Consider the following 543,771-nt stretch of genomic DNA (forward strand, 5'->3'; position numbering starts at 1 on the left):
TGCTTTAAGGGTGGCTGCGGTTTAAGGGAAAGTGGATTACCGGAAGTCCTGTACGACCGTGCACGGTCAGCTTCAATCTCGGCTAAATTCGATCACGTGGCCATTCGCGAAACGATAAGGGTCGACCTCGCCTGGATACCCGCACCGTCGAGATGCCACCTCTCATTTTTCCTTCTTCTTTCTTCTTTCTTCTCCTCGTTTCTTCTGGCTGAGAAACGTTTCGCGAACGGATCTTTTATCTTAAAGTTAGCATCAGTGTGTGATTTATCCATGTATCCAGTCTATCTATATATGAGAGAAAAAGCTGTGTGTTAGTTAGCACTATTTGTGTGTTCATGTATAATTTATATATGCATAAGAAGATAAATTGAATTTGAATTGTGTAATAATAATACCTTATGCTATCTATGTATTCGTGTTTATCCATGTATAAGGGTATTATACTAAGTTTAGCATTATGTATCTGTACGTAGTAAAAAAAACAATTAAATTTAAAATGTAAACTTGGCATTATTTATGCATAATTTATCCAGATTTAAGAGAATATCGTCAATTTCGCATCTGAAAAAGAAAAAAAAAAATAAAAAACGAATGAACAATGGAAGAATTGCGAATGAAAATATCAAAAACGTTGCTGTGCACGAGTTTCACGTGTTATATGTCGTGAATACATAAATTTGCATATCTTTAACCCCTTTTTGTGAATAGGTATGCATTGCGTATCTTTAGTAACAACTTTGTGTTAAGGGGTTTTCATTTTTTGTAGTATGCACATGTGAGATGTTATATAAACGTGGAATGATGTATATATGCGTATATGTTTATCTGTGTGTGTGTATATATATGTGTATATATGAACGTGACAACAATGAATAAAAGGTGAGCGATTTATATAGGTCGATGTGCTTGAATTATTCGCAAAGCGTCCAGAAAGATCATCACTTTTCTTAGTTAAATTTACTGAGTTGTTAAAAAATCGTTCGTCGAGTAAATTCAATAATAAAAAAAAATCTTCTATCTAATAAATTGAAATGTAAAAATTAATGTAATGTAACGTTTATATATTATTAAATTAATCCAATTCGCTACTTATGTGTATCAAATATTTCGATTCATCATATTTTATTCGATAAATCAATTGCAAATGCAAATATCATTCATCTTTTATCGCGTGAAAATTAAATCGATATTGTCCTATTTAAATTTCTCACACTGTTACATCTTTTATGACTTTATAATGAAACATCGATGACAGATCATAGATTCATTTAATATTTTCGTCTTATTTTTATGAACAGAACAAATTGATAAATTTTGAAAAATTTATGGAATATCCTTTATAAAGATATAACAAAATGGTAGCTTAACGGAAACGTCAACGATGCAAAGTGCCAGAGGAAATCTCAATTATCGTATAACTTTGTTATCGCTCTGTTGGAAAAACCGCGCTTCCGCGATTGTTGCCCTCAAAGGCACTCCATTTTTACGAGAATAATGAAAATTTATGGAAATCTTTTTATAGCACGCTGTCAGTTAATTTAGTTGACATTTCATGTCAAATCAAAGTGTCTATTTTGATAACATGTTGAAATTGATGATCAGAGATAACTGATTCAAATTCTAACAATATCGGATTTAATTATATTTCACACGAAATTCGTCCGAAATATTTTTATTAAAAATATATTGATATAATATCTTTTATTAAATATAATAAATATGAATTTATTATAGCATTAAAACTTATTTACCTATACGAAAAAATCTCATTGGGAGATAGCTCCTACACCATGTGCATAATATATGAGACATCCATCATGTCGACGAACTTCCACAGCTCAAGAATTGCAATGTTGCATCGATTCAAATGAACACCACTTCGTATATCTCCATATATGACACAAAGGTTGTCTTTTTGCTGCATCATTTAATGTTGAATGATCTCATATGACAGACAAATATTGAATAAAATCCTTTATTCAAACACACGAGAACGTTTACCTTTAAAATATTTGAAATTCTCTAACCTCAAAAATATGTCATCGATTACAAACTCAACGATGGCGCAACATTAATAAATAAAATTTTATCACGTACCTAAAAATAATTGAGAATATTCCAACTGAACAAACTTACTGCGATGTATAATATAGCGCAATTTTAATGAAAGAATTATTCAAGTTTCCGGCATCTTAAGAAAAGTAATAACCTCTTTAGTCCCGACCCAGAGTCTCTCGAGTCATTTATCCATGATATCCACCACGCTATTCATTCGGGTAGACAAAACTTCTTAAACTTCGCACCAAACCTCTCAGCATCTGATTTGTATTCTAGCCTAGTTTGCATACATTCCAATGCGCGTATATTATACACCCAACGGTATTGTCGGTAAAGTTGTTACTACTTTAACGAGGTATCTGCGAAAAGGGGTACACTTCGGAAACACTGTCGTTTAAGCTCTTGAGAGTTCGTTTGGATCGTATATAAATTATGGAACAAGTTGTGGAAAAAGCAAGAAGGATTTCTGTTAATAAACAAATCCGAAATATACAAACTTGAATACGCAAAATAAAACGTAGATATTTTATGTAAGTAAATAGATCTTAGGTTAAGTATGAAACGTATAAGACATGATATGATATTATATTTTTATAAAAAAAAATATTGCAATGTTGTGATAATAGAATAAATAACAACATCATTCACATGAGATTATCGTTTATACGTGAATACGATTGTTTTATTAATATGCCATTGACTGCTATTGTTTTTTCTTGTTTTTATACCTATTCGAAAAAAATATTTGTATAACATTAAAAATAAGTTATTCGATCACTTTCTTTATTAGTTTTGAATTAATTCTATTATCGTTTAAATGAATGATTAATAAATTAATTTATTTATTATAATTTTTTAATTAACTTAACCTCTCTTTTCAAATCTAGGATATTTCTAACATTATATCTTACAATGTTTTTTTTATTTATAGGATATAATATGTGTGTAAATAGAATATTTCTATTGAAATTAATAGTTAATATTCTCAATAATATTCAAAATAGAAATTAGAATATCTATTTTGTTTGTGTTTCTATTTTAAAAAACAAGCTAATGAACAATGGATAATTGATTGAATGCATTACAAATGGCCCACGAATACTGATGTTTCTTTTATTTGTTCAAATTATTGAAAAAAAAAACAAAAAATTAAATGATTTTTTAGTTTTAAATAATAAGTTTAACTTTAATCTTAATTTTAAGCAAGATTTCATATTAAAAGCATCTTTTTAAAACCATTGATTTACCTCTCATATTTTTCATATTTTCATACTGAATAAAATATTCATAAAAATAATCTTTTTTTTAATTACGCATAAATAAACAATAAACGAAAAAATATAAAAATTTGTATCTTTTTCATTTTCTATATCCGACATTTAATCAAACCATCACTCTATATCTCGTATTCATATAATTCGCGTTTCGTTCAAATGCAAATTTTTTTAACATATTCCATATGGAGGAGGAATGTCATTTATCAAGCGTAATACACTACTATTTGTAAAAGTAAATAAAGAAAAATGGGAAGAAAATGTAGGTAAAAAGCACACAACAGCTGAATGTGATTTTCGTTGAAAGTACCCGACAACACAGATACGTAAAATGGACGCTAAAAGGTTCTTTTTAGATTCATTTTAACAGCAAGGGGTTAAAAGTAGCATGGAGAGGGGAGTGGGCGGGGTTGAAGTGCTTTCCGCTATTAGTACGAGAGCGATTAGCGATCGGGACGTGAGAACGGAACATCTGATTGCTGGACGTCGGGCTTAACGTCGAAATGGTTTAATCCTACGTATATCTTACCAACTACTGCACCCTGTTTCACGTACCAACGTTATTCTAGCAGCGGATACGATGCACGCGGCAAAAAGGCGCGTTTTAAACGGGACCGGGCATGTCTCTAAATATTGAACGAAGCGGAAATAAACGAAATGTTGAAAAAATGTCATGTAAAACGACAACGATACTTAAATCCTTTGAATAGTTACGTAATCTGTTGATAGCATGTTGAAACATGTATAGCGTAATAAGAAATTTTTAATTCTCTGTATTTTGAAAGATTATCTATTTTAATTATTCATTTGTCAATTCTGTGATGCTTGCTTTGTGTTTATTAACACAAGATTTGATATATGATAAACAGAATATGGCGACATAATCGTTCTAGGATATATAAATATGATATTGAACAAATAAGCAAAAAAAAAAAAAAGAAATATATGTATTTATATGTTATTCACATTGTATTATTTATTGTGTTAGTAGTTTCGTATTTTATTTCAGGAATGTTTGATTTAGGAAGGATATTAAATTCAAACTTCAATTTATTTTATATCGAAAATTTAATTTTAAATCAAACTTGCATTGAGTAAAAAGTTAAATTTATTATGGTTAGTTCTAACGTACAAGGAAGTAATTTCAGAATTGCATTCCAAAAAGACGAACGGCTTGAAATGTAAAGCTTTTGAGTGGTATGCTTCTTTGATCGATTGAGTGTACAAAGTAGGATCTTATCAAAGCATACTGATTAAGGAGAAACCAGCTAGCTAATCCAAGAATCTGTTACGGTTGTTATACATCCGTCCTTAATCCTGAGAATGAAATTATATGTCCTCAAATCACTGTCAAAAAATTAAACTTTAAATTTTAATTTTAATTCTTTTCTAATTTATATAATCAATAATTAATGACAAATACAAATTTATTAAATAATTGAGACTGTAAAGAAGTATGTCACAATAATCTGTATTAAAAGGTATTAAAATTTTTATAAAAAGTAGTGTTTTAACAAAAATTGTACCGTGTAATTAAAACTGCAATTTTTAAACGTAAATTTATTAATATGATAGTGCATTTTTGAAAATGTATTTTTTTTTATTTTTTGTATGCTTAAATTTAATTCAACATTTTGTTGCATAACTATCTTTTGCATTACACCTTACAAACAAAAATTTTGTGATTCGAAGATCAACAATTGATAATAAAAGAAAACGAGCAAAAGAAACATGCCGAAGATTTTATTAATCCAGTAAAATTAATTGCAGCACAAATTGAATATAGAATTCTATGACAAACAGAAATGAAATCTCACTAAATCACTAGAACGAAACACATTCAAGTACCGTTTAATTTCGAGGTTAAGTTATATAACAAAACTATAACCGCCATATTGTATCATACATCGTTGATTATAATCATGGTTGCCACCCGTATCATAACAAACAGTTTAACAATATTAACTTCTGCATGAAAGTAGCGATACCAAATGTAATAATTCTCTCGTTGAAAGTTACAAGTCCAAGCTTACGACTAACGCATTTCCTATGAAATTACAACATTGTGCGAGTAGAACAAGCGGATTGTAATGATAGATTGATATGCATCTCAACTAAATCCAATCTGTTTCAAGCATCAGTCTCCTCCGGCGCTTCAATTTCGATTCGCTCTAAACATTAGCCGTGCTTGCATTGGCACGTGTAAAGCGGCCTCTGGTGGTCGTATGCACGAAACCTCGGCACATACGAACCACTGTGTGCCGACTTGTTTGCCTTCGAGCATAAACAACCGGGACACGTGTATGCATGTAGATATATACTATTTGCATTCGTGAACTTGGACGCCGGATTAAGGAGTCACGCTTTCAGTTTTCTCCTGGTAATTCTCGCGTTGTGCCGTTAAATTTGCATTGTGTCTAGAATATTCTACGAGAATATTTTCTTGTCTACAAGAAAATTCTTATCTGTGTTCGATGTACTTCTGATTGTGTTATTTTCAAGATTTCGTACAGATTCTGGTGAAAACTTACATAGAACATGGAGTATGAGTGAGTATATAATCTTTATCATTAAAAAGAAAATATTTTATTATAATAATTTTAAGTTTTTTCTAAATAATAATTAATCATTTTTGATATCAAAATTAAAAATTTGAATAAATTTGTTATTTTATCTGATTATTAATTTAATAAATAGAATATCGATATAGAATGTGAACGACCTAATCTATATATTGCAAACTTTTGTTATTAATCTAACCTTTTTTGGCGAATATTTTGGCGAAAAAAGAATTCACATATAATTAATGATAAAGAATTCTGTGATCAAATATGATTATTTGATTTTTCATGTGATTTTATAACATCATAGTAGATAATAAATATAAAATATTTATTAAAAATTATATCATATACAAAGATAATAAAATAGGTTATAATAAAAAAGGTTATATATATTATCGATAGAATAGAAAGAAAAGAATAATATTTGGCATCAATTCTATATGCAAGTTCAATATTTTGATTTGTGTAAATTTTCAGATTTCAAGGCACAATTTTCGCTGTGCATTGAACTAGGATTTTATATTTTCGATCGTTTTGACGGTACTGTTTCCAAATCTCCACGATTTTCGTTGACCGTATTTTTGTTACATTTTCCTCTCTATTGATCTCGAATGTTGTGATTGAAATGTTTTATGCTCGTTGCAGTTTTCAAATGTTTCATTTCAATGAAACAAGATCAATCATCTGTGTCAATTTGAAAAATCTTATATTTTTCGTAATTATATTTTTACGAATTTTTACGAATTATTCGATTTAAATTTTTCGATTTTTTTAGTTTTTTAACAAATCTCTTCAAAAATCATTAATTAAACTAATTCTGATAAACTTTTTTTTTATTATCTTTTATTTTAATTTAAAAATGAAATTTCTATTAATATTTAACTCTATATTCCTATATTTTTTCGACTTCCATTAACATTGAATATTGAGAATCGCATGTCTCGATTTTCGTATACTCTGTTTTCAGTGTCTCTCGATTCATATCGATACAGAATCCTACGTACACTGTTCCGATGGTTGACTTATCTACGTCTCGATAGCTAGGTAACCGAAACTCAAACCACGATGATTTGTCATATAGATATGACATTGGCGATTAATTACAATTAATCACTGGGATAGGTTATGTTTCGAGAGATACTCGAAGCCCGAATTAGCCGGGATGTAGTTGGTTCAACGCGCAAAAGCATGTATACCTAACCCTTGTTAACGCGTGTAATCAAACGTATCTCTGTGATTCACAACTCTTCACCCAATCATGTGTTAAATTCATATTTATATATATATATATAAATCTTAATTATAATTTTATTTTTTATTTTTTTCAATTGCAATCACCATTATATCATGTATATATATATATATATATTAGCTTCCAATACAATATCTGTAAATACGCGAAAATCATATATTTGTATCATATATCTTTTTATTAAAATTTATCTCGTACAAAATTTTCGTACATTTACATACAAAATATTCTATGTTAATTCATGTGTATTGCATTTAACAATGCAAACTTTCGCAAAAACAAAATTCAATTACGTGAATAGTTCATTACCCGGTAAAATTATATCTTACAACGTTGCGATTCTATGAGTGTCTGTGAGCCCTGAACTTCTATATCATTTCGCTCATGTTAACATGGTTTTTGGTGTTCGTTCGTTCTTTGTAATGGAAATTCGCAGAGAATATTATTTTACGCGTGTATATGTGTGCGTGCGTATACCTGTGTAAAATCAGTTGCGATAAAATTATTCGCCGTGACATAGTTGCATAAGTAACTTTATCAAACTCGTATATCGTTCTGCCCGTATTATCGTTTACAATATTCATTGTTTGTTAAATAGAAAGTTTCGAGGATCATTTTTCTCTCTTCCTCTCTCTTTCCTTCTTATCATTCTTTCACTTGAAAAATAATTTTCTTCTTCTTCTCTTTATTTTTGTCTAGTATGGAAAAGGGTACTTTTTTTTTTGCGGATAAAAACAAAAAGAAAAGGAGGAGGGGAAAAAAGTATAAATACGGAAAATTTGATATGAAATTCACGGTAGATTGAATTTCGAAATATCGATAAATGGCGGAGTGGCAATCACGGGAGATGGCGTGCCAGTCAACGTGTTAATCAGATTTGATAAAATTGTTATACAGTTTTTATTCGAATTCCGTGTGAAATTCCAAAGAAAAAACATCGTGTGTCCAATGAGATCGGTCGGAAATTTCGATTTAAACTTTAATAAAGCTTTGTTTTGTTTAACGGTGAAAAGAAAACATCAATCCAGTTAGAGTGTTTAATTATTCGATTCTCGATTAAAATGAAATATAACGTTTGAATCCTTATTGATACAAAGAGGAGAAAATTGTAAATTGTAAGAAACGAAAAAGGAAAAAGTTAAAAAGAGAAAATATTTTATTTATTCAATGAAATTTGTAATGGAACAAAATAATCTATAAATCTTTCGTACTCGTATTTAATAATATCCTTGCTCGCGTTATTGCACTCTGATGATATCATATTTTAACAGAATATGATTTCTTTGTAGCAGATGATTGGACATGTTTCTATAGGAGGAATGACGTACGAAGAAAATTACGTTGGGAAGGAATGCATGAATATCGTATCTGAAGAATCATGCGTACGCTTTTCTAGTTCAGTGCACAATTGAAACGAATAAAACTCAAGGAAAAATCTGGAAAAACTGGAGAATGCAGCTTCATAACAAAGGTCTTTTGTGCAACGAACGTTATTCCTCCATTGAATGCTATTACAGACTGCATACGGCTTTACAATTCTACTTCTTGCGCGCATTCGCAAATTTTCACCACTTTTGAATGCAATTACTTCCTCTTTTTTCACTTCCTTTTTTTTCTTTTTTCTCTTTTTTTTTTTTTTTTCACTCTTTTGATACTCATCACAATCATTAAAGGAATAATTCGATTATATTCGTCGATGATTCTCAAAAAATAATCACAGTTAACGTCTGTATATTTGATCCAAAAATTTTAAATCTTTTATAACATCACTTTAAAGTACATAATATCGATATATCTTTTTATATCTTTTTTTTTTTATAAATTTAAATCTTAATTTTATACTATATTTCTTTATAGCCAAAAATTCTGTTTACAATGTTTCGTAGTTTTTATTTTTTTTATATCATTTGTTGAGCGCTCAAAATTAGTACTCAAAAAAAATATACAAAATAAAACAAAACAATCAAGAATCCATTTCATTCTTTCATTTATTTCATTAACAATAAAAAAAAAATTCATATGTACTATTCTCGATACTATCTATCGATGAATAATAATTTTCGCAAATTATTATTATTTTTACAACAATATTCTTACTTTCGGTGAGCGAATTTTTTTGCAATGCTCATTTTTCAAAAATATTCCAGAGAAGAAGGAAAAAAAACTCTGTATTTTCCTTGCATTCCTTATTACGACTATTTTCTGTAAATCGTAAAAACTTTTCGTAAAAAAGAAGGCACGGCTCCGGTTATCCATGGACGCGAAACGGAAGTTCGAGCGGTCGAAACGCGAGAAGATCACGCGATACGAAAATAACGCCGTTCCGTGTAATACGTGTAATTAATAAAGATATTAATTAAATCATCTGCCCCGCTCCCCCCTCGTACGGATAGATCCGACATTTACAACGGCATTTATCCTGGTGGAATAAATGTTACTCGCGCTACATGCGATGTTAGTTACGGAATTCGGGTCGTTCTCCAATGGGGGAAGACCTCGGCTAACGTTTAACGAATGTTCCCGCGTGTAATCCGATTTACTTTTACTTATCACGCCGTTCAAACACTTGGAAATATTTGCATCGCAGCCTAGGTGAAGTTCACGCCTAGGAGGGGAATTTTGGCGTTTCGACGTTGCAGAAATGTTTTCTGGTAATTTATCGTTTCACGGTGCCAAGAACAACGCGAATTATTCGACGCGTTAACTGTACATAGTCGATTTTCCGCCGAAGAATTTCCAACGACCAAATGGTCCGTGGCGGTGTTCCCCAATTTTCTCTTTTTTTTTTTTTTTTTTTTTTTCTGAACCACTATCTTTTCGCGATAATCGAACCGTAGATTTTTCGTGATTCTTAGTTTTTATTAGACGAGGCACGCTTGCGCATTTTTATTTCATTTCAAATTTAAATGTACGTGAAGGTATGCAGAGATATGTAAAGCATAGCAAAATGAATATGTGAAACGAATTTAAGCATCATTTATACATAAAATTATATTTTTGTATAAACATTCGTGTAATTACGTAAGAATATATTTTTATCAGCGAAGTATACAGGATATTTTATTTTTAGAGATGAAATATAAATTGAGAAGAGATAGTGAAAAATTGTCGCGATTTTCATTCGTATGTTGTCAAGAATATTTTTTTCTTGAGGGGATAAACTCTAAAGGGATTTTAATTTTTTCTTATTGTATTTATAAAAAAATAACGAAGAAGAATTCATTGTATAATAGAGTTGGCGTACGTTGGAATATTTGATCGTTTGATGAATGAAAAATATGTTTGAAACTTCAACATGCGGACGAAAGAAGGATTAAAATCTCTCGAGGGATTATTTCTGAGGAGGATATATTCTCGACGGCATATATCAAGATCAAGATCATCGGAGCTTCAACCTTCCCCAAAATCAACGTTTACCTAAAAACTTGCTTCCGCAAATATAAAATATTTAATATGAATGATCATGCAACGAATATTTTTTTTTTTCTTTTTTTCTTTTTAGGATCCGTCGCGATAAATCATAAATCACTTCTATCTTTTGCGTAATATTTACCTGAGAACAAATACAAAATATTTAATATAAATGATCGTATCTGTAATATTTCTTTCATCGCGATATTTTTTTACCTAATATTGAATAATATTTACCTAAGTCGTAGCAAATATGAAATATTTAATCTTCGAATACTTTATCATTCCAATACATCGTTTCTACCTATTATTATGTTTCCACGAGAGTAATCATACTGAAAATAAAAAAAAAAAAGAGGAAAAAATTTTTATTTCTCGTAAAAGGGTAATTAAATGAAACGGTAAAATAAATTGTGGTATACAAAAGAAAAATCGATTTGCGATCGGTGTAAAAATTTGTTGTCTACGGGCAAACTAAAATCGTGTTACGGGGGCGGAAATTGACGGGGGAAAATTTCGAATGCTGAAGTACACAAGATTTGAAACGAACGAGGAGGGGGTGAAACGTTTAAATCCGTGGCCGGTTTGTTCTACACCGGGCTTAATGATTCCTGGCAAACGTTGAACTATTTTCAAACCAGAGGAATTAAAATGAAACGTTAATAGCTGCGATCATGAAGAGAACGCCGGGAATTCGAGGGATGTAATACGGTTTTCAGCTATTTCGTAATAAGCGGTTTGCTACGATAAATTATTTTTATTCCCGAAATTTATGATAAATGATTGATAATATTATGTAAAGATGGTGGAATAAAATAAATAATACTGCGAAACGCTCGTATGAAACTCGCTAACTTTTTATAAAATAAATTTATGAGATTTTGGATAGATTGTAATAAATAAACTATTCTTCCTTATGAAATTTGATTTTTTGGATATAATAAGTTTAATTAAATATAAAACGTATCGATATTATATAAATTTATTCCGATTTATCAAGATCAATTTATTAAATCTTGTTCCTTATCAAAATATAAGATCAATAAATCAACGAGATGATAATAATAAATAAGAAGAATATCGATAAATTTTGTTTATCATAAGTTAGATGTAATTCTAGAATTCTGAAATACAATATTTTTTACTTTCTTGCGAAACGACAAAAAGTGAAAAAAAAAAAGTCGTTTTTATCATGAACACTTCGTTTATATTCCACGACTATGAAAGCCATTGAAATCCTGAAAGCAGACTTCATCATTCGGGCTAGTAAAATCGCCTAAGCTTCTAAATTACCAAAATCCAGGGATTTGCAATCCCTTCGGGCTAAAAATTATTCAGACACGATGACAACCACCGAGATCCCAGAATCGTGCATGTCCACAGGATTACCAAAAACTCCAACGATACACTGAAATTGTCCGTGTCGGGCAAAACTTTCCACAGGTGCTATAAAGTTTATTCAAAATCACGCACAATTGTGGAATTTTTTATACCAAATTATGGTTAAATTTATAATCATTTGAATGATTAAATTTGGACAACAATTACTTAATTGAATCTAAATAATCAAAGACTTGTATGTATATAATATTCTCTCGAGGAATTTTAACATCTAATGTCAAAGATTACACGTTATATTTTCAACGAATTATTCCTATATATAATTTATTGTAATTATCACACGCATCACATATAATCACATATAATCCACTATTATATAGCACATAAATTGATTTGATTAATTTGATACTTTTCCACATTTATGAATGATTCTACTCCTTCTCGATCTTATCAATTAATCGAATCTATCGTATCTTAATTCCCACTAACGTTCCTTATTTCTGTAATCATAATTTCGTATTATTTTATAATCTCGACTGTGTTCAATTCTAAACTTTCCGTATATTGGCCTCGTCCAACAATAAAGTCCTCCACCCACGCGTTCACGTTCCCTTTATCGGCATTAATAGGAGAATAAAAGTACGAGAGAAATATATTTTTAGCTCATTATCCGAGTTTAGGATATTGCTTAAGTTTTCCTTTTTCTTTTTTTTTCTTTTTTTTTTTTTTTTTTTTTTTAGTAGAATTATTTGTGTCACGTTCCCTTTCTACGTATTTTACGAGCGTCGAATCATTCGACGATCGAACCGGTGGCAATACACTGTGCGCTATACGTTTCTGAAGTCCAGAAACCAGGGTATATTGAGTCTCGCGTACGCGATATGATCTATAACAACCATCATCAATCCAGCGCTACACGCATCTGGTATCAGAGATCCAAAAGTCATCTGTATCATGTTCTACAAGTGGGAGATTGTAATATACATATTATATATACAGACACATATATATATATATATATAGGTCAGGAAGGTAAATCGCGTTTGCGTCAGAATTTGCCATACCAAAATGTCCTTTATTACACGTGAGAAATCATCAGTTAAATCGGACGTGATTGGTGAAGTTCTCGCATTCTAATTTCTAGGGATCCCTAGCAGTTCCATCTTCAATTAAATATTTCGAAATCGCAATATATTACGAATGGATTCTTTCTAGAAATGGAACAAATTATTCTAATTCTTAAATTTTAACTAATCTTTCTCTACTTTTCTAAAGTAATAAAATCTAGTGTATTTTTTTTTTTTTTTTTTTTTTTTTTAAGAAATTTAATATAAAACTACAGGTATAATGTATAATTTCTTTACACGAATTAGAAATTATCATTAAATTTTAATAAATCCATCGAGATCATAAATTTTCAAATTACATTAAAATACAAGATAAACAGATATATCACAAAATTTGTGACGAGAGGATGTAAATATTAAATGAATATATTCCTCTCTAAGAAGATTAATATTACCTTCAACAACAATGTATTTTCATTTCCGTGGAATATAATCTTGTTTGGATAATCTGGTTTGCCTGTATGTTTACATACATATATAAATGTGCGTGTATTTGCCTATACAAACATACAATTATACGCATATATACATATATAAATATACTATATACTATATACTATATATAATATATAATATACTATATATATATATATAAATACACGATACAGAATTGAATGGTGAACACATGGAATGGTAGCGAAATGATTTTAACCCCTTAATGTCGGCCTCGATACATAGTGTAAACCGCATACTGCTTCGTGTGTCGTCTATTATCGAAGCTATGTAATATAGATCCCTGGAGATGTAACTGCACCACTCCATTATGTACCTCCAGTTCATAGACCGTTCGAAACTCTTGTTAATACAATATAAACCACCTGCGCCTAAATTTTGAAATATCGTCGGACGAAGGAGAGAAAAATTTCGTTCTAGAAAAAAAGAAAAAGAAAATGTGCAGGAAACGAAGATTAATCTTCTCTCGATACGAGGTTAAACGGGAATTAAATGTAGGAAATTTTAATGTTCGAGCATTATCTATTAAAGTTATCTATTAAAATATCAATTATTCGATCAAATCAAGTTTTCAAGTGAGATTAGGGTATAAAAATATTCAGATTGTCTGATTAATTCTTAATACAAGTATTTTTATTAAATATCCAGTTTTCTACTATTATGATGGATAGGTTATGGTAAATTAAACTGCTCGGGCAGATTTTTCTTGACAAGATTCGAATCGTGAATTGATTATGATTTATTCGATACACAGGTTCGCATAACAGATGCATACGTGAATTTTTGGAATTAAAATTTATCGCTCGTAAGAATGTCGAAAGTTTTTTTAAAGCTTTTTTGAAGGAAGAAGAAAGAGTGGATCGTATTAAAATGATATTAAATTGCACCATTGGAATAGAATTGTTCATTTAAAAAATACTTAATCCGTCGCGTCAAGTTTCTTTCCTCTCTTCTCTTTTTATTTTTGAGATTCCTTGGATATACCATGCCCGAGAGCTTTACGAGTCTCTTACCACTACAAGAACAAGTTTTGATGGAGTTACTTTCTTGAAACGAAATTAAAAGAGACTCGAACTTGTTAAATCATCTCCCAGTCATATAATGTAACTGTAAACTGTAAAAAAAAGTCACGGTAGTTTAAAAGTATCGATTATTATGTATAACAAAACTCGACAAATCTTTCCAACTATAAATCCCACTTTACACAACGCAAAAGGATATTTCTCTCGCGAATGATGAAACACTCGAAACAAGAAGAATTTTCATGCTCTCTTCAAGCCTGACAATGATTGACAATGAGTAGCAATAGAGAATAGCTACATGTAAGACCAGAGAATGCGTCTCTAGGAGGAGAACACGCTCGACGATTATCGAGATTCGAAGTTTAAAGAGAATAGCGGATACGAGACTTAAAGAGAATTGCAAATATGTAGATCACGGGACTAAAATACTCGCACAAAGCTTTATACGATCGCTGCATACGAAATTGGTTTCTATGAACTTCGAGGAGTATCGCTCATCAAATTTTCACTTTTATCGTCAATTGTACAATTAATTAATATCGTATCAAAGAAGGATCAATTTGCTGTAATAATAACATTCGAAATGATTTTCTAAAGGAGATATATATATATATAGAAATATAAATCGTCGAGCAAATAGTCGACATTGTACGCCGTTGAAACCGATGAAACGAAACGAAATTTTAGAGATATATTCCCATAATATTCGAATAATTAGCAAACAATTTCATCAAATCACATTGTTCTAGAATATTTCATCCAAATAGCATAGGGTATTGTGCGAATTTCGACATGTTATTGTTTCAACCGCAATACGAATTAAATCAAAACAATGTGCCCTCTCTTAATTGCCATTTCTTCCACGCATTACGCATGATGTGTTTAAACTAATGACCTCGTTTAAAAATAGGCGATATCCGCGTTCGTCTATTTTCAATTCTCCCTTCGAATCTTTGCGGTCGACGTAAAATGTCAGCATCGATATAACGATTCTTACGAAATATCAAAGTTCAAAATAACATTAATAAACGTTAGTAAAAAAAAAAGAAAGAAAGAAAGATGGAAAGAGAGGGTGGGAATAAATTCATGAGGGTAAATTCATCTGCAAAGAGAGCGTATAATATTCACACACATCATTGTTACGATGCAGACAGACAGGTCTGCTCGTTATTTTCAATCCAGCATCGTATGGCTGACTGTTCTGCGCATCGATCAATAATTTAGCAAAATCGACGTAATTGCGACGTGCCGACGTGCTAAAATTAGAACAAAAATTATCGGTCGGCGCGATGACGTAGACCGAATGACCAGCGAGCATCTTTCCACGTCCACCCTTCTTCTCGTAAACGGTTAACTAAAAACTTTCATCGTAACTCGATTTACAAAACGGCTGAAAGTATCATCTTTCACTTCGTCGAACGTCCATCGATCGAACTTTCCAAACTCACCCTCGCCTACTATTATCCAACCTCCTCGGTCTCGTCTATGTATATCAATTCTCGTTCGCTGAAATCGAGCGGCTGCTTTCACCGTTAGAGACCATCCGAGAAATATAATGACAATAAATATTGCGGCAAGGAACGCTGTCGTGTAAAATAAAGTGACTCGAGATGGAATCTATCGAATCGTTTTATGAAAAACGATTATATAGGGTTTCAAGTTTCAATCTTGTAACGTTTTTTTTATAAAATATCCTCTACATTTTTCTATTTATAAAATTATTCATTTCATTTTTTTTCCATTTTCAAAAAATCAAGATAATTATTTTTTTCGTTCGTTCAAATATCCTTCAACAAATATCCTCTCGAAAGGATGAATTTCCATTTCTTCTAAAAAAAAAATATATATTTCAAAAATGATGCAAATAACATAATCTAGAATTCAATACGGTGCCTTTAATTTGCAAATACTTCTAACACGTTACGATTTGTTCTCGAACTATCAATCGATAACTTCGCTTCGCATCGAACTTAACCGTGTTTCTGACTGAACTTATTTATCATTAGACCTGGCCAAATCAGACCGGGAGAACTTTTCCTTCGAACCGATATACAACTCCTCCACATCTCGATCACCTCCCCCTTCCATATCTCGCGAAGAACCATGTCTTCGGTTCCTCTTATCGTCTTCGTTGCTCGCACAAAGGGATGGAGAAATTCGAGGCACGCAGCTCGATGCCAGAAACACATCGGTAACGACCGTTCCGATCGGTGGCCAATAGAAACGCGGTCGTCGGGCAAACGGTTTTAATCTTTCACCGTGTTTGGCCGCGGTCTTTCGGCCAACCGACCAGTTCCGTCCAGCCTTTTAACTCGACAGCCTGTCTCCGGTACACGCCGCCAATGTTCCGTTCCTCGTGGAAAGCCGCGTGTAACGAGAGGCTCGCGTGCCACGGTGTGATTTAAGGGGCGTGCAACGACAAACGAAATCCGAAAAAGTCGGGAAGCCTCGATCATCGGCCGAATCTCGCGATTAATCAAGCTGAAATTTATCACGAGAAACTTCCACCCTCTCCAAATTCACCCCCTTTTGTCCCTCGAACAGGCTCTCCTGGTGTAGATTTCGAGATAGGTGTGTAATAAGTATCTTCTGGTAACGCGCCAAGGGGATTGGTTGGAGAGATTGTTATATCGTTGGGAATTTCGGGTGATTTTATTGGAATATCGTGGCGAAAAAAAGGATTCGGGCCGAGGGAAGGTTTTTGGATACCGGTGGCGGATAAAAGAATCCATCTTGCCGTTGTATCATTTACAACGCTGCTGCGAGCTATTGTTCTTGCAAAGTTTTTTTCCTTTTCCTGTGTTTTCCTTCTTCTCTTCTTTCTTCCTTTTTTTCTTTTTGATTCTCGCGTTTTTTTACCCCCTCGAGGCACACGCAAATTACGTCGAAACGTTGAAAAATTTTCGGTGAAGATTGTTTTCGGTGATATCGTGATAATTTTTAAAATACAATCTTCTTCTTTTTTTTTTCATTCTCACGAATTATCGGTTGGTACATATTTATTTGTTGGAGAGAGGGAGAACGATTGTCTCCCGCGATGTACGTCACAAATAGGGTTGGGCAACGATGACAACACGTCGATCGTTCGTGGTGGATCCCGCTCGTCGAACGAGGAAGACACTCATTAACGCCAACACGTGGAACAGGGGGGAACTGGTTCAAGGATAAATTGTATAAACCCGCCCGGGGCGGTAATCGATACCAAGTGCATTGCGATCGCTTTCAATTACCGCCACTTGCCACTCGTGAAAAATAAAATCGCGACCGTTACCCGAGGGGGACCGTGGCCAAAGGGTTGCGGGAAGAGAAAAAGAGCAAACGGAAGAAGAAGAGAGGGGAAAAAAAAGGAACGCGGAGAAAAACACGCAAACACGTACGCACGCACAGATATAACGAAACAGAAGAAGAAAGTAGAAAGAACGGAAACGAGGCGCGCGAGAAAACCGAGAAAAGGGGACGAAACTGGGATCGCGGGGCAAGCTCTCGTTAATTACACCTGCGTATAATGTCCTCTCTCCCACCTTTCGACTGTCTCGTAAACGTGTTGTTACACGCATACGCGCGTTAATGACGACGACGTTGAAGCGCCCCTCCCCGTGAAAAAACCCCCTCGTTAAATCGCCGAGGCGTGCAGCATCCGAGCTGGAAATTGTATTTTCCAGCGTTGGAGAGGTCGAGAAGTTTCATCCATCAAAGAAGTCACGCGGTGAAGGTTGATGATGGCGTGGCGTGGCGTGGCTTGGTTGTAGGAAAAGAGGAGAAACGAGAGCAGGCTCGTGGTTAGCGCCGCGAAAGAATGGCGGTGCTAACTTTCATTAATCATCGAGCGACGTCGTTGACGATATTTCTAATCGAATCGTATATCGTCGTCCCGTTGGATGGATGACAGATGGCCGCGTTACGTTGCTGCGCTCCTCTCCTCCTCCTCCTCTCCCTTTCCGTCCGAGCGCTCGAGATCGGACGACACTTGTTGAAGCGCGCGTTTCCACGTCATCCAATTACGATCCAAGCGCGACTTTATCGGACGTCTATCGCACGCGGGCTCGAGGCAAGTTGTAAATTAATTTACGGTTTAATGCGGGACAAGTGGCGCGAGATTCGCTTCCATCCCGGCGAATTGCAGGTGCGATAGGAAGAGGAGAGTTTGGTAATTTCGTTCCCGAAGATGATACATGACGATTGTTGATATAGGAGAGAGGGTTGATGAATAGGGGTCGCAAAAGATAGCAAAGATAGAGGAAGGCCTTTCTTCTTCTTCTTCTTAATTTCTACGGGGGAGGAGGAGGGTGGGAAAAATTAGGATGGCGCGTGTCCCGTTGGATGAACGTCCGTATCCTATTCTCGAACGATTCATTCGCGGATTCATTCGAGGAGGGAATGGGAGGAAGAAAAGAAGGGGCGAAGAGGGAGTCGCGTCGAAGGGAACAATAAAGACGATAACGCGGACGATGAAGAGGACAATGGTTAAGGGAGGAAGGAAGGATGGCAGTGGCGGATAATGGGAAGATCATTATTTTCGACGAACAAAGTCCCGTCCACGTCGTCGCCGTCTCGTCGCCTTCGCCTAAGCGCGCCTTAATTAACATCTGCCCCAATTAGAACGGTTCCAACCGAAAGGCCGTGCTGCTTTGAATCTTTGCTCCTCTTTGCGCTCTCCTGCCCTTTCCTTTCTCCCACCATGATCCTTCCTCTTTCTCTTTCTCTCCTCTCTCTTTGCTCTTTGTCGTCTCTCCACGACGTTCCTCTCTTCGTTCCCTTCCTTTCTTTTCTTTCTTCCTTCTTCGTTTTTTTCTCTTCCGTCCCTTTCTTCCTTTCTCCATCAACAAACGCGTCGTAACAGTGACCCGATTGTTTGCCTTACCAGCGACATATTCAGCGGGTTGGGAAAAATAAGTACAATAGAGGGATAGGGTTGTCTGTGCCGGGTGGAACAGCGGATAGAAAGTCGGATATCGAGGCCACGGACCGCTTTTCTAACGACTGTGTTAATTGTCGTGGCCACCAGGAGTCGGAGGCAAAGGGAATTCTGATCGAGTGCTTTTTGATTGAGCGCCGGATGGGAGAATAGAAGGGGGTTGGTTGGATGTCCAATCGAATTTGGAATATTTATAGAGGGCGGTGTCCACTTGTGTCGAAACGAAAGTACGGAATGGAGCAATCGAGCAAAAAGTTCACTTGCGCGGTTTTTAACGCCTTCGAAAGCTATTCACGGCACTTGTCAAAAGACGCATCGTTCGAAAAATTGTTCGATTTCGCGTTTCGAAGTTTGTCTTTTTTCTTTTTTTTTTGTTTTTTGATGAGAATATCGCGTCGTTTTTACGAGAGAGAGAGAGAGGTATTATGTCGTTTTGTTATTTTTCAATCTCCTTAACCCTTTAATCGGGGAAACACGAGTTATCTCCCTCTCCTGCCAATCTTTCAAACTCGTTAAATTGCTGCATTTTTATCGTTCACAACTTTTTTAAAAATAAATCGATCCTTTTTTCACACTTTACTTGAAATTACTCGAAAGTAATTAATGTAACTGAGATTGTTTCTTTCTAAATTGTTTTTTCTTTTTTTAACAAATTTATTAATCCTATTTAATTAAATTCGACGGATTTTACCATTCGACTAATCGTCAGTTCTGCCATTGGTAAATAAACAACTATTCGTTCCACATCGATTACCACCAAACACGCTATGAGCAAAAATAAATTTCCATAAAAAGCTCTTCTCGCCGAGAAACAAACGGCGAAACGATCGGTGGATCCATCGATTTGCCATGCCCGAGATAGGAGAGACAAGGAAAATCCTCCAACAATAATTACAAAATCAATAGGCAAAGTACCTAGTTTCGAATTCGTCGACGATTATTCTTTTTCTAAAAAAAATTCTAAAATCAATCATCAAAACGAACGTAAAAATTGGCGTTTTAAAAAAAATTCACTCACGAAAAGGGAGTAAAAATCCCACTTTTATCTCTGTTGCATTCTATTCATTCGTTTCCATATTGCTTCATTCAACTCGTAATCACCGACATAACTTAAATCGCTTGATAATTGATTCAAGTTTTTACGAAAAATAATACTTTGCACATTCGAGTATCGATTAAATTTTGCATATAAAGTATCCACAGCTTACGTTTATAATCTGATAATATATTAAGCTTTAACCGATATTTCTATACGTCGATCTTCGCGTTTGTTCACGACTTCTTTCCGCTAAAATCAATCCTCGAAAAGTACAGTTGTGCGTACAGCTCATCGATAACACATCACCCTCGTATAATCGAACGACAGAGACAGAAAGAAAGAGAACGACAATCCGCGTACTCGAGTCCTCCTTTTTCCACTTTCCCTCCCCCCCCTCCCCCCCTCCCCCCTTCCCTCTCCCTCGCCTCAATTTGTCGAGGGATATTAATCGCGAGCGCGATAACGTCGTTGCTGTTGCTTCGTGCATGACAAACGAGACTGATATAGCACGGCTGCACGAGGCGGCAAGTTAAACAGAGAGGCGTATTTATTCTACGTGTTCCAACTGCTTTCTACAAATTAACTTTCCACGGAAATGGATAGGCAACGGGACACAGTCCCGTGGCGTGAAGACAAAGACGGAGATGGAGGGTAAGGAGAAACGGGCAGAGATGGAAATATATACAGGGTGGTGCCGTAATTTATGGCGGAGAGGAGAGCAAGCAGGTTCGAGATAAAACGAAAACGTAGGATAGAATTTTTCAAATGAGATTCTCGAACTGAATCGATATAATAATTAATTAAAATGAAATCTCTAATTCTAAATCTTCGTCCTCGAGAAAATCGAGATTAAACGCACAAAGATATATATAATATACTTTCTTACTCTCCGAACCCTCCTCCCCCAATTTTCTTATTCCTCCGTATTTTCGAGCCTATATTCACGAATTTCAGGCCACCCTGTACAGTAGAAGAAAGAGAAATAGGAAGAAGAAGAAGATAGTAGCGTTTAAACGGGAGTAGTGGAAACGGGTGCATCAAAACAGTGGGGCTGTCACACGGCATCCAATTACCTTCGAATCACGTACGTTACCGTTAACGTTCTTAATTATCCATCCCGTGGGCGGGAAAGTTCCACTCGACGACGATCCCGTGGAAAAGTTTAAAGCCGGCCGTGCTCGGCTAACGAAAATTGCTCGTCGCGTCGAATTATCGAGTTTAACCTGGCTGTAACGGCCATCGCCTCCCAACGGTTCACTTTTACCCTAATGGTTTCACGTTTTTGCCACATCACTGTGCCCCTGGTGTGTGCCCCGACCCGACGACAGTTTTCGACGACAGTTTTCGATTTCGATCGAACGAAGGAGGGAGGGGAGGGTTTCGGTGGCTTCGATGTTTTGACGTTGTTACAATGCGGGGAAAATTGAATATTCCTTTTTTTTTTCTCTCCTTTTTTCTTTTCTGAAAGCCTCGATCCGGGGCTAATAGTTTCTTTGTCTGTGGAAACGTTTTAGAGTTTTCTTTTTTTTTTTTTTTTTTTTAATACACAACGAGTGTTTTTTGTTGCCTCAACGTGATATTTGGATTATTGCGTTCGAGGAACGGATGTTTTTCCGATCGACGAAAATGGTTTGTTTTTAAGTTGTTGTTGTTTTTTTTTTTTCCTTGAAAATTATGAGAAAGTTTTGTTGGAAAACAAATAATTTGGAAAAGTTTTATCCTTTTATGAAATTGCAGGGAAATATAGAAAGGTGTATTGAAATTATTTTTTTTTTAAATTTTCTATAAATGTATAGAAATATCCACGATCTGATAATAACTATTATATATATATCCGTGTATAGACAGTAAATATACGATAGATATAAATGCATATCACAGATCGATATCCTAGTTTCACTATTAAGATTAATGCTTTAATGGACTGAATCGGACTAAGTTAGCGGGATATTGATTTAATGCGGAAACGTCTTAAGCACAATTTGGTTTGACCCGAAAAGAATGAAATTTTAATAAATTGAGATAACTAAAAATGATATAAATGATCATGAATAAAATAAAATAGGCGATGCGAATAAAATAATACTTGCCACCGTGTGTGCGAAATTAAGATATTATAAATTTAAATTGTGTTTAAGAAAGCTTAGTAGTACAACACAATAATAGATGAAACAATGGTCGCGTAAATTTTACGTTATATCAGTGCTCGATTCGAAAGAAGATAAAAGATAAGTTCGTAAAACTTTCGTATCGGAATTCGTAATAAATAAATTGTATTTTTTATATGAAATACGCAAATTTTTCTATCGAAAATCCATCTCATTTATGATTTTCTTAGATCTTTCTTTGATGCCATTATCGATACCTTTCTTTCATCGTTAATTTAAGAGGAAACAATTTTATCTTATTGATAAATCAAACTTGAGATTCAACACGTTTCTCGAATAATTTAATTTTTTCATTTACTTATGAAAAAAATTAGAATTTTTCCAACAAGAGGTGAGAAAAAATTGTTATTACAAGATGTAAAAATAAAAAGACGGTATAATAGAATTTTATTTCTCTCTTAAAAAGAAAAAAAAATAATAATTTCCTTTTAATCCAGGTATACGGAGTATTACATAAACTCGAGTGTACCAAGTTAAACGTATTGCGTAAAGCTTATTTATAAAAGTCTGATGAATTTATACCGGGTGTTTTCTCCGATAAAATGATTATATCCGGGATCCTGTAATCTTTGAATTTCTCGTACTTCTCAAAGAAGTCGTAACGCTTTGGCAAAATATTTCGGTGAAAAAGCCCTTTCACGATCACCTTATCGACTTCTCGTTGAACCAGCAGATTTTCTACGAAAATTTTGATAAACGCTTAGTCATGGCCGCTGATGGCGGCAATCTATCATCTTGTCTTTCATTTGATATCTTCTTCAATATTTGAATAATCACCCTGTTTATGAAATTGAATTATATTTCTCGCCACTTTTATAGCTGAGCCAGGGAATATAATCAAGGAAAATCCTTTTAAATGGATGTATCACCAGGAGGAACAGATCTTCGAGTTCTTTACAGGAGAACTTTGTTTGAAAATATATAGAAATAGGAAAGATGAAGGTATTAAATAAATTTACTCTTCGTTTATTTATATTAAATTTGTTAACTCAATCAATGAAAGATAATAAATTAAATTTATTATGTATCATAAATTATTCAATGATTATCATAAAATCGTATAACTTGTCAAATCCTTAGTTGATAATTTCATAATTTAATTTAATGATAATAAATTGATAATAAAGACTTTCAGAGAACGTCGTTCGTTAAAAATATCCGTCTCTTTATTAACCAATGTTATAATTACTTGAACAATTATTCACACCCCTATTAGACACACGCTAGACGTGTCTCGATTCAAATTCAATTTGTCCTCGCGATATTAATTTCTTGATGCTCGAATCTTGTGTCAGCTCGGGCTTGTGCCCATAGAATCCATTCATTTCGAGGCGATGACTATAACGAAACGGTGTTACGTTATCTCGAAACGTTCGTCTTGTCCCGTTCGTAACGAGAAACATTGCGTGACAACGGCAAACTCTATTTCTATCCGCTGTTCTCATCGCCATGATGGATCGCAAACCCATAGCTTTATAATACGCATCGGAACAATTTATCCATCTCCATATCTTTCCGACTTAACTTTGTCAAACCGTCGAATTGGTCGAACCATCGTCGATATTAAATATTAAATGCGAGATTTAATCACTGATCTCTACAAAAAAAATCGAAAAAGATAATTCGCAATTTATCGCGTATATATAAATGAATGATCAACCTCAATGTACACCTCTATTTTACAAATCTCGAATGTTCAGATCGATTAATCGCTATTTCGACGCTCTACTACTACCATCACCGATAAAATATAAAAGAGAACATTCGTTATTCTCGCTCCCTCGAGGGACAAATATATCCGTGGTTTTTCTTTGCAAGAAACATTACATTACGTTTCGAGAAAAATTGGTATTAAAATTCAGGAACGTAGAACAAAGAATATCGATTAAACCGTAATTGCATCCAATCCAATTTTATTTCTGATTCGTTCGAACAACAACGGTATTTCACACATCGACAGAACGATCAAAAAAAAATCGTGTTCGATTATCATCAGAATTACGTCGAAACGAGGAAAAAACCAAGGTAATTTTAGGAAAATAATCTAAAATAAAAATCCCACTTCGAATGCCTTGTTTATGGTAAAAATTCCACGTACACGGGGCCTCCAGCTCTCCCGACGAGAATATAAAAAACAAACGGACGGTTTTTACGACTCGTGCACCCACACATCTATATATACACACATTCCGACTGGGATTAAGGAATGAGCGTTGCAAGAAGGGTGCGGATGCAGTGCAACGAAAGATGAAGGACGAAGGAAGGAAGGTAGGAGGAGCGTCGACATTGAAATTTTACATATGCATGAGCCATAAACGTGCAAGAATATTTCCGTCGCGGTGTTATCAATCGGCGAGAGACGTCGTAGCAGCGGGTGCGGAAGAAATTCAGCGAGAAGGCAGGCGCGTGGAAAGCCTTCCCTCCTCTATTTTTCTTTCCCTCTTTCCACACGCCTCGAGGAGTGCGCGATGAGAAAGAAGTCTGATGCAGCCGCAGCTGCGTGCGACGTTTATACCGTCGTATCCATTTTTCCCTCCTCCTCGTAAAGGGGGGAGGGGTAGTTTTCCATCCGCGCCTAGAAAGAAACGATGCGTTATCCTTTTCCATGCGAATCCTTTCGAAAGTGTGGTGCAAGTTTCGTATTCGTCGATCGTGTTTCCTCTCTCTCTCTCGCTCGCGAGAAGGAATTTAAATAAAAAAAAGAACCGAAAGATTGAACGGCGTGTAACGCGCGAAACCGGCCGGATATTGGCCTCGAACGGGTTTGGCTCTGGGGTTGGCTGTTTTTCGAATTGAATGGCGGCGCTCTCGGAAGCGTTCGGATAGAATTTCAAGGTGGCCGTTTCGCGCCACCGGCAGAAAACGTACAAAGTGGCAGAAATTTGTTTCACGGGCGCGGTGAAAGGAGGAAACGCGGGGGGGAACATGTCACGCTGTGATCTTTCTTTTGATCCGCCACCGCTTTGTTTCCACTTTGAAGGTCTACCGAATCTGTTTCCCTCTGTCTCCACCTCTGTTTCCATTCTCTTTTCTTTTTTTTTTTTCTTGTTTTGTTTCTTTTCTTCTTTTTTCTTTTTGTTTTTTTATTTTTCGTTTTAAAGGAGAGAGAGAGAAAGAGAAAGAGGCAAAGGTAAGCGAGGCAAAGTTTCGCGTAGACCGGCGATAAATCTCGTGGGACAAGCGTGTAACAAACCGCGAGTTCGTTAGTTCGGTTGCACCCTGTTATATCGTGTTTCGCGGCGCACTTATTATAATTCGTGAGAATCAGGTTGATACATTGTTTGGAAATTTCTGTAAGCAGGTTTGGTTTCCTTAATCCGCGATATACGGTGTCCATTTTGGTTAATCAACCGATCGAAGATTGTATTCGGTATTAATTAAAATCGAATTAAGGTTAAAATGAAAAAGTTGCAAATTTGATTATCGAAACGAAGTAAACATCGATCCTGATAAAATTACAAACATTCAAAATACAAATTTCAAAATTGTTGCCACGCGTGCGACATTTTCATTGTGATCACCGACGAATTCCAATATAACTCGATAATTTCATTCCACGTGTCCATTTAATCTCACGTATCCATTATGCTAAATTTTTTCCAATTATCTATTTATCCAAAGTGTTCGCACCCCTCCCTAAATTGATAACCACGAGATATATTTGTCAAAACATTTTTTTTTTTCATATATCGGAATACAACGAATTAAAATTATCTTCAATATACATTCCTTTTCTCGGATTTTAACTTACGAATATCTCCTCGAAATTCTATTTTCATCCGTGTGCACCCATCGAAAATAATTTCCAATCCACAAATTATGTTTCCACAACACAAAATCGCAACACAACTCTACTTTCCACAATTTATCAATCAAATCTTCATCTTCGTAATTACTTGGAGAAAACCATTCCACCAAATCCTCACTTTCCCCGCCAAAGGTTGACACATCTACAAGAATGAAGGCGAGAATCGCGCTTAATCTTTTCACAGAAATAATCACGCAAAAAACCTCCCTCCCTCTCTATTCTAATTCAAAGTTATCCTCGGCACTATACTTATATATACACCCCGCTTTAACTTACCATTTCCATGAATCACGCGCGCTCACCGAGACACTCACCCACTAATTTCCACGACGAGGCGAATTCCCCTCCTCCTCTTCATTCCCTGCCATTGAAACGAGGCGAGAACAAGAAGAAGCGGAACCGCGTCGATAACCCTCCCCCTCCGTGTATTCCACGTCTCGGAGTGCGACGATATTAATATTTTCAACGGCGCACCGAGGGTGGTGGAGGAAGGAGGAGCGCGCAACCCCACCGCATTAAAAAGTGCGCGGCAACCCTCGAGGAAAATGAATAGCCCCTCTCAGGAGGGGTTAGAATCGGGTTTCTTGCTACGCGACCGAACTTTATCGTCTGGCAAACTTTATCCCCATCGATGCCCTCGTGAATCTGGCCGAATCTACCTCGTGTTGCGGCCTCGATCGTTGCTCGACGAGACGACAGATTTTCCGGCGAGACGCATTCGTGAGAGAAGAAGTTGGATTCTTCTTTTTTTATATATACACTTCTTGCGATTTGCATTCCATTCCATTATTGATGTTCCACAATTAGGAGAATCTTGGATGGGGGAACGAGGAAGATTCTGTGATGAGTTTTCTTTTCAAGTGAGAGTGAAGTTAGAAAATATAATTTTTGTTCGAGCGATTTATACATTTCGTTTGTTATTTATTCATGCTTAACAGTAGCTCGTTACGTGCAGTCGTCGAGCATTCGTGGCACAAATTTTTCAAATACGAGTGAATGGGAATTTTTGAGCGATTTATATTCCGTTTCTTATCAGTGCTTGACAATAAATTCGAAGGCTTAAAATAAAAAATGAAATTGGCTAATTCTTGATATACATATGCACTTATTCCATAGAAAGCAATGCAGAGAAAAATCCGCAGATTTAACGATGATTCATCCAACTTTGACGAATAGGGAAACGGACGTATTAAACGGAAATATCTTAACAAAACACCTTAACAAAGAGAAGAATCGTTCCACGATGCTCGATCTTGGCCCGATAAATCTTAAGCGGTAAAAAGCAAAAGCTGTTCCGAGCTTAAAGGTTGCGAGGAGGGCGGTTGCGTAAGCGAGAGCGCGCAACCAAGGAGCGTGGAATAAAAAATGAGAGATGGATGTGACAGGTTTGACGGGCGTGGAGAGATGGAGAGAAAGGGGAAAAAGGGAAGGGAAGAGTTAGGGAGACTCTATCGAGGGATTCTAATTTAGAAGGAGGAGTATTTTCAAAAATTGGATCGAAACACTTTTGGAAATGTGCTCTATCTTGTATCCGAAATATTGGTATCGTGGTAGAACGGGGTATAAAAAAATGAATTTATATAAAAGCTCGGTGAACAGCTTTGACTTGAATCGGCGAACAAGAAGTCGTATAACTCCGTGGAAAAATACTCGAGCGAGTTTCTTGCGCGGTACAACGTATATAAATATATGTATATTTACCGGTGCGACGTTCGAGATACCAGAAATGGGAGAAAAACGGCTTACATTACGTGGAGAGGGTTGGAAGAAAAATCTTCGAAACGCACGTTGATCAAACAACATTTTTCTCTCTCTTTCTCTCTCTCTCTCTTCTCCCTGTTAACGGGTATTACTGTCTACTTTCTTATTGTCTCCGCGTTTCCTTTTTTTTTTTAACACAATACGTGGAAAAGAATGGAACGAAAGAGCACAAAAGAAATGGATCGAAAAAAAAGAGAGAGAGAGAGAGAGAGAAGTGGAAGAAAGTGAAAGAAACGGGTAGAAAATTAAAAGAACGACGAGTCGGATAAGTCTCTGGCGCGGAGAGGTGTAAGAAAAGACAGAAAGGGAAAAGATCGATAAGGAAGGAGGGAGGAAGGGGTTGCTGCCAGACGAAGATAACGGCGGATCTCTCGTCCAACGGAGAAAAGTTCCGTAATTTACCAAATGCCAGTCTACCGCACCATGCAAATTCCTCGACGTCGGAAACTTAACCGAGATTCGAAAACTTACTTCCGACGATGAAGGTTAATCTCGACGTTGGGTCTTGCGTCGATGGAAACGGGGTGCGGGAGACAGAGAGAGAGAGAGAGAAAGAGGGAGAGAGAGCTTACATATTCGGGACACCGGCTCTAAATTTCCAGGCGAGCTCCACTCCTTCTGTCCGTCGATTATTCGAAATTACGAATTCTGATCGAATGGTCAGAAGGTGTATCTGCTGAAAGTTAATGCATTGCGGGGACACACAATTTTGCAATGGCCGGAGAAGTTTGATCTTACATCAAGAAGAAGAATATATAAAAAAAAAAAAAACATCGACTTTGATAGATTTTTAGGGGGAGGGAGATGTCGAACAACAAGTTCGATGTTGGTTTATAATTCTCGCGTGATCCACTGTGATCCAAGAATCCAAGTGTATTATCGTAATCATGGACGGGGTGAAAAATTACGCGGGGCTCGAGGAAGGAGCTAGTCGAGGGGAGCGTGCGGTTTCGCTAATAACCGATAATTTAAAGCAAACTGAGCTCTCATCGTGTTGTTCGCGCGTAATTTTATTTTTCTTGTTTTCTTTTTCGTTAGATTAATCAACGAGGCCACTCTTTTCTCAAAGTAAATAATGGAAAGATTGCACATTGTATATATTTTATCATCGAATAATTAAAAGTCGAAGAATTTAGGTGGATCGATATCGACAATTATCTTATTTTTCGATAGATAATTTTAATTCGTTTCCAGTCTACTCTATCATACCGATGATATTAAATTAATCACCATTAAATAGTCTCCACTGTTCGAGATCAATCGCGGGATATAATATTCGCAATTTAAATATCATTTAGAATGTTGAAACTGTCAATTTAAAATAATACGTCCAATCGCGTTAATATCTATCGCGTTAATAAATATCGTTTAAAACGCAATTAAATTGTCAAAACTAAATCAATTTTAATCTTAAAATATCTAATAAAAATCTATATAATATATATATATATATATTAACACGGAGTTAATCAACTATGCGAAACGATAAGAATGAACCTCTTGGTGAAGGCCGAGTGTCTTTTCTCGCGAATAATTATGACACACAGCCGAGGTGGATGAAAGAAGTGTAAAAATTTCAGCTGGGAATACAAAAGATTGTGGATTGTTCAAAAGGGCAAGACGAGAGAGAAAAAGAGAAAGAAGAGGGGGAGTGGAGAAGATAAAAGAGACGAAGATGGGGGGGGTGGGGGATGTCCAGTGGGCGGCGACAATGAAAGTGTGAGAGAAGAAAGTTTAAAGGAACGGGGTTGGCCGCCGCCGCCGCCGCCGTTCTTCCTTTCTTTTTTTCAACGACAGGCCCTGGGATGGGGGGGGCCCAGGTTCTTGTCAGCCGGATTAACATCAACCCCGTCACCTGTAACGGCTTTCAACCCCCGTTGGAAAGATGTTTATCTGCCTGCAAACGAGATTTTTTTTCCCCCCTCTCCTCTCCCCCTCCTCCTTCGAAGGGTTGAGATTCGGACGAGTTAAACAACCCGGTGTTATATAGACTTAACTCGACGAGCGAAGATAATTCCTTGGAGAGTGAGTGAGAGAGAAAGGGAGAGGGAGGGAGAATTTCAGGAAGTGACGAAGCGAAGGGGAAGAGGAGGAACGCGTAAAAAGTTGCGCGATTAAATTTTCATTGTGTTCGTTTAAACGGGGATGAAGACGTTTAAAATGAAGTTGATGACGAACAATTAAACCGCCCGCTCACCGTTTCGCTAATGTAACTCGGTGGAATGTAATACGCCGTTACATATTTCATTCCCGTGGGAATAACGCGGCGGCGACGGAAGACATTTTAAAATATGTTTCGTTGAGCAAAGGGCTCGAGGGGTGAGGAGTGGTACAAACACAAACGAAAAGAGAGAGGGAGGGAGGAAAATGAAGAAGGAACGAAAGTACTTCTTTTACGAGGAAATATGTACCGTTTCGGTCTCGGGAGAATAAGGTTAACGTCGTAAAGGACACACAATTTGTCCGCGACAAAAAAAGAAGAAGAAGAAGAAGAAGAAGAAAGTCGAGGTGGCTCAAGGAGGAAGGGGGGGAGCATAAAATGCTGAACATTCGAGGCAACGTTTGTCATAATTAAAACTATGGGGACTAGAATGAAGGTGAGGAGTGATCGGTAACCGACGAGTTTGTTTTTCGAGGAAAACCAAACCTCTCGCCGCGATCCGAACGGATAATGCGCAATGAGGAAAAAGAGAAAGAGGGAGAGAGGTGGGGGAAAAAATCGAGTGAGAGACCGTAATTGAAGGTAGGAAAAAAAAAAAAAAAGAAGAAAAAGAGAAAAAAGAAAAAGAGGATAGAGGAACGGCTTTTATTACAACGAAATTAATCCGAGATCCTTTGGCCGGATTGAAAGAACTGTTGCCATTAATCACGATCGACTACTACTTAAACGTATGTAACCTCGAGCTCTAACTCGATGAAAATCGATTAATTTCGTCGGCGTTGGAAGCTAATACCCGATCGGATCCATCCGTTTGAATAAGATTAACACGGAAGGGAAGGAAGGGGAGTGGAGGGAGTGGAGGAGCTGCGTGAACGGGGCGAGAAGAAGCGGTGGTGGCCAGCGGGAAAAATGCAATAATCGTAAGCGACCCGAAAACGAGCGAGAAAGGAAGACAGCAGTGGCGAAACTAATGGTAATCACGGGAGACGAGGAGGAGGAGGAGCAGAAGGAAGGAAGAAGCGACAGCGTGCAGCGGCTGCGGGCGAAAAATAGGTCGAAAGAATCCTAAGGAGGATTCATTACACAGTCTCCATGGAGGCTGTCTGCCGCGTAATCTTCGCCGGATCACGGGAAAAACACGGGATATTTTTTCGAAGGAATAAAATTCTGGGAGATCGACGTTGCGTCCGTAACGTTTCCTCTTCGTATATATATATATATATATATATATATATATATATATATATATATATATATAATAATAATAAACCTTCGTATAAATAAAACGGTACAAATTTCCTTGCAACTTCGTTTGGAAGGAAAGAAAAGAAAGAAAATGATGGGATGCTAAAAGCCGATTGGGAACGGTAATCAGCCGGTTGTATTAAGAATCGTAAACACGGGCGGGGGAAGACCGAGGCAAAGCGAAAGCTGATTAAAAAGACACCGAAAGAGGATGGAGAACAGCTTCCCCCCTCCTCCAATCGGGCAGGATTCGTTTAAAACTTTCGACGAGCAAACCGAAATCGTGCCGGTCAATCGACGAGCCGCAAATTTACGAGTCCCTTTGTCGAGAAAAATCGGACGAAAGAAGGGAAAGGTATTTTAACATGGTGAGAGAAGCAAAATTCGTTCTGGGAAAAGACGAACGTCTCGCGAAAGAGAAATAAGCGGTAGCAACCACCATCGGTAGTGGTAAGCAGCAGCAGTAGCAGTGTCGGTGGCAGCGGTGACGACGACGACGACGACGACACAACGAGAACGACGAGGAGTCGACTACGACGACTACGACGATGACGACGACGACGACGACGACGAGGATGCTGGTGGTAGTGGTGGCGGCGGCGGTAGTGGTAATCAGGGAAGAAGATGGAGAAGGAGGAAGGAGCGAGTAAGGGAGAAGGATGGAAGGAGGGGTGGAGGAAGGAGGAGGCTGAGTGATCGGCAGAGTAGAGGAGAAAGAGCACGCCTGCGCGGAATCCCCGGGCGGGCGCGGGCAGTGCCACTGGAGGCCCGGCGGTTTCAGAGCTTCGCCCGGGACGACGAACCGCAGACGACCCGTACGCAAAACTCGGTCGTAGTTAGCCGTGTTCGAAGGATCGAAAGGGGGCCGTAATCGCGCGAGGACGTAAGCCGCGACCCCCTTGGTGACCACGGGCCCCGCGTCGTCGTAACCGTGATAACCGTTTCGATCGTGGAAACATCTCTCTCTCTCTCTCTCTCTCTCTCTGGGGGAGACGCGACAGATCGGAGAGCAGAGACACGTTGGTAAAACCACACCAACGTGTGCGGTGGACCGCACGACGACGATATATATATATATATATACATAGGATAACATGGTACACGGGTAGAGAGGATCGACGAGGTGCGACGATTGATTTTGGAGATAATATGTGATCAGTGAACAACGATTCGGAGAGGAGAGGAGAACGATCGGTGGTGTAAATCCGTAAAAAGGGTAAATTGTGCGCGAGAAAGAAGGGGGAAAGGGGCGCCGACGAAGGGTGACAAAGCATATATACATATATATATATATATATACTATATATATATATATATATGATACTATGCACGAGGTGGTCTGGTAGCGTCGAGCAGCAAGGAGGATGAACAGAGTGACGACGGAGGGTTAGGAGTGCGAGAGAGGGTGGACCGGCGGGGGCTTGGTGTGCTGGTTGTTTTGAGATGTCAGTGGACCCGTCGAAGGCAACTGCGTCGTCGTTCCCGTCGTCGTCGTCGTCGCCGCCGTCGTCGTCGTCGCCGTCGTTATTACTGCGCCCGTCGTCATCATGAGGAGATCCCCTTACGTGAATTACTACGTCCTGTGCCTCGTGTGCTGGATTCTCCTAGGCATCACCGGTAAGATCAATTCCACCGCCCCTCACATATGTTTCCGAGTTCCCTCGCCCTCGCCGCGGATCGTCAATCGATCTTTCGAGATTCCCGCGGGAAAGTGTCCGCGAACCACGCTGTCTGACAACGCGGCTCGAGCGTGGCCCGTTTTCCTTCTCGGGCCAATTATCTCGGCGGTGTGTCCTCGCTGTCCATCCTGTGTTGTGTGAACCTCCCCTCCCCCCTCCCTTGTTACCCTCGTTTCCAAATTTTCGCGAGAAGAAAGAAAGAAAGAGAGAAAAAATGAAAAGAAAGGAGGAGGGGAAGGATAAGGAACGAGGTGAAAATCGAGGCAGAGGGGCGAGGAAAGGGGGCAGGCGGGGCAAGCTTGCTTGCTACCCCCGAAGACTTGTACCGCGGATGGATCGATCAGATTTTGGGGTGTAACTGTGCGTGTATACGTGTTAAAATTAGCACGCGTGCATAATAATCGCGACGCCGTCCCCTGCCGTTTTTCCACGTCACACGGGGTATCGGGCAGCAGCAGCTGATCGTGCGTATCGGGCGATCGATCGACGGGAGCGGACCGAGGATCGAGAGGAGAGAGAGATACGCGAGTGGAGGGAAAAAGGAGGACTCGCAGGAAGAGGGAGGAGGGGAGGAAGGGGGAGGGGAGAGGGGATGTGGAGGGAGGGGGCTGGTTTCGGACCCGGTCCAGGGCTGTATCCAGCGCCACCCTTGTTTGTCGCGGCGACGGTATTGTATTTTCCCCATTCTTCCTCTTCCTCTCCCTCTCCTTCTTCCTTCTTTCTCCCTTCGCTTGTCGCCGCAGTTTTCTTTTTCTTCTTCTTCTTCTTCTTTTCTTTTTTTTTTTTTTTATTCCTCGCCATCCACCATCGACGACGGGTCACCGTGTCGTGACGACGACGTGATGATACCGTCATCGGGGAATAGAGAGAAGAGGAGGAGGAGGAGGAGGGAGGCGCGAGGTGAAGGCAAAAGGGTAGAGAGTGTTCCCTCATCTTCGCTCTGACGTCGTTCAGGGACGTGTCTATATCGATTTCATCTCTCGCGCGGCTGCATCGCGGTGATACGGTTAGCCCCTCTCTCTCTCTCTCTTTTTTTTACACCCTTTTCAACCAAGATTCTTCTCGTTGCGGCTTCCTCGTGACGACGCGCCACCACCGATCTCCGTCGAAGACGAGGAAAGATAGCGATCGATCGTGAGATCCCCCCGGCTCGTCGTATCTCTCTGCCCTCTTCGCAGTTTTGATAGCCTCCATTCACGACGGAGTAATGAATTTAAACTTAATTATATCGGTTGAAACGGCGCACCAACCAGCTATTCAACGTTTATCGCTCACTTCCTCCTTTCCTTTCTTACGCGACGTATCGTCGCGGTATAAAAAAAGGAAAGAAAAAGAATATATATAGTCGATGATGTAGCGTCGCTTGAAACGGGTCACGATACGTGCAGCGTCTTCGTACATCAATCTCGAGGCTTATGTAACTCCTCCTCTATGGAGATCCCTGTTAGCTGCGCCATAAACGCGTTAATTACACCGTCTCGCGTCGACGCGAAATTTTTTGCTGATTCAACGCTCCATCAATTCTCCATCCCCTTCCAGACATGTTTTATCTTAACGATCTTCCAGGATATCGTTGCCCCCTTTCATGCTCGGGGACTCGCGACACCCTCTGTCTGTGTATATCCGCCGATAATTTTTCCTTTATGCTGGAGGACATCTCTTCTCTAGCAGGACTCGTGTTCAGGGGCGGGAGAGTTGAAAGAAAGAGAAAGAGAAAAGAGAAGGAAAGGGAAGCCGGTGAAAAAGGATTTCGATCAAATATATCGTCATATAAAATCCGTCTTCTCCCTCCCTTCCCCCCCCCCCTCGATCGACCGCAAGCAAGACATCTCATTTTCGTTGGAAAGCGGTGGACGAGAGCATCGATTCGTTGTTATCCGTGTCGCGATTCGTTTTGTAATAACACGGTTTCCATTCCCCGGTTTCGATCGTTATCGAGCGAACCGCATTTAAGGTGGAAGAGGGCGAAATACAGGGCGAAAGGCTGCCAAACCGCGAGCTAAACGACACTCGTACAACTTTGCCGAAGCATAGGGGCGCGAATCGACGCCATTAACGCAGCTAACAACGTGCACTCGGTTAATTTTGTTAAACAATTTATCGTATTCCGCCCACCCCTCCCCCTTTCTCCCGCGCATCCACACTCCCGCTCTCTAATTGATTTCAACTACGCGTACACTCTCGAAATCCGCAACGCGAAAACAATTTCTATCATCATCGGTAGAAATGCATTGTGCGCTTTCCGCAACCGTGAGGTAATCATACACCTCGCGATGATTAACCGTTGGCCGCGAACGAGTATTTTAATTTCGAACGAACGACGTATTTCAGGCAAATCGCTTCCTCGAAGAGAGGATTTTCGTCGAACGATCGATATCAATGGAATTTATGGAATTTATATCTAGTTATTTCACGATATTAAAAGTCTTTAACATAACTCTCGAGATCTTTTCTCTTACGTATCTTATTAAATTATTAAGTTATTACGATCGGAAAGTTCAACTTTGCGTTTCAACTTCGCGAAAAGAATTTTATTATACGCATAATCTTAACGCCGGTGGATCGTGCGACGTCCAATCGAACGTCCGACCATTAATTCGAGGCGCATCGTGGAACGGAGTGCACGATCGAAGTAGTTGGAACGTAAATGTTTGATGAACTGGTAAGACAGAAAATCGAATTAGCTCCGCCGAAGGGGAGGAGCGATCTTCGGGGGAGCGAGAATCCAGATTTATACACGAGTTTAGTGTTCGATGACGTCGTAAAATTACACCGAACGCTGCGTGTCTCTAACGAAGGGAGGAGAAAGAAAGAAAAAAAAAAAAAAAAAAAAACAACACCCATTTCGATTTTCCACCGCGTTCTCTGTGTGCATCCCCTCCTCCTCCAGGGAAATATCATCCTCTTTCCGTTTCCAAGAAATTTATTTCCACTCACGCATCGAGATAAAATCCTGTACTCTCTCTTCTTTTTTCCCTCCCTCTCCCCTTCCTTTATCTCTTAATCGTACTCGAACAGAACGATCTCGATCGAACGTCATCGAAACCCATCTGCGCATATTTACGCGTAATTGCTCGTAACGAATAATAATCTATCATCGTGCCATTTCCTTTCCGCTCGAGCGTGTACGCGATAAGCGCATTAAAGCGGTAATCAGAGGAGGATTGACAAGCGAGGGACACGTTTTAATTATCGTATCGGTTTGAATCGTAATTCCATTGGATCGCAATTACGGACAAGATACAAGGCGGCTACTAACAATTTCCACCGTCTCGTTTTAACGGCCGATCACATTTTACATACCGAATCAACGATCCAGATTTTTGATATAATTTTGATAAATTATTTATTGGATTGGACAAACACGAGATGTGAAACGATATTACGATTTACGAGGATCTCTAAAACGCTCTACAACTCTCTCTCTCTCTTTCTCTCTCCCTCTTTTTTTTTTTTCCTAAGTTGAGCGAACGACACAAATTCCAAATTTCCAATTAACCCAGTTTCCATCCAGTCGTTGTAACAAAGATAGGAATATAATTACACACAGGCCGATGTACAACTCCTGTTCAACGATTCAACCGGTGCAGCACAGCTCTATCGCTAACAACTTCAACCCCCTTCTGTTTGCCTCCGTGAATGATTCATACCCTCTGAAATTTACGAACGGTCATAAGCGATGCGTTACACCGCATCGTGCCGCTTTGTTCCTCTTTCTCCCCTCCGTGCTCCACCTTTGTTCTTTGCGCCGCGTGATCTCGCCGCGAAACGTGATTTCCAGGAATGTCGGCGGCGTTGTTGTAATCGCGGAATAACTCGAGCAACGAGTTTTCAGGGAACGAGAAACGAGAGAGGAAGAAAAAAGAACGTATGAATTTTCATTTTCTCGACGAGTTCTTGCTTCTCCTTTGATCGTGAAACGTGATTTTTCGGGAAGGGGAAGGGGATGACGTTTATTTACGTCTGTCTCTCGATGATGTCGACTCTGCGATACGAAGGGTGGCGCATCTTTGATCGTAATTTTTTGAGGAGGGGAGGAAAGAAAGGACAGGACGATACGTGCACGATCTCTATTTATATCCATTTCTTGACTGGTGGAAACTAGCTAAGATTCGAAGGCGTTTCTTTGATCGCAATCTCGACCGCGAGACATAATTTCCAGGAATATTGGCAGCGATAAATCGGTCGAAACAACTCGAACGAAGTTTGAGACGAGACATTTATTTACTTCTCCGGTGATTCCATAAAATTCTTGAGAAAGTCGTCCCCTTCCAATCTCTGGAAATATAATTTTTACGATAAGCGCGAAACGAGTCAAGACGTTTCAGAGAACGAAACGCGTCCGACATCTTCCAAGAGAATCCTTTTGTCTTTGGAGGATCAAGCGTTCTGGGAGGATGAACTTGGTGGCTGTCCTTGGTGTCGCACGCGATATACCGATTGGATGGGCACTGATTGCCAATCCAATTCGCCGTCGTCTGAACGGAAACGCGTTGGCAAATCGATTCATCGAGCGTGGAACGATTGGCCGAGATGCAGTTAAAAGGATATCTCGGCTATCTCGGAATAAGCGGGATACAAATCGGATAGAGGCGATCATTGATCGATCATCGAATTCACGCTTCGTTCAAACTGGAATTTTCCCATGAAACGCGCATTTTTGGAAAAAACAAAAGAAAATATCTAGATCGTCCAACTTTCTCGAATAATAATAATCGAAAACAATCCTGTTCTGTTTCCTCATCTTACGAATTCTTCTATTTTATATTCTCTTTCCCTCGACTCGAAGAGATACACTATACGCAGTCGACAACGAAGGTATTTTCGTCCTCAAGGTCCCCCTTGCTATCCTCTTTTCCTCCTCTCGAGCGTTCGATGAAACTTTATCCCCTCTTCCGTCGAGCAACTTGGCCGTTTTCGAATACATTGTTTCGAAGAGACGTAGACGGTCTAATCGGTTGCATCCTCTCGCGTGTACGTTTGCCCGTACCATTTGTGGAGGAAACGTTAACTTCCGCGCGCGTTTAAAATCGTGTTGGAAAAATAGGGGCTATTTCGTGGACGACAACGAGCCTAATGCGAGTCTCGTCGTCGTCGTCGTCGTTGCATTTCGCTGTTAAAAACCGGATGCGCCGGTGGAACGCTTCCGTGACGAGGCACGGGTGACTAAGTATTCGTGACGTTGAAACCTGGACGACAATGGGACGAAGGGAAAATTGCGCACGCCGGACAATTGCGGATATCGTGCGACTTTCGATATAAATGGCGAGAGCTCGCGTGTATATATATATATATACGCGTGGAATCGCTTTGACACACTCGAGCGACTCTCTCGAACGTTTATCCCGATCGAGCGATGCCAATAATCCGTGCACTCTAAATGTTATGAATACCGGCATTATTGAAAGGGTGTGGATTTATCTGGCCGGATGTTATTTGCCAATGCGGACGTTCGATTTTTGCGGCTCCCTAACTTATCGAATGTCGCACAAGTTTCCGCGATTTCCTAACGTTTTCCAATCTCGTTTCCTTTTCGAATTGTAACGTTATTATTATCTTGGTAAAAAGAAAAAAAAATGATCAATCTTAATGATACGTGTTCCTAATGATTGTACGTTTATTATGTACAATCATGTTTAAGACACGACGATTTTTCGTAAAAATTAAGAGATAAAAGTAGAAATTTGGACGATGATGAGGTTTTAGAAAATTGTTTGGAATAATTCGTATTCACCAAGCGTTAGTGTTCGTGAAATATATATAGAAATGAATAGATCTGTTCTTATCATCGGTAAGAATTATTATTACGTTAATAAGTATTCTCGAATAAAGGAGGAAATGTTATTCATACGGTGGAAGGTATAATTTGTAAGAATTAAATCTCAAGATAAGGAGATATCGCGAGCTTCTCTACTTCGGCGGCTGTCATAATACATTTTCATTCTACTTAATTTGCTGCGCCCACGTAGAAAAGGAAGGAACCTTGCACGATATAGATTTTTTTTTTTTTCTTCTTTCTTTACCATTCTTTCATTCGACCGGTTAAAGCGTGTTGAATAATACAGCAATATCGTTAATACTGTTCCCCTTATACTCCCTTAACACGTTCCCCTGCAATGACGTCATTCGCGATCAACACGGAACTTTTTTTCCTTTTTTTTTTTGTTTGTGCTGCGATAACGATTGGCATTATTTTCTGAAACACGCGTCTCGAGAAATAGTCGTTACTCGACAATCGTTGCATTTCAAATTATAAAATAAAAAAAAAAAAAAAAACTATTATCACTTAGATCGTCAAAATAATAATATCCTTAATCCTTTCACGTTTCAGAAAAGTAGAAAATTGAAAAGAGAGAGGAAAAGAGAGAAATTACAATTAAAGTGAAGATAGATTTCGTTATTTGTCATCGAGCCACGAAAAAAAAAAAAAAAAAAACGAAAAACTAAACGGGAGAAAACGTGAAAAGTAATACGTCGATGGCAGCTATTTTCGTGCAGCGGAACGAGAAGAAAAAGTTGTTGATGACCTGAATAACTCAATCAATAGAGCGGTCGTCCAATAAATGAAAGAACCGTATCCCGGAGTCCTCGATCCGGCCAATTGTTTTTCTCGTTACGGATGCCATATAAATAGCTATGAAACCGCCAGTTACAGCAAGGATGAATGCCTCTGGTTTCGCACAATTGACTGTTGCCATAACCCTTTACGCTCGTATTCCCTCGTCGTGGTTTCCTCTCGTAATATCGAAGATACTCGTCGAGGTGTTAGAGATCGAAGAAAGAAACGCTTACGCGTGCGACGAGTTGCCAACGATATCCACTAGATCAAGTACAAGAAACTTTCTTCGAGTATCTATTCTATCAAGTTCTTCTTCTTTCGCTTCTTCTTCTTCTTCTTGTTCTTCTTCTACTTCTTTTTCTTCTTCTTCTTTCTAACACGTTGCCGTACAGACTTTTAGAGACTTTCCAATCTCGAATCTTTCGACGATAAATCGAAAGATCCCTCTTCAATTTCCACAGTGATCGGATTTCTGCGCGCCGCCAGATATCGTTTCAAAGCTTCTCCACTGACGCTTTCTCAAAGCGTTTTCCGTATCTCGAGCCTCTGGTAATTTCTTCCGGGATCATATCCGGGGGGGAGATGAGATCCATTTGGAAAAAAATAAACGCGTCCAAACGTGTACCCATCGCGCGACGCATGAACGATTCGTTCCCCTTTTATTCTAACCCGAGCTCCTCAAGGTCGTTGGAACGAAGCCCGCGGAGTTGATCCGACTTTGGATACGCCAGGATCGAAATCCTGCGGATTAGTTTCCATTTCCTCGACGCTCTGGCAGAACTTCTCCGATAGGATTTATCAGAGAAAGGTAGGGGAAAAAAAGAGAGAAAGAGAAGGGAGGAGAGGTGAAAAGAGCGAGAAGTGGGATCGTACGTATGGAGGTCACGAATGCGAAATACGAATATATATTATTCTCGCGATCCTTTTTACCATTCCATCATGGAAATACTATGGATGGGATCGTGTGATGTAAATTCGTTCGAGGTAACAAGATCGCGTGGTCGAAACATCGCCGTGTTAATAATGTATTCTAATGTCAGGCGGGGGTTCTTGGGTGGTCAAAGCTTGGAGATTCGAGCAAATTTTTCGTTCCTGCCACGAGAGGATTACGGGGGAGGGAAATGACAGTTTGCGGATTTTTCAATTTTGTCGAAATGTAAATGTACGGATTGAACGAAAAATTTAGAAAAGTGTAAGAATCACGAAGATATCAACGTATTTTTTTAAGCATTCTAAAGACTTGGAATTAAAATACTTGAAAATATTAACAGAGACAGATTTTGATATTCGTCGAAATTGCTTGAAACGAATTTATTAAAATTTCTTTCTACTAATATCTCAATCCAAAGTGTAAATATCGATGGAACATTTGCAGGGGTGAGCACAAGATCCCATTCGTTAGTGAAGAGGTTCGACGGGATTTACACGGGCCCGTACTTCGACTCAAACACCCCCACGAACATCACGGCTCAGCTGGGGAGCCATGCTTACCTGCCGTGCAAAGTGCGACAGCTCGGTAATAAATCGGTAAGTGTTTCCACTCTTAACCATGACCCGCGTCTACACACACACACATACACAACCGAAACATCCAATTACAACTTGCCCAACTTCCATCTCGCTTCGAAGATCGGACAACACAATTCGTCACGAAAGTTTCAAGAAGAAATCAGAATCTGCCGAATCGAAGAAGAGATCAAAGAGATCACGCTACTTGGCTCCGAGCATTCCGTGTTTCAACGTCGAGTTTAACGCGCGAAATTACGGATTCCTTAATTCCAATTCGAACTTCGGAAACCCCTCCCTCCACCAGCTTGCAATCGTTTCCTTGCAAAAAGCAAGCGAGATAAAGGGCGGCCAGATAAAGGGAATTTATTTCGCACGCGAGTTTTCCGTGAGCGAGTCGACGGTTACGATACCATCGTATCGGTATTCCACGAAATCGTTGATCGAGGAAAAATAAAAAAAAAAAAAAAAAAAAAAAAACACCATATATCGGCCTCCGTTTCCGCCGATATTTCGCGTGAGCCTCCTCTCCTCCCCCCTCCTCGCTATTACAATAATCGAAACGGCGGCGATAAACCGATACATCAACCCCCTCCTTTCTTCCCCTCCCGATCCGCATGCATGCAGGGGGGATTTATAGCAACTATAAAAGTCTAATATGTCCGCGTTCTGTGTGGCCGTTAGCGAGGATTATAGGAGTTGCGTGAATTTCACGGTTTGGGAAAATAGAGGCGAGATAGGGAGATTGAAAGAGAGGAGGAAAGAAGGGGGGGGAGAGAAAGAGAGATAGATCGTCTTTGGATATATTAGTTAATGGATAATTGTGGAACGATAATTGGTTGGCTATATAATAAAATTTGCATCTGTTGTATTATATTTATTCCGATATTTGAATATTAATTAATGTCGCGTTCTAATTTAGAACTTTCCGTGCAACTGTGCGACAATCTGATAATATTGAAATGAATTTCGTTTGGAACGAATTAAAAATATTAATGCAAATACTTTTTCTAGCCGTATTTATATCGTATACGATAAAAATAAATAAATAATTGTTTGTTAACGAAAATTTCCTCCCCTTATAAAACTTTCTCCAATTCGAATCTCTAAAATTATACGCACAATTATATTTCATTCATTGCAATAGCGAACATTTTTTTAAAAAGCAAAAGATTCTCCAATTCTCGATGAAAGATCCGTCCTTCCTTTCGAGTGAACCGTGAAAATTGGCTACTGTGTCGCTCGTTAACAAAATTTTTCTCTACCTTCCATTCGGCGTGTGTGTGTGTGTGTGTGTGCAACAACGTTGCACGTCGAAAGAGGCAGGACTAAGTGTCTGGTGACACGCGACCCTCGCGTATAATCGTCCGATTGCGTACTTAAGGGTCCGCGAACCCGTAAGAGCCGCGACCCCTTTGCACCCCCTCTCCCCCTCCCTCTCTTGTTCTTTCGATACTTATCACACGTGGAATTAAACGTGCCTTTACTGCTGACTTTCTCCGTCAACGACCATTGAGCGCCTCGCCACGCCGGATACACGAGATTGGAAACGATTAGTCCTGGTGGACGGGGTTGCGGAACACGATCGCGCCCCGGTGACTTTGCAATTTGTTTTCCACGTATTCCGAATACGTGTGGCCGGGATATTTGGGATATTTTTTTTTTTTTTTTTTTTTGAAACGCTGTACATCAATGGAGAGGTTTCGAGAGATTAATGGAAGAGATTTTTTTTTTTTGTAACTTCATTTTCGTTGCATCGCAATTTGTCCCTTTTTTGAAAAATCGATGTGACGCGTTAAAAAAGTGATGACGTAATGTCTTAACGATAAACTCTCGATGCACTACGAAGAATAATTATTTGCAATGTATTTTTCGTAAGATGTGTTCTATGATAATTTTGAATGTATCCTTTCTGCTGAAACGTGGAATGAAATCAATCGTTCGTATACACGAAATGTCTCTTTATGCACGCATTGATAATTATTATAATCGAACACTTTATAGGCCATATCGAATTAGACGGTGAAATTGAATGGTTCGTGTAATCGAGCGCGAATCCCGGTTGAACGAACGGGGGGATAAAAAGGGGAAGGATTTTAAGGATCCGTGAGGTGGCGCAATTAAATCCTTTCGTTGCTCGGGATCGGGCAAGTTAAAAGTGCCGTCGTTCGAAAGTTTCGAAAAAGGAAGAAGTGCAGAAAGGGCGGAAATCGATCGATGAAACGTAAGCCAACGCGAGAAACGGGGATTTACTAATTTATTGCCTTCCCCGCTGAAATTAATGGCACGACAATCGTAATCGAGCGAGAGTCGGAGAAAAAGGATAGAGGGAAGAAGGAGGAGAGAAAGAGAGGGAAGGAAAAGCTCCTCGGTTTCAACGAACACTGTTCGCCGAGATAAACGAATTCCATCCGGTTTGGAATTTCCAAGATAACGATTCCACTTCGAGAATTAACCGAGGGATTACGGTTCTCCTTGCGCGGATCGCTATCGATACACCAGACATCTACCATTTGCAAATTTTTTTCCCCCGCGAGTTGAATTATAACCGATCGTCGTATCGCGGGACCAAGAGGCAATTACTCCGCTTCGTTGATTGCAAACGTTCCCTCGATTTCTAAGTCGGCTTGAAAAACCGAGTAGAGTGCTGCCGCTTGCTTTCGAGTCAAGCGTCAATAGAATCGTAATGCGGAAACCCATTCGTACGTTCCATTTTTCTATCTAAGAATTTGAAACGAAAAGAAAATGAAAAATTGTATTTTTATTCGAAAACACTTTTACTTCTCTATTGATTATCGATATTATGTTGAGTATAATTTTTAATAGAATTAATATTATTGTTAATATGTATTTACAAAATTTACAAATGCAATAATAATAATAATATATAGCAATAATAAATACGCTATATTCATTAATCGACCGAGTATAAATTAGGAAATCCGCGTTAATTATTACAACCATCGTGCAAACTATCATTCACGTTTTTGAAGGAATAAGAAGAAAGAGTTAGCCGTGAAAACTTCTTAATTCCATCGTGAAAATTCGTTCGAACGCCGTTAATAAAGGGCGTGAACACGTTTGAAAATCCTCCCTCCTCCAATCTCGTTCCATTTCCCGCTACAAATATATTCCTCTGTAAAATCACGGATACATCACTCGCTAACACTGATTTAATTAAAGCATTCCAATTTACCACCTTCAGCAGGATCCCTTCGCATTACCACCTTCCCTCCCTCCGCTTATCGCGAGAATAGATCGAATATATACTCCGTGATACAATTTCTTCTCTAGATCCACGTGAGGGGAGGAGGCGGGCCGAGCAAGTCGATCGCCCCACGATAAATTAACCGTAGACAAGGGAAAGAAGATTGATCGAGCAGGATCGAGGAAAGTCGAGTCAGGCTCTTTCTCTCTCTCTTTTTCCATCTCGTGGTGTATTTTCCACAGCTTTTTCCACAGAGTTTCTCGATCCGTATTCAGGATCCGAGAGGAGCTCGCGAATTTCCAGCCAGACACGGTTGAATTTCACTTCGTCACTGGTTCCCTTTCTCTCTCTCTCTCTCTCTCTCTCTCTGTTGCTTTATTTCGCTTTTTGCACGACCTCCATCGACGACGCGGAAGAAACGGACCAAAAATCTAACAATGGAGTGCACGAGGATACGTATCGAGGAAGGGATTAATAATTCTCGCGATACGTCCGTCTGGCGGATAAAAAAGATCGGATTGGACCCGGTTTTTATCTATCCCTTCGCTCGAATCGACGACGAGTATTCGAATACTGATACTGGTGTGCCAATTTCAATTTGATCGCTGATAAATAATTAATCGACTCGATGGGGGAAGAAAGAAACTGTAAACTTTGATTTGAAGAAAATGTTTGCATTTGAAGATTTATCCAAGTTCTTAATTCACGAACTTGGTTTGAATTGTGTATTCGAGAGATGCAAAACTAGGAGTTCGAGGATTCCTTCTCGTTTTTAAGTTATACGTAGCGTTTTACCGATTTAATTTCAACGAAAGGATTTATAAAAAGTGGTTATGGAAAGTTTTCGACATGTTGCATAAGAAGAAAGCTTGAAGAATTTTGTTCTAATTAAATAACAGATAAATCGATACATAGATAGGTCGAATCAAACAATTATTTGTTGAGCCTCTTAAATATTTATATATCAATTATACAGTATTATTGTTATAAAGTTGAATGAGGCGAAATTTTACACGATTAAAGTTCCTTGTTTATTCTTTTAACAAGACATGATTCATCTTCAAAGAGCAGATCCAATTTTGGATGTAAGAATATAAAAGGCGATTGTGAAGTAGGTGAGGAAAACTTTCAAGCCATGCTCTAGTCACTTTAACGAGGGAAAAGGGAGTATAGAGACACGATTCTGAAAACTGTTCCTGTTCGAGTTCTAAACAAGTTTTAAACACTCTTTCTCTGTGTCAAACTTTTGTAAGAAACGGCTCCCAAGTTTATAGTCACGTGTGTGTTGATGCACGTTATATCGTTGACACTAACGATCAAAGTGTTGGCAACCGAGATAATTCAAATAATATTCTTTTCCCCTCCGGACCATGAACGTTCTCGAGTAAAAATTGATTTATTCCGAGATTTGTTCTAGATTTGTCCAATTCTATTGATCGCTTGTCCTCAAAATAAATAAGTGGAACATTTACATTTATATTTCGATCGCGTATTTCAAATGAGAAATTAAAAATTTGCAGCAAACAATTAGATTAAATTGCCGCTCCATTATTCGAAAATCTATTATTCAAATGTTCGAATTTTTCAATTATTCTATTGCTAAAATATGAATGAAAAGGAAATATATGGCATCGTTAAGAAATGAGGGATACTTTAGAAGAGAATAAAAATCAAAGGACAATGTTAAAAGCATCTTCATGTCAAAGTACATTTATACTATTGGAAAAAGAATATCGAAATACTTTGAAGTACAAGTAGAATAGATTTTATCGTTTACTTACGTATTATAACGTAATATGAAAATTATAAAAGTTAAACAATAAAAGATAAAATAAGATGTAGGGTATGAAATCTCTTCCATACTTACATTACAGTAGGAATAAAATTTCTTATTCAAATATCATATTGGAAATAACAACACACTCATATTGATCACGTACGTAAAAGAAAAATTCGTTACCTAATAAAAATTTCCTTTCTATCTTCACACATTTCTTGCAAATTTTATGCTTACGACACGATATCGAATATAAAATTTCCTTCAAATCTTCTAAAATGACAAGTACTCGTCGACGATATTATTAAAATTAATCTGTTCTTTCCTGTAACGCAAAAGGTGTCGTGGATCCGAAGAAGGGACTCGCATATCCTCTCAGTAGATAGAACCATGTTTATCCCGGACGAAAGGTTTCAAGCGCTTTTCGTAGATGCGTCGGACACTTGGACCCTGCAGGTTAAGTACGTGCAGGCACGCGACGAAGGCGAGTACGAGTGCCAAATCTCGACCGACCCGAAGAAGAGTCACATCATCAAGCTCAACATCGTCGGTGAGATTGCGAAAAAAATTTCCTCGATGATACTTGTGAACGAGGAGGTCAAAAATTGTCAAAGTGAATGGATAATTTAATTTTCTTGCAATATTTATATCGATACCCGTGTAATTACGATTTATTAGAGATTGATCATTGACCATCCTCGTTCAATTCCACGCAAGTGTTATTTTTACGTCGGGTGAGAAGAGCTCTGTCATCGATCGTCCGAGCACTTCGTGAACCATGTTCCAACGACGTGATAAAAAATTATACGAGCGTAAAATACAGACATTTTCTCTTTCACGTAACACTCGTACCTGTGAGCGTTAAAGTGTAATAAAACTTCGCTCGGATAATCGCTTCGTATATTTAGTAATTAATTTTCTTTGTCGTACGATCACCTTCTTGCGATACATTTAACATACCGAATGGGCCATGGATGACCCACGACAATCGGCATCGTTTAATCCTCGCAGGAAATAGTATATGTTTTCAAATGTATACACTGTGAAAAAAAAAAAAATAGATTATTATATAATTAACATGTCGTACGTGTCTCACGATAGTCGGCTATCGATAGATGATAATCAGTAAAAGTTTTTTTTATCACGAAATATATAAATATTTCTTTATCATAATATCTAAGTATTATCAACGAATAGATCAAAATATCAAGAATTCCATATAATATTTACAATATCTAGTAATTAACCATTTCAACGTAGAATTTTATTCTTTGTTCAACGTTTTTATTTTTTTTTTTTTTTTTTTCTAGTCACGCAATTTTTAAACTAAGATCACGATATTTAAAAAAAACTTGATATTTTTACGTAACGTGGATTAAAACATTTTTCAAGAATATATTACGTGCAATGCATTTCCTTTAAATTCACTGAATTATAAGGGGAAAAAATAGATACTAGCTGTGATTTTCCAGTGCCAAAGATCGAGATCATAGGCGACCGCGACATGTACGTGAAGACCGGAAGTACAGTTGCGATACGATGTGTGATCAAGCAATCCCTCGAGGGCCCTTTCTACGTTTTCTGGTACCACGAGGGTGACCGCGTCCTGGACTACCAACTGAACAAGATCGACATCCAGACGAAGAGGATCGATCACGACACGGTCAGCAGTCTCCTGATCCATAAAGCGAGGCGGGAAGATTCGGGCAATTACACTTGCAGTCCGAGCAGTTTGGACAGCGCAAGCGTGCAACTTCACGTGTTGAATGGTGAGCCCTATTTTCGCATTCCTGGAAATTAAATAACTTTCGTGAGCTTCGTATTGCATGACGTAAAACGAAAAAAAAAAAAAAAAAGCATTTCGATCCATTGTTCACGAAAGTTCATGCTTGGAAACCTTTTCAAAGACCTTTTACAAATCTAATAAAGATTTACTTTGGATCGAGCCTCTCGAAGGAGTAATTAAACTAATGTAATAGTAAATACGGACAGAGATTGTACCATAAAAAGATGGTAACTTTCTGAAATTAGTTTACCGATAATTCAACACAGTTTCGGGTCAATCCTTCGTCAACTTCTTGATTCAAATCCAATTAGAAGTCTAAACGCAACTCTATAAACGAATCTCTATAACAATATGAAATTCAAGTAAGGTTCGTTAATATTCATTCAGTCTCGATCACGAATCTTGTATTAATATTTAAATTTTATAATAATACGTAAGAAAGTAAAAATATTTTACATTATCACGAACATCCAACTTCATTAAAAGTTTCCTACTTTTTAAATTAAAAAAAAAAAAAAAAAGAAGAAAATATTGAGTTCCTTAACTCTTTTAAACATAATAAACTTACCTTAAAACAGCCGTATCGACTTTTCTATCCGAAAAAAAAAAAACTTCCACAGAGTTTTCATGATAAGTAGATTAAGTATACAGATATGGTATCTGGAAAAAATAAAATAAAATTAGAGAGAAGTATTAAATATTGCCGGCGGCTAAAGCCGCGATATAAAAGTAGCAACGGGTATAAAAATCAATTCTCTGATACAGGGGAGCATCCTGCAGCGATTCAAAGAGGGATCAGCTCGGCACCGGGTGGCTGCCCGACGTTGTGGTGGCTGGCAGGCGTCGTCACGCTTTATTCGAGTCACGGTAGCCGCCTCTTCGTCCTCGCCCTTCTCATCCTCATGGTCCTCTATTCGAAGAATCCATCTTACTTCGCGCCGGAACGATAATCAGAAACGGGAGCTGGACTGTGTCGAAAGATGATCGATTATCTCCTGCTACGAGACCCGGAAGGCGCCTCGAGGGAACGTTACATCAGGAGGAGGCAAGGGAAAGTGCACGCGGAGGGCTTCTTCGGAAAAAAAGACTTCGTGGACGATGAAAGAGGAGGGAGAAGTTGATCGAGGGAACGATGGAAAATCGCGAGAGAACAGCGCGACGAGAAACTGCTGCATGCGTGTTCACGTTCGAAGATAACCGAGAGAAATATCGAGAAATATCCTTCATCCAACCGAATTTCATTGTCGAGTTCGTTCGTCGCAAAAAAAAAAAAAAAAAAAAAAATGATTTCGAATAAGTGTCGGCTTTCTTCGTTTAACGCGGCTCAGTGATCGAGTTTCGTCGAGAAATTATAAATGTACATTGAGAAAGGAAAAATCTTCACAACGAAGGATCGAAGGTCCTGCTTTTCGAACGACTCGATCCATTATCAATTAAGGATCCGTGAACGACGATTTTATTCTGTGAACGTGGTTATAAGGGAAATTCAGGATAAAGCACGTTTCGCGTGTCGAGATAGTATGATCCGGCCGTTAGCAATTAGGGGTTAATTAATCTCGGGGGGAGATTACCCGTGATATCGGCGCGAGTTCTTCACGCGGTCGAAAAGTGGTTATTTATGATCGAGCGATGGACAAAACGAAACGACACGAAGTTTGCGAACACCCTCCCTCTAATCCTCATCTTCAAATGCGGGACAACAACAAGACGAATTTTTTATAGGAATTATACATATAAAAATATACGATCTTCCAATGTGTATTTCAAACACGCGCGATATAGAACCTTTTATACCCTCGTTACGCATCCTCCATCGTTCTATAACGAATCATTCTAACTGATCGCTGAATCGTCATCACGAAATCATTGTACATATTTGCCTATATAAAAAATGACACCGTCGTGTTAAATGATCGTGTAAAAAAAAATCTTCCGAACGAAGGGACGACTAATAAGACGTGAAGTTCGAGAGGCGAGTTCCTCCCCTCCTTGTTCATCATCCAAAGATTGTCAAAGGTGTTTCGCGATCTTCGTGTCTTTCTCGAGGGAAGCCAAACAGTAACGAAGTCTTCGTGATCGATCGGTGAGATTCTGTCGGGGACATCGGGAGGGTTTCGTAGTTTATTTCGCATCGAGATTAAGACGGTGACGAGCGCGTGTAACTCTGCCAGAAGGAAAATGGAAATGGGGTTGGGAGTAGGTCGAGGAGTGTCGAGGAGGAATGGAGAGGAGGTCGAGAGAGCGGCTGAAAGAGTATGCAAGGTGTAAGATAATCGCGGGACGCCGACAGAACTTCGTCCGCGCCGCTTTCGATAGAATTGAAACTTGTTCGATGAAGTTTTTAAAAGCGATGTGATTAATTATATTCGAATAGAGTGACGATTAGCGAAATGTGTCTATACTCGACCGTGTACCGTGTACATTCGAGGATCGCCTCGAGAAAGGGATGTATCTCGACGATTGTCTTTGATAGACGATACGTCGAAATCATCCGATGGCATGAAGTACATGTGAATGAATAATTTCCTTCGTTTTTTCGAATCCTTTCATTCAGGTCACGAGAACGATATCGAACGAATGCAATTACCATGATTATATTATATAAGCTTTATTGCAATTAATCCGATACAAGGCAATAAAACAAAATATCATAACTGTCGACTAATGATTAAGTAAGATTTATAGGAGTCGTAAATGAAAAGGAATTAGAATATTAGAGTTTCAAAGCATAATAATTAGATTGCGAATTTTTATGTAAACGAAATCATATTTTTTACAAGTGATATAAAGATATTTGGCTAGAATAAACGAGCAATTGTCATGTAATTTATCTTAAAACTCGATTAAAAGCGTATTACAATTAAGAAAATTTTGAATCATTATAACACTGAAAATATTAGTTAAATATTTAAATACATTTTAGTATAAAAATCTGTAATATTTTCTTGTTTTTTAAGCCTACGAGTTAAGCTCAATAAAAATTTCTTCTGATAATTATATAAATAATCAATAAGAATTTAATTTTAAAAACTAATTATAATATTATCTATATCTTTACTATCTTATACTATTATCTTGATTATAGAAGATATAAGATTAATATCACTTTTATTAAAGAATACACTTATATAATAACAAGATTCATTCTTCTTCATATTATATTTTCTATATAGTTCCTGAATATTTTCGGATGAAAATTAAAAAATCTATAAGATGACTGAAATAATTTTATCTTTTATGATGTAAAATGTCACTGCCTAATAATAATTCATAAGTGTTCTATCTCGAAAATATGTTCGACGAGATTGGTTCTATTATTAATATTTCGATTATTTATAATAGAGAAAATCGAATAAAAAAAGCATAAGAAACGTACCGATTGCCTTGAGACGATCTACGATGATAAATTTTGGTACTTGAAGTGCATTGAGTGTAGACACGAGCCAATAAAATGTTATATATCCGTGCATGCGTCAAGTTTCGTAACGGAATGGGTCATACACAAAAAAAGAAAAACAGAAAAAAATCACCAATTATTATCGAACAAACGATGATGTAAAAATTATTGACATGCGATATTCAAGAATTACAATCGATATAGATATTTCTTTTATTTTACGAATTCATAAAATTTTCTATGAATATTAAACAATTAATTTTTCATCAATGTTGATCGATAAAGCTATATTATTATTATAAAAATATGGGAAAAGTTATAATTTATAAATTTTCACTTACTTGTGTCATTTTTCATATTTTATCAGCAATCACACGATGATACGACGAGAGATAAAATGACAAATAGACGATAGAACAATAATCGATCTGGAACAAGTTCAAAAAAAAGATCATTATGATCAATTTTGAAAGGCCCAGACTGTTTTCTTATTCTGCATGTTCGGCTGTATAGACATACGGACGAACAGCTTTTTGGATCGCCTAAGGCATCCTGTTTTGCTTTCTTCTCGCAAGCGATAGAAGATACTGTTTTTTATATTATATATAAAAATATATATATATATATAAATATATATATACAAAGCAGATAAATATATATATGTATATGTGTGTACGCGCGCGAATACGTTGCACAATGGTGTTAAAATATTGAACAAGTTTCAGCTCGAATGAAAAAAAAAGCGGCGCAATAAATAACAGTGAGAAAATAACGAGAAGGTATAACACGGGATTAAAAACTAAGAGAGAAAAGTATTTAATGAAACATAGATGTGAGAATATAATGGCAAATAATTGTGAATACAACTATGGAAAAATTGGAAAAAAAATAGAGGTTAGGTGAAGAGATATGGGAGGGGAAAATGGAACTGGGAAAGAAAATTAGTCGAACGAGGCGAACGATACACTAGAATATCTACGATTCATGTGATTGTAAATATATAGTATATAAATAACGTAACGTTAATTAACGATATGCCGTACGTGTTACACTAAAAAAACAAACAAGGAAAAAAAATAAATAACGTTACTGTGTAATTTTTCGGATCGTAAACGCATTCGAATGGGTCTGGCCGCCCGTGCTAACCGGCTCGAAATTGTGTTCGAGACAACAGCTGGTTTCGAAACTTCGAGATCGAGAATATTCGCGTCGTTTGATTCGTTCAAATTTTAATCGATCATTAGTCACGCTATGGCAAACTTCTGTACATTCCTTTGATCGATAAATAACGTATATATTTAACTAAATTTTTCTTGAATTCAATCGAATCTATTGCGAAGAACGTTCTCGAGAGATCCTCGATATATGAAGACGTTTTCAAGGACGAACACGACAAGAGAGAACGAAAATAAAGTGAGAAAAAATGAAAAAATTAAAAGTGCGGGAAAAGACAAAGAAAAGACTAGAAAAGGAGCAAAAGGCAGCACCGTCGCGTATTTCTGGCACATCGGTGCATCGAGCAACAAAAAGAAACGCAGCTATGTTCAGTGCGTTTCTGGATAGCACGGGCCGGCCACACGCGATTAGATGTAACACTAAATAACGCCTAGTGTAAGAACGGATATAAATGAAGGATTATATTGTCTGATATAATGTAACCAGGTATGGACGTACACGCGTATACGTGAATTTTTCGCGGCAATCAGTGACTGTGTGTGCATGAAACTACACGCGTGTGAAACTCAGTGTGCGACAGACGAATGATATTGAAGGGAAGCGAGAAAGAAAGAATGTATGCTTGTATATGCGACACTCGAAGAAGGAACGAAAGAAAATGAAAGAAAGGGAGAGAAAGAGAGAGAATGCGAGAGAGAGAAATAGAGAAAAAGTGTGAAAGGGTAAGTAAAAAAAAAAGAAACACATACGCGAAAAGTAAAAAAAAAAAGTTGTTCGTTGGACTGACGTCATAAGGCGTTGGTCGAATGACGCATCTTATAATAAAAAAGGGACGACCGGGAACAATCTTCTTGTACCGTTTCTTCCCTTTCTTCTTCCCGTGCCTCGCGAGTGCCCACTTGTAACGAAAGATAAAAAGAAAGGGCTAAAGATAGGGCTCACCTCGAGGCCACAATTAAAGCTTGCCCGTTTACTATACCCTTTCTTGTTACAACAACTGGAGCCTCACCTCGCCAGGTGGAAGAAGAAAGTTGTAATTTTCGCGCTCGTCCTCGTCGCCTCTTTATTATGACAGATAACAAAGAGGAGACGAGAGAAAAGGTTAAGATGGTGATGATGATAGTGATGATGGTTATAATAATGATGATTTAAATAAAAAAACGTTGTCTAAGGTATACTAACGTCGTAGGCAGCATTGAATTTTTGTACCATTGTCTATAGTAGCTCTTAAGTGTCGCGGATTTTTCTGTTCTTAAGATGCCAGCCTTTGCAGGCTTGAGTACGTATATAACTTATGTATTCTCGGTTTTGTCGATTGCTCGCGGGGCAGATATTGATTTTAGATGATATTATGAAATTGATTCGATTATTCTTCGATCATTCAAATTGCACAAGTGTACTATATTTGTAATTTTTTTCTTTTATTTCAAATTTATGACATTCCATGTAAATATATAATAATGTTTAATATAATAATATAACGTTTAAAATTTTACTTAAAGTAAATAATATTTTTTGATATATTTCTGTCAAATCTATCTTTGAAATCAGAAACCATCTATATCAAATCCGCCCCAGCGAAAAATACGTACCCGTTCCCGAGAGTCGCGGTACGCGAATATCGAAAGATCCTTTTTCGTGTGATGATTGACCGTCCTGACAGTTCGTCGATGTGCTCTTATGCGTAGATATTCGAAGTTAGTTTTTTCGATAGTAGATAATACGAGTAAGAGATGGTGATGAGATTCTGATCGAAGATAAATTAGAATTAACGATCTAGCAATCAGTTTTACGACTGAAGTTGCGAATTCGATTATTTAAAAAAAAAAAAAAAAAAAACATTGAAAATGAAGTTATTAGTGCGTTATACGATGAAAGTCGTGATTGATAGTGGAAACTGGATTGCAGGTAAGACGATTTCATAAAGAAATAAATTTTGTCAAAAGACCATATTGTATATTGGTGCGATATGAAATTTATCTCCGCGAAATAATGAATATTGATTCCGTGATATTGATTGCGTATAATTACATAATAATTATTGTGATTTTAACCCTCTACCGCTTATTACTACTAAATAAGTATAAAATATTATACTTATTTACGACGATATTGTTGTATCTAATATAAATAATTTTTAAAAAAAAAAAGCAAAATACGTAGTGTAAATGAATTCGATATTTATGCTTTGCTAATACAATTTTATTTTTTTATTTATCTTAACACACACAAATACATTTTTTAGATAAAACTATCATTATATCTAAAAATATATACTGTCATTGTTTCGCTTTACATTCCATTGTGTTTGTTTTTTTTTTTATTATTATTATTATTGGTAATTGATTTCGTATGTAAAGAGATTGTAATTGATACTTAGAAATTAATTTTTTGCTGTAGAGGGTTAGAAATAAATAAAAGATACATAGTCGTCGATCGAAACCCTCGGGACGGAGAAGATTTCATCAATCCCTCATTATCGACGATATTAAAACATGTCTCGTCGCGCTTATCTTCTTGCAAAAAAAAAAAAAAAAAAATAGAAAGCCATATTGAGGCTCCTGACACTTTAACAATATCCACAGTTCTTCGTTCGTCGAAAATACGAACGAAGATATAGTATTGATGTTTAAAAATATTTGGAAAATAATAGAATGATTTCCGTTCGATGAGAAAATTCAGGAGTCTCGATCGAGACAGAAGAAAATCAATCCATCGTGAACATGTTCAGTTTTCAGAGACAACTTCTCATAACGATAGTTACGTTTCCAATGCGCGACAGATCACACGTAGCAATGGGTCTAATTAATCGTTAACGCGTGCCGTTTGCTGGTTCGAACGTTCGACGAAGCTAATGACAAGTATTTTAAATAACACGCAACGTACAATCGATTCAAAAGTATAAAACGATCGAAGAGAAGAAGAGGTTAGGGATCAACGGAGAGGAAAATGGATGGGGAAAGCATTTGTCGAGCGCCCGAATAAGCGAACATCGATTTAAAAATTAACGTAAATAAATTAAACGAAAATTTTGAAAAAACGATGACCCTCGAAGCAAGCCTCGTCTCGCAGATTCTATAATGTACACCTTTGAGCGCTTTAGAGTAAATCGGAATAGACTTTAACGAATCCGTGAGATGATGCCGAGGAAATACAATTGCGTGGATGGATGGAGGATGAGAAACGAGCGGGAGTACGGACGCGTAGATGAAATGTATGTGTGAGAAGGATAAAGAAAGAAAGGTAAAAAGAGAAAATGATCGGTCTGAGAGTGAGAGGGAGAAAGAGAAAGAGAGAGAAAGATAATAAATCAATGTTAAACCGATCATTACCGATTTACAATTTTGAAAGACACATCTTCGTTATTCGCCATTTCTCTGCATAAGTTCAATCTCGGTTTCAAATGCTGGACGCTGCCCTCCCAAGGGCATAAATCGCAACTGAATCGACCGATGCTTTGTGTGGGTTTCTCTGTTTTGTAAAAGATTGAAAGAGAATTAATGAATTATTAAAAATAATCGATACGAATGCACAGGACATTTTTAATGCATTGGAAAGTGCCAGATGCGAGCGTTTATCATCACAATGGGGCATCGTCCGCATCGAAATGTACATTACACACGAAGTCTCAGCGTTTACGTTTTTTTTTTTTTTTCAAGGTATCGTGACAACAGGGACGAGAAGAACTGTCCCGTTCTATGTGTGTAAGAACCATAAAGCTTAATGAAGAACATTATACTATGAATTACGGGATACTAAATAAAAGTAAGCCAAACCGTTAATTGATTCTAATATTCTTTTTACCTTTATGAACGAAATCTATTTCTTTTTATTTAAATTTTTATTTTAAATTTAATAAATTTAATAATTATATAAAATATAAATTTTAAATAACTTAATAAAAATGAGCTTGTTACATTGTTAAAAAAAGTATAAAAACTTTCGTAAGTACTGGACGTTTATTATGCATATATCGAAAAAGTTACAAATGCTATATATTATAATATTTCTTTTATATATATATAAATTCTTGTACGTAATGCGATCGTAAAAAATAAAAAAAGAATTTTATTCAGATTTTTTGTTTCTATCGCGAGTTTTCATACAATTTAAAATGATTTTCTGAAAATGTACAAGATAGCAGGCACTTATAAGACGAAAAATACCCATCAGCATTGATTGGATAAATAATTCTCGAATCGAATTAAATGGCGACATTCCAGAACATAGAACAGTTAATATAAAACCTTCCAAACCAACAGTAGAGAAAAATTTTCCAGCCTAAAAAATATAATTTATTTCATTAAATACATGGTTAATTAAATTATAATAAAATTTTGATTTTACTTACCAATGCATCTTTAAAAAGTTTTTCTGCTACTAATTCTGGACTGACAAGGGAACTAGTACTCGATATGAGTTTTGTTTCAAGAGGTTTAGATAATTCTTCTATCGCAAAACCTGGAGTGTTAGTATCTGGAGGTAAACTCAGAGTCACAGAAATATTATAAGGAGCGAGTTCCATAGATATACTTTCTGCCAAGCCACGAAGCGCAAATTTTGTACTACAATAAGCTGAATAACCAAATATACCTAGAAGAGAAAAAGAATGAATTATACAATACAAATATATTTAAGTACAATGATAATAAGTACCTAATAATGCAGCTTGGGAAGAAGTAAATACAATAATTCCTTCTTGTGCAGCTTTCATTCTTTGAACAACAGCTTTTGTACAATAATATGATCCTAAGAAATTAATATTAATCATTTTTTGTAAATCTGCTGGTGAAGTGTCTTCAATTTTGCCACAAATTGCAGTTCCAGCACAATTCACTAACATATATATAGGTCCCATAGTTCTTTCTATATCATTTAGAGCTTTATCAACTGCATTATAATCTTCACCAACATCTAAAGATAAATATTCAACTTTTTGAATATCTTTATTTTTGCATGCATGAATGATTTCATTTCTTGCAATCTCTAATTTCTGAATATCTCTTGCAATTATTGTTACATGTGCTCCATATTTGGCAGCAAGAATTGCAATACATTTTCCTATTCCACTAGATCCACCAGTTACCTGATACAAAAATATTAAAAAAAAAAAAAAATTGATTTTCTAAAAAGAATGTTCAAAACTTTTAAAAATATACAATTATGATTAGTAAAAATCGCATAATTTATTGTTAAAATGAATAAATGATTAGAGATAATTCAATAAATATTTTCATACAATATTTATAAAATTTAAATATTATTAAATATTATTTTTTAATGTCATTAAAAAAAAATAATTCTTAATAAAAAGGAAAAAAAATAGAAATTTATAAAATTTTTTTATTATATTCATATCGTAAAAGTGTTTTAGTAACAAGTAATCTTAATAGAGGTTAGGTTAGCACCAATACCTAATTACTTACAACAACATGCTTTTTATTAACGTTTTTTAGTCGTTTTCGCCAAAAAAAATATCTCACAAACAAAACAATGATTAGTAAAGCAATAACTATTAGTATTACATTAAAAATTAGTATCATTATTTTTATTCAATAAAACTTTTAATAATACTACACGAAATCAGTTCGTACATTTATACGTAATACTACTATTAAAACACAATTTATATAAGTATCTATGATATTATTATTACATTTATATTTTACAATAAACTATTCGTAAATATTGAACAATTAATACATATATATATATATATATACTTTGCATACAAAGATCCGACAAGTAATAATCAAGTACGTGATCTGTATGTAATTGTTCATAACGTTAAAACTGAAATTTTATCTATATATTTTTATCTTTAAATAATTAAATAATATATCAAGAATGATATTAATATATATTATTATGACATTTTATAAATGTTCCATATAATATAATAATATATACATTAAAATATTCGTTAGAAATCAAATTGCGCCGTGTCTTGAGCGCATAGCAAGTGTAGACAAGGAGAGCTAGTAGATAAAGAAAAAGATAGAAATAGGAAAAGAATAGGAAATAGGATAGAAACAGTATTACTAGTGCCATCTCTCGGCAAAAAATCATTCTAAGCAGTCTAACATTTTGCGCGATCGGTATTTCAGAACAAATAATCCTTTCGATTTTGTTTTATGCTCTATCGATAACTAATCTTAGAAATAACACTAACATGGTAAAAAGAATTCTATTTCATCTATAATTCTTTCCCAATATCTACGATTCTGAGACAAAAACATTATTTTATTAACAATATAATCAATGATATAATTTATATTAACATTATTGATAAATTGAATAAATCCATTTGTATTTATTTATATTGAAAAGACTTAGGTTGTGCGATAGAAGAATAAAACTTTTATTCATATTTCTATTTTATTAATTATTGGCAAACAATGTTTCGCATATATTATTAAACACTATAAATCTTTTAATTTTAAATAATTCTTGATACGTGGCTCCCTGTGTATTCATTTTAAAAACTTCTTTGATCACGATATATTTGCTCTCATGATAACATTACTCACCATTAATAATATTTTTTTCAAAAAAAAAAGAAGAAAAGAAAGAAAATAATTCTCCTTTCTCTCATTCATATTAAAAATTCCTCTATTACCTACAAATAAAACATAATATATCAAGTTTTACTATACGATTAATAATATTATCGTATAAAACTTATTATACAACTTTCTTTCCGCGAGAAAAGTTAGTTATACGAGACGTAACGCGTGAAATGATATATATATATATCATAATCAAACGTATATCGGAATATATCATCATTCAAATCGGTAGCTTAAATGCATTGCGCGTGGTACGAGTCGAGATGAAAAAGCTCCCGAAACGCGGATCGATCCTGCGCTCGGTGCACCGCTTCAGGGCGGGTTGCATACAAATAGGTCCCGACAAAACACGAGAAAATTTTTAAGGAAGCAAGTTGAAATTGGCCCGCGCACGACTCGACTTTTTACCCGTTTGATCCGTGTGTATCGTCGCCGGCCGAAACGGACGGCGAGTTGACCGGAAAGATTATTAATTAGCCGGCCCCGGGAACTTGAATAGTTCGGTGCTCGTGAAAAGGGGTGGGGGCAGATAGGTCGTACGTGCATTCACCCCCGTTACCGAGGGGCAAAGTCTCCGCTTCACCCCTACCGTTATCCTTCGAGCAAAAGGTCACGTACTACCACCCTGTCGATCGTTCACCTCGTCCTGGGAGTCGCTCCTGGTTAGTCAGGTTAAAGCGGAAGGTATGAAAAACTGTTCTCCTGCATTTCGGATATGAGCGACGCGGACGTGGAAAAGGGATGAGCCGTATTATCTCCCTACAACAATTTCCATCTGATTAATAACGTAAACTATGCGTGTCCTTTTTTTTTTTTTTTTTTTTTTTTTAGATAATAAATAAATAAAATTCGAACAACCAATTTTCGAGAACATCTATCTATTCTTCTGTTACAATTAAATTACAATTTCATAGGAATGAATTATGCTTGAGACGATGATAATAGAAGAATTACAATTTTTGTCCGTTTTGATTTCTGGTATAAATAAAAGTATATATATATATATATATATATATATATATATATATATCTTGCTAATGATTACGTATCGTACAAATGTAGAATGTAGAAATTTATTGTATCCAATGTCTACGTTCGCAGAAGGTGGACGTACACTTCACGATATAAATTATCCATTATATTTGAACGTATTGCGCGAAAGTGTAATATATATTTGTTCACGTTATATAAATTATAGTTTTGCACCGATAATGAAAAGGAACGTTTCTCAGTTAAGACTCTATGACACGATATTAAATAAAACAGGGAAAAAATCGTCGATACCGGACGCACAAATTACCCAATATTTACAAATATTTTATTTTTCTCCCATTTCGAGGAATCGCATTACGTTATCGCTTCGTTATTAAAAATCGATCGGTTATTTATTCCAACACCGTCCACTCTTGTTATCCCTCTCGATCGATTTTTAATAAACACGTCCCAATTAACATCTCGTTACTCCCAATTTTATGCGTCTCGTAAACGCGACCCCTTTCCTACCTTCGATAATTCGATGGACTTGGAATACACTCTCAAGGGGGGGGCAAACAATGAACCTTAACGAAAGAAATATCCAATGTATCCTCGACCAAGCTACAGAATTTTATATTTATCCTATTCGTTAACGCACGGATAAACAACGTCTTTTTCTCTCTCCTCATCCTTGGATGGATCCTTGAACGAGATCCTCCATCGATCCTCCGCGTTTCGATCGCTTCGGGTGGCGAAGAAATCGGCAAGGGCCACTGCCATCGCCGTTTCGGACAAGCGTACGTTGCACTCGTCGGCGGAAGGGAGTGTCCCGTGCGCGACCCACCCTCCTCCCCCTGGGCCGAGCGTCAGTACCCCTCCTGTGATACCCTAGCTACGACCCTGGGTTCCGTGTCTCCCGGGCTGCACCGGGGGGTGAACGCCCTCGCCTGACCCAGACTCAGAATCGATCTCCATTCGTTGCACTGTTGGCAACCCCCTCCCCGGCCCACCCTCCCAAGGAGGCTCGTCACACTCGTGGATATTCCAGCTCTGCTGTGTCTTGGAAGGGGGAGGAAAAAATGGAAAAGAGAAGGAGGGGTGAGACGTTTTTGAGTTTTTTTCGGGATGGAGAAACTACCCCTTCATCTCGTGGGTAACGCATCAAGTAAAATTAATTTTCGCGTCTTTGTGTGGAGGTTGGACACTCTCTAAAAAGGAGAAATCAACCACTTTAACTTTTGCTTAGATTCTTGGTTAATAAGGTGTGAACGAAGGATCGTTTTGTTTCGTGATGCCTGGCTGGAAGGGGAAATTAAATCTTTGTTTCTTGAGATAGAGTAACATAGCTTCTCGTTCTCTTTCTTTTTTATTTCATATACACAGGCGGGTTGTAAATAAACGGTTGTAATTAATTCCCGTGGAGTTTTGTTGAGAAACATTGTTGGTAGGATTTTGGTTTAGTTTCTTTTATAAAATTCGGTATGTACGTGCGAGGGATATTTTGAAATTGGAGTCTTTAAAGCAGAAAAAGAGAAAAGGGAAGAGGAAGGAAAATAAAAATAAACAAAGGGATACGAAATGGTTGAAATTGCGTCTTCCAAGTATCGAAGAGAAACTTTTAGTATACTTTACTTTTTTTTCACGAGATCCGATCTAAATTAGGAATGCTATTTTATTGTTATTTGGTTAAGGGCTTAGGAAAAATACTGGCCAAGATCTCTATTTTCGAGATACCGAAAGGAGAGCTAACCTCATCGTTGGCCTCTTCGGTTAATCCGTTTTATTAAGAATGAATAGAAGGATTGTTATGGGATTAATTTCATAGAATCTTTCTTCTTTTTAGAAAAAAATAAAACACTACTATAATTGCCGAGATACGACTTCATCTCCGCGACAGCGAAGGAAAAACAATCTCTTTGCAATCTTCTTTATTTTTCCTTTTTTTATCGCGCCAGCGAAGTCAGTCTGGTTTTTCGCTTCTTCTAAAATGAAAATTCTGCTCTTTTATCCTCTTCTCTTTCCCTTCTCCCACATAGGGACAACATTGGATCGACATAATAACGCAATAATGTCAGAGTGGATTCAGCGGAATCGAGCAGAAATTTTTTATAAATAAATACAAATCCCTTAGCAATATAAATTATTATCGTTACATTATACGTCTCAATCTCTATTCGAATTTATCCTCCGGGTTCGTTCACCTCCTCGAGAGTTCACCCTCTGGTTCCAGTGAATTCGAAGGATGACGTTCCTTTCTAAAAGACACGTTGGAACACTGGAATCGTATAGATATACACAAGAAGGGGGAGAAATTTCTTTTTTTTTTTTTTTTTTTACGGCTATTTGTGCTATTTGCACCCCTCGTGAATACTTGATATTTCTCTCTTATAGACTCTCTTATAGAACCCTTCTTTCCTTTAAAATCGTGGCGAAATCATCCATAGAATCGCGGCTCGATCCATTCTCCTGCGGAATCCACGTGTTCGCGTCGCGTTCGTAATTTCAAACACGCCAAGCACTCCCCTCCCCCTCGCGGATAAGGCGATGAGTGAGAGACTGGTCGCGAAGCGTGGCAAAGGGTTGCTCGGTTTTCGAAACACAGGGATCGCGTCTCATCGCCACATTTTTTTATCGAGCGAATTATTTAAGAGACAATTTTTCCTTTTCGTTTTACGAGCACACGCTCGTCGAGAACATTATCACCCGCAATATCGCCATACTCGAGGTATAACGTAAAACTTGGTATAAAATTATTACCACGACGAGAGCCGGCTAATGAAAATGAATCAATGATGCACGAGGCTTCTTAAAGAATTGTATTCTATTCTAAGAGTGTAAAATGGTGTTGAAGTTTCGCGTTAAGAGAGGGAAGCTCGAACAAAAGAGTAAGATCGATGTATTACCCTTTTTGTCGGTATTTTAAAGGAGAAAAAAAGACAAAGGCTTCGTGCAATATATTTCACTCTCCCATCATTTCTTCTTCCCCCCTCAAAGAAAAAAGGACACATTCCTAAAAACGCTTCGTTCGACGTTATCGAGAGCGGCAAAAAGCAGATGATGCCTCCTTCCCTCTCCTCTCCTTCCATTAATAGCCAGGAAATAATATCGCGGGTAAAACGATGGAGAGAAAAGACGTTTTACAGGCGCGACTGAATTACAGGAGTGGGGAGCACGAGTCAAAGGGACTCGTGCGTGTATTATCCCCTGCTAACGATTTCATCCCCCCTCGCGGGAGAGACGAGAGAACCGATTGCCGAGAGAGGAAAGGAAAGAAAGACTCCGTCGAAAGAGAGGCGAAGGAGGGTGCAACGCCGCGTAAGTAAGTAAGTGCGGCTCGGCTCGGTGCATTCTTCTCCTCTCTCTCTTTTCGTTTCCCTTCACGGTGTGGTCCAACGGAGTTTTTAACGAGGCCGAGGCAGTTTCCTTCTGGTGTCCGCCACCTCGAGCCGGGATAGCTATCGGCGGAACGTTATGACATTGTGAGCCTCCTCGTGGAATATGGCAGCCGTGGAAAGAAGGAAGATATGGAGAAACGGCGAGGGGGAAGCCAGAAAAAAAGGGGTGGGTGTTCGATCAGGCCTCCTAAGCCTCGCCGCTTATCGTTGATGTTTCTCGTTCGTGTGAATGGTTTGCTTGTTTATTTGTCAGGATAGGGGATCGAGAGAGAAGGTTGTTGGTTATCTTGTTGGAATGGATGAGGTTTCGTGATGAAAAGAGAAAGTTGTGTGACAATTTGAAAAGTTACATGTGATCTTCACGGAAGATTATTGCAACGTAGTTACAACGTAGTGTTGAAAATATTTTACTAAGGGAAGAGAGGATATGATAAATCCCACGGGATTGTTTCGTGGAACGTCATCGTGAAAGTTAACAGCGTAATTGCAACTAGGATTCCTACCGAATTATCTTTGGGGACAAGTGGAATTTGTCGGGTCGAATTCGATTCGCGCGTGCATTATTATTTATATCTAAATTTTATTATATATTTTCTGAAAATCTCTCTTTCTCTCTATCTATCGATAAACGTGTCTCTCGAATAATTAACGTTTTACTATTTATATACAAACACGCGATCGTCTGCTTTTCATCATTTATTATTCGTCTACGTTTGATGTTTTTAAAAATAAAGCTTTCGTTGCCAACACGATTTTCAAAATTTTCACAAGTAGATTTCTCGCTTTTGTAAACACTTTTCATTCGTTTAAAACTCGCTCAAATATATACTAGATTGCGAGAAAAAGTGCCTACTACCAGATCCATTTAACTCTCTCGACGACTATAAAAATTATCAATTTATTTTTTTATTCCAATCACTCGCGATAAAACTTTCTGCTTTGATGCCGAGAAAGGAGGGGGAAAACAAAAAAAAAAAAAAAGCCCATCGTTTCGTCTTCGAAACGTACCAATCCTCGTATCCCGTGCATTCCTTTTTACGATTATATATTATTTATAACCGAATTATTAATAAACCACGCGTCTCCGACACACCATTAGCATGTATTGATTTTCGTTGCGCCACGTTGTTGGTTATTTTTAAGCGGTACGTTCTGGCCGTAATTAATTCGATTGAATCGATGCAACACGATCGTGGCGAAAACGCGTTAAAATTCGCGGCTCTTGGCATTCGAAGGAGTGGATCTTTCTCTTCTCTTTTTCACTCGAAAGGAATTTTTATATGAAAAAACGTATTAAATGTAATAAAAATACTCTTTCCTTTTTTTTTTTTTTTTTTTTTTAATACAAGAACCGTAATAAATTTATTCCGTTCATTCGTTTCGAATTATTATCGTATTCGTTATACCGATTTACGTACGTACAAAGATGACAGAAGATAAAATCCGACGTGAAGAGCATCTTAATTAAAAGAAGTTCCAAGAAAATCGTATCGAGCAATTCCAGATAATTAATACTTCTACTTAAGATCCTTAATGTTCCTCATTCCACTCCCCCTCTCCCCCGTTCGGTAATTTACTTATCCACCCGAAGGATCGGAATCGGTGAAGAAAAAAAAAATCGTTATTAATAAACCTAAACGAGCGCTCATCAATTATCCTTCTAAATCCTTGAACACGCAGTTTATATATATATATCTCCTCTGTATATAAAAAGCATCGAATATAAGAGTATAAGAATTCATTTAAATTTCGTTATCAGACTAAATCATCGTCACCTCGCCTCAATTTTTCAAGTAAATAATTTCAACTCGCGAAAACGCTCACCTTTCGAGATCTCCAAATTCCAAGAATTCAAATCCAAAAACGATTCGATAATTCCTGAAAACACCATTCGAGAACGTAACATGTTGCAATAGTTCCCTCCTAGACATTTTCCTAGATGATGCAAACTCTCCCTTTAGAGCCCAAGGAAAATAGCGAGGAAGACGTCCAACTTTCCCCGTGGATCCATCCCCCTCCCCCTCCCCCAAACATACCGTTTATCCACCAAATTGGTCACGATTTTCCCCGACATCAACGTCTCGAAAGTGGCCATCGTAACGAGCCATCCTCGGAGACGTCCTCCTCCGCAGCTAGGCGAAAGTTGCGCGGCAGGAATGCGCGGCGGTCTTACGTGGCGCGAGAATGGGACGACGCGTCCTCTCTCTCGTCGTTCTAGCTACGCGAAACGAGGCCATTTCTCTCTCCCCCTCCTCTCTTCGCAGCGCCACCGACGCGCCCCCTTTTTTCCCACATCGAGATACGTCAACGGTTTGCCGAGTGGAGAACAATCGGAGGGAGAGGAGAGTTCAGTGCACCGGAGTTCCACGAACTCCTCTTTTCCCCCGGCGGATGCGCATTCGTCGCGGGAATATCAATTCATTGTAAACCAAGTTTCACGCTTTTCGACCCAACTTCCCCCTGGCTGGAAATTTCATAGATAGAAAGATACCGTGCACGGGACATCGCGACACCGTCGCATCGACGACGACCTGTTGGCGGGAAACAGGGTGAGGGAAACTGGACAAAATATTTGGGATCGATCGTTGGAGGGCGTTGGGAAGTCTGTGTTATTCGAGATGCTGGATACTTCTCGATACTTGGATCGATTAATCGTATTCGGTGAAAATTTATTATATAATTTACAATTTAAATTAAGTCGCAAACCTTTTAATCGTCGGATAGTATTTCGATTTTGTTCGTTGTATTTTTATCAGATGGAAGCTTGGAATTTCAAATTTCACTCTGCAATCCTCGAATTTAATGAGTCCAATTGTTATCAACTACTATACTCGTTCTAAAGTGGAGATACATCGAGTGTAATGTAAATAATAAATGCAGTTGGTTGGTGATCTGCAGCTTCTAGGTTAAACGAGTAGCAAGTACGAGGCTCTTTAATTGCTCGGGGTTAATTTTACTGAGATACGGTTAATGGAATAACGTTTCCCCTGTTACATTAGATCAATTTTATTTTTCTGTATTACTCGTTGTACTTGCCTTCGTTGCAATTACTTTTATTTCGACGCGATAACGCGTTGTATTATTTTTAGATCGCAGCATCTAAAGGGAGAACATTTCTAAGGATTTATTTTAAGGAAAATAAAAACAACTCAATACACGCTATACACGAAAAAACTCCGTGCTCGGAGATTCGATATCGAAATAATGCATCATGGGTTCTCTCCCATCTCAGAGTATCAAAAGAAACTCTAGAAACGTTGTATATACATATTTGAAATCGCTTCTTATGCATGTGTCATCGTCCGATTTCTATAGAAATAATCTTCTGGAAATAGCGCAGGGTTATATAGAAACGTTGCGACCGAACTGGGTTGAACATCCTTTTCGAAAATTCTCTTTTTTTAAAAATAATTCAATCGAAACGAATAAATAATTAAACTCTCTTCCATCCCCCATAGATTATTACATACGATAGAACCGAATTAAACACCGATTTTTATTATTATCGCACCAAAATTCTTACCGATTCGATCGAGCCTAAAAACAGCCTATCCCTATTGAGATCGGACGGGAGATTATTCACAAAATTCTTGCTCGCTCGAAATCTCAATGCTGCGCCCATAAACGTCACGGAAGCGAAATCGCCCTATTCAGGAATCTCTGGCGACTTCCGGCTGCGTGGTCGTAAGCGGTCGCGAAACCGATAGTTGGTTCGATAAGTGGCCGTGCAAGTAGGAAAAAGGGAATAATGAGAATAAGGAAACCGCTCTCTCTCTCTCTCTTTCTGGTTGGTGTGTACACGTCCTAATCCACGCTCGGCCGTTCCAGACGGTTCCAGACCATCCATCCCCCAACGTTTTACCCTTTCGAATCGGAGCTCGTGTATCATTAGCTATTCAAATTCATTTCTTGCACGATATTACAGGTGAAATATACAGTGGCTGGCTTATAACGGTGTGGCGTGATTGCCTCCACTTTGCAGCCACATCGTTGAAAAACGAACTCGGTGGTTCTGCGCCTCTCGTTCGCTCTTTGGGGGCTCGGGTTCATCGCACTGGAAAAGTTTTCACCGGTTTTGGTCGACGAGACGGATCGTTGGACGGATTCAAACGGAAGACAAAACGTGAAGGGGGGCGTGAAGGTTGCGGGGCAAGTTATTAGGTTAGGTTTAATGTGACGAAGTAAGGTCACGAGGTAAGGGCGAGGTACGTCTCTTGGAGGTAAATTGTTAGAGTGATGGAGGATGTTAAAGAGGACGATTGGAAGAAGAGAGGATGTAAATGAAGTAAGAACAACGAGGGTGGATAGTTAATGGTTTAAAAATTCGGATGGAAAAGTTGATATCTAATTGTTTTCACGATGATGATCTGTGTGCAATACTTGTAAGTTGTTATTACATTTTTCTCTTCTTTATAAAACATCTTCCCGATAAGTTATCGATCGCTGAGTAAATATTAATTAACAATTTATAGAGATCGTGATAATCGAATTTGATTATGACATCGATATATATATATATATATATACATATTTCTACTCTGTCTTTCTATCGAAAATTCATTGTACGTTATTTTAATTTTCATCGCCGGTAAACCAAAAATGAAAAAAAAAAAAAAAACGAATAACTTTTTAACAAAACGCGAAACATTTCTCCCGAAATACGCCGTACTATTTTCTCTCACCAATCCCCGTCACTTGTCGCTCAAATTCCTCCATTCCATCTCTCTGAAATATGAAACGCATTAATCACGCGGAAATGCGCTCTCTCGCCAAACCTTCAAACACCGAAACCGTGATGCGTTTCGATCGAAATTGTCGCCGCGATATTTTCCAATCTTCCCTCCCTTTCGTTCGACGAAAAAAGAAAAGGGGAAAGAGAAGAGACGAGAAGAGGCGGCGATTTAATTTAATTTACTTAATCGAATTCGAAAAATGCAGGAGGACATCCCCCCTCACAGTTAAAGGGCCGATCTACTCGGTCGGTAATCGGTGTAACATTACACACGAAACTTATGCCCCCGTTTGGCGTGCGAGAAAAATTAGGAGAAACGTTAATGGAATTATTCGCATGTTGACTGGGGCGAACGACGAAACCGGCTGCGCCGATGATTTACTCGAATCGTAAATTCAACAACCCCGCTGCTTTCAGTCAGCGAGCGTAAACTCGTGGCCGGCCCCGCCTATAATTCGCATGCGCTCATCTGCCAGACATCGCGGGCTCGGGAACCGCGTTCAATCAATAATTAAGATAGCGGCCGATCGCGGCGAAGATCGGCCGAAAGCGCGATACGATCGAGTGGGCGTTGGCGGGAAACTCGAGTTTTGGCGATACCATGCCATCCCTTTCGGCCGGAGGAGAGCGTTAAAAGCGTTCTGAATGTTGGCGGGAAATTCGATTCTTGGAATTTTAATCTTGGAGAAGCATACGTTTGAGAGAATTTTCTTTCGATTGAATTGTTCGCTTCTTAAATTGTAATAACGGTTCGAGATTCACTCGATTACACGGGATTTATTAGATCTCTCTGCAAGTTGCAAACAATTCAAGATGATGATCCATGTGGATTAATTCTTGCGTTCAAGAAATAATTAATATCAATAATATTGATATAATATTCCTCCTTCCTTCCTTCCTTCACAGAGAAAGAGAGAGAGAGAGAACGTTCTCCTTCATCCTTCCCTCTCCAACAAAAATATTTTCCACGAATCCGTTGGCCAGGAAAAATATTGTTGTTTACAAAATTTGTCGCGATCTCCGCTCCCCGATAATATCGATCGAGCCCGGAATTTTTAATACTTTCATCGTGCCGCAACTCGGCTTCCCTCTCCCTCGCGCGCGGGGGAGGGCGTTGTTTATCAGCCCCAGGGATTTCTGCCGGCCGCCTCGAAGCGAACCCTCCGCCGGCCGGTCCACCTGTCCGTGCGCAACGGCGGGCACAGGTGTCCGCCGCGCGCGGCAACAGTCACGCGGCAAGGTGCAACGGCCGAGCGTGACTTCTCCTCGAATCAGCCGCGCTCTGCAACAACGCGAACTTCGATGGATCCGCGAAACGGTGAGCCTGAAAACAGAAGGAGAGAAACAGAGATGCAAGCACATATAGGATGAAGAAGCAAGAAGGTAAAGAAGATAAACAGAAATATAGGAGGCGAGGTAGGGTAAATAGGAGGGTGGAAGAGAGAGGAGAGGGTGGAAGAAATTAAAACACCGAGACGTGGCGGCCCGTACGCCGGCATGGTGAATATATGTATATATATATATATACATGTATAGGCGATGGATGGGGGGTTGGAAGTTGGCTGGGTGTCGGAGAGGAGGAGGGCGCATGCGTGGGCGCCTCGGCCCTGACTGCACCGCAGGGTGGTTCAATGTTACGAGAGGGCACTGACCCGAGCTGGAGAGAGAATCCACCCATCGGTGCACCGCGAGGTGGCTACACCCCTGGTATACGTAGGATCCCTGCAACCAGCCCTCCGACGATTCACTCTCCTCTTCCTCGCCCTCCCCCGCCCGTGTTGCCCCACAGCCACCACCACGACCGCGCTACCACTACCATCGCCATTATCGCCACCACCACCACCACCTATCGGCACCGATATCTACCGTAGCTACCGTCCACGAAGGCAGCGTCGTGGCCCGGGATAACCATTATCCACCTCTCACAAATCACCTGGACCGAACGCGTGGCTCGCCTCGTCTTTGCCCTGCTGCGATTTGATGCATGGCGGAGACAGGGTGCACAGGGCACCGGTTGATAAAGGCCTGACCTGGCCGAATGGAGAGAGAGAGAGAGAGAGAGAGGGAGGCCGGTTGCGCCCTTGGCGCGCCACTCGCGTGGAAACTCGCCGCTCGTTTATTATTCATCGGTGATTAAACGGTAATGGCCGCGCTGGTGGCCGGTTTTAATAACGGCCGCACGGGCCCCGATATATCGTTAATCGCGCGTGCCACGTTTGTTTACGGAGGGAAACGCCACCTCGAATACAGTGCCGATCCGGTGGTGGGATTGATTACAACGTCTCGTTGTAATTCTCGTTGATTTCTTTTTCTTTTTTGGGGGGGAAGGGGGGAGGATCATCTGTTGTGTGGACTCTTTCGAATTTCGATATTTTTTCTCGATTGATTGGCGGGGGTATAGGATGGACTCGACGTTTTAAAAATCAAATGATGAAAAAGAAAAAGAATAATTGTGCCCATTTTTGTTGATTGTATTCTTAAAAAATTAGGATTGAAACAATTTGGGAATATTATTTTTTAATTAATAGGGATTCTAAGATAGTTTTATTTATTTATTTAACCTGTATTTCGTACGCGTTTACGTTCATTCGTTCGTTAACCGTAAATTCAGTTCGTTACGTATTGGCAATCAAGCCCAGGATCGTGTGGATTAAAGTGGTACGCGATATCGTTCTCTTGAATTGATTTTTAAAAATACGCGTATTAAAAAGTGAAATGTTTGGAATATGATCGTTTAAAAAGCACGGGATCTTTTATGGAAAAAGGAAAAGGAAGAAATTATTCATCAAGTGTTGAAGTTTTATCAAAGATAAGAGGATATTGTACTGGAAACGTTCAATTCGATTCGAAGTTAATTTCGATTCTAAAATATATCCGCTTAATCGAGAAGTTAAGAGCAGTCCACGTAAGTTCTTCAACCCCTCGGGTCGCTACCCTTTCGAGGAACCGTTCGAGGCCGACCCTGAAAACTGATTGTCGCTTTTTGTCGGTCCAAGCGGAAAGAAAGACGTGCGTGAATATATAAAACTGCATGATGTAGAATCGTAGAACTAGGTCTCGCTTTGTGGTGCCGCCTTTTTTTTTTTTTTATTCTTCCTCCATCAAAGGAAAATAGCAGATCTGGGAAGAATCGGCCGTTTCTCGATTAAACGATGTCACCCTTTTTCGCGCCACAATCTCGATATGAAATGACAAAGGTATAAAGTCTATGAAACGAATCGAGAGATTTTTCGTTCGAGATTCGATTCGTTCCCTATCTTCTCTATTTTCGCTCGATGAAACGTAGAATTTTATTTTTAATTCTGAACGAGTTGTCTCGATTTCACGCGTTCAATTAAACATTTCGAATGATAATTTAAAATAGTCACGATTCGGATAATTCTAATTATCTTTTCAAAATTTCAATAAGATCGTTGAGATTAACGCACGTTCAAACATATTTGCAACAAGGATGAAGAAGGAAACGAATGTTCGAACTTTTCGTCTCTAATAATTATAATGCGACCAATGAACAATAAACGATATCAAAATAAACTTCAAAATTATCCTGTGATATCCACAACCTCAGAAATTCTCCTCTCTCTCTCTCTCTCTCTCCCTCGATCAAATATCTGGGAATCAGAAATCACAGAGATTCCAACGCTCCAAGCAGAGATCCGCCAATTCGACAGAGAGCAAAGGTATCGACAGTGGAACGCGTCAAAGATCAAAATCCCCGTTTAAAATAATTCAATTCGCCTGTCTGAAGGGGAAAGCAGAGAGAGAGAGAGAGAGAGAGAGAGAGAGAGTTGGTTGGCGCAAACGGAACCTTTGCCGCGGCCTCGAACGTTAAATGTCGGATGTTGGCTTCCACCGATGCCTATATAACTAGCACTTGAGACGACCTGGCAGGGGGTTTCCAGTCGGGGGTTGACTTGGCTGGTTGGGTCGATTCCCTGTTATGCTAATTTGTCAACGGTCGGGGTAGCCGACCGAGGCTTAAAAGTTATTCCACGCCAGCTCGATTCTCTTCTCTTTCTCGTCGATTCGTTACGTTTCCTCGTCTCTTCCATTTTCTTTTTCCCAGGAATACGCACCGACCGCATCGTGGTTGCTCTTCGAAATCGAAATTGCGAGAATTCGTTCCTTTCCCATCCCCCTTTATTTCGATTCCAGAGAATTCGGTCAATATTCTGGAATATCTCCGGACGAGAAAATATATGTGTGCTTCTTTGAGAAAATAATTGTAGCCATTATTGGAATCGAACAATAAAATTATATTCATTTTTGTATAAAATGCACGTAAAATGTCGTGTATATTTAAATTTATTTTCTATGCAACTTTATCGCGAATTCTTTTCCAAATTAACTTTATATTAAGGATATATTTCGATGATGTAAAAGTGTTATTCGATTTAATTGCAATATTCCGCTCCACTTGAACAAGCGAAGTCACACTTATTAAAAAAACAAACTATCATCAATATATCATTCTACTCTTCAAAATTGCTCCAATATACTCACAATTTCCACCTTTCGTAATCTCGTAAAGCAATCTAAAAAATGTTGTATCCTTCAACGATACACGATATACTCCTTCTATTATCATTACATTTCAAATATCTGCCAAATATCTTGTCTCAAAATTGTTAAAAGATACTTAAAATTACACCGCATATGTTCCCGCACAACCCGAATTCCGTTCCAAAAACGCCCGTGTCCCGCCCCTAACCTAACCCAACCGGCCCGTGAACCCGTGAAACCACCATATCGATTCCCCATAAACCATCATGAAACATCGATCCCTCCCCCTCCTCATTTCAACAGATTTCGCCTGCGAGGCAAACCGTCTGATCTAGGAAATTGCGGACCGGAATCACTGGCGGACAGTTTCCGGCGAGGCACGGTTACGGAGCGCCGGATCCCCCGGGAACCCCCGTCGGTCGACGACCGGGAATACCCGGGCCACCCGTACCTACCACCCTCGTATTCCAACTTTCCTCGTTTTCCTCGCAGACGACTCCGAAAACCGTGTCGAGTTCAAAACCCGTTGTTCCAAACCCTCTCTTCTCTCTCTCTCTCTCTCTCTCTCTCCTCCCATAAAGGTGAGCGCGAAAATTCGCGGAGGAGAGGGAGAGAGAGAGAGGTAGGACGCGAAGACAGCGTGGCGTCGGCCACGCGACGATGCGATGCTCGTTTCTAGATCCTCGTCCCCGATGAGATTGGCCGGTGAACGGGCTGGCGACAAGGACGGAGAGAGGGAAGAGAGAGGCGAACAGGGGCGTACGTCGTTATTTCGCGGTGGATGCTGCGGGATCAATAGCGCGAAGAGGAGCCGGTGGAGAGGGAGGCGGGCCGAGCGAGGGACAGAGAGGAGCGGAGATTGGCAAGAATCGGTGTGCGTGTGTGTGTGACAGAGAGAGTGAGGGATGCACAGGGATGGGGTTGGTTGAAGGGAGACAAAGACTCCCCTCCCGTCTCTCTCCATCCACCCTCGCCGCCCGACAACCCCAGGAGTCGATGCATCCAGGGTCGTTGCTACCGGCAGCGAACGATCCAACCTTCCATGCGCTCTCTCCCTCTCGCTCCCTTTCATCCCGTCCCTCTGTGTAAATCCTTCCCTCCTTCTTCCTCCTCCTAGTCTCGCTCTCGATTCACACGCACACGCATGCACGAGCATCGATACATCGGGATAATGAACGCGTGTGTACAGCGGTGCAGGTGGAGTACCTTTAACGTGTACGTGCGTATGAGGGGTGTGTGCGTGTACGAGGTTGGCTCTCTGAGAATGAGTGAGAATGCACGACTTGGACGACGACGACGAATGTCAGCTCGTGGCCACCTCGCGAATATACTCGCGGCGAGTTTTCAAGGACATGCGATCAAGATGCGAACAGGAGGCCACGCGTCGTCCAGACGTTCGCGTGTCCTTATCGTTGCCCAGTTTGATCGAACACCGATTCCTTATCTTCTACGCGTGCCTGTTTATTTTAACCGTGTATTCGTTTCGTTATTTTTATCTCTTTTTCTTCTTCCTTCTCTTCGTCTCTTTCTTCGCCCGTAAATGATGCTTTTAGGATTAACTCGTTTCGATAGGAAAGGATGATTTATATACGCGTTTGGAAGGCTCGGCTTGTTTTGTGTATATGTATCGTGTGATATATCGACGTGCGCGCTTTTAATTTACAGGCTGTGCATATAAATGTTTGTAGTATTTTTTTCGTTTTATTTTGTTGGCGCTAATTTTTTCGTGCTATGCGCGAAACGATTATTTAGTTATTGATTTATCAAGAATCTGTCTTTCACATTTTAGAAACGTGAGTTGTTCACCTACTAAATTGCATTCGAGGATTTTATTCGATATTCCTGTGTAGAATTGTTGGATATTTGTAAACGAAGGAGCTTTAGATCTTTAAGAGGCTTTTGATCAAACGTTTATTTTAATAAGTTATCGCATGAGAGATTATTTAATTAAAAGCATTTCAGTGTCGAATGTGCAAACGCTCCGATTATGCAACAACATTCTTGTAGTTCTACGATAACTAACCTCCATTGGTTAATATTCGAAATCGCAATGTAGCAGAAAAATATCTCTCGTGTCATCGTTCGGTCGAAAAATTTCCCTGTCTATCCGATTATACGCAGATCAGATTGGACGAAAAATTACTGGTTACGTTTCATCACGAATTCATCAAACAGTGATAAACTAATTTTACAGAGCCTACGCTCGATCGTAATTTCCATAATAATAATACGTAGTTTCATGGAAGTGATAAAAGAGAAACTTGACGAGTTCATTTTTCTACAAATTTTTTTTTTTTTTTTTATGTAATTCTGGTAATTAAGAAAGAGTGGGTTTAAAATTTTCTTCCTATTGAATTATAAATCTTATAATTTTTAAGAAATAAACTTTACGACGATTCGTAAATTTTATAAACAATTTTTGAAAAGTTAGACATTGAAAATCTTCATTTAAAATTTTGTACTTCGTTCGATTCTGAATACAATTTCTGAATGATACATTGCCATCATTATTACATTCTTTTATAAACAGAGTAAATCTATCAGACAAGCCAATTATTAACGATTATTCTGAAAATAGAAGAATTTCTCGTATTTACTCGAGTTAATAATTCAAAACGAACTTTTTAAATCCTTGCACTTAATTTAAAATCTCCTTTCTCCAATCCTTAAATGCACCACGTTCGCCACTACATATATATATATACATGTTTTTTTCGTGACAAACACTGGTAACGACGAACCAGTTATTAATTTTCGTAAAATTTTCTTCAACGAGACGATCGTATTACATTAAAAAAAGTATTAAAATTAATCTAATTGTAAAATGTTTCTCTTTAATCGATTATTAAACGAAAATCACCACGATATAAAGTATCTCGATGCAGGAGAACCACCTTCGATCGTGCGATAACGAAATTAGTCGCGGTTGATACACCGTTTAATTCCAATCGATGTCAATCTTCCGCGCGTTTCTCGTGTTTGCGAAGAAAATTCGAGGGGGAATATCTGGTAAAAAGTAGCGAGGAAGACCGAGAATTTCGGGTCTGTCTTCGGCCACAGGACTTGGTCGCCCGAGGCTCGTTCTTTCCTCCCATCGAGCAACAAGAAGGAACCCACAATTTCTCCGTCGTTTTCGTTCGTAAACCTCTTTGTTCCCGGCCTTGTTGCTGGCCTCGAAAACGGCAAAAGACGGTTCCAACTTGGAGAAGTTTGCCAACTTCGATGGATTATTCCAAGTGTTGTTCCCACGCCGCGCCGTCTCGACTTCTATTCGCTCGATAAAATTTAGCAACACTTTCGAGAACTCTTTCGTGCGGCAATTCCCGCCTCGATTGTCTTCCGTCAAATTTCTCGTCAACGTTTATATCAACGTGATAATATTTTTAATATTTTTTTTTTGTTGAGGTGATGAGTCAAATTTTCTATTTTCCTATCTATTTTTTTATTTTTTATTCTATCTCTTTTATTATTTTTTTATTCGTTGTAGTTGGGAAATGATTCTTTTCTTTTTTTTTTTTTTTTTTTTTTTCATTTTGTCGATCGAGTTTTTCATCGATCGACCGATGGAATAATAGGTGTGATGATTGGTTTTCGGGTTATTGTTTTAAATCGATGTTTATTTGAGAAAAATTGTCATCACAGTTTGCGATATATATATATTTGGATGCAAAAGTGATTTTAATGTGGATGTATAAAAAAACAAATTGAATATTTATCATATTTATTAACGAATAACGTGACTTCTTTCTTCCGGGAAACAAATGTCGAGCAAAATAAAAATGGATGTTTTTTTTTTTTTTTTTTTAATAAAAATTTGTTTTCTACGAAGAAACATTCTTCGTCATCCGACATTTATTATTAATGTATCATCGTGATCATTTTCACGATGATATGCTAATTATTAAAAATATCTACCTTGAACGAAAGCAGTTAATCTCAAAGAAAAAGAAAAAAAGAAAGAAAGAAAGGTCCATTAAAACTATTAGCCGAATAAGAAAAAAAAAGGGGGGGGAAGAAATCGATGGCTGTCTTCCCGAGACCAGTTTCGAATTTCGCGGAGCATGAAACCCATTTCCTTAACGGTCTCTCCTCTTTCTCTTCCCTCTTCCTGTTCCTTTTTCGTCCCGACAAACGAAGTTCGACCACTCGCTGCTCCACTGTCGGAACGATCACTCAGCGAAATATTCAGGAGCATACCACATCGTTTCTGGATACCACAAATCTGCCAAAAATATATATATATATATTATTAGTTTGCAAAGAAAAAAAGAAATTTGTAAATCTTCCAAACCGAGGCAAACTTGATAGAAAAGGCAACCAACTCTTGTTTCTGAATCGAATTTTCATCAAAAAATTCAAAATTTAATAGTTTATCGCGAAACGAAAAAAAAAAAAAAAATTAAGATTGTATTTATTTAAATGATAACATCTAATTCTACGTACGAGAAAGTGAAAAGAAAAGAAAAAAAAAAAAAGCTTTGAAATTATTATATTTCAAATGGCATTGGAAGATAAGCAGATTGTACAGTTACCGAACACCATTCATCAACAGATTCGTCATTTATTTAGCTATAACGGACGAGCTGCATTATTCGAGTCAGTTGAATTTTATACGTGACACTGCACACACTATATATATACATATATATGTATATTCAAGTAAAAATCTCTCTCTCTTCTCTTTAATCATAAAACACACGATTGTTTATTCAAGGTAGGAGGATTTGCCTCGTCCTCCGCAACTCTCAGATTATCATCTTTCCCGAAACTTGTGTATAAAAATATAAAAATCTTTTCAAGCCTCTTAGATAATTTTTAACAGATTAACCCGTAACGTAAATGATTTCATCTCGACAGTTTCACTCGACTTTCGCCGAAATTTAATATTTTTCAAAAATATACCAAACTTTTCACCGATAGTTTTAGTTTAGGATCGAGCGAAGGCGTCGTAAACCCCGAAACGAGTGACGCAAACACACACACACACACACACATAAATGTATATAATATATATCCCGATCGAGCAAATATCTCACGTGGCGTGATATAGCCCATTAATTAGATTCTAAACATAGGAACACTCTTACTCCGTTTCACTATAAATCGAAGGCCTGTTTGTAACCGGGGGGAGGGAGGGGAGGACGGAACCGTTTCCCGCAAAATAATTAATACAAGCCTTCCGGTTCACGCGCCAAAGATTTACGCGCTGCCGCGCGTATACCTTTCTGGATAGATGCATCTCGTCTTTCCGGCCTTCGAGTGATGATAATTATTACATTATCATTAACCGTTTGTTATCAGAGATGCAAAGTTTCGTGGAAGGGAACACGAGAATGCGAGCCAAGGTGTAATCTATTATTTCTTCTTTTTTTAAACCGATCCTTCACTTGGATATAAAGAAAGACGTTTTTATATCGAAGTTATTATTTATTGCGTGTACAAAAATATATTTTTTAAGGAAAAAAAAATTTTTTGGAAAAGAGATTTATCCATATGTATATATAGAGTGAGATTTTGATTTTTTGATTTTATGAAACAATTTTATAACGTTAATAAAATAAGATAATTTATTTATATTAAATTAATAGATTTGTCTCAAATATTTTTTGAGAAGGAATCGCGACGATTGATGTACAATTTTTCTGTTGTCGCGCGAAGAACATTTGTATTGGAAATTAATATGAAGATATTTGAATTCAATTGGATTTTTGAAAAGGCACAGAGCAAAAGAGTATTCAATGATTTATTAATATCGATGAAAATGTTGCGCTACGATATATTGTAATACGTATTGTTTTTACTACAAAGGTAACGGCTTTAATAAATTTACCGAAACTTTATACTTTTATACTTAATGGTTTACACGTTAAATGGACGATTTACAGTTAAACGAGTTATTAAAATTTTTCCATAATCCATGGAATATATCATAAATAGGTTCGTGTATGATAGATGATTTATTCAGAAATAAAATTTCTGGGGGGGGGGGAGGGGAAACGCCAATTAAATGATATAAATTATACATTTCTTGTATAAAATATATTAATTATAAATATGTTATCATATCAATCTGCAAATATTTCAATTTTTATTTTACAATTTCTGTTCTGTAAAAGGTGGTTAATTAATTTTCCATAATCGAAATTTAATTTTCTTATGAAATTTCAAAGAATTCAAAGAATTCGTCCAATCCAATAATACTTTAATATATCCTGCAATATAACGCAATGATGAAATAAAATTTATTATCTAATTGAATAATAAAAAATATCCAATCCTTTGAACGAATAAAAAAAAAAACAGAAGAAAGAAATAATTTATTCGTATATGAAATCTAATCTTCCAACAACTTTTAACTTTTATGTTGGACATAACGTATCCTTTCTCTTTTTTTTTTCTTTCTTTCTTTTTTTTTTTTTTTTTTTAAGAAGAAACAAAAAAAAAGGATACGCTGATCCAGAAAGAAATTTGAAACCAATATCTTATCCGCCAGCTTCAACCAATTAAGCCATTCACCTCAATCCTTTCTTCACGTCCATCCACTTGAAACGATCGTTATTTATATCCTCTCTAAAATATAAAATCCACGAAATACCAATAAATGCAAATCCATCGCGCGCGCGCATATATAAGGCGATTCATAAATACGTGTCCACGTATTTCAGAGAATGAATCCGTAACGAAATGAACATGTATCCTAACAACTCATTCTTCACAGAAAAACAATATATAAAAAAAAAAAAAATCAAAAACCGTATCTCTCGCTTAGATTATAATTAAAATTTCAAACTTCACAAAAGCATGTATACAATATACTTACCTTTTCTTCTTCTCACTATCTATCTCAATGCACGATTCCATCTTCAACAGCACATCTCAAAATCCCTCTCTCGATTCCTCGTCAATCAATACCTGAAATACAAACATACCCGTGTAACACGTGTATACATCTAATAAATAATCGTAGAAAATGGAAAAATTATTCGTACACACACACACACACACACACACATACACACACGAAACGCATACACAGGTCAGCCGTGTGTACCCGCGCAAACGTATCGATACGCAAATGAACATTGAGCAAGCAGAGATCCGGGCGCAACGCGGTTAAACAACGCACGTATGTGCACGTGCAAAGGGAACACCGGTTGTTACAAGTTAGGGCGTATAGGAAACAACGAGCCGCTGTATATGTATATGTATACCGTGCGAATAATACGCACGTACTCGATGCGATCATCTCTGCCTTCGTTGTCATAATTGCGCGCGCGCGCGCAACGCAACGCATCGTGAAACGCAGCGCAAACCCGTATAAATAGATGCACACGCGCGTAAACATGAATATTTATTTTATCGCGCGTTACTAAATATTATTCATTGCCTAGTCCCATTTACATGAGAATCGCGCACAAGGCCTTGGGAATGGAAGGGAGAAATTAAATACGAAGAAGAAGAAGAAGAAGAAGAGCGTCTGGTTGGTTGCAGCTGGATCACGGTCTTGATCTTTAGGAAGCCGTTCGGGGTAAACCGCGTCTTTCCCCGGTTACGAGCATTGAAAGTACATTAAGGACCTCTACATCCGCGTCCACGTGTGCGCATATTTAGCTTCGTTCAACGCGCATATTTCCTTCTTTCTTTCTTTCTTTCTTTCTTTCCTTCTTCCTCCATTACGTAAGAGCGTAAAGAGCGTCCTTCGTCGGATATCGTGAATATTGGATAAAAAGTGAGAGGAGAAAATTTTTCGATCGGCGAATAGTGGTTATAAGTTACAAGTTGATTAGAAACGGACGAGTTTTAAAGTATTGTACACATTGGATCGTGCGTGGAGAGGGATTCTATCTAAATGGCTACCTGTTAAGGCGAGTGTATTTGAGGTTAGGATCGTGTCGAGTATCGCGCGTTGAGAAAGTTCCGGGTATGCGTTGACCTCTCCTGGAAATAGGAAATATCGAAATCATGTTGTAACTGGCTTTCATTGGGATTCATTGACATTGCTAATATTGCATTGGCTATACATAGATAAAAAACTCGTCTTGGAAAGGTTTCAAATTCTGCTGCAGAGCGTTCTCTTCTCCTTCTCGAGCGAAATTTAATTTCACTCGATATTTTCACATCGATATTTTCCTTCTTTCATATCCAATTTAGATTAAACCATTCTCCCGTTTAATTTTATTAACATCATATAGAAATATACCAACAAACCGAAGTCAAAATAAAATTCCACGAAATTAATTATTATTTTAATCGATTTTTCGTGTTTGAATCTGAAGAAAGCTACGAATTTATGAATTTTCTCCAACCTCATAGAACGCAATAGAAACGAGGCTTAAGAGACGTGTTCGTGGTGGCGTGAAATGTGTGTGGCCCGATCTCATTGACCAGACAAGGGAATCAATACTCACTCGCCACGTGGAATACGTTCGCTTCGAGCGCAGGGATTAATCGTCATCTTTCGATGCACACGCACATTTGTTTCCACCAATGGAGGTGGAGGGGGGGTCCTGTCGCGGGATTCCATCAGTTTTATGGACGGCGGTGCGAATGGGAGGACGGTGAACCCGTGGCGCATCGGTTGAATTTCTCGCGAGGGGCGTTTTTCCGCCTAAGCGGGGGCCACGACGCGTCAACAATGGGGCGCGCAGGATTTTCGAGGCGATAACGCCGATGAAAAATGTATCGCGCCAAGATGGGAATGCGTCGTAACGATCGGGACGAGTTGAAAACGTTTTTCCTCATTGTTCCATCGTGTCGCGCGAGAGGGTTTTTTGCAGGACGACGATCTCGTTTACCATCGAAAAAGCTCGTCTCTCGCGGTGAACGTGGGACGAGGGGGGAGAGGAGGGGTGAAATAGTAGTGGCAAATATTTAAATGCGCCGGCAGATATATATATGGGATGTCTCGAAGCGAGATAGTTGCATTTTATCCATCTTGGACCTTTGCGCGAGAAATTTTATTGTTTTGAAATGCAACGCATGCACTTTTCTTTTCATCTTTTGTTCTCTTTTCTTTTCTTTTCTTCCCTTTCTTCCCTTTGTTATTTAAACGAAGTATCTGCTTCTCCTGTTTTTATGGCATTGCAAGGGGAGAGAAGTGGGTTGACGGTACGTATGGATAGTTTTTAAAGAATATTTCACTGGAAGGGAATTCACTAGGGAGAAGAAGTAATTTAGACGATGGTGTTTTTTGTACTTCATTTGCAAATCGCGTGCAGAAATATATAACTTCGAGACAATAGAGTCGTTGTTTTGGACCTTGAATAGTTCGAAGGTCTACGTAGGGATTTATCTTTTTCTTCTTCTTTTTCACAGTAAAAGTCTGCAATTTTTACGGTAAGAAAATAATAATGACTCTAATCAAGTATTCTAATTGATATTCTAATTGAAATACTAGAAGTTGTAACGTATAATTTATTTTTTGTTTCGTTTTGCATAATAATTAGTTTTTTAAATACTATGTCAGAACGTAAAAGGATATACGTTCCTATATCGCATTTCGAATAATTTGACACGACTCGTCAATTCGACGTTACCTGGCAGAAATTAGTTTGATTCACGAGTGGACTAACACTCGTTTCGGCACTTCCTGTGAAAAGAATCGGCGAATTGAAATGGCGCGGTGACGAATACCGGCCCATTAGAATGCATTCTGAAAATCGATTAAAATTTCAGCCACGTTGCAACTTCTTCGAAAATTAGTAATTTTCGACGGAAAAAAAAAAAAAGAAAAGAAAAAAAAAAGAAGAAGAAAAGAGAAAAAAGAAGGGAACGAGTAAATTCATGAAATTGATTCGTCCATCGTGAAATAACGAGACCTGAGATAAAACAAATTTATTACTATTACGAATTTAATCTCGACGATGGGACGAGATTCGTTCGAGTTCCCGAAGCCACGGGACGTGAATCTCGAAGCGAGTGCCGATTTACGACTCGTGCAGCGAATCAAATTCGAATTTCACGCGTTTCATCGCGTAACATTTCTTAAGAACGTTGCACCGCTCGTGCGGATCTCGCGCGTGAAAATGGCGTCGATTTATTTCGATTCGTCGCTATCAATTGAAATTTCGTGTCTTTAAAACTTTTAAAAAAATCCTATCCAAAATAGCGACGACGTTTCAAACCTGATCGTAAATCATCGATCTACATCTCAACTTCTCTCACTAATAATCACGCCTACCTGTCTCACACACCCGAGACAAACTTCTCCCTTCCCCTAAACACGTGTCCCCACCTGTCCATCGAATTCGGGCGCGCGCACGTGGAGGCGAAGAAATTTCGCGTGCGTGAGCCGAGTTAAGGACGTGGCGGGGCCACCAGACATCAGCCAGGTGGCGGCCGAATTACAAGGTTTGCGCGAACGTGGCTTAAACGCCACGTCTCTTCAGGTGTATATACCCGCGTATATGAAACGTATGAACGTAAGGCAGGCAACAGAACAACAACCGGCAACAACAATAACAACAACAAGAGACGGAACAAGGGGAAACAAGGAGCGGGAGAGAACGGGGCGAGGAGTCAAAATCGTGGCGTGGAGTCCCAGGTGGGAGGCAGCTGCCAGGCGGCCGCAACACCTGCTCCTCCTCGTTCCTTTTTCGACGGTCGAGGACCCGTTTCGAGGATCGAAAAGGGATTCGCCTATCCGCTCCTCTCCTCTTTTTTCCTTTCTTTCGTCTGGATCATCCTCTCCTCTTCCTCTCTCTCTCTCTCTCTCTCTCTCTCGTTCGAAGGAGGGCGCACCTTCTGCATGCGGGTGCTGCAACGGCAGGTGCTGCATTTTTCTTCTTGCGCCACTTCTCTCTTTCTTTCTTTCGTTCTCTCATTACTGTTATTATTATTATTATATATATATAGTGGCTTTTCTTCGAAAGCACGAGGCACCATTGACGCCCTGGTCATCTTCGTTTCTTAAATACCAGAAACGGTGAATTCCCCTCGGCCAGGCCCGAAGGGAAATTTTTTTCGGACGAAAAAACTTCTTCCGTCCAATCCTTTTGTCCACTGTTTTAATATCGATGAGCTGGATTGGGATTCTCGTTGTTGGAGCCATTACCGACGATGCTTCGAAGCGATATCGAATCGTATCGTGATAATTAAGATAAAGGTGGCGTGAAAGGTTTCGTTCGTGAAGGACGTATATGTAGATAGGTGTGGTTAGAGATAGAGGTGTTCTTTGTTTGATTTTCTTCTTTTACGCGGCGATATTCTTAAGATGTGTCACGACTTTTTTTTCTCGACGACGCGGGGACAAGACACTCGTGCGGGTAGAGAGCAGGTGTTGCGTTAAATTCCCTCGCATCATTCTACACACCGTCATTTTTACGCTTCTGTTTTTCATTATTCAACGGCATTCTTGTGCATACATTTATCGACGCCGTGCGCACAACACCTCGTTCTACCCATATATGTTCAACAGCTATTAGACACCTGTACACTCTGTGTACGTTAACAGTGAAAAATTCGTTCTTTACGACTCGAGCAATTTTACGTCGACGATATTCTTCTCCATCGACAAGCGAGCGTAAAAGTTTCAAAATCGTGCCCATCGATTTTAACAAAAATATTTTAACAAAAAATCCAAACGATCATCCACCAAAGAACAAGAAACAAAACTCTAAATTCGGATTGAATGGGATCAGGAAATCAGAAATGGGGGATCGATGCAGGAAAATGTGCAACGTTGGATTGGCTCGACTCTCGTCCAAAAAGAAAGAAAGAAAAAAAAAAAAAAATACACATCATGGGACAATTCAGCCGTCTTTTTTTCTTCTTCCCTGCCACCACCATCCCTCCCTCTCCCTTTCCATTCCACTCTGTCTCCGTTGGCACCCTTCTTCTTGTGCCCCACCATAGCTCCCACGTACCGTCTGTATAAACGAGCACGCGCCACCACCTGCTTCTTATTATCCCCACCCCTCGATCGGGTGCAACGGGTAGCCCTGCTCTTTCCGCACAACCCTTCGTGCAGCCGACCGGCGTTATTTCACACGCCGTTTTCCCTCCGCTGTTTTCTTACGTGTCCCTTTCTCCACCCAACATACACACATCTGCGCCTCGCCTTTTTCCTTTCCTTTCCTTTTCTTTTCTTTTCTCTTGCCCGCTGCTCACGGTTGCTGCTCTCCTCGACGACGAGGATTGGACGGATAGTTAGATGCGTGTACTTAGGCGCGAGATAAAAGAAGATGTATTCGTAATTAGGATGGAAAGAATATATTTGAAGAATATCTAATTCGAAGAATGAAGGGTTGAATGATTAATAATGTTTACAAATCTTAATGCAAAAATTAAAAAAAATATCATCGGTTCAAAAGTTTATTTTACGTGTGTGATATGTATTTTTAAAGTAAATATATATTAGATACTGTACATTGTGTCTGGAAAACTCACAAAAGTCGATGATGAGAAAGTTTCACAAGGTTTATTTAAAAGTTAGGACGTAATGTGCTAAAAAAAAATAATAATAATAATAATAATAAATGAATAAATAAGAGTTATAATTTTTTTTTCGTTTTTGGTATGGAAACAAGTGTGTTATTTTAAAAATTGTTTTGAAAAATGGAGTCGTGGATACATGGACGCAATATTTGTTCCTTTTGAATTATAGTTACCGATATTAATATTAATACGCGGATCGTTGGTCTGTTTAATTGCAAAACTTTTAACACAAGGTAATATTTTTGAAATTTAAAAGAGAATTCTTCTTCCCGTGACGGAAAGCGACGAGTTTTATAAACTGAATCTAGGATTTCTTTAAAATTCATCCCGTAAACTTTATAAACTAAAGCTTTTTATTAAACTAAAAGTAAAATTCTTTAAAAGCCATTTCACAAGCAAGCTAAAAGTACTTCTCAACTCCGTTATAATATTAAGATTAACCTAATAATATGTTCAAATTTAGAAGAGGTAGACTAATGAAGTAGATATCATGATTTGTCATAAATCAAAAATCCATCATTATTTGTAATCCATCGGTGTAATAAACATACTGGTAAATTAAAAAAACTCGTAATTCCTCTTTTACGATTTTTACGAATATTTGTTTAAGCGTATCTTTGAAAATTATCATTGCATTTTTTCTTCTCTCTCTCTCTCTCTAAATTCAAGTTTTCAATGTAATATAAAAATCTTCTCTAATAGAATATCACACTTTCAATTCAACACGTTATAATCCCACGTATTTAAGTTGTAATAAATTCTGCCTTTACTTTAATCTATTCAGTAGTAATTCTTTCTCATACGATTAACAAGGTGTTTAATAGTTTAACGAGTCGTCTCTCGTGATTATCTTTATGGCGCGGAAAGCATTGCTGCAGGGCAGGAAATAAAATGTTGAAATAAAATCGTAGAGCCGTGATACCGCACATGTACAAATATACTAATTGATATTCACGTTTTAAATTTAAATTCACTGCTCCATTTCCATTTTTCCAGCCATCTGTAAAGTGCACGCGATCATAAACTAAAATCATACTTTACTGAAAAAAAATATACACGAAATTACTACGAAAAAAAAGTATATATATATATATATGAATAATTCTAGAAAAAGTATATATTACAAAACAAGTACAATTGCAGAGATGAAATTTGAATTGATACGTGGGCATAGTTTCTGAAGTTTATTTTCCATCCTTGCTGTTGGTGGTGACGGGGACGAGAGCGAAGTAGCTGACAGCAGTAATGACAACAGTAACCGATTTTCCATTACAAAAGCCGTCATTTTGACAGACTGGTCACCTGACGTGCTCTCATCCCCCATCAATTGCAATAGCGCGGAACAAACTTCAGAAACTACATCTACAGTTCATTTCTCGTCCCCTCGTACTAACATAAGTATCCTCGTTTTATATCGTTGAAAGTATATGGACGTATCCATATCCAGCGACATCCTGTAGTATCTTTTCCGATAAACTCTGTATCGAAATGACTCGTATCGATCTTTACTTTAACACGTTCGATGCAATCACGATCTTTCTTCCAAGAAGTGTGAAAGATCCAATTTTCTTCATTAAATTCATATTCAAATTTTCAATTGTGTTTTACAATCGTTTCTTATACAAATCAAAAAATAACATTCGCGAGAAGAACCTCTTCTATTTTTGTTTCCATCGAACTGTTGGGTTAAACTTTACTCGACTTCGTTACAGAATTAATTATCCTCTTTTCACTCTTATTTACATACCCTGGTAATTAACCAATCCTCTCACAGAGCGTAACAGAGGGTCCAACATTCCAACATCCCTTCTTCGCCCATTCTTTCGCCAAAATCTTCTACGTATTTCCGCGTGTCGACTCCCTTCGCTTTTCAAACTCTCTTCCCTTCTCTCTCGGAGGCGAGGAATGAATCCAAGGGCAGGATGGGAAAATTTCAAGCGACAAAGACGAAACGAAATTAATAAGGCGTTTCTTTTTTCTCGAAAAAAAGGGGTTCGTTCGATCGCGCGTTCGTTCTTCCATCCAAAACCTTTCAGCGTTGCGTTGGAAAAGGCTTTTGGTTCTTCTCTTCCCTCCGCCACGTGGAAGCCTTGATTCGATAGATCCATGATTTCCAGCCGACTTTTTATCTCGTGTCGCACAAAGGCTGAGGTGTGCTTTCAACGGGCCGTGCACTCCTGTTCGTAAGCAGAGGAAGAGTGTGGAATACCCGTGGGGAATAGGTTGTAATGTCTTACGCAGAGTGGGGAAATATATATGTGTGTGTGTATATAGAAGACCTTACTAGGTCGATTCTGAAAATCGAAATGAATACAAAGTTTTCGGTTTGTTTGTTTTGCTTACAAGCTGGATTGAAGTTTGTGGATAAAGCGACAGGTATAGAGATACAGTTCTAATACCTCGTGTTTCGTTTAATGTAAATTTAAATTGCTTGTGATTCGATTATAAATAAATCGAATTATTGCTATTATTCACGGTTTCTAAAGAATCCTCTAATGATGTTATAATGCATACTTATCGCAATAACAATGATATTTTATATTAATTTAATGAGATGTATATAAGTTATAATTTTATTTATAATAATAACAGTTAATTTTTTCCAATTGCAATTAATTGTAATAATTACACATGTAATATAATATCTCACCAATACTTACTTTCATTACTTTTCTGATATTTTTAGAGAAAAATTTAAACAATCGAATCTAATATTATTAAATAGGCATCCCATATATTGTTAAATATAGAATTTATCGAAATCAGCACATATTTTTTTTTCACGAATTTACGATAGGAAAGTGTATCCTGGTGTTTCTCCATCAAAAGACGAAGAAATCGTGTACTTTTTGTGGCTGATAGGGGGTTGAATGGCGAGGAACTATCATTGAATAAGCAGATGCAAAGTGGCAATTAATGTACAAGCAAATAGAGGATATACACGTGGTCCTCAGATTCCTTCTCTCGAAATTAATTGTACGTTTCCTTTCCTGGAAATTTAATCAAACCACGCTCTTCCTTGACTCCTTGAAATAGGCCTGGCAGCCTATTAATATAAAAAATTGCTCGTCCTTTCTTTTCATTAGCGCGCCTCCTTTGTAAAAATAGAGTATTTTTGGTATTTCGATTAACCGAGAGAGCGAGAGAGGGGGGGGGGGAATAGGGTTCTGGAAAGTTTGCTTCATCGAAATAATTGTCATTTGTCTCTGGAAATAACCCTGGAACTAATTACGACTTTCCAAACAATGTTTACTTCCCCTTCTAATTAACTAACCCATCCTCCATGGAACGAGATTGAAATTCCTGGCAAATAGGGTAAAAAATAAATTAAGAGAGGTTCTTGCAGGGCCGAATCATTGTTGTAATGAATAAAGAAGTTGGAATAGGTTGGAAATTATTATTGCACGATCCAACTTTGATAACTTTCCTGATTTGAAGGGGATTGCGCGGGAAATTTGAAAATTTTTTAACTCGATATGGAAGTATTTATTTCTTGCTTAAAAAAAAAAAAAAAAAAAAAAGAAAGAAAGAAAAGAGATAGACTTTTCCCAACGTTGCTTAGGTGAAATAATAACCAAATAATTCGAAATTATTTGATCAGAGAAACAAAGATTCACAATGGTGAATGTAAAAGAATATAATGGATTAAAAATTCATCTAGTAGCTCGAGTTTATTGTTTCACTTTGGCACATCGATTTACAATACTCTTTCGCAATATTCCACTCTCCTAAAATTCAAACAACTTGGACTTGTTCACAATTCACATTGTGTACATTTTTATTAACGAGATTGAATTAGCTCGTTTAATAAGTTGTGCACGTTGCATAAGGAGCCGCTTTCAAATTTAACCAAGTTTCATAACGCCCTCACGGAGGAAATATTCGGCATTCCATTCGAAATACAATAATCATAAGGAACGTGGCCGAGCCTGTTTCGTTATCGGTGAAACAATAAAATCCGTATCGATCGGTTTTCGAACCAATCGTTTTGCGAATACGAAACACGAAGGAAACGGATGAAACAGACCCTCGTGACGATATTAATTTTTATCGTTAATCCAAATCCATCTGTAGCCCTTTCTTCAATCCATTTACCTGCTGTTACCACAACTTCCCCTTCCTTCATGCTGAAAACCGTGAAAAAAAACGCTTGTGTATCCAATCATGTATATTCCGCCTCTCACTTTCTCATAATAGATAATGCAAATACATTCGATTCTTCTCTGAACATAATCCTCCCTATCGAGTTAAATTGAAACAAACCTATTCGGAAATAAGAACAATTCAAATTCGAGGCACCCATAACATACCCATAAAAATCGTTGTTGCAGGATTAATAAAGAAAAACGACGAGTTTAAATTAATTTCGAAAACTTTTGCTCGAGATCCCTCCTGAAACCAATCAGGATCGAGAAAATGGTAGATTACGCCCGATCCGGGCGTATGTCCATCGAACTATGGGCCAAGTGCATTAGCGTAAATCATCGCGAAATATCTGGCCGAGAGCTGGTCGTCGCCTGGGATAGGCGAAGGGGAAGGCGAAAACAAAGCGAGGAGGGAAGGGGCGGAGGAGAGGAGGCTCGAGCGTGGATCGGATGGCGTACGATCCACGGGTTTTGACGGTGATCGCGAGGGAAACGACGATCGCACCTGAACCAAAGGGGGGGGGGGCGAGGGGGAAGGAAGAGGGGGAACGTGTTTATAGCACCTGTCGGCCGCTTGTACGCAATGGCACGAGTATATTTCACGCTGACAGATGCGACGTTCGATTCATCGTAAATACGTTCCCCGCGCAACAACATCGAGCAGGCATTCTCTCCTGCTCGAGCACGGTTTCACGGTTGCCGATGTTACGCGTCGATTTCACGGGCAAGGGGGAGGGAGGGGAGCTGCTGATTTCGTATACAACAATTCTTGGCATTACATCGGTTGTAAATCGGTTCGTCGTAAATGTTGCATTAGGTTATATCGATGTTAATGCATCGATGCCGGATTGAAAAATGTTTTTCAAGGTATACAGCGAGCTCTCGTTGTGTAATGTTTATTGGAGATCGTTGGGTGTATCGTTGCTCTCGTTGCGCAACGATTTTGCTTGCGCTTCTTCGAGGATCGGGGTGAGATTTGTTTGTGTTGGAAATTAGTGATTGTTACGTTTGTTTTGATTTCAATTGTGCGTGTTCAGAATTATTTGGATTATTTGAATTATTGACTTGTTTTATAAAAATTCGGCCAATTTCAAATTCGGATTGGTTGTCGAGAGAATTTGGTGTGTTTCAAGCGGTGTTTCAAGATAAATTAACATTTATCGTAGAAATTTCGTAAGTTTGTTTTATGTTTTTCGACCGTGTTTAGTATATATCGCGTCAATTGTTCGATAAATAAGGGATGATCGTCTATGTTAGGGATTATTGAATGGAGAGGAGAAACTTTTCACGAGTGCGAGCTTTCGAAATGCAGAAACGTTTCATTTTCCACTCAAAGTTCGAAAGTCAATTTGAAGTTAGGAACAGCGAACCTATGGCTTTGTTATTGGCGTGGCGGCGGAAGTAGCTTAAGAGTTGAACAAAGTAGCAGGGATCTTGTAGATCCCAATAAGTTATAAATTTACTGGTGCGTATGTGTGTGTGTATTTCCTTTCGAACAAACCCGAGTTAATTTTCCTTTTCTTTCGTTCTATTTGATCAAAAGATAAACGATATATACGAAGAGTAGGAAAATTCCAATCCTGATCTTTTCAACGTAAATCAAATTGATTGCACTTTACGAAATAAATAAAATTAATAAATAAAATTTGAACGAGAATCTACTCCTTTTGAAAACGTTTCGCGTTTCATCAAATTATATTCTCCTAATATACGAAATCGAAAATTTCGATAAAAATTTCTGCGAATCTTTGGAATTCTTAAAAAAAAAAAAAAAAAAAAAAAAAGAATTTCACTTCTTCTCGATGTATATTCGATATCCTCCTATATCGAAAGATTGGCCAAAAATTTTAAAATGATCGCTTGAATTTTTCCGCATTGCCACCTCTTCCCGGATCATATTTTCCCGAATAACCATTATTCAAAGCAAAGAATCCAACGCATCCCGACACCGAGCAATCACGCTTCGACACAAACTTCCCCATTTATAAGCCGAGCGACCAGCGATTCCAACGTTTCCACACCGATCAGGACAAAGATTTACTCGATCCCGATGGCTGATTTACTCGATCGCCTCTCCTCAAGCGGCCGTCGTTCAAGTTACTGCGCGGCATGGATCAGCGAGGCGCGAATCTTCGGTGTGCGCCGAACGGTGTCGCGATCGAACGTTGGAACGAGCGTTGGTCGATATTGCACCTGGAACAGCGCAGTCGACGCCACGGTATCGTTGTGACTCGATGCGATGCAGCCAGCTCTTAAATGTAAAGATTCGAACAGGAAAGGAGTGACACAGGAAGTCTTTTGGTTTCGTGAATTTTCTAAGATTACATTAAAATTAATTTTGACTGTTAAAGATAAAGAGATTGTTAGAGTGAGATTGTTAAGTATTATTAAATTGTGGAAAAGTAAGAGTTAAACAGATATTCTTTATTGTATAATTAGTTGGACAATTAATCCCTGATAAAAAATATTTGCTCACCCGCTGCGACGAATCAAACGCAGCTAAAAATCCTTCCAATAATTTTTCAATTATTGCTTACAAATGTATTTTTTCAAATTGTGAATAGCAACATTTTCGATGAATGAGAGCGAGCAGCTTTTCTCGGAACGTTTAAAGTTGCAATTCCCTAATTAGAAGGCGAGCGATTTTACTTATTTTACATTCATAAAAATACCTTTTTTTCTTTTTTCCTTTTTTTTTTTTTTTTTTTGCGTTTGTGCGCACTAACGTTGCCGATGACTGCACAAGGAGAAAGAGGAGCATACCAGAAGCTGGAACAGCAAAGGAGGATGCAAAAGGGGATGCTGAGTGAATGCCTGGATACTGACACTGGGTGGCCACTCTGTTCCATCCACTAGCTTTTCTCTCTCCATTCCCAGCCATCTCTCTTCCTCGCCCACCTCGTCTCTCTCCTCGATCTCTCTCGCTCTGTCAGCTTATGTATACCTGTCTCCTTTGTTCCCGCTCGCAGACGTAATATCGACAACTGGTCCCGCGAGCGTTCATCTCGTTATTGTATCGCGCGCGATATTTGCGAGATCGAGCCGCCTACGAGAACACTCGCTGTATCAGGGAGAATCGAAGCGGCCACGAACCGAACAACTCGTTAATATTAGAGCACGTTCGATTACATTAAGGGGATCGTGCGATGCCGAGCACAGTACGCGTGAAATCGTTTCGTGGGTGGTTCCATTGCCATTTTCATTGCTCGTTTCCCACGATCAATCTTTTATTATTAACCTTTCGTCCAATTTCTGATATTAAACTTTTCAAAAACAGGGAGAGATAGAGAGGAACTCGATATAAAATATATATTTATAACATTCGAACGCGAAAACAAAAATTAAAACTTGCGTAATAAAGCGAGTAAACAGGGATTGGGCGTCGTCCTCCTCAACGAAACCACTAACCACGATAATTGAAAATCGATTTCACCGTGAACGCGTGCAACAAACACCTCCCTCGATGTTCATTAACGATCGAAATGAAGGGAAGGAGAGAGGGGGAGGCTTTCCATCGATAAAGAGCGCGATTAAATCGATCGATCGAATCGAATTTGATAGTGACGATTATTAATTACATCGCGTCCACGTGCACGAATATAATGTCGCGCCACTTGATAATAACGATCGGCGACGATAATTCGATTGGCCCGTGGCTATTCGCCCTCGTCGTTCGTATTTCGAGACTTCTTCGCCGATTAATATCGAAAATTAAAGTTAAAGCGGATGGGAAGCGAAGGAACGGCCAGAAGTTGAAAAGATCAAACGGTCGTTTCACGAGTTTTCTCCGGTTAATTAGCCGGCGTGGATGTCGATCGCGGCGTGCAAGGGTGGTTTCGGTGGTGTTGAATCAGAGCCGCGTTTATCGGCTATTTTTAATCTCCCTTCGCGCGCGCTAATTAATCCCAAAACGCATCCTCGCGGGGGTTGAATTAATACATTCTATTTTTAAACACGTTTGCACATTTGTATTTATGGTTTTTTTTCTTCTTCTTCTTTATTTGTTGAGGCGTCCATCATGGGATTCGATGCGAGATTTTAAAGCAAAGTTTGTTTAAAGTGGTCCGTCCGATCAATTGGACGTGAAACGAAAGAATTATTTAATTTCACGTAAAGGGATATTTAATTTTTGTGTTTCATAAATGAATCACTGGAAACTCGTTATAGTGTAATTTAGAGTAAGGATAATGGATATTGGAATTATATTTTAATGAATAATTAAAATCAATTTAATATGTATCAAATAATTATGTAAAATATGTGTAATGGAATAATAGGTTCGCGTTGATATCGATATAAAGTACCAATTATTTTTTTGTATACAATCGTACGTTGGATTATATTACAAATTTACTTTAATAAATCTTGCGCTTAAAATTACCAACTATTACCAATGATTTATAGACGAAAGTTTACCTACCTATGTCTCGCTTTATTTCGCGGTAATAAAGATTTAATGGTAAAATGTTCAAACCTTCCCTCCATACACCGTAATCGTGTATAATTATTCACAATCACGTCACGAGCAAGGTGCAAAACAAACCTTACCATCTTACTAATAGATTTTCTTTTCTCCCATGTTGCGAATAATAATCATCATCATCCAGAAAGAGACCGTAATTTCCTTCGAGCAAACCTTCGTGCAATTTCATATTTTAAACCGTAACCACAATTGGGCGTTATAAATAAACAGCCTCGTGAACAAATTTCAACAAATTGACATCGAGCCGTGCAAGAAAGAAACGCGCGGTTTCTTACTTAAAACCGTATCAAAAGAAAAAAACTAGCCGAAAATAATCCAGGGTGCAGGGCGGATAGCTCGTTGGCAGGCGTCCAAGATCCGCTCTCTCTCTCTCTCCCTCTCTTTGTTACCGCATAAAGCTCCGTCCTACTGCACGCCGCTCACTTCACAGAAAACCTTCCTTCCTTCCTTCCTTCCTTCCTTCCTTTCTTCCTTCCCTCCCTCCCTCCTCCCAATTACGAAACCCGTTCCACCCGTACATAAACAATAACAATAATCGAATTATAACATCCCGGCCGCTACGATTGCGTTAATTCCCTGATCGATACTCGCCGGCATATGCAAACGAGCAATGAGAACCGAGAGAGAGAGAGAGAGAGAGAGACTAGGTGATTGGCCCCGCGCGTGCACGCGTTATACACATCGGAAGAAACACCGTGGAGAGTGGGGCGAAGAAGAATGGATACTGAGAGAAGAAGGTTGCGTCTCTCGCCCTTTCGCCCTCCTCTCCTCGAACGACTGCGGTTTTCGGATGCGGATCCGCAAAATAGGACGGAGCCACCCTCTTTTCGAGAGGGCACTCGGGGAGAGGCCGGATGCGCGACGCGGATAAACCGGGAGAGGCAGGCGAAGGTGGATGAACCGCGCCGAGGTGGTGGTCGGTGAATGGAGGAGGAAGCGGTCGTCGGCCGGAAAGAGACGCACGGTGGGGGTGGGATCGTCCTGGGACGGAGGAGTCGCGGGCGGACAATGCGAAAGTTTTCTGCGATTATTTCAATGGGCAGCGCGACGAAACTGCGGAACGTAAATAAAAAGGCCGGAATCTCGAACAATGGTCGATCTACCCCTCCGGTCTCGCCGCCGACCGAGACTGGCGACTGTGTGTAAACAGGTTGAGGGGCGGGGGTGGCGGGTAGATTCCGGCAGACTGCTAAGCGGACCCTCCCCTACCCTTCCTTGTTGAATGTCGCGGAGCCTGATCAGGGGCTGGCTGATCAGAAAATTATATAATTCACGGAGACGTGATTTGCATCCCCTTTTGTGCTCCCGTTCCCTGTAGTTCAATTGCTAGCGGGAAGGATTACCGGTTCGCAGATGATTTCGAGAAGGAGTTGGAAAATTGTTGCTTGTCGATCACCGTGGCGACGACAATATTTGTTAATAATTATATGAAAAAGTAGGGACGTTATACCAGTTATATTATATGTTTCTAGAAAAACGTATATAAACGAAATTGTTGAAAAGAGAAACAATAAGAAAAAAAATCGATTACCCTATCTTGATTATCTCAAGCATCGTCACCCCCATCCATGAAAGGCACAACAACGAATCGACGATGGCAGCACGAAAAAAAAAAAAAAAAAAAGAAAGAATGAAAGGAGCACGACGAAGTGTCAACAACCGGCCACGATCCACGACCTTCGACGTAACGGCATCCTCATTCCTCGACCGCGCCACCACCCCTTCGAAACCACCAACTTCGATCGCGGTCGCGTTCGATCCTCGCGTTTCGAAGCGAACTCTTCCCCTCCTTCTTCTTCTTCCTCCTCCTCCTCCTCCTTCTTTTTTCCTTTCCTCTTTTTTTCCCACCCCGATCAGCCGGGGCGCTCGATATTTCCATCGGGGGCGAGGAGCGTAGACACCGTGGTGGGTCTCGTTCCTCGAGCACGCACATTCGACCCGGCGTGGCGCAGGGTTGCGTGCACCGGCCACCCTCCGCCAGACTTGGTTGGGCGGGGGTGCAGCAGCCTGGGAGCAGGACGTGGAGGAGGTGGATGAACCGGGCGGCAGCAGTCTGCAGAGTCGAGGTCTGCGCGCACACACACACCGTGTGTTCGTTCTTGCATTCGGAGGTTGTAGGCGTGCGTACAACCACGTAAGGGATGGACACGCGCAAAAACACGGACACAGGCGCGCGTAGCACGTGGATACACGGCGGCCGTTGATCGTGGTGGTGGCACACGGAGGGGGAGGGGAGAATCGGTGTAATCGCGGAGAGGTGGGAGGAAAGAGGGAGGGAGAGAGTGGCTGGGTTTCCTGGGTTCGTTGTCATGACGACGAAACCTCCGCTCTGCCAGACCAGACAGAGATTCGACGGCAATGGGCACACGAATGCAGAATCGAGAGGTGGGTGTGAGAGAGAGAGAGAGAGGGAGGGAGGGAGGAAGAGGAAGCGGGACGACGAGGTGCACGCAGAATGGAAAAGAAAGAGTAGCGGAGGGGAGAGTGGAAGGAAGAGGAAGAAGGGAGAGAGGGTGGAGGAAACGAGGGTGTGAAAGAGATGGATGGTTGTGCCATGGAAGATTCGGAGGGAATCGAGGCGAGAGAGGGACGGAGACGGCCACTCTTCATCCCTCCGAAGCCACCTCCACTGTGCTTCCCTCCCTAGGTCGTCCTGCAACCCTCGCTGTCTGGCAGGTCGTTTGTTGCACCGAATCCGCCGAGCCAGTGGTTCTCCGCGGTTGAAATGCGGCAGCCACCGTGGCGGGTGCTTCAACCCTGCCGACCGGCAAGTTTGTTGCACCCCAAACAGTGGTTCTCGGCTCTCCTCTATCCTGCTAGATTTAGCCCCGATATCACGAATAATGTACAGGGATAAACAAATGGTGATATATCGGTGGATCTCGACCAATGTATTGCAAGTTTCTGATGACGAAATGACGGAGATAAAAATTGCAAATTGTGAAAAAAAAAAAAAAAGAAATAACGCGAAATGAAATGAAAAAATTGAAGAGTAGAAAAATGAAATTTTCTTACGGATCAAAGTTTCCTTCCCCCTTCGTTACCCCTAAAGGACTATAATTTCGTTCCGCAACCCTACAAATAACGCGGTAAAATCGCCCAACCCGAGTGATATTACTTTTACTACAGCGGCAATATCGAGCTTCCATATAGCCTTTTCACCATAGGGATAATGAAGAAAAAGGAGGAAGGCAGTGTATCGAGCACACGTTTATCAGATATGATATTATTTATTAATATAATATATCTTGTAATATATATACATATATAAGTGGGTGCGTATGTATGTATGTATGTATGTATGTATATATGTATATATATATATATATATATATATGTATATATATATATATATATATACATATATATTTTTCTTTAAATTTATTCATTCGATCATATATATCTATATATATATTTTTTTTTCTTTTTTTATTCATTTATTATATCTTATCCTCTCTCGTATCGTTTAGACATACGCGAAACCCTGATAGATTGGGATTAACTGTATTACATCTCTTTCCTTTCTCTCTCACTCGCGCGCTCATTCATCATATATATATATCCCCATTCCTTCTTTCTCGCGCACATCCATACTCGCACACAATTTATTTCCCCACGTTTTCATCCACGGTACTTTTGCTGCGATGCTTAATTGCAAGGAATGCGCGCACCGCGTTTTGCATAAGCCGCGTTCCTCTCGTCTTGGCTATCGTTTCGTCACGCTCCGCCTAAGAGAAAGAAAACAAAAAAAAAAAAAAGAAAAAGAAACAGAACCTACACTCGCTTCATTCGAGTAACGACTTTTTCTTTTTTTTCTATTAACGAGACGGCGACAAACCGTCTCGTGGAACCGAACCGTCTCGCTCATCGATCAACTCGAAAACTCCCCGTTGGACGATCAGAAGCACGTTGGGCAGCAAAAGTTGGACGACGAGCAGCGTCCAGACGTCGAGACGCCTCGATCCCCTTCGAGAACGAAAGCGTCGAATTAGCGTCGCTCGCGTGACGGCCGGATGGAAACATTTCGAGCAATTATGGCTCCGTTCCGTCAATTTCCACGTTTCAAAGGTCGAGGGTGGTATTTTATCCAGGTTGGAAATAATTTATGGAAAAGGGTGGGGCAAAAGTTTTCGAGATTTCTGGGTTCTCGATCGAAGGGACGCGATTTCTCCCCCTCTTTTTCTTTTGTAGATATTAGGTATCACGAAAGGATCGATCGGTAGAATGAAGGGCGTAACGAGATTCGAGTGCTGTTCCTGTTGGCCGGAAATGATCGATAGAGGGGCGCTGCTCGCCGGAACTGACCTGCCTCTACCGGTCGTGCTTCCCCCGAAACAGGGTCCCGACAACTGGAAAAACAGATTCGATATTTTTTTGCGAAACGAAATGGTTATTTTCCATTTTTCGTGTGGAATTTTCAATTCTTTTCGATTGCGCGTGTTGGAATAAAGATATTAAATTAATTATTCGAACGAAAGAGTGGAAATATACGTGAAATTTTTCGAATTCTCTATTACATTTGTAAGAGTGAAACGTTGTGCGTTGCAAGTAATGTGTTGAATCATGTAAAAAAAAAAAAAAAAAAAAAAAATACACATAGAGAAAAGCTTGATGGAAGATGCTTGTTTAAAATACATTTCACAGAAGAAGATTCGAATACGATCGTTATTATTTCTAAAAGGATTTTAAAATCGCGATCGTTTAGATATCATAATTTACGTTCGCTTTTAGATTTTTAACGATAATAAATTCTTCGACGCGAAGAAAGGGACGATAGATTCGAAGGAAAAATGAAAAAAAAAAAAAAAAAAAAAAAAAGAAAACTGAAAAGAACTTGTTATATTTGCAAAATGATATAATGATATTCAATCACGTTGATTAGAATGGGACTAAAAATACCGTATTCAAGTCTGTCTTTCAGGCTTGAACCACCGCTCGAGGATCTCTACGAGGGTGAATACCCTATCCAGTTCTCTCAGAAAGACACTCCGTAGGGATCGTCGCCCCCTGGTGTATGTACTTCTTTTCGTCGAGATGCCGAGTACAATGGTGATAATATTGCAAAAATAGATTTCTCGTGCGTACACTCGCGATACACTCGCGTCCTTAAAACTACGTCCCTGTCCGCGCTTTCACCGATCTCGAGCAGTCCATTCAATTTCTAACCTCTTCTCACTCCTTGTCTTTTGCTTATCAATAAATTAAAAAAAGAAATCGCATTTTTGCGATTCGCAAATTTTTCCCAAATAAAATAATGGCACACAAATGAAGAAAGAATATTATATACAAAGACAAGGGGGCATCTCGAGCCAAGGACGATAAATAAAAATTGATCGTACAATTGGAAGCGTAGGATCGTCAAAAGCAATTTTTCTACCATCCGCCTTCTACTATCGAACCCTCGAAATGGAAGGACGTTTATTCGAGCACTTCCATTCTAGAGCATATTATGAAATGCGTTCCGTGTATATGTGGCTCGCAACGAGGCCGTATCGCGAGGGTGTATTCAATCGGCGATCGCGTTACCGCATACAGCCCAATACGCCATTCAAGAATGGGAGAACGCGCGTGTTCGTTTTCGGGATATTAAATGTAATATGGAGAAGAAAAAGAAATAAAAATTACTTCTTTCTTTTTCCGTATATTCTTTCTTCTTTTTTTTTTTCGTGACGTTCGTTTTGCGATTATCAAACGAAAATCGCATCCGTGTGTTTTCTTATGACGCGAACTTGTATACAGTTGCAAAAAAAAAAAAAAAAGGGAGAAGAAGAGATCAATATGTGGGAAATACGAAAATAGGAATAAGTACGAAAGGAAATTTCATTCGTCGAAGGAAAATAATACAGCGTCGACAAAGCGATTTCAATATTCCATTTCGCAAGCACGCACCACTTCAGCTTCGTCCACTTCGAATAAAATATCAACCACCGAATAAAATGCCAAAGACTTTCCAATTTTACCGACGCTACATCGAATATCGCTCGAATCACGTCCACGTCAAATTGACATTTTCTTCTTCTTTTTTTTTTTTCCTTTCAAACGAACTTCAAATGAGAACAACGTTTAATCTTTCTCCGGCAAAAATGAGCCGACCGAATAATTTTCTGCCTCCGCGACGAGCATGGTCTTAACACATTCTGCGTCGTATCGAATCATCGATCGTTATTACTTTCAATAGAAATTCGATAGAAATAGGATTTTCGAAAGGAGAAAGGAAGAATTAAACTTTAAGAATTTAATTACGAGTGTTATTTTTGCGTAATTAAGGGCAATGTTTATTCAGAAATTAAAATCCCTCACGTGATCATAATTCATAAATTGACTTATTCGTGTCACGTTTCATTCATATTCGAAAAAAGAAGTTAAATTGGATTAATTAAATTAAATTAGAATTAACCTCTTGAGAAATGAATATATATATATATGTATATCGAGGTCAAAAAGGAATAATTACTCTTTTTTTTTTAAATTTATATTCCTTAAAAAATTAAAAAAGGAAGGTAATAATATAAATATGCGTCCCCAGAGATTAGATTTCAAAATCACATGACGTACGTATGTATAATTAAAAAAAAAAAAAAAAAAAGTACACCGCCGTTCTTAAAACTCGTTTCCAATAAAATAAACTAAAATAATTCCTCGAGGGCCATTCGAGCATTTCTCTTGTTCGCTCGAAAATAGGGTTAAATCTGGAAATGCGCGGAACGTGTTAATAGGCCAACGATGACGTTTCGAACGTTCCTGACCTGCTCAACGTGTGCGCACTCTATGCATATATATTCGATGCACCGGTCGACAGGTGCATCGGCGTGTAATGTCGCGAACAAGTGCGGCCGCACCTGGAGGTCGGTGCCACGTGCCATTGGTTCAAAGGTCACGGTACGCGCCACTTGCTCGTGTATCGATATTATTATTACATCGAGTCTGATTGCTGCAGCTACATTTATACTTCGTATGCGCTGCTGCACGAGTACTCGTCGCCGTGGGACACTCCATAGAATCGCGTGTAAATCTTCGTCGATGATGCGATTCCGCCGTCATACGAATGGCTCGAATGGCTTAGGTGGAAATAAAAGAAAATTCTGCTCCTCGCAAACATTCACGACACGCGAACGTACGTATTTTATTTTTCTTCTTTTCTTCCCCTTTATTATTGTTGTTGTTCGCTTTTATCCTCTTTTACGTTTCGTTTTTCCTTTTCTTTTATTTTTCTATATTTATTGTTATTATTATTACCATTATTATTATTATTATTATTATTATTATTTTGCTTGCCTTTACGCATATACACCCACATGTATATATAAGAATATATATAATATGATCTATATATAATAATTACGTATTAGATAATAACAATTATCATCGTGTATAATTATGCCGGTGTGTTTTTTGGAAACACAGATTGGCATTCTTACGAAAAAAAAAAACGGATACGATAAGAAACGTGGACACACAGGTATCGAAAGTATGTGTAATATATTTATATTCATTTTTTATTTTTTCTTTTTTATATATGTATATATATTTTATATTTATGTATGCATGTAATCGTATAGATCGTATTTTTTTTTTTTTTTTTCTATTTTTGTTTTCGATTCCGTTCCAAGGAGTATACGTATTGCATAGAGTAATAACACGACAATCTCGTTTTATCGTTTTATCGCTTATTAGAAAATGATCGATTAGCTTAGGCTACGGATGCGTCGGAGATGAATGCGAAACGTGTGATACTTTTTTTTTTATTATTTGTTATTAAAAATATTGAAAATATAATTTTTTTCTTTTCTTTTTTTTTTTCTCTTCTTTTCGCCAAAATGCCTTTCGTCGTAAAGGATGCAATCGAATAAGCGGCAAAATTAACGAAAAATTTATGGACTTATGATGGACCATTCGAATTATTATTAATTTTAATTTCTAAGGAATAATCTTTTTCACGGTTGCAATATAATAAGCGACAATTCTGGAAACACATGTAGATACGTGTATTGAATTTTTCAGATTTTTTTCCTCGAGACAAAAAAAAAAAATTTCTCCTTCACTTCTCGGATGTAAAAGGCAAACTTGAAAAAAAGTACAGATCCGTATGCATAGATAAATTCGTTTCAAGGCGCACTTTCTCACCCCCTAATATCCTAACTATTCTCGAATCTAAACGTCGGCCCGGCTAAGTGAAAAGATAATCGTGTTAAAATCGGGTTTCAACGTCGAACCTTCTTCCCCGACGGATTTTCTGTGACATTTCGCCACCGACCATTTCCCCTCCCTTTGCACTTCTTCCTCCTTTTTTTTTTTTTTTTTTTTTTTGATTCTCATGCGGCTCGTCGAACGCTCGAGCAGAGAACCAGGGGGTTCCGGGTGCTCGATATTTACGATATTTCGTCTCACGGAGGCTGATTTGTCCTCTTTCCATACATTCTTTTCTCGTCTTTAAAACGTGTAAAAATTGTACGTGTGTTTGGCACCGATTTTTCGACTACGATCTCTCTGCATCTTGTCCCTCCTCCCTTCTCTTTTTCCTCCTACGCCTCCTCGATTTTTTCATCCGTCACAATCCGTTGTTTGATTAACTTTGTTACGCGTGCGTTCATCGATTTCATTTTGGTTTTTACACGCACATACGCACTCCTACTCAAAGGTCGTAGGACGGCTCACGTTTTATTTGGAAAAATTAAAAGGGCAAATATGAGTGCACTATACGTAATATTAAAAATGATGAGTTTAAGGTTTGCCTTATATGTAAGCGCGAAATTGTTAAAAAATTTTTAAACGTGGTAAAAATTTAATTCGATTAATCTAACAAGTTGAAGTGAATTAACGTAGTTTGTTAATAAGAAAGAAAAAAAATATCGAAACAAAGGTTTTATAAAAGGTTTTCTATGACTTTTGAGCAAAAAATGGCTTCTCTGAACAGGGGAGGAGGAACAAGGAGAGAGGGTAAGTTCGACGTATATCGCGAGAAAATACTCCAGGCGGTGTTCGCTAATTAGCAATAAGCGAAATACATTACTCTCGTCTATTATTCTCTCTGTCTCTCTATTTTTCTCTTGTCTTTTTTTTTTATATAATTTTTATTCCCCCTTTTTTTTTGTTATTTTACGATGCTGAGCAAAAATCGATTTAATTTAATACGGATTAAAGCCTCCTCGCTAAAGGCCTCCTCCACGCTTACGAGCACCGACGAGGAATACAAGAAACTCTCTCCTGTTCCTTTCGTCGATTTTCACGGTGTGGGCATTCGAAATTGGGGGAGAACGAGCTTAATTTCTAGTTGAACGCTCGACAGGATCGATTGGAAGTTTGTTTGTTATTGCTACGTGGTCTTTAATCCAACTTTATTAGGAAATAATTGTCAACGAGATAATTATAAATTCTTTCGTGCTTTCGATGTGGTATACTTTAATTATTTTAATTATTATAAAATAAAAAAATAACGAATATATATTTTTGTCTCGATAAAACATATCTTGAAATTTTTGAAGATGATCATCTTCGATTCTTTTCTACAAAATCATCGCGAGAAAATACTTTTGTTTCTATTGGTAATTGATTGATAAAAGAGATTTCTTTTTTTCTTTCTTTTTTTTTTTTTTTTAGTCTCGAAAAAATTGCTTTTTTTAATTACGCCTCTCTACAGCCATTCTACTATTCCGCCGCCTGCTATCTCCCTGCTACACTGAGGAGACGAGATTCTATTTATACGAATATATATATATATATATATATATATACTTTACAAGGTTGAGCATTCGAATATCCCATAAAAAGTTTTATTAAATATTCTCGAAATTTGATATCCTCTCGCGGCTTCCGCTGCCACGCAGTTTGCCGAACAATTGACCCCGAGGAAATTAATTTGAGCCTGAGAAGGGTGCGTCTACCGGTTACTTTTCCCCTCGTTTGCAGGGAGGGAAGAGAAAAAGGATTTTCATCTAGAAAATCCTAGATCCACGATTCTCTCGAGCGAGAATATACATGTATCGCTCGGACAGAATGGAATGAAAACGAAGCGTGAGGAGTGAACGATTAAAATTTCGACGAAAGGAAATCAAATAATATCATGGAAAACATCGAATCATATTAAACAACATGAGCGTACAATAAATAATAATAATAATTCAAAGGAGAAATAAATTTTAAACAAGATCTCGAAGGTAAAATCAAATTCGATCTGGATTAATAGGAATAAAACATAAAAAAAAAAAAAAAATATTCCCTCGCGAATCGACGAACGTGAAAAAAAATTCACGTAGTAAAATGAGAAAATACCAGCTACACGTATGTGTACAATATCGACACGGACTTTTGATTTTTTTTTTTTTTTTTTTTTCATACCGGCCGTTTCGATGCGTGCAAAGATCCTCGCAATGCACTTGAGTTGAGCCAACGGGGGGAGGGGGGATACGCCACGCTTTGAAAAGCGATAACCTCTCGTTAACGGTAATGAACGACGAGTTAACAAACGCGAATGAACGGGTCGATGAAGGGTTGAAAAGGAACCGACCAGGTAAAGAAACCTTTCAGAAAACCTTTCCCACCTTTGGTCGCCCATTTTTTTCCATTTTTCTTTCCCCTTTTTCCCCTCCCCCTCTCCTTTTTTTCCTTTCTCAGGAACTGACGATTCGAAAAAATATACATATATATTTTTTATATATATATATATATATAGAGGTGCGTAAACATATACAATACATTTATCACGCGTGTACACGCACGCATTGTGCGCAGAAATGAACAGATCGGGATGGAGAGGCGAATGCAAAGGCGTGGTTCTCAAACGCCACGTGTTTCGTTCGATTCCTCGTTTCCATTCAGCGAACGATTCCGTCGTGTTTTAAAAAAAAAAAAAAAAAAAAAAAAAAAATGGAGGGATCCCTTACTCGAGAAGTAACGTTTTCCACCGATTTTCTTCTTTCTCTAATTAAAAACGACGGCGCATCGGTCGTTTATTTTCACTTTCGAAACCAATTTCGCCTTCCTTTATTATTATATACGAACAGTCCTTTTTTTTTTCTCATCCATTGTTCACTTATCTTCCCAATATACGCCAGTGGTTTCCGTATAATAAAAATAAAATTCTTTCTCGTAGGAAAAGAGAAGGAAATTGGTGTTATAATGAGAGAGAGGGTTAAAAAAAAAGGGTTAAAAGGAGGGGAAAAAGTGAATCCAAATTTTTTATCTAACCACGAAAGAGGTGTATTTCACTCGATTTTTTCCCTTCCATTCCATTTCTCGTGAAACAATACGCAATTGCAACGCGAGGTCAAGCCTGTGTGTCACACAGAAACACATCTTACCGCTCGCTTCCCCGAGATAAACGAATAGAGGGAAGATTCATGCGTCTGGCTGGTCGCGACGGGGGTTGCTCGAGGGGTTGGTCGAGGGAACGCGCTAGGATTCTCGCTCGATTATGCTGATATACAGGCCGAGACAAGATGGAGGACGGATGAAAAAAAAATCAAAATCGATTCGTCGTAAGAGAAAAAGATCTTTTTCGCGAATTTGGACTTGCGGAGATACGTTCGATGAATGGATATAAAATGTGAAATGTAACGAATTTTTAGAATTTTAAAGGCACGATATAACATCGAAAAAAAAAAAAAATACGCTTCTGGCAATGTGAAAAATTTAAATTATACTCGTATCATTTATTCGCTTCTTTTCTATTTTTATAAATCAGTTTATCTATACTATATTTATATTTTGTTTATTAATCATACCATTGAATTTATTCCGATAAAAAAATTAAATATTTGATTGGCATCGCGATGTGCAAATTAATACATATCTCTCCACAAGATTGTAAACCAAGATGAAAATAAAAAAGTTTCACTTATATATAAAAATATTGAAATTGTCAAATGCTGATAAAGTAATGATTCGAAGATTTATACGAATGCAAAAAAGGGGAGGGGGAGGGGGTTGAAACTCAGCGCGTCATAAATCTTCTAATTCGTAAAATTACAGAAGATTCTTCGTTTTTAATGAACGAGAACTCTTAATTGGAGCCTTCGATCAACATTTCACGAGGTTAAATTATGCGCTCTCGATTTTCCTTTTCTTTTTTTCTTTTTTACTTTTTCTTTTTTTATTTATTTTTTTTTTTTTTTTCTATTAGCATTGTCGTTTTGCCTTTTCGACCGCGACGACATTGTTCCTCTGGAAATTGACGAACCAACGATTTTTTCGACGAACGATCCCAGCCCTCGAGTGGAAACCGTTCGATTGTGAAGGTCTGTAATGCCTCCGTGAAAAAATGAATGAAATCGTGTCACGTGAAACGAACCGGATCCATGTTAATCCACACGCTATCCACAGTTTCGATAAATACAACGAGCGAGTTCTTCCATAGTCTACGAATTAGGGATACGCTATTATCTATACGGAATGTTATCGACGTTTTACAATTATTTCTTTTTTTCTTTCTTTCTTTCTTTCTTTCTTTCCGTGCGAATTATTACGTATTTATTACGTCATGAATATTATATATATATATATATTTATTATATAACCATATAGAGATTTATACATAAGTTATATGTATATCCTCTTATAATATATGTATAAATCACATAAACGAATTATTCTCATCTTACGATATAATACCATCTCTTCATAAATATATATATATAATATATGTATATTTATTTTTTTTTCATATACATATATATACCTTTTTTTTTTTCATATATATATATATATTTTGTAAACTCGTATAAGTTTCGTTTAATACGTCACAATCATTTAAATCTTGGCTCTTTCTCGTTAGATTTTTAATCAATTACGTATATAATATCCTTTTTTAGCGCGAAAGTATACAGAATACTTGCTTCTTACAAACTCTCACGTGCATCCAAGTTCCAAGTGTGCGGCGAATTTTCGTCCTTTCTTTTTTTTTAAATCTCCTTTTCTTTCTTCCTCTCATCCCCTATCCCTGTCTGCCTCTCCCATTCCCTCGTTAAGAGAGAAGCAAGAGGCATTCGCGTTCGAGGGAAAATAGAATTAAAAAGATGCGTAACAAGAGGGAACGAAGAAGATCGATAAAAGAGAGAAAACCGCGTGTTGCTTTTTTTGTTTTTTTTCTTCTTTTCTTCTTCTTCTTCTTATTATTATTATTATTATTCGAACGATATTACCTATTACTTCTCGACTTTCTAATCTTACGCCATTTCTATAAACGCTAAACGTGTTGATGATCGAGTCTCGACGTCTCGTTTATCGAAAAAAATTGTGCGTCGCCACGGCATCTCGAAAATCCTTTCGTCCTCGTCTTTCGTCGTTAATTCTTCTTCTCTTTTTTGTCTCTTTTTTTCTTTTTCTTTTTTTTTTTCCTTTTTTTTTTTTTTTTTTTTTTCTTTAGCGGAAACGGACGATCAGTCTTCGTTGATCACAGAGAGTTTTGATATGGTCGTCCAACTCGAAGTTCTCTTTGGAGGAGGAGGAAAGGAGGAGGAAAGGAGGAGGGAGCGGGAATTGTCCGAAACATGTTATTAAACACCGTCCGTGTGAGTATTGTCGTATCGATGCGTTATCGTCGTCTGTTTGCAGTCCTTATCGCCCATGCATTAGCCTACGAGGCGTAATCTCGATGCGTTTGCAGTCTGATGAACTGATTGCACCCCGATGAACTCGTTTGACACGGCCACAACTCGTTGACACTTTCGCTTTCGATTATTATTTTTTTCGAATCGAACAACTCGCAACTCGATTGTCTCTGCTTCCATGCTCGAAGAGATTCGTTTCATTTTCGTCGCGAACATTTTAACTTGAACGATATCGTTGAAGCACGCTGTGCGTATAATAAAATATATCGCAAAAAACTTTTTTCGAAATTTTCCTTTTAAACTTGGAAAAAGGAAAAGAGAAAAAAGAATAAAAAAAAGTACAATCGTCTCTGCTTGAGCTAACGATATTAAAGTATGCTTATTATAAATAAGAATGAACACGATTGTATAATATACAAATATTTCGAAGTATCTATTGTATATCTAAGTGTGTATATATATATATGTGTGTGTAATAATTTAAATATTATTCGCTTCTTATTCGTTCGTATTTTTCTTTTCGAGTAGAATGTAGAAGATCCACGCGTGGTGATCGAAGATGCATGATCCAACGAGGATCAATGGAGGCTGCAATATTTAATATATTCAGAATTTAGAGGAAATCGCAAATGAGTCGTGTCGCAAACCGTCTCGACGGATAAGAATAAAAATACTTCGAGGAGATACTTCGTGTTATACATCGGAAGCGTATTATTGAGAGAAACAGATTGCATCGGTCAGACGTGGCGTACGAAATGAAAGATTACACCGTATTGTAGAAGATAATATATATTTTCTTTCAATATATTATTTTATATATATATATATATATATATATATATGTATATCCTACATACATAAAGCAATATATAAATATATAATCGATATACGACACAATCATTCAAATTAACACATATACGTTATTACAGGCAGGATATGCAATTTTATGCAACTTTTACGAATTTATTCTATTATGCTCTCGTTTCGAATGTTCGAATATTTATTTTCTTCTTCTTCTTTTTTTTTTTTTTTTTTTATTTCTTTACGTGTATGAATGTACGTGTGCATTTTTTATTTCTCTCTTTTCTTCTTTATTTGTTTATTTCTTTCTTTCTTTCTTTTTTTTTTTTTTTTATATCGTTTAAACTCTTTTCACGAGAAAATCGATCACTAAGAAATTTTACAAAATATCCCGACGCCAACGCTCTCGGCTTATATTCGTTAAATATACATCGTATAATTTACGTAAAGTGCATTCATACATCTAATATACAATTCTCCCTCTTTCTTTCTCTCTTTTTTTCTCTTGCTCACACACATGCACACAAGTTTTCCCTTTCTCCCTATCAGACTCTTTTTCTCTTTTTTTTCTCTTTTCTGATTTCTTCTCGACTCCCCACGTCTATCTTTCCTATCTTTTTGCGTTTTGTTTCATTTTTTTTTTTTTTTATCACTTTATTTTTCATTCTCTCTCTCTCTCTCTCTCTCTCTCTCTCTCTCTCTCTCTCTCTCTCTTTTCTCCGCCATTATTTCCCGATAAATTATAAAAATATTACGGCAATCGTATAATAATAATCTCTATCCAGTTCCAGTCTACAATCATTGTTACTTACGCGCGTGTAAACAGATCCTTTCCAACAGAAAGTTTTTCGAGCGAATTACATTATATTTCGAGTGGATTATAAATATATGTATATAATTTCCCACGTACACGTGTACGTATACAAACGCCCGAAGAGAGGAGCAATTTGGTTTCGCTGTTGATGCTATCGTTTACTCCTCCATTTTTCCCTAACCTCTTCAACCGGATGTTAACAATCGCCTCCGCAATCCACTTCTCTCGAGGGTTCACGCAGCGACATCTAGAACGTCCTCCGGAACGAGGATGCTGTTCTCCAGCCTAACGAACAATGGATGGTTTTTTTTTTTTTTTTTTTTTTCTTTCTTTCTTTTAAATATCGATACTCTTTTAAATATTTGATGTATACGAATGTAAAGCACAACTGCAAAATTGAAAATCGATCTTATTGTCGATGAAAAAAATCAGATATTTAATTTCATCTCTTGAATACGTAACGGCAAGAAAAGAAAATATGTATATCTTTTATATTTTCGAGTTCTCTATATCTGTACGCAAAATTTGAATATCAAAATCGATGAATGCTATGTTTCTTCGTTCGCTGAAAAATCAATCAATATTCGCAGTTATGTCAGTTACTTCACCAGCAATATATATACATATGTATATACTTCGAGTATGGATATTTTTTTCATTAACATTTGTTGAAACGAATGTTGTTTAAAAACGTATATATAAATGTCGAGCATACAGTTGTAGAATATATCTTTGGAACATGATTCTTCGATTGTACTACGTTCAACGAAATATAAATATTCACAAATATTTTTTGATCTATCGTGTCGCTCGTACACGAATACATGCCCCAAAAACGAAGATATTTCCACGTGTGATGATACATTTTTCAGAAAATACATCAAGCGTGAATATCTCTCTGAACGTTCTAGAACAGTCGCTAATGGAACTACGACATCCGACGAGTCGTCCGAAATTCTCCCTTCTTCTACTTTTCCTATTCCCTCTGAAATCGTGACGGTATTACAAGTTGGAAGTTGATTCTTCGAACGAAAGAAGGTTCAAGGTGGAGCAGGGATTACGCATCGAGAGATTACGGCTATTTGGAACCGATTATGAAATTAATGATAACATATACTTTATTCTTAAAGTCGTTCCTGCCTCTCTAAGATCTCTAAATGAATCGATAAATAGAATTTAAAACCCCCTTTTAAACAACTTTAAAAAATATAACAATGCGAAAATATTCAAAGCATTGTTATAATCTAATGAATAAATTATATATATCCTTATCACTTGCAGAAAGTCAACAACGATTCCAACGATCCACTCCAAAAGAAAAAAAAAAAAAAAATATACCAAACGCTCGCCAATAAATAACACTTTATACGAGATAATCGAGACGACTCGTTCCAACTAAAAAAAAAAAAAAAAAAAAAAAAAATTAATCCTAAAAAGTTATGACTCAATTTTTCGCAATAAAACCTCAACCAATATTATCTCGCAATAAAACTCATAAAAATCTCCAACATCCAATACATCTTCCTTCTTCCTTCGCTTCCTTATACGATGGTGAATCCCACCCTATGGGCCATCGCTCCATCGCCAATATTCCTTCCAAGTACCGAAGAATGCAGAGAGACGACGACTCTTCCCTCCCCTCCCCTCCCCCCTCTCTCTCTTTCTCTCTTTCTACGCCGCGCGAGGGGTGAATCTGATCTTGGAAAGTGAAGCGTTCACGGAAGGAACGGATCGTTAGCGGAACGACTCGAATGCGGGTGACGGACGTTCGTCAATCCGCGATTCGAGATCGACGACGAGCGGCCGGTTCCGCGTAGCCGTAATCCCGTGGAGAGTTAAAGCAAGCTCGGGAAATTAGGGTCGGTGTGGAGGAAGATCGTCGGGCGATGTCGATCCGGGCTCTCGAGAGGACAAAAAAAGAGGGGAAGGGAGAAACGAGGAGGAGTTGTTGTTTCCTTTAAAACGACGATCTTACTCGTCGAATAATACTGTTGAATGATCGTATCTCTCTCTCTCTCTCTCTCTCTCTCATTCCGTTTTCCATTTTCTTCTCTAATTTTTCACTTTTGTAATTTTATATATACCCTTGTCGATCATTCTCCCTTATCTCTCGTCCAATACCCTTTCTCCTTTACCTTATTACTCCTGCACCTCTCGTCCCAAAAGCCAAATACGTAAAACATTCGCGCGCGCACACACACACACACACACACACACACACTCGAGCGCTCGCGTACTCTCCTAAGTAGTCTCATTTTTACTTTTTATTGCTTTGAAATTCCGTATTGAAGACGCAAACGGCTCGCCTCGGCCGACATATAATAATAAAAAACTTGTTACTCGGAGTGGGCGACATGGAGGGGAGGGGACTGTTCTAGGCAGATTGGGGGACGATTTTTTTTTGGAAAGTTTGGGGAGGAGGAACATTCACGAACGGGGGTTTGTTATATAAATAGTAAACGGTGACACATCATGTAACGTACGTGTAAAAATGATTGATTAGTAGCTATTATTAAATGTTATTAATGTTTATATTCATTTATATCGTATATACTTCTTATACTTCTGTGACTTCGTGTGTGTGTGTGTGTGTGTGTGTGTGTGTGTGTGTATGTGTGTGTATATATATATATTATGTGCGTGCCTATTCGAATGTACTGTTATACTCTGTACTGTTATAATTGATTACGTTGCAATCATCGTCCTTTCTTCTATCGCTTATCTCCGTAACTCCGTGTGTCGGTCTGTGTATAAACGCGCCTTCGTCGACGTTTATCCCCTTCTCTTTAGGCCTTTAAGATCGGTTTCGCATCGTGAGAAAACGTGTCGTCGCTATGTTTCGTCGATCCTTGAATGACTTTTCTTTTTTCTTCTTTTTTTTTTTTTTTTTTTCAAAACTTTGAAATAAACTTCCTCGATTTTGATTCTTACTTGTGATTTATGATCCTCGAGATGGAAATGGAAACTCGTGCAAGAGAAATATTAAAATGGCGAGAATTGGAAGGGAAAAAAGAAAATGAAGTTTCAGGTAGAAATTAATCGCATCTCGTTAAAAGATGGGCGAGTGCTCGAGACGAAAGGGATATTTCGACGATCGGAAGAATCTAGAAATTCGAAATTAATGGCGACACTCGGCGGAAGTGGTGACTCGTTGAGTCATCCTCATCTCCAACGTACGATACGCGGGGTACGTTGAACTTCACGTGCAAAAAAAAGGTTTCACCGTCTTAATGGCGTGACTGGTGGAAATGATAACCGGTAGCAGAAATAATAGCATTAAATTCTTTGCGTGGCGATATTACGAGGGTGAAACTAGAATCCTCTTATAGTTCTTTGCCGGCAGAGAGATTTTCAAGCTCGGACAATTAATTCGAAAATCCTGGAGAAATCCTTTGGGTCGGGGCTCTCTCTCGTCCTTTCGACTTTGACGAAATTTTCAGCGCGGAGGAAATTAATTTTTCGACGAATCGACGAAAATGAATCAAGCGATACTTTTTTTTTTTTTTTTACGTTTCAATTTTTCACGTTCGACGTATTAATCCTGATCGACTTAACAAATTTGTAATTCATTCCGCGCTGTTTTAATAAACTTTTTTTCTTTTTTAACACACTCGAGCTATTTGAAATTTTATAATATAAATTGTTGAAAATTAAAAAGTTTCGCAGTATTATTAAACATTACGAGACATAAATAATGTAATGTAAATGAAACTCTATTGATCGAAAATCGAATCATATAAACTAAGATGTTATCGATCGTTAGTGGAAAAAAAGACAATGGTTTAAAACCACCGACGAGTGAAATTTCTTCTTAATATTAGCACGCGAGGAAAATATAATGCAAACAGTTCCCCCTGGTTTCTATAATGATACAATCAGAAATCGTGACGGCCGTTAAGCCGGCAATTAATAACTGGGCTCTCGATGTCGATCATTAAACGAGCGAAACTAATTGGAGCCGCTCGAACGGCAGTCAATCCATGCGTATGGAAATTCAGTCTCCGGATGAAAATCGTGCAAAACACACGTGTGTCGCAATAATTGATAGATAAACGGGGGATCCTTTCGGGATATTATTTTGGAAAATTGGAAAACACCACGGTTTCTCTATAAACCGTTGCGTAATATCTTTTCTTTCCAACCTGTTTGCCGTTTAATTGCTCGTTAACGCGTTATATTCTGTAAACTGTACAGAATATAAATTAGAAATTGCGCGTTGTAACGGATATCCGTCGTTTAATTTCACCAGGCAATAGATTAAATCGATTTTCCATTCAATTTTCGGTAGTTGTTTAATTGATAATATGTGCGTGTATTGTTCATTGTTATATATTTTTCTTTCTTTTTTTTTCTTTTTCTTTTTTTTTTTTTTTTTGTTAGAAAAATATACTATATATCTCTCTCTCTATATATATATATATATATATTAGTCACTTGAACGACATTAGAGGCGTGAAATTAATCACCATCGTTGAGCCGAAATATTCGACGGAAAAATCGGCTTTACGCGCGGCTTCGATTGATTTTTTGAATACGTCGAGATCGTTTTACGTTTAGATTGCATATATATATATAATATCATTTGACGAATAATTGTATAGAACGATCCGAATTCTACTGGATAAAACTACTGGATAGTAGAATTTTTATTTTTACGAGTCTTCGATATATATTATTAAACACGAATTTATAAAATAGTTTCGTAATACTTTGTAGAAACGAAAAAGATTTATAGATAAAAATTCTAGTTTATTTATATTATCTCTAAAATCTACATCTTTCGATGAACTTTCAAAAAAGCTTCAATTTCTACCGGATTTCTAAATGAAATCATACGCCAAGATCCCCTCCAAACAGGGGCGAGAGAGTTACAGAGATTACTCTCTCCTACATTATCTATTTTAAAACTTCGCTACTCGGTTTAAAATACTCGACCACTCGAAAAATCAATAATCAACATAGCCCTTACCGAAGCCTCGCGTAAACTTTGTTCATGCTTTGCAAACATGCTTTCCAGGAATTCGTTTTACGGGCCGATTAATCCGCGAGTAAACAAGCAAGGATCCACGATCCACGCGGGCCTCGCGACGACGAAGCGGAAAGACGAAGCGCGGAAACCGGCCGACACACGGAGAACCCAAACCTCCTAAGGGGATGAAAACGTGTACTTGTTTGCGCTCCACTCGAAACGCGTATGTACGAGTGCTGTGCACTCTCCCTATTCTCCTTTCTATCTCTGTTTCTTTTGTTTATCTCTCTCTTTCTCTCTCTCTTTTTCTTGTGTTTCCAACTCTTACGTGTGTATACGTGTGTATACGTAGGGTGGAACGAAAAAATCAAAATTGTGAGGTTTTACTTTAATAATACAACGAAATAATATAACGAAAAGAAGTTGTATCGAATCTCGTAGATTTTTGAGGCGAGCTGATTCCTTTTTTTTTAATATTCGTTTTCTTAACGTTACATGGTAGTTTTAATATTTTTGTTTTTTTTGTTTTTTAAATATATATTCGTAAATATTCGTAATTAATATATATATATATAGAAGCGTTAGAATTAGAGTAGAATTTCTTCGTCGAAAATTATTTTTACATATTTTTTTTTTTTTTTTTCTTAATTGATTCACTACTACGTTTAAGCTATTTCTTTTTTTTTTTACCTATCATATAGAAATGATGGAAGGTAACAAATTTTTTTTCCCTAACGTTTCGTTCCGCCCTGGTGTACTCGTGTCGTATTCGTCATATCGTCCCTTCAAAGTGTACGTTTTATCGTTTACGATAATCAGTCGAAAAGCTATGCGCGTAATATTATAATCGTGTACCATATACCATATGTAAATAAATATATATATACAAGATAACGTTAAATATATATATATATATATACTATGTATTTTTACGTGTATATCACCTTATACATCTGCGCGAAATCGATCGTTACGTTTAGCCATTACGTTCATTAGGTAATCGAGTGCGAAAATGAGTGAGCGAGCGAACGATCCTCGGGAATACGTGGGATACCTCTGCAGTTCTACGTTCAGTGAATCACGACGATATTAATTCGGCGTGTCGTCGATCGAAAGATCCGATTCATCACGTTTGAACGTGCACGTCACACAATCGCCAATCCTCCACTTATTGTTCCTTATTCCTTATACATACCCACCCTGTACACGGTATTCCTCGCATTCGTTCGTTACCTTCGACTCTACAATTGGCCGTTCACTTATTCTTCCCTTCCACTTATTTTTCCCTTCGCTTCTTTTTCCTTACTTCTTTTTTTTTTTTTCCATTTCATAGCCTACTACCTCCTCTATCTTCGTCCCCTTTTTCTTTCTTTTTTTTTTTCCTTTTTCCCGCCCCCTCCCCCCACAAGCACCGAGGGTAAGCGCGTTCACGACGAGACCATCGCGCTGCCCTACTTTTTTTCCTCTCACCGCGTTCTCACCCTTCTTGTCCCTTTACATACTCGATTTAGCAAATACGAAATACGAACAGATACGTCAGCGTTCGTCCTCCCGTTCTTCGTGCACGCGTTCTTCTTACTTAAATAACTAGGCTATAGGAGCAGTTGGGCAGTTGGCGTGCCGCGGTATTTCTCCCTCTGACACACCTCGTCTCTCTCTCTCTCTCCTCGTCGTATCTTCTTCCTCTTCTCCTCCTTTCTTTTTTTTCTTTTTTTCGATTTTTCATTCCTTTTCATTTATTCACTCATTTCTCTTTTTTTCTCTCTTTCCGTTTAATTGGATTATCGAGTGGCAGGGGGGAGGGGGAGGGATCCGTTCCTAACACGTCCAGCAGCATCTTGCGTTCCTTTTTTTTTTTTTCTTTTTCTTTCTCTCCGCTGATTATATATATATATATATACTATGCCCACTCTTCCACTTCTACTTCTCCTCGTTGTTGCGGGACAATTCGTTCGATCCGGCGGTGAAATCGAGTCGAGTGGCGGAAAAATGTACGCCGGATGCCGAGGATGCTCCGGTTTGTTGGCCACTCGGCCGTCATCCAGTGTTCTGGCAACGACGAACGGATTTATCGGTAAACGAATTCCTCCCGTTCCGGCCTCGTTCCGCGATCCACCCCCTCCTCGTCGAGGGGAGGGGTTGCCCGCTCGTTTCACGGCTGACTTCGCCCCGTTGTGCACCGAAACCGTTGTACACGATCCGGTAATCGACGGATCCGGACCGTCCGACGACGACGACTCGATTCCCCCTGGGAGGGAATTGGGGGAAAGGGGGGGAGGGGAAGGTGAGGAGGAATTTTTGACTGACCGTCGAAATTTGGAGCGGACGATTTTTTTTTTTTTTTTTTTTTGAAACATTGAAAGCTCAGCTCGCGATTCTTAGAAGAGAATTTAGATCTCGAATCTGGATCTTTGATCGCGTTGAACGTTTAGAAATTAACGTCGAAGAAAGAAACGTGATTTGGAACGAGAAATTTTTTTATATAGGATGCTGGTAAATTTTTGGTTGAACGTGATGAATAAGTTTGGACATGTTTCTTCGTGGAAATTTGGAGCTAGCGATTTTGGGGAGGGGAAGGGGAATGTCGAAAACGTTAATTTGGAATCAGATGAGAGATGATGATGGACATTTCGCAGGGTGCTCTGTCTTGAACACCAGAACTACCAAGAAAAGATTTGTCTTCTTGTTTGCATTAAAAATGTGCAAGCAGTTTATTTTTATTTTTTTTTTCTGGCAAAGTTAATGTTGACTTTTATTGAAACAGAAACATGAATACATATATACTACTTTAATCTTAACTCTTTCAACTTTATAAATTATGTATGTATGATTGCTATGGTATTTAAGGAAAATAATCTAGGATGATTTGAAAATTCATTTGAATTACCTTAAGAGCTATGATTTACATATCCACGCATGACAAAGTTAAAACTTGGACACAGTTCTGGATTTAATTATAAATCCAAAATTGTACGTTTAAATATTTAATAAACCCTACATATATATTTATATATTTATATATAAATATATATATATATATATATAGATTTATATATAGATTTCGAAAAATAGTCCACCAAACGCTGTGGACATATCTTTCTATCTATGTGTCCGCCTACAATCGTTCCATACCTCCTACAATAAATCTATATCTACGTTATCTTTAAGTTAAAAATACCGACAAATCACATTTTCCATTTAAATAAATAAGCCACGTATACTTAGGGCTGAAAGAGCTAAACATTATACATTTAGTTACGAGTCGGTAGTTCTAATGTCGAAACGTTCAAATTTGATGAAATTACGAATTGGATAAATAAACAAGGAGAGTGAAGAAGCGTGTAGGTGTTCGTATTGGAAGTGAAGATGTCGCGAAATCGTAGGTTTCTAAAAGATTTTTAAAAAATAATCTATCTAAAAGCTTATATAAAAAGAAAATAGACACAGACAGATTATTAAAAAACAATATATGGATTAAAATAAAATCGTCGAGCTGAGAGCCGATCGGATTAAAACAATTTGGATAAATCTAAAAAAGGAATAAAAAAAGAAAATATATCTTCCCTGACACGGATCGAACAGATCACTTCCGATTTTCTTTTCTTCCTCGAGAAACGATCAACGTCAGTCACCCTTTTTTATTGCTACGATGCTACTGATGACCGACAACTGAGAGAACGTGCCTCCCCCTCCCTCCCTCCCTCCCTCCCTCCCCTAATAATAGTCTTTTATCGTTAATTTTAAAAACCTATGATGTCTCACTATACGCGTCTTTCTCTTAAAAGATTAACCACGCTACATTGATATAAATATATATGTATATGTTTATATGTATATATATATGTATGTGTGTGTGTGTATATATATATATATACATAATATAGATGTATATATATATATATATTATGTATATGGTATTTTTTTTTTTTTTTTTTGCTTTTTTTTCGTTTTACAGCAACTAGGATCCTTTAATTCTACGATACAGTTTTCCTTTTCGTTCTCCTTTTACTTCTTCTTTTTTTTTTCTTTTCTTTTTTTTTTTTTTTTTTTTCATCATTTCTTATTACGTCGGGAATGTTACACGAGCGGGTCGATGTCTCTTACGAACTTATTCATTTACAGGGGTTTATTACGAATCGATAAGGGGATGGTAGACTTGTCTTACGGGGCATAGGGCGGGGAGGGGTGTTTAGCGGGGCACGTGTTTCCTTTTACGGGAACAACGTTACGTGTTCTTCTTTTCTTTTTTTTTTTATTCTTCTTTTTTTTTTGTTTTTCAGTTTTTTTTCTTTTTCTTTTTCTTTTTCTTTTCTTCTTAATATCAATCTGTTCACGGCATCGTACCGTATTAATAATAATAATAATTTACGGTGCAGTCCTGGATAATACTTTTTAATCATCCGTTGTTGTTCTTCATTCTTCATTGTTTCTTATTATTATCATTACAATAATTAATAATTAATAATCATAATAATAATAATAATAATAATAGTAATAATAATCATATATATATTTATATATCATACACAGAGCGTAAGTATATAATATTTATCGTCATATATATTTAGATTTAAATATTACTTTTAAACTTTTATAACGTTTCATAGATCGAAAAATAAATATAAAAATAAACCGGGCATTTAGGTATTAATATTTTTGTATTAATAATTTTTCTCTCTCTCTCTCTCTCTCTTTCTCTTTCTTTTTCTCATCTCTTTTCCTCCGTTCCTCCTCCCTTCTTTTTCTTTTTTTTTTTTTCTCATCTATTCACCATACCATATCATTCTCCATTTCTTCCTTCTATTTCTCCTCTCTCCTTTCGACTTTCTTTCTTCTCCTCACTCGCCTTTATTCATCTCGAATCACCGGTGCACGATAGGAATGATTCGACGAATCAGTCTTTTATCATCTCTTTTCTTTTTTTGTCATCGCTTTTTTAAACTCGAATATCATTATCGACTGCTCCCGTACGTTGTTGCTTGTTCAACCTCGTTTACACCTCGAGATTTTCTTTTGTGCGTGTATGTTGAGTCGACAGATTTATGTCGCTGAACGATCGATAATCGCGATCTTCTCTCTCACCATCTTTTTTGATTTATCGTAATGCTCTCGTGAGCAGTTTCAGAGTCAATTACGTTAAATTTTTTAAGCTTCTCCTCATTGCTTTATTTATACGTTCCTCCTACGTTAATTTCTACTTCTATTATACGCGTAATTCGTCGAATACGCTCCTCGAGCACACCGACGATCCGTGACCGATCGATTTGAGCCCAACGCGAATCACGTGTCTAACCTCAAATGAGCAACACGCGCTAGTTCATTAATTTCATTACGATAGATAAGATCTCGCTTTTCTCTTTTCATTCTTTCTTTTTTTTTTTTTTTATTTTCATTTTTGTCATTTTGTTCGTTTTGTATGCTTTTGTTTTGTTTTGTTTTTGTTTTATTTTGTTTGAGCATTTCGCAACGTCCACAAGACACATACACATACACACACATACACGCACACGCACACGCACTCATTCATTCACGCGCACACGAAAAAGTATAAAATTAATTAATTACTCTTTTAATCACGTGCTCGGTGTCTCTCATTCTCTCTTCCACTCTCTTCTTTCTCTCCCTCCCTTTCTCGCGTTAATATTTTATCCGCTCTTTTTTTAAATGATTCTCCCTTTCTCGTACTTTCTCATTCCTCTTGATTTATTTTCTCTCTCTCTCTCTCTCCTTTAACGCTTTCTTCCTTCTTCGCGCTTTCCATCCTTCTTTTCTCGAGCCAAGCCATTCGAATTTGTTCGATTAATTTGTCGATTAAATATATCCGAGCTTGTCTCTCTCTTCTCTTCTCTTCTCTTCTCTTATTATATCTTTATTCTCTTCTAGTTTCTTTCTTTCTTTCTCTTTTTCTTTAAAGTCGTTTTCTTTTCTCTTCTTTTCTTTTTCTTTTCAACGCCTCTTTCTCTCTCCTCCAAACGACTTTGAACATTTACGCCGTATTGTGTTACATATAATATATATATATATGTAATATGTATACATAGATACACCTTTTTTCTTTCGAATCGATACATTTTACATATAAACGTGAATACGCTGTGTGTATCCCTGTCCCTGTGTGTATGCGTGTTCCTGCGTGTATGTGTATATGTATCCTTTCCTCGTGCACGATAATAAGCGTCTCATCGCCTACACGCTCGTGTTCGTGTGTCCCATCTCCGTTTAATTACTCCGACAAATACAATTATTTAATGTATGTTTATATAATAATGCGTACGTTCCTCACTCTCTTCCATCTTATTCTTTCCCTCTCTCTCTTACACACGCACGCACACACACACACATACACACATACATTCTTTCTCTCTAGCTTTCTCGAAAAAACGCGTCGCATAGACAAAAGTGTTTCTCTATATTATCGTCTAGGATCGTTATCAATAATAAAATAGAAAAAACCTCGTTTTCACCCGAGGTCACGGCTCTATACTATAATAATAATAATAATAATAATCATGATGTAATAATAATATATATATATATATATAATATATAATATATATAAATATCTATGTAATACGCGCCTTATAATTTACATACATAATATGTAATTTTTTTTTTTTTAATATATATATATATATATTTGCTTTATATATATTTATATTTATATATCCATTTTTTTATGTTTTGTTTAATATATTCATGTATTTTCTTAATATTAGATTTATTCTTCTTTCTCTCTTTTCTTTTTTTTTTTTTTTTTTTTTTCTTTTTTCTTCGCACCTTTTTCTCAGATATCTCTGGCGAAACGCCTCCCTACGCCAGCTACGTTCTCTCTTCTTTTTTTTTTTTTCTTCCTTTTCGTTTTTACGAATTTTTTTTTTTTTCGCTTCCTCTCCCCTTTATTTCGCTTTTCTCTCTTTTCCCTCCCCCCTCCCCCCCCTTTTTTTTTCTTTTCCTTTTTCTCCCTTGACTTCGAACCCACGTGCGACTCTTTTTAAAGACTACGCAATTAAAAACGGGTATTCGGGGGTATGCTAACTAATATATACCTAGTAATGCTCGTGAATATGTTATAAATTGAACGTTGAGATCGATCGAGATTGGATCGTCGTCGAGAGATGGGATCGCGATCCCTATCGATCCATCGTTCGATCAAGTCGTTATTTATATCTCTTCTCTCTCTTTTTTTTTTTTTTTTTTCTATACGTCATACCTCTCTTTCCCTTTCATATATACTCTTCTTCTTTTCTTTTTCTTTTTCTCTTAAATCTTTCCCCCCCTCCCTTCCCTCCCCCCCCCCTTTCCTTTTCTCTTATTTTCGTGTCACGGAATTTTTGGACAATCACGCGGTCAACAAGAGCGCAGACAGACGGATCCCCGGGCGAACGAAACGATTGGTAGGAAATTTAAAACAGTGGTCGAAGAGGCGGAAAAAATACGCGAAACAATCGTGTTCGAAGAAAGAAAGAAAGAAAGAAAAGAAAAAAAAAAAATGCGAAGGAACTGTGGTATTTATTTTCGTTTCATCGTTTCATCGACGCTCAACCGTTGCAACCGTGCAACACGAAGATTAATTATGGCGAACCAGAAAAAAAAAAAAAAAGCATCGATTTATCTTCGGTAGGGCGGACGCGGACGGGGGTGGGCAACCCTCTTTCCGTTCGTTCAACGTTCGTTCACTAGCACCTGTGCTAAAAAAAAAAAAAAAAAATCGCTCGGTCGTTTGCTTCGTAAACATTGCACATCGTTAAACAGTTAGAGAACCGTAAATACGCGGTGGCAAGTTGCGAAACTAGCGTTTCACGATCGTTTGGGAGGAAAGCGGGGAGAGCAAAAATTAACGAGAAATATCGATCTCGATGGTGTATAAAAATATTTGCAACGATTCCCTTTTTTATCTCTCGTTTCGCGTATTTTCCAAACGCAAAGTAAACGCATACGTCTTATTTTTATTTCTTCCTCTTTTTTTTTTTTTTTTGTTTGTTTCACGGGTTAATTAGAAAAGAAGCAATTAGTTAAAAATAATCGCTGAGTCTATCTGTTTATAAATAGACAGTCGCACGATGACGGCAAAAGCAGTTATCAATTTTCGCATTATCACGATTATCCACGATGGTGGATGAGAACCACCGCGGGCGACGAGTCTCACTCTAATAAATGCACCCCAGACATCGATACGTTTTACAAACGTTCCCCATTAAAACGCTCGCTTCCGAGACATCCATGCCAGTCTCCAAACAACCTACGACAATTTAAAGCTTGTGCAAAGTTCGCTCATGAAGAAAAGAATTCATCGATCAGAACGGGCTTCTAATAATTATTCTAATTATTATTAATTATAAGGGGAAAATGCTGCAACATAATAATACGTAGATTTGTTGATAATTGAAAAAATATTCTTCAAGAAAAGATAAGAAAGAACCATTATTCCCTATCACGAGAATCAATTAAAATTAGATCGATCTTCAAAGAGTTAGATCGTCACGAAAGGGGAGAAATGATTGTGAGAGGAAAGAGAAGAATACGAAGTATTATTTGTATAATAAAAATTACACGATATGTTGAATTTTACGTTGAAATGTCAATTTGATCGAGATTGAGAACCGCTGGGAAGTTGTAAGAGGGTGGTTGGGCAGGGCGTCGCCGCGTCTCCACGACCCCCACGAGCTATCGACCGAAAGAGAAGCGAGAAAGAGAATCGACGGGCGGAGTGAGAGGGAGAGAGAGAGGGAGGGAGGGACAACGAGAGAAGAAAAGAGGGATGAAGGGTGAAAGGAAAGGGAGAAATAACTCGTGGCTCGTGCAGAAACGAGTAGGGAATAAGCAGCGTTTACTGTAGTCCCGCAAAACAGTTATACACACAAGCCTGTATATACGTACATATGTCGCCGCGCCCTCCCCCCCCCCTCTCCCAATCGTCGAAGAGTATTTCCACACCCCTGAGCTGCTCGAAGATGCAGGGAGAGGGGGGGGGGGAATAAAACGAAGGACGTGTCAAAATTTTCGAACGAATCGATTCGAAAATTCTGATCTGAAAGATCGCGAAAAGAGGTTTTCGTGGTTTGAATGCGGAACGAAATTTATAGGGATGAGCACAGTAGGAGGAGGAGGAGTTATTACGTAAGAGAACGATATACGTATCTGTGACAATGACAAGCAAAGGAAGAAGTGAGAAATCGTTTGGAAGCGTGAAGGAAAATAATGAAAAATTGAGAAAGAGAGAGAGAGAGAGAGAGAAGAAGAAGAATGAAAATGTGAGAAGGAAGAAAAAAGATCGATAAAAATTTACGTAGAGTGCTTTAAAATGAAAAAAAACAACTCGAACAAAAAAGCAGTTATCCACAACATTTGACAATGTTCGTTCACGCAATGTGTGAGAGCAATGAGAGAAACAGAAAAACCTGCCATTCACTTCCTCTAATTGCCCCGTCACGGGTCAAGCGAATTTCCAAACCATCACTTTTTACCACCCCGTATTATCCCAACTGTTCGACCACGAAATTCTCCGACCATTCCCGGAGAGGATAAAAACAGCAAAACCGAGGTAAACCGAACGACGAGAAGAAAAAAAAAATGGACGGGAAGGTGTGTGTATAGGCGATTGAAAAAAAATAAACGAGACACGAGAGGGGAAAAACCGGGCGGGCGATTCCAATGGGGAGGATCGAGAGCCAATCATCGCGATGCCCCGCGTAATAAAAATAGATTCTGCCGATAAAGCAACGGATGGTTACAAGTGTATCCGGCTGTAAGGTATCCCAGAGATCGCGACACGATTACTGCTTTTACGGGGAGTGGGAAAGCTTCGTTTTAAGGCTTCATCGTCGCGCGATTCAGATCAACGGTCATGGAAGGACCGAGGCGGTGACCCGACCTTGAAAACCAAAGCTTAAACTCCCCGTAACATTGCGTCTGCATTCTAACGAGGTCCCCGTGTCTCGATGATGGAAAAGATTCGTTCAGGTGAGGAGGAGAGAACGAACGGTTGACACGGATACGGAGAGGTCGAAGGATCTTTAGCCTGCCCCATGACCCTCGTGGGCCGACGACCGACGCGTAAAAATCGAGGCCCCAAATCTTCTTCGTGGGACAAGATTTATTGGGTTGTTTGGAATGTTCGCTCGTGTCGTTTCTTCGACGATCGTCCGACGGTTCGATGAAAAATTTCGAACGAGAATCAAACAATTTTCGAACGAGTCGAAATAAATTCTGGATTGAAATTTTGATAATTGATAGAAAGAAAACTCGACCGTTCGTTTCGTTTTGTTAATATATCTCGATTTTTATACATCCCTCTTATTGGGAAAGGAAAGCAAATTCATTGGAAGCATGAAAAAACTAGTTTGGAAAGCTAATTTATAGTGGATGGTAAAAAGCCATCGAAATTCAATAAAATGCTAATTCCATGAAGATACATTGTCTTTCAATTTTTTCCCTCACTTTATGAACTCTATCAACTTTCCAATAACTCAATTTCTTCTACAATCATGATCTTTTGTAACATGTAAATTTTTGCTTCCATTTCTTCTTGCTTAATATTAACCGTTTAATATACCTTTTAAGGGAATGTTTCAGAAGAAAATATCGTTGCATATCAACTTATCAACGAAGCTAAAAAAAAAAAAAACAATCGTAAAAATATCGCGAACGTGTCGTCCATTTCGTGTTTTAGTTTCTATCGAAACTAAAATTCTAACGTAATTTCCTCCTCTCTCTTACGTAACGAGATCATTACGCATACACTCCACTCCTTTTTGTATGCGGCCTCGAAAAAGATTTATTTACCGGTGACTCGAATTCGACGATAGCCAGAACTTCGAGGAAGAGAAGAGAATGAAAAAAGAGAGAGAGAAAGAAAAAAGAAATACGAAATATCTTGGGCACGAGGAATAGCCATCTACAGTCCTGAGAGCACGGCCTCGAGATGCTAGAACCGTGTATCTTCCTTTCCCTTCCCGGCCCTCTCTATCTGCATCTCTTTTCCTTTCAACCCCTGCCACCGTTCTCTGCGATTTTCCGCCAACGTGTGCCGGCTTCTACATATATCAGAGCGCGAGTCGTGCTAGAGCGAGAGCACGGTTCCCGTTATCGATCTACTGCGGAGCAACGGAGGCTGGCAGAGAGAGAGAAAGAGAAACAGAGCGAGAGAAAAAGAGGGTACAAAGTCGAAGCTCGGGGGTGGTAAAGCGAGAAAGAGGGAAAAAGCTAACCCGAAGGGGGTGAGTCGCCGCGTCGAGTTCGCCGGAAGAGTGCAGCCACCGTCGAGTTCGACTCACCCTGTGAATCGGGTCTATTTTTGCGGCCAGCTCTTTCTCTGCGGTCTCGTCGGTTATTCGTCGAGCCACGCTCACGGCCCTGAGCTAGGACAATGGCGCGGCCATCAGAGGGAACCTCCAACGTGTTGTTGTCTCTTTTCTCTTTTTTTCTTTCTTTTTCTTTCTTCTTCCTTTTTTTTTTTTTTTTTTTTTTTCTTTACGTAGAACAAACTCGACCTAGGAGAATGAACCGTGAACTGGCGTGTATGCATGTGTGGCGTGTTTCGAAAAGCGTTACTGCTAAAGGACAAAGGGAGGAGAGAGAAATCGTCGAGGAGATTTCGAGAAAAGCTAGTAGCAACAGATTGAAGCCGACATTGGATCGATCCCCCTCGAGTTTCTCTCGAGTTCGATGAAAAGAAAACGGCAAAATTGGGGGGATCGGCCGATTCCTCTCGTGAACCGGTCACGAAAGAAAAAAAATGTATGAATTATTACGGGTGACAAATAGAGTGGCGGCCTAAGTCTCCTTGGCATCGTTTCAGAGTGTAAGCTACCTACTTTCGAACTCGACGAGGTCAAACACACCGCTTCGAGACATGGTTATTAATAACTCTCGATTTCGACGGTTTATCCTGATTGTTCCGTTTCTTTAAAGCTACCTGTCCCTCTGGCCTGTCCCGTTACGATACAGGATGAAAGATGAAAACAAAAAAAAAAAAGGAACGAGGAAACGATCGAGACGAATAGCTTTTGTGAGAAAGATACTGTGAAAGAGAGAGAGGAAGGGAGGAAGGGAGAAAAGAGAAAGAAAAAGGCAGTAAACGTGCCGAGGAACGGCAACCTCGCACCCTGACATACCGCCGCCACCATCGCGACGACGGCATCGACCGCAGCCCCAACGCTGCAATGCGACGTTGCCATCCCAACGGGCAACAGCCCTTGCGGCCGAATCAGTTCGGGGGCCGTGGTGGCATGGGCAGATTTTCATGGCACGCTCCTGCACCGCGCGCCCGGTCATTGGTCGGTGACGACACGCGACCCCCAGGACCGTCGCGACCGACGCGAATACCACGTGCTTTTCAACTACTTTTCAATTTTTTTTATTTAAATCAATATATAACAAAATAAACTAATGTGGATGTGGAATGGAGATAAATCGATGAAAACTTGAAAATATTATCGAAATTGAGAAATGTGAACGAAGAATGTGAATGTTAAGGATTGCACGTTCAATCTGAACTATTGAGTTGAAATGATATTTTTTATATTTTAACGTTGCATGTAGGATTATGCTTTAACAGGTTTAAATGAGAAGAATGAAAGGTTATCGCGTGATTTTTAATTAGACGCGGACACGCAACCCTCAGGACCGTGACAACTAATACGAAAGCCACGTGACGTTAATTTTTCCGCTTTTTTTCCCTCTACGATGTTTATGCTTCTCATTTAATGATGGAATTTAATGAATTAATTGTGTGATCGACGAAGCATCGAATGGAACGGTTTGAGAAACAAATTTTTGATTCGGTATGGCGTGTCATTTCTCAGTGGCGATAAGGAAATCTTTGAAAATTGGGTTTCGTTTGCAGGATACACAAGATGAATGATTAAGCGTGAAGAATATAAACGGAAGTGTGAAAGGTTAATGTGATTTTCTAATTAAATGCGGACACGCGATCCCACCGCGTCATCGAATGCGGAACCCACGTGACCACAATTCCGTTATCCAAATGGTATATGATTAACGATGTTTGAGATTTAATACAGTTGGATGGATTAATCGGATTCGAAACGATGCGTTTATATCGTAGAAAATCGAAAGAAGAACGAAGTCGAGTCGAAGATAAAAGAGTAACATGCGTAAGAAGGATTAAAAGTAAATGTAGATGCGGTATTTGATTTTCGCGATCAATTCGATAACATTTTTTTTTAAAAACGATTTAAAATGGGAAAAGAAAGCAAAATAAGGCGTGGACAAGAAATAAGAATGAGAGAGGAGAAATGAGAGTTAAACGTGAACGTGGTTCGGGGAACGCAAAATGCACGAAAAGAAAAAATGAGAAATTAAGAGTCGATGTATATAAAAATCACGTAACATTTTATTAAACTCGTTTCCAGTAGGTGTAATGCATGTGTACGTGTTGTTTCTTGGCTTCATATTTTTTTTTCTCTCTTTCCTTCCTTTTCTTTCATTTTCTTCTTTTTTTTTTTTTTTTCTCCTTTAATAAAATATTTGGTACTGCTTCATAGGAATAATTCTTACATTTAGATCATAGAAATATCGATTTTGTTCTATTATTCTCTTCTTTTCTTTTTTGTTTTCTTTCTTTTTATTTTTTATTTTTTTTTTTATTTTACTTTTCTTCCTCCACTTATCGAAGTGATCGCGGATAATCGTTATAATTCGCAGATCGGATCTGATACAAAGGAAAAGCACACGATGTCATTGCCGCACTTTTCTAATCAAAAGAACAAGGATTGTTTTAACACAAGCTCTATTCGCATCGTATAAAAATAAACGATTTTGGAAGTAGGATTAACGGTCGACGGGGATGTCCGCGATGAAAATCATGAAAAAATACGACATCCGACATCTCCGGACACACGCGACATCGTTTTACAAGATTATTATTTTCGAAAATGCTTCTTTTCATTTCATTTCTTTTCTTTTCTTTTCTTTTCTTTTTTTTTTTCTTTTCTTCTTTCACAATATAATAATATATATATTATATATATGTATATATATTATATAAATATAAAAAATCATCCGACAAAAATATATTACGGGATAAAATATGCATTTCGATAAGTAGCTTGGATGTCTTATCGTGAACAATTGTAATCGTTATCCATAGTTTTTAATAATCGCAGGCATTAATTGATAATTGTATGCATATTAATAACTATATATATATAATATCGGTAATAATAATATTTATATATATATATGTATATTGATAGTGATAAACTTAATAATAATAATGATAATTATAATAATATATTAATAATATAAAATATCGTTTTATAATAATTAAAACAGGATGGTCAGGTTGTTGCGTCTAACATGTGTTTGATTTATTTATTTATTTTTTTTTCTTTTTTATATATATATATATATACTATTTGCCGTTTTCGCGATTTGATTGGAATATATAAAAGATATAAGTAATAAAAAATAATTATATATAACGAATCAACGTGAGAAATCGAGCGACAATCATTTACTACGTGACTACTTGTATATATACGTAATATATATAATCATATATATATATATATAATATATCTATATATAAATCTCTAATATCTTTTTTTCCTTCTTTCCATAATTATTTTAATCTCATCGTTACGACAAATTTTATTTTATTTTTATTCCTCGATACAACGATAACCAATCAAACACAAAGCGTTTATATACAACCAGACAAGAACACAGGAAAGAAAACATAAGTACACAATATATGAAAATCATATTATATATTAAAATATTCATAATATTAATAATAATAATAATAAAATTAATAATAATATTAATAATAATAATAATAATAATAATAATAATAGTAATATATTATCGCATGTCCGTAAAATTACATAAAAAAATATAGAAAATAATAAACTCATAGCATCTCTATTATATATATATATAATATTTCTTTTTTTCTTTTTTTTTCTTTCGTTTCATTCATACTTTCTCTTTTTCTCATTCGCACACATTCCTCCCGTGAGATTAATTTCCTTGTTCCCTTTCATCCAAAAAAAAAAGCCTTACTCTCCCCCTCTACCTCGCCATGCAACCCTTGCACACTCTCAAAAATAGCTTTCGTTTATGAATCTCTTTCTCTCCCTCTGTCCACACTCTCGGCCCTGTTCGTTCGTTATTATTAAAAGAAAAGAGAAAGGAAGAAGAAAAAAAAAAAAAAAAAGACCAGGTTTGCATCTTGCATTACTCGACAGATAATAGCGATGTGATCATTATCGACACGTATATAATAGACATAATAGAATCTGTCTCCCTGTGCTGCGGTGAGATCCGTAATATGCGCGTTACGCGTGTGCATATGTAATACATCGTGACGAGTGTCGCGTATATTCTGCGGTTTCTATTATTCGTTCTCGGTACACGAAGAAGCGGCACGAATATACGAATGAGCCGCGTTATTAATATCAATCGTCGACTGGCCAGTACAGGCCAGTTACAGTAACGAGAAGGGCAACGGACGGGGACGATCACGATCACGGCCGGGAAAAAAAAAAAAAGAAAAAAAAGCAGATGCCGTGTTAAAATTCGTGAAACGAGCGATCGTACGGAGGGAGACGCGTCGATCGAGTTCATCGTTTCGTTCATCACTGTTACGCAGTGACGGAAGCGGATCCCTCGTGTGTCGGCCACGGAGCACCAAGTCGCAAATTGATTATTGCTGGTTCGGTTAACGTCGTTACGGAATTAATTATAGCTATCGTTGGAGCAGGGCGACCGATCGCCGTGGCCCATTAACACGCGACACGCTTTCGTCGTCGTTCTTCTCGTAACCCTTCTCCTCCCTTTTCGTCCCTCACCTCTTTAGGGCCCGGGCAATTATGCATGCCCAAAAAATCGTCACGAAACCATAATGCCCAGAGTGACTCTCGTCATCACCGAAGGGTATGAGCAATTCGATCATATTTCTCTTTCTCTCTCTCTCTCTCTTTCTTCCTTCTCCCTTTTCCCCACATTGGCGTGGCTGCACGCCAAATCTGCACCGCCCTCTGGATCGCGAACAAGTCGAGAAGAGAATAAAGAGGTAGGAGGTGTACGCGTAATCGCGTGGCGAACCAGAAGAATTGCGACTTCCTCGGTCTCGAGGAGAAATTAGAATTAGTTCTCGATGAAGAAACGAAACGAAACGAAACGAAACACAAGAATCGAGGAGGAACGGAAAAGGGCGGACGATGCAATTAACGAGCAGACAGGGGAAGAAAAAGGGGGAAGGAGGGTGGAAGAGCCGGAAGTCGAGTTTGAAAAACGGAGACGCGAGCCTTTCTTCCGTTCGTTTCCCGAGAACTTTCGGTTTTCCTTTTCTTTTTTTTTTTTTCTCTTTTTCTTTTTCTTTTAGGAGAGGAATCTAACCAAAGGAAAATATGAAACCAGTTATTTTTGCGTAGCATACCAACGGTACGAGAGAACAGATGTATTCATGTATTCAGGGATTGTTCGATGCTCGATCATTGACGGTACCACCTGGCCACAACGGAGCTGAACAGAGACACCGGTGAAGAAGAGATTTCGAAAATATATATATATGTAAAAAACATCGTCACATCTGAGCCCGGTTAGCACTTTAACTCGCTTTCCAGTGCCTGAAAATACGTATTCTCTTCTCATTTCCTCGTTTCTAGATAATAATAGATACTATATCGATAGTGAATAATACCATATTAATAATGATGATAATAATAATAATAATAATAATAATGATTGATAATAATAATAATAATAATAATAATAATAATGTTGATAAATATGATGACGTTAATAAAATATCGAATATAAAATACTCTTCGCTACATATATTAAGATTCTCGTTTCTAGCAATCGCTTACTTTTTCTCTTTTTTTACTTCTTTATCTCTCTCCCTTTTCCCCGTGCTCGTCGCCTCGCAGGGGGAATCTCGAAAGAATACTAAGCACAACATTCAATATATATATATATATATAATCTATAATATATATAATATGTATATATATATCGTAATCGTAATAATGCGACAACTATGATAATGCGTTTATACGTGTTTCACATGCATCTCAGCAATACGATCGTTGGAAAATATCTTCTTTTTTTTCTTTTTCTCTCTTTTTTTTTTTTAAACGAATCTCGATGTCGACTCGATAGTGCTTACTCTCTCTCTTTCGTTTCTCTCGCTGTCCTAAACCCACCCCCATCTTCCACCCCAATCTCCCCTGTCCCCCACCTACATACCTATAATTTTTTTCACGCCATAATTACACGACAATTCACCCTTTCTTTGTTAGACTTCACTTTCGTCTTTTGTTTTTTCGCTTTGTCAGTTAAAAAAAAAAAAAAAAAAAAAAAAAAAAACAAATGTCAGGATCAAACGCATCACAACACAGGTTATTCCCTTCCCGCTTAGTCACAGTCTCGACCCTTCAATATCCATCTCTCGCAACACGTTTTCGCAACCCCTTGAATTTTTACCCCTCCCATTTCTTCCCGGGAGAAAATCCCCGAGGAAGCATACTGATTTGACGTTACACACGACACACTGGTGTTAATAATATAATATCAATATATAATAATATACATTTACATTTATATATATATATATATATTATAGAGAGAGAGTTTCTTTTTTTTTCCTTTTTTTTTTGAAATACTGATTCTCTAGTGTACGCGACAAGTTGCCAAACTCGGATCGCATCGCGTCCATTCGAGGGAAAAATATCTCCTCGAATAATCACACGCACGTATTGACGCACACGCACACCCCTATTGCCTAAAAAAAAAAAACGCGTCTCCACTCTTGTTGCGAAGAAAGGAAAGCATCGTTGCATCTAACGAAGTGGGAACAGCGCATCCTTGTCTTTTCGCGAACACTGAACCCGCGTTCATTGTCCTTAAAAGTAAATTTAAATAATTTAAAAAGAGGAAAGAATGGTTATACTTAATTGATTGGCGATGAAAAGAACGGGAAGGTAGATAAGGAGAACTAAAATTAAAACTCGAAACTCGTATAGGAACACAAATAGTGAACAAAAATAAAAGTCGAAAGGAACGAGGATCGATGTGCGCGAGAGCTCGACGATCCATCGATAAATACATTTCGAGAATTCACAAGAGAATTTTTCACCTCTCCTTTTTTTTTTTTCCTTTTTTTCTTTCTTGTGTGTGTGTTTTCTCAGTGGAAACATCATATATACTGGCTCAATCCCTCTCGATAATTTACTCGCGATTATCCTCGTTTGAATTTCCCGCGTAAACTCGAATCTGTTCAAGTACTGCTCGCGATCGATTACGATCGTTTGATCTTTCGTCTTCTCTTAATTGCAAAAAGCAAATTAATTTGCCGGGTAATTTCAATGTTCAATAATTACTATTCTATTCGTTTTTTTTTTTTCCTTCGATTTATTCGAATGTCTTCGTTCACATTCCAATTATACTTATTATTATTCAAATTTTTTTTATTTCTACAAAAATGCATATAATCCTCTATATAATTCTTTCACGATATAACATCTACTTCTTTAAACTTCGTTTTAAATCGGCGGCGATAAAATCCACGGAGATTATAAAATATCTTATTTTATTTATTTTTTTTTTTCTTTTCTTTTTTCTTTTTTCCTTTTCAACTTTTTCCCCCCCTCTCTATCTGTAATAAATACAAAAATATAACAAAAATAAATTATAATTCGTATATAAACGCACGCAAACAGATTCGATCGAAACAACGTAAGGCGAACGAACGATCGTTATTGTGAAGAAAATGGCGGCTTCTAATGACGATCATTGCGATCAATAATATATGTCCGCTGCGTGATATATGTCTCGACGGATCGACGATGATGCGCGCGTGCAACGATTGCGAACGCAGAAAACTGAGCGTGACCACAGCTACGCTTTCGTTCGTCCTTTACGACAATTAAGTAGACGGGTAAGTAGTTCGAGTAAGTAATTGTGCGGTGGCACGTTCGGGAGCCCGTGTGGATTCGATCCGATCGACACAACTGTCGCGCGACTAATAAACCGTAGAATAGAATAATACATTACAATGAGCTGCGCGCCGCCGTGCCCTCGAACGTGCGCCTTTATTATTTCGTCTTTCTCCTCGCGACAATACAAAAACGCGCGCATATATATATATATAATAATATTTATAATATATAATAATATATATATAATATATATATAATATATTAGATATATTCGAAAAATCTCACTCATATCCAATCACTATCCATCGTCGATCGACAGCTTGCACAGCTTGCAAAATGGTGCTCGAAAAATGTGAAGGATAAATTAAGACGAGATTATAAAATTTTATAATATTGGGGGAAGGAAATATCGTAAAGAATAAAATTTGAATATCGTATTGTAAAAACTTAAGTGTTCGTTACTCTCGGGTATTATTATTATTAGGAGTAGATTGATTAGAGTTAATCTACGAGGATAAAACAATTTAAATAGAAGAAAGAAAAAAAAAAAAAAAAAAAAAACATCGCACGAAGCTTCATATTGATCCAGCGAACTGCTATGCGCAAGCACAAAAATAGACGCGAAATATATGCATATATATTATATATAGACCAATAATAATAATAATAATAATAATAATAATTTCAATAATGATAATATAATTAATAATCGAATATAGCTATTTAATAGAATATAGAATTATATAGTAAATAGTGACAAATTAAGCAACAACGATCATCTATTATTCTCTCTCTTTCTCTCTCTCTCTCTCTCTCTCTCTCTCTTTCTTTCTCTCTCTTTCTCTCTGATTCTATAATATATATTTATATATATATATATGTATATATACGTTTCGATATACCTGTAAATATTAATTTAATCATCTGCATTAACCTATTTTTCACTGATTTTTTTTCTTTTCTCTTAATCTTCGCTCACTAGATTCCGTTATTACTCTGTCATCTACTAACTTCTACTTAATCTCTCTTACGTTTAGTTATTATTCTTTGAGATATGTATCGTCGTGTGGGTGTACGTGTCCTCTCTCGCAATTGCTCGATACTCGCGCATACCCCCCCCTCGTCTCACTCTCTCGCGTCAATCTAAAAACCTTCTCTCCCCTTCAACCCCTTCTCAAGTGCGTTGCCTTCGCGTCAAACCTATTTCCCCGCACCCCCTCCTACTTCTCCCTCGATTATCGTTACCCTCCTCCCTCCTCGACAAAAAAACTCGATCGCTCCTCAAAAATCCTCCCTAGTTTTCGTTTCTCATTTTCACCATCGTCAGATCGTCCATGCTGCTACTACTACTACTACTACTACTACTACTACTATTACTACTACTACTATTACTACTACTTGGGTATTATCGCGTCACCGATTCCGTTCCGTTTTTCCTCGTCGTCTCGTTCCTCGAAAATCGAAATTCCCGCGTTTGCCCCGTCGATGGCGACCCACCAACCATATATACTTATCTGTGTGTGTGTGTTCGTGTTCGATGTATATCTGTGTTTGTGTACACGTACGATGCAAGCACTCGTCCGTATACCGATTATTTTTACGACGTGACGTGTGTGTGCGTGTGTGTGTGTGTGTGTGTGTGTATGTGTATGTGTGTGCGCGCGCGCGATCGCGGACCCGCCTTAAGAACAAACTTTGCGTCTTGTATTCTCTCGTCTTTGTTTCTTTTTTTTCATTTTTTTTTTTTACGAAAATGGCAGTTATCGGTCACAGCCAATGGCTATATCAATAATCATTATACGTTACGCTTTAATACGATTATTACGATATTAGTTAACCTTAGACGACGTTTTATTACTCGTTACGTTAAAACGCGGTAAATCCCTCCTACGCAAAGAGCGCGCTACGAAGTATGCACAGCATGCTCTCTCTTTCTTTCTCTCCCACTCTTTCTCTCTCTCTCTCTCTCTCTCTCTCTCTCTTTCTCTCTGTCTTTTTTGCCGCGGCGAAGTCGCCACGAGGGTAACGCGTTGTTGTTCGTTGCTTTCGAGGATGAAAAATTTCCGTCCATTGATTCATGAAATAGAAATTAAAAAAAAAAAAAAAAAAAAAAAAGAATAAAGATGAAGATCTTTTAATCTTGAATTGAAATGATCGATTGGTCTCGAATTGAAAAGAAACCCCCTCAATCGAGGACGGATCCACCGACGTTTCTCCGTGTTTCCCCTTTGCCAAGTTTTGGCTCTAGTCTTGCCGACGAAATGTGTCAGACTGTTCGCGTTTTATCGATCTGATAATGCCCTCCCTTCCATGGAAGGAGGTAAGGCTCCAGGATGGTCGTAAAATATCGTCCGTGAACGCTTGCGAGGAAATTACGAGGCTGCAGCATAAGACACGAGGATGCAGCGATAAACGAATCGAACGTTGGATTGGCTATCGTCTGAATTTTGCACAATGCGATTCTGACGACACCATCGTGACACGCGCGGTGAAGAAGAAACGTGTGCGAAAAAAGTGGAGAAAAAAATCGTGTCAAGGGATTTTTCGAAACGATTAATAAAAACAATAATTAACTACTTTTTTTTTCTTTTTTTTTCTCTTTTTTTTTTTTTTTTTGCTCGATAAAAAATAAACTTCGATACGTCCATATAAAACAACGAAAAATAGATTAAATAACAATATAATATAATACGTTATTACTTACGATATTTATAAAAATATATATGTATATGTATATATATATATATTTGTATATCATTTACATAATTTATTATAAATGACTCTTTCGAAAGCGCATAAACAACATAAAAAAGGGACAGAGTAATATTCGAATATCGAAAGACGAATAGGGGAAATAATCACGTCTCAAGCATAATCACGCTCTCTTCTGTCTGACACATCGTTGACCAGTATCACTGAGAACGATCCAATATTAAATGGACAAGGAAGTTAAAGATCGAGTAACGCCGGTGATTCGCGTCTCGCGAAAGAGGACGTACCGAGAGAAGGCAATGTACACCGATCATTTCATTCGTTTTATTTGCAAATTCCATTTCACTGATCAATGCGGAAATCGGGCAGTCTTCTCGGTAAATGCGTCACGGGAAACGATCGATTCGCGCGTGCGGCGAATAAATCGTACGACGAGTGATGAGAAAATGCACGGATAAAAATAAATCTTTTTTGGTGAACTACCATTACGATACCATAACAACAATGTAACGACTAATAGAAATCGAGATTAATCGATAAAAAAGCATAACGAACGATTTTTGATTCACGTATGGCACTGCAAATCTCACCAGTCTTCCGCTCTATTCGTTTATTGTCGATGGTACAGAGCGAAGAATCAATCGACTCCTCGAGAGCAATAACGACAATCGTCACCCCAACACGCGGTTCGACGCAACGGAAGAACGAATCTAATCGTCATAATCGCCAATTTTTTGTCCCAACTTTGAACCGAATCGAAGAACATTATCGATTCGCGTTTAAGATAACGATGAACGCGATTCCGTTGAAACGATCGAAAGCTGGAACAGTGACGATCACGACGACGTTATCGGTGGGTATAAATAGGGAGTTGAAACGGACACACGAACGTGCACGCATGCGCAGAAACGTGCGCGACGAATATGCGCACGGTAGACGATCGTGCGATGACCTGACGACGAAGATGACGATCGTGAGGAACGATGACGCCGACTTTGCCGCGATATGTCGGAACCTCGGCCAAAGTGAAGGCTGCCTGACGCGTCGGTAAAGTGTTATCTTAAGCAGTAGTCGTCCCAAAGTCTAGCGGAGGTTCCCGACAAACTGTGTGTGTGTGTGTGTTTCGTTTCTTCGCGGTGTGACAGCCTCGCCGCGGAACCCGGTACATCGACAGCCATCGTCTTCCGATATTGCGTGTCGTGGGAGGGGAAGACTGCGTGACTAAACGCGCGATCAAAAAGGCTAAACCTTTGCCAGTTATGTATTTCGAATCGCGATTTTCCCACCACGTAGATCGTCCATGGTAAATCCGGAAGACAACCTCGATGAGGACCGGAGTTCTGCTACGCATCAACGGCATTATCGGACGTCGAACGTGTTCCGAAGGGAGCTACGACTGCAGAGATAATCATCGATAAATGTAAATTGCTTCGTTCTGACAAATACGCTGAGATTGTTTCGCGAGCACAACGAGATGCGCTCCGAGTTCTGGCAACCATCTCTTTTATTCTCTTCCTCTTTTAACCTCTTCTCCCTTTCACTTCTACTGTAGAGTAAGAAGATTTCTCTTCCTTCAACTTTCCTTTATCCTTCGTTATTTCTCCCTTTCCCTTCCACGATAGAGTAAAGATCGCACACTACTATCGTTTTCTCGCCCGTCTGTCTCTCGTCCGCGTGATCGTCGAGAATCCGTTCACTTACGTCTGTGAACCCCGTGTCTTGTTCACTAACGGGCGACACGAATTGCGGCGCGACATTCGAAGTTCCCGCCAAAGAAGAAGAAGCAAGAAAAAACGCAAGAAGAGCGAAAACTCGCGCCCGTCATTCTTTCGAATTACTTTTTCTTTTTTTTTTTCCTTTTTTTCTTTTTTTTTTTTTTTTTCTTTTTTACTTTCTATCTCTTCCTGTACTTTCACCTTCCAATTCACCCACTCTCACCCCTATCCCCTGATCTCGAGCTGCGAGAATCAGATCAGACTTTATGCAGCAATGTTAATGACAGATTATTACCTGGCATGATCTACATATGCATGTACAAGCACGCCGACCGTCTTTTTCTTTTTTTTATCTTTATATTATACTCTGCGCGGCGGCGTCCTCGTATATCGGAACGTAGATGCTAAAGAGAATACCTATAAATATAGTTATATGTATATATATATAGAATATAATATAATAATATATAATATAATATAATAATAATATATATAATATAATATAATAATATAATATATGTTTATATCATCACCATACCTTTTACGCAACTTTTCTTTCATTCATTCTCTAACAATCACTCTCTCTCAATCTTTCTAATTTATACTTAACATAGAAAAAATATAGAATTTACTTTGCCTCGAAAAAAACTTAAATATAATATAAACCTCTCTCTCTCTCTCTCTCTCCCCCCCCCTTTCTTCTCTCTCTTTCTCTTTTCTCTCTCTCTCCCTCTCTCTCGAACGTCGATTATGATATATATATATATATGTATACATATATAATGCGTACATATATGTATATATATATAAATATACGACTTTTTTTTTTTTAATTTTTCGTGTGTAACTGTATGTGCGTGTGCGCGCGTAAGTCTGTGTGTATGTCAGTATGTATGTATGTTACGTGTCGTGCATATTAGATTGCGTTCGCATGTGTCTGTCGTTTGGACGTGTGTATGTACATGTGTGGACATGTGTGTAAGCGTATGTTTCAGAAGAATATCTTGCATCTAAGAGTGAATTTGTGATTTGTGTTTGACAGGATGAGTGATGTCTTGTGGAGCAACAAATAATATCATACATATATACTGGCGCTAAGATTTATCGCGTCTCTATACGAAAGCCGGGGTACAGATGTAGGGGTACTGCGTGATGAAACTGTGTGAAAAATTTTGTATGCGTGTGTGTGCCTATATACTTATATCCATTTCGATAAATCGATAGCTCACGAAGAGAATGCACTTTTGACAAGAAGGAAGAATTTTTCTCGCTTTTCTTTTCTTCTCGTATAAAGAGTACGACAAACGGATAATAATGATTTGGTGGGATGTTCGAAACGAAACAACACACGTCTAACAAAGACACTTGCTGAACGATCTAATATATATATATATATATATATATATATGTGTGTGTGTGTGTGTGTGTGTGTGTGTGTGTGTGTGTGTGTGTGTGTGTGTGTGTATAAAAAAAGAGAAATACAAAATAAAAAATAATATTAAAAAAATAAAAAACGAAGGGGATGAGTCTGGCTGAGAAACTACCAAGACACCCGCTATACAGAGCTGCGGCTCGAACGATCCGAAAAAATATCTTCTTTATATCCAATCATCCGTTACATCCAACATTGGATGACGCGTATTTTATATGTATATATATATATGTGTATATATATAATATATACTTTATATGTAATATGTATTAATAATATACCTCGATTTGTTCGGAGCTGCGACTTGAGCATATCTTCGTTTAAAAATGGCAACGATTGACAAGAAGTTTTCGACGATATAAAAGAAACAAACGAGAAAGAAACGAAGGGAAAATAAACAGCTTCGCACAAAAGTAGTGAGAGTAGTTAGTAACAGAGTACTAAATAACGAAGAAGGATCACGTGACGAGTGAAAAAAAGCGGAGGAAGGAAGAAGATAGGTTCAAATCGAATTTGAAATCAGCATAAATATAAAACAGAAGATATATATATATATATATAAGAAGCAATAGAAAGAAGGTCCATGTGGATCATCGAATATGGATGATCCTTTGGCTCCTCCCTTAACTCTCTACTCTAGTTTCGTTCCTCGGCTTTTTCCTCTCCTTGATGTCCAAAAAAAAAAAAGTGGGCCAAAGTTCGTCTTGCTCTTGAGCGATAAGGATCGTTTGTCCAGCTTTTTTCCCTTCCGAATTACGCGATTACACGAACGAACAATGTTTCTCGATGAAAGAAGGAAAAAGAAAAAAGAAAAAAAAAAGGAAGAAAGTGAATTGGAACATAAAGACACGTACCGGTCACCCTCTCGTTCCTAGTGAAGGGCGAGCATCGCAATTTCTTATCCCCCTATACGCTGATGGCGCGGCTTATGACCTTTATCGTTCTATCGAAATCGCAAGACATATCAAGGACATACGCGAAGATAGAACGAGAAAAGAGATAACTATAAATGGAGAAAAAAAATATACGCACTCGTACTTCTTTCTTAACGAGAGGGCAGAGGTGACGCGTACTAATGTCGTTAATAATATATATATATATATATCTATATGCAATATAATAATGCAATATAATATAATAATATAATTACGACTGTCGAGAAAGAAAAGGTAAATGTACACGGGTCGTCGATCCCTACGGTGAAAGATACATCGGTTTAGTATTTCCTTTTGAAAGAGCGAGTTATTACTCGGATTATTATTTAGGGCTCGAAGAATACATTTAGAGGGGAGGAATAAAGTCGACCGCACCCCGTGGGGATCGACCGACGGCGTTTCTCTTTTTTCTTCTTCTTTTTCTTCTTCTTCTCCTTTCTTTCTTCCTTATTCTCGTTTTTTTTTAGCGATCAGGGAGAAGCCGGTTCACGCGTACCCGCGATGCGCCCCGTATAACCTTAAAACATTTTTTTTTTTTCCTTTTTGTTTCCCTTAAGCGCCATCTTTCTATTTTTTTTCTTCATTTTTCCGTTTCTTTTTTTTTCCCCCTCTCTCTTTTCGCCGGTTTTATTATTCCCCTTATAGAACTCTTAATAATAATTTCCCTTTGTAACCGGCGTGTGCAACTGTCCCTGACCACCCGTCGTCCCGTCGACGTGAAACGCGCGAAAAATACAAAATCTAAATCTCCTCGATAAAATATCATCCATCTTACTGTCGTCAGACTTTTTTTTCCTGACACCATATATATATATAATATATATAATATATTTATTTATGTTTATATATATATAATATATATTATTATTATATTATTATTATTATTATTAATATTATTATTATTATTAATATTATTATTATTATTATTATTATTATTATTTCAATTGCTATGTCGCTTATATAAAGATAAGATAATACTCTAGTAGCGAGGGAGGCTGGGTGGAACGGGCACGCCGTTTTAATAATACTATCATCTATAAGTAATTTCGCGGCAAATCGAGGGACACGTGACCACTCACCCTGTTTCTTTTTTTTTTTTTCCTTTCTCCTTTTTAATCTCTTTTCTTTTCGTGCGATGTGTGCCTGTATATATATATATATGAGATCGGATGTTTGTAATATGTGTGGTACGTGTGTATTTATGTATAGGTATGGGTGATAGTGTATCGGGTACAAGTTACGTCAAGTATTTGGGCAATTTGTTCGGTAATCGTTCGCTGCGATTATGTAAACGATAAGCTCGCAGGTCCCGGAAGTCCAAGTTGCGTCGATGCATCTGCCGATAGTGTCGCAATATAGTGAAGAATGAAGAATGAAAATTTTTTTCACTTGTCATGAGATGAAAAGAGTGATCAGAGAAGAATAAATATTTCAAGGATATCCCGGATTATATTATTCGCTAGTCGAAATACGCAGCAATTGGGATTAATTATTATTTGGGATTAATATATAAATAAAAATAATAATGAAAAAAATTTCAAAAACTTAACTATCGGAGGATGTACGACGATGTACGACCTTCCTTCGTCATCTATTCTCTTTTTATACTCCGATTTATATCCGTTTGATTAACACATCAAACACATTTCCCCTACGATCACGTGATCTAACCCTACGTTTATTTTAGCTTAGAGAGAGTTTATAAAAGATACGAAAACACTTTAAACGTTTTCTGAGATTCACATTTTGTTACAAGGAAGAAGAATAATTACGGTCTCTTAATATAACGTCATGCATCGCGTTTTCAAGTCTTTTCGTTTTTTTTTTCTAAGACGACACGATCAGCTGTTCGTGCGCCGCCATCTTTGAATTATTGGCCACGCGATCGTAGGAGACACGAAGAGCGTAACGATCGAGAGAGCGAATGATCTCTGCTACAACTGCGCTTTTAACCTTTCAAAAGCATGTCTTTACTCGTGAAAATCGAAGCTCGTAATTCCCATATATATATATATAAATACGTTCAGAACGATAAATAGGACGTTTACCACGAATGGTACGTTTTTTAAATAAAAATATAGAGTTCGTAAAAATTTTTATATATCAGTGTTTGCAAGCACCTTTGACATAGCGTTTTACAATATTTCGCGGATAATGACGCGAATAGAAATTACAGCTTCGATATTTCACGCGCGATACGGTGGAAGAAGGATAACATACAAAAATATTTAAAAACTATCCGAATTTCGTTCCCGTACACACACATATATATATATATATGTATATAAGAACACCGATCCTCAATCGTGGATTGTCAATTATATAAAAATAATAACGTCTATGCTAATTAAAAAATGTTACATCGATAAAAACTCGATCGATTCGATTAAATTCGTCCATTCCATTATCTAGACTGCCTTCGATACAAAAAGAATTTGTAGAAAAATACGAATATACCATATGATGATGATGATGATGATGATGATGATGACAATGACGATGACGATGAATACAATCAGCGAATGGAATGTTATTGCAATCGAAACGCACTACCTTCGCGTCTAATTCGCGTTTGATTCCGAGCTAAATTAAGTAGCACCTCGATGGTCATCAACTGCTGATCCTCGGCTACTGATGAAGGTATCAGAATCAGTGCGTGTCAAACATTTCCCGATATTTTCGAAGGCAACCCTATAAAATACGGCAAAGCCAAACGAATCCTTCTTCCACGTTACAGGGATCGCCGCTATTCACGATTCTCGACGCTAAGATAAAAAGATCGCGCCCGTCTCTCATTGCTCTCCGTTACGCGTCAGTCAAGCTCGATCCACTTTGTAAATCTCTTCTTCCTATTATTAATTCTTTACGTACACACGTACAAACCTGCGAGCCGGACTATAAGCTACGTACGTTATATTATATCGAGGGTAAAAGTATATGAAAAACGATGACAATGAATGAGCGAGTATGTTATTTTATATCCCTTTCTCTCCCTCTCGTTCTCACTTTCTTTCGCGCTCTCTTTCTCTCCCTCTCCCTTTCTCTCTCGCAAACATACATTACCTTTTTTCCCTCTCTCCCTCCCTCCCTCTCTCTCTCTCTCTCTCGCTCTCGCTCTCTCTTCCCCTTTCTCTCCCACTCTCTCGTTCTATATATTCTCGTAGAACTTAAAAGCTGACTTCGTTGTATTCGGTCGGCGGGAACGACGCGACAAATAGCATTTATATCGGGGCATTCCCGGCGCGTAGAAGAGGTTATTGGCAGCAGTGGAATTGAGACATTGTGCGCGTCCGGTCCCCCGACGTCGCAACGGGATTCCGCGCACCGTTTCGTGCGTGGGGGACACGAGCATATTTTTTTTTCCTTTTTTTTTTTTCTTTTCTTTTTTTCCTTTTCTCTCTTATATACGGAAAATTCGGGATGGGCGTTTCTCCGGCGCCGTCGTTCCTGGATGAGCCGCCAAAAGTCGAAGAGCAGACACGAATATATCATGATTGATCGATGGTGAGAATCGGTATAATAGAGCCGCTGTACCAGGTGCCGCGACGCAGTTTGGAGCCTGGGGGAGGGGGGATCTGTCCCTTCGGCTCCTGTTCCGGTGCTTAAGAGAAGATACGAAGCGCCTGTAACACGGGCCTGGAGCAGACGGGGCAGCTTGGGTTGGGACGCTCGCAGACCTGGTTGCCGCAGTCCAGGCAGAAGTGATTGTGTCCGCATGGCACGAGGGCGGCGGTGACCTCCTTGTCGCCGCACACCACGCACTCCCGCCGTCCACCGCCCAGCAGCGAGTCCGTGGGTGACGTGGGGCTCGCTGACGCCGGCGGGGACGGCCTGGAGGGTAGCGCGACGCCTGGGAACGACCAGATCGAGGAGGCGGACGCCGTTTGGGACTCGAAGGAGGGCGACTCCCCTAGGCCCTCGTCCCTTTCCATCCCAGCGCCCCAAATCGCGACGAGATCGTTCAGCCCGGGCGCGCCGGAACTACTTGACGAGCTACTGCAACTGCCGCTGCTTGAGAACGCTCCGCTTGATCCGTTCGAGCCGTTCGAGCCTGGTGGATCGAGGCAACCGAGGATCGAGCCCAGGCCACCGCGACAGAGGACGCTTAGCAGTTCCGAATCGTCGAGGGTGGTTCCTGTGCCGGTTCTAAGTGCTATGTGTGCCTCGATCTCGCGCCTCGCTGCCTCCACGCTTTCGGGTAGCCCCGTCACCTCGAACACCGGCTCCTTGTCGCGGCTCGGCGTCACTATGTAGGTGTGGGTCTGGTGCTGGATTCTCTTGATGGTAGCGCCCTTCGGTCCTACCACAAGCCCGACTACTCTGTACGGGACTCGTACCTGAATCGTCACGTGGCCTGGAACCGAAGCCGGTGGGCCAGGGGGCGCGCCCAACAGGGCGCCCAACGAGCTCTTGCGGGAGGCGCGGATCTGCGAGAAGTGCTCCGCGGCCGAAAGTATCTCGCGCTTTGCGCGGGCCACGTCCTCCTTGCGCCCGGTCACCACGAACACCGGCTCCTCGCCGCGCACCGGGGTCTTGATGTAAGTGTTGGTCTTCGCCCGGAGTGCTTTGATTTTACAACCTGCAATCAAACGGGGAACGATCGTTTAGATGCAATGTTCCGTGGGATAGAAACGAGCTCGAACCCCAAGATAGGATGGTTCAACGATAGGAATGCGCATTAAACATATATTTAAAAATATATTTTATATATGTATGTATGTATGTATGTATGTATGTATAATCAGTTGGGTTGCTTTTTTTTTCCAAAGTTCGATACCGGGCGTAATCGTGTTACACTTTTCCTCAAAGATGAAGGGGATCAAAATTTATGATTTAATGCATACCGTACGTTGCGGTATAAATTTAACGCGTATAATACGAGTTTAAAGAGTCCATTTTGTTACGAACGGGGGCCGTTTTAATGCCTCTGTAATAAAAATATATCTATAAGATGTGGTAATAACACGTCGGTTAATATATTTCAGATACTGACATGTTGCGTTAATACGTGTAACAAGAATGAGATCAAGATCGAACGAGCGAAAGGATGTAAAGCAAGTGCATTAACTTTATCAATCCGAACGATCGCTTCTCCAATTCTCCTTAAACGAAAAACGCGTTCCTTCGTATCTAAATAAATGAAATCTCCCCCCATCTCTTCCAACCACGGACACCCGAAAAATTGTAATATCCTCGAGCAGTTGCCGATGCGAGAACCAAGAGAGGAGACGGCTTTGTCATGACGCAATTGTCTGTACACAACGCGAGGTACGAAAAAGGAGAGAAGCTGGAAGAGGTTGGTGGGATGGAAGAAGAAGAAGACGGGCAAAGAAAAAGTGAGAGAGAGAGAGAGAGAACAGGGTGCAGGAAACTGGAAGGAAGGAGGTCCCGACCCGGTCTGGTCCTCGGTCTCGCAGACTCCCTGGCCTTGAGCCGGCGCAATGCTAGCAATGCAGGTGAACCACTCCTCTACCTTTCCTTCTTCAACGCTCGATCACCTTCTCCCGTCCGTCTCCGTCCTCAGGCGTCCACCTTTCTCCTTCCCGCGGCTATCCTTCGCGGTCTTCATCCTCCTCCTCCTCCTCTTTCTCTCTTCTCCCTCTCTCTCTTTCACCGACCTCCCTTTCATTCAGTTCACTCTCTCCTTCGGCGAAGCAACGACACACGCGGCTGCTCTCTCCCTCGCATACCATTGATTCTCTCCTTCCCGTCTTTGTCTCTCTTTCTTTCTCTCCTCTTCCAGTATTTCCAGCGCGATTTCGCGTTCATTAGGAAGGTTTGTTTTTTCTTTCTTTTCTTTTCTTTTTTTTTTTTTTTTTTTTTTTTCGATTGAATCTATCGAAATGCTCGTAAATCACACGACGATTTTGAAGTTTTGATTCAGATAGGAAAGTGGTCGTGGTTTTTCCCCTCGATCGAGAGCGGAGTAGGAGGCACGGCCGAGGATGGCTCGTGGTCTTCACGTGTCGTTGACCAAGGGAGTTTGATCCTTGGAATGTGGAATGGAATGCGTCTGTTTATTTTACAGTGTAAAAAGAGTGTAATGAAATTCGTGTGCAATGGTACGTGATATAATTATCGAACACGTTCTCCAACACACGTATAAATGTATCGTAATAAAATCTAATTTCGCGATTCGATCGACAGGAAAAATTTAAGAAACGATGAATAAAAAATCTTTTTCTACATATACATAAATATGATACATCTTTCTGTACAATTAGATTCTTCCTACTTTCTCCTACTCCAAAAAACAAGCCATCGATCGTAGAAAAAAAGTCAGATAACGCGCAACGCCGCTCGTTCGTTCGATCGAAATGAGACAAGATTTCTGCCCATTCCTATAGAGAGGTCGGTGAGAACATTCTCTCTTTACCGAGGTTTAAACGTTTCCCTTGGTCGGGTACGTAGTCCTTGCGCGACGCGACAATGTCACGTCCATGGCTCTTCAGGGACAGCCGCTGCGGCACAATCTTGACATCGATACGGCCTTAACTGCACGCCACAACGCGATTCGAGGCGTTTAAACGCGCGAGAGAGAGAGAGAGGAAAGGGACACGACGAGCCGCGACGCGAGGTCGTCTCGGGGGCGCGAGCGTAATTGCGTCCATAACCAGCCGGAGAGAGCCTCCTTTATTCGCGGAAGTCCGATCAATTCAGCGAATTTTCTCGCGGAAAAACACTGCACACTCGTCTCACCAGCTACGTGACCTTAAATACGTGTCGTCTCGATAATCAGATGCGTAGATCCTCTTTTTTTTTTTTTTCTTCCTTTTCATTCGAAAAACATTCGTAACGATTCGATTGCTGCAGTACAATTTATGATGAATAGAAAAAAAAAAGAAATTTAATTTTTCTTACCAACTCTCTGGTTGCCAACCAAGATAAAAACCTATCGCGTGTCTGAGATAACGCGGATGCTTGCTCCATCTGTGCAATTCCGCGAATCGTCCGCGACAGTTAGCGAAGCATATATTATGATCAGGGCATTGCTCGCGTTCGATAATCGAGAAATCGATTTCTCTCTCTCTCTTTCTCTCTCTCTCGTGTCTCTTCGTCGTAGATTAGCACGCTAATCCCAATGGGATCGCGAAGCATGGTCGCGAAGCGTGAAGGTCGAGCTTGATGAAAAATTGATTTCGTAACGACGGGTCAGGAAACAGGAATGATCCACGCACGAATCTCTGGGGGTAAATCCTGTTTTCAGTTTCATCGATCACGCTTTATTTTCGGAACCAACCGTCTCCCCTTTCTTCCTCCCAACCGGTTTACCTTCGACGATTATATTCATTCAACGGTTACGCACCTTTCCATCCCTCCACCACCCTTTTCTCTGTTTTTCTCGCGCATGCGAAGTTGATCGAGTGCATGGGCGAAGAGGATATCCAAGAGCTTGGATAAACTTAGGAATAACTAGTACAACTTTCAAGGATCATCGAAAAAATGAATAAAATTATCCTCGTTCTGAGAACGAGAAGAAATCGCGAACTTCTCGTTACGTCAATTTAATAATTTCTTTTCGAGAAACTGGACTGATGAAAATTGGATTTTTCTTTTTTTTTTTTTTTTGCTTTTTTTGTTATTCCTTGCAGATCGATGCGAAACCAAAAATTCCAGTTCTCGTTCGTCCCGCTTTATTAACGTTGTAAATCCTCGTCCAAGGATATAATATACGCGTCGCCAGCGCGTATTTCGTTCGACGGGTTTGCCAAAAGTATGAAAGTGTCTCGTTTGTGGAAGCTAAACAAGGTTACTTTAGGTTCCTTTGGCTGTCGATTTATTCGGATTATGGTTTGAGTTTCGACAAAGGAAGAAGATTGTGTTTTTCCGACAGAGTTTAGCTTCGAGGAATCTAATCCGTGGTCTTTATTTTTCGGATTAGTTCTCTACAGTATTCTCAAGTCGTTTTCTCCGGCATAAAAAAAAAAAAGAAAAAAAAATTATTAAGAATTTTTTCAAGATGCAAAAAGTAAAATATTGGAATGTTCCTCCGATGATATTCGAAACAACAATTTTTTCCCCAAGTTGTCGAATAAACGTAAGAAATGCTATGAAGTAGTAAGAGTTGTTAAATACAAATTATCCGATATTTCAGTATTTTGCATCCGACGTGAGTTGCAGCAGTTGAATAGCTAACGCTCAGCTTAAGTAGCTACTAAGAAAATCATAAGGCGAGGGGTTTACCCTTTCGTTACTGAAGCTGACTGCAGTCCCCTAACATTGAACACGTCCGTTGTGTATTAAAGATTATTACAGTCGTCCATCAAAATTTTAATTAACAATTGTGATCAGTTATATATTATAACTTATATCTTAATATTCATAGGTTAGTTAACTTTTCTCGCATTTTTATTCCGTATTAAATCCAAACGAAGGAACGTTAATTAAATACAACGAACAACTCGAAATTGATTAACAATTTCATCGTGATAAATGGAAGCAAAAAGTTCAAAATTGCAACGTTTGCAAAGTCAACTTAATCTGTTTGTCGTTCAAATTTCGTTTCTAAATTGACAAATCGACGATTCAAGCCAATACTCAACCGTTGATCGATTCATTCATCGAACGATAAAAAGATTTTTTGAACCCGAAGCGAGCCATTTTCAGTGATTGCCTTCCGACTGAATCCTCCATTTAAAGTTAAATTAGACGAGCTCGAATGCGACTACTATATTGAAAGACGAAAAGAACGGAAATTTTCGGCTCGAACTCGAAATCGTGCGATATCGCATGCCAATGACTAGGTGCATCGGTTATAGTAGCGATAAAACGCTGCGGGGGAAAGTTGGTCGTAATTCTAGCTGGCAAATTGTTAAGACGGGCTCGCCACGGCACAAGGGTAACCATTATTATCCGTAATCTGAAGAGGCATAAATTTGCCCAAGGATACAACGGCGAGAGATGCCTTGGGCCTGCCGTAGACGAGAAGAAAGACGTAGAAATCGAGGGGAATAAAAATTAGAGGGCTGGCTAGCCTGTGAAGAACCATATCGATGTCCCGTGAAAGCTATGGAAATAACGTTCGACGGAGGATTCCGATTGGTGGAATCTTGATTGAAACAAGAACTAGTTTTATTAGGTATCGTTAAATAATTGCACTGTTGAGAAGAAGATTTTCGACGGAATAAAGATCTAAGTTTCAAGAAAATATTCCTTGCCAAACTTTCTAAAGGAAAATTGAATTTTGAAGCGATCTTCTTCTCCGAAAAATTTATTTATAAAATATATTTTTTTTATTAAAGAGAATTTAAATAACTCAAACAAAATTAAAAATACTCCAATATTATTTGTTTCTTTTGGGGGGAAAAAAAAAAAAGGATAAAACGAGGATCATTTTCCTATCGAAATTTTTAATTTAAGCTTGTCAATCTACTCTTCTCTTCGACGTACGTCGCAATTTCAAACTGTTAATGATATAACAACGTGTATTTTCTTTGTTCTTCTCTTCTTGATAAATACTTGACAAGTATCACAAACGATGATCTTGCAAATATATTGTAAGTTAGTTGATATAATTTGGTCCGAGTAACGTATACGAATTCAGAAATATCGAATATTATAAAATTCAATTGGATCAATAATACCACTCTTCTCTTCCGCATTTTCATTTTTATTATTGGCTTCTTGTAAAATTCATTAACCATCGGACACATTAAACTTCTCAACTTTCTTAATACAATTCAAATTAGACACGGTAAACTTTGAAACTTCGTTTAATAAAAAAAAAAAAAAAGAAGAAAGATGAAAGTCGTAGAAACAAACTCTGAAAACTGGAAGAACGTCTCTGTCCAGCCTACGTTTAATTAGAATTTTTTTTCAAGTTGCTTAACTATCATGGGCCGAGCAACAGACTCTCAAGCACTCTCCAAAGATTCCTTCGACGTCGAATCTTTCCAAGTTTGCAATGGATCGATAGCTCGAGTTTCTTTCCAAGTTTGAAGGGCAAATCCTATTACGTGCTACGTAACAGTTTCCTCGAGAAATTTTACAGAAGGATCCTCTTTAGGTAGACGATGATGTTTCGAGACGGAGTTGAGCCGCTGATCGATCCTTCTTTTTTTTTTCATCACGAGGAACGGACAGGCCGGCGAATTTCCGTTTATCCAAGGCTCTCTCTTGTTCCGGAAATTCGCCTAGGGCGAGCCTGGGCGGTTCCATTGGCTAAATAACTCGGAGAAGGCAGGTGGATAGGTACACGCACACCGATAAAACTCGCGTGTGGTTGGGGAACAGCCGGGAGGGAATGAGAGAAGGAAAGGAGGAAGCGAAGTCGAGGAAAGACACGTTGTTGAAAGAGAAGGAGAACAACGTCGTCGACGACGATCTGGACGAGGATGAGGACCAAGTCGAAGACGACGAAGAAGAAGAAGAAGAAGAAGAAGAAGAAGAAGTAGAAGACGAAGGTTGCCCCTCGTGGTCGAAGAAGGTGGCTGCTAACTCGATGCTGGTACCAATGGTTGTGTAGTGGTTCTGGATGGAGGAAGAGAAGGTGGGGCGTGGGTCGCAGACAGTTGAAGGGCCGCGGCCAAGGTGAGGTGAGACGGAGAGAAAAGTGAATGAAAGAGAAAGAAGAGTGAAAGAGAGTGCATCGAGGAGAACGCAAGGCGCCTTTTGCCTTTGTCTGCCTCTATCGAAGGGACAAGAAGGAACGAAGAAAGAGAGGGATCGACCCGATCCTCCCGTCGAATTCTTCTTCTCCCTCTTTTTGTTCATCTCCTTTCTTTCCTTTTTGCACGCATCGCGAAATCGCAAAGGACGAAAAGGGAGTAATAGGTTCGGCGGAATGCTCGACTTGGGGATGAATCGAATCGTCCGGATACGCATCAGAAACGGCGTTTCGATTCAATCGCACGATTTCCACGAAGGGTGTCGATTCGAGAGAAGATAGTTTCGAAAAGCAAGCAGAAACTGTGATCGAGCTGCGTTGCTTCGCGTGCACGCCCGCGATTACGGTGGATCGCAAAACCGGGTTCGTTATTCCGTTGATTTCTTTCTTATTCATTCAAGGTGCCATTCACGTAGCCGATGCACGTGAAGCACGTGGCCTGTTCTCCGTTCGAGTACAATGGCGAGCAAAGCCCTCTCTCCGGAGAGGAGTTTGGACCTTCTATTCCCACGATACGTCACTCTCTTTCTCTTCTTCTCTCGAATGACGTTGCTGAAATCTGCGGCAGCCGTTAGTAGCAGCAGCAGCAGCGGCGGCGGCGGCACGTCTCTTTCCCTCTAGAGGCAGCAGGATCAATAGTTACTCGCCTCTATAACCGGCAGCTGCATTATACACGCTGCTTCAGAAACTAGTAGTCATAGTGTATCGTTCACGAACACCGGTCAACGTTATCGACAGATTTGCTATTATCTATTACATGATGAAGTTGCCAAGCTCGTTGCTTTGATACGTCTATCATTATGAAGAGATTACGCATCTGGATCGATCGCTATCAAAAATCCTTCGTCGTTTGTGAAGCTGTTCTCAACATCCTCTGTTCCGTCAGGTTCCTACGAATGAGATGCACGTTGGTGATACTTTAAACGTTTCGAAAGAGAGAATATTTATTCTCCTGGCGGAAAATTCTACGAGCATCCTATCGTATTTCTTGGAAACACGCGAGGTTGCATTTTCGAACGGATGGAGGAGAAGGGAAAAAGAATCGTACAAGAGGGACAGGAACTCGGGGAGCCATCTGCTCGTCTTTTGCTTTAATTACAGCCACCAAATGCCTCGCCCGAGAGGCACTCGTCGTTTCCTCGGCGACTCGCCGACGACCGTGGGCGATATCGACATAAGTCGACCCGAAAAGAACGACGAGGAATTGGAATCGTTCGTTTAAACGTAGCTGCGAAAGTTGGTGGACCAAAATGCTGGAAGCTTCTTTTCAAATATCCTATATAAAACGTGCAAATTTAATCAATGATTCAAACAAGTCTAGGCTAACATTATTTATAATAATACTTCTTCGCAAATATTTCAAAATCTATACTTATTATAATCTGTATTATTACTATAAAAAAATTTTACCGAGTTCTTTCGTTAAAAATAAAGGAATAGATCTGAAGCATTCCATTAATGAATGGACAAGACCCTGTAATATGTCAGAATTGTTCGATATATCGATAATCCATTCCAAACCGGAAAACGAACATTTCATTATATAGAAAAGCTTCAATTATCATGGCGTTGATTATAGAGAATGAATGTGAAACAATGTTCAGGTAGAAAAAGATCGGTCGCTACATCGTGGTAAGTTTATTTAGGATTCGTGGGCCCTTAAGTAGCGGTACCCTTTGGCATCTCTGGACATTCGTGCGTCGCTACGTCCGCTCGTGGGGCACGAGCCGCGCGGATATCATGAGTTTCTCAGGCAGGTCAGTGAAACTGCGCCGTCAAGTTGAAGGCCAACACCCCCACAATGCAACGGCCGAGTACCACCGCTTGCCCCACCATCGTCTGATCCTCAACCACTTTATTCTCTCCTCCCTTTCCGCGCCATATCGTCCCTTCCTTGTCACATCGCCTCACGATTTCCCCTTTCCCCCCCACATAGTGACCAAGTCGCTGGAACATCCGAGGAAACTCCAATAACATCGATAAACTCTATGAGTAGTTAATTGTCCGCGACGGAGACTAAGCAAAAAAACGAGCAAAGCTACGTCAATCGTATAGAGAATTTTTATTTACTTCTTTCAGTCTTTTTCATTTGTATTTAGAACTAATAATATTTCATAACAAAAATAGAATTAAGTTCTGTCGCAGATTATTTTGAAAAATTAGTAAAATAGATTAGAAACACGGTTATATATAAATACAGATAAATTAGAAAAATTTTGAATTGGAGAAACAAGTGTACGAAGAAGCTTCGTGATCGATGTGCAACGTGTTCGAATGTACGGTCATGGTGATACTCACTAGTTTCCAGGAAAACCAGTCACCGATTGGTTGGACGCAGCGCCAATCATAGAAGCCCTTTGAAAGTGAGCATTGGTTCACGAGCTAGGTAGAAACGAGTCGTGGTCATTCGTACGCCGACCACCGAGTCGTGCGGATGCATTATACAGGTGCATGTACACATTCTTTCTTCTATTTTCCTGTCTTCCCTTTCGCCTTTCTTTCTTTCTCTGTCTCTTATACGTTTTCCTTTATCTCCCTCTCTGACCTCTCTCGAAGGCCAGAAATTCCAACCTCTTCTCGAAATAGATCGATGACACTCGTCCGAACAATCTCGCGCGTATGCACGCGTCGCTTCATCGCATATGTGTGATTCGCGCACACGCACTTAACGTCCGTATCTATTCACTTCATATGTACCCGTACACGATCTATAGATGTATCTCTATATATATACATATACATGGTATCCAAGTGTGTGAATATAACATATATATACATTCTCGGGGCCGATGTCTCTGAAATAACCGAGCGAGGCACACTCGTCGGACAGGGGAATAAGGTGCAATGCACGCACCCGTTCACTGTGGCCTCTCTTTCTCGCTTTCTCTCCTACCCTCCCACCGCTAATGTCTCTCTTTCTGTCACGTTTCCCTCTTTCTTCGTCTACCGATACCGACTCTTTTTCCCTTTCTCTCGTACAGGCACTGCAACTGCAGTTGCATCCGACAGTGTCTCGAATGGCAGTGGGGGTCACACTATATTAAGATTGAACTCCACTGACACGGCCGCCCAACTGCGTTCATTCTCCTCCTACTCTTTCTTCTTTCTCTTTCTCTCTCTCTCATTCTGTTCCGTCACCACTCTTTCTTTCTTCTCCCTTTCTTTCCGTCCGCACACGTTCACCTTATCTCTCTCTTCCACTCTTTCTCTTTCTCTATGCCCGATGCTTCTTCTTTCTCCTTTATTCTCTTTCTCTCTTCACTTTACTCGATACGTCCGCTATCCGGCCCGATACGCGACGACCGGTGTGTTTCGTGTTCCATAGAGAACATTCTGGGCACACACACACACACATACACACACATATTACGGGATACATTGTGCGCCGTCTCAAGTCTCGCGATAGAAAAATCAGATTACGAAAGACCGTTGATTTTCTACCGCGGGAACGTGTTACGTGTCGTCGGAAAGAGTACGAAAGAAACGGCCAAGCTCTCGGTCGTTGCGATGAAGGACACGGTATTTATTCGACGACGAAGGGATTCGCGAATATGCGCGAGTAATGAAGACGATATGGAAATCAGGTTTCAATAAAAATTCAATAAAATATATATCATAGAAAAATCTTACTTAGTTCTTTCTTTCTATTTATCACTACACTTTGCACGTAAAAATTCACATTGGTTTCTCTATCTTGAATACGTTTTTCGTCAAAATAAGATCACTATTTCGTGCAATCACTATTTAATGCGTTATATCGAGAAGATACGAATAATCCATCTTTACAATCGTTTAACCCGTTTATAACACCTATGAATATCTATTTTCATCGCCATCAAAGGACATAAAGCTTGAACGATACCGACATAAAACTCGAATATCCCTTTTCGTAAAGTTTACACAAAATGGCTTCTTCTGTCTCTACTCATGGTCAAATTAGTTTTCTCACTTCTCGACCGCAGTGCGCACCGTCGTTGGCGGCCAATTATCGTACTACGCTGGACAGCAGTTAAAGCTGAAACCAATATGGAAGAATGTTGCAAAATAACGAGGCACGCTTAACCCATGGCCGATGATTCATTATTGGTTCACGAGTAAGTGTCATGTATATGGGACTTACGCGGACAGTACGGTTCAGTTATAATTATATATATAATACACGATATTGGATGTCACGATATTAATGAGCCACAGCGGATATAATGGGACGTGCTGCCCACCGTGGAAGTCAGCCACTCCGCCCAACGAGTGGCTCTCTCGATCGTTCTCGAGAGAAACCAAAGGGTGAGTCATTCGTCGATCGACCTACCTCAAACCTTTCTCAACCGGACGAGCGGAGACATGTGCTTCTCCGTCTCTTTCCCTTTCTCTGTCTTCGAGAAAACAGGTAGCTTCATTACGCGCCCAACGGCCATATTAGATTTTCTCCTTCGTGCTTTTGCTCGTTCCGCCACCTATCTTCTGACTCTTCTCCGTTGTTTGTCACGGATATAACTGTGCGCACAGCCGCGTTCGATACTTTTGTTCACGAATCAAACAAATCGAGACGACATTGAGTAGATTACCTTGTATACCTTTTCATTGAAATACGAAACTAAGAACAGCGATGATTGTATATGTGTATTTAACTTGTCGCGAAGTATTTATTGACCGACAAATACACACGTTTCGTGTTTGCGGAATGATTTAGTTACTTCGTTACTGGGCGTATTTTTCGAAATATCATGAGAATTCAAGCAAATATTAATTTCAAACAATTTTAATATATATATCATACATTTAAAAGCATGTTAAATAAGCATATTAAAAATATAAATTTTCCAAGAATTATTGTACAAAAAAAGAGTGACAAACCAGATACATTTCCAATCATATTTTGAACAAAATTTTATAAAAAAGAATATCATTTTTTCGCAAAAACGAAAATACCATATCAATACTCTAATTGCATCAATTAATTACATCTTTTTGAATATTTTCTTTTCAGCATGTACAATGTTAGGTTAGGACACGATCGTCGCAAAGCCGGGATAAATCGATTACAACCGAACGTCGACGAAACTATCCCCTGACCTGGAAGAAGGGTGGGAAATGTGCTCGACCCCCAGACTCATGGGTATATCCCATCAGCTGTGCCTCCAGCTGTAGGCCACTTCGAATGCAAAAAAGCACGTCGTCAAGGGGCGAGAACCGTGGTTCGAGCGTGTATCGATCAAAGGCTAGTCTCTCCTCTCTCTCTTTCTCTCTCTCGCCATTTTCTCTCTGCATATGAGATTCGTTCTCGAGGGAGCAAATAAAATGGCGCGAGACAAGTCATCCATCCACTCTTTTGGTTTAAACAATAATCAACACTTAGTGCTTATTCCTTTCCCCTTATTTTTCGATCTATACCTTAGACTTTCTTCGTCTTGGACTTTTTACCCCGATATCTCATATCCCTATCTATCCGACAATGTACCCCTATTTTCATTGGATCTGTCTTGAAGGAACCAATGAAATTCAACGCTGTGAAACGAGGTTCCCATCGCTGTGAAAGGTTCAAAATGAGATGCTTTTTCTTTATGTGACGCGACCTGCTGTTTCGTTTTTATCCCTTTTCGCTTTGTTACTCGAACTTATTCTAAGTAATTTTTATGTACACAGGTTGATGAATAAGGGGTGCACATGCAGTACATCTGACGAGATGTTCAACCCTCTGGGAACGCAAATCCATCAAAGGTAATGTATCGGTGAATGAACAGATACATATTCAAAGAAGATTGACGAGGAACGTACGATTCGAATAATATTTGTTTAATTTATTTTTTCATGAAATGCTAAATGTAATGTATATATGAATGGTTGATTGAAACTGAAAATATTATCAATGAGGATGCTTATAACTTTGTATGCGGTACAAAGTTATGATTTTAAAGAATAAATAGAATAAAATGTGTTTATGTAAAGACAATTGAAAGAATATTCTTTTCAATTGAATATGTCAAAAAGAAGGAAGCATCGATACATAGATAAGATTTTATCGAATGGTTGTTGAATATCTAACTTATATAACATGTTAGAGCTTTTAAGATATTGGATACCTGATTGACATCGAGTCATAAAGTAATTCGATTGGATGACTTTCAAATTATTTAAGCAACTTAGTCGGATAGCTTTCATAATGCACGTATTATTACGTCAATCTTCAGTGAATGTAACTAATAAAACTATTAAATATTCCGAAACCGGTAGATAACATTAAGAGACGAATGATTCATTCAATTTTAATTTCTCCATGATCTAAGCTTTACCATTTGATCATTCATCTTTTAATAATTCTGACGACATAAAGTAAGATTTAATATTGCGTTTTAAAAATCGAAATTTTTCTTAATTGCAATTTTCATTTTCTAGTTAACTATCTGCCAATTTTCTAATCTTTACCTAATTTCCAATTTCGAATCTAATTAATTAATCTTTCATTATATCAAATTCTTTGAATTCTAATTTCTTGATTCACTGATAGTTCTTTATTAAATCTTTATTTTCTGGTTCCATAATTGCTATCATTATTACTATCTTCTCAATCCCAGTCCATTAAATTCTGATTTTCTAATAACAAAAACAATTGAAAATTTCTGTTTATGTAAACACTTAAAATTTTTCGATCCTCCTAATTAATCAACAATCCTAGTTCTAATCAATAATCCGCTAAAATCCTCTATAACTTTACTATCTTGAGAAATCAATCCACCCAAATGATAGTAACCAACATTTGATGGACTCGTTTAAAGTAAACAACTTTTCCAATGCGCGAGAAGTTCGCGTTACGCGTAATGCGCGTAACGTGCGCCTCGGACAACGCGTTGATATGCGCGCCGCGTTTACGTGTCGCCGGTAAAAAGCGCGTGCGACTTATACGCGATCGACAAACATAGAAATTACGGATATAAATCGAGCACGGAGCGATTCCACGCAAACGGTTGGGACACGAAGCAAGAAAACATCGACGCGTATTCGTTCGTCCGTTCGTCGAGCAGAAATTACGCTCGAGGAGGAGGCGAAGAGGCCACGAGCGCGGTGGACTTTAGATGCGTTCCCTGATCGCATGCTTCGGTTAGAGAAAACTGCGCGTAACCTGAACGAAGGGAAGTCCAGCCGGTATACGGCGCACGTAAAACGTACGCACGCGATTTCCTGAGAGGCGAGCATGCGCAAAAACCGTGAGGAGCTCCGCGTAATTTGTATACGCCAAGTTTACGTTGAAACGCGATAAAAAGTGCCGCGTAATTTACGCGGCGGGGTTATTCTGCCAACGTTGGGATTAATCGTTGGTTTTGCCTGGCTACCCACGTTACTAACACCCGCCAACGTGTATCCTTCGATGAATTCCCTGTTTCGATTACTACTCGACGCGTCATTCGTTCGGCGTGAACACTAAGATGGCATATTTCACAGCTTGGAATTAGGTAGACGGTTAACTGAAGTTGGGAATGCGCGGGAAATTTTTTTTTTTTTAGTTTAGTATTTAAAAGATTATGGATTTGTAATTTTTTTTTTTTTTATTATATTAATATGTATTTACGAGATTTATTTACTCGTATATCGATCGATAAGTCGTGTAACTACAATATCGACGTATCTTACTTTCCATGCTAACCTAAAAAATTCACAACTGTGGAGATATTTTCTATAATTTGTGACAAATCATGAATAGAATAACTAAATTCTTGATTAACAAAAATTACTTGTCAAAATATTATACATAAAAAATTCAATATTGTTCCACAAAATTGGCTATACCCTAAAAACTTTCGTAAAATTTTCAACGAAAAACCGAAAATTTTCCAATCGTCAAAAGTGTCATCAAGACATGAATCGTAGCATCGATTGAAATCATAATATACAACCACGCTATCTCGCGACTAAACTATACTTATACTGCGTTATACCATATAAAGTCCGACCTACCACGCCAGACACGCCTATACAACGGTATATAGAAATTTATACGACACGAACAAAAGTTACTGGCTGTATGCTGACGCAACTTTCCCTCCACCGGTGGCAAAAATACTCGAGGTAACGAAAATTAATTTCCTGCAAGATTTCGAGAGACGCAGGAGGCCTCGTAGAGAGAAACATTCCTGCGAATCAGCGGTGATGACGATTCCTCGTGACAGGTCTGCTGCAATTTACAACAATGTTCCCGTCGTGAAACCACCTCTGTCATTTACCCGCTGACGCTGAATGTCGGATATCGCGATTGCGGAATACCGATATCAACGCGACAGGGATATTTCGAGTTCGAGAAAAAAAAAAAAAAACTCGGATGGCACCTTGCATGGGTCACGTGGACCGAGAATTTCCCGCGAGTCAAGGCTGAAACTCGCTTGTACTCCGCGTCGCGAGGGATTCCTGCCATTACACGGCCAATTGTCTGACGAGATCACGTGTGAAAATGGAGATGACGGGATAGAAGAAATAGACCGACGACGAACGGGTAGACACGTTCGTCACGACACGGTTGACTCAGCGCGACTCGTTCTGTCCCTCGGCCCGACTCTCCTCCCGTAAGCCAACTATGGGGAGTGGAGTCGACTCGACGCATAAATAATCGTGCGAAAAAAATTCAATCCAGGGGGCGCCTCGGATGCGATGCCTTCGAACGCGCGCGCGACTAGCATTTCCTGTTTCGACCCCTTAACCACCGATGGCTATAACTAATTACTTTCGCGTCTCTCTTCTCTCTCTGTTTCTTTCTCTAGGCCGCGGCTGCGCTCGTTATTTATGCCCTCGAAACATTGCGCTAATAAATCTGGGGGAGGGTATGCGCCAAAGATAATTTGTATCGAAGAAGGGTGGACAGTAAAATACGAGGGTCGTTCGGTAACTAACGGCTGATTCGTTGCTAAATTTTTATCCCCTCGTTAGCCTCGTGTCGAGATCATTTGCTTTTTGCTCTTTTTTATAAACACGAGGGAACACTTTTCGATATCGTCTTTGCTACTGAAAGTATGAAATGACCGTATACTCGATGGGAGATCGAAACGAAGTTGTAACGAATTTGTTAAGAATTTAAGCAAGGCACGCAAGTTGAGATAAAAATTTTTATCCATTTATATACTTTAATCAACTTTATCAAAGTCTTCCTACTATTATTTTTTTTTTCTATGCATATATTGAAAAAGAATATTCTTTGAAATTTTGTATGTTATTATGGATATAAATGTAATAAATGTAATAAAATGATTAAAACAGATGTTTAAAAATTCCGATTAATACCAAATAGTTTGATTAAATGGATTGATCGATCTGCTTTTAATACATTGTGTAAACGAATGTGATGAAATTAATAGGACAACTAATGGAACTAGTTCTTCTTAACAGGTTCGTATTAAATCTAAGAACTGGTCGCATAGATCGTTAGCAAATGATGATAATTATAACATTATGTATCTACATATATTTTATCGTATTATACATGTATATATGATCAGTTGGTGAAAATTAATGTTAATTAAGTTACTTCTAAAATAGACGTGTAATTAATGCGTATACTAGAACAGAAAAAAATAAAAACACAAACGTACAAATAATTATTAAATAATTACTATTATTATCATGGAAAATTAATTCACGTGTTTCAAATACGCATCAATCGTAATTATACCGCATAATCTACATAATAATTTTTGATTCATTCTTCGCGCAATTAGACAAAGGAAGAATAAAAAAAAAAGAACAAAAGCAACGAAATTATATCGAATTCATATTCATAAATAAACATCGAGAAGTTGCATTGTCTACACATTGTTGTTCGTATCTTTGAAAAGAGAAGAACACCGCAAAAATTCACTGCATAAATAATGCATAAACTTCGTGCAACGATTGCGAAAATCGTACGCACGCGTCAACAATGGGATTTCTGCGATCGAAGATCTCGATCGGTATTTCGATTCGCCTACTTCGCCACGATTTTGCAAAAATTTCGCCTCGCAAATCGTCCGTATTCTCGGAATCCAGCGACGCTGTTCGTGACCTAATGATGTAGAACGCGATACGCGGCTTATTTTACTTGGAAATCACCCTTAAGCTTGTAGGTAAAGCCGCAGAATCGGTAATCAGGTACGCAACTACCGATCGGAACAGGCTTTAATCGCCTCTGTCAAATTAATACTCGTTGCACCAGGAAAACAACGAAAAAAATGCTCCCGAAATTTCAATTACATCCCATTATATTTTATTCAACGCAGTTCATAAAGTTGATTTTTAATAATTCAAATTCGACAATAATTCAAATTTTTACAACCATCATCATCCGTCCTCTCGAACGAGAAAAGAAAGCATTATTCTGTGTTGTGATAAAGCAACATTGACATAAACATCGAGAATATCTTTCGTATATATATATATATATTTCTTAAACTGGAACGAATCTGAGCGAAATAAAATATTCAGGCACGAAAAGGAATGAATTAAATTATCAAGTTCTATCGGTGTCAACGTGTTATCAACGTGTCAAAATGTATTTCAGAGCCAATGGCAGTTTCGAAAGTAATCGTATCCAAAACGAAAACTGTAACCCACGTAAACGAGATTTCGATCTTTTGCCGAGGTAGCACCGGAGTTTTTTATTCGTGGAATAAGGCCACGGGCATAATTATGTAACACGAAACTCATTTCTTTCATTTTTCTCCCCCCTCCTCCTCCTCCTCTTTTCTTTTTTATCATTTTTATTTTTACTCCCCAAAAGAGATCGAAGGAAGGAAGGTCGACGAAGATCGACGACAAGGCCGTGGCGCAACAATGTGACTTATTACTTTAACGATCGCCCGGTATATGAATGAGGCGTGCAACGCGGCACGATAGCGGTTATCAGTGGCGCACGGTGGGGGGGAGAGAGGTGACGAGCAAGAGGCAACGCGAAACGAACGAAAGCGGAGAAGATGAACGAACGCAGCCGGTGGAACGAAGCTCCGTGGGCTTTGAACGAATTTACTATCGTAAAAGCGCTCCACTATACGCTACGCGTCGTCGGCCAGCGTTAACAGCGGAGATTACGTTCTTCGTTGTTCATTCAGTTTTATGCGAACTCGTCGAATGTTACGCTTCGTTGATCTCCGCGTTTAAAAACCGCGTTTTCATTACGATATTTTCAGATTAAATTAATCTAAAATAATCTAATAATCGTACAATCGAAAGATTTAGATTATCATTATCGGAGATGGCTGATTTTTTTTTTTTTTATACGTGACGTTTGATAATTTTTCTTTTAATCAGTTTTTAGCAAATTTTTATTAGTTGAAAAATGAATATTATTATTATTATTTTTTTTTTTTTAAATATGAACAGGTTTTATAGGTTTTAACCCGAAGAAAATTGTTGTGCAACTGAAAAGTTTACGTTATAGACGCAATTTTATCGTTCCGGATGATTAGTTTTATGTAATCTTGGTTTAATTTTAATCACTTTGCTAAGTAAATTGAAAAATATTTTATAAAATATTAAGAGATTGAACCTTGTTTTCAGGTAAAAAGTTTACGTTATAATCCCAATCTTTTTATTGTTCTAAATGACCAGTTTTACATAATCCTGATAATTTTAATCAACTTATCGAACCAAATTGAAAACTTTTCAAAATAATGAGAGAGGAATATCTTCTTATTAAAAAAAACAAAAAATAGTTGCGAACGCAGCCTGATATCCACGGAGCCACAATATAATAAAAATAACATTGAAAAATAACATAGACATATAAAAAAGAATGGCTCGTTCGTGCAAATCATTTTCGATTTTTTTCCTCTGTATATAACTCGTGAACACAAAATTGTATAATACAGTAAATCTGACCCGGCTTCGGCTGCAAAATATATTGTAACAACACATTCCCCCAACACTTCTTTCAATTAGCTATCCTCGAAACTTCGAGAGAGCATCGAACGAAATCGCACCTGCCGAAGTTTACGGCCACGATAATGGAGATTTTCACCACGGAGGCCGGCGCGGTGTGCTTTACATGTCGGCCCTCGTTACGAAAACTGGAACGTCGTTACCGAGCAGAACGCTTCAATTCCTCGCGCTCCAAATAACTTTTCGTCTTAAGCGTGCCTCCTCGCCATCTCTCCTTCTTTCTCTTTTCTTTCTCCCTCTCTCTCTCTCTCTCTTTCTCTCCTCCTTTCCTCTCTTTCCACCGAAGTGTGCGCCGATGTGTTCTCGATTCCAGCCGGGCGTCGATGCATGCGACGATCTCTCGATCGATCCATCGATCGAGGTTCGAAGCGTGACTGGATATATTATATACGTGCTATTTTATAAGTGAGGTTGTTATTTGTTTGCAACAGCCGATATTAAGTACCTTGGTGTTATTTGCGAGAGGAATATATGGATTTATGTGGGACGTGAATCATCTAATGTGAATGGAGCATGAAATTATTAGGTAATTATCCGTACAGCTGATTGACCGGGAAATTGAATTCGCAGTGATATAAGCGGTGGCTAATGGTACCGATAATAAATAATATAATGAAGCGTTTTATTATTATTTGGTGTATCGTCAGAGACACGTACGCACAAATGTATGTGCGTATGATAGGATAATGATATTAAAGTAATGTTCGAATTAGATGATACAAATGGTCCGATATCTTTCTGTTTTTTTTTTTTTTTTTTGTGACTGCTATAGAAGACATAAACAAATCCTGGAGCCTACTAACTGTTGAAGCTAGCACTCGATTATTATAAAGCATGGCTCTAAATGGACGCCAAGCTGGAATGCTCGGCGACTATTCTTCATTTTATGCGAACCACATGGCAACCGTTGGGAATTTCCAACAAATCTTCGTCCCCTTGTTTCACATCCCAAATTTTACTCTAAACGAATACAAAAGGTTTTTCGGTCTACAAAATTTCATTCTCCCCTGCGACACGTATCGTAATATATATTATTTTTCAACCTATTTCCATCCGTTAGTAAAAACTTGTAGAAAAACACGTTCAAGAAAAGCAACTTTAAGAAAGGAATCGAATTCGAACTCTTTTTTTATCCACGATTGAAATCTCGCAGATCATCATTCTTCACGATCGACAATTCTTTAAAAAGAAAAAAAACCAATTCCGTTCCAATTCAAATCCTCGACCAAGTTTCGAAAGCTTGGCGCCTCGGTTTTCGCGGCGAACGTATCGTTGACCCGCGCGATTATCAAACGCGTCCGGCGCGAGATAGCGGCCGAGTTCTAGGAGCAATTGGGGGAAAATACGTGGAAAGTGGTCGCGTGGGTGATGAGTCGAATCGTGCGCTCGACGCCGATGAAACTTCAACGGCGACCGCCGCGCCTCGAGGACTCGTCGTCTTAAGTTATACGATGTAGGTCCATTCATTCGGGGAGCGCGCATAAAAAGAAAGAAAAAAAGGATGGGGGAGGGGAAGAGTGAAAAAGAAGATAGGGGAGGAAAAAAAAAAAAAAAAGCGGGGCGAACCTTAAAATGCCAAAGCACCGCGAGGTGAAAGGTTCATCTAAATAAACCGTACCTTTTACTTTCCTCCACAAAAACCTTACTGAAATGTGGGTCACCCGTAAAACTCGATTCCGCGTTTAAAAAAACTGTAACCCGGGCTTGCTCGCAGAGCTCTCTTTTAATAAAAGGAAATTGTTTCACCGAGAATACGCAGCGCGGATATGTAAGGATGTGTACATTCAAGTATAAATACTTGTGTACCTCTCCTCCTCGTATTTATCTCTCTTCAAATGGATGGTGAGCATTTTTTTCTTCTTCTTTTTCAAATAAATAAAAATATTTGAATTTGCGGCGGATCCTTGAGGAAATTCAAACTACTTAACTACTGCGCGCGTGTTATGATATAATGTTTGTTTGTACGTAAACAATTTCTCAAAAACGTATCGTTAAGCAAGTATGACGTGGTTCATTAATTTCTTCGCGTCGTAGTATAAAAATTAAATATTTTCCAAACGTAGTAAGAAGAGGAGAATCGAAAAGAAAATCGACGATCAACCTCGAAGAATTCGAAACGAGGCAGACGAAATCGAGGGAAGACGAAATTCTCCGGCAACGTAACGTCTCATTCCCAAACACCGTCGTTTCCCTTCGTTTCACGGCTCGTTTGCTCAAGTTAAACAGAATTCCACGAAAATTCACCGCCTTATCGCTTATACACCTGACACCCGGACTCTTGTGCGTACGCATGGCTCGAACGCCGCCATTGGAACGGTCCGAGACACGGTGTTATCGGCTGTTAACGCGGTGATACCTAGAAATATTATAGGGATCCCTAGGAGCGCGCATGCGCCGAGAAGCCAACTACGCGTTCGAGGAAGGTTTCTTCTTCTTCTTTTCTCGCGATCGTCCCTCTTTTTTTTTTTTCTTTTCATTTCTTTTCTTCTTTTCCCAAGCCGCTATCATCGTGACTCATCCAGAAAAGTTCGAGTGCATCGTGCAAAAGGCTCGAGAAACGACAGACTGGAAGAAGAAACTCGTTTTCCCGCGGCGGATCGATCCGCGAACGAGCCAGAGGGAAATCTCTGAGAGGAACCGGACACACAAACACGTTGCCTCGCTCCAAGCTCACCGTCGTTCACGCCTGTTATATCGGGGACCCCTGCGTTCGAGATCGAATGAGACGAGCAGCAGAGATTTTTCTTCCCCGCGGATAAAGCGATCCTCCGGCCATTTCTGTCGTTCGCCCATTTTCAATAAATTGCATGCGCCCGACCAAGCACAACTCCGCTCCGCGTCGTTCGGCTTTTATCGCGAATCCGTGTTTTCAACTGCGTAACTCCTCGTGTAAAGTCGATCCATTTTCTTTGATTTTATTCGCCCTGTGAATAATAATTGGACCAAATGTTGGCATATCCGCGAAGTTATACTTTTAACAACAATTGATAAAATAGATAGAAGCTGATTGGATTGGTAATTAGCAAAATAATGATAGGAATTTGTGAAAATTGCGAGGAATAAAAGTTATATTTTTACGAAATAGAAGAATTACGCGTGTTCTAACTTTTGAGAAAATAAATAATTGTCCTTCAACCTTTGAAATTAATTAAGTTAACGCGTGAACTTCGAAAAGTTTCGAAAGCGTGAATGAGATAACAATGTAACGCACTGATACACATATTTCTGAACAAGTTGCCAAAAACATTTGACGAACGTTCCCTATCGAAACAACGCCCGACAAAAGAACCGTCTCATCGTTGTTGCACAAGCGTATTTCGATATTATTTCTTTTTTCAAAACTGCTTTTTTCAATCTGCTTATCGTTTGCTCGAAGGATGCGATAATTCTCGCTGCGATAACGCTGCACAAATTCGCGGTAATGATTTCGAATTTCACGCGCAATTCTAGTATCATCGATATCGACAAAAATATTGATATTTCGTGTCAATCGTCTCGTAATCAAAGTGAAAAAAAAAAAAAAAAAGAAGAATTATTATTCAGGAGAATAATATTTATATTTCCAGAGATTCGATCAATTTGTCGATTGTCAAAGATTTTATGGGATCCTTGAAGAGAATGAAAATTATCAGGAAAAATCTGGAATGAGATCCGATCTTATGGGAGGAGGATAATTGGAGGAGCATTGTTTATAGCAACGAGGAGCGTTCGAAAAATCGAATTAATTCGTGTGGAGGGGTCGGGTCGGTGGGTTGAAACGTTTCAAAGGCCCAACCCTCGTTGTCGTCAACCCAACTGACGATCCCTCGTGGAAACACGCACACTCGAACGAGAGAGAGAGAGAGGGGCCACGCGTGGTTTATCGATCACTCGCAGAAACGACGAGAACCCTCGTGAAACAATCGCCGACCGGTGTTTCCAGTTCGAGATATTGACCTAACAGTGAATCATCCCTGTGACTGTACATCACGATTATTATACAATAGTCGCGGCCGTTTTTCGCTCGGCGAACAGCTGAGAGAGAATCTCGTCTTGGAATAAACCAACCACAGGAAGGAGGGAGAGGATCTCGCCTGCAGGGGAGAATCGATATGAATGAGGGAAGATCTCTCGGATCCTTGTTGTTCCTCCATGAGAATCAGAAGGGAATTTCGTGGTGGCGAGAAAACTAGTTTTAAAGGGAGAGGAGAGGCTGCGATTCTGGTTAGTCTCTGGTCGAGCAGGAGGGAGGAGGAGGAGGTGTGAACGTCGTGAAAATGACTATTAATTCGATACTTACAAAGTACAAGGTAGGGCAATTCATAATCTCACTTTTCAAATTTTTACATCTGATCTGATCTTTGGTTTCGATAAGGAAAAAACGTACTACTCCGTTTTAAACGAAGGTTAAACCAAATAATAATTATTTCTCCTTCCTTGAGAGAGAGAGAGAGAGAGAGAAGAATCCTTTCGTTCCACCGAAAGGTTAATGCAAATTGCTGTTATATACCACTGTCGTATACATTTTCAACACCTACAACTAAAATAAGGGAAAAGTGCAGACTCGTCGTAAAATGAATATGCATAGTAGTCGCTTTATACCTCGTAAAATAAACAATATACACGTATAATCTAAACCGCAATAAAAACAGGACGTGGCAGAAATGCACCGCCGCATTTTCTTAACGTCGCGTCACTCAAGTTCACAGTTATAATAAAACTCGGGAGGAAGGGAGGGGAGGGGAAATATAAACGGGAGTAAAAGCTAAATCTAATCTTTCGTATTCGACGATATATATATATATATATTGCGCGCGATATTCCGATCTCCTTAATTCGAGAAAAATAATAACGACACAATTGCGAAACAATTATTCCGCAAGAGAAGAGGAAAATCAATTTTACTCTAGATAAATTTAATCACAATAAACGGAACAAAGCATTTCTTATCACAATAATTCATTCATTTTCAAATCGTATATATTACTCACCGAAGATATGTTTATGTCGTCGACTAACTGTTGCTAGAACAACGAATCATTATTTACAATAGACATTTTCATAAAATTACATAATTATATAAACAACGTTTCGAACGAAATTTAAGTAACAAAAAAAACTTTTCGATTTATTATTATCGTTGTATACAGTTATACGATTAATTAAACGATACCGTACAATATATTTACCATTCGCGAGAAGAGAAATTTATGTACCAAAAAAAAAAAAAAAAAAGAAAAAAAAGAAGAGAGAGAGAAAATCGGTTCGAAAACAAATGGAACAGCGTTAGGTATTTACGCGATAACGAGGAGAATAATGGGGCAGATGCAGTCGAAATTGCAATTGATACACGGGTGTTTCGTAATTACGTCTCGATGATTAACATTCGAAACGTCTGCTCACGGCCGATAATTAATTGACGATTGTTTGTGCAGGACGTAACGACCGCCGTGAAATCGCGCGTTGCTCTTCGCACGGATATACGTCGCGTATATCTCTCGAGCGTACGATAAGCCGTGTGACGTGGTGGTGTTTTCATTGTTCTTTCCATTCACCCGATCCATTATACCGAGGAGAGAGAGAAGGAGGAGGAGGGGGAGGAGAGGGAGGGAGGAGAGTGGAAGTCGCGGCCGATCGTGCAGCCGCCGGACATCGAGGGCAAACGTCGAATCAAAAGTTCATCCGTCGTCGAACCAGCGTCGTGCTTCTTAATTTTTCAGCTATTTTTAGAAACGTTTGATTGATAATGGTCACGCCACTTATATATATATAAAACATACGTGTTCCCACAACACGTGAATCCGTGTCGTATCGATCTACACAACAGAAATACATCCTTTCATTAAACGAACGAACGTACACTTCGATAATATCGTTATCTTTCGTTGATTAAATATTGGTAATTGAGATAGCATAGTTTATTTTTTTCTCTTTTTTTCATTCTTACGCGAGCGAAAATATTATTAAGAATTTCCAGTTTATTTATATCGATCGCGTGCTCGTCTCGCTCGTTTCCCCCTTTTTCCCAAAAATTAAAAATATATCGCACGCCATTTCCGTGCGATACGTTTATTTATCCGTACAATATGCGTTAAATTAATTACAACGCAAAAGGGAAAATGGAAGGAAGAACGGATTGAAATATAACGTCGAAATCCAGTTGAGACGCAAGACCGGAGAAAGCTAAACTTCCCTCAAGCGTGGCCTTATAAATCAAAAAGGTATTAGATATCAATCACGGGATCTTCGATCATTTATATCACTCGTCGAGAGACATTTCGAATCGGCTGTTCTGTAAGACGCCACATTCGCGAAGGGACGTTCGAGTGCACGATTTCGTGCGAGTGCGGCAACCTCGACATTTTCTACAACACGAGGGTCGGGGCTTTTCACATTCATCGATCTTCTTCGCTCGGCCCTTTTTTCCTTCTTTCTTTCCTTACCCTTCGAACAACGTACGCGTGTCGATCGATATTCGAGGCTTGCTCGGTGCATGCTCGTACCATTGGCTCCAGAAAAGATTAGCGAGTGTGCCGTGAGCGTGCCCCCCTCGCTCGTTACCATGGGAACTTCATCGAAAGTTTGCTCCTTCTCTTTCGTTGAGTCGGAAGTAACTAGCCGAAAGCGAGAGTGGGAACTAGGCAACTAGGGAAAATTCGAACGTGGGCGGCGGTAGAGGTCGCTCGAGATAGGATTTTGACCCGTTGAGAGAATTGCTAGGTTTCGAGAATAATATTTTTCGCCAAGTTTGAGTGCAAATAAGTTGAGGATTTTGCTACAGACGAAGAAGAACTTTGTTTATTCTATATTGAAAACTTGTATATTGTTTCGATTCTCTTCAAACACAACTCTGCTCCGTGTATAACAGTCATTTTGGCAAAATTATATAATTTCGCATCACTAAAGATGTATTAAAAAAAATCTTTTTGCTCGAAACGAAGATAAACGAACGATTCATCTCTTCAAACATTAACCGAATTATCATCATGCACACAAATCGAAAACACAACGAAAACACAACGTCCACAACGTTCACGGTTATTCCAACCTATTTCCAAATTGATTCCACGTTATTAAACCAGGTAACAATAAATACTCGTAAGCCCCCCCGGGTATGATTCCAAATACCAGTGGGGGTGAACGATTACAACGACAAAATCCACCGAGAATCCCCAATAATATATAATGGCACCGGATTAACGGATTTGCCGTGACCATTGTGCATCCTCTGCAAACGATTTAAAGTTGGCCTTTCAAAAGCTCGACGATGAAACCGAACCGAGAACCTTCTTCTTCTCGTATCGAGCCACCACGTTCGTGTCTCCATGTCGGAGACTTTCTCTCTTTCTCTCTCTTTTTGATAATTTTGTTTTGGCAAGCTGCACGTTTGAAAGCATCGTGGCCAATTGTAGGCCCGTACAAAAGCGTTATACCGTTGCTCGCAGCCGAGAGGAGAGACCCCTCTTTGTCCAGGAATTTTTCTAAAGGCAGGCACCGTGCCGGGAGCAAGGATAAATACCTGAAAAGAGAGAGCGCACCGGATCCGGAGGAGATCTCAGGTTGGCCAATTTCGTCCGTCAACCGGGCACAATTGAATCTGTATACCTATCCGGTACACAAAGAGGGATTCGTCACGAATTACTTGGAGCAGCACCGCTTCCAATCCTGGAAAAACGCTTGAATAAATTTTCTCTCGCCGAAGAGAGAGTGAGTGAGAGAGAATTTCATTTTTCTTCTTCTTCTTCTTCCTGTTGCAAAGATTCTTTCAGATGTGAACAGATCTTTTAAATATTTACATATATATATATATATATACATTTTATAAATCCCATTATCTATTTTCGTTCCAGAAATATTCATAAATAGCTTGACTTGGTTGAATTTTTTAGTAGTAACTCAATAGAGAAGTTCTATGCGAATTAATGGAGAAAATGATTCTTTCTACATTAAAAAAAGCGAATGAAAATAAATTTTCCAACTATTAATAATCCACCGTAAATATCTATCATTCACATCTGTGAAATGTTCGAATATGATAAAAAGGAAAAAAAAAAAAAAAAAATCAAACCGCATCACAGGATCAATACAAAAATAGTAGAAAAATCTCTCAACCTGGTATATAAACGCACGTTGCTGCACTCCCATCACCATCACTTTTAATCGATGAACCAATGCAAACGATGACGATACAGCTGCAACGATGCTGGAAAATTCAAACCGTTTCAAAAACAATGAAGTTCCGATTCGATCCTGTGTAATACCTGGCTTTTTCTTGCGCGCTGTTACACAACCGCGAGGCAAGCTTTCCAATGTTGATTCCACATCTTTCACATTCCTTCCCTCATCGTTCATAACACGTCGATCGCAATTTATACACACACACCGCTTAAAAGTTTATTACACTTTTACGAATTTTTCTCAAGAGAGTGGCGTCTTTCTCGTCTTTTGTCTAAAATTAAAGGGAAACGATATCCGTGCGTGTTTTTTTTTTTGTAAACAGAGCTTTCGCTTTTTCGCCCGTGCTAAATTAAAAATTCTGGCTGGAATTCGCGGCGCATCTCTCGTCGTGTCGACCGCGTGATTTTTCGTCCACGGACCCCGGCAGGCAGGCAAGCAGGCAGGCAGGCACACACTCTCTCTCTCAATTGCAGCTGCGGACTGCACCGGATGTTTTGGCGATGACGGTTAGCTTCAACGATTTCCTCCGACACGCACGCTCGCTCGCTCGCGCCACGCGACTCGCTCGACAAAAACGCGAATTCTATCCGCGAATTAGGGATTAAAACGTACGAGGGGATTAATCTTAATGGAATTCTCACTTTATCCTCGATTAAAATCGTTCGATTGAAGTTTGTAAATATATGTATTCTGCGGAGATGGAAAAGTATGACATATTCTATAAAAATCATATTATTCTTTGTACGTACAATTTTTGTTGGTAAAATTTATTTATAGCTCGAAATATAACGGAGATATTCGAGAGACATTTGATATTATATATTTTTATTAACTTATTGTTTCTGTTCGGTCGAAATATCTTCAAGTTTTTTAATTTTCCTCCGAGAAAATATAGATTTTATTTATCTACAATGATATAAATGTAATGTGGTCTAAATATAATTCTTCAAATTTTTAAAAATAAGCATATATATATATATTGCGTAACATGAACCCTATTAAGATTCTGAAAACTCTCTCAACATCCGCTATCCTTATATTTATTTCCTCCCACAATTCTTCCTACGTGAAGTCGTCTAAAACGGGCTGCTTGTTCCCCTGAACCAATCCAAAGAATTCGAACAAATAAGGGAAAATCTCAAACACGTAAGAAACGTTCAGAACATGTTTCCAAAAAAATGAAACAGATCATTTAAACATTTTATATTACATAACATGCCACAAAAAAAAAAAATCCAAATCGAATCGATTGACCATTCTTCTATCGCGGTCACCTCTCGTTAGTTAAACACGAGCCGTGAGGATTCGAAGCGAAATCTGGAAGAAGCCGATCGGACGAATAGATCCGCCGCGAGAGGCGAAATCGGCAACAGTCGGAACGCAACGCGGCCTCAAAAGCCTTGAACGCGTTTATCCTTGAATTCCTTGCGAAACAGTCCGTCGCGGTGCCACGGTTTTGACCGGCGTAAACATTCGTACACGCGAATGCTCGTGCTCGCGTCGTATTCACCGGTCGAACCGACGTGACTCGCCGAGGGGTCGGGAGACAAATTACCCGGTTCTCCGTGCACGAAACCACGCCTGAAACAACGGCTTAACACACGCGGCGCATCGCGTCACGCGTGAAAATACCTTCTTCTTCGTATCAGCGCGGCTGTATTTATGTCGCGCAACTATCGATTCAATGCCCGCGCCAACCGCGACACGATGCATTCGCGTAAAAACAGACAGATCGATGGATCGTTCGCGATTAGCTCGAACAGAATCACGATATGTATCTTATGGAGAGTTGACTCGAATTTTTTTGGCGAACCTTTGAAATCTTTTTGCCGATCCTGAATTCGTTTAGAATAGATTTGGATAAGAGACGGACACGAGATAAGGCATGGAGGAATAACTTGAAATTTCTGAACGAAGTTAAATATTTCGAGCGAATTTTTTAAATCTACTAGAGGGAATCTGTAATAATTTTATAATCGATCCAATCGAGTTTCATTTGATAATTGCGATAATAAAAATCGGTAGAGCGGTTTTAGATGCTTGCATAATTCGTGAAAGGAGTGTCCAATTTTCGAACCAATTTTCGACGTCTCGAACAAAAGTTTGTGCGGTTTGTGGCCACGATTATTATCAAGTTTTTCAGAAAATTATTCAATAACACCTCCCCTACGTCACAAAATTGAGATTGAAACAGGTGATAAAGGGTCTGGTTCGGTTGAATAGAATCATCGATCTTGGTGAATTCTTTGAACCAAGACCACCGCGTGGAATGGTTTGACAAAGAAGTCGACGCCTCCTGGAGTGCGAGAAGAAGACTAACAACACAAAGATGGAGGCGAGGATATGCATGCATCGTCCAAGAATATCGAAACTGAGCGTGTTTCCAGCTCTCTCCCTTCATTATCATCTTCGCGTTCACGAAGAAATAATTCGACCATTTTTCTCTAAACTTATAAATATTTAGGATCGATATTAAAGTTTGTGACGAGCCATTTCGCAATAATGACACGAATCTTGGATAATTCGTGTCGATTTCATTGAACAATGACACCGACACATCCATGCGTACGTAAGCGTACACGCCATACGAGTTTTGCGATACAATCGGTGTCTACACGCAACGATTGTCTACATACTGAAATTTCATTCATTCGGTGTATTTGTGATGTAATAAATCGTATATTCGTTCTGACACGGTTCTGGGATATCGATTGACGGTCGTGAATGGAGACTAGGTCGCGTCAGCGGCCGACCAATTCTATTATTCAAACTTTCCTGCTATTTATTTACGTATATCACTCGCGTGTTACCCTTTGATCCTCTTGTCGAAACAGTGTAATCCACCGAATAATCATCAAAAAGCACAGATTATTTCTGATATTTCTCCACCATTTTCTTTTACACGATACGTTAGAGGTATCATTAAACGGATTATTATTAATCAATCCGGTCGGTTTTATACGCAGAACAATTTTGAAACGATGCGTAGACGCAAGAAGTAGGCAGGTCAATCCAAGCAGAAAGTAATAATGCCGCGAAAATGTATCCACGGAAATGGGTTAATACATCTCGACCAAAACTAGCACAACGATTCGACGATATCTGTATCTCGAGACTAAATAATGCGAGAAAGATCTAGTTCTATTAAACGACGAGTTACAATATCTCTTAGAATCTCGATACACCGAGTTAATTGTTCATCATACGATATTATTTCCTTCTTCAACTTCGTCCACAATGTTAATGAATTATTATTTTTCGAATGTAAAAATCGAAAAAATAAAATCACAATTCCTTCCTAAGAAACTCTTAGGAAGAAAAGCTATCCGTTAATCAACTTTTCAACGAACAATCCACATTGTACTGTGCGCAATTTTACAATTTTCCCTCCCCATGCATTCCTTTCAATTTCATTAATTCCTCGTTCGCGGCGAATACGCGTGGCCAGACGTTCGAAGTATCTACCGAAACAGCTCTTGCTGCAAGAAAAATGGTGGAGAAAAATAGCGTAGTTGATCTCGGCCGAAGAGAAGAATCGGTGGCCGAAATTCCGGATGGAAGTTCGCCCGTGGGATTCCACGGATTCCGCGCCGCGGGATGGGCCGGCGATAATCTCGCAAATTTCATTCCTAAAATGGGTCCACGGGGGAACAAAGGCGGAGGCAGCACGGCGGAAAAAGAGCGACCGCGTGGCGTCGGCCGAGCGTGCACGCTGGAATCCGAAGACGTTCCACACAGCCACGCGAGGACGCGTGTACACGCACACGAATATCGGTTTATCGCCGCGATGGGGGCGACGACGCCGCGGAGAAACGAGAACGACCCATACCGCGCGACACACGACGTATCCGCCGGCAGGCGAAAAAAGTATTGGATTTGAAGGCGAGTTCTTTTTTCGTTTTTTCGATCGAATTCGATCGGTCAGAGGTTGTTCCGTGTAAATTAGAAATAATCACGATTCGTATGTATGTAAGGAGAAAATGTTTTCTGAATTGATCTAAAATCGTAGGAGGCGATGAAAAAGTCAATGAACTTTCGAACATTGTAACTATTTACGTACGTAATATGAATTGCTTATCATCATCTTCTGCTGGATTAAGCGCAGTTTCTTTTTTTTTTAAATTTGCCCCCGAACTACGAATCCATAATACCGCGTACACGATTGGACGAGCCGTGATCTCAAGGCAGGCAACATTGCAGCGAACAACTTCTTCTTATTCTTTTCTTATTCTCGTTCTGCAATCGCAATTACCTCGACTATACCGTGACCGATCAAAGACACGACGACGAGCGTTTCTCAAATCCAAGAAACCAAGTGTATCGGTCGATCGATGAACAATCCAAAAATAATAATAAAAAAAAAAAAAAAAAAAAAAAAATAACGTTTTATTTGCGCAAGCCAATGCTGTCTCACTCTCTCCCTCTCTCTCTGTAAACGTGTTATCGTATGTCGTTCGGTTCCGCCGCCATCGTCGTGATCGTCGGTATCGTCTTATTCTTCGAGGCGTACAACTACGAAGAAGAGGACGACGGAAGGCGTATGTTGCACAGGAGAGAGGATTCCAGCCGAAGAAGGGCCGTTCTGCCCCGCACATCCCACCCGTGGTTTCCGCCGGCCTTGGAGCCACTGAACCACTCCGTGGTTCAACGATTCGACGAGCCCAGTGGTGCTCAACCGACCTCGACCTTCTCTTCGTCCGCCACGCTTAGTTGTTCCCCGGTTTGCTCGCGACATGATAATGAACGAGAGTAGAAGAAACGACGAAATGAAAAAAAAAAAATAAATAAAAGAGAAAAAAAAGAAAGAAGTGGAAAAAGAAGAGAGAAAAGGGAGAGAACAACAGAGCCTGTGCGTGGCTAAGTGATAGCACGGAGATGGAAAGGGCTCTCTGATAGCGGGATTGTTGTGAGAAGATAAGGCCCTCGTATAAAGCGCCGGCTAAGTCCGGATTTTTGCCTTTGCTTTCTTTTCGAGTCCCGACCATTTCGTACCACCTACGCTCTACCCAAACGAGAAAAGAGAGCGAAGGTACGAGCAGATAGGAATCATAATTTCAGCTTGGAAAGGTGGTGTGCGCAGCCTACGGTCTCCTTCGGTTTCGTTTTTCGCACGGTTTGTTGCGCCGACAGTGTCTGCGCAAAGACGCAAGGAGAGGACCCGAGAAAGCACGTGTGCAACGCGCGCTGATCCGCGGACCGAAACGCGGAGGGGACTCGGATATTTTCTAATAATACTCGAGGCGAGTGTAAGAAACGCTTAAACGATGCTGATGAAAAATTTGTTAAATCGATGTTAAAGCAAATTTGAACGAATATCTGTGTCGATGAACGAATACCTTGTGTACCATTAACTTTCTTTTAACAACGTTGAGGTTAGGGACCACGTCGTCTACCTCTACCCAATTCGTGTATAATTTTCCGAGTTCCTAGAAACTCGACTAGTTAGATGTAGTTAGAGTTAACGAAGAAGAAAGGTGTATACGTTTTGCATACAAATTTGTATACACATTTTACATATTCTATATATTGAAAAATATTTTTATATATCTAACTTTTTATTTTCGCCGATAGATGTCACCAACTTCACAAAAACTGACCGACAAAAAATTACTAGAAAACAAACGCGAGCTGACCGGACCATTTCGAAATAAAATTCCCGAGAAAGAGAATTCCCTATACACACAAGAATGTTCAACTTGTTCAAAGGTTAATTGTGCACTGCATGCACACCTCTGTAGATCTATCGAACATCTCGTCGCCATCGGCTGGCCGAAGGAGCGACAGAGACAGAGAGCGAGCCGTTCCGTCGTCGGAACGGGTTTAGATTAACGCGTTGTTAAGTGACCGGATAAGTGAGCCACGCTGAAATGTACTGACTCCTTGTAAATCGGCCCGAGCTTCTCAGAAACCGGAGCCCGACGAAGCAACTAATACCGCGAACGGAGAGAAAGAGAGAACGACGGAAGAGGCTTAGAAAAAGCAAAAGAGAGAGAGAGAGAGAGAGAGAAAAGCAGCAACGAGCTTTCGAATTCAACGCACGACCCGGACACCTTCCGTTCCTTCGTCCTGCCATCACCGCGTCTCTCTCTCCGCGCAGCCAATGACCGGCCCTCGTGGCAAATACGCCACCTAATTTTTTTCTCGCTTTCTAACTAAGCCTTTCAGTCATCGGGCAGGAAGTGAGCATATATATATATATATATATATATATATATATATACGCCATTCCACGGCCAAAGAGGATTTTACCCGGCCGCGGTGCACGCGCGCCTACGTGTTCTTTGCCGCAAAGAATTCTGTTTCCACGGAACGCCACGCTATTGGCGCTATTGCCGCCGCCTCGCCACCAATATCTGATACGCGCGCACCCGCGAGCCTTCGCGAAACGTGCGAACGACACGCGTCGCCGACCGCCAACTACTTTATATTCAATTTTTGGTTCCGTGTATGGAAGCGTGGAGATACGTACGTAGAATCGTACGTTGAAGTGGAAATTTCTTTTCATAAAAGGTTAATGAATCGTATAATCTTCGAGAAGGAGAAAAATTATGCGAATTTGGCAAAAAAGATCGATAAAAAATTCCCCTTTTTTTAATTGGATATCCCGACGTTATGAGATCACTCGTGAAATTTTTCACCCTTCACGGTACGTTGCACGGCTGCCGTATTTCATAAGTCGCTCGAGGACAAGTTCGCAGGCCGGAAGAATATTTCCAGTTTGGATCGAGGCGCAGAGAGAAGAGAGATCGGACCATGCAAACGTTCCGAACGGTTCGTAAACCTTGGTGAGATACAGGTATACGGTATATCCTTCGTGTAGTCCCGAGGGATCGGCAAGATGAGGTCGGATCCGCAAGACACGGGCCATCTTCGAGTACCCTCGTCATGGAATAATCCCATAAACTCTCGGTCCTGCCGAACCGACCGACCTGACCAACGCTACACGAACGAAAGGAACAGTCCCCGGCCTGACCTTCTTCCATCTCCACGATTTGTCGCTTTCTACGTTTCCTAACCATCCAATAGATATATATATATCCCCTCGAGAGATCGTGCCGATCGATCGAATCAAATCGATCGAGCAGCGCCCATCTTCGAATGTATATGGCGCAAATGGCAGTTTCGAGAAAAAGAAAATACGACCAGCCCGAGATAAGATCTTCCAATCGACTTAATTATCCCCGACACCTGTCAAGAAGAGCCTCGTGCCTCCCACAAATCTCGTCTCCCTTTTACCGCCATATTTAATTTACCATTATATATTAAGACTCATATTTACGATACACTCTCCCTCCCTCTCTCTCTCTCTCTATCGAGGATTTCGATGACGTTGACAAAAGACGTTGGCAAAAATCGCGTGTCGCAGGTGCCGCGCCACGCTCAGGGGGCCCAGCGCTCTCCTGCGAGAGAGATGCACCTGCAGGCAGCGGTGTGCGTGCGAGGGAGGTTCGGTAGGAGGCCGACGACTCTCGCACGAACCAGCACCGTCTCACAGAGGAACGAAGGAGGAGAAGGAGGAGAAAATAAAAAGGCGGAGGATGCAGACACAAATAGATTGCAAAAACATAATAATAGAGAAAGAGAAAGAGCGTGACGGGGTGGGATGGCGAACGAGGGGAGGGAGAGACAGAGTGGGAGAAGAGCAATGGGTGGAAGAGAAGAGGAGAGGGTAAGAGAGGCACACGAGACGCTTTGTCTCAAGGCGAGCTGCTCTCCTTCTTCGTGGCGGCTCTTCAAAAAGATCGGACAAAGGAACGAAACGCGCGAGAACCGGGGCCCGGGCCGTTTCGCGGCCAGTTTGAGAACCCCTTTCGCTCCGTCCGCGACCTCTTTGTCTACGCGCGCAACACGCGTCGATCTCCTCTCTCCTCGCAGCCTATTAGGAGTCGTTATCATTTCACCTGGCCGGGGGGGGGGAGGAGGCGCAGCGTGGTGTCCGTAACACGCGCACGCATCCACAGGGGAGAAGGGAAGAGGAGGCGCGTGAAATTTTGGACCCGACCATCGTCGTCTCTCGTCGTCCCTCTTGTCTTCCTCCTTTTCGGCGCCGAACACCGACCGAGACGATGTCCCATGATTTATACGCGTCCGGAGAAAGATTCTTGAACCTTCCACGCTTCGGCGTTTCATAAATCGACCGGCGTTCCGGGAAGCAGAAACGAGTACCCGGAACACGGGTCATTTTTGTGCGTTAATTGTGGAATTTGGAAGGAACCGTGGTTATACCTCGGATGGTTTTTTAAGGGACTCTCCACGTTGCTGCGTGTTCGAGCAATCCTTTTAAACGCGTTTTCGTTCGTACTCTCCTGCAAATTGCGCCTCGTTCGAATTTTAAATTACGTTGTAATTATTTATGTATTTCTGAATTCTAGACAAAGGGATTTTTTTGAAAAATGTTATTTACACGTTTTCTTTTTCGTTTCGTTCCTTTAAAGAGTCGATAATAATACGTCGATAACAATTTCTCAATCGGAAAAATTTCACGCGTATAAGTGCACGTCTCGTAGTCCAATCCAATCCCGTATAACGCGATGGCGCGAAATTTAACGTAGTTAGTGTCCCGCTAACAATTAACGATGAATCGAGGCTACGCCGCCTCCTTTTATCCTCTTCGCGACTGTTGCAACCTCGTTAACCGAGCTACGCGATGTAGACAACGTTGTTAGAAGAGACGTTTAGCATAATCTGATTTCGAATCGAATATAAAGTCGGAATTTATTCGACGAAAGGCCACGAAACGAGTCGGTCGTCTCCGAATGTTTTCTGCTCGTTTTTTTAAGATGTTTTGGCGGCAAAAAAAGAGAGAGAAAGAGATTGCAATACCAGTGGAATAAATTACGAGAACGTTCGTCGAAGAGAAGACCGAAAGGAGCCTCTGAATTTTTATTTTTGTGCGCGAGCACGATCGTAAAGAAAAAGGCAGTGCGTTACATACGTGCAAACTTAATACCGATCGCGTTACATGTCCCAATAACGTGTCGCCAGAGTGGAATTTCTTTGCCGAATAATTCGTTCGCATCCAACAGTGAATATTATATCGGAGACGAAAATTTCATTAAGCAAAGAAATTCCGATTCTCAATTTATTGAATTTTATTGAAACAAAAAAATTTAAAGTTTAATTGTGTATCAAAGAATTTATCGTATAAGTTTGATTATCTTATTTTAAATACAAGAAATTGTTATTTCCATTTCGATATAAAAATATTAATTTCATTAAAAACATTCTTTCGAAAAAAAAAAAAAAAAAAACATCTCTGCTTGTACATCAAACGAATATTCTAATTCTTTGACTTTAAAGTGTTCCCTCATATAATCATGGAGGAATGTTAACAGCCTTTTTTATCGACGCAGGGTAAAATAATCGATATATCACGAACGAAGAAAATACCGCAGATAACACCTCTCATTTTCGTGATATCGAGGAAACAGAAGAGTCGCGCGATAACGCGCCCATGATTGCGTAACACGAAGAAAATCGTGTAGAGCGTCACGAACAAGGCAAAGTGTGAATCGAAATTTCTTTTTCTTTTTTTTTTCCCCCCTCTTCCGTTGAAGGATCTCGTGTAATTCAACCCTGTCACCCGCGTGTTAATTACAGCACGGCGCGAACAAAAGGTGGTTCGCACGTTTCTCTCGCGAGCAGAAGGGATCAGTGTTAGGTAGACGGAAGTAGGTCAGTGCCGTGTGTGCGATTCGTCTTCCCTTCCCTTCGCGTATCCTTCGAATTAGCTCACCGCGTCTCGTTAGACAGACCGGAATCCGCTGTCACTGCTTTCCCTTTCCGCGACTTTTGTCATTGCATAACAGAGATACAGAGCTCTTAATACGTTGTACAACACGTGTTTCAACACGCGTAGCAACGATTATACGCTCATTTTCTTTTTTTTTTTTTTTTTTTTTTTTTATATTAGAATCGATAGATTCTAAAAATTTTTTGGAGATTTGTCGCGTAAGAAAGGAGAAGTTTCGACGATTGGCGAAAGGCGGGTTTCGCAATAGGAAATGCCATTTCGGTGACGCTTGCTTGAATATATCTAATTAATTATAAAATTATGTTAATATATGTTTGTTTGAAGTTTCTAATGCTAATATTAATAGATTATTATTAATCTCGGTGTTGTTGCAAGAGTGTTGTTAAATGTCAAATCATTTACGTCCCTTGTTTTTTGTTGTATCGAAACGAATATAATTCGAAATAACTTTCTAAAAAAAAAAAAAAGAGAAAGATAAAGATTTCCATATAATATGATAGCAAGCGTGATCCATTGGAATTTCTCAAACATTATAAATAACTCTTGTTTTTTATGAAATCGTTCAAACCCTATAAACAACCGAACCCGAGCAACCAAAAAATTTAAAAAACGTTCGAATATAAAAAAAGTTTCGAAGGATAAGATCTCTCTCTTTTTCTCTATTGAATCTCAATAATCTTAAAATAACACATAATTCAGATTCGAAGAAATTTTTTAACATCATTCATTCCGTATCGTCGAACGATCAGCGATAAGGAGAGAGAGAGAGAGGGAAAGAGAGAGAGAGAGAGAGAGAGGGGGGAAAAACGCGACAAAGAGCAGAGGTCCATGGAGAAGGTGGATCGAGAATTTTGCAACACCGAAACCGCGAAAGGGGGCAAAGAACGCGAAATCGTTCGCAACAGGCGAATCTCGATTACACCTCAAACGCCCTGGAGCTGATCGTGGGGCAATCAAAAACGCCGAAAGAGACAGGTCCCGCGCGTCCCGATGACACACTACCAAAAAGAAGGTGCGTGCGTGCGTGCGTGCGTGCGTGCGCGCGGGCGGTTGTATAACACGACGCGTATAAAACTCTTCACGGCGATGTTTTAAAGGCCGGCCAACACGGAACAGCGCGCTTTCGATGGCCAAACCTTCGACGCGGAGGAGTCGAGAAAGACGGACGACGGGCCCCTGGTCCGTATAATTTCATTAAAGTCGAGCAAAAAACTTTCGGGACGCGATTTGCCTCTTCGAGATCGAGAGTGGACTGACGAGCTTTACACGGATGGATAAAGAGCGGAATAAAGAAGGAGGGGAGGGAGGGAGAGAGGTAGGAGACGGAGATAATAAAGAAAGAAGAGAGAAACACAAGCGCGAGAAGGAGGAGAGACGAAAGAAAACTTGCGAAGGAGCGAGAGCAAAGTACTCGCGAGTCACCGTCACGCTCTCACACGTTGGGCGCGCGTAACACACGCGCGCGAGGCCCCGGCTCTCCTCGTGTATAGATATTATGGTAGCCGTTGTAACGCGGAGCAGAGACGCGCGAGGGTCGCGGTAGAGGCAGACCAGTTGCTGCACACGCATACACACGTGAACGAAGGCGAAAGGATGAAGCCGAGCCTGGGCTAGAAAGAAACAGTTCGAGCAGTAGTAGACACAGTCTTGAATCTTGACCTAGGACACGCATCGCCGACTACGTCACAGTTCGACGTACTACGAAAGGCTGAGCGCACTGTGTTTCCCTCTTTCTCGCACGCTTGTGTCTCTTGTCTCGTTCGTGTATTATACGCCGCGCTTGCCATCACACACACACACATACACACACGCATTCGACATTCACACGATACGCCCAGGATGGAAAGGTCGAGCGAGGAGCGAGGTCGAGGTTTTTCCTTGAGCGGCGAGAAAATTCATTCGCGCAGCTTCGCCGGAAATCACCGCGTGAGGTCTACCTGGGGTTTCTGCCTGCCCTTTTTTTTTTTGTGCATCGAGCGTAGGACAGGAAAGCTGGATCCTGGACACGGTTTTGTTACCATTTCTCGTTTTCACTCGTCGATCGGTTAATTACGATCGTTTAAGCTCGTAGGTGTTCCTTTTTATCGATCGTCCTCGTTGCGACTGATTGGCAACAAGTTTCCTTTATTTCCACGTAATTGTGCATTTATATGTAAACAGAGAGATGTTTGAACACTGTGCGAATAATTATGCCAATATCATTGTTCGATCCACGAGCGTTTAAGGAAATGAAAGAGATTCTATGATTAATATTAAAAAAAATAAATAAATAAATAATAAGAAAAGATCTAATATAAAAAATATTTACGTTTTTAAAATTTTAAATTCTATATTCGTTTCGTTGATTAGCGTATATATTGAATAAAAAATTAATTTATGATATAAAAAGATTAATAATTTATTAGTATTCCTAGGAATACTAATATACTGCAAATTCCACAATATTGAACTATTTCTTGAAATATCGTTTAATTTAGATCATTAATAAAGATAAAAATAGAATGCTTAATTAAACCGCTAATTAATATCAACGAAATAAATTTACCTATACGAAATAACGAAATAAATTTTGAGAAATCGATTACACAATTTCTACACTTCTAGTTATCAGATACCAGTAATAATGATATCTGATAAAACAATCATAATAATCAATATCATTTTCTTTTTTCATAAAAATTATTTCAGTATATTTATTTATATCGTTATTTATGCCTTGATTATTTTTATCCTAAATACTTTTCATCCCACTTAACGAAACGAGATATTGCAATCACATACATCGAGTTTCATCGCAAAAACTTAATTCGAAAAAAAAAAAAAAAAAAAAGTAAACTGCCGGATGTTGCGAACCGAAGAGAAATATAAATATTAATTAAGAATCCTCCTATCATATTCCAATTACATCAAATATATAAATATTTACGAATAAAAATTTGTTCGTATCGTGCGAACAACATTATTTTACGAATTCAAAATATTAATAAAATAAAAATATTTATCCCTTGAAGTGTTCAAGTATAAATATTATAAAGCGAGTTAAACAGGAGCGATAATATATATTTTACGATTAAATCGGACAACGAAATAAAGCATTCCGAACGAAGCTCGACAGGTACGGCGAGAGCAGAGGTTACCAAAAAGGAATCCTTTGTGTTTCAAGGTTTCCACGATCGAATTCCACGGTGTCGATCGGAGGGAACGAACATCGACTGACAGCGACGACGCTTTCCTCGTCCGGACGGAAGTGCCACGTCGGGTGCATTGTTGCGAGCCGAGTGTACGGGACGCGGATTGGCCAAATAGAGCGAAAGAGAGCGACAGAGAGCGAGAGAGAGAGAGAGAGAGAGAGAGAGAGACTCTCTCGAGCCTGCCTGTGTTCGTGCATATGCTTACGCCTTGCCGTCCCGCTCGCGGGATACACACAGAGAGAAAGAGAAAGAGAAAGAAGGAGAAAGAGAGTGTAGGTGGGTCGGTTGCGAACCACTTCCTCCCGGGACGTGTGCGGTCTTCGAATAATCGGATACTCGTGCGTGCTGCATCGGAGAAAGGATGTACACCGTTGTACGTTCGGTCAGAGAGAACAGCAACGAAAAAAAAGAGAGAGAGAGAGAGAGAGAGAGGGAGAAAAAAAAGAAAGAAGAAAAGAACCAAAGTGTTGCTCGATGCTCGAATAACACTTCTTTGTACTTTTTTCTTGTATAGAGCCGCCACTCGGTTTTACGCATGAAATAATGCGTGGCGTGGAAACTCGATAATACGTGTGGCGTGGAATCGCGATCCTCCGCGCGACGTTTCGACGATTAACGGTACAGAAACGCCCCACCGTCGAATGCATCGTATTTCCGTGCATGTGCAGCAAACGAAAAAGGAAATGGAAGCACGCCATGTATATAAGGAAGCTTCGATAACGCGTACAACGTGCGCCAACGAATCGTACAAGTGGCATTACAAGAGCGGGAAGAAGGATCGGCTACCTTGGTTCGCCCTACTACTGCTACTGCTACGTCGTATTTTCGAAACCGTACCACGTAGAAACGTTTTGCAAGGGAATTGCTCGTTTACAGAGGGAATAATCGTTGCATACGACGCGTGACACTCTCTACCTGGTGGAATTTCGCCAAGCCCGACTACGTCAGAGCCAAAGCACCCGATGAATATAGCTACGACCATATAGGTGGCTACTACTACAGTGTCCCGTGATAAAGAGAGGAAAAGAAAGAAGACGGGACAAAGGTTTGACAAAGGAAGAGGAGGAGGGAGGAGGAAGGCCGCCGGTCGAGGAAAGGAGAGAAAAGCGACGAGCACGAGGTTAGGTGAACCCTTGTCGTCCGCTCGTGTGCACGTCGTTCAGTGGATATTCGATATCCCCTGTGTATCCTCGAGTATTGGCCCCGACCCTACTAGTGTGCAATAAACAAAGACATTTTCCACTTCCGATGGGTTGCGAGAGCCACTCGAACCTTCCTACGGGGAACGAAATTCTATCTTATCCTGTCTCTCGGGATCGACGAGATTCGTTCGGACCCGACTCGAGAGGGCCATGATAAATCGGATGATCGGTCTCGATTAATAAATCGTGCAAACCTCTTCGCCTCGAATGTTAAGAATATTAAGAAGTATTGCATGGATACACGTAGATATTTCGAAAACGAGCAAATCGAGAAGGAGAGAACGGATGAGTGGTTTTCCGATAAAAGTCAGACAGATACGACGAAACGCGTGGTCGCCTGACCTACGATGAGGTTTAACGTCCCTATTAGCGGATGTCATTTGAATGGGAATGTAATAAAAGTCGCGTGCAGCATAATTTAATTCAAGGTCGTGCATACTCGCTTTCGAGCAGATGCAGAAGAACGCAATTACGGGGGGACCAGGCGTGTGCAGAGTGCGCTCCTGCGCGCCTTGTATTATAATTATACATGCGCGTCGCCGCGTTTTTTTATCGGGGAATAATATTTCGTGGCCGAGCAGTAACTCGTGACGGGGGCCTCGATTCTGAAAGAATTCACCGGCTGCCGACCAGTCGACGTGCGAGTTAAATTATGTGGTATGCATAATTGCGCTCAATGAAATTTGCGTCTTTGCCGCTATTCGAACCTTCTGATCTTGGGCCTCCTCCTCTCCTCCGCCCCTGTCTGGCGTCTCTCGCTTCCCCTTATCAAACGCTCATCACCATATTATATTAGCCAGGCATATCCTCGTCACGCGTTAAGCGAAACACGAATTATATAGTCGTGATGAAATTATGCTAAATCGAAAAAATTCGTGACCATAAATTGCAAGGATATGGAATCGAAGGAAACGAACGCATTTGGAAATTTTTCAAGGAATTTTGAAGAGAATGGAATAAGCAAGGGCCAAGTTCTCTTAAAAGAAGAAACAAAGTTGTTCGAGATAGAAAAGGGCGGTTCGGGAGGCGAGCGACCTCTGGTCGAGGGTAGTCAGTCGGTGCACATGGCAGACAGAATAAATAAAAAAAGAGAAAAACCGTTCATTTCAGCCAACGCGCTGTAAACATCTGCTAGGCGGGGGCACGTTGGTCCGTAAGTGGTTCTCAACCGGCGGAGATTCGGTCCTTCGTCGAAATCTATCGCCAGCAATCTCCCACTTCATTCCAATTCTCTCTCTCTTCTTTTCTTTTTCTTACCTCGAGGATATTCATCGTCGACGTACCTTCTGTATTCTACTCCACGCTCTCTCCCTCCCCTCATTCCCTTAGGGGCTTAAGTGTCGATCGAGTTTCGAGTATGAGAACGGAAAGAGACCCGGTGTGGGTCGGCAGCTGCTTCGGAGGCCAACAAAGGCAACAACAACCACCGTTCTCGACACGAATCGTTGCTATATTACTACCATTACTATCGTTCGCATATTTTGCTACTGATTTTCTCGCATTTTCCTTCCTTCCTTCCTTTAGGGAGAAGATTTCCAGAGGAACGTTCATTCGGGCATTTGAGTACACATACATCGTATCCGAGAGATCGAATGACCACTGTTCGAGAATCTGAGATCTCGTGCATCCTTCTTGCCGGTGACGAAGCTCAAGGTTTCGTCGGACGGAGAAAGCGCGGGAAGTTTCGACATCGTTGGCCGCAAATTGAACCGAAGAACGGGCGACCGATTCCACGGCCTCGAGAGAACGGGAGGAGATGAATGTCGGGGCACCATAATCACCGTGCGTGACAAAGTATGTCGTTAACGACGAAAGAAAGAAAGAAAGAAATTCGACGACGATGACGATGGTGCATTTGTGCAAAGAATCCTTTCTCTCTCTCTCTCTCTCTCTCTCTCTCTCTCTCTCTCTCTCTCTCTCTCTCTCTCTCTCTCTCTCTCGTATGCAGCTTTGAAATTCTTACCGGCGGAAATTCTTAATTTCGTAGCCGATTCTGCGGCAAACGAAAAAGAGACGAAACTTTCGAAAACCATCATGGCCAAGGCCCCACGTGTGAGAATCGAACCTGAAATCCTATGTCCGAGCTCGAAATAACTTTTGAGATAATTGCTTCTTTCCTCTTCCTGGATGTATCACTGTCATCGCCATGTTACGCTGGAATCATTACGAATAACGTGGAACCGCAGAAACGAATATTACACGTTTTACATTTGGAAAAGGAGATAGTTGGTTTCCTTGGTTGCGGTCAAACGACCACTCGATCCACTTAAGAAATCATTATAATAAATTAAACGTGCAATAAAAGTAAAAGCAATAGGGATGGCCTCATTTTTACCATGAACGTTAACTGACTGATGACGGGAGATTCCTTTCGAAAAAAAAATCTTCTTCACAGAGCACGAGTTTCCCGTTGTAAATTCGTGAAGAACAAATAAAAATTCTATATACTAACACTCTCCCCTCTTTCGCCATATCTAAACTCAAAGGCGTTTGACCACATCGAGAGAGCAAGTCGTAAAATACCGGGAAAAGATTCTCCCAGTCTCGTGGGCAGCTTTTTACGAAGACACGTGAACAGCGGTACGGGTCTATTAACACGGTTTCATCGTCGACACAAATCTTTCATTTCAATGGAAAAAGTAAGCTAGGCTGTAGCAACAGGCACGTGCTGATGCACAATAAAAAAAAAAAAAAAAAAAAGATGTCTCAATATGTACCATTCGAATTCCCACTAACTTATAACTTATATCATCCGTGTATCATCGAGAAACGATACTTTAAGCATTCCACAGAAGGCAGGAACACGGAATCGTTCTGTACTCGTGGCACATTCACACATACTAGCGACGTTTCTTCAGTTACAGTTACGTGCAGACGAATAACAACTACACGTTTGAACTTCTATCTCGCGTGCCGGTTACAAATAAACCAGCCACGATAACTGCGTTCGCCTATTTCGCTAAATAAACAAAACTGTCCCCTGGCAGCTGGCACGCGTCGCCTCGCTTCTCCAGCAAAGGCGGAGAAAGTTTCGCGCTTCGAGCAGTCCTATTTGCAGGCTGAATCGTGTGTATGTACCGGTGTGTTGTGTTCCTGTGTACTACGTCTACGGCGTGAGTACGTTTGTGTGCGTGTCACGGTTAACAGAATCGAGGGACGACTAATGGCGAAACGCTTCTTCCTTCCCATCGCGATGGACAGGAGGAGAGCAACACAGCATTGCGCGCGCCAGTTCGCGTCGTCGGTTACGCGACGCTGCAGCTAACGACCTGGATAACCAGCCGTGATGTTTCCAAAGTAACGTCATCATTCGCCGCGATGCGACACGAGGCGACGAGTCTGGCGACGGAGTTGCTCATTACAACTTCCGGTCCAGGAGAGCGAGCCAGAAAGAGAGCAGTCGGAGAAAGAGAGAGAGAAAAGGCGAGGAGACAGAGATCGCCAAGTATCATGGTGGGGAGAAGAGAATCAGCAATACGACGGACCGACTGGCCGAGGGAATGAAACAGAGAGCGTGAGCGCGAGGAAGATGGACAATGGGGGAAGGGAGAGAGAGAGAAGGAACGAGAATCGAGCGAAAATGCTCAACAAATAGCCACATCCTCATAATAGAACGGCGTATCAAACTCATTAGACGTCGTTATTGAATCGACACGATTACGTTCCACAGAAAGATCGGATCTTCCCGTTAAAACCGAATGATCGATTCAGACGGAACATCGCGACACACACGTACACATATATGAGGCGTGACATCGAGAAATCGGTGTATATGCACACGCTAGAGTCATGCTGTGCATGCGTCGAGAGATTTAGGCGTTCGAGAATACGGGAACCCAGTCGGGTTATAGCAATGATTCATGCCAGGTATGTTAAACTGGTTCCGAGACGGGTTGCAGCCACTGGAAAAAAGAATCGAGGCCCGATCTACGAGACACAATGCAACGTTAGAGAGAAAACGGGCTCTATAGATATATGTAAGTAGATCCACAACCCTGACGGCCCTGCTGCCGGCGAAGGGTGGAGTGGATTTTGAAAGCAGGAAGCGAACAGATTTTGTATAAAGAAAGAAAATGATAATTCACGACTATTGAATCGAACTTGTTCGAGGAAAATGATCGAAAAAAACGTTATCAACGAATGTAACAATCGCATTAAAATTTCTTCGTCTCGCGTTTCATATTTTATGAGATAATTTCCTTCATGATAAAATACCCAATAAGTTTCAAGTAAACGGTACTCTGTATTTTATTATAGATATAATTTTGCTTCTAATCGATTGCTCAAGTATTAGCTAATTTAAAAAATATCAACAACTAATTTTTCTATCGTAAAAATATCGAACTCGTACAATAAATGAAAATCGATTTAAAGGAAGTACAGTAATCGGTCGATGAATCCGTATGTTAAGTATTACTACGCAGAAGCATTGAGTACTCGCATGCGTTTCGGTCGCACGACACATCAGTGGTTCTCAAAACGACAGATTGCGGTATGGAAAGAGGATGCGAGGAAGCCTGGCCAAACGGAAGAGACGATAAGCACGTACGGAAATCTGTAGCGGGTTCTGAATTTAAAACACGAACAGTCTTGACACCGTTCTAAGTGTCCGAGTCTAATGTTATTGGACGGTCAATATTAGCGCGCCTCAACTGTGTGATGACCGACAAGCACCACACGGCTTCCTTTTACACGCCATCGTTTTCCCTCCTATCGAGGAATGCTTTAGGCATCGCTGGAACGATGCCGTTGCCAGGTACGTTATATTCAGATATAAAAAAAAAAAACATTATCGACCAGATATCGGGACTGAACGATTCCTCTCGCGAACTGTAACAAAATGATGTCTGTATATACGAGACGTTGAACTCGATTGAAAAATAAAGACTACGCACGCTCTGTCTGACTTATCGATTCCTATATCGTAATCGATGATGGATATCGTACGATGTTAATAGAGTTATAATAAACAGAAATATACCGCGTAGAAAAAGCGAAATATAAGGAATATAAATATGGAATTTATTTTTCTTATCGACATAAAAATTTAATGAATGTACGTATAATAAGTGAAGCTAGGATCTGGCAAACATCCAATTATGAATTTACAAAAGTGTATCACCCGAAGTATATTGCGCGCGCATGTTTGTACGTGACGACAGATGCGGTGGCGGTGGCCGAGAGCGAGGTATAGATGATCGATCTACAGCACGTGCTATCAGTAGATGTGCTTCTTCCGCGTATATTTATAACAGTTTTTATATTTTATCAAATTTGCAGTTCAAAAAATTATCCACGAATAAAAAATATAATGTATTTCTATTTTTTTTTCTTCTTATCTTTTCGAATACAATATTCAAAGAATGTGAACATACAAATGGATATGATTGAGAGACGAAAAAAAAAATTATTTTAATCTTGATACTTGATAAAATGAATCTTACAAGCGATAAGCTAGAGGCATCGTATGATTGCAATCGAAGTTACGCGATTATTTATCATGTGCACGATCACAGACGTTAAGATTTAAATGGCAGGCCACGTGGCGCCGCACAGCGGCCATTCCAGGTTTTCTCAATTTCGAAACATGCCATAGAACAAACGTACGTATCGTCGTGTATTGTATTATGTTCTGATAGTATGGTTTGGATCGTTTAATAGAAGCAACTGTTTTGCTATTCAATGGAAAGATTATCTTTTCACGATGCACGTTTGTAGAAAGAATACAAACACGTTCGTTAGATATAAGTCTTTTCCACACTAAAAAGATCTCTTTACGTCTCGCGTGCTCAATGAAACGAGGATTATAAAAAACGAAAAATGTCATTTCACGTCGCTTAGAATGGCCGAAACGAAAGACGCAAGTTATTGACCATGACTTACCGCTGGATATTGAATACAAAAAGGTCGGAAGTAGGTGTGTATCGTCCGTGTCACGTACGTGTATGTTATTTTTATTTGTAACCAACTGTGCTTTGACATTTGGAAGCGAGAAAAATGTTCGTAAAAACTTCCACCCTAATGTTTTGTTTGAAATTTCCTAAGTTTAACGGTCGTCGACGTTTTGTGTCCTCTAGCGTGTTAGTCTTCAATTATCGTAAACATTATTAAATTATCTAACATTACAAAATAATAATAATTATTGTTTAATTTACATTTAATAAATTATATATCCAAGTAATAAAATTGAATATAAATAATTAATGTATAAATAATTTTTTTGTAATATAAATAAAGATTAATATGAATAAAGTATTTTAAATATTTATTTGTTATCTATCATAATATACCCATCAATATATTATGATAGATATAAATTTGTAAATGCATTATCATATCCTGACAAAGTATGGCTATTTTTGATACTTTCTTGGAAACTTGAATATGAAAAAATAAGAATATGGTATGCTGAGTGCGATAGGGATAAAAGAATAAGTTCGATTTTGTCGTTCCAAAGAACGCCTTCATACTAGTGAAGGTTATGAAAATGTCATCAGTTTCGAACATTGAACAGGATGCATAAATATTTTTTTATTTATGAGACCTGATATATCGTTATAAATGTAATAAAATTTTCTTTATTATTTTATTTTTTAATGCATATTACGAGTCAAGACACAAGGTGTAAATTTATCATAAAGGTAATCAACGAACGACCACGACCTACGATAGGGTTCACTGCACGATGTTCCACGAGCTTCCAAACAAATTTGCTTTTCGAAGTTAGATTGGTTTAATTGCACCATTACTTGATACCACGTTTCTCGCGCCACGCTCACGCTCGTGCCAATGAACTGTCAGTGGTGCTATACGCGACAGATTCCGGTAACAAGGAATGCAAAATAACATACTACGTAAATTCAACTTATGTAAACGTAACGATATATTGTTATTAGAACGTATTACGATGATATTTTCAATTAATGTGTTGATATTTATCAAACCGTTTTTGGAAAATATTTTACGTTTATCACGTATAAATTATTTTTCAATATTTATAAGATTTATATCGACGAAAGATATACAAGAAATATCTTTGTTGACGCGCAGTTCGAATAATTTCAAATCCTTAGGCTAAGTTGTACACGATTTATCAAATCACGAAGTTTACTTTTCGAGTATAAAATTTATCATCTGCCGATAAATGATTATCAATTCTCGAGAATATTTCACATTTAAAACGTATCGATATTTCTATACGGGAAAGAAGGTTAGATGACCGTGAGAAGTAAATCCGCGAGTTCATAAGAAGTCGAGGTTATGTTCGCGCTTACCTTGTCGGCCGACGATCTCTGCCACGTGCTCGCTGCTAGGCACCGGCACGCACTCGGTCATATTCTGGCTCTTCTTAGAACGTGCTTCCTCGAAAACGCCTGCCGGTGTCGTTTGCAAAGGATCCGGATCGTTGGCCGTTCCGGTGCCGGTTCCTGTACCAGTGCCCGGGCATCCGGGAGTACCCTCGAGACCAAGCATAGATAATTCTAATGCCAATTGTAGGGCTCTCTGGTCTTCGAGGGAAGCGGTTCCACCGCCATTAGCTCCGCGATCCATTTCGCTGAACAAACTCGTCGGCATGTCGCTCGACTAAATATCGCGTTGTGTCGCACCGGCAACTGTGTCGCAACTGTATGTGTATGTGAATACGAATTTGCACAGATAGTAAATCACAGTATCTTTATTCACCGATTTTCACTATTTTTTTTTTGATATAATAATAGTCTTTCTTCACAGCCCGTGTCTTTTTTTTCCTTTTCCTTACGTACGTTGTTCCAGAATGACTTGTCGATAATCAAAGGTTAAACCGTATCGAACAGAGAAAGGTGTTCCTCACGATAAAGTCTAACTCGAACGATCGGAAAACAACGAAACACACGCGCGCGCGGGTGCACACCACACACACTAGATTATTTAGGACGAGAACTACAGTGCCGCTACACCAAGAGACTGAGCGGTCTACTCTTCTCGTGCGCGGTCACGGGGAAATGTATGTAGGAAAAACAACGATGCACCGTACAAAAATAAAATCGTCGCTTCGCCGGTGATCGTTTCTGTCTTCTTCCTTTTTCGTCCAGTCCTCTGTGCGCGCGTATGTACGAGGAACGCACGACGTGAGTGTTGTTCGTACACTGAAAACGTGTGGGCTACTAGTCGTCGTAATCTCGTGTCCACAATCGCACGTCCTTTTCTCGTCGATCAGTCTCTCACTCGCGCGCTTTCTTTTCACCGCGTGTACAGCCGTGCTATGAAAATGGCCTTCTCGATATTCGCACTGGTTGGAACTGTTCGTAGAGATTCGTGTTTTTAAGAACACGACTTATAACCGTCAAAGTCGTCGCGATGTTCGTATTTCTTCTTTTTTCTTTGTTCGTGTATCTGTTTCAACCGATACAATTTCGTTCGTTCGTCTTCTCTTCTGTTTCTCTCCGTTTCGTTCGTTCTCGTTCTCCCCTTCGGCGGAACGGCGTAACGTAACGTAACGTAACGGCGCGTGTATCACGTTTGGGAGCTTCGTCACCGACCGACTGACTAAAGCGTCCGAGAGCGTCGTCGCGCGACTGAAGCACTGAAAACGGAGGCAAGGGGCGCCGCGCTCTCTCTTTCGTTCCTTCTTTCTCTCTTTATCTTGCACGCTCACTTGCTTTCTCTCTCTTTCTCGCTCTCTCCCCCTCACCACGATCTTTCCTTTCGAAGGCAAGCGCGTGCAACTACCCTCTCGCTCGTGTTACCACTGCGACTGACTGCGACGTACTGCGACTGCGGGTGCTAAAGCCGGCGCGCCGCCATGTGCCGGACGCCGGCTATGCGTCTCGGTGATTGGTCATGACGGTCACGTGGCACCGTACCACCCCTCCCCACTACTACTCGTCACCGGCGCACAAAGTACGAGCGCACCTACCAGCTGAGAGCGCCACATTTCGTTCGCCTCCGGATACGGGCGCGTGCACTCGTCCCTACCGGCTTGCAACCCCCTCCGTGTTACCGCTCGTGCTCTTGCCTCTTCGCGAAGTTTCCCTATGGATCCACGTTAGAGCACCGGCTGCACCACCGATTTTCAACAACGCTGATTGCGAGCCCGGGGCTGCCTGGGATTGTAGCTCCATCTCTTCGCGATAACACGAAATGTCACGATCAGGGGATGCACTTTCATTCCGTCGATGCAATTTCAGTTAATTTAATTACTCACCGTCAATATTTCTACCTTCAGCTTTGTTGTTTGATTGCAATTTTAATTAACGATAATAAAACGTTTCTTTTACAGTTCCATTTTTTATTTAAACTATTCAGCTCGAATATTTTCATTTATTTTTCTTCCCTTCCCCTTTCCCACTTTTAATTAGAAAATACATCGATGCAATTTATAATTTAGGGAAAACTTTAACAAACACGAACGAAAAATACTGTGTGCTGGTGTGCTTCGATATAACGACTCGTTTTAAACCATTATAGTGGTAACAGTGTATTTTCCAGGAATATTCGTTATATGCATCGTACCGTTCACGGTTAACCTCGCGATGCAACACCCTTTCCTATCCGCAGTCCCGTCAACGACCTCTGTCTGCATATAGGGTGCCTAACAAACGCATTCGTCGGTACTCTTTTTCGTGGTGCGTGTAGTCACTGCAGCACATCGGCGAAAGGAAATGCAACAGGAAGGAAATTTACGACTCTCGAGAAATAATAGCAAGGTATCGTTCGAGTCGTAAACCGTAGTTGGATCGTTTGAGACTCCTATCACGCCGTAAATTAGATACGACGTCAAGAGTAGTTCAAAGGAAATCTCAGCTACTCCTAGGTACCGATATAAAAGTGAGATTCTTCTTAAAAAGTCACGATTTTATATGATTTAATTATCTACTTTTACACGATTTGTTATTCGTTCCATCAATTTTTACCCATCTTATCGATAATCATTAATCAAATCAAAACGTGTACATTAGAATTAAATATGATAAACGAATAGTCCTTATGAGATCAAGAAATGTCCATTAAAATATTTCGAGTCACGTCCGATCGAGGAAAGATGCAGAAATTCTGTTTTTATCCGTTTTAATACGATCGAATCTCGCGATATAATAAATTTATACAGTATCGCTGATGAAACGAGAAAAACAGAGTTTTTTATTGCGATCGATATTCCACGAGCACACCGCCAAACAAGTTTCTGTTGAAATGTCTTAGCACAACGTTCGTGCACAGTGCACTGCGCTATAGTCTGCGCTAAAGCATTACACCGTGGAATGGTTAACTTTCCGTAATCGAGGTATCAAGAATATCTACACTCTGAATCGGTTAAGCTAGGTTAAGTTCCGCCGATCTATCGTCCTTGAACTCCAACGCCAATGATCCCACAGACTATGCAGGAATTCGTTTCTAATGTGGGGTTCGCAGATCAACGCTACAATTTTCAAGATTGCAATTTGTAATTGTAATTGAAGCGTAAAAAAGAGAGAAAGAAGAAATAAATCGCAAAAAAAAAAAAAAAATAGAAAAAGAGATCATTAATTACTTGTAAAAAAAAAAATTTATTAAAATTCTTCTCTCTCTCTCGAGTTAAAAAAAAAAAAAGAAAAAAAAAAGTAATTATTAAGCGCGATGAAGTGCACACCCCAATAAAAGAACAACCGTTTCTTAAAGATGCGCCGCGATAAATTTTCAAGAGGAACCAGTTCGCCACGTAATATAAAAACGGACGATGTAAGAAGCTGTCCACCTCCTTTCTATTAATTGTCAAAAGTCAGCCCGATACGAGGTGGACGAATAATATCGTTTCACCGATATCTTCAATCTCTTAATTCGCAAATCACGCAGTTGCCACCTGCACGATCCTATGTATATATTTGCTAACGACGAAACGGGGGATTCGATCTAAACTGATTTCTAAATGCACCCGTTTGGACCTTGAACCGAGGTGCAACCGTGTTCCATTGTTCTCTGCCGACGACCCTTCGTCCTCTCCCCAGACCGGCCGATTGCTCGATTTTTAGTCGGGACTGCACACACGATCGGGACTATGTCCTGCGTCTCGTCGAGGACAGACGACGATGCGCACCAGAATAATTCCACAATATTGAAAACTTTCATTAGGTTGAATTTTTTTTATTGATTTAACGTTTATCTTACTATTAATTTTGATATTGATATTCGATTTTATTCGGGATATAAAAAATAAAATGTTAATAATATTTATATTTTAGAAGAATTTCAAATAAAAATTTAATTTCGTTTCTATATTTGCGTATATTACAGTACAAAGTAATAAAAGAAAAGATCAAAAATTGATATATCTATTCTTTAAATTCTTTTGCTTCGTTGAAATTATAATAAATAATAGTTTTAAATGATATTACCTACACGATGTTAAGAAAGGATTATAACGTAACGTACGAGAAAGTTGCCTGCATTTTATTAGCATGCCTTGTGTATGTAACTCTTTTATTATTACTATAAAGTAGCAAGTTACAAGATTGTAAATTAAATAAAAGTACAAAAAGTGTGGATTCGCATAATCACGAATGCACAAATATTGCACAGAAAATAAAAAAAAATATTATTTCTTTTACTAAAAGTCAACGTGATTCAACAATAATGCCCAATAAAACGCAGATTAAACGACGACAAGTGTCAGCAAAATCTTTGGACAATGAACCTTCTCTTTTTTATACTTTCCTTTTCTATTTGCTCAAAGCAAAAAAAAAAAAAAAAAAAAAAAAAAAAGAAGAATCTGCACACAATTGCTTGGATACCGAACAAGCCAAACCATTATTCTTAAAATCCCTAAAATTTATTCCTTGAAACTTAAATAAGATTATATATTACTTAAAGTAAGGATATATTAGAGAAAATAGCGAAAATCTCAAGGTTTTTCAAAATCGTTTTCAAATCGCCGGTCATTCAAATTTATGGTGAAAAGAAAAAAGAAAAGAAGAAATTTCTACGGCTTTCTCACCAATCCTTCGGCAAAAGCGACTAATTTTGTTTCTCATCGTTTGCCGAAAGCAACGACCCGTTGCTCTTTCAAGGCTGTCTCGGGACGCCACCTTTTGCCATGAGCACCTGCCGACTTCTGCCGAGCTCGTGCTCTCCCGACTCGCTCGTAAATACTTGCAACTTGTCCCGTAAATGTTGTTTTCCCAAACTTTTGCTCGCATTCGCTCATTTTTATCACGGCCAACGACTACAAGGAGGGGGACGAGCTGATCGAGCAATGAGCAACGATTTACCCCGAAGGGGTGGTTTCTCCCGACATATGCGCGCCTTCTGTACACGAAACACGAGCGTGAAAGTGTCGTGTTCGTCCACGTGCCTCGTGTTCATCGAATTAATTTAGCAATCGCCGCATGATCGGTTGGCAATTGATGATGGATATAATTTTGACGTAATTGTGGCCGGAGGAATGGGAAAGCTTTGCACTTATCCACATCGCTTATCCTCTTCCTCCACAGAATGCTGCAAGAATTGAACACGACGTATTGACGATGAGGTATGTAGGTTGGAATTGGCGCAGGAAGACGAGCGAAGGGTTTGCAGCCCTGTGAGTGAAATTAAATGTAGACAGTCAAGAGGTGTATGAGGAATGTAATATACGTGATGCACCGGTTGTGCATTGTCTCGTAATTGGAAGAGATGTGGATAAATTGAATTATTTCTAACGGATTCTGCTCGTTCCGCCCCTAGTGCATATTTGATTGTTGATTTAACGAGTGAGTGAATTTAAATGGAATAAAACCGCGTGAAATAAATGTAATAAAATTTTAGAGGAATTTTAAAAGAATTTTCAACTAAATATTTGGAAACAGAAACGCATGTATGAACGAATGTATAATTATTATTTTTTATCCACATCAAAGAGAAAGTTTGATATTATTAACTCCCTTAATCTCGATAACTATATATATATACTACTCTTGAATTTATTTACAAAGTCGATTAAAACTGACGTGAAATAATTAAATTTCGATCACAGCTTAGAAAATTTTAACCAGATGAATCGATTAATATCGGTAAATCGATTTCGCTTGAAAACCGAATCAGAGTATCCACAATTCAGGATAGAAGCAAATTACTGCAGTCTGAAGGTAGTAATTTAAAATTTTAAAAAGCGGGAGAAATAGCGAAGTGGATCAACTGCGAATCCTCGCTGCGCAACCTCCTCCTCCTCCTGCTGCCCACGTTCCCTCGAGAGACCGCCTCGCGTTTTCGTGGCTACCATTTTCACAAGTCTCTCTACCGGCTTCGTTCTGCAGCGAACGACCGAAAAAAGCGCAGCCCCGAGAGGAGATGTTGCAACGCGATACTGTTCGGGCCGTGATCGAACACCGTGCGCGCCTCTTAATGTCGCGGCTTATTACGAGCAATAACGATCTACTGTATGCTACATTTATATCTTATCAGACCCAATGTTACGCATCACGCGCTCCATAATATCATACTTTTAAAAACGTGTTTCTTTATGCGGCAGAAAATCGAGCTCGAATCCACCAAACGATAGACTACGACCGTTCCCAAAACACCAACGCTATCGTTTCAACAGATTTCCATCTTCGTGCATTTCCATCTCCGTAATTACGATAACGAACAACAGCACCCCGACGGATGTTGAGAAACGGACGGTACTCCTACTCCATCCAGCGAGAAAGAAAGAGAAAGAGAACGAAAAAGGAAATCTAAAATAGGGAACGTTTTCCCCGGAAAACATCCTCAAGGGGCCGCCCTAATGTAAAGGACCCTCAAAGGCGGCCACGAGGGAGTAGCGGCACGCGCTCATAACCACGTTTTTCAGGAGTTGTGGCGCCAACAGCCACCCGACCGGCTCGTGTGTTCAACTTAATAACGAACGGAACAGTTTCTGTTCGCGTTAGCTAACTCCTCTTCGACGTTCGGCATGCTCGGCCGTATTTTTAGCGCATGCAACCGGTTGCCCTGCAATGGCGATCATTGTCGTTGCTTTGCGAAACTGCACCAACTCCTGCGGGGCGGCGTGTCCCCGCGAGATCGGCGCGTACCTGCATGTGTCGTATATCGTGCACACGTTCGCCACCTGCACAGACACGCGCGCGCACGCGTCTGAGTGTCGCGTTCGCAGAATACACCTTGGTGATTTTTCTGCGCGCACACCGTTTTGCGTTCGCACGCGCGCTCGAATACCAGATCGAGCGGGCTCGCGTGCGCCTATATACGGGCCGGAGATCGTGTATGTGCGAGCAAGGTATAGGCGCGCTGCGAGGATGGAGAGAAAGAGAGGAAGAGAGAGAGAGGGAGAGAGAGAGGAGGGGGGAATATTTCGTTCGATTTCGATCGACGGGGTGTAACGGGGGAGAACCGCATTGCTGGCCTGTGAGTCGACCAAGACTGCTAGGACGACGACAACGACGACGACGACGATGGTGGCGGCGGTGGTGGAGCCGACGCACGTCTTGTCGCCGAACGGCGTGTCTGAAGGGCAGGGCCGTATTGCTCGCGGCCAGCACCCATACGATACCGCCTCGAGCGTGTGCGCTCCGTTTCGCGTGCCACCGGGGTGAACGAGGTGTGAATTTTAATACGATCACGCCGAGCCAGCCGAGGGTAAATAAGACTTAGACGCCATGTCAAGGTGTATCCTTGTAATACTTTTGAATTTTTCGGGGAGTCTCATCGTCCTCGATACTTTGTTTGATTGTGAGTTTATTTCTTATTTTTGATGGAAACGGGATATACGGTGTAGAAAATTCTTTGGCGGATATCTTTGGAATGAATGACTGCGATAATGGCCGGTTGAAAAAAAGCTTCGAGCCGAATCTCGCTGTGATTCACGAGTACGAAGCCAGCGAGAGTCGGTGCTGACAATATTGATCGACTATCTATCCCAATATCTGGTTAACCACGAAATTCGGCGGCCACCCACGCAACGACGTCCAGGGAGCGGGGTCAGCATGGGCAGCGGCCGTAAGGCCGTTGCACAACGGCGAAAACGCATAAATAGCATGGTAAACGATGATAGCGCGGATAAACTGCCTCCTTTCTAAATATACCGTGCTCGGTCCATTCGCGGAATGTGCTTCTGACCGCAGTCTATAACACTTGTCACCTTTCCTGCTCTCACCTTTCCTTGATCTTTGTTTTTATACTAGTTGAAATGGTAAGATGTCGGGAATGTTGCACGAATGCGTATTCTGTTACAATTCTTGCTTCGACGTAATTGAACCGCCAATCTCGCTTCAAATTTACTTTTCTCTATTTTTGAGAAAAATAAGAGAGGTTGAGAGGTAGTATTTTAGTAGATTTTCCCTTGCTTCTTGATATTACGTAAGAATTTATTTTCTGATAAATTTAGACTTCTATCGCTATTTCTATCGATTGTGAAGAAGCGTTCGTACGTGTTGTGTACGTTGTAAACCGAGCTTCAGTTGGCCCACAGACGTGGCGTGCACTGAGAGCTCGAAAATTTGAGTGGTGAATGCTCAAGGTTGAGAACCGTGAAAAATAAGGATTAATCGAGGAACAAACGGCAAGATTCAAACACTTTCGAATCGAAATTTGATGATATTGTGAGATTCTTTGCATATTACGTGGTTGAAAAAAATCATCTTAATTAAAATAATAAATATATAAAATTGGAAATGTAGCGATGAATAATAAAGATAAAAAGATAAGTAACGTTAAATATCAAAAAAATTTACCTCGAAATCTTTATATAACCTCAATTCGAGATCTTTGTTTGTAACGATTCTGTGTTTTATCGGAATACAACTTAGTACATTTCATATGGAAATTTTACAGCGATTAGAAATGGCTCGTTAAGACAGCGTGGAGCCACAAATTAGCTATAAATTCGATAGAAGATTTATTTACAGCCAACATTCACGTGGTTACAAATACCCTTTGTGTTTATAGTCGGCACTTTCGAGCGAACGAGAAACAGAAAACGATTCACGATCGGGGATGCGTTTGCACTGAGAAATCAAAATACTTTAGACAATGGTGTAGGTATACGGGGGCAGATTTAGAGAAAAAGTTAAAATTAAATTTTTCTCGCGTTTGTCGTTATTTCGACGTAATATAATTTAAATCTCGTTGATTATTTGAATTTCGTTATACAATTATTCATGAGAATTTAATAATACAAGTAGAATAGAGAATATAACAATAATAATTGGCAATTAAACAAGCTATTTATCATTTTTATACTTAATCTTAATACAAAATTTCTAAATTTATAAGCGAATTTTATTTTTACATAAAAGTAACATCGTATTATTAAATTTCTATTTACTAAATAATATACAAGGTTTTCTCTATTACCCTATAAAGGCTAATAATTCTATTATGTATATTTCAATAGACCTAATATAAACAAACAATCCATTAAAATATCCTATTTCCATTCTCATATAATAATATATTCCAATTTACGAGGTTACTTAATAACTATTCCCCAATTCCTTAAAAGGAACCTAACGGGTTTTTTAATTACACAATCTCCTTCAAATGGAAACCATGGATATGCAGTTACGAGCAAACATTTTTCCACGACACGAGCCACAGAGAAGAAACGTAAGTTCGCAATACACCGGCCGATATGCTGCGTACTTCACGGGTACAACTTCACGAACGGCAGGAATTTCTCTCGCCTTGAAACTCGTTTCGCACGAGAGAAACGAACACCGGCCGTCGATGAAATTTCGTGCGTACGCTTTTGACATTTCGCTGATCCCCCGGAGACGTTAGCCTCGATTCCCTATGAGCGAATCTTGCGACACCCCCCCTGACGAATTTAAAGTCTCGCGTACGAAGGATGGGCCGAAGGTAGGACCGGCGGGGGGGGAGGGGGAAGAGAGAGACGAAGAGACGAAGGGTGATCGGAAGGAGAAATAAAGAGGACGGAGAGCGTGCAAATTGAAAAGAGGAGGGAGCGAGGCGACGAAGAAGGACGCAGAAAAGGGAGCACGCGGCAAAGGAGAAGAAAAGAGCTCGCTTTTCAGACGGTTCAATAGATTTCGATCTGAGCGACTTTTTTCTGGCCTCTGAAACGAAACGAACAATGGGCCAGACGGAAACCATGAGCCAAGCTTGATGGCCTCCCGTGTGTACGCTTCCACGTGTATACACGCGTATAAGGGATAGGGCGTGTGTGTGTGTTGTACATCTGGATCGATCTGGAACGAGAACGGAAGTTTAATGACTTGTGGAGTGTCGGTGAAAATCAGGATCAGCTGGAGTTGGCCGCGTCTCGCCCGCGCTTTGTCGATTGATCAGGTTAAAAAAGAAATTTCACGTGGAAGCGTGGCCTCGTATCGAGGGTTACGAAAGTTCGTGGCGAAATGGAAGGATAACGCGAGACCGTTCAATCGAGCTCGTCATATAATTACACTCCAATGACGATTTCTTAATTGGCATTTAAATTTAGCGATTATGAAAGATTTTCTTTTCTTTTTTTTTTTTTTTTTAACGTATGCTTGGAAACGCGAGATTGGTAAAGCGACCAGTTCTCTCCTATCCATCGCTCTCGTCTGGCGGGCCCACGAGAGAGAAAGTCAGTCGACATCGATTACGTATAACAGTTGGGAGTCGAAGGTCCCCAGCTGTTCTTCCGTCGAGAACGATGGAAGAACCAACGCCTCCTTCAAAAGGCCTCTTGCAAGTTGATGATGTTTATCCGCTGCATCTCGCTGAAATTGATTGTTTCCTCTTGACTGCAAAAAGAAAAAAAGAAGAAAAATATTTAACGACGACAAAAAAAGGAGAAGAAAGAAATTTAGTTATTTATGGAGGTCATTCGTAATAAATCATAATAAATCTGTGTCTTTGCAGCTTAACGTTATTTGATAAAATTTAATAAAATTTTCGTCGAAACGAAATGCGCTCTTTAATACAAATTCTTTTTCTCTCAATTGTTTCCATTGTGTCTCCTCGTGGGAACGTTATATTCCGTTACCTGAGCTCGGTTAATTCGGCTTTTACGATTCAACTGACCATTGAACGCAAATAATTTTGCCATATGTTCGAGATTCGTGATTCTTTCTAGAAAATTTCCGAATATTTTTCAATCTGTATAACCATTTCGTCGTATGCACGGTCATCCTTGGTCGAAGCAGAGCTCAAAAGATCGATAACAGGACATAGTGGCGTTTCTATTTATATGGGAGTGCGGTTCGACATAACCAGAGATACAATCCGCGATACGTGCCAGATAGAATCTTCCCATCCAATTTTAGTTCGTCGAACTGCGAGGAATTACGATATACATGAAAGCTCGAAGAATCGCTCGATAAAGCTCATCGCGTATACGCAAACACACAGAAAAGTATAAATTCTTACAATTATATTGCAAATAGCAGAACTGAGTCCAAAATTTCGCGATTCCCGTTTGTAATAATAATAAATAATAATAATAATAATAATAATAATAATAATAATACAATGAGCTCGTTCGTTTCAATGGTGTCAAGAATATTTCACGCCAGGGATTCTTAAAGTGTGTGAGGTCCATGGATCGCTGGAATTCGAAAGTTAATAGTCTGAGATCCATGACTAATTTTACAAATTAAAACTTGGTTTGTCGTTTTAAAAATAAGAAATGTAATAGGAATAAATTTTTCATCACTGTTGATTTTTAGCTTTCTTCTTCGTGTAAACGCAATAATAATGAATGAAATGTTGAATAATGAAATTTAAATGATATAAGATTCTGTTCGAAAGTAAATTTCTTTAATTTCAAGGGATTTCAATATTTTTGTGATAAAATAATTTTCCAGTTACTTTCCATTTTTTTTACTGTTGCTGCAAAATATTACAATTTGTTAATATACGTTTTTCACAAAAAGAAAATATAGAAGTGAAAAATGAAAATATAAATTTTATTGCCTTTTATAAGCTCGTGTACTAAGGTACTTTATCCACTGAGTGCACTAGTTTGCTCAAATTCAATTTTCTTTCTTATAACACCATTCGAGCTAGGTTCTCGAGCTTGAGAAAAGTTTCTCTCACTTTATCTTCGTACATAACGTAAAAATGTTATGTGTATGAAGAGCATGAAAAATATAATTATCTTTCACAAAACTGTACTTTTTCGTTAAAAAAAAAAAAAAAGAAAAAAACAATACTTAATTTATGATTATACCCTTAATTGCGGCTTTTAAAGGGTATAATGTGTAAAGTCGTGTGGCCATACTAAAAACGAATTTATTTAAGCAAAAATAAAAAGCATTACAATTTATAATGCAGCTTTTCCGTCATATTTCAAGCCGTTTTATTCCTTTAAAAATCTAATTTCCTATAAATTCATTAAAAGCTTTTACATAGCGTCATCTATCTTTTATAAAATATTTTCTCCCCCTCAAAGAGTTCGTCATAAAAGTTTCATTATTCATTCGATAATCACATTTCAAACAATTTCTCCCATTTTATTCGTACAAAAAAAAAGATGAATTTCCTCTTTTCACTAACAAATTACAATATATTAAATTACAAATGCAAATCATTATAACCGAGACGAAACGTCGATTCTCTTATGTCTCTCATAAACAAGAATAAAGTCGAAACGAATCAGAATCAAGACGATCCACCATCGTGGTCACCGCTGTTTAACGAGATTCGATTCTCTAATCAGTGCTTGTCGCGTGTGTTTACGCGCGTCACGTCGCGAAAACAACAAAATCTAATCTCGTGGAATTCGATCGGCTCAGAGGCAGAGCTCTGGAGACACCTGGACTCCATGGATAATTTCCACCATGGAATTTCATTTCAGAGAGATCCCAAACAAATGAGAAACAAAACGCGGATCCTTTCGTTTCGTGTTACAAGTCCATTGACGAGTTTAACCGCGAACGCGCATATTCTATCAACCGCAACGGCGTTTAACCAGGGATTAAGTTTTATCGGGCACCGGCCACGGGATACGTGAAATGAATACAGTTTAATGCGTTCGATTGTTCTCGCCTTGTTATCTGGTTTATTGTACGTATATACACTTGCCAATTACCGAGTACGAAAGCGAAACCGATTCCATACCGATTTTTAACGATTATGCTTATGAAATAATGATTAGTTAATTCGCATTAAGGTGTAATCGTGGCCGATTTAATAATTGCTTAATTAGGACTTGATAAAATGGGACAAACAAGTTTCTACGGATGCATTCGTCGGATTGCACGGAGTGTGTAAAAGAAATCGGAAAATTGGCTGTCAATCAATTATTTAGATACTCGAGTTTCTATAGTGTGTGTTCTTTTTTCCGTATATTGTTGATGATAAATATTGAAATTTAATTATTAATGTCAATTTACTTGATTAAAAGAAAAATCAAAATTGAAGATTGTTACGTTACAATGTAAATGTAATTCCATTTGAAAAGAGAGAGAAAAAAAATAATAAATACGAAAAGACCGTTATATATGTATCATTTAAAGGATATTACGAGAAAAATAAAATTCTCTCGATGCGATAATATAAAAATGCAAAACGTAATTTTCACGATGTTGTTTAAATAAAATAGAAATATACGCGTAAAAGAGCATAAACGTTTGCTTATAAATCCGAATGTAATCTAGACAGTGGAACGAAGTGTCCGCAGAAATTGCTGCGGCAAACCGATAATATTCTCAGATAAGCGATAAGAACCATCGATGCAAAATATCCAGTTACAAAAAACCGAATGCTACCGGGATATTTACAAGCCCTGTAAATGCGATAAATTTCGATCAAATCACATTTTCTTAAAAATTAACAATTGCTCGGTGAATATTTTACATAGATAATAGGCTGAATCGTCGGTGTCGCCTCGATGGTTGACGCTAAAACGTCGGATGAAACGAGCGTATCCTTGACAATGTGCGCTGAATATTCGGGTCACATCCTCGATCAGACTTCCTTCGCCGGTGGACTCGAACACACGCACACGCGCGAGACCAGAGAGGAGAGCATGTAAGGCCGATTAGACAGGATCTAGAAACGTGTTCGACGAATTATAACGATTTAAAGTGGGACATGTGCCTATACATCCTATACATTTTCCTCCTTCTCCTTTCGTCCAACTGGGAATAAGGGAGAACGACCCTTCAGGGAAACAGCTGTTGAGCGATGATGAGAAAAGGACGGAGGTCGGGATTCGGAGAATGACGGCGGAGGAGAGGGCAGACAGAGTGAAAAAAGAGGTTACCACCTGGCTTACCTGGCTTGTGCTTACCTGAAAACCGTATACCTGCCCGGGCATTCTTTTGTGCGGGGCCCGGGGCACGCACCCATTCCCAGACGACATCCTACAAAACTATACCGAGCCACCAGGCTACTGCCGTGTCGCTTGAGAAAGACGTTTCGAGAATATAGCTAGAAGATGTCCTTGATATCGTGCATGCGTATCAAGGTGCTTGTTCTTGCACCGTCCATGTCACTGACTTTCGCCTTCTCTGATGACGTCCACTTTCGAGTTAAGGTCATTGGTAACATAATCGAACCATTCTATTCTTCGCGCGGCTTTCGTCGAATTCAAGTTCGACCAGTCCAGTGATTTATAATCAGTAGTCGAGAATGTTAGAGTTGAAAATACGTCCTGGTTTTTTTTTTTTTTATTTTACCATCGTCACGGTGATGCAGAGTAGAAAGAAGTTTTATAAAAATGTCGCGTGCTTGTATAATTTGATGTCTGGCTAATGGACACGATTGATGCATTAAGAGAAGAACATATGGCGTGTTCCTACTTTTTCTCGCGCGGAACCGCTCGCTTCAAGGATCATTTCATGCGGCCTCGTTTCCGGTCCGTGCGAAGGCAGATGCAGTTTCATTCCCGTCAACAATGTCCGTGGAACCACATTCCGAGGAATCGATGAATTCTCCGGCCCTTCTCAATTTTCTGACTACGTCGAAAATCTGGCCAGATGGCGAATAACCATGGTAACTCGAACCGTCGTAAATATTATCATCAGCTCGTAACGAAAATTTAATGACAACAGTGCTGATTCACTCGCCGAATTCTTCTCTTAATCGTTAAACACAAAGTTTTATCACTGTTTTGAATTTGTTTTCGCAGAATTACAGGCAATCGAGATTACGACGATTGTTATTTGTTTTGAAAATTATAATACAGTTGTACTTCTAACTATTACTATAAGCCAATAACAATAATTCGTAAATTATTTTAATTATGTTACTTATAAATACGTAATAGTGAATTATTTTTCTTTCTTTATTATAAAACATTTATTATAAAAATCAGGATGACATATAATTTATAACGAACTTAGGACTAGGGTGAGGGAATTAATATAAATATCTAAAGGAATTGTACAATTTATATAGGAATAGATCGTAAAGCGTCTTGTAGCTTTTTCCTTGCTAGAGCAACTCGATCCTCTTGCCTCTTGATGTCTTCGTCAGCTATCGAGACGGCCTGAAACAAAAAAGAAATTAATTTATCGGTTATATTTCGACAAGTAGTTCTGTTAAATGTTCGATTTAAAAATTCTCTATCGTTTTCGTCGATATACCCTTTCAAACCTCCAGTACATAATTATTTACATTCCGTAATAGGGTGTTTAATCAAGATATTTGGTTAAGTGTATGTAACACGTAACGCAAGTTAAGTTTAATATAAGCACCCTATTTGGTATCTAAATATCTATTCTACCTGTACGAGGGGTTGATCGGGATTAAGAAATACCCCGGGATTTTTCTCTAAAGCTGTCTTCGAACCCGTTTGTCCCGTGACCGGTTGAGACGAAACATGTAATGCAGTTGCAACACTTTGAAGCAAAGTTTCTTCCGTAATATACGGACCAACTGGCTTCAAACTTTTTGGTAAATCCATTCCATCGAATTCAAATCCATCTGGATCACATGCTCTTAAACCTTCCAAACGTTTTTCCCAAAATAACTGTAAAATTGAAAAGAATACTTATATATAATTCATCATATTTATATGAAACAATATGTATCTTATATAATCTTATACAAAACAACGAAATGAAAATAACGAAATAATATATGTAATAGTAAACTTATACACATGAGAAATCTAATAAAAAAAAAAAAAAGAAATAGTCCAATTACAAAAGCAAAATGTATTTGCTGAAATACACGAAATAAGGAAAATGATTTACTTTTTAATTTCCTGCGCTATATTTTGGCCAATAAAAGATGAAAAGTACGTAACAGTAAAGAATTAAATAATATAGTCTATATAATACATTAAAAAAATGTGTCTTATGTGAATCTGATTTCTATAAAACATTCAGATAACAAAAAACTTTCTAAAAAAAACATGCACTGTGCAACTGTTTGTAAAAAAATTGATAATTATGAATGTCTATTTATAAATATATTCAAATGTATTCAAATGATAGAAAGAAACATACAATAATTATTGATTCCACAAGCACATCGAACAATATATTACCTGTTTAGGCTTATCTTGGGAGCCATATTTGCCATCAATTTTATCGGCTCCTTCCTAAACGAATGATTTGATGATTGAACCACAAGAATTTAGGGGAAACATTAAATACCATAATAAAATTACAAATTATAACTTGATCACACAATTAAAGATCTTGGGACATTACATGTATGTTTAAAGGGATATGGTACATTACAAATGATAATTTTATATACATTTTATGAACATTTGATAAATAGCATAATGAATAAGACATAAAATCTTAAAATTGACAAATTTTTATCTTCTTAATAAAAAAAAATATTACTATTAAAGAATGTCGGAAAAAAGTATGGTGTAATACTTTGACTATTTAATACATATATACATAAGAAAAACAAGTAATAATAAATATAAGTAAGAAATACTAACTTGTTTGGGTTTTTCTTGATTTCCATGTTTAATATCTTTTACTTTTCCTTCCTGCGTCTTATAAATAGTTACTGGTTGTTTAAATATAGATGCTGTTTGTCTTATCGGTGGTACTAACGATGCATCATTTCTGACTCCGCGACTAAAAAACAGATATCATAAATATATATAAGGTTAGAATAAGCAATAAATGTTCGTACATCATTGTAATCGACATAAAATATATATAGATTTTTGTCAATTCTTAAATACTATACATATACTATATGCAATATGTATATATTATTGTAATATAACGTTTTAAATAAATTTTTAAAATATGGAACATACCTGTAATAATAAACGTCAACTTTTCCAGTAGATGACAATTGATTTTGGCTTTTTCTCGAAGCCTCTTCTCTGGACGGCCAATTTGTTGGCAGTGCCGATGGATATTTCTTTTTTTCCACTGACATATTCATTTTGCAGAAGTGTTTATTTCAATATATTCGCACGTACTTTGAAACTATTTAAATAATTAACGACCGGGAACACAAGCCAACTACCAGTGGCCATATTGATGCGTTCCGCTAAATTCGAGTAGGTTAGTGCAGTATCAGTTCGAATAATTATCTACATGGTGGCGGTACTATCTACACACTGTTATTGAACCATCATTTGTAATAAATACTAAAACTAGTGTGATAATTTATATTATATGTAAATTAAAAAATACAATTTATGCCATATTTTTTTTATTATTATATTATTCTTAATATTCAAATAAGAAAAAAATTGAATTACACAGATTTTTTTCCTACTACAACCATCTAGCGGTGAATATAGTAATAATAAGTAATTTTTGAAAACTATACAATTAATCGACGAGCCATCTAGCGGTGAATGAATAAAACTAATAAATTTTCCTAACATTTAATAAATTTTTTGTTTCATGCTTAAAATTTAGTTATATATATATATATATATATAGAAATTAAATAGAATAAATTCTATTAAGGTTTTTTAATCAATAAATAAAGTTAATTAAATATCAAACATATTATATACTGATTTCTTAAGCGTATAAATTTTTGCAGAGTATATAGACAAAAGCAAATGAGTGGAAGAAGGATAGAGATAGGATAAAAATGTTGAAATCAGCGCCATCTCCAGAGTGCCGCAAATGAAACACAGAAAGGAAGGATAGAAGATAATAGGAAAAGGATAGAATATATGGTTAAACGGTACTAGTGTCGCCATCTTTTGAGTATTAAAAGAATCTTATTAAAAATTTAATCAAGAGATGGCGCTGGCGTTCAATTCTTCTTACTTTGCTCGGTCTTTGAAGAGATGTTTTTAGCACTCAAGAGATGGCAGCACATGTTCTATTTGTCCATATTTAATCTACAAAATGCGTTCAAAAACCACAGTTGTGACATTTGAATCGACTTCATCAGTTTCTTCGCACGTTTTCTCGATACATTTGTGATAAAAGTGAATTTCTTGTCTTCGAAATTGAATTTTTCGATTTAAGGAAAGTGGACGTGTCAAGTGGTAATTAATAAAACTTTATAAGTATATAGATATAGATGATTTAATTGTCGAAAGAAACAATTTTCGCGTAGCTATAGGAACAACATGAACTGTGCTTGGAAAGGATTAACACTTGTCTTTTGCTTTTTCTTTTTTCACTTCTTGTTCTGGCTGGAAACGCATATTTCTAATCGCTTTCGTACACACGGAGTGCAAATTGCGAACGCGGAGACACAATTCAATGAAACGCGGGACAGAAAATTTGTTTTTTTACTTTATATAGCGAATGTTGAATCACGATTTCGCTCTGTTCTTCCTAACTGCATCTGTGTGTATGCGTGTATGCAATTGTATGCGGGTATGCGTAATTATTTACTGTAAAAGAATATCGATTCTGTACAAGTTAATCGTTAAAGAGATAATTAACTATTGAGTCTTCTTGAGGTATCGTTGTTTCTATTGGTCTATCATCGGAGCTGTGCTCGTCGAAAATCTATCTGTTTTCTCGCACATTTTCTCTTCCATCTTTTATTTTTCTATCGTCTATTTTGCCCCTCTATCGCGACACGTAATTCGTTATTAATTCTTTTTTTCTTCTTATTCTTTTTTTTTAATATTTTTTTTTTCCTTTTTATACTTTTTTTTTTCTCTCTCTCTCTCTCTCTACATTGATTCGGCAGTATACAGCGTCGATTCTACGACGATCACAGCAAATGTAAAACGTGTGGTTGTCTTCCTGTAACAAAATATAAATCTCCATTATGCATCCCCTGCTTCCACCATTTTAAAATCCGAATAATAACGCGAATAATAACCTAGTACCCTATTTAATTTCACATGCCTGGCAGGCATCGAAGAAATCGTTAACCGCGTGTACTTGGCGCAAATTCATCTTTTTCCGTTCAAGATATATAAATTCAATCGCAAGGTACGTGTGTCTCGCATCGATCAAGTCGTTAACAAATTAAACCTAAGGGATCGTCACAAAAATATTCTTCGCACGAATATCTCGCGGAATAAATCGTGCTCGGGAGCGTAAAGTGGCCCGTGTGCTTCCTATTCGTGGAATAATAGCGTTGATGCCTCGTTGATGTGGCAGTAACGGTAACGCAATCGTAAGCTTCTCTACAATTCATGTTTCAATACTTCGATTTCCTCGATACAATTTTAATTTCGTTACGCGTGGGATCCAGGTGAAACTAGCGTTTCCTCGCGAATGATACGTAATACGTAAAAAGTACATCGCATATAGTCCGCAACATTGTCAGATCAGAGATTCAAAATTCATCGTAAATCAATATATAAGATAAAAAATAGATCATCACAAATACATCTCTATTCAGTATTTAGTTCGTCGTATTCGAACGTATACACAATGATTCCATTTCATTTCGATCATATATCACGTAATAAAAATTTTCAATTGTAAAATATAAATAGATCGATTCATCATCGTTAAATATATTTCGATCTTCGTTTGGGATCGGCCACGAACAAGATACGATGTACCATAAACCTTGTGCCTCGTAAAGGATATACAACGGATATTTCTTTTGGCGATACCAATTACGATGCGTCAGAAAAAAAAAAATAATAATAATAATAATCCTCAAATCTCTTTTTTGCCTGCTCTAAGCGCTCTCTGTTTTCTTTTGCTACAAAAAAAATTAGTCGAGAGATCATCATATCCATACCTATTGTTCCCCTATCTCAGCCCTTCTTTTTCGTGCCTTTCACAATTTCTCACAGTTACCGCAGAACATATAGTTACGAGTGGTAGCTGCAGTACCGACATACAGAATAGCAACGAAAAAACGAGAAAAAAAATTCGCAACTGAAACTTCTATACGAGTACAAATTTTCGGAATATGAGTTACTTTTTTTTTCTTTTTTTTTTTTATCTTTTCTCTCTCTCTCTCTCTCTCTCTCTCTCTCTCTCTCGCTCTCTCTCTCTCTCTTTTATACTCTTTCTCGTAATGGAAATATTCGAGGGTCACACGAAAAACCCCATTTTCCTTTACACAATCTTAGCGCGATCAAAATTACATCGGTTCGATATAGACCTACATTTTTCTCTCTATCCTCGGATTAAAACATTTTTCTTGCTTCTACATGTTGTGTGTTCGATTACATTACATTAGAATTTTGCAACACGACACACACACATTTCTACTTCGACAGGTCTACATGCTAGATCGTCGACATACAATCTCTCTCTCTCTCTCTCTCTCTCTCAAACATCAATTCGTTCTTTCATCGATCATATAATAAAGCACGAGGACATCACGCGCGGTGAAAATAATATTTCGCCTCTCTCTCACAATCGTACGTAATGAATAGTTTTGTCGTAAAACTCTATATTACATTAGTAACATATTACACAAGCGACTCCCTGTCAAAGAAGTCGAACACAATCGCGGATCACATAATTATCCGAGCGAATGTATATACGTTGTACACGTATAGTCTCATTCATAATCGTCTTCTTGGCCTATTTATAACCGTATGTTTTATACAATCTTAAATAACTAAAATGTTCTGCCACCTTACGTATATATATATATATATATATTTATATAATATAATTTCAGTTCGCAGCTTCTTCATCTTTGTTCCTTTTTCTTCCTCGTGTGCAATACGAGAGCCGCTGCGCGTGATTCAAATTTAACAAATATAACACACGCTAACGTATATATATATATATATATATATATATCACTCGTTTTCACAAAAAGTTCTCCTTCTCAACGATACTTTGTCAGAGTTTCAATTTCAATCTTTGATGATGCGTATTCTTGGAACAGGCCTCCTCCTCTTGTATCTTCTCATACGAACTAATGTAAAAGCGTAGTACACTCGACGATGTTCCAGTGTCTTCCAATGTCGCATCGATCATGTAACTGTTCAGTATATCACTTCGTACACTGTAGCTTTCTTATCACCTGATCCAGTCACAATATACTTGTCGTCTGTAGAAATATCGCAACTGAGTACCGACGAAGATTCCTTCGACTGTAACAGAGATATAATTATTTCGTTATAGATCTCAAACATGCATTACAAGAAAAAAATATTATCAGATTATTGTTTTCTTGAATATTTATATTTATATCTCGATACGGATTAAGAATGTATGTATGTGAAGTTATATGTGAAGTTGATAAAATACTTGAAATACACTTTTCTCTTACAATACGATAAAATATAATAAAATATACAAATGAAAAATCATAATAATACACGTTTCTGCTCAACTCAACCTCACTACATAATCACTACAATCCGTATTATCCGAGTCAGGATGAATTGAAAGTTCACCTGGAATATCGAGGCACCGTATGGCGTGCGCCACGCGTTCAACAAATTGTCCTTGCCCGTCGAGACGAACCATTTTCCGCAGGTAGCGAAACGTAACGAGAGTACACAAGACTCGTGCAAATGAAGCTGATATTTGTCCGGTTTCGTGGCGTGCAACACCTCGACGTTCGAATTCTCCATTCCCACTGCCAGCCACTCGCCAGTCGGGCAGTAGCCGAGCGAGAATATCTGAGAGGTGAAGTCGTGCTGTTGTAATTGTCTTCCCTCCCTTAGATCCCACGAGCGGACCGTGTTGTCCAATCCACCGGTCCACAATTTCGACCCGTCTGCCGAGATGTCGATGCACGAGGCGCCGTCCGTGTGACCTTGGAACTGTCTGAGCAGAGATTGATTCTGTATGTCCCAGACGGCGATGTTCCCGTCGCTGCAACAGCTGAAGCAGACTTTCGAGTCGGGGGAGATGGCCAAAGCGTAACAAGCTGGCGCGTTCGAAGTCAATTCCGCTTTGATCCTTGGCGTTGGACTCGCCAAATCCCAGATACTGAGGTTGCTCGCTTCACCGCCTACGATTAAGGTTCTCCCATCTGGTAATAGTTTCACCGATCTGTTTCAGAGTGAGAATGAAAAATATTAATTAGCTTTTGCGTTAACATTTTCTTTTTTCTTTTTTCTTTTTTTTTTTCAGGTTTTTTTCAGATCGGATAGTTTGACTCTCGTTCATTCGGAGATGTGGATTAATTGCGGAGGATGGGATCATGACAACGAATTTTCCATGCGAACGTTACGTTAACGTTTCCCGAGGATACAAAATAAATGACGAAGAGATCGATCCCATCACGCGGCTCTGAATGAAATATCACGATGGAAAGCGATGCGGTTATAGGATGTGTTAATAGTTTAAGTGCGTTCGAAATATATGGATGTACATAGAGTGGAGTTACCAAGTTATCCACCATCGGCCTGGCAAAGATTAGAAATTTAATATTAGCTTTCGCGCGAATGTAAACACCAAACATTTGAAAATCGTTAAAATTCCACAGCCATCGTTAAAATATTGAACCGTCTGCCAAATGTGTAATTCAAATAGTTTTGTGAGGCGAGGTATCGAGGCAAACTCCAGATATTAACCGTTACATCGTGCCGACGTTTTCAATAGCCGATATCGATCACCAATCTCTGACATGGCGTTTCCAAACTCGTTCAAGTCCCCCAGTATACGTTCAATTTTGAGGCAATCAACGCTCTTCAAAGCCGAGATAAGGGGCCACCGTTTCAAACCTACCGCGCTTTAACTAGACCGTGTCATCCCGAAATTACACGTATCAACGGTCGGTAAGTAAACGAGACCGCGATCGCGTTTGCCTAATCGGAATTTATTCAGCGGCGGATCTGCCGCGTTTGCCAGACGGCGTGTAAAGTTAATGCGACGCAGCGCGAAACGTAACGTTTAACCAACCTGATGTAGTTGTCCCGTTGCAAGCAATCAAGCTGCGATACGTGTTTCGCGCTACCGCTCCCGCCCTGATTGATGTCCCAGACCTTGACGCATCCTTTGCCACCGGTGTAAACGTATTTAGTCGGATTCGAGATCGTCACCGCGCACACCACCTCCCCGTGTGTCAGGGTATTTATCTGCCGTGCATGACGCGGTATTCCTTGTCCAATTAGAGCGTCGTGAGGGAATGGAACCGGCTGCATCTGGCCCTCGCTCGACACGTGGAAACTGTACGCGCTGCGAAACAAAGCAATTTCTATAATTCACTTTCCTTTTTTTTTTTTTTTTATTACACTCGTTTTGGATGGAAAGGAGATGTATTCCTGTTGAGATAGAGACGAAGATAATCTTTTTAAGACTCGTATTAACCCTTTTCGAGTATCTTTCTCCAGTTTTTCTATCGATAAACACCGTCAAAGCAACTCGAATCGCGAAGCGTAACCGTGGCCACTGAATTGGCGGAGAAGTCACTCGTAGCGAAAGAGTTAAAATAATTCGATGATCCATTTAATTGCTTGTGCTCGAGAAAAATGCATCTTATGCAGAGCGACTATAGTCGCTCGAAAGGATTAATGGATGATCGATCAATTTGCGAAAAAAAAAAAATACTTTTCACTTGCTTTGTCGAATTATTATCGAATTCTTGGACATTCGCGCTCAAGATCAACGCGCGAATGCACGAAAGGTGGGGATTTGCGAGGAGTAAAGCGAGGAAAGCGCTTACGGTTTGCCACCGGGTACACCGAGAGGCCCGAGAGGGGCCCTCATGCTTCCGTGAGGATCGTAGAGTTGCTGAAGAGGCGGTCTTGCGGGATATCCATTCAGGGCTGGGGGGTAACCCAGCACGTCCACATGAGGTCCTGCGGGTGGATGATGTGGCGGCGGATAGTGCGGCGGATAAGGGCCGACCGCCGAAGCCGAGACCAGCGGTTTGCTGGAACTCGATGGTTTCAGACCACCGGACCCGGAGCTGCTACCACCTGTCGACCGATACATTCATCCTCAGACTTGCTAAGTATTTTCCATCATCGTGATTGATACGGAGATATATTATTACGCGCGCGCGCGTGCACGCACCAACGTATTATATACATCGAGCGCTGTATGCAAAGGAGAACGAAATCCATCCAACGGAACGTTTACCTTCTGAATTTTTTAGTGGAAGCGAAGTAAGTAAGTAAGTAAGTAAGTAAGTAAGTAAGTAAGTAAGTAATATCACTAATTGCTGTCTAATATTTGACGTGCTAATATTTGAACACGTAAGATTTCTGTTTCTCATTAACAATATGGAGAATAAATTCTCACACCGTTAGTCCTGTTAAAGTTTCATTTAAAACGAGCAAGTTATAATATACACGAACGAATGAAACAATGTTCAACGATATTATACTATATATACGATATTTATACTAACTGAATTTTTTTTTTTTTTTTTTTCAAGAAATATAAATAGATCCTCTCTCTCTCTCTTTCTCTTCATCTCGAATATAAATTTCGAGGATAAATAAGGAAAAGAGGAACGCGACACATACCAGCCGATGTGGGCGTGACGGGTTTCGAGATCGGCGTAGTTGGTTTCTCTCGTTCTTCCATCTTCTTAGCCGAGGGTGTGCTCGCGTTGCTGCTTGTGCCGCTTCTCGGCGATGGTGGCGGGACTTCTTTCTTCACCTGGCTGCTCAAAGGGACCGAGGACGGGCCGAGTTTGTCGAGGCCGTTCTCTCTCGGCGACGCTGTCCCATTCGCGGTGGGGCTCGTTGGCCCCTCGCTGGCATCGTCCACCACCAAGTCCTGGTCGCTCTTTTCACCATCGCTTTGCTATCGGGGAAAACGTGCACGGCTTTATTAAAGGTACGACCATCGGTCGCGGGGCATGGAGGACCATCCTGGATACCTACATGGCCTATATCCTTGTCCTGTTCTTTCTTCATCTTCTTCAATGGAAGGTGGTCGTGGTGTTGGGGGTCGGTCGATCGAGGCCTGCTATACTTCTCGCGTTCCGCGGGCGATATCGAACTTCTCTGCAACGAATCATAGGATGGTTGAAAGAGATTGGAAGAAAGAAAAGAGAGTTAGTATTACGTTAGTTCTTTCTTAATTTTGCCATCGATTCGAAACGAATGCAAATGTAATGGAAAAAGATCGACGATTCTTTTAAGCATATAAAAATATATTTATTACGTGTAATATCTCGAAGCGTTCCATTTTCTCGTTTCCTATAAATTTTAAAAAGGATCCTTCCTTTACTCGAATTTACGTAACGATCTATGAATATTACATGTACGCGTTATATTGGAAGTTTGATAATTTAACGAAACGAACTCGTATTAATCATCGAACCGAAGACGCACGAGTCAAACCCCCCTCTCCTCGCCAAGATCTTTAAATGACCTTAAGTGCCATTCAACGTGATCTCGATGACCCCGTCACTTAAGCGACCTTAACTGTTAATGTCACGATCTCGATAGCCTCGTGTATAATCTTCGAATAACATTGACCGAACCAATGCCACGATCTAAATGATCCTCTCATGACCGTGGCCATCAATTTTATAACCTCAATAACCTGGGAACAATTTTCTAAAGATTGGATTAAAGTTTTGAATCGGCATACGAGATAGATTCGTTCGTTCGCCGCCACGAACGCCGTTTATATACGTTTCCATTCGAATATTTATAAATCGTAACGAAGAGAAGATCCATCCACGTATACACCAATAGCCAAAAGTAAATATTTTCCATCTATCGTCTCGTCTCGTCTCGTTTCGAACCAAACAATTTTTTTCCATGCCATCAATCGGTTATCAGGTATACACATAACCGCAAACGTTACACGACACGAAAGATACGACACAGTCGTAATACGTTGTCACGTTGGATATCCAACCGGTAGAAGATGCTCGTTCAGGAGAGGAGAGGAAGAAAGCGGGAAAAAAGCCGTAAAACGAGCGACGACGAGATCTATCTATATAGGAAAAGTCGTTCCAGGATTGTATACAATCCGTTCTCGGTTAATGCGATCTCATCAATTCCGTCCAAGCTTTCCAACGGACGAGAGAGAGAGAGAGAGAGAGATTCCTCGTTTCGGGCGGAAGGCGAACGAACGAAAAACGAATCACGAAACGTCGAACCGTTTAAACAGTGTCTCACGATTAAATAAAATATTTACCCGTCCGATGTAGCGGAGGAGCAATTGAATTACGCGCGCCCTTCGACCAATCCTGTCTCCCACGTTTTTTCTTCGCCACGTGGAAAAGCGATGGAAGGGCAAATAGTAATGGGCGAGAGATCGTCGAGTCGGTTGAGAGCGATAAAAATTCAGACGAGTAAAAAATTTCTTTATCTTCGAGGGATGGGATAAGTCTATCGTTCGACGAAAAAAGAAAGAAAGAAAGAAAGAAAAAAGAACGTTGCGGCTAATAATAAATGGAGAGGATCGATACACCATCATCTCGATGGCCAATAAATCTTCGGGATGTTTGTTTCCTTTTTCAATGGAGTTTATAATTCGGAGTTAATTGATTAATTGAGTATCAATTAAAATACGGTTGATTAAATTTTAATCAACCATACACCGTTTTGACGTGGGCTCGAGGGTGGACAATGTTAAAAGTGGAAATCGGAACCTTAATGAATGATTGAAATTGTGTATTTATTATGCGATAGAAAACAATACAGCGAATCATTGTAATAACATTGAATTATGAGAAATTTACTAATTATTATTCAACGATAATAACGACGAGAAACTGTATAGTTACAGTTCTATTAATAACATTCTGTTAAACAGAATCCTCCTATTTACAATATTTACTCATTACGTTCAAACAATATTACAATGATCAAAACAATCGTTAAAATAATTTCTCTCTCTTCCCCAATCCCTTCTTTTTCACCGATCCCACTTTCGCATTATAAGCACACGATTTAAATAAATTTCATTCTCGCGTCTATCCTCTCCTTTCTTTCCTCTCCGCGCGTCAACGCCGCCCCAAAACGTCACTCGAGAACGGAGCTCTCAATACGACCAATAGATAGATAACCGAAAAAGGTCCCGAAAGGCGTGGAAGATATTATCGGGAGGAAGTTTTACGAGCGACAGTTTTGTCGTCGATACGGTCGACGTATCTCCTCTCTCCTCCCCTTCCTCCCTCCCTCTCACCCGCGTGAAGCGGTCGTGAGCCTTTTTCCTGTCCCCAGATAGACTTCCCCGTCCCCCACAACCCGTAAACTACCCTCTCTCGACCCTGAAGTAAATCTCCTCTTCTCAATTACCCTTCGCCTCTCTCATCCACTGCCACCTCGGTCCATTACCCCCAAGCCCCCTGTATCATCCCTTTCCTCGAGGACCATGCGTCGAGGCCGAAAGGAAATGAAATAGCGAGAGACGCCACTACTATACGCCACCGATGATTTAGGGACCGAGGTGTGCCTCCTCTCTCGAGGAATTTGCGGGTAATTATACGGGTAGGGGGATGCGGGAAATGAAATTAGGTTCGAAGGATTACCTATTATTATTATTATTATTATTATTATTATTCTTGGCGAGGAGGGAAGGGATGACGCTTTGAACTTTCTAATTTTGTAATTTGTTGTTTCTTCCCTTTAATAATCAATTTCATTTTCTTCTACCAATCTGAAAGATATTATAAGACTCGTTAAAGATTACATTCGTTATCGAGAAGAAATGTATGTAATAAAATTAGGAAAAATAATAATAATTCGTAAGTTAATCGTGAAATCAAAATTTCGTTAGGTGAAACGGAGAGGATTTGAAAGATAACAAAAGGGAGACGACATCGAAAAATTCGTTTCGACGCGGCCTCGTCCGAGGACTAGTCGGTTCGCGCGATAAAAAGGTGAGGAGGATAGATGGAGGGGAGTTGGAGAGGGGCGAATTCCTCGGAAAGATGCAAGAAAACACGGTCATCGTGGGACGACTTCTCAAACAGAAGGAATCCCCCGAGGAGTCGTATTATGTGGATATCTCGCTCGACTTTTCTAGAACGAAAGGATCCGTTTCCACTCTCGCGGGGGCAAAACGAGAATGTGCCGTCTCCTCGTTACCTGGTAATGGCCAGTCACTATTTATCCGGCCAGCAGCCACGAGAATCGGTTCTGGTTACAACTGTCGTGTTCCTGGAAAGGAAAGCCTCGCCGAGACCGGGAGAACGTGTGTACATATATATATATATATATATATATATATGTATATATATACACGTCTCTCCTCCTTTTTTCGAATAAATCGAGTACTCGTGAAAGAAAACATACGAGATGGAAGGAGAGAAGAGACTTCGATATTTCCAAGAACGATTCCTCGAAAGAAAAACGGAAGAAGTAACAGCAAAACACGAAAAAGAAGATACAGAAAGAGGAGAAAGAGAGAGAGAGAGAGACAGGCAAGGCATTATCATAAAAATGCGAGAAATCTCGAATATCTTGGATTTAGGAGGGAAGATGGTTAGCCCGGGAATAAAGGGAAGCCCGCGTATGAATCGTCGTTGCCAAAGTTTCGACGTTTCGTGGAATTTTTATATATTTCGACTTTTCCCTCCCCCTCTCCGCCCTTCAGCAGTTTTTATCTTTCACAGACCTCGAGATCTCGCCCGATGCTCGCTATATTTGCTCCAATAGCAACTTCGGTTATTTATATTTTATCACGCGTGTTTTCCTTTATCACGTATCGTACACCCACAGTTTTCTCCCCAGACCCGCCCGAACAATACGTTCGATTCGCCGCCGGTGTATTCAACACCCTTATCTATCCCCGGGGGCGCAAACGCATCGTTTTCCTTCTCGCCGTTGAAATACCGAAAGCACTCGATGCTCCTCTCACGAGAGTAGAAGAAGGAGGAGGAGGAGGAGAGAGAGCTTCTTCCTCTCTTCCCCGTCCCCTCGTTTCTCACTTCTGCCTATCGACGCAGCGAAAAGGGAGTGGTGTGTGTACACGTATTCGAGGCGAGCGGGCACGGACCAATGCTCGTTCACGTAAGTTTACTTACACCTAGCCCCGTCGGGATCGTACGCCGGCACCAGCCTTTCCGGCAAAGAGGGTTCTCGCGCCACGATCAATATGGGGGTCCGCGTACCTCTCAAAGGGGTGGGTTGAAAAGGAGAGTGAGAGGCGGAAAGACAGAAGGAGGAGGAGAGGGAGAGGACGTTGGGTACACCGTGGATATATAGACTTTGTAGTGTTGGGGACGACTTGGTCCGCCGGCAGGCAACTTGGCAAGCGGCAGCCAACGGCAGAAGCAGCCAGCCAGGCATCGAGAGAAGGTGTGTAACCGGAGAGAGAGAGAGGGACGATGTGGTGGCAGTTGGTGAAAGTGGAGGAGAGAAGGATGGAAAGTGGAGGAGGAGGGATGGAGAACGGAGGGAGAGAGGAGTGTGTCGCGGCGGTGTGTGCGTGGTATTGGGGTTGGTGGTCGGAGCCATGAGGGTGGTAAGTGAGTGAGCGACTCCTTCACCACGGCGCCTCGTCTCTCAGCCCAACTACCGTCACCCACACCACCCGTGGAACCCCGACCTTACGGATATATCCCAAGCCACCGACTACCGCCTCATCCTCCCGCGCCTCCTGCACTTCCTTCCTCCTTCCTTTCACCCTCCCTCCACTCGCCTTAGTCTCCTTACCACTCACCCTACCGGTATTCCACCTCAACCAACCAACCCACGCCGCCTGTTTCCCTATTCCTCACTCCACCCTCGTCGTAGCCAAGACCCCGAGAGAGGAGGTTACGAACCGGAGTCGCGTCTCCCAAGACCCCGCAAACCCCAGTTGGTACAAGATTGCACTCAGAGGTTCTCAACCCGGCCCGAAACGTTCATCGAAAAAAAGAAAAAGGAAAGAAAAAAGAGACTATTCGACATCGTGAAACGTATGCTTTTTAAAGAAGGAATCGAGGAGAGATGCTTGTTAGACACGAATATTAGGTTTAACAGAAATTTGGAAGAGATTCTTAAAAATATCGAATAATAGATTCCGAAGATAGATATTAAAAACAAATTGTCAATTAGATTATGAACTTAGTCATACTCGTTGCTGATCACAAATAAGTTTAAATAAGGAAGAAACAAGTGGATCAAAAATAAATTCTAAAAAAAAAAAAGGAAGCCATATCAATTTATAATTTCGATCGAATCGAAAAATCCATTCACGACTCGAGCTATTAATTTTTTCCCAACTAACGTTCATTAATTTATCTATCAAAATACAGGCAATACAGAAAAGGAGGATTCATCGGGAAGTTGATGCGCAGGCGTAATTTCGCCAGTTTCCGTGATTACATTGGGCGACGACCTCACTCGAGGATGCATGGAATTTTTAATGGCCCCGCCGGGGATACCAGGAACCGATTTCTGGAATCAACTACGTGTCACTGGGTCACCTCGTGCATCCATCATCGCGGCAATTAGTGAACGCGCACTTTTATTTCCGCTTGCGCTGCTTCTCATCCTCTCTCTCTCTCTCTCGTTTCGCCACGAATCCTCGTTTCTTCCTCCTCCTTTTTCTTCTCCCCCTCGTTCCCATTTTCTTCCTTTTTTTCCAGGAAGGGGTGGAGGGGAGGAACGTTCCCAACGACCGTGAGAATCGTGCAGCTGATAGGAGGGAAAATGAGAAGCGAGCCGCGCGATCGTTTTCCACTTTGTTGAAGCGAAAGAATCGCGGGTCGACGACGGTTTGAGAAATTCCATTTCGAGGCTGTGATTGCGCCGTTAGAAATATGGCGGCCCGGGCGAATTATTACGCGAGCGGTTACACTCTTTCGCTTTTACACGGGAAGGGAAAGGAAATTACGATCTTTTCTTTCTCCCCCCCTCCCCCTTCTTCTCTTTTTTCCGGGGATCGAATAAAGTATAAGAGATGAAACGTTAGATTTCTTTTATCACGTTAAATTTATTATTCAAGACTGTGGTTAAACTCTTTCGGTTTCGCTCGCGGGAAGGAAAAATGTACTCGACTTTTTTTCCCCCCTCTTTCCTTCTTTTTTACTACTACTACTACTACTATTACTATGTAAAATTTATCATTATTCAAGATCATATTGTTTCGAGGTTGAAATTGCAAAAAAAAATTATAATCTTAGATTTTCTTTATCTAGTTTCTTTTTTCTCTAGAAGTTATGAACGAGATATACGAGAGAGAAGATTTTTTTCTTCTTTTTATCGGGTTAAATTTATTATTACTCGCGATACGAGCCGAAATTCGAGGCTGAAATTAGTTGCAAAGCGTTTTTGTAAGCTTTCGAAAGCCGATCGAGGTAAAAGTCCACGTTTAAGAGGATTCAAAATTGCGCGGTGCACCGAAGTAGTTGCGAACATTTATTAGTCGGACAGCCGTTGTTTGACCAGCGGTGTGCTCGAACTACGGGCTCGCTTGCAGCGTGAAATTAATCGTACGAAACTATTCGCTTCTTTTCCAACATTCTGTTTATTGAAATATAGGAGTGGCGGACACTCGTTATTGGTTCAATCTATATTCCCAAATTCTCCGAGATTAACATGATTTCTAAACAAGATTAAAGAACGCATATATCTGACGATAATAAAATAAAACCTGTTGTCTGTTGTTCACCATCATTAATTATCGAAAAATTATCCTTGAACGTGTATTAACTTTCGATCACCGCGAAATCCATCGTTTAGCACAATCTTTATCTTACATCAGGTATACACATCTCTTTCCCTGTCGGCGACACGTGGCGAATACGATGTCGCGAATCGTACAAAAATTCACGACAGAATGATTTATAGATACAACGCAAATAGCGCGAGTTCTCCCTTTTTTTTTTTTCTCCCGTTCCTCAACTGGCTTCGACCACACGCGGCAGTAACGGTATGTACTCTCCTCTCCTTTCCCCCCCTCCTCCTCTCTCTCTCTCTCTCCACACGCCCACTTCACCCCTTTTTCTCGCTCCAACCGTCCCTCATCGGCCGAGCCAGGAAACCCCGCGGCGGAATTTGCATTTTTAAATTAACTTGCCTCTGTTTGCAGCTATCTCGGCGCGGCGCCGCCACCGTCGGGCTTTACAATTTTATGCAACAACGCGCCCCGAGTGCCGCCCCGACACACGCCTCCCTCTCCTCTCCGCCCCCGCAAAACCCGTCCCCCGGGTGATCGATATTATTGTTATCGTTATCGTTCGAAAGCGAGTTCGAAGCGCGGCGTTTCCCATTCACGTTACCGTTGCGGCCAATTACTTCTGACCACGACACCGACGGTTTTACCGACGGAGTGAGGCGGCGGTGTCGGTATCGCAATATGCATGGAATCGGTTCGTTCGTTCCCCGGTTTTTCGTTTCCCCTCGTTTTCTTCCTTCGCGGCCACGGGCTATCCCGCCGTTTTTCCAATTTTCTTCCCTCCTTTTTCTTCCTCCCTCTCTTTCTATCTCTCGTTTCGTTTTCGATATACGTGCATGCATGCATGCATGCATGCACGGGGATGCTTTATTGAATACAGAAACCGCGACGATTGCCTTCTTTTTTTTTTTTTTTTTTTTTTTTTTTTCCATTAGACAGAGACTATGGGAGAGAAATTCCGCGATTCTATGGAACGGCATCGGTTCGGAAATTGAGCCTAACCGACGATAGACAGGCGAACTCTCGTAATCAAGGGGTGGGTTAACGGAGAAGTTGGTATTTTTCGGAGATTGAATTTGTCTCGTCGATAACAAAGTTTCGACGGAGGGGCAAAAGTTCGATGGAGGCTGGAAAAAATTAATTTTCGAGCGCGAGAAATGTTCGTCGTTGAAAAGAGTTTAAGAATATTACGATTAATTCATTTATCCTTAGCTTTAATATTAAGGAATAATCGACTCGTTCGAACGTAATTTACAGCATTGTAAAATTTCGTACTCGATCGTTAATATTCATAAACAATTTCTGAAAAAAGTTTCATCCTTCCAATTCCCTTCCCCCAAAAAAAAGAAACCAGAAATCAAACACAAGTAATAATCTCTCGCCAACGCTCGCCTTTAACGGAAATCGCATCAAACCGTATTGGATTCCAGGCGCGTGTACAAATTCCAATAAATCGCAATTCCACGCCGGAACATATCGCTGAAATCCTCGTATTTACTCCTCGAGCCCGACACACGAGCCGTGAAACTCGAGCGGGGAGAAAACGCCGCGAAATTGTCAGACGGCGGCGGCCGCCGCGAAGAATACCCCCTCCTCCTCCATCTTTGCACGAGACATCGAACTCGAGGGATGAAACTTTTCACCGATTTTTCGGTGCGAGTTGCTGAGTGCCCACTCTTCACGAGACGCCGCTTATTCCTTCACAGGGACGACAAGCTGCGTCGGAGAGCGAGTGGGTGCTCGTTGATCAACGGGGCGAAAGCAGAGCGAAATAAAAAAAAAAAAAAAAACATCGGTCTCGCAATGACTGGAGCGAGGAAGAGAGGAACAAGGAGAAACAAACAGAATAGATTGCCGTAAAGTGGCTTCGCGTTATCCACGAGAAGGCGAGGAAGAGAATGGGGGGGAGAGAAACATTTTTATCGCTCCGTCAAACGAATATCTGTAGAGATGATGGAGAGGGGCGAGGGAGTGAACAAGCAGAGGAGGAAAGAGAGTAATAATTGAAAAGGCCGTGGTGGATTATGATCGTCGCTTTATTCCGCGTATACCCGAGACGATTCTTCCCCCTGTTATCTCGCCCCTTTTCTTCACTTGATCCTCCCCTCTACTTCTGTCTCCTTTGAAGAGAAGGGAAGGAGGATGGAGAATATAGAAAAAAAAAGGAAACGTAGAAAAAGAAGATCGTACGAAACAAAAATGAGAGACGCGCTTCTCGCCTGCCTCAACGAATGCCTCGTGACCGCTCTTTGAGGTCATTACACATTGCAAAAAGGCGAGTTAATGGGCGTGCTGGCAGGAAGGTGGAACACCGGGGAAGGATAACAGGAAAAAAGGAAGAGAAGGAAGAGGATCGACTGGTCGCCGATCGAACTGGTTGATTTATGGTGGCCGTATATCCCGTCGAAGGGAGATAGAGAGAGAGAGAGAATCCTGGTATCGCGAGCTGTTAAACGGCGTACCCTTGCGGGACACGTACGGTTAACCCCTTTACCGAAACGGCCTCGGCCACGGCGAGATTGCGTGTAGGAATCTTGTTAACCGGGCGAACCAGACCTATGATCCTGTCTACTTTCGATCTTACACGTGTTGCCGGTGTGTAGCCGTGGCCGGCTATCGATAATAGCTGAATTATCGTCCCGGCGAAAATACCCTATTTTCGTTCCTACAGCTCCCAGCAGCGCGATGTACCAGCGCGATATATCGTGGTGGATGAATATCGTGGTGGGCGGAGGGTAATACGTCGTGTAACACGGTGAGTGTATTGATGATCGAGGCGACGGTGCTATGAACACCGTCTACAACAACCTTGAAGTTGTGCATTCCACGGCTCGACTCGATCGAATTAGGTGTATAATAGTCTTCTTGCCCTCCTCGATCGGATTAATATTAGACACTGCGAAAGGGGAGCTTGGCGCGGATGAATCGAAGTTCGAGTTAGGCCGAGAATCGATTGGCAAAATATCGACGCGATTACACGTTTAATTTACGTGTAATTTTTAAAACGTGGCGATTAAACCGATTATTATTATAGCCTTATTATATTTCCCCCACGATTAATCGAGTAATATTTCACAATGAAAGATAAACGAGCAGTTAAGTTAGGTTATTTTCGACAATTCGGCCGGAACGAGACCTTCGCCTTATCGCTTCCGGTTGCACGGAGAAGATTCAGAAAACACGATTCTTCGGGACGATTATGTTGTGAAATATATATATATATAATATACAGGGAGATGTAATTACGGAGCGGTCGGAGAGCTCGGGTGGCCCTAGGCGGAGTTTTACGGTCGCCTCATTAAATTACGAACTAATTACCGGTCGGCGAATTATTAAAAAGCTTAGTCGGCCGTTAAACGTGCCGCGGAGTCGTAAAAGAGTGGCTGGCACACGGTGGAGCGCGTGTAAGTGCGTGCGTGTGCGCCACCCTCGAGGCTTGATAGCCTACCATCCGGCTCGAGAGGCCTCTGCCCTTATCCCTTAACTCCTCGCCAATGGGAAAAATTAATTTTCTCCAAACCGATGTTCTCCAACTTCTCGAGCCGTGGAATTCGGGGGAAGCCTCCCCCCCTCTAATTCTAGACTCGATCGATAACATTGAAACGGGGGAGTCGATGACATTATATCGTTATCGTGAGAAACGTTTTTTTTTTCGGGAGGAATTCGATGCTTGAAAATGAAAATAAAAGTTTGTACCGAATGGGATATCGGTGACGAGCAGTGTCCCGATTAACGATTGTTTTCGAAATATGATTTATGGCTCGGCTTTCAATACATCGATGTACGAATAATATCTCTAATACAATGCGTGGAAATAACATTTGTTGTGAATATTCTTTGAAAAAATTCGAAAATGTAACATCCTAGCCACCTGTTTACACAACATATTTCAAATATCCAAATTCTCGTTTCCGAACGATAAACAAAACCTTTGAACGAGGCCGGGAAGAGCGAAGGGAGGAACGAGAGAAAGAAATTTACCCACTCTCGTCAAAAGCGATTGAAAAGGGAACGGAATCGAACGGAATCCGGATCGATAACCGCCGCTCTCCTTCTCTCGAAACACCCCTTCCCCTTAACGCGCCAAAGTACAATATAAAGTTTCCCCATTTCCCGAGGTGGAGAGCAATTTCTACGCCCGCATAATCACCGCGTCGCGGATCACCTGGGATCGAACTCCGTTCAAGGGAATTTATTCAACGGCGGGAATTCGAGAAAATCGTCTTCGACACGGTGTCCCGCCGGGATTGCGAATCGCGTTCCAGTTGTTCGACACGAGGCCTCGAAACGCGATCGTTTCGAGACGCGAGACGAATCGTTCGGATTATCCACGCCGCCCGCGGCGTATATGCACACACGCCGTGTTTCCAGTGTTTTGCGCCGCGAGATGGCGCTGTGGGGATAAGTGGAGAGAAGAAAGAGAGAGAGAGAGAGAGAGGTTTCTTGCTTTGGAATTAAATTAACGCGCGGTCGCGCATGCGCGGTGGACGATGAATGGTGTTCGCGCGTAAATATCGGCGCGCACGGAGCGGAACGAAAGGTTGGCCGAACGAATCGATCGTAAAAGAGCGAAACGAAGCGATTTGCTGTCGCGGGGCACTGTTGAAATTACCCTCGACCGCGCCTCCGAGCGAAGCTTGCAGACACAAGCCGCCGGCCCTTCTACTTTCGCGCCGCTCAAAGATACACCCTTCTCGCCACGCTGAATCAATTTGAATTCTATTATTACCCCGCTATTGTTTCCGGCTCACTTTCCCCTGCTCGAATATTAACGCGCTCCGTTCGCTCGTATATATACACACAGCACACGTTATATAGGGTGGATGTTTGGACGAAGCGGAGAGGAGGAGATTTAAGTGCCGGCTGAGTTATAGTTATGTTTCTATAAATATTTTCTAACTTACGAGATTGGTAATTTGTAAATCAGCCTTGTTTGAGAAACAAAGGAGGATTCGTTAACCTGCGAGGTTAATAATCCCCGGTAGAGAGAAAATGATTTGGATTAAATTGGAATTAAAAATAACGTGGATCTTTTTTTGTTATTTTGTTATAAAATTGATTTTGAAAAAGAGGTTTCGCTTCGCATCGCGAGATTTTTAATCGTGTGAATTTATATAATTTATGTTTAATTCAGGATTTAAAATTTAATTAATTCAAAAAAAAGAAAAATACAAAGGTTCTGCGTTACATTTTTAAACATCGGTATTTAGTTTTAGTTTTTTTTTTTTTTTAAGAGGAGAAGACTATTGAATTATATTATGTATATTAATTACACGAATTCGTTGTACACCTGCAAAAAAGCGAATGAAAATTGAATATAATTTATAGGGGTAGAAATTTAAACGCGTTCCCCGAGTTGTAAGACTGTTATAAATCATTTTCAGCGTAAGAGTTAATTTTATTTAACAGTTTTTAATTAATATTTAACGCTCAACGTGAATTATTGAATTAAGTTAAGGTAGCAAGATCAAAGAAACTATCATTATCGAAAAGAAACGAAATAGAATAGACAAAGAATCAAGACAAGTCAAAAATTTATATCTTCTTTCTCCATTATTTTTATCCTATCAAAACTACAACATTTCTCATAAACTAAAACGCAAAATTATTTAAACTCAAAACCAACGATTATCCCATAAATAACGATTATCCCACTAAACTTAGCTTCGTTACGAATTCCACGATATCATATAACGATGGTCAAATCGAGAACTCTTTAAGAGGTAATTTATACGAAGATAACGATCCCCCTTCCCGAGTATATATCTCGTAAAAACCGCAGTTACTTCCATTTCTTCGGTTAACGAGAAAAGTGGCTATTAGTGGGTATATATAGAGGTAGCCTCGCGTAGGTGGTGGTGGTGTTACAGTGATTTCCATAACAAATGTTCGCGCGGAGCGAGACGATGACAGCGTGATCAACGAATGAATAGCGAGTTTAACGAAGAAAGAGTAAACGGGAATAAATCGAGAGAGCGAGGGAGAGGTGAACGAGCGAGGCGAATGTCATTAAAGTAGCGCGATGTTTTTAATTAATTAATTCGCGGCAGCTTCTCGTAAATTTCCACCGCTTGATGCTTTGCGTTTCGCGAGAACGAGGGTTGGTTGGATCCAAAACCTCTCCCCACGGAGAGGTTAAAGGAAAAAGGACAAAAGACAAGGGAAGGAAGGCGTGTTGCAAAGTATTTAAAAATATTAAGTATCCCCGACGGAGACGGATATTAAGACAGAGGATATAAAATCAGAAGAGAGAGAAAGAGAGAGAATAAAAGAGGGTGGTGATGGTAGACAGGGCAACGACAACGTCGACGTCGGTGGCAGAAAGGAAGCAGAGTTATGGGATTGAAACGCGGCAGGAAGCAAGGGAGGAGGGGTGGTTACGGGGGATGGAGACCGTTGGTACGGGGAACGTTTCAATTAGTAATTAAAACGTGCCGTGCTGCTACCTCTAACCCTCCTATCTCGACTTTACACAGTGGCTGGCTGCCTCTCTTACACTGTCGTCGTCATCGTGTTGCCACGGCCGCCATCTTGTAAATTAATTAATGCGTCCCTAACGAGATCAGAGGTGTCGGTAAGGCAGCTGGGATCGGCAGGGAACTACCCTGTCCGTCGAGAGGAAGAACAAGCCCCCCTCGATGTTTCTGGGGATGAGTCGTCGTCGTCAGCCTGAGTTGAGTAGCGTCGTCCCGAGAACACCACTTCTCTGTTCTTTCGCATCGGTAAACACCAAACGCGAACACGTGTTTCTCTTTACACTCACACTCCGTGTTTGCCGGATAAATTCCTCACCTCGAGTGTTATGCGCGATCCTTCGTCCCGACTCGATCGTTTAAACTTTTAGCGGATAAATTTTCCACGAATTTCTTACGCCCTTTCTACGACGAGAAGAGAGAATTTTTTCAAGATCATATTTTTCCTCGTTCGAAAACTAATCGATGAACGATTCGAATAAATAGAACGAGACATTGTCATTGTATCTCTACCCTCTTCGCCAACAACTGTTTTTTTCAAACGTTCAATTAGAAACGATCCTACCTAAACGAACGAAGAGAAAGAGAGAAAATTTGTCTGTTCCGGGGGGGGAGGGGAGGAGGGGAGCAAAGGTCAGCAGAACGAGGGAGAGGGAGAGAAGAAGGAAAATAGGGTGCGCGATAGTCGGAGGCAATGTCGAAACTCAATGTCAGGATCTCTCGACCCTTTCAAACCCTTTCATCGGCACTTCACCCGCTTACATAATGCAGCCACTCTAATTAAAATAAATTACACTCTCGCGTCAGTTCGCTCTTTTATCCGTCACATCCCTTCTCCCCCCCCTCCTCTCCCTCAACCCTCATGCCTGGTCGTTTTTTCTTTTTTTTTTTTCCACCCTCGTTCCGCCGCTTTTTTTGCACCGCACTTTCGACCACCACAGATAGCGAGACACTACTGGCTAGGTAACCACCCCCCTTCCCTCCCCTCCCCGCCTCTTTCATCCCCTCCCTCGTTTATTTGCACTTTATTCGAGATTTAATTTACCGACCTCCGGTCGACAGCCTCGTTGGTGTGCGCTCGACTCTGGTGCGATGGGATTAAAAAAAAAAAAAAAAAAAAAAAAAAAAAAAAAAATGAAAAATCAGCGGGAGAAAGAGGGAAGCGGAGAGGGCGAGGGTCAACAGCGAGGGCGAGTGAAGTCGTGGCACGAACAAACTGCCAGAAAGAACGATCGCGTCAAAGAAAATGTTCACAGAGGGCCGAGGGAAAAAAATCGATAGACCGACTAGTCCTCCCTCCCCCCATTTCCCAACTAATTTTTCGAATGCTGCCACCAAAAACTGGAAATATTCCAAGTCGAATAAGAAGAAAAAAGAAAAAAAAAAATAAGTTCTTAAGCTTTTGATCGATCGGGTGTGTTCTCGGAGTATCGTAGAGGCGACCACTTTTCGAAACGAAAAATCGATACTTGGCTTTCACTACCTCCGCTTGATTAACGTTGAAAATTCTGTTCTCCGTTTCACGGGTTTCGCGCGATACGAAGATCGATGGAAATTCGATTAAATTATCTGAAAACGGGCGCGTCCGTTCCAACGATGGAAACGGGACGATAGAGGGGGGAGGGAAGAATTCGCGTGGCTTTGATCGGCGGGAAAACTCGTCGACTTCTACTTTCTCTCTAGCAAGGAACGAAGAATTATTCGCCGTCTCCTCGCTGTTAAGCTCGGCGAACGAATTAATGCGGCGCCGTTTCTCTCGAGCACTTTTCTCATTGGCATCGAGGACCACTCGCTTTCGCGACAATTTGCCGCGAGCTACCAGGATCGGCCGTAAGTATCGTGAAATTCAATTAAGTTCGTGCTTGTGCAGCTCGAGACTTCTTCCCCCTTCCTCTCCTTCTCGCCCTTCTTCTCTCGTTTGGGAGGAGAGAGAAACGATAAATAAATATTCCTCGGTCGTTCCTCAGTCAGTTTTTCTCACCCTTTCCGCTTTCCATCCTCGTTCCAGCGAGAACAGTCGCCTCTCGGCTGTTTCATGAATCGGTTATGAGTCGACACCTCGGCCGAGAGAGGAGGCGGCGGCGGCGGCTGTGACACGAGAAAAAGAAACAGACGTTTCGTGTTCTTTCCGCTTTCTTCACTCGAGGTATCTTCTTCCCGCCGATATCTCCGACTCTTTCCCTTCTCCTCACCCATCCTCCCTCTCCTCCCCATGCTTCTCGGGATCGCGTACACTCTTGAGAAGCTTCGCGTGGAGAAATATTTTTCCGGATTGCGAGAGAGAATGAAAGAGGGAAAAAGAGAGAAGAATTCCGTCTGAGGCAGCGTGTCAGGGGATGGGAAGAAAAGCTTCTTCCGGGAAACGGGAAGACAGAGCTTACCGGTGCACGAATAATAACGACTCACATTCTCCCTTCCGCTCGTCGTCAGTTCTCGATTCGAGCTTTTCTCCTTTTTCTCCTCTTTTCCGTTCCCCGCTTTCCAGCTTTTCCTTATTTCTTCCACCAGCGATGATTCCACTAGACGGCGTCGACGACGTGGAAGAACGAGAACGATGCTGCAGCACCTCCTCTTCGGTAGATTCGCATCGGATCGGATCGCAAAGGGTAAGTGGGGGGGGATGGCGACAAAAAGAGGGTTCGAGACGAGGGAATGGAGGGGCGAGAAGGCGGGCAAGGTAACTAGCTGGGGCGAGCGGAATGGCAGTTTTATCGTATGACACGCGAGCAGGTATATAAATCCGAGCCGACGTGACAAAGTGGATCGATGGAAAACAAAGACTGTTTTTCTTATCCTTTCAATGACGAGGTGTGTGTGTGTATGTGTGTGCGTGCGTATGTTGGCGGAATGTCACTTTGAAGAATATGCAAAGAGGAGCGAACAATAATCCTACAATTTAATTTTTTATTCCATATAGGTTTCTATCGAGCAAAGTTGAAATTGTTGCGAAACAAGTTGTTTATCGCTTCGCTGATCGTTATTTAATCGTTTTTCAATCAAAGCTCCCGTTCATACAATTAATAAAACTCCTTTCGAAAAAGCCAACTTTCGAAAAAATCGAAAAATCAAGCCGAGTCGTTAAAATATTATTATTCCAAATTAAATCCACACCTGTAAACGACAAATGTACCCGATATATCGCGCAAATTTCATCCCCTCGAGTAACGCAGAAACGACACGCCCAATCCCTCGAAAGCAGAAAGAGGGGAAGGATCGAGGCTTTTTTTCTTTTTTAAGCGCTCTTCCGCGTCGCGTTCACCCGGTGTTTGCACACCGATCCCGCGGAGAGCAGCAGCATCTTGGTGCTCCTCCCTCCTCCTCCCCCCCTCTCGGTTCCCAGGGGTTAATTTTAAATTGCGCCTCGCGCTGCTCGTAATCCCGGCTCCCGTCTCGTCGTCTACCTGCCGCTCGAGAGCAAACGTTTGCTCGCGCACCGGTAGGTAGGGAATTCACCGTGGATAAACAAACAAATATAAATTTCTATACGTCCTCCCCCTCCCCGATTCTCTCGCCAGTCTTCACCGAAACGCGGAAAGCCAAACAACCGCGATGTATCTCTCTCTCTCTCTCTCCCCCCTCCATCCTCTCTCGTTTAAACGCGCGCATTTTGATCCCGACCACGATGAACCCGGGTCGAAAACTGCGCATTATTTGGATTTCCAATTACGCGACACGCAAGCGAGCAAGACGCGGAGGAGCACGCGTCGTGTATTCTGTTCCCCGGCAAAGCGACGGGTTGGTGATGGAGAGAGAGGGGGAGAGAGGGAAGGAGGGAAGAGTAAAAGGACCGGCGTACTGGCAATCAGTAACATTATACGACGCGACACGAGCCAACCACCCCATTAGCATTCATATTTCAATTTCATAGCCCTCGGGCTGGTGGTTGTACGGGATCCTGCGAGGGGCTGGGAGAGGGGCGCGGGCGGGGAGTGTGCAACGGAGATAAATACAGGTTCGATGGAAGGGAGAGCGTGAAAGGGAAATGGCGAGAGGGAGGGATGGGGGACAGGTAGCGAAAGAGGATTAGCGGGAGGAAGAAAGAAAGAGAGAGAGAGAGAGAGAGAGAGAGAGAGAGAGAGAGATGGGGGAGGAGCGATAGAGGGATAGAGACGTGTGAACGACGACGATGAAAGGGATGGAGAGAGAGAAAGAGAGAGAGATGAAATTGAGGTAGCGATGGGGAAGATCCGCTCGCGTTTTTGAATAAGTGAATTATTGCGGAACAATTAAAATAGGGATTTTGAAGGGTGGAAAGTAAAGAATTCAAAAATATTATATATATATATATTTGTAAATTTTCGACGAAGGAAACTCGTATCGACGGAAGAATCATATCTTCGAAATTTAATAAAAAATTCAAATTCACGATCGAAAACGTGATTTAATATTTGATAAAAATAGAGGGGAAACGAAACGGAAATTTCACGTACGATCGAAAAGAAAATCGAACCGAGGATCGGCCTGCCTTGATCGAAAATTTCCGGAACGGATACAATCGAATTGGTCCCATCGCTAGACACCCGGAGTTCGTGCGCATTATGAAAGCGTGGCGAGATTACGCGCGATCCCCAGAGACTCCCCGCCCCTCCCAACAACAAGGAGAGAAAGAGTAAGAGCGAGTAAGAGCGAAAGAGAGAGAGGGGGAGTGAGGAGAAACAAGCGAGAAACACGAGGGAGGGAGGGAGAGAGAGTTAATACCGATGGAAACCTATTACCATCTATCTCAATGCCGGTGTAATGGATGCGCAGCCCCAATTATCAATCCGTAATAATTGTGCATATTAAACGGACGCTAATTATCGGGCCGGCCGCGGGCCATGGGCCACAGGCATCGGCCGGCAAATTGCGCAAGTTATGCTGGGTGTGTACGCTGTTAAAACACGGCCCTCCTCCCTCGCCCACTCACCCACCAATCCCCCCTGCCCCTCCCCGTAATGACGGCCGCGGAAAAGAGCCACGCCGAAAAGATAATTACGCTGGAAATCACTCGGTCACCGAATAATATAACGCGGATTTTGGCCCCCGCCTGTCCAACGTGCATTTGAGTCATTTGGGTGGGGGTAGGGAGGGGTGTTTTATAAAACGCTTTCATGTATTAATTAACGATCGTTATTGACCGATTCCCGCTCGCGTCGAACGAGTGCGCGATCCTTGTGCAATCGTGTTAGGCGTCCCCCCATCCCCCTCCCCTTCCCGCGATTAATGCGTCGCGATAAATAATTTTTCGGCGATGATATTCTTTCGAAATTGCGATTTCGTTGGCGTTCATCACGAGGTGTTTTTTATTATCGATATTTTAAATACTGTTGATTATTAGGTTTGTTTTACAGTGTTAAAGTGTTAAAAATTTTAAAAAACGATTTCATACTCCCATCGTGGATTTGTGAGATTATATTACGGGGGAATTGTTTTTTAATTCTTTTTGAAACAAACAAAATTTCACGAGACGTCCCGATTCTCAACCCCAAAAAAGACACGATCACTCCTTTTTCAAAGATCATTTCATCATCGGGCGACTTTTTTGCGATCGATCGCGAAACGATCCGCCGGGTCACTCGAGAGATCGGAAGTGGAACGCGGAGGGAAGAGAAGGAAGAGGAAGAGGAGGAGGAGGAGAGAACACGCTGACTCCCTAAGCGGTCTTCTCTCTCTTTCTCGAGTCTTTTTTGCCAGCCCGGAGCGCTTTTAATAAACGCGCGCCGCGCCCACTAGTCGCTTTATGCTATCAAAGGTGGGGTAAAGGGCGTGCGTGGAGGAGTGAAGGGGGGTAAAAAGGGCAGAGAGGAAAGAAAGAGAGGGCAGAGTGGATAACGGCGGAGAGAAGAACGGGGATGCATTTGACGACGAGCTTTTTACAGCCCTGTGTTCAGGCTTTTACGTCCATTTCAGGTTTCCTCCTCCTCCTCTTCCACCGGCTGATCCGCAACCTTCTCTTTCTTCTTTCCACCTTTTATTCGCCTCTTCTCTCCCCCTCTAAACCCTCTCTTGTCTACCTCTTTCACCCCATTTGTTCACCTCATCTCCCTTCTGCCTCTGCTCGGCCAGTTTCTTCCTTCTCGTCTCCCCCTGATTTTATTTGTTCCCCAGGTATTCCCTTTCAACTGCTTGCTTGCTTACGCACACGGTCAAATGTACTCCAACGATGCTCTAATTTCTTTTACGGGATGAAATTCGACGCGGTTCTAGCCCGGTTCTTCCCACCCTCGGCGAAAATCTTCCACTTCCGTTCCCCGATTCGGATACGTACGTACACACACGCGGTCACTGGGCGCGATACTTTTTTTTTTTCCCCGAGAACAGAGGCCACGCGACCCATAAAAGCCGGGAAACGGTCGGATTTTACGATGAAACGTATCCGTTTTCCCCTCCATCGAGGGGAAACGCGAGGGTAAAACGAACCGATACGCGCCTCCCCCTCCTCTCGAAATTCGATCGAGCGTCGTTCATTCGCAGATTGTAATTGCGAATCTGTTTAATTCCCCGATCCCCTATCGGACCTCGGTTGGAAATAAATTCATAGATTCGTTTGTTTTAACGAACGAAACTGGGAGAGGGTGGAAAATGGTATGGATTCGATGGAAATAGAACGAGTTTATTTGCCACACGGTGTGTGCGTGTGCGCGCGTGCATGCGTGTACACGCAACGGTGGGTAAATTGGTCATGAATTAGAAGTTGTATCGGTTAATGGTAAACGTGTGGTTGATTTGGGGGGAAAAGTTATACCGTGTATACATATATATATATATATATATATATATATATATATATATATATATATATCGAGTTTTTTGCCGAGAGTTGAATTTTTGAAATTAATTGGATCGAGCCTGTATTATTTCCCAGCTACGATGGGCTAAAAATAATTGCGATGGCTGGTCGTTGGATTTTTGTTATTTGGAAAAAAACTTTTAACATGGTAATAGTGATCGATGGATACGCAAATAATTTCGTTCCATTTAGTTTATACCCATGATCGAATCGAGATCGTGAAATAATCGTGAATATAAAAATTTGAAATTGAAAGTTTCAGGAAGGATTAATCGACTTAGACTTAATCAATCGTAGAATTACACTTTCCTTTTTTCCTCCAAGATTCTAATTCCAATTCTAACATTTATAACCATCTTCTTCAAATTTGAATATAGATAAAAAAAGAAAAAAGTTTACTCCGATTATATTCCAGTTGGAAATTTTGCGGCTCGAAGAAATTTATACGAAAAGAAAAGGTCTCCCTTTGCGATCGATTTTTCGTCGAACACGTCACGTGGCGTTTAAGGGGAAAACGCGAGGCGGAAATCGAGGTGGCGGTATGGTGGTAGGGATTAAACGCTTATCGGTGCACGTGTTGGCTGCATTCGCTTCTTGGAAAGGGTGAATCTGTCGCGAGGAGAAGTTCATCGCCTTCTCGATAGGATTATCGTCTCGGTCGGAATCGAAATTCGTCGTGTTCGAGGCGGATCGCGGGGAATCCCGACATCCCCCCGTGCAACGATATTGCTATTTACGATGGAACGCCGGGGCGAATAACCATATTCGTTGTTAATAGACTGTTATCGATTGCCCATTGGCTTGAACCGCGATTCCACCGTTTCTCTATCGACCAAATTGTTTGATACTCACATGCCTCTCCTCGGCCGGATTAAGACCTGCAACACACGAAACGGATACACGGTTAGTGCTGGGAATTAGTTCTCGATTCTTTTTTGAGATTCGATCGATCGATTCGTAATTTGTTTTAAAAAAAAAGGAGAAGTTTTGATTTTCGTATCAACTTATTAAATTGAACAATTCGTTATTGATTAACATTTTAAAACGTACACGTTCAAAAAGTTGAAAGAATATCGTACGTGACGTTTAATTCTTTTTACCACGAAGATATTTGCAATTTAATTGCAAAAAAAAAGTAATATTATGGGAATACTTTTGATCCCAACTAATAATTAGAAAATTTAAGGAGCATAAGAGTTTTCCTATATCGATAAAGTGTTATATAGTTCACAAACTTTGCGTTAAACTTCATCGAAACACGAGACTTAAGAAATAACCGTCGAGCGAATAAACATTTTATCATGAAATATGGTGCGCCTTAACTATTCCCTCGAGAAGAAGCTGTTCGAGGAATCCATATTAAACGCAGTGAACAGCGTCACGAAGCATTTAATCAAGAACGTGTCGAGCAAGCATCGTCTCATACTACTACTTCCTCTCAAGCTGAACAACTCATTTAACGCACAGATATCATATTTAGTCTCGCCTCCTTGCCACCTCGAAACAACCATAAATATTATCCTCGTATTAAAGATAGAAAAAAAGAAGGAAAGAGTATAACCATAACCTTTTAATAAACGTTAAAAATAATGTCGTTAAACCGTATTATTATCCTCCATTCGATCGCGCAAAATTGGCCAATTATCGAGAGAAACATTAATTTACGAGAAATGATGCGAAATAAATTTTTTTTTTTTTCGAATAATTTTACATTTTTCCTCGATATAAAATATCATTTTGCGCTTGAAAACGGCGCGTGATATTTTACATAATTGAAGACCGCGGATGAAAAACTCGATAAATCTGCACAAGTGGATCCTAAAGGAAATTCTTCGTAACTTTTCAAACTCGATAAGATTCCTAGATGTAACACCTAGATGTAAACGTGTACAAGACAAAATAATTTAATAATCATTGACAAATTGTTTTAAAAATATAACATATATATCGTTCGAAACGAAACTTTTCATCGATTTTCCAAATATATTTAACCCGATACCTTCGATAATTCTTCTTCGGACAGAACAAATCTGAAACAACTTTTGAAAATTAATTATCGTACTTGAGAATATTTCTCTTCGAGAGAGAGCATTCGTTCCGATCCCACACTCCTCTCCTCTTCAAGACACTCTCCAAGCGTCGTTCTCTGCCCGTTCAAGACCTCGTATTTCCCGGAAAATTGAACCTTCGCCATGTTTTTCCATGATTATTGCGGAACCAACTCGGCGGTATGTCGGTAGAATCTTTTCCTTTGCGAGATAAAAGGAAAAAGGTGGCAGAACGAAAGAGAGAAGGTAGGCTTGCCTCCTCTCCTCGAGGATTTCCGAGAAGGGATGTTGAATGAGGAAGAAGAAGAGGTCGATCCAGTTCGAGAGAGAGAGAGAGAGAGAGAGGCTTTGTCCTCGGCTTCTTCGTAGTTTGCCCTCGCTCGATTTCTTCCCCCCAAACCTTCTTCTCCCTCCTCATCTTTTCTCGTCTCTTTATACTTTTCGTGGGTACACTTTGTCTCGTCAGGAAATACCTTAACGATACTATTCTTCGCCTGTTGTTATCCTACGACAAGGATACGTACACAACAACGAGTCGTTTCGATTTCTCCAACATGGTTAACCGAGTTGCAAAGCTCTCTTCGCGTCTCTTTATCTTTTTTTTTTTTTTTTTTTTTTATTGACGCGTTAAAGGATATTTGATAGAATAAAAAATGTGTATCAAACGAAATTTTGGATGAGAAAAAAAAAAGAATGAGATTCAACAAGAGGAATCAGAATTTTGATATATTTTTTTTTTTTTTTTCAGATAGAAAGTCGCAAAAAACACGTTTAATCGTCTGGATTTGATACTTGATATCCTTGTACGTTTGAGCTCGTTTCTAATTTATTCAAAGATTCAGAATTATCTTTAGTTAATTATCGAATACATTTTCGTGCAATAATAATACAACGATATTCACGAATAAAATTTCTCTCGTTAAATGTATCTCTAATTTCCTTTTTTTTATTATACATTTGTCCTTTCTCTGTGTTCATCATGCTAATGATACATCAAGCGTTGGATGTTGAAGGATTCTACGGTCAATGATAATCGTTAAAAACTTGAAATCTCAGTGTACATAATCAGTATTCCACTTTCTTATCGAACTTCTTGTAATTGTAATTTCGAGAAACATAAATTTGATGTTACTTCACGCGCATTGATTGCGTGGAAACTCTGCAGGAATATCTCTACCGGATAGTGAGTGTTTTTTTATTTTCGCACAAGCACCGATCATTAATTCCTGTTTTGCCGAGTTTGCTATCTAATCCATCTAATCGATCTGGTCAATCTTTCAAACGCGTCTAAACGCGTGTGTAACGTTCCCTGGCTTTTTCTTCCACTTTTACCATTAGACACACACCGGGCGCTTACGTCAGTTTATTTTTCTTGCAGCATATCTTGTTGCAACCGCGCTTTCTACCAGCTAAATTGGCGCTCGCTCCCATATTCGTTTTAATCGTTCTCGCTTAATCCAATGTATATACACAAGTGTACAAAGTCTGGAAACATATCTGGAAACGAATAATTTCTTCGATTCGATTTCGAAAATTGGCCAATCCATCGACGATTAATAATTTCCACTACCATTCGTTATTAACATTTTCAATGATTTTTCAATCGACGAGAAAATTGAATTCCAATTCGATTCGCGAGGATTGAAAGAAATTTTCCACCATCTATTCGCGATATATAATTTCCGTGCCGTAATTTATGGTCGTTATTATCTCTCTCAAAAGATCAAAATTACTCAAAATCTCTCTCTCTCTTGGAGACACATTTATCCTCGCGCGAGAAACACTTCCATCCAAAGATTAAAAATTAATCATCGAGAAGGAGAGTAAGCAAGGGGGGATGGATTTCATTTTTCAAACACATTTTCGCTGGCACCGGTTAAAAGGCGCGACAATTCACCAACACCTAATGCGAGGATCCCACCACGGCAAAACACCGTCAAAGAAGGAATTAACGTTATGCCGGGAGCAGCGCTTAAACGGGCGACAAGAAATCCGGCGTAACCCCAACTCTCGATGTATAACGCCTCTCCCTTTCTCCCGACAAAGGACGAAGAGAGTCGAACGAGGCGAACGGAAAAACCCGACGCCATAAAGTTTCCGGAGGGAGGCGAGCCCTTGCACAAATAAAGTAATCTCTCTCCTTCTCTCTCTCTATCTCTCTGTCAAGACTCGCGCGCCGATAAAACGTATCCGCGAGGGGCGACTCCGCCGCGTGTTTTATGGCCGGGCAAATTAAGGAGAAGCCGAAAGGATATCCACCCCTCGTGGCCATTACCGAGTCGTGTCGGGGGTGGCGGAGCGCGAAAGGGGTCGTGAATTTTCTGGCCCGTGGACCGCGTCCAACTTGGCTCCTCTCTCGGCGAGGGAGAGGAGGAGCAAAAACGAAAGAGCATTTTCGACGACAGTCGCGCACCTCCTCTCTTCGTCCCTCTTTCCACTTCGTTCGAGGACGGAACTCGAACGCCTTTTTCTTCCCTTCTTCTCGAAACAGCGCGAATAATTCTTCGGTGAAACGAACGAAAGCGGTCGTGGAACACGCGCGTTCACTTTTCCGCCGCCATTGCGAGGGAAATTACGACGCGTTGGAGAAGAGGATGCTTTCGAAGGATGCCATTTTTAACACGTTCAACCCCGGCGCAGGTTCATAAACGCAAGCCTGATAAGAATAGTAGAAGAATAAAGACTATCGTATATGTGCTCCATCCATCATATAGATGTTCAAAAAATATAGGTTGAACGTGTTAAGTATGTTAACTAATGTTATCACTAATCAATCAAATCCTCAGCTCAATTTGGGCCAAACATAAATACAAGAATTAACTATAACAATAAATCCTATCTTGAATCACTAGAACAGCATAAATTCAAATTTAATACTGAAATTCGAACAGTAAGGATATTTTCGAGAATTTATCGCATGCGTGGAACGGACGGTGTACAACAAATTCGAATCTTTGTCCTCGGACGAATAAACTCTTCGAAAGAGAAATATCCCACGTACGTAGAAAAATAAATTTAACGATCTCCAGTTAGTTGAACTTAAACCTCTCCGTTTGGATCGAAGAGGATCGGGAAAAGGAAAGGGAAAAAGAACGATATATAATAGAAAGGAGGGCGATATCCGAATTACGAGAAGATGAATTACGTACACGTCGGTTGCGCGCCATCTCTCTGGGGGGCCATTACTCGGCCAAGTATATCCGCGATGAAATGCAAGCGATACCGGTTTCTAATCGTCTGTGAAAGAGGTCTTCTACCCGCGTTCCGGTAAATCGTTTCGCGAGCGGGCAAGAAGAATCGGATGAATGGGCAGATATCCACTACTATTACTATTACTACTACCGCTGCTATTACGGATCGGGAGTCGTTGGACGGTGGAAAGACTTGGAAGGGGCGAGAAAATGGAAGACGAGGAGGGAAGGGAGGAGGAAACGATAACGGCCCTGCTGGAAACAATTCGCTCGGGGGCAATGTTCCGGAAAGGAGGGAAGAAGTTTCAGTTGCCGCGACAGAAATAGCGGCCCATTACGCTTCCTTGCCTCCGCTCTCGTCACGTTTCAAAAGGGTGTCGACGAGGGACCCCCTGGGATCGTGGAAAAGGCGCGAGACAGTGATTTCAGATGTCGTCGATCGAGAGAACGGTTCCACGATGGGAACAGGGATGTATGGATGTATCCGGATCATCTTCCAACGATCTTCAACCGACTACCGTCTTCGTTTCGTTTTCTCGCATAGGGGAGTGGAGAGGATCTTTCGAGGATTCCATCGAGGGAAAAAACCAGGGTGGAATGAAAAAAGACACCGTTACCCTTCGTTTCCCTAAACGGAGAACCTAAAGAGCCAAAAGAAGTTCTCCATTTTCACGGTTGGCCAGCAAACTGCAACTCCATTAACCGTATATATCGCCGTTTCCGGTCGAGTTCCACGCAAAAAAAGAATACCAAAAAAGAAGAAGAGGAAGAAGAAAGCAAAGGCAAGCCTGTCGAGACGAGAAATTAACATCGTCGTTACGGAGTACACGTTATGGGGAACAGGTCGATCACGGGTGGCGCAATTTTCAAAATCGAGAGGGATCGTGGAGAAAGAACTACTCTCGCGGTAGCGGCCGGTATTTCATTACCCGACCAACGCTCGAGAAAACAACAACAACGTGGAACGACTGGCCGAAGGAGGAGGGAGAGAGGTTATACTCGGGCCGCGGTAACATAGTTAGTGTAGAGAGTGTAGCCGGAGATATTGCGCGAGCACGGCAACTACGCTCGGGAAGAGCGAGTGGAGGAGGTGGGAGGAGGATGGATATAATAAGGAGAAAGAGAAATAGAGCGAGGGAAAGGGGAGGAGACGAACGAGGAGAACAGACTGAGGGGCGCGAAGGTTTAGAAGAGCCATCTAAAGGTGGATGGAACGAAAGAGGGGAAGAGTCGGAAGTACTCTCGTGTCAAGAGGAGATTCTGAGTGCTCTTCTGAGAGACGACCATGCACAGCGCGCGAGAAAGAGAGAGAGAGAGAGAGGGGCAAAAAGATATATATATACACACGCACACGCACACACAGATTCGACGAAACGTAAGGGATGGGAAGGAGAGGAATAGTTTGTGCACGTGTGTTGTGCAGGCGTGTTGGTGTGTTTACGAGAGAGTGTGCGCGCGAGTGAGATGGGAAGAGTCACTCGAAGCCCTCGCGACTTTGTCAGCGGTACACGGGGCCTAAGTGCGAACGTTCTTGCACTCGTGTGTCGTCCCAAGGAGAGAGAGACGAGGACGCGCCGCCTGCACAAGTGGATCTTCGAGGTCAAGATCGAGGGTTCCGCGAGTTTCAGGCTTAAGCACGATCGTTTGCGTCACCGTTCTATTGCGGCCCGCTTGAAATATCCTCCTCCTCCTCCTCCGTGTAGCGCGCCGCCGCCGCCATTCTCCGCGTTTCCATTGTCATCCCCCCCGCCCCGCCTCTCTTATGCGACTACCCTTGCGTCTCGCCCTTACAGCAACCGCGTTGCTATCAATTTTCTCGATTGGCATTGGGCTTTCATTCAACGAATTTCCACGAGTTGTTGTTATAATTTATTTGAGAACGGCATCGAGAATTTTCCGTTCGAGCAGATAGTAAAGATAGAAATTCGTCGTATTTCGATGATAAACGGTGAGAGGTGTAAAAGTTTCATCGTGCGATAGTTATCGTGTGGTAAGTTAAATATGTATGCGTGGTATGTTAAACAAGTTTAGCCTTTTGCTTGCCGAGCCAGTCGTATGAATTTACACGTTGAGATAGGAAGTGAGCACACTTGATGAATAATACTTGGGAAAATAAATGTCACGGGACGAAGTTATTGACCGAACAAAGGTGGGTCACCGATTCAATAACCGCGACTGAACAATGTATATATATATATATATATTTATACAGTTTCGAGTTTAAAAAGTTTAAAAGTTAAGATTGAAAAAAAAAAAAAAAAAAAAAAGATTCTTACTAACACTTTTTCACGCGAATTAACATAATTAATTATAGGCGTTTTCGATTCCCAACGAGGAGTATTAATTTTTATCATTAATTACTACTTAAGATACTCTCTCACTCGGCGTAAAATCAAACAAATTATAGATTTAAAAAAGATCTACTTTTTATCATCCGTTTATATTCCAAGCTTGGAATGTTATTTTCTCGTGAAAAAAAAAATTATCAAAAATCGGAAATCGAACGGCAAACAAGCCCCGAGAGAATTTCGATTATTGGCAGAGGCGGTTATTGAAACCGCTCGTTTCGAAACTTTGCAACCTCCCTCCGACAACTTGCAAAACAGCTTCGTTTGCTCGCTCGTGGTAATCGAACGGAATGCAAAGCGAGAATCGTCTCATGAGGATCCGGTTGCGAACGCCTTCCCATAAGAAGCCGGAGATAAGGGGAACAGGTAGGAAAACAAGCGGCCGGATTGCAAAAAAGAAACACGACTCGGCCGAACGAGAGCGATATTTCCTCGAAAACCTCGGTTGCAACGTTCGATACGCAAAATATTCGTCGGGGGAGGGGGACGAAAGGTGCTGACCGCGCGAAAACAAAGCGAGACACGGAGGTCAGCGGCTTTTGTAAATCGAATCCCGACATTTGCCCGACGACAACTCGGTGTCGGGATACCGTTTTCCTCACGTCGAGAGAAATCTTCGGAACACTGACATTTCTTTTTCTTTTTCACGAACAGAATTATTATACAATTTCACGATAGTAATATTTTAAGTTTTAAGAAAGAAAAAAAGGATAAATTTATAACGAGAGAAAATAATGTATAATTCGTCTCGGGATCTTATTACGAATAATTTTGGTTTGTTTTTTTTTTTTTTTCCTTTTTTAATCGTATCGAATTTTTAATCAATTCATCACCGATCCCTGTTTGTTTCTCGCGTAGTAGTCGCGTTGCAAAGGAAAAATTCAAGCGGATCAAGAGAGAAGTTGACGAAGAAAACTTGGCTGATTACTGTCAGGGAGTCGATTGTTCTTTGTAACCGTTGCGAAACGGTTTTATGGGGTCATGCAGGTCATGCAACCTAGAGAATTCTTTCTTTTTCTTCTTCGTTTTCGAGCAAGAACGTAGAACGAATGGAATAATAAAGCGTCTATCTGTTCAATCTAAATGATTAGCCTTTCAGACGGGTTGAGTTATTAAATACCTTCGATTATGTAATAATAATTCGCCGCAGCGGAGGGATAGTGGAAATATATAATAAATAGGAGTTAGATTTATCGAGTGATTGGTTTCGTTTGGTATACAATAACACACCTCGATTAATTTCTTATCCTTTTCCTTTTCTTGTTGCTTAAAACGCTTATAATTATCCACACCGGCTACGTACACAGCTAAACGATATAAAAAAGCAATTGCAATTTCACGGGTCTTAATGAGGTATACGCTTAATTAAGGATACATCTATCACTTGTGAAGCGTGATGGTGCAACAACGTGCAAAAACATTGATCTTCTGACTTTTTACTCTATTATTTCCTGCTTCGAATGGAATGTAAACCATGTATCATACTAATTACACGGTTAAATCAAAACACGTTTTAACGGCTTACGAGAATTTATATAAGTAGATTACCAATTATTACCAAAAGCAATTATTTATCCAATTTCGAAAATTTGGATAAAAATTTTCATTCCAACGGTGCGAACATTCACGTTCGAGTAGAGTCGTTCGAATCTCACCGTTTGTTTATTTATTTATTTATCGCGTCAATTTTCTATCTACGTTGAACAAGAACACGTAAAGTTCCATTAAAACGTGAATAAAAATTATTATCAATATTAATCCACGAGAAAAACACCATAATCTTTTCACTTTTCCTTTTTTAAAACGAAACGCCAGATATTTCAAAATTCTTCTTTTTCTTCGCTTTGTCGATAGGAGTTTTATAATTTCGAGGAAAAAACACTCACCTCCATTGTGCTTCAAATCGTCCGCCTGACGATGGATGTCCGGTTTGGTCAACATTGAAAGGGGATGAGCTGCTGTGCCGCCAGCGGTTGCCGCGGCACCCGGCGGTATGCCTAATCCGAGAAGTGCTGCGGAGGCTGACGTAGGAACGGGAAGGCCGGCTCCAGGACCAAGCCCGGGAAGGCCAGGTATGCCTGGATGCGGGCCCATCGCTGCGCCAGGTGGTAGTTGCTGGGCGTGCACCTGCTGAAGAAGCCTCGGCAGGTCTGGCCTTTGTTGCTGTAACGGATCGAAGAAAGTCGACTTTTATCACCTCGAGGAGCATCGTTTACCTATACTCTGCGAGGTAAAAAATGGTTCGAGCAAACACATTCTCTTCGTGAAACACGCTTTTGCATTTATTTTCTTGTGAATGACAATTTTATTTAAAATTGTAAAAATACGGATTTAAATTAATCATTGTGAAAAGGTAGGCAGATTCGAAGTCGATTTTATTTTTCATCGTCGAGAATAAAAATGGTTATTCCAAGGTGAGCCAATTAAAATTATTTATCGTCGAAAGGGAGATAAAATTAAAATGATACGAGATAAGATGTAAGAGTGCGCGTAACATACGAAACGAGTGTTTATTGATAGTTGTGAGAGGGCGTTATCTGTAATCTGTTATTTATTGAAACGTTAAGAAAAAAAAAAAAAAAGAAATAAAATAAAATGTTATAATAAAACGATCAATCACTTTCGATTCGATAGAAAATATTTACGACAGCAAGTAAATTGTAGAATTACGGTGTTGATTAACGTTGCCAAGTTTTTTTTTTCACGTTTCGGCGCGTGATTATTTATTAAATCGATATAATCGACAAGTGTATCGAGATTTCTCCCGGATAACGTTCCCAATCCAGAAATCTAATCTTTAAACAACAACCGATGACACGCCGATTTCACACGAGTGGCCCGAGATTAGATTCGAATCGATGGCATCATCATCACCACCATCGTCGAACAATAATGAAACGCGCCTCCCTTCTCACTATTTTTTATCGTGGAAAAAAATCCTCCAGCAAATATATCGTTTCGAGATATCACGTTCGAGATAGCAAGGAAGACAGAGAGAAAGAAAGGAGAAAAAAAGAAACGAAATCAAAGATCGTCCAAGATTTCCTTCCATTCCGACATCGAATCGTTCCAGATCGGAAGAAAGGAGGAAAGGGAAAGGAAAGAAAAAGAAAAAAAAGGAAAACGTTGCAGTCATCGATCGTAATTTAATTTTCCCCGCCTGTTACCCCTGTGAGGAGGCCTCTCGTTACCGCCACAACTTTCCACAGGGCAGGGAGAGGGCGAACACAAATCACGGTGGCAAACTTCCACCGTCCCGTTTAAATAACCCTCTTCGTCCTTCGGTGAGACGAAGAGGTAAAACCGAAAGTACGAGACAAGTGGCGGGCGCGACTTTATTGCGGCCAAACCACGAAGAGAAGGAAAGAAAGAGATGGAGGGAGGGAAGGGAAAAGTTTCGACGAAACGGCCATAAACGCACTGCCTCGCGCCGGTAGTTTCCTCGTTAGTCGGGGGTTGGGCTGAGTTTCAGACAAATTGTGGAGGCAGCGCCGTTTTAACGCTCGAGCTAAGAATCGAAGAGGGGCGGATGGAAGAAGGAGGAAAGAAGGAAGGAAGGAAGGAAGGAAGGAAGGAGAGTCGAAAAGCGCGCCATCCACCCTCTGGCAAACTGGTGTACACTCGTTAAGGCAGGGCCGAATATTCGTGGGGGGTGGTTTGCCGAGATAATTAAATGGTTTAACGATATAATAAGAGCGACTGTCTGAGCCGCAAAACGCGGAAGAAAGAAAGAAAGAAAGAGAGGATGGGATGGGTGGTGAGGGGAACGAAAAGAGAGGCGAATACGACGATAATCCTGACCTTAGGCCGTCGTATTCACGTGGAGAAGATCATTTTCCGCATTTGTGGCGGGTTTTAACCCTTCGCACGTGGACTTCACGTGGGGAGGTTGCTCGAAAACTTTAGACGTATTTTTGTGTATTTTTTTTGAAGAGCGATTCGAAACGATATAATAACTCTTATCGATACGAAATTTCGAGATTAACTTGGTTCTCGACGGTTTTACTATTCGTATATTATCTGCCAAAAGTGACGATAAAGATATAAAAGTCGAGCCGCCAATCCCTATGAATTTGAAGTTTCTGAATTTTATAATTATTGTATAATTCGTAATGGAGGCATTTTACAATGCGAAAGCCGGGAAAACTTTAATCACGTTTAATTTTGTTTCGTGAAAATGGGCAACCAACCCTCACGTGGAAACGTTTAAACGAAAAATTATTGCCGGTTTACCTCTCTTCTTTCGTCCCGAAGTCAATTTACCTCGGCGAAAGAGTTAAAGCCGGCAAAGCCTGAGTTATTTCAATCTGGAATTTTTGCGCGCCGAACGCGGTGGGTCTTCTTTTGTGAGTGGCGGCAAAAGAGGAAGTCATTACGAACCCCTTCATCTTCACGCGAGCCTTCTTGCGGCACCTGCATCCATCCACCACCAACGCGCGACGAGCCTTGTTCTCAGCAGTTTTCACCGGTGTCGTTGATGCTTGCTGACTCAACCACCCGTGAAGATAGTGCCGTTAAAAGATCCAAAGGGATCGTCTTAACCTTCTTCCTCCTCTTCTTCTTTCTGTATCACACATCGTTGACGCTTGAAAAGCATCTTTGGCCCCGGCTCCTTCCTTCACGGGTTTATGAACGTCAGCAGCAGCATCGTCTGCGCGTTCCAACTTTATAAACAGATCATTTTCTCTCGCTTCCGATCGATTTTTAAAAACTCCTCTTGAAAAGGGGGCAGACGATCTTCGGTATTATTTTAAAATTAAAACGAAAGCTAACTATAAGCTATTTTCATTATCTGCGATCGAAATCGAACAGTTGTTATTGAAATGTAAAATCTTGGCGTTCAGTTTTTCGTTAGAATTTCGTTAAGAATCGAGTTTGAATCGTTCGATTTATTATTGACGCGTATAAATCGATACATATATATATAAAAACAATTTTTCAAGAAACGATTTTTTCTTTTTTCAAGATAAGCGTATTATTAGAAAAAGAATAAACTAGTAGGATTCTAGGCGAAAAAATCATTACGATTGATTTTCAATTAATAACGAAGGTATTAAAAATATATCGATCGATAGAGGGTAATTGAGGATGAAATAGTTCACGATATTCTTCGATATCGAACATTTCCACAACATTTTCATCTGTAAATACAATGTCGAGATAATGGACAAGTGTTGATTCGATGAAGAGGCGATTACATTTTGTAGTTGATAAAAGTCGATAAGGATCTTCTCGCTTCGAGCAAATATGGTACGATTTGGATAAAGATTGATAAATCACTCCACGTATAACTCGGTGTAAAATACAATCACTTATTATCAAAGCAGGAAACAAGTATTTGCCAATATATATATAATTCGTCGTAAGAACGAAAAGAAAACCGAGCGACGATAAACTCGGTGTACATAATGATGTACGTATCCAAATATTTCTTTTAACTTCAACGATAAGCCCAATTATCGCTCCGATCTCTTGGATTAATCTTCACAAAAATAATATCCAAACATCCGCGCCGCGTCTCGAAACTATTTCCATCGATCTTCCCAAAAAATATTCAACGAGCCGTAAACAAAAAAAAAAAAAGAAAATCGAAGAAACAAATCAAAAACACCAATCTATATCGCAAGGAGAGAACCAAGAGGAAAAACAGGGAGGGAGAGAGAAAGGAGAGGGCGATTTAGAGCGCGCAGAATCCGAAGGATTTTGCCAAGGATTTGCCGCGCGTAGCCCGACAACGCCGCGGATCCGTGGAAATTTCTATGGTCGAACTTAAACGAGAGTGAGTGAGTGAGTGAGTGAGTGAGTGAGTGAGAGAGAGAGAGAGAGAAGGGAAAATCGACGAAGGGGTGGCGGTTGGAAGGCGGTTGGGTAGCAGGAATGCTGATTAGTCGGTGCTCGTGCGCCGTAACACTATAACCTATCCGGGCAGGAAGACTCGAGGATAAGATTCGAGGGGGGGATTCGAGAAGGGTTGTGGAAGACGAGCGAAGAGAAAAGGGGTTCTCTATCTAGACCAGGCTGGAGGGGATGGTTGAAACGGAGAGGGGAAGGCGCAGAAGTGGGGAGAAGCCGGCGGCTTAATAGGGAGGAAATTGAGTGCTCGAGCAATATTGAGGAGGATTCGCCAGGATCGTATCCATCCATCCGTCCGTCCGTCCGTCCGCTTTCGGATTCCTCGAGCGTGCACCGGCTTCCTCCTACCACCGCCGGCGTGCGGCCAGGGATTCTCATTCGCCGTGAACGCGGAACTGAACTCAGACCCCTTCTCCCTTCCTCTTCTCCTCCCTGCCATTCTTCACGAGCAGACGGAACGAGTTCGCGTAAATTTTACCCCCCCTCGAGCGGATTTGCGGCCTTCCATCGAACTTTTACTCTACTTTTACCGAGAGTTCACAGGTTTCGATCGAGACTTCAACTCGAAGAAATTAAATCGCGACGAGATTTTCACTCGATCGATTTTAACGATCGATCGTTTGCAAATTGGTATTATATCGATTCGTATTGATCGCTCGAAATGTTAAAATTAGAAATGGAACGTTATTCGGTGGCTATAATTAGAAGCTCGATTGAAACTGACATGGATCATAAACCAGCGTTCGATACTTTTGGCAACAATACGATAATTGTCTCGTTCGTGACAAGTTTCGAACGTTTTTAATTTAAAAATTTTTATCCATCCATGATGAAAGTAACGAAGCTTATATATAGTGTCGAAAAAAAAAAAAAAAAAAAGACAACACTCTATGAGCGTGCACCAAATCCAATGGTGATGGTGGTGATGGTATCGATTCCGGCTGATGGGGATGCGAAATTGATTTCGCATTAGAAAAGCGGCGGGATCGCTTTTCAATTTCGATCGGCCGCGAGAAATTTCGATTGTTCGATGATGTTTGTTTTTCGTGTCATCGGCTACGTTTAATATTTAATTTGCGGGTATCGCAACTGCTCGATATAGCAATGTCGGTGGATAGTTTTCAGCCGGTAAATACAAACGGGCGAGTTACAACGAGTATGGTGTATGCGAACACGACTGTTTGTAAGTTTAATCGGTATCGAATGGGAAACACGAAAATGATCAGCTCCGTGCGCTTTGTATTTTCATATGTGTCGCGAATACACTCCTCTCCTCCTCATCCGATATCGATCGTTACGTACAATTATCATAATGCAATTAATCGAGTATTTAATTTTGTATTTAATTATTTGTCCTTACCTGTGTATACCGTTTTACACGTTACATATTTGAGGAACATCGACAAGATAGGATATGCGATATCGATTCGAATCGAGAAAAGAACACGCGAGCGAAATCAAGAAAATAAGAAATATAAAATTTCTTATATTTACTACGTTGATCTTTGCAATACACAACTTTTACTTTCTTCCTCTTTACAATCTTATTCTATCGTAATTTCGAAACGAAATTGAGTAATATCAAGTCGATTAAATCGCAATAGAATTAACAATAAGAAACGATATAATAAAACTGTGTATCGCGTAACCAAGCTTTAATCCGTTTCAAAATAAAAATTGAAACAAATCCGCAAGTTTTTCATAAAATCATCAAACGTTTGAAATATTAATAAACAGATCTCATTATTGCTCCCCTATAAACACCCCTTCATCGGTTTCGAATTCGAAATTCCCATGTCTCCCTCCCTCCCAGTCCTCCCCCTCCTGAAATTTTCGCGTGTCCGATTAAACTCCAAACGGCGATATGTATGCACACACACACATATGCGCGTTCATCACAGCGGGTAATTTATCTTCCATTGGCGTGCACTCACCCCGATAATGGCGTTGAGCTCGGTCATGGTCACTTGTTTGGCTCTGTCAACAGCAGTAGCGACTTGTTGTTGGTGTTCCTGCGAGAGAAATGGCAGGATCTGAGCAATTATGGCGTTTAACCTCTTCGCTATCTCTGTCTGAAAACAGAAAGGAGAACGATCCTTATTAAAGGGTAAACCGTTTCAACGTCGGTTGATCGGCGAACCGTGCCTCTTAATTGAACTCGGGAGGATAACGATTGTCCTTTCCCCCCTCGCCTCTCACACCTTCCCTCCCTCCCTTTCTTTTCCACGTTGGTTCGAGAACCCGTTGGTATCAATCATCGAACCCGTGACACTCCCCGTGATCGTGCATTACTTAATTCGAGTTTTATTGAGTCCAGCCTCGTTTCTCGATTGATCGTTTACAGCTCGAATCGTCGGCCTGCGCGCGCGCGTGATTTATATCGCGGTTCTCGCGTCAATCCAGCGACACGCGTATAGGTAATTGACTGTTATTATCTCTCGTTCGCGTGACAGCGTGTATTCAGAGGGGATATATTCGATGGGGGAGGGGATGGGGAGTTAAATATAGATTCTGGAAATCCCTATTTCGTTGGCTGCGCGCAACATTCTCGATGCGATCATCTCCATGCATTGAAATTTTTTTTTCGTTTTTCAACATCAATTATCACTCCTCTGTTTCTTCTTCGGGATAATTTTGGATAGATGGTCAGAGTCCGGTGGAAAGGGATTTCCATCGTGCCGTTTAATAAATGTTTCATAATTACGAAATACCCTCGAAATTTAAACGGCACACGCTATACAAAATTACGATAAATGAATAATGCAGTAAATATTATTGAATAATACAAATAATAATAATGAATGATAATATTACAACGATAATGCTGAATATTCCAATACAAATGAATAATTTACGACAAATAAAACGGGGTATAAATGGATATCCTGATATTCATAAATATCACCACCCAGCCACCCGATATTCCCGTCACGTTTGAAGTATATAATATACATATATATATTTTTTCCCCCAACATTAATAAATGCAATAAGCAAAAAGTCGATGGAGGAACATTTTTTCGCGAAACGACGATATTACGATAAAGAGGCGGGCCCGTGTTTGACCGCCGGTTAAGCGAGGTAAGGGTTGGCATAACGCCACCCCTTACGAGAGTGGAAGAACGAGTGGAGGCAGGTTGCAGGTGTGCCGTATCTGGTCGAGGGTGTTTACGACACCCTAAGGCCGGAACAGACTGATGGGGATTAAATTAAATCCACGCTGAATCGGCGGTAGCTCCCTTCTCTCGCTCTCCTCCCGGCTCAATTTTCGTCCCGACTGATGCCGACGGGCATTACCTGTATCTGCCATCACTTTGGCCGGAAATTAAGGTCGGTCGACGAGCTGGAAAAGTCATGTGTCGCGGTGACTATACCGGAAAACCGTCAAGTGTTCCGGCCAAAACTGGCGAGCGACTCTTGGTCCCCGATTGCGAGGATCGTGTGTTGTAATAGGATCAATTAGATATTGATGGGGAGGACAATGGGGGAAGTTTGTAAGTACTGGGTGACTCTGTTATAACGGAGGATTCGGAGGATGTTTTCGTAACAAGAGATCGTAACAAGAGATTTTACATTATGAAGAAATATAGTTTGAAAATGTAATGTAATGGTTTGAAAGAAAAGAAGCTAAAGAATTAAGCTATAAATGGGATACGTTTTTTTGTAAAGTTTAAGTAAAGTTTCCAACAATAAGGTTTGTGTTTTGTTTCTTCATCGTTGAACGGTAAATTTAAATTTTGCACGGGGGAGAGATTGCATTTCATCAGAGTCGAATTTTAATTGGTTTCGACTTTAACGAAGCCGCCGCATAATTGGGAATAATAATTCGATTAGCGCGTGTATTAATCGTACCACCCCTTCCCGCCAACGTTTGTACAGAGATCGCAAGGATTAATTTTGACGACGTGGATCGATTTTACCGATCGAGTCGCGCGAAGATTAATCGAGAAGCGGGAAATTTAAAACAAGTTTATAATCAGGTCGCATGGAATTCAGAGAATTCGTCGAGAATTCCGACCAATTCGTCATCTCTTGCAATATAATGCGTACAAATAATTGCATCCATAAAGTAATAAAAATTATGCGACACATAGAATAATTCAAAAGAATTATCGTGTAAATATTAAATCGATAAAAGAATATTCTTTGAAACATCAAAGATTCGAATTGATAATATAATAACAATAAAAGTGTGTTGCGTTACAAAGAAATTCTAATAAACCGTTATAACATCATCCATGTAAAGTAAAACAACCAATCGATAACGACGACAAAGAATTTCTTATTCTGCCTCATATAATCCAACCTCACATTTCTTCAACAATTATCTTTTCATTAAAATCGTCGCACAGTTACAGAATTCCTAGCAAACAAATAACAAACATTCCCCTAAATAATAATAATAATAATAAAGACGTAAAACTTTAAAAAACTTAAAAAAAAAACTACTCGCGTCGCTACTTGTCCCTCCGCCGTCCCAATTCAACCGGGTGATTGAAACAGGGTTGGAAAAGAGGCGTCGTCTCGACGATCTCTCGCAGGACGTGCGTGCAAACGGAAGAGGTCCACTGTTCGCCGCGCAACAGGAAACGAAGTCGACCGACTTTGGAGAGCTGTACGAATCCGCCTCAGTAAACACCCTCCCCTCCCTCGCCTCTTCCATTTCACGCTCCCTCCCCCCGTGGGTGTCAAGCAGCGGGAACACGAGCGGGCTGCCAAGCAGCCGTTTTCACCGCCGCTTAAACGAGCCTCGGATGCTAATTGAAATATCGCGCGGCCACTAAAATTCTTGGCAAGTTTCCCTCTCTCTCTCTCTCTCTCTCGAGGGGAGGGGGAGCTGACGAACGAGCGGAAAGAAGGAGGAAGCGGGAGTTGTTTTAATTACCCGTCGCCCATCTGAGCGCCACTCATTAGTCCCGCTAATTATAACGTGCGAGAGGGAACGAGAGCCGCGGAAACACGATGTTGCGATTTCCATTGTTTTTTTGGAGGCGGAGAGGGGGAATAATTCCTCTTTAACACCCTGTCCGAGCTAGTCACGTATTATTAGGGATGGGACTCGGCGATGAAAGTTGGATATTTTTATCATTGCTATCTGGATTAATTAAGCGTGAATTGTTGAATTTTTGCGGCGAATCTGTTGGAAGCGTGGACATAGTTGGCGAGTTAAAATGCAATGCGGAAAAGATTTTCAAAGTTTTTCGAAGCACAGAAATAATTTTTGTCGATTTGTTGTTGTACGATATATAAAAGTTAACGAGATAAAGTGGGCTTTGCATCCATTTTTTATATCCTTGTTTTTACGTAATGATTGGAGGCAATTTTCTCTGATGCTTATGTTTATTACGTAAAACATTGTATATAATTGCAAAATATATATATATATATATTGTAAAATTAAAACGTTTAGAGCATTATGTTATTTTATTTTTTTTTTTGCTTAAAATGAATTATGCAAAAAGAAAAAAAAAACTTGTTCTTCTTATCGTTCTAAAGTTTATTTTTAGTTATGCAAATTTAAATTTTAGCTAGCTGTTTGCAAGTTGCTATGTTAATCAGTTAAAAGCTATTCGTAACCTTCGTATCGAAGATTTTTTCCTGTAAAATCAGATATTTTTAAAGTAAGTTAATATTTAATCTCGTAGCAATTTAATTAATTCTCGTAATCCATTATTTAAAGATAAACATGACTAACATCGTAATAATCTAATAAAAAAAGAATAAAAAAAACAGTTATATAAAACTGAAATATAACGATATTATTATTCGTAGATTTTGATTAAAACATATAAGATCATAAGATTTACACGTTAAGGCTTTTAATTTTCACGTAAAAATTAATTTTAAAATCGAACTTTGAATCATTCCGTCAATTTCTTTTTTTAAAATATATAAAAGAAAAAAACCAATTTTTCCCTCTCCATAATCTACAAATTTACTTATAATCTATGTTATAATCTCGTTTTCTCTATTCTCCTTAATTTTGAAACATCAACATGCATTTCTACGACAGTAAGACAATAAAAAAAAAAAAAAAAAAAAACTCAACAAAAATCCACTCATCAAATTTTCCTCTCACATTCTTCACGATTCATTACCACGAGATATACATACGATACGTGTAAATTCCATTCACATTTCGTTTCATTTTTATTCAATAACGAATTTCAACAAAATAATTCGCGCAAACTTCTTCGCGAACCACCACCAATCTTTCATTTATCCCCATCGTTATCCCTTATCTGCTCTTTATTGAAAATCACTTTGCACGAAAGTAGTAAAACAAAGAAAGACCAACCTTGCCGCAAAAGCTTCATCAAATTGCATTCTCTCGGGTTCGTGGCGCGCAAAATTCGCCTTTTAAATCCGCGCCGAGGGTGGTCACAAAGGGTGCGACGAGAAGTTTCGCGTTAATTTCGAGCGCGTTGATACAATTTCACGGCGCATAATCAAGCCGCGGGGGTTGAAAGAATCCCCCCCTCCTCCTCGCGAGAAAAGGAAAGGAATGGAAAAATCGCGCCGTGCCGCGACAAGGCGGAGGCAGACGACGTACAAGGCGTAATTGCGTTGCCAAGAAGTTTTCTCCGGTTGAAGAGGTAACCAAGGAAATAATGAATGGCTCGGATGCTTTAGTCAGCGCGCGAAGAAAAGGGTGAAAAGGAATAAAAGGTGGAAATAGAGGGTTGGGTCTGAGGGTAGGGGAAGGAGAGTTTTGGCGCTGGTAGCGGCGCTCATTGTCCCGGATTTCACACGGGAGAGATGAAAACCTTGTCCGGAATGAATTTTTTTCCTCCCCACCGAGGAGCCAAATTGGACCAAGAAGATTGCCAGTCTCTGACTGGCTACGTGTCCCCCTTTTTTCCGCTGCAAAAGACACACTCTCTCTCTCTCTCTTTCTCTCTTCCGCTCGAGAGATTGCCGCCAACGAATCCCCCAACTCGAGACCAAAGCCGAAAAATTTCTTTCAACTCGATCTTCCGATATTTTTCAACTCTATTTTATTTTGTAGATTGATACAAATGAGTACGAATGAGTAAATTAAATAGAATCGTACGGATTTTTTTTTATTATACACGAATTGAAAATACTTATAATACATTAAATATGTTTGAAAGAGATCGTAGAATTTAAACATTCAGAATTGGAAAACGTATCCTCCTTTCTCTTCTCCATCGATTTCTCAAGATTTTTAATTTTTAACCTAATTATGTATAAATATAGCTAGCACATTCCAATTCCATATTATACAGAAAAAAAAGAAAAAAATGAAATACTTTACAATACCATTAATTAGGAAACAATGAATTGAATTAGAGAAGAGAATTTTTTCCCGAGCTTGATATTGCTCGCCGAGTATAAAATATTTATTTTTGAATAACATTCGGTGCGGAGACGCGTCGAGACAAGAAAGAGGCTGGTTCGTAATATCGCGAAACCCGCAAGAAGCTTTGGGAAAAGTGGCTGCACTTCGCGTCTATACTCCGCATTTCCGCGTCGACACGGATCTCCGTCGTACGCCACGTGAAGTAAGCGTTTCTTCGAACCCACACATACACGCGCGCAAAAGCTGGCAGCAACATTCACGGCATGAAAATGCAAAGCGACAAAGTGCCGCCGATAAAATTGTTCGACGGTAAAACGGCGACGTGAACCGAATACTCCCCTCCCACGCATCCGAATCTCGATATACAGCCGATATAATCTAATACCCCGTCCCTGGGAATCCAGGAATAATCTCGATGATCGGGAGAAAAGGCGGATCTGGATGCGATCATATCGACCGATTTTATCCTGATTTTCGTTTAGGTTTGAGATGAAGTTTCGAAGGGGATGAATCGTGAGAAGTTGAGTCGAAGAAGAAGAAGAAGAAGAAGGAAAATTGGATTCTTTTTTTATTTTTTTGTTTATTGGTTGGTTTTTATCCAATTTTCGATCGTTCAATAATTTCGTGCGAGAAGATAATGAACGGAAATCGAAGAAAGGAAAGATGGAGGATGAATCGATTTGAAGAAAAATTGTACGATATTTTTGTCAGATATTTTTCGCGTGATTATTTAATAGAGGATGATTTAATAATAGATATCGATTAAGATTATGATGATATTGTTAATTAATTTTTGATTTTAAATTGGTCGACAGGACAATCTATAATGTATGTTTGAATTTATTATGGAAAGGTGGATTAATGTACATAATATCGTGAACATTACTATTATTAAATTTTGTTTAACGTTTCAAATACTTTTAATTTAACGGACGAGTTCCGAAAGGAGAATAATTTTACAACGACGTTTGAAAAAAAAAAAAGAAAAGAAAATTGTGCGAATGAATATAATTATATGGAATATTCGTCGAAATAATTTATCATCCTCTTTTTTTTACGTATTTTCATCGATTCAAATATTTTACAACGAACTCTTTCGCGTATAAAATTAGAGTTAAGTTAGCTCATCGAACGAACCGCTGATAAATCGCGAGGACACTTAAACTTAAACTCGTCTTTATTATTCTGTGCCAAGCTTCTCCTCGTGTTTTCTCAGCTTTTTATCATCGAAAAGTGCTCTATTATTGTCTTCGATAAACAGTTTACCCGTAACTAGCACTGTTCTTTACGACCTCCCACGCCTCGAAATTGCGCCTCATTATAGCCCACGTGAAAGCAGCCGTGCGGATTATAAATAGGATCCTTTATTCTCGAATGTTTCGAATTAAACTGCGACGTTTCCATAAAGAACTTTTAACTTTTGTGGAATATCCTTTTTACATCGATGCAACGAACAAATTTCAAACGTATAACACAAGGTGTGTTAACACCTTGAAGACTTCTTCTGTCAGACGTCAAAATAAATACAAAAGACGATAAATAAGAAATTGTTCGATCTTACTCGTTACGAATAATTTATACTCGCGTTGGACAACTCTATTTTCGTCACGCTGTTAAATCGCGTTATTTAATTTATTAAATAAGCCGCGACGAGTTTAATTTTTAATCTTTCGAATCGATTCATCAAAGATATCAAATATATCAATATTTATTAATTTGGAGCGACTGAAAAAAGCGGTTGTATCGAAAGTATTATTAAATTATCATCGCCAAAGCATTTTCCGTGGAAAAATAATCAAACGAGATATTGTGTGACACGGAATATATACTACATATATACAGTATTATATCTTGATATTTTGTTTGGCCCGTGTTCTTTTCGCCCGAGCTCGGGCAAAGTTTCGATGAGCCATTGTTTGTTATCGCTTTCGTAAAACAAACACGCGTGGACGTTGCTACAAAGGTGATGATAACAAAAATCTAAGGTGGTATACAACTGTTTGCGCTCGAGTAACGTCCAACTTTGTAAACCACGTTCAGAAATAGCAGTTCTCGACGTAAATTTATTTGAAACGCTCCGCCCATCGCGGCTTTTTATTCAAAAACGGACGATATTTTCTACAATCTGGAATAAAAGAATTCGATCACGATTCTAATCCAAGGAAATCTTTTTTTTTTTTTTTTTTTTTTAGAAAAAGATTTTTGGTAGAAAATATGATATTTAAAAGGAGATCGAAGATTACTTTGGCGTTCGTACTCGGCGATATAAATAAATTTTATAATCGGAACAAACTGTTCATCGATCCACTCTTCTGCGTTGTATCTTCTGTTCTAAAATTGTTATAAAATAGTTATTAAAATCGGAATCGCTCGCAAATATTTACGCTTAACGTAAAATTCGTTATTCCCACGGGCCCAGGATACACTCAAGTAAAATATTTCCACCTTTGCCGGGATTACATTTTAAATTTTACGTAAACACACAAAGAAAATGGTCGTGTAAATTCAACCTCGCGCGCCGTGAAATAAACTCTCTTTCTCTCTCTCCCTCTCGAAAAATAAACTTACCAAAGTTCAAAGCTGGCAAACGAAAGAAAAAAGGAAAATCTAGACTTTTTTTTTCAAACCGGTAACACGTAACGAGATGGCTGCGAAACGTGAGGCAAGAAGGGAAGAAATTATTTGAAAAATAATACGCACTCTACACGTATTCTACGCGAAAAAAGCTTTCTCCCTGTTAACGACCACTTTCCCGTTACAATCATTAGCTGCTAATTTGCTGCATGCTAATAAAATACGTAAAATAAGTTCAATTTCACTCGAACAATATATCATACCGATGTACAAAGTAACACTCGATCGATCTCGAATTTACTTTTCGCTCGACGTTTCATTATCGCGCCAAAAAAAAAAAAAAAAAAAATTGATAAAAACAAAGTATCGATGCTACATTTCCACAGAAAGATACTCGACGTGCAATAACTCCAATCGTCGCATCATACGATACACGGCATCTTGTGCAGACCGACTCTATAGTCACTATAGTCACCTATCTACACGATATAAATCTATCAAAACGCTAATAATTCCACCACAACGAAGCATTTTTATCAACCCGCCCCAAACTTCCTCCTTTCTAAACATTGTAATCCAAAACACGTCGAAATCCTCTCGTCGTCGAAACGATCGTCATTTCACAAACTTCACCCCTGCCGCACACTCACTTACTTACACGCGTCGGCGCCACGACGATACGTTTAATTGAAGAGTCAGCAACAGAGAGAGAGAGAGAGAGAGCGGGCGGGTTATAAGCTTGGGCGGAAAGTTTGCGGGGGGTGGCGCGTTTAGCTGGATACGAGGGGCGGTGGTAAAACGGCCCGTTACTCGCACTAACGAGTAAACCAGCGGCGGCGGCGGTTGCTCTCGTCGGACTTTCCCCCGGTATTATGCTACACGAGCAAATAAACCGGCGTGTTCGGCTAACTCCCTGGTTTCTGGTAAGCCCCTATACACTACACTATACACAGCCGGCTCCGGGCCTGGCTAAAGCCCGGCTAACGTCCGCGTGATTGCAATATTCCGCGGCTTCCGTGGAGGAGGCGTGCACCGCCGGATGTGCCCGCCGCGCGACCGTGTTTCCCCTCCCCGCCGCTTCCGTTAAGGCACCCTCGGCCGGCCGACAACGGAGCGGCGAAAACTCGTTCGTTACGGGGAAGGGAGGAAGTTGAATTTAATCGAGTCGACGAGCACGCGAGGGTTGGTTGTTAATTGGGTTGGTTGCAGATCGAAAATACTTCTTTTTTTTGTTTAGATTTTTGTTACGATAATTCGATTGGAAAGAGGATACGAAAGAGGGTCTGCATGATGATTATTATCGAATAAAGATTGGATATCTCGTTGTCGTTCCGGATGCATATTTGAACACTGGGAAGGGAAAGAGTTTTGGGGAGGCTTGTAGTCAAGGTTTGGCCGGTTATCAAACGAAAGCGTATAGTGAAATGGATGTTAAGCAGATTTGGAACGTTGTCAGTTTGGATCGTAGTCAAATCGGTGAGCGCGATCGATTCGGTGTCGCGATGCGGCGAATTTGAAGGATAGTCGGATCAAAACGTGGCTAATTAAATGGCATAGTCCGAACCGAAACGAGACCCGGCTCTCCTCGTTGAAAATTGAAACGTTCCAAATTCGAAACGAAGTTAATTTAGGACAAAGTCTGCTTCATCACCCGACACCCTCGAATTCTATCAATCCCGCGATAAACGAGCGCGGGAAGACTACTTCAACAACGTCATTCCTCTCCCGCCTCCTAAATATTATCGTTCCAAGTTTTTTTTTTTTTCCCCTCCTGCAACGATTCCACGCACGTGCGCTCGTTTATAACGGGAAACAACTGTCTTTCTTTCCTTTTTTTTTTTTTTTTCCCTATTTCGAAAAAATTTTAAATTGGTATCGAAATGATGAAGTGAATAGCCGCGGACAAGGGTGTGCGCGGATGCATCGCAGTTGTGCAAACGGGTTTACGATAAAACGGGGAGGAGGATATGCAGGAGGATCCGTTGAAAACTCATCGGCCATTGTGCCCGTCCGCCGCACCGAAAGTTAGGTTTAATCAATTTAGCTTTCTGTAACCAATCCTCGTTCTGGCTGCAAACTTCTACGCCAACAGCGCGCGCTCACGTTACGGAAAGGACAAATGAATTGTTGGTACAATGCGGAAATTCTGTTTGACTCGCTCTCTCTCTCTCTCGTTCTCGATGGAATAAAAAAATGGGGAAAAATTAGCGACGAGCGTATCAATCGTTTGAATCTTACGCTGCTGTCGTTGTTGTTATTATTATTATTATTTATTCGCTGAGATCTTGCGATAAAAATTACGGAATAAATTTGAAAACTGATTAAATAAAATACGTCGGGAAAGAAAGAATGAATCGCGATATATAAATATAGCGATCGCGTCAGTTGTTGGCGCGATTACTCATTTTTCGCGACGGAAACTGGACTTAATCAGCTCGTTGTAATCGCTTTATTTTTTTTTTTTTTCTTTTTCTCGTTCGCATCGAGGAAAATAATAAATCGGTTGCATCGCGATGCGAAATGATTAATGCCGCTATCTGTTATCTGGCAAACGCACACCGAGGAGGATTCGTAGAAAGTTACGTGGCGCGATTGATCGATGCGTCAAGAAATCCGAAAGACGTTGAAAAGAGGAGGAGACGATAATTGAACGCCAGAGCATTTGGAAATTTCACTTTTCGATTTCTCCCTGGGCGGGGTTGGTTGGGGCGACCCATCGGCCACGATTAAACCTGATCGATCTCTATTCGAAAAGCGCTGACGACCGCGTAACGAGATAGCCAATTTAAACGCGGAACAATTCCCACGCTTACTTTACATAAAGAAACTTCGTATTATTCGTAACCGACCAGCCGTATTATTCTCGCTCGGCGATCAATTATCCCGGCTCAAGAAAATTAGTATTTTCCCAAGAATCCGATTTTCCCATCTGGGAATTGAGAGTCGTGCGAGATCTCACGGTCATCGAACGTTCGATTGATTGGATTCTGGTTAAAAAAAAAAAAAAACTATTATTTCTTTTTCTTTTTTTTTTTTTTACACATTGTCGATGATAAATATGGTAATTTATGAATGCCTATCTGTTAATGTGATAATAACTGTTATTCAAATTACCGTGTTTTGCTTGAAGGAAAGACAGCTTTTAATAAAATCGATCACGATATTCGATTAATATTCATTGATCGATATTCAAGATATTATTATAAAGCGATCTTTTCTCACAGATAAACGTGTCTATCGCGACAAAATTCACCTTTGAAACCCGATTAAAAATTCTATCAATAATTGGAAAAAAAAAAAATTGGACCGCTTTAACTTCGAGGCTTGTCCACTTGTCTCGATACAACTTCCGGTTCGCGAGATATCCTCGCGTGAAGAAAAAGTAGAGTAATTTCTTTAATTGCTCACTATTCCAAACTTTAGTTTTATTCCTGGAAGAAACGCATCTCCAGGAAGGGGGAAAAAAAATATCACTAGATCGTGAGCCACCATAATTCCATAATTTCCATATATTAAACGCTCTAAAAAACGCTTTGAGCTTTCGTGTGTCTCAGAACCTGAGAAACAGAGATATCAGGATGAATCGAGAACGATGACTTCAATGCCAATGGCATTGCACGAAAAATCTAGTATTAAAACACTTTTTATTCTCGATTTAATTCAATTTCGTATTTTTATTGACGCGGATCATCGACCGATAAATTAAACGAAACGAAAAAGGAGAAAGGGAGACAGAAAAAAAAAAAGAATAGAAAAAAACACGGACGGATACAAAATAAAAACAGAACCACCCCCTCCACCCCCTCCATCCAAAAAAGCAGCCGTTTCGGCAACGCTGTCACGCGTGACGAATATACGTTGTCCGCGATTTATGGAGAGAATTGCGGCCAGGGCGCAGGCGATGCAGGGGCGGCTGGCTGGCTAGTCGCGCCGAAAATTGCTCGTATAAATATTAGAGCTCGCCATTGTCATTCGGTTAATTTTCCGCGGTGTTGGTTGTACCGCGTCAGAAAGGAGGAAAGGGGTTTTGCCCGTGGCGTGGCGTGGCGTGGCGGAACGAGGGGGTGGACGAAGGGAAAAACACAGATATCCCTTCCCCCATCCCACCCCCCTCGATGGAATTTTATGCGCTCCGCGTTTTCAATGCTGCCGCGCACGTGTGGTCCGCCCGCATTTTCGTTGCGCTCTCCCCTCCACCCCTTCTGGCTCACCCCTTACGCGTTACTTCGGCGATACCGATCGGCTTCGAACACCGATCGAGAAATGCATACACGCATTTGCCTCTAGCGTACGCGTGTAGTGGAGCAGCGTGCGAAGAGATGCACGCGCGTTCGAGAATGGACGGGGAAAAAAAAGGGAGGAAAAATAACAACGAATAATATCGGGCTGGTGAACGAGTTATCGAGACAAAAGTTACAACTGTTACGGTCTGAGCCGCGAAAATGGATCGGCCGATGACGCGAGGCTAGGCGTCGAAAAATAATCGTTGATCCATTGTGGAATCGTTAACTGCGGATATTTGTGCTTTTTTTTTTTTTTTTTAGAAAAACGTGAGAAAAGAATGATTCGAAGATTTACAAGATACTTGAGACTTCTTGAAGACGATGATCATATGCTTTTTCATAGGCATAAATTTAAAATTAGCGTGTCTCTTGAATCAAAGCAATGAAAATTCCATCGAAAAGTGAATCTTACAATTTTTGAATAATTGGTTCGATCCCTCAAAGGATTCGTCCAATCTCTATTCTAAAAAAAATTCAATCGCTTTCTCGCACACGGACAGACATCCGCTTTCTAGCTATCATACGAAACGAAAAAAAAAAAAAACCGTGCAGATCATACCCTCGATCGAGAATAAAACCATCCGGAGTAGGATCGATGACTGATCATGCGTACAGCTTGAGAACAGTCTGAGAGGTTAAGCTTTGAAGACAGAGGGTAATCGACAACGTCGAGAGGAGGGCCGACCATTATGTGTGAATGTTCGAGGGTAAACAGGCTGCAATCAATTCAGGGGTTCATCGTGGCTGCTCGTCGAGGAGAGGGATGACTTCGAGTGGTCGCTGCGCACAGAATGCTCCTGCACGTCTCTCCTCTGTCTCTCCACCTCTCTCTCTCTCTCTCTTCGTCCCCCGTCCGTGCGTCTTTGTATATACATCTGAATCCAAGGGATCCAGCCAGAAAGCAAGATATACACGGAAATGGGGAGAGATGGAGATAAGAGAGAGAGAAAGAGAGAAAGGGAGGTCATTGTTACCTGCACAAGCCAGCATTGGCATCAGTCAGCGACATAGGCGCTTCGGTATCGTCGGTGCAAAGGGGAGAGGAAGAGAGAGAGAGAGAGAGACGATGAAGAGGAGGAGGAGGAGGAGGAGGAGGTAAAGTGGACTTGCTACGAGATCATAGAAGGAGATGGAGAAAGAGACGACGGAGGAGAATAAGTGGCACTCGAGCTCCAATAGGGGCGGAGGAGAGAATCTGACAGACGGCGAAAGATCGGGATGTTTGGATGTTTGAACGTCAGAGTGCTGAGGCAGCACTCGAGCTTTCCACCCCTTCCTCTCCTCTCTTTCTCCGCTTCTCGAGTGGCCGACCCCCAACGTTGTACCACGATACATAACGGGTGTCCATAGTTACTTAACTTTGATTAAGCAATCTGAATACATTGAATACTGTAACGTATGGACGGATACGTAATGTTGGATGAGAGTAGAGATTTTTATTGAAATATTGGAAAATTTTCATCAATTATATCTCTTCTTGTTTTTTTTTTTATTCCAATTTGAAAAGAATTCGATCGACGTGAATAAGCGTTTGAAATGAATTCCAATGATCTCGTTAAAAAAGGATTATTTTTGCGAAAAAGTATCGTGGATCGATAATTTCTTGGTTCCAGGTCGATCGATAATTATTGTAATATCTGCATAGGGAAGAAATTATCACTTGCAATTATCGCTGGTTTTCTGAAAAGCAGTAGAAGCTCATTTACGTCCTCTCTAATTTGGTGTCAGATAGACATGGCCACTTAACCAGCACGATTCTGGTTGAATAGGGTAAACAAGAGCTATTAACTAACGCTCTCGGCTAGATGATAATCCTCCACCCTATACAATCTGCCAACTATTAGAAATTAAAATATAAATTCTTACTGAGTTTCGCGAATTATTAAGTAACGAGACATAGCATCGCAAATATACGAATATTATATAAAAATTTACCCGAGATTTCGAAGACGAATAAAGATTAAATTAGATGGATCGGTTAAGAACGGTTTCGTTCGACGAATCCCACAGAAAGAATCCAATTTCCCTCTTGTCGTGTTGAATAAGGAAAAGTGAGCTCCCGATAAGATAGCCGGGAAGGAGAAACACGATCGAACGAAGCACTTATATTGCTCGACGACTAAGGATAAAGAGAAGAACGAGCACAGAAACGGTTCCAACTATGAGTAATCACGCTCGACGTATCAATATTGCTCTGCACACGATAAAAAAAACAGAGATCCACGCTGTGAGCGCGCGTCAATCATCGATCTCCTTCATCGATGTTCCTCTTCGTCTTCGCCTCCAGACCCTTCCAAACTGTACTTTTTCGATCGCAATGAAAAATATTCACGAAAAAGAAAAATCATCGAGTTAATATAATTTAGACATTCTCGATCGAAATCAACGACCTATTTAAAATCCAACGAAATCACACAATCACTGTTCCATAAAAGAAGAAACATCCGATATATATATATTTCATTGAATACAGGAGATTGACAGAGAAGAGGTTAATATCCGATCATCTAAATCTCTTCGCGAACTCGCACAATTCGCGATCTTCTCCTCGAGCATGTTTCGATCGAGGCACGGAACGATCGATCAGCGTGTCAGTAGGTTACGGCCGGGCAAATTAGCGGCACTCAGGATATTAGACGCGAGCAGGAAGGGGAGAGAGAGAGAGAGGTCTCCTCCACACGTAACCACGAAAGTGGCGGTAGCAGTCAATAACAACGGCGAGGCTTGGCTGGCTGGGCTATTAAGAGGTATGCTTGCGCCACAGGCCAGGTATCGAAGAGGAAACTGGGGGGAGAGGGGGTTGGTTGCCAGGAGATTGCCGCCTCCAAATAGGTTCTCGATGAGAAAATCGCGTTATCGCGGATATATACCTCCTAATAAATTACTGGGCTGCAATTTGTCGTAAATAATCGATCGCGCGTACACATTTCCGGGGAGGGACCCCTTCCCCCCGCCCTTAATACTCGCCGTGACGATGATATAGCGTCGACGATAAATTCTGACCTCGTCGAGGCTCGATCAAACCTGATCCACTCGAGGGAAGGTGGGATCCTCGAGAAAGAAGCGGAAAGACTTATCCGCGCGGAGGATCTAATTTGGCGGTGGCCTATCCTCCTCCTGCTTGATGGATCGTGACAAATGAATCTCGATAGGGGGCTATTCAATTACGACAACGGTGGCTTTGGAACCGATAAGATGCGATTTCGATCGATCGCGGCTCCCAACAGAATTCGCCAGCTTTGACGAAAGCGGTTTCGCTCGAATGAATCGAGAATGAGCGAAACGAGTTTATTTTTTTTTTTTTTTTCTTCGAACGAGAAAACTTGCTCAGATTACACCATACATCCATCTCGAATTTTCAACCGAAGCGTAAAATGGGAAAATTTTCAATCACGTATCCTCCACGCGTGATTCCACTTCTGCGTATATATTTCCCAGTGTCTGAAGCGTTATCCCTCCGACCACAAACGATACTCCGAGCAAACTGTGAAACGGAAAGAGCAAAGTTCCTTCCCTTTCCATCACCGTAAGACCGATTCCGTAGAAAAAGAAGAGGGGAATCGTGGGCGAAAGCAAGATGGAAGAATACACAACTGGTTACGAACGAAAGAGAAAGAGAGAGTTTGAGATGTTGGTCGGTGTGCGTGTACAGTGGTCGCTCTCTGGCCGAGCCAGCAGAGACCGCTAAGCACACCTGATACGTTCAACCAACCCTTCGCCAACCCTTCGTGTCCTCTCTCCCTCCCTCGTCTCGCCTACGCGCAGAGAGAGAGACACGTGGCGAACGCATACACACACACACACACACAACACCTATACACACAGAGACTGGAGAAGCGTATACACAGGCTGACCCTTTCCTTTGCACCGTGGGGCAGGCCGCTTTCGAACCGCAAGCCGCAACGGGCTACTGCCTTGATTAAACGCGCCATAGACCGCCATTATCGCTGATTGCGCTAAACATTAACGGCCTGAAGCTGACCTCCTATCCTCCCTTTCTCTCTCCCTCTCTCTCATGCTCTGTTTCTCCGTCCAAAGGGAAGAATAGCGAGAGAGAGAGAGAGATGGCCACTCACCTCTCTCGATTTCGAGTAGTCGAGATTCGTGGTGGTATTCTGCCACGATTATTGGGCTGGCGTGTACGTTAGCTTGGTGGAATAGGTTCCACCGATGGGATTTCCACCAGTCTCAGAAGAGGGAATCTTCACACAACCGCGTGTTAGCCTCGGTTTCGCGAACGTTTGCAGCAAATTTACTCGCCGCGATTACGCCGCGCCGCGATTGCCCCATGTTTTATCGCTAGGATCGGCTAATATGTATGATTCTTGGATAAATATTTGATCCTCGTTCGTGATTAGACGCGCGTCGAATCGAACGATCAATCCGTATCAATTTATACGTATGTTCTCGATTATCGTTCCAAATCTTTTCAACCGTTTTAAATTTGTCGGGAAATGATAAAATAGTACAAATGGCTTGATACATACACACACACACATACATATATATATATATATAGTTGGAGATCGTTGAAAATTCGAATTGGTTAATTTATTTACGCGGGGATTGTTGAACAGATGATTCATACAAATTAATGCCGATTCAATTACCATACGCTACATTTCGTAAAATAGAAAATCGGTATCGGTTGTAAATTGAATTCTTCATTGGTATGAATATTGTATTCGGCGGGGGAGGGCTGCGCGGGATTAATAGCGCGTAATAGCATCGGGCGTCGATTCATTTTTATTTCCGCACCTTCCCCTCGCCATTTCCCCGCCCGTCGAGCAAAGTTAATAAAATTTCAACAAGCGATCCACGTATCACATTGCACGTGAAAAATTCCTCCTTCCTTCTTAAAACGCACTTATCCGCACTTATTTCTTCGATCGAACATCTCGTGCCAGACAAAATGTAACTCGAAACAATTTTCCATTCTTGTTGTTCCACGCCTTTGTTTTTCGGCGGAACTTGCATCCGTGAATCATCTGGCATAATTAACCCCTTCCTGTATTATCACGAGTCTGACTCGTGATGAAGATTTCGGCCCAAACACGAATAACACGAGCCGAACTCGTGGAATGAATTTTTTCAATCGAGATTTAGTTCTTACCACGAGAAGATCACGATTCTTATAATCTACATCTTGCAAAGAGCTCGGATTTCGTCGAGCTAAATGGTACAGGAAGGGTTAATAACGAGGAATATTAAATTAATGACACGAGAGAGAGAGAGAGAGAAATAAACCCCAACTTGTCGTTCCCTTCTCGCGATATTCTCTTTCCTTCTCATTCGATCCTTTCTCTTCCCTCTTTTCGCTCGATACATTCATCCCCTCGCAAGCATCCCCTTCCTTGCACCTATCTTCCGTTGATGGCTCTCGAGAAGGGTCGCCCCGGGGCGTGTTCGCAATGGGAACGAGGATACGACGAGGAATTCGCATTGTGTGAACGCGACTTTACGGCCTGCCCGTTTATGGTACACGCGCACGGAGACAGAAGGGGCGAAACACCAAGGAATTATCGTTGTCGGCGGACCCTCGTAATTCCGGGATGAACATTGAGGAAAACAAGACCTTCGTGCCCTGCTGATAGTGGATACAATTAACTCGCCGCTGATTATGCAACGAGGAAGATCAACAGGGGTGGGGAGAAAGGGAAAGCTACTTCTCTATACAAACATCTGGTTTTTTTCTTCCTTCATCGATTTCATATCGCTCTTATATCCCTCTTTCCCTTCCTTTCTTTCCCGCCTATCTTTCAATATTTGCCGATTCTAATGCTAATTCTAAATAGAAGAATTCTAACGAATATAATGGAACAATGGAGTGTAATTTTGTAAATGGATCAAAAATAAGGAAAGAAAAAAGAAATTATAAATTATTTCTGATATAAAGTATATCTCACGAGGGGCTGGATTCAGTTTCCAAGACGGTTAATTTTACAAAACCGTGGCGTGTGTAAACAGCGTGGAAAAGAAAAAAGTAAAGGTAAGCTGTAAAAGAAACGTGAATGATGTGATTAAAGAGATCCGCCGACATCGCAACCGCAAATCCGCGCGATTAAAGTTGGATAGTAGACGTGGTAATCATTAATTCCAACCACGGTCTCGCCTTAATATAGCCTGTAATTTCAGAAAAGGGAAGCTTTCAGATCACCGACGAGATTTCACCGATCCGAGGCAAGAGAGTAGAGAAATTTCCACGATCCGCTTGCCAAAGGCGTTTCTCAAAGGCGAGGGGTTGAGCCCGTGTTTCCATCATTTTTAGATTCGAGTTCGTTAACGCTCCTCGCCTTCGAATAATGCCCCCTTCTTCTTCTTCCACGGAGAGACGTGGATATTATAAATCGTCGCAATTCATCCGATTTTTCGGAAATATTCTCTCGCTTCGGATAAATAAAATTCGTTCATGTGTATTCCATCGAGAATTCCAAATATAAGTTTCATATGTTTTCCACGCCTGAACATTTTCTCGGAACATCTTCTCGGTTTCACAATTTTTTCCTCCATCGACGTTAGGAGAAAATTAGAATTAGAACGCGGATTTTTCGAGGCGAGGGAAAGAGAGGGAGAGAGAGAGGCAAAAGAAAAAACGAATTAACGAGAAACGAGAGGGGGGAAGGAAAAAGGGGTGAACCTCTTAACGATCCCCAGAGGTGTTGTTTCCCTCTATCCCTCCGGTTGATAGAGGGCATAATGCTAACACCGTGGCATCGATAAAAGTGCGAAATACGTGGCGCATAAAAAGCGCCTCCCCCTCCAAGACCTCCCACTACGTAAATACGCCCTCCCCTGGGGATATCTCGCAGGATATCCCTCGAGATTAATTGAATGTAAATACCCTAAAACCCCGGCTTATCGCTCGTGATTCAGGGAATAATACGCGGCCAGATCATAAAAACGAGCGTTGTTCAAAGACAAGATCGATGCACACCATTCCCAAGAAAATTCTCTCTCCTCGTAGAGCGAGTTTCAACTCTGCTCGCAATGCCAAGTTGGCACACGACGTGGCTAAACGGGACACGCGTAATAGTTTTATAGTTTCCTCCGCCCGGGTGGAGTGCCTCTTCTCTTGTGCCGGAAGAGCAAGGGGGAGAGTGAGTGAGTGAGAAGGGGAGTCGCGACGAGAGGGAAGAGATATAAAGGAGGGGGAGATAGAGAGAGAGAAAGGGTGGAACGAGTCGTAAAAGTGGTACGGCTGATAAAAGCCGTGTTGCCCGACAACGCGAGCTCGTGAAACCACGGCAAGTATCAGCGTAGTACTTGAATCCACGATGGTGGAGGAAGAGAGAGAGAGAGAGTGTGGTGAGTCTCTTGGGCTGGTTAACGACTGCTTAAGGGGTGGGTTTTAGCGCGCGAAATTTAAGTGGCCGTTTTCCACAGCTCGGGAATCAAGCGGCTCTCTTAAGCTTCCAAGTCTTGGTGAAGGTTGATGGTGATGGTGGTGATGGTGGTCTTAAAGGAGAGCGCGTAAAGGGGAAACAACGGCCGATAAAAATTCATGGCCCGTTCGAGTTATTATCTCTCGGCCGACAATCTTTCGATACCGGCGTGTTAATGACCCCGAGAAAGGGTTATTCCATGCCGGCGTAGAGGAGAGAGGAGAGCTCGTTACAGCGTTAACTCATCCGCGTAATTCTCTTCCTTTCTTTCTCTCTCTCCTCTCCTCCTATCCACCGCCCTTTTTCTCCCCTTCGAGGTGTACGGCGTACACTCTCTCGAGTACGTTACCCTCGTGGAGAAGTGCCAACTCGTTGTTCTTAATTATAGTCCGTGTTCGAGACCTGTGTTTGCTCAGGGCAGGTGAATACGCAATGGTCCTCCTCCCACTTTTGATACGAGGAACCAGGCATTCGAACGAAGAAAAGAAAACACACCGAAGAAATGTAAACGATCGAGAGGAAATAACGAACGATATCTTAGATCCTCGGATAGGAGAGATAATCACCAAAAATCCGCAATACAATGTAATATCCCCGAGATATAAGGGGAAGGGATTCTCTTTTCGTGGCTCGGCTCGAAAACAGAATTGGTAATGGCGTCCTATTCAAAAGAGATCGGGGGGAGAGGGTGAAGGCCACGACAGAGGTAGCCATTTACGGAAGAACGAACGAACGAACGAACGAACGAACGAGGAAAGTCGAGATTCGTGCGGTATTTCAGGCAAACTCGAGTTGCTCCGGATAAAACCTTCTTCCTCCTCGGTCGCGTCGTCTCCGAGTAACCATCCTTCCTATCCCCGCGAGCAAAAAAAAAAAGAAAGAAAGAAAGAAAGAGGAGCATCGAAGAGGACACATTGGTAGCACACGTTGGTGGTGTACGTATACGTATACACGCGGGGGCAAAGGGAAGAAAAGAGAGAAAACGGGATCGTGGAAGCCGGTGCCGTTGTGAAAGGACTTATCGTGTTGAGAGATCGCGAGCATGAGGGAGGAGGTTGTATCGGGTACACGGAGCCCCCATCGGTATTGCAGATCCCTGCGCTGAAAGAGGCCACCACAACGCAGAGTCGAAGGGGCGCCGCATAGGAATGGCCATAATACCCCTCCCTCTCCTCTCTGTCCCTTTCCCTCCCTCGAGAAGGGACAGGAAGGGGGGGTACGACATCTTCTGTGTATATATTTTATCGTGCACATATTGCGACTCGTTCTTCGCGGCCGTGCCAAGCCGCACAACGCACACGTACCTCCTCCCCTCCTCCCCTTTTTCCCTTACGCGCGTGCTACACGAACCGTGTGTCCCGGGGAACGGAGACGAGAGATACATGGGATCGAAGTTACACACGGATGTGCCAACGGTGGGCGAGGCGAGGCGGGGCGAGGTGGAGAACGAGGGAAGAAGAAGAAGACACGAAGGGGAGGGAGAAGAGGTATGGGTTTGTGCGCTCGACGAGAGGAGGACGGATGCGACGAGGGCAGGGGAATAGAAATGAGAGAGTACCAACAGGGGGGCAAAACACGTGTGTGCGTGGAGAGGTCGGCGCGGTGGCACGACAGAGAGCTCGATTTTTCCGATAGCGAATTTTGCTCTTCGTTTTTCCTCCCCCTGTCTCTCTGTCCCACGCGCACCCTCTCATCACCGATTCACCCTATCTTCTCCCCCGTCGACGGCACCACGTTTTCCCCGGCGTACCATTCATTCCTCCGCCCCCGTGCTCTTTCAACCACCACCGCCATCGCTTCTCCATCCTTCTCCTTCTCTCCTTCTTTTTTCCACTCCCTTCTCCTATATATATATATACATATATACAACGCTCTCTCTCTGTCGATCTCTCGATCTCCATCTGGTCTTTCTCCGCGCGTATACAGCCCAGGCGACCAAACCGGTGGTGCTGCAGACACAATAAAACGTGGAAAAAGCGATGGCCAACGTACACGGACGGACGTGAACGGGGAGAGAAAGAGCCCCCGCCGACCGTGTATTAGGTTACCCTTACGGTGGCGCAGACCGGGACAGAGGAGGAATCGCGCGCCGGTCCCGGTTTTCAGAGGAGTTATTCATGAAGCACCTGACGAGATTCCACGACCGCGATTCCTTTTTTTCCTCTTTCTTTCTTTCTTTTTCGCTACCAGCAGCATCGAGGGACAAAGGATACCGGAGAACGGAACGATGAATCCTAGATTCACGTACGGGGAGGGGGGGGGACCTCTTTCTTCTTGCTACGTAAAAAAAAAAAAAAAAAAAAAAAAAAGGGATCTTCCATTCTCTCCCCTCCTCGATCGAATCCCGAAAATCGTTACGCGGATAAAGCGATTTCCTCGATTTAAGCCTTCGATTTAAATAACCAGCGGCGGCAAATTTCGAGCGCGCCAATTCCGCGCGGGATTGGGAAGATTGGAGGAGGAGGAGGAGGAGGACGGGGTAGCATTAAACTGGGAAAAATCGCGATACACGAGATCGCGGCGCAACGCGTGAAATCCGCGTTGCAGGAAGGAAATTAGTAGAGAAAATACGAGCGCAGGAAGGGAGGGGAAGGGGAGGGCGGAGGGAGGTGAGTGAGTGGGTGGGGCCACGGTATCGACCGGTTCGGAGTATTTTGCAACGCTTTTTCGCGGATGTACTCGTTAAACCGATAAATGAATAATGAGCAGACTATACGGGGTTGAACACGACGCGAGCCGGCAGGCGGGGTGGGAAGCGGGGCGGGATGAAAAAGATGGGCGGGGGCGGCGGCGGGCGCAACGAGTCGAACGCAAAACAACGAAATCGAATCACTCTCGGTGGCCGCCGCTACTTTTCATGCGTGAATTTTCCGACTGCTCGACACGTATTGCAGCTGCGGAATCGCCGGTAATAGCTTTAGCAGAATCGAGAGTAATGCCCGAAAACATTTACAATACGCGTCGCTTGCCGCGAATAAAAACGCGGTGATCGTTTAGCGGCGATAATACGCGTACAACGCCAACAACAACAACAACAACGGACGAACCCGATGATGCAGGGGGAACACCGGCGTTGGATAAATGGGGGAAAGGAAAAAAACAACAAACGGAGGAGGATGGGAAAAAGTGGGATATGATCGAGCGAAAATTCGATTCGATTCGACGGTAAACGAACGGATGGAATATTGTCGTGTTGGTGCATCTCGACATTTTCCGTTGTAATTTGACAACGATTAATGACGAACGAGTTCGATCACGATCTATTCGAATAACGATCCATTTCTACAAATCGAACGAGGTGTCGAGCTAGAGTGAAATAAATATATTATTCGCGAATAATAGGGAGTTTAGTTTATCTCTCAAATACGTGTCTTGAATCATTTTCGCGTAGACACTCTGTAGACACTCTTTTGCACGTAAATAACATCGCGTGACTTTGCTTCACGCTGACGTTAACAACTTTTCATCTCGTGCCTTCGAAACTCGACTCTCCAAAATTCGGGCGCGAATGTTATTAAGACGTGGACGAGGGCAGGCCAACATCTCCTTCCCTCCCGCGCATTCCCTTTTAACGAGCGGCGGGCGTGTAATCCGTCCATCGATGCGAAACCAGTGATTCGAGACGACAATTATCGTACAGGTATATAACAGGAAAACGTAACAGGTCGACTGCGGTCTGATGGATGATGATGATGACGGTAATTGTCGGGAATTACCCGACGTTAATTACATCCAGGGCGAAATCGAGCGCGTTTACACCGCCATTCGCAGACACTTGCCAGACTGACCGACCGGCCGACCGCGTTAATACACGCCCGATAAATTCGATTCGAAACGTCACCGCGTATCCCGCCCAGATATTTTACCCTCTCGCGTCGTCAGAGTTGTTACTCATCTCACACCATATCCTTCGACCCCTGTATACATATATATATACACTCTCCATTCCTCGTTTCGTCCCGTTTCCGCTCCCAATTTTCCTCCCCTTTTCGCGTTCCTTTTTTTTTTGCATCTCTCTTTCTCTCTCTTCTTCACACGCACGGCTCTCGTCATAAACGATTAATCATTTCTCGGTAGAACATATATAGGGAATCCACGGTGAAAGGGTGGGTTTTGAATTTTATAAACGCGATCGAGCGTGAAATTGTGACGGAGAAATACGATCGTGTAAACAGCATCTGACGGCCGTCCAACATTTTACAATGAATATCGGCCGCGATAATTCCGATGTAACCGGTTCGCAGCGAGTGGCCGCCGTGAAAACGTTCGGTTTCGCGCCGGGATCCTCTCCTCCTCCTTCTTCGTGAATCGAGAGAGCCTCGAGAGTGGAAATTCGATCGTTCGACCCGATTCATCACGGCCGGGACGAATCGAGAAGACGGACACGAGCGATTCCTCACGGCCTTGTTCCACTTCGCCTGGCCGAAATAAAGCTCGAGCGTAAATCTCTCGTAGGAATTTATCGGCGGGAAGAAGAAAAAAAATCCTGCCTACTTGTCTTTCCACGTAGGGAGTCGTGTATCCCCCCCTCGCTATAAAACTTGAAACTTCTTCGGTTTTTTCCCCTCCCCCCTCGAATCCTCGTCGTTCGTTTTAGTGAGAGAGATTCGAAAATTGGAATCTTCGAAAAGAAACGCGCAGTTAGAAATTAATATTTCTACAGCGAAATTTTATAAGCCAGAGAGAGAGAGAGAGTAAAAGCTACGAATTTGAAATAAGAAAGAATCTAGATAATTGTGTGCAAAAAGACTTGTAACCAGTCTTATTAATATCCTGTTTTATATCTTATTTTATATTCGTTATATAGTTTCATTGTTCAATCGATATTAATTCAAGCAGCGTGTGTCGATTCACCTCACCCATCGATAGATTCGTTGATAATCTCGAGCGAATTTTCACGGTCGTTGTTATCTCATCCTTCACGTTTTTCACGACCACGATGGTTTCCCAACAACCGACACGAAGCCCGATTTACGATCCAAGGGAGGAGGAGAGTGGTGCATCCGGTCGAAGGGGCAGAAAGAAGGGCGCCGGAAGCAGAGGAAATAACGGGGAGGGCGGCTGCTAAATATTCAATAAACGGGAGCATTATTCCTGGCACGTCGACGCGAAAGCTGGCTCACTGGAAGAAGAGCGCAGAGTGAAGAGGTAACGCGAGAAAAATCGCGAACAAGGCGGGCGAATAGGTTTAGCGCGGAAGAAACTCGATGGAGGAACAGCTATTTATCCCCTCGCGAAAATCGAGATTCTTCGCGATCAAGGTGTGCAGAAAACTGTTCCCCCCTTTTCCCTTCTCGCGTGCAAAGAAATATTATCGAACGATACGACTTAATACAAATATATTACGCGTGCCGATTATTTCTGTTGGTTGGTTATGCAGTGGTGAACAATAAATAAGAAATATACGGATCTAGCTGACAGGCTACGGTACAACAACTGAAGAAGATCGCGTATCGAAGATAAACGAAAGGATGCCAACTGCAGAACAGTAACAGTGCTAGCAACGTTCAATAATAAAATTATAGATAAAATTTCAGTGAACTTTATACTCTATAACATCACGATGACATTAGAAAGTGTGAAACCATTGTAACTGATCAAGTTCAATGCTTCAATGATCACGATTCACGAAAACATCTCTCTTTCCTAAACACATAATCTATTATTGCTAATCGATCCTCGACCCGTTATGCTATTTTCGTGTACACGATCCTCGATGAACGAATCGCCTGTGGAAAAACGACGGACGAAGACGATATCGGTTGACCGCATCGACGCGATGTCGAATAAAAGGAAGCGTTCCGCTTTTGGTCCACTAACGCGAATCGTACGCGCCCATCTCTCTCTCTCTCTCTCTCCTTTTTTCCTTCGAGGAGGAGAGGCGAGACGAGGGAAGGAGGGGGCCGCTCGAGGAGAGAAAAATCGGGATATTTACAATGGCGGTCACGATCGAGCTACGAGAAAACGGGAAATTCAAATCGACCGATCGCCGCGATGAATATGGATGTGGGCTGTGGGGGACAGGGGGGGAGGAGGAGGAGGAGGAGGAGGAAGGGCAAGAAAAACACGGCGGGGAGAGATCTTTGTGATGCAAATCCCGCGACGGTACTTTTTCTTTATTAATATCGAGAATGTGTTTTTTCGACGGGGGTGCATCGCATTGAAGAGGGGAGGGAGAGGGGGAGAGAAGAGCAGCCCGCTCTCTTCTCCTCTCCCCTTCCTCGCCGGGTTAATTCTCGATATCAAACGAACCACTTCCAATCCTATTTCTGTCTGTTTACACGGCAAACAGATCGGTCTGGGGCCATTAACAGGCAAACCTAGGAAAGTATTATGTGAGTGAGAGAGAGAGAGAGAGAGAGAGAGAGAGAGAGAGAGACATATCCGCGGCGGCAACCTTGCGCCATTTTTCTTTCCGCTCTTGCGATAAATCCCGTTAAGATACGGTCAAAGAAGTGACGTAATCTGTGAGCACTGTCAAAGGGACTCGTGAGAAATGTAATTTTTCCGTGCAAACAGTGAAATGTGACGTGAAACGGGCGACGCGATGGGACGACGATATAACCTCGAATCCGATATCGGATGGAGGACGATTATTTCGAGTATTGGAGTGGAAAAATTTGGGGGACGACCCAGATAACTCCCGGTTGACAGATCCCGGACTTTGGCAAAGGCGAGAAATTATGCTTGAATTTTTCCATACATTTTTGAAACGTTCTTTCTTCGATCTTTCTCCTCATCCTCGTTAATTTAAAAATCCCGTGATACGGCGAAATAATTAATCGTTTAACAACACGAAAACGATAAAACGATTATCCCAATTAAATTATTCAAGTCAAACATAGCGCAATAGCAATAAGAAATCGGCAACAAAATTAACAATTAATACCCCATTCGAACACCCCTCCTCGCCATTATTTAAATTATATCTCGTCGAGCAAACTTCTCGTTAAAAAAAATACAACAATTTCAAAAACCTCATCGAAAAAGCCTCCACCGATATATATAAAAAAAAGAAAAAATAGGTTTGCACGAGGAAGGGTTAAACCAATCTCACCGGATTAATCGAATCTATCCACGAGGCGAATTTCGTTCGCGCGATCCCAGAGGGACGCGGCAATGCGCTCAATAATTCGTAATAAAGGGTGTCGACCGGTGTCCTCCCCGCTTTTTCCTTCGTCGCCAAAGGTCGCAGGAAGAAACCCCGTCCCTTCCCCCTTGCAATTTGCATGTTATTACCTTGTTTACATATTTATTCAATAGGGCAGGATCCCCCCCAAGGGGGAAGAAGGAAGATCGTCGTCCGTCTCTCTTCCCCCTCCTGTCCCTTTAATTTCGGATTAAGGGTCACGCGCGAGGATCAGCAAGTCGGCGCACGGATATTGGCCGTTCGTCGCGCTCGCGCCGTGAATGAAAACATAAATTTCGACGAAGGCACGGCCTGCCTCTATCGCGCCCGTTAAGTCAACGAAGTAATTACTATACACCGGCGCTATCGGTGCACGTGCGTGTAAAACAGGTGCACGCGAGCGTAATCTCAACGCCCAGGCGAGAGGGGACGAATACCACTCGTACACGCGTGCGTGTATATATATTCGAGCTGGGTACAGGCTGTTTCACGAGGGGCGTTTTTCACCGAATTTCTATTCTAGTAACTTTTAATTTCTACTTACTCTACAAATATTCCTACTGTCGTTTTGAGGGAGAACGTTATCGAGTTGAAAATAAATCATTTTTATATTCGTATATATATATTTACGCGTATCGAAAACGATATCGAGGATTCTATATACGAATTTGCGTGGAATAATTGATAGAACTGTGAAAAGAAGAAAAACGATTAATCGAAAATTGTACGATACGGCGTGGTTGGAAACAGCGTGTAGAAGACGCATGCACGATTGGCCGGTATCTATCGGAGCGGTTCGATGATTTGAAATTCAAATGAAGGCGAGATGGAAGGCTTACCTGTTTATGCATTTCCACGTTCAGCCCGTAGGACATCTCGTAATACTGAAACAACAAAAGAAAAGGGAAAGATGTATTAGACGTGAGAGGGGTGTGTAAAGAGGCGTGCGCGGGCGGGAGCCGGCTATATCGATATGTGTGTAGCAGCATGCTACAACAAGCGTTTAACGCGCGCGGCGATACGCTTGCCTCTCGTCCCTTCACGATGAGAATAGGTGAAAAATACGATTGCTTCGGGGAAGAAATCGTAGAGAAATTGTAGTTTTCCATTCAAAGATGATGAGCTTATTATTATGCTCGTATTTCTAATTCAAATATCGCTAGCTTCTGATTCTTGTTGCTGCTTTTTCCAGACCAATCACTTTGACCAATCACGAAACGTAATTACTTATTTTTTTTTTTTTTTGGACAACTCTTGACCAAGAATAAAAAAGAAAAAAATCGTCGATTTCCAAAAGACTATTAAACCTAGAATACAAATACGTGAAAGATCGTGATCTCAAACGATATCGTAAAATTTAAAATGCGACAGACGCATCGATCCCCGAAAAACACGCTCGCATTCGTACGTAATACGTGATATACATCGAAGGAAACGAGAGAGAGAAAAAAAAAAAGAGAGGAAAAAAACTCGTGATCCCGATCCAGGCAGATCGAGATAAAGGGAATTTGTGCCAGAAGTCCGCCAATAAATAATTTCGTTGGCGTGCAGCAGCGCACACCGAACGAAAAAAGAGGAGAGAGAAAGAGAAGAGACGAGAGAGAGAGAGAGAGGGGGAAAAAAAAAGTGGTCGAGAAGGCATTCTCCTCCTCGATCGAATATATATTCAGCTGCAACTTATTATGCAACGCGTGATTCAATTGCACGATCTCCGTGCCGGTGGGACGGACGAGCGGAGTTTAGAGCCCGCCGATCGGATCTCTCGACGATCGATCTTCCTCCGAGCTAATGGAACCTCCACTTTGTATTAAACGCGGCCCCTTATATAACTATAATACTATCCTCTTCCTTTTACCTCTCTCTCCCCACCCCTCACCTCCTCTCTCGATATTCGAAAATTCCATCGCGGTGGCTTCTTCGAGAGGTGGACGGAGGTCGACGAAATATCCGTTGAAATATCGCGAAAGGGAAAGTCGATTGGACGGGAGAGAGGAGGGGGACAGGGAAAGGAGAGTTAAGCCGAGCGGAAGGATTCCCAAGGGCTAATCGAATTATCGAGTTACCTAAACCGAGATGCTGCTCGAATTCGTAATAACGTCTAAAAGAACCCTTGGAGGAGGGTCTTTATAGAGGGAGGGGAGCCGTACACGGCTGCCGAGAGCCGAGATTACATCGATCGAACGAGATTACGAAAAGCGGGCCAAATTGAGCCGTAATGCGAGATCTTGGCCAGGAACCTGGAGGATAAAACCGCGCGGAGAAAATGAGAAAAACGACCGAGGAATCGTTTCTTACTCTCTTTCTCTCTCTCTCTCTCTCTTTCTATGTATATATATATCTGTCCAAACGATTTCGTGTGTGTATAATCGTGTGTGCACGCGTGTCCCGTGCGTGTACGCGACCGTCCAAGACCGGTTTCTTGGTAACATCGTATCTACATCGTGTGTACAAGATCCCGGCTCGGGTATGCTTTAACTAATTCACCTACCGGACAGTGGTTCTCCATTCCTGTAATTCGATAGATTGAAAAGACGAAAAAGAAGGGAGGGGGAGAAAAAAATTGTGAATTTATCTTTTAAACCGAAGGGAGAAAAAGGTTTGTCTTGTATAACAGTTCTTTTTAATTTTTACGCTATGCGTCGAACAAAAAGAAAGAGTGGAAATTTAATTTAGTTTTTGGGTTGGTTCGTTGGTTGAAAGTAAGTTGCTTAGAAATCGAGTTTCGTTTCGTCAAAAAAATTGGAGCGATAAAGTGGCGCGTTTTCAACGAGAGAATTCCTCCCTTTCTCGTTTTAAAATTTCTCGTTACGTTTCTCTTTCTTCTCTGCGCAATATTCTTTTTCTTTCTTTAATCGGACGGGGATTCCCGTTTATTTTGCCGGCTAATCTATAAAGGTGGCCGCTTCGGGGATGCTGGGAGAAGCCTAAAAAAGTTTGAAAGCCGGAGAATCCGTGAAAATATCCAGTATACAGAAGTAAACCTTCGCTTTGGAGGAACGTTTCCCTCGATATGCATCTTTCAACGGTTACACGGCAGAAAAGCACCACTTTGGGATCCACATTTTTCTCTCCCCACGGTAATCAGAATACGTTCCTACAGTTTGGCCAACCATTCGAAAAATTCCCTATACACGAACCTTCTCTCCTCGAATCCCCGAAACGTATTATTCACGTACAACCGATTGTTGAAACTGGACGAAAAAAAAAAAAAAAGACGAAGAAAATTAATTCGATGAAACGATTTAAATTCCTCTTTTTTAAATTATGGATATTTATGTATATCCTAGGAAAAAGAATACTATTATTCATTTAAAAGATGCACGGAATGCGAAGGAACAAAAGACCGCCATTTTATATGTTCAAAGGATCGAAACTTAACAAAGTTGCAGCACGTGTATATTTGTCCATCCTCGAACTCTCTATTTAGCGGACCACTCGGTCTTCCATCCCCTCAATTATGACTCATCTTACGACTCGCGTTTCTGAGTCATCGTCCCGGCGGCGGAAGAACGTCAATGGGACGTGCACGGCGAACAAAAAGAAATTTCGTTTCGCATCAGTGACAATTTTGAAGAGAATTTGATGGACGCGAGGAAATAATTATGAACGAAAGATATATCATATACGAGAGATATAAAAGTAATAAGATCCGATATTTATGAGTATACAAAAGGGATTAAAACGCGAGAAGCGAATTAGATTTTTTCTTTCATCCACTACTCTTAACACCCAAAATTTTCGACAAAGTATTCAAATCCTGACGAATCTCTCTATAATACAAAATATCGAACACTTGGTTTCAAATCAGATAATAAAAATAAGAAAATTATATAACAAACAAAAACGCTTGCTCGACGTTCGTTCGAGCTCGAATTAAAAACCGAGGAGGGAGTAAACGATAAGGAAAAAACCGCGCCACGGCGATCGTCTCTCGCGGCGTCGTTTCTCGACGAAGTAATTAGCCTTTAATTAATAGACTTGTCCCCGTTGAGAAACGGAGGTCAGGATCTTAATTATCGCGAGGCCGAGGAAACGTAAACGTCGCGTTTAACACGCAGGGTGGGACGACGAGGGTTGTGTCCTCGCTCGACTCGATTCGGGTTGGCGAGATGATAAAACGGTGGCGCGGCAATAAACGTCGTTCAGCCATTAAACTCGGCCGAATTCGGTGCGCGCACCACACACACACACACAGCCTCCCGTATTTCCACCATCCCCTATCGCCTCCACTCGCCGACCGTTCGTTTGCATTTTCAAATTGAACCGGCTTTACGCCGCTATCCGAGAGTTTTATGCCGCATCATCGTGTCCACATTATCGAGTTAAGCCCGTTCGGGAAATTCAATCTGCGACGATCTCTCGACGACGAGCGAAATTTCCACGGGGTGGAAACAGCGGTTGAATCTCGCGGAAAGGGGATGTTATTCGATTTGTGGAGGGAGGAGGGTTCGTGTTTCGCGCGTGGTATCCTTATTTAAGGAGGAAAAGGGGGGGAAACGAAGCGAGAAAACTATAGGGTCGTGTGGATAAGGGGGGGGGAAACCCCTCGAATCGTGGCGCAATCCCTTTGGAAACTCGTGGAAACGAGTCGTGACGCTTTCATTCTCGAATAAACGACCGATATCGATCGCGATCGATATCTCCGCTGCGACGAGATACGCAAGACTAATGGACCCTCTCCGCCGCGCCCTGTGTCCCTTTCATGAGCCCTTATCCCCCTTTTTATCTTCCATCCACCCCGATGGAAGATCGGCCCCTGCTGCGAGCACACCACTTGCCGCTATCTCTCTCTTTCTTCACCTTTACCTGTCGTTGTTACCTCTCCCGACTTGCAAATTTCGCTCTCGATTCGATCGATCTCTCTCTCTCTCTCCGATTTAATCAAGGAAAACACTCGACACACACATACGATTGCGCATCGAATATCACCGCTTTCGAATCTTCGATTCTAAGTCGTGATCACGAGACGTGGCACGGTTTGAGGATGATGATATGTTTGGGGGGACGTGTGATTCGCGCATCAGATTCCTTGAAATTGTTGTTCATTTCTGCGGGATCATTGTGGATAGGAATATAAGAAAGTTTAATTTGGGTTTCTCTAACTGGACACGTTCGATAAAACGTTACGTAAGTAAGTGGAAGTAGTAAATATCGGCTGTCTTGTCGACGATAATTATATCGACGATGAAAAATATATTGATATAAAACAATTAATGGAATTACAGATAAAACACCGTTAATAATCGATACTCGAACAAAAAAAGAAAATGATAATAATTTGTACATATATAATTCTTTAAAAAAAATTTATAAGTAATAGCCAAGATACCAAGATACATGTCAAGATAAATCGATCAAAAACAAAAAAAAATGTAATTATTCTCTATTATTATCAACCAAGTATCAAGTATTATTGATAATATACTTATATACATATACATATATACTTATATACACACGCTTTGTATTTTCTATTACCCTCTCAATGTAGAAAATCTAAAAAGAAATTTTTTTAGATAGACCAAACTCCATCGATAATAAATATACGAACGAAACTGTACACCCATTTCGCCGCACACACAACCAACGTCAGAAACCGCTTCGCCCAGCAGCGATGATCGTACGATTAAATTCACACTTCTGTTCCCTCGACCAACGCGTACGTGGACTTGGAGCAAAGAGGTCGAAACACACACACACGCACACACACACACGGGCCAATTGGGGGGCCGGAAGGTGCACGCTCGCGTGTTACAACGATTGCATAAATTCTGTGGCTGTATGGTGGATCGGTGTTAACGACCCGAGCTCGGTGGTCGTTCGCGCCGACACGATTCTATTAAACGGTCGTCGTCATCCTGGCCACGGAACAGGCGGCAATCCCTGACGCCTGGGGGAACCGTTGAAATCGCCATCCTTTGGAATTTAACGGCACACTTTCGACCAGGGCCATCAAACCGGCCGAGGAACGCGAGGAACACCGCCGCTTTCCTCCGAGTTTTACGAGAGGAGGATATATTTCCACCGAACCTCGTTTCCTTTTGGTCGAGATTGTTTGCCGAAGTGGAAATTAAGAATCTTTTCTTCGGCGTCGAATGATTGACGACGAACGAGAAGAAGGTTTGAAATTTGATATTGCAGCCACTCTTTGACTCTTTGATCTTTGAAATTGAAACGTGAGACTTATTTGACTCGGCCTTTTGATCCTTTGCGGGGCCCGCAGGTGGAATAAGCCTCTCGTTGATTGAATACGTACTATGTTTCTATCCATTACTATCTATTTAGTTAAATGCTAGTATATTTCTTTACAAAATTGAATACAGTATATACTTGCAAACGTTTTATTTTCGTTTAAATTATTCACATTATTTAAAATGTCACCATTAAACTCGTTTCAACAATATTTTGATAATAAACCAATCGCCCTCGAATCTTCCTTTAAACGTTTCGAGAATCGAGGCAGAGATAGAGAATACACAGTTGTTGATCTCGAGAAAGATAAGAAAAAAAAAAAAAAAAAAGAAAAGAAAAGAAAAAGGAAAAAGAAAGGAAGAAGCGGAAATCGCGCTAAAGTTTCCCGCAAAGTCAATGCGCCGCGTTACTGAAACTACGCCATCCGGTAAGCTTCAAGGCGATCTATTCCGCGGCGGTTCACGCTCGTAAAAGTTCACGAGCTCGACAATTACATGAAAGAGTCGTAAAAGCGTAATGCCCCGTGGCCAGAGTTCTCTACCATCGTCATATAACGACGTCGTATACGAGCATCCTCCGCGACCAACACGCTTACACGAGTCTTCGCGTCCGTGTCGCATCGGAAACAAATTCCTGCGAGCGAGAATCGACTCGATTTCTGGCGAGTAGAGAAAGGGAAGGGAAAGGAAAGAGGAGAGAGAAAAAAAAAAAAAAAGAACAAAATGGAGAGAAACTGCGAGCGGGACGAGAAGCGAGTGTTAGCAAACGAGCCGTGGCGGTTATAGTGGTTTTTCCACGTGGAAAAGTCAGTGGGCGCCGGAAATACGAAACCAGCGTTTATATACTCCCGGAATATAAAACATCTCGGCCACTTGCTCGCAGTGCATGAACACGAAAGCCTTTAAAACTCGGCTGCGGACGGCACCGAGTGGAAAAAAGAAGGTAATTCCCCGGTGCAAAAAAGAGGAGAGCAGACGGTGGAGAACGCGGGAGGGGATCCAGTGATATTCAACTGCTAAATTAAGCAAAATGTTTCGCTGTAAGGATCTCTCGAATTTTTTTTTTTTTTTCTCCTTTTTTTCCTTGCGCTGTCACGGTACGGACCAATCGAGTATCGATTCCATTCAGAAGTTAATTAAGATTACACGACGAGGCGAACACGATGTCTATTCGAACGTGGTGGTTTGTCTTTTCTCATTGGACATCGGCGAAAACGAATCATGGACATATATTACCTTCGACGTTCCTTCGAGAGAGAGCGGCGGCGGCGGCATCTCTCTGATTGGCATTACGTTGAAGAAATAACACCTGCTTCGGGCGCAGAGAAAATGATGAAAATATCTTGATATAATGTTACATACAGAGTGTCCCACAATTACGAAATTCGAATAAATAAAATGAAACGAATGGATCTTTATCCACCTTCCTAAGGAATAAACACAGCGAGAAAGTGAGACATCTAGTGGATGTCTAATGCAACGCTTCCCACACCCGCCGATTTCGTTCATTTTTCGCCATCCCCGTTCGAGACACCCAGTATACATATCCAACGAGATACACACGAGACGATAATGAATAGGTTCGACATCCCGGCTGAATCATTCCAATTACGCTCGAGCGTACAAACCGCCACCGATTCATTAGAAGAGAGCGAGAGAGAGAAAGAGAGAGCGGTCACTCTCGCGCGTTACCGTGTTTACGAGTCACTCGATACGTCGGTACGGCGTATGTCCGACAAGTGTGTTGTTGTACCTGTTGCTAACGCGCGCGCGCGTGCACCACGCCAATACAATAAATTCTTGTTGCGTCAATGATTAATCACGAGTGACAAAACGGTGTAATATGATACCGACCGCCGCGGCTAATAACAAATGACCGCGGGACGATTCGATCGTTCGCGCGGTAACTCGGCCCTATACTGCTACATAGAGACCCGGGGGCATCGAGTGTATTTTTCTCGCGATTCAATCGAGACGCGGATGCTCGAACACGTTTGACAAACGAAGCGCACTCGCTCGATGCTCATTTTTAGAACGACGACGACTTCATATGTATGGAGGAGCGGGACAGATACGGATGACACGGGGGCTCTGGAATAGGCGGGAGACACGTAACACCGGTACACCGTACGCGGGGAACATCGATTTTTAGGTTTTACGATACGTATTTTTGATAATGGCGAAACAAGTTGCTGTTCTTGAAAACGTGCCAACGAGGGATGGATTGCGAGGATTTCGATCGAGGTTATAAGCGGTCTTCGCAAAGTTTATTGCCTTTCGAGGTAACCTTTGGATCCCTCGTAAAACAGTTTAAAATGTTGCAGCTTTTAATATTAAATAGAGGCGGTATCCTGAGATACCTGAAACGGTAAATTTTAGGAAAATTTACTTGACGGTTCTTGATATTTGATAAATTTTAATACGGGCACGATTATATTTCATTTATATTTATGCGAGCAATTCGTGAAAGGAAGAAGCACTAACTAGCAATGAAGCATTTTCGATTTCTAGAAATTTCTTTTCTCGCGATAAAGTTTAAGTTTGAAGATTATTTCAAGACGGTCCTCCCTGTAAATATTATCTTCTCGTTGAAAAAAAAAAAAAAAAAGAAAAGAAAAATGTAAATCTTCGAAGAGAGAAAGCAACGGCCTTTGGAGGAAAGAAGATCGATCGTTCGATCGATGTGCCGAGACACGACATCGTTCTCGCAAGTCGTCGCGCGATTAATCTTCGTGTTGCGTGAATCGGCGGAAGTGCCACGTCCACGCAAGCAGCCAGCGTGCATTTTATATGAAGTCATTTGCATCGAACGCGACCACGAAGTGTGGCCTATAAATTACCGCGTGTCCGTGATAACCGCAACGCCAAACGAAAAAAGACAATAAACTGCAACGACACGAATGCTTCTGTTTGTCCTCCTTACCGCTCTCTCTCTCTCTCTCCTCCCCTTTTCCCCGTGAACACGGCTACTTTGCACGACTCCGATCTAATTGCCACTCTCCACACGGAGCAGGAATCAATCGCATGCACGACTGACCGTTCGTGTGCAGGTGAATTAACACGTGACTGCCCATTGATGTTTAGCAGCTCTCGTGTCTTTGAACGGTGAAGTATCCGCTCTTTCGCCAAGGATTATGCAAATCTGTTGCGGTATCGTTTATTTATCGTTCGATTAATTTTTTTTCCTATCTTTCGAAACCCTTTCTTCCTCTTTTTTTAAGTCAATCGAATAACGAGTGGATGATCATTTTCTACAATCGTAACATTCACTTAGAAAACTCGACAAAAGAAGAAGAAGAAGAAGAAGAAAGAAAGAAAACGATTGAAAAAAGGAGCCGAAACGAAACGCGCAAACAAAAATTTACAACTTAAAATTTTCCTTCCTAAAAAAAAAAAAAAAAAGAAGAGGGAAAAAAAGATTTATTACCTTATAAAACCACGTCCCCTTTCAACAATGATTTTAACAAAACACGATTCGAAGAACGATTCCCATCAACTACCTACTACAAAAAGGGTATTAAACACAATGGTTCGGAGGGAAGATATATCGTAAAGGATCGTAAAGCCCGCGCATCGATTGCGCGGACGGCCGCGCATGATCCGCGTGGCGCGTAAATTCGAAAGGCGTTCCTCCGCGACCCAGCGCGACCTTCTCCGTAGGAGGCGGCCCTTGTATTCGCGCGCTAATGAAGACGCATACACACCGTGCGACGTCGCAATAATGAAGATCTACGGACGAAAGTAAAGCCTATATATATATATAAAACTGTTCGCACACCTGCGTGTGCAGTCGACCGAAAAGGAGAAGGTGTATCCGCGGGAAGAAGCCGTTGAACGGGTCGTCTGAATGGGCGATGGTGTAAAGGTCCACCAACCAGCGGTGTTGTGTGCCGGTTTCATTAGGACGTGCGTACACGTAGATCGGCTCGCTTCTTTTTCTCACATTTTTCTTCGTATGAAACGAGTCAGATTTATGGATTGTTCTTGGTAGTGGCGGGTTTTAACACTCCCGCCGTTAAAACGGCTGTTGACGGAGAGCTTATTGATGGAGTTTGTCGGAATGGAGGAAGGTGGTGGTGTTTTCTCCTTTTCACGCGGCGAGAAGTTGTGGATATTACTACTGTCGTTCGTTCGCAATGCACCGTATTTTGTGACGCCCGATCTAAGACTAACGGTATAAACGGAATTGTTTCCGTATAAAATTATAATAAACGGTCTGTCCATCGACCATTAGATAGTTTTTGGTAATTTTAAATAACGATAAGAAAGGGGGAAGAAAGGTATTAATTTTTTAAAAACCTTTTCAATTATACAAATATTTACATTTTTGAGCGTGGAATGGAAGCATAGCGTTTATTCTAGTCGAAGATTATCCCGTGATCGTTTCTTTTTATTAATGGAATTCTTTTGGAAGAAGAGGAAGAAGAAAAGGAAAAAAAAAGAGTACAAGCAATAAAGCATGAGAGGAGTACGTGTTATTAAAGTCTTTCCAACCAGAAAAGTAGGAGCAATTTCCAACCGGATAATACCGTAGCGAAGAAGTTAAATATTCTGGAGATTGGTATGATTAACCGGGAGAGTGGGAGCTACTGGATTTAAAAGAAGTGGTTATTTATGAAACCTCTCGTGTAATTTTCAAGAAAACGAGGAGAATTAAGCGGGTAAGTTGCTCGTTAAATTCGGATGGAGAAGGTGCGTTATTGCTGCGGACATTAACAAATGGCATCGTAAAACGATTTATATCCTCCAACAATGAGCAAACAAAAATCTCGAATAATAATAGAAATTCGTAGTTATGTTTTTTTTTCTTTTTTTTTTTCAAGAAGAGATTATTCTACGAATTGTTTCAAATTTTTACTTTCTACTCTCTTTCTTCCTTTGTCTTGTGTAATGTACAATTCTATTAATTATGTTTATATTGATTAATCGTAACGATAAAATACCATTTTAGTTGGAACTTCTATTAAATTAATATTCCGAAATGTAATAATAAACAGTAGACAAATTAAGTTTGCAACTTTTGATGAGCTATAATTCTACAAAGTTCGTTTGTTTCTATGACAATATTCAACACGTTATACCATCGTTTATCACGTAAACTGTATCACAATTCCGAACTATTGTTGATAAAACATTGCGGCCGAAACATATTCGAATAATTAGCAATGTCAACAAACGATGTAATTTTAATGTTGAGACAAATTCAGATGGATCCATTACGTGAGATCCATTTCGTTCTTAAATTGAAATTCGCAATAAATGCGTAAAGGTAAAGTGATTGGTGTTGGCAAAAACGAAGCAGCACAATATATCTTATTGATTTGTTTAGAAAGAAAAAGATTTCACGAATTAAAAATAAAAAAAAAAAAAATATCGACTCACCATAACGTAGTGACGCTGCATCTCAGTCTTCTCCTGGGCGAGTTTCTCTAGCTCCAATTTAATACTGGATAAAACAAACAAGAAAACGCAAATATAAGCAAAACATTTATAAATACGTTCAAAATCTTATGATAAGAATATATTTATAAAAATAAAACTCTCGTTCCAAGTTATTTTTCACTAACGAACATTGCATTGAGAGATTCTGAAATTAGTGTCTCTCGAGAGTTTGAAATATATTCGCAATCTTCGAGGATCGAATCGAAATAGAAATTTAGAATAAAACTGGTAAAAAAAAAAAAAAAAAAAAAACAATAATTACGGATATATTTTTATTCGAAATGTTTTTTTACGACAGAAGTTTATCTTCTCTTTCCGTGTAAAACGATTGATATCACGATGTCTTTTTTTAAAATGGCATATCGAAAGCAACTGCGTGAATAATTCATAGAATGAATCGATGGAGGAATTCAATGGATTCGCGTAAACTCGATCTCGAGAAAGAGAATCGATGGATCGTTGATGCCTTATTTGCCAAGATTCGTGTTACAATTTTCGAGAAAACATCTCTACACAGGATGATACAAGAGAAAAAAAAGAAGAAGAAAATGATTCGTTTCAAAATATAATAACAGCTTGTAGACAAACTAATAAACTCGCTTCATTACAGACATTTATTAATGATTCGCTTCAGTGGTCGCTGACTAATCGATTATACAGTTCGATAAATTTAACAAGGTCGGCTTCTTATTATTCGAATGATGAAATAACGGATATGGATTTCATGCGTATCCTTTTAAAAGAGATTTAATAATCATAATATTGAGCGAAGGTAAAATTAATCGAAAGTCTTCCGAAATTCGTCGAACAAGATGCGTTACTAAGATATAAAATCTCTTTGTTCGATATCGTGTGTACTTTGACTCACGTTTCTTAATACCTTTTATAATATTTCTTTTCTCGCGTAATCTGTGAAATATTAATCCACATTGCTTATCTTCGAATGGATAAAAAGGAAAGACGAATTATATGAAATTAAAATTTATGATGATATCATCGTATGAGATCATAATTTTTCATATTTAATTTCAATTAATATGAAAATGAAGAATAACAAAATTGTGTCGGGGGCACTATTTTCGAGAGTTTTTGAAAACTATACACGAATACTTATACCACACCAACAGATGGATAATTTTCAATGATTTTATAATTAAATTTACAGATCGATCGAGCAATAACAAGTGGCATTTAGTATTTTGTAATAATAATAATAATAATAATAATAATAAAATAATTGAATTTAATTGTATTAAGCGTTTAATTATGTTACGGAATATTACATATCCCTGCAATTTGTATTTCAAATATAAAATTAAAAAAAAAAAAAAAAAAAAAAGAAGAAGAAGAAGAAACATTTATAACACATTTTTAATACTTTCGAATGAAAGAATAAAAGAAAATTACATTCGCAACTTCGTTTCAACGATCAAAATTAATTAAAGCGAAATTAATCAATTCATACATGAAAGATCAATAACACGTTTCACCTGTCTTTTTTATTAGAACGGAAGATAAATCGATAAATCAACTTGCGAGATATTTCATCCGTATGATATGTAAAGAAGTCGAATAACACGGTGAATAAAATTCATATTGATATCGGGTCGCATGTAAACTGCGCAAATTTTTATGCAAATACATAATACTTTTTGTACTACACATTCTACATAATTTGCATAACCGACAGGAATATACGATCGAAAAAAGTTTAAGATAATAATTCTTCGATAACACATTTTTCCTTTTACTATTTATACGGTTCAAAAAAATCAACCATCCGTCGGAAAAATATGGCAACCAGAAAGTTAAGCGCGACCGTCAAACAATCGCCAATCCCACAACGATAGTTGATTTTTCATCATCGGCCGGGGAATCGATCTTTTATCGACACGTGGTTATCGGCTCTCGGGCAAAAAATAATAGGGCGTTAAATGGAAAATTAATTTCCATCGATGCCCCACCACCCCACCCCCCCCCTCTCTCCTCCATTTCACGGCGGAAGTAATTTTTTAACGAGAAACGCGCGTCATATTTTTGTTTACCGCGTCGACAGCGAAATAGACCCGCGTTCCTGCGAAATTGCATCGCCGCTCGCCAATTCCGTATAATAAATACGCGGCCGTAATGGCCGAGCACCGTTGCTGCTGTTACTGCTGCAACGCGCGTAACCCCGCGGAAAACCTTCCACGAGTGTTGGTACTTGTACCAACGATTGCTCGATGCTACACGTTTGCAACCGTGTTCAAACTGGTATATCTGGCAGAGCGAGATAATTCCCGGTTTTCTCCGCGTTATAACACCAATTAGACGGGGATTATGCTTTACGATATTTTTCTTTCGCTTTATTGCTCAACGTGTTACGAGTTTGTGGAACTTTGATAGTTGTGTAAGTTTTACCTCAACGGCTTGGAAATCCCGATAAATGCGATATCTTTGGAAATATTCGGAAAGTATTGGTTTTGCACGATGATGATTATACGATGATGAGAAAGGGAGGCAAACTATATATTTCGATTATTATTTTGAGACGGTGCCTGTTATTGAAACGCCGGAATTAATTAACGCTTACACTCGTCGACCCGCTTAACCCGATCTTTATTTTGCACTTATTGATCCTATATCTGCATATAGCAAGCGAGGATTAACGTAACAGGATTCATTCGTTGCCTCGAATAGAAACCGGTGTACCTATTACGTAACGAGCAATACACGTTTTTAATCGTATTAAAAAAAAAAGCGGAAACCAGATGACTGATGGATAATATTACCTCGTTCTGTCGAGAATACAACGTTTTTTAACGTTTCCGATTGTATCTTAAATATTCCATAATAAATAACAAATTAATTGTACGGAATTGGTTGAACGAATTGGAAGAACGAGGCAGAAAAAGGCGAGGAACACGCGCCTTCTATAATCTTGGAACAACGTGGGTGAGGACAGTACTACACCGTGTGTAAACACATCCTCTCCTCCCATTTCTTGTTTTCCACCATTCTTTTCCACCTCTCGGCTTACCCCATCCCGTAATACCTTTGTATCTCTGTTTTTTTCACTCTCTCGCCAGTTTCTCGCACTCCAATTTAAGGCCGTATAAAGGGAACAAGAACAAGGTATTAATATCCACCGACCCTCGTGAACGCAGAATTTGCCTTTGTTTGCCTGTTCCGTTCGCGTTGGCCGTCGTTATAATTCCGTGGCATTAAATTAAAACGCACGCGTTCACGTTTCCGCGATGACAATAAAACTAACGAGAAAAATTGTTAACAACCGAGCGGGGAGGGGAAACAAAGGGCTGAAAGAAGACAGGCCGGCTAATTTAAACACAAACGGAATAAGAACGGAATCAGTTTCTCATTCGTCGAAAGAAAGGATAATAACTCGATCATCCTCGTAAAAGTTATTCTTTGACGATATACAACGCTTCCAAGTAAAAAGAGAGAGAAATATATTAACATCGAATCGTGACACGTATCACGAATATCCAAATAATCGAAACGTAGAAGAGAAAAATATAATACAATTATAATTCTGCTTGGAAAAAAAAAGAATATTATTTGTATCTAACCTCAATCTACGTTATCCATTGTCTCTCGCTCGTTCACTAACCTCTTCGTATCTCGTCACGATGGAGAATGATCTATCAAACGTTTCAAGGATCGATTTTCACTCGTTAACACACAATTAACAATTAAAATTCGTTGAACAGAACAAGATCGATCGAAAAAACAAAAATTATCACAAGATTCACGTGCGCGAACGAACGACAAACTGTGGCATGCCAATATGGCGGCATGCCAATATGGCGGCGCATCGATAGACGAATCGAGAGTCGATTATCGTTCTCGTCTCGATTCTCGAAGTGCAAATCGACACAGCTGTATACCTCTGCTTTTTCAGCCATGGACGTCAGTTTCTGCCACGGTTGTGCCACGGCACGATCCGTGATCGACGGACAATATCGTATCGCGCGTGCACACGGGATAGTCGTCGTGGCCGCGTGAAATAGCCCTTCCGGTTACTGAACGCGATCTGCACGCCCGATACTAAGCGTAACGAGAGACCGTACGCTCGTTTTTACGCGCGTTGGCGAACCGCTTTAAAAGGAACGGTTGAATTATTCAATAGAGGGAGTTCTGCTCGGTTTGGCGCGCTGCAAATTAGACGTTCTTCGAGAACCTTGTTCGGCAAAAGTATTCCGGTTGGACGCGTTTTTCTTACGTACGGCATTTTCCAATCTCGCGGCGCAAAGATACTTAAGAGATATTAGTCCGATTGGTTTAAAACGCTCTTCGTCCAAGCTTTTTTCCTTCTCTTTTAGACTTCTCGTACTTCTTCGCTCCCTTTCTTTCACTTAAAATACCTACGTATCTGCAAACTTTTCAGTTTTCAAGGCGAAGTTAAGATATTATTTTTTAATTTTCGAGCAAAATTGGGAAGGTTATGCGAAATTTAGAAATTCGATTTTATTTTTCTTAACGACGAAAGGAGAGTAATGATTTTAAGCGTCGAAATAATTTCTCGAAATAAGATACAACCTGATTTCGAGTCGTTCTAATAACAAATAATATATACACATATTAAAAAAAAAAAGAAGAGAAAGAAATATCAAAGTAAAAACAAGAAAATACCGTAGCTATTTTCGATCCTGTCTTGAAACTCGAGCCAACCCCTTGATTCCAGTGGCCAAGTAAGGAGGAATCGAGAGCGAGAAAAGGAACGGTTACGTCACGATAAATTAGCACGATATTAACGATCGATCGGACGATAATTCTGGTTGCGGGGCCCAGGCCAGGCCCATTAATTATCTCAGATTGGCGCGGCACAACAATTTACAAGCCCGTCTTATCGGCCGTCCGCTTCTCTCCTCGCCTCCGTGAACGTTCCTACGGCGCGTTATAAATAATTGAAAGCGAAAACGGCGCGCACCTGTTCCTCGTCGCGAGGTGTACATACACGTCGCGAAATTCCCCGCCAATGGTTCCACCTCTCTCAATTTGTAAACAGCAAATTTATAACCCTCCCCGCTCCTACAATTCTCGCGCGGGATCGAAAGCGTTTATCCGGGCGTACACAGCCGTTTGATAATAAAACTAACGCGGCCCCCGCCGCCACTTTCCGCATCATCGAGCGTATAATACAGACATAAAATGAATTATTCCGTACGATCGGCGCTGTTTGCGCGATCGGGAAAATCCTGCGCCACACGGCTTATGCAATCTTTCGTCTCTCCCCTCGAAACGGTGTACGGTATTCGGTTGCATTATGATCGAAACTGTCGGATATAAATCACCGGGGAGGGAGGGGGAGGAGGAATGTGTTTTTCTCGTTTAACGCATTCGCTTCCTTCGAGTTTCGGCTCGCCTGGTCGAAGATTGGATCGAAGATTATTGCCCCCTCGATAATTCGAATCGATCATGGTTCAAAGACGGGCAATATTTAATAAAATCACGAATTAACTTGCTTCGGTAATAATAATCGGAAATAATCGTAGGAAAGGCAAATTGCTTAACACTAAACCTACCACGGCGCGGTCAAATGACCGTTTTTGAAATTTCGTTTCGTAGAATTTCTTGTATACAAAGTTACTGTATCGCCATATGACTTATCGACGTTTTCTATAATGTAGATCTACAATCCATTTTTCAATATTCACAATTTTCTGTACTGTTTACTTCACGAATCCAATAATTAGTTAAAATCTCTTTCTATATTAAGATACAAATGCTGCTTTTTTGCAGCGGTCATGGTAGGAATAGGTATACATGAAATGCCGGTAGGTTTTTTTGTTAAAGCGATTTAATCGAAATTTTTAACTCGATATTACTTTTTCAACGAGTACGATTACGAATCTTTAATATTCCGCAACTAAATCGATAACCGTCCAACAAAAACCTTTTCTTCCCTTTTCCTTCTTCCGAACAGCCGAGAGAAGAAAAGTCTCGCGAGTTTTGCGCGAGATCATTAGCCGTCGAACATCCTCGAGAAGAGGAGGTCGGGGCGAGGAAAAATCGAGCACTCTCCGGAAGAGTTGGCGCGCACCGAGTGCGAAATTGCCTCCACCACCACGAAGAACCTTTGCGAATCGTCCTGTGCGCTGCATTCGAACGCACGGGATGTCGCACGCCGCTCACGTACGCCTCGTACGTATTTATGCATGTATGCACACCAGAGCCCCCCCCTCCCTGGGGACCCCCCCTCCAGCGTTGAGTCCGACACGAAACAGCAATTTAAGTTTCCGTCGCCGGTGGAAATCGTGCGGCACGTGACGTCGCGAATTAACACGTTAAAGGGTCGGCGCATAAATTAACGCGTCAAGCCGATAAGGATCGTGCGGGCACACGGGTGGAAACGGAAGAAACCTCCTCCTCTTATCGGTGAACCCTTTTCTCTTACTCGTGCGAGGTTCGCGTGTTGCGACCGAGGCGCGATCCTATCTCTCCACCGATTACACACCACCACCGCGCGCTTCTATACTCGTTACGCCGGTTTTTTCTTCGTTTTTAACGACGTGGTGACGCGAAGAATTCGAAGGGATCGGATTCTTTTTTTTTGTTCGGTTCGAAATATACTTTTAGTCTCACTTCGTTTCTCGTATTACTGTATTTATTTATCTTTGGAATCGATATTAATCGTTTGCACTCGTATTTGTATTTAAGAAGATTGCCAAGATTGTAATTGTGTTATATGATATATAATAAAATGTAGGATGGCGATTATACGGCGAGTGCAAAGGGTTAATATTCGTGTTTTTATTTCGTTATTTGGTGAATTCGAAGAGATTGGATTCTTTTTTTTTTTTTCTCCCTCCAAGTTTTTAATCTTGCTTCGTTTCTCGTATTACTGTATTTATTTATCTTTGGAATCGATATTAATCACTCGTATTATTTAAGAAGGTTGTCAAGAATGTAATTATATCATTATATAACATCATTTTTTTTTCCTTCCTCCAAGTTTTTAATCGCTGCGTCTTGTTTCGTTTCTCGTATTATTGCGATCGTTTATTTTCGTAATTGGCATTGATCCCTTAAGGTTGCAGTAACAAAAGTTCATAGAATGTAATTATATCATACGCATAATAATAATAAAATGCAGGATGGCGAAGGGTTAATCGTGGCTAGTAGCAAAAAGATAGGTACACCCCGAGGCGAGTGGAATTCTCGAGGATGCATTGTAACAAAAATCGAATCGAACGTGACGAATAAGATGTCAAGTGGAGAGACGACGAAAAAAAAAAAAAGAAAAGAAAAGAAAAGAATTGTAAAATCCAACAAACTTTCACTCCTCGCATCACCCTTCATTTATCATTTACCTTTATTTACCTGGAGGATTAACTTCTCGAATTACTATTTACCGAAACAAACCACCTTCGCCCAACAAAGGACAGAGTCCAATATCGAAAGTTGAAGAGCCGTAAAGCGCGTTTATCGCGGCAAAGCACAATAGGGGAGTCGGAATGGTTGGAGAGGGGTCATTCGAGTCGAGAGAGAGAGAGAGAGATCGAGTGGCAGCCGTGTCGAAAGAAAATATGTTACAAGACGTATTCACAAGGAAACTGAATGGGCTGGTAGACGCGTAACACGCGTGCATAGAATCGAAACCGAGGGCCTCGATCCTCTCTGCTTGCTTGCGTGTGCCTGTGTGCATACTCGAGTGTGCATAGCTTCCGCTCGGACAAACAATTCTCTGCCTACAACTGTCGGCCTCCTGTCCATGCTCGCTTCGCCTACGCGCTTCGACACGACGTTTGCGCAAACATTTCCCCAAGATAAGATCAGACGTACGCCCCAAGAATTGACTCTTGCTCGATTAATTATCCGGGATAAATAATCCGCTTTGTTTTATCGCGAGGGAAAAAAAATATAGAGAAAACTAGGAAAATACGATCGAAATGAGATAAAGGCATCGAATGGAATTTTAATCTTCTTTCTATTCGATCGATTATAACTTGTTACAATAAGCGTGGTAAACAACAAGGTGGGTTTCTTTCCACTATTATTTCCACTTTCGTCGATTATGGGAGGGAAAAAAAAAAAAAAGGAATCAGAATTATCTCGTGTCTCGCTTGTCCTTCCATTCTTCGTCAAGAGAAATAATAATTCTCGGGCCGCTACTATCGCTATTACCGTTTCGCTACGATTCATTTTCACTTAATTCACGTGTGACAACCGTGTGTCGTGGCGCGAGGAGAACGTAATTCCTGCTTTCACCGACAGCGTATAATTGTTGCGAATGATTACAAACGATCTCCACGCAACGTTCGATCGAAGAGAGTGATAAAGAACGGATATTTAATTCGAAACTCGGATCCCTATCTAAAGCAAAACGTGACGCGTATAATTTTTCTCGGCGAGGATCGTTCTTCGAGAAAAAAAAAAAATAAAAGAAGAGGCGCGTTTTCTCGAATCGAGCAAAAAAAATTCGAGGAGGGATGATCAAAGGGGATCGTTGATTTATAGGCAAAATGGAAATAAACATTTACCTGTGATATTGCGTCTGAAGAAAGTTGAAATCCTCCTTGATACGATCGCAGAGCTCGCCGATTGAGAATTTATATTGTTGGCCTGGTTGCGGCGGACCCTGAAACACGACGAATAAAAAGTTGAGGGGATCGGCTGGAAAAAAATATTTCGCTCGAAACGAGACGAGCAACACCGTTTCCCGAGCAAAAACACGTTTCTTTCCAAGGATGGAACGAACGAACGAGGAATCTTCTCCCCGATTCGTCGACCGCTCCCTCGCCATTGTTACGCATTTTGTTGGGGAGAAACGGTATAATTAACCGTTTAACCGGTATCCGGATGAAGCGAAATGCCATTTTGTCCCCGCGACGAAAGTAGAGGTTTTCGAGGTATGTATCGCTATGTATCGTGTAAAAACCATTTAGTACTTCATTTACATTTTATCGTTAGGGAAATAAAGTTTTCTTTGCGCGTTGGCGGAAAAAATATATATATATATATATTTTTTCCCCTCATTCTCTTTGCGCGCGCAGCACGAAAAATACGAAAGAATGGTAAATTAGGAGGAGGTGAAATTAAAAAAAATCCTTTCCCCAAATTTCTGAACGAACAATCGAAATTTCGATGGAAAGAATATTTGATAAAAAAAAAAAAGAAAAAGAATAGGAGACACATTCTTTCTTTCAATATCAATTTAATGTTCTAAGAAATCCTCAATTTAAGCTTGATTAAAAAAGTAGGTATTATTTTTTTACGATAAAAATTTGGAGGGAGGAGGAGCATTATCTAAATAATAACGAGGTACGCTTTATAAAATTCCCTTGAAGCAATTGATTTTTAACCCACCACCATCAGAGTAAACGGACCTCGAACGTCTGATGTATAATGCACTTTCCCATGCGAGCGTGTATCTCGTCGACGATGAAAAAGGAAGCCCTCGAAGCGGCAGGCGACTAAAAGGTTACCCTTAAACGACTCTGCTTGATCTTGTTTGCAACCGAGCGTAGCCCGAGACGGGAGGCGGGAAAATATTTCCTCGTGACTCGAATTTCCATCGAGGGAAGGAACAGGTTGCGCGACCTTGTTGTTTCGATCCAGAATTAAAACTCTCGCTACTTCGGTTACACGCAAATATTTCGGGGATAAAAAAAGAATATATCGAAAATAAATCGATATCGTTTCCTATTCTATCCTATTTTTTGTACTGTAAATTGCCAAAAAAAAAAAAAAAAAGAAATCAATCGTATAAATGCATCCGTGAACAACACTGTTTCGATCTTCTTTAACCGCGCCGCAGACGAGCGAGGAAAAAATGGTTAAGCTCGTAAAAAGAGTCATAAAGCGCTCGATGGTTCTGTCAAATCAGAGTGAAAAAAAAAAAAAAAATCTCGCATTGACGATTTCAAAACAAGGTCTTTTCTCAATTTTTACGACGGTACAAAAAAAAAAAAAGAAGTTGTGAACAATTCACGGCACGATCACCCATTATCAGGGATCTCTTGTAACTCTATTTTACTCGTCTTTTTCCTCTCCTCTCCTCATTGTGGAACGAAAGGAGAACAATTTTCAAAACGAAGTATTACATAAATTGTCCAACAGTTTCACAGACCTCTTCGCCACATACCACGAGAAATACAAATCCTCTCTCTCCGCCAATAATGCACCCGGTTTATTATCCAATTTTTAGCTGGATCCAAAGCGTCACGTGAGCGTTCCCCAAGCGTAATCGAACATGGCGATTGCGGTACGGAACGAACGGTAATCCTTCGATGTGCCGGATGCACTTGTCACGGCCCACGTAAGCAGCCGCCTCGAGGCATGCACACACGAGGATGCAACCGGCATAAGCGGCGGAAATCGTGCCGCTGCTTTGGCTTCCGTTCGCTGATTACGCCTACAGTTTAAACCTGCGCGTATATATCCCGACAGAGACGTGCTACTTGCACATCGTGCGCATATATACGTCTCTTTCACTCTCTCTCTCTCTCTTCGAATCGACAATTTCAGCTCGTAAAAGCTCGAGGAGTCTACGAGGGAGAGAGAGAGAGAGAGAAAGAAGAGCGGGAGGAAAAAAAGATTCCGGAAACACTTTAGATGGAAATCGGTTCGACCGCGAGAAACATTGTTTCCTAGCCGGGGGAATATTCGTTGAGGAACGAAGTTTCTCGTAAAAGCGTAACACTCCGGCGGAATATTGCCTCCTCGAGTGTAAAGACGCGGCCAACTACCGCTATACCTTTCCGGGGATAATCGACTCGGGATGTATAATCGGCCGGTAATTGTCGTTAATTAGCAAGGCATCCAAGTCCAAGTCCATTAATAATTATCCCGGCTTTCGATAGAAAGGGGGAATAAAAAGGATAAAAGGAGGGGGAGGGGAGTCGAAGGAGATAATCGGAAACTTTTTCTTCTTCTTCTTCTTCTTCTTCTTCTCGCGATAAATTTGTAAGAGTTTAATAAGGATCTTAACCTTGGCAAAAATTTCGAGGGGAGAGGAAAAAAAAAAGGGGATAGAAAGTTTTTACGAAGCTTTTTAGAAATTTTGAAAGGAAGAAAGATAATGAATAAATCGGTCGTTGACGCATTTGATTCGAATTGTATGCGATTAGTTTGGAAGTTTATTTTCGAGAATAAATAACCTTTCCACACGGCCAGGGTAAAAATAAAACGAGATCTTTCCGAGGAGAGCAACTTGAATTAAAGTTGCAAGGATATTTTTAAGCTTTACAGAGATCAGACGAATATCCGTTTTTCCTATTCCGAAATGAAATTTACATTATGATACCTGAAAATCGGTTCTTACGATTCGAAGGGAAGAGCGAGACATTTCGTGTCAAAGGACATTTCAGTCACTCGGATTTCCAAAGCAACGTCCAAAGATATCCCGCGAAATTGTTCGTGGGTCGATAAAAGATCCACGATATCCTCTGGCTGCTTTTATTCCCGTTGAAACAACGGACGTAAGGGAAGGGAGAAAGAGAGATAGAGATAGATAGAGCGAGAGAGAGAGAGAGAGATCGTGTCAGGGAGTGGCGGAAATAGTGGCGCAAATTCGGTTGCTGCTCCGGCATTTGAAAGCCCGATGGAAACCCACGCTTACCGACTTTGGCGGCAGCTGTACCAGCGCCCACGACCGTAAAAGCCACATTATTACCGGTAGTACCGCTACCCACCTCCGTATACCTGTCGGTAATAACGTTACGAGCGTGTTATCGATCGTTTTGCACGTCGTACCCCGCAAAACGGATACGCCACGACGGCCTCGTAAAAGCTGAAATAGTTCCTCCACCTCCGCCCGCCCGCCCGCTGCTCCCCCTCTTGCTCAGCTACTCTGCCGCGCCGACACTCCATATATATATATACACACACACACACACACACATATATACAGGGTTTTCGGATGAAGTGAGTAGAAAATTTGTAGAGCGATCCGAGAGATTAATACGCGCGTAATTGAAGCGCGAGAAGATGTAGGTCGAGGATTATTTATTATTAAGTTGAAGCGAGCAGCTTCGTCGAATTGTTCGTGTAATTCGAACGATGCGATGTGAAACGTTAAAAACGAACGAAATATTCAAAGTGGAGAGAAAGTATACAAAATGTGGGGGATTTGATTGAATTTTTCCAACCGCTACTTTTTATTGTAATTCAATAAATAATGCAACACCTCGATTTAACGCATTATCGAGGTTTTTTGAAATATAAGCCTTAAATTTTCCATCTTCTTCGTCACCCAGTATATCGTTTTTTCCTCTTTGATTTTTTTCACCCTTTCTTCTCTGAACAAGTGAATACCATTCGCATGTAGGTGTTATTCTGTATACTGTTTCACGAGAGCTTGTACATCTAGTTTTAATAAACATGTTAAAAGGAAAGAATCTTCTTTCGCACAATGATTCACCAATTAATAATACATGCAAAAAGAAAGAGATTTTTAGAAAATATAAGAAATTTAACTCAACTCGTTTCGTTAATAATCGGAGAATCAAAAGAAACTTTCCACCATCAAAAGTGGTCGACGATACACTGTCAAACTGAAAATCAAACTTATCTACACAGATTTCCCCTAAATCGGTACCCGCAACAATGTTGTCTCGAACAGAATCCGCAACTCCCCTAAATCACGGCCACGTGGCCACGTTTTCTTCATGAATGAAACATATATATATAACGAATGCAAAATTTCCTTCGTCTACCTTTACCCGATAAAAATTATATTTAATCTAAATTTTACCATACGTAAATTTACAAACATCGTCATATTTTTCGACCAACTATCCCCTACGATACTATCCCTTACGATCCATCGAACGTATATTAAAAAAAAAAAAAAATTCCATAACCTTCCGAATAACCTTGATGGATGAAAAAAAAAATATATATATATATATCAACCAAATATAAATAATACGAAAAACCAGCGAGCAAACTTTCCCCAACTCGCCCCAACTTGTCGAACGGCTCCCACCCATTTCACGACCACGCTCGATAAAATCCATCACAACCACGAGATATATTATACGAGAACTACCCCGCGAGCGACTTTGCTCGAATCGATGCGCTTATCAGGTTAACGTAATATTTGCCACCGTGTAACCCGTCACACCCCGTATCTTATTTGTCGCGCGTGTTCGTCCAAGCCGACCAACGAGCCAAAGTGTCGCAGTGCAAAGCATACGTGTACAAGACGGCGGTAACTCTGTCTTAACCGACATCGAGCCAAGCGCGAACAACACAACACACCTCGAACGCCTTTTCTCCGCCTTTTCGAGAAAGGCCGTCGCGGTTGACGAAGCGTGAGGAGGAGGAGGGAGGAAGGGGGAGCGCGGCTGGCGCTGCTGATCGGCAGAATCGTTGATCCCATTTGTCCGCGCAAAGCCACCCGCGGTCAATCCAATTAATTTATTGGCTTTCGTCGCGGAGCGTACCGTGCTAGCTACCCTTTCGCTTCCGCGCTTCCGCCATATAATACTTAACGGCACGAGCATCCATATAGGCCGGGCATCGGCGATAATGCGCACGCGGAGGATTCTCAGGCTGATTACGAACACCCCTCCCCTTCGTAAGATCGCGCCGAGTGATGTAAGGCGAGTTAATCCGCTGAGGGGAAGATATATTTTTGGATTATCTTCGAACTGGACGATTTAGAGAATGCGATTCTCTAGGAAATGTTGAAATATGAATAGGAAACGTGGAGAAGGTCGTGTCAATCGTGTATGGCGAGACTGAGCGAAAGAAAGGAAGGATGAAGATACGTTCGCACCGCGAGATGAAAATTCTTAATGGCTGCCTCGTTAAACATTGATCACCGAGAGAATTTTAACGATTGCTGATTTCGTGTTGATCAATTAATTCCTAAAGCACGGAACGAAGATCTATCCTCGTAATCACTCGTGTACAATATATATTTATTTTAAAAAGAGTAAATGTAAATGGGGGGAGGGAGGGGGGGGGGGGAAAGGAGGAGAAGTTTCACGAGCTCGATTCGAAAGGAAATTTCTCTTTACGGCCAAACAAAATTTCTTGCGTTTCTATATTCCACGGATATTACACGGGATGCAACGTAACGATACTTTCATAATTCGAATTTTTTTTACATTCAAATTGCTACCGCATACCCGGCTATCGCACAAGTTTAATTAAGATTTCATGTCCGATGATGTTAAGCGTTATATTATACCTCCTAAGCTAAAGGTAAAAGTGAATTCCCATCCGTGAAACCTTTAAAATCCCCGTACACAGGGAATTATAGTTTAACGTTTATACGTTCGAAGCTTATGTTTTCACGAGCTTGTAGATATATATATATATATATATAAACAATATTTTAATAAAAACTTTCTACCTATCTAAAAATGGGTTATACATTTCAACGAGAAATATCAAGCTCGTTCAATTCCTTTTTTTTTTTTTTTTTTTTTCAGCCAACGTTAATACCGGTTTCGCGAAATATGTTTCCATCTGCTAAGTGGTTTCCCCTCCCCCTCCACCCTTTTAGAATTCCACAGTTCTTTATTATTTCCTTCCTACTATATGCAGGCCCTCGGCGTTATAATTGCCATTTTATGCGCGAAACCAGACTGCCGGGAATGTTTCCATATAAAGATATATATTTCGCCGTGTTTTTCTTCTCTCTTTCTTTTTCTCTCCCTCTCTCTTCGCGAGACGAGAGTTTTCGCGCAAACAAACATCGAATAATCGGATAAACGATACGCGCGCGTATGCCACTTGCGATACGTCTTCGAGGATGATGAAATTGATCGAGGGGAAGAAGGTCGAGGAGAGGAGTTCTCGAGGGTTGATCGTTTCTTTTTTTTTTTTTTTTTCCCCAACGTTTAATTCACGAGGTCGATAAAAATGAACGAAAAATATACATACACATACATCTCTCCCTCCGTTTCGTGATGATAAAAATATATTTTCGCAATGCACGCGAGTTTGAAGAGATCTCGTGTCCACGGGAAATTCAAACGGTCGATTGTAAACTGCATAAAAGATGGTTGCTAAAATATACACGCACGGGATGGGGAAGAAGAAGTTTTCTAACTTTGCAGCGATTCAATCCTTTTTTTTTTTTTTTTTTTCTTCATCGTCGTACCTTTTAAAATAAAATATTTAAACATCGACGAAAATCCCGCTTACATCGCGAGATATTGATATAACGTTCGAATTATTTATACGGACAAAAACGGTTTCCGGACTCAAAATCCAGAAGCAGCGACGATCACTTTCGCGGGCGAAAACTCCCCTCCCCCGCGAAGACAAAAAGTTGGAAATCGGAACCCAGAGACGGGCGGGGGAAAAAAGATTAAAATTCGAGATTTTCCGATTTTAATGTTATTAGTTTAACGCGCGGATACCGAGGATTCAATATCAACCGGAGCGGCGATTGGCGCGATCAAATAAAGGCGTAATAAATACGTGTCGTCCCTGTGAAATCAAGTTAAAACGCGAGAGTAAAAAAGAGAGAAAGAGAGAGAATGATAGAGAGAGAGAGAATTTTCCCCGGGAAACATTGTTTGCCGCGCTCGCGCACGGCTGTATCAATAATAAAGCGAGCACGTTCCCGTGTACATACTCAACGAAATGCCGTGCAACGCTCTCTCTCTCTCTCTCTCTCGTCTCTGATTTTTCACGGGAAAAATTGGTCGGATGCGCGCCGCGGGTAAAATCCATTTTTCGCCGCGGTTTAAAATATTCATCGTTTTACATCGAATGAAACGAGGACAGGGGGGAGGGCGCGGAGAGAAAAGGGAGTTTTTGCACGCGCGTGTCCGACCGTACGCTGCTCGAAAAGTGAGAGAGAGAGAGAGAGAGAGAGAGAGAGAGGAGCGGCGGAAAACGCGGTTAACTTTCGTCGAAAAGCGAAACGCGAATTATGTCGTTCTCGACGAATAATAATGAGAGGGGGCGCTCCCGTCAATCAGCGTCCCCTACGTGCCCCGATTTAATTATCGCACGACGACAACATCCCCCCGTCATTATCCTTTTTCCTCGTCCTTTTGCGCCACACCTCCCTTCCTTCATCGAGAGCAATCCCCCGTTCGATCGTTTCGTGGGGGAAATTGTCCATCACCGATCGAATCATCGGTGGAAAAAGTATCTCGATCGAAATCTCGTTTTTGAAATTTCCATTAGAATTTCTTGTATAATAAAGTTACTGTATCTTATATCATATGACTTTACAATAGCACAAAATTCGGTGTAGATATAACCGATCACAGAAAAATATTTTGTTCAATATCCAATTAGCTAAAAATCTCTTTCTGTATTAAGATACAAATGTTTTTTTGCAGCGGTCATTTGAGTGATCCCTCATGGTAGGAATAGGTATACACGAAATGTCGGTAGGTATTTTAGTGTTAAATTGGGGGAGGGGGGGGGGGAGATCGAATTGCTTGGATTATATATGTATATATATATATAAATGTGTGTGTGTATAATTTTTGTTCCGGTGGGGAAAAAAGGGGGATAGGGAGAGAGACGATCGCTGATCGTGCGGTAAAAAAGAATTAATATCGAGAGTTAAATCGGTGGGGAGAGAAGAGAGAGAGAGAGAGAGAGAGAGAGAGAGAGAGGAGGATCGAAATAGCGGAGCGATTTGGCAAAAAGTCATTGTTCTGTACTTTCGACGATTTCATTATCCCCCCCCCGGATGGCGATGTCCCCTTTTCCATTCTATGGAACCCGGGATATTCGATGCTCGGTCGGTAAAAAGGGAAACGATGTCGAGGGGAGGGGAAGGGAACAATGGCGAGGCATCGAGACGAGATACGACACAACGCGATTTCTTCACGGGCGGGGAAGATCTATCGGGCCGTATAAAGCCATCTCTCTCTTTCTCGTTTATTCTTTCGTCTCGATGCCCCGTTTATTCTCAAAGCGGCTGCGATTTCTTCTTCGGAGGCGAGTCGTGTCAAAGGTCGGGAAGACGTTTAATGGAACGAATTCCGCGAGAGACGAAAGAGGAGGGGGCTCTATTTTCTCGTCCAATGTTTTGTTGGCGACATTAATAACTCGAACTGCATTACGCTGCTTATAAACGTATGGGACCAATTAACAAGAGATCGATATTTAAAAATTATCCTTCAGAAATTTTCTGCGTCGTAACTCGAATTCCATCAACTTTCAACTTTGCTCGAGAACTTTTGAATCTCTTACTACTTTTATCGCGAAACAACAACTTGAAACGTTCCGCTTTCTACGTATCTACTCGGTTTACGTACGCGACATTGAATATCTCACGATACTCGAGTAGTGCGCGAGTCTGACGGAAGTCGGCTACATGTTCCGCGTTATTGATTCCCGTAATCATCGATATATCGATGAGAAACGCGTGCAAAGTGGGATATCACAGCGATAGGAAATATCCAGTCAACGTCCACCGCTTCGGGTTAAAAGTTTCTCAGATGTCTCGACTCGTGTCGAGAGAGAGAGAGAGAGAGAGAAAAAGAAAGAAACACCAAACACACAATTTTCTCCATCCATCCGCCTTCTCTATTACTCGGGATGCTCGATAATCGGTGGACGGACGGACAGCGTGGATAGACGGACCGATAAACCGTCAAAGATAGACAGACGGACAGATAGATAGAGAGGGAGTAAGGGAGAGGAAGGGAAAGGGAGAGCGCAAGAGAGGAGGATTAGGTGAGCGTGTCGTGGTGCGCATTAGGGCGGATAGTGGCAACAGAACCAATCAGTTGCGTTTGCAGCCACTCAAGTACGCTTAAGTGGCGCATATCAGCGCGCCTAATTACGTTAGTTCCATCGATCCTGCCTGTCCACTAAAGACCCGATTATCAGCATGCATTATCGGCCGAGTTAAGGGCCCTCTATACCCGTGTCCCCGGCTTCGCCTCTTCCGTGAAAGCGAAACATGCGCGTCAAACCGCTAAAGATACATTAATCATTTCGCGAATCGATTCCGGATAAACCTCTCTCTCTCTCTCTCTCTCTCTCTCTCTCTCTCTCTCTCTCTCTCTCTCTCTCTCTCTCTCTGTCTGTTCGGTGACCAGCCAAGCGAGGGTTTATACATATTAACGCGGTGAACGAGATGGGGAGAGAAAGCGTCGTCGCCCGATTTAATTACCATAATTGGCGAGTAATAATTAAACAAAAAGACGAGGATCCCCGGCAATTACGGCGGCGTGGGTAAATGTCCGATTCGGTCGGTATCTCGCGTTAAATGTACACTCGATTCATGGCCGATAACGGAGTGTGCGAGAGGAGGAGAGAGTTTGTCGAGGGCTTATATATATATGCAAAGGAGTTTTATGAAGATGCCTCGGTGAAAATTAGGGGCGCGAGAAAAAGGGAAAACGGGAATCGAAAGTGTTTCGAAGGAATCACAAAGCGGTGGAGGAGGAGCATTCGAGTCATTAATTTAAGTCACGGCGTGGGTAATTGAAAGAGATTGATCCGAGAGAAATTTCAATCAAATTCCACCATGCAACGGGTAATAAGTTAATCGAAGAATTATCGATCGTTTCATCGACGAAAGATTTTCTTTTTTTTTATTCGCGGAACAATCGAGCAAAAAATAATACATTGCCAACCGATATTTCGTTATTACGAGGAAATTTGAGATAAACCCGAACGATGATTCTACGAAAAAATTAATCGTAAATAAAGTCGTAAAAAAAATTAAGTAGAATCCAAACAGAAAAAGGAGATAATGTAGCAACGGCGTATCTCAAATTTCGCTTCTTGAAGAAGATAATTAAAACGAGCATTTAAGAGACACGTCGGTATTATGTACTGTTGATAATAATCGACATCAAGTTCTCTACCCACGTAATTTCGTAATTTCGTTCCCTTCGTGTGACGGAGAAGAATTCAAGGATGGGTGGAAAGTTTACGGGAGAAAATCGGGAGTTAAACAGGGGAAGAAGGTGGCGTTGAAGGAGGGAACGACAGAGAAGAGAGGTTCGAGAGCTGGCGGTTTTCCTCGTACCGCAAAACCGCCAACACGTGGCGCGGATTCCGAAACCGCCCGACGACCAGAGTCGACCGCATTCGCCCTATAACAACCGGACCGACTTACACCCCCGTAGTTCGAAAGCCCGCCGCTGGTCAAGGTCTTTGGAACCCGGGGATTCGGGGATGAAACGCCTGTATACGAGTTTCCAAAGTTTCCAATTCACCCGTCTTGCTCCATTTTCTCAACCTTTTCCCCCTTTGTGCGATTCGTGTAACGTGTATTTGGTTATCTGGTTCGTATGACAAAGCGAGAGTGGATATATAAGAGTGGATAAACAAGTATGGTACGAATGAGGTATAAAATTATCAAACGTCGTATTGGGTCGAAAAATTTCCAACGTCTCGATCGAACGATATACAATGAAATTTACTGTACCACTGTTATTATCACTGGATTATCCCGAAGGAATGAATTAAACGTGGAATTTTAATTGGCCGTCGATTCCGATTTTATAATTTGATCGAATATCTCGTGTTTAAACGATAGAAATATCTCGCTTCCCTCGGATATCCGATTTATCGAAAAGAAAGAAGAAAGAAAATCGTAACGAGACGTGTCCCGTAATAGCAATCTGTATAATGATACGTTAAATGATTCTTCTCCGTTTAAGAATAAAAAAGGAAAGAAGATAACGAAAGGGGCTTCGAAGCCTCCTCCTCGTTTCGAAAGCGTTAAAACTCGGTTGTAATGAAGCAATATCAACCTTAAGATTAAAACGATAAATAAATTACTTTGCGTCTACAAGCGTCCGCTCGTACAAAGTAATAATTTCGCAAATAAGAAAGCGCGCCGATATAATTTCATCCTCTCGATTTAATCAGTGCTCCGTAATCGATCGAGCCCGTTTAATCGCCATCCGTACCTTTCCGTGCCACGCTCGATCGCATTAATTCTTTTTCTCCCCGAATCGAAAGCTTTCGATCGAAAGAAATCGAGAAAAAAACGCGTCTCCACCTCCAACCCTCCTCCTCCGAATCGAGCGGCTTGCGATTAGCAGTTTCCACGCCGTTTCTCGCGTCATGGAAAATAGTCTGGATCGAGGAGGGGGACGTCTGCCTCGAATGCAAACGGATTACCAGTCTCTGAGCTCGGCGAAGCCGCGAGCACCGGTGAACACGGAAATTATGCAACGCGATAACAGTCCCCTCCACCCTAATATCGTCAGACAATGCGCCTCAAGATTTGCATCAAGTACGAAGAGAAGGAGGAACACGAAGAGGAGGAGGGTAGCGGCAGAAAGCGACGACGATGACGACGTTCGAGTCGATGGGGAAGAGAGAAGGACGAATGGGAATGGGAGAGATTTAGGGACCAGGAGAGAGAGAGAGCAGTTGGAGGGAGAAGGAAACAATGTGCACGCCTCGTCGACGTTGGTGTATCTTATTGATCATTATGATTATTCCCCGAAGCAGACTGTGAATTCACCCCTACAGATACCACGGGTGCGCGACCAGCATTTGCATAAGCAATGCATTTTGATTTCGTAGACCCACATTGTGAGCACGGAACACGGGATGACATAAATAATGTATGGCGCGATGATCGCTCTCTCTCTCTCTTCCTCCCTTCGTGTGTGTGTGTGTGTGTGTGTGTGTGTTTCTTTCTGTCGCGTTCATAATTCTTCGCTATGCCAGAGAGTTTTTCTTTTTCCTTAATGGCGTTAACGCGCGCCATTTCGTATTCTTCTTGTACTTCACCGATAACACGAGAGATTTTGTTCGATACCGCGAGAATGTTTCCGCCTCTTCGCTGTTCTACTATTGGAGCTGGCTACTGGTTGAATTTCAACCAGGAAATATTTGCCCTGTTCGAGGGATCGAAGGAAATATCGGGAAGACGATAATAATTAACCCTTTCGAAAAATCGTTGCTTTGTTTATTGAGAAAAAATTGATGATAAAAGCAAAATATCTCCAATCGTCGTATCATACGATACGCGGCAGAGCGGATATAGTAGCGCCCTTAGTAGCGAAAGGATTAATCGAAAAGGTAGAACGAAATAGCAATAGCGCGACGTTGAAGCGCGTTCAAATTCATGGCGGCGTTGAGAAATTTGGCTCGCGGGCAAAACCGTTACCATTTACTCGGTTAAGTTAACGTGTTAATTATTATACGGTGTTGACACGACGATGGATACGACGAGGGAAACGCAGTTTCCGCGTTAACACAGTGTTTGATTGTCTTCTTATGGAGATTTTATTAGAGCGTATTATTCGGATTTGGGACGGTGTTCGATAACAGAATTCCATTAAACCGCGCACACCTCTTGGAAAATCTGTTTTGCAGGGGTATAATGGGGTATTAAGAGAGAAGTGAAACTGGGGGTTCTAGATTATTGCTCCCAGAAGCGGGTATATATATATATATATATATATATATATATATATATATATATATATATATACACACACACCGTGAATGCAAGAGTGTGTTCGAGTTAGAGCGGGCAGATTTGATCGTTAATTCGTTTGACTTTATAGCCTGTTCAAAATCAATTGACCGTTCAAGGCCATCGAGGAATAAATGCACCGGCAATCGTTTCCATTATTCTATATACCTTTATCTCTCATCTTTCGCGTGGTATTGCAGTGGTGATAACGAAAAAAATAGTTTTGCAGCAATGGCATCATGCTCTATCCACGTAGAGCAAGCATTCATTATACTTTTTTTTTTTTTTTTGCTACTGATTTATCAACTTCGTATCGCGAAAACGAAACTCGATATAAAAAATTCAATTCCAAGAAAATAAATAACTGATAAAAACCGAACCATCCTCCGTTCCTCCAATTTTCCCGTTTGACGTTTCTCAAACGCCGACTGAAATCAAACCACGGAACCATTGTCCCCGTATCTCCCTTTCACACACAACTTTTCGTCCCCGAAAAAAGCAATCTTATCGTTGCTTTCATCCCTCCTCCTCCCTGCCCCCGTTTGCCAATAGCGCGATTCGATCGACGGCAAAGAAGCGCTCGTTTCAAAAAAAAAAAAAAAAAAAAAAAATCAAAGAGAAACGCCAGAGAGGCCGGGACACGTTCGATCCCTCCCCCGACATATCCATACGGTAAATTTCTTTTTTATCCTCCGCCAGCCTGGCGCACACCCCGTTTCGAAGCGATGTGAATCGAGCTGAAAACACCTGACACACACACACACGCGTCCTTCTCTCGTTCGCTGCGCCCATCTCGCTCGCGCTCGTTACGTTTCGGCGAGCACTCGTGCAGATCCGTCGATAAGAGGCGGCCGCGGCAGTTTAACCCGGCGAGCAATTAAGGCGATACGATCGGTGCTCTTCGTGAAATAACGTCACACTGGTAGAGAGCTGGATACGTGGATAAGTGCTAGCCAGGCTAGCGGCTCTACCTGCCTTCCCTTTCTCTCTTCTTCTCCTTTTCCCTACGCCTCTCTCTGTCCACCATTTCGACCGCGCAGCACACGCTTTCTCTGCCCGCCCTTTTTATCTATTGTTATGCTTCGTGTATATGTAAGCACCGCACGGAATTTTCACGTGCGACGATCACGAGAGCACCGTGACAAGAGAGCTGTGGGACGACAACTCTTCTGCCTGCATCATCGCGACGCCGCCGACTTAACTTAATAAACACCGTGTGTGCAACCGTGACGCTCGTGCGTTGCAGCGTCGAAGTAAACGCACCGTGGAAACTGCTTGTGCGTCCACCTGACAGCCGTTCCCTTCCCCCGCCTTCCTCCCCCGGCTAATTAAAGTTAAACACGAGTCACAACCGGTCGGAAACGTTTTTTTCGTGGTAGACGGGGAGAGGGCTTTCTTATTGGCTCGGAAACGGGCAAGCGTCGTTGGGGGCTTGTAAATCTCTGCTCCCCCTTCATCGATTGTTCCGTGACCGATACGCGAAGGATTGACGAGTACGGGTACAACCCCGTTATTGGCCAACGAATTGGCACGATCGCTTCCAATCTTTTCCGAATCGTCTTTTTTTTTTTTTTTTTTTCAAATACGAGTGAATTAAATTTTTCGAATCTGTTAAATTATCACCGTGTAGATACGTGTACACGTTGCATAAAATTCATGGATAAGTTTCCAAGATTTTAGGTTTGTGAATATTATAATCCTATTCGAAATATACTAACATTTCTCTTTTTATTACAATTAATATTATTACATACTCGAATATTTAAGCCGTAAAAATTTATATATAAAGGTGTTATACATCGATTTATATTTCACGTTGAATTTAATCAAAATACTCGAGCAAGTTAACGAGAGGATAAGAAAGATCGCTACGAATTTAATCGCGATTCCTTCCCTTCCTCGACGTCTCCTTTTACAAGTTTCGCAATCCGTTACACGCGTATAAAGGGGCGAAAATGGGCGAAATTAGTGGGGTTAACAGTTTGTCGGATAACGAAAGGAAAGGAACAGAGGGTTCAAAAAAAAAAAAAAGAAAAGAAAAGAAAAGAAAAAGAAGAAGACGAATATCCCCGTGGTGACCGTTAGGTAAAAGATAACAACGAGAGAGCGGAGAAAAGAGGAGGTTGAAAAAACACGTGGAACGAAGATTAAATGAACAGAAACCGGAGAAAAAGAGAGGGGGGGAACAAAGGACCAAAAGCAACGGTTCGTCTACTCCGAGTGGACCAGGTAATTACTGGTCGAATCTCCTCTGTCTTTCTCCCCACCTCTGACGCCTATCTTTTCCAGATCCACCCCGTCTCCATTTCCAACCCGTGGAGAGTTGCCGCGAAAAAGCAGCACGAGATAAAAGCGCCACGAGAAAACTCGCCGTCGAGTTCTACGCCAATGGGGCGCGGTACTTTAGCGACACAAAGGAAGCTCAAATATCGGCCAACTGTCGTAGCCTGGTGGCACCCAACCCCTAGGAACCGACCTCTCTCTTTCACTGTCCGTTTCATACCTTTTCTTGCTTGAAACGGTGGAGAGGAGAGGAAAGGAGAGGAGAGAAAGAGGGGAGAGAGAGAGAGAGAGAGAGGGACGGCGTTTCGACAAAAGCACGTCGGTACAAAAGCTCTACGATAATAGGAAGCACGGCAAGAACCACCCTGGTAGTTCGGCCACCTAATCTGTTACAGTCATAAACCCCATTTTTGCCCCTCGCTCGCCGTCTCCCTTTACGAGCGCCCAAAACCCATCCCTGTGATACAGTATAACCACCTATACAACGATGCCGCGCCCCCATATACGCTATTATCGTTCCACGAAGTCGAATTTTTCCCCGAGATTGCATCCACCGTCGGCTGTGCCAATCATCCCCTTTTAACGAGCAGATTATTCTTTCTGCATCCTTTAAACTCGATACCCCATATGTTTTGTAAACCGTTTTACAACTGCTTCGTATTCACGATACTACACGAATTAATAATTTTCTCAACGTATTTGCATTTTTCCAGCATAAAATTTACAATACGTATTTATCCTATTTCAGAATTAACTTTTGATTTAAGAAATAATAATTAAGCTTGTTAACGATTTTGTTGTTACTAAAAAAAAAAAAAAAATCGTCGATATTCAGGAACACGTAAATAAGAATATTTTTCTCTTATATACAATAACGCTACTTTCCTAATCGATAGAAATACCGAGGCGAGATTGAAAATCCGTGCAACACACGCACCGATACGTGGATAGGAAACGTGTTCCTCACAAACTAGAAATCTCTTCTCCGACGTACAACGTATTATGCGCCGAATATTGCCCATAAAGCCATCCGAGCGAAACCGGCACGACACAACCCGTTCCACAATTCCCTCTCCTCGACTCTTCCTTCTTCCCATAACCCCGAACAGACATCGACATCCGCCCATTTCCATCTCGGCAACCTTTAAGAGCCGAGACACACAATGTTCCACAGGCAACTTTGCATAAGGGTTGACTGCGCGCCAGGGGTGAATATGTTACAATTACTGGCAAACCGAACGAGCAAGGGGGGAGGAGGAGTTTGAAAAGGGGGTTCAATGTGCTCGACACTTACGTACAATGTCACCCTTCTCCCGAGATGATGGCGTCTCTTCCCCTCGATTCCACCCCTGCCACTTTTCACCCGTCCCTCCTCCACTTCTCCACGGGGGAGGGGAAGGACGAGGACGGTCACGTCGAAATGAAATTTCTCGAGCGGGATGGGCCGCGCCACACGGCACTCACCGCCACTTTCTTACTCGGTTCACGGATAATCTCGTTATCCGACATTATAGGGTGGCCACTCTCCCCTATTTATTTCTCGATCAACCCCGAACGAGGGTCGAGAGGAGCGCACGGCCAATGAAATTCGAGGAGAATCGTTCCACGGCGTCTAAATTGCGATTCTAATCGGGGAATGGGACTCGCGTGCGTGCCCAACGATCTGTTTCGACGTAAATGCGGGATTTGTGTGAATCACCGTTATTTGTCGGCAGTGTAACGAGAGAATTGCAAAACAACTGTTCTCGCGGAGTCGTTCGAGAGTCGTGCACACGGTTAAAACACGATTCCCGTCGTTTCCGACTCGCGTAAGCTGGTTTCCCTTCCTAAGGCGTTTCGCAAGGCGTTTTAACGGTTCGTTAAAAGAACGATGGACGGGGTAACTGCTTCCCCTCCCCCGTGCAGTACTTTGACGTCTCAATCGTGATTTTCGTTTTTGTTTTGCCCAACCACCGGTTGTTGCGCACGAGGAGATATGGATGGAATTTGCTCGATGATCGACGCGTTTGCAGAATCATAAAAACGATAATGACGGTGAATGTTAAGTGCGCGCAAACCTGTTGATGGAATCTTCCTGAGAATTTCATGTAAAAATATATATATATGTACACGTATATACACGTGTATAAAATTATACGCGGAATTATCGAGACGTCCGGTTGAAAAAAAAAAAAAAAAAAAGGTACCAAGCATAGCGCGAAATTACGATAAAAAATTGGAACGAAGCAAGACCAGTTATAATTGTACAAAAACTTCAAATCGAATTTACACGACGGCTAACGACTGTGCGGAATCATCCCTCGAATTATCAGAAATGATTTTCTGAAAAAAGATATTCTCTGTTATAAAAAAAAAGGAGAAAAAAAAAAAAAAAAAACTAAAACGAAATTATGTAAGTTTCCATTCTTGTCGATGGAACGAGGTGAACCGCCTCTAATTGTTTTTCTATGTCCAGACCAGTCGTTAACCTGTTTTCTCAGGGCTATGATTGGTATGGGTTGAACGGAACCAGATAAATGTGTAAGCGTGACAAGGAAGATAGGGAGAAAAGACTTTCGTGTCTCCTGGATGTCGAGCCATTATCGGAGCTATCTCCCGACAACGGTCGACCGAGGGTTTTTAAGAGCGTGGCTGCCTTTATCTGCGAACAAGCTTCGGCTAATGTAGCTCTACGCGACGAGGTCTCGGCTCGGCCCCAACTACTTCTTTCTTTTTTTCTCTTTCTCTCTCTTTCTCCCTTCTCCCCCCCCCTCCTTTCTTTTTCATCTCCTCGCTTCGTTTGTCCTTTTTTATTATTATCTCGAAGTCTTGACTTCGTAGTCGCTCGAGGCAACGTGAAGTGCCGAAGAAAGAAGCGAGGGGGGAGGGAGGGGGGGGGGGAAGATACAAGATACACGTTGTTACGTGGCGTGGACAACAAGGGACGAAGAGGTTAACTTCACTAGAGGGAGGAAGAAATCCTATATGCGACGTTTCCATTGCTCGTTTCTTGCTCGCTTCTTTTCTCTTCCTTTTATAAAGACGCACTGATCACAAACTGGATCGTTATTTGGCACATCTTCCGATGTTCTTAAAATCCTGTATATTATATAAGATTAATATATAATAAAATTTAGGATTTTATCAGAAAGAGAAAGAATTACTTTCCTTCGCAGAGAAGATTTCATTTCCCCTTTTTACGATCGAATTCTTTCTTAAGTAAAAAAGTAAACAGTTCGTTTATATTATTTTCAACGAGCCAATAAACCGTTGAATCGTATTACAAAACCGCAACCAGTTGTTCGAGTCAACAAAATTCCACCGACCAAGTCGAAAAGAATCCTTTTTTCTCAATGATTGTACAATACAAATATCTACGCGGATAGGAGTTGTGCACAACACGGAGGATTCGTTTGCAGCAGTGTCTCGCTCGTTGATGCATGTACTTGCATTTCTGTTCCCTCCACGACCGGGATTCCCCACGGAGAGCGCGCCATGGTTTGAAAAATCAGCGGAGCGTGCGCAGCAGCAGTCTTGTAACGCTGGTAGCGAATACCAATATTCGCTCGAGTGAATACGAAACTGGCTATGGGGCTTGCACAATCTTCCCCGACTCGGTCACTGCGTGTGCGTTGGGAATCGCTTTTGCGCGAATTGTGGTACGTGCGCTCAAAGAAATGGTACAGCCGGGTGTTCTGGTAAAAGTAGCACGATTGACAAAGGAATGAAAGAGATATAAAAATGAGAAATAAAATTTTCCTCGATTTAGAGAATAATTCGAGTTTGAATTAAACACGCGGGAATTTGTTTAATTTCCGGCCGAACACGAGCGGATAATTGAGAAAAAAAATAAGTCGAAAATGTAGAGTGAAATTTTGTTCGTTCGAAGCCTGGTTTTCGAGAGAATCAAATTTACAAATTTAATGAGTACGCATTTAATTTTAGACCGAATGTATTTAAATTTGATTTACTCGAAAACGAGGATTTAAACGAATAAACTCTATTCTATCATTTTTAATTCCTCCCCCCACCCCCCCTCTCTCTCTCTCTCTTTTAAATGAGAAATCGCCTCTCGAAACAAGATATACTCCGAACAAAGATACGATCGCATTGATCTCTGGAATCTCACGAGTTTTTTTTCTACATCTTGGAATAAACGATAAACTCTTAAGATATTTAAACATAAATCGATAAATCCGTGCAGCCCACGTATAATATTGGAACACGTGCTACGCCTTTATCTAATCTTGACAAACGCGATCCTTTTACACGGCTTTCCGGATTAATCAAAAGCGATACATCAAGTGCAAAGATCGGACTCAATACATTATCGAATACATGTTTAACACGTAAGAACCTGTATCCTAGCACAGTATATACCTAAACACGTCGAGAGCGGTGCTACACACGATAATATATACACACGTATACGTTGTTCACTCGTCGTGAGGATCGAAAGAGGCGCGAAGAAGGTTCCGAAAAGGAAACGTATCGGATCGAGCGGGACAGAACGCGCTCGAGAACGAATAAGAGGGGTGGGAGTGGGGTGGAGGGGGGGAGCGAAGAAGCGAGAGAAGGAGACAAGGTAGCCGCAGATGGGATCGGGCCGGTAGTATACGGTAGCCCCCATGTATATCATTAACCTCATCCTCGTTTTTCGCCTCCTTCTCGTATATAGCCTGTTCGTTCCATCGCCCGCCACCTTCCCTCCTCCACCGCCGTGGTGGCAAGCGCAGAGGTCCGATGAAACAGGAATGCCCCGTCTCGCTCCCGCGCCAGTCACGAGCTCCGCCGTCTCCCTCTCTCTCCCTGTTTTGATCCCTGTGTGTGCCTTCCCCTTCCTCGTTCCGCCACTCCCGCTCCTTCCTTCGCTCCTCCGCTCGACTGCTCTCGTTCTCGAAGCGAGCGATCCCCGTCCTGCTCCCTCGGCCGGCGTTCGCCGATTTTCCGTCTCAGTTGTCCTGCTGCCTGCTGGTAGCACAGCGTGCACAAACGAGTAATTAACTATCTCCGTGTGGGACACGTGTTCCCACCATGCTCCCCCACTCCAACCTCTCTATCTATCTCTCTCTTTCTCTCTGCCCCCACCATCGATCCTCGAGCCACGTCCCGTCGCTTTCTCCGTCTCTGCCCGACACGGTGTCTCGTTCGTCACGCTGTCTCGCTCTCGGACACGCTGTCCCCGAGCGCATTCTGTTTGCACACACGCTCTTATGTTAATTCGGCTTAACGCCCCAAAGGCCTCTCGAGGGTCGCGGGCTCGCTTCCAAAAATTACGACCGATCACGAGCAGGGGACCCCCGAGGTGGTCACGGACGACCCCGTGGAAAATAATAGGGACCCTTTGGTGTGCGCGCGTGTTGCTGGGAGGGGAGATGGCGAGGGTCGGTTACCGGTTAGGGCTCCCAACCGATTGTCGTTGGAATAGTTGATGAGTGGTATATACCGGGGAGTGGATTAGCCCGGCCCACGGCTTTTACGTGTGACTTGACACGACGATCGTAAACAGGAATTTGATAATCCGATAGCGTCAGCTACGGAACAGATAAATTCGATCGATGGCTGATTGCATCTGGTTAACACGTTTCCTTTCCTTTTTTTCTTTTATCTGTATATGTGTGTGTATATATTTTTAATATTACCTGTGCTGTTTATATATTTTTAATTTCGTGCCAAATCCTCCGTTACGTTTTCGATTGATATCGATTCATCTGAGGAGTTAAATGAAATCTCGCTCAAATACCGAGTTCAAGGGTTTTGTAATAGTGAATATATCGTAATATGTCACTTTAACCACCTACTACTTCCACGCTTTTCTACACGCACCTTATCAGATTAGATATCGGTACGTTTTTCCCTTTCGTGTTTACCGTTTCACCGAATTTTTCTACATTGTGAGGTACACGTGCTATTTGCAGATTGGTCGAGTAGAAAGTGGAGAACCACCGGACTGGAACGTGACGATATATTTTATAACGACGAATTAACACGAATACGATTCAATTATGCGCGGACTTAATCGATATTCAATCGACTGGCAAAAGGCGGTGGAGAAACGGGAAAAAACGATGATAAATAAAGAGAGAGAGAGAGAAAAAAAGAAGATAAAGACAACGAAGAAGGAGGAGGAGGCGGGTAATACATTGGATTATAATATCGAATGTTTGAACATGCGGTGGGCAGAAAATAAAACAGGAAAAGTAACACTTTTAAAGATACGTTTAAAATATTATAGTTCGACCAACTTTTCTTCTAACAATTGATTAATTATTCGGCAATAAATTTTCGTGGATTGGACAGGATATTTTCGCATAAATCTCGCATTATTCTGGTGAGATTGTTAGCCGAGGACAATGGCTAACCGAACATCCTTCGATCGCAACTTCTTCACCTCCTATACCTCGACGAGTTTCTTTATTTTCTGGTAGACAAAAGGTCGTAAAGCGGCTGTTAGGCTATTTGTTCTATTACCTTGAAATGGACACCGTTTGGAAAATTTAATCCGGTCTAACGGTGAACCTTACGGCTTACACGACCTGACTTCTTGTAGCTTAAAAGGATTATTATTTCTTGGAGGGGACGTATATCTTTTAGCCTGAGAAATTTTCGGAATGCTTGCAGAAAACGGTATAGAAAATGAGGATCCTTCGTATTATCGTAAAATTTTATGACAATTGTAATTTTTATATTGGCCTGTTAAGAAATTAACTTTTAATATAATGTCAGGCATGATATTTAAAGTTGTATAATAGCTTTACCTAAAATAAACTTAAATTAAAACTCGTATTGGATATAAAAACTATTAAAATTTATTCAATTTTCTTCAACAAAAAAGAATTGTAAAGTGTGATGACTAACATATTTCGATCTTCTCATTCTATAATTTACGAGTTTCAATTTTCTGGAAGAGTCTATCCAGCTAGAAATAGTCCTTTCGGATAGATTTCAAATCTGTCTAACCCAATTGAATACCGAAATAAGATATTCCCTTTTCCAATCTTTTTGATAGATCTCGTTTCATTTACCATACATTCCTACATCGAATACGAGGAAGAATTGCTTGCAAACAATTTAATTTTACACGAGTAAAAATACTAATACTTTGCCCTAGAATCGATAGAATTATTTTACTAAAATATTATCTTTCTACGGAGGCGTACCGATCAAACTCCGTTTGAGTGATTTCGTTTCATTTGTTCGAGGATTATAGCTACGTGAAAAATAACAGGTAAAAAGGGAACAGGTAGATTGTTCAGACAAGTTGTAAATGTTGTAAAGAAAGAAGGAGAGAATCCTTCCGGTCGCTTTCAAGATTGGACGTACTATTCCTCGAGAAAGTACCTCCCTCGCGAAAAGAGAAAGAGAAAGAGAATGCTATCTTGCAAGAAAACTGGCACACCTGCTCCAAAACCTTGTGGCTTAGCGAACCTATTCCAGATAACAAACTCTTCTTTCTCTTGCTTATTCCCTAACACACCCTCCCCCGTCCGTCTTCAAAGTAAATTGGTTCCGCAAAAGGAGACCGATATTACGTACCAAACGTTTTCACAAACTTGCATTTTACGTTGTCCGTTTCTTACTACACTCCGATATCTTATCGATAAAATTTTTCGAATTTATCATATCGTAAAAGAAAAAAAAAAAAAAAAAAAAAAATACATTCGACTGGCACGAGAACGAGGCCTCCCTTTTTTCCTTCTCCCACATTCGTATCCGCAGCAACTCTCTCGTAAACTGAGAAAGAGAGAGGGAAGAGAGGAATAAATTTGAGACAGACCGGCCGGTGTCACTGTCCTGGCCCGAAAAGAAACTGATTAGTGTCCGTGTCCACGCTAGTCGAACGGCAAATATTTGGACGTTTCTCTTTTCCTTCGTTTTCACGACCGTTTCTGTAGGCCGGTGTGTGGTATCCATGACGACGTGGCCTAAGAGATACGTCCTCGGAGAGAAGGAGGATGACGACGACAGAACAGAGAAGAGACGGAGCGTGCACCGGGCCCGACGAACGTCCGGCAAATATTTGCATAGCGCGGCGCTGGTTTGCGGAAAACCAGTGTGCCGGATGGACGTATTCGAAAAGAATGTATCTCAGCTGCAAGGTGATCCGAAAAAAGGCCGGGTCTCGCGTTAAGAATGGAACGAAAAACGAGGCAATTGAAGCGGGCTAAATTGCAATCGTCTCGTTAACGGGTGTCTGTTACGGATTAATTCTAGAGAGAGATGTGGATCGTTTCAATTTCTTTTATTACATAATGCGATAATGCAACGTATCGATTATGAGAGAATTACTCGATATAATTTTCTTCTAGTCTGAGACGAGCAGACAGAGTTTGGTGGTAATTGGAAAATCGTGGAGGAAAAAAAGTTGTCGAAGACCGATATATTCTCTCTTGGTCGTTAAAGATTGTGAAATGGGAGGATGCAAGCAGGAAGAAAATCCCTGGGATATTTCGCTTCGAGGAATCATTGACCGTAAAAAGATTTCCACTCGGCGAGTATTAGGGGTGTTACGGATGAAAATCCATTCCGTGAACAGTGTGCTGAATTCAGCGCGTTTAACTATCGACACACGTGCCGGTAAAACGTTTTCCTCACAACCATTTATTTTTGACGCGAGTCTGTGTTTATGTAAGCGGATAATATATATATATGCAAAATTATTTGTTGCGTCGAACAATTTGAAGAGGGAAAGCTAGTTGACGAAGTTAAACAAAATTTAACACGCTTCACGAAGAAACATTAAAAAAATGTACGTAGGTATTGCACGTGCGCGTATAATGTATTTTAACAACAGAATTTGTCAGATGTTGTCACAACTCAAACACACAGCCACAATAAGAAACCGCATTAATTGTTATTGTAGAACGAATTAAAATTTCGATTAAAATAATTGTTTTTTTTTTCCTTCCTTTTTACGATAAATATTACTTATTAAATTTGTTTTCGGTATAAAGTTTTTCATTTTTTTTTCTTTTTTCTTTTTTTCAAACGCCTTATATATATATATATATATATTTAATAACTTGGCAGTTTGAGGATAAATTTTACTACTGGTTAAATATATATCAACATAAGAATTGCATTACAATAACCACGATATCTAAAATAACGTTTTAAAGTTCTCAAAAGCATTGTCATAAAACGTCGGGAATAAATTAACCGCTACTTTAACTCGAAATAACAATTCGCAATTCTAATACGTCATCGAATAATAGTCGAGAACGAGCATTGTGTGCTAAAAAAAAAAAGAAAAAAAAAAAATGTGATATATTTATCGCCAATGTTCGTGGTAGTATCTCGTAAACGGTTGATTATTATCTTACGTTGTTCGGTACTTTAAATTCTGTTCGAAACGTGCCGTAAAACGGCATTTTATTAAAACCATAACAGTAAATTTAAAATCGTCGCGATTTAACGAGCAGAAAAATTTCCCTCCTCGGATTTATCAATTACCTCGAAATCAAATTATCTTCCTAATTCTAAGATTATAATCGATAACGAGAACGACGATAAATCGTAAAGAGAAAAGAATTCTGAAAAATTAAAACGAAAAAACCTTAACCCTCCCTAAAATTCCCCCTATTCTCTCTCTCTCTCTCTCTCTCTCTCTCTTTAAACAATTCGATTTCCATTCCTTAAAAATTTGCCGCCGGATACACAGCATCATCCACGTATAATCGCAGCGTAATAAAGACAATAACGGGAAAGGGAAAGAGAATAACGCGACGCATCGGGTATTATGTACAACGTGCTGTTGAACACGATGAATGAGTCACCGCGAGCGATTCCACTCGACCTTCTTTGGAATCGTGTTTCCGAATCGCCGATACCGGCCGTGGCATTCTTTCGTGGCGTCGATGCCTCGAGTGGATAATAACCCCCCGCGGTGAGAAATTACAGAGTCCCCAAAGCGCCGGGATTAAAGGACAAAAAAATCGAGGGGGAGACGAGGAGAGAAAAAGAGAAGAGAAAGGTTCGAATCGTACAGCGATCGCGGATTATATTATACCATTCGTTCGGTTCCATTGCAGATCTGCGCGAATTGCAGCGAATGGTGTGCGTGGCTCGCTCGAGCAACGATAAGTAATACCATGGAGCCGATTGTAGGGTTTGAGAGAGAGAGGGGAGGGGGGGAGAGGCAATTTTACAGGGATGAAAAGATGAGGAGGGAAGGAAGAGGCGAGGAGAGAAATGTCCGCAGTCACGGAAGAGGAGTCATGGAAACGCGAAATGCCGTGATGTAGCAGAGAGGCCGCACACAGGAGCAGCGCGCACAGGCCTAAAGAGGGGGGAACACGACAAACTGCCAAGCCTAATGCCAATTAGTGCCATTCTCCTGTACGAGCAGGTCCGAGGGGACTTGAAGAGGCTTCCTCGGACTTTCTTTTTCCCCCTCTATCCCACCTTCCTCCACCAGCCGAGGTTTACAAAGCGGTTAGGCGTATTTATCGCGCTTATATACATTCGCAACGTGTACACAGAGGAAGAAGCGTGTGTATGTGTGTGCGTGCATATACGACGCCGTCCTTTACCCGCCACGGTATCCATACCTCCTTGCCAAGTGCCTGCACGCATTATTCGAGGCGAACGTGCACGAAATACTCATGTACTCGCGCATTCCGAGAGGCGGATCGCATACGCATACGCGACCTTCGTGGATAGATACGCGCCTGTGTGTTTATTGGCCGACGCACAGAATTCGTTCTTTCTTTTCTCTCTCTCTTCTTGAAGGGATAGGGGGATTCGATTTATAAACCCGTGACTAACGAGCCGTGAAAATCGCGAGCGGTCCTCCGTATCGAATGCGCGCTCTCTCTCTCTCTCTCCGTTCCCTTTTGCCAGACACGGGCGAGGAAATTATTGGTGACGCGAATCCGGTTAATTGCACGTGTAATCTACCGTACCATCGATTATCGTAGCCATAAATGTTATGAATAATTAAGATCCAACGTTGCGCGCGATAATGATAAAAGCGTCGTCGGATGGAAAACGAAGGAGGACGGGGCATTAATTGCCCATTTACCAAAAAAGGGAGGTGGTATACCCCCCCTTGGAAACTATCGAAACGACCGCGTTTAACGACTCGTCGTCGCGTTACTCGAAAGGAATCGCCGCCTGCGCCCTTCGACCAGCCACTTCATCGCGAGTGGTTAAACAGTGAAAATCGATTCGGCTTTGGAAGATTAACCCCAACGTGGGGTGGGGTGAAACGATCTCTGGGGGGGGGGAATAAATCTTTACAGGAAGCCTAGATTGCCCGAAACGGGGGAGGCTCGCTCTCCTTTCGAAAGAGTTAAAAGGGGAGGGCGAAAGATGCGGTGGAGGTAATTCGAGAGTTATTTAAACGAACAACAGAGAGAGAGAGGAAGATGAAGAGGGAGGGTCCCACTCCTTCTGTGGAAGCGGAGTTCCATTCCACTTGGAAACGCATGCAGACGTAAACACAATCGGCCGGGCACAATGGATTATGTTCCGAACACTCGAGGAACCCTTCGTTCCAGCCTCGAGGTTGAGACGGGCCAGTGTCTGAGAAAGTGCAGGGAAGACGAGCTCCCCCCTCCTCGTGCAGGGCTATCATGGAGGGCACGGTCGAAAGATAAATAATTTTGGCTGAAAAGCGTTGCCGGAAGACAAACAGACAAGAAGACTCGGCGATGTCTCGAACGAACGACGAAAGAAAAGAGCCACATGCACCAGAGTTAACTTGCCGCGGAACAAATTTACTAGGAAATGTTTATTGGCCCTGGCCAAGATATCGCGTTATTTCCACGGATCTGCGACGCTATTTTAAAATCAAATGGGGCGGGGAAGGAAAGGAAAATAAAAATACGAGCATCATCGATCTACCGGGAGATATTCTTCACCGTTCATTATAACGTCGATTCGAGACGTGTATATATATATCAAATAAGGAGGGGGGATTTCACGAATTAATCGATAGGAACGATTTCTAGCCCCTTGTCGAATGGAACGGCGTTTATACGAGGAGGGTTCCTCTCTCTGTGAATTCATAAATTATAAAAAAGGGAAAGGCGCGTATACGATACTACGGTGTAATGGATACCAAGGGAATCTCGCGTAAGAAAATGATCGTAAAGCAATACGGAAGGAACGACTTCTTATTGTGAGATTTCTCGAGTAGGATGTTCCTGGTTGAAACAGAAGACGGAACCAGAAGGGTGGCAAAGTAACCACGAGGGGTCCGCGGATAAAGCACTCTACTCTCTCTCTCTCTCTCTCTCTCGTCGTCTCCTTTGCTCTCCCCGTGGACCAATTTACGGCACCCCGAGGACTCGGGTATTACGCTTCACGCTTGGGGGTTCGTTCCTGGCCATTGTTGTGCCAGTCAGGGGATTATTTCGGCAAGGACGAGGGATGCTTTCCCAGTTGCAGTCGTTTTCCCTCGGTTACCTACCTACCTACCTACCTACCTCTCCTCCCCTTGCTCCCTTCCCCAGATTATACGTTCCCTCGAGCACCTGCATCCGAGCTAAACTGTCCCGTCCGATCTCACTTTTCTCCCTTTCTCCTCTCTTCTTTTCCAGCAGTGAAAAAGAAGGAGAAGAAAAAAAATGGGAAAGAGAAAGCGAGAAAGATCGGCGAGGGACTGGATATCTTGGCCGATTAATTCGCCTCCGATATCGGAAAGAAAACCATTTAACGTAATAAGCTACTCCACTCCAGAGAGTTCAGACCTCTGAACTCTCTCCCTCTCCCGAATCCAGTCGACGATCGAGAGACCCATTAAAAACTCTTACAAATAGCAATTATAAACGGGAAGCCGGCGATAAAGAGCGTTCGTCCATTTAATTATCTCGGTCTTATTGAAGAGGAAACTAGGCGAGCGTGCACGGGCAAATCAAATCGTTTTATCGGTATCCGTTCCACGAACCTTAACACGCTACGATTCGGGCTATCGTTCTTTTGTCTTCTTCTTCTTCTTTTTCAAACCTTCTCCAAAAAGTTTTTTATCGGAATCAACCCGCCTCCCTCCGTTACTCTATCTCCTCCTTCCTTCCCCTATCTTTTTGTTTTTTTTTTTTTTTTTTTTTTTTACGACACTTCGATATCAACGTTCCCATTTTTTATTTTTACAAGATTTTTACGCACGGTTCCGCGGTACAGTGATAAGAACGAGAGAGACTCGTAAGCGAATCTCGAGAGTGTCGGTTCTCGAGGGAGCAATGGAATATACGTGGCATAGGCACGAATACGCGCGTCCCAGGTGTCGAATAAACTGTTACAGGAGGATACAATTTGGAGAGCTCGGTCAGCCGGTCTTTCGTCGATACGGTAGGTCGCGCGAAACGATTTTTCCGGTCGCCGCGTTCGTTCAGCTCGTGTAATTGCATCAACGGGCAAAACGCACACATGCGTATCCGTGAGTCAACGTTTCAATCGGGATTGTACGCGTAAAAAAAAAAACGAAGAAAAGAGAAGGAAAAGAGAGAGAGAGAGAGAGAAATAAAGAAACAAATTTAAAAATGAATTATATAAGCGTAGAGCGATGGAACGCTAGGCCGTGGAACGAGCCGCAGAACGTGGAAATTAAAACAATCGGTTCCCTCCCCCCCCCCTTCCCCCCGCCCCCTCTTTCACCCGTGGTAAACAAGAAGCAGCAGCGTGTGTAATTACCGCGAGATCGCGATTCCACTCGGCCAGGAAACGTATAATGGGGGGTATAATGCGTGAAATTTACCGGGCGCATCAGCATAATGGACGACGTGACGCTCAAGATATCACTGTGATTCCATATTTCCGTGCCGACAGCGCAACTCGATTCGCCTCGGCTCGCATGCCCCGCGAGCAACGGCGTGCCTCGAACAACGCATTACCATGTGCAGCGTGGCGTCGAACGGCTTCGAAGCTTAAAATCGGCCTCTGATTATCATTCCACGCTGCTTACAAAACGTTTTCCCCTCCCGTCCGACTCGAATGTCTTTGTTTGCCTCGTGAAATTCGAGCGTACGTATATAGCATCGCGTTATATATATTTTTCGTATAACGATAAAAAGGAGGAAACGAAAAAAAGAACGAAAGAAGCGAAATAAAAATAAATGGTAACGAGAAAGAGAGAGAGAGAGAGAGAGAGAGAGAGAGAGAGAGAGGGAGGGAAAACATTCGATGATATCGCGCCGTATTCGATTTCATCGAGTTTTCAAAAGTTTTTTCAGCTGTGCACGCACCGAACCGCGTTTACAGAAGCGTCGAGGCAAACGGGCCGATTAAACGCATCAATATTTACCGAATCAGGGCCTGTCGCGAGCGCGGTTTACAGAAGGTTGTGTTCACCTATAATACAGTGTGTAATACCCGAGTGTTTCATCACCAATGCTCGTCGACTCCCCCCCCCCCCTCCCCTTTTTTTTTTCTTGTGAGAAGGAACAAGCAACTACTATCTTCTACTATCTTTCTTAACTTTCTCTATCCAACTCCCCCTCACCCCTTCCTCCTCCCTCCCTCCTTTGCTTCTTCACGGCACTCGACACAGAGCCACCTTTTTTTTTTTTTTCCACAACATTGTCACCGCCTTTCGAAGGGACAACCTCGACTCTTTTGCCGGAGCTGTTTTCTCTCCCTTCCTCCCCACCTTTTTTCCCCTCTTTGTTCGTTTTTTCTCCTCGTTCCGCTCCTGTCTCTGTCTACCCGCCGTCGTTTCTCGCCTTCCCTTTTCCCTCCCCGCTGCTCACCACGTGCTACAATATCGCCGGGCCGCATCCGGTGTAACGCCTGTTATTAGGGATGGGCCAGATGAAGCTTTCATTATTCTATCCAAGAGGGTCTCCCTTTCCATCCGACAACACACCGTTATAATACAAAGTAATGGCTGATTTTTTTTTTTCTTGCTTTCGCCTCTAATCATTATGATTATCGGGGACGAGGGCAGATATAATGGCAACGGTGAATGATGTAATTTTTTCCCTGGCCGAGAGCACGTTGCGCGCTGTTACGTCCCCGCGTCAACCCTAAACAGCGAAAATATCTGCGTGCCGCTAACACGCATGCGTTTAATCGGGTTGAACGATGACGTCGTCGTCCGGGTAAATGCAATAAATATATCGCGTACATTTTCGTCACGCATCCTCTCCAACCGTTTACAACATCCTGTTCATCGACCGGCAACAATTTCAATGACTAAACTCGGCGTGAAACTATGCTTCCACGGTGCGCATGTACACGCGCGGCGCGGCGCACGATCTCAACCAATCTCGCGCATCGTTGCATTCCACGTACGAAAACCGAGACGCGAAAAACGTTTAATCGTAACGGATGTTAAAGGGGCGAGACGCTAGCTGGGAATTTATAATGGAAGAAAAAAAAAAAAAATTCTCGCGTATAAATGGATCCATGGATCCTCGATTCACGGATCAATAAGAGGCTATCCATCCAGCCTATCGAGGCGGTTTTTACACGGTCCACGGTTAACCTCGAATTCGTGACGGGGTTTGCGGCAAACACGCTCTTGCCGCGGACCGATATCTCGAAATCTCTCGAAACGAGTCGGGGAGGTTATATGTATGCGCGCACTCCCAAAGGCACGTGTATCTGACACGTATACATGTAACGTGCGCGCGGAACCATGATAAATGTGTGTACCGGGACGCACGTGACCGCATCAACGGCGATGAATGAGGCGCGCGAAGAAACCACGGTTCGGATCGGTATTATCGGTATACCGTTGGCGTGTCCGGCCAAGATTGCTCTTTCCATTTCGTTCGGGAAAATGTTTTGACGCGGGTTAATCGTGTCCCTCGTATAATAACAACGGCAGCGGTCTCGTTCCATAATTGGCTGGTACGCGTTCGTAAAAATTCGAACGATTTCGAATTGGTAATCGGATCGACGACGATCGTCGAAAGGTGTTACACTGGTTTCTACGCCGCTGAACGTGATCGGAATCGCGCGCAGTACGCGCAACGCCGTACACGTGAAACTCGAGTCTCAAGTATCGGGAGCGAGTTCGCCTTACGAGGTACAAATCGTTCAGACCGCGTATAATAAACGCGTAACGGGTCGAAAAACGCGGCTTGGGAACGTTTTTGAGAAATGATAACGATAATCTACTCCGCTTTATTCCATTTGTAAAATTTCAATAGCGTAGAGAACGCGATTGAAAATTTAAGAAATCAACAAAGTCAAGAAAAATAAAGTTGGAAAAGAATAAAGAATTACTCACCGGGTGCCTGGCAGCAGCGGCGGCAGCTACAGCAGCAGCGTTGATTCCAGCACTGGGATACATTTTTTTCTCTCTGGTTTCAAAACAGTAAAAAATACAAACACCGTGTCCTCGGATCACGTATGCTTCATGTCACGCGGAACACCAATGATAACAAATAACAACAACAACGATAAACCAAAAAACACCACGATTCAAATCGCCCGCGTGGGCTACGAGGACGAGCGACCTTTAGGACGACTCTGTTCGCGGTTTTGTCGATGTGATTCAATTAAGAAGGTCCCCGCCTCGGTTACACGACGATGATCCATCGGTGTATTTGCCATCCACCACTACCGCATTCTCATCGGTAATTTGTAACTTCGCGATATCGAATGATAACTACTACTCGTGTCACCATTTATTTCGACCGCCTTCGCCGACGTTCATCGAGGTTAAACGTGTCGCCGACGCCACGAAGAATCCCGCACGGAGAGCGTGGCGTGCCCTTTATACGGTCGGTAAAACAGAGCGAGAAACGCGTTAAGAATAATCGGAGAAAGCTTCTTTTTCCATCGGATTAAACGAAAGAAGTGAAACTATTTTTCCTTTCTTCCTATCCACGACTTCACATCCTCAATGTGGAAACACCATCACACAAAGACACTGCACTCGGTTGTTTACGACCTAAACAGTAACTCGCCGCCACTTTGAGGTTAAGTTTACCAACACTAGCACGCACACGTCTTTCCGTTAATACGCGAGGAAATTTTTTGACACCGATACAGCACGTCTGGCAATTAAAAAGCCGAAAGAACAAAAAGAAAATTGAACGAAACTGACGTACGCAACGTGAAAGCAAACACGAAACGTTAAACGCACAGACGCAACAAGAACAATCCTCTCTCCACAACGGCCTCAGAGCGACTGATGGACGAGTAAGTGGTGGGGATGGTATCCCCTCCGAAGCAATCTTTCCCTTCCCCCACTCTGGCAGGCCGTTACTCCACAGTTAAACCCGCCAAGCACCCCCTCGAATGTCTCTCCTCGTTCTCGACGCTCGTATTAACCGGCGCGATAGCTCCTTCACAATTAAGTCGCGTTACGTAAGGGTCTCGAAAAGGCGAGCACGAAAATCACGGCTCGTTAAAACGTCGGTACGTCCTCCTCTCTCTCTCTCTCTCTCTCTCTCTCTCTCTCTCTCTCTCTCTCTCTCTCTCTTTCTCGCTTTTTGTTTTCTGGCACTCTCTTTTCATAGCACCTGTCGTCCCTATCGTATACTTAATCTGTTTTATCGGCCAACGACGAGGCACAGACACGTCCATCGTGATTTCGGCGCACTGCTGACGCGATGAGTGATCCGACTATAGCTTTAGGGCCGTTTTAGTTGACCGTAATTAATCGGGTTTCAAATGAACAGTTATATTCGCGTTAAGCACGGCGCAATCGAACAATATACATCGATTCTATTATGTACATGACAACGTGATATGTTTGTTCTGTCCCTCTCGATTCTCTCTCTTTCCCTCCTCTCTAAAGTTTTCTCGCTCTATCTCTCTATCCGTGAATTATTTTAATGACAGCATTTTTTTCACATTATGTCGACGTTGTGAAATTTTATGCCAGCGTCTACTATTTCTGTATTAATGAAAGATGATTCAACGTGCTCATTTATCAATGTTGATTACGTTCGTTTTTTTCCATTCCACCAATGCTATTATCGCTGATACCGCAGTTAACGAGTGTGTGCAAATAATATTTGTCGACTACATCATTCAACCACCTTTGGAATCTAGACAATTCAGAGTATCAATCTCATGAACGCAGTGACTAAGGGAACGCACAATTCTCGGAATACTTTTTTCGTATTACCGTTGCCGCCGCCGCTGCTGCTGCTGCTGCTGCCGTTTCTGCTCCTCCATTATCTTTACCGACCGGTGCTTCGGTTTAACAGATACAATTGAGAAAGATACATCGTTAGCCCGTGGGCGATATCGTATACTCGAATCGTGTATTCCGTTGGTGTACGGGTCCGACGATTTTTGCAAGTTGAAGCACGAAGACTGGAAGCCTCGAAAGTTTTCGGTCCCGCAGATACGGTCGAATAAACGAGAGGACAGGGCGCGGTACACGGCGTGCCATGCATACGCGTAGGTATTAGTTGCTTCTCTCAGTTCACTCAGCGTGTGCAAACAAATCGAAAGTTTTTCGCAAAATGGCCGTCACCAGGCTGACACGGATGTCCGCATAAACTCTCTCTTTCTCTCTCTTTCTCTCTCTCTTCCCCTCCCTCTCTCTTTCTCCCGCCCTTCTCTCTTTTCCCGTGCTCTCTCAACTGGCCGCCGACTGGCTGCCTCTCTCGCCACTCGTGATTTCCCTCACTTCCCACACCACCACAAATATGGCGCCTCCACCCGTTTTCCCAACCCCTACAACGTGCCTCTATAAAGTGAGAGCAACGGAGAAAGAGAGAAAGAGAGCGTAAAAGAGAGAGAGAGAGAGAGAGATCGCGAGGTATGGATAGAGTACATACACGCTCAACCAATGCGATTGTGTCCGAGTATCCGTGTGTAGCGAGTACGATCCTATGCGTGTGGCAAGGGGGTGCCCCTATGTGAATATCGCGCAGCACACAGTCCCAAGCAGTTTCCTACTTGATTGCCGCTATCGTCCGCTCGCTTCGTAAAGGAACTGCTCCACGCGGACTGTCTGTGACGCCTCGACCAACCAGAGCGCGTCTAGCCGCTACTTCGCCAATCGACAGACAGCCAGCCCCACCGCGCGACTCGGCCGCCGCAAAGAGTCGAATGAAAGCGCGACCTCGGCCAATGAGAACGAAACTTTTTGAGTTGACGCTCGTACGTTAGATCCGCGCGGATTGTTGCTCGAGCCCCACGGATGTTCCTATACGGAATGAAGGTGCTACGCGAAGCCGCAGCGAAACATGAAAAATAGGGGGCTACATGAGGAAAAACACGGACCGGGTAGGAAGGAGGAGGGCTCTGTGGGATGGATCCTACGAACCGAGACACCAAAGGCTGGCGCAGTCGTGGTTGTGTGGGGCAGCCAAGAAGGAGGGATGTCGAGGATAGAGGCCGAGGATGAGAATGGAAAAGTAACATAACGAAACGTCGATCCCATTACCTGGAGCTCTCTCGCCTTGCCGCCACCGTGCACCGAGCCCTGCTTTCGACCCTTAATCCAAAGGAGGATTAGAAAACCCCATTGTCATGCTTCGCGGAACGCGGGATGGGATATATACATACATATGTACAGAATAGCACTCCGCACAATTTCTCCCTTCCCCCTGCTTCTCCACTCCGCCTTTCGCTTTGCACACAACGGAGGCGGTGGTGCAGGACCCTCCTAATGAAATAAATACGTGACGTGCCGTGCTAGTGACGATACGATGGTAGTTCTGTTTATCGCCAACCATGAACTTTTTGCACGATGCACAGAAACGCTCAACTCCCTTCCCCCTATCTTCTAGCTTGACTACTCTCGTTTTACCGTTTTCCTTCCTTCTTCCGTCTCGTTCTAACTCTGTTCCGTCTGGTTCGCTCGCTCTTTATCTTGTTCCACGGGGCGAAGAAGGAATATAAGGCAGTGCTGTGGAGTGTTGGCGAAGCTGTCGGTCGCGCTTGGTCGGCTGCGGTTTATGCGGAGCCGCCTTGCCTGCCGCCTGCCGCAGCCGGTTTGCGTGTTCGCCCGTGTTCGCTCGGTGGATACGTGTCCTCGGTGCGGCTCGGTGCTCACCGAACGACCATGGACGCGCTCAGCTACGGAGAGTAAAGAGGAGAGATCGAGGGAGAAAGGGTGAAGAAAGGAGAGAGATGAAGGCAATGAATGGGAGCGAGACGGACGTATACGACGAAATGCGAGGGTGAGGGAGATGGCAGCAGGCGGCAGAACCAGTCGCTGCGGTCGTCGCGGTTAACCGCGCCGGTGCTCTCAACCCACGGCGACCTCGGTAACCGCACGAAGAATACTGTCTCTCTTCTACGATGCTACCAAGCTCCATTGCCAACTCAGAAGGTGCTAGCTTATTTCTTTAATCATATTTGCTCGTGAAAATTATATTTATTTCTCAAAATTAAGAAAAATACATTTTTCTTATTTAATATATAACATCGTTTCGTTTTATCGTTTCTCGCGTAAATTTTGATCGGTATATAATATATATATATATATATATATATATATATATATATATATATATCCATCAGATTATATCTATCTAACGAATGGTGGTGATAATTCGTGTACAAATAAGAAACGAACAACTACTTCATGATCTATAATCATGATCATTGTATCCCTTGTGAAAGCAGTCGTTCGCCGCAATGTAAATATTACTTTGGCCGCTACTTCTATTTGTAGCCGTCGGTACGCGAAAATTTCCTGCTCGGAAAATCGCCGGGGAAAACTCGAGGAGCTGGTTTAATTAATTATAATTGGCTGAGTGCATTGGGCAACCGCCTCTTCTCTGACCAACGTCCACTTCATCCGCCGCCACGGGAGAGGGAGAGATCTAAGAGCTCGACTTCTGCTTGAATGAGAGTACGTACGTCTCGCCAGGTTGAAGAGGATTTGCGAGGATGATCGAGCGCTGCGGGCTGGCCATTAAATATATTTGAAAGAGGCATACCGTTTCAAACGGATCTCCGAAATAATTGAACGTCGAATAGCCGCTAATAACGTGCAATTTGTATATCGGGCAAACATCGATCAACCCCGAGTAGCCCCGACGAGACAAAAATATTAATCACATTTATTAATTACGGAGGAAATTGAAGGATTGAGAGCATCAAGATATACTTTTAATTTTATTTCCCTCCACGTGTACACGGGCCTGTCGATTCGTGTAAATCGAAATCAATGAACGAAATCGATGTTATCGATCGAGTAACATGACACAACATGCTTCGATGTACAACCTGTATATTCAAAAATTAAGGTTCTGGGAAATAGAAAAAAAGAAGAATAACGTTCTCCGCTTTCTTCCACATGTTGTCCAACTCGATCTACAATACCCATGGATCGAATGTCTAAACGAAACACGAAGAGGTTAGAATCACCTCTCCCAGCCGAGAATCGTTTCCGAGAAGTATTTAACAATGGGCCAATATTTGGTCGGAAAGAAAGAAAAAAAAAAAACGTCCTAAAAACGCTCGGCAACGGTCGATTACGCTCGTAATTGCAGCCAATGCCGTGCTAATTTTGCTAACCATGCAATTAGCCAGTGTATTTTTTAAAAAGATCAAAATTAAGAATACGGGAATAGCCGAAACAGTCGCAGCGAGTGAAATTCGGAAAATTCGCCCACGAACAAAAGAACGGAAGGGAAAACAGACAACAAGAGAGGAAAAAGGCAAAAAAGAAAAGAGCAAAAAAAAAAAAATAAAAAAAGGAAGAAAAATGAAAAGCAAAAGAAGGAACGAATAGAAAGAAGCCGATAAAGGACGATGCTCGGTCTTTTGGCAAAATATCACGTTGCCACGAAACGAATCTAGCAGGCACACTCACGGCTGACAAATGTCTTCCGCGGTTCTGGCAGCGGCGTACCGTTATCCAAATTACAAATAACACACCGCCGTCGACGTTTTATCCAACGCCCGGAGACAAATTGCTCCCGACTTGGGATGGGTTGGCTCGAAATTATCCCCACCATGTACCCGGCCATGGTGTAACCGCGCGTCGTGGACTTCGTTAATACCGGTAGTGGCTCGGCCCCTTGCTCGCCACACGGAATTAACACGGCGAAGTGTATTTATGGATCCGGCCCCGGCCAGGTAACCCGAGAAAGACCCTTGCCAGAGTTTTGCTTCTTCCCCCCATTCTCCCCTATTCTTTTCGCGTTTCCCTCTCTGACCAAGAGCGCTCGGTCGACCAATGGTCGTCGATCCTTTTTTTTTCCCTCCCCTCCCCTCTCTCTCTGTCTCTTTTTTCCCTCCACGAAGGAGGATTAATTAATGAGCCTGATCCAAGCATTACCCGCTTTACAGAGCCGGTCCGTGGCCTTCGAACACTGGCGTGCACTGGCGTGGGAATGTCCCTGGCAATTTCAATTTCGTTAATTATCGCAAAATCCGCTTTTATTTGATGTAACGATCCGGTCTCGAGGCAACGTATTTGGTAATAACTTTCCCATTAAATCACCACGTTGCCTGGTATCCGCATACCACCTTTTCTCCCTCTTTTTCTTCTTTCTCCTTCCCAGTTTCAAACTGTGTGTGACCAAGAAGATCAAGAAAGTGTGGCCTTTTTTTTTCTTTTTTTTTTTTGCCTTCGGTTTTCTGCGCGAAACTTCTTTTTCTTTCCGTTTACCGTTTATATTTAGAAGTTTTACACGGAGTGTAACTTATTTCTACTTTCGCCGTTCATTTCGGTTGGCAAATAACAATAATCCTGGTACTTAAAAAAAAAAAAAAAAAAAAAAAAAAAAAAGAAAGAAAAGAAAAAAAAAACATTCTATCCAGAAGTTTCGTCCGGTCCTCGTTGTTATCGCCGCCGTATGGTAGTTTTCTCTGTACGTCGAAGAATTATTGTTACGGGGATACGGTAATCAAATAACCATCACCCCTGCGCTCCACGCCATTGGCCCATATCCGCGCCGCACGGGACGTGATACACGTGTAGTCACGGCGTGTAACGCGTGCTCGAATATAGTGTTCTCGGTGTGCAACAGTGCGTTCGCCGAGTTGCGCTCTCGGAGTGCCGTATAATGCACATTTGTAAAGTTACACGGGCTTAACACAGGCGGCCAGGTATTTTTCACCGGTGCCTTAATTGAAACCTTTTGTCGGGGAAATAAAGTGTATCCTTGGTCGTCTCGTTGTGGATTAACAAAAAGAGCGGAAACAAAAAAAAAGAAAGAAAGAAAGAAAGAGAAGAGAAGAAAGAGAAGAGAAGAGAAATGGAGGGGGGAGGGAGAAGAGGGGAACGGCAAAGGTAGAAAGAAGGGAGAGAGGAATATTCGCGGGAAGAGGACCAGGCATGTGGGGTATAGGAGGGGGTGAGGGAGGGAGAAATTACGCCGCAATTTCAGTTTCAACAATACGGAGAAAGAGAAATTACGGTATAAATGGTGGAGTAAGACGCGGTGTTATTAAGAACGACACGTGGGGGAAGGGGTTCATTATTCCGGCGGGAATGGCAGCGAAAATTTTGCACGGCTCACTTAGCTTATTACTCGTTATTATCCATGCTCGTGGAAAAGGTATACGCGAAATAAAAGCTCCCCGCTACGATTCGCGGTGTATCGCCTTTTGTAATTTTACGGTTACGTTGTTGGCGGAGGGAACGAAGAGAAGATTTTTTTTTTTTTTTAAACTAATTTCTATCCGCGTGCGATACTTCCGTTCCTACGTGTATATATATAATATACAAGTGTGCACGCGTATGCGTGTGTACTCTCCGAGCGAAGAAAAGCGTAGAAACGAGAGAGAAAAAGCGGGATCCGCGACAAGCGTAAAATCCACGGGCGTGGCTAGAAAATTCCTTTCCAAGCGGCTCCCCTTGCGGAAAACACTCCTTTCACACGTCGAACGGAAGTCGGGGTGCTCGGGCAGGAAAACGAATGGGCAGGTCGTGGCGTTTGTACTCGAGGAAAAGGGAGTCACGGCGAGGAGCCACGACGAAGACGGCGAGGAAGGGCGATACCACGGTAGTGGAGAGGCAGCACGGCCTTGTCGACGAAGGGAATTTCGTCACGGTCGTCACGGTCCGCGCGAGGAAACAGGCTAACAGAATTACACTCGGGGGCCGTGGAAGATTTTTAACGGTCGATTTACCGCCCGACACTCCTCGTCACTGCTCGCTCGGCTATGGGGGGCAGGGGAGCACTCGCGGGGACATTCGGAACGAGGTCTCTCTCTCTCTCTCTCTGTCACCCTTCGAGGCCAGTTAGCGCGGCCCTTAAACCACCCCTCTGCCGCTATCTGGTGTTCGTTGTTTCGTCACGCCAGGGGGTCAAAACTGGCCGCAGATGTCGGCCATAAACCTCCCGGTACGGGGACGAACCTCCCCTCTTGCCACCACGCCATTGTATCCCCCGTGCTGAATACACGCCCTTAAATAAATCCATCTCGGGTGAAACCACCCCTCACGCTGTTGCTGTTGCCTTTGCTCGCTCCTCGCAAGCCAGATTAGGTTCCTGATCTTTGTTACGAGGGATCCTCTTCCCGTTTCTCCCTTCCTTCGTATATACACACATATATATATATATGGGGGGGCGCGAAGGGAAGATTGTGTCTAGATCCCGCTTGGTCGGTGGAAAAGAAGATGATCCAAGAGTGCGAAACGATATATCGGGTGGGTATGTAACGACGAGCGAGGGTAATAATGCGGATTGTGGGCGAGACAGGAGATGGATTTATAACGGGGTGTATGGTCGGATATCGGTTAATTTAATCGCCGTACAGTCGTTTAATTGCGATATACATTTGTCCCTTGGGAACCAGTTCTCTCTTATTTTTTTTTTTTTTTTTTTCCCCTCTTCTCTCCTCCCCCTTTTTTCGCGTTCTCTTCTCGGCTCGATGGAGATCGAGCGGTGTTGGCGTGTGTACTTAACGTTTACGATATTTGCCAGCGAAATAGAGAATCGCAATAAAATCAATAACGCTTATCGCGAAATCGGTGCTCAAAGGTGTACAAGCAGTAGCATCGAGTTATTTGATACGATATTCGTTTAACGGGGCGACGTTGATCGATGTTGCGAGCTTATTCTGATATTACATCGAGGCTATGTGCAGCCCCGTTCCTCAAATTAGGAATGTAATATCGATTAATAAGGTTATGTTTGCAATCCGCATCGCGTAATCCACTCGATCGGTTTCGTTTGTGAATCCTTCTTTCCCTCTTTTAACCGGAACCAGACTGTTCATCACTCCCACTCCCGCAAAAAATTCTCGATCGATTATTCGATCGATCCACGTAGGAGCGAAAAGAAAGGTGATTCGAAATAACTCGAGATCGAAGATCGATAGATCTGTTCCCACCCAAGGTGTTCCACCTAAGCACCAGCAAACAAACTCTTGCCGATCTCCTGCCAAAGCCTGGCGAGTCGTTTTCGAGCCGAAACGTCCGAGCTCGCCTCATCACGCTTCATCCACGGGGAGACTACGAGGAATTTAATCGAGATAGCACTCGATCTTTTTACAAGCGGCTCGATTACCGGACAACGATGGAACTCGGCGTGTCGGGGTCGCTCGGTCGGTCGTAAAAAAAAAAAGAAAAAAAAAAAAAAAAAAAAGGAAAAAAACGCCGACAACCGTCATATTTCAGCGGGTATCGAATCAACGTCGACGCGTCGTCAAACGCGCTTTATATAGCACGTGCGTGCGCACACCTCCCCCCCCCCTCCCTCCTCCTAAAGCCTGTTTCGATCGATCGATCTCGGCGGCGTAACAGCCGTGACACGCTTCGAGATTCCACGATCTTTTACGACGAGGCGCGGCGTATCGTTAACGATCGCTCGTCGACGTTTAATTAGCCGGGGCTCGCGATTACGAGCGGGCCGCATCGCGCAACAGGCCTCGAAGCGCAATTGCGACTGTAACGATCCATGCCCGAGGACCGTAAAAGGCCGGAGATACCGGCGGCCGGGACGAAGAAATCGCTTCTTCTTCGTCCGCGGCTTCTTCCCGAGATATCCATCCCTCTCGAGCCAACCCTACTCGCCACGTTCGTTGAATCGGCACGCACGAGGCGAATCGGCGAATTACGACGATTGAAATTCAATTCCGCGCGCGGCCGACCGGCTAATTAGACGCAGTTGCCGTATACCCGCGACACCGTGCCGTTCTTCCTTCGACTCCTTCCTATCTCGCTTCCTCTTTCTCGCTCCGCGTTATTTTCTCTCGCATCCGCCACGTGTTGCACCTCGCGCAATCGCCGCGGACCGTAAATGCCCTCGTCGCTTTGCTCGTTTCTCCAAACCCGCATCTCCGTGCCATCGACATGCGTGTATATATATATATATATATACATTGCCTTGCCTCTGTCTCTGTTTCGGGAACGGTGTTGCTCGTCCGGCCATCTACGTGCCTCGGGCTATATAAGGGGAGAAGTGCATTAAAGTCGATGGGCGGCGTGTAAAATCTGAGAAACGCGGAGGATCCTGGCCGGGTGTTGGCTAGGCTGTTACATTTCAACCCCGTACCGTACAGTTCCCGATTGTTTTACGACCGTCTTAATGGAACAGTGACTCGCTATTATCTGCCTCGCACAACCGGTGGCCAACTTGGCCCCGCGATCCAAGTTGCGTGTTTTTCCTTGCGCTCGTCACCTCGTCGATTTCAATTGCTTGCTTATATAAGAATTTTTCTTTTACAAAAATCGTAAAAGAATCATCCGATAAATATTTCTTTTAATTCCCTCCTCCAAGCATTCTAAATCCGTGGAAACAGCTGGATTCTCGAAGAATCTCTCGAGAAATCGCCCGTTTCCTTGGCCCGAATAGCACGTCTCTCGACAATCTCTCCTCGATCTTCTATACAGAGAATGTCTTCCATTCCACGCCATAATACACATCCCCATTAACGTACAAGCGTGGAAATTCTATCGAATCGCATCGGCCAACAGCGTTATAATTGTTCCTCGAATCGTTCGATGCTTCCAGGAACAATATTCGCGGTTATTACACGCGTGTGCATTATTACTCTTATCCCGGAATGCCTGGAACCGGGGGGAGTACGGTTCGAACTGGCTTGTCGGCCTCGCCTCCACCGGATCGGGGTGGGTATCCCTCGGTGAACGAGGCGGACTTCATCGCCGCGAGATGGTAATCCGCTTTTCCTTTCGATCCGGCCCGCCGCTATTCTGCCATCGGTATAAATACTTCTCGAATCATTGGCGGCGCAATATATATATATATATATATGCATATGTAGAAAGATTATAAAGCCACGAGGCCGCGGGCGGTATAAGCGGAGCGGGCATGATTAACGCGCTCGAGCGTGCGTGCCGAATAATTACTCATTTGAGGCGCGTTGTACTAACCCGTTGCACACCCCCTTCCTTTCCTCGCCGTATTACGACACGAAAATCTCGAAGCGTGCATCGGATCCCCGACGATCGTTTATCGATCCTCTCGTTAAATCCTCTCCTCTCCTCGCCCACGATTATAACGCGTGGTTGCGCGCAGACGCATGCATAATTAAAAATTCGTAGCCACCACCCATTCGGGTTTTTGCGAACCGCGGCGTCGATCACCACCACGAGTTGAGAGCGGTGTTGGGAACCGATGGTGGATAAATGGGAAGGGGAGAGAGGAAGAAGAAAATAGAAATTAACGTTTTTTTCCCCCCCTCTTGTGGTTTCTCGTTTTATCTTTATTAATTTTCTTTTTTGCGTTCGACGTGGCAAAGTGGCGACGAAAGTGGCCAAGCGAAAAAAACTATCGTCGACGTTTGTGCTGAGTCATCGCGCTCGTATATATTAATGGATATAGCCGGTCGGTTCGATGGCTCGCTTTAATTTCGGTGACACGCGGTAATTTGCCCGACCACGGATTTTCCGTAAGGAAACGTAACGCGGTCATCTCTTTCCCTTCTCAACGTATCCATTTACGGCTATTTGAATACCGTGGAAAGCATTCCCGGCCAATTACAGAACTCGCGTCCCCGACGAATACTCTTCAGGTATCCAGTATATCATTAGGCGCGCGGGTAATAAGTTCCGACGAGCGTTGCGTTATATACCCGCCATACAAATCGTGTCCCCGTTACGGGCCTCGTGAGTCGTGAGAAGAATACCACGGTTGACGCCGCTTTGAATTTAGACGCGGCGGGGCACGCGGTTCCGTGGCCACATTTTCCACGAGTCACCCGACGATGCATCGAATCACATTCGATCGACCTGCCGAGGATGCTTCGCGAGATTGCGGCGGGTGAAAATTGACCGCCAGGCATCGCAACCCCCTTTGGGACGTCACCGAGGGTTGTCGAGGGTTCGTGAGCATCCTGACGTTTGAACGAGCGAATAACGGATGAATTGAAAAATGTCGGCCGATATCGAGCAAAAATTTGTCCACTGTTTCCAACGATCAACTGCTCTCTCGCTCGATATCGATCTTCCTTTTTCTCTCTTTTTTCGAACGTGTACGTGTACATATATATTCGAGTATATACAATTGTATAGTTATAGAATTATGGTTAGGTCTGATACGAACGAATCGTAAAAATAGTCGAATGGACTTGTGATACGGTTCATGAAGTAAGTCGTTATTTAAAAAGAGAGAGAGAGAGAAAGATTGAAATTTTTAATAAATACACGTAAAATATTTATAGAATATATACATTTCTACCGATGTTCAAGATTGTTTATGAAAGGAAAGAAAGAAAAAAGAAGCTCGTTCGTAGCTCTCGACTCGTCGTAAATCGTCGTTTCATCGTCAAAAATTTCCACTCAAACAAATATCCTCGCATCTGCGAAACAAGTATCCACGGAGGGAAAAATATCTAAAGATTTCTCAGCCATCTTCCTTCGAGGCCTCGACGAAATTCATTTCGTGGTAAATGAGCGAGCACGGTAATTAACACTCGTAAAATTGTAATGGCCACCGCGGTAGGACTGGTGGAAACAAAGATAGGAAAACGACGACTGTTTCGTGGAACACCTTCACGTGTGAATTCGCATTGATGCATCCCGCGTAAAGCCGAGAAGAAACGCGAGACGCGTTGTAACGGGGTGGTCATGGATCTCAAAATTGAAGATGTGAGTTATACACGCGTGCATACACGCGTGTGGGAATGTGTGGTGACAAGCAGCGGGCCCGGGGAACAGTTTTGTTTATTGGCTCTATTAAGAGCCGACCTCACGCTGGCACTAGCAGGGTGGCCAGGATGACATTCATCATGGTGAAAGTGGCGAGAACAATGTCACTATGTTTTAAGGCGGACCGCATGGTGTTTTATGTCACTGAAGACGTTCTCTTAATGTATAATATTTACATTTGAGAGAGAGAGAGAGAGAGAGAGAGAGAGAGAGAGAGAGAGAGAGAGAGAGAGAGAGAGAGAAAAAAAAAAAAGAAATTGACTTCTCTCGAAGATCCTATTGTTCCTCGTTTACCATTACTATTCGCACATTCTTTCTTCAATCTTTGATAGAACTCGAAACTTTCTACGTACAAAGTTATATAAGTTAAAACAAATACTTGTAGATATCCTACAGATAAATATATTATGGATCCTCGAAGAGAGGAATGCGTGTGTAGATTAGAGTCCAGAGGAAGGGAGCAAGCTCGATCAAAAACAAATAAGTAATCTTTCCGGCAAGAAATCTCGAAGACATCTCTCTTCTTCGATTTTTCGATGGCGCCTGTATCGTGACGTTTAATTGGCAAACAAGCTCGGTCGAGCTTCCTTCTTCCTTCTCTTCCTCCCCGGCTCTCGAGCCTTCTTTCCAGTCACGGCTATCATCCCCGTGGGCCTATTCTCCCTTGCTTTTTTCCTCGGTTTCCCATCGTATCCTCGGTCTATTGTGTGTATTATTATCCCGGCCTGCGTCGCAAGCCTCGGGTCGACGGTGTTATTATTATCCACGAGCGCAGGAGGTCGTCCGTAACTATCGAAGACGGCCGGTGACTTAATAATACTTCGCTACGTTAGCCTAATGGAAGCTGCCAAGCGTGTAAGCCCACTAATTTATCGTCCTTTTTTCTCTCCGCCGCCCCCTCTTTCCTTTCTCTCATTGTTCCACTCGCCTCTTTTCCCTTTTCTCCCTCATTATCTCTCACTCCTATCCGCAACATCTCCCTCGAATACGATCATCGCCTCTCTTCCCACCCTCCCTACGCTTTCCCCCCGCCCCCCTCCTCGTCTCGTTTTTCATTCATTCACAGACCGGTCGAACGAAGTCGCGCCAGCACCATCCGCTACCTGCTTATATAAAAGGCGCGTTAAGCAAATAAATAAATTCTGGCGGCGAGGATCGCGATGGTGGTAACGATTCGATCGAGGTGGATAACACGCGGGGTGGATGGAAGGGTCGGTATTTTCCCTAACGTCGACTTTCATCGGGAATTTATAACGCGGCTGCTGCTTTCCTCGTAATCGGATTTACGCGATCCCGTGGAGAATATCCCTCGTCGTTCCAGAACCCGCGTGCCGACCGAAGGGTGGATTCTCCTCGTCTCACGATTGATCCATTTCGAGCCTGTTTACGCCGCCCTCGATGATAAATTTCAGAGTAATGACGATTGCTCGACTAGGTGAAAAATTGCGAAACAAGAATCGAGAGAGAGAGAGATGTAGAAAAGTAGATGTCGAGAATTTTTTCTCTCGAAGAAAAATTGACGTGCAATAATAATTATCAATCAAAGTCCACTTTGCCTCTGTCAAGGTTGCGAATATTAAATGGTTATAATGTAACTAGATGGATCGATAAAGATCGTGCTCGCTACACGTGTGCGTGTGTATTCGCAAGTTTTCTTTAATGCAAAAAAAAAAAAAAAATGATATCGAAAGATACGAATCGAACGTTGCAAAGTATAAATATACTCGAATATATAATGTTTCATGAATAATTAAACATAACCTATATATATATACACACACACACACACGTACATCATTACACATACGCATAAATCATTTTTTTTTAAGAAAAAGAAATAAAGAGTCATCTTTTTCCGGTATTAATAAATCCGACGTTTAAAAGGAAATGCAATTTCCATTTAATGTAACATTTGAATATTAACATTCTATAATGTAATATAATATATACACGGACATAGACGCAAATTTACGAGTGAAAAATTTATGAGGACTGTAAGGTCTATCGATGTCAAGTGTGACAGGTTAACGTTCTTTCCATCAATATTCATACGGATGGAAAGAAGAAATCGTGGGAAAAAAAAAAGAGACAATAATCGATGAGGGAATAAATGACAAAAAAAAAAAAAAAAGAAAAGAAAAGAAAAGAAAAGGAATACCGTCGGTATCGAAGCAAACGCGAAGAAGGACGCGTGTCAGAGTCCAGTTGCAGATAGCAGAGGTTATAAAACTCCAGGCTAGTTAGTTTTTTAGTTGGCCGTCACGATGCGATAGTATATCGGTGGAACGAAGCAAGAGAACGGGTCGGTTCGCGCTTGTCTACCGCTATACACGGTATGACGCTAACTACTTAACGCTTTATCGAGCACGACGGAACGGTGACTACTCAGTTTCGAAAGTTCCGAGCACGGGAGGATCCGATAACGATCGTAAAATTTCCGTTCTCGTCGCGACAATGGCCACCACCCCCTCCGGCCACCACCCCTCTTTTCGTCGCGTTTTTCTTTTTCCAACTTATCGTACCCTCGCGCTCCATCCCTGTCTCCCTACACGGCAGCGGAATAATAACGGAGCTCTCCAGGATTGTGTGCACGTATATCACACACACACACACACACACACACACAGCTCCCTCGATGGAAGTCTTTCGAGCGAGCATAATGGCCTCAACACACCTACGTTCGATATCTGCATACGGGGTGCGCCCGCAAGAACGATCGTTGCCTCCTTGAACGAGCAGCAACGTGGCCAGCGATTCTCCTAGTCCGCCGAGCACCGAGACAATACGCCGTTTATCTTCGATCTGGCGGAGGAAGGAAAGAGTTGGTCCTGCTCGTACATCACGCGCCGCTATGGGAGCCGATAAATTACTGTTAGGAAACCTGGTAAACCGGGAACGAGTGTACTCGCTTTTCAGATCGCTATTACGCGAGTAATGCCTCTTTGCCTCTACCGGTGACAGGGGATAAGAGAGGTGCTCCTTTTACCGGCCGAACACTGGCCCAGCAGCGGGGATAAACGCATTGAAATCCGGCCAACCGGGATATGATTATTTTGTTCGACGCGCGCACGCCGATTGAATCTTAAGGGAGCACGGGCTACCACCGTTTCCTTCCTGCCAATGTTATTCACGGTTGAAACGATTTCCATTCTACGCGTCTGGTTTCGAGGTATGTTTTACGTTTGTTGCGGAGGGATTGGTATCTGTTGTGCGAGGGGAATCTTTTAGGGGATGTTCGGATGGAACAATGTTGAAGTTCTTGCGAAAAAATGCGTTGTTATTGACGCAAAGATTGTTGATTCCATCGCAAGTTTTATTCGAGTAACGATGTTCGTTTAAAGTGAGTTGCAAGTCATTTGGCCGATAACTCGTCGCGTATTCTTTACCAGCGCGTTAAGTATTCAGAGATAATATAAAATGTATAGCGTATATATTTAAATATGCTTTCAAGTATCGGTGTTTTTTTTTTTTTTTCGTTCCCTTATTTCAGCGATTGTAAACCGGATAACAATTGTATTTGTTAAAGAAAGATTGCACGGTGAACTCGAAGTTTCTCGAGAAACTGTAATTGTTAGAAAAATAATAATAATCGAGAGATTAATCTCCAAAATTCAATTATTTGCACACTATTAAATATGATAAATTTGATTAATTCGGCAATTTAATTTCGTTTATTTCAATATATACTATTCAGGTATTACCCATATGTATAAATATCCCAATGTGTAACAAATACAAATTAAATTGCTTAATACCTTGTATAATCCAGATACATTTGGAAAAATAAAAAATCAGATTACATTTATAAATTACGAAATTCGCGTGATTATCACGGATTACATTAAACAGATACAGATCTCGACTCGCTCCCTCCTGAACAATTTTTGCCAATTCACCATTCATCCCTTCGTCCCAATCTTCATCTTAATCTTACCATCGAAATGAAAAAATATTGGAATAATCGTCGAAATAATCGAGAACAGGATAAACGCTTAGAGACGAAAAAAAAAAAAAAAAAAAATATGGGGAAAGAATTCCTTGGAAGCAAAGCACGGTTTATATACCACGGATTTTCGCTTTGTCCAATCCGATCTGATTTGATTTTCCATCCACGGATACCTGGTCAAAGAGCTTTTCCGATCCCCTCTTTTTCCTTGCCCGTTTCTCCTTCTTTCCACGCCGGCCGTCCCTCCTCGCAGCACGAGGGAAGAGCTCCAGGGAGTAGCCGAATCGGATGACAGTAAATAACGAGAGGTCCTCGAGAGAAACTCGAATCACCGAGTTCGAGTGGCCGGGCGTATACGCAATCGACCATCGGAATCGAAATTCGATGCCGGACCGTATATACACACACGCCCTCGTGTTTAGAGGCTGTTTTCAGGCCGTGCTGGAAGAAGGAACAGGGTTAAACTCGACAGCAAGCCAAGAGGGATAACGGACTCCTCTCGAGTTTCCACAGCGAGTCTCGCCACTCCTACGTTCCTCGTGGATGCGTGGAACGGCGACGGATCACAGGAGAATCGAACAAACAGGAAGCACGTATTTTACCAACAACGAGGCCCTTTTCGTGCGAAGGAGGAGAGAGAGAAGAGAGAGAGAGAGAGAGAGAGGTGGGTCTTTGTAGCGCGAGAATCGAAATTGCTCGTTCCCCCTTAGGGGGAGTTCGTATATACGCGAGTACGTGATTGAGGTCTGGCATTCGACTAATGTTTGCTCGAGTAAGTTCCTATCTTGGCGCCTGTTTGCTCGTCCGCTTTAAAAATATACGCGATCGAAAAGATTCGGTTGTACGTTCTCTCTCGGTGTAACGTGTGGTAATCGAGGCTCCATTATCTTCTTAAAATTGTAAACTTGAATTTTCCCAAAAAAAAAAAAAAAAAGTAGTCGGAGCGAATAGAGAAATTCGACAGAGATATTTGTCTCGTGCTCGACGCTTATCAATTAAAAATGATTGAACGTCTATATATAATTATATATTTCCGTCTGAGACGAGAATTGACTATTAATTTTTCTAAAGACACGGTATTTTTAAGTAATTGTAAAAACTGGTTTAACTTGATTTGATAGTTTACGTAAGAATATTATAGAATACTTGGATACCGTTTCCAAGAAATGGATCGGGATAAAATTTCGTTTCGTTACGTAAAAAGATTCTTAGAATTTTCAACTATTTCAAATTGTATGCGGATGCGAGCTTAAAAACGATTAAACGTCGAAGCACAATGTTGTCATCACAATGGTGTATCATTACGACGAGCTCGACGAGCACTACGATGTCGTGGTGGACAAATTATACGCCCAGAATTATAATATACAATTTTCTCCATGAATATAATCCCATTAGCCATTAACATCGCCGTTTATAAACCCGAAGGAAACGACAGTGCGGTCGCTTCGAAGGGCAAATCTAATTCCTCAAGCTCGCCCGATAAGGACTTCCTCTCGTTTCCCAATTATCCGTGCATCGATTACGAGAGCAGATCGAGGGTAGGGCTTAACCCACGCCTCGAGCGATCTATTTTCCACCTCGCGGGCCCGCTACTTAAACTGGAATCACTCGAATTACACCTAGTTTATTTCATCGGTAATTACCCTTCCTTCCACCAGGCTATCTGCTATAACAGATCGAGCGATCTAGCTTCTCGATATTCCGGTAGCCGACACCAGTTGTCCGCGCCCCATCCTAATAACAATGTAATCCTCTGTTGCGGAGACTCGTCTGAATTGTAATTTAATTTATCGATTTATCGATCGAATTTCACCAACCAAAGAAAAGAGTTAAAAAGAGTTTGAAGATTCAAGTTTGCGTGGATCATCGCGGTCTCTCACCGCGACAAAGACAAAAAAAATTACTCTACACTTTGATGTATCTATTCGAGAGTTTATCTAATAGCTTGCGAAAGTGGTATGGAAGGAGTGGTGGGGAAGGACGAAGGAGAGATGAGGAAATAAGCGATATACGGCTACCGCGCGAGCATCGATACTCCCCTTCCCCCTCGCTTCTGCGGTTATGTAGTACATCCATTAAAGCCATATGCACGTGCGAAGGTACCGATGGCGAGGGCAACGTTTGTACGTACCTGACGTTAATACGTTCCATTCGCATCTGCATAAGGTAACACGAGTAAGAAAGACGGACGAGCGAGAAGACGAGAGGGAGGAAGAGGAGGAGGAGGAGGAGGAGAGAAGAAATTGACCTACAGGAGAAGAGAAAGGAGGGAAACCGTTGAAACCGGTACTAATTATTTCGCGTTTTTTACACGCTCGTTAAGAGTTTCTTATATTAACCGCACACACGAGGCGAGAGGGGAAGGAGATTTGGTCGGGCATCGATCGGTTTTCTTGCCGCGAATCGGAAGCCGCTAGACCAGCCAGCCTCTCCTTTCCACCTCCTCCTACACCCCTCCACGACTTTTTATCAGGAACTCGTTAAAACCGTGCAAAAACTTCGTCGGGCTATTAATCTTTCGTAATTGATAACGATCTACGAGCCATCGGGTGGATACGTTTCTGCATACGATCTGTTTGTTCGAAGTTCATCAATCAGAAATCGTGAAAAGAGAGAGGAGAGAAAAAAAAAAAAAAGAATCGAAAAATCCTTCCAGTATCATCCAGCTTTTGGATGATTCGAAGCTGAACCGTATGGTGTACAGCTACCGATGGTTGAATGGTTTCGCACGCATATTATGGTTCTTTCATTAGCACTTGGGGGAGAGGGGCGCTCGTCGACGATCATACTCGAGCCGCTCGTTTTTCCACTTGAGTAAGGGGATTGATAACGAGAACGCTCTTGATATGTTGAATTGAAAGAGTAATGTAAGCGATATAACGGTTAGATAAGTGAACACTGTATAGGAAATTATTGCACCGATCAGAGAATTTATTAAATAAATACGAATGGGGAGGTGAAAGAGCCGATTTACATTTTTATTTATCTAATCGCATGTAAAGTTGCAATATCTATCATTGCTTATCTTCGTTAATTCTTATTGCGTATAAATATACAAAGTATATTGCATAATTGACGATTAAATTCAAATCCATCTATGTACATATGTGTGTGTGTGTGTGTGTGTGTGTGTGTGTGCGCGCGCGCGCGCGCGTGCGTGTGCGTGTGCTTGTGTATTTATACAAACATCCGTAATAAAATTCCCTATAAAGATAAGGAACCAATCTCGTAAAACGCGATATCACTAGTAACACGTACGATTGGTTAATATCAACGCTTTCTAAAATGATTCATCTCCCACTCTCATTACCTATAATTTTTCGCGCCCGATAAATCTCGTATCTTCGAATAAAACGTAACGGACATTGATAAATCAAGCTTTAAATACGAGTCTAATCCAAATGCACGTCCATTATAATAACCAACCGCGAGAAGAACCTTAACCACCGAGTGCCGAGAGCTCATTACGTCCGATTTCACCGAGCCTTCTCCCCTTCCCCTACTCCTCCCCCCATCTCCTTATCGATTCCTCGTATCCTTTGAACACAACGTTATCGATGAATGAATCGTTCGACCATCGATACCGATCGATATCCCATCCGATAATCGTTAGTAGCGTCTCGGACAGTTGGACCGCGATATCGTGAGAAACGCGTCCAACGAGCCACGAGGGGGAACGAGGGAGGAGGGGGAGGCGGTTCGATGGCTCGTTTTCGCTCGCGTGCTCTCGCGTTACTCCTTCCCCGTGGCGCGGCGGTAATTAAGGGAAGAGAAAGAAGGTTATTAACGAGATCGGCCGATAAGAGTGGACGGTTCGATCGAATTAACGATGTTACACCGACGTGCCGTGAACGTGCACGCGAGAGATCAAGCGGGGAAGTGAGTGAGACGAGAGAGTAGAGATAGAAGGCGAGGGCTTAGAACGCGATAAACGGAGAAAGAAAGAGGGAAAGACGCGCGCGTGTGTGTTGTGCACGGACGAGACCACCTACGTGTTAAACTTTCCTCCGTGCAAAAGTCGACACGAATCGGTTTACACGCACGGTATCGCGGCCGGTATTAATGCTTGCGTATGCTCGCGGCTCGGTGGTGCAGCAGGCTCGTTATCTGGCGCATAACGCCGCCGGTTCGCATGCAAATCGCAATGTGTGCAGCGAGAGAATTGCGGCCAGGATACGAGGCGGTGGCACTCATCGCACAGGAAAATATAGTAATCCACCGTGCCACCTGATAAATTGCGCCACGAAGGCAACGCTGTAATCGCCGGAGGGTGACCGGTGGACGTGGATAGGGGTGAGTGTGGGGGGGCGGATGCATAGGAAGGGGGCAGGAAGGAGGAAATAATTAATGCGGCCACTTAAGTTACGGGCAAATTCGAGCGGAAAAGTCGGAAAAAAAAGGAAGAAAAAAAAGAAAAAAGAAAAGAAGGAGGAAGACGCGAAATTAATAGGTCTGGAGCGGCAACACGCGTAAACACCGCGTGTCCGCGCGGAAAGATGCGGGATGAGATACGAATTAACGCGTCGTTCCCTCCGCCTGAACGAGCGTCTTGAAAGCTCTGTCCCGGATCCTGGAAAAACGATGCAATCAACCGGTGTTTGTTCCGTTTCGTTCTCCTTCTTTTCTTCATTTTTTGCCGACAGATGGAGTGGAAGATGATGGAGCGGTGTCGTTACGTGCTTACATATGGTTGTATGGTATATCATCGAGTTCTTTCTTTTTTTTTTTTTTTTTTTTTTAAAGCGTTTCGCGAATAAATTATGTTAATCGTCGTTCTTTTCTTTTCAATTACGTTTCGAATTATTTTTTGCTCGAGAGTTGAAGTAATTAGAAGAGAGACGAATTTGTTCGTTTTCCTTGAAAATGTTGGAATGGATACCAATGGATACTTTGTATCATATTTGTTTAAGATTATAAAAATAATGATAACTATTCGAGTAACTATTCGCGTTTTATTATAATCTGGAAAATGACGATATAATTGAAAATGGTTGCTTTTTGTGGAAAAATGTGTGCGCAAATAAACCTGCTGTTTCAAAGGCTCGTTAACTGCATATACGGATATTTATAAAGAAATGGGGAAACGTGTATTTCATTGAGTGAAACATAAAAATCAACAAATCATGTTTCGCTCAATTACATTCACGATTCATACTTTGAATTATTAATTTATATGTTTTCAATCGGTGCAAACTATGTCAAGCCCGCGAGCCAACATTTATTCAATTATTGTATCGAATGAAATTAGGAATTTTTAATAAATTAATAATAATAAATACTTAACAATTAATAATCGCATTTATTACCGAATCTGTAATAAACACGTGCATCTAATTTTTCCGTTAAAAAAAGAGAAAAATGATATTTATAGAATCGTTGAAAAACAATAATTACCGATTTAAAAATGAAAAAAAAAGATATTTTTGATAGATACATCAAAATCGTTTTTCCCCAATTTATATACGCGCATACATTTCATATTATCGTGTATAAATTCTTTTTACTAACAACAAACCGTTTATATAAATTCCAACTCCATTAATTTTCGCTAATTTCCATTTCATCAAACTCTCGCGTACAAATACAAAACGCGATATCGAATAGAAATAAATATTGGCCCTCTCACGAGATTACATGAGATTACTCTTTAACGGAAGAAGAACCGATAAAATTTCAGATCAACGGGAAAAAATTCAAGTACAATTCCCCGACGAGATCTTGGGGATCTCGATTAAGACGGGTAGAGGGTTGATAAAGACAAATCGGCTCGTCAGCCCCGCGTTCCTCCGTTAAACCTCGTTACAAGCGCATTCTCTCGCATACGTCATTTCTGCAATCGGACGCACAGACACTCCCGTAATGAATTCCTCTGGTGGCGGGACGTTAAGAAACGGTCGGAAAAACGGTCGCGAGTGCTGGAATGCTGAACGCGAAAGGGGATGATGACACGAGAGGAGAAGGACAGACGAGCAGCAGAAAGTCGTGTCGCCTCGATGGAAATGAATTTTTCATTTCGCGCTAAACTCGCGAAACGGTTGGTGGCTTAAAGCGAAGATTAAAGGGCGGCAGCGTGAGCTTCTCCTTTTTCTACTTCATGAAGTATAAGAGGAAACGACGGGGGTGGTGCCGCCCCATTATTTTTCATTGCTCGCAAGCACGAGCATCTTTTCCTATTTTCCCCTCGTCGTTTCTTCCTTCCTTCCTTCCTTCCTTCCTTTCTCGCTTGCTTCTTACTCTTTTTATCCTCCTCCCATTCCTTTGCACTTTCCTTAGACTTCATTGAGAAGTCCTGCTCAACCGTATCCTTAAACTTGTATTACCGGGTGAATTACGAAGAACGAAGCTACCGCTGAAGAACACGATCCTCGTGGATTATTCAATCGGACCGCGCAATTTGTTTCGCTGGTTTGGTCGCCTCCCTTTCTCAATATCGCGGTCGTCGGCTTTCGAGGTAGAGAGAGGGGGAGAGAGAGAAAGAGAGAAGGCGCGCGTGTTTGCCAGGCATTGTGCTAAGTCCAGCGGAAAACGCGTGGAATCGGTGTGCAACCTTTATGGGGCAGGAAAGTAACGTTAGATTCGATAAACATCGAGCGGAGAACGAGAATACAAACGTTTTCCCGTCGGCGGTTACGTTCCGCCGCCGGTGCTCGTGCTTCAAAGGAAGTTATTCGAGTCGCGCTAAAAGGACACGCAGTCTCGCGTACAATACGAGAAAAAAATATAACCGCGGGGAAAAATGCGGCCAACGAGTATTGTCGAACGAAAAACTCAGGTAAACAGTCGGGTACGGGTGTTCAAAGGCGAAAAGAAAAATCGCTTTTAGTGTACGCAATGGCGCGCCTCTTTTCCTTTCCCTTATTTTTAGATTAAAAGACGTTGGCCGTTTGAACGGGAGAAATACAGGGGCGACAACTCGCTAATTGAAATACCGACTGGGTAATCGGTGGATTCGTCGTTTATATTGGAAGGCGTTTCGACCGCTATCGAACGGTATCCATAAGCGTGGAATTACGGCGTTGTATTTCTCCGGAACTGGCTTTGCACACGTCCTTTCGCCAGATGCCGTCTTCCCGATATCGTCTTCCCTTTGACCGGAGTTATTACTTATACCACGAGGGTATCGGCGGTTTATTTTGTCGACGACGTAAGAGACGTCGGCGGCTGAGGTGAGCAAAAGGAACGACGAAAAGAGAGTAGTAGCGGTGAAAAGAGTGAAAGAGAGACAGGCGAAGCGAAAGAGTAAGAGGGTGAAAGAGGAACGGATGGAAGGGAGGGCGAAGGATCTCTCCGCAGATTAGAGCGCGAATCAATATTGGGCAGCGAGGCGAGGCTTTTATCGGCGCTGAAAGAAATCCCCTCGCTTCCTTCTTCGAGTGGGCACCGACTTGGAATGGAAACCAGTGGTAGAGAACCGGGCAAGGAAAAACGAAGGAGACGGAACGAGAGTATGGATAGAGAGATACGCGTATATAGGAGAGTAGTTCGGGGGACGGAGATGGAAAAAAAGAGACAGAATGGAGAGTGACGGAAAGAGACACGAAAGATGAAGAGGGGAGCGACGATGGAGACGAAGGATAAGCACGAAGGGTATGAGGAGAACTGAAGAGCCCATGGAAGGAGGAACTCAGCGGAGAAAGGGAGAAGTAAGAGGACGAGGATTCCGTTCGAGCAACTTACCGGACTTCTACGTTCTCTCCACGGTCGAGGATTTACAGATTACGCGCTGGTAGACCGAGCTCCTGAGTGCGACCGAGAGAGAAACCTATCGAGAGTGGCGACGCGCGAACGAGCAAGGGAGAGAACGCGAGAATCGGCACGAGCGAGAAGGATGGTATAAAGGAATGACACGGAGAGGGAGTCAAGGACCATTCGGCGCGATGAGTGCGACGAAAACGGAGCTATCGAGTCCGCGCGGACTCGAACGGGTGCCGGTGACTCGACCAATCAGAGACCAGCGTTCTGGCCAGCCGACCAATCCGTTGGCGCTGCGAGCATTACACGTTTATTATCACGCGGGAAAAAGAAATGACTGTTTATAAATAATTAGAGAGGTTTTAATTAACCCTCGGGACGCTCTCGGACCGCCGGTATCCATCGCTGTTTTAATCGCTCGGTCGGTTTTACCATGGACGACGACACTGCCTCCGCCACCGCCAGCACCACCACCGTCTGTTCAATCTATCCCTACTCATAACGAAACCGCGTTATATTTGTAAAACTAAACCATCGATCGGCATCGGTCATTAAAGGCAACCCTTGTTCTCGTTTTCTTCGCTGCCAGACATCTTGTGTCAAGGTGTCTCTGATGTATATGTATCCGTATATATGTGTATACTTACGTATAGAGTATATTTACCCACACGATTTTATCTTTTCCCACTTTCTTTTTTCTTTTCTCGATGACAAGAATATTTTGCTTTTTTCCTTTCTTTTCGGTATATGCGCGGCACACGTCGAAACGAGACATGGGAGCGCACGCTGTATTATTAGAAAATGTTGTGTTCCGACCTCCTCTGAGTGTATACGTCGACTCGTGAATTCGTATGCACTATTTTCCCGTCAAAAATTCATCTGACCGTTTTTTGACTGGATCGCGTTATCCAACAGGCAATCGCCTTCCGATGGATAGAATCGCGGCCTCTAAAACCTTTCCAAAAGGCCTCCAATGGCGCGGACACGACAAAAGGGAAATCAAAGCGTCGTCGAAGAGTTTTTACGATCGAACGCCCCGCTTTCGTGGCGAGGGGTTCTTCAGTTTAGCTTCCTCGCTACTTTTGGCTGCCACCGGCTTCGTCTCGAATATTTTATTCTCCTCTCTCGTTCACCGTATCTTTTCCACGCTGGATAAAAGATGCTCCGTAAGATCCTTCTTCGGTTGGTTGGCCACGTTCGTGCAAATTCACATATACGCATACACATAACGCTTACCACATACACACACACACATACACACAACGCGTGCACATACACAGAGAATAAACTTTCGCACCTTCTTCTCTGTGAGTAAGATTTATTGGGAAGAAAGTTGCCACGACAAAGGAGTAAATGACTTTCGAATATCTCAGCTTTTCGAACGCGTCAGCTGTGAGTCAGAATCTCGAGCGTGAGGGCGCTGCGAGCGACGCCGATAGTTCCAACGATGTTCATAGAGCTTGTCCTATTTCGAAACGAGTCTTCCTAATCTGAGAAGAGTGGTTTCAAAGAGAAGGAGAGGTCGAGATTTTCATTCGGAAAGCATCACGTAATCCACACACGGTCTCGTCGACTCCGTGAAATCGTCCAAGTTCACTCCCGGTATTTCCTAGACGAATTTAACGACGACGCATCAGAGAGTTCGTGTATGCGCTACCAACCGTTTGTACCACTAAAGAGGTCGCTGCGGAAACTCGATCTTTCCGGAAAGTTCTACGAGTCTACTCGAAAGAATCGCGAGGATTCTCAACTGTTGTGTTATCGAAAATAGAATTTCCGATTGCTTTGCGTTATTCAATACTTGTTAAATGGATACTAAATAATTTTGAAGAAAATTTGGTTGAAATTGCTTTTCCTTATGTACCAGGTATGTAATACGTATTTAGGTTATGTTGCAAATATATAGTATTCGATACAACAAACGGTATAATCTTTGAAGTGAAAGTTCATTAAAAATTAGAACTAATTTTTATTAAATATAAATATTTATATTAATATTTATATTTAAATATTTTTATTATAAAAAATTCAAGCGTTATTCTTGTTTATAAATTATGCTTTGTGAAATTTTATAAAATGTTTAAGAAGAAAATATTTAGAAAGAATTAGAAACATTATAGTATCCAAATATAAAAATATCGTTATGAAATATACCAACCTATCTTTTTAAACAAATAGTACAAAGTTTATATTACGATCGACGTAAACCAACATCAATAGCTCGTTATGTATTTCAAGAATAACTGTTTCGGTCACGTAACACGGTTGTTTTTCCTGTGCGAAGTAAACTCGCGAATTGCATAAACGTTTCTGTATACGGAATACTCGCATTTCGTGATTAGCATTGTATCGTGAGATACTTACATTTTAGACGTCATTTGACCAATGCTATTTATCTATCTTGGATAATACCATTTCTAATTCTTCAATATCAAAGTTGTAAAATGAAGCTCAATATCTAACCTCTTCTTAGTATTCCTATTTCGCTAATTAACTTAACAAACTATCGTTTATCGTTAATTAATTGATTAAATAATCCTAAATCAACAATTAGCACGAAACAATTTTAAAAGCTAAATTTAACTAAAATTTAATAAATTCTTTCAAAAAATGTCGATAAATACGTTACTTTTCCTTTTTTCAAAAATATACATCATATTTACACGCAGAAATATTTACGAAAAATTACAATTTCAAATCGATTTTCGGCGAACATTAAATCATCGTCGGGTTGTTTAAAAATTGTTTAAAATCATATCCTCTATAACCGTTTTTAAAGATCTCTGAAAACTCACGAGAACATCGTTAGATCAACATCGATTTTATTCCTTATTATTGCAATAATTACGAAGAATTATAAATTCTTGCGCAACACTCGTTTCTACGATACTTCTATAACATCGAAGTAAGTTTAAAAATTCGAACAAAATTTTCAAAGATGCGTATCATCAGATATCTTCTCTCTTAACGATTCCAATTATACACTCATTAGAGAGATTACACTTATACACCTTCGGAAAACTTATCCAGCACGCAACACACGTACAAACTTTATCGCTAATACGTTGGCGAACGCTCGAGCCGAAACTCGAGTTTAGAGCCACGCTATCCAGTCACGCAATCGAACCCGTTCATCGACGTCTCCCGCGATCGTTGCCGCCGATGACAGGGGACGAACGGAGCGTACAAAATCCGTTTCCGGTCGAGCGGTTCCGCGAAATGATTTATTATGCCGTCGAGCGTGCACCGAGAGAGAGGAACCGAGCGGAGCGTGACCTGCGGTGAGCGCATTGTAGACACGGTGAATCGGCACCGAGAGAGAAGAATATGAATCCCTCCTCCTCACCCTTCAAACCCTTCCTTCCCCAGGAAGGAGAGCCCTCATTGTTTATTTTATTGGAACACCCCGGGTGAATGGGGACGAGCATCAGAGGAGGGAGAAGGGAGGGGGACCAAGACCGATGGAGCATAGAAAAGGGGGTAATTATATGGGCGCCACTCGGCGCACCAGCAATCACGCGATCGTAATCCATCCTTTCAGATGGAGGCGAGGCCGACGTGTCGGTAAAGGGCCAGATGCGCATCGCTCGTGGTCCGCTTTTTATGCGGCCTCGTCCGGGATCGTATTTACACGGCCGATCCTCGAGAGATCGAGCCGATCCGCTCCGCTGCACGGATAATTGGCCACGATGTTAAATAGATCGCCCGACCAATTGCTTTTCCACCGTACTCCTGTCGCCGGCTCCTATCTCGCCAGAAAATTGGGTTATCCGCTATCTTTTTCTTCTCGATCATACGATTGTTTTATCTATAAGATAAATAGATGTCTCTATTCCATTGCTTTGGAGAAAACGCGTTCTTATCGATAATATAATTTTAACAGATTCGTAGAGTATATATATTATACGAAGCGTATATACAAACGAGAAGAAATCGGAACGACCGATCGAAATTAACTTGAAGATAACACGAATTCGATATATTCCGATATACGATTAATTTATACACGTTTTCCCACGACAAATCCTCTTTGCCAGCTTGGTACACACAACTTGGTTCGATTTCGATTCGAACGTGCAACAAGCGTCCGGTCGGGCGAGCACACGGGTTTTTGGTCACGCTGTCATCGATCCTCCCCTCCCCTTATTCCAACGTTTGTCCATCGTGACAAGGAGGGGAGGAGGGGGGGAGGGTCAACGAAGTCGTCATTGCCGCCGCGACCGAACGAGGTTGCTTCCGGTCGGTGCGCCTTTTCCCCCGACGGAATCGCGTTAACGAAGCGTCGAAAAACGGTTTATACCGATGATGCGTCAGCGCGAATGTCCGATGTCGCATCGTTATTAGCAGAGAACGAAAACGGTGTCGGTACGTGGGGATGCACAGGCGTGCCACAGCCCTATATAAAAGGAGACGGCGGAACAAGCCGGTTAAATGGGAGTAGCGTTAGGGAGGGAAGTTACGTTGACGTTTCGGGGTGGCAACAGCGGCAGACTTCTCAATGAGTTCCTAAATCGAAAGGGCTTTCGCCCCTCGTTCGTTCACCCCCTGCGGCTCGGGATGGCACCCTCGTATAGATGGTGGAGAGAATCGGCGTGTTTGGAGAGCGAGAGGGGCGGCGGTGGTAAAGAGGGAAGAAAATAACAGATTTCCCAGACGCGCCTCATTCGAACCCCCTTGCCACGTAGACTCTCTGCACCACCGATGAGAGGCCGTGAAAGAAGAGAGAGAGAGGAGAAGGAATTTTTTTTTCCATCCTCTTCCTCTATCTTTTCCACGCTCCTCTTTCTAGGCCTCTCTCTCTCTCTCTCCCTCTCCCTCAACTTACTGTGTAGAGTTGCTTCCTAACGAGAGGCAAGAAAGTTCTTACCCGACGATATCCTTCCCCCATCTTGGGCCGAGAAGAGCCCGTCCCTCCGCGCTTCTTCCTTCTTTCCTCTCTTTCTCTCTCCTCCCTCGTCTACTTTCCGCTCGCATCCTGCTCCTTTGTCGTATGTATATAAGGGAAGAGATGGAAGTTCCTCGTGGGCAGCCCATTCCGTCGGGGAGAGGACCCTTCAACCCCGGGCCTCCGCTGCTGATTAAGGCATAAAAGGTATAAAAGGCGGAGGGATATATATATGTATGAATATATATGTGTATATATATATATATACATACACATATACATGTATACAGTGCCGGTCGAGCCCCTGCTAAATGCGAGGGGAAAAGAAATTTGTTCGCCTGAGGGGGATGGGGCGATGAAGAGACCCGGGGCAAATACAACGGGACGGGATACCTAATTGTAAGTACATTATACCTTCGGTCCGCGCGGGATTATACAGCTGCTTCTTTATTGCTGACAGTGGCGTCTTTTATCCGGTAATCCCCGCTGCTTCGTTCCGATTATAGCTCCCGCGAATCCTCCTCCTCTCCCCTCGTTGTGTGGGGGACGAGCTCGCCCGTATCGCGAAAAAAAGTGGTCTCCTTTTGTTTTTCTCGCGAATCGCATAAATCGCCAATTCCACCAAGGTTTCCGTTTCAATGTACGCCCTTGTCAGGGACTTTTTATCCCCCTCCCCTCCCCGGCTGACTTGGTATTTTCGCGGAAAATCATGCAGCCTTTCTTCGATCAACCTCATTTCCCCCTCCTTCATTTTGTAAGCTCTCCCTTCCTCCGTTTCGAGAAGAAAGACATCGGTTTACCCGGCATTCGTTGAAATTGGACGAGCGAGAGTGATTAACGCGAGAAAGGGAAAAAAGATTGAAAATAATGTGTCCTCCTCCTCCTCCTCCTCCTCCTCGTGGAATGGCTGACTCGACTTGAAAACTACTCGAATCGATATTAATACATGGACGCGTCGGAGCGAATAAGAGGAAAATACCGGAGAAAGGGAGGGAGAGAGGTTACAGTGGATGAGGTTTTGCGGAGGAGGGAATCACGTAGGAACGATCCGCGCGACCCTTTTTATTTCACGATGGAATCCGACCGCAAGGCCAATCTGGCCGAAACCTCGTAATTTATCCGGGAAAAGTATAGGGCTCCGTGGGGGGGAGGAGGGGGAAATGGGGAAATGGGGAATAGCACGATATCGTGTTTCGTCCATTTTCAATTGGACGATAATTGACATTCCCCGCCCCCCCTCCCCCCGGTGGCGTAGCGCAATATCAGGGATCCGCCAATTTACTTAAAGCACCTAAATTAAGATCGCTGTTTCGGCCCCGACGCTTTTTTTCGCCCGATCAGCGAATAAAAAAGGCGATATCGCAAGATACACGAAGAGCGCGAAAAACAAAGTAAGAATAACTCGTTAACCCCGTTTCCAATTTCGAAGGGGAATAATGGTACTTTTGTATTATGCATTGGAAAATCGACACCCTGTATTTGAACGAGTTTTCAAAAATATCCGTGACCGGATGTAAAGGAAACTGGGATGCGGTGTAGGATTATATCTTTGATAATATGTCCCATATTTTTAAAATTGTGCAACTGCGAGTAATTTTAAATCGTATCTCGATCGATATTAAATTATGGTGGATCGATTTATACGATTTATTATGAGAATCAAACTGTTACAGATTTATAATCTTCACGCGTAATTATGACGAGAAAAAAGTTGGTTATTTTTGCCAACGTTATTATTATTATTCGTAAGTCACTACTCGTTTTACGTTTATTCAGAATATATATTGTCAGATATAGATTCGCAGATCCGATTAATATATCAATTTCTTACTTCTAAAAAGAATTTCTGGAAAGACGCGATTAACGAATTAAATTAACTCGTCGAACAGCGATTTAATCATCAACGTTTAATCTCTAACTGAATTTCAGAAAAGAGATTACACGCAGAGAGAGGCCGAGCCCGAGAAGAGAACGAAGCAAAATAAAGGGTACAATGAAAGAGGAGGAAAAAAGAGAAAGGCAAGAACCGGTGTCGCGAGAAGCAAGTCGTCGAGACGTCTTCATCGTTCCACGATTCGAAGCCGTTCGTCATTTCCGGTGGGCAAGACTCGCGGCTATCTCTCGCGAGTCGATCGTCGAATTTGTTTTGCAATCCCGGCGCCTCGTTTATCGTCGGTACACATCGTGTACCGTCCCAGAGATAGAAGACCTCGTTCCTCCGGGGTCCGTCCGGGGTTTCGTCCGGTCGGCGAAAGGGAATGCATCGAACGGCCGGTCCCTTTTTCGCGTTTCCTGACCGGTATCTGCACGTGTAAGGACAGGGCAAAGCAGATAGCGGCGTGGCGAGCGTGTCGATCCGTTTATCGAGCCGTGTATTTACGCGCGGCGTGACTCGTAGACGCGCGTTCGCCAGATAACCGCGATAATATAGAAACGCCAATAATGAAATACGATAAGCCGGGCGCGGAATTTGTATACGACGGCCCGTCGTGGATTAAAGAGCTGTTAGCATAATCTGAACGACTCTATACCCAACAAACAGGCGCACGGGGGCAATTAGAAACGCTTCTCGTTCGTTCGTCGCACACCGCTGCGTGTACATAATATCCACGTACGCGGGCCGTATACACATCGAGACGCGTACAACGGCGTACTCGAAGATCGAGATACGCAAGTATTATGCGCCATTTGCTCGATAAACCTTTCGCGCGGTTTCCTCTTCCCCGCGAATAAATTACGCGACGATCGGCTGCGACACGCGTCCCGCGTCCAATTCTTTTATTCCCTTTTCGAAATCGAAGATTCGACTCGGTTTCGTTGGACGTCCGCTAATCGTCTCGTTTTACGCTACATCGTGCTTGTCGCTCACTCGACGGGACCCTTCTTCCCTCACCCTCCTCCGTATCCCCTCCCTTTCCACCGTAGTTTTATCTCTGCCCGCCAGGGGGACGGGAACACGCGTCGTCGCAGGACTCGGGTAGGGAGCAAAGTCAATTTCGAGGCGAGATGCCACGGGGTTAATGGGCCTCCTTTGTCGTAAATTCGGGCTTTAGTGTGAAAGCTGCCTAAACCTACCTCCGTTGCTCCTTCCTCGCCGGAGGAGTCCCCTTCGCTTCGTGCCTCTGGGAGCCTTGTAACAAACAGGATACAGGTACTTGGGATTTTTTTTCTTTCTCTCTCTCTCTCTCTCTCCTCCATCCTTCTCTCGTGCACACGATTTTTCTTCCCTTTTCTTTCACTTCTTCTCCCCCTTTTTTTTTTTTGCCGTTCTGACTTTACTCCCGCGTCGCCGGTCTTTGTCGCTCCTCGACCCGGAGGAGCCTGTTCTCTTCCACCTTCCTCGAGCATCCTTTTTTCTCCACTCGTTACTTACTTGCGATCTCCCGTATACATCGCTCTTCTCCGTCCTATCGTTTTCCTCCTTCTTCCTTGCCCGGCCCAGCACCGTCCTTTCTCCTTGTCACGCTTTAACGTCCTTTTCTTCTGTTTTCCAGCTATCTCTCTTCCGCCCCCTCCATCTGTCGGCATCGCCTGCCGCCACATCGTCGAGCGATTTATTATCCGACCGTTCCACCTCGGGCACCGTTCTGCTTAGCCGCTGTTTTTTATTCCCGGTGAATAAGGGGAGTGAGGGAGCCGGGAAGAAGCCGGAGTGTGAGGGAAGGAACGGGAAACACGGCGGAAACTGGAGAACCGGAGGAGAGAGGAGCCGGTGGAAAAGAAGATAAATCGCGACAGTTGCCAACCTAAGAAGTTTGATTATGTTGGCTCAGCCGAGGCTACGCTCGGTTAGATTTGTATTAAACTCGCGCCCGCCCAGCGTCGACGGGAATATGCTTTATAAGCGTATCGTGGCGTGCTCGAGCGCTTGCGAAAATCTTAGATGGTCGAAAACAGGGGAGGGGAACGTGGTACGTACGTAAAGAAAAAGTATGAAATACACGTAACGTCCGTCTGCATTTTCTCGTCTCTGCGATGCTCTAAAGTTTCATTTGTACCGATCGTACGTTTGTATTTTCAATATTATCGTGGAATAAGATTTCAATTTATTTATAATGATATTTATAATAACAAAATATTGCGTCCTAAAAGGAAAAACTTTAAAGATAATTCTTTATTACGAATCAGTTTTTTTTTTTTCCTTTTTATTTTATTCTCGAAGGACATGTTAACAGGTTTTCATTTGTTTGATTTGCAGGTTATTAAAATGCAGAAAGAGATAGGAGAGAGATGTCGTGAGATCGTTCTTTTCGTCCTCGTCAAAAATCCTCGTGGAATATTGTTTTTGTTAGGGGAGATTACGTTACAAGATAATTCAAAACATTTGTTACTAGTTACACATGGTTGTCGCGTGGGTGGTGTAGGTGTTTAGTCTGGGGAATGTTTATAGATCCCTTCCATAGTTTCCACTCTGTGAAGTGGAGTTTATGCGTAAACGATAGGGTCTTGACAGATCGTCTATTCTTGGTATACGAAAGTGTGAACACTTGAAAGCACTTCCCGTTTCTAAGATACGCGTTCTTAAGATTATATAGAAACAAAAAAAAAAAAAAACATTCGTGCCTTCAGTTACATACGTTTGTATTCAAATATCCTTTAAAAAATTCTTTTCTCAATTTCCTGCATTGAAGCAATCACTCTCTTCATCTTGTTTATTATTTAATTGGCACAAATATCTACTTTGTGTTCGCGAAAATAATCCACAAAATAGATCCGAGATTCATCAAAACTTTTATTATTATTTCTTTCATTCTATTCACACTATCCAATTATTACTGTCCATTAAAATTTTATAATTTCTCGTTGATCTTAATCATTTGCTTATAATTATTACCACCACATGATATATCAATTTCTTTTATTTTTTTTCTCCCATTTCCTTCCACTTGACGGCAAAATTAAACCCAAGGAACATTCTCGTGCGCGTAATGAAAACGATCGAATCGATAAACATCTTTGGCCACCGACGACCCGAGCGAAGTTGAAACGCGTTAAACAAGGTTACGGTTCAATTCATGCTACATAAGCGTGCGGATACACGCTTTATACACGTATACGCACACACGTATGCAAATCGGTCCGCTTTCCAGTAAACTGGTGTATATCAGTTTCACAATTACGAAACAGCGAGGAATTGGTGGAAGATCAGTTTCCTAAATGAAACAAATTAGCGGCGTAATGGACGGCAAATGCGGCGGGACTACATTTTCACGGAGATCGTTTCACAGAAATACTGGTAGCTGTCGAGAACTTGGGAGATTAAGATAATTTTATTAACGCCGGCCTTTCGCTCTAGCTATGCTATTAGCGGGGAATGTTAATGGCCCGTTGTGTATCGATCGTGCGGAACGAACGATTTCACTCGAGCTAGGCGAGGTAAAAATGTTTAATAGACACGAGTTATGTGTGTTTCTCCCGTCTAATGTGCTTTAATCGCGCCGATTAACGGATCTCGCCGATCGTGTCGACCTGTTTTCCATCGCCAACTGGAACTCTCTCGCGGGGTTTAAAATTATCGTAATTTTGTTATATCTCGCGAAAGTATCTCCTCGCGGGGAAAAAAAAAAAAAAAAGAAAATAATTTTGTTCTCACATTGATTCGATCGAGTTTTACTAATTAAATCTGAAATTGTGCGAGCGAGTTCGATATTTCACTTGATCAATCTATTGATCTGTTTTATTTTCCAAGAGAAATTCTTAGACAATTGAATGTTTCGTATTATTTCGAGAAAAGATGGGTGTTTGAAGATAACCTAGATTTTAACCCGGGTTAAAATTGTTGGAATCGACTTTTGCCCGGTGCAAATACCGGTCCCCGAACAGCGGTACGCCGCGCAAAAACAAATGATCCGCCGCTTCCAGCCGCGATAAAAAAACCGGCGTCTGGATTAAACGCGCCTCTTGAATAGAGACGTTTTTCTGTAATGGAAGGTTGGTAGCCCGTAAAGAGAATTCATCCACGACCGATCGAGCACCTGCCCGCGCGCGCAAGGGGCCCACAAAGGGCTGGCCGGAACTTGTGAAAATAATTCCTGCCTCCTCGAGGCTTGTGCACGGCTACGCGCCCCATTACAATGACTACGTGCACGCTGTATACGCGTTCCCCAGCCGCTTTTATTTCCTCTCGTTTTAAACGGGATCGAGGGCAGGTGTCTTTATTCCGAACGATCCTGTATATGTCATCCTGGCCACGGTTAGTTGCCATTTAACGCTTGGACAAAGCGCGATCCGGGCAGACAGGCGCGAACGTAATTGCCCGGTAATTATTTTCAAGCGGCAAATTGAACGTGGAAAGTTTCGAGGAATTGGAGAAGTTGTTTGCCTAGCCGAGCGCACTTTTCGATCCGCTCGATCTCTCTCCTCGAGCTCTCGAGTAACGGATCGTTTTAATCGGTTGGCTTAGGTTCGTTAATGGTGCCTGATTGTTTGGTATGTTGATTGCATTTTACGGGCGGGGGATTTGTGGCCTGTCTGCCAAAGGAATTTAATCTCGTGGCTTAAAAGACACGGGTCATAACGTAACGAACTCGAATTATACGTTATGCATTGCGTGTCCAACAATGACATCCACAAGAATCGGGATAATTGTGTGTGTATGTATGTTTGACTTGTCTCCATGTTTACAAATTTTTTTACCACGAGTTTTAGATAGAGATTTTTTTTTTTTTTCACTCACGGAAAAAGAATTACGAGCGCTTTCGAAACGTGTATGCACTTGAGTATAATAAACGGTCGAAGGAAAAATGTGCACGATCGATGTGGTTCGGGTCACCGGTCGAAACGCTCGAGCTCGTCTTCGAATTGACCGCACTCGATTCTAGAGTGGCGTACGAGTGGTTTGGTTCATGGATGGACGAGCACGTTTCATTGTGACCGGGCTATTTGCGAATTATCGCCCCTCGGCCACCGAAACTGCTCTCTTGCACTCTTAACCGTAACGACGGACTCGCAATTCGTTCGTAATGGCGACTCTCTATTAGACGCAGTTTAAGTCTGTTTCGCCGGGACAATTTAGTCGTCGAATTACCAGCACGCCCGTAACGAGCCTGTAAAAAATACTTTAACCACGTACTCGAGATTGTAATCCTCGATCCGTTGAATCCGAAGGATCTTAATCTAATGCTCGCCGCTAGCCTCTTATTCGTCGTTCCAGTCTCTTTTCCTCCTTTATTTTCTCTCTTTCTTTCTTTCTTTCTTTCTTTCTTTTTTTATAACATTGATAAAAACAAGCAGTTATCTAGTTGAGGGACTTATAATGGGAAGAATTGTATGGCAATGCAGCGAGATAATGTTTTTTGCCGATGTTTAATACAGCGAGCGATTCGAGCAGAACGATAAAATTTCCGCAACACGATCGAATTGGATTCTAGGCAATTTTTTTGCTAACGTAGACTATTCTGATTACGATATTCTGTATTTATTCTTGGATTTTTTTTTATCCTTTCCATCATTATTTTATCCTACGTTCGAGAAATAATTCTCTTCTGTATAGAAAAAAATATATATAAATTTACATATTATTAACATATATTATTTACGAATATTGGATTACTTCGTAATTGAATATATTTTCGAAATTATTTCATTCTTGTATAAAATATAATATAATATAAATAATTAATTATCCGTTGAGCAGACAATATTTTTGTGACATTTAATACATAGTAGAAAAAGTTAGTTAGATTGAACTTGAACTTTCTCTTTTTGAAATTGGCGCGCATTAACAACGAATTAGGCCGCATTTCCTTTGCAGCGGCGCGCGCATAAATTCGCGGCGCGCACAGCCGAGCTTCCTGTTGCGATGTTACGCGACTTCCACATGTTTATTGCCTACAGTCGCGGTCACAAAAACGTAGAGGAGAATTTGGTTAATTAAAACCGCGCGAGCGACGTGGTCTCTCGCTCAGAGGAAGCGCATTGCACCGCACCGGAAACGCGGCCGTCGGGACGCGTTCTCGCGTTAAAGCGACCTCCCCCCTACTCCGACTCAGGAATTCAATTTTTAATTTCGCCCGTCACGGACGTGGCCGCTTTGTAATTTCGCGCTGTTTGAAATCGTGACGCGTGCTCGCGCCCCACGAGAGATTCGCTTCTTCACTTCCGTTAATGGAAATGTTTTCTTTACAACAAAGATTCTCTAACGCGTGAAAAACAATGGATGATATTCGATTTACAAAAAATGAAAAAAGAACCGATACGAAAGTAAATATCTTTGCAAATAAAATTTAAAAATTTTTCGTACCTTTTATAAAAATGAATCGTGTTAAGATGTTTTTTTTTTTGATTTGTCGGAGATACACGATAAATTAAGACTTTATCTTAACGTATTAAAGTAATACGGATAATAAAAGAATGTAATGTAATGAGAATGTAGTATTGAAACAGTATATGTGAGTATACGTACGTACTTCCATACTGAATTTATCGATATAAATATGTTTGACACGCTTATAAGAAATCCCACGTCCACACTACGATGAATGGCGATGATTTTCATTTGTTCGTATGCCGATAATGAGACAACGCGTCGCATAAATTTCGAAAGTTAACTGCGTTCCTTTTCGTTTTTCCCGCCCGTTTACGCTGCCTCTACTCGTCCCTCTTTCCCTTTCGATGTATTTTATCGACCGTGAACCAACTTCTCACCGGTCGATCGAAATTAACGAACACCAGTATGGAGGTTAGGTGGTACGATGGTGGTACGTGGTAAAAGAGGTGCTTGAAGTGGTTTTTGCTCGATCACGGGATCGTTAGTCTCGAAGCGAGAAAACGCGCATTAGTTTCTGGATTGTTAGACGGAATGGGATATCTGTGCAATGAATTTACTGATTGCATGCTGAGAGTTGATGTGTGTGTAATTGAGAGTTTGCGAGATGATCGCGTAGGTGGAAGATTGTGGAAATATAAAGATAAAGAAGTATAAAGTACTGTGCACAGCTGTTGATGTATTGGAATGTAAGAAAAATTGAGAGGTTAACGGTCAAGAAGGTTATGTTCGTTTGAAATCGAATTACTCGAGAAATGCGAGAAGTTTTTTAAACTTGTGCAACGTGTATAATTGTATAAAAAATGCATAACTAGAAATGAATCGGACAAAAATATCTAAACTTGACGATATACCGGTGGAATAAGATCTGGTGAATCGCGCGTCAGTCGTTAGATGAACGTGATCTCGCGAATTTTATCGACGACATAAATATTTGTCTTGGATAATTCCTCATTCCGACATCCCTAATTACCTTTGGCGTAATGCTTACACGTATGCCAGTCACGTACGAGTTATAAACATCGTATACGCCTGCAGGTGACTGTAACAGCTCGAGATAATCAATCCGTGCGCTTGCATTCCACAGAACGAAGCCTCCCGGCCGTGTGCAAGTATCTCGCACATTAATGACTCATTATCGTTGTACCGTTATGGTGTTCGTCCGTGTTCGCGGCCAATGCGTTACAGGTCGCGGAAAATCTTTTCATAGGTGTACATCACGGCGCTGACAAACTCGAGTTCACCATGCGCATTAATCCAAATTTACCGGAACGTGTACTTTGGATCCTTGGGAAAGATGAACGTTCGCGCTTGTAATGATTATGACGTGTTCATCTAAAAATGGGCGAGCGAGGCTGTTGTGAATTCGTGAATCGGGATGATTTTTCACGGAGAAGTATCGAAAGCAGATTCAGGCAAAATATTTCTTCTACGCAGTTGGTAATAGAATCAACAAACAAAAGCGTTTGAACAACTATTGTACATACCTTTCCATTAATACCATCGACGCAATGTTTATAAATCGTAAATCAAATAGGAACACACCAGCTCATACTTATGCATATACATCGAACAGCATGAAATCCAGTTAATAGTCAAACTACACACGAACTCCACAAATTTCTTAATCAATTTTCGCGAAAATAAATAATTATATAAAAGAGTCTCCGCGATTTCCAATTTACTTTTTCACACACGAAAAGGGGAAAAATAATCATCTCGTTCGCCGATTGTACGATTTTTATCGCCTACACGGGGTTACGTGCAATCAAGTCTGTTTATTAGAACCGCGACAGGCGAAATTCCGTGTATCCAGGTCGTAAACCAACACGATCTTTACCGATATTTTCTCTCTTTCTCTTTTCCTTCCTTTTTACGATACTTTTCCAAATGTTGAGCGTTCGCTTCTAATCTCGCTTATTTAAGACTGTAATGTACGACTGGTAAACGTTATCGAGACAAAATGAAAAGAAAAAGGGAGAGGGAGAAAGAGAGAGGGACAGAGGTTAATGTTTGCGGGAACGATAATGACAAGCGCGCGCGTGAAAGTACAAGCTACTCATTCAATCGTCGATCGTTACGTAACGCGGGTGAATTCATTTTCGTTCAAGCGTGTCCGTAATTTTGAGCGCGAAACGCGTTTCCCCGTACTGCAAAGCGAAACGTGTAATTCGCAGGCGTTACATCGTTTATAGCGATGATTAAAATGCCCGCCTCGAATTCTCGCTCGCCCCTTATCCGATCGCTTGATCGTAAGGCTCGTTATTTGCTCGGTCTTGCTTGCGTAATGTGTTACCTAGCACGGCAATTCAAAGAGGTGGACACTGCATTCGGTAGTATAGTGTCAACTCTTCGAAATATAAAAGGTTTGTAAAAGGTTTGTAAAAATAAAAAAATTTATGTTAAATAATTCGTGCTTTCATAATTATAATGTTTATAACTTCATTGTTTTACAAGGAATAAAAGTTCTTACAGCACAAGGTATTATACAATATACGACGTTTCGAGTAATTAACAACGTTCAAAATATTATAAACAATATTTTCGATTTGAACAATACAACAATGTATAAACAATGTTGCCAGAAATTTCGAAGTAAAATTGCAATCATTCTTTTGAAAGAATGATAGATATATTTTAGTTGAAATTGTTTATAGCAACAAGATTACTAAAAAGGACAGCTTAAAAATATAATTACTCTTTTATTTTTATAATTTTTGAATACTTTTAGCATTGTAAAAATTAGTAAATTTGAATAACTTAAAAAAATATAAAATTTTTAGCAACATTTCTATTCACTATTTTTACTAAAAATTAATAACAATACTTGTTATTATAAAAACTCCATCTTTAAAGTATCTTTCTTGTTTTATCTTACTTTATAAATACTTACATTATTAAATATATCATAAAACTCGATTTGAAAAAAGAAATAAAGCTATTAACGTCGCAAATTATTATTGTATATTGTATATCATCAATACAGTATAAAAAAAGGAATGCTGTAATTTCGCTAATATATATATATATATAAATTTCTACATCAACCACATTTTGCACGTTGTATAATACGTTGAACGCATACGCAACTTTCGCTAATAATGTGTTAAGTAACCGTCGAATTATTTATGTCATCCAACGGCTTCGTAGAACGCGGCATCCTTTTCTGGCATCTCTCAAAGATTCAGTGAAGGTATGGAATCTCCACGTTCAGTTCCGTTCTCATTAACAGTTTCCTCGAGTCAGGATCCTCGTATATGGTATCTGCACAAGCAACGAATCCGCGAGAGGGCCATACGGGAATGAAAATCACTGCCATGTCCCGTATTCACGGATTTCGAAATAATATGCAAATCCGACCGACACGTATAACCATGGTATAGACCGGGGTTGCATATGCATGCCTTTATCTCGTGGCTGCGCACACGTGTATGCGCGTGGTCGACCGTATTAGAGGGCGCTCTTGATGAATCTTCGTGGAAGATTCGCGAATTCAAACCCGCGTATATGAATATTTCAATTCCCCGTGAAATTCAGTGAACCTTGAAACTGTAGTGCAATGTACCGCAAACAAAGAGGAGATTGATAGACAAAAAGAAGACAGAGAGAAGAGAGGGAATGAAAAGCGACGAATCGAGGAAAAGATTCGTGTGGCGTGGCGTGAAATCGATCTCCGGGAGGTTATGGAAGTTTTCGAGCTTATCGATCTTTTCATGTTTGCAACACTCGATGAAATCGAACGATCGTTTTTGTCGCTCGCCAGATCACTGGTTGACATCAGAGTATTGTGTATACGAATGAACGATGTGGGGAATCTCTCCTCGGGACGGGGTTAGATTCGACTTGGGGAGCTCGGGATTTTTGCGGTTCGTCGAAACTCGATGGATTTCGAGCGACGAGTAATATGCGAAAATCGTTGAGCTACGCGGCACGCGTTGCGCGCGTCAGAATCCACGGAATTCGTAAAGACATCCCGAAACCGACGAAGAGGCGATAACTCTCGCGCACTTCCGATTCGTTGACGTTTAACAGCCTTTTAGGTTGGAAAGGGACGAAGCTTATATGCGTTTTGCGGTAGAATTGTAATATAGGTTATGTATGCGTTGCTGTGGTGAGAATATTAGAGGAGATACTGGTAATATTGAAACCTTGTTGCATAATAATTTACCAATTAATATTTATGAATTGACAAGTTATAGGTTAGGTAGATTTCTTCTTGATAATTTTATGATCACATAACTTTTTGTAAATTTTCTTATAAAATTTTTTACTTTATTAGCGAATTACTTTGTTATTATTATGCAGTGCAATTTTAATTAATAGTAGTATGATTCGTAAAATAATATATTTGTAATATATATTTTTGATATATGAAAGTTTTTTATATTTTTAAATTTTTATATATAAATCTTGCCTTGATTTAAACATTTTATTATAAAATTACTTTGTTTTAAAAACAAAATAAAATTCTAGATATATTATCACTTTCTTCTCTATCGAAAAATAATTTTAATTTGAAGATGTTAATTCTAATATGGGTAGATAATGATGTTACATAGGATAATTAATGCATGAACGAGTTAAGATTTTATCTTACATCCTCTTATTATTCTTACTTCAAATTATTTTTTTCAACATTTATAATATTTTCAATATTATAATTTAGCACTAATAATGTTACTCATTAAGAATTTATTAAAATTATATTTTAAAAATATGCACATATATGCACAGAAAGAAAACATTTCCTATTATTAAATTATTCTCGAACATTTCATATTTCGTATTATACAAAAAAAAAAAAAAAAAAATTCGATTATGAATCAGGAAATAATAATTTTTACAATTTCTTTGACATTTTATTTACACATTACACAGTACAGAATTATTGATAAAAAGTCTATAAATAAAGTAATCGCGAAATCCTGTTTTCCCCACCAAACATCGTTTATTTCTTGATATTTTTTTTTTTTTTTTTTTTTATTTATTTTCGTTTAAATTCGATAATTTTTGATAAGATCGGAATATTGCATCGATCTGGCAACAAAACAGCTGTTATTTATTTCGCATTGGTTTGAACGGCGCGCGAGAAAAAGATCAAATATCGCGGACACTTCGTGCCGGTGGTTTATTGTTAGTCAAATGATCGAGGGCGGCGAACTGATACGAGTTCGATAGCAATTTGTATCTACCCGGAGAGTTATTGCGCAGTGCGCGGCCGAATCAGCTCGAAATTGATGTGCAAGTACACACAAACCCGTGTTGCCTACGTTGTTTGTTTTTAATTTTCCTCCTCAAATACGTGAGTTGCCGTCGCGCCACACGATTTCTACGAGAAATTTGCCGATGCATTTTATCGCGTCTTACCGGTTCGTTACATCGAATCCCGTGTCGATTAAAATCACAAGGAAAATGAAACGAGACGTTACGGAATAAGGAAATAAACGAGGAAAGAAATTTCGAGACGGTTCTTGGGTAAATTCTTGGCGAAAACCGCAAATTCGACGAAACGTTGGAAAGAAAGATCAAGAGAGGAAGGAAATTCCTCCATTGCGTTTAATCTCAAATCTGTAATGTGCCTTCAGAATGACTCCTCGCATTAAGAATTATTTGTACACTCCTTTCAATTTCGATTGAATAATTTATCCTTCATAGTAAGTGTTCATAATTTTATAAAAAGTCAATTGCTATGAAGAAAGAACACGTATTTTTTTTTTTTTTTTTACGATTAATTATATATTATGCAGATTGAATAATAATTTTTTTAGTTTATAGCACTTCAATATTATAAGGATTTTAATTAAAGTATTATATAACACTTTAATTTTCGCGCGGTTTAAGTCAATAAGGAACCATATTGTTTCAACCAATTAGAACGTCGCTAGAATCTAGCAATTAGACGAGTCGAAAAATATGGCGTCAGTCTATTGTCGAAAATCGCGAGGAAGTACGTTACGCCGATATACGTGCATAATTGCATGAAATTGATATTAAAATATACTTTATATATATTTCCAGTGCAATTATTTTATTAGTGTGTGTGTGTTTAATCATTTATTAAATAGAAATATATCAAAATTAAATAGTTTGAACTTTTTTATCGTTTCACATTGTTCTTCAATTTGATGTATGTAGCTACAAGTAGTTTGTATACAAGTTTATTTGCCCAAATTTGATTCGATTGTTGTTTTATTTTAATATTCTTTTAATTTTATACATTTATTTTACGGTTTTAATTTTTATTTGTACAAATTATCGTTTGATTGTTCGGACGGCTTCGAAGACGTAATAGGTTATGCATGGTTATGCATGACAATTAAGAAATAATCCATAATTTTCGTAAAAATATCGTAAGATTTTATATATTTTAACAAAAAAATGTAATTATAAATTCGGTGGTAATTATAATACGGAAAAGAATAGATTTTTATAATATTTTATTTTAAATATATTTTACACGTGTTTTCTATTCGAATATCCAATGTATTCTGTATTTATTTTGACGACACACTCGAGGCTGATAATTTTTCTTAGAATAATTCTTACTAAGAAATTGAAGATTCGCGTTTGTATATATTCGACGTGTTATTGTACCGTCGACAAATTTTGTTTTGAATTTATAATTCCTAAGGTGAAATCGTGTGCGAGGCGTCATTTTATCGTTGAAAGTCGTGGCGTTTAGACATGCTTTCGATATACGAATAATCTATTACGTATTATTTTCACATATTAATTACGCATATTATTTTCATTTATAGATATTTTTTACTTTTTTCTTATATATTATTATTTAATTGACACGTTTTTATCCAATAATTGGTCAAATATATTATAATTTTTTGAGGAATAATTAATTCCTTTCTTCATTGATTTATTTTAGGTTAGAATTGTTAGTAGTTCATATCATGAGTTTCTAAAATGAAATTTTTGCATAATTATTTTTTTATTTTAACACATTCAGTTCTAATTTTACGTATATTTAAATACATTTTATATATTTATTTGATTATTTTTTGTGGAAGTTAATAACTAAATAATGAAATAACTTTTGAATATGGACGCCACAACGGTCAATCAAATAATTCACTCTTAAAAATTTTTGTGATCGCGTGCAATGCGATCAGTAGAGTCAGTGTTTGTTTCGCAAGAGTATTTTCAACGTTTTTTAGTGCGTAATTGTTCTAATTATATTCTATTAATTATATATTTTTCGTAAAATTCGAGTCAGTGTTAGTACGTCGATTAGATATAACAATTGTGTTGATAGTTTTTTATTTTTCTTTTTAAATATTCGTTTTCGATACATATTAGAATCAGTGTTTCAAGAAAATAAAGCGATCATCTGCACGAAAAGGTAATTATCTTTTACTTTATACCAGTTTTTAAGTCTATTCTTACGTCAAAATTATTAGATTTAAAATTTTTTTATATTCAAGCTTTTATATTAGAGTTATAATTTTTATTATTATTAATAGAATTTCAAATTTTATAAAAGGAATTTTAAATTAGTACTATTTTTTAAATTATAACGTTCCATATTTTGTTACAGATATTTCTCAGTTTCTTCATCTGCGATTACATCTTGATTTCTTCTGGACCATGGCAGCATGATGGTGTCCTTCGCATCTAATGGTGAGTCATGCATATTTTATTTTTCCACTCATTCAATCATATAAGATGAAAAATCCGAATCGATTTAGATGACTAGTTGTAATATATAGATTAATAATTCGTAAAGGATATAAAGATAGATATCTCTTATACCTATGAATATTTTTGCTAAATCTTTTCTTGCACATCAAATTTCTGATTAAATATTAACAAAAGTCCCTTTTCATATTTCATTTGTAGTTTCACAGTAAGTTATGATTTGAAATATAAATGTAGTTTGAAATAGTTTGAAATTCGGTAGTATTAAATTTGATCTGCAAGAAGGCAAGACGAATTTCAGAATCAAATCGATAAGTCTTAAATACTACTTTTTTTTTCTTTTTTTTTTTTAAATATACTTTAACGGATCAAACGGTCCGGCAGAGATTATTTCCATCGATATTGCGATTTAGACACGATTATTTCATTTCTCTTATCGTCGATGTTTTTTTAAAACGTGAATAAATTCCCCCGTTCGTATATAAATCAAAAAATCGAGAATGAGAATTAAAGGGAGGAGGGGAGAGGGGGAAGCGTAGGAAGAGAAGGAAAAAACGCAGAAGCGATACGGTTTCGAGCGGATCGCAGCCACTCGATGCGATACACGTTAGGAAGCAATGATTGCCGCTACTGCGAATCACCGCGGCTGCCATTGTCACGTTCTAGAGTCCTTTAACATCCTCTTCAGAGCGGAAGGGTGCTTGGCATTATGTGTAGGCAGCCGCGTCGAGTGCACTCGAGGATTCGTTTGCTCGGAAAAAATTCATTTGCGGCCGTGGCCCCCCCTCTCGTCCGCGCTTCCGCCCTCGACTCCCAACCCTCCACAAGTTTTCAAGCTTCGAACTCGTCAAGTTCGAGCACTCCCGCCTAAATGCGGCTCAGCGACGTCGGCTGATGTGCTTGAAATATTAATAAAAAAAAAGAGAGAGAGAGAGAGAGAGTAACGAACAACGGAACTCGTCGCGAAAATACGTCTTGCCTGTAGGGAATGATTCTTTAATTGTTTTTAAAATAAATTCGTCGATTCGTTTCGTCTCGTCGTTTACTCAAGGCTTTTTTCTTTCTCCGCGTTAATTTTTGGACTTTTGCAATGTTTTTTTCCCCCTCGCTTCTCCCCTTGGCTAGTCTTTTTTTTTTATTATTACACGTTTTTGTTTGCGAAATATAAAAAGGAACAGCAGAATAATTTTCGATAAAATCACGATCTTCGTTTTTACGCTTATTCAGGAAAATGAAATTGTTATTTAAAACGGATAACGTAATAGCGTTTTTACTACAAATTTTTGTAAGCGAGAATAATAAAAAATAATCGCGTTTTTTTTTTTTATTAAGAATATTTTTATTCCCTCCTCGTGAGGAAATATTGTTTGAAAAATACGTAACTACGTAAAGTTGGGTGAAAAAGTAGTTTGTAGTTTGTACGAGGGGGGAAAAAATATTGGCTCGAAAAGAAGATGTTATCGACCGTAGTAGTATCCCCCAAAGGCTTATAAGCGTTCTCGGAAAAGAAGTTTTCAAAGAGGTAAAACGCCTAATAGTTTGCTTGGCGGCATGCATATTTGAACCTCGGCCGGGATAGAATAAATCTCGTCGTTCCTATAATTGAGAAACTTTTCCTCCCAACGATTAGGTACAAGTTCCTTCATCTGTTATTCAGTTTATACCCGGCGCATGGATTACATCGTAGACCGTAGATAGCGGATATACTTGGCAGACATAACACGTAAGCAAAGGCGTGTACAAGAGAGAAAGGGGCGAGCAGTTTCTCCGGAGGAGGTTCGCTTAATTAGAATTTAGTTAGACGAGAGGGTGGTTCTCGTTCCTCTCGCCCTATCTTTCCCCTCCTCGTCTCTGTTGGCGCCGCGTTAACTGTACAAGATTATTCCCAGATAAACTAATTAGGTATCTTAAATCTGTGCGGATCCGTGTACAGTCCGACCAGACATCGACGCGTTTCCCCACGAAACAGAAATCCGACCTCTCGTGATCCATACGTTTCTTTATCGTCTCTTCCGACGGACGCTTTTCCAACGATGGATAACACGGGGCAATTAGCACGAAAACCGATTCATTACGATTAATTATATCCTCGACGTCGTTCGTCATAATTGGAGATCGAGCGAGATCATCGTCGCTCGAAATGAAAAGAAGAAGAAGAAGAAGAAGAAGAGGATCGAGATGGGCAAAGTGGAGGGGAAAAAAAGAGAAAGGAAAGAGAGGAAGGGGGAGAAAAATGTTGAAAAAAAAAAAAAAAAAGAAAAAGAGGAGGGGCAAAGATGAAACGGATAAAAACACGAGAGCAGCAGACCTCTTCGCGCATTCCCCGTCGTCGCGATTGGATCTTGGGACCGATTCGGCTCCCTTTCTCGCGGCGCCACTCGTTTCAATTAGGTTAACGGTAATAAAAGAAGAGCCGTCGTCTCTCTTTCCACGCCGCGCGCTGGGTTCCGAAAGGGGTGCAAAAATTTATCCCTCCTTCCCTAATTTCTTTAATTAGTGCGCGGAAGTCGTGGCAGCAGCCACGAGTAAGATACGGCGTATCTAACCGAGCGAAACGTTTTCAACCCTCGAGACGAGAGCAAAGCCACCCTCGAGCCTTTCTTGCGATCCACCTCTAGCCCCACCCTTGCCTCCTACCACCTTCAATCCTCCTCCTCTCTCCCTTTCTCTCCTCACGGCTCTACCTCTTCCTGCCACCAGCTTCCCCCTCCTTCCACTTCGCTCCCCTACGTCGTCGATCCGGTTTCTCGACACCTCATCCCCTCCTCGTCGCTCGACGTGACTGGAGGTATCAATCTCACCCCCGTTCTCGACCCCTGGAAACGCCGTGTTGCCACTTCATTACCTCGTGCACCATAGTGGCAAAGTGAGGGCTGGGGGAGGAGGGCGAGGTACAGTCTAGCTGGAAAATAAATCGCATCGACCGCGGCTGAAGCTCTTCTCTTCCCTCCTTTTTCTCCCGTTCTCACGGGGAGAGCCCTGCCATCCGCCTCGATTCGTGCATTCACGAGGAGAGAGGACGCGGGATCCCCTGATATCGAACGGTGAATTATTCAGAAGAATTTTCGCTCGATACGGTATCGGCCGATCGGAATGTCGCGCACGACGACGGATACTCGTCGCGATAAAACAACGCGGCCGCCGCCAGCTATTGTAAAAGTAAATAGGAAACGGACGAACGAGGCGGGCGGAAGTTTCATACCGAACGCTACGAATTTCGTGGCAAAATATCGGATCGTGCTTGTTTTCGCGATTTTCTTCTTCTCGAAATATTGGACGAAAAAAAATTCATTCCATCTTCCTCCTTCGCATCTTGTTTTACGTCTTGTCGCGAGATTAATACTTTTATCTCTTGTTCCAAAAATCATCTCGTCCCTCTTTTTCTTTTCTTCCTCTCTTCTTTCTTTTTTTTCTTCTCTCTCTCTCTCTCTCTCTCCTCTCTCTCGTTCCTTTTCATCAAATATCCCCGCGTTTTATTGCGTTCCCCGTGAACGTTCATTAACGAGAGCCTTTTACGTTCGACGAGCTCGTTTTTCCGCCGTTATCGACGCGACAAGCGTTGGTTGGAATCCACTCGAATCGATCGAATTAATTCAGTCGGCCGATTTCAATTTAATGCGAACGCGGACGCGCGATCTCGTAAAATTTAAGGACACGACTCGAAACGGGTGAATTAGTCAATATTGTCGGCGGGCATGGATCGTTCCTATCGGAACAGGCGATGCAATAATACACTCTCGAAGCGGTATACGCGCCGATAAACGCGGATTCGAGTAATAAAAAGAAGAAAAGGGGGAGCGTTAGGGAAAATGTGTACGCGTAGATACACACGTGCACGAACCGAGAGACGTCGTCGTTAAATCGTCGTTCGAGGCGATCCATTGGCCAGGTTTATCGAGTTCCGCCCTACATACTCCATTTCCTCTCGTATCCTTCCGTATTCTTTTTTTTTTTTTTTTTTTTCACGATACCGAATCAACGAGGCAAATTATTGTCTAAAAAGCTCTATCTTCTATCTTCCGTCGAAACGGAATAATCTCGAAAAATTTTCCGATTCTTTCGAATCAAATAAATAATCGTTTAATCGAGATACTGTACGGATCAATTTTTCCAAGGATGTAATCGAATAAAATTATTTCGAGTAAGCAAGTCCCTTCACACGATCGATCAATTATCGCCGTTTTCCAAACAATCCATGGAATAGAATCCGAAGAAATTTTCCATCACGATCCCATGCTTTACAAAATCTCGAGACTCGCCTCGATACTATACCCTTTTTCCCCGCAGGCAGCCAGTTGCCAGTCTTACTTTTTAATTAAAGTTCGCGCCTCCGGTTTATTATAACCAGAAGCGATCCATCGGCACAACACCGACCTAACCCTAATATGCCTCTCCCTGTTCAGGAAAGTAATTTATCGTCAATTATCATTCGTGCCGAGAGGGCGAGAATCCCCTTTTCACCGTATCGCTACGTTCACGATTTTCTTTCGCCTTGTTGCGAAAGGAGGGGAGGGGAGGGGGCGAGTTATGGAAATTAATGAGTCGAGGCACGAACGGAAGCTCGAAAGCTTGCCCGTGTCCTCGAACCCTCGCCCGCTCGTTCAAGCTCGGGCAATCGTCGGGCAATTTGTCGCGCTGCGGCCATTTCCGCTTTTGAGGAGGGGAGAGATGACGTTGTATCCTCGCCCGCGTATGGTCGCGCTTCGGTCGGATACATATCTGCGGTGGAAGGAGCGCGTGTACAGGAGGGGAGGGGGGAGTGGGATAAAATTCAGGGGATCGCGTTGCGTTGGGTGGGTGTACGTGCTCGAGGGTGCGCATCGACCCCGGCCCGCGTTGTAATGTTTACATTTGATATTAATTTCCCCGATGTTTGCCGAATCGCTCGCCCGATTCGTTGCGTTATTTTAATTAATTATTTTAATGGATCGCGCCGTTAATGAGGGGGGGGGGCGTGCGCCAACACGGTTTATATAACAGGTTTTCACGAGTTTTGTGCGCGGATAAATTCTTTTTGATTGATTTTCCGTACTGATATCGCGCGTTGATTCGTTGCCTTGGAATTTGGATGTTATTATGTATTATGTATTAGGTTCGTACGCGTGAATAGAATTATAACGAACGAAGAAATGTTTGGATTAGTCTTCTCTTGATCACGATAATAAGAATCGATGGAGTTTTTAGAATATTAAACGATACCTTAGAATCGGAGAGAAATTATACTACTCGATTTTACTTTCAAAAACGTTCGAAAACGCCATCGATTTTACGTGTCCCTCGCACTTTTCGGGATACGCACGAATACATCTGCTCATCGATTCTCCCCCTTCGTTACCCTCGAGAAACACTCGTGCCCAATTGCTTCTCCTCCCTTTGCTACGCTACGGGACGAGAGGAGAGGAGAAAGGAAGATAGAAAAGAGCAAACGCTAGGAGGGGGCAGTTTCCGGGAGAAGTCACCGTTCATACAAAATGGAAAGTGAATCTCTCCAGCCCTTCGACGTCCCCTGCCAGCCAGAGGGGGGAAGGAACCCCTTGAAAATCAAATGTATAGCGCGACCGGTTCACGTATCCATTACCTTCTTCGAGCCCCTCTCTCCTCTCCTCTCTTCAAGCCGCATCCGCAAACACGTGGCCCTTCCACCCCCCGTGACACGCACACCCTTGGCGCGCGCTCCCCTCGGCGGATGCCTACCCCGCGGCAGCCAATCGCATTAAATGGAACGAGAGGGGTGGTCGTCGAGTCATGTTTTCTTAATTCCACAGTGACGCCACGCTATGGGCAGCCAGTCGCGCCGCGTGCACTTTCCGCGATCGAAATCGCGCCTCGCGTGTTCCAATGAATTTTTAATCCCGACCTTTATCGGCGGATCGGCTTTAGAGAGAGAGAGAGAGAGAGACTATCGGCCCCCTATCGTGGATCATCATCCTTGAGCTCGTATATACCTGAGGCAATTTGAATTTTTTTTTCCTCTCCGCTGATCCGCCTCGCGCATTTCGTTAATCATTTGTTGCAACGTGCAATATCGTAAATTTTTCCTGGCTTGCTTTTTACGGGGAATTGATTTTATTCGGATTACTTTGAAAAGTGAATATACTTTAAATTTACTCTAAACTCGATCTTTGTTATCCGATAGTAGAATAATTTTTGCAACATTTTTCTAAACGTATTCAAATTCGAAAACAAACATCCATCGAGAAGGAAGAAAGAAAGAAATATAAGCGCGTGAAACAAGAACGATCGAAATCGTGAAGAGATTCGAAAGAAGCTGTTGCATACACACAGCTTGCATAAATACGAAGAAGCGGCTCGAGATCGGATACCCTTCTCGCTCCCGTACGTCCCGTTCGAGGGTATCTCGGAAACGAGGGCGAAGTTCATTATCCACTGTCGAGGGATGGAGGGGGAGGGGAGGGGAAGCAGTGATCCTTGCCACGAAGGCGGCCAGCTTGACAGTAATTAATAATCGTCGCGCGACGTGGTTGGTTTGCTGGTTGGCTGACTGTCGGTGTTCACGGAGGTTAAATTCCGGGGGGTTAGGGGTGTGGGTGAGGTGGAGAAGGTAAGGTGGCGGTCGAGAGTCGCTCTAGTTGCGCAGAGAGAGAACGTAGCAGGAGTTAGACTAGTGGGGTAGGGGTTAGAACAAGGGGGGGAGAGGGGGGATGAGCCTGATGAGGCTGTTGATACAATCACGCGGGCGCAGCCGGCGAGAATAAGCGAGAGAGAGAGAGAGAGAGATGAAGCATCGCTCCTCTCGTAGCAACGAGAAACCGTAAGCGTGGAAGCCGAGCAGGGTTGGTGGCCTATTACCAACCCTTGCCAACATCCGGCAAGCCGACATTACCCCCGTCCAAGCCCCCGCGCGGCGTTAACTGTGTGTATGTTCAACACGCGATCTCGTGTCATTCCCATCCCTGAACTTGCACACGTGTATATATATATATATATGTGTGTATATGTATATACGAGAAGCGTCGCAGACACATACGTACACGCACGGAGGAGAATGTGAACGAGGAGAGAGAGAGAGAGAGAGAGAGAGAGAGAGAGAGAGAGAGATGTATACACGTGGAATGGGATAACAGACGAGGCACAGACGGAAATGCACGGATGGAGGGGGTGGTATACAGTGGCCGCGTCGGTACTATCTCTTTCTCTCTGTGTAGCGCGCGCGCGCGCGAGATACTGGATCACCCATCCCTCCTCCCCCTGGTCCCCGCGCGCAGAACTCGAACATGCTGTCACAGAGGCGTCGAGCACCTGTTTCCTCGAAATTGACACGTTGCCATCCCACGGCCGACACGCCCACCATCGACGTCCACGTCAACCGAGTGAATCGCGATCATCCCCTGTCGGCGATCCATCCTGCTCGTCGTCGTCCTCGTTGTCCCGCTCGTTGTTGTTGTCGTCGACCTCGTCGTCGTCATTGCCCGCCGTCCGTCCTTTGATCGTGTCCGTCGGTTACAGCGCGGTTTCCGCTGTCGTGTTATGAGCTTTCGAACGGTAAACAAAAATTTACCCCTCCCTCCCCCTTATCCCGTGTCGTTTGCTATTTTTTCGTTTTTACTCTTTTTACTCCTTTCCTTCCCTCTATTTTTCCCTCCCCTCGACGCGTCCACTTTCTCACCAATTTTATTCCCCTTCTACCCGGGAAAATATATATTTTAGAAAAAGCTTATGCGTATTTCCTTTTCTTTTCTTTTCTTTTTATCGTTCCGTCTTCGGCCACCGTTTTTTCCCCAAGCGGGAGGGGAGGGGAGGATTTCACAGGTGGAAGGGATCGTTAACGACACCGCGCGATACAACGACAAGTCCCACCCGCTCCCTAATGCAAATGGTCGTAATTACAAGCGAGGAGCGGGGTGCTCGGTTATCATTTTAACGTTTAATTGCTCGATCCCGCGCGACAAATAAATACGTGTGTGCCGACGCGATGGTGGTGGTGGTCGCCGACGCCGACGCCGCCGCTTCGGTAATTATCGTGATCCGAGGTCCTCTCTGTTTATCGCGGCACGGAGCTTCTTCCGAAAATGAATTTCCGGGCGGTGTAGCTGCCTGCCATTAATTTGGACGCGGGATCCGAGGCCACGCTTCGTTCCTACGGACGCGGCGATAATTATGCAAATAGACGGAACGGGGCAGCCGCGCGATTGTTTCGTCTGATTCGAGCGAGGAAGGGAGGGAGAGAGATTCGCCTCGAACAAGCCGGTGGAGGAGAGAACGCAGTTTAATAATTTATCGGTTCTCGCCGCCGCTGTGGAGAGAGAGAGAGAGAGAGAGAGTGTCTTTTCGAGGCGCGTGCGCCCCCAACGTTTGATAAATTCTCGTTAAATAACGCGGCCACCCGATCGCGAGTAATTTAATTTGCGAGATAATATCCTCGCATTAACGAGGCCGTCAAAGCGGAAACAGTCGGAGATCCGGGGCTGGCATTTTCGACGCGTCGAGCGGAAAGAGGGAGGGAGGGAGGAGGGGGAGGGGGAGGGGTGGGGGGAATCAAGCCCGTCCCGGTCACGTTCCGTCATAGTCATCGTCGAACGATGGTCGTGTCTCTCCCCTCGTCACGAAAGCGATAGAAGTTGGAAAAACGGAGGGGTGGGGAGGGGGTTTAACGATCGTGTTGAGGTCAGTCGATAAAAATAAAGCGTGTCGCCCCGCGCTCTCTAAAATTAACGACGTGTGGACGTGGAATATGCCAACGGGGCTATGAAACTTTTATGGGGGAGTAAACCTGGATATTCGAAGCTGGCTCTCTTTCTCTCTCTCTCTCTCTCCCCTCCCCTCGTCGAGTGTGCCGTGCGGATCGCCTGCGACCAGGAGTTTGGGGTGGGAAATCGCGAAAGCGAGCGAGACTTCTCGTTTCCAAGTCTTTTTCTTCCCCTCCCCTCTGTTCTCTGTCACGATATCCCGGGGAATTGACGCGACCTTTGGAAAACAAGGGATTGTCTCTACTATCGATCTTCCTTATATAAGAATTCTTTATCGTTAATGCGGTTGTAAGAGAATTTTTCGATACGTGTCTTCTTTCTTTTATTCTTCTATTTTTTTTTTCTCTCGAATGTTTCTCGTTTTCTTTCGTAGATGGTAAAAATTGATAAGAGGAGTAATCGATAAGTGGATTTTTATTCGTTTTCTGTTTTTTTTTTTTTTTTTTTTTTTTTATATCTGTTAGTTGGACAACAGGTAAAGGGGAATGATATGAATTGGAAATAGAAAAAATAGAAATAGAAAAGGAAAATTGGAATTGGAATAGCGTAAGATAATAATTTTAATCCTGTGATTATATATTTTTTTTTCTTTTTTTTTTTCTCTTTTTTTATTTCGGATCATTAAAATGGGATTTTTCTGAATTCCATATGATCGTTGTATTTGTGAAAGATTTTAAAGAAATTCATTAGTATAATGAATTTTCGTTATGTATTGTTCGTATAATTAATCTTTCATCTTCGGCCTAACGAATTGAACTTTAACATTGGCATAAAAGGTTAGAAAACACGGTCGACAATGTTCGAACAACGTCGAAAATTTCGAATATCACGTTTACCATGGAATGATTTGTCATCGTTGCAGATCGCAATCAGGTGGAGCAAACGAAGAGGGTAAATTCAATAGGGGTTAGGTTATTTGTACTTGCTCCCCTTGCGGCTGCTGAACAGATGTAGTTACCGTCGCATGTAATCATGCAGGTTTTCTGCATGGGTTGTCGTTGAACTCGTGAAAGATTAGTGGAAATGCTAATGAAAAAAATATTGAATACGTTTAAAGGTTGGTGTATATATATATATATACGAATACGAATGTATATATACGTATAACGAGGAGATTTAATATCAATTATCGTGGCTAGATTCGATGGATAGAATCTAGCTACTACTACGATTGATAGGATTGAAATTAAGTCAATTTCAGCGCGAATTATTCGGGTTAATCGATATCGCTAAATTCTAATTCTAATACGTTAATGATGATTCTTATAAAAGATTTCGTTTAATAGAAGCAATAGGATTTTTATAGGCAATTTCTTTGTCAAACGTGAATTTTTAACGAGACGATAAATGCTTTATACGCGCACAATCGTGCCATGATTTTGATTCTTGTCGCACATAAACGAGGCGTTCATTTTTTCGCTATTTCTATTTCAATTCAATCTATTCTTTCTACGTTTTTCGATAAATTTCTAATCTAGAGATCTCTTCATCTCAAAAGAAGCTCTTTTTTTTTTTTTAAATTCACGGGATCGCTAATTCGTTTTAATTTTTAAATTTGTTCAAAAATGCTCATTTCTTTTTTTTTTTTTTTTTTTCAATGGGTATATCAAAAAGGAAAAAATGGATCGCGCGACAAAATTTTTTATTTCGACATATTGCGAAACATTAAAATTCGTTTCTATACATATTCATAAAATATAAATTTGAAAATTTATAACAAAATATTTTAATAATAAATATTCGAGTATCTTCTTCTTACGTTTATTTCTGGGAAAAAAAAAGAACACACCACTTTTCCAATTCAACTAGATTTTCGCGATAAAATTATTCGTACACGAATAATCTTACTTAAAAATTTCGACTTTTTCTTATTAAATTATACACACGATCGTGATACGAATCGAAGAGAGAAAAAGCAATCGATATCATCGTGTGTTTCCGCTATACATCGTCCCACGCAATCTCCATTACACACCAAGACGAGAAAACAAACTTGGCGATTACAAAACGTGTCTCGATATTCCCGACACATAACCAAGAGCCATCTTGCTCGAATCTTGCCCTCGCGGCAATCCGATTTTCCCCAATACGAGCGGCCACTTCGAAATAACCCGGATTCCATCGTGAAACGAGTTGGACGATTCCCCGTCGAGAGATCCCTGTGTGACCGCGATCAATCGACCGAACCGAAGACACGAAATTTCTCTGAAGACGTTCGAGCCAAGCACGAGATACGTAACAGGATACAATATTTTTCCAAAAAGCATAATATATATATATAATCTTTAATTTAAAAATTCTTGTCATATTTTTTCTTTCTTTTTCATTTATCTCGCGTTAATACAGAATTTCTTGCGCTCTCGATGTTGAATCACGGAAAATCAGTGGTTTTAACCCTTTGCACTCGTATTTAAGAAGATTAAGAGTCCCTAGAATGTACTAATGTAAATAATACAATGTACGAGCGCAAAGGGGAAACGAGCGAAATAACGGGTGTTCTATTTGTATCGTCAAGATGAACATCCTCATCTCCGTTCTTAAATACCACAATTACGAACGATCGAACATATTCTCGATCCCCAATTCTGCGAACAAGATTGGTGGCTGGCGTTCTAACTCCAACTAACTCGTAAATTCCTCCCTTCTCCGAGTCCTTTCCACGGCTTGAATTTTTTCCACCACGTCGAATATTATCCTCGTATCGGTGTCGGCATCGGGGTCGCCTCGCAGCACATGTTTGGCGCGAGAGCCGAAATCGCGGCCGTAAAACGGCCGTAAAGCCTCCTCTCCTCCCCGTATATAAGGCTTTTCACGGGTATCAATTCTCGCGGAGGCTTGCTCCTGCCGAGGCTGGGAGCGGAAACGGGTATAGGATGCCGTTGGGACGGCGAACGCGATAAATCAATCCGGCAGACCATAATCAACGTCGCCGGTGGGTTTGCTTTAATCGTTGATACACGATTGTTCGATATTCTCTCCCTCTCTGTATTCTCTCGCCGATCCTCCCTCCTCGTCTCTCTTTCGTTTCAACGGGGCGCGATGATTTTCTCTCGTTCCCTCCCTCGTCGTTTTTCTCGCTCGTAGCACGAGGATTGTATAGGGCGAATTTGCATGACACGCACGCGAAGCGAGCGCCGCCACTGATTGAGAATTAACATAACTGCAACAATTATTGGCAAATTGGTATAACTCGTTTGCGTGTGCAACGTATGCGGACGATCGTGCGGCCCGTCCACATACAACGCGTTTCAGACGCGATGTTAATTGGGAACGAAGACGGAGTCGGTTTTCGATTCGATTTTCACGCATTCGTGATAGCGCACAGCTCGAGTTAAATTCTTCGTTTTAGGATAGCTTTATTTCTTCTTATTAAACGAGATAAAGTTTTGATAAATAAATTTGGAAACATGTCGAGCGAATCAATTCAATATCTCTTCTCGAGCGAGGATAATGATAATTTTGAGAAAAGCTTATCGAATTACGATAAAGCAAGCGATAAAAGAAGCTTTAAAATTAAAAACCGTAAAAACCGTAGTAATGTATACGATCAATTTAAAGTCGTATACATTGTTTGGAACAAGTATCTATCATCCACCGTGTCTTTATCCCATTTTTATACCTAACCGACGTATCGTTGGCGACGGCGTATGATTATTTCCAAGAAGAGTTGTTCCTGTTCTCGACTTTTGACGCGACCTATATAAACGACGACGCACGACGAACGATTATGCCGACGCGCAAACTCGCGGAAATGGAACATCATTGGAGAACATTCGGGCGGAAAGTGTTATCTACAGGTCCTCCTATATCCTAGCGCTAACTCCGTGAAGCCACGAGAAAGGCTTCACAAGATGAATAAGATAAGATATACATCGAACTCGATGGAACTCGCGTGGTCGTTCGAGTAGCGTTTCTTCTTCCCCCTCGCTCTACGTAGTGGGCCGTAGATTACCATCGGGGAGAATAGTCGCGTGGGCGTGGAACGCGCGAGATTTTTACTCTCTCTCGACGGGACGATCGACCCCTCGGGTGTCTGTCGGGCAGGGTCGAGGGCGGCAAACAACTTTCGATATCGGCGTAACGAAGTGAAATAAATCGCGACTACGGGAAGCAATAAAAATCCAGGGAGAGAGAGAGAGAGAGAGAGAGAGAGAGAGAGTCGTTCGATCGAGAGCAGCACCGTTCATGAACGGCCCCGTGATTTATCGCTAGGCGACGAAGAGGACGAAGGTGAAAAAAGGAAGAAAAGGGGAGAGGGAAAAGAAAGAAGGAAAGAGCGCCAAGGGACGTCGAGGGAGGAAAGAAAAGTAGAGGGTGGTATCCAGGAGAGAGGTAAGAGTAGGGAAGAGTCTGGAGGCGGTGAGAAACGATCGAGAAAAGAGGATCACGAGTGGAAAGGAGGAGAGGGGGAGAGACTCGATTCGAAAGTGGAAACGGCGCGGCGCGGCCACGAGTAAAGGCAAGGCGTTGTGAAAACTTAATTACCTGTGTAGGCTCTATCAATTAATTTTCCTCGATTTTCCTGCCCTCGTCGATCCGCTACTAACGCAGCTACCGCCACCCTCTACCCCTCCCTGCCGCCACCCGTGTAATTCCGTCGGCATTATTCCCGGCACGTCTGCCGACGGTCGGACGGAGCCACTCCCGTTTCCTTTCCTCCTCCTTCTTTCTCTTCAATCTCCTTCCTCTCGCCCCTATATTTTCCAACCCCGCTAAAGGCGGGACCTTTGTTCCTCATTTACTTTTTATCACCAGCAACCTCGGCCATTCCGCAATCCCCTCCTCTCCAACCAGCCTCGTTTGCTCGCTCCTTTATTTTCCTTTCTCCCTTCTTTCCTTCTTTCTCGCTCCTCTTCTTTTTCATCCCGCTTGCTCTTTTCTCCTTTCTCCTTTCCTTTTTTTTTTTTTTTTAATCTCACACCACTTGGTCGCTCCACTCACCCCCGATTCCGGTATACCTTCTGATCTCGCTCCGACAACTTTCGCACACTGTGTCGTCTCTCCGCCTCTCTCTCTCTCTCTCTCTTCGTTCCATCTTCAAACGCGTTGCGTTGTATATCCTCGTGCGTATAATCGTGTCGAAACAGCGGTCCTACGCGTATATATATATATATACTCGCGCGTTGTTCCTCGGCTTCATCACCATTCCGCCCGTCCCTTTGCCGAGCCGACCTTTATTTCCCTGAAATCTCCCGAGATTTCAGAGATCGCGCCTCTCCCGCGAGAAGAGAGAATATTACGAGATTGCGTCGCGTGCTTCTCTCGCGCGACATGCCCCTCCCCTTTTTTTCTCGACGAGAAATAACAAGCCAGCCAACCATCCCTGGTGTATATTGCGAAGGATGAAATCGTTCGGTATCGCCGAATCGGCGGCGCTTATCGAAATTCCGCGAGAGGAATTCTTCTTCTTTCGGTCCTCCTCGTATTTTTTTCGATGGATAGAGGGTTGCACAGTCTGCTCTCTCTCTGTCTCTCTCGTTTCTCCCTTTGTATCGGCAAGGTTCTTTTTTTTTCGTAATCGGGGATGCCACGCCGAGCTGCACACGGTTTGATTTAGATCAATGTTATTGTCCGTTCCGTTCTGGACGGAACAATGGGGAGGGGAGGGAGGGGTTGCTGCTTGTATTTTAGTAGATCTCGGTAGATTTCCTTTGACAAGGCGTGAAATCCCCTTGGAGGGATGGAGATTTTTTTTTTTCGGATCCATTGGTAGAAGTGGATTAATGGAGCGGATATATATATATATATGGATGAAATTGATCTTGTGCAAGTTTTTCTTTTCAAAGCGTAACGGGACGCTTGCGGGAGAACAATGAAATTCCGATAGAGAGATCTTGCGATTTGTTTAACTTTTTAGAGTGGATTTATTATTTATAAAATATAGTTGTCGATAATATTGGGCCCATTGTAAATGTTTATTCGGTTGCATGAAAGTTTATTATCGGTGAGATAGTTTTGTAAAAAATTCAGAATCTAAGTAGCATCGACGAATCATTCGATTTCATTGTTCAATGGAGAAGCGTTAAATTAGCGGTAGAACGAAAGTGATCGATTAAAAAGAAAAACAGAGAGATCCTCGATGATTCTCGCCTAAATCGTTAATTATCAATCGAAATAATTCATAATTTCTTATAATTGATAATTGAAGTTGCTTTCGTGGAAGTGGAAAATCTCGAGATCCGAAGAAGAAATATCCGAAATATCAATCATGACGTAGATCATCTGAGAAAGAGAATTACCCCAAGAGAAGAACGTAAGATTCGCGATTTATTTTCGCGCTATCGGCCGACGATATTTCGAGATATCCAAGATGAATTGAAGACCGAATCAAATTGTCTCGCATCTTGTTTCGAATGGATAAATTTTGCGAGATCGATACGAATCATTTGCTAGTAAAGGAAATCAAAAGAAGAAAATTCATTCCTAACCACTTATAATCGCGTATTTAATTCGATCGAAACAGTTCCCTACCTCAAATCGGTATCAAGACTGGAGGCAGGAAGCGAGGAGGGGTGTTCGTCACGAGGAGATCGGATCGAAATACGAAAACAGAGCAGACGATCGAGGGTTGCTTCTCCTCCACGCCCTCGATCGCGAGCGCATGCGAGGTCGTTAATACCCAGCTCCGTGTCACGAAGCGCTCGATGGGCGTCGCGAGAGAAGCGCGCGGAGGTGTCGGTGTCGTCGTCGAGTGTTGGTGGCGGCGACGATGCAGGCAAACTGCGAGACCATCGACTCGGCGGAGGTGGCTGGCTGCGGTGTGCGGTGGTGGTTCGTGCGCCGTATTACGCCCGCCCCGTCTTACTCGCTCCCCCAGCCCTGCTGAAACTTTCAGTAATTACTGTAATTAGTCCAATTAACAGACTCGCTCGGGCGGCGGCCCCTCCGGCTCTCTTTGACCCCACCTTTCCCTCATATCTTCCTCGCCTGCTATTCCACTACAGAGCCGCGTGAACGACAACCAACCAACCGACCAACCATCCTCTCTCTCTCTCTCGCCTTCGATGCGTTTGCCCGACGATGCGGCTTTCGAGCAACCGCCCCACGCTATTACCGCTATGCGATACACACTCTCTCTCGCTCCCCGTGCCGTCTGTGCAACCGTGTGTACACGTTTGAACGCGTTACCATCAACCATCCCTCCGTTGTACATCCGTTGCGATTCTCTCTCTTCGTTCCACCGAGTCGCCTCCTCGTCTCTCTCTAGCTCGTTCGCTCTTCGACCCTTCGACTTTGCGCGCGTTAACGCAACAACGTTGGCTCGAGTGACTCGGGCCACTCGTAATCCAACCAGCGGATTCGCCAACGATGCTCGTACACCACCCTCGATACACGGTGTACGCCGTGCTGCTCTTCGAGCGAGTTGGATGACGGTGACAGTAAGCGTGCAAGTAAGCGATTTTCGGGGACGACTCGTGGATCGAAGGTGATCACCGTGGCCGCACGATTTCAATTCGAATTCCGTAACGTTGTTAGACGCGAAGAAGATTTAGATTTGACGAGTTGAAAGCGATAATTTCATTTTGACAACGTTTAACGAGTTGTTGCACATCGAGTATCCTTCCAAATTTTGTTTTGTTTCTTTTATCGTCGATTCTTTTTTCCAATAAACACCGTCCGAGCAACGATTTAATAATCATTCGTTCTCGCGTGTTAACGAAAGAAACTCATTTATTATCTCGTTATTGATTTCCACTTCGATATTTTTACTCCACCAACATTGGGTAAGGGCCAGCGCTGGCTGGAGTCTCGACACCCCAGTTTCTCGAATCGCTGGCTGCAAGATCGAGAAGTGGACACGGCACGCGATCATTTCGCCGCGAAATTCCGGTTCGTGGCCAGTTTCCGAATCGCTGGTTTCGAGAGGAGCGATGGATCGATTACCTGCCACGCCGCTTTGGCCCCGCGATAACGCTATAAATATGTAACGCGACGTGCGGTCGCCGATGTAATAGTGTTATCACTGTAAATAACGTAATTGCGTACAGTTTCGCGTTGTTAATTAAATTGTTCCCATTGAAATGCAAAACACTGTTGCAAACAGTTATTACCGCGGAAGTCTTTGACGGTTTTAACCCCGATGGAATTACGTAAGTGATAATGCAATTATCTAACAATTTTAGCGATATAGCGGTCGCAATTATCCGACCACGGCCTCGCGCGTCTATATATTTGATCGCAATTACGATCACATAAATTTAACCAACGCACGTATATATATATATATGTAGAAAGGATATATCTTCGATTATTAGTCGTTCTCCGTCTCGAATCATTCCGATGGGCGTTCGTAGACATTCGTTCGTAGAGAACGTTCGAGGATCGTTTTCGGAAATGGGGTTGACTTTTTTGATTTATAAAATGTATGTATTCTTGATTCTTCGATTCTTCCATTCTTGTTTCATATTTATCTATTCGTGACGGTGTCGTAATTATTTTATCTAAATCGAGACGATTAAATTGAATATCTCTGTATTTCCGTATTCTTTTGTCATCGAATCGTTCTTTCCTTTCGTTCGTCTCGAGTTTAGTAAATATTTTCGTCGATCATTGGTCTCCATTATCGGCGCATTCGACGGAGATAGATATCGTGGACGATGATCAAACCGAACGGCGATTTTTCAAGCTTCGACGAGCTTATTCCGCCTGCAGAGCATCGACTTTTCAACCGCTACGCGTAAATGGACGTTGTTCGTTCTCTCTCTCTTTTTTTTTCGCGCGACCGGAAAACGTCCTCGCGATTTTGCAATTTCGCGGCCAACTATCTCGCGTTATCCCGTGATCGATTTCATCGGTCCGGCCGATATTAAATTTCAACGATCGCCTACGCGATAATCCGCGACCGGATTACAATCCTTATTAAAACCGTAAATATCGAAACGGCCGCTTGGAAAATTAACACCCACGCGATTCGAATCCGCCTCGAAACGTTCGAGTTAAAGCGAAAAACTTTTCTTTTCGAACGATCATTTCGTAATAAATATAGAACGGCGGGTATTTTCATTAATAGAATTTGAAATATTCTTTTTTCACCATCGTGGGGAACAAAAGTTTGCACGCTGTAACGGTGCAGCGATGGGATAATTGTCAGTTGTGAAAAGGAATACACGCGTATCAATTTTTCGCCAATTTTTATTGTTCCATCACGCATCACGTATGTTGGAACACGGTTGCGTATCAAAGCAAACGTTCGATGTAACCGTTGCAAACACGTATCAATTCGCCTCTGAACAGTGTAATACATATTCGTGCAATAATACGGATATAATAACGCCGACTATTCGCCAACATCGCGAGACTTTTTTTTTTAATATACAATCCCTCGTAATTCAACAAATTTTTATACATCCACCAATTTATTTTCCCGGATAAACAACGAACTATATACTATATATATATATATACACCCCATCCCCGACGATTACCACCACATATTACACCCCTGTGTTAACTAAATATCTTGCTCGCCTTGCTCGTTGCAACCCCGTCGTTAATTCACTCGCCAATTTAATCACCGCGAAACCCTCCCTCCAAAAATCCATCCAACCCCGGTAATTACCAAATTACCGCCGACTATTCGCCGCAATCAGCGCTCTCTTTCTTTCTCCTCCTCCTCTTTCGCGAGAAAAAAAAAAAAAAAAAGAAAAGAAAAGATCCGCGCGTCGATTATTCTCGAGGCAGCCCTTCCCCCTCGCAACCAACCCGTGGTGGTGGCATTGTGCTCGAGGGGGAAGAAGAAGGAGAGAGGTTGGTGGAAGTGGATGAGGTCGCGTTGCCATTAACACCTCCGCCGGTGGCGCAGTGTACTTCAAACAAATTAAGTGCGGCCGTAATTGCGTTACGGCCGCGACGCCGAGGAGGAGTCGTCTCTCTCCTTCTCTTTCTCTTTCGAGTCTCGCCAGCCCAGCGAGCCACCACCCGTCCCCCGGCGATATGACGCCGGTGATAAACAAGGGTGGCTGGCTGGCTGCTCTCGAGAAAGGGAGGCGCCGCCACCACCCGAGGATGAAAGGTTGCACCAAGGTGGAATTTGTCGCGATGCAAGCGCCTTTGAGCGTTGAAACGGCTTCGAGATTATTTCCATCCACCGTCTCTCCCTCCCCCTCGGTGGGAGGGAGGAAGAGGGAGGATCGCTTTCTGGAAATTTGTGCTCGTGTTTCCGAGCTATACCTTGCTTGTTTACTCCTCGTACGCTGGGACGGATTCGTTGTTGTTCGTTGCTTTCTCTTCTTTTTATTTTATTTTTTCTTAGGGAAGGAGGGAGGGAAGGAGGGAAAGTGTTGGGGCAACTGTTCGAGAGATTATTCGAGAGATAATGTTTCGCTCTTCTCTTTTTCTTTTTTTTTTTTTTTTTTGAAAGATTTGAAAGTCTCCTCTTCTTTGATCGTTCTTTCCTTTTTTTTTTTTTATAGTTCTTTTAGTTCTTTTTTTTTCCTGAGTTTTAAAAGGGGAAGAGGAAAATTTAAAAGGACAAGAAAATTGGAAAATTCGCGAATCGAATTTATTATTATATAATTATATAATAATCAGTTCCAGTTGTACTTTTTTCAATTATTTTATTTCTATTCTCCGAAAGGATGGCTCGATAATCGTTCCATCGTTCCCTGTTTTTGCCATATATTTTTCTTCGATCTTTTGGAAAGAAATGGAGAGAAAAGATTAATTTCGAACGACAAAATTTGACAAGATCCGCGATTATGCGAACTGTTCGTTTCTTCCTTCCTTTCCTCTATTTTTCTTTAATCATCCATCTCTCGTATCTTCCCTTTGCAAGCGAGGAAAGTTCGAAAAAATCTTGAAAACGATCGAAACACCACTTTTCTTTTTCTCACTTCCACCTTTTCGATTTCTCTGGGTTCTGGGGCGCGAAATAACAGGCAGGATTTAAAATAATCGGACAATTTCACTTGAATTTAGTACGGAAAAGAGTTTGTTGAGGGCTTGCGAATTAGCGAATCCGCGCGGTTTAATTCGAAGCGAGGACTGGGAGGAGTGGGGAGGAATTGAAAATTTATCTAGCCACATACATGAGAGAGAGAGAGAGAGAGAGAGAGAGGAGGGGAACGAATTCTAAAGAATGTAACGCGGTTATCTTTCGTTTAAACGCGCATCGAAATTTTTGGAGGATCGAGTCGTCGTTGCGTGATTTTCTTTTTTCCCCCCCCCCCCCCACCGAATGAATTATGGAACTCATTAAGAGATTCATGGAATTTCGTTCCGGAATAATGGATTTTTCGCGTGGATTTTTTTGTTTCTACGTTTTAATTAAATTCACTATTCCCCCCTCCCTCCCTCCCTCCCTCCCTCCTCCTCCCGTTCTATTCTTTATGAAGTAAAGATTTGTGCAAAATGAAGAGAGGGAAGGAGGGGAGAGGGGGGGGGGGCGAAATATATAGAAACGATTCGATAATGGGATAACAGTTTAATGTAAAAATTTTATTACGATTTATTAAAGATTTATCGTTGTTGTAACAATTTTATCGCTTTACACATACGGTAATTCGTAGATGTTAAGTTAATATTTAAATAAATGCAAGGATAAATTTTGTGGCAAAACGGACAAAAAAATCAAAGGAATTGTTTCCATGTTATTTTTTGTTTACGCTTTACGATTTTTTTTGCCGTCAATCATTTCCCCGTTTCTTCCTCCTCTACATTTATCCTCGAACGTGGAAAAATCGCATCGCATAAATTCTTTTTTAATCCTTCGCTTTATTAAATCGTGATAAATCCTTTGCAAATTATTTGGCAAATTTTTATTTCAATCCTGGTCTCGGGATAATATCGAAAAGTAATATCGAACGTTGAAACGCGTTGTTCGTTGTTTCGTTGATCGATTGTAAAGATTGACAAATGACGATGGGAATAAATCATAGATTCTCCTGAAGAGAATTCGAAACTTACGAAAATTCTTCGTTAATTCCATCCCTTTTTCCGAGAATCAAATCTCGACAAATTTCGAGACGATCAACGACACAATGCTTTGATGGAACGTGAAGTCGCTTTGCTCTATCAACGGAACAAAATCGAAATTGTAACACCGAGTGTAGTAGTAGACCACCCTAGGTAGTCGGCACTGCTGCTTTCAGATTTTCTTTTTTTCTTTCTTTTTTTTTTTTTTTTTTTTAGAGACAAAACTTTTCACTCGGGTTGCTCTCTCGCCAACGCTTCTCATCAACGTTGAAACGTCCTTTGAAAAAGTATCGACAAACCAGTTTCGCGAAACTACGCCCTAACGTTCGATCCTGTCAAACGTGCGCCGTTCTGATTGGAGAGCCGAACACGGTACAATTCGGGTCGCGATACATATCGGATCGGAAAATTAGTTAAAATTAAAATAAATATATATATATATGTGAAGTATCGAGGCGAAAGAATTCACTGGAGATGAAAAATTATATACGCAACTTATACGTACCATTCTCGATCCTTCTTCTCTGGGTGTAGAGAACCGGTAATTTTCTTCTTCTTTTTTTTTTTTTTTGGCTAGGAAAATAATCCTTTCTTCACAAAAAGTAAGAATTAGCAGAGAATTTTTAACAAAATCGTCACCTGCTGCGAAAATTTATACTCTCTATCGAAATTTCTACGTAGATACTTTTTTACTTTCGTTCGTCTTTTCCATAATTCAATTCGAACGCGGCCCAATATCCGGAAGAACAAAATAGCGGTCGAAAAAAAAAAAAAAATACATACGTACACATCGTTTCACACCATTTCAAACGACGAAAAGGATGGCGGTTGGCGTATGCCACCGATCGACCCACGAGTTATACGAGCTATAAGTTTTAGGCGGGAATCGGATTTAAGACACGAGAGATGAAACCGGGGGCCCTCCCCTCCTAATATTCGTGGCACGGCACCGAGAGATCCGAGCGTAAAATATATGCTCGGTCCAATTCCGAGCCGCGTGAATTCACGTGACGCCGGCTCATTCCGAATTCCCCGAATACGCGCACGGTGGCGAATTCGAGAAAGGGGGAACGAAAGAAAAGAGTTCTCTCGCGTCGTGAGAGGCGTCGAATGAGAAGGAGATGGTGGAAGAGAAGAGAGGTAGGGGGTGGTATTGGGAGGAGAGACATAGGGAGGGAGATATAAGAAGAAATCCGCGAGGCTCGCTCGTATATTTTAATCAGGACCCTCTGGCTCCACACCATCCCCTAAACTCTCTCTCTTTCTCTTCCCTCCTTTCTTTATCTCCCTCTCATCTCCCTTTGTCGAATCTCCCTCTCCGTGAAGAGAGAGAGAGAGAGAGAGAGAGAGAGAGAGAGGGACTTATAAGAGGGGAGGGGCGGGTAGGTACCTAGGAGGAAGAGAAAAAACGCGGGCTCACCGGGCCGGATAAAAAGAGCTGAATAACTCCGGGATAAAAGCCGAATAAATCTTCTTATTATGCCCCGTACCCGTGTCTGTTGGAGCCTAACCCAACCATTTCGCCTAAGGCTCGTTCACACGTCTCTCGTTCCCCTTTTCTCTCGCCCGACCTGTGCGACTCCTCCTCTCCCGACCCCTCCTCCTGGGCTTGTCTTGCTCCTTTCATGCTCCCTTCAACGATATAACCTACCCCTCCTTTCCCCTTTTCTTTCTTTCTTTCTTTCTCTCTCTCTCCCTCTCTCCTCGTTGTCTCGCGCACTTTGCACGCCGCCCCGTTGTCCTTTCCTCTTCGCGCCAACCCTCGAGCGACCGCGATGGAAGAAAGACCCTCGTTCTCGTTCTCGTTCTCGCCACCGTCCCTGAATCCGGCTAACGAGAACACGTTGTTAGGAAGGAGAGGGGAAGGGGGCTAGCTAAAGAGGTTACTAGCTGGGTTTTTTTTTATTTTCCACCTGCCATCCTGTCCCTTTCCAATCGAAGGACGGGCGGCAAGTTCGGGAGGGATCGAGAGCGGATCGATGTCAAAATTTTCGAAATTGTTTTTTTTTTTTTTTTCGAATTTCCAAAAAATGGCCAATGTATGCTCGAATGTACAATAATTCGTTTACAATACGCTGCAGGTAAAAATTTTCATTTTCAGCTTCAGAGAAAAGTAGGAGCGAGATTATTCGAGGAGTCGTATTTTCGATATAAGCGTTACGGCCCGATATACGAATCTATTGGTACGTATGAATGTTATATATATATATATATATATATATATATATATATATATCGGATGACGCGATAAATCGTAAATCGTATTTAGGTAATACGAATATCTGCGATGACATGGACATCCGCCAATTCGGATATTTGCCGATACGCGGGTAACCATATTATGAATATCCAACGGCGTTAATATTCGCATAGTAGCGCGTTGCACAACTGTGTTGTATATGGATATTTGGTAGCTACTGTCCAATATGAAATGCTGTTACACCTTTCCCGTAATGATTATGCGCTTATTTCTGTGCGAACGATACCTGTACGATATCGTTCAACATCTTCGCGAACCGGTGAAATTTAGTTAATGGAAAGATAATGATCTGATGTTGTTTAAATGAAAAAAAAAAAAAAAAAAAAAAGGAAAAATCGGGTGCAAATAACGGGAGAGAAGCATCGTGTTTGTCAAATGAATTTCCCGGATTAATTTATCCCGCCGTTCTTCCTATTTATAATAGCCCGGTCAGAAATATTTGATCACACGTCGAGTGGAATAAATATTTATTTCTATAAATCATCGATATACCGTATACAATACGTTTCATTCGATCATTTTTAATGGTCCAATTTTCGTGCTAATATTTATTTCATTTTTGTTTCGTATCGCGATTGCAAAAGAGTCAATTTTTTTTTTTTTTTTTTTTTTTAGAAGAAGAAACGAAAAGAATCAATCCCATTTGATCAAGCTTAATCGAATGAAAGCAATAAATTTTATTCGAGGACAACACTTGGACGTAAGTGTCGCGTTGAAGTTGGAATTTCTTCTAAGATCGATATTTTTGGAATTTATCACGCGTATCTTTTTTTCGAGCGTACTTAATTAAATTGATTCTGAATTTTTGAATAGTTATCGTTCACTTTCCCCGCAAAATATTTCGGATTATTAAAGTTTCGGCTTTCGAAACGCGCGTGGCAAACTCCGACTGTTTTCACAACGATCTTTGTCTTCGATATTCTTCTTTCGCGCGACGTCAATTGAAAAATCTCTCGCGCCGCCTTCGAATTCGCGATACGAATTGTAAATTTATGCGGAAAAATTGTTGGAATTGAGAAAAATCAAGCGATATTTGCCAACGCAAATGTATGTATCCCGGTGAAAAACTACTCCCACCGGATATTTTCAGAACACATTTCATCGATTAAAACTGATCGTATAATAAAATTGAATTTTTTTTTTCCTTTTTCCTTTTTTTTTTTTTTGCGAAAATTACACCACTGTGTCGGATATACAGGAACAAATAAAACGTACTTCAATATTAAAAATAAATTCCGCGTATTCCATAAAATATACATATGTTGCCTTTCAAATTGACGTTAAATATAAAAACACGGGAAAAACGAAGCGAAAAATCGATTTTTATCCAATGTAACCTTACGAGACCGCACGCTTCCGAGTTCCTCTCTCTCTCTCTCTCCCTTTCGCGCCAAGATACGCGTGTGGATTTCAAATATTAGCCGCGAATTCGAGAGCGAAAAGGAAAAAAAAGAAAAAAAAAAATGATCCGCCGAAAGGGGGAAGTACACGTAAGTTTACGCATTCGACCGAGAGAATTGGAAAATATCCATCCACCGGTTGGGGTTCTCTCTCTCTCGATATCCGTGGAAAAAGTTTGTGAAAGTTGTGCGAAAGAAATACCCCCGGAAGGAAATTCAATCGTTGGAGACTGGAGGGGGAGGAGGAGGAACCTTGTCTAAATGCGAAGCGACGTGAAAATATCGGTACGACGCGTATACGCGGAAACGCGATTGCGGCTTTCAAAGAAACGTCAAATTGAACTCTTCGCGAGTTATACAATAATACACTCTCCCCCACACGTCCCGTCCCGTCTCGTATTTTACATTCGAGCGAGAACAATTCGCGAACGAAATGAACGGTTTTCCTCCCTTCACTCCACCTTACCCACCGCTCGCGCCGATATTATTTCCCCCCCTCCCCTCCTCCTTCCCCCTTCTATGATAAATAAATATTTATTATTTTCTCCCCCCCCCCTTTTTTTTTCCTTTCTTTTTTCCTTTTTTTTTTTTTTTTTTTTTTTTTTTTTTAATAATTCACAATTTAAATCTGTTGCGTTTCAAATCAATTTATTTTTCAATCGCGGCTTTAAGAGCGAGAGAACAATGCACCCCTCCCCGGAAATAATTCTCCGTTTAATTACGAGTGGAATACGGAAACACCGGGCGTGTTTTATTTAAAATAAAACGAACGAGGGGAGGGGAATAGGAGAGGGGAAAGGAGTAACGAGAAAGAGAGAGAGAGAGAGAGAGAGAGAAAAAGAAGGGAAGGAAAAAATAGAAACAATAACAACAACAACAACAACAACAACAACTGAAACGGGAACAAACACAGCAAATAAATAAACACAAATGGTTGGCCGGGAAATTGCTTCGTTCTAGGCGAAATCGTTCAAGGGTCGTTCGAGGAGAGGGCGTTGAAAAGTGTAGATACGGATGGATTGGGTGGGTGGGTCGAAAAAAAAACGAAGCGGTCGAAAATATAAATTCATGAAGTTGTGCCCTCTAACGCGGTCCGCTAAATTATTCCGTAACGAGCGTCGACGTATAATAAAACGAAGCGAAATCATTATGACCGGTTCGAAAATTATTTTCACGTATTTGCGACCAATGATCTCTCTCTCTCTCTCTCTCCCCGCCATCACGTTTATCGGTTTTATTATAATTGAAATTAAACGGCGCCGCTGGTTGGTGGACTGCTTGGCGAATTCCAGTGGCAAGTCGCCTACCACCACTTTCCTCCAGAACGGGGCCACGGGGTGGAGGCGTCAAGGGGGCTCACGATCATCGTTTTAATACCGCGTTAAACCGTGTCCCATCGCACTTCCCATACACACGCACACACACACACACACTGTTTGACCGATGGTCCCTCGAACGAATGGATGGAAGGAGAAGGAGAAGGAGGGGAGGGAGGGAGCCGGTTTCGAAGCGAAGGGGAGGATATCTCGATAGGGGGGCGCACTAATAATCGTACGATGTACGCGCGGCACGTTTCATTTAGCAAATTGGCAATAAATGGCGATGGCCATCGCGTCGAGCTCACCCTATAAACGCGCTCCTCCTCCCATCTTTCTTCCCTTTCTCTCTCTCTTCCTCCCCGCTTTTATTCCTTCGTATTCTCCGTCTTTTTTCACCACCCATTCTTCTTCCCTCATCCTCTCGTGTCTCTATCCTCGTTCGAGGCTGTATACTCCGTTTTCGTCTCTCTCTCTCTCTCCTTTCTTTTTTTCCCCCCCCTTTTATCTCCCTCGCTCTTCCCATTCCCAGGCACCCCGGCGTCAACTCTCGACGAATTAAGTTCCAAGAGGGAGGTTTCGTGGAGAGTTTATGGGGTTAGGTTACCGTAGCCGATTTCAACCCCTGCTCGCAACAGAGATTGGTATCTACACCCGCGTATCGTCCCTATCCCCGTATCGTATAGCGCACCATATGCGTGTGCTCGGTTTCTCCAAGTGTTGGATACACGCGCACCAACCAACCACCACCATTACTGTAATACCGGCTTTTGTGTTACACGCACGTACGTGTATTATGAACGTGATATATTCGTGCACACGCGATCGTCAAACCCAAAGCCATAAACGTAAACAAGGGTTGTTAGGCCTGCCTCCTGTGACGGGGTGGGAGGGGGTAAGAGCCGGCACTTACAATCGGGCACTAAATATTTTGCACCCTTCGACGAGTATAGGCGGCGTGTGACGACCCTACGACGAGGGAAGGATGGGAGAGGAGTTGTAGGGGTCGAAGCATAAATTGATTCGACGGTGCGGTGGTGGTGGAGGGCATTTGGCCGAAGGAAAGGTCTCTCCTCTCGCGGTAATGGTGCTAATGATACGCTTTTGTCGCGGCCCGATTCTGTATAAATGGGGTATGTATAAAGTGGGGAGGGAGAGTGTGTACGTGGTCGGGAAGGGGGTGAAGATATGTGCTAAAAAAAAGAGGAGATAATTCTTGACAAAATTTTCTGGTCGAAGTTGAACGACGCATACTCGATATTTCAAGTTTCCTTAGTAAGTTTTCGAGTTAAGTTGCTCGAACATGTTTCGGAGATGCAACAAATTTTTTCTCCATCTTGTTGAAAAAAAAATCTCGAATATTATTCGTGATTGTATACGGGTTGTATTCGCGAGAGATTTTAAATTTTTATTTTTCACAGGTTGGATGTATCGTTCGATGTATCCGTGTAGGTGACGTTTTATTTCTCTCGCTACTATGTGCGTTGTGCCATAAATTGGTATGCTTAAAAGCATACGCTTGAAAAAGCTACTAAAAAAAAGGAAAAAAAAAAAAAAATCGTAAAGTAAGAGATTAATATTCCATCCATTTTAATAACTATCACCGGTGCAACAACCGGTGATTTCACTCGCCGTTGATACCAACGCAAAAATTATACCCGATATAATCGAAACGCGTCGATCCGATTCCCTTAAGTGCGTCGCATTTATCGTCAGACTTTCCATCTGCGCGGACCACGCAACTCTCGTCTCTTATTTTCGAAAGGTGTATTCGATCGATCATCAGATCCAAATTTACTCTCTTCGATTCGAAAAATATTACTTAGGTTTAAACCTTGCAGCTAAAAAATATGATGATCGTCATCATCTTTATCAATCCTTTATCCAATTCTTCGAATAAAAACCTCGAGAACCTTGGGTGACGCGGATCAGGAATAATATTCGTTGCGTAGAGGATCGATTCTGAGAGCAACGTCGATACACGTTGATATACTTATTATTTCAAGTATCCAAATATCCAAGTTTCCATTTCGTTCTAATGTTCTTCCAACTTAAATTCTTTACAACACGCAATTAAAATCAACTCGATCTATCATATATTTAGATCCACGCTTCGACATTTTTGAAATTGTGATTTTCACCCGAGAAAATTTAATAACAATTACCTCCTTCCCCAACAAATTATTGATCTCTTTGTTACAAAAGAAAGAAACCAGCTTTTTCATCACACGAAAATTGATTCATAACTCGATCGTATGCACAAAGAATGAAAATCGATCATTAAATCGATCGATCATTTTCGAATCTTTGGACGAAAGATATTCCCGCGAATATTAACTCCCCCGTGTCATTGGATACGTCATCCAATATATATCATCAACACCATCGAGGAGATGCTCGTCCGGGGAGGGAGGGGATTAATCTTTGGGCGCGTGGGCAGTTTCCGGCCGGTGGCGCGGTACAAATCGCGCCGCTCTTAATATTAAAGCGGTATTGATCGTCGACAATTAATTAGCCCCGTCGAGCTGCTGGCGGTTGAATCGTAATGGCGCAATCCGATACCGCGCCGCGGTCCCGTTTGTCCGCTCCAAGCGAGGGAGGGAGGGGAATCCCGAGTGGAGGGAGGGAGGTTGGAACAAGGGAAGGGGGCGAAACAAAAAAAAAAAAAAAAAAAAGGAAAAAAAAAACAACTGTTGATTTACGCGTTCGGTTAAACCAACCGAATTACTTTGTACAATCAACACGGGCGGCGCGGCAACGGTGTAAAGCAAATTAGCCGCGCCCGAATATTGACATTTTTATCTGAATGGCATAGCTGTTGATTTCGGCCGCGCGTTCATTACGCCCGGCCCCCTTGACCGCCGCCGCCACCCCTCTCTCTCTCTCTCCCTCGCGCGCCAACCCTTCCACACGCGCGTGCCGGTGGGATGAAAAGGAATTTAAAATCGTCGCTGACCATTTCGTGTCGAGGAACGATAAATTTTTAAGCGAAGGATTCGATCGGTTGACAGCTCGATTGTTTTCGAATTTTTCGAGGGGAAAGAAAAAGTTTCGTTTCGTTGCTTACCGTGAGGAAGATAGGATGTTTGGGGTAAGAGAAAAGAGATTTGATGGATGTAGTTTAATACCGGTTACGAGTGGAAATGAATTAAGCAACGGGGGAAGGGACTGATCGATCGTGAATGGAGGTGAACGAAATGCGCGATAGTTGGTTGTATCTTGCACTCTTTGGAAAATCGAAGGGTTTGCATCACAATGGAATGCTTGCTCGATTTCAATCGTGATTCGTAATTTTAGACACGATGGAGTCTCCTCGTAGTGCAAACGCAACGGATTTTTAGATCGCTTCGAGGGAAGGGAGAAAAGCGGAATTATCGAGATTATCAAGGAGGAGTTTAAAATTTGTTTAAACCCCCCCCGCAATATTGTTAGTTAGTGATAAATCGTCGTCAGAGAATGATGCAGCTAACTATTGATGTTGATAAATTAAGAAGAAAAAAAAAAGGAAAAAATGATATTGACATGTAGAATTGATTCGATTAAATTGCGGGTAAAAACGCGAATATATTATATTACATTTATATAATATCAACGTGACATAAATGCAATCTGAATATCGATGTATACATATTTATTCTTCAGATGACGTTCAATAATACACGATTTGTTTTCTATCAATTTTTTCCTTTTTTTTTTATCAAATCGAGCCTGTCCAAGAGAAGAGTATTCCAATGAGCACCGATTTTCGTAATAGTAATCGATCGGAAATAACCGGGCGCAAAAAATGATGTTTTGGAAAAATAAATTCAATCGCGTTTACGTGTAAAGCATAGAGAAAGAGAGAGAGAGGAGAAATTATACAAAAACAATGAACTTGTTGTATGCAAATAACGGGTAATAAACGCAGTGTCATTAATCGTAATCAAGCTAACGCGAAAACCGTTATTATTCACACGAACCGAATTAACCTACTTACCCTCCATTGAAACGTCGTGCAAACTTTTTTCCTTTCCCCCTTTTTCCTCTCCCCCCTCGATGCACCGATCCTTCCCCCATCAATTTCACCATTTTCGTCACACGATAACCACGCTCGATGCCCGGCCACCCATTTTTCACCATAATTACTTTCAATTACAGATAACGTTAACGTATAGCGCGAGAGCGTACCGATTAAATACAGTGAAAGCGCGGCTCGCTTAACGACCGAACGACATGCACGTTGAATTGTTAACAAAAACCAACAAACGGGTAAAACAACCCGACGCCCGATAAATCTCCTCCCCATCCTCCAGAAACAGCATCGTCCGTTTCCAAAAAAAAAAAAAAAAAAAGAACCTTTTATCCCATCTAGATATTTTTCCTTCTCTTCTCTTTTCAACTCAACAACGCTTCGTAGCTCAACTTATTAATCTTACTATCGAATCGATACTGTTATCCATCGAAAATGCTCGACTCTCCGCCTTAACCACGCGATTCCAGGTTTTTCCACAAGTTTTCCACAAGTATTCGTTGGAAAATGCGAAGCTCTCCTCCCCTGTTCAGGGACGTGTCGCGAATTCATCGTCGCCCTCTCCCTGGGCGACAACAACGAGGCCGATGGCTGGCAAGGGTTGACGAGATGGGTGCCATTACATTAATCCCGAAAGTCCCGACGAGCGCCCTCTCGAGAGAGCTCCTCGGGGCGGAAAGTGTCACGAAAGTGTCAGCTCTCCGCAACCCGTGTGTACACCGACTCGTGCCCTGAGAAGAACCTCGCGCCCTGCTCGAGGATAGCGGCGATGGTGGTGGTGCACAACAGTGCAGCCTTGTGAAGAGGAGTGCTGCACGGAGAGAAAGAGAGAGAGAGAGAGGAAGGGGGGATCGTCCTAAAATCCCTTCTTCGTCGAAAGATCAAAGGAGAGACGCGAGCAGCGAGTGAATGGCTGGGTGGTTTTTTTTTTAACGAAACGGATGGCTTCGAACAGATGGACGGTGGAGAAAGGGGGGAGTGTCCGCGAGGGGACGAAGTTGATGCACCCATCCCCTCGAAAAAGGGGTTTCAAAGCAAACACGGGGGACAAAAAGTTCTGTCAAAACTGTGGTTAGCCGGTGCTCGACAGCCGGCTCCTACCACCCTCGAGAGGGTGTTGGATAGATTCGGAGATAGAGGCACGCGAATCGGATGGAAAACGATCGTGAAATTGTGATTAACAAAAACTCGACGGAATCGGTGGTAAATAGAGATGGAGTTTATTGGAGTTAATCGAAGGGGCGCCGCTTTCTCAGGAATTCAAACGAATTCCTTTACTAAAATAAGGGGGTAGAGTCATCGTTTGTGCCCCTTATTATTACACGCACAATTAAAAGTTCAGGCGAGTTCAAGGAGGGTTGATGGAACGTAGCAGAGTAGAGACGGCTAGTGTCGGTTGTTGCGTCGCCTGTGAAAAATTGAAAGGGAGAAGCCGCGGGTTCATAGCCGCGTGAATGTTTAATGCGCGACACGGATGGAAGATAAAGGTCGAGGGAGTAATTTCGAGTTTTGTATTATCGGTTAAATGTTGCAAAAGACGCACGTGTTAAAACGGTTTTGCGGTTCTTGAATGTGGCACGGGGAGATAGCCGCCTATTTTTCCTTCCCTCTCCTCTGAGCTATTTCTATTTGTATAATATTCGCGGTGGACGTGGCACGAACGAGCCGGTGCAATCGTGGATGATAGGCCTTTGTACGGGTTCTAACTTTTATTCGCAGGCAACTTTGAAGGAGAAAAAGTATAGCGGCTGGCAGTGGTAAAATACAGTTATTATAACCGTGTTGCAGTTCGAGGTTGTACATATATATATATACACACATATAAGGGGAGGTGGAATAAGAGAGCGCGTATGGCGGTGTTTCTTATCAACCCTCCTTTTTTGCGGCGAGTTATGCGGGTTGTGTGAACGATGATTGCGTGTTGTTTTTTCCTTACGAATTTATTCGTGCGTTGTAGAAAATATGTGAGCGATCGTATAGAAATAAGGAGGATTGATCTCGAGTGAAGGTACCTCGCTATTCCGTATTTTACGTGGAATTAAAAAAAAAAAAAAAAACAAATAAATAAATTTTATTAATCTATAGGGGAAAAATGCAACACACGCGGAAAATAAATTTATCTTTTTCGTGAAATAAATTCAAAAATTGGTTGCAATATAATTAGAATAATAATAAGAATAATATTAATATATTTTTTTGGGGGGGGGCGGAGAAATTAAATTTCGTTCTATTTATAATTTTAATTATGACGCATTATTAATTAATAACGCGCGCGTGTAGGAGCCACCAATAGCGTGGTTAAAATTAATTTACGACCTGCGGGGTCAAGATTCGTGAATTTTTAAATATCGATACAACGAACCGATTGTAATCAGGGTAATGAAAAACGGACACGCAGCCCGGTTGTATACGGTTGTTTGTTTTAAAATGCTTTCAATAGAAAATTGATGATGAGAATTTTCATCGGAACGAACTCTCGGTAATTGCAAAACACTCGATAACTGCAAACACGTAGGATTTATTTACTTACGAGAATTAATGAGAAGTTTGTGCTCGTCGGCCCAACGAGCTCGCGATTTACACTATTCCGCATGAATATTTAATTCGTCTCTAATTGTACAACGACAACGATCAACCAGATGTTGCGCGTTCCCGAAACGAAAAGAAGAAACTCGGTATCGAGATTAATTTCTTCAGTTTTTTTTTTTTTTTAAATTTGTTGAATCGCTGCAACCCGATCATTAACGCATCCGGTAACAATGTTGTGATAAGATAAAAGATGATAATTTGAAACGACGAATCATTCCCATTTCATTTCACTCTTTTTACGATAGAAATAATAATATAAGTTCGAGTCGCTTTCAAATAATTTATAATTTTCAATAATAATCTTCAATTTAATCGACAAGAAACAAGATATTTTCCATTATCAAAAAGTGTATGAATTCCAGTAAAAGAATTGTAACGAGAAATCAAAAGAACAGACGATATACACACGAATATTACCGTAAATCATCGTTGTGCGGGATCGATGTAAACGTAGCTATTCGTTTGTAAGAAAGCGACGCTTGTGCACGCGAGAAATAGGAAAGAAAAAGGATCGAAAAACGAAAACATGCACTCGAAGAGAATGCAACGTTACTCGAGTAAATAATCGCTATTAGACAAGACTGTTAAAGAACCTGGGCAGAGATCGACGAACGATCGATCAAAGCAAAGAAGGGAAGAGATACGAGAAAGAGAGAGAAGAAAAACTAATCAATGCCCGGTTCTTGGAGAATCGAAGAGCAAAAATCGCCTTTTCTTTTTTCTTTTTTTTTCCCTCCCCGCGAGGCTTCATTTTTTTTCGCCGGCGACTCGAGCGTGACGCGAAATTGAAAAAGAGGGAACACAAAAAACCCGTTGCGCGCATTTATCTTTCTCGTCTATCGGCCACGAGGCGCGTTAGATAACGTCCGGATGGAAATGACTTCAATACGGCAGACATCCGGTTGACGTGTTGGATGTGCGGACGCGCGCGACATGTGCGCAGAAGCGCGCGTGCAAATGAAGCCGCCGCTTCTGAACGGCCGGCACAAAAGCTCTCCGTGTGTACGATGGGGGGGAAAAAAGGAAAGAAAAGAAAGAAAAAGGGAAAAAGGGGAGAAGGGCCAGCCACGGGGCTAATCGGCGGCAATTCGAGCCACTGAATCGGAATGCGCGCGACGTGGAAAAAAATTCCAACCAAATTGCTTCCTTGCGCCGTTTGTTTCGGCGAATGGACGACGCGTTTATCGAGGGAAACGTCGAAAAAGGGAACGCGTATGGCAGATATCGAGGATGGTTGCGAGATTAGAAAAGGAAAAGTGTACGTGGTAGTAAGCAAGCAGACGTGAATTTTTGCAAAGCGGAAAAAAATTATTGCATCTAGTGAAATGTTGTTGTTGTTGTTGTTGTAAGTAACGCTAAATCTACCACGGCGTATGTACGTAACGTCAAATGACCGTTTCTGAAATTTCGTTTAGAATTTCTTGTGTACAAAGTTACCGTATCGTCATATCACTTATCGACTTTTTCTATAATACTATGGATACAACCCATTTTTCAATATTCACAACTTTCTGTATTGTTTACTTTACGAATTCAATTAGCTAAAAAAAAAATCTCTTTCTAAATTAAGATACAAATGTTTTTTGTCATTTGACCGTTCATGGTAGGAATAGGTATACGTGAAATGTCGGTAGCGTTAAGAACGGGTTAATAACGAATATCCACTTGTCGTTCTCTTGGTTTAAGTCTTGCGCAAAAAAAAAAAAAAAAAAAAAAAGAAAAGAAAAGAAAATCAGTAGCGTTTTCCTTTGACGCGTAGTGTAACACACCTAATGCGCATCTTTTTTGTCCAGGCTGCAAATCTCTCCCTCTTTCTCTCTCTCCGTCGTCCTTTTTCCACGGCAGAAATATACGGGTGAAATATTACCGGTGTCGTCCACTCCTTTGAAAGGAACCTCGGTCTCGACTCGCGCGAGACTTCCCTTTTTACGGACAATGGAGAAGGCGATACCGGGCGGGGAAACGACACCAGAGCGAAGAGCAAGCGACGACTAAAACCGACGGCCCTAAACATCACGATCCAATTCTCGAAAGTTATTGTTTGGCCTCGAAGAAAATGAAAATTTCTTTCGAGCAGTCGAGGGGTGTCCAATTCGTTATTGGACAGTTACAATTTTTAAAGGCCCTCCGACTTCTCCTTCGTTTCATCGAGGATCCGTTGAAAGGAGATACTCGGTACAAAGGTGAACGCCATGCCGAGAGAGTGAAATTTATTATTAGACTCGTGTTTTAGAGAGTGACCATTCGATACAAGTGAAATCTTATTGTGGCGATCCTCGCTAATGTGAAAAATAACTCGAGAGAGTTATTTATCCACGTCTCGGGTTAAGACGAGTGGATTATTTTTTGAAAAATATCGATTCCAAATATTAACGCGACGAAAATTCCAAATATTAAAACACGCGAATAAGCCAATCTCGTTCTTAAGAAAGATCGTCTCTACTTTTACACGTATATATTTATCATATACAACTTGGACGATCGACCAGATCGACGTAAATTGCACGTAATATTAGAAAGAATCGACGAATGGTTTAACGCCTGCCTGATCGCTTCCTCTTCCGTTAAACGCGCCCCCTTCCACCTTCCTTCCATTCCGTTGCAGACGCGATTGCAGTGGCCGGTAATTGGTCCGCAATTATGTCTATCGGGAATCAACTGCGACGAGGAGGAGGAGGAGGAGGAGAAAGGCCGACCGCGACGAGGATAGTTGTAATCGGCATCGGCGTGGGCGAGGCGCGGCTCGTTATTCGAAAATTGTTTTCGGATACGACGATTTTAAAGCGTTGTTACGCTCGCCTCGTTGATGGCGTATTACGCAAACGGAATTGTACTGTTTTAAACCCGTCCCCCTCCCCCTCCCCCTCCCGCTCCCCATCCCTCCTCTGACAGAAGGGGACGGTGGAAACGAGCGGCGACGACGTCATTGTTTTTTATGTAACGACATCGATTAACGGCGGCGAGCGGCCGCGATTGGATCGTGTGCCAGAAGCCGCAGAAATTTCCGTGAAAATTGAAACAGCAAACGGAGGGAGAGGAGGGGTGGACGCGCCATGGGACGCCAAACCGGCCAAAAACCGTTCCGCTCGATCGATGACAAAACCTTTTTCCACGATATTCGAGGGCATCAATCTGCGTAACGACCTTGTTTCTCGATCTGGAATTACAGGTTCGATGGAGTGTGTGGAGGAAACACACAGGGGGACGGAATACGTGTGTGTATATATATATATATTAAAGGGGTGGAAGCAAATAAGGGAAGTATAGACGAGAGACTTTTGTGATTTTTCGTTTATCGTACACCATATCAAAACGCAATTAATTATAAAATATAATCAAAACAAACTCGTACAAATTCAATTGGATCTGTTGCTGATTTTTTTAATAAAATAATATATAGTTTTTATAAAACATTTTTGTTTTTTGACCGTGAATCGAAAAAGTGCGATAATCAAAGAAGCGAGGTGTATTCAAATTTTGTACAAATGAATTAGAATGAATTTTTCACGTGATTTGATTTAGTTTCATTAGAATGATATTCTTTCGCGTACAAACGCGTGGACATAAGCACGCGTGCAAGAGCAACGAAGGAACGAGAATTTTGTTTGTCTTTGGGCGCAACACCCGACATTGGACGCATATTGAAATCGTAGGATCATGGGCCAACATGTATTCGGATTATGGGACTCGAACCGACATCAATCCTTGGATGTTGAACCTTGTCGAGCATTAGCCTGCGGTTGTCAAATTTCACTTGACACGACTACACGATGGATACGATGGATCCCGCCTATCGTGAATCAGCAATCGTTCACTTGTTGGCGACTAACAACGCTACGAAGTCATAGTTCATCTCGCTGAACGGGATTCCTCGAAAGGAAATAAATTTTGTTCAAAATTCGTCATGAAAACGATAACGAATTCCACGAGTTAAAAATCAATATCTCGAATACTTTACACGCAGCACGATATTCGAAAATATTTCCATTTCTCTTTTTTTTTTTCGAACAATTGTTTCAAGATCGAAAGATTACCTGTAAAAAGTATATAACGCGAAAAGAAAAACAAAAAAAAGGATAGCGGAAAAAAATTAGCGCATAGAGAATCGTCGAAACGTGACACTTATCACTCGCGAGTCTCCATTCATAGAGAAATGCGTGGCGGTGGCGCGTGCGTCCGAACGATTGCGCGAATAAACGGCGAATTGGTGCGTGTCACGCGTAATATAGCGTGAAATAATTTCCTACGGCTCTTACGTTTCCATTGTTCTCCCCTCCCCCGTGGCGAAATGCGCGCGAGGCTGTTTGCCATCGCGAATGAGTCACGCCTCGATTGCACGCGATCCCGTCCGAAAGCGAGCGTGCAGAGACTTGGAGAGATATCGGATTCGAGTCCATTCCACCGGGGGACGCCGTGTGAATTTGGAACGAACACGGAACGAAGGGCGGGAAGAAGGACGCGGTCGAAGGTTTTTAATTGGCGGAAATGTAAACTGTTTAAAAAGAAGGATGCGGCGGCGGGATGATGAAGATAAGAGAAGTACGAAACGATATGGGTAATGAGAGTCTGCTCGTTAGAAGTATTGGTCGAGCGGTAATTGCACGTTTAAGAGATTTATGTAATTATTATTACGCTCCACCGCGGATAAATCTGGGAAAAAGAAACGCAGAGAGTGGTTTTTTTTTTTTTTTTTTTTTTTTATATATATATTACGAAGTGAGAAAAGTCGTATCGACGAGGTTTTGGAAAATTTGTTGGACAGTGATATTTAACGGATGCGTTGTGTCATCCGTGTTTAACGGCATGTACAACAATTTTTAACTCGTTGGTTAACGCTACACATACTCGTTTCTCTTAAAATCCAAATACGTAAATACTATTGGATCGACCAATAATAGACGCAACACAACGACCGATCATTCGTTTCGTAAGGATTTAACGACACTTACGAGTGATTAATAAAGGAATCGTGTGAAAAAAGTTTACGATCAAAAATCGATCGAGATTTTTTCGTCACGAATATGAATAAAGATTTTGAAGAATCTTAAAGAGAAAGACGACTTTGAAATTTCTCGACTCGCTGATATTGTTGTTACCACGATGGAATTATTGTTATGCAAGAATGGGTTCGAAAGTAATAATTCGCCGTGGAAAGTGAGCGGCGTAGCCTCGTAAAAAGCCTGGCGGTGGAAAAAAAAGTGGATCGGGGGCGGAGGGAAGAAAAGTTTATCACTTAACCCGCAAACGCCGGCGATTCGGGCGGAATGTCACGGGTCGCGGCCGACCCGTGTCGGCAATTATAGCGCGGCGCAGCTGCGCTTTCAGACAGAACTTCTGATAGTTTAATGAGCCACGTCGGAAAACTTTTAAACGGCCGTGCACGTTATATATATATAGCGGCCAGCAAGCAGACACGGGGCTTAGGCTTCGAACTCGTCGAATCCCAGGGTTGCAGGTTCAACAACCCTCCGGGACTATTATGGATAATGCGCGCGCGCGCGCGTGTGTATATGCACACCTGTGCGTGTGCAGACCGAGAAGAAAACGGGAAACAGCTGCGTGAACCTTGAGTTGTTTGACCTTTTCACGCGTTACGAATTCATTGCGAAATACATTGTGAACGGTTGGAAATTATTGATAGATTGATTGCGCGTATTTTTCCTATTTCTCAATACGTATAGTACACGTTTGCATCTTCAGATATAATTTCTTGTATTTAATATTTATTGAGGTACATTTTTACATTTTTCTTCTTTTTCTTTAATCTTCTTTCGTAATATATAAAAAATTTTTGATTAAAAAATTAACGCCCTTGAGAAATCTCTCCTTACGTTTACGTGTAAAAATAATAATTCAAAGCGGTGGCTCCTCGTACGTTCCTCCCTAAAAGTAACGAAATTACGCGAAAGACACGAGGGAGGGAATGATATTCGGCCCCGTAATAGGTAGAACGCGGGATTATTATCCAGCATTCCTATGGCAACGATAACGAAGACGCTACGGGGATAGAAAGTTTCGTAAGCTCGAGAGCTTAACTTGGAAGAGACCTTGGCCCACCGAGGATAAGGTCAAGCGACTCCGTTTTACCTCAACCTTACCGACGAGTTGTGTTTGTGGCCGCCGAAACGCGATATCGTCTCCACGGATTTTTTCATCATCTCGCACTTTTACAACCGTCTCGGCTACCGTTACCCGCGAAAATTAGCAATTTGCTTGCGGGTGTAAACCGTTAACGAGCAACAACGAGGAGGGGCGATGGAACGCGATACCACAATTCCAACCCTGGAGCACCCTTATAACGCAACTGCGTTACACTTCTCTCTCTCTTTCTCTCTCTCTCTCTCTCTCTCTCTCTCTCTCTCTAACGTCACGACGAGGTAACTCGAGTACACCGTCGAGTACATGCTGCGATCGCTCGATAAAGCTGGAGGAAGATTCTTCGAACGGAACGACAGGGGGATGTAGAGTATAGTGAGTGGATAGCGAATCGTTCGAAATAGAGGGGGAGGGGGGGAGGGAGGGTCGTGGAGAAGAAGCAGCGGGGAGAAGACACGACGCGGTGGTGGGATAAATGGACGGGCGAGGGCGAGGTCTGTCGTGTGGAAAAGTCATAAAAGTTTGAATGAAAAGTGACTCGGTTCTCCATGACTTCTTAACAACGGTCGCGATTTATTCATAGGCATGGCCGCGGCGCAGACGTGTAGAGGTGCATATACGGTTCCCCCTCCCCGACCACGAGTCCGACGCGAAAACTTTCCGCCGTGCTGCGAAATATTTGATGGAGACGTGGAAGGGAGTTTCTTTTTTTTTTTTTTTTTTTTTATTATCGATCGTCCAGACATTTTTGTCGCGCCGTTAATACCGGCATTCGCGGTACAAAAGGGGCCGTCGCTCGATTTAACCGCGTGCCAGATTAAAAAGTTATATTACCTATGGAATATAACTCGGAGGATGACGTGCCCGCCTCTGAAATCCGGCCGCATACGTTCGTTTCTCGGTCTTTTCGATCCATTGTGAAATAATGGGCCATCCTTCTAACGGGACGAGATAACATACTAGATTAGATTTATCGTTTCGAAATTCGTCGCGTTTTTTTTTTAAATCGTCGAGCGTGATATTCTTGTAAAAAGAGAAAAAAGAAAAGAAAGAAGGAAGGGGAGAAAGAAAAAAACGCCTTTGATCCACCACCAATCCGGGGCCCCCTTTGTTTACCGGTTCCGTGCCTCCCTTTTATCGGGTTCCGATATTCAAATCGTATTTTTCCCCGAAAAATTCCCTCGGCAAGATTAAGAAGGGATAGAGAATATCTCGAGACACATTACGCGTAGCTTGCTCGCTACGTAATCGCGGAGAGAGAGAGAGAGAGAGAAGTAGGATCTCCCTCGAGGAGGTAGTGTTGGGTGTCCTCTTAAAAAACATCCCCCATTCAGAACCCCCGTCGAGATTCTTGGGACGGTGTGAAAGCCACTGTCGTGAAACCGCACACTTAATTTGCCTTGCAAAATTCAGTCCCTCTTTTTCTGCTCCCCTTCCCTTCTCCCCCTCTATCCTCGCGTTCCCCGCTTCCTCAACGATCTCTCTTCCCGATCTCCTCTCCCTTTCTCTCTCTCTCTCTCTCTCTCTCTCTCTCTCTGTCTCCCGACTCGTCGGAAAAGATGGCAGGCTCGCAGGTGGGGTAGAAAACGAGGGAAGAAGCTCGCTTCCGAAGGGAGCGAGGAGAGCGGAGCGGAAAGGTTTCGACGTAAGAGGAGGAGGAGGAGGAGGAGGAGGAGGAGGGAAAAAAGGCCGCGTGGATCTCTCCTCGGCGGTGGTAGAAAAGTGTGCTTAAAATATTAACGCCGGGGGCGGTCCGCGCGAGCTAGGGGCGCAGGGGTTCTTCTTTGTTCCACGGCGATGGAGGGTCTCGACGGAACGAGGGAGGGAGAGGGGGGAGAGAGGAGAGAGAGAGGGAGGGGTGCGTAGCGCGAAAGAGGGCCGCGCAAACAGCCTGGAGCGGTGACGTTCAGTTCTGTTGGCAAACCACCCTGTTGGCTCGACCCTATCTCCCCCGCCGAGCGTTCTCCAAGCTCGACGTCGCGCAAAATAATACATGAAATACGCGCCACGTCGAGCTTTTCCGTCCCAAACTTTCTTCTCCCTCCCACCGAGGGGTGGTGTGAAGCCGAGGCTCGAGCCACCCACCCTCCTCCCTCGGTAGGAGGGGAGGAAACGAGGGACGCTAATGAAAAACCTTGAATTTTCCATGAAGGAATTACGACTCTCTCTCTCTCTCTCTCTCTCTCTCTCTCGTTTCGCCAACCTTCCCTCGCTTCCTCGCTTCTTTTGCGCCCTGGGTGTCGCGTCGATCTCTCCTCGTCTCTCCTGTTACGGCTCTTGTACTCTCCTCCTCACCTATACTCCACTCGGATTATTTTCACTCACTCTCTCTTCCCCTCCTTCTCCTCGTCGTGATGGAAGGAGGTGGTAGGTAGGAGTCTGATAGTTACGAACAAATTAGGATTCTCCCGCGAAACCCAACCTCTTTGGTTTCCGATGACTCCATACCCACCCGTGGGGGCGCGAGGTGAATTTCAATCGGCGGCGGCTGCGAACAGAGGGGGAGGGGGAGGGGTGAGAGGTTAGAGCCCGAGATTAGAGCCCGATTTTCATGGTGAACGACGCGCGTCCGCCGGTTACAATGCCGAGTTTGTCCGACGATCGAGGGGACGGGGGGGGGGGGTCGCTTTCGTTTTACACCGGCTCCCCTCCTCCCTCCTCTGTCGACTGTCGAGTGTCGGGTCGTGTAATGGCCTGATTCGGAATTCCGCCAATGCCTTCGGTGTTAATACCGGTTTTCGAGAAAAGGGGAAACTGATAAGAGGTTCGCTAATAACGAGGATGGTGGAGGGGGGAAACCGAGAAGGAGGAGAAAAAAAAAAAAAAAAAATTTGTTCTTTATTAAAATAATCGTGAATTGGAGATTTGGGATATGAAATGAAATTTCTTGAAAATTGTCACTTGTTGGAGAGAAACAAGTTGATATACGAATTATATTCTTTCGAAGTTAAGTTAGGATAATTTGTATTTCTTCCTTTTTTCGTTTACGCACACATTGTAAAAAAATATATATACTGGGAGCGAATTATTTCGGAAGAGGCGAGAATCTCGAGATTCGAGGTGGAGGTTGGAACGAACGGGGGGGGGGCGGGAATCGATGAACAAACAAACGTGGTTCGTTTATTAAATTTGCTCGAGGAAGGTTTGCCACCGCTATCTTGGGAGAATAAAAGTGGCGCGGGTGGAAGAACGGAGAGACTGTTTCCGCAAACAGTCTCTATCTAGTAGTATCGAGAGAGAGGGGCGTACGTACCGTTCTGCTCGCGGTCGTCGAATTGAATATTGCAAACGGAACCTTTTCTCGAAAAACCGATACAAGCGGATCCGAACGATTTCCCCGTCCCTTTGCTCTCCAAAGACAGGAAGCTTGTACGGGGCTGGTCCGTAACACCAACAGGAAAGGGTTTCCTTTGGTATCGTCGGAAGCAGAAACGAGAAGCAACGACCACGCTCGCGAAAGAAAGAGGAAAAGGAAGAAGAAGAGGAAGAAGAAAAGGAGGAGGAACGTGGTAGAGAGGGAATAAAGAAAGAAGGGTTTCGAGCTCGATAAACATTGCGTGTAGGTTGAACCGTCGTCGCCGCGATGCCCCTAGCTTGAACATATAACCCACACACACACACACACGCGTATACGGAGCAGCACATAGGAGAGAAAGCACACAATCGAATCCAGTGACGCAAAGCACACACGTGCGGTTTACGTGCTTGCACACACCGCCGCAGAGAGTGACGTGGTCTCGCACAGACGCGGACACTCTCTCTCGGCCGGGCACAGCACGAAATATTTGAGTTGCTTGGCAAACACGTAAATGTAAACGCCGCGTTTACATTCTCGTTTACTTTTCACCCTCCCCTCCTCCACGGCGACGACCGCTCGACGAACCCTCCTCCTCCTCCTCCGGGCTATACGACCGAGAGAAGGAGGAACCTCCTCCACGACGACGACGACGACGACGACGACGACAACCGCACCACGGTTCCCTAGGATATAGAGCAGAGGGGAGGAAAAGAGGGGGAGGGAGAGACGACCTGTCTTCTTCTTCGTGTTGAATATACCCTGATGACGACAACGATGCGGTGGAGAGCGCGTGTGAAGGTGGTGGTGGTGGGCCGCGAGAGGAGAAACGTACGTACGACGTTTGGGGAGAGTCAGGAGCGAAGGTTGAGGCGGAGGTGGCGGATCACGACGCCGCCACTGGCGGGGAACTCGAGTCGACTAACCGTCAGGTAAATATTGACCGAGCGGGATATTGCTCCCGATGCCTGTTTGTTTATTTCAATACCCGTGACCGATGGGCTTGACAGGGGGAGGAGGGGTTCGCTGTGTGCACAGGGTGAGGGGAGGCGCGTACTCACACACTTTCGCGGTCTACACACTGTCTGTCCTATGTTTTTGTGTACGGGAATAGAACACGGCGGGTAATATACAGTCGGTCGCAAAAGTGTTCGACGCGGGGTGTGTGTATTGTTTTTATTGATAATGATGCTTTTCTCGTATGCGGAGCATGATGAGTATACGAAGCGATTTTTTTTTCTTTTTTTTAATCTCTTCTTAGAGTTTCGATTTCTTTTGTTTGATTTCTTTAAAGTATTTGCTTAAGGGAGGAGGAATAGAATTTTTCTTTAGAAAAAGTTAAACAGCGATTGGCGAACATTTTTTCCCCAGTTTAAGCGTAAATACGTGTAAATGTTTAGATTCTAAACAATGATCTGTTGTTTTTATATATATATATATATATATATAAAAATACGAAGTAACGATTTTGAATTTTGAACATGATGGATAATACGCATAGGAACTTTTGCGACCGAGTGTATATAGTGTGTGTATGTGTATATATTGACCGTTTGGATTGCACGTTTTGCGTGTATCACATGCGGATGCACACGGTTAGAGAAGAGGAGATAACTTGGTATATCCGCGTGTGTAGAAACGCCTCGGTCCGAGGGAAAGAAACGCGTTGCACGGTTTCCCCGGTGTCCACATACCGAGTCCATTTATATCCGAGTGATATATCCACTCTCGAGGCTTTCTCGAGAACCGTCCAGACCACGGCGACAACATCGATAAGCATCGGGACAACTCTCTCAGTCTCTGTCGTTCCGTCCTATCGTTCTTTCGACGATACACGGATCCCGCGGATCGTCGCTTTTTCTTTCGGGAATAACGATGGACGTGCACACCGCAAAAAGCGAGAAGGAGAAGCTCTAGATTTGATATTCTGCGGTAGTAGAACACGACGATCGAGTATCGTTATCATGGGATAGAAGGAAATCGATTCGAATGCGATACGAGTAAGTTGAATCGATGGTATTCTTTTTTTTTTTTTTTATGTTATTAAAAAAGGATTCTCTGAAAATTGAAATTACTTTTGCTTAAAAATTCTATAACTTGAAAGATTCGTTCTACGCCAAAGATTTTCTATTAATATAATATTTTATTATATTATATATTCTTCTTTCGAAGAACATCGAATTAGTTAATAATTTCCTTCCAAGAATTAATTCTCGAAACAAAAAAAAAAAAACTGCAATTTTATTCCGCGATGACATACCAATCCTCCAACCTAACAGCGCGGTTAATAAAACGTACGAAGTAATTAAAACGTTCGCCAATTTCTCCCTCTCCTTCTCGGTAGAAGATTCTTATTTTCCGCTAAACGAAACCCGCGGTTTAAACGGCACGGTAATTCGCGCTATTAAAAACAGTATAAACTTCTTCCACCGCGCTGCGGGAAGGGTTGTTGTTGTTGTTACTGCTGCTGTTAACCAACCGCGACGCGATGCTCCTTTTTTCCCTCCCTTCCCTCTCCTCGAGTTTCTTTTTCAACAGTTATAATACTCGGTCGGTATAATCGTTGCCTCACCGCTTTATGCGTCACCCGCGTTTATCGACACCGCAATCTTCCGCTTGGGATATCGTTGCATAATTCGCGCGCCGCGAATATCATTATCGCGAAAGCTGAGAAGCGGCAGAATTTCAATGAAATTCGCGTTACGTGAACGCGACGCGTGTTTCGCGTAGGTTAGGTTGGGTTAAGTTAGGTTAGGTTAGGTTAGGTGTACCAGGTTTCGTGCACGAGCCATTACGCGATCACGATCGTCGCCTTTTACCGCCTCTTCCCTCCTTCTTTTTCTCTCTCTCTCGCTTTATACGTTTTCCTCGTACGTAACGGTAATAATATTCAGCCGCACTCGCTAAATAGCCGGTTACAACTATCGCGATAACCATCTTATTACCCGAACGATTTATTCCGTTGTAGCGGATGTTTCGAAGCTTTTTCGAACGAAGAAAGGTCGCGGCGAGGAGTGCGCATGCGCTTGCGCATGCGTCTTTACGACTCGCGAACGTTCGTATAATAACGGTAATGAACGTTCTCTTTTTTCGAGGCAGGCGAGGAACTTGGCGTATAGGCCGCGCTTTCTCGCCGCGCGCAGCCTCACCCTAAAAATTCCTATCTCTGTGATCTGAACCGGCCTGCCTCTTTCACCTTCGCCGTTATAAAATCATAATCTGCACGCGACGCGGGCTCGCACGACGCGAGGGGAATGTCATTTCGCGGCGTTAAACGGCCGTTTCCCTCGTGGAAAGGCGATCTCGTTTTCGTCTCGTGTTCCGATCATTTCTGATCGATCGAACGAACCGAATTAGGATTAATTATTGTTGCAGAAATTAAATTAAAACGCTATCCATCTCTAATTTATTACATTTATCCCGTATCCCTTTTAGACGGTGAGCTCGAGAACGAACATTGCCAACATTCAGATTGATACAAATTTTTATTCTAAGCTAATATCTCGATTACACTCGAACAACAAGAACGATATTTTTGTAAGACTTAATCGGCGTAATCGACGAGCGAGAGGAGATGGAAACGAGAAAAAGGCAAAGTGGCGAAACCACATTGTCTGTCCACGTGTTCAGTGGAGAAACCGCAAGGTGTGATTGTCAGGTGAAAATGAACACGTCTCCTGCTGTACGTAGCAGCGCGTGCATACGTGTTGCGCCGGGGCATCGAATAATCGTTTACATGCGAGCGAGAGCCGCGATCGAGTGACCCTGCTACGCGTTTATGGGGACGCGTGTGTGCACGCGCGTAGGCGTCGACGATACACCTTCTGAACACGCGCGCGTGGAACGCAACAACGCACCACCACCACTACACACCATAATAGCGGTCCACGTGGCGTGGCAGACAGCCTGTCCGCGGACGCACGTGTTCCTCGGCACGTTGTCGGCGATGGTAGACACGCGTACACCTTGTAAACCCGGTCGGCGTCGACCCAACAGAAACAATTAAGCTTAATTAATAACTGCTAATCCGTTCACCCCCGACCCCAACCTCAACGTCCACGTAACGGATCGTCCCTGTGTACAATCACCTATACAGTCGCTTGCAAAAGTGTTTTCGCCAAAGTTTCCTCTTGGGGGGCGAGGAAATTCATTACGGTACAATATTTACGAGATATTACGAGAATTTAACGAGTATTTTAACAGTAGTTTGAGTAAAGCATCGTGGGAGCATTATTTCCTTTTGGTAAAAGGAATGATTGTTCGAAAATATCGTATATGCATATTTCCAATTTTGCTTTGCCATCTCGAAACGTGTACATCGCGTAAGAAACCGAGTACTGGAACCACCGAGTTAGATTTCATCCCCTCGAGTAATAATATTTCTCGCTTGTTACAAACTAATTTGTTTGCGCCAAATTCGTCTTAAAATCGATCCTTTTTTAAATGAACCGAATCCTTCGTAATCCTTTATCCCAAGTCTTTATCTCATACTTACTCTATCGCATACTTTGCTTGTACAATAATTAGAAACCGCGAGCGGGATTAATAACTAACTCGATGTTATAAAGTGGCGGTAATGTAAAAGGGTTACGGCGAAGACTTTTGCGACCGACTGTAGATACGTATCAACGCGAGCGGCCACCATCACCACCACCACCACAACAAAGCGGGATCGTGTGCGTATACACCGCAACACGTATACACCGTTCGATCGACGGGTATGCAATCTCGTTAATTACCTTGTCGATTCGTTTTTGCGCCATCTATCGACTTTCGCAACGTAAGAGCCGCTTCCGATACGATCGGCGCGCGGAATTACCGGAATAAGCCGGTTGTTGCGTAAGGATCGTCGATTTTAGGGAGGAGGGGGACTCCCCGACGGTAAAAGCATTTTGCGGTCGCGCGCGAAATTAATGCTGTTTGCGGTCGAACAAGCCGGCATGGGTACGCTGATGTTGCTCGCAGGTGAAATTAATGAGATTTGCTTTTACCCTTCTTTTTTTTTTTCTTCTTCTTTTCTTTCTTTTTCCTCTCGCGATGAGGGAAAAATTTTGTTTTCTTCTCTCTCTCTCTCTCTCTCTCTCTCTCTCTCTCTTTTTTCTTTAATTGTGCGATGTAGGGATACGTAACGATTGGACGTCGAATATCGTTTTCTTCGAATGTGAACACCGTTGTCGTAAATCATTTGTCCCTTTCTCTCTCTCTCTCTCTCTCTCTCTCTCTCTCTCTCTCTTCATTTAGACGCCTATCTTAAGTATGTTTTTAGAAATCTTCGGATCGTCGGAAGATTGGAAAAGGATATCCATGAAATTTGCTCCTTCCTCCATTTAAGTATTAAACGATGTTGAAAGGATGAATGGGTAAAAAAAAAGAAGAAGGAAAGAAAAAAAAAAAAAAAAATTAACCGCTTATGCAACCGTCCAATTATTTCTCTCTTCCTCCGCGTGAATTTATCTCTTATCGAGGATAGGATAAATCGTTCCTTCAATTTCGATTTAATTACACGTCTCTCGTAACACGTTTTACGACCGAATGTGTTTTAAGCCGAAAAGAAAAAAATTATTTGCAAAAAAAGAAAAAAAAAAAAAGAAAACGTTGGCTCGGTTTAAAAATACATCTGTCAAAAAAAAAAAAAAAAAAAAAAGGAAAAATTATTTTAATAAATTTCTTATAATATATATTATAATAGATAGATATCGTTGCCAGACGTGTTTTTGCACGTGTAATTAGAAAAGATGTTATTACGATCTCCGCTATTATTAATTACGTTCGTATAATATAATCGCAATTAATTGGCAACGAAAATACAGACGATTATCGAATAATCAAATCTCTTTAATTAATTACGTTTACGTGTTTTCTTTTTTTTTTTTTTTTTTTTTTATCAAAGACAATTTCTGAAGGCCGCGCCCGCCCCAAGGGAGAGAACTCGCCGAGCGAGTCCCTTTTACATACCCACTTAACCTCTGTTTCACGGCGCGATATCGCCACGTGCAATCGCGGCCGAAAACAAGAATTCAGAAGCGAGAATTCTCGGTGAGCGAATGAATAGCCGCTACCGCGAAGAACCTTGCTGATCTAATGTCTCTTAATTACGTTACGCGAAGCAGGAACGCGAGTAACGCGCTTTATCGGGAGCCCTAAAACTTTTGTCTCCCGCCTTGTATATCCGATCCCTCGATTTGCTTTTCAACGATGGTTATCGAGTTTGTTCCGTTTGTAATCGATTTATTCCCGCCGTTGACACGATTATTCAAAAGTTGGACTTTTTTCTTTTCGAGAAACGAACAGTAACTGGTTGTTTGCTCTTGGAATGGAAATGGATGGAACAATCCATTCGAATAAAATTAAATTCAAAAAATATATATATATATATATATACACACACGCGCGCAAATGATATAAATTATATTACATCTGTATCCAAATCCCTCTATCGTATAAAGTTTTAATACAATTCGATTATATTACACGATATATTTAATTTGGATTTTATTCAATTACGTTTCTTTACAAGATATAATTATATTCCAACTTATATTTCGGTAAAATCTTTGTGCAATCCATTAATCGCCCGCCTGGTTTCCCGACAACGATATCAGTTTCTATAAAATCAGCGACAATCGTATCGATTCGCAATAAACAAAGGAAGGGGGGAAATCTGGTGGATGGAACGAAACCACGGTAAAATCATTTAAGAATTCAACGCCTCGTTTTGTTCAACTGCTCAAAACTCAACAATCAACCCCTCAATCAACCAACCGACCGAGCAACCAACATCGATACACTTTTATTCGACGCGAAACCCACGAAACGGGATAAAAAATATCATCATTCAAGCGAATCTCCAAAGCCAAGATCGACCGCCCCCTCGACTTCGATCAATTTCAAGCCGAAACAAACCGAACAGATCGTTCGATCGTTCGTTCCCTCGCAAATATACAATGCTCCAACGGCCAATTACGCGATCCTTCACGTCCTCCCCCTCCTTTCAAAATTCAAAAACCTCTCCAAAAATCCCGCAGCCGAGAGGAGAGGAGAGGAGAGGGCCATTTCACGCACGGCCAATCTACGGATTACACCTCGCCCCCTCCTCGACAAGTCGAATAGGGGCCCAGGTGGGGATACACGGGTTAAAAGACGGGTGGACGGTTTGAGCGTCACTGTCGAACACTTGATTACGTCAGTTAAGCGGTCGCGGCTCAATTCCGGCTACGAGCTAACCAACCCCCTTTCCGAAACCCACACCCACACCCGCCCTTTGTCCGTGACCGTCTCTATTCCCACCCCCTACCACCTCGTGCCATTCCTCCGTGACCCCATCGAGCTTCCGCCCTCCGTTTCCCACCACCGCTCCGTCTCTCTCTTCCATCGTGTGCAGTGTGTGTAATAGCGGCCTTGCCACGGGACAGATTTGCCACGACACGAAAACACGATCGAGTCGAAGATGGAGCTTGATAAAAAGAAAAAAAAGAGAGAGAGAGAGAGAGAGAGCGAAGATTTTTGTGAAAAGTTGAGAACGCGAATTTGTAATATAGCGATCTGGTTCGCCGAGCTGGTTTAATATACGGAAGGAGATGCCTATATTTTTCTAACTCTTTCTCCGGAATGTTTGTCACCAATTCGATTGGAATCGTGGCTCTTCTACTGTCCTCGACAACAGGATTGTTGTATCTTGGCAAATTAAAATTCGCAAAGATATATATATTCGATATCAACGTTATTATTATTTCGTAGGCCAGAATCAAGCTCGCAAAGATCGGAGCGATGAGCGTATTAACGCCTCGTGCGCGCAACTATGATATTCCGCCGGCCGCGTATTCACCGGTAATACATAATTGTGCACACCGGTACACACCAGTCAGTAGCCCTGACACGAGTCGGTAATCGGTCCATTCGGGTTCGAACAGCGGCGAGTGAGCGCGCCTACCTCGAAGCCTCTCCTCGGTTCGAGGCACTAAACGTAATTAAACGGATAGTTTCCGCATTAGCCGCGATTGGATAATCATTCATCGATTATCTCGGCAATGTGGGGTGACAGACAATACGTGGCCGCGCTCGCGAGCGTTGTTCCTCGCCGGGATGCCTGACGTTGTGTGGGCGTCGTTGCGTTTACGTATAAAAACGGCTTCCCTTTGACGAACGTTTCCCCGCTCTAACGCGCTCCACCGTCTTATCCGATCGGATATAGCACGGGCTGTGCACGCTTACGATGAGATAATTTTATCGTGAGCAGGCAGGTGAATTTGAAGGGACGATCGATGAGAACGTTTAAATGGAAGATTTACGAATGATTCTCGATTCATCTTTATTATCGCGTAAGATGCTGCATATGCGTATGATGAGCGATCGAAGATTATCTTTCTCTGGAAACGTAGCATCCATATTTTGTTTTTATCGTTAATTTTTTCTTTTTTTTTTTTGTCAATAAAATAGAAGTCGAAGCAACTCGAATTGCGAGGCGTAAATATGGTCGTTGACTATCTTTTTCGAGCACATTGTGCACACGCGCTGAATGATATGTTTAGAGAAGAATCAACTACATTATTTGAACGTACAATCGATTTTTGCACTCGTATTTATATTTAAGAAGGTTTATCGAGAATCCCTCCAATGTAATTATATTATACATTTATTAAAATAAAATGTAGGATTGTGATTATATATACAAATGCAAAGGGTTAAGCTTCGATTTATCGATTTATATTTAAGAAAGTTATTAATCGAAGTAACAAGAGTCTCTAGAATATAATTATATTATACGTATATTTACTAAAATAAAATATAGAATGGCGACGAATGCAAAGGGTTAAGCTTCGGTTTATATTTAAGAAAGTTACTAATCGAGGTAACAAGTGTCTCTAGAATATAATTATATTATACATTTACTAAAATAAAATGTAGGATGGCGACTATATATACAAATGCAAAGGGTTAAGCTTCGATTTATCGATTTATATTTAAGAAAGTTATTAATCGAAGTAACAAGAGTCTCTAGAATATAATTATATTATACATTTACTAAAATAAAATGTAGGATGGCGACTATACATACAAATGCAAAAGGCTAAGCCTTAGATTTATGTTTAGTGATATAGTGATTTATTAGTTTAGTGATTCATATTTAAGAAAGTTATACGTATATTTACTAACGTAAAAAATAAAATGTAGAATGGCGACGAGTTTTATCAGACGAAGTTCATGTCATCACAGAATCCAACGAAGCCGGATAGAAGCTTCGAAAACAGTGGTAGAATAGAGTTGCACGCGCTTTTCTAACGTTCACACTGTTGTTGTGCAAGAAGAAGAGCACGCTTAAACGGGCGACGCCTTTTTTAAATCGCGCAGCTGTTTTACGACACCAGGCGGCGGCCCCTATCCGGTATCACGAGCGACCAAGGTGATTTATCTGGCACAAATTACCGATAATTATTTCCCCCTTCGTCCTGGCCACGAACTGCCGCCAGTTTCGAGTGAAACGTCGTCCCCGTTGACGTTGATTACACCGCGGCAACGGTGAGGGAATACGGCGGCCAAGTCGAAGGCCGATCGGAGATATCCCGAGAGAGGGGTTGCTTGTTCTTCGATAATGCGGCCCCGGTTTACGTGGCACGAATATCAGGGGAGAAGCCGGCTGTTTCCTCCTCTCACGATGGAATTAAGATTAATCCCTCGAATCGAGATTATTTAAGGACGCGTGAATTATCAACGGCTTGACGATGAACGAGAGCCACGCTCGAGAACCACCCAGTCATCGTAGCGTAGGAAAAAATATTTTTTTCTTATCGGCGGTAGGGAGAGATCGATTGGAAAATGCAGAGATATAGTATTGGAGAAGTGGTTTCTCTTCTTTCGTCGAAAATTTAAATTCTTCCGTAACGTTATCTGCGCTCGAGAGGTGAGAACTCATTGGACAGAACACACGAGCGATTTTCCATGACGATCTCCAATTAATTAGGCTCCTTTATTGAAAAATGTGTATAAAATCATTGCTCGACGACTCGAATAAGAATCGATGCTTCGTCGTCGAACGTTGAGATCTTCTCGAGCGTGATAACGTATGTTGGGAAATACTGAAATTACCGATATTTTTCTTAGAAATTTTCAAATTCGAGCATCACGACAGCAAACCCATGATCCCTTAAATCCCAGAAATCAAGCTCTATCGTTCAAATTACTACGTGCGTATCGCGCACCAAGATTACACATCGCGATCCGGTAATAACACAATTTTCCATAATTCCGCATTTCCATGCGCCATAATTCATCGTTCCACCATCACAATTATCAGCCCGAAACGCGCATACATTTCATTACACCGAGCATCACCATTATCAAACCCGGCCGCATACGTTTCGTTGCACGGCTATCGCCGTCCTCGATCGCGCTTATAAAAAAAAGAAAAAGAAGAACTCGTCGCAAAACGCTCTCGATCGTCAATCTTCCCCACGAGAATCCTTCTTTTCTTGTTCGAGAGAGGACGATCCTCCGGCACGCCAAGATGAACACCAACTGGACTCGACATATTGCGATAACTCGAGAATGAAAACGAATTCGAAGTTTCTATTAAACTTCCTCCGCAACAAGTAGAACACCAAATTCTCCGTTTATTTGGTACAAGTAAATTAACAAAAGTGAGAGGATCGTATTTACGCTTACAATTAATCCAAAAATTATACACGTCTTTTATTCGATTCTCGAGATTCTCGTCGCGTGGAAAGAAAAAAAATTAACTCGAGTTTATAAAGCGCGTTTATTTTATTAAACTCGATCGAGTCGGCAACCGTTCACCGGCCCATCTCGCAGCAACAATCGATGGAACGAGGAGGCTCGCGTGCAAAAGTTATCGCGTGAGTACGTGCGTGCGAAAAACAGTGGAGGAGAAGTAGTCTCGAACACCCCTCGAGGGAAGAGAAAAGGAAGGAACGGCCGAGGGTTATGCAAAAGCTCGGTTGTCGATGGCCTGCCTGGTGAATTATGTAAGGAGGACGACGACGACGACGACGACGACGAGGAGGAGGACGACGGGCTCACGGCTCTTTAATTAATACGATTTCTCGTGACGATTCCCGGGACGAAGGGAATCGGGCCCGGCCGTTAACAGCGATTCGCTGTTCGAATTCCACGGGTTCCCGCACGCAACGCGCACAGGGAATACATTTTCGAGGCCCGAAGATTGGTTTTATCCTCGTGGAGAGGGGTTTTTTTTTTTTTTTTTTTTTTTTTTTTTAAGGCGAACGTTTTACCGGGAATCGGTGAACTTGTGAGAAAATGAGTGTGGCTAGGCGCGAGGCTGAGCCTGGTTCGGGGAAGAAGGGAGCGAATTGGGGGGAGTGGAAGTTATCTCGACCGTGGTATTTGTTTCCTGTAGATTTTTCTATGATTTTTGAAAAAAATAATTTCTAGCGGTCCCCATATAGATGATACCTTATTCTTTTCTCTAATTTATTATTTCCAATGATGAATAAAGATGTTTCGTGATCAGTGTATAATAATACTTTTTTAATTGGAACGAGAAAAGCAAATTTAAAAGCGTGAAATTTGTTTGAACAACGAAACATAGAAGCGGATAGAAGAGAAAATAATTTTCCTTTCCATCTTACATTTTCACAATCGTTCGCACTTGGCGCTTCCCTTTTAAAATACGAGATTTCGATTTCCCGCGAATCCATCGCGAATTCCGTGCTCGAAACGGAAGGGGTCTTATAAAATCGTTAAACTGGTTAGCCGGGGAAGGGGGAGGTGGAAGTGTAACTCACAGTCGGTACACGTGGAAATGAAGCGGAAAGCCCGTAATATCGGAACAAGCTGTGCACCCCAGTAAATAAGAAGCAAACAAACCGCACCCGATGTCGATATCCTTTTTTTTTTTCTATTTCTTTTTTAACCCCCATGCGATGGTGCACACTGTGTTCCAACTGTTCCTCCTCCTCCTTTATCCGTCGTGTACAGGACGATTCATGAACAGCACGTAGCAAGGAAACAAATTCGTGTACGAGATAAAATGAATATCGTGCGAAAGTGTTGACGAGATGAGAATTGGATGAGGATGAATCAGCTCATGCAAGGAATAATTTTAATTGATTTCTAAAATACGCTTTCTCATATTGTATCGAACATGGAAGTGGAATGGAATCTTCTTTCCTTCTTTGTCGATTACGATTTTAAATCTTAATATCTTATCGTGCTTTCATCGGTAGACGCGTTTACACGTTTTCACGTGGCACGATGAATTTTGGAACGGGCTCCAAAGAAAGAAAAATCTAAGGGAAGGCAAGGACCAATCCATCATGATTTCAAGAATCATCAAAGTATATACGGAGCGTTCGGATCGATTTTATTATAATAGTTACACTCGCGTCTCACTCACTTTATCATGGACCGTCACTTACGAACCGTCCTGTACAACTACGATAAAACGTTCTCGCGTGAGAAAATGCTGGAGGGTTGGTAAAGAGAGACGAAGTCGATCGGAAACGTCGAAAAGTTACCTTCCTCCATCCCTTTTTCTCCTACTACTTCCTCCTCCTCAAACATCTTGTTCTCCCCTCTTTTCCTTCCTTCTTTTTTTCTCCTCCTCCTCTGCGACTTAGAAACGACCATTCTTCCTGCAGGCCGATTTCACTTAATTCGAGAGGAGCGTTCACGAAGGAGTTTCGCGGAAAGGGAGAGGCGAAGAAAAAGAAAAAGAAAAGAAGAAAGAGAGGGAATCTCGCTCGACGTTTACCTGGAGACGGCACTACTACCCGGCGACATAATTACGTCGCTAATCGCGTAAATGAATTCTTTCCCGCGTGCCGGATTTTCGAGAGGTGACCCGTGTGAAATCTCGACGGCGAATCGTGAGGATTTTACGTTGGTCGGAATTTATTTCGAGGAATAGAGGCCGCTGATTAAATTTGGATTCCAAGAATTGGATTCTTTGTTATTTTTTCGCCGTTACACTCGCGACGTTTATTTATTTACTTCTTTTTTTTTTTTCTTTCTGTATTGTTTGGACGTGATTAGACGAGCGTGAGAGAGAAGGAGAAGGGGAAATTATTCCTCCGTTGTTGCACGTAGATCCTTTTTTGCAATTTTGTTGCACGTCGATCGCACGCGTCACATTTCGTTGCGAAAAAGAAAAGGATGAATAATTATGATGATAATTAGCCGAATTGTTTCTCACTCGTGTATTTTCCTCGCACAACGATCACAAAGTGGAATCGTTACCTATCCGCGCTAACTTCGATACACTTTATATAAACGAATGAATATTCGGTTATGCTGTGATAAGCAATAAATAAAATATGCGGATTTAGCTGAATCAATATATATTTTAATTATACGTTTACAAAACATTTGCGTATCGAAGATAAAGAAATAGACACCAACTATGAAACAGCGATACTACAATATTTTAATAAAATTCCAATGAACTTTATCTTGGAACTATCTTTCCTGTAACACAACAGTCAGTGCGTTATTTATCAATCTACGCTTGAAATATCCCCAACAATCAGAGATATATATATATATACATATTTGACTGATCCATCGTATAATATCATTCCACATTTCAATGACCCTATTTCCCCTAAATTCTCCCCCTTCGCGATACCATTCCACGATACATTAAATATCTTTCCAGATACGAATCTTGCACGAATCTTCCCTTAAAACAGACCACTTCTTCCCGTTCGAAGTGATATTAAATACCTGCGGATTCATTTTTCTCTTCTCGCGTGTATATGTATATATATATATATATATATATATATATATATTCTCTTACTTCAAACACCCGTCTCCCATTTCCCACAAATGTTGGACGAGCACGCATTACCGATTTCGAGTGGCGGGATATCCGTGGAAAGGGATCGAGGGTGTGGTTGTCGGAAGGGCAGGGAGGTGTAAGGATTTGTCGAAGTTGAGGAGAAGAGAAGGATAAGGGTGGAAAAGAAAGGGATCGGAAGGGTGGCTCGGGCGTTATAACGAATTCTTTTCGAATTCCATTATCGTCGCACGCTCCAATTATTCTCGTCCGTTCCGAGGAATGATTTATCTCTCTCTCTCTCTCTCTCTGCTCCCCACCCATTGTTACGCCCTTCCTTTCGACAGGAGAGCGTGGTCGTGTTTCGAATCAATTAACTTCGTGACGTCGGTCAATGCCAGTGGCATATTCTCCCCGCGTGATCGTAGAAGGAGCTTATTGACTTATTAAGGGAATTCGTTTCTTGCCGAATCGAATTCGAAGAGAAAAATATCTGGGGAAATTTTTGGGAAAATTGCTCGAAACGGTTACACGATTAAATGAAATCCTTTTTTAATGAGAAATTTTATAAATACGTGGTGGGGAGCGGAGGGGAAACGGAAATTAATAATAATAATAATAATAATAATAATAAAATAATCACATTAAAAGATTGGAAGGGTAAAGTTTGCGGAATAAATCAAATATCCGATGAATTTATTTTATATTATAGAATTTTTTATCGAGCATTACGCTCGTTTAATATATAAATACCTTTTAATTTGATTAATCGTATTCGGATAGCGAATCGATAATTCACTAATTCGGCGAAAAGGAATTATTTGTAACTTGAAACTTTTATGCGAAACTTATATACTTGCCTTTTTTTTTCTTTTTTGGTAATTAGAAACGTAGCGGATTTCACGGATGTTTACCTTTTAGGTATAAACGACGAAAGAAAGAAGGAGGAGGAGATTAATTCGTTATTGCCGTAAAGGAACACAGATACTTTCCGTTTATTCGATATCTCGTCCCGTAAAAAATTCCCTTACACGGTCTACTACTCCAAATAAGTTTCTATACACCTGTATACAATTATACGGTACGAGCGTTTTTCTTTTTTCTTTTTTTTTTTTTTCTTTTCTTTTCCCCTCTCTCCTTCCTCGCGACTTTCTCCGCCGACATTATCGATCGGTCACAGCATTTATTCCCGAAAAATCGGACGAGAATATTCCTGGCCGAGAAACGATTCGAAATACGTCGTCCAACGGCAGACAAACGTGCAACTTTTCGTGGCGCGCTTATCGGTTTCATACGGAAAGGAAATATTATTGCCGTGCATTATCGATAATTACTGTCGGCTCACTTACGGAATGGCCTTTAAAATGAAACTGACATTTATTAAACGGAATCGCGGGCCCGCCGCAGCGGTTGCGCCCGATCGATTACAATCGTAATGAACGGATACAAACGGCCCTGCGGAACGGGGTACCGAAAGATCGGAATGGCCGCACAACGCTTCGGTTTATATCGTATTTGCGGGCCGGCTCGTCCGGGTGCCGTTGTTATCCCGCTTCTAATTCGACTAACGGTTTAAATTATTGCAGGACGGCCGACATTTCGCGGTCGTCCGTAACCGTGCTCCTCCTCCTCCCTTTTGTTTGTTACACCCTTCTCCACGATTGTCCCCCATTTTTGAATCGCGAACGTGACATTTTGATCGATCGCAAAATTTTTTAAGCGTTTTTTAAAATTCGGGAACGATTGTTAAAATTGTTGACTCTTCGACGTGGTTTTCGCGCCAGCGAAATTCGTCGTAGAATTCTCGAAGGTAATTAATAAGGTAATACAAATACTTGAGATTATTGTATAAATTCGTGGTTCCTCGAATCCTGTTCAACGATCGATTTATACGCATATCCAAAGAGACGCAAAATTATAAAATATTTGAAATATCGTACGATATTCCTTCCTCCTACGAAATTCGTTAGATGAAAAAAATAATCGCAAAGTCAAAACGTAAGAAGAACGAACAACCTTTTTCTCGGCATTTATTAGGCAGGAAGGAATATTGTATACACGCTATATATTAAGATCAAGTTGAAACGTGATGAATTTACGATTTCAATCTATGCGCCTCATTTGTCCCGGTTCTAATATTTTTCTTCCATTTATCGAGTCGGGATATCGGGTGCGCGTTAATAACGTGCACGATCGTATGGAAACGTCAAGAGATAATAATTGCCATCAGGAATGGCCGAACCAAAGGGGAAACACTGTGCGTTTTCCGAAATGGATCGGCCAATTACTCGTGAGTTCTTGTCTACCTCTCTTTTTTTCCCTCTCTCTCTCCATGTTTTCCTTTCATTTCCATTTCGAAAGCCCTCCTCTCTCTCTCTCTCTCTCTCTCTCTCTCGAGCTATCGAGCAGAGTTGGCTCGCTCTTTTAACACGTTCGGTTCGAACGTGTGCTGGTAATTGGAAATTTCGCGCACACTCCCCTCTCGCTCGCTTCTCTCTGACCCGGTTCACATGTTCGCCACCGCGGATTTAATCCGCGAAACGTGTGTACAAATCGCAGGGAAGAAAAAACCGGAAACGCCAGTTGACCGAATGAACGAGCACCGCTCGAAACAGTTTTACAGGAGCAATTTGTCGTCCGGGACTTCTATATAGGGAAAACTATATTTAAAAGTCATTAGCGTGCAGGGTGCTCTCTCTTTCTCTCTCTCTGTAGGCGGGAGGATTCCGCCAACACACAACGTCGTTCTCCATTGTGTGTTCCATTAAAAATATTGCACGTTTGCGAAGTCCTCGGTGTACACGCGAACGTTGTTTCGTACACTGTTCCTCAAATACGAAATTAGCTTACGTCGAAATCTCCCGTGAATCGAGTTGTCTTTTTTTTTTTTTACTTCGTTTTTCCATTTTTTGAAACGACAACACTGCGAATCAGTTCGTTCGAACGTGCGAATTCGAACGTTTCGCGCGACTTTTGTCGCATTGCAATCGTGTTTCTTGACAATCCTTCGATATTCTGTGTTTCGTGTGCATTTTTCGTGTACTCGTCGTGTGGTGATATATTTAAAAATTGCGTAGATTAAAATATCGGTGTTATTTTAAATTTCGATCTAAAATGGGGTGGCGTGTGTAGAACGAATTTTTTCCTACATTTAAAAATTGTATCGTTATTATCATTGATAATTTATTTATTTATTCTTGTAAGCGATATTATAATTTAAATTGTAAAAAAAAAACGGAGATATTTTTATAAATTTTTTTCGCGACGCGAGAGACGATGGATAATTTTCCAGAAATTGTTGGCCTTGGCTGGTTATATATCGTGTAACTGTAATTGGCGTTTCCCGAATTGTATGAAATATTCATTTCCTTATATCTTGTTCCAAGTTATCGTAATCGTAATTACTTGATAATTTCTGTCTTATCGGCATTGAATAGTTAAATATACACCGACAATTAAACGAATGCACTCAACGATATTGCCAGTAGATACTGTTGCAATTATCTACAAGGCTTAGGGACTTGCGTAATATATTTTTCAAGACACAATATTAAAAGTAAGTCAGAAAATTTTCATTTGAACGAATTAATCGTTCCTTTCAAATATTATCCGCATCAAATATCAACCGACAAGCTCTTTTATTAAATTAAAATAATACAAGTTTCATACATTTCTAACAAGTTTTAATATCTTTAAAAATTATGATTCGTGAACGCGTTTTTATCTCGTAACGGATCGTAGCTTTTAGCTTGTAAATATCGCGTACAAAAAAAAAATGTAATAAAAGGAAAATTCTCTTTCCTTTAATGCAGATATTTAATAATGCAGTTGTATCTTAATGATATAAAAACGAATCTTAAATCAATGTTTTGCCCCTTAAGGTATTTTCCAAGAAAATTTTTCCTTCTTATCTTCAGGTAAACCTACCTATTCAGGAAAAAGTAGTCGATTACTTTTATTATCGTGATCGTTGGGTACCATGGTTACAATGACCCATCATTTACGACCGACAATTCTTTACTTTAAAGTACAAAGAGGATTTTCTTTTCAGGTAGCCAATCAGAAAAAAATTCCTTCCGATGTTTGACCGAGGCTACACACTCAGATCGAAAATTTACGAAAATACGAGGATCTCGAATGATTTTGACACGAACAAACAAAGTTGAAAGTCATTTCATTATTTCATAAATTTTTCTGCGATCTTTCTACGAATATTTTTGATAGATATGAAAAAAAACGTTAATTCGGTAACGAATTACATTTCTAATTTGTATCTATGTAAATAACATGCTTGTATCTTTCGATCATATTGTAAATTTATTTAAATTTTATTTAAGAAATTTAGGAACGACGAATACCTGTCGTCTATCTTTCGTTCATTTTTCGTATCTCGGTTCTACTCTCGTATCTCTTTCTCATATGATAATTGAAATTTTTATGTTAATGCGGTTAATGCTTATATATTATTTATTGGTGAAACACGCAAAAATTAGCATTAACAAAATCTGTTTTCCCCTTTTAAGCATTAAAATTCTGTATTCACGATTAATTTATCGAATTTACAAAATGTACCGAAGGATGTTTTAATGAGTATAGACAACTTAATTAGTCTACTAAGTTACCAACTAAGATATCTAAATTTAAACGTCAATTAAGCAATTCGACGAATATTCTCTACAATCTACAACTCAACCGAGCCAACTTTCGGATCTTCGTCGAATTTCCAGCTGTATATTTACACATTCCATCCTTACAAAATTCAACTTTCCTAACAAGTTAATCCTCGCCCGATATTCCGTTATACAGGATTCTTCCTCGACTCCCTAATTTCCATTCTCGCCACCGAGAAAACCGAGAAAACACACTCACACACACAAAAAAAGAAAAAAAAGAAAGAGAGAGAGAGAGAGAGAGAGAGAGAGAGAGAGAGAGAGAAAAGAAGACGAAAACAAAATCGAGAGGAATCAAGGCCAGAGTAGTAGTACGGTTCAGGTTTCGGGGCGCGAAACGACGATCATTAATAATATCCGTGGCTCGCGTCTCCATTTTACGCCGCTGACAATGGACAACTGTGTAACAATAATGTTCCGGGCTCCCCGTGTATGACCACGAGGGACGTCGGGCGTGCGGTGACGGCGGCGGCGGCGGCGCGGCCGCATCGTTCCGTAGAGACCCTAGGCGGGCGGACAGAGACGGAAAACGAATGTATCGAAATGAGCGGGACGAGGAGGAGGCGATGAATTGGCGCGAGAGAAAGCTGGAATCGGCGAGAGGGGAGCGAGGGACGGAAGAAAGGGGAGGGACGGGCTGGCATGGACCATCTAGCCGCGCCGCAGTCAAGTAATGAAATTTGACTGGAAATTAACCACCGTGGTGTACGCGCACACGTCGCTCCCGGTCTCGGAAGTGGCGCGTACACGTATCCGGCGCGCGTGTGTTTGTGCGCGCCGGCTTCCCCCACCCTTTGGACCGCGATACGAGCCGCCGGCGCGCATGCGCGCGCCGCCAAACACCGCCGAACCGCGGCACGGTCCGCACGTACAAGATATTACGAGAGTCGCGGCCCATCATCGGGGGAAAATAATGGCCAACCGTTTCGTGATAACGATGAGTTAGCGTTACACCTCGCCCGTGTATACGTATATCACCCTCCCCTCTCGTCATTGTCTCTCTCTCTCTCTCGTCTGTCCCTCTCTCGCACCTCTCTTCTTTCTCTCTCGTTTCAGCCGCCTCTTTCGGCCTCATTGGCGTTTCTGCACACCCCGGCTGTGTTTTGTTTCCATCGTTCGGCGTAAATGATCGGTGTGTGTGTGTGTTCGCGCCCCCCCCCCCCCCTCCACGCTTCTTACGCCGCGTCACGATGCGGTGAAATTAATTTGTATTGTACGTGTCGGGATACGTTGAACACGAAATTATTCCGTATCTGTTTCTTGTACGTTGTTGGTGTGTATCTAGCGGTCGGAACGAATTGAATCCGCGAATCGTGGAAACGTGTTCAATCGACAATTATGGTATTACGGTTTTCTTGGCGGTAGAAAGGTAACGAGTTTCTTTTTCTTTAAGAATGATTGGATTCGTTTGCTTGCTAAAGGAAAAAGAAACGTAACGATATCGATATCCAAACGAAACATGTGAAACAAATGCGACGATGGTTTCGAAAGGATAGAATCAATTGGAACGAGCGAGCATTATAACGAGTGTTAATAACGCGTAACATTTCTATTGTAAGAACAATCAGTTTCCCGTGCTGATCATTGCGCAAAACACGTGTACGAAAATAAATTCTCAGGGAAGAGAAACTTTCGCGGCCGATAATGCAAAACAAAGAAACAAAAAAAAAAAAAAAAAAAAAAGGACAAAACGCGAAACCGTTGTTACCTTAATGCATGATTCGTGGGGAGAAGAGAGAGAAAAAAAACGATTAATCGAATCGCATGGAAGTTGTAACCGAAGCGAGCAGCAGCAACCAGGAAAAATGACGTGCACACGTTGAAGCTACGTAATTATCGTTATTTACCGCGGATTGCGTGGCCCGGCACGCCACCGCTAATCCGGCAGCAACAGTTGTTGAAACGACAGTAATAGTGGCGCGCGATCGATAGGCGGTTTATCGTGTTGAGTTTGAGCGGCGCCATGCATTATTGAAATACGAGCCGACCAAAAGATTTCACGCGTAGGCGTGAATGCATCGAGGAGCGAAACCTCGCCGATGTCGTTCGCCTCGACATGATCGCCGATTTATCAAACGGGACAAGATCTATATAATCCATATATTCCGAAAAATCAAAGAACGAAACATCTTGATCATCGAGCCACGATGTAATAAAGATTGAAGATAGATTCTGATTCTTAACCCTCTTCGGCGTATTCTTTTCGAACTTGTCTGTTCTGTGTATATACAACTTTAACGTTTGATTTTATAAATACTAAAATATTGGTCTAAATAAATATAATAACGAAACCTATATACTTGATAAAAATAAAAATGAAGAAGAGTGAAAAATATACGCGTCCAATTTCGAAAATAGAGAGAAGGAAATTAGAAATGGACAGGTAGTTCACACTTATATTTATTACTTACTGGAACTGGAATTTTCAGCGGATCGAAATCCAGCAGCCGCCTAGCTGTTTATCCGGTCGGAAACTTTACAACTCACTCCCGCCGCTTGGCCGGACGTCTCGCGGCTAATCCGATCGGAGACACGGCGAATTATCTCTGAAACGAAGCGAGTCGATCGACGGGGCCGAGATTGCCGCGATATCTGGATCCGATTCGCGGTAATAAGACTGTCTCCGGGCAAAAATCCGTCAACCGTGGAACCAACATCGTTGGCCAATCGTCGTCGCGACCGATCGATATCGAACGCTCCTTGATAACTAGTCTTATCCTTCGAGTGTATACGTGCTTATATATATATATAAAGCTCGTGCTTTCGTAGTTGGAATCGTATATTTTCGACTACTGTATATCAGAGAATAGGAAGAGTTAGAAGAGGGAAAAGGAAGTGTCAGAACGAGATGACGAAGATATACGATAATTAAACTATGCGTGTGGAAAAAATAAATTGAATTCGTTGTCGAGGAGATCAAAATTCTTCAAGTAATGATTGATTCCTTGTCATAGAATATAAAACAACCTGCATACCTACTCTATATATAACGCATAGAAACGAGGCAATGTATATACGAATCCGGGATACAAAAAAATCTAAATCTATCTGTTCACGGAGTTTCCTATAAAAATTTAATCTAATCCCTTACTTTATCAACGAGAATTATATATCTAAACCGCAAAACTTCAACTTTTCTCCAAACGCGATCAAATCGAAGTGTGCGCGCAGACAGATTTAACAGATTCGTTCGTTCTTGGCGCACGATCGAGGGAGCCGGCCGCTCGATACGATAATTTCGATACGCGGAGGGGAGAGAGGGATCGGCGCGGTTAAATGGGAAAGGTAAATAAAACGGTCGAACGCGGAGCGGAACGATAACTCGGGCGGGTGTAGCGGTGAGTTACACGGTGTAATAATGAAATGCGAGAGAGAGAGAGGGGAGGGGCAGCGGGATGGACAGGCAGGCGCGGCGCTTTGAAATTAATAATAATGTTATCGGGAGGGGTAACAAAAAGCTTTTTAATCCCGATATAATGACGCGCGTATTAACGCGCGCCGTTTTCGACCTTTTATCGCGACAAAAACGCGCTTGCGATCGCCGCGCTTTTAATCGGGATTATTGCTCTATTTCCGCGGCGCCGTCCTTCGCGGGAGAGGCGAATGAATAATCGAATTGGGTTAATCCATATTTACCGGGATCAAAAACTCGGGGATTATCGAAAAGTAATTTTTATCGACCGAATCCTCTCCGCGACCATCGTTTGAAGGATCGGTTTGGTGTTGTCTCCTTGGGGGACATCATTTGGGGTGCATCGATCGCTTTGTCATTAGTCGACAGAAACTTCGTATCGTCTTTGTTTCTTCTATCTCGTTTTATGTTTTTCGTTCGTTTATTTGTTTGTTTTTCTTTATTATTATTATTATTATTATTATCATTTCATTCCCCAGAAATTGCAGGGGAAAAATGGTTACGAAGGTAATGACGACAACTATGCATCGATGTGTATACAAGTTGTTTTTTCGCGGAGCGAGATTGTTCTTAATCGACGAGTCGATCGAAGAAAGTTGAGGTTATGTTTATTCCAGTTTATTATGACGAAAAGAGAGGGGAGGGGGGAGGGGGAGGGGGGTATACGTAATACATAGGCAAAATGGTCTTTAATATTTCAAACGTGTGGTTGTCCGACGTTGTTGCTCGATTCTGGTCACGAGATTGCTATATTAGTGATAAAGGATTATTAAGGTGTAATCATTGCCGAGAATGATAATCTTGGCGAGTAACCTTGTTAGAAGATCTGCCTCTAAAAAAAAAAAAAAAAAAAAAAAAAAGTAAGGATAAAAAGAATCATATTCGTTCCGAGAATCGATACGATAAAATTAGAATTTCCAGCGATGCGATATAAAAAAAAAAAAAGCAACATCCGCTCGAGCGAGAAGGAGAACCCGACTTCTTCTTCGACCAGAAGATCCAACCGATCCGATCCGATCTAAATCCACACCTTACTTGCTCTCGATCGAACGAGTAAACAAACGAGCGTAAGACACCCGGAAACCGAAATCATCTATCCTTCCACTCGTTACAATTTCCATCGAGCGAGACGAGTTTTCTGGTAAACGCGCGAGAAACGTAAAAAAAAAAAAAAAAAAAAAAAAAAAGGAGAAGAGCGAACCGTTGGAGCGAAGAAAAACGAAGGGGGCGCTTTCTAAACTGAGCTAAGCGGACGTTGGAGGGGAAAGGAGAAGGAATGTAATAAAAAGAGAGGGGGAGAAAGAATTCGCAGACGCGTTTTACCCCTGCCCCGGGAAACGGTTCGAGATTTTTATTGGCCTGGTCGAAGTTCGTCGGCGAGTTTTAGCCAAGTTTTACGCCGGCTCGCGATCGCTCCAACGACTTCGTGGAAAACGAATGGACGAACGGCGAGAGGAGAGTTTCCGGCGCGCGAAACGAGGCGTAAATGTAAACGAGCAATCGACTCGTTTCACCCGGTTACCGACGAATAATTCGCGAGCGAGCGAGCCGGGATATCTGGCGCGAGCAACCGTTTCCTTGGCGCGCTGTAACACGATACACCGTTGGATAGCACGAAGAAGGCCAAGAAGCCAGCAGCCAGCCTTCCTTCCTCGCTCTGCATATTTATTCGTTACAAGTTTTGGGATTGGCCGCGAGCGTGTAATTGCCGGGAAGGCGAAATTTTTCCCGCTTTATTTTGTTTAAGAGAATGCGCGGTTGGTGGAAAAAAAAAAAAAAAAAAAAGAGGAAAAGGAATGGAGGAACGTTTGAAGAGATTCGTGTATATAATGTATGCTTCGAAATTAATCGTTCGCATCGAAAGTCCAGAAAGGAGATGGGGATGGAGTTGGAGAAGAAATATCGTAATGAGATAAGTAGATGTAAAAAATATACGTTTTGGAAATGGTGTGGAAAATTTTATTGTATAGAGAAGAAAGTATGGAGAAGATCTGAATGGATTAAAAAGAAGAAAGTTTTCGTATATATATAAATTAGTTTCAATATAGATAGAAGAATAGAAAAAGAAGGTATAAAAAGGATGATTTTTAAAACTTTTAAATGAACATAAGAACGATATATCGGTGGATCACGTTCGTTTTGTAGATTACCGCACAGATCAGTATTAACATTTGTTCTAAATTTCAACAATTTCATAGATAGAGCTACACTGATGATCCCGTTTAAATATTTTCAAATTGTGCGTATCTTTGGATTAAGTTTTTTTTATTTTTCCTTGCCGTATATAGAATAAAAAATACTCGATGAAATTTATAGAATAGTAAAATATGATAAAATTTCAGGGAAAATGTGAGTTTTGAGAGAAGGTAGAAAAATTTTGTCTGCGCTTCGTGATTAACTCTCTATTAGGGTGCGAGGTTAAATCATTAAAAAAGCATTAACTACGTACGAGAGAACATTTAATCATATATTGCAGTTTTCGAGCATTACACTGCCATTACTTTAATACTAATTGCATCGTTTGTTACGATGTCATTTGGAAATTGTTTAAAATATATAGTTAGTTCGTTATTGTGGATGAAATTTTAATTGATGATTTCGAAAATTTTAAATTACTCGATAAAAGTTTTGGAAGAGTGACAAAAGTCCTAACGAGTAATCTCGTGATAAACGATATTTATATTTATATTTTTTAACACGAATCATATAACATCCTTGTAAAACTTTCGCGAAAATTGTTCAAGAAAATTCCAGTATTCGCATTGTTACAAACTCACAGCTATGCGTGTATCGCTACTCCTAAATTGAATGGCAATAATTGTAACACACCTAGAACTGGTTTCAAAAGGCCGTCGTAAGACCCGACCAAACAGAACTTGGAGATTGGCTAAAAGTACATCGAAGTGTAACCACTTCATTCCACTACCCAACAATTCTTGAAACAACCACCGCATCGCCATTCTAATCGCGAACAACACACAACGGGGTCACGTTGAGAAAACGTTCTTCCATCCCCCCCCCCTCTCTCTCTCTCTCATTGTACAAAAGTGCAAGCAACGAGCGTGTTCGGTAGCGCCAAGATGGCGGCGTTTTTTTTTTCTTTCTCTCTCTCTCTCCCCCGACTTTCAGCCACCGCGTTTTCTCTCCACACCGCGAATCGACGTTTCCACCCTTCTTTTTTACGATCCCGTCACCCGTGCACACACAGGTGTACACCGTACGTACCCAATACTCTTTCTCTATCCACCCGTTGCCTCGTCGGGAAAAGAGAGGAAAAGCGGGATGAAAAGGGAGGAGGGGGCGTAGGTGGGGTGGTGGAGAGGTGGATGGTTAAAGGGTACGACCAGGAAACCGACGAAGATGGGGAAAGAGGCGAAAAAGAGGGGGAGAGAGACAAGGGTGTGGAAAAAAGCGAGGCGGAAGCGAGGAAGGTATGGCTGCGGCGGCGACGGGATGGGAGGCAAGTGAGAGTTTGGAGGGGTGGAGAGTAGAGGAAGTACAGGCTGTTTTATTATGCAAAAGCTTTCTCGGCAGTTGGGTCGTTCTGGCTCCGCGCCGTTGCACCAGCATCGAGTCGGAGGCGGTGGTGGCGGCGGCGGCGGGATACAGCCAGGTGGAGGAGGGTTGGAAAAAGCCTCCGCCCCCGAATCGCGTAAATACCGGCAGCCATTTTGCGATAAACTTTTTTTCGGCTGGTCCGCGCCGCGCGCCCACGCCGCGCCACGCCACCGCCATCGCCATCGCCATCGCCGCCACGGCAAACCACGGCGGACCGACACACGTACACGCACACGTACACGCACACGGTGGAAAAGTTTGGACACGCTCTCGAAAAAAAGGGGAGTCAAGGGGCGGCCGTGCACCGCCGCGATATTCTACGCCTGCGGAGCACTGCCGCGGACGGGAGTTTTCGTTGAGCACGCCGGAACAGACGGAGGGTGGGCGTGGAAATGGAGAGAAAAAGAGAGGATAAGGAGAGGGTGAACAATTAATCTTTCGCCGAGGCTTTTTCCAGTGGCGCTCAATCGTGCGTGCACCTTTCCGCGGTATATCGTGTTTTTTAATAAATCGGGTAATTATCGATACGCGGGGCTGCCTCGCCTAGATTCTCTTTCTCCTTCTCTGTATCCTTCCGTGATATATATATATATATTTCTTCGTTTTTTTTTCCACCCCTTTCCTTGAGTTTATTTTCTTTTCACCAGCTACTACTACTACTACTACGTACTACTACTACTACTACTACTGCTACTCATCCTCTTACGCGCGACCGTTGTTCCCTCTGTTCCTTGGACGGAAATGAATATTAACGAGCCACTTTCGCAGCGATCGCGTAATGGTAAGATCTGATCTTCGGGAAGGGGCGCATTTGTTAAGCTAATTTAATTTAAGGGAAATATTTCGTAACTGTGTATGCGGATAAATCGCGCGGATGAGTTATGGCGCACGGGACAATTAGGAAATCACGTTCCTAACGCGTTTCTGCGAGAACGAAATTGAATAACCGGGTGAGGAAATTATCATTTTAGTATCATTCGACGTGATTAGAAATATCGTTGACGGACAAACAATCGTTGAAACGCGTCCGTGTTAAATTAAAATCTCTCGAGAACGTGTTAAGGTAAAGAGAACGGTGACAGAGAATTAGGATATCGTTATACGTATATATATATATATATATATACTCACACACCATACACGTTTCTTTATCGTCACCATGTAACACGTACCGTTTCTGCTTTTCTTTTTTTTTTTTATAGTTCCAGACTGTTCCTTCGTTGCTCCTCGAACGGCCCTTGCACGACAAAAAGTATGGGGGAGTAGTTAGGGCGATCGGTGAACGGCACCTTACCACGTCAACGTTGCCTCCGTTCCGTGAATCGGCCGTTCCCGGTTAAAACGTAGTCCTTGGGCTTCTAATATTTACACGCTCGCAACGCGCGAGTCACCACGATATTCCCAACGTTGACGATAAAGCCAACGGCGTAAAGAAGAAGTGAATTGAATTTTGCGTGCAAACAGGATCAGCCGCCTTAGAGTGTAAATAATGGCGGGGCAGCGTTGTGACGCGAGCTTTCCCCGAGATACTGCCCCTTTTCATGGAACCAGTAATTCGACGTTATCTGCGGATGTCCCTTTATGAGCGACGTCGCGCGTTGCGGTTTAACTTCCATTCATGTAATTCGATCGTTTCGAGAAGCCTGAGTGTATATAGCATAGCCTGTGCACCGACGCGAATAAAAATAAAATAAAATAAAATAAAAAAAAGGAAAAAAGAAAGGAAGAGAGAAGAAGAAGAAAAAAGAAAGGAAGAAAGAAAGAAAGAAGTACAAGAAGCGTTTGGAGAAGGCTTTGACGACATGGAGTAAAAAAGGGCGTAAAAACTTACGAGCACGATAGTTGTTTTTCACCTATACGACTGAGGCAAAAAAAAAGAAGGACACGGTGTAAGAGGTTGGAATAAAAGACGCGTGAAAGAAACAAGACACGCAAGTACTGCAAATCGAGAGAAAGAAACGTGTAGTGTAAGAAAAAAAAAGAAAAAAAAAAAAAAAATGTTGCGGTGCTGCTCGCCGCCGGTTAGCCCCTGGGCTTGAAAGTCTATTGTCCTCGGTTCATTACACATTTTCAGGAGTGTCCTGGCGAAGGACAGTGGGTGGAGGGGACCCCAGTCGCTGACCAGATGCATGACAACGAAACTGAAATATCAAATTTCACTAACGTTGCGTCTTTTTAACCATAGTGCGTTTTTCGCGAGCAAGGGCCACCAAAGGCAGTGGAAAAAAAAAAAAAAAAAACAGCGAGGCGAAAAAAAAAAAGGGAAAAACATTTTACAAAACGTTGTTCTCCGTCCCAGGAAAGCAGGCAGAGTCGGATTTTCAGCTCCGATAATAGTCACTTTTCGGGTAACCGAGCGAATCCATTGAATCACCGATCGCCAAGTAAGTGGAACGGTTATTTCGTATTTTGAATGGCCCGTGATTAGAATAGTTAGCGAGCGGGGAATAACCGACCGGTACCGGAACCGATTCGATACCGAGCCCGTCCACGATGTATATACATACGTACATCGAAAAACCGGGATCGATCGGTTACTACGAGTCTAAATACAAATTCTTTCTGCCACCATGATTTCACGGTTGGAATTAACCACGGACGATACGTTTAACAAACATCGCGGATCGGTAAGCATCGTATAGAAGAAGGCAACACGGTGTTGGGCGAAGATGAGAGAAGGGGATGGGTGGCGTCCAGTGAGCCCCTAATTTCCATCGTACCCGATTCATTACCGACTACGCGGGGGAGGAGGGTGACGAGGTGGAGAAAGAGAAGCGAGCAGGAGGAGGAGGAGGAGGAGGAGGAGGAGGAGGTGGTGGTGGTGGTGGTGGGATGAGAGACGAGAAGAGAATGAGAGAGGGGAGAGGGTAGGACGGTGGCGGCGCATTATTACGAGGCCGAATTACCTAATTTCGCTGGTCGTTACGTTGTTTCGACGAGCCGGAGCCCCCCGGGTCTGGAGAGGGGCGTAGAGCCCTCACGGTGGCGGGTCCTTCTGGCACCGAGGTTCGCGTTAAACCACCCCATTTGAGCGTTTTCCACCCCGACGACCTTACCATCGGGGTGGCCCGACTATAAGTCCCCCTTGCATCTCCTGCTTGCAGTCCGCGCGGATCCGTCGGCCAATCCCGGCACACCTTGCCCCGACTTATCCAATAGCCGCTGCTTGTTCTTAAGCAAAGAACCCCTCTTTCTACACACCGCTAGCCAGCTTTTAAAAACAGCCAATGAGACGACGACTCGAACCAATCAGCGCCGCGCGCGAAGGCCCGCGCGTTTCGTACCTTCTGTGCGTCGCAATTGACGTCCGCTCGTTGAATCCACGCGGAGTAGTCGGAGCACTGTGAAAAGGTGGTGGTAGGCCGCTCTGCGGCGGTCGAGTAGGGGGCAAAACTATTGGCCACCCACGCCTGCCTTGCTCGCTCCCTCGCTCGCTCACTCTCTCTCGCGCTCTCTTATCCTGTCTCTGGTACCTCGAGGGAGAGAAAAACAGGGTTTAAGGGAGATAGAGATGGATAGAGGGGAAGAGGAAGAAGGAAACGGAGCGAGCGAGGAGAGAGAGGGGAGGGCCCCACTCGTCAGGCTCTCTTCGCTGAGCTTTTTTCGCTCGACAGGGGCGGATGGACAAACGGAGAGTCCTTCCAGACTTCTGTCCTCCCTAGGGGTGCGCTATTACGGCATAACAAAGTCCGGTCGTGTCGCGTATATCGGATCGTACGTCAATATACCGCCGAACCAGCAGCCTTTCGCGTCCCCCCTTCCTTCCTTCCTTCCTTCCTTCCCTTCCTCCCTCCCTCCCTCGCTCCTATCCTGCGCACAATCGGCCTCTTCTGCGCTGAAATCGAGTGCGTCTGTGATACGTTAGAAGTCGTGCGCTAGCATAACGGGGGAGGCAAGGTGCCTCGCCATTGTTCTCCAACCACTTTTTAACAAGAGGAGTTGGCGTACCATACATACATACGTACATATATACATATATAACACACACACACACACACACGTATATATACTTTCGTACGAACCGATTAGAGGAGCGCTGTCAAAACTTATCGAGGACAGCGGATGAGTGGATAACTGGTGGGGGAGACTGGTGTCGGAGTAGTAGAAGCGACCCTCGGTGAATTTGGGTCGTGTCACGAGGGTGATGCAGACAACGTAAGACACGCTCACACGACTATCGACCCTGATTTCGCGAATTTCAGATTTCTCCTTGACGATGCTCGGGCCGATTACGATCTCCTCTAATCGTTTTCTACGGTGACCCGTGTCGACGTTGGAACGATCCGGTAATTACGGGAAACACCATGCGCCACGTATAACCTAACTTCATGCGCCGCACGACGGTTTATGAAGTCATTAATCACCGTTGACGACGCGCATTAACCCGTAATTATTCCACCTTTTTTTTTTTCTTCTCCTCCTCTTCCTTTTTTTCCTCTCCCCCTTTTTCGGCGAGAAACTCATTATTCGGCGCGTTCTTAAAATTCATCGTCGTGATCACAGTCATCGTATCGTACCGTGTTAAAAGACAGCGCGACAAGGATAATTCGACCGGTGAACGCGATGAGGGATATCGCGACGATAACGATCGCCTTTCGAACAACCGGATTTTCCGCGTAAACTTTCAAGGACCGCGTTTCAATCTCTCGCGGCAAGAAATTACTTAACGAGAGAGAGAAGAGAGAGAGAGAGAGAGAGAGGTCTCTTCTCGAGAGGCCTCGGTTATCGCAAGTATCATTGCCGATCGATTTCTCGACGAGTGATACAACGAAAATACATCGTACGCGAGACCGGCCGATGGAGGACGATATTTTCGCGTTAACCGACCACGGATATAATCGTCGTTTTTTTCTCGCGCCATTCCATGTAAGTGGGATTGGAAACGAACAGTCGTGTTGAAACAAAAAAAAAAAAAAAAAAAAAAAGAAAGAAAGAAAAAGGGAGAGAAAGAAAGAAAGAAAGAAAGAAAAGGAAAAAAAAAAAACGAAAAAGTCGTTTTCATCGTTACAAGTTTGAGTTAAATGTCGGTTCGCGAAATGCTGGTGACAAACTACGACGCGCGTTCCACATCGCAAGAGACGAAATGCGTACATATAACGCAAGACTTCTCTCTCCCCCTAAGCATTTCATTTCGCATGCTAGTTTCGAGGCTTAATGTCGCTTAACGACTTTCCACCGATGCGACATGTCACACGAAAACGCGCTCTTCGTTAATTTACCGGTAAACGGGTTTCGCGATACACCGCCGCGCAGATTCGATTAGTAAACAAGGTCGCCAGTCAAACGCGCACGCATGCCAAGTATTAATTGTTAACCAGAAGCATTAAACTATCGGTGTCTCCTTCGAGAGAGGGGGGAGGAGGGAAAGGAATATTATTCACGACAATTTTATTTTTCTTTTTTCTTTTTTTTTTTTTTTTTTTTTACACGGGGACAAAGGTTTGAAAGAAAATCTATGCAAATACTATTCGTTATAATAAATTATTCCCGGTTGGGGGACAAAATTTAAAAATTTTTTTTCGGACTGGCAAGTCCACTGTTATTTAACGTATTTGTTATTCGACTTGTTGGCTCTAAATTTAGAATTTTATTATCGAAAAATATTATTTCGGAATCGATCGGAATCGAGTGACGTTGATATTTTTTGGTATTCAAACCTTGTGTCGTGAATAATATTTATTATTATTATAACGATGACCCGAAAATTACTAAAAAAAATTATTAACGATACATTGAATAATGTATACATCGTCGATATATCGAGAATGTTATTGTTTATTATCGAAAGATTTTTCTCGAATAATCGTAGCAAAATTGTTTTATAAAGAATACGTGTAAAATAATTTTTCTCGAATGATAATCTCGAAGAATCGAGTTTAAACCATTTGAAACGAGCGAGTCGAATTATATTTCATTCGTGTTGAAAAATGAATGAGAATCGAATTGAAAAAAATATTTGAAATATCGATACAAAAATACCACGAGACGAAGCATAAATCAACGTACGTTGATCAAATGAATTGTCATTATAATAAAGAAAAAAAAAAAAAAATCATTTCTTTTCACGGAGATAGAATAAATTTCTCTGAATCATTGAACAGATTCGAAAATTAATCTCCTTAAAAAAAAAAAAAAAAAAAACAGAACACTCTAATACTTTCCATTCGCAAGTTCGCAAGAGGAATTCCCCAAATTCTAGCAAATAATTAATCGTCGAAATGGCGATGCTACTTGTTGTCGCGTTTCGATTCACTGAAACCGCGTAAGGTGACAATAAAAAAAGAAAGAAAGAAAGAAAGAAGAAGGGAAAGGAGGGGGAGACAAAGAAAAAAACGGGATTCCAGGGAGACAGCGAATGATGCGCACCGAAAGGAGAATGAGGATGAGCGAAGGGTAGTTGTAGAAGACGAGAGGAGCGGGCAGTCTGATTGCTCTTCCCTTTCACCGTGCTACCTATGCACGAACGCGCCGCCTATGTGTGTACGCTCACCCTTTGCTCTGGATGCACACGTCGCGAGCTGTTTCCACGATATTAAAGGGATCTCGCCGAACATTTCCTGCGCGGAGGAACCGCGAACAACTTACTCCTCGCCATCCCTTTCTCTCTCTTTCCACCCCCTTGCTCCCTCCATCTCCTTTCCCCCCGTTTCACCGTAGAAACCAATGCGGCGAATGTGTGTATATATATATATATATATACACGCACGAAGGGCTGAGAGCAAGAGGGAGGAATCAGAGGTGGAGAGGGGAAGATGGAAGACGAAGACGGGAACTGGAGGCCACTGAAACCAGCTGCATTCCCGGCCATTAGAACTCCGCACGGTAGTGAAAATTTACTGTCGTAACCCAGTCCTAATGCACTGTGTGCACCGCCGCCGCGCACTGCTCCAACACCGCACGGTTATGGACGTTCCCCGTTGCGGAGTTGTTCCAAGCCGAGGGGCCTCTCCTCTCTGTGCGCCGCGACACGGACACGATCCTACACGTGCACACGCACGCGCACACAAAGTAGAGTGAGCGGAGAGGGGCGTGAGACGAGACGAGGTTGGTTGTGTGCCCGCCGCCTGTAGGTATCTACCACTCTCGAGTAGTTCTACCAAGAGCCGGTGGTGTCATGCAGCAATGTTATCTGCCACCCCGCCTGATGAGAGGTTGAGAGGGAGAGGGAGAGAGAGAGAGGAGGGAGACGAGGTCGAGGAAGGAGAGGCGGCGAGTGTCTGTGCCTCGCGGTAATGGCTTATAGCCAGGGCCGTAGCGATCCTACGAAACCCGTACCTTTCCCTTGGAAATATATATATATATATATATATAATATATCTCTTCCAGTCGATCGTCGTCAACCGACCCGTCGTGAAGCGACGTATTACGTATTCCTACGCGTTTATATCGAGCGGATATTCTTTCTTTCTTCTTTTTTTTTTTCCTCTCGAATCGAAGGGACCGTCAGTTGGCCGACTCAACCTCTGGTTGATCCCTGACGAAAGGACGAATTTCGAAAGACGCGTATCTCGTGCCATTGTAGTGGTGTACTGGAAAAGACAAGGGAGGGGATGAAGGGGGATTAGAATTTATGCTCTCCTTTCTCTCCTTGCGAAAATTCTGACGTACATTCTCCTCTTTTCTCTCCTCTCCCCCCGGATTCTTTTACAAATTTCTATTTTCTCCGGAATTCGGGCGGTGGCTACGTTTCACCGGAACATCCATCCCTCTCTACCCGCGACAAATTACATCTTTCCACAGATTACGTCGTGGAAGGTGCCGTTTAACGGTCCACACTCAACGGGGGAAGATTTACGAGGTGGGTCGGAACGGAGTTCGAGAAGAAGAAGAAGAAGAAGAAGAAGAAGAAGACGATCATGAAACTAAAATTAGTCGGGTTGGTACCCGAAGGAAAGTGTTTGCGTTTCCATCGGAAGCCGTGGAAGGGAAGGGAAGGGAAGGGGGAGGGGGGATGGCCAAGGTCCTCCTCTCGAGAAGGAGCGTCTGTTGCCCCGGCTTTCCGACCTCCGCCGTGAGAGTCGTCGGGTCCTGGAAACGTCTGTCGAGAGTCGGTCGTAAATAACGCGAGCGAAGGGGGGCCGCCACCGCCGTTTCCCTCCTTCTGGGCTTCCTTCTTTTCAGAGGACAGGCCCTAAATCATCGCCGCGCCGGGGGGTGCGCTCGTCCCCTTCGATCAGCCAAGAAAAAATTAGCCCAACTTCCAGACTCCGCTCCGATTTCCACTCCGAAACTTCCTCTCTCCCCTTCCCTCTTCTCTCTCTCTCTCTCTTCTTTCCATTCTTTCCTTCTCCTCCATTCCTCAACCTTCCACGCCACTATGCAATATCAATTTCACGCGTTAACCCCGGTTCCCCACCAGGAGGCTGTAACACGAGGTCGAGAGCTTGGAATTTTTTTTCTTCTCTCTCTCTCTCTTTTTTTTTTTCTTTCGTTGCTCGTGGTTGCAGCACGGCCCTGAATGAAACGAACGCGAGATCACGAGAGATCGCGAGAGAGCCGGGCGAAAGTCGCTCTCGTGATACGATAAATCCCCCTCGGTGTTCCGTGCGAATTGTAGAGACACGACCGCGACACGGACGTCGACCGATCGTTTGTCGCGGTTAAGATATATATATATATATATATGTACACACGACTTTTCGTGCGGGACAGCGTACGTGTGTAGTGTGTGCGTGCGCGTGTATATCTAGCGGGACCAACTAGCGGAATAGGAGCGCTCGAAACGACACGAGCCGTGCTTTACGCTCCGTTCCGCGTATCATCGTTACATCACATTAGGAATGGGTGTAATAAAGTGCAAACAGAAGTCTCGCCGGAAACCGTGTCGCGCTTTACATAATACGCTTGGGTGCCATTTATTTCACGCGATGCGTAACGGATTATTAATTCGTTCGAGTCGTAACGATCCGCCGGTCAAATACGAGGAGGATTTCTGAATTCGACATTTTGTTCCGAATCGGGGCGGCACAATGTTATCACGTGACGATGACAGAGAGTCTTAAACGGTGCGGCGGAATCACGCGATGGAATCACTTTTTCTTCGTCGTCTCTCTGAAAAATTTTATAAATCTTTATAAAAGTTTCTAATTGCAGAATAGCAAAATGGAACGTATCCATTATCCATTTCGTCTATTACTCGTTATTACGAAGTACCATTATAAAACCGTGGCGGTTATCAGGCGAGACGCGTAAACCTTTATCTAACATCCTTAATTCCAAAACAAATTCCATAAAACAAGAATCCACGCTCGCTCAAACAGCCAAGATCCGCCAAGATCCCCCTTTTAATGCCTCTTTAATCTCTCCTTTAAGAGATCGTCGCCGCATTCCCTTTTCTAATCGTTCGCCTCGAGCACTGCCGTAAATTCCCGGGTCGAAACGGCGCTTGATACGCCCCTGTGGAAGCGAGGAGGGGTGGGGAGAAAAGCCTAGATTCGTAGTAACCGAAGCCACGAAGGTGGCGTTTATTAGCGAGCGACGGAAAGTTAGCTGACCGACCGTCGAGATCGTCTCGATTGCGCGCGACCAGCAGCAACAACACGGCTTGTTACCGTTGCTGCGCCACTTCCTATATATATATATATATATACATGCATATCGCCACAGCTGCAACTTTGGATGGAACAACCGCCACTGCTAGCAACAGTGAAGCTGAACTGAGAAACGGCCTTCGTTTCTATCCCACGTGCTCCCTCTCTCTCTCTCTCTTATTACATCCTTGGGGATGTCTTTGGTTCAGGATAAGTATCTTTTTTTTTTTTCTTTGGAAAGGGGAAAATGATCTGGTGTTCAGAAAAAAATCGCGAAGATAATTGGAATTGAATGTTTTTCATCGATAATTTCCTCGAGGAGGGATTAATATGTGTAACGCTTGGATGGCTGGTGTTATACGCATACGAACTTAAACGAACATCCACCGCTACATTCCTCCCCTTCGTTTCAGCGTTGCGCTCTCTGGTATCCACTCATTCGGCGTGATACACGCGTACATAACGCTACGTATAACGGGGGTATACGTAGGTTTGCGGGATCGGGATGGGACCCGGGATTAGCGTTAAGTCAGCGTTAAGTACGGCCACTGGGCCGAGATTATCGTATCTGGCCGCTATTAGCGCCGATATTGAAATCGTCTCTCGGGAAGCTGGCTCGGCAACACGCTCTGTGTCGCTCGGATTGGTTTCGATCCCGATGGTATACAAAGGGGAGGAGGAGGAGGTGGAGGGTTTCTGCTAATCGAAGAAGCCTAGGGAAAATGGCCGGATTATGAACAGATTGTTGGTGATATGTTTAAACGTTACCGTTAAATAATTGTAATCTTGGAAAGGTTTGGGAGGGAGGGACGTTCGGGACGCGTTGTTGGTGCGTGGATTTTGGGTGAAATTTGGGAGGGTTTGTTGTCGGGGGCGATTGAACGATTGAACGGGTGGTTCGCTTTTGAAGGTGATCTAATTTCGAGAGCGATCGAATGGAGGTAAAAGCTCGTTGGAGGAGGACGGATGGTGTTGCTTGAATTTTTTGAATGAGTTAATTTTTTTTTCTTTCTTTCGTTCTTTTTTTTTTTTCCTCTCTTTCGAGTCTCTTCTCGAGAGATAAGAGAAAAGAATTATTTCGCTTCTCGTTTATATATATTTTTGTGAAAAAATGTGAAAATATTTTGACACGCGTATCGAACGTGCCTGTGATAAATTATTACGCGACCGTTGGTCGAATCAAATTGGTTGAAATAAAAAAAAAAATATATATATATATATATTCGAAGAGAGGAGAGAAAATGTGACGTGTTGCGTCGTCAACGATGTAATTGCTTAAATTCTCATTGGTTAATTAAATTTTCACTGACTAAAGAATAAGTGGGTAATAAATTATGTTTAATTATAAATACGTAATGCATTTGATACGCTATTGTAAAAGTATTTTAAGATTAATTTTAAGGAACGTATTTCAAAGTTCACGTCTCTATTTCAGTCTTGTCTAACAACTTGTCAGTTCATTATTCACATATATATATATATATATATATATATATATATATATATATATATGTAAGCTCAAACATTCGATTCTCACGAAGTGAAACTAAAAAATGCAAACTCCTTCAATGAAAATTTCAATATATCGAGAAGAATGCCTCTCACAATTAGCTTCAACAGTCGATTCGTTTCGCCTATTCCGTTTTTAGGACATGGAAATATTAGCGAGTATGATGTAAGCGTATGTAAAAATATTTCTTAAAAAATTGAACGAGGCAATATACGATAATAACCATGAAACTCGTAGGAACGAGAATTATTTGAATAGAAAAGTCATACGGGGAAATGCGTATCGAATACGATTACTCGGTACGAAACTTTTACTTATCTAAGTACCACTTACCGACCAAGGAACCTGTTCAGAAAATAATATATATTGATCGATTAACATTAAATTTTATACGTATAAAGGTTAGTGTCTTCCAATTGAAAATTTTATAAACAGTTGTCAAATAATTATCGAAAGAATATATTTAATGGTAATTCGATGATTAAGATTAAAAAGTACACGCGAATTTATAAAATATATTTCTTTTAAAAAAAATAATAATTCTCTAACGAGTTATCCTTTTTTTCTTCAAAAAAATAACTCCAACCGTGATAATAAAATTGATTATGCATTCTACGATAAGCAGAAAATAAGAGGCGGGGGAGGAGGAATAAAAGGAATTTTTTCGTTTTCAAGAAAATCGAGTTCGAAATTTCGTCGGGAAAACTCGTGCACTCAACCAATTCTCGATCAAACGCGTTTTTTCAAAGTGGCTGCAAAGGTCTTTCGTTTCAAATTCGATTTTTTTTTTTTTTCTTTCGAAAACAAAGTCTCGAATGAAAAAATTTTATCCTACATTTTTTCCTACTTATTTTTGCTCGTAGAATAATCTTCTATCCGCGTTTATTCAATTGGAAGCTAAGCCAAGTGCTCGATGGGGGTATTCAAACTCGATTTTTTTAAAAGCTCAAGGCTCGTGTACCAAAAAAGAAAAGAAAAAAAAATTCTCTCCTTTTTTTCCCTTCTTATTTCTCCAAGTAATACCCCTTTCTAAATATCCCATTCGTTCGATCAATCGAACAGAAATTACTCGTATCAAAAGCCTAATAAATATTTCGCCAAAAAAAAAAAAAAAGAACCAACGACGAGAATCGAGAAGGACACGAGAGAATCGCAAAAAAAGATTGGAAAAGGCGTAACAAGTACACAAGATGTGTAGAGAAAAAGAAAAAAAAAAGAAGAAGAAGAAAAGTGGAAAATGAATCTTAACGAAACGAAGCGAAAGGGGGACGGTGGTTAACCGGCATAGAAAGGCCAAGAATCGGGTTCACGTCCGATTTATGAATCCGACCAGTCATCGGCGCGTACAACGCGGCTCTTTGAAACGCGGCGGGATCGGCTAATATAACGACGTCGTTCCGCGTGTCAAGTGCGGAGAGAGAGAGAGAGAGAGAGAGAGGAATGGCGCTCGCGCTCGCTCCCACACCCGTATATACACTCGTGCGCCAGGAATCTAGTATACTATATAGCGATGATGGTGGCGGTGGTAGTAGATCGGACCTCTCACCGTGTAATGATCCTCGTACGATCGTGGGTATTAACACGATGAACTCGGTGTAGTTAATCACCGAAACGCGTCTCGGATCTTATCCGAGTCGTTGGAGGCTGCGTGCTTCGATCGCTTCGACTCCCGTGGAAAAGACAGTGTTTTGCACAGCGATAAAAGGGGCGAAGGAACGAGTGCAGTAATGAGGGGAGGGGGAGGGGAATTGAAGGTGGCTCGAAAATTGACGCGCGCTCGATTAATTCCGCGACGCTTTACGAGTTTAATCGCCCATCGGCCATCATCGTTCCTCGTTTCGAGGACGTTGTTTTATACGAGGGGGGAGAAGGAAGGCAAAGATATCGAGAAATTGCTCGTCGCGTTGTCGTTCATCGACCTGCTCGTCGTCGTCCGCTGACTGATTTCTCGGTGTTTGAAAAAGTATTGCTTAAAAAAGAAAAAGAGGAAAAAAGAAGAGCAGAAAAGAGGAAGAAATGGTTTAAACGAAGATGAAGCAGCAGCAGCCGGTTTCGATGCACGCGTTTCGATGTAACTCGATTCTCGCCTCGTTCCGGATCTTCGGATCGGCTCGTTCCTCAAAACGCTCAATTATCTCTCCCGGCGGATGGGATGGCGGGAGACGAGGCGATTAACGATCGGTTGGCGTTTCAGCAATTAACACGAGTCCCCCCCCCCTCCCGATGGTGCTCGCTCCACCACGGACAAGATGCACGGTGTGTACACGGAATTGACATCTTATGGCGTTTTGCGTCCCGATGCTTATCCCGATGCTTATTGCTTCGCGCGCGATCGATCCAAGAATGAAACTCGTATTCGTATTCCAAAATTCATTCATATTGTTATATTGCACGCGCATCTACAAATTCATATATATTTATCGAATCACATTTTTACTGCGCGTAAAGTATTATAATTATTCATCGATCGAATGCATCGAGGGAAAGTAAGCGCGAAGAAACGAGATCTTAATTAAACGCTAGATTTTTCTATCTCGAGTCGGGGGGGGATTCTAATCGCTCCCCTCGGATCGTGTCCCTTCCCTTCCCTCCACCCATTCCACAAACAAACAACAAACGGCTTCGTTTCGTTCACGGGGAATACAGGCGTGTACTACAGGCGCGTCTATCCACCACGATCCTCCTCTCCCACGGGGGAAGAGGAGCCGTGGAACGAAACAATCTGTGAACAAGCTGGTACACGTAGCTTCTCGATGCATCTTGACGATTAGAGATTCAGCCGAATCCAGGTAGTAGCGGACGGTTTTGAGTTTGTACCGACGCGGGCAAACTCAACTGGACTCTCGTGGAAGAAACGGGGAGAAAGGTTAATTAAGAGGCGAAGCGAGTCCCTCTCTTCCTATTCTTTCTCTCCTTTCCCTATTTTTCTTTTATATGTGTGTATATGTATATACGGGAGTTTTTGCCCCGATTTCCTCCGTGTTTACCCGTTGTTTACTTTGTGCCAGCTGTTTCCTTACAATCTTGTGTCTCTCGATCCTCCTCCTCTTCCTCCCCTTTTTGCGCCAGATAGTTTCAGTTGATTCGGTGTCTCGCGTTTGCAGATGTTGCGAGCTGTTTGCGGCAGATTTGATGGACTCGAGGATCGATCGGTAGAGAGCGAGGGGATGGGGGGGGGGGAGGAAGTTTGCTCCGGTCGTTTTGATTGTTCGGCGAGTTGTTTCATTTAGGTGATGAGACGTGCGGTTTATCTTCCTGACGGGGAGTTTCGACGTATGATGCGATTAGTTTCTAATACAGTTTCAAAGCAATACGTATAGGGAAAGGAAATTTGAGTCTAGATAAAAAAATTTTATAATTTCTTCAAATCGTAATATTTTTCTCGAACGCTGACGATGAAAAGAAATTAAATTTCGCATAAACTTTGCATAAAATGCGTTTTGTGAAAATTAAAAAAAAAAAAAAAAAAAAAAAGAAACCTTCTTCTCGGCAAAGGGTTACAACTTTTTTTGTTTCATCGAATACGAATTTCAATAATTTCGACTCGTTGATCGTAACTCGAAAATCATAGTCCCTTTCATTTTTTTCTTTCTTCTTTCCAACCAGCTTGTTTTCTTCTCCGCTAAGAGAATACAATGGACACGAAGAGAACAATAATTGCTCGAGAATAAATTTTCACCGCCATTCCTGTACAACGCTTCTCCTCCTCCTCCTCCTCCTTCCTCTCCACCCCTCGAGAATTTATAGATTTTTACACCCTTGAGAAGCGTCTTCCCGGATTTTCGTGGTTACGTTTCCACCGCAATCTCGCCAACGTTTTCTCGCCAACATGGAAAGAAAAAAAAAAAAAAAAAAAAAACGTAACACAGAAAAATCTGGGAAACAGAAGAATTCCCTCGTATTTCGGATTCCGGGAGGAGATATCTAAAAAGCTAATATAAGTCGCGCTGGATAAACGCTATCTCGCCGCGAACGGTCGAAGAAGGGGAGGGGAACCGAAGAGAATGGAAGAAGAGAAAAGAAAAAAAAAAAACGAAGAGGGAATCTTTTTTTCTTTCTTTCTTTTCGCGTCCAAGAGGACACCAGCGACAGAAAAAAGAAAAGAAAGACGAAAAGTCGGGGACCAGGTGGAGGGGTAGAGACAGGAAGGTAAAAAGAAAACGAGGGTGGGGACGAGAGAAGAGGAGGGCTCGGTCGTCGTCGTCGTCGTCGAGACCACTTCGACCGCTCCTTTTGTCCCCGAAGGCGCGAGATATCTCTCTTTATCCGGATTAAGAGGCGAAAGGGGTCAAGACTCGGGGATTAATAATTTGTCCGGGGCCGAGAGGGGCGGGTCGCGATCGCTTGGACGGCTCGTGTCATTCTGTCACGTCCCTTCCTTCCCTCCCTCCCCTCCCCCCCTCACGATCCACGTACCCTTTTCTCGTAGAGGCGAGGCAATCGGTCGCTCGCTTGCCCGGCATTTTGTCAACGCGAACGACCGAAAATCGCGGCCGAGAATCGGTTGCGGGGAGAGAAAAAAAGACGAGAAGGGAGAAACGGACGTGTTGGAGAAGTTGGGCAGGAGAGGGGTATAAGGGGGAGAAATACGACGAGGCGGAGCAGAGGAGATAAACGACGTATCGAGCACGCCTGTTGAGAGAGCGTTTTCGTTCGATAAACAGAATAATTTGATGTCGTCGTTCGTGGTCGTGGTCGCGGCACGATTGATAAAACCGGACCGCGTCGATGGAAACGCGGCTCCAGGGAGAGAGAGAGAGAGAGAGAGAGGAGCCTCCGAGCAGTGTTCGCCTCGAGATAATACGCGCTTGTTGCCGCGATACCCGCTCGCTGATAATTTATAAGCACGCGCACACGCCATCCGCGGGGGAGAAGAGTGCTTAGACGGTGCTCTGCGGCGGAGCTTTTTGCCGGGGAACGCGTGAATGCAAGGCAGGACGAGGAGGAAAAATTTGAAGTCGAGTTTAAAATAAATATCGGATTTCCGCCTCCTTCTTCGCAAGCGCACTTTTCCAATTTCGCTCTGTTTTGAAATTTTTTTTCGCATGCGCATAAGATTGTAGGGTGAAAAGAAATAATGAATTCTATTTTCTTTTTTTTTTTTTTTTTTTCTCTCTTCAAATATCAAAATAATATCGAAATAACGAAAATTCAGTTGGAACAGAAAAAAATCGTTGATCCATCGTGGGCGAAGCGATTGAGAGAGAACGAGAGAGTGTAAATAATTGTATTTAACATGTAACGTGAAGAATGAGAACGGAAGAGCAAATTTATTGGCTACCATTAGAGGATGAGTCATTGCTTCGCCGGTTCTTGATAAACGCTTTGGCCGATGATATTCATAGTATCTTTAGTTAAACAGTATATTTGAGCTTGTAATTTTGAATCGAGTCCAACCACTCGAGAATAACTCTTGTCAAATTATCTGGTGTGCGATTAATGCGATTACAGCGAATTATAATGTTTTTTTTTTTTTTTTCTTAATATTAAAATTTACCGTAAAAAGAAGTTGAAACGTCGAAGAAATATCGTACTATCGTTCGATAATTTGCAAATTTCCTCTGATAAATGTTGCTTATTAGCAGTTTACTCGGTTAGTATTTACTGCTTCAAATTCATTACGAAAATATCTTGTAAATTTGTTCCTTTTCTATTGGTACACGAGGAGCTAGATTGCCCGTTTGTAACTACTGAATTATAGCTGCGATATCTACGACACATCAAACAATGAAGTGATGAAATTTTGTTGAACAGACGAACGGCGTGAATAAATTTCAGACTATTAATAATTTAAAACTATGATTGTATTGTAATTTATTTCCAGACGAGTTTTAATACAAATAATATAACAACATCCGGTAAAATTTCTTCTAAAACGTATTAAAGAGACGTAATGTAAATATCGTCGAATTTTAAATATTTCATCGTACAATTTGATTAACCCATTAATATCAATCTCTTTTTTTTTTTTTTCGAAAAAATTTTTTAAAACACACAGCGTAAATGTTTTTATTTTTCAATGGATTTAATCCAGATATGGATTTATATTAAAATACCAAATATATGTTTTCCCTCCCGTTTTAAACAAAAATAATTCTCACGTAAAAAATTATAATCAATATTTCTTTTCACGCTCGGCTGAAAATCGAAACTGAAAACGAATGGATCAAGTGCAAAAAAAAAAAAAAAAAGGAAAAAAGCAGAATCGATCCATTCGCAAAATCGATTCGACGCTCTGAATTCGACGTATCGATCGAACGGTATATCATCGACGGAGGAAACACGCGTTTTGCAAGAAGGCGTAGTAGATGTACTTTTAACGCGTGGCTCCGATCCAAGAGCGCCAAGCATATTTGCAATTTGTCACATTCAAGGGTTCCGAATGAGAATAACAGAATGGATGTGTGTGGAACGCAAGATTCGAGGAGATTCGTGAGTTTTAAATAAATTCGACGATTTCACATTCGTTGCTCAAGATCGTTTTCTCTTTCGCTGTTTCAGTTTCTCGCGCAGTCATCGATGACGTGTTTAGAGGCAGTCATAAGGAAGAGAGCTAGACAACTTGTAACAATACCAGCCTCCAAAATAATGTGCTCGAAGACGCAAACACGTCAATTAAGTTGATTTCACAGTTACGAAACGAGACATGGGAAAAAGGTTTGCATTTAAATTGCTATTACAAACAATTTTTTTTCCAGACAGGCTGTAATGAATGAATGGGTTATTAAATTTGTTACCTTTCGTTCTTTACTGGAGGTTGTAAAATAATAATAATGGAAAAAAAAAAAAAAAAGAAAGAAAAAAGATCGTACGATTTTTTTTATTTAAAAAAATAAAATAGCAATAATAAAGATAATTGGAGATTGGAATAAATAAATTCGTTTTATTTTATTTCATAGGTATCGATTTACAAAAATTGCACAGTTTTCATTAAAAAAAAAAAAAAAAAAAAATGAAATAAAATAAACAATAAAAATAATTAGAAATTAAAACAAATAAACTTTTCTTTTATTTTATATCGGTTTACAAGGATAACAAAAATTGTACGATTTTTATTTCAAAAAATCGAAGTAGCGACGATAAAAGTAATTCGAAATTAAAAATAAGTGCGCTAATTTCTCAAACAAGCTAATGTTACGATTTTTCCTAAAAATTTTATTTCGTTTTAATAGATATATAAATATATAATAATAGAAATAGAAATGTAACTAGAAATGTAAATGTACAATCTATCTATCATAGATCTATCTAACACCACAAATCTAATATAAAAATCTTCTCTATTATATTCTTAACCTTTCAACCACATTCTCTTCTAATCTTTTAAATCCGAATTTAGGACGAAGAACAAACATTTTACTGTACAAGGTTTGCCGCTGCTGTCGCTGCTACTACTACGGCCGTCCTTCGCTTTGGAAACTTTTAAGAACCCGAAGAAGAATATTCGCAAATGGAGTACTCAAGTTCTAGTTTGCGGTCAGCACGCTCATATTATGCAGCCGTGATCTTTGTAGATTACAAACGAAAGTCTTTTCTCTTAGTGGCATCCGGTGATGTTAAACTTTTGTGGGCCAGCCGTCCATTACGGTGATAACATTGCAGCCATCAAGCTTACCACCGCTTACTGCTCTCTCTCTCTCTCTCTCCCCCATCTTTCGAAGAAGAAACTGCTTTTAATCTTCAAAGAGGATTCTTTTAACCCTTTGTACATAAGTAGATTTCTCGTTTCCTCGTGAAACGAAATTTATCATAATTTCTTAGTGTTTCTTAAAGTTAAATAAATACGAATCTTTTAACGAATAGCATACCATATGGACGGGAATGAAGCAGCGCGATAACAGGATAGAATAATTCGAGTTAGAAGAATTATTGAAAAAAGAAGTGAGTGAAATTTCAGAAAAATTTACTACCCCTTTTCAATTTTAAGAAACTACTCGTCACGCACGTACCTGATTTCTAAATCCGTATATTCCGTGCCGAAATAACTCGTTAATTAATACTCGAAATAAATAACCTAAAATTTCAAGTACGAGAACGAATAATAACTCGAATAACTGAGGTAGGTAATACAAACTTTCACCTGAAAGCTAGCTAAACGGAAGACAAAAGAAAACCTGGCCAATCGGCAATACCACGATCCCTGGCCCGATCGTGAAGCGAAGGAAAAGCGTTTCCGCCCTGAAAACGTATTCGCCCCCGATAGTCACCTGTAATCTGCCCGTAAACGGTTTAAAGCGCGCTAATTCCCCGAGAAAACATCTCTCGAGACGAAGCCTCTTAGAAACGCTCGTTAGGCTTGGCTTAAGTAAGCGGCCAAGCGATTCGTATACCTGCGTGCCTGTTTCGTATACCTCCTCGAGAACACGTGAGAATCGAAAGTCGCCGTTCGAAACCGGATGTGAAACACCTAACGCGCGGTTCGAACACGCGTCTAAATACCGATTATACCGTACGTTTAACACGAGCGTCTTCCGTTTCCACGCATAGGCCGGCGGTTTAAGCGAGCGAAGGTGTTTCTCGAACGACTCGCGTGTATTTAATCCGGATGCTGCCCCGTATCAATCGCGTGAATACTGCTACTACCTCTGCAGGTACTAATGAATTCGTAGGGCGGGGACGAAGGATTTCACGTTTGTGTATCTACCAGGAGGCAAGTATGTAGCGGAGGGGTGATATTAAGAGGGGTCGTTATGCTCGGTTTTGGGACAGGATATATGGTTGAGAGTAAGTGTACTTAAGAGCCGTGTTTATATAATACGGGAAGCGTGTACGGATGTTAGGCTATCGAGAAAAAAATTCGAGCATTAATTATCATGAATTTAATCCTTTTATAAGGATCTTTTTTTATCTTATCGCTGTTATTTATCGCGAATTTCATTATATGATGTGAAATTATTAATATTTCTGATTACTTTAATTATTATTGTTTCTTATTATTTCTTCTCCTCTCTCTTTGTTACCATTTTCTTTTCATTTTCTTCGGCATTTTCATCGCACGGTCTCCTTTGTCGTCCATCTTTCTTTCCGCTGTTTTATTTTATCATTTCTTCTCTTTTATTGTAATCATTTTTTCTCATCTTTTCTAATCGTTCTTCTTTTTTCCTCTCCCTTTTTCTTTTCTCGTCCTTATTCTTCATCATTTTCCTCATTCTTTGTCCATTCTTCTACTCCTATCTTCTCTGGCATTCTCATTCCTCGTCTTGTTTAGTTATCCTTATTTTTTTTTTTCGTTATTCTGTTTTATCATCTCCCCTGTTTTGTTATCACTTTTGTTATCTCTTCTTTTTTCTCTATTGTCATCTTTCCTCATTTTCTTCCCTTTCTTTTCTAGTCATAATTTTCTATCTTTCTTTCTCTTTCTTCTTCTCTTACCTCTTCACACAATTTATTTATCAATTTCTCTTTTTTCTTTCGTTTTTCTATTATTCTCCTTCTCTATTATTCTTCTTCTCTGCTCTTCTGTAGTTGTAACTGGATAATTTGCAGAAAGATCTTCTCTTCATTTTGAATGGTAAATAATAATCTTGGTTGTGTGTGCGTTATGTATTATCTTGTTTTTTTTTTGAAAATAATTTTATATTTGTGGTAGAGAAAATTCGTTCGGGAAATGATTCGAAGATAAGGAAATGAACATAAGATAATGGAAACAAACCTTGTAATTAATCGGATTTATCGGAGTACGCAAGAAGGAATGCGTTTATCGAACATTTATTTGCAGAATGCATTATCATTAGCAAAACTGCAACAACAATGTAATAAAATAAACAAAAATGTAATAAAGAATTGTTAATTTGTTAATTGTTAACATGACGGGAGAATTGCTCATTAAATAATGACTAATAAGTTAAAGAATTTAATCTTAATGTTGAAACAGGTATGTGATTTGACATTATATCATATGTTTCCTAAAGATATCCACGATATAACAAAACAATCATTTGTTGGAACAACGTGGAGTAGTCAAATACCATGTGTCGAAATACACGTTAACGAAAAAAAAGACATGTGTTTCAATTAACGATAACCTCAATAAATTGTGAATAAATTTTTTTTCACCAGTTTTACATTTTTTGAACACAACTGTACTAATGGATACTACATTCGTCATTCGAAGAGAATATGGTTGTTAACACAAAGAGTAATCGTATTAAGACCGATAAAATTACAATTCACCATTGTCGGGTCAATTATAAACATGCATTACTATAGAATATGAATGTCGATTATTATAAATGCTTGTTTTACAAGAAATCTATCGATCGAAAAAAATGATCCCGTTTAATCTTAGGTAGGGAAAAAAAAAAAATAAATAAATAAATACAATAAATTAAAAATCGAAAAATCTAAATTAGAAATAAAATATTAACGAAGCGTTTCGAAAAATAAAAGGCAACTCCGGATGAAGTGGTCAACGAATAATTTTACACTCGCTACAAACAGCCGCGCGATGCCAGAGAATCGGAACTAATCTGTGCACGGTTTTATCATCGTGGCGTGGAACGCTCTCTAAAAACCTAGTCGAAAAACCACACGTTATATGGTAATACCGGTGAATACTCGGGGAATTTTGTACCCAGCTCTCTTACTATCCCTCCTCTCCCTCCCTTCCTCTTTCTCCGTACTTTCTCACCTGCCTACACGGCAGAGTACACGGCGGTACCCTTAGCAGGGACCATTGTGTATACGCATCGTGTATTCACAGCTCCGCGAGACAAAAGAGACTACCTCCTTGCGTGGTTCGGGAACGACTGGCCCGGGTGAGAGATGAGACTACGTATATAGTAGTCAAGCGTGGATTCGTAACTCGCGATTTGATTGGTCGGTGGTGCACGCCGATTGGTCCGTTCTTGCGCCCTTTCGACACCAACTCCACGCGGACTGAATCGTCTGTCCTCGTCCTACTTATCACGAACAGATTGCCGTTTCCGTTCCGCTTATACCGCAACCTTATTCCTTCCTTGTTTCTCTATCGTTGAGATATTCGAACGTCATCGTCGCACTCGTGACAGATACGATAGCAACCACGGCCGGCTGTTCTCGAGTCTCTCATTCTCCTTCTCGCAGTCTTTCCTTGCCTCTCGGCTCTTCAATCCTTCTTTCTCTTTCATCCTTCTCACCCTTTTCTCTCCCGTTCCGTCTCCCTTCATCGCTCGCGCTCGCTGATTTCTCTCTCCGTCCCACGAAAACAGTCTCTCAGCAGCAAAGCAGCGAGATCCCCCGGACGAGATATGAATTCACGTTCCTCCTTTTATATTCCACGCTCGCCTGCCCTCCATTTTGCTTGCTCGAGTCCCTTGTCTGCCTCGCCGATCTGCGACTACCGTATGTGTCGGCTGCACGGCTATCTCACAGGCTTCTCTTCCATCTTTCTCCTTTCCCGCCTCCTCCCCCCCTCCCCCCTCTTTCTCACTCTCCTTCGATCTTCTCTCGCTATATACGCGAATGATCGTGTTGTTCCGACGTCGTCGTACTCGTCTCCGTTGTCTTCGTCGCCGCTGCTACGTCGTCGTCGTCGTCGTCGTCGTCGTCGTCGTCGTCATCGTCGTCAAGCTCTCTTCGGTCGCCGACGTGCTGCTTTGTGCAATACACGCATACTACTATATACCTACTACGAATATATACACGTTGGACCGGCGCAATGTGTGTGTATTGTACACGATATTCGAAGCTAGGACGCGTAGGACGTGGTCAGTGGAGAAGATACGGAGTGGGACCGAACTGTTTGCTCCATATATGATGTAAGCAAGAGAGAGATAGTAAAATATGAAGAAAAAGAAGTAGCAAATAAAAAACGTCAGCAGGAGAAGAAGAGGGGAAAAGGAGGAGAAACGAAGCGTTAAATATTAAAAACAATCCATCAATTAGCGTTAATGCCTGTGCATTAAGCGAGCTGCTCTCTTCTCATTCTCTACGGAGACACGTGTTCGCGTGTACCGTGTGATACTACTGTCTTCGCCGCGTGTCTACACAGATAGATATGTATATGTACATATACACACACGCGACGACTACTGGTAGGTATTCATTTCGGTTCGTTAGGCGCGGCCCGCTGTCGTATAGGCGTTACGCAGTGTACATACGTCGTGTGCAAGGTATACATATGTAAAGTGTACACACGTGCGGTTACACTACGCCTCGCTCTCCGTCTGTGCGTATACACGTATTCAATCGTGTGTATATGTACACTCATATATATATATATATGTATATATATATACATATATGAGCATATATACGCACACGTGCGAATTCACACAGAGATCTGGCCATCGGTTGCCGATGATTCGCATCGTAGAAGCATTTCCTCTCGTTGGCTAGTCACCTCGTAAACGACCGGCCGATCATTCGAACGGAAATAGTGAATCGAGCCCGTAAGCCTGAATCAAGTTCCCACTTGTTTTCCTTTCTTGGATGAATCCCCCACTTCTTTTTGAATTGTATATCTAAGTGAATCGAAGGGAAACGGAAATTTCGCATAGTTAGTTGGCACATGCATCCATGTTTATTGCTGTATGTATTCTTAACACGTTTACTATACATCTCTTGAATTATTGCGTATTTATTTTTTATTTTCTGTTTTTCTTTATTACTCAAATCTTGGAAACGCTACTTTCATGATTACTTACTCTCTAGTAAGTATCTTTGAATCAAAATTTGGATGTAATTGATATTTTAGTTTTGAATATCTATTGCAAACGTGTATATGCAGTTTAGAATTTGAAATTTGTAAATTGATCGATGTTATTTATTAGTATATAAATTATTATGCAAGTGGAGATTGATACATTGTATAAGAGGATTCATTTCATCTAGAAAAACAAGTTGAATTTAAATTACCTACTCATCCAACTTCGCCTAATATGACTATAAATGCGGAAAATCTTGGGATTTGGTCATGCTGCTTCAAAAAGGGATTAATTTCTGACTGTGAGGCAAAGTTAGTCAAATTTTATTTCGAATAATGAGTAAAGTTCTAAAATTCATTCGTACGTAATGAATCATGAATTTTATCCAGGAAATTATTCATGAATAAATCTGTAACGTTCGTGTTATCGAAAGAAGTTCACGAAAAAATATAAGCATTAGAAATAAAATCATTTTGTATTTATGGATATAGAAATGCCATAGGAATGCCATAAGGTGAGGAAAATACTTTTCTTGAAATAATATATAACTCGCAATAAGTCAACGATGATTTATAATGATAACATTTATTGATTTATTTTTTTAAAAATAGGATATAATTTATTCAATAATAATATTTTTTTCTTTATAATATATATATATATATATATATTCCTGTACAAAGAATCATGTTATGTGGTTGTGGCTTATACCATCCTTTCCTTCCTTGTATAACGGAAATCTCGAACGTAAGTATAAAGTTGTTCGACTGGTACACAAACTTAACCTGTTAACTGTTAAAGACAAGTTAACTCGTTATTCCACTTGCTATTATTTTAAATTTAATAATTTATTTTCTACGGATTCTTTGTTTTTAACGCATCGTTTTTAACATTATATTTTCTCTAGATTATATATATTATGCAGTATATTATATTTATATTTATTTCTATACTTATTTTTACAAAGATCGAAGAGATCACTTAATTAAAAATAATTTTTATGTTTACATTTATATTTGTACTTTTTTATATCTTTTCTTTTTACAAAAGATAAGAGGTCGATTTAACTAAAATTAATCCGTCTTTGTTAATTTTTCATTCCGTGTTAAAAGGAGTTTCTGTCTAAAAGACGACCTAGTTAACAAGTTAAGAAAAGGAGCGCTGACAAAGGATAATCAAGAGCGAATTCAGCGCTTTTCAGAAGAAACCGAGCTTAAAAAGCAGTAGAGTACTAGCCACAATTACGTTGATTCCTTTTCTTTTATATAAAAAAAAAAAAAAAAAAAAAAAAGAAAAAGAAAAGAAAAAAAAGGAACAACTTTTTAACATTGAAAATTCGAAATCGTCTGACCGACTTCGTCTTGATGAATCTTAACGAAAGAAATCAAGAATCTTCATACTTTTATTATGAAATTAATATTTCGTTCAAATACGATTCTCTTGGAATATATACTGAATTTATACGAAGGGATCTTTTTTATACATTAATTTTAAACTTTCGATCAATCTCATTTAAACAATTTATATTCTTAAAAAATTGAGGTTAAGTCGTAAAACGATCAAACGTAAAATAATTCTCAATGTTTAAGACGTTGCATGGACAAAATTTTTCAAACAATTTAAATTATTAATTAATAAGTATTAAATTATTAAAATCATCAAACTCTTCAATTAAAATATAAATCGATAAAAATGATTTATAATACGTACCCGCATGCACGCTCGAAACTCAATTCCAGTGGCGAGAGGTAATCTCGAAAAATGGGTCTTAAAACACGAATAGCTCGTTACGTGGAACCCTTCTGCCTCTTGATATTTTCTCACATTACAAGTGACCGATACACTTTCATTTATCGCGGAGCCTGTTATACGTTGCCTTTTATAGGTTAGGTTGTCGTAACCGCACAAGCCTCATGGAAGGACCTCGTTAAGATCACCAATGGTATTTAGACTTATTCACCGAGTAAATGGTCCACTGGAATCGCATTAATATCGAATCACGACGACCGGTATAATTAACTCGTCTCTTTTATTTATCCGATCGGTCCGTATCACCGTTCGTGTAAAACTGCCTGTCAAACATGGCCGCCAATGAACCTGTCTTGTGTCGTACTTTCCAGATAATCCGGTAGGACGTTTAGTCGGTATGTTGGTCAGTTTTAATCGGTATCATCCAGTATCGCGAACTCATATTTTTTTATTTCGTCATTTTTATGGAAAGAAATATGTGATTGCGATACAAGAGATATCGAGGTTAAATATATTAATTGGAAATTTTTTTAAACCAATTATAAGTATTATCATTTCTTTCTATGACAGTCCTATCTAAAATAATTTTCCAATTATTTTAACCGATTCTACGATTATAAAATTTATAAAGCAGAAATAAGAATTTTAAAAAAAACGTGTTGTAATCTTTTTGACTTCTAGCTCGGACGACAACGAATTATCTTCTAAATCCAAACCTCTTCAAATTCTATTCCTATATACGGTCTATAAATCCGCCATATATATTCTTCTTTACCGTCATCGTACAGAAAAAGGAAATAATCAATGTAGACATCTTCAGTGTAAAAAGCGAACGAATTAATAAAAGACCCTGGAACGAGCAAAACGAGAGTGGGGAAAAAAGGGGGAGGGGAAAAGTAGGAGCAAGTAGCCTACGGTGAATCGAATAAAAAAGTAGAGGAAAGGAGGAAGGTGTGGGAAAGAACGAGATGGAGTATAGGATACTTTGTGCCTCGAGCGTGGCCAGTGCAACGACATGCATCGGCCGCAGGCAAGGGCGACATTATCGCCGGTTGCACACACCGCGCGGCTGCGGATGGTGCGGTATGGTGGTTAGGGGCGGTTAGGGCAGTGCACCACAAGGGTGGTCAAACCGCAAACGAGACCACCGTCCTGGCTATCTGCTATCTGGATAACCACCGCCGCCGCCGATGCCCTCCACCTCCGCGTTCGCCTCGTGCACACCTCCGAAATGAGAGAGGGATAGAGAGAGGGCAAGCGAAAGAGACAAAGACAGTCCCCCCGTTGCACCACTGGACCCTCATCGTCGAACCGACGATACCCGTCGATGTTATACTCGCTTATCTCGCTAATTTCGAGCCGATCGATCATCGAAACGCTCGTAAGAACGCGTTAACGAGCTGTCGCGCCTGTGCTTTAGTCTCCTCTTCCTTTTTCCCCCCTTCCTCCCGCTTCTTTCATCCTCTTCTTTATTTTCTCTTTTTCTTTCCTCTGTTTTTTACCGCTACGCGTGTGCACCGAATGGTTTTTTTTTTCCTTTTGTTTCTTCTCGTTTTTCTTTTGGATGTATTTCGTTGTTGGAACAGGGTAGAGAAAAGAGGTGGCTTTGGTCGCGCGAGACAAGAAAATATTCACTCCGTGTGTCCGTGTGAACGGGATGTTCGAGGAGTTGATACGTGGAGCGTTAACGATCTCCTTGGGTGGCGCGGTAATTACTTCGTGCCGAAGCTTTCAAGAATTGAAAAGCTTTTTAAAGATATGACGAAAGTGAGAACGGGTTCGTTTTGTATTGCAACGTTATTTTATATTTGTTGACGATACGTAATACGTACGGAGGCGATCATTGTACACACGTTCGAAAGTGGATTGTTTTCTTTTTTAGAAATATATAGGTGTTAATGGCGAATGGTTTAAGATAATTTTATCATTCGGCGATCAAAACGAATTAAAAAAATAATTTGTAAAAATAATAAAACACTTTTAAATTATATTTATATTAATCTCGTTGAAAAAACTGTGATAATTTTTATCCCGAAAAGAAAAAAAATAACTTTCGTTCACTTTAATTAAAACAACAACGAACATAACCTCCAATTTCAAACTCTATCGCTCGATCTATCACAAAACTGATCCATGACAACGAAGCGTGTCGTCGAACAAGAAGCATCGTTACACAATTCTCACTTCGATCGATTACGTAAATCACGATTCTGTTTAACTCGACAAGAAGAGCTCGATATGCACCTTGATCGACCAGAGTTAATCATCGATCCTTATCGATTCTCCGCATCCTATCCTTAAAACGCCACCATCCGGCGAGTTTCAGATACCTACATTACATATACACACCACGCTCTACAAGTCAGCCTTCGTATTCACTTTAAGGCTGCTTTTGATTTCACGCGAGAGAACGCGCCTTTGGGAAACCGCGGTGTACGCGACGGTGTCGCAATTTTTCAACTGGAACGAAAAAAGCAGCGTGGTGGCAGCAGCAGCGGCAGTGGTTGGCGAGTTTTTTGCGGCTGGCCGGCGATCGTAGACGCGAGAAGAGAACGAATAAATTGAATAGTCCCGGGTGGGGAGGTGGTTTCTTTGTGTAAGGCGCGAGGATAAAAATCTCCGGTCGCCGTGTGCAATTACCTTGGCATGTAATTGCACCGATTCACTCAGCTGCACCGCGGCAAACCTGCACGATAAATTCCTCCTTCTTCGCCGTTCTTTCTGTTCTCTCTCTCTCTCTCTCTCTCTCTCTCTCTCTCTCTCTCTCTCTCTCTCTTTCTTCCTCCGTCCTTATTTCTTTTTTCCCTGTCTCGTTTCGTTTACGGCCCGGCTACCGAGAAATTTAAGCGCACCACGGCTCATCGGCTAAAGGGGCGCCTGTATATTTATGCGGCGCACAGAGGGAGAGTGTAGCGACGTTTTATGTCGGTACACATGTTTAGTTGCGTTTACGATTCTTCGCCAGCTGCCGTTTTACGTGAATCCCCAGATCGTTTCCTCGTCTTTTCGAGCGCGTGTTTGCGAGCTGTAAGTAAAACTGTTTTCCTCTGCCGATTTTAATCTCCGAATCCAACCTCTAATTGATACAATCAAGAGCTGCTCATTTTACACGAGTATATCATTGTTGTTTGTTAGGTGCGACTTTTGTGCTCCCCTTGGCAATTATTCCTTTATCTTTTATTTATAAAATGGAAACGAGTTAATGATAATAATAAAAAAAAAACATGATCAAAACTGATATCGATCGTAATGATGATGAGTATTGGGCGTTTCGACGTCTATGTAATGGCTATTATTTTGCAATATTCACAAGATATTATTAGATGTAATCGAGCAATAAAATAACTACAAGTATATATATATAAAATTTATATGATGACGTGTTGTGTAATTATTAGTCGCGCCACAATTGCATCGAAAATATAATTCGAATAAATCGTTACATTTTATTTTCGTTGAAAACGAATCCAAGAATCGAAGAAACAAAGTTGGGAACGAGTTGAGAGGGGCAAAATGGCGCGTAGAAATTATCTCGTTTCGTGTGTGCGCCGCGTGTGGATTGCTCGTTAAACGATTCGTCGTCGTTGGTATTGAAAACGTAAAAAAGCGGAAGTCGAAAATCCATTGTGCCCTGGCGGGTGGTAAACGAAGGGAAACGAAATTTCAGCGTTATGGACACGCAAGGATCGCAATATCGAGGTGTGCTCGTGCGCGTTGTTCCGACACGCGCACACACGGTTCCGTGGGCGCAGCAATTTTTGTCGTTGCATTAACACGGTGGAAAAACAACCGCCATCGGCGGCCTCGGCTACGTTTCCACGGGCGTGTGTCACCTCAGCTTTTCGCGGTTTACACGCCGCTCCGGGCAACTGCTCGCGCGTGTTTGTGCACGCGTCGTTCAACACGCGTGTGAACGGGCTCGATCAACCGGCGATATTTGATTTCTGTAACCGAAAAATCGAGAGATTACTTGGAAACTTTTAAACTGACGCAAGCTAGAAAACCGCTGAAACACCGGTATACGCGTGTATGGATCCACGGGTATGGATTGTGTAATCTCTGTTTTTTTTCATGTTGCGACTCTTTTTCTAACGATCCGGCGTACAGATACGGGTGTTCCCCTTTCTTTGTCACGTGTTTTACGCGTATAACGGACAAAAAGGACGCGTGGATAAATTTGACGCAGTAAGTTTTTACCTTTTAGATGGCACTTTGGCAACTTTGACTTTGGCTACTATGTCTTCTACATCCCAACTCGTATATGTGAAAATCTAGTCGCGTTATCGGATATCACAAAGTGTATTTTACATCGTTAGAAAAAGAATATAAAAGCGAATACGTAAAAAGGAAAAAAGAGAAGGAAATTTAAAAAATAACGGTTAATTATCCTTTGCAATAATAATCTTTTACAAAACGTTATATAATCATAACTGTAATTATCCGAAGGTACATAATGGCCGGTGTGTACAAGAATCAAATCCAATTGGAAAATAATTTATCACGCACGAAACAAAGATTGGAACGAAAGTTGAAAAGAAATCCTGACGGTGCACCGGGTTAATCGATTCCACGGGTGGAAGGCGATCCTTAAAAGGTCAACTCGCTCAGATCGTACAAAAAAAAAAAAAAAAAGAAAAAGAGAGAGGCAGTGTCTTTGACTTCCTCGGGACCGTTTCGTGATCGGTTCGCAGAAAACGTTTCTTTTTCTCTTCTTTTCCCCGCGCTCGACCTCTCGACTCGACTCGAATCCCCGACGATCTCTAATGCATGCAAATCACCATGAATCCCAAGATCTTCGAGCTTTCTCTGGCGCCGCGCGAGATTACATATCACTCGCCTCTTCGCATTTTCCAAGAAACGATTTTCTTCGCCAATCGGTTCGACCAAGTGCTATAAAACAGGAAAGAAGGAAGGAAGGAAGCGCGAGAAAAAAAAAGAGATAAAAAGATTACAAACGAAGAGAGAATGTACATATATATATATATACATATTTATATCCGAGTAATCACACTTTACACAGAGTCTCGACTTGGAACGAGCGAGAATTCACGACGTTTCGACGCGTGTCTCGATTCCACAGCATTAACAGAGACCGGTAATTTTCTCGTGCATATTTCGCGCGTGCATATTCCCGCCGCGCTCTCGTTTGTTTGCAGATATCACAGAGCCCTCCTCTCCCCTGGGGAGATTGCGGCCATCAAGAGGGACGAGGAAGATGGAGGAAGCAACGTTTTCGACAGAGACAGAGTCGAAAAGGGTGCTGCGTTGTAGGCGAGACAAGCAGGTAGGAAGTAACAACGGAGGAGGAAGGAGGTGGCATGCAAAAGGAGGAGTAGGATAAAGCTCGAGTGGGTTATGAAGCGGGTGGGAAAGGAGAAAAGCGGCGGAAACTAGTGGGGGAGGAGACTAGTGCTAGTTCGTTAGCGGTCGAGGGAGGGGGGCGGATAGACAAAGCGATGAGAGAGTGGATGGCGTGGAATAGCGAAGGCATAAGGGATGAACGAGGGAGGGTTGGAGAGGGATGGAGGAAGAGACACGTTGGCGCGTTTATTAGTGTCCAATTGTGAAAGGAGGGAGAGAGAGAGAGAGAGAGGGAGGGAGAGGCGCGGGGTAACGCGAAAGCGAGCGCGTGAACTCGCTCATTTGCGTGCCTGTTAATTTGCCACGTTTGTGCGAGCACCGTGCCGTGCCGCGGCACGCACAACCGAGCCACGCCGATGGACAGAGAGAAAATTAGCGCTTTGAGTGTGGGTGCCTGACCGCCTGCCAGCTCGGACATTGGGGGCTTCCCCGTGTCGCGGCTGGTGTACGTGCGCGTCGGCTCGCTACCAACGCTTGGGTGGTCCCCTGCGGTACGGTTGGATAAAAATCGGCCGACATTCGACGCCTCCTATTTTTTTCCATCCCCTCCTCCTTTTAGTTCTTGTGTTTTTTTTTTTTTTTTTTTTTTTTTTGAGCTACCAACGATGAAAACGCCGCCAAGCTAGTGTTTTCCACCTTTTTTTTTTTTTTTTTGGAGCTGTCTCGCGATATTTTCAAAGTTACTAACTGCGTTATTAGAAGTTTCTAATCTGTCTTATCCGTCTTTATCGTTATACCTTTTATTTTTTTCGTATCGTTGACAAAACCTTGGGTAAATATCAGTTTTTTTTTTTTTTTTTTTTATTGTATTTTTATTGTATTTGTATCGCACCAGCAAAGAATAGCTTGTTATTTTTTTTTTTTTTTTAAATTCACAATTTTAAAATTCTGATAAAAGTAAACGCGCAACTCGTACATTGCGCTTTATAGCACAGCATGAATATTCATACGCGTTATTCATATGGTATCACATTATATGGAGCGATGAATAAAATAACGATAAAAATCCCTTTGAATGTAAAATTGACTTCGAATAAACGTTAAAACAAAACAAAAAAAAAAAAAGTAATCCCGAATAAAACAACAGTCCTTAGAATTTTAATCCTCGTGAATCTCTCGCTCCTCTCGAATCCTCGCTCATTCCACCGATTCTTATAAAACTGATCGAAAAATTTTTCATCTTTCAGGTGGTCTGGAACGAGGCGAGGATCGACAAAGCGTGAAGATAGCCGAACCATGGAACACGAAAAACCTGGAAACGTTTCCCTCGATTTTACGGTGACGGTCGGCCGGCTGATTCGAGAGGGAAGGCGTGACGACACGGTACACGAGCGTAAAAGGTACACGGGTTTCCGCGAAATTGAACATCGACGCGGCAGCGTACAACACAGAGCGGAGGCTCGGATAAGCTCAAGTTACCGCTAACGATCCCGAATGATAGCGGTCCGCTTATTACCGCCGTTGCCCATCCGTTTTTACGCGTAAAATGGAGATTACACGGTGTCCAGGCACGATCACGATCGATCAAGTCGTCGCGCCGCTGCGTATCCGTTTCTGGGAACACGCGATGCAATACGGTCCGCTTGGCGAGCACCAACGGTTGCCGTTCCACGCGGAAAATGGCGTTTCTAACGAAATAAAACGATCGCAGGGTAGGCCGTCTCACGGGCCGATTGAACGGGCACCGGTCGATTAAGTCGTTACGCCGCGTTTGACACGATCGAACGGACACACAACTCTCCACACTCGTTAATCCTCTTACCGCAGAACAAACTCTACCCGATGTAAACGATTAAAGCGATGACGCAAAGGAGAGGAAACCAGTCAGAGGCGTTGAGTAGCGGCGGCGGCCGCAACAGCCTTCTCTATGTATTTCCTAATAAAACGGTTAGGAATGAGAGAGCGAGCGAGCGGGAATAAATAAAGCTGCGACCGGCTGTTCGCTTCCCCGTTTACCGAATTAACCGTAATAACCGATGCATTTAGCCGCGACATTCAAAACTTGTGCACGAAATACCATCGGCTGGCCCCCCACTCCCGCGCCGCTGCATCCCCTCCACGCGGCGATGGTCGACTGGCCCTCCCCCACCACTTTTAACAGCGCCACCGGCGGAACTCCATCCGTCCCGCCGCGCCGCATATCATTACCATGCAAATACGCTTGGCGTGCGGCAAAGCCCGTGTAAAATCGCTCGCAACCCCTTTTCCTCGCGCTTCGTCCCTCGTCCATCCCGTTCCTCGCCCCTCCTCCCACGCAGTGTCCACTTCGGTTCCCACTTCGCACCAGCTACCCAGTCACATATGCAAAACGTGCCACTATTATAATAACATTACGCCGATGAACCTTCCATTGAATATGCGCTCCGCGATCGTGGATTGCATCGCTAATTATCTACCGGGTGGCGTGATTCGCACGGGGCTCTCCACCGAGCGATCACGATTTTGCCACGCGCGCTTTCTTCCTTCCTCTCTTCCTTCTCCCTTCGCGTCGCCGTGCTCGTCCGTCGAATCCGTGTCTCTCTTCTCTTCCCCTCTTTTTTTCTCCTCCCCTATTTTTTTTTTTTTTTCCATATTCGTTTCGCGGGTATACGCCGCAATTCCCGTTTCCCGTGGAAATCGCGCGAAACGCGAGAAACGAAACGGCACGTCCGACACGTATGCGGTTCCGGTTTTTTTTTTTTTTATTTTCATTTTTTCCCTTTTTTTTTTTTTTTTCGCATCGACGAAACGGTGTCGTAATTTTCGCGACACGATACGCCACCGTTGTGACTAAATATTGTTGACGCCAACGTATCGTGCGCTCTCTCTCTCTGTATCGCCTCTCTATCGTTTCGTAGCGATCCACGCTGGCCAACGTTGACACGTTTATGGGCGCGGAAGCTCCGGGGACCAGGGCAGGCGGCCGCGTGACGGCTCTTGTTTTATATTTTCGGTGACGGGTGCCGGCACGCGTTCGTTAGTCCGTTCGACCGCTTTCGAATGTTTGCGGCGCGAAGTGGTCTCGCCCACGCGTTCATCGGTTTTTATATTACAACCGTGGCGAGATAATATTTGCCCGCGATTTTTATTTCATACCTACCCTCCTACCAGGGCGATAACCCCACTCGCTCCGGATATGAGGTTTTTTTTTTTTTTTTTTTTTCCCCCTCCCGTTGAAACTCTATTTCTCCTCGTTGATTCTTGTCTCTCTCTCTCTCTCTCTCTTTCCTTTTTTTTTAGAACTTTTTTTTCCTGTAAATATTCTGGTTTTTCCCCCCCTTTCTCTCTCTCCCTCTCTCTTTTTTTTTTTTTTGCTTTTCGATGACGGTTCATAGGGTTGCAAAGCTGGGGGAGGGAGAATGAATGAATCGGATCACCGAGTTCGTTATCGAGTATCACTTTTTATTTAATCGTTTCTCTCATCACGATTCTGTTATATTCTCTAAGCCAGACAATATTTACAAATTTTTAATTCTCCATACGTGTATGTGTGTGTACGTATGTGTGTAGTACGTGTGTGCTTTTTATTTTTTTCATTACTCGCTTTCCGTCTCACTTTTAGGGGACGTAGAAAAATATCATGGTATACTTAAAGACTGACGTATGTATATATATATATATATATATATAATATTATGTATATGTATATACAAAATATACAGGAAAAAACGCGCGTAAATATCAGCGTTATTCAAATTTAAGCGCGATCCAGCCGCCCAAAATGGCGGTCGTACGCGCGACGAGCGGAACGAACTGTCCGATTTCGATGAAAAACGTTCATTTCCTTTTTTTTCTTTTTTTTTTTTAACGAGCGATTATCGATCGAAATAAGAAGAACGATCCGGACACGAAACGAAATTATCAATCTATTCGCCGCCTATGTCACGAATAATTATATATTTCAAATCTCTTTTCTATCCGAAAAATCTTAAAAATCGTTCGACGTTGTCGATGTTTTACAAAAAATCTCTCGAGCGTTGGCTGCGCGATTCGATCGGTGAAAGAATTCTTGTTTTTCTTTTCTTTTTTTTTTTTACTCCGGTTCGTTCGGCTCGTTTTCTCTCTTTCTTTGCACGGACCCTTTCTTCTCGCCGAGAGTAACAATAACAACAATAACAAGAACAAGGGCAACAAACGTCTCTCGTGTTAATATCGTATAAGAATTATGTACACCCACGCTGTGGATAGTTGCTCGGCTCTGATGAATACGTTCGATCGACGTTGGGATTTCGTCGTTCGTTCAATACATGACCTCGTAGACGGTCGCTTTCTTGTCACCTGAACCGGTAACGATGTACCTGTCGTCCGCTGATATATCGCAGCTGAGCACGGATGACGATTCCTTGGACTGAAAACAGCATAAAGACGTGTCGTTCGTGAGGCAATGCGAACGTTTCGATTATTCTTCTTTTTTCTTTTTCTCCCCAGCATAAACGTTTAAACAATGTGTGAAATATTCGATTTAATTAGAATTCGTAATTTCACGATATACACGCTTCGTAATTTTTGAACGAAACAAAAGTTCAAACTGGAAACGTGGATGATTCGAGTGAAATTCTTTTACACAAGAATTAAAAGTAAAAAACTCTTCTCTTTTGTTTCTAAAAACTATAAGAAATCTGAATAGGCTAGAAATTTATTCTCGAATCGCGAAAATCTGCTTACCTGGAATATGGAGGCCCCGTAAGGCGTGCGCCACGCGTTCAGCAAATTATCCTTGCCGGTCGAGACGAACCACTTGCCGCAGGAGGCGAATCTCAACGATAACACGCAAGACTCGTGCAGGTGTAGCTGGTACTTGTCCGGATTCGAGGCGTGCAACACCTCGACGTTCGAGTTCTCCATGCCCACGGCCAGCCATTCCCCCGTGGGACAGTAGCCGAGCGAGAATATCTGCGAGGTGAAGTCGTGCTGTTTCAGCTGCCTTCCCTCCCTCAGATCCCACGAGCGGACCGTGTTGTCCAACCCGCCGGTCCACAATTTCGACCCGTCCGCCGAGATGTCGATGCACGAGGCGCCGTCCGTGTGGCCTTGGAACTGTCTCACCAGCGACTGATTCTGAAGATCCCAGACGGCGATGCTGCCGTCGCTGCAGCAGCTGAAGCAAACCTTCGAGTCCGGGGAGATGGCCAGGGCGTAGCAGGCGGGGGCGGCCGAGATTAATTCGGCCTTGATCCTCGGCGTTGGGCTGGCCAGATCCCAGATACTAAGTCGGCTAGCCTCGCCCCCGACTATCAGCGTTCTCCCGTCCGGCAACAGTTTCACCGACCTGGACATGTTCGTTTCACAATTTTCGTTTCGTTTCGAGCGAACACTCTTTCTCTTCGGTCAATCCTTCCGCCGTTTATTGTATATACACACGATCGATGAAACACGTGAAATGTAATTAAGAAATGGAGAGGAAGTATCATCATTATTATTATTATTACAGTAGTTTACTCGAAGATTCCTTCGATTCTGGTACATTATGGTATATCACGGAGAAGTTGTTCGAAAGTATGATGGAAGTAGGAAAAAACGGGAGCCACAGTTCGCCCGTCGATCGTAAGTTACGCGTATACTTTTTTTTCTTTTTTATTGGAATATTACAAAACTGGTGACCGCAACTGGAAAAACAGGCGGGAGAGAGAGAGAGAAAAAAAAAATACCAACACGATATCTCGAGCGCAATGAAGCATCGATGCACGAGTGGTCGAAAACCCGGTTTCGGTCGATCGACAAAACACCGAACGCTCTCTCGATAAATGAAAACGGTTCTCTCATTGGCCCTCATTTGTTGTTCTCCGAGGCAACCGTTTCGCCCGGTTTGGATTTTTTAAAAAAAAAGTGGTAATCATTTTCACGCGGTCAAGCGCGGCGAAATCGGAGCAGTGTGATTAGCAACTGTGACCGATCGATCATAAAGTAGTACCCTTTAAACACGGAGGATGGGCGCGATGCATTACGGGAGAGGAGATTTTATTAAATTTGCGCGCTCGAGAAAAAAAGAGAAAGAGAAACGCGGCCGGCTTCAATTACCGCGCGTATCGCCGGCATTAACAGTCATGCATAGAAGGGGGTTGATATCATACCGGGGGGCATATCGTTAAAACGTGCACATACAGCGCGAAATGTATCGTGAAAACGTCGAACACCCGCCGGCCCGTTTGTTCTACACGGCCGCCGACACATTGCCGCGATTTTTCGAGCGTGCACGGAATACATTGAATCTCATTATACCGATGCGCTCCTCCGTTCCGCCCCCGCGGCGATCCCTTCTCTCGCTCTTTCGTTTTTAACGTTTCACAAACCCTCCCCTCCACCGTTTTGTTTCGGTTCGATCGGCTCGATTGCTGTGACCCGTTTGTGAAATAAAATCCTATTGGGGAGAGGAGGAGGAGGAGGAGGGGTTTACATAATTTTGTTTCAACGATCGTGCCTCGTGTTATTGTAAGAACGCGTTTCCAAAGGTGTGCTCTCTGGATTATTCAAATTAATCGTATATAGCGGTATATAATTGTTTCTCTTTCTTCTTTCCCCCCCTCCCCCCCCCCAGAAAATAATAGTATAATTTAGAACAGTAGTTTGAACATATATATGAACCTATATATAAACGAGTATCTTGATCGCAATAAGGAAAAAATTGAAATAATAAATAAATAATAAATAATTAAACGCTTATAATGATCTAAAGGAAGTTTGAATTGTTTGCGTGTTTAATTCGAGCGTATAAAAAGAGAGAGAGTGAAATATAAGAACGGAAGAGCACTGACCTGATGTAATTGTCAGGTTGAAGGCAGTCGAGCTGGGACACGGACTTGGTGCTACCCGTGCCACCTTGCCCTATATCCCAAACCTTGACGCATCCCTTGCCGCCGGTATACACATATTTGGTCGGATTCGAGATCGTGACAGCGCACACCACCTCCCCATGGCTGAGGGTATTAATTTGCCGCGCATGACGCGGTATCCCTTGCCCGCTGAGCGCATCCGGTGGGAAGGGCACCGGCTGCATCTGGCCCTCGCTCGACACGTGGAAACTGTACGCGCTGAAACACGGAGAAAAATTCGGTGAACACGCGTCTGCCAAAATCTCTATCCGATGTTTGTTCCGTGTTGTATTCGCTCCCATTCGATTTTCCCTCTCCAACGAAACTGGGAAAAAGTTAACCGAGGGACAGGGGGATTTTTGGTGACTTTAACTTGTTTCCCTTTTTTCTCTCTCTCGTGGAAAATCGATCTGGAGTTTTGTTCGTCGATACAGTTTTTTTTTTTTTTACCACGCGCGATTTCGAATGTCGATTGAGAGGTTGAAGGTTGAAATTTTGAAAATAGAAGATGAGGAGGGAAATGAAATAAACGGAGGAAACGCGGATCTTCTTTTCTAGGGGGATTGCGAGAATAATAGGAATTCGAAAAATCAAAGAACGTGATGAAATAATCGCACGATTTGTATCTTAATATTTCCCATTAGCGTTTAATTTCCAGGTAACCGAGATCTGTTTCTAAAATAAAAATATCGATAACGTATTTTAACCGTCCGCGGCTGCAATAAACAAGGGGATTGGGTGAATTTTCATAGTAAACAAAAGCGTAGATAACGAGGCCTGGCAAGCAGACCGAATATCAAACAATGTTAAAACAGAAAGCATATTATATCGGGGCTTCGATCTTTCGTTAAAATATAAAATATAGTATATTTTTATTGCTAGTATCTCTCTCCTCTTTAACGAATGTTGTTAACCTATATTTTCACTCGAATCGCGCGTTAAATGCGATTTACTTGGTCTTAAAATTATTGGACCAAGATATATTTGTACGTGAAAAGTTACGTGTTAAAAAAAAATGCCTGGTTGCTTGGAGAGATCAACGCCATTATACAGCAACGCGTAATTGTGTCAAACATACATTCTCCCCTCCCTCTCCCCTTAATACCCCCGATCAAATACCGAAGAACGCGTAATTCAATTATCTTATCGCGAAACAATTTTTCATAATCTACGCGAAAGCAAACAGTTTCACTCACTTAGCCTTCATCCACACTCTAGATTCGTTTCCCAAAAAACCGCTCGAGTTTGTTACATCATCCCATCGATAAATTAAACCACCTACTATCCCACGATCCGTAATCAACTGACCAGGTAAACGGGACATTTTCCAACTAAACTATTATAAAAAATATTCCTTACTTAAAATCTAACTTTCTAGCATTATTAAAAAAAAAAAAAAGAAAGGAATAATTTAAATTCCAACATTTTTGGAGGAACATCATTAGCCAGCGAGCCAAGTGGCACTTACGGTTTGCCTCCGGGCACCCCGACGGATCCCATGGGGGCCCTCATGGCCACGTGGGGATCGTAGAGCTGTTGGAGGGAAGGTGGCGCTCTGGGCGCCACGTAGCCGTTATAACCCATCATGTCGACGTGAGGATGCTGGCCAGCTGGTGCCAGATGGTGAGGGGGTGGACCCGGGGCGTAGTGCGGTGGATAAGCGCTGGGCACGCCGGGGGGCGGCGGTCCCTGGAGCAGCTTGGCCGAGCCGGATGGCTTCAAACCGCCACCGATCGCGGAACCGGAGGTCGGTGTCAGGGGTTTCGAGATGGGCGTCGTCGGCTTCTCGCGCTCCTCCATCTTCTTGGCCGAGGGTGTGCTCGCGTTGCTGCTCGTCCCGCTTCTCGGCGAGTGGGGCGGCACGTCTTTCTTCGTCTGCACCCCGGCGCCTATGGGCGCCACCTTGTCCAGCCCGTTCTCCCGGGGCGACGTCGTGCCGTTCACCACGGGACTCGTCGGCCCCTCGCTCGCGTCGTCCACCACGAGGTCCTGGTCGCTCTTCTCGCCGTCGCTCTGCGCGAACGAGATTGAATTACTTCGCAACCTGCTCGGTTCTCGATCGTCTTTTATTTTACAATTTTGCAAATTTTGCGTCCAATGGAAATTCCTAATCTCTGAAATTCTTTGTTTCAGGAAACTTTTACGTGGCGGTGTATTTTCGGTCTTCGATATTATTGTTATAAAAATGTGTTAAAAATGGGTAAGTCGATATGAGATCGTTGATGACGAATAAATTAAATGTTTTTAATTTCAAATCTGTGTTTTCTTTTTTTCAAGAATCGCTTGAGATTTCTTGCTGTAAATGTAATTCGCGTGACATCTGGTAGGAAGTCGACGAAGCTGCTTTTTTGTTTTACTTTATCCAACGAAGAATTCGTGAAAAAAGTTTGTTTCTTATCCTGAAGTGTGTTTGAAGTTGCACGGTCTCTTCTGCCTATCTAAGTTACATATTGGCGAGCCCAATCAGTCTTATCTTATTTGAAGTCTCAATCACGGTTTCCTTTGTGGCTTGTTAGCCACATCGGAATTACAACGGTATCTGATTATGCCAATTTCGATCGAGTTAATAATCAACATCTTACGATTATTTGATCGACTTCGATCGAATCGAAATGAAAAACACAACATCTTGAACATTCATTATCGTGTGTATAAAGTATTTTTTTTTTTTTTTTCGTGCATCTCCGATCTCTCCGTAAAAAAAAATATCGAAAGAATTTACCCTTTCAAGACAAAATATAAAAGATTCCTTTCTTTCTGTCGAAAAAATTTATTCAAATTCGATCGAATTGTCACGACTACGTGTGATACCAATGCAACTTGATCGAAATTTCAAATAAAAATCTCACGTAAATATCGAACAAAAACTTGTCTGAGGCACGATCCCGGATACAATTCCTTTTTTGGTAAAAATACATTGATTGAAAAAGAAAGGGAAAAAGTAAAATCAAAAGATTAATAAAATCAACAAAATAACGCAATGCAAACACTTACATGACCGATGTCCTTGTCCTGCTCTTTCTTCATCTTCTTGATGTGCATGGGATGGTCATGGTGATTCTGAGAATGATGGGAATGATGCGTCTCCTGCGGTGTACGCGGACGACTATATTTATCACCGGGCGATATCGAGCTCCTCTGCAACGAAACGACGAAAATTATCATTTTCCCGATCTGTACCCACGATCTGACATTTAAAGACGAACGATCATATTGTTAATTGATTTTAGGGTACGCAAAATAAGAAAAGAAATATTATATTTCTTCGAATAAAAATTTTACAATATTTGCATAAAACAAATAGACGCGTGTCTTATAATAAATAGATTCTTTTGCATGCGATAATAGAAATAAAAAAAAAAAAAAAAAAAAAAGATAGGTAGAAGAATTTTACAATATTCACGTAAGAAAGATATTTAGAAAATTTCAAAGTTAAATATACCGAGCGCATCGATTCATTTTTGCATTCGTTATTGACGGACAGTAAATAAGAAGAAGAAGAAGAAGAAGAAGAAAAATTCTAGGCGACGAAAAACAACAATTTTAAAATTCTTAACACAAAAGTTTGGAGTAAAGATTTCGTGTATCATAATAAACCACGTTTTTTTTTTTTTTTTTTTTTTTTTTTCCTTTTCATACACAGCTTTGATTTATTTTACAGGGACAGGTTTGGAAGAACGGAGGAAAAAGCTACTTAACCGAACCACACCGAAGATAGGCTGGCTACACACGAGGAATACCATTTTCTCTACACGAACACAAGTATACGTTTACAGAGCCGTTAATCTCTGGTTAAATAACAGACAATCGGCATAGACTGAAACAACGGATTACCCACGTGTTTCCTGCGGTTCGATCAACGTGACAAAACCGTAATTACCCGCGTCGACGGTTATTATCAATTGTCACGCGACCGTTCGCGATAATCGATTTCGACTTTCCATCCGTGACAGCCGAACGACGAGTTTCGATACGTAGATTTCGGGCCCGGGTTTACGTTACGGTGAATAAAATCTCTCCATATCCGCGATACGGAATTACGTCCCAGAGATTTTCCATGATTTTGATACGCGCAATATAATTTAATGATCGTCCGTCCCGATTCTATCCACGCGAGTTTCATCGGTTTCTCCGTGAATTTGCCCACAGTTTCTTCCCGTTTCTTTCCCTCCTCTTCCTTTCTCATCGCGATGCTCTTGGATTTGTGTTAAAAAAATTTGTCGATTCAACAAGAAGCGGTTGATTTTTTAATCGATATCTAGAAAAATCGGTTAAAAAAATATCGCATTCCCCGTAAAAAATCCATTATAAGGTTTATTTTCCTTTTCGAATTGAAGAAGAATTTTGAAAAACGGCCACCAATTACTCCTACGCCCCGACAATTATTCATCCACCCTATTAACTAACCCTTAGAAGAGGGATTATTTCCCCTCGAATTTTTTTACTTTTTTCCTTCCGTAGAAAAATGTATCACCTCGCTTTCTTCCACGCGCGACGGGCCCAGATTACGTGTGCATCCCGAGCATCCATTTCATGCAACGAACTTCGACAGTTTCGCTAAGTTTCCAAACCGTTTAAAATCCAACGAACAGATCCATCCACCCCCCCTTCCCCCTTCACCCCCGAAAAAAAGAAACACGAGAAAGACGACGAAAGGGGACAGACGAGTCACGAACGACGCGCGCGCGAGGGAAGAAAGAGGATTATAAAAGGAAGCGCGATGGCAAAAGAGGTAAAAGAAAATGGTTTGGGAAGAGGTTGATAATGATTATAGAGTCGGCACGATCCGTGGAGGGAATGGAGGGCGAGGGGGCACGCACACGCACAGACACGGCAAGGACGGGCGAGAGAAGCGGAGAAAAGTGGATGGGTCGGATAAGGAGAGAGGAAAATAGAATGGCGAGAGAGGCAGAATGAGAGGGCGTCGATGGGCGTTTCGCGGTCCCGCGATGATTACAGGCTCGGCAAACCTATACTACACGCTTGCTATCTCTCCCCCCCTTCTTTATGGCTGCTCTGCTCTTTCCTTTTTTATCTCTCTTTTTTCTCCCTCCGTTTCTTCTCTCTCTCTCTCTCTCTCTCTCTCTCCTCTCTAATACAAGAGCAACATCGGGTCCCTGATTCGGGACCGTTCGCAAGAAGAGGATCGTTACTTGCATTTTCTACGGACGAACCGTGCCTTCCTTCGCCTACGGCTACGCCCATTGGTCGAAAAGAAAAGTTTCTCGAACGGTGGAGAAGGAAAGAGAGAGAGAGAGAGAGAGAAATCGTGGGCAGGTAGAAGCCTGTCACGCGGACTTTATCCCCTAAGCTCGATACAATCGAGAGAAGAACTAGTATTCCGTCTGTAATTACTTTTGTAACTTTAATGCCGCTCCACCGCCTGCTTATCTTTCGCTACGTTCCCGCGCTATGGATCCGTTCCTCGATCGATTTACATCCGCCCGCTCTTTTGTTTCGCGTTCGAGTTTTCAGGGCCGAATGATCTTTCGTCTTTAAAACTGACGATCGACGTGAGATATTCTTCCCTCGGATTTTTTAGGTTTATGGGTTTTTTCTTTTCTTTCCCACTCCCTTCCGCCCCCCCCCCTTTCGACGTTGTGATATATCGCTCTCGATTTTTCAGGTTAGGTTGTGAGGCGTATAAAATGGCGGATTTTTAAACATGGAAGATGGAAGAGAAGTTGAAGAGTAAAAGTTGAAGATACGATATGTATATTTATTTATTTATAGGGAAAAAGAACGTAGAATCTAATTTTTTTCTTTTTTTTTTTTTTTTTTTTTTTAGAAATCGATCTGATGCAACCAACGAGTACAATTATTTGAGATATATGTTAAATTTAAAATTTGTTTTCACTTGTTATTTTATAAGATACGAGATATAAATATGAATGTATAATATATAATAATATACGTGTGGGTAACTTTAAGCAAATGATTATTCAATATTTGAGAATTGTTCACGCTTCACAGTGAATGGATTAAGTAATATTTATTGCGCGACGAAATAATGCTTGGATCAACCGCGTTAGAATTTCATTATTAGAAATTCTTCCATTTCATTTGCAATAAACGAGAATAATCTATCGGCGGAGTCTCTGCCTCGAAAGTCCATATATTAGTTCTAAGTGTTAAGTCCACCTATTTGTGTCAAAATATATTCAAAGTGTGGAGTATAAAGTATATATTCTAAACGAGTTGAAAAGGTTGAATACATATACCGTATGCACTGTTTGAATAATATTATTTAAAATTATCTTGAACGAAAGTGCTTGAAAGAGCATTTGAAGAGGATCGACGCGTTAGACTAAAAGCGAAGTCATCGAAAGAAGTCATTTAAGTGTTGGATGATATCTGCATACGTAAACATAAATGTGTGCCATACTTATTTACAGTTAAGATATATTCTAATGGGCGTATAATGATTACAACAGTAACGAATTTGTTCAGAACTTCAAATTTAAGAAGCAAGTAAATTTTTTTCCCCGTATCAAACAACCTTTTACAAATTCTTTTCATAATTTCCCATTACACAAATCTCTCCCGTCTTTTCCCTGAACAGATGGTATCGAGAAGCAAACCTCTTTTAAACCTCTTTGCAAAATCTTTTCAAGACGCCATTACCCAATATCATAAAGAATATTATTATATGCATCGTTCTATTTCCAATTGCTCGATTTACAATCGGTGTCATTAAATATTTACAAAAGAATAAAATTAACGGATTAACACATTTCTTGGGGAACACAAAATAACTCTCCAACCGAGTACTACAAATTATTTTCTCGAATTTTCAGAAGAAAAGGAAAAAAGGAAAATACACGTATAATAAACAAATATACAAAAACGCGCCAAATAAAAAACGACTTTTTAAATTTGGCTCGTTGAACCCGAGAAAACCGAAGCAACGAGCGGAAAGAAAAAGAAAAAAGCACGAAAGGGAAAAAAGAGAGGTCGGCCGTTTCCTTACGGCCGGTAGCCGCCGTATTTTTCGTGTCGGCCTCTTTCCCTTCCCTGCCACTTTATACACCACTCGCGCGTTCGTCGAAAACATAATTGCGCGTGCAGTGGGTGCTCGTGAGCGAAGTACGCCGAAACGCCACTCGTTGTACCCTTCACGCGCACGAAAAGTTACACGCGTGTAATGCAGCTGTAATACACGAAGAGGAGGAGGACAGAGAGAGGGAGGGAGAGAGAGAGAGGGGGGAGAGGTCACGTCGCGAATGCTCGAGTACGTTGTACGCGCTTATACGCGCCTCGTGTTCACGCTGCGATCGGGGATTAGGAATTATGCGGCGTGTTGCAGTGGTGTTGTTGGTGTCTCCGCGAGTGCATACGTTTTGTGGCCACGCGATCGAAGGAAAATTTTCGATGAACCAAGGCGAGGCTTTTTTCTTTTTTCTTTTTTTTTTTTACGTAAAGTTGGGCGGATTGGTTGTGGAGAATCATTACGATCATCGTGATTGATGGTGGATGGTTATTACGCGAAGATGACGAGACTGCGAGCAAATTGCGTATATTTTGAAATATTTTGAAATATGGAAAAAGAAAAAAAAAAGAGGGAGAGAAGTTGTATAGAAATGTTTCGTATTTTATTGCGGTTTTGTTGTTGCATCGGTTGTTATTGTTATTATATTTGGTAATATTAGGTACGTTTAAACGTAAATATTTGAAATATGATTTAAAAAAAAAAAAAAGACGAAATTATGGATAGAGATACGCCTGTATTTCACTGCGAAATTCGTTGTATCGAAAAATAGGCTGTATTATTATTAATGCGAATCGTTTGTGATATGTGAAAAAAAATCGAGTTTTATAATTTTTTTTAATTTCGAAAGTATATATAAAATATATCGCGCGGATAAAAAATAAAGTAAAATAATCATTTTATAAGTAACGTGACGCAAATGATTGTAAAAAAAAATGTTTATCTTATTTTTACGTTATTTGTACGATATATGAATTACAAATAACGATAATGAATATGATTTAATACGTAATAACATGTTGCATATATCGATATAAAAAGAGAGAGAGAGAGAGAGAGAGAGAGAAAATGAGTACGTTTTTTTTTTTTTGCGTCAATCAATAAATCATTAACGATTATTTAATTTTTATCATTTCGTGTCTTTATCAGATTTAATTTACCACCTGCGAGATAGAAATTGTATCTACGAAAGATTAATTAATAAAAACTTAATTTTTGTGATAAAGAGTATGATGAAATAGTGATTAGTCATCATAGTTTAGCTACAGAATGTTTGGAAAAAAACGGGGAAAAAAAAATTTTCCAATGTCCATTAAACATATATTTATGATTTCTTTTTTTTTTTGACCGTATTATCATAGTAATTAACACGGTAACGAGAATTTATTATTTGTAATAAAACAAAACAAAAACAAAAAAACGATAATCTTCTATCAATATGCATGAAGAATACGATTTCGAAAGTATATATATATATATGTATATATATTTTTATAAAAATATTCATAGTTATTTTTCTCTTTGCGCAATCGAAGCGATATTTATACTAAATGCATATAATGTATAACGTTTTTGAATAATTTCCATTCCAAAGATCAAATAATAATATGAAAAAAAAAAAAAAAAAAAAAGAAAAACTCGTACAAGTTTTCCTCATTTTCATTCATCATATCCCCAGGCTAAATTAAACAACAATCCGCACAATAATATCTGCATACATACATACATACATACACATCTATTTTAAAATAATGTATAATGCACAGTATAAGCCAAGGATTCAATATTTGCGGCCGTGCGACGAAGCTCTTCGCTTCTCAAAAAGAGTTAGAGAACTAATCACGAAACCATCACGATTTATCATAATTTTTACACCCGAACAACCCAATATTATTAAACGCCACGTTTATAATAACTCGACTCTCCCTCCCCTCCTTTCCTCTCTTTCACGTAACACGTTTCATCGAACGTGTCGTCATATTTATCATCGTATATTTTTTCGCGAATCGAGGAGAAAAACTTCTTTCCTTCTCGCGCCGTATTGCATACGCAACACACGTATATACATAAATCCAAAAAAAAAAAAAAAAAAAAAAAACGCGAAATATCGAAGCGATTTTAATCTGGTGAAAATACCGAAGAGACGACGACTTTTGTCCCCGTTCCGTTTCGATTCGCTCCAATAGGATTTATTTATCCACGTCATTAAATCCTTTCGAAAATTCCAGGCGGAAACGGGGGAGAAGGAGGGAGGGAGGGAGAGAGGGATAAGCGGTAAAAAATATGCCCCATCCGCTCGCATATTTATTTATTTATTTATTTATTTATGCGATAGATCAGGTAGGCGGAGAAGTTGGACGGATAATCCGATTGTTAACTCGACATTTCGATAAATGATTTGTCTGTCTGCGTTTCGGTGGAGAGAAATATTTACCGGGGGGAGGGGGAGGGCGCGCGCGCGCGAAAATATGGCCCTGTCCTGCCCCCCCTCCCCCCTCCCCCTACCCCTCGTAAATCTCGGCGCAATATTATTGTTTCATCCGCGATAAAACAGCGCCGCTGACATAATTTCATTTGCGTAGTAAACCTTAATTACGACACATGAAAAATAAAGCGCGCGCTCGCGCGCGAGACCTCGTCGTCCCTTTCCACCATGCGACATCTCTCTGTCCACGCATCCCCTCCCCTCGACCTCTCTCCGATCTCTCTCGAAAATTTTAACAAAGAGCGCCACGTCGCCGCCACTTCACAACGTCCATTAATAATTTAATTTCGGAACGACGACGTTATTGTTGCGCGTGATTTTTTGCGTCGCTAAGCGTGTCAACCGTTCCGTAAATTACTCGTTAAAAGCGGCGAGAAGGAGGGTGAATATAGCGGGGGCGGAGTGGGAGGGGGAGGGAGAAGGAGGGTGAGGACAAAAAATGAAGATATACATGAGGGGGGAGGGGGGGAGGAGGAAAAAAAGGAGAGGTAAACTGTTGAACGAGTGTTCCGATTCGAATCCTTTAATTCCTCCCCTCCTCCCAGTTCGTTTCGTAATTTGTAAAATAAAAAAGGAAAAAGAAAAATTCCACGACTCCGTTGTGGCGTTTCTTCAAAAATAATAATGATAATAATGATAAAAATCTCGAGAAAGGAAATGAGAGAGAGAGAGAGAGAGAGGGAGAGAGAGATTTAAAGGGAGGGAGAGCGAAAGTACGAGGGGCGCAAACCAAGATGAAACGCAAAAGAGGCTAGAAGATAAAAAAAGAAAGAAAGAAAGAAAGAAAAAAAAAAAACGAAAAAAAAATAGAACGAAATATTTTCTACTCACGTGTCTCTCCTCGGTCGAGCTGAGACCTGTAACGAGACAAATGCAAACAGTCGTCAGTCAAAAGCCGTGCGAAACGTTTCCAAACGGAGGGGGAGGGGATGAAAAAAAAAATAAAAAAATCATTTTCATGCATGACTTCGGGACGACGAGGTGGCGAGAGGTGGGAGGATGTTCAGTGGGTGGTGGTGGATGATGGGATGAAAAAGAGAGAGAGAGAGAGAGAGAGAACAAAAAAGAAAGACAAAAAAAAACTGTCGAAATTCTGGCCACCGCGCGTCGATAAAATGTTAATAACGTGCCCATAAAAGAGAGACAGTAGGGGAGGGTAGGGCAGGCTGCAACTATGTGTAGTGTGTGTGTGTGTATATATACGCATATGATACGCGCGCGTTGGTTGGTATATAGCGTGTGGCAGGCATAGCGTGGCGTGGAAGCGCGAGCGGCGCCCGTATAAATGATCTTCATGCATATTTATGCGCTTTTCGCTCAAAACCGCCGGTGTCCGCTAACAGGGTGACGCAAACACGCTCACCCCCCTCCCCTTTCCCCCTCCCCCCGAAAGCGGATACCCGAAAAGCGCTTTGAAAATTTCCAGTCGAGCGAGCCGAGCCGAGCCGAGTCGGGTCGAACCGAGCCGAGCCGAGCCGAGCCCCGCACGCTCGCGCCGCTACATATTCTTTTTTTTTCCTTTTTTCCCCTCTTTCTCTCCATTCCACCCCCATATACTCTTCCCTCGCTGTCCAGAGTGACGCATCCATCCCTTTCGACGGCGTATATACGCGATCGACTGGCGCTCTCTCTTTTTTTCCGGGGAGGGGAGGGCAGATATATCGGCAAAAGCGGGATCAAACGGATGATGGTGACAAAAAGAGAAAAAAATCTATCCCTCTCCCTATCCCACGCTCGTCGACCGGTCTGGACGATTTGCAGCACAACGTTGAACTCGAGCGAGTGTAGGCGCGGGCGCAGATGCGATTCGTTGTGTGTGTGTGTGTGTGTGTGTTATATCGCAGCGCCACTCGAACGTGACCAAAGGCCGGAATTTCGTTAATTTCTTTTCCCGCCGCGCTGCCCGCAGAGGTGGCAATTAAAATCGTGTGAAAGGGCGGAAGGTATGCGTATAACGAGTATCCCGGGGTTTTACGATTCTCGTGGGGAGGGGGAAGGAGGAATTCGATCGTGAAAAGGGGTGGCGTGTCATTCGCCACGCGGCGGTGGTCTTCTGCGGTTTTTTGGAATTGGGGAGGGAGAGATAATGCGTGGTGGAAGGTGGAAATTAACCGGCGCTAATTCTGGTAATAATTCTTTGAATCGGAGGAGGATCGATCCTTCGAAGGGTTGCGTGGATGTTTGGGATAGCTGGGATTTTGAGATGAGGGGAAATTTCGTGTAATTTCGTGTAAAAGACGGGTGGCTTTTGATTCAGAGCACGATCGTAACACACTTGTGCGCGTCACGTCATAATTAACCCTTCGACTTGTTTGTATATAAAACGTTGAAAATTGGATCCGCGTATGATTCACTCGCGTGTGTTGTTCGCGCTTGTTGGAAATAGGCGGTTTGTTTAACGATTCCGTTTCATCGGAAGCATATTTTACGAGTAACGTGCTACGGTCAAACAATATCATCATCTTTATTATCGTCTTTGTTGACTTTTCTAGTAAAATGAACGAGCGCCTTTGTGCAAATATCGAGTAGATTTCATCCCGGTGTCTTCATTATCCCGATTTCCGTTTCGATGAAAAATTATAATAACATTTATAAAAAAAAAAAAAAAAAAAAAAAAATACAAATCATTGGAAAAATATATAAACGAGCCTGTTTTCTAACGCTCTCGAATCTTGAATTTGAAACGATAAACGATACCAATCAAGATATCGTAACAAATAAAAAAGGAGAGAAAGAGAGAGAGAGAGAGAGAAAAGAGAATAAAAATTGGAAATTATTTAAAAGGAAGGTCAAAGGGTTAAAAATGAAACGAAACAAGATTACCAATCGTTCACGGTTAATCGAAATCTACGAAAAATCTTTCTTACGGAAAAAGATAATGGGAAAATTAAGGTAGAAAAGAAAAAAAGAAGAAGAAGAAAAAAATCCAAAAAATCCAACTCACCACCGTTGCTCTTTAAATCGTCGGGCTGACGATGCAATTCCGGTTTACTCAACATGGATAGCGGATGAGCCGCTGTTGTGCCGGGTGCAGTGGCGGCCCCCGGCGTCAAGCCAAGGCTAAGAAGCGCGGCGGAGGCGGAAGTTGGCACCGGAAGTCCAGCAGCTGGTCCCAGTCCCGGAAGTCCGGGTAGCCCTGGATGAGCGCCTAGCGCCGTCCCCGGCGGCAGTTGTTGAGCATGCATTTGTTGCAGCAATCTTGATATATCGGGTCTCTGTTGCTGTAACAACATCGCGAAAACCGTAATTATAATTTTTCCATTCTTCCAATCCACGTTGTTCTCGCGTCCAACGAGTCGGTTAACAACGATTATACACGGGTGATTAAAATTAACAATTCACGTTTTATCAGTCATTCTGCATACTTCGAACGTGACATGTTCGAATAAAAATAATACGTGTCCCATAAAAAAGGCTCGAACACAACGCGTGCCAATCTTTATCCCCCGATATATATATATATATATTTCATCGCGTGGTTTCCACCTAATCGGGATGAAATGTCATCTCCCCCATTCTGACGTCATACGTAGCAAGGGTGAAAACGAATCCGTGCTCGAGTGCCCTTGCGGACCGACCAGTGGCGGCGATCAGAGGGTCCCAAGACCTACTAGTCCGTAAGAAGCGAACGAGAAAAATAGAGAGGGGACGAGAATCGACGAATCGAGGGACGATAAAGCGGAAAGGAGACAGAGCGAGCGAGAGAGAATAGAATAGAATGGAACGAAAGCAGGACAGAGCCGTGCTCTGGGGGAGAGAGAAATCCAGGGTAAGATCAAGAGGGGATAACAGAGGCCGGTAAACTCGTTACGTGCGCGAATCATGCTTATCGTGGATTTCACTTAGGTATTTAGGATCGAGGGAAAGAGAGAAAGCGAATAGAAAAGGGACAGGGGGAGAGGGAATAACACACGGTGGAACGTAGGGGTCGTGGCCGCCTCGACGAGGGTGGATTATGCGAAATAACCCCTCTCGGGCTACGCGCCGATTGTGTACGATAGTTATTTTCCTGGACTGTCGCTGAATGGGCCAAGAGAGAGAGAGACGACGAGGGGTCGTCGCGGCTTTGCCGTGTGTGTATACACCTCGTATACGCTCTCTTCCCGCACCACTAGGTTTACCCCCTAGGGACGTATTTGCGCCGCCCTGTGCACGTGTACCTACTCCACGGATGTAGCTCGCAATTTGCCTTGCGGCCACTCGACTTCCGGCGAGGGGCTTTTGACGCGCGCAACAACTTTTTTTTTTCCCCCCCCTCCTCCTCCTTCCACGCCCCCTTTCTCCATGGCCGAGGCCCGTTCGACGAACGAAAAAGGGGGCGATGGAGAGATCGCGCGCGAGATGAGGAGAGGGGGAGGGGACCACTCGACGCCGACGTTCATTTTTCAGGGACGTAATCGATTTTTCGGGGTACGAAGCGACGAAACTTTTCGCGGTCGAGGCGATAGGAAATGGCGAAATAGTGATCTCGATTTTGAAAGAGGGTATTTGTTAACGGTTAAAAATAAGTTGGGATGGGATTTGTTTCTTCTTCTCGCAATTCTCGGGTGGAAATTGTGTGTATTTTTAATTTTAAGGGATAAAATATCTATGATGGAAATGTTTGAAATATTTAATTTACGTTTAAATATGTAAAAATGTGGAGTTGAATAAAAATTTGGTTTTTTTTTTTTTTTTTTTTTTTAGTTTTAGTTTTACTATATATGTAAACTGTTTCAGGAATGAATTAATTTTACGGGAGTTGAACAGAGATTGAAAAAGTTTCTTTCACGAGCGAATAATACGATCGTGTTTACGAAAATACGAAATAACAATGGATTAATTTTTGATTCGATGGAACGGGTTCGACGAGTGTTGCTATACGTATAAATCGTAAAAAAAAATTGTTTCTTCGGCGAAAATGTAAGAGAAAAATATTATTATGAAACAGGAATTGATACAAAAATATATATATATATATAGTGAGATTAAGTAAATTTAATTTTTCGTAAATGCAAATTCTGTATTTACGACAAATACACTTTGAAACGAAATTAATGATGAATGTTATCGAAAATCCGTCCCGTTCTTTCACATCTTTCCTATCAATTTTTAATATAACCATTTTCGTTTATTCATTATACGATTATTTCGCGAATTTCGAGACTAAGATATCCCCGTATAATAATAATAAATAAAGAGGAAGAGCAAAATGAAATAGAACCGCGAGTTAACAATTACGAAGCAATCGTACGCGCCACTATTTCACAACCGCGTTTGTTTCCACGATATATAGATAGTTCCCCATCACCGTTTGAACCAATGTTTTTAACGAAGTGGAGGAACACGTTACGAGCGCGTTTATTTTTAAAAGAAAGAGAACGATCGTTAAATAATTTTATCCAAAGGCTTTCCAAGATAACCTTTCGCTTTATCTAAATTCAATTCGGGATTCGAAAAACACTCGAATCACATTCGAAATACATTCGACGGCTTACGTGCCAGCGACGTTAAGGCGGGACTTCAAACGAATCTACGAAAAATATAGCGTAACGATGACGCGGGATAATCGACTCGTTTCATTAACTCGCTCATTTACCGCGTATTTGCCGGAGAGGATTCACAGCCACTGAATCACCGTACAACTTTTCCACGCGATATACGCTCGCCCGATCCGAGAATACGATTTGCATAAATTATCATTCTTTTTTCTTCTTCTTCTTCTTTTTTTTTTTTTTAACCTCGAACGCCTACAGCAACGCGTGCACCACTATTACCAATCGCGCCGCATCGTGTATATATAATCACTCCCCGCTTCACACATAACAAAACGTATCGATTTACATTTCGACACCTCATCGATCGTGACACAACACCGTGTCATCCGCCAAACACGCGTGAAACGCCATTTATACCGTTCTCTCCCTCTCTCCTTTTCCACGGCGAAAACGAATGAAAAACGTAGGCAGAGAGGTAGGGAAAAAGCTCGAAAAGCGTAGTCGTGGTCATCGAACGAGCAATAATCGGGCGTTGTTCAAAACGGTACGAGGGGGAGGGTCGGAAAACGCATCGACGGCAAGGTTATTTCCATCGGAAATCGCATTTCGCCCAAGCAATTATTCCGTACCTTCGTTGCATGGAGAGCAAAAAAAAAAAAAAAAAAAGAGGGGAGGAAAAAAAACATTATCCGCGGTCCGCGATAAATACGCAGAGATATACAGAGAAAATCGAGGCCTGCACAACCACCACCCCCTCCAATATCCCCTCCCCCTATGGTATTCAATTCGGTATTCGAAGCAACGGAGGAGGAGAGGAGGAGCAGGTCGTGGTTCGTGCAGCGGCGGCAAACGAAACGTAATAGTCCTAAACGAGGTTTAACGCGGCGTGAATAATACGTGGAAAGGGAGGGTGGTAGCAGGGAGGGTTGGCTGGCCCGAGGGGTGGATCGGCACCATAGCGCGTTGCCCGAGGTGCGACTCGTCCATACCTGTGCGTTTAAATACGTGTCAGGGAATATCCTGTGCGCCTGTACAAATGCACCCCCTTGGTTGGAGGAGGGTTGGGATTGGGCTGGCTATCCTGTCTTCCTCTCTCTCTCTCTCTCTCTCTGTGTGTGCGTGCACGAAAGCGTGCGATACAACGCGGTGGAAAGAAGAGGAGGAGGAGGAGGAAGGGACAGGGAGATAGAGCGAAAGAGAGAGGCCCAATCAGGATGGAGAGAGGAAGAGAGGAGAGGGAGAATTGCGTTCCTGCAGTGTTATTAAACGAAATATTGATTCAACCCCTGTTTACCGAGTAATACATATTCATGGGGGTTGGCGCTTATGTCTATTTGCCTCTGTCGTCCCTTCAGCCTTTAGCCCCTACTGCCGGCTGTCTCATCTATACCACGTATCTCTGTCTGCCTCGCGTTCGTTCCATCTTTTCATCTCTCGTTCTTCTTCGCGGATATCGCGCCTTCTCTCTCACCGCCACTTCGTTTCTTCACCCCTCGCTTCTTCGTTCAGCGTTTCAATCCCAGCGTGTCGACGCCTCCCTGTATCAGCATGCACGAAACGTACGTGCGAACGAGGAGCGAGTGCACGTGTAACGCTGCCGGCCTCACCTTGTACTAGCCGCCAGCCGGCGCTGAGTGCACGCGCTGATTATGCCAGTGACGCGTATTACGCAACTGCAGATCGCGGTTTGTGTCATGACCTCGATCAGACGATTTGTAGCGGTCGGCCAATGTGCGCTCGTTAAATCGAGGACGGGCCGAAATGTGTCCGATTTTGAATGTCTGCGGCAATCCTGTTCGGGATTTCTTTTTTTTTTTTTTTTTTTTTTTAAATCGAAGTAGATCGGTTTTCACGACAGGTGAAGATGGTGAAGACAAAATGAAATGCTCGATATCGAATGGCGAAGAATTATATTTCTGATTTCTCGCCCGGTAATACGATAAAAATTTTAACATTTTCTATTCGATTCGTCGACACGTGGCTAAATGTATCACGCGTGAGCATAACGCAGCAAAGAAACTCGATCGAAATTATCTTTCAAACGAATCTACAACAGGAGAGCAACGAAGTTCGATTAACTCGTTCGATCCAATACACGCGCGTATAATTCACGGAACAAAGGGAAAAAAGGGACGAAACCGCAATCCCGTTCGTTTCCAAATTTGTCTATAATGCGAGCGCGCATAAATTGCCACGCGTTTCAGAAATTTCGACTCGTGCTTTTCAACGGACGGCGCGCGTGCGGAAAGAATAATTCAAGCGTGGCGGCGGTGGGGGCCATTGCATTCGTTTAGGCCATCGGAATTATTCTAGTCGTGCACGCGAGAACCGAGTCGGAACTCAATTATACTCGTGCCGCGGCGGCCGAATGCCAATTTCGCATTCGTCGACCCCGCTCTGCTCGTATCGTCGTGTATGAGAAAAACGTTTCCCACCGGAAGTCTGTCGTACACGAGTCGTCGTGTCGTCTCTCCGCGGTTAAAGGACGCGGCTCCTCCTAATACGCGCTTATCGTCCAAAGTCGGTGTGCTATCCGATGTATCGTTATCTAAGGAAATTCTAATTTTTTTTCCTTTCTTTTTTTTTTTTTTACAACCACTATAATCTTAGATTTGTAAGCAATAAATCTTAATAGTTTGGATAAGCACGATAATTTTTTTTCCGTTTTTCGAATAAAAACTGACGTTGACGGAAAAATGTCGCTTTTCGTAAATTATTATGAGAGGGGAAGGGAGAAAGTTGGTTCTGGTTTCCAAGAATGGATTTACGACGATTAATACGGTTCTATTCTTGAGAAGAAATATTCCTTCGGGATCGTGTGCGTCAAAATTTGTGTATGTCAACCTCGAGGTTGTTCCATCATGCTTCTCGTTTCATTTATACTTTAACTTTTCTATTTATTTTAATCTCTTTTCCATCCAACGCTTCGTCCAAACACGAAAGATATAATCGGTTATAATATATAGAGAAAGTTTCGCATGGAACAGAAATTCGTTATTGAATTTAATAACGCAACTTTACACTTGATATTTATAAAACGTGTATAAAGATTTTTCTGACCGATTATAAGTAGTAACATTACACGCACTCGATTTTAGATTATTATGTAAATTAAATCGAGATCAAAAGAAGGGATGCTGATGTCGAGGGAAAAAAGTTCTTTCCTTTCTTTTTTTTTTTTAAGTAAAGACTGACGTTCCACCCGGCCCATAAGATAATGGACACATAAAAATGATTCACCTGACTTAACGACCTTAAATTACCTGCTCGCCGAATAAACGGCCGGTCGCGTGTCCTGTATTTTGTATTAGGTTTTTGCGTGTGCACACCCCTTTCTTTCCTCGGCCACCAAAATATATACAGCGGAAATTCTAGAAGTGTGGAACATGCGATACCTCGCTTCGAAGGTGAGGAAAGTATCGGGGTGTAAGAGGAGGGGGAGGGGGAGAAGGTACGAGGTGAAATGGCCATTTTGTACGCATAGATTAAGGGTTATTAACTCCATCGGGTTGGGATGAAGATGTGCGGGGAGGTGAATTTATATGAGTTTAATACACTTTTTTACCGAGGCAACGATATATAATGTATGTAATCAACGTTGTGTTGAACGAAGTAAAATGTGTCATTTTGCGCAAAGTGGCGCGTAACTCGAAGAAGTTAAACATCACAAACCTTGTGATCAACATCGTATCGATTGGAAGTCATATTTTTTTACGCGTAATCGAAGAAAGGTGATTCCGTTGCCTGGATCCTAAAATTTTACGAAACAACACTTACGAAAGAACAATTTGGATTGCAATTATAATGCGTATATTCCAAATTTCCTTCTAGTTTCAAAAATAAAATAATTGATGAAAATTCTTTGAATACGTTTTTACACGTTGGATATTCCATAAATGGCGGTTTCGATCGATTGCCACAACCTTTTCCACGGCGCAATTTCACGATGCACCTGTTGCGATATTCCGACGTGTATAACCCGCCGATCGAGCAACCCGCTCTCGTTCCTCGGAAAATTAGTCAATTACGGGGCATGATGCGCACTTACCCCAATTATGGAGTTCAGCTCCGTCATCGTGACCTGTTTCGCCCTATCAACAGCGGTCGCCACTTGCTGCTGATGCTCCTGAGACAGAAAGGGCAGGATCTGTCCGATGATCGCGTTCAGTCTCTTCGATATTTCGGCCTGCAACAAGAAAACGAACGACGTTGGTGACGAATATCTCCAGGTTTCCAACCAAACTTTTCTCCTCCTTTTTTTTTTTAACTTGGTTTCTTTTAAATAGGCGAGCAGAGAACGTAACGTGAGCGCATAGAGGAAGTGGAAGGAAGATTTTACTTCGCGTGTTTGACACGTGCTTTCCAGCTGCCCGCCACAGAGCAATATTTTTGGCTCTCTTCTCCTCTTCCATCCTTTTAGTAGGAGAGAATTTCGAATTTTTTTGAATCCCTCCCTGAAAGGGAGAAGAGGAGGCTTCGACGATTCTTGGAAAACTTAGAGTGATGGAAAAGAATAATGGAGATATATAGAGAGGAGGATTCAGGTCGGAAAGTTTGACAAATACTTGGCCAATTTCGAGGTAAAACCACGTTCGAGATCCATACGAATAGTTTTATTTAATCGGCCAGGTCATTAATCCTTGCGGTTAAGCAATACTGGATATTTTATATCGATACTGGTTGATACTCGATAAGCTAGTTTCGAAAGCTGCCTATATAATTTGAACGTATCCTCATATTTTCCTGACCGATCGTTTATTCCTACTATGTAATTAATTTCTATTTATTTGAATTTAAATTAATTATTCCTACTAATTTCAGTCCCCGAATAAATTCCATTTATTTCTATCGAACGACGCGTTTCGCGAACGCCACCACCTCGTGCGAGAAAACGAATCGAACGATTCGTCGAAAATTTCCAAACGCGTTCTTATTATTGTTCGTTTCGACGTCCTTTCTCGTGGCGTGATATAAATTTCGTGGAAAGACGAGTAGTGTTTAAAAATTGGAAATCCGTTCCGTGTCAACGTGATATTTTCAACGTCTCCGTCAAGTGCGCGGAATGCGAACTCGCGATACCCATCGAACTCGCGTATTTCTAGACCGCGGCCCTCTATTTTCGTCGCGAGAGGCGGCGGAAATAAGCGAGGCGACCAGACACAAGAAGAATGATTAACGAGACGTGTATGAAAAGGTTCGCGTCACGGCTCGGTTTCGCCGGTTTAACGAGCCGATCCCTGCGATTTCCGCCCTCTTTGCATAGGAAACGAAGCGGCCAATCTTGAACGGTCCCGACAAAATGAACGTTTCTCGTTATTTTTTTTTTTTTTTTTCTTTGTATTTATTACGAAAGCTTAGAAAGAGAAACGAAGAATTCTTTTCCCAACAAACTTCTTTCCCCAATGATTGGATTTCTAATATTGATCCTTTCCAGACTCTTTTCGCGAAAGAATAACGTGTCGAGGGAGGACATTGAGCGAGGACAGGTGTGGAGACAAGGTGTGAAAAGATCGTTGTTGGAGGATTATTAACGTTATCGTTAAACCTATCTATCCATCCAATTCGATGATCAGATTTCGTATCTTCAATTTCGATGCAATAAATATAATACAATGTATCTTAAGACTTTTGAACTTGATGATAAGTATAGAGTGACACAGATAAATGATAAATTCTAATAAGTCGTAACAGATAACGAATTAAACTGAGGCTATTAAGGAATGTAAGGGAAAAAATAATTTATCTAGATAGAGATCGGCGAATCTCTATAAGCCATTGATTATCGAGCTTCTCGATCGAGCCTTGTGTTTTGATCTCTTGCGCGACACGAATATTTTTCCTATACACTTCCAATAAATCTGGATCAGCATCGAGTCACAATCGAACAAAATTAGAAAACTTTAAAACTTGATTGCGCTACGATCATCTATAATTCCGTATTTTCGTACGGGAAACGTTAAATCATTCTGCTTTCGATAAAAAAAATTTAGCAGAAAATTTAACCTTAAATTTACATTAATAACATATTACATTATAATTCATAACATTTTTAGGGACATTCTTGTTACCTCGATCTTAAACATAAATACGAGCGGAAAGCAAGTTAAATTATGGACAGTGGAAAAATATAGACACGAGAGAACGATTATAGATTTCTACGATCAATCGAACGCGCAAAACGTCTCCTCCTCTCGAAGTGGTGATCGAGAATGGTGAATGCGCGCGCGCGTGTGTGGCAAATGTTTATTCGGCCGCGTACATGGGACAAACTTATCCCCCTTAATGACTCGGGCAAACACGCGACGTTAACCGATGCGGGGCCTCGAGGAGAGGGAACGTACGGCGAAGACTCGTCGCCAAACAGAGAGGGGAAAAGAATATACACGAAGGTTGGTTTGCGCGTTAATTTCCCGTGGTGAGACAATGTTGTCGCGACAGTTGGGAGAGGCGACGATGAAGAAACTTTGCAGCAACGATTCCAGAACGGTGGATAGGGAGTAGTGATATTTACCTGTTTGTGCATCTCCACGTTCAGCCCGTACGACATCTCGTAGTACTGCAACAGAGAGAGAGAGAGAGTGTGTAAATCAGTTGATGGCATGCATAAGAAACATAGGAAAAATAGGGGGAAAAGTGAGGAACTTTTGGTTGGAAAACAAAAAAGGAGGAAAGAGCGAGTCGAATAAATTACGTTGGAAGTTTAGTTTTAATTTTTAAACGGAGGATATACAAGGATATTTGTTCGTGCAACGAACATGCAAGATTACGCGAAATTGGTAATTACGACGATAATTTTTATAAACTCTTTGAGATTAATTATACCTCGTAATGATTTGAACTCTCGAATCCGTCGAGTCCGCGAACCGAGTTCGAGATGAGAAAAGTGTAAAGCAATAGGGATAAAGTGAAAAATGAGGTTTTTCGAGATTTATCTTCAAGAGAGTTACGAGATGGATTTAATGTAAATTAAGCGTCATGTGTTAGACGGGGCGTCCGTTATTTCAAAAATATGCACTTTCATTACGTGCAATGTCATTATATACAGTCGTTTCGTCATTTTGATGCTTTTAGTAGAAATAACAGGCGGTAATAGGTTGCATAACGTCGCTGTGTTTTCCCGATGATAAAGGAAAATTCATAATATCGCAGAAACGCATCAAAACACGAAAGAAGAAAGATAAAAAAAAAAAAATTCAACTACTTTAACGTCCACATAATATTCTCTCATTTTTCTCCGTTTATAATTACTTTTTCGAGGCGATGACAATAATTAACTTTCGCACAATATCCACGATTATACACACACACAATTGTATAATATTACTAAAATAGAAAGAACGTACAAGAATCCATCCTTCCTTCAAGAATTGCAAAACCTTTAAATTTCTACTATCATTATTATTATCGTCAAAATTACTAGGAAAAAAAAGAAACAAAACTGAAAGTTCAACGAGAATTGTGAAATGACAAATTAGAAAAATGAAAAATTGTTCCATCGATCTGCCCTCCTTTCCTCCTCCTTTCCTCTCCCCGAAAAACATCTTTCCAAGGCTGGACGAAAATAATAATATCGCGACGTTACGACATGGTAGAATTCCTCGATGCGAAGTGTCTTTCATCGGGTATGAACGGGCGGCGGTCGTTAGCTGGGCCGCGACGAGGCGGTCATAATTACGGTAAACGAGCATTTTACCGAAGAGGACCGTTTTGTAGCGTGATTACTTAACAGTCAACTCCGAAGTCAACTCAGCGGAGCGGTCATTTAGCATCGTGTCCATACGGTGGCCGCGGCGGCGTCTCTTCAGTCCCGGCAATTTAACATCATTTGCCAGATTCGTCCGCGTCTTCCTTCGTTCTTCTTACTTTCCTCCCTCCCCTCCTCTCTCCTCATTTTTCCTTTCTCCTCCTCCTTTTCGCTTCCTCTCGATCGACAGAGAAGCATCGCTCCCCCCCTCGAGTCATTAACATCCCCGGCTACCATTAATCTCGAGAACGAGCCCAGCTATATCCACCCTCCTCCTCTCCTCTCCTCCCGGTACGCGGCTCTGCACTTTCCGCGGTAACGCGTTATTAATTATCGTTAATCGCGATAAACTTAATCGAGTCTAGCCGAGTACACTCGAGAGAGGCGACTGTTGTAACGTATATACGTATATACGATTTTGCGCGAGGGAGCGAATTGGAGCAGGAGAGGAAGAGAGACGGAGCTAGGAGGAGGCGGAGAGTGAATAAGACAGGGTTGAAACGAGACAGACGAGAGAGAGAGAGAGAGAGAGGAGGGGGTGGCAGAACGCGTACAACACGCTCGAGAGCCAGGTACAGGTTCTTAATTTTACGGGCCATTAGCCTCGTAATTACACGGGCGAATTAATTGCGTCGTAAGTAAGTTATTCCACCCGAGGGAGAAGGGGGTTGAAGCGAGCCACCGATGGAAAGGAAGGAACGGGTAATAGAGGGTTGAGAAGAGGCGGGCGAGGAAAGGAGAGAGAGAGAGAGAGAGAGAGAGAGGACAGAGGAGGAGCGGAGGTTGTTAAGATCAACTGCAGCGGGAGTGCTGACGACGATCAGCACACCAGCCAGCCCCCTTAGTGGTAGCGCGCTCTCTCTGGACCAACTTCCGCGACTCATTATGGCTTGCACAACAAATTAACGTGACGGGCCTCGACCCCTGGTACACCGGCGCGTCCTTAACGTGGCGCTTGTTAATGAACTCGACAAAGAGAACGAGAAAAAAAGCACGCGATCTCTCCCCCGATTCACCGCCTCTTTTCCTTATCTCCTCCCCCCTCTTTCTAATCTCGTCCTCTCCATCTCTGTCGCCGACACCCCACCGAGAAACGTAACCGACCTGTACGTACCACCCTGTCGTTTAACCGAGTTAACAAGCGATCTTTTGTCGGAGGCCTCGTCTCCCCCCTCCCCTCCCTTTTTCTTTACTGCCTTCGTGAGAAGAGAAAGAGAGAGGAGGGGAAGGGGTGTATATCCGAGGGGAAGATTCGATTCGACGGATCTTCTTTTCGTCGAGGTCGAGAGAGTTGAAATATCAAAGAAATTTTATGAAAATGAAATTATTAACGCGAATTTAAAAATGATCGTTTACTACAGGTTTCTAATTTTTTTTAAAGCGAAACTCTACGCGCTCATTTCATTTTTTCGTGCGCGATTTTTTTCCACAAGAACGGCAAGGACGGCGCAAACGCATAACGACGATGAAAAGCGTCAGTTTTCACTTGTTTCGTTTCGAAACGTTAGACAGGAAATTTTAACTAAAGAGGTCAATATAATAACATCGACTGTAAAACCCTCGAACATAAACCTGGAAATTCAGAAAACGTTCTCCGTTACGGCGAAACGAAATGAAACGAGCGATAAAAAGAGAAATTTCACGGTGCTAATACCTGTACAGTTATCGTACGGGCAACGATGAAACCAACACTCGGTTGGAAAATATTTACGAGGACGTTCATAGAAGCCGGTATTCGTTAGCGTTGGAACAATGCGTTTAGTGCATGTTACACGCAATAATAACGTCCCGGGGGCAACGAAATCTACATTCCACGGTAACAGAAATTATGAGGGAGAACGTGTCTTGGTGTACCTCGCCGAGGAACAAACGTGGCTCGTGTCGATAAATCTCCGTGGAGTTCTCTCTCTCTCTCACCATTCGAGCCGACTTCCTCCACGCCCGTGTTGGCTCGTTCGCTTGATTAATCGTGTTTAAACTAGTCGCCTCCGCGCCAATTAAGTCTGTACAACGGCCCGTGCAACAGCGGCAAGAAAGGGGAGACGAGGGAGACACTCCCTCTTATCCGAGTGTCCGAGGGAAAAACAGGACCCGAGGCGGAACACCATATCAAGCCGAGTAGGGGACAACGATAAATTAGTATATCGGGCCGATATACACACATCTCGAACAAGACATCGTATTATATTCTTGTAATACTTTGTTGGGTATGCGCGTATATATAAGATTGTTCAAAGTGTGGAAAAATATCTTTTCCACGATCTATTGGATAAGGAAGTAGTATGGATTTTAAGGAAGATTGGAAACGTTGTTTTCCATGAAATGAAATGGAAAAAAGAGGAATATATACGCGTGCCTTTATATCGATGATCCCGTTAACATTATGTGGAAGAAGCCTGTACTAAAACATAATTGAGATGGATGAAAAACATAATTTTATTAGCCAAGAGAGACCACTTGAAACAAGTTCAAACCTGCTACTGAATAGTCTTGATCTTAACGTGCAACAGAAAATTATGAGGAAACATAAATAAGAAAACGTAACAATCTCTTGGAAACGGATGAAATAAAAGAACGGCATGCGGTAGTCTATATATTGCGTACACATAATATCTCGGAATTAATAGAGGAGCACGTTATAGTTGTTTTCTTACTCGTAAACTCGCTAACATGAACTCCGCATGTAAATGTTCTATCTAAAGTTTCTATCTAAAGTACAAACTGAAATAAATTGGTTTACAACATTGGTGAAAAAAAAAAAGAAAACTTGACCAAAGCATACAATCTATTAGAAAGAAAACCTTGCAGAAACCTTTCGACGAGACGAAAACATATATTTCGAATATTGACGCGGCAAAAATAATCGAAACCAATTTTTCCCCCCCAACCTTTCCAAATAATCTAAAATAAATTAGTTTACAACGTAGAAAAATTTATAAAAACTTATAAAACGCGTTTCGACTTCTTGATCCTTCTTACTTCCGAGAACCGAAACATTTCGAATTAACGCGACAAAAATAATCGAAACTAATTTTTCCCCCCAACCTGTCCAAATAACCTAAAATAAATTAGTTTACAACGTAGAAAAATTTATTAAAACTTATAAAACGCGTTTCCAAAACTTCCTAACATCGACTTCTTATCCTATTTTACTTCCGAGAACCAAAACATTTCGAATTAACGCGACAAAAATAATCGAAACCAATTTTCCCCTCCAACCTGTCCAAATAACCTAAAATAAATTAGTTTACAACGTAAAAAAATTTATAAAAACTTATAAAGCGCGTTTCCAAAACTTCCTAACATCGACTTCTTATCCTATTTTACTTCCGAGAACCGAAACATTTCGAATTAACGCGACAAAAATAATCGGAATCAATTTTCCCCCCCAACCTGTCCAAATAACCTAAAATAAATTAGTTTACAACGTAGAAAAATTTATTAAAACTTATAAAACGCGTTTCCAAAACTTCCTAACATCGACTTCTTATCCTATTTTACTTCCGAGAACCAAAACATTTCGAATTAACGCGACAAAAATAATCGAAACCAATTTTTCCCCCCAACCTGTCCAAATAACCTAAAATAAATTAGTTTACAACGTAGAAAAATTTATAAAAACTTATAAAACGCGTTTCCAAAACTTCCTAACATCGACTTCTTATCCTATTTTACTTCCGAGAACCGAAACATTTCGAATTAACGCGAATCAACTGACATGAATAAATTTACAACGTGTAAAAAAAAAAAAAAATGGAAGAAGAAAACTCGATCGAAATCTACTTAAAAAAAAAAAAAAAAAAAGAGAGAGAGAGACATAGGAAAAAAATCTTGCCAACATAATTCCAAAAAACTTTCCAACTTTCGAGAAGCGAAATACGTGGAATTAACGCGGCCGATTCTTTCCAACGTTCCAAATAAGCGATACGATATCAACGTCGATTAATTATGTCACCGGGGCAACGATAAACTCCCACCACTCCGTAAACCAGCTCCCTCTCTATACACGCACGCAGTCCAATTTTGCGAGGGTTAACTGCGGGGCATTTACCATGAAAACGCCCGGCAATAAATCCCATCTTGCGTGCGGCGGCCGAGCGCGGCTCGGATTTCCTCGCGGGACACGCGGATCGGTATAATTAGACTGGTTTACGGCGGTCGATCGTTGGAAAGCATTCGGTTATACAAGCCAACCAGGGCAACTACATTATCCTTCAGCATTGCTCGCGCGCCGCTATATCGCTCTCGTATTACTTTGTCATTAGGTGTCCGAAGACGGGTTGTTGTATATATTCTCGTCCGTGAACACCGTGGTAACCGTGGTATATATACTTCTCTTTTGAGCACATACTGTGTGCTTTCACGTGGTTTTTTATATTGAATTAAGAGGCGAAAATTACGGTTAGATCAATGCAAGTAAGTATTCAATATAACGGAAATAGAATCGAAGTTTGACTTTCAAGCATTCAGGGTGAAGAATCGATGAAAGGATGACCGGTTTTTTTTTTTTTTTTACTGTACGTTTAACTTTCAGATATTAAAAAGATAAAATGCCGCATAATACGATCAGATTTATCAGAAAAATTATTTCTATAGAAGGGAAAAAAATGGTATGTACGAAGGAACAAAAGTCTCTGAGAGAACACGTGTAACTCTGTCTCAACTATCTCTGGAGATAGTTTCCAGGCAAAATAGTCACGAATAAAATCACTTCCACTCGATTTATCGTTCGAAGGATAATAATAATTGCGAATAAAATATAATATTTAAGCATTTATAACAAGTAACTTCTATTCTAACACTTAAAACATTGACTACGCTCGAAATTTTATTACTTGGTTACTTTTTAAACTCTGTTTCCAGATGATGCTTCCCGATGAGAAATCGATGAGAACCACTGCTCTCTTACGGTCATTAGCTATGCACAGTAGGTGCGCAAGATAAATATACAGATACACGAGGTGAACACGTGGCCCGCCTTTGCCTGTCCGTGTCTCTGTGGGGTCGTCGTGTATATACCTGAGACGGGGGAGAGATGCGCGCGGTGTAACAGGCCAATGTAAAGTCGGTGCGGCGAGGATGCAATTAATGCTAAGAAGCCGAGGTGGTTTAGCGGTCGAGCAAGCATGATTATCCTGGATACGGAAAATGGGGGAGCGTGAGAGAGAGAGAGAGAGAGAGAGAGAGAGAGAGAGAGAGACTGTGATATCGGGGCAAGAGGGAGACAGACATCTGAGAGAAACTTTAGTAGGGTAGTATGGGTTCTAGGTGTGGAGAGATAGAGATAGAGAGAGAGAGGGAGGGAGGGAGAGAGGTGGAAAGGAAGCACAGACTTAACCGGAATTAGTGCTACGGAATGGTAATTCCTTACCATCACGTAATGTCGCTGAATCTCGATCTTCTCCGTGGCCAATTTCTCGCACTCGAGCTTCAAGCTGTGAACAGAGAGAGAGAGAGAGTGGAGGGAAGAGATTAAATGATTTTAGTACGATCGTATGTTCCTCTTATCTTATACTATGGAGGATGGAGTGTTAGTGTGCGAGGGTGTATTGTGTGTCGAGTGGCGGTCAAATCACGGTTAAGCTTTTAATGCTAGATTCTGTTTTGAGATTTACAACGAACGGAAATACCTTGGAATATCAGATTAGCGGTGTGGTGTGTATCACATTAAAATGTGGAAAATGTTTATGCATCATAGCGATACTCGCTAATTGAAGAATTAAAATTAGAAAGGAAAAAATTGTTGTAACGAAATATGTGTAAATTATAAATACTTTTAAAATGTGATCTTTGATCTTTCTAAGAAGAGTATGATAATCCAGATACGCGAATTTCGATATTGGTCTTTTCATTCAAAAAAATTATTCTTAACCCCCTTAGTCTTCAATTATAAATTTTAAAACTGCAACTCTCAAGCGTATATGACTTTACATAATTATCTTATCTTATACGAACGCATTTACATTCGCACCTGCTCATGTTACAGATCAAAGGGTTAAATTCGAGCAACCCATGATCTTAACGCCCATCAGGTTTGCATGATATTAATATTAACGTTGATATTAATTGTCCTCGATTATGCATACGTGTAATATACACGCGATACCTATTTATGCCGCATTCTCTACCAACTTCTCTTTCAAAAATCGTCAATCTATCTTGCAATAAATAATAAGTATAACCGAGAATATAGCGAGTCTACGCGTAAAAAAAAAAAAAAAGGAATAAAAGATATAGATAAGATAATGCGATGATTTCGTGCTTGGAAAAAAAAAAAATTAAGCCTAATAGTTCTTTGCACAGGTGGATCTATGAATTCTATACAATTTTCAATACGCGTACCCTCGATTACATCGATAGAAGAAAGAACGATAATGTTTAATGCCTATTGCAATTTTTCTTAGATTGAAAAATAACGTTAACCGATACTTTCGTTCGTTGGGAAAAAAGTTTCGAACAATCGAAAAAATGTATCCGCTGTTCTATTTCTATTTTATCCAAACTCAACTTTCGAACCTCTCTACACCTCTCATTCATCTTTGATTACAGAATCACTCTACCGTTGGTTATATACGCCATCCACGCTAAACGGATCGTGCACATCATACGTTCTCGCGTGCGCGAAATGTACGAGACGATGTACGTTTGAAATATCGTTCGTGTACGAGCGACTTATCATCTCTTTTTCTTATAACCCGCATCATCGACTGGCCGAACAATGCCAACTTCAAAGTGAATATAAAAAAAAAAAAAAAAAAAGAAGAAGAAGAGAGAAAGAGAAGCTCGAGAAACTTCCGGCTGGGAAGTTGCAGGCTGTACAATGAACAATGAAAGTTTCGATCCGCGAAACGTTGAAAAATGCATCAGCAGCGGGACCGACCGATGCTTCCTTAATTTCGTATTCGCTACGTGGCTACGGGTGTCATTACGTGTCTGCCAATAGCCACGTTGTCGTAAATCACTTATGGCTTTTGTGTATATCGCGTGCAAAGCCAAGGAAGCAGCTGCGCGAATTCCCAGGCTCTTTCCACGATCCACGCCGCCGGTCGGTGTGGTTGGAGCTGCTCTCGGTATGGCTACGTATGCAACTTCGAGGAACAAAGGAAGAAGAGAGAGGCTGAAAGGGCTGATGAGCAGGTGCCACTCTTCAATTTCAATCGTTTTACCGTACCGCTTAACCGTACTTTTTTCTTTTTTTCTCTCTCTCTTTTCACCCCCTTCCCCCTTCTTTTCCTTCCCTTTGCCCCCCTTTTTTTTTCTTTTTTTTTTTTGGTTATACAAGATTTAATAAACTTATTCGGGCCGGAAGACCTTTTTCGGATTAACTCTCTCTGGCCACCCGGTCTTTTTTAATATTAATTCCCCTCGGTCCGGGAAGAGAGAGAGAGAGAGAGAGAAAAAGAAGGGAGGGGAAGTTTAATAAGGTGACTTGCAAATGATATAAAGATCATCGGAGCCGAATTTCTTCGGATGATCGTTTTTTTTATATCCCAGTTAAGCTGGTTTATAATCGAAGAGAATTTTTTAATTCATCCCCCGTGTTCTTAACTCGAGTTTTAGGGTAGAAGAGATTTTGTTAATGCGATTTTTGGCTCGTAAGTTTCGAGTATTTTTTAGAGATTTTTTTTTTTATTTTTGTTAGATTCTAGATTTCTTTTCTCTCCAGATTTTCTTTTCGCGTATTTGGAATTGTGTGCGAGAATTGTATCTATGTAAAGTTACACGATACATCATATATATAGTAACTGTGCATGTAACATCCTTTGCTTGTATAAGATTTTGCACATATAGATTGTGTATAAACGCAATAATTACAATATATATGATGTAAATATAACTTTTCTTTCGTGTAACGAAGCAATGTGATAACGTGTTAAGAACAAGTGGAAATTGTGTAGCGGCGATTGTGATCTTTATTACTTACGCGTGACATTGATTCTGCAAGAAGTTAAATTCCTCTTTGATCCTGTCGCAGGATTCTCCGACTGTGAATTTAATTTGTTGGCCGGGTTGCGGCGGGCCCTGCAACAAATATATAAAGAAAAAAGGTTAACGAGAAACCAGCAATTAAATTAACGATCTTGTTATTTCTTTGCTCGATTTCTTAAGCACAGATGTTTATCCATTCAACAACGAATGCTTTTTCCCCCCCTCTCAAAAATGTTTTGCACATTCGCGGATAAATCGTTGTTCTGTCGAACGAATTTAAGAAGTACTAAATTTAATTTTATAAATACAAAACGAAATACCGTCGTTTCAAACGTCGTTCTTAACACGATACACGAGTTAAACGCGAAAAAATATCGGATTTCACTATGGCAATAAACTATGGTTTAATTCGCGAAAGCTGGGAAACACGGCGGTTAGAATATACAACTACATCGTGTATGATATTGCACGCATTATAACGCAACAGCATGTAAAACAACGAACAAACTTTGCAGTCTAAAGTTTACTTCTATTCGTGGCGAATGTTGTGCGAAAACCAAGATTGCATGTAATTACCTTTTTACACGATTCTCGTACAAATCGAAAATTAAAAACTGTAGCATCCTGCATCTGGATGCTATTCGGTTTCTTAATTCATCTTCGTTGCATCGATAGAAAAAAACGCGCGAAAAATAACAATAAAATATCACTGTAAAATCACTGTATTCATTGCACGATCTAACGACTTGCTTTCGAATTCCGTACAAACAAGTTTCAACAAACCTTCCTTCGCACAATTTTTATACACTTTCATATTATTGCAACAGATGAATTAACGTTACGAATTAAAAAAAATATAATAACTTATACATCGAAAAGTATAACTATTTTACGATTCTGTACAACTTTATCTTTATTTCTTCTAAGAAATTCGCGAGAAATAAATCAATCCCAATAATATCGCTCCCTTAAACTCGTGTCAAAACAAAAGATAAAATATACATTTTGCATTCTTGAAAAATCTCTCCGAGAGAGAACTACGTTTCCTCTCTCGAATACCCCCTCCCCCTCGTTAAATCTCATCAACGTTCATCAAGACTTCTCCGAGTTTCTTCTCCCGATAAATATCTCCCCGAGAAAAGAATTCGATACGCTTCAAATAAAACGAAAACAAAAAGAGAAAAAAGACGAGAAGAAAAGAGAGAAAAAGAGAGAGAGAGAGAGAGGAATAATAGGGATAATAAAAATGAGAAGGGAAGGCGACGGAAGCCGAGCGGTGCGCGCGACGTGAATAAGCGTCAATGCAGGCGGTGAATAATTAATTTCACACAGCTGTTCACCGTGAAGGAGCGGAATGGATGCAGGAAGTAATGCGTTAGCCGATTCGCGGCCCCGCGAAGAAAAGGGGGAGAATCAGACAGGCGTGGCGAAGAGGCGAAGGTGATGGCGCGCACCGTTGCCTCCGCGGTGAAACGGCGAGAGAGAGACGTCTAAACGCCATCGGCGATCGTGCACGCGTGGACGGCCCCCGCAGCAACGTTGTAACGCAACGGAACGCGATCTAACGAGATTCCATCCACCGTGGCAGGTAGATCGCGATTCCAAAACGATTCAAGCTCGGGGAAATTCGCTCGAGCGTGCGCTCGAAAGACCGACCGATTACGAAACGACCACCTTCCCTTTCGTATTTATACCGTGTGTCTTCCAAGACTTTACTCAACGCCGTACAGAGATACGAAATACGTATATTTATCGTAACAAAAGTTGGGATTGATTTGATTCGATCGATCGAGTTTTATTTGAATTGATCGCTACCTCTTTTGCACGCGTATTTATACCGTGTGTCTTCCAAGAGTCTACTCAACGCCGTACAGAGAAATGAAATCGTAACAAAAGTTGGGATTGGTTTGACCGATTCGATCGATCGAGTTTTATTTGAATCGATCACCACCCCTTTCGCACGCGTATGTCTTCCAAGAATCCACTCAACGTCATACAGAGATATAAAATATTCACGTATATGTATATTTATTGTAACGAAAGTTTGGAGGGATTGGTTCGACCGATTCGATCGATCGAGTTTTATTTGAATCGATCACCGTCTTCGACGAGTCTACTGAACGCTGTACAGAGAAATAAAATACGTATATTTATCGTAACGAAAGTTTGGAGAGATTGGTTCGACCGTACAGAGAAATGAATACACGTGTATGTATATTTATTGTAACGAGAATTTGGAAGGTTCGACCGATTCGATCGATCGAGTTTTATTTGAATCGATCACCGTCTTTGACGAGTCTACTGAACGCTGTACAAAGAGTTTGGAAGGATTGGTTCGATCGAATCGAGACGAATTTGAAGATCGTTTTAACCGCAATTAAGATGGATTATGGATCGCAACGATGGTTTTTAAAAATGGCGCACGGTGAAAAGTATGGGGGAAGTTTTGGAACGGAGATATGGTTGACACGGGTGTCGGGGACGTTATTGAGGATACCAAAGAGATATGTTTGGGACAATATGAAAGGAGAAATGTGTTTTGTACGAATGGAATATGTAAAGTTGGCCGGTCGATCGATCGAAGTTGGATAGATTCGTACCTGTTTCATGCATCGATGGAGACGATGCAAATCATAGGTTTTAAGTTTCGTGCCGATCTTAGTGTATGCGTAGTGTATGTTCTTTTTAAATGTTATTATAAAATTCACGATGAAACTTGTTTCTCTATAGGTACTTGTACGGAAGATTAATGTAAAACGATCGTGTAATTTTATTGGCACAACTTTAAAATTTAGTTAAAGAATTATTTATTCCGTTCAAATTTTGCTAACTGGTCGATTTTAACAATTATTATCAATTAATTAATTCGTTATCAATTAATATAACGTATAAAAATCGAAGGAAACAATTATATAAAACAAAAATATCTCCAAAATTGTTTCTTGATCTAAATAGACGATGATAAAAAAAAAAATCATCCTACTATTGCATACATTTCTTAACACAATTTTGCTTCGGCGAAAATTCTTTTCTTCCGTGAAATCACGAAGAAACAAAACAAAAGAAAAAGAAATCAAAAAAAAAAAAACACCAAGAGATAAAACTAAAATCTTTACTCGCTAAATCTCTAAAATCGAAATTCAAGCGCGAAAACGTTTACGTTTCCTCCCCAGGACACCCCGTGTAACGGAGGAGAGTCTTATTCGTTACATCGGTTTGCATGCGCACACGATTACACGGGCGCACAGTCAACACGATCTCGACTGACTGCAGCGGCTCTCGTAGAGAGAGAGCAAGTGTTAATTACATGTTTGCGGTGTCCACGAGGATTACACGCTACAACCGAAACTATGAACTTGCGAGTACCGCGCACACGTGTACGTGTGCGTGCAAGTGCACGTGGGCGCCCATCCGAGTGCACGTGTGGGGGCCAAGAGTGAGGGCGTCCTGTTAACTACATTCGCAGCGCCCTGCCTACGCAAGCGTCGTCCTTCGACCGACCTGTAGATCGTGTCGGATACGCTCCCCTACAACCAGAATCACGTTAACCGGCCAGTGTCTCTGTTCAACTCGTGAAAATCGATCGACGCGCCGTGTTGGAAAGGACAATTTTCGCCAATGGATGTGCACACGCATTCGGAATCATAATCAGCGGATTATACGTAGAAATATTTGAAGAAGTTTATATTTAAAAATTTTCTAACATGTAAAAAAAGAGAAAAATTCGGAAAATCGGTTTCGCGAATATGTTTATTGGGGGGAAAAAAGAAGAAGAATTTATGAAGATACGTTTTTAATACCACGTTGATTTAGCATCTAGGAAATAACATACGACGTTTAAAATAGTGCGAGGTTATACATAAAGTCGATTCTCAATCCTTCAATGAAAGTGTATATCGTCGATAGATAAATCTTCGAATATCTAATTGAAAAATAAAAATAGATGTTTAAAGGATTTCAATGAACGATAAAAAAAAAAACAAGAATAATCCTTTCTAATATAAATTTTTCTTGCGTCGTTAATGTAGCAAATAACCGATCTATACTCGGCAAGTAATTACTTGCTTACTTCGTATCTCACTTCGCTTCGCTAGTCGATCGACTAACATATCCAGAGAGAGAGAGAGAGAGAGAGAGAGAGAGAAAATCACATATTACAATGACCAGAATGAATTATGAATACATTCCCTGATCAAAGCGAGCACGTTAAAGAAAACATCCTGAAATAATTTCAATTCACCCGTAACAAAGATAACAACCCATTATCCGACGTTCAAGAAAATACCTCCATGTTACCTCCACCTTTCGTTTCCATCGGTTAACGTGCGTAACAAACGCGAATCAGATTACCGCGAGAGCGGTCGCCGCTCCCCCTTTGAAAAGCAAAACGCGAAACGAACTCTCCTTAATCGCATCAATTATTCCACGTATACAGAGCCTTGCTACGATTCATCAATCTTTGCGGAACGTTCCAGTCTTGAATCGAGCGATCTCCGTTCGCATTTGCCTGATAATTTGCGAAACCCCCCCACCCGGTCGATTACTTCTCCCTCGAAGAGAAAGAGAAGAGAAACAAAAAAGGTTGCTGATTAATCAGCGTCTGCATCACGGCACCGCGTAAGTTCTTCAACTGAAGCACGTATTCTCGAGATGCTCCGTGAACCGTTCAAGGAGCATCATCGATGGAACAAGAGAAGGAGGAAGAAGGCTAGCCTTACCCGAGGAGTTATCTCGGGTTAAGCTAGAGAAGTGCATCGGGGTACCTCCTGACCTCGATCACAATCGAGCCGTTGTAATCGAATGAACCGAGAGGAGCACGGCCCCTCTCTCCTTGTTCGGTTCAGCTGTCGACCAACTGAATCGATCGCGGAATCCATCGAGTCTCTCTTTGTGCTAAGTAAGATTCTTGCGGTACCTAACCTCTCCGTCCTCCGGCTCCTTTCATTCCCCCGGAAAAGAAACTCGATCGTCTACTTTCGGTGAAATATCGAATTCGAACCGTGAAATCAAGGTTGTAGAATAGGGAACGTGATAAACGAGGGGCATTCGCGGGCGAGCGTTTGAAAAGTAAATTTCTTTCTCTCTCTCTCTCTCTCTCTCTCTCTCTTGAAATCGTGAAACCGTTTATAGAAATTATGTAAAAAGGAAGCGATGAAAATTAAGAAATTAAATCTTTCTCAAATCATTGGATTTTCTTGTTAACGAAAAATATAATAATACGGGAATATATTAAAGATTGTAATAATAAATAAAAGATTGTATATTTATTTATCATTTCATAAATCTAATTTTATCGTTAACTTGACCGATAATAGAAAATGAACATTCCACAAAAGACAGGTTTGATCTGTAGAAAGTTTCAAATATCATCCACGGAACGCGAACGATATTAAATCTGCAGATATCGAACGGAAATCGTTCAAGCTATATATAAATACTTAACGCGATTCACAAGAACCCATCGTTAGAACCCATTCTGACGAAAGCTTTATTCAATTCCACGCATTTCGTTCGTTTTACTTTCGTGAATCCTTAGACCATAATTATGCCGATCGATTACAAACGATACTTAATTCCCAGAGAATTCTCTTCTTGATTTCTCTTTGTCAAATACTTACATCTTCGATACCGAGTGCATATATCTACATGCACACACGTGTACACCGTGTACACGTCTACGCAGCTTGTTGCAGCAGTTTAAACGGTTCTTAACGCAAGCGGGCACTTTGCGGCTTTTAGAGCGTTTCGGCTAATGCGCTAAAATGCACTTCGTTACGCTGTGCACCGCAATGCAAACGGGCCAGCACCGTGCATTCACTCCACACCCGCTCTAGTGGAAATAACGTATAGTTACCGACGCCGGAGATTTTCGTTATTCGGAAGCAAATTTGTCGTCGGAACGGGAATTTCCAAGGCAAGCATTGCGGTATAAGCTTATAACGCGTGAAAATTATCTCACCGCGAATGGATGGATTCACACGAGTAGAAGAAAAAGGTAACGAAAATTTTTCTTAATGGAATTCTTTCATAAATTCTTTTTTTCTTTTTAGACCAATCTATTTTATACGTTTTTAAATATGTTATAAAAGATAACATTTCGAATAACTTTTTCCGTACATATATAACTGTCAAGATAATTGCAAAAAATGGTTCAACAAATTTTCTTATTTTAACTTTATTTGTGTTATCTTTTTCGATTTTAAATTCGATTCTGAGTATTATATTAGATATGTAAAATATTTAAATTTGATTGAAAATTTTAGATTCATTTTTTTTTTTATATATATATATTCATAAGTAAAGAGAAAAGTTATATCAAATCATTCGTAAATCTATTAAAATATATTGATAAATTCACTATGAGAGATTTAATCTTAAAAGTACAATAGTTGGATCTCTAATGGGACAATTAATAATAAACAATTTTTCTACGTATGATCTCATCGAATAATGAATAATGAATAAATCGGTCTAATATACTTTTATTGTGAACGAGAAACAATCGATCAATATCAATCATGTTCAATTTTATTTTTAAAAATTCTCGATAAATTTCTCTTACATTCTTTTCATCGTCTTGTAGCAATTTAAAAAAATTTCTTCGTTAACTCATTTTTTTCTAATTCTTATATTTCAATTATATAAAATAGTGTTTATCGATAAGTGCTCGATCGATACATCGTAAATCTTACTTACCATCTACGTTCTTTCGTTCTTCGTGAAATCATCGGCGACGAAAACGTATCTCTTATACGACGAGAGTTCCCCGAGTGGCTATCGTAAAAATTTTAAAAGATGTAACTCTTTCCTATCCTATCTATGTCTGCCCGGATGAAATATATCGCGTAAAATGTGAAACATGCCGCGCAAGGACGCCACGAATCATATTTTTCCCTGGTATACTCAACTGTCAAGCGCATGAAACTTATCGCGTTAGATAAAACGCGATAAATAGTGTTTGACGCGAATAATAATGATGTCACAGCCTATTTATTTTCGCAGATTCCGATCTCGTTGAAAAGAACGGTAAATCTTTCCACGTTTTAGTCCAAACTACTTCCAATGACACACGAGAGATGATTTTATCGCGTGAAACTGCATGAAACCGAATAATCTGATCAACAGAAGAAACTTGTTTCACTACTGTCAATCTTGAGACGCGATGCAAACATGGACGATTCAACAATACTGATCGTGAGGACCTCTGACGAGATCTCAACTGAACTTTCGTCATGATTCTATATTATATGCAAACATTCACTCTCTTTTCTGTCTCAAAAATATATAATTAATTTCGTTTAACAAATGATTTAATTACACGTATTTCTATTGTAATTGTGATCTAATATTACTTTAATTCAAGTATCTTTCACGATGACACATATATTTAACAGATAAAAGTTGTGAGCATACAAAAGAAAAAGAAAGTTTTCCTATTTTACGGTATGTACACGTTATATTACGTAAATATTTCGTTTAAAAGCAACATTTTAATTTTCATTTGCTATCAAGAATATCCGATATTTATATTTATAAATGTTCAAGATATTTTCTATTAAAATATATGATATGGAAAAATATACAAAACTTGAGATCGAAATATTTAAAACTTTTCCACGATAGAAGAAATCAGTAATATACAATAGAAATAAGTCATATCTCTAACTTGATAAAAGTAAATGTTATAATAAGATTTATCTTTCTAACAATACACCTGAAAAGTATGTTTCATGAAATTTTATTTTTTTTTCCAGATAAATATATCTTGGTAGTTAAGGAACGGATATTTTTCCAGATAATAAATAATATCTTTATAAATCATATAAAACAATGTTAAAAGAAACATTGATAAAATTAATCTACAAAATCTGAATAAAGTATAGTTAAGTAAATACATAAATTACTATATTTTCAGTTGTCTTAACATTTTTTAAACGTAAAATAAATAAATAAACTCAAAAATTCATTTTCGAAGAAGAACAATTTAAAACTTACATATTTGTAGACGTATCATCAAACCTGTCACGTTCGACTTTCTCATCCGCCATATTTTCTCCCCATGATAGAACAAGAGACATAACCTGTCCCAGTTACTCATCACTTCACACAACGCAATCCAATCTAAAATAACATCTTTTAACACAATACACTTCACGCACATTACGACATACGTTAATCATTTCTCCGTTGTACTTCGAAATTAGCCATCAAGATACGAGAAAACCGCAGGTCTCAACGCTCGATACACCGAGCAATCGCAGAAGAATTCAATCTCTTGTCTACCAGCGACATGCAAAGACCAAAAGAGCACAAATCGAGACTTTTCCTTTCTCGCTTCGAAATCCTGTAATCCTGGTCGTGGAATCTCCGGTATTCTCAGCTTCATCCTCTTCCTATCTCTCGTTCCCTCTCTTCCTCTTTCCTTCGTCGTAGTATCATTAAAATCGCTCGAGCTTACTACGTACAAAGTACACGATGGTGTCGCCCTCTCGACGTGAGGGTTTGCGGTCAGAGGTTACGCCGATAGAGACTACGGTAGTTGCTAAATTCTCGAGATGGCGAAGCCACGAGAGAGAGAGAGAGAGAGAGAGAGAAGCAAGAGGGAAATATTCGGCGAGAGTAGCAAAAGATGGACAGAGAAAGAGGATCGTGTGGGTGGGATAGAGTACGGTTGAAATTGTGGAGAAAGAGGGGCAAAGGTGGCCACGGATGAGGGAAGTTGCGGTTACCGTGGTCGCCGCGGTTGCGGCTTAGGCAAATTGAGATAGTTCGCAAACCACCGACCAGCTGACCTAACCGTCACGCCAGGATGCTGGCGGGCCCGCGACTCCTGGGAGAATTTCGCAGTTCAAAAGGAAGCGGTGAATGCGAGAAGCTCGTTCCGATGGCGAGCTGCCTGCGATCCATTGAATAGAAAAAAACTTACCGACGGATTGCGTAAAATCGGTCATTTGCAGAAACATTTCTCCGAAACGAATCGACCGGCTAGGCTTGCTCACGTCACCAGGTCGTCGATAGGAAAAAAAACATTTCGATAAAAAGTGTTCGAGGAATCGGTTCTTGTGCTATTATTGCAAATATTTCTTCGTAACGAAGAATAGCTTGGAAATATAGGTACGGTAATTGTTTTTGATTGTTGGTTTGAGATGCAGAAAATGACGTTAAATGTAATTTGATTATTTTATAGATTGCAACATCGAAATAAAACTAAAATATTAATTACGATTTATAAGCGTAAAAAGAGTCGATTGTTTTTACACTTTTTTATAAAAACAGATAGAAATCATAAGTTTTAACTTGAGATTCAATATAAACTTAACGTTATCGATAAACCATGTTCAACATTATCGGTACGTATTAAATTTACCGAGTTATCGAAAATATCACTGTGATATCAAAGCATCGAAAATCATATCCGGAAAACATTTTATCCAGTGATCGATATTGCGATAAAAATTGTTCTACAAACACCACAAATCGATCTTGATCGCTTAACGCTTATCTCGAGTACGTCCTTTGGATTACTGTATCGATAAGAGAAGAACAATTTTTAACCATACACTTTGAAGAAATAGGTAATATAAATTATGATTACACGATTTAGTGTTTCACAATCACTCCAATAACTTTAAGACTAAAAAAAGTATAAAAAAAATATTAAACAACATTTGTAATAAACAAAATTTATTCACGTAAATGTATTTAATGCCACTGTCTATATCTTAAGAACCATGAAAATGCAATTATTGATATAATTGATATTAACGAATCTGATTAAAAATCTTTTTATATAAATGTAATACTTTGCAAATATCGTTCTATTAATCAAAATCACTAAATTTAATTCATTTCACGCGATACGAACGTAACAAAATTCTAAATCACACGATACACTCCTAACCTAACTAAACATGTATACAATTTTAACGATGTTCTAATTTATTTTCCCAAAATCGAACCCATGTACTAATCATATTTCAAACTTTGTTCCGGTTTATATCAATATCAAATAAAAACGAAGACATGAAACAATCAATATTGAATATAATCTTTATCTTTGAAAATTGAAGATGATTCGGCGATGAAACGTGACAAACCACCAGTCGTACCAACTTATGTGGTAGAGGTTCGATCGATTCATAATGAAACGCGCGCTTCCCATTTGAAACCGACGTACCATCAGCATGGTGCAACATTACACACGTTCACGGCAAAGTGAGAATTCGAACTGGCGAGCGTGAAACAGAGAGAGCCGCAATTACAAACGGGACCTGTCGGTATCGCAGCATCGATCAAAACGGTTGAGCACCACTGGCAGTAGGTAAACAGTACTGTATTGTATTTGTGTGCTTAGCCCGGCAAATATTAGCCACCATATCGCTTATGGTGCTTGTTGAGCGAGGGTGATGGTCGATAGTTTCCGTGGTGGGAGCGGTGAAGAGGCTTCGTTCGTGAGCGTTCCGTGAACGGGTGCGCGCGTGTATATACGCGACGCGGCTCACAGGCTTAGCTCTCGTACATAAGCACGCAATACGCATGTCGCCCAGCCTGCTGGCGCGGTGTGTGATTCGTGGCTGAGTGTGTTTGTCCATCCGTCCATATAGGGCTGTTTGTTCTTGCTCTCCTTGTTTGAAGAACGTCGGGATCCCGGTCTGTGCAAACTCCTCATTATTGCGAACAATGTACACAGGGCATAGCGCGTGCGTGCGTGCGTTTCCGCGCTCTCGCGTATGCCAACGTATGCGCGCGCATACAGTCCATGTGACTAGATTGTCTTACCGATTGCGTTCCCATATATATATATATATATATATATAATATATACATATATAATACGTAAGTATATATATCTATCTCTATATATAAACGTGTATCATATAGGTATATACGTATATATTTACGCGAGCATGTAATATTACACGTGTACAAGCAACGCAAATCGGTGTATATATATATATACATATATATACATATATATACATCGAGGCGCAATCGAATTTTTTTCGCGACCCGCTGAAAACGTTTCTCCATCCCCTCGTACTGCTGATTGCACACAGAGGCTCGAGTGTTCTCGTTGGCTTCGATTGCGCTCGTTTAGCCCAGCGAGAGCATAAAACCGCGAATCAACGCGCACCAGAGTAGTACGAGAATTGCATTAAGAAAAAGGATTCGACGACGCGTGAAACGCGATCATCGATTCGCGTCGATTTTTTTAAACGCATATATACGTTCCTCCCCTCTCTTTCTCTATGCTGCACACATAGAATAGAAGCGGACAAGCAGATGAAAAACGATGGTAAATATATATAGCATATAATGACGGCGTATGACGATCGCGTATAGCAGCGTATTCGCGATTAAGCCTTTTTAAAAGTTCGAACACGTATCGTCGCGGAACGTTTAGAAAGGCCTCGCTTTGCAAGTACTCCCGCCGGTCCTCGGTGTTAAATGCCAGCCACGATTTTAATTTGTAATCAGGACTCGAAGTTCGAAATAAGTAATCTATACGCGTCGAAGAGAGCCGAGGCCGTCTTGTAACATACCCGCGGCTGTCTTTCCGGTCTGGCTAAGTCCAAGAGTGCGCAGGGGCCGAGCATGAAACTCGTATGAAGGCATTTTAATGATGACGAGGGACCAAGTACCATTTCCCGAATTCGGCCATTAACGCGGAAATTGACGGCAGTTTTAGGGCGGACCGTCCCAAATTGCCCGGAGCCCTTCAATTTCGTAGTCGATTCCGTCCCCTCGCAATAATCCACACCGGCTGGTGCAGGAAATTCGACGGGGGGAAAGCAGCTATTCACGGCGCAAAGCACCCTGTTGTTCTCACCTACTCACCGGCTTGCTTAAAACTTCCAGTTTCTTCCTTAATTATACCACGAACAGGGCCCGGGTCTCGATTTCTGATTCGATAGATCACGACGGAGGGAATTTATTTTTACACGCAATGCAGTTATAGTTGTGTGTATATTTTCTTTTTCTTTTTTTGGTTGACAAAAATATAGGTTATGTCCCATAGAGGGGATAATAATAATCGGTATGCTGATTATGATTACGCTTTACATACGACTCCAATTCACGACGAATATTTTTTTATTCATATAATTTACAGTTCATAAATTATGGGCATCAATAATACGGACAAATTATAGTTTAGTATAAATTATATTTTAAGATTAGAATAATCTTGTTGATGAGATTACGTGTAAAAGTAATATAAAAAAAATTGTTTCTCGAAATTTTTTGTTTCGTTTAATTTTCCTTAGTTCTATTATTCTTATTCGGATTGAAATAAGAGTGAAAAGCGATTTTTGAAATAAAAAAAAATTCGAAATACAAGTTTTCGAAAATGAAAAAATCCAAGTTTGAAAAATCAATGAATTATATATCTTTGTTTCTACGCGTGTTAGAGTTTAAAATAAACGCACAAACATCGCGAACGGGCGCACGTGGGATACGCAAATGATAAATGAGAAGATGAATGTGAACAGCGATAATTGTGGAGCGATTATACACAGTTAGCCACAAAATGTAAAAACGGTTGCATGACAAGGCATGAAAGCGAAACAACATTGTTCCGAGATGAGAAATTATCGACAACAGAATCTTTGACATATATATTGCAAATAACATAATAGACAACTTGCAAATGTATCTTATCTAGTTTATTTATTTATTTTTTCTTCGATACGAAACGCGAATGTGAATAAATTTCTCTTGAAATATTTTTATCTCAATTTTTCGAGCATTTCATTTCGTTTGAAAAATTAAAAGTAAAAAAAAAAAAAAAAAAAATATTGATAAAAAGATATCATTTCATTGAGTAAGTAAGTTTCACAATATGCACGTTTGTTGCCACTTTACAACGATAATAACGAAATAATTCATATTTCTCTCGAGAATTTATTCAACGCGCATTAACAAATTCATGGAGTTAAAAATTTATCTCAAGAGATTATTTCGACGAATTAACGGCAATTCTTGTTTCGCCAAGGAAAATTTTGAAGAAAAACGTATCACGCGGTTCAAACGTGCATCCATATAAACTCCAATTAAATATCTATATCATATACTCGAGCAATTAAATCGAGCGTGCGTGAGAACGATACGATACGTATAAATTAAAACAAAGACATCGTATCTTAAAATAAGATAAACTATGTAAACGCATTAGCCTATTAAACGTACACGTATATTTGTCAGATAATCATTGATATCAGCTCAATAAAAAAAAAAAAGTATATATAAACACACACCTACTTCTATCTTTTATCTCTCTGAAAAAAAAAAACGGACACTTACACTTGTACATAAATTTTCGACGAATTTCTCAATTATCGTCTTATGTAATCCTCCAAAATTATAAATACTTAAAAAAAATCGATGCTCTGAAAGAAGATCTGCTATAAAGGAGTTTCTTAAAATAGGAAATCGCACGTATGCGTTTCGAATGAAACGGAGATAAGATAATTAAAGAAATTATCAGCGACACCCAATTTCGAGGCGAGCGTTCATTAGCCGGCAACTGACAATTAATTCGACCGAGGTTCGTTCGTTTAAAACGAACTGTCCTCGACAAATATTTGATACAATATTTGAAACAATGGCCAAGATTTTTTTCTTTTTCTTTTCCCCTCTCCCCTTCTTTCGTCGTTTGTTGGCCGCTGTTTTGCGACCTAGCAAAGGAAGAAGTGTCGGGCGCATAATATCGGCAATTTCTAACTAAACGGCCGCTTCCATGGAGCGTGGAAGAGGACTCACGGTCTATGAACAATGAGGCGATCTTAAGGACTCTAGTCGGAGGAGGCTTTGTTCGACATGTTCGACCAAGGACTCCGGTGACAATGGTCCTCCTTGATTCCAACGTTTCGCTGCCCCTTACAAATTAGTCCGTATTATCGCGCCAACAATGCGGTTTCTTCTCCGTTTTCTGGCACGGCAGAGACTGTGGTGGACCGGACGACACGTTTGAAAGCGTACCAAAACATTTTCGATCGAACGGATGAATGGAAGAAAATAAAGAACGGGGGTATTACGACTGTAAACATTTTTCCATCAAAATTGACAGGGAAAAAATAGAGATTTGGCACTCGTCATCGAAATAAAATCGTTGCTAAATTAATACGGAGAGGACGTGAATAGTAAATGGAGACTATAATCAAATCGTATACGATAAACTCGAAATGATAATTTGAAGAGAAGCGTTTTGTTTAAGACTCGTGGAAATAAGGATTATTTAAACTCTTGGAACTTTTTTTTTTTTTTTAATAGATATACATACATATATATTTTACAATTTAATCTAGAGATTTAAAGTGCGATTGTAGTTTGGTCTAAACTTTATTACGATAAATCTATCATTTATCGTATGTAATATTAACTATAATTCTTCTATCGGTACGACTCCATATTTTCTTTAATCTCATTTCTTTTCGTATAATGAAAATTTCACTTCTCTCTATCATGACCCGTCATCTATCGACGACGCCTCATCAACACCGAACGCATGAAAAATTATATTCACAGTTTAGACATAACGTGTGACGTGGATATACACGATTGCACAACCATTTTTTCCCAACCCGTGAAAACATCGGTCCGAGAACGATTTCTTGGACGAGTCAACCGGGTCGAGGGGTCGCCGAGGGGAATTGATTAAATCGTCGCCTTAATCGCGGCAACCTCAGTGAACGTGCACCGCAATAAACTAATGACTGACCCTAAGATTGCGCGCCACGGCGTAATTTACCGTGACTCGGTTACGTTATTTTCCGATTCACGCTCTTAATATACCGATTTGTGAAGCTTCACGATTGCGTCGAATGGCTGTTCCAACGATACGATTAATTGGCGCAAAAAAAAAAAAAAAAAAATTGCACATCTGTCTCGCTTTTCAACAGGGCTGTTATTGAACGGGGACACGCGTATCGTCTATGTACACTATGTATATGCACGCGTATATCCTTCCAGGAGAGAAAAAGAACCTTCAAGATTACATAGATACATTCTGTTCTTTATATATATTTATGTTTGAAAAAAAAAAAAAGGAAAAAATTTTGAAAGGGAGGAATGGAATTTTAAAATCTAACGATTATTCAAATTTGAAGAATTTTCAAAAGATAACGCGTGGAGAGAAAGTATAAACAACGACACGACAATCCTTATCTTCTTTCTTTGAAAAACTTTCAGACAACAAAACGAAACAATAATAGTTGGTTGCAACCAGGCCGGAATATCCCCTTAATCGATTAAATTCGTATCGTACGTAAATGGAGAGATAAAACGTTGCGCCTTTTTATCGGGAATTGGTATGATAATGCAACCCATTCTACGGGATAACGCAGCCTGTTTGTATATTTTGCAACAATTACAGCCAAGGGATTTGTACGCTGCCCGATTTCTCGGTGGACCTGTCTACGTGAACGTGGACACCGCAACCACCGATTAACAATGAATTTTTGAATCGTGGGCCGGTTAGCCCGTCGCATTACGCTTGGCGCGAATAAATTTAATTAAACTCACTAACGAATTTAATTAGAGGGAAAGAACGCGCGATATAAATTGAAGCAAACATTTATCATAACGATGAATCATTTTTCTTTTCTTTCTTTTCCTCCTATGACGACTCATCGCGATCAAAGATCAATGTTTCTTTTCTAACGAAGCACAACGGATATAATATCTAAATCATTTAATCCTTGAGATTTCCTAAATTCCGAAAATCTAGAAAATATTTATAATTCTCTCATACATTTTTTTTTTTTTTTTTTCGAACTAAACCATCAAAGATATAATTTCGTTAGATATTTTTTAAAAACGATTTAACCAATTCAGAAATTTTTTGCAGAAATATCCAATTGGAAGAAGATTCAAATTCGATCATTGATTATTTCTTCCGTCCTTATGGAATAATAATTAACATTCATTTATCCGATAATATTAACGTTTATTCTATCGCGGCGAATAAATATTATTTTTTTTTTTTTACCGGAGACTCACCGCATAATATTTTAAAAAAATATTGCGGATCGATAGGTTGAAGTCATAAAGGAGGAGAAGAAAAAAAAGAAAGAGAGAGAGAAAAACCCTCGATATTTTATTCAAGTTTATTTACATTTAAAGATCGTAAGAAAGGGTGACGTCATACATGCGTGCATAAATGCATACCAAGAAGCGACGCGATAATTCGTAATCGATACTTTCCTCCTCTCCGTCCGCGAAAAAACTTACGAAAAGTGGGGCCCACTCGAGATATTCGCGGATATGATAAAACGTAAACGACGACCGAGGTTCTCGACACGCGAGGGGGAGGGAGATCTCGAAACAGGCGTGCGACAAGTTATTTGCAGAGGAACGAATTCGTGTCGAGATATCGCGTCGTGATAAACGCGCAATTGCTCGACTTTCCCCCCTCCCCGTCCAATTTTCCAAGTCACACGATTCGAGACGCGCCTTTTCAAATCCCTCCCTCCTCCCCCTTTAAGATATTTCTGTGGCCGAGTTTCACCGGAGGATCCGCGTCATTTCTCTGGAAATTTTGAGACCAAATCCGTATATCGCGTATATACGATTTTCGTGTGTATATTCCTTCGCGTTTACGACGCATCGCGCTCCGATAAAGACATTTCCGGCCCGGATTTGATTTATTCGGGACAATATCGGGCGAGAACGGCGCACAGATTCTCGTGATATTTCAACCGAAATCATCTCTCTCTCTCTCTCTCTGTCTTTTATGTGGAAACCATGAGTTACGTGAGCGATTGTAAGTTGAAAAATGGGAAGAGGTTTAGCTTTTCGAACGTTTGACGGAATTTTCGAAAGAGAAATTGGTTTGCAGTGATGATTTTTCCCCCCCTTTCTTCGAATTGAAATTGTACGCGATCGGTTGTGATTCGTATCAACGAAAGCTTTTAAGGGTGTTATTCTTGATTCGTTATTCGTAATTTGTTATCTGCAATATCAAATAAGATATGACGGTTATATGACAAAGTGACACAGAGATATATCTTCAAAAATTTAGCGTCTAATATTTGGCTAAGTGTCAAGGACGAAAGATTTATCTTGTTTAACGTAATAATATTTATACTAATTATTTGCCTTACGGGGTAATTAAAGAATTTCTTGCTAAATAGATAAAATTTGTTTGTACAGGGATTACCCAATTGTTCCGTGCAACATTACATTCATTATTTATTTACATTTCGATCGATTCAATTTTAACTTTAACCCGTTGAAATTGTTTCGTGAAAATCATCTGATTCAATTCTTTATCAATCACGAACGTATAGATACGAACGAAAACATGCCTGATCCCCTTGCGCGAATCAACTTCCACAAAAATTGATATAACGATGACGTATATAATCTCGCCAATTATAGAATATTAATATTTTTTTTCTTCGAAGCAACGCACATTTTTCTTTCTTCTCTCCGAAAAAGAAGTCGTTACAAATGGACTCGTTGTTCTCCCGATTCAATTTCACAGGAATCGAACGTCGGGACGAGAAAAAATAAGAGAAACGTTCCGTGGGTTTCGTCCGGTCGCCGATCGGCCGACCGCAAACGTTTCTCGGCCGTCGCCGCGGCTCGAAATTCTCGAGTGGCAAGGGTTCAAGTATTAGTCGTCCCGGAAACACTGGGAGGGGGGAGAGGATCCTAACGATCGATCCCCGTCTAGAAGTTTAAAGTATCGTCTGGAGAACGGAACGGCGGCGCGGAGAGAGGGGAGGAGGAGGAGGAGGAGGAGGGGAGGTATGCTCGGCTGTTAAAACTTTCCGCCTGGAGTTTCGTAATGATCGGCGAGCCAGTTTGTCCGGAAATAATATTTGTACAGCTTGTACGTAAACAACCCTGGCGGCCCTCCAGAGTGCCAATAACACCGCCTGTGTCAACTCGGTCAAGTACCAGGCCGCTCAAATGAGTCACGATGCGAGTGCCAGAAGAAAGGTGTAACTCTTCGGCTTGGAGAAAGAGTCGGTGTCCAAAGAGCAGGCCAACGGTATAATACGGTATCTCCCTACCTCTCAACCGCCCCCTTTCCCTATCTTCACAGCCTTTGCTTTCACGACCGCGATAAACTTGCTACGTTGACTGACGACGCGAGATTCCGTTCGGTCGTTTACGTTCCATGCAAATTAGTAATTCACGAAAGGCTTTTAGCGCCTTCGCGAGCCCGCCGAGCTTGTTTGAATTAAACGTCGCGTTTAAGCACCGGGATGGAGAGGATTCAACCCCCCTCTGTCGAAGGAAATCCTCGAAATCTGTGACGATAACGCACCTTGAAAATTGATGATATATTCACGCGAATTTTGGATAATTCGTTGGTGAATAGAGAAAGAGGGGGCGGCGTGTAAATGAATAATTTTAAGAAATTTTTCAATATTTCAACCGGTAGATTTTATTATTGTTTTATAGCGTGTAGCAGGTGAGAAATCGAGAATTCGATCGGGAAATCGTTAATTCGTCAAATTATTCGGCAATGCAACAGCACATTCATACGCGGTGTATGAATGATAGTTCGTACGAATCGTGCTAATAAGTTACGTTTACACGCTTCGTTCTAAACCGAAGATAAATATTTACGCGTGTTTACATAAATTCCCGAAAAGACGTTAGCACGTCTATGACGATTCTCTCGAACCGTATCTTTATGTAGCATCATCAAAGGGAAACGGCATTTATATCCTAATTTCGTTAACACTTTGCCGCTAACTATCGGAAACATTTGTTATAACGATTACAATCGCTCGAATCGTACGTCAATCGTACACTCGGATCCATTATCGAACATTCAATCCCCGTTGATTTAAAAACAAATTGAATTATTATTGTCTTATACACCCCGGGAAACTCGGGGGAATCGTCGTAATCAATTTACGAAAACAAATCATCCCGTCCAATTTTCTTCTTCGAAAACGTTCGAAAACGGGGGGAGGGAGGCCCCCTTTAAATTATCCACCATCGTTTTCACCGTCCTGTGAAATATAACGCGACGATAAATTATCGCGAAAGGATTCTCGCAGGCAAAAATCGACACCGACTTCTCTCCCCCCCCCCCTCCCTTTAAAAAGAACGACAACGTGATATCGCACGTCGGATCCCCGCACACGTCGGGGGAATGAAGGTGGCGAGCCATCCGCTCGTCCCGAGATTTATAATGCGCGCCAATTACACGTAACACGCTTCGCTCATTCCGCGGTGTAATTCATCCCGTGTAATTACCAATGCATATTGCGGTCTCTGCGGAAGCTCGCAACCGTGCGAACCGCGAATTTCGTGCAATCGCAACTTCGAATCCCTTCATTCCCCTCCCCACCCGTATCTCCACCACCACCGCTCGTCTCGATTTCAATTTCGCCCTGATCCCGCGCTGAACATATATCCCCCTCCACCCGCCCTCTTCGCGCCTCATCCCTTCCCCTTTCCGCACTTACATATCGCGCTTTTTCCCCCTCTTTTCTTTTTTTTCTCCCCTCCCCCCCCTTTTCCCTTTTCTTTTTCCCTCCCCGTCTTCCCCGCCAGACGACAATTACGCGACGCGACCAATTGTTCTCACGTTATATCGCCGTATATAATAATTATAAGAAGCGTGGAAAGCTTTCCACGATTCCATTATCGCGGGGGATTTAATTTGATCGACCGTTTTTAAAACGTATCCGGCGTATTTCGACCCGGAACACGCCGATCGGAGTCTTGTTAATTTTTCCTTCTCTTCTTTTTTATCGATCGATAAAGCGCGGATGGGTTTTTTTCACGCGGCGGAGATCGGTAGACGGAACGATTTTCGAACTTTGTTAAATTAATATCGATGCGAGATTACGAGGCAATTTGAGTGGACGTGGAAGAGTGGGAAAAAAAGTACGGAATGGTGGTCTCTTCGTTTCGTTAAGATGAGGGTAGAACGAAGCCCGGATATTGGGTGTGTAATATACACTTTAGAATTTTGAAATGAATTTTGATGGATCGGGAAAATCATTATTGATATAAAGTTTTCAATTTCAACTCGATATCCGATGTTACAGAGATATTAAAGAATAAATGTGTCGGATAGATGAAATATTGTGCTACTTCTGAATTAACCTAAATTGAAAATTCAGTTTATTTAAATATTTTAAATTCTGGAAGAATTGTAAATAGCAAAAAATTGATCCAACGCAGGATCTTGAATTTCAACTCGAATTTCATCTTCGAACGTTGCAACCTTTACGTTTCGAATCAATTATTCGATTATTTCTTCATTCGAAAAGATGAATTTTGCGAGACGAATCACCGACGAATTTGCCGAAAAGAAAAAAAGAAAAAAATATATTTCTCGAAACTGTGAATGATCGATAAAAGTAGAAGGAACACCGTTAACGAGCCGGTCAAACAATCGAAGCCGACAATGGTAGGCAAACATACCCGTGTCGATGCCGATCGCGACTCAGGTAACCATTTTTTTCTCTCTCTCTTTCCTCCTCCTCCTCCTCCTCCTCCTCCTCCTCTCCATTCCCCACCCTCTTTTCTTCTCTTTCAAGATGTGCACCTGTGTTTACATTGCAGACACTTGTCAACAATCAACTCGTCCTCTTTGTAAATTATAACCACGCCGCGTTGCGAGGGGAACGGAGGTAAAATTTTACGATCCTACGATGTTAATAGGATTACCGGATTAAAATGTGAAATGCTACGACACGGTCGATCGAGGCGAAACGGACAATGCAACGTCTTCGAGATACGCAATGACCGCGCGTCCTCCAGGCAACATCTTTGTAAAAAAAAAAAGAAGAAAAAAAAGAAAAAGGAACTCGTATCGATTAAACGGAAACCTGTAAACGGCGATGAAACGGGAATAACCGATTTTCTATCGACTTACCGATGTGGTAAAACCGTACGGTTAAACGCAAAATCGTTTACGACAATAGAGAACAGGTTTTTACGTTGTACAGGGTGACACGCAAATTATTTCGAATTCGCGTAACGTTTTTATTTATGAATATATATAAGAATTTTAATTTGATAATTGTGTCGTTTTCAAATTTTTATCTTTCTAAATTTAAGAGTGATTATATATATATATTTTTAGAGCTATTAGATTCTTGCGACGTTCGTTCAATACGCTCAAAACTCTACGATTCTATTATTCTAATCGATGATTCTCTCTCTCTCTCTCTCTCTTTCTTCAATCATATCGCTTTCTTAAAGATTTCACATGCACAACACACACCGTCACGACTCATCGTGCATTCAATGTTCACATGGCATCATGCATTCCAATTTCCACATGAATTCTTAGAATCGTTTCTCAATCGCAACCGATACCCTAACAGAAACATCCGATGCTTTCGCCCTCGAGTACCAGTCATCAACACCACATCCGCAGATCATTCGCACCGCCCTACGATTTGCCACATAATCCGATCCATATTTATCATATACCATTTCACGTATAGTATTTACGTATTATGTTTATGTCGCGAATTTCATACAGGAATTATGATTTTTAAAAACGACACGCTAAAACATACGAAAGAATTCCTTATCTGTTTCTAATATTACTTTCCTTCTTATTGTCAACCACGCATACGTATAGAATACGATTTATTCGATCGGACGACTAGATCGAACGTGTCATTTATCATTAATAGAAACGATGGAGGGAAACACGTTTGGAACAATAAAACACCGATTGTGCACTACAACATCGAATAAAAATGGATCGTCTAAATCAGCCTTTTAAAGCGAGCAAATCTGCTCTACTTTCGATATACCATATTGGAAATGTTCCAGCAATTTCAAATGATTCCGCGCGACAGAGACGTCCCCTTCTTCTTATCCGGGATTTACTTCCTTCCTATTTCTCTCTTTTCTCTCTCTCACACTCTCTCTCTCTTTCTTTCTCTCCCGCCGTTTACTCGGTCGGTAATTGTCGATACGTCGGTATAGCAAGCATAATGTAATTGCGGATATTGGCCGGCGGCGGTCACGATACACACATTTATTTTCGTCGTGTTCCCGATGAGCTTTTCCGCCTCGGCTCGCGGCCTGTTTACGGCCGAATGGAAATTTGCACGCCGGCCAAATATTATTCCGTCGGCGACCCCTCTCGTTCACGATCTCTTTTCCCCACTATTCCGCTCGTTCGTTCGTTCGTTCGTTTTTCGACCGTTTCTGCGCCACTGTCCGTCTATCCGTCTGTATACCCGCGCGTCCATGTTGCAAACACACGCAAAGCACGAAGCCTCGTGAACGAATGAACGAGCGCGCACGTCCCTGCACACATGGTAAATTCGGAGCGACTAAAACTCCGAAAAACTGAGCGGGGAGCGGGGGAAGGAGAAAAAAAAATTAGGTTCGTGTCAATTTCATCGGACACGTATTTATACACAAGAGAGCGTATAGGTATTTAGCGCACAGACGCGTGAGCAAACTCTGTCTCGCGCGCGCGTCGGAGTTTTCTGCTGCGTGTGTACTTTGCAGGAGGAGAGTGATGGAGGTAGCGATGGAGGGATGGGCGAGAGTGGAGAGGGTGATGGGTGCAGAACGTGGGTAAACTATCGAGAGAAAATAAATACGGGACCGGATTCATTCGACTAACGATCCGAAAGAGTCCGTCTGGCGGAGCGGGTATTCGCGCGCGCGAGTCGCCTGCCGTCGCAACCGTTTCGTCCGGCTGTAAAAAAAAAGAAAAAAAAAAAAAAAGAAAAAACGTCCTGACAGTACTTTCCAGATCTGCCTTTTTTTATTCCGTTTGAGTAACGCTAGTGCAGAGAGGAATAGTGAGGGATAGGACTATGGACTATGAATCTATCTGATGGTAGAGAAAGTCTATGGCCCAGGTATATCCATATACCGGTCGATATATCGGTATCTCGAATTAGCATGGGTAGAAGCTCGATACTTATCGAAAGTGCGCGCACACAATTGAAAGGATTTTCAAATGGGCGAGGATACGCGATGTACATGATTGTTCGATATCTGTGGCGAAACAAGACAAGATGAATCGTGAGAAGGATAACGTAAAGAATTGATAAAATCAAAAAGAAAAGGAAAAAAAAAAGAGAAAATGGAAAAAAACAATCGTCCAACGATCGATTACTATCATTAAAATTTTCATAATTTTATTCTTTGCCACATTTAAATTGCTATTTTATTCTAATTAAGAAGATTAAATTTAATTTCATCATTTTCATTGAAATGTCTGAGACGTCAATGATATACATCCACAGTACACACAGGTGATAATGTCAGCGGAAACGACTACGGAATAGAATGTTAATCGTATTTGATTATAGATCTAAATGTTTTTACGGTTATTTTATGCTAGTAATCACCAACTATCGACAGCGAGATGTAACGAGGTCACTGTTTCAAGTTAATCGCCTTCGGTCACTCTATGTATAATTTCCCGATAAATAGAAACTATGATAAATAGAAACGTAGATGTATGCGATAAACGATTGAAGTGAAAAAAAAAAAAAAAAATATGGCTACGTTGACGATTCGCGGAAAAACAATCGTTCAATATATGCACAAGTAGCAATTAGAAATGCGAGAATTAATCATTATGTAAACGACACGTAAACTTGGTTTATATTTACATATTAATTTTGTTTGAACTCAGTTTTTCACATAAGAAATACGATTTCACACGTGTACGTCAAATTCGTTGTGTCGGTAGCGTCGGATCGAATCACACAATTCAGCGCGACTAAACACGAAAATCCAAACGATCGACTCGTGAGCTCGATACGAGATGTCTCGATACTTCAAATCCTTTACCGTTTTATTTTTATCGCGATGGTCGTGCCAGTCATTCCTATCGAGCGTATACGTAAGAGGAGAAGAAGGAAAAAAAAGAAAAAAAAAGGTCGACAAGCAAGAAAAAGGAATAAAACCACTTACCGGGTGCCGTGCCGCAGCTGCCACAGCCACAGCTGCCGCAGCGTTTATACTGGCACTAGGGTACATCTTATCGTCAGAGGCCCTCGAAGAGGTTATGTTGCTTCCTCCCGTCACGACGAAGTCCTGTCAGGAGTAATGGATATGTCTCCGTTATCCTCAGGTATATCCGGCGGTATCCCAGGTCATAGCCAGTATGCACTATTATTCACTGGTCAGTAACGAAAAAAGAAACGACGAAACTGGGAAAAGGCACAAGATAAAAAAAAAAAATAGAGTCGAAGCGAGAACACAGAACACTAAGCACTGTCACTTTTTCTTCGAGTTCTTTTTCTGTAGTAGAGCCACTCACTTGATACTTCTGTTTCACAATAAATATACACCGAAAGAAAAAGTGACGTACAGTACACACGTACGATTAAAATAGAAAATATATACGGCGATATCGTTTAACGTGTACGATACGAATAGCACGATAGCACGCACACGTAAGACGTACTTTCGAACGATCTACCCTCGACGACGGACGGGTATCAACTAATCAACCGCAGAGTCGAGGGGAAGCTCTTCCCTCTCCTTCTCCCGCACCGTCGCCCGCTACGCCCTCCCACTGCTTACCGCGACACCACGTGGTCTCCCCTTTGCTCGTCTTTTCCGTCTCGCTCGTTCTCTCCCGACTACACGTTTGTTTCCTCTCTTTCCCACACTTGTGCCTCCGACAATCAGCCTCTTAGCTCGTTCGTCTCTTTTCCGTCCGGTCTGGTCGGTTGCGCGCGCGGCACGAACGGCTCTGCTACGTTTCAGCTAGACGGGGAATCCGTTCGTCGCGATCCGCTTTGCATTTTTACTTACACAAAAACGAGATTTGCACGCAGTGAATCTTGCGGTGAGTTTGTAGCTGCATTACGCCGAGCGAGTATTAAATTATTACTCCAGACACGATGAACATCGCTAACGCGCGCCGGAAAACCCATGTTAACCTTCCTCTTTATTACATGCAAATTTGATCGCTTCATAACGAATGCCGCTACTGCGATTCCTTCGATGCATTTATTAAATTAAATTACCTGCAGGCTTCCAATCATTTTCAAACAATTATCCTTCTGTCTGGGCGCGCGTGAAAATTCTCAATTTAACGTGAAATTATATCGAAAAGGAATTAAATTGGAGTATGATCGCGATCAAATTACGTGATCGTAATGATTTCTCTACTTCTTACCAACTCTATAGCATCCAAACAAAGAGTTAAATAACAAGGGATCATCATTAAAAAACATAACGTTATTTTGTTCCTCTTAAAATCCTTTATGTCTTCGATCGTTTCACTATAATCGTTAAAATCTTCAACCCATGGACCCGCACTTTTCGGTTAGTTTACATTCGTCTCGTTCTGTAGCGGACCTCTCAGATTGGAGTTTAGCCCGCTCTCGGTTCATCTGTCATCCTTGTCACGCCCGTTTAGTTTCTCTCATTTTCGTCCTCGCTATCTCACCACGACCAGACCGTTTCATTCTCAACCTCTTACTTATTGTGCACCCTGTCTTCCTCGAACCCCATCCCTCAACCACGACGATGCCCTTTCCCATCCTTCCAGCCTCTTTTCGTCCCAGTGACTCCATCTCGAGTATGTGTCTACAGTCAACGTGTATATACGTGTGTATACATTCATGCACACCCCGTTACAAGCTTCAACGTTCATCCCCTTTGGATAGGGTGGTAACCATCGACGACCTTTCCGCCTCAACTCCCTACAAACAATTATTATCACTTTACCCTTTCTATACTCAGCCTGGTGACGCTTAATCTTATCGTTATTTAACAGGAGAAAGAAATACAAGGGGAAGAAGAGGAGACTTCTCGGCTGGAAGACGAGAGGAGCGAATACTTTTAACGAGCGGTGACACGCGAGCCACGTTCGTCACGAAAATTTCACGTACACCAGAGCAAATGGAAGAAGAAATTACCGGGGCCTGCTAATGACACCGTGGCCGGATAATGTGCGCCGAGCAACGTGCTTTAGCGACTGTAATTCGAGCTAATCGTTACGCGACGAGCGTGCGGACAAGGAGGGGGGCGGTCATTTTTTTGTACACCGTTTCTGTGCCAATGTTTCGCGCGAGAATGCTGCCTCGTCGCATTGAATATCGTTCAACGGCTTTAATCGTAAAATATTACCGTTCGTTGCTTTAAATATACGGGGTTTAAAAAGATCGACCGAACAAGATCTCCAACGTTCTCCACGTTTTACGATTTTTTTCTTTTTTTTTTTTTTTTCCCCTTTTTTTTACATTCGATACGTGAAATTCCTTATTAATGTTACAGAATTTTTTTTCCATTTCGTAATTTAACGACGTTTCATAGCTAATGAAATTAAAAATCGGTAAAATTAGAACGAATTAATCGGTATATAGATATTATAATTGTGTATTTCTATCGAATTTTTATTAATTTTCTCGCAATCGGTGCAAAAAACGAATTTTCGTCGATTTCCATAATGGAAAATTATAAAAATCGCGCATCGATTAAGTAAACGTGTAATTACGGAATTAATTTAACCGCATCTTGCTTTAATTGGTTAATATTCATAGCGCGAAATCGTATGCGGAGCACCGAGATTGTTCGTGTTCTACACGAGATACAGAAATGTTTGTGCCTCGTGATTCGAATCGGTGCGATGTTACAGGTCGCAGAATCGTAAAGAAAAGAATGAAAAAATGCAGAAAGAACACATTGGATTAAGAAAAATCAAAAATTTTCTTTAAAATAGCTCTATTCTTTTTAATTTTTTGTTTTTTTCCAGCCTTTCTTTCGTCCCCTCAAAGCGCAAATTCTCGACTTCTCGACTGGAAGTAGCGCATCAATCCTCGTAAAAATTCTGTTACATGACGATTCGATGATTCAAATTGATATAGAGAATTTGGAAAAGAAAATAAAATTAATTGATTAAAAATCAGAGTGGAATCACTGGACGAAGAAATATTCAAAGAAATATTCGTCATCGCCTATCGTCGAACTGGAGCACTCGATACGAAATTCCTTGCTCCGCTATCTTCTGACATATCGACGACGTATTTAAATGGATAAGTTTGCGATAAAAATATTTTCACCCGAATATCACGCCCTTGCATTAAAAACCGGCAGATCGCTTTTTTCCACTTTTCTTCAACCTCTTATTCGCTTTCTTGTTTTCAATGTTCGAACGTAACACGGTCCGTGACAGATCGCAAGTAAAAACCGGTTGCCTCCTCTCGCAAACAAAACCGAGTTAACGCTGCATTTTACGATGTCGGTTTTGACGAATGGATGACGTTTTCTCAAACATTTCCCATTTCATCGTATTTACCAAACATTTTAACGACTACCACTTTTTCCATTCCTTTTTCCTTCCATCCTGCATTTATTTCCTGGAATCTACGCGATGAACACTCATAGTTACGATACACGAATTTTGTTCTTTTTTCTTCTTCTATCTATGGTAATCTGTTTCTTCTCTCGATCCTCCCTTTCCTCCGTCCCTTAGAATCTATTAGAACGTGTTTATTATACATTTTTCTCCGTTTTAATAATTAAGGGTATATTAACACTTTGAAAACAAATGTCGAGATATGATATTTTATAAAAATAATATAAAACAACGAATCAGAAGTTTTTTTTTTTTTTTGATACAATCTGTTTAATTTATAGTTAAAATTTAAATTTTTATTAAAAAAAAAAAAAAAGATTATTCAATATTAACTTTGTGATGGTTCGATCATTAAACGTTTCATTATCTCAACAGAATATTTTTCGAATATTTAATTATATAACTCGAAACTAGATATTCGAAAACATATCAAAAGATTAAACTTTATATCTAAACTTCGAAAATCGAAATATATTCCTAAAGAACGATTGATTGCAGGATTAATTTCATGGTATAATAAAATTTACAAAAAATCTTAATGCATAAGTATACGTTTAATTTGCGAGAAATTTTATTAAAATGAAACGTATTATATTTCACGTATCAAATTTCTTAATCCATAATCAATTTGTAAATTAATATTTATTGTATAATCAATTTATTAGTGGAATCCGAGTGTAAAAATTTCATCATTAGAATATTTATTGTTAAATCTCGCTTTTCCTCAACTTCTTTGATTTTCTCTGTACAAGAAAATTTTTCTACGAGATGTCTACTATCATAAATTTTCTATTGAAAAGATTCGGAATACGCTCCTCTTCTCTTTTAAAGAAAAGAAACATCGTAAATTATTGTTTCATTTTATTTCATTAATTTTTTTGGATCGTTGAAAAAAAATATCCTAAAAAGCGGAGTACTCTTTCGTGCGTGTATTCCAATAACCGATACCGTCCATTATTATTAACATTATTATTTCAAGTCGATCAATTTACATTGTAAAATTCAAAATTCGCCTTTTTCAGCTACGGCACCGATCTCGAAACCAATCGATTTCCGTACTCGTTCGTTTGCGCCCCTATTTAAACAGTCACGCAGCCGATTCCCGTTTATCAATGAGAATGACGAATATTTAGGATCATCGATGTTTATAGTTTGTTTAACGCGAATGTTTGTCAACGCATGGTTTATTAATGCCGACAGAATTCCTCCGTTCACGCGGTGTATTTATTTACATCGGTCTATTGTTCGGTCGGCTCGTCGGGGGCGAAATTGATCGGCGTTACGTCGAATCGATTACACGGTACATACGTAATAATTTCTAACACGATCGAAAGATTACACGATTACCAGCACACCGACGTGCACGCGAATCTATCGATTTGTTGAAAAGAAAAAGAGGAAAACTTACGTATTTACATATTTTCGCTCGTACACGGATCTCCCAATTATTTTTATAAATCAATTAAACATCGATCCTCAAAATTTTCAATCTTGCAGAATTCTCGTTATTACCCATGATATTAATAACATTCGATATTTGCATCGTACTTAACCGGGATCCTTTTCAAATTTGAAAAAAACACGATGAAAAGTCTCGCCCCGATCAACTCTCGTTGGGCAAGCTTGCTCACGATACTTGCATATGGGAAGTGAACGGAAACCGGTTTATTTAGATTCGGAAGGCGCAACGTTCGATTTCAGGGAATCGTACGTCGGTCGAATTATCGCGACAGGATCGAAGACAAAGCGGGAATGCGATCACGGAAGGCAGATAATAGCGGAATGTCTGACGTAGAGACACGGAACGTGACTCTTGACAACGAGGACGACGACGACGACGACGGCTGCTACGCTTGTGCCCTGGTAGAGTTGTCCTACTATGTAGATACGCTTGCTCTCTGCCGTGTACGTGCAGTTGGCCGGTTGGAAAACGTGTTTATTGGTTAATTGCATCATTCTTGCCAAGTGCCCGGCTGCCAATTGGCTTGACCATCAATCGCTACGCGCCCGGTACATGTCCGCTCGATATCCGGCGAAAGCATTTCGCTCTACGTCATCGTATATGTACAAGTGTGTGTATATATATATATATATATATATATATATATATATATATATATATATATATGATCGAATATCTTTAACGAATCACCTCCTTTTTCGAAACGCAAGTAAATGCGGATAAGAGACGGGGCGATCTCTGCTGTAATCGATGCTGTTTTGTTACTCGGATAATTATCAGCGGACGAATAAACCGATCATTGTCAGCGTCGGTTTATGAAACGGGCCAATTTTGGCATCGGCTCCGGCCTCCACGGTAAACTTTAATCGAAATGATATTTATTCGACCAATTTGACTAATTGACGACGCCGACTGATCGGACGGTGTAATTTGGACGGTTAAATAAATTTGATTAGCGGCCAACTGGATTATTGTTTTGAACGATCGTCTACCGAGAGATCGAAGAAATGATATTTAAGAAGGGATAAACGATGCATGAAGATTTTTGAAGAATAAGTTGTGACGTGAAATTTGAGTAGGTGTTTTCCATTGTTGAAAATTTTTTATATATTATTCGAAGAGCAAAGAAGACATTTTTTTTTTTTTAATTATGACAACCAGGATATTCCTGTGTCTAAAATATTTTAGAATTTAGAACTTTTTTATATTACTATCAAAAAGTCTTTAAATTTAGGTATACTTTCGTTTTGTGGTACATTTCTATAAATTTATATTCTAAGAAATTAAAGGAATGATGAGATAGAAAAAAAAAAAATGTATGATAATGACTTTGAAACGTACTTATGTTTTATACGTACCCATGATATATAATAATGAAAAAATATGCGAAATATCTCGTCCATAAATAGTGAAGGGATCAAGTTATTCAAACTTTAGTTTTATAATAAGATCCTGGCTTCGAATAGTTTAACGTTGATTCAGTTTTATTATACTGATCTATAGTCTTTTTTTTTTTTTTTTTTTTTTTTTTTCATCTATTTTGAAAGCTCGCGTATATGTATGCGGTTCGGATAAAAACTTTAACGAAGATCGGTCAGTTTTGGAATTTATACGTATACATTGGCAATAGGTGCGGCGTGTGTTTGGAAAACGATCAAAAAATGATTTTCCGCGAAAACACCTATAACGCCCGCGATCCGATGTTTCCAGTGGCCGTCACTATTTCCACGCTTCCTGATAACCGACACACGAGCATACTGATATCAGCTGGCCGCGAGCGCGAGAATTAATTGCCGAAGCGGCAATAGATCAAGCGGAAAGTTTTATCACCCGGCGCAACCGCACGGGTTAGACCGACCACGCTACTGTTAAACGGAAAAGTTTCACGATCATCCCGGGATCTTTGGACTCGGCTTGGCCGATTTGATATATGAAAAGTCATTAGAATCCTATCTGAAGTCGTTCATACGGAACAAAACTCGGTCGATAAAACCGGGGCAAAAAATAATTCTGCCGCGTGTCGATAACGCGTATATACAAAGTGCAGGAAAGTGGGAGGGAGGGAGGGAGAGAAAAGCGACGAAAAAGGATGTTCCTTTGATTCGTAGAAAATGCTTTTTATCGCGCACGCTTCACCTACGTTTTCCTCGTCCCTGTGAACAGGACAAAGGAAAACGAAAAGTGAAAAAAAGTGGATGCGGCAACAAGAACGAGGAATATACATATAACTTTTTAATATATTATCGTACGTTTTTTTACATTATGTTTTAATTATATATCCTTTGTCGCATCGCGACAACGATAATCGCGACCGTGTTTCATATACGATAATATACGCACACGGTCAGATAGTACACGGTAAAATCGAAAAAACCGCGTTCTTTCACAAGGTATAACCTCTTAACAGAGAGTCGCTCCGGCATTGCGGTAAGTGCAAAATAAAAAAGGTCTGGTACGGGTACGATATTAAAAAAAAAAAAAGGTGGAGAAGGGGAATGGAACGCGGCGGGAGAAATCAGGAGGAGTGTTTTCGTCACGGCACCGAGGCGAGGAGAAATGACATTACATACCGTGAAGGCGCGATGCAGAAAAAGCTCTTGAGCTTCGAGCAACGCTTCGCGCCCGTCGACGACACCAACTGCCGACTACATAGCAACGCCGTCGTCGACGACTGCAAAAAACTGCTTGAAAAGCTCCGACTGCCTAGCTCGAATGATCGCCCAGATCCGAGGTACGCGATTATACGCGTACCATTGACGCGTGCAGCGAGCGTTTACGCGTTTAGAAGTGGCTCGTTTCTTTTCTACTAACTACGCGAACTCAAAAGACAATAGTGCAAAATTAAAATTTATTCATATTGGCAATACGTCGATTGTAATGTGATTATTCGTATATTAATAATGATTGTTGAATATCTATTGCAATAAAATTTATTTATATATGGAAAAGATAAGAGAAAATTCGATACGAAATCATTGAATTTTTTTCTTTGAATGATTTTCTATCGAATTAAAGATACAAATTCGCATAAAGTTGATCGATAAATATAATTGTAATGCAACGTTACCTTTAATTTGACGAAATATCATATCCAATCTTTTTTACACCATTGAATACTTGCTCTATATACAATCGTTGTTACTTTGGTTAAAATGATCTTTCTAAATTTGAAATTTTGTATGAATATACATATGTGTACGTATAAAGTTAAACAATACACGCAACGATACATTATTGGAAAATCATTGAAATACATATATAATCTATGGAAAATCACGAAGTATGCTTCTGTCTCACTTGTATTGAATCAAATAGACGACAATAATTTTCCGATGCATCGGTCTATTTATAAAGTTCTTTCATTCTTACTATGTTTCTATACACTGGTTAATAACAAACACCTTGAATTATTCTCTCTCTCTTTCATAAAAACTGATTGTTGAGACGAGAGATACGAAGCGATGAGTTCTTTGGAGTGCGTAAAGTATCAAGGGTAACGCGCGTGCTAAAAGGACGTCTCGATGAAAGAGAAAGAGAAAAATAGAAAGAAGGAATGAGATTGAGAGTGCGCAGCTCCTCTCGCGGCAAGGAACAACGTTTCGATTCGTCTTTTAGCGTGCCGATGATCGTCGAGACGCCTTCGCTGCCGCAAAACCATAATTCCCCATTGGCGAGAAGAAACCTCGGCCGCTTCTAACGACTTCGGTTACTTTTCATCCGTCAAAATTCAACGGACGCAGATACAGCGGTATGTTGAGACGCGTAAAGAAGGAACGAGGGACATGGATAGTCGTGCGATGAGGACGAAAGAAAAGGAAAGGGGGATGAGCGTACTGTCTGCGAAACAGGGATAGACGGCCGAACATGGTACACGGCGCGAAATGCTCTTCACTGATTTCCTTCTCTAAATATGGCTGCCTTCGTACATCCTCTCTTTCTCTATACCGGTGCGGCTTGGTGCACCCCCTTCCGATAACCACCCATAACCGCCCCTGCTTGCCCGAGGTTCTACTTGATTGCCAAGGCGTCTTAACCTCGGCCTCGGCTTGTCCGCGCGGACTCTCTCTACGTTTGCCCGGTGAAAAAGTAGCGCGTCGGCCTATAAGAGACGCGAGCCCATCATGGCAGCCAACCTGCGCGCAGAAAAATCCGAGGTGACGCCCAGTGGGCGAATAAAGAGGCGTAATCGAGAACGAAAAAGGCCAATCCTGCCGGAAGAGCGCAGTAACTCCAACCAACTGGCTTCCATATGGAACGCGTTGACAGCCGTTCGTTAAGTCCGCGCGGACTGTTTCCCCGACCTTTATTATGCCTTTCTACGCGCTAGTCTACGTGTGTATAGACACGGCTACACCGAGCACACCCTATACTCTCGCTGGTCTCCTCGAGTTCCGCACTATGGGTAGGGGTCGAAGAAGGAAGAGGGTACAACCCCAGGGGTCGTGGAAGAAAGAAGAAAGAGGAGGCAGGACGGTCACCAAATGAACGAACATTTCCGTGGCACGGACCACGAAAAACGTTCGAATGCAGAGAATAGCGTTGCTCCGCGATAGAGGTGTAGTGGTGGTAGTGATAGTTGCGACACTGGTAGTAGTGTGCCATTCGCATAGTCGGCTCACTCCACACGGACTAGTCCAGCCAATTAA

At 41.3% G+C, this 543,771-nt stretch overlaps 6 protein-coding genes and 6 long non-coding RNA genes across 28 annotated transcripts in view; 5 read left to right on the forward strand and 7 right to left on the reverse strand.

Moving 5' to 3' along the window:
• The window catches only part of LOC147657104 (uncharacterized), a 4,099-nt gene extending 3,506 nt beyond the window's left edge, over positions 1–593 (reverse strand). The window contains exons 1-2 of the long non-coding RNA XR_015292840.1: positions 396–593; positions 41–285 (exon numbers count right to left, since the gene is read on the reverse strand). This is a non-coding gene — a long non-coding RNA (uncharacterized LOC147657104). The remainder of the gene's footprint in view (positions 1–40; positions 286–395) is intronic.
• A 5,263-nt stretch (positions 594–5,856) lies between these two features.
• Positions 5,857–159,601, forward strand: LOC100869909 (neurotrimin). 7 transcript variants are annotated; one of them, XM_086910907.1, is made up of 11 exons: positions 32,459–33,216; positions 41,213–41,364; positions 46,668–46,878; positions 47,801–48,097; positions 48,880–53,173; positions 56,347–56,452; positions 114,101–114,275; positions 144,740–145,210; positions 155,348–155,578; positions 156,004–156,078; positions 158,447–159,601. In XM_086910907.1, the coding sequence occupies exons 1-5, from the start codon at positions 33,147–33,149 to the stop codon at positions 49,062–49,064; spliced, it is 915 nt and encodes a 304-aa protein (XP_086767033.1). In that variant the 5' UTR covers positions 32,459–33,146; the 3' UTR covers positions 49,065–53,173; positions 56,347–56,452; positions 114,101–114,275; positions 144,740–145,210; positions 155,348–155,578; positions 156,004–156,078; positions 158,447–159,601. The 7 variants fall into 7 exon arrangements, with proteins under 7 accessions (XP_012342325.1, XP_086767033.1, XP_086767032.1 ...); XM_086910906.1 differs by lacking the exon at positions 158,447–159,601 and having other exon boundaries at positions 156,004–156,310; XM_086910908.1 differs by lacking the exons at positions 155,348–155,578; positions 158,447–159,601 and having other exon boundaries at positions 156,004–156,310.
• LOC116414394 (uncharacterized) lies at positions 47,700–52,876 on the reverse strand. Of its 2 annotated transcripts, XR_015292829.1 has the most exons (5): positions 52,602–52,876; positions 51,853–51,939; positions 51,491–51,529; positions 48,683–49,082; positions 47,700–48,118 (listed from the first exon to the last, which is right to left on the reverse strand). It is a non-coding gene; the product is annotated as an uncharacterized LOC116414394 (long non-coding RNA). The 2 variants fall into 2 exon arrangements; XR_015292828.1 differs by lacking the exon at positions 51,491–51,529 and having other exon boundaries at positions 52,602–52,672.
• Positions 56,628–58,654, reverse strand: Kdsr (3-ketodihydrosphingosine reductase). 2 transcript variants are annotated; one of them, XM_012486868.3, is made up of 4 exons: positions 58,114–58,654; positions 57,344–57,773; positions 57,039–57,280; positions 56,628–56,968 (listed from the first exon to the last, which is right to left on the reverse strand). In XM_012486868.3, exons 1-4 carry the CDS (start codon positions 58,228–58,230, stop codon positions 56,756–56,758), a joined length of 1,002 nt encoding a protein of 333 aa, XP_012342322.2. In that variant the 5' UTR covers positions 58,231–58,654; the 3' UTR covers positions 56,628–56,755. The 2 variants fall into 2 exon arrangements, with proteins under 2 accessions (XP_012342322.2, XP_086767030.1); XM_086910904.1 differs by having other exon boundaries at positions 58,411–58,652.
• On the reverse strand, positions 127,389–193,305 carry LOC100869708 (RNA-binding protein MEX3B). The gene is made up of 2 exons (XM_003693876.4): positions 191,831–193,305; positions 127,389–144,333 (listed from the first exon to the last, which is right to left on the reverse strand). Exons 1-2 carry the CDS (start codon positions 192,129–192,131, stop codon positions 143,357–143,359), a joined length of 1,278 nt encoding a protein of 425 aa, XP_003693924.1. The 5' UTR covers positions 192,132–193,305; the 3' UTR covers positions 127,389–143,356.
• A 13,399-nt stretch (positions 193,306–206,704) lies between these two features.
• MBD-like (methyl-CpG-binding domain protein 2) lies at positions 206,705–209,200 on the reverse strand. 4 transcript variants are annotated; one of them, XM_086910912.1, is made up of 5 exons: positions 208,666–209,138; positions 208,336–208,477; positions 207,925–207,978; positions 207,190–207,402; positions 206,705–206,919 (listed from the first exon to the last, which is right to left on the reverse strand). In XM_086910912.1, the coding sequence occupies exons 1-5, from the start codon at positions 208,794–208,796 to the stop codon at positions 206,821–206,823; spliced, it is 639 nt and encodes a 212-aa protein (XP_086767038.1). In that variant the 5' UTR covers positions 208,797–209,138; the 3' UTR covers positions 206,705–206,820. The 4 variants fall into 4 exon arrangements, with proteins under 4 accessions (XP_086767038.1, XP_086767037.1, XP_086767039.1 ...); XM_086910911.1 differs by having other exon boundaries at positions 207,157–207,402; XM_086910913.1 differs by lacking the exon at positions 207,925–207,978 and having other exon boundaries at positions 207,157–207,402; positions 208,666–209,200.
• Positions 209,201–209,740: 540 nt separating this feature from the next.
• On the forward strand, positions 209,741–215,016 carry LOC147657105 (uncharacterized). Its single transcript, XR_015292827.1, has 3 exons — positions 209,741–209,868; positions 213,439–213,752; positions 213,851–215,016. It is a non-coding gene; the product is annotated as an uncharacterized LOC147657105 (long non-coding RNA).
• Positions 209,891–330,929, reverse strand: LOC100865859 (protein groucho). Of its 3 annotated transcripts, none has more exons than XM_086910901.1 (13): positions 330,017–330,929; positions 298,730–298,827; positions 290,187–290,250; positions 279,453–279,497; positions 251,857–251,994; positions 245,956–246,232; positions 237,335–237,360; positions 216,556–216,678; positions 216,193–216,457; positions 215,385–215,640; positions 214,622–214,897; positions 213,166–213,769; positions 209,891–212,859 (listed from the first exon to the last, which is right to left on the reverse strand). In XM_086910901.1, exons 1-13 carry the CDS (start codon positions 330,077–330,079, stop codon positions 212,752–212,754), a joined length of 2,343 nt encoding a protein of 780 aa, XP_086767027.1. In that variant the 5' UTR covers positions 330,080–330,929; the 3' UTR covers positions 209,891–212,751. The 3 variants fall into 3 exon arrangements, with proteins under 3 accessions (XP_086767027.1, XP_086767026.1, XP_086767029.1); XM_086910900.1 differs by having other exon boundaries at positions 216,193–216,475; XM_086910903.1 differs by lacking the exons at positions 298,730–298,827; positions 330,017–330,929 and adding an exon at positions 293,816–293,961 and having other exon boundaries at positions 216,193–216,475.
• A 31,282-nt stretch (positions 330,930–362,211) lies between these two features.
• Positions 362,212–364,027, forward strand: LOC105735570 (uncharacterized). Its single transcript, XR_015292940.1, has 2 exons — positions 362,212–362,449; positions 362,793–364,027. It is a non-coding gene; the product is annotated as an uncharacterized LOC105735570 (long non-coding RNA).
• A 95,147-nt stretch (positions 364,028–459,174) lies between these two features.
• On the forward strand, positions 459,175–462,394 carry LOC147657106 (uncharacterized). Its single transcript, XR_015293067.1, has 3 exons — positions 459,175–459,665; positions 459,735–459,890; positions 460,573–462,394. It is a non-coding gene; the product is annotated as an uncharacterized LOC147657106 (long non-coding RNA).
• Positions 462,395–466,428: 4,034 nt separating this feature from the next.
• On the reverse strand, positions 466,429–534,404 carry LOC100863717 (protein groucho). Of its 4 annotated transcripts, none has more exons than XR_015292942.1 (13): positions 534,264–534,404; positions 510,376–510,473; positions 507,823–507,886; positions 501,219–501,263; positions 498,756–498,893; positions 492,178–492,451; positions 490,062–490,087; positions 482,752–482,895; positions 481,226–481,770; positions 479,701–479,976; positions 477,614–478,217; positions 467,570–477,296; positions 466,429–466,651 (listed from the first exon to the last, which is right to left on the reverse strand). XR_015292942.1 is itself a non-coding variant. In XM_086911098.1 (12 exons), exons 1-12 carry the CDS (start codon positions 534,327–534,329, stop codon positions 477,189–477,191), a joined length of 2,391 nt encoding a protein of 796 aa, XP_086767224.1. In that variant the 5' UTR covers positions 534,330–534,404; the 3' UTR covers positions 466,429–477,188. The 4 variants fall into 4 exon arrangements, 1 of the variants encoding a protein (XP_086767224.1); XR_015292941.1 differs by having other exon boundaries at positions 492,175–492,451; XM_086911098.1 differs by having other exon boundaries at positions 466,429–477,296; positions 492,175–492,451.
• LOC147657107 (uncharacterized) lies at positions 533,717–537,210 on the forward strand. Its single transcript, XR_015292944.1, has 2 exons — positions 533,717–534,423; positions 536,083–537,210. It is a non-coding gene; the product is annotated as an uncharacterized LOC147657107 (long non-coding RNA).
• The last annotated feature ends 6,561 nt before the right edge of the window (positions 537,211–543,771 follow it).

Source organism: Apis florea, unplaced genomic scaffold, assembly GCF_048593485.1.
Source record: "Apis florea isolate Af1SG1 unplaced genomic scaffold, ASM4859348v1 contig_3203_pilon, whole genome shotgun sequence".
Lineage (NCBI taxonomy): Eukaryota > Metazoa > Arthropoda > Insecta > Hymenoptera > Apidae > Apis > Apis florea.

What these genes read in the sequence shown, in the direction of transcription:
- LOC100865859 (XM_086910900.1), bottom strand. Translation starts at nt 330,079, where the DNA reads ATGTATCCCAGTGCTGGAATCAACGCTGCTGCTGTAGCTGCCGCCGCT. An exon ending in AGGACAAGGATATAGGCCAT is followed by an intron (nt 216,476 to 216,555) that starts GTAGGTATCCAG and finishes TTTCCCCGATAG; the next exon opens with CAAAGCGATGGTGAAAAGAG. An exon ending in CGTCACGCCCACATCGGCTG is followed by an intron (nt 215,641 to 216,192) that starts GTATGTGTCGCG and finishes ATCGGTCGACAG; the next exon opens with GTGGTAGCAGCTCCGGGTCC.
- LOC100869708 (XM_003693876.4), bottom strand. Translation starts at nt 192,131, where the DNA reads ATGCCGACGAGTTTGTTCAGCGAAATGGATCGCGGAGCTAATGGCGGT. An exon ending in AGAGATCGTCGGCCGACAAG is followed by an intron (nt 144,334 to 191,830) that starts GTAAGCGCGAAC and finishes GTTTGATTGCAG; the next exon opens with GTTGTAAAATCAAAGCACTC.
- LOC100869909 (XM_086910907.1), top strand. Translation starts at nt 33,147, where the DNA reads ATGAGGAGATCCCCTTACGTGAATTACTACGTCCTGTGCCTCGTGTGC. An exon ending in GACAGCTCGGTAATAAATCG is followed by an intron (nt 41,365 to 46,667) that starts GTAAGTGTTTCC and finishes GTAACGCAAAAG; the next exon opens with GTGTCGTGGATCCGAAGAAG. An exon ending in CATCAAGCTCAACATCGTCG is followed by an intron (nt 46,879 to 47,800) that starts GTGAGATTGCGA and finishes GTGATTTTCCAG; the next exon opens with TGCCAAAGATCGAGATCATA.
- Kdsr (XM_012486868.3), bottom strand. Translation starts at nt 58,230, where the DNA reads ATGATACTAATTTTTAATGTAATACTAATAGTTATTGCTTTACTAATC. An exon ending in TTAATAAAAAGCATGTTGTT is followed by an intron (nt 57,774 to 58,113) that starts GTAAGTAATTAG and finishes TTTTTGTATCAG; the next exon opens with GTAACTGGTGGATCTAGTGG. An exon ending in TTCCCAAGCTGCATTATTAG is followed by an intron (nt 57,281 to 57,343) that starts GTACTTATTATC and finishes TTTCTCTTCTAG; the next exon opens with GTATATTTGGTTATTCAGCT.
- MBD-like (XM_086910911.1), bottom strand. Translation starts at nt 208,796, where the DNA reads ATGAATATGTCAGTGGAAAAAAAGAAATATCCATCGGCACTGCCAACA. An exon ending in GTTGACGTTTATTATTACAG is followed by an intron (nt 208,478 to 208,665) that starts GTATGTTCCATA and finishes TCTGTTTTTTAG; the next exon opens with TCGCGGAGTCAGAAATGATG. An exon ending in CCCAAGATAAGCCTAAACAG is followed by an intron (nt 207,403 to 207,924) that starts GTAATATATTGT and finishes TCAATTTTACAG; the next exon opens with TTATTTTGGGAAAAACGTTT.
- LOC100863717 (XM_086911098.1), bottom strand. Translation starts at nt 534,329, where the DNA reads ATGTACCCTAGTGCCAGTATAAACGCTGCGGCAGCTGTGGCTGTGGCA. An exon ending in TTGCAGAATCAATGTCACGC is followed by an intron (nt 507,887 to 510,375) that starts GTAAGTAATAAA and finishes CTCTGTTCACAG; the next exon opens with CTTGAAGCTCGAGTGCGAGA. An exon ending in TTCAGCGACATTACGTGATG is followed by an intron (nt 501,264 to 507,822) that starts GTAAGGAATTAC and finishes TCTCTGTTGCAG; the next exon opens with TACTACGAGATGTCGTACGG.